The sequence below is a fragment of the Ammospiza caudacuta genome, chromosome 4, assembly GCF_027887145.1.
Source record: "Ammospiza caudacuta isolate bAmmCau1 chromosome 4, bAmmCau1.pri, whole genome shotgun sequence".
NCBI classification, from domain to species: Eukaryota; Metazoa; Chordata; class Aves; order Passeriformes; family Passerellidae; genus Ammospiza; species Ammospiza caudacuta.
The window spans coordinates 74,387,464-74,964,179 of NC_080596.1; the positions used below are offsets into that span (position 1 = coordinate 74,387,464).

Below are 576,716 nucleotides of genomic sequence, written 5' to 3' on the forward strand. Positions count from 1 at the left end.
CGTACTCACGGCCGGCCCCGGAGCCGGGAAAGCGGCGGGTCCATCCCTCCCTCCCTCGTCGGCAGCGCCCGGCGGCGCAGGCGCGCTGCCGCCTCCTCCCCCCGTGGCTGTGGCGGGGCGGCCGCGGCGGCAGCGCCCGGCTCCGCTCAGAGCCGAGCGAGCGCGGCTCGGGCCGGCGGCGGGAGGAGGGAGCGAGGCGAGCGGGGAGGCGGGGACCGGGCGAGGGAGCCGCGCCGCACACCCGGCCCGTCAGTGACCGGCGCTGCTGGGGAGGAGGAGGAGGTGGCGGAGGAGGAGGCGGCGGCGGCGGCGGCGAGAGATTCTCCCACCCCCACCCACCGAGCTGAGGTGAGGCCAGGGCAAAGCATCCTCCTTTCTTCCCCTCATCCCTTCCTCCCTTTCATCCTTCCTCCCGACCTCCTTCCTTTCATCCTTCTTTCCTTATCCTCCTTCCCCCTTATCTCGCCTTCCCCTCATCATTCCCTGCGCTTCCTGGTCCTCCTTTCCTTTCTTCTCTCCTTAGCCACCTTTCTCTACTCCTCCCCATCCCCCAGGCTCCCTCTTCCCGTGCCCACATTTCGCACCCTCCAGATATAATAATCTTGCCTTCCCCCCCACCCCCCCTCCGGTTTTTCTTTTTTTTTTTTTTTTTTTTTTTTTTTTTTTTTTTTTTTTTTAAATGCAATTTCAATTCTCGCGCAGTGAAAGACCCGGAGAGGGAAAGAGACAGAGTCGGTCACAGAGATAATCCCCCCCTCCTGTAAAGAATAGATTTGAATTAATGGTCATTTTGTGGTGCGTGTGTTATGGGAAGAGAGGGATTATATTTAGGGAAGAAAAGAGAGGGTCAAAGGTGTGTTGTTCCACTTATTCATCTATTTACCCGCCATCACTTCGAGGTGAAACCTGGCTCCGTATTATCTTGTCTCTTTTTTTTTTTTTTGATGGTCATTGTTTGAAATTATTCTCCTTTCTTCAGGCGTTGGAGGCTCCTTCCTCCCTTTTATCCATCGCCCTGCGCGTCCCTGCGCTCTGCGGTCGCCGCTGCTCCGATTGTGTGCGGGGAAGGGTCGCGGGGAGGGGGCTGCGGGCACCTCCTCCATCCCCATCCCCATCTCCATCCCCATCCCTTCCCTCCACGCCTCTCCCTGGCTCTGAGACCTTCCCGAGCCCCCGCTGCACATCCCGAGAGGTGCCAGCTCCCGGCAGAGGATCCGCTCCGCTGGCGAACGGCGAAAGTTTAAAGCGTGGCTTTGTCTTTGCGAGGAGCCCCGGGGATGCTGGCTGAAAAGCGACGGCAGCCCGAGTGTCTCCTTGTGGGGCTCCTTGGGGTGGGAGAAGTTTTTCTCGGCCGTGGTGGCGGTGGTGATGGGGAGTGCCAGGCTTGCCTGGCTGCCGTGCCCATCTGGGAGGTGGCGTTGGGGATGCTCGGCGGGATATCCGAGTGCCAGGGCATTGGGAAAGAAACTTTTATACATATTTACCGCGGGTTTTAGCAGGCACTCCCTTCTCTGGAGGTTGGAGGGGTGAGTGCCGTCCCTGGTGTCTCGCTGGCTGTGTGTGATGCCTGGGTTGTTCTTCTAAGGTTCTTTTTTCTCTGTCACTTGGTGGTTGTGGCTCTCTCCTGTCGAGCGTTGATTTGGTTGCAGGCGGTGCTTTGGACAATTCCAGCCTTTTCAAACTTCTGCTTGCTGAATTTGAAGTTAGTTCATTCTTCACCAGGATAGAAACGTTTCAGCTCCCCTGTTGTTTTAGAAATTGACAGATAGCACAGCAGCTGATGCTACAGCACAACTCTGTGAGCCTGGATATCTAACGTGTGTGTTGTCCATTACCTTGGCATGTATTCCTGAAAAAGGTTGGATTTGTCAAGACTGCTGTGAGTGCTGGTGTGTTTTGGAGTGCCAGGTGGATGAGGAGCATAAACACGGGCAGGCTTAAAGGATGCTGCTGATGTGAACACCAGATTTTCCTGGCTTTGTGGCTATTACAATGCTGCTGGTTTTCCTTTCTTACCTGTGATTGATACAGTGCATTGTATCAGCCTTTTCATACTCCAGGTCAGACGGGATTCTTTCTAGAGCAGGAAAAGTACTGGCATGAAGGGTGAAGTTCTGCACTCAATTGTGTAAATGCTTGTTTACAGAAACACCACCTCAGCTGGGTGCAAGGGAGCTGTAATTCCATTAATAGGCTCTGCTGGTGACAGAAGCCTCAACAGGAAAGCTCCAGTGTCACTCGAGCCCTTACATGGAAATACAACTGTAATTCATGCAGATTTGCTGAGAGCTCTTTTAATATTAATGTTGAGCATGCATGGTACTACTGAAATGCCTTTGAAGCACTGAAAACCAGGAGTATTTGTAGACTGAGGCTTGGAAGCCAAAGGAAGCAATTAGATCTCCTGCTCTGACCCCTGACTGCTGTAGTCAGTTGGATTTCACCCAGTTACTCTTGAATGCAGTAACGTGCATTTGGCTGAAGCATGTTTTCCAGAAAAATTGGAATTTTGATTGGAAGACAGTGAGAGGTAGAGGATCTGCTGTTTATTAAGTTATTTGGCTTCAGCTTCCAGTGACTGGTTAATGATGTGCCTTTCTCCACTGTGCTGAAGAACTCAAAGTATTTTCTTACCATGGAAGTATTTATCTGCTGTAACTCAGTATTCCCTCTCTTTTCTACTTGAAAAACCAAGTGAGCTGAAATTCTTCAAATTTTTCACTGCATGCATTTTCCTCACAACTCAGTTTCTGGGGATTGTTTTTTTTCAAATCCACTTTTTCAGCATTTTTATGAAAACGTGAGCTGGATGCAGCACGCCAGAGCTTTGTCTCAGGAATGTTTTGTGTGTTTAAATATTACCTCTCTGGTGTTACTCTCCTGCCTCTGCATCACATTTACATGTTAAACCTTCATTTGCAGCCCTGCATTTTGATCTCCTTTTCTCTGGGTACTCTCACTGTGGCAAACCCTTTGCAGGATTGTTTCTTTCCACAACGAGTTCATCATTCCTTAGACTGGCATGAGTTTTCCTGATTGCAGCTTTACAACTTTGTATGTGGCTTTTTTAAATAACATTTTGTTTCTAGCATTGATTGATTATACCCAACACTCCTGATGGCTTTTTGGAACTGATTTATCTCGTTTATGTAGCACTCTATCAATTTATACTTGTGCAAATTATGTCATGATTTATGGTGTGGACTTACAAATAATTGAAAAGGTGTTTTGTGGTAGTGGCTCTCCTTTGTGGATCTCCATGATAATCTGAGTTATGTTGTGATGAGTTCTTCTCACAAGCTGCTCTTTTTTCTTTTTGAGGTGTCACTTAACCAGTTCTTCACCAGTTTAATTGGTTCTGTTTGGTTGTCAGGCTCCCACAGAACACTGCACTAATGCCTGAGAAGTTTATACAGGCAGACAGATATTTCTGCCAATTGGAAGTAGCAATCATTTTAGAAAGTCAGCTTTCATTATTTTACTTCCTACTATTTGTTACAGAGTTCTGAGGTATCAGTTGAGCCCCCTATAATTTCTCTTAAATTACTGTTTTATTCAGAACTGCCATTGTTCTAACCTTACTATGGTTACAGCCACAGCATATTTGTAACCTAAATGTTTATTCAGACTGCTGGAATTACCCCAGGATTTTCAAAATTCCTAAAAATGTGTGCTGGAAGGACAGAGAACTCCTTGGACACTTCTGGGAGTGCTTCTCCATGGTGATCTTTGGTCCTGCTGACCAATAATATTTACTGCAGAGTAACGCTGTTTTAACATGGTATTTACACTGAGATGGAAAAAGAATTAATGTTCTCATGAGGTACCAGGGAATCATCAACTTCTTTGCACATGCAGAATTACTTTTTGAGTGCATCTGCCCTTTTGCACTATTGGTGTAGCTCAGAGTCCCTGTTTAGCACCACACCTGTGTGACAGCTGAGATTTCTTTTGTTCCTGCAGTTCCCCTTTGCTTTTTTTTTTTCCTACTGCCAAGAAATGTCTTCATCCTCACCTATTAGTTTTTTACACCTACTCTTTCAAAAAGTATGATTTTTTTCGTCCCTTAACACTTTTCCTCTTGTTACATATGAATTATAACCACAGTATTTATTGAAATCTGTTTTGTGGCCAAATTGTAGTAGTTATGACAATGCCTTGCAGGTATTACATGCTGTCTGAACACACCAGCATGAGATTGTTTTTTTTTTTTTTGCCTTTCTAGAACAACAGAAAGATGTTTTGTTACGTTTTAGGTGAGTGGGCTTTGCTTTTAATACAGTTTATTCTAAGGCTTGGCTAAAGAAAGCTGAACTCTTTATCCACTTGTTCCACAGTTTGTTCACAGGTGTATAAAGCAAAGGAATATTTTGGATTTAGATATAATATCAGATGGCCATGGAAAGATGAAGGGCAGCTATACAGAAATAATAAAAAAAATATCACAGAATGGTTTGGGTTGAAAGAGACCTTAAAGCTCATCCAGTCCAATCCCCTGCCGTGGGCAGGGACCTTCACTATCCCAGCTGCTCCAAGATCCAGTGTCCAGCCTGGCCTTGGACACTTCCAGGGATCCAGGGGCAGCCACATCTTCTCTGTGCCTCACTCACAGGGAAGCAGAAGTAAATAAATAACAAAATATGCAGTTGGAAATGAGAAGGGCAATGTGCAGAAATGAAGAGTAGCAGCACTAACCTGTTAGTCTTTAGAGTGGCATGCTTAGGACATAACTTGATGGGAGGTTTTGTGGCTCAGGTCTGTAGGAATTGCTCCCTTAGAGCTGCTTTAGGTGAGATGCAAGGTGGAGATGTGAAAAAGACCAGAATGGGAAGATGAAAGTTACCAAAAGAAAGTTGTATTTCACAGGAGGGTGAGAGCGACTCCTGACTAAGGTAAACTTGTTGATTTCGTATAAACACTGCATTTGTTACATTTGTTGGGATTGAGTGCTGTGAAAGCATTGCCGGGGCACAGCTTTCCAAGGGAGCAGGGGCAGCTGAGGCTCTCATTCCTCTCTGGAGCTCCAGTACTGATGGGGGAGATCCTCCAGCTGGATCCACAGCACCTGAACCTGGCTGGGAGCGAACTGAGTCCAGCCTGCCCTGAGCAGCGCTAGGAAGGATAAAAGACAGGATTTTTTAAAGACTGTTGTAAAAAGAAAGGTTGAAGTGACAACAAAAAACCAGAAACCAGTTTTTTTTTTATATAAAAAAGTGGTTGGTATTGTAACCACTGGAAGTTCTGTTAAGCGCTGTTAACACCACTCTTAAGTTCTGGTGCCCCCAGTATAAGAAGGACATGGAATTGTTGGAGCAAGCCCAGAGGAGAGCCAAGAAGTTGCTAAGGGGATCAGAGAGCATCTTCCCCATGCAGACAGGCTGGGAAAGCTGGGATTGTTCAGTCTGGAGAGGAGGAGGTTGTGTGGAGACCTCACAGCACCTCCCAGTGTCTGAAGGGGCTGCAGGAAATCCAGAGTGGGATTCTTCATCAGGAACTGCAGTGACGGGATGAGTGATGTGTTCAAACTGAAAGAGGGGAAATTTAGGTTAGAAATACAGAGAAATTCATCCCTGTGAGGATGATGAGGCCCTGGCACAGGGTGCCCAGAGAAGCTGTGGCTGCCCCTGGATCCCTGGAACGGTCCAAGGCCAGGTTGGACAGGGCTTGGAGCCACCTGGGACAGTGGAAGGTGTCCCTGCCCATGGCAGGAGGTGGAACAAAATAGTCTTTAAATAAGTCCCTTCCAACCCAAACCATTCCATGATTCTGTTCTGATTTTAAGTTATTGCATTGCTTCTTACTGTCTTAGAGGGATCCATGGTACATCTAAATATATCCCAGAGTGATAACACTGTTGTATCAAGTCTTTGGTTGGGCAGGCTCAGCACTCTGCAGCTGTAAATGAATTTTGTATCAGGTTTCTGGATAAGAGCTCCACATCTCAGTTTTCCCATGGTTTCCTCAGCATCACACATGGAGTGAGCAGTGATATCTGGTTCCAAGCACTGGTTGGTTACAGAAAGGCTTTCCTGAATGTTTCCAAACACTAAGCATAGGTTCAAGTCATATTTATCCAACAAAAGATCAGCTGCTCTGGGGAAATAAACTGCTGTGACCATCAGTTACCAGTACAGTTGGTTGCAAGGCGGGATTTTTGTCTTCCTTGTGTTTTGAATAATTTTTTGTTTTGGCAATAAACATACAGGTGAATTTTAAAATTGCCAGCAAAAGGAACAATCTTTCCCCTAGCAGGACTCCCCCCACCCCCCTACGCATTTTATTGTTTCAGACGTCTTGTGCTGTCATCAGACAAAGCATTTTGACTTTTTAAGGGGCAAGAGGAAAGCTTTTCTCTAGTTTTTCTTTGGTTGTATGGGCAAAGCACACCTTTCCTTGGAGTACTTCAACTCTGCTGAATCAGCATTTTCTGATAGCCAGGCTTTTTTTTTTTTCTTCTTTTTTTTTTCTCCTTTGGAATATTTTTTGTCTAGCTGTGCTTTTCAGCCACATCAGCCCCTGCATTAGTATTCTGCTACAGAGAACAGTGGAGAGACATTTTCAACGTTGCAGCAGAGACTGCCCAAGTTTTCAGGCTTCTTAAGTAATGAGAATTGCTCAGTTAAGGGAAGCTGAATCCTGTAACATTAAAACCATCTCTCAGGGGTTGCATTTGAGAGGTAAGAAAACCAGTAGATTTTGTAGTTACACAAAAGAATTTCTGTGTTCAGAGTATTTTAAAGATGTTTTTGTAGATACTCCACTCTGCTGTTTTTACTGGTGTTACAGTCATTATTATGTGACATTTCTTTCTCCTGTGGACTTGTCCTTTTCTTTGAAGCTTTGTATTAAAAAAGCAACAAGCATATGTTACAATGTGCTTAATGCAGACAGGAATATTCAAATGGAAGGCAGTTTGAGTGTAAGTGGAACTTAAATTCTGAACACAAAAAGTGGAAGTGGTTTTGGTCAGGGGAGGCTCCCAGTTGCCCAGGTGACTTCTGTAAATGGGGCTTAAGCTTTTAAGTTACTTAAAGCTTCTAAATGGATTATTCACTTTGCCCTTTTCTACAACTAATCAAGCTTAATTTTTAATATGCTGTTATTTACTAACAAAACCCACTCACTCCTGCATATTTCATTTTTGTGGCATTTCTCCATTAAAGCCCATTCAGCACAGCAGGAGCAGCTGAATCTCTCAGTTCTCTCAGTTGTTCTTGTAAGGAAAGCATCAATTGGAAATATTCCTTATGCTTTAAACACAGAAGCTGTGTCCATCCTGTGCAGAGCTGACAAAACCACTTTTATCAGCTCTCTATGTCTTTTCAAGCATCAAAAGAAACTCCAAAAGGCTTTTTCCTAGAGACTGAACTTTTAAGTTAGACTGTGGAGTAAAGCACTTAAAAAATGTTGTAAAATGTTGGTCAGCACTGGTTTTAGTTCTGTTGCAGTGCCATCATGTCAGTGGCAATGGTTGTGTCCTTTCCAGAGGATCCACACAAAGAAAAATGAATAAACTCTTTCAAAAGGAAACATAAGAATTATTTGCAAACAGATAATGTGAGGGACTTGTTCTTATGTAATTAGGTATTTTTTTTCTCCTTTGCTATTTCTAGAAAAACATTTAGTTGTATTTCTTGGGATAGTGAAATTTCTTCTTCAACACTTTTCTGTAACTTTAATTCAGAGGGTTCTGTAATTGAATATTTTAATGTAAATGAATGAACATAAATCAACAGAAAATAGGTGTGATATCCTCTGTCATTAAATACTAACTTTCTTGAATGTTGTTATCAGGCTTCCTTCCAGATATAAAATTACCAGCTGTGATAAGTTACTCGTGGTTAATTCTTCATGATATTTGTGGAGACACTTTGAATATAGAACCCAAATACTATTTTTTCTTCTGCATATCTGTAAAACAATCATACTATGAAAATGGTTATTTTATTTTTACAAGAAGAGAACAAGATTGATTCTAACTTTTTTTTATTGTGACGGAATATTTAAGTAAAATTGTGTCATCTGTGCTTGTTTTGATAGAGAATTTGTCAAAGTGCTTTATAAATTGTTATCCCATGGTTTCAAATGTTGACTGTTCAGATAAGAGACTGTAGAGACTTGTAAGGAAAGGTATAAAATGGATAAGTTCTAAAATATGAAAGGAGAAAAATCCAGGGTAATCAGGAGAATAGTAAAATATAAGGAAAATATATTGTAAAATACAGGAAAGCTGATTACTTTAATTCTTGCAATTAAAATCCACGGGTGACTCTTTAAAATGAAGTTAGAGAATAGCAAAGAAACAACTTCCGTAAAAGTGCCGTTTGTTATCTTTTTTATTTTTCCCCCTTAATGGGGTCAAAGTGAAAGAGATTCACATATTTTTATTGCAGCACATGAACTCCTTCCTAATTCTTGTGCAGATAGTCTTCAGTGCGTACTATAATCAAGTCAGAAATGCAAATTCAGAGTTACAGCTGCTTAGTCTAATTTTAAACGTCTCTATTATCTCCGTCATCTCCATTCCCAGGGCTTGGATGCTCCCAGAAATACTTCTAAGAACAAGAAATCCTCAGGAAGGCTGTGAGTGGAGGAGGACGAGGTGGAGCAGGGGGAGAGTCAGGATGAAAATGCTCTGACAAATGTCCTGCTCAGCAGGAGCGCTGCTGGGAGGCTGCAGGGTCTGCTGAGCTCTTCCTTGCCTTGCATGGGTGGCCCATGCTGCCCCTAAAATCTAAGCTGAATTTTATTCCGTGTGTTTTGGACTCTTGGCCTCGCTAAAGTGTTGTTTCTGGGTCACATCTGATACCCAGCAAGAACAGGAAGGTGAAGAAAAGGAAAGAGGAGAGCTGTTTTTTCTGTCCTGTGATTTAATTTTCCTCGCGTGGCTCAGGGAGAATTCTGTGTGTGGCTGAGGCAGCAAACTGAATCCCTCCATGCTCTCACACACTTTTGCATCCTTGAACAAAGTTGTTGTTTTTTTTTTTTTTATTTCACACTCAAATTCCAATCCTTGCATTCAGGCCTGAGCCCAGGGGATGCAGGTGAGACTGGAGGAAGTGCTCAGGTGCTAAAGAGCAGTGGGGACACAAATCCTGGGCAGGATTGTCTTCTACTGATGCAGGGTTTGGATGTAGACCAGCATCAAATCTTACACACATTTTATCATTCTCTGTATGTTTTCCTTACCTTCTGAATAATCTAAGTGCATTTCCAAAGTATTTTCTGCAAGTACTTTTTGGTTTGCTTTGTTCTAATTCTGTGCTTACTACCGATTTTGTTTACAAATTCAGCCCAAGAACTAGAGAATGTCTATGTTCAGATATTCACTTTCACTTGGCTGGGTAAGAAACAACGTTTCATTATTGTTTTAAATTATATTTAATATATTTGATAATAATTTCCTTAATGTGATCAGTGAAACTGTCACCTTGCTGCTTGTGGAGTCTTCTTGGAGCACCAGCCAAAGGTATTGAATGGTCCCAGGTGATCTCAAACGCTGCAGCACAGCCTAATTTACATGACAGAGTAGTATGGAAGCATACATTTTGTGCAAACATAGCCAAAAAGCCTTCAGAATTAATGTCTTGAAGAAGTTGAGAAAGCTGAGTGACTGTAGTAGCCATGGTAACTTTTTTTCCCTTTTGCTTTTAAGTAGAAACCTCAGTGATTACAAGACTCTGTGTGAGCCTTAAGCTGGGGATCTGCTCAGCAAGCTACAAATGTGGTGGCAGCAAAAGAAAAATCCCAGCTAGCTGGACAGATTGAACACAGGGAGAGCAGTGTGGATTGGAGGCAAAAATAGTAGGCTTGCAAACACAATTAGGTTGAGAGCTCTAATTGTGGCAGAGATGCTTTTTTGGAGGCTCCACACTCCGTGCTCTCCTTTTTTGCTGCTAGTTTTAGAACTGTTTTGGCTTGACATGTGCTGAAGCTGCACATCCCCTTTAGCTCAGATGCTGCCAGACACTGACTTTGGACTGACAGATCCTTGCAAACTTGGTTGCATCCTAAGGGTGGAGTCAGCTTAACTTTATTTTAATTTTTTTTATTGCTTTTGGGTTCACAAGAGTGATGCTGAGATGCACTGACAACATGAGTGTGTTCAGGTCTCTTGTCAGCTTAATGAGTTTATTTTTGCTGGGTGGTTGACAGTCAGCCAAAAGAAACAAAAAATTACTTAGCCCAAGAACAGCTTCTTGGCTGGTTTTTCATAAAAAGATCAGTCAGGAGGAAGAGGAAACACTAGAGATGGGTATTTTTAATATCCATAGTTTTCCATCATGGTGTAAAAATTTTGCTCTTTATTTTGCTCTCTCTGAACCATAAACACATTAAAGGTGGGGTGAGAGTCTGTTCTGTTGCCACAATCTCCAGAAAAAAAGTTTTGTGCCACCCTTGGGGTGCTGCAGGATTTGTGATGTCTAAAGCTTTTCCTGGTTAACCCTTGGCAGATAATCCACAGTAATTAAATATTTCTTGCACCAGAGTGAGATGGGCTGTGGAATGATGAGGACATGGGTGGATGAAGGAAATCAGTGTTTGATTACACAAAAGGAACCTTTAAGGAAGGACTGAAAACCACATTGCCCAGAGAAATGCCATAGGAAGTGTATCAAGGCCAAATCTTGGATGTGTGGACACATTGGGGAATGATATCCAGCTCAGGATATTCTGTGATTCTATAAAATAAGACACTGGAGTTGAAACACTTCAGGTGTGCTTGAAATTACTGCTGAGAATTGCACAGACTGATTGTGCCTCCAAAATTTTTGAGTGGCTTTCTACACTCTCCCCTTGGCTGGGCTGGTTTGGATGTTTCTCTTTCATTGCTGTTTTTCGTTAATAACTTGGTTTTCATTGGGGTGAAAGCAAGATCATGTAAATGAGGAAAGAATTTTGAAATCACTCTTTAAAGAAACGTGGTTTTAATAATTTCCACCTTGATTTAATTGGAAATTGGAATGGAAGTGCTGCAATGCTCAGGTATGGGAAATACAGCAAAGCACAGCTGCTGTGGGACAGGTACAGCACAGCAGCACTTTAACAGCTTCAGGTACTTAGAGGTCCTTTTATTAAGAGGAAAATAAATAAATACAAAAAAAGAAAGTCCTGTGTCTGAGCAGGTAAAACTCCTTTATGTATTAAAATAAAACTAAAGCACCCATGTTGAATTTAAACTCTGGTCTTCACTTAATCCTCTTTTTGCAGTAAATTCAGTACCTTGAATCTGAAATCCATTTCTCCAATTTCAAGAAATGTGCAAAACATGAGGAACACTTAACAAGGACTGAGTAGAAAGATTTATTTTACCAGGAGCCTCTTCCAGTGTTGCAGATGTTTTCTGGCTGTCTTGTTTAAGGGACTACTTCGGGTATTCAGATTAGGCAAGATTAAATCCTTCATCCTCTGAAATTAATTACAGAATTTTCATCAGTGTTGCAAAGCTCTTACCCAACATTTCTGGAGCTGGTGCTGCCTTTGGCTGGGGATTGTTTCTGTGTGTTTTAAGTGGAGCTGGAGCCAGTTCTGTGTGCTGTTACAGTGATGCATAAATTGCTTCTATCTCTGGAAAACTCAAATGTTTTTCTGTGTTACCTTGTAGAGCAGTCATGAGCACTGATTGTGTCTGTTACATGCTTTAGAAAGCAAATGATTTATGTGAGCAGGAGGTTTTTTTTCTATTTTAACAATAAAAAACATTAGCAATAAGTGTCTGGTACATCAGCTCTTCTTTGCATCTGATTTCTGAGCTGCTGCAAATACACAATACATACTGCTCTACCTTTCATTTTAATGAGTTATTTTTTGTGTTGTTGTTGAATCCAAAGCCTGCTTTTCCTCTGAAGTAAGAAGCTTCTGTTGTCATGTTGGGCCAGTAGTAGAAAACATTACAGGTGGATTTAATTCCCTAAATATGACAGAGAGACCTGGCAGTGCTCAGCTTTGCTCTTCGCTTAGGGCATGGGGCTCCTGCAGCTCTGATTCTGTTCAACATTCTGGGTTATAACTCAGTGCCAGAAATAATCCCAGCCTTACCAAAGCACTGAGTTACTTGATAAATTTCACTGCATTTCTCCCCAGAGGTGCTGATGTGGGTGGAAAGATGCCCTGGGAGGAACCACAACTCAGGGTCAGTCTTTAGTGGGGCAGGGTACATGAAATAACGGGGAAATTTCATGAGAGAACCAGCATTTTGCCAAAGTGAAAACAGAATTTAAAATTTATTAAATTCTGGGTATTACAGACATGTGTATCTTATGTTCTGTGTGATTAATCTGAATTAACTCTCGGCATGTTTCTAAACACAGAGTTCTGTGGAAAACATCACAAGGAGATGCAAGATCTGTCAAGGGCATGATCACAGTCAGCATGTTAGAAAGGTTTCATTATTTGTTTCTCCAAGGAAATTTTGGTGTCGGGGAGAAACTGTTGTGTTTTCATTTTTGGATCCCACTAAATAAAACAGATGGATTTGGTGGAGATGTGTAATCACTTGGATTTCTTCTGTCCCAGCAGTGATACCATACCACCCCTGACAGTCCTTGCACATGTTTAATCACCATTAAAGAAGGTATTGGGTTTTTAATCTTATTTATCAAGGTCCTCGCATGAAAATGCAAAGCAAAAACTCACTTTTACTGAAAGGTGTCCCTGCCCATGGCAGGAGGTCTGGAACTAAATGATCTTTAAAGGCTCCTTCCAACCCCAACCACTGTGTGATCCTATTATTTTATTATTTTAGGAAATATTTTATGAAACATTTTAAGAAATGATTTTATTATTTTAAAGAAATAATTTTGTTGAGAGTCATTCCTTAACTTCAGACCAAAAAAGTAGATGTTTATATATTTCTAAATAATGGAGAGAAAATTATGTGCCAGTAATATTTTTAAAGCTAAAACCATTTGAATGGGTTAAAATTGAGTTCTGCACAATATTGTGAAAAAGCTAAAAAATATGAAATGCTGTTTTTTATTATGATAAATTATTGTGCTTCGGTGATTCCCAGATATCTTATGTGTCAAAGTAATGAGCACTTCCCATGCTGAATTAGTTTTTGCTAAGTTAGGTTCTTAAGCCAGAGGAAAAAAATAATTTTTAAGAGCTGCATTTCTGTGAAGGTTGTTACAAAATGTGAACCGCTGTAGTGAGGCCTCAGTAAAATGCAATCTGTTATTCCTTGTGTTTTATTTCAAGCCAGCGGAATGTTGGGAGATGCTTTTATGCTCCACTGTGGCTCAGAGTTGCTGTGGTCCAATGTTTTCTGTCCTGGTGCTATTTTTGTTGCTGCTGTTTGTGTTGAAGGCTTGTGATTTCATTAACAGTTATTTTAGAACCTGAACAACCTGACAGAGGGCTAAATAGAGCATAATTCTGTTTCCCATGTAGATAAGCTCAGCAACACACGAATAAAAATCAGGTTGGCCTCTCCTCCACGCTTCACAAGTCTCCCGTGTGGCTTTGGGGGCCTTTGGGAAATGGGCCATGTTATCTTTAATTTTTTAAATAATTAGCATTGCTTTAATCCAAAGTGTATTTCTGGATGAATTTGCAAATAATAAAAGACGTGGTTGTTAAGATTCTTTTATTCCTGGCTGTTTTTTTCTGTGTTTCTGGTATGGGGGAGTGGGATGGGTAGCCATGCATTGAATGAAGGAGTTAAACAATTTTCCCAGACTTTGAACCCATTTAAGGTTGTGATAACCCTTGAAATAACCCCAAACTTGTGTCTTCCACGTTAACTGCACCTGTAAAGTCATCCTGAGGGAGTCCTTGTCACTCAGGGTGTCACAGCACAGGCTGGTGGCTGTCCTCAGAATGAAATGACTTTGATTAAATTACACAGCCCCTCCTGATCCTTGATTTTCTGGCCCTAAGGATGGTGTGGTGACCTTTGGCTGACACTACACAGAATGGGGGCTTTGTGGATGAATTTGAGATCTGCCCCTGAAGTGCCAACCAGAGGTGCTTGTACTACACAAGTTCTGCACAAGTTCTACCAGTGTGGTATTTGCTGGGTCCCCTGATGAAGGAGGAATTGATGAATCTGACTCCATGTTCTTAGAAGGCTCATTTATTATCATATATTATATTATATTATATTATATTATATTATATTATATTATATTATATTATATTATATTATATTATATTATATTATATTATATTATATTATATTATACTATATTTTATTATACTATATTATACTATATTATATTATACTATATTATGCTATACTAAAACTATACTAAACAATACAGAGAGGATACAGACAGAAGGTTACAAAGAATGATAATGAAAACTCATGACCCTTGCCAGAGTCCTGACACAGCTGGCTGTGATTGGTCATTAAGTAAAAATAAAAACAATTCACACGAAACCAATGAAATGCGCACCTGTTGGATAAAACAATCTCCAACCACATTCCAAAGCAGCAAAACAGGAGAGAAAAATGAGATAATTCTTGTTTTCATTCTTCTCTGAGGCTTATCAGCTTCCCAGGAGAAAAATCCTGGGCAAAGAGGATTTTTCAGAAAATATAATGATGACACTACCAACTTTGTTTTTTGAGGTTATCTCTGTGACATTTGTCCTTTCTCCACATTAGGTTCCATGTTTTGATATTTGTATTCATTTCATGTGATTTGCTCAATATAAGAAAACAAGCCTGTGCTACGTTTGTTTTTAAGTGAAGAGAAAAAAAATGCCTTTCTCTGGGATGGTGACAATGAGCTGTTTATTACCACAAGCTGTGCATTTTATTTTCTTTTACTTAGAAAGCAGTGATTTGTCTGAATTTTTGGAGTGGTTTTTAAGTGAATAATGATATAAGAGCCTTCTTACTTGAGGCTTCTTATAAATGTAGTTATTTATATGAGGAAAAATTGTTCAAGCGTGGATTATTTATGTGGAGGAGAAAACTGGCTCTGGATTGATATAATTTTTCTTTCCCATCTGCTCTGAAGGGAATTTGTTTTCTCTGTGAGCAATGAGTGCTTGCTTGCAACTTTGTTTTAGATACTTAGGAACTCCTTTTAGTACCTCCCTTAATGAAGTGATCCAATTCCAGCCTCACCTTTTGTTCTTCAAGGCAAACTTTGTTCTCCCGTGGCTTCAAAGAGGTGTTGTGGCCTTTCCCCTTTCATTTTTAGCAGACCTGGTGTCATCAGGTGGTTAAAAAGTAGAACCAATTTTTTTTTCTTCCTTTGGCCTGGTGATATTTTCATGTTTTTTCCTTATTTTTTTTTTTCTAACAGCAACTAAGAAGATTAATTGCACTTTGCCCCCACCCCCTTTTGATCTCACTTTTGGTGCCAGTCCCATCCTAAGATGCTCCAGTCCATGTCTGGAGCCTGGGCTCAGCCTCCTGAGGGAACTCTGATGTCAATTTGCCCACCAGATTGTTTCCAAATGGGTAATTCTGTCACTGGGAGTGTGCAGTTGTTGGTTAAAAGAGCATCCAAGCAGCCTTCCTAAAGCATTGTTAATTATTGACAGTGAAGAGAGACGTGGAGGGGTTTATATCAATAAAATCTCTCCTACCTACACCCAAGAATGACCTAATTTATTTCTTTTTTTTTTAGGTACACCAGCAGGATTTGTCTGTAAACAGTTTCTAAGCAACAGCTCCCTGTCCTCTAGAAAGAATGTCACATTTTATCCCTGACTCCCGGGTTTTGCAGCCCTTCTGCCCAAATCTACCCTGGTTTTAGGGGGAGCTTGGAGGAGCCTCTTCTGCAAGGATGATTCTCCTCTTTTGTAGTACCAGCACCCACCCAGGGCTCGCTGAGGTGCTGGAAATTAAATCACTGTCTCCCTTCGTGCTGCTTTGCCAACAGCTTTGCTGTCACAGGCCAGCACTGTGAATTATTTCTGTGCAGCTTCATAAACATTCTGTAATGATCAAAGAGCCCGTATTTCTACTTCCATTTAAATCCAGGAGGTGACAAACCAGAAACACCTCGGTAATTTTTTTTTTTTCCTTTAAATGATTACATGGTTTGAGCTGGTTTTAAGGGAAAAAAGTGAGTTTTCCCCACAGCACAACAGTTCTCTATTTTCACCAAGACTTGTGTGGCATCTGTCTCAGACTGGGGGAAATTCAGAGGTAAAGAAAAAGAGCCCTTTGTCGTCAGTTTTTGATTAACCCTGTCCGTGGAAGTAAATGTTTAGTTTGTTGAAGATCTGGGAGGAAGAAGAGTCACAACCTCATCAGTTAGCAGAGGATGGTGGGACCTACAGAATTATTTTGTTCATTTTACTTGGTTATTTTTAATTTGCTCTGTTTTCTTGCTACTGTTGCACAGTATTTCAGTTTGAAAAATTGTCTTGCTGCTTTTATTAACAGAGGAGGCCTGTGGATGTTGGAACAGTTTGGATTTGAGTAATGGCTATGATTGATAATATAGACCTGTAGCCTATGGCCTGATTTAAAGGAATTGTAGAGTTTATTTCTTCTCTAGATGAGGTAAAATGATAGGTCTTGTGTTTGAGAAAAACAGAGCTCTCTGTATGTTTCCTCTGCTATTGTGAGGAGCTGTCTAGTTTCTTACAACTCTCTTTGATTTCAAATCAAACAAAGGAAATAGAGATATCTGCCATGCACAGAATGGGGAGTGGAGAAAAGCAGTGGAAGCACTTTTCTGCCTTGCATTGAGAAATAAAAATGAGTAGAAGGAATTCTGTGAGAGAGGTTAGGTGTTATGATGTGCAAGTGGAAAGCACAGCAAGAAAAGAAGTTGAAAATACCTGTCTGTTTAAAACTTACCATCAAAGTCAAAAAATCTGGGGTTAGAAGATTGATGAAACATGAGCTTTTGAAGAACTTTTTTATGAAAAGGGCAATAAAACTAAGATTTGTGATGTTCTTACTCTTTAGGGGCTGCTAGGGTGGCTTCCTGTCAAATACCATACAAACAGGCTGATGAAAGAGTGAGAGTAAATTCTGGTTTTTACTGTTTTCAGCGTTCTCGCCTTCTCCATTACGTTTTGACCAAGAGTAGTGTATCATCATAAAATTCAGACTGAAAGTGAGCTTTTGGGGCTTTGTGCCTTTCTGCTCATTTCTTAGGTAAAGAAATGGTAATCTCAGGCAATCCCTACCAATATTTGGCTGATAATTCCCTCCAGCTTTGGGCCAAATTTACCTGATTATTTGTCTTCCATGTAGAATAGTTCCCCATTATTATCATTAGTTCTCTGTTATTTCATTATTTCTGTCTTATTATGCATAAATAATGGATAAATCTCACTGAAAGAATGTCTCTGTTACTTAAATATTCTGCTGTATACTAAATATTCTTTTCTGTACAAGGCAGATTCTTGCACCTTTGCAAACTCTAGGTTTATAGAAAAACCTCCCTTTTCATAAGCAAACCATTGCAGCTTTGTGTCCTGCATATATTAACAAAATGTTTGAAGATTGAAGGGAGTGAACATGCAGTGAGTCATCTTGTGTGGAGAATAAAACCTGATAGATTTGTGAATGAAATCCAGCTTTGGGAAGTGGAGCATGTAGTTTATTATTGCTGCTTTTTGGGCTTGTTTGGGTTTTTTTTTGAGTTTATTTTTGCTTTTAACGGATGTGTGAGGAAGGTTTTAATTAAAGTTGGGAAGTGCTGTCTTATACATTTGTAAATCAGCAAATACTGGGATGAATTGAATTAAATGTGGGTGGGAATATCTGTCTGAGATGTTTTGAAAAATTTTTGGGAGTGCCTCCTTTGGCTCTGTTTCAGGAGCTTTGATTCCTAAACCTAAACACAAACACGTGGATGCCTAAAAAGTTTGAAAGTGAACTGAAAACTGAAAGTTTGATGAAGTTCCTTGGCTTTTATGTGTTAGAGCAAGTGTAGGATTTTAGCAGAATTGTGGGTTAGTCTGATGACATCTCTGGAATGCCAAACTCTGCCCCGTGTTGTACAAAGATTTCTCCAACTCAGAAAATACTAAACATGCTGATCACAGGGGAAGTGAATAATGAAATCTGTCCTTCTTTCTGTGGTGGTGGTTGGATACCAGAGGATGTGTGTGGTGTGATGGATCCCTGGATATTCCATCCAGCTCCAAGAACCAGCTGCTCATGGACTCCCTGAGTCTCAGGGCTGCAACTGGACCAGAGTTTTTAATTAAGGACAGAAATGTTATTGTTTCATGGATTCCCTCCTTCATGTTCCCTTCACTTCTGAAACATCCTGCTGCAATTGTTTCCACCGATCTGAGGGGACAAATGTTGCCTGTTGGGTGGTTTGGAATCTGATGGGTGAAGAATTTGAGGTGCATTTGAGTTCTTGTGCCATAGGAGATGTTGTGAGCTCTGTGCCATCTGTCTTCACACAGAATCATGGAATGGTTTGGGTTGGAAGGGACCTTAAAATCACCCAGTCCCACCCCCTGCCGTGGGCAGGGACACCTTCCACTGTCCCAGGTTGTTCCAAACCTTTCTCCAAGGTTCTCTCATCCCAGGGATGTGAATGTCCAAGGCCAGGTTTGATGAGAGAAACTTGGAGGTAATCATATTTCTTCTCTGGGATTTATTTGGAAATTGAATAATCAAGTGTGTTTAGGGTCTCTTCATATGGAAAGCATTCCTGACGTGGAGACTCTACAGATCCATCTTCTGGTTCTGCCAGACCTTTGTGGAGGTGCAGGGACATGAGGCATTAAGAATGTAGATGTATAATAGATAGTGACATACCAGTATTTTGCATTTTTTTCCTGAACAAAGCTGTGCAGAGCTTTACTTTTTCGGAGGGCTCTGGGATCAGTTGCTATCTTCAAGCCAACCATTTAACATGTAAGGTAGAATTACTTTTCCCCATGTTATTCCCATGTTGTTCTTCATTTTATGTGCTGGTGAAAAATGCATTTTCATTACCCATTTTTGCCCCTGGTCACTGAGCTTGATAATATCAGCAATCTGACCAGGGAGATTTATGATGGAGTGTTCTGCTTTATTTATTTATTTCTATTAATCATTAGAAATGATTTACTTTTCTCTTTCACTTCACTCTTGGCCTCCTTTTCTTTTCCTAGAGTGGTGGCAGGAATTCCTTCTGGGGGCTGGTGATAGAGGGAAGTTATAGAGGGGAGATGTGAGGTTGTGCTTTACTTTCCAGAAAGCTCAGAATCCAGTTAGATAAAGGAGTTAATTTAACAGGCAGTATAATTATACTGCATGGACTGAAGTTCTGCAACGAAGTAGGAAAAGCTCAGAGAGGATGAGGCAGAATTTGTCTGAAGACAACTTCACTGAAGTGTAGTCAGGGATCACAGGAGAGGAAAAACTTGGTTCTGAACGAGTTTGGGACTAAAACTGATACTGTGGAAAACATCTGAAACAGTGATCACAGAAATTTGGGTTCAAAGCCTTGTAGGAGGTGGGGGGAAAAAGGCAAATTCACTATGGTAGTGTTTAATCTCCAAAGAGAACTACACATGCAGGGAGATATGATTAAAAGGCAATTAAAAAGAGCACTTTGGGATTTTGTTCTTGAGAAACTTCACAGTCATAGAATCATTTAGGTTGGAAGAGACCTGGGAAATCATAGAGCCCAACCATTTCAAGGAAGTAAGGAAAATAAATAATGCTCATTAAAATAGAAAATGAGGGAAAGGCAATGAGGACTCAGGACAGCAGCAAAAGCTGCTTTTAGATAAGACAAGTTTTTAAAAAAAGTATCATAATGTGCAAGTATTCAAAGCCCAGAACGTTACATGGGAGGCCAAAAATATTTCTGCAGAAACGTTCAAGATGTGAAAAGCAATTATGAATCTTTTTCAAGTGCTTTGGAAGCAAGAAGTGTTGCAGAGAGTTGGCAGCCAGTAGCAAAAGGAGGTAGGAAAGGTAAAATGCAAAGAGGTTGAGGCCCAGAAGGAAAAACAGGGAGAGTCTGAGCATCCTTGTTCTCAGGGAAGCTTCCAGAAAAGATGGCTGAGACTGAAATGTTGGTTAAAGGTGTTTTACAGGAAACAGATACAATGAGAGATAACATGTCACTAAAATTGAATTATTTTCTAGCTCACCATGCATTGTTGCCCTGCCTCAGGGGTCAGGTTTCATAGCACAGAGAGCATTGATGAGATCCTGCATTGACATTGCCACTGCCTGCCTTTTGCCAATTTGTAGCACTACTTAATATATTACTTCCTTTGAGAAGGTGCCAGTTTCTTTTGTTTTTTTTTTTTCCTTTTTTTCCCTTTTTCCCCTTTTTTTCCCCCTTTTCTCCCCTTTTTTTCCCTTTTTTCTTTTTTCCCTTTTCCCCTTTTATCCTCTTAAATTCCTTTTTCCTTTTTTCTTTTTTCTTCTTTCCTTTTTTCCCTTTTTTTCATTTTTTCCCCTTTTTTCCCCCTTTTTCCCATTTTTCCCTTTTTATCCTTTTAAATTCCTTTTTCCCTTTTTTCTTTTTTCATTTTTTTCCTTTTCTTCCCTTTTTTCTTTTTTCCTTTTTCCCTTTTTTTCTCCTTTTTTCCTCTTTTCCCCCCCTTTTTTCCCTTTTTTCCATTTTTTCCTTTTTTTCTTTATTCCCTTTTTCCCCTTTTTATCCTCTTAAATTCCTTTTCCCCTTTTTCTTTTTTCTTTTTTCTTTTTTCCTTTTTTTCCCTTTTTTTCCTTTTTCCCCTTTTTCCCTTTTTTCCCCTTTTTTCCCTTTTTTCCCGTTTTTCCCTTTTTATCCTTTTAAATTCCTTTTCCCCTTTTTTCTTTTTTCCTTTTTTTCCCTTTTTTCCTTTTCTTCCCTTTTTTCCTTTTTTTCCTTTTCCCCCTTTTTTCTCCTTTTTTTCCCCTTTTTCCCCCTTTTTTTCCCCTTTTTTCCATTTTTTCCTTTTTTTCTTTTTTCCCTTTTTCCCCTTTTTATCTTCTTAAATTCCTTTTTTCTTTTTTCTTTTTTCCTTTTTTCCCTTTTTTCCTTTTTTCCTTTTTTTCCCTTTTTCCCTTTTTTCCCTGTTTTTCCCTTTTTATCCTTTTAAATTCCTTTTCCCCTTTTTTCTTTTTTCTTTTTTCCTTTTTTTCCCTTTTTTTTCCTTTTCTTCCCTTTTTTCCTTTTTTTCCTTTTTTCCCTTTTTCCCCTTTTTTCCCTTTTTTGCTCTGTTTTCCCTTTTGTCCCCTTTTTTTTCCTTTTTCCCCTTTTTTTCCTTTTTTCCCCCATTTTTCCCTTTTTCCTCCTTTTTCCCCCCCTTTTTTCCCCTTCTTTTCCCCTTTCTTTTCCTTTCTTTTCCTTTTTTTTCCTTTTTTTGTTTTGTTTTGTTTTGTTTTTAAACCCTATCATTTTCCATCCTAATCCGATATGAAAACTCTTTGTGTTCCACCAAGGCGCCTGTAATAATTTATTTACCTGATAGCCTTAAAGTTTCATTGCCTCTTTCGAGTTTATCTGGATTCCTTTGTTTTTCTTAATCTTCACAGAGATTATTTTTATTTCAGAGACACTGATCAAAGATTCACTATCAAGATGAAAACTGTATATGAAAAGTTCCCCTGTGGAAAAATTAATCTGATGTTAGGAAAATTGCTTTTTTTGAAGGACTGGCATTTCATTGTCACCTATTTACTTCTCATATTTCCTTTAGCCTGCAAATACTAATCACTTGTTAATTAATCCCATCAGAATGCAGCTTTTTATGTATTTATGCAAGAAGTTACTGCTAGTTTTAATGTTGGTAAAGAAGAAAATGCATTTTCTGTCTTTCTCCTTGACTTGGGGGATTTTCAGTTCCAGTAAGAGTCAGAGTGGAGAGGTTTTGTGAAGACTGAAAACCAGATTAGATGTGTTGGTTTCCTCTGTGGTCAGAGCACAGAGTGATGGTAATTGCTTGGACAGGTTGCAAACAATTCAAAATACAACTCTGCAGTTACTGTACCATTTTGTCTTGGATTTTCTGTTAAATATCTCTCTCTCTATGTTTTTTTCTCTGTGTTGGTACTATTCCCTTCTGTATTGCTTCTTCAGATTCTTCTCAGATCCATTAGTGGTGAAATCAGTTTCCTTCTAAGAATAACACCATAGCACCAGTGAAAAAAAATACTTTAAAAGCTTTAAAATGCCCTGCACTGAACCTCATGCAATAAGTTAGAATTTTTTTTTTTTTTTGTGTTTAAAATTTCAGTTATTTTTAGAACAGGTAATCTTTAAAATTTCCATATTAATTTTAAAAAGGGCCACTTAGAGGATGTGGCAGTGCAGAACCAGAGGAATCTCAGATTTATGTCATCTCACCATATGGGTCGGGCTGCTGCTTTTCCAGATGAGTGAATTTTGAGGATTCCCAGTGAAATTCCTGACACAGGCTCTCTCTCACTGGATCTGGATAGCCTGTAAATGTGTGGTTATAGGTGAAAAAGTACAGTTCTAGAATGATGGATATTTAAAGGATCAAACACTGTTCTTCAGACCTCATTATTTAAGAGATATAGAAAAATTCCACATTTAAATGCTATTTTTTTTTCCTGGTGTAGGGATTGTTCTAAGTTTTAGAGGTCAGCCAGGTTTCTTTCCTCTGTGGAGTTAGGACTAAACCAAGTAAGCTGAGTAACTTCTGTGTATTTGTCTCACACCCCGCTGCTCTCTCCTTCCCAAGAGCAGAGATTTGTATCTTGAAATCCAAATATTTTCCCTCTGCCATTTCCTAGAGTGCTTTCCCAAGACAACTGCTGGCCTGCTTTGGGTACAAATGGATGGGGTCAGGGCAGTTTCTAATCCATGACAGCTCCAGGTTTCTTTGAAGTCCATGGGTGTCCTGAGCATCCTCTTCCAGGCTCAGCAGAGGGGATGTTTGAACAGCTTTTTCAGCGTAGCAGACTTCCCACCAACTCCACAAAGCCTCTCAGCTGTTTAAAATTCATGTGCTCCCAGCTTATTAAGGCTGTTTTTCCTCTCTTTTCTCTGCGTTTGTGATTCTTTCACCTTCAGTATGTCATAGGAAATCCTGTGCAGATTGAAAAGGCTGCAGAACCCAGCTGTCAGTCATAATGCCTCAGTCTTCCTTCAAATCAGTTGTTTTCAAAGGACAAGAAAATTGTTCATTATACATATATTTAATGAAATCACACTGCTCATTGAGTTTATGCAGGTTTGCCTGGGGGTGGGAATAAAACCATGATCATTTTAAACATAGCATCAGTTCCTGTTCAGCCTTACTGTAAAAAGGATAATAAGGTTTTCATTACAGTCTTTGCTTTTCCAGAGGTTTATATCACCTACTCATTTACTCATTATAAGAACATTACATGGAAGGTTCGTGTACTAATCAAATCCCATTTGCAGAAAAATGCTCTCCAAACAGCATTTCCACCTGCTCCAGAACACAGGTGGTTTGTAAAAATTGCACTGAAACTTCCAGACACTTTCAGAGAGGAGGAAATGTCACATCAGTGTTCTCTGTGTCATGGTGCAGGAGCTCCCTGGTTTTTATTCCTCTGTTTCATCTCATCCCAGGAGTTTTGCCATGTGAGAAAACGCTCTGAGGCTGGAGCCCTTCTGCTCTGGAGCCAGGCTGGGAGAGCTGGGGGAGCTCAGCTGGAGAAGAGAAGGCTCCAAGGAAAACTCACAGCTCCCTTCCAGTGCCTGAAGGGGCTCCAGGAGAGCTGGAGAGGGACTGGGGACAAGGGATGGAGGGACAGGACCCAGGGAATGGCTCCCACTGCCATAGGGCAGGGATGGATGGGATTTTGGGCTGGAATTCTTCCCTGTGAGGGTGGGGAGGCCGTGGAACAGGTTTGTCCGAGAATCTGTGGAAGTGTCCAAGGCCAGGTTGGACGGGGCTTGGAGCACCCTGGGACAGTGGAAGATGTCCCTGCCCATGGTGGGGGGGGAGCTGGATGATCTTTAGGGTTCTTTCCAACCCAAACCAGCCTGGGATTTGATGAACATTATATCAGCACTTCCAGACTGATTTTCTGTTTCAAGAAAAGAGGGAGATGGAAAACAAGAGAACTTCACCTTGCTGTTGTCATGTGGGTAGTGATGGTTTCTGTAATGGTGTTTATGACTCTTGGAGAGAGAAGGGGAGGCTGGGGTGTCACTTACTGCAGTACCTTTGGGTCGGAGTCTTTGATTCTGAGCATTCCCATTCTGTTTGTGCCAGGTGCAGTGCAAACACCTGGCAAAACCAGACTCAGCCCTTCTGTTCCAGGTGAAAGCTGGATTTTTGCAGATGGAGTGCAAACACAGAGTTAGAATTGGTCACCAAGGCAAAGCTTTGTGATACCAACCCATCCCAATCCCAGCCACTGCTGGGTTTCCTTTCATGGTGCAGCCAAGCCAAGCCCTGGGAGGAGGCTGAGAGGAAGCAATAAGGGAAGGGATTTTTGGAAGAGTTTCCTTGAAGGTGTCTGTGCCATTCACATTCTCTGAAAAAATCCCTTCACCCAGGATTCTTCTCCTGGGAAGCTGAGAAGCCTCAGAGAAAAGGAGAACAATTCTTATCTCATTTGCTTCTCCTGTGTTGTGCTCATGTGGAATGTGTTTGGAGATTGTTCACCCACAGGTGATTGTTCCATTGCATTCTGCTGGGAGTTGTTTTCACTCTTTGGCCAATCAGGGCCAAGCTGTGTCAGGACTATGGAGAGAGTCAGGAGTTTTCATTATTATCTTTTTAGCCTTCTGTAAGTTTCCTTTCTGTATTCTTTAGTATAGTTTAGTATAGTATTCTTTAATATAATATAGTATAATAAAGTAATAAATTAGCCTTCAGAGAACATGGAGTCAGATTTATTCCTGCCTTTGTCAGGCCATCCCTGTGAATACAATGGGTGTCAAGCCCAGCCCTTGAGAGAGTGCAGTGTTACCTGTTTAACAGTTTGGTCAGCTGATTTTTGGGATGTTTGGAGCTGAACTCAATGTCCTGTTGCAGAAAGCTTATTTTGAGTAATTCCTTAGCTCCAGGGCTAAGTCAAGCAGCTCCTGTTGATGATTCTCATCTTGTTCCAGCTCCTGAGCTGTGCTCTGTCATATGTGCACAGCTGATGTGCCCTAAATTAACTTTCATTTTAGAAATACTTACTCCAAACCTGGATATTTTTTTTTTTCTTTGTTTCACTCAGTTTGTTCTGCACCTGAACAAGTCCTTGTGTGAGCAGAACTGGGAGCAGAGCATGTGGATGGGAAGAGGTGGTGAGGAGCAGGTGGATGCTGCTGAAACCATCAGTGCTGCAGCAGGGAAGGCTCATTAAACTGCAGCCCAGTGGGTGTCTGAGTGAAGTTTTGAAAAGCTTTAAAAGTGAAGGTGAGCAGAGTGATGCAGAGAGGTGATTTACTTCTTGGGAGAAGTTTGAGAAAGCACTGACTTTACAAAAAGCTGAAGTGCCTTTGTAGTAGTTTTCTGAGTGCATGTGCTGGAAGAAGATTGCTGTTAGCAGAGTGCAGACAGGGAGGTGCAGGGTGATAACATCAAGAAGAGGAGGGGGAAGCATTGCTCCAGGTATAGGATGAGTCACAATGTCACAAGAGCAGTATCTTGGAAGATTTAAGTGTAGGTTGGATTGAAGAACATAAGAGGAAATCCAAAAATAATACCTGTGTAACGGGACAGAGATAATAATTTCATTTTTGACTGGGAGTGTGATTCTCTAGATAGAAAGTTTAGAGGCCACATGGCTTCCTTCTGTACCTCTTGTTTCTTGGTAGCTGCTCTAAAAGCTGAGTATCCAAACTGAATGCACCACGGCAGTTCCGTTGCTTTCCATATGACCTTTAAAACCTTTTTTCTCTCCTTTCCACACTATTCCCACTCCCTTCAGAAGGAGTTAGTTTTGTTCTTTCTGTTTTGTTTTACTTCAGGTTTTTTTTTATATTGCGTTGGTTTTCATGAATAATCTCAATTTACCAAATAATCAGATTTTGTGGCTGAACTATTTTTGTGCTCCCTTTATCCTTGTGGTAACTGCAATTTCCATCACGTTACCTCTTTTTTTCCTTCTTTGTTTTTTAATTCTTTCTTCTGTAGGAAACAGAAATGCTTGGGGAAAATATTTTATTTCAAGTAATGGACTGCCAGCTTGAACAGTATGAAAATCTTTCTTCTGAGAAGTCTTAGGAACATTTAAGCTGATTTTCTGCAGGCAGGTGGATAATGGATTGTATCAGGGAGATTTTTGTGCTCGTAGCAGGCAGTTAAAGCATTGGATTTGCTCAGTGCTTGTTAGTATTGGTGAAAGAAAGGTAAAGCAATTAAACATTATTTGGAGTGGTTATTTTGGTCACCTGAATGTTGATGTAAGTCTTGGGCAGTTGTTCCACATTTGATTTAGGGGTGCAGATACTCTTATATCTCACTTCTGTTTTTTTTTTGTAGCAGTGAACATAGTTCTGTTGATTTTGGGAGGCAAATATTGGCTGAATAAGCTCTGTATTGATACTTTGGAACCAGTGAAAATTTACTGAAGAGTTTTCTACAAGTTACCTGCAAGGCTAAACAGTCTTTCTGTGTGGATTAAGGCTGACGTCACAATAAAATCACAGTTTGAATGGAGATGTATTCAAACAGTATTTGATAATTTCAGTATTTTACTTCAGTTTTTTATTGCTGCATTCATTGTTAATCAAAAGCTGGACAAAAATATCAATCATCATTAAATCTATTAATTTCTGCCCTCATGCATGCTTTTGAAGAAACTCTAAATTATACATGGAAATTGGCACAGAAAATCATGAGGTGGAACATATTACATTAACATTTGATATTAAACCCTCCCCTCCCTTAGGCTGGGATGCCCTCGGTATAATTTCAGGAAAGATTTCAAGTAGAACATTTTTGTATGATGGAATTTAGACTCATTGCAGGGATTAAACAAAGGTAGAAGAATTCAAATGTTAAGCAGGACTGAAAATGCCTCTGTAGGCATTTTCTGTGTTTCTTAAAACAAAAAAATTTTGTGTTTTAAGAAATTATCATATTTTAGAATAATGATATGAATTAGCGAATTTAAAAGAGTTAGTTTTCCATTTATAGGGCAATAAAAGTATAGTCAAGCTCTTCCATGGTGCAGTTGTGCTATTAAAAACTTTTCTCAAACACTTTAAAAGTCAACAGTTTGCTCATGATTTACAAAAAAAAATAAGCAAATGACCAAAAAACTAGAGAGACAATTTGCATAATATAGTTGTGAACTTCTCTGTTTATAAAAGAAATAATTACTGGGTTGAAAAGAACTGCTGATTTGCCTAAATGCTGAATTTCCTGTTTGTACAGCAAACTTTATGTGGCATGAAATCTTAAATGATTGAGAAATCTCAGCTGGGACCTGCAAATGCAAAGCTGGAATAAAAAGACCATTCTAGAGAAAGTGATTTCTTGATTTCCTGTGTGGAATTATTGAACTGCTGAGGTTGGTCAAGACCTCTGAGATCACTGAGCCCAACCATGGATTTAATGGCAAATTTGTGGTGAATTTGAACTGTGGGATTGACAGAGGAAAAGCCTGGGCCTGTTATTCCATACAAGAAATAATTGCATCAGATGTATTAAATTTTTTAAATTTGGAATTTAAAAAAAGGCTGTTTTTTTTCCCCACCCCTTAATTGTTATTATAGATCCCTCTAAGCCTTTAGAGTAATAGCACTTCATGTAGCCAGGAATTCAAACCAGCAAGTTCATTAGATAAGTTCCAGTTCAGTGGCACCTGAAATTTCCTCCCAGCTCTTCCTCCTCCAGTTCAGTTCTGACTGAGGCTAATAACAGTTTGTTAATTTGTTCACACCAGAATAAAATAAGAAACCAGAGGCTGGAGTTTGCAGTTAACCTGTTTGGTGCCTGTGTTTCATTGCCACAGCTCAGGCACCGTTTGTGGTTCACGTGCTGCTGTCCTTGAGGTGAGCAATGGGAGCAGCTCAGGACATGCAGCTTTTGGGGTACCTCTAGGGTGAAGGGGTGTTCAGGGAAGTGGGGCAGGAGCAGAAGGCCTCCCACATCTACAGAACAGCAAAGCACTGTTTTTTGGAGCATTTCTTAGATGCAGGAAACGGAGATGTTGGAGTAGCACAGCACTGCAGTGAAGGAAGAAATGTTGATGGGTCATGGAATCATGGAATGGTTTGGGTTGGAATGGACATGGAATCATGGAATGGTTTGGGTTGGAGAGGACATGGAATCATGGAATGGTTTGGGTTGGAGAGGACCTTGCAGAACATCCAGTTCCACCTCCTGCCATGGACAGGGACACTTCCCACCAGCCCAGGTTGCTCCAAGCCCCATCCAGCCTGGCCTTGGACACTTCCAGGGATCCAGGGGCAGCCACAGCTTCTCTGGGCTCTCTGGTCTAATGCCTCATGACCCATTTAGAAATTTGTTCCTAAAATAAAATCTAAACCTTCCCTCTTCCAGTTTGAAGCCATTCCCTGTGTCCTGTCCCTCCATCCCTTGTCCCCAGTCCCTCTCCAGCTCTTCTGGAGCCCCTTTAGGCTCTGGAAGGAGCTCCCTGGAGCCTTTTCTTCTCCAGGTGAGCACCCCCAGCTCTCCCAGCCTGGCTCCACCAGCCCTGGAGCATCTTCTCATATGGCAAAAGTCCTGGGAATGGAGGAAATGGGGGACAAGATGAGCAGACAGGTTTTCACCATGATGTTACTGCTCATCATGGGATGCCAGTGTGTAGTAAACTTGGACTATCAACTAGAATAAAAGAAAATAATTTCAGTTGCAACTCTAATTAGATTTCTGAGCAACACATCCAACTGGGTCTGCTCTAAGAAAAAGAAATGGCTTTCAATGTGTTTTTTGGTTTTATTTCTTTGGATTAAGTTTTGGGCTATAGCCAAAATTGGTTGTGTTAAATTTTGTTATTTGACTGGATATGAAGGTGATGCTCTTGGAGAGTGTAGATCAGAAATCTGGATGTCAGAAATTCTGTTCTCTAAGAGAAATGGATGATAATCACGTGATCTTTATAAAGCTATATCACCATTTCCTGTCTAAAAAATATACAAATTTAAAGTATGTATTTTCATGAGACAGCTTTTCTAAATAAATTGCCTAATCTGCTCCTTTTTTTCTGTGTGTATAATTATCATCATACCATTGCCAGCATTATTTAATTTCTGTAATTATCAGTATTAAAATGAAAAGCCTTGGTTTTTTGTCAGGCACTTTAAGTGATTTATCCTCTGACAGATCTCTCTTTCCTCCGTTGGTCTGTTTATTGAAAAGATTGGCAGTTCTATAGAATATAAAGTTTTTAGATGCACATTGGCTTTCATGTATTAAGGATAAAAATAATTATCACTCTTTTAGTGCTGATTATTCCAGATTTTCAGAAATGGGATATTGGGCATGTGGTTTATGTTACTGTGGCAACATAATGGTTAACAACCCATGCTTGATGGCTGCTGGGTTCAGACGCTCTGGAGTGCAACCTGCTCCAGAAATCCATGCTCTTTTCCAGCACATATTTGGAAAATACAGGGCATTTGTCATTTCTACAACACAGAAATGTAGCTTTGAGATGTTTTATTAAATTAGGAGATAAGGAAAATGGAGGTTTTGAGAAATCATATGTTTGTTTAATAAGAAGTGCTGAGTTGACAATCTCTGTCCCAGGAAGTGAAGGTGCTTAGGCTGAAAGTTGGTTGGAGAATTTTTCCATGAGGCAGAAATTACATTTCCAACCACATTTGTGTGGCAGCAGCTCTCTGCCCACAGAGAGAAACAGACAACTTTCCCAGCCATCATTCTGGGAAAGGATGGGAGAAGATCAGAGAAAAGGATGAGAAACAATTCTTGCCTTAACTTGCACCTGGTATTGTGAACATGTAGAATGTGTTATGGAGATTTGTTTACCAAACAAATGATAAAACAAACAAGTAGTTTCTTAATTAGCCAATGGTGATGGTGTTTGATTGGAGGACCAATAAGGTCAAGCTGTATTGCAACTCTCTGTTAAAGTATGGGTTTCTTTATAAGAAAATCTTACACATGGAGTCTATGTCAATTATTACCCAGTGGGACCTGCCTGTGCTGACACATTTGTCCCTCAAGGCCAGCTCAGTTTTCAGATCCCAAAAAATGACTTCCCCCCTATCTGAATCTACTGACAAAGCTGCCTGAAGGACATCATCCCCACCCCCACCATTTTAGGCCAGAGGGGTTTTTCTGCTTCAGCCCTGGAGTTGTTGAATCTCTTACTGTTGGGAGTTGGATTGATCAGTCCTTTTCTCCTTCCCCCACATTCTGCTTTAGGAATTCACTGAATTATTCCTGTTAAAATCTGTCCCCTCCTTGCTCTGAAACATCAGTGACCAGGGCAGGGATTGTCCCCCTGTGCTGGGCATTGGTGAGGCCATACCTTGAGTGCTGTGTCCAGTTCTGGTCCCTCATGGAAGGAGAGACCTGGAGGGGCTGGAGCTGTCCAGGGAAGGGAATGGACATGGGGAAAGGGTCTGGAGCCCCAGGAGAGGCTGAGGGAGCTGGGAAGGGGCTCAGCCTGGAGCAAAGGGGGATCAGGGGGGCCCTTGTGGCTCTGAGGGGACAGCCGGGGGGTCGGGCTCTGCTCCCAGGAACAGGGACAGGAGGAGAGGGAACGGCCTCAGGCTGGGCCCGGGGAGGGGCAGGTTGGACATCAGGAATAATTCCCTCATGGAAAAGTTGTTAAGCATTGGAAAGGACTTCCCAGAGAAGTGCTGACATCCCCATCCGTGGAGGTTTGCAAGGAAGGCCTGGATGTGGCACTCAGGGCTTTGCTGGGGACTGGTCACAGGTTGGACTCCATGATCGTGGAAGTCTTTCCAACCTAAATAATTCTGTGATTTTTGTGATTCCCGTGCAGAGCAACCACAATCCACGGGAGGCAAAGCACAAATGTCACCCCAAGGAGCTAAACTCAAATTTCCAAGGACTGAAAGGCCAGCAGGGAGATAATTTATCCCACCTTTCCTCTGGAGGCATTGTACATGACAAAGATGCTGAACTGCCCAGTTGGAATATTTTGTTCATCTTTGTCTCAGCTCCCTCTTCCAAGAAATTCTGTTCCATTTAAGCTTGTTTAAATCCAGAATGGCTTCAAGTTACTGCTTTACAGCTACATTTTAGTGTTGTAAAGTTGTTTTTTTTTTTTGAAAGAAAAATAAAGTTTGAAAATAGCTATAGACACTAGACTGCTGAATAATTTTTGGACAGAACAGAAATAAATTGTAAACATAATTCTTTTCCTTGAAAATCTCAAAGCTGCATTTAATAGAGATACTCTTAGGTAGTTAAAGAATAATAAAGAAGCCTTGCCCTGTCACTGAGTGGTTATAGAGTCATTATTATTTCACTGTATCTTTCTTTCTCACCCTGTATTTCCAGATAACACACAGTGGATAAAACTTTTTAATTTCACTTTGTTTAGATTAGTAATATTCTTCCAAACACAGACTATTTGTTCTGTATTTGATAAGGAACATGATAACGCATTTGTATGGAAAGGGAAGTAACTGATACCTCTGTGCTTTTATTTTTGATTATTAGGTAGTGTAGAAGGGCACAGGCAAATCTGTGTAACATAAACACACACTGCTTGCAGCCACAGCCTAAATTTGAAAGGCCATCAGCATTTCTCTGGGGTTTTTTTGCTGATGTTTTAGGCAGTGGAGCTGTGTCTTAAACACTCCTTGCTCTGCTTTGCTGTGGGGCAATGTGTGATTCACAAGGCCCAAAATTGAAGGAATTAGAGGGGGAAAAGACCCATCAGGTTTTATGGCTTATTTTTTTGACAATGCAGGATTCTTACCCCTTAAACAATGTTTTTAAATGTGTGTCTGTTGTAATCACAAATGATCTTTCCAAGAGTTTTTTTCCACAGTTTCTAAATGCAGATCACCATAGGAAAGGCATCCTGTATCTCAGTTTTTGTGGTTTCCTTGTTGCATTTCTCATTCATATTAAAGAACTGTGATTAGAAAAAAAAATAAATTGAAGTTTGTTCCATTTTTTCCTCATCAGTTACTTTTCTAAAGGCAAATCATTCCTCTTGATCAGTGACCTCTAAAACTAGTTGATTTACATTTAAATACAATCTGTCATTTACATTCCTAATAAAAGGGGAATAAAAGGGCCACAATATTCAGGTTGAAACATTACTTTTCATCTATCACTGTAAAAACAATTTATTGTAAGCATCATATCTGTGGAAAATACTAACATTAAAATTAAAATTAGAAGTCAATACTTGACAGATTGACATAACATTATAGTCTACATTTCCTTTGTCTTCCCCTTTGTCTGCCTGCTTATGAGCTGTTTAAATCCCTTTCCTTAATTTTTAAATTTTTAGAATAATTTGCATTTAAAGAGTCCTGGATAATATTATTTGATAGACTTGATTTTTTTTTATGTTTAACTTTTGGATGGAAAATTTAATTACCGTAGAGAAAATTGACATTTAAATAGTTATTATTTTAAGACCATATATATGCAGGGTGGATGCATTCTTTTTCTTACTGTTTAAATCTGTGTAACAAATGTTATCTGTAGCTGTAAATGATTTTATTTATTTTTTGGGTATGAATGTATATTATCATATCCATTCAATTTTAGAAATGGGAGATTTCTGGTTATTATGCTGATTTTTTTTTTCTTTAAATGCTCAAATGAATAAAAGAAACAGAACTTTCCAGGATTTTCAAATATCATTTAGAGCCTGAACCTTGAATGAAGGTGTTGAATTAGACATGGCATAGATGTGATATAAATTCTAAAACTGGAACATAAATCCAACTGTGATTTAGAGTATATGCATAGCACTAAAAAATGCAGATGGAGTTCTGACCTCGAGAGCTCCTGCGGAGAATAAAGGACATTTTTACCCTGCCTCTCTCTGTAATAAATAAACTGAGAATTGGCTTAAAATTTCATCTATTACTTATTAAAAAACCAACCAAACAATAAAACATGATTTTGAAAAGTGTTGCTCCATAAGATTTCCAAAAGCTTGCAAAAAGGAAATCATAAAGAGGTTTTCTCTTCAGCTTCATTATGAATTGATGAGCCTTGCAATTTAAATCATTTTTGCTCATTAATTTTCATGTTGGTGAGCTGAAGTTCATTGTATTGATCAGAAGTTCTAAACCTGATGAGATTAAAACCCATAAGTGCTATAAGAGAACAAACACTGCTGTTGATCTCTGATGTGATTTTTTCTTCAAATTAACAGGATCTGGTTAATTTGCCGCAGTGGAACAGATCTGGGCAGGTTTAATAATTCATTTTATAGAACAGGTGTCAAGGACACTGAGTGACACATCCTGTCTCACTGATTCTGATTTTTGAGGCTCAATTTGAGATCATATTAGTAACTTACTAACAGAAATAAATTACCAAGATGATCTCAAATATTATATTATTTTATATTATTTTGAAATAGTGTCTGAGGAACGTGAAGCCAGGTTTCACTCCAGAGCTGTGTTGTGCAAAAATGAGGAAGGTGGAGCAAATGCTCTTGCAGCTGCCACTTGCCCATGGGCAGATTTTTGGTTTTTTTGTGTGTAGATGTCTGAGTGAAAATGACAGAACCAGCCATATTTCAGTTACCCCTGGAGAAGTTTTGGAAGCTGGAGAAAAGCCCATTTTTAGGCAGATTTTTCTTTGGTCCTGCCTTTCCTCCCCACTCCTTTCAGGAGTCAATGTTCATTCCTGTTTTGTGTTATTTTTCAGTGACCTCTCTCCCTAGAGTAATCAACTGACTGCTTGATTAAAATTGGATGTTTTGCATAATTAAATGAGCTTTTTGGCCTTTCCTGCTTTGAGGTTTGGTTTTAGTGGAGACCTCAGTGGTGCTGCTGCTGCTCCAGGTATTGGGAGGATTTGGAAGTTCTAGTGAGTAGAATTTTGTTCAGTTTTGATGGGTATTAACACCTTCCTGTAATTGATAATTTTTGAGAGGTTATATGATTAAAAAGAACCTGAGTTGTGTTTTCTCTACTTAGGCTTTTCACATTCTGATGTTCCTTTTTTTTCTTGATGTCACCATTATTTATAGACCTTTCAGTGTGAATAATTTACAGGTAAAGGCCTTTTGACTTCAATAAATTGGGATATATTTGGTTTTCCTGCTTCTGTGATATTTAATTCTTTAGTCAGGGGTTGAAGAAGCAGAGGGACACCTTGGAGAATCCTCTTCTCAATGCCCTGATTTTCTCTCTGCTTTTTCTAAAGCTTCTGTACTCCCTTCAGTCAGTAATTTTGATTTTTCAATGACTTTGTGATCCATCTTAGATGAACATATTGCACCCTCCTTTTCCCCTTTCCACCACACCTTTTCTCTTGAAGCTTACAATGAATTTTCTGTTGTTTTTAACACATCCCCTTTAAATGTGTGTGAGCTTTCATAAGGATGAGCTGACCTAAATCAAAGGTTGAGCTCTTTGTCACCTGTCTGTCCTACCCAGTACCTGTGAGGATTATTTCTGTACCAGTAAACAGACTTTTCCGTGTGCTTTTAATCACTTAACAGATTCTGTGGCCATTCAGTTATACAAACACTCTTTGTCTTGCTTTTGATTGAAGATTTTCCTTTTGCCATTAACTGTTTCTCAGATGTTGCTGAAACATTGGCTGCTTTGAAGTCTCTGCATTTGAGTGCCATTATCTATTAATGAATTTAATAAAAAAACCTCATCCATCAATAACCTTTAGTGCCTTAAACCCAAGAATTTCTTAGTCTGGCTGTTATGGAATTGGAGGTAGCTTCAGTCACATTGTTTACATATCCTTAATTATTATTTTTTCAGATCTATCATCTGAAATCTTACAGAATAATGAGAAAATGGGCTTAAGATAGTGTCTGTTCTGTTTCCAGCCACTATTTCATGCGGCATTCTGCTCTGAGTGGGGCTAATTTGGAGCTCTATTGGTAACAGATAAAAACACTGATAAATACAGGATAAATACTGATAAATACTTTACTGTGGGCTGCTTCAGCAAAGTTCAGTATTGCAGCAAAGAATGAATTTACCCAGGAATAATTAAGTTTTTGACACGATTCTGTTGGCTTCAACAGGAGGACAAGTAGGTTGTGTAAAAACAGGCAAACAAAAAATTGCTTGTGAAGTGTCTGCATTCTTCTGGTTCTCATCTCCACCCTGGGTTACCAATTTAGCCTGAATTTTCTTGTGTAAGGAAAATTATTCTGGGAATGAGCCTTTGTTTCTATATGGGGGAGTTCCCTGGTAGGAAGAGGCAATGAGATTTTGCACTGTTGGATAGGAATTTTCTCTTGAGAAGAGAGAAAATTTTCCCTTTTTCCTGTCAAGAAAAGCAATACCAATATATTTTGTAATAAGCAGGAATATAGCCAGGTGTATCTTAAGTAAATAATCTCACTTAAATGGGTTTATTCTGGAATATCATGCATCTTGTCATCTCTGATGTTACAAGATTAAATATTCCATATTTTGAGACTAAGATTATAGTAAAGATTTGCACAATAGAATCAAAATCTCTTCTGAAATGTTTGGAGCTGATAGTTTGTACTTGTTCATCCAAAAGAGTGATTATACCCTACACAGTGCACTCATAGTAATATCTTGTCATGAGAGAGCAAAATGTGCAAATCCCCAAAGATTTTATAAAATTAATCTACCCCGAACCTTAAAAAAAATCTAAATGGAAAAAGAAATTAAAAAACCCCATTGCACTCAACTATTCTTTGCTTCTGCATCTTTTTGCTCTGGAAAATAATTTTTTGATTTAAAAATCTATGTAAATTCTATTTTTATGTGATCTCGCTGTAGATGTTTCAAATATTAAAACAAATTCTTGCTTGTAATGTCTTTAGAATACAGTTCCTCTAGGGATCATTCATCTGGTGAAGTTTAGTTTTTAATAATAAGTTCCTATGAAATTCTTCCTGCCTGATATTAATATTTCCATTTGAACATAGATTAAGCCAGTTTTCTAAAAAAAATAGATAAAGAAAAGCCTTGGTCAAAGTCCATAAAATTTTATGGTACAAATGACTGAATTGTGTTCCTAGGAATAGTTGCTATGGAAATTCCTTTTTTCTTTTCCCTCTGGGTTTTTGTTGTGTATGCAATGAGGCATTTAAATAACAGAAGAGATTACAGAGAAAAGTCTGAAAAATAGGAGTCAAATTTTTTTTAGTGCAAATACTTGGAATAATCATCCCATCCTGGGTCACTTAGCACTGTCCCATCCCTTTTGGCTTTAGGGATTCTGCTCACGAATTGTCTCTGTGCTTCAGAGTTTGTGGTATAATAGAAAAATAGGAAAATAGGAAAATTTGGCTGAAGAGAATAAGCAGGCCAGGTCGGATGTTGGCTTTATGGCCAGTGGTTTTATTTCTGACTGAGGATAAAGTTCAGTTCTGCTAAGTCTGTCACACTTCATTGGCTTGATATTATAAAGGGAACCAAAAGGAATCCAAATTCGCCTTCCCATTTTTTTTTTATCATTAATTTTATTTCCAAACATTTAAATGCACCGGGCCTCACTGTATGTTTGACCAGCAAAAATGCAATTATGATCGTCAGAAAGTGTCAAGAGAAAGCAAAATGTCTTTGAAATGCTGTGTTGATGGGAAAAGGTAGTTGTAGAAAAGTTTGTGAAAACTACTTAGAGAAGAAAGAATTGGGACAAGTTATCTGCTGCACCAAATTGAGAAGTATTCTCCAGAGGTTGTTAATAAAGCAATAATGTGTGCCTATAATAAAAAGGAAATGGGAAACTGGAAAAAAATAGCTGCCTTTCAAAAAGACTGGGGGCTAAATCACATTTGAGAATTTTTGGTGCTTTTAAGCACCACGAAGTCATCATCAATCTCATATAATAGGAAGTCAAATCTTTTAGCAATTGAAGGCAATAGAGAAAATTACAGCTGCTCTCAATAAAGCAGGTTTGGAGCCTGTATCATGGTCTGTAAGGGCAGACAGAAATCTCTGCTCTTGTGAGATCCTCTCGTGTCTGACACTCCTGAATTGCCAAGCTCCTTGTGAATCCTATCTCAATCTGCAGCACTCAGGGTCATAATTGTAACTTAAATGTGCTGGATTGACTGCAGTACCAGTAAGTATAGCCTAAAAAGAAAACTAAAGTTATTTCAAGTAATCTGAAGAATGAGAATGTATGAACCTCGAGTATCAGGTATTTCATAGGTTCATGATAAAAAGTCTGAAAAAAATCCAATTAGAATCTAGTTTGGCTTTGAAATTCATATAATGTTCAAGTAGTTTTTGAAATTTATTTTGGCAAGGTTTTTAATGAATCTGCTGAGATTGCACGACTCAAACAAATAATAAATTGTGTGAATTGTTTCAGTTACTGCAAATAACTTGGGCATTGAGAAACTCATGAATTCAGCAATGCCAAATGTAGGGTGCTGCACCTGGGTCAGAGGCACAGCCTCCACTTTTTCTGTGGAATAGTGCTGGTTCTTTAAAAAATCTGATGTATAATGAAAAGCAATGATAATAGAGTTCTCCTTTATTTTTTTAATTAATGAGCTGCCAGTCACTTCAGCAACCAAGTCCTCTTTGAGTACACCAAATTTTTATTCTAAATAAAAATTTATGCTCTCCTTTCTTGCATAACACAGTACCTGTATAGCTGAAATCATAGCATCTAATGTCTCACGAACCAAATTTATTTATTCTGCCCTTTGACAAGCTGGAAATGCTGTTTGTCTGTTGCAAAGAAAGAGGATGGCACAGATGAGGTGGCATCTTGAAATTATTATTAAAAATTAAGGCTGAGGAGAGGATTTGAAAGAAAATTCAGTGTCTTCTACTCCAGTGTAACACACCCCAGAAAGAAGATTATCTGTGGTAGGGCTGGCTCTTAAAAGGTTCCTGAGGAGAAGAGAAGGTGAGTGTGGGCTGTAGGGGTTGTTCTGATATGAACAGCTCCCTGCTGTCAAAGACATCTTTTCATTAAAAATTCTTCTTTAGGAATTTTTCTCCTGAGAAGCTGAGAGGCCTCAGAAACAAAATGTAAACATTGATTATCTGCTGCTGTGGGATGCAACAGGTGCATCTGTGATTGGGCTCATGTGGATATTTGGAATTAATGGCCAGTCATGGCAGAGCTGGCTCTCTCTCTCTGTCCGAGCCACAGACCTTTGTTGATTCATTCTTTTCTATTCTTAGCCAGCCTTCTGATGAGAATTTTTTCTTCTATTCTCTTAGTGTAGTTTTAATGTAATATATATATATCATAAAATAATAAATCTAGCCTTCTGTAACATGGAGTCAACATCCTTGTCTCTTCCCTCATCTGAAAACCGCTGTGAACACCGTCACACCCTGCAAGCTTCTGGCCTTGGCTAGGATGAGGAATCCTGGGCTGCATCTTTTCACGTGGGCACTGCAGAGTTGTAAACTCTGCAATCACCACAATTTATTTAATTTCTGGCTGCCATGACTTCCATCCACGAGTAGGTTGGAGCCACCTTGTATTAGCAGGCTAAGCTAATGTTCTTTTGGCTGAGAAATTTGGGCACCTTTGAGCTGAAGAGTCATCAAAAAGTGGAGCTGCTTCCTTGGAGCAGTCACCACCATGATTGCAAGATTTCCTGTTAATCAACACAATTTAGTGAATTGCATCACTGGCATCCAGAACTGTCACTTCCTGCAGACAGCCAGGCTCGCTGGTGTGATCTGTGGGATAGATAATTTATGGGATTTATGATCCCTGAAGGATTTTATAAATAACTCCAGCTTCACTGGGAGGTGCTATCTGTGACTGGCATTAGTGGTGGAATTAAAAGCTGTGTATTGGTGTGGAGGTTCTGCACTGAAATAAATGTTCCTGAAAGGTCAAATGGAATGTATGCAGTCAGGTCTGGCCCTGTTCCCAGATTTTATGAATGAAAACATAATATTGGGCTTGTAAAATCATATTCTTTCTCTTTTAGTGGAAAGTAGTCCTTTTAGCATACTTCCTTTACAATTTGTAGCTGCTTGTGTGATGTGGTGTGAAAAATGAGGCGCTTTGCTGTTCTGTTTCCTTGGGTACAAGGTTGATTTCTGTGTGGTCCCTTCTTCAGATGATTGCTCCTTTTGTGTTACAGAGGGAATGCCATTCTCACATTTTGGCATGAGTAAACATCTGTGTATTCATGGCAGATACCGAAACTCTTTCTGTCCAAAACCTTGTTCAGATGTGTCCTTAATACCCAAGTGTTAGGTTTCCATACATGGTAAAGGAAAACAACAGGAGCAAAAACAAAAACCAAACCAAAAAACCCAACAACTTGGAAAATAAACCAAAAAACCCAAACCAAAATTAACCCCCCAAAACCCCCAGACCAACAAGAAAAACAATAAAACCCAATAACACCCCCTGCAAAAACCCCCAAACCAAACAAAAGCAACCTCAGAAAAAAAAATAAAAAGGGACAAATTAATGCATTTTTCTGCAGTACAAGAAAATGACTTGGAAGTTTCTGTGGGAGTTACACAGCATGAAGCAAAGCTGAAGTGCTTAATAATACCAGAGTCCTAAATGAAGTATATATATTTTACCTTGATTTGTTCTGCTTATTATTTTGTGAAATTTAGCTTTTCTTTTTTTTTCTCCCTCAACATCTTTCATGAAAAATCTTGATCATAATGTGGCTGTCAATGGGAACTTTGCTTTTTTAGTTTTTTGAGAATTGCTGGTGTATTTTAACTTTTCCCTTCCCATTTTACCTTCCAAAGTAAATATTCATTTGAGAACCTGGCTCTGTATTTTGCTTATAATCTAGTTGAGTATTTTATCGTGTACCAACTGCCTTAATTACCTGTGGAGTTTCTACCTAGGTTACAGGAAAAATTGCTTCTTTAAAAATCAAAGTGTGGCACTGGTAGGAAAAATAAATGTGTATTCTGTGCCCAGATAATTTCACTGTGAATGGTGGTGGAGTCATTAATCAAATATATTTCCTTATTTTCCTGATAAAGGAGGAAAGAATGGGAGTTCAGTAAATGGAGATTTCAGTGATTTGAGTGGGAGAAAGCTCTGCCTTTTTTTCTTTTTTTTTTGTTTTAATGAAATTGAAAATGTCATTCAGCCTTATCTGGAAGTTCCATCCAGCACTCTCTCAGGTTCATGAGTTTTAGTGGTGCACTGAGCAGGAGTAATGTTACATTTGAAACAGAATTATTGAGCCCTTCAGTTACTGTGTGTGAGCCTGGCTCACACTGGGAAGTGTTTCAGCTGAAGGAGACCTTGGTGACGCAAATGACAATTTAAATACTCGGTTAAATATCAGGAAACACAGATCTCTTCAAAGAACTAATAAAACCTTCCACAACATAAATGCTGTTTTCTGGAGGAGGCTGTGCAGACCAGAAGATATGCAAATATTGGATTTAAAGGTAATTTGTGTAAGCTAACACTGCTAATAATTGGAGTTTACGTATGTGCTGGCATATGGGAAAAACTAATTAACCACTCATGCCTAATGTTGCATAATAGGAAATGGTAACTTGCAGGCAAATAAATGCATGAAAAACTCATCAGGTTCTTGTAAGCAGGAGCCATGATTCAGATTTTGGGATTCAGGCTGGATGCTGCAGCCTGCTGTGGGATCAGCAGCGTGCAGTGCTGGGCTGCCTCTGAGCTACATTAAAAAACAGCCCTGGGACAAATCCCATTTCAGCCCTGGACTGTGGGAGGGGAAAACTCTGAGGGATCCTTGAGGTGAGGTTGGACATGGGCTGGGCACTCTCAGTCCTGGCTGGGAATCCTGTGGGGCTGGAATGTTGGGAGTGGGCACTGGGAAAGGCAGGTAATGCCTGGAACGTCCCAAACTATGGATTGAAATAGACTTTGGAACAGAACTGAAATGGCTTTGGAATTTCCTCATCCAGCAGTCGTAGGGAGTTTCTGATTTTGCATGCAAAATGCAGGATTATGCATGAATATGTATATATTCATATAATATATATATTATTTCAAACCAGTTATGTGCAATTCTTTATTTAAACACTTCAGCAATTATCACTTGAGAGAAGGAGGTAGAAGGTGTATAAATGCTGATATACAAGTTAGGCTTTATTCCTGTTTAACCGTGAAAGTTGAATTGTCTCCTATGTTAGAAAACTGGCTTCTACACTTTGGTGTTCCTAATAATATTTATCCATATATTACGTTCTTTTGTGATGGATATGGGAATTTAGAGTAACTTGCCAAATGGTTCTTTTTAATTTCACGAAGAACTATAAATGCTTTTCTGTTCCTTTTAAGTAGAAGGAATAACTCTAATTTCCTACTTCACTTAAAAGTACCTGTACTTCTTTATATGTTTATTTTGCATTTGGGGATAGTAAGAATAAAGAAAAAAATTCAAAATTCCTAAATCAACAACAATTTTTCAGCCATATAAATATATTTAAATTATCTTCCAAGAAGGCAAATTAAATATTTAGTATATAAGTGTGGATTTCCATACGTTTTCAGCTGTAATTTGAAGCTGCAGTTTACAACAACAGTACAAAATTATACCGTTGAGACAGTGTAATTTATTAGATGTGTTTGTAGTTTTGCAGCTGATAAGGACAGGATATGAAAAGGAAAAATCACAGCCACAGTGCAGCAAAGTGACAAAGGAGACAATATCTGTGATTCAGACAGGACAGTGCAGAAGATTGTTTCAGGGAGCAAGGTCAACTGTGTACAAAGCTGCTCCTGAAAATGTTACATTTAAATTAATTAAGTTTATTTTAATGGAACTCAGAGCGGCTGGGTCCACACCGGGTCTGGCTTCTATCTGCCCAGGATAACTGAGCTACTTTGCATTCCTCTGGCTGGTAAAATGAAATATTATCTTGAGGCATTCTGAGAGAATGGAACAGTGGATGATGGATGGATAACTCTGAATAAGAGTAAGGAACAGCAGTGGTGATTAGAACACTGATTGTATCAAGAACATTTAAGAAATCATCATTTTTCCCCTCCTCTTATCCACTTGTCTCACTGATGGCAGGACCAAAATTAATTCCACAAAATAATCTCTTCTGATTTCATGCTTTCTTCTCGTGAATACCATGTTTTGAGAGGGAGTGCAGAGCATCAAAAATATTAATGGGGAGAGACAAGTTTGTGGGTCCCCATCTGAAGAGAGTTGTGTAGGAGGTGCAGATGTGAGTGAAGATGAATGCTGAAGATCTGCTCCCTTTGGGTTATCCCATCCTCAGAGTGCTGCCTTTGTCTTGAGATGGTTCCAAACAAAAGGCCCAGGACGTGGCATAAATGATGCCAAATAAGTGCTGCCAATGTGTCTGATAACCAGAAATATTTACAATAATGGCATTATTTGGTCTACTTGAATGTAGGCTTTGAGCGTGATAGCTCAGTGGCAATCGAAATAAAAAATTCAGCCCTTTATAAATTTTAATTTTCATTGTGATTTTTGTAAGGAAAATAATAAGCTGTGTTGTCTTAGTTAAAAATAATGCACACACATATTGCTGTGATATTCCTGGCAAAAGCCTCTGACCCATAAATCTGATTTCCAGGATTGCAATTTTTAGCAAACATTACCTTAATTTAAATGACCCCATTTAGTTGTAGTCTTCAAACCTGTGTTTGTGCAAACAAATTTTGCCACAAGAAGTAGGCAAGATAACAGTGAAATTCTGGGATTAGCATTTTGTGTAATTCAGTTATGGACTGTATGACATGGCTTGGATTTGGCATATATTAATAGGTGAGATTAATTTATGGATTTGATTAAATGTGCTCATTGTTGTGAAACATTTTGTTGCAAGATTACCTCAGGTATTATTTTAATTAACTTTGCTTACTTGCAATAGACTGGTGGAATTGTGTAGAACTAGATTTTTCTTCCAAAATTTTGTCATTTATTACCAATCCTTGCTCAAAAGTTTCCTCATGAGGCCAGGCCTGTGGTGATGGTCCCAAATTTCTATCTAACAAGGAAAATCAAAGTAATGGAAGTTCAGTACCTGGGGTTTCATACTATGACCTCCTACATAATTAATTTTTTACCCACTGTGAGAGTTTAGGGATGGGTTTTTGTGATGGTAGAAATAGAATAGTTATATTTTATTGATATATTTTTGATTATAGTGTATTTTATATGTTTGGAATTAAAGTTTCAGAAGGCAAGTATTTTCTTATTGATATCTGGTTTCAGTTGAGTTTGCTCTGATTATACTAAAAAAAATAATTGCTGGTAGGAATGTTTGATTTCCTTTCTGTGATCTGAGGAAGTAATTAAGTGCTGTTAAATGGAATTCTATTTCTTGAAATGAGTTCACTTTCCTTTGAATTTCCTCATTAGCTTCTATCTTACAATTAAGTAATTGTGCAAGATCATCATTGATTAAAAGTAGTGTAGGGGATTTAAATGTGTATTTCTGCTTTTGGGAATGTGGGAACTGTTGAGGGGCTGGGGAAGTGAAAAGGTGCAGAAAAAAATTGGGAATGCTTGATTTAATGTGATTTTTTATTTTCCTGTGAAATTAAAATGACAGTAAGGAGCTGATCAAACTGAAAGGGACTTAAAGGTGGTTTTTATAAGGGCAGAGAAGGGGACAGTGGGAAACAGCCTCAAGTTACACCAGGGGAGGTTCAGGTTGGATAGCAGGAGAAAATCCTTCACTGAAAGAGTGGCCAAGCATTGGAGGGGCTGCCCAGGGTGGTGGTGGGGTCACCATCCCTGGAAGTGTTCAAAAAAATGAATATATGTGGTGCTTAACGTGGTTTAGTGGGTGTGGGAAATGGAAAGATAGAAACTTCCACAGGCACAGGAGGGTTTGATCTGCAGCCTTGGGAGAAGCTTTGATTGATGTAAAAATAAAAGACACAGACATTAAGTAGAAAAATTATAAACTTATGTTTCTATAGTTGTAAGTAAGAATATGCCTTAAATAAGTGAGAAACTGTATTGATAAGATAGAGAAGGGTTTATAATGTAGGGGTGTGGTTGTATAGAGTAAGCTGAGATCTTAGAAGTTACAATATATATAACATATATTTCATCTGTGCATGTGAGATAGCAGCTCATTGGATAAAATATCCACAGTGCATTAGGAGTGAGTAAAAGTGATAGATCAGAAAAGCAAAATAAACCCTGTAGCTGCTGTCCATTGGGTTAGAAAGTTCTATATTGCCTTGTAATGAAGAACTTGTGGCTACTTTGAGCTGTGGCAAACTGTTTGCTCCTCTAAAATCTCACAGCCTCTGGGGCTGATGTGTATCTGAGCAATAAATCATTCTTAGCCCAGTGGTGGTCCCATCCCTTCATTAATAGTGGAGATAAAAATAAGTGGGAATGGTGATACTCAGAGGTTGGACTTGCTGATCTTGGGGGTCTTCTCCAGCCTTATTGATTCTGTGTTAGAAGACAAAAAAGGCTTCTCTTTCTGCCTGATAAATAGATCATATATAGTGTTTAGAATCTGGTTTTTTGCTGTGTTTTCTATCCCTTTTGGCACCAGCAGCCCATGGAGAGCGGTCTGAGCCTCCCTCTTGTCAGGATGTGAGAACACTGACAGCAGAACCACTGTGCCACTGCCGTGTAGATAGTGAAGGAAATGTCACCACCAGTTCAACCCTTGAGTTTTTTTCCATGCCTGCCCTTCTCAGTGGTGATTCCTCACTTCCAGGAACATCGTGGGTCTGTGATAAAAAGTAATTTTCATGAGTGCCTCTATGTGAAGCTGAATGGTTCCTCCGTGTGCCTCTTTTAGTAAATGAAGCTGCTGATACTCGAAAGGCAAACTGGAGCTGTCATCTCTGTGTTTCCCCTCAGATCCACCGAATTCCTTGGTTCCTGATCCTCCCTGTCAGGGCAAAGCCATTCCTGCTCTTAGAGCCTGGCACCACGTGCCCTGCTTGCTTTATCACAGGGGAAGTGGAAAACGAGTAGATTTCTCTCACTCCTAAGAGCTGGCCCAATCCTTTGTACCCTGGAGGTTTCCTTATCTGCTGGAGATTGTCTCCAAGTGATTTGTCTTGCTCTCCATCCCAGAGCAGGCAGCAGGCTGGGGTGACAACAGCTTTACACTCTGTTTAATGAGGGGATGAAGTGGTTGATGCCTCTGAGTAAAAGTGTAGGAAAGCACTCCCTGATTGGTGTCCTGGCCCTCTCTCAAGCCTCAGGCAGCCTGCAGCTCAGCACCTTCAGGGCGGTCTGTTAGGGGTTTTTGTTCTGTCGGTTTTTCCCCTTTCTCTTCCTTTTCATGAATGAATTAAAGCATTTTATGAGCTGATGTGTAAATTTCTCACATCTGTAGTGCACTATGACAGGGAGTTCCCAAACCTTTCTGGATAACGCCAAAAGGGTTTTATTATTTTTCTTCCCATTGGGAAAGACTAAAGCAAAACATTGCATAATTTTATCCATTACACAAAAGAAGAAGATTATTATTATTATTATTATTATTGTTATTGTTTAGGAAAAGGTTCTTCCCCCAGAGGGTGCTGGGCACTGCCCAGGCTCCCCAGGGAATGGGCACAGCCCCAAGGCTGCCAAAGCTCCAGGAGAGTTTGGACGACACTCCAGGGATGCCCAGGGTGGGATTGTTGGGATTGACCTGTGCTACACCAGCATTTGGACTTTGATGATCCTTGTGTGTCCCTCCCAGCTCAGGATATTTAATGTTTCTATGATTTTAGGTATTCTTTTGTTCTGCACTGTGAAGACTTTTTTAATCTCTGTAGTTTTTCCTTGAAGTCCTTGAGTGCCCTTGTTGCCACTGTATTCCTCTGTTCTGCAATATTCTTTGCAGGAAAGTGATGGCTAAATTATATTAATGATGTGGATTTATATTGGCATAATGGTGTTTTCTGGTTTGTTCTTGTTCCCTTTTAGAATAATTCCTCACCTTATTTTTGTTGCTGCTCAGTGTTAAGCTGGCATTTACAGAAAGCTATTATAATTCACAGATTGCATTCCTGGGTTTAATAACCAATTCAGAGTCCATCTTTATGTATGCAGGCAGGATCCTGGTCCTTCCTGGTTTTTATCACTTTGCATCTATCAAACTTAAATTTAATCTGTCTTTTTTCACTGCCATTGTAAGAACTTCAAAGCAATCCTGCTGCATGGTTCTTGTTTGTTTGGAAGGAAAGAAGGGAGGAACAGGTAAATGATCAAATTGTGAGGGCTGGCATTTTGCATTTCAGTAATGTGCTCAGTCCTGAGATCAGTTAATTTATTGTTAGTAACTAGGTTTCCTGGAAACCTAAGAGGAGAGGGAAATGACATCAAAGTAAAGGAAAATAATAAATGTTGGGCTATCTGTAGTTTGAGTTCTTTCTGTATAGTTTGAATTCTTTTTGTGTTTCTTTTTCTGTATTGAGATACAGAAGTGAGAATGGAACCTGTAGCATTCCCATAACCTGATGCCTTCTGAAGAGCCATGAATAGGTACCCAAACAGGTGCCCTGCCAATGTTATAACAGGGTGGAAATGGAATTTCTGAGGCTGCCAAAGACATGGCAAAATGTGATGCTACCCAGCAAACCTCCCCAAAGTGCTGGAGCTGAGAGCAAAGCCAAAGGAAGAGCTCAACCCTGAAAGGAAATTACATTTGTTCATAAATCCCTTTCATTGTGATTCTCTCTTCCTAAATTTTCTTTATTGTAATGGCCAAGCTGTGTTCTAATAAATTCTGGTTTTACTAATTCAAAGCTCTTGTAGTGTTTTTGGTTCACCTAGGTGAAAGAAAAGCTGTGAGTAGATGTGGCTCAAATTAGGGGTTGACACAGGGCCCAATTAAAGTCTCAGTGATCAATCTGAGAAATTCTTTCAGGTACCAGTTGCAGATGTAGTCCAGGCTGACACTCATTTATTGAACTGTCTTGTCTTCACTTGTGGTCACACCAGAAGCATCAGCAGCTAAATTAAAAAAAGAAAATTCCCAAAATTTCTAGAACAGTGACCATAGAAGTTCTAGCTGGTAGAATTAACACATCTTTGTGTATGACAGTTGACTGATAAACACTAAAAAAATCCAAATTTGGTTTGTCAGTAAGTTTTTTTCCTTGGGATTTGTGTTTTGGGTTGTAGGGGTTTTTTTTGTTTTGGTTTGGTTTGGTTTTTTGTTTTTCTGGTTGGTTCTTTGGTTTGGTATTTTTTTTTTTTTTTTTTTTTTTTTTTACCCTCTCCCTATTTCAGATGTTGATTAACACAAATCTGAGGCATCTAAACATATCTTTTATAAGATACAATGCTGGGCCTTTGTAAAGCACAACATTATTGAAAAGTTATTTATGTTCTGAAGGTGTTGCAAGTCATGGTGGCTTGGACAGCAAATTAAAGCTAAGAGGACAACACAATTATATCTGGGATAAAAAAACCTCTCCCATGTCCTTGGGATGATGGATTTCTTTATGGAATAGGTGGGGAAAAAACATGTTTAGTTCTAAGTACTACACAGAAATCAAAAAATACAGGCTGATGTTGATAAATTAGATTTTCGGTTGCAAAGTGGAGCATTAATGGAATAGAGTGGATGAGAAACAGCCCTGTCAGTCTGCTCTCAGACAGCAGAAAGCTGGAGCCACAGTGATAAGAATTATTTTTGAAGAAATAGGATGGCACAGAGGAATTAGCGAGGACAAATGGGGAATTTAAGGAGTGGGATGTAAACATGTGGTTAAAACCAAGTGAACAACAACAAAACAGCCACGAGGGATAAGCTTAGAGTGCTTTGTACGTGGCAGCAGAGGGAGTGATAGGATGCCATGGATTAGTGAGGGCAGCAGAATCACCTATTGACTGCCTGGTGGGATGCAGGGGACAAAACCAAAAAGAACTCAGGCTTAAAGGCTGAACATCCCTTGATCAGGGACAAATGGTGATTTTGGATACTTTCCATGCCTGTGCAATGAAGAGAAACTGTGATGACACTTGTCACTATTGAATTATCTGCTTGGTTTTCTTTCATTCTGCTGCAAATACCCCACTAAAGCCCAGGAACATTCATGCGTCGTTGTGGTGGCTGGCAGCATGCTCTGGAGTTATTAAAGACAGGGATGTGAGCCAAATCAAAGAAACTTACTGCCTTGAAAACTGGGTTTGTTCATAGGAAAACGTAAAAGAGGAAACTTTAAAATATTGGTGGTTAGGAAATTAACGACCGTGATGGGGAGTTTTTATTCTACTGCTGTGTATGTGTAATGGAAATACCAGCTGCCACTAGATTGGGATTTTTCTGTCTGGAAAGGTGTTCAAGGCCAGGTTGGAGGGGATTTTGAGCAACCTGGGCTAGTGGGAATGTCCCTGCCCATGGCAGAGGGTGGAAATGAACTTTAAGGACCCTTCCAACCCAAACCATTTTGTGATTCTGTGATTATATCATCTCTAGCTCTGAAAGTAATCCCTTTATTTGGAGAAATATTGCTTAAAATTCTATCACCATTCTATGACCAAACATTTCTTTGTGTTTTATGGGTAGTTTTAAAAAAATAGTGGATTGTACCAGGCAGTTCCAGTGCCTTTCCTGCTCCATGAATTGTGTTGCCATGGAGCATAAATCTCCCCATGTCACTGGCCTGTCTGACCCATTCCAGCACATTTATAATTAGTGGGAGCTCTTAAATCTATATGCTCCTTATCTTAATGGAAGGTAGTGCTGTAGATTGTGGGGTGTTCACTGCTGGAGTTCAAGGGGTCTGGAATTCAGCTGGATAAAAGCAGTTTAGTTCCTGCTTGGAGTGTGTGAATTGACTTTTCTGGAAACCTGGTTCTTTTTTGGGACTGCAAAATGACCTTCAGGGTGTTTGTGTGGCTGTACAGGACTTTTTGAAATGAAGCCAGATCCCATCCTTTGCCTTTTTTTTTTTTTTGTTTTTTGTTGACAGTGTCCTGCAGGAAGGAAGAGATGTGATTAGTGTAATCACCTCCATATCATGCACTGTATCTTCTAATGAAGTCAGTTCTGCTTGAAGTATTCCTTATCTTGGAGACAGTAAAGTCCTGAATTTAAAATGAGCAGGGATGAAAAATCCATCTCAGGTCCCTGTTCCTCATACATATTTTTTCCCTATTTAAAAATATTTTAAAAGCTGATTATTTCTACGAAAAACCAGTGAAATTTCAGCTTTCATTCACTTTTCTTTTACTGGGGAATCTGTTACAATAATTGGTTATATTTTGTTTTTATGGTATTTAAAATTCTCATAAATACAAATCTGTAAGTCTGTGATACCAAGTTTAATATTGTTACCCCCCATGTAATACTTTGTTACATGTTCAAGTGTTTTGTAAGAGTTTAATGTTGAATTATCAGCCTTGCTCTCACATAATTCTCCTTCTTTTCTGGATTGTCTTCAGTACTCTGCACACTCAGGAAAAATAAGAGAGAGGTCAGGTGTTAGAAGCCTTATCTCTCTCTTTCCATGACATTTTTCCAAAGTTGTGCATAAGTTTTGGGAAAAACTTTATTTTATTTTTTTTCTCCTTTGGAAGTTACATTCTTTAAAGATGGCATCTTTTACATTAGAAATTGTGCATGTCCCCTGATTGTCTGCATACCTTCCTTTTGAATAAAGGACTTTTCTGAATAGGAAACATTTATTATTTTTAATTCAATGAATTCAGTTGAGAATATAATGTGATGCAGTTCTTATACCACATTGTATTTCAGGTTTTCCCAACTAACAGAACTACAGCAAATCCTGTGAATGCACAACTGGGGAAGATAAAACTTTTTGGATATTATCATGCATTGTGCCTTATTTAAAACATCCATCAGCATGAAAATAACATCAGGAAAGTTTTCAATAACAAGTGACCAAGCAGAATTAAGCAGTTTCAGTTCTTATTCTTGACATTTAGTTCTATTGATGCAGATTTTTACTTTGTCCTTATTTTGGATTGGTGATAATTATGGAGTGGTACCTGTGCCTTGTCTCAGAATGAGGCCTATTCTGAACAGATTTTTCTAAGGTTAGAGCAACTTTCTGTAAAATGTTTTAAGGAAGAGCAGATTTAATGAACACAGGGTTAGATGATAAATTTCTCTGAGAATTTTAGGAGTTTCTCAGAGGCAGTTGATGAGCAGCTGGACGGATCAGATACAGGATGATGTGACAGCTGGAAGTTGGTGGGAATGTTCAGAGAGGTGGTTAATGACCCCAGATATTAATTGCTGAGGAAAATGTCAGCTGTGCCTCCAGTGGGCCTTGTTTGAAGCCAGTCCTGTTTAATGTGTTAATGATGGAGTTGGAAAATGGCACAGCTCCTTCTCCATAGTGTGGAGGCTTGTGGACTTTCCAAGGGCAAGGGGAGACTGCTCTCATCCAGTGAAATTGTGCAATCTTTGGGCTGGTTATGTCTGTAGTTCACATAAGCAAAGATTCTGCTCAGTGCAGGAAAACAGTGTTGCACTTGTAGGAACAACAGAAGAAAAAAACCCCTTAATTAAAATGATGAATAATTGGATAATTTAAAACTTAATGAAAGGGAAATGTGTGTAGAGATGCTGCTACGGCCTTGCCATTCTAGCGAAACCAGCAGGGAAACAGCCTCCTGAAAAAGCCAAGCACACTAAAAAAAGCTGAAACCCCCCTGAAGCTTTGACTCTCCATAGGAAAATCTGTCAGTTGTTTCATTTGGAGGCTGCAGTGGTTGATCTGCCTGGAATAAAGAATTCTCTCTCAGAGAAGTGAAGAGCAGCTGCAGGGTAATACTGAGGTAAGGTTAATTGTAGTTTCCAAGGATGAGGAATTGTAAATAGGATTCTTTTGGTGAAAGGATGACCCCTACATGCAGGAACAGAAGCTTGCAAAGTCATGGTTAGGATTAAGTTCAAGAACTCTTTTTGAAGCACTGTTGGAACTTGAGAGGCTAATTCTATTGTTGTAAGGGGAGCAAATATGTTAATTTAAACCAAAGATTCTCAGTACTTCTCTGCCTTTGTAAAATGTGAGCGGGTGTTACCAATGCCAAGTTCATACAATGAAGAAAAGTAGGGAGTGAAATAGAAGAAGTGAAGAAATGTTTGTTTGGATTTTTTTTCCTGCAAGGTAATGTTACCTTAAGTGAAAGCAGAAAAAAAGTTTCCAAACTTACAGTTTGATTACTAAAAAGGAAGGTAATTTCTCTAAATTTAGCATATCTACAGTAATTTATGTGTCTTTTACAGATATTACTTTGCTGTATGTAGAAATTTGCATCATTTGGGGGGAAATGTGATGGATAGAGAGGAGAGTGCAGGATCTGCACCGAGGACCTGATTTAAAATGATTTGGTTTTCCTGGGCTTGCAGCATGACCTGACATGAACCGGCCTCTCAGCAGCACTGAGCTCAGGGGCTTTGATCACGTCCAGAGCTGTGAGAGAACTTTTATTAGGAGGTGTTGAGGAGCTGTGTGAATACAGAGCGATCTGGGGGAAAATCTGTGGTTGTACAGAACAGACAGGACAGCCTTTTGCTGGTGCCTGGCTGCCTTGTGGTACAGATTCCTTAAAATCTTCTATTTCACTGAGCTTTTAGGGAAACTCCCCTACTTTGACTGTAAAAGTTGCTCAGTGGAAAAAAACCATGCTTGTATAAATAATGCAAGATGAATTATTTGAATATAGGAATTTTATGTATGGCTGTTCGAAGCAGATTTCAAGCACTTTGATTGCTTACTCTTATTGGAGTAAATTACTTTTCACGTGGTTCTACTTGGAATATTTATTAAAGCAAAGAAATGCCAACAATCCTATTTTTCATCCTTCCTAGGAATAGCACTCCCTAAATCACCAGGCTTCTCATGGAGAACCAACCATTAGAAATTTAGGTGTTTTAAGGATTTGATATTGGATATAACATCCCCCTGGAGTGAAGATCTTCTAAATAATAAACTTCACCTGAGTGCTGAATGATGGGAGAACCCAAATAGACACTCAGACTCAGCTGTAGGTGTGTGAGCCCTTAAAGTAGAATTGTTTTCCTAGGACAAAGAGTAGATAAAAGCTGTTTGGACACTGCATGCAGTTAAGGTTTGCACAGAATTTTGAGGTCCATTCTCACTTTCTGGTCAAAGCAGAGGCAGCAGAGGGTCAGGCAGGTGGGTGGGGATAGGACACATTTGTTACTCCAACTCTTACACTGATGTTTGCACCTTCCCTGGGAGATTTTCAGGACCTCTTTGATTTCTCAATGCCTCACACCTGATGCAGGTCTGTTGTCTCCAAGACTGAGTTGGTTAATGTGACTGAAAAATGTCAATCCCTCCATCATTGCCTTTTTTAGCTTTTTTAGCCAGTTCTTGTGTTGGGGCTCTGCATTGTCTCTGTCCCACTGGCTCTGTTACTACAGTAATCCTCCCCTTGAAAAGTGTAGGGGGATAGAACATAAGTAAATAAAGGTAGTGTAGAAAGTAATCTTAACCCTAAAGAGTTGCAGCTGAGCCAATTATTAAGGATTAGGAGCAGGTCTGATGTTAACAGGCCACAGCTGTAACCAGTAAGAAGAGTCTTATAAAAGAGTGGATTTGTTGGTTGAGAGGATCTGGAGTCAGTTGGCTGCTGTGAGGACAAGGGAGAGTCAATGCCTGGAGGAAATGCCTACAAGAAACATCAAGGGGGTACAAAACTCCAGCAATGTGAAACCCTTGCAATGTAATGACAATGGAACTCTTGCAGTGTAATGGCCACAAATGGTGACCCCGATGTGACTGGGGTAAAGGACTCAAATACTAAACTGTATGACCCTGTGGATTTGGGGAAGCAGGACTTGAATACTAAAATATTGGTAAAATATATCAATTGTAGGTATTAATGTTTTCTAACTATGAGTATAAAAGATCTTGAAGATAAGTACTTTGTAAACTGAGGAAGCTGCAAAACTGAGCTAGCATTTAGAAATATATATACATGTACTATAATATGTTGTCTGAACATCTGTATAACTATTAGTTCTGAATGAAATATATGCAAGTGTCACAATGTTAATTTATTTGAACATGTCCTTCTAGAAATGCTGCAATTCTGTAATTAAAAGGAAAAGTGAGAATTGTAGGGGGCTAGAACATAAGTAAATAAAGGTAGTGTAGAATGTAATCTTACCCCATTAAGGAGTTGCAGCTGAGCCAATTATTAAGGATCAGGAGCAGGCCTGATGTTAACAGGCCACACCTGTAGCCAATCAGAAGAGTGTTATAAAAGAGTGGATTGGTTGGCTGAGGGGAACTGGAGTCAGTGGCTGCTGTGAGGACAAGGGAGAGTCAGTGCCTGGAGAAGCTGCCTACAAGAAACATCAAGGAGGTACAAAACTCCAGCAATATGGAACCCTTACAATGTAATGACAATAGAACTTTTGCTCTATAATAACAGCAGGTAAAGCCCTTTTCCCTCCTTCCTTGGTGGTTTATTGCTTAGAAATCTGAGTTTGCATCATGGGCTGCTTCCATTTAAGAATGTGGTGTTGTTGAGGCCAAAGCAGAATCTCGCCCTGCTGTGGAGGGTTAGCAGAAGGGGAGAGGGTTGTGAATCCAAAGGGAAGCTGAGAGCTCAGAAAAGCTCCAATTAAAAAAATTCTGTATGATTAGGCTTGAGAGTGGGGCCTAAAGGTTTAGTTTGGCTTGTTTCTTCCCCACCTAAGTTGTGAAAGAAGAGAGGAGTCACATTCTTTAAAAAAAATAAATGAGTATGTGAAGAAGTTGTTGTTCAAGTGTGGAGACAGACACTCCTTATACTCCTCCAAACCATCCTGCTCTGTTTATTAGTTTTTTCCTTTCTCCACTTATTTAAGCAAGGTGATGGGAAGTTCCCACTTGAGCTCTGATTGTTTCAGCCAGATCTGCTGGAGGCTGTGCTGGGCTGTCATTGACTAATGATAAGACCTTTTTATCTGCTGAAAGGCATGTTCTCCATTCCCTTTCCCACTGCACTTTTACTCCTCGTAGTAAGTCTGTCCTCTTAGCATTTCTGCTTTATTTCCTTTCCCTGTAATTGTTATGTGCTGCTGCTTTTTGTCCTTCTGTCTCTATTTGTATTCTTGTCTGAATGGAGGCAGAGAATGAGCAAATGGATTGGGAATTGTGCTGGAAACCAGGCTCCCTTGAGGATCAGAGCTCTTGCAGCTTCACTTTCTGCTGCTCAGGTCAGAGCAGAGGTGCAGCTGCATTGCTCAGCACTGCAGATAAATGTCAGGGAACAGGATCTTGGCTATGGATATATAGGTTTATGTATATAAATATATCAGTGCAGCTCTCTGCCAGCCAGGTCAGCCAGGGCTGGGCTCTCCAGGGCTGTGTGTGTTTGTAGGATTTCTGATTTCTGAGCTGGTTTGTCCTGTGCTCCTGCCTGCCCTGTGCCTGAGCTAATCCAGAGCCAGCTCGTGCATCTCTAAACGCTGTTATTCTCTGTAGGCAGACTCAAGGGTATAACCATTCATGTGTTTAGATTTCCACCTCCCAGTGAAGCAAATGTCTGTGAAATCAGTCAGTTGGTTTTTTTTTTTTTTTTTCCTCTCTGTCTGTCTCAAGGGCTTGTGTATCCTGCTGGAAGGAATTCCATATTCCTGGCAGAAGTCTGTCTCTGTGCAGAGAGGTGTTTGTTTTGACGTGGTTCTCAATCTTCAGATGAGAACCAAGGAAGTGCAGGCTGTGTTTTTAACTCATCTTAAACCAGTTTGTGTCTGGAGAGGCTGCCCTGCCCTCCACCTGTGCTGCTCTTCTCAGGGCTTTGGTTGTTCCCTGTGCTGCTGTGAGCATGGCAGGGTGAATTACTGTCCAGGCAGGTTCTGCTCCTGGTGGAATTCACCAAGGGAGGAGGTTGGAAACCTGCAGGAGGAGCTGAGCTGGGGGATCAGACGGGTTTAAAGCATTTGTGGAATTGCCCCATTGATCTGGACATGGGGAGTGGTGACTGATGGAGAATCAGATGTAATGCAGATTTTCTTCACTCCTCCATGTAAATGCCTTAAGCATTAGGTATTAAATATTGAGTATTATTATTGAGTAAAAAATTAGTCTTTTAACTTTACTATTTGGACAGATTATTACTATTTTGCTAAATTATTTCTATTTAGCCTTTTGACTCCTCTCACCTTACTGCTTCTCAACCTTGCTGGACATCTTTCTTCCACTAATAAATATAATTTTTTGCCTTGCAGTAGCAAGTAGTGTGTTGGAAGTACAGACTTGATCTGCCAGCATTGCCAATTTACTCCTGCCAGCTGATTAATCCTACAGCTTTGCTATGAGTCAGGTGGAAGGGGTTTTTACTTTATTCTGGATGAAATGTTTACCATCTGTCTTTCGTGTCTGCATTGCAGATGTGAGCTGGACTAACAGCTGGAGGTCTGCTCAAGACTGGCAATGTTTATATTTCTAAAAAAATTATCACTTTGCTTCAGCAAACGTTGCTTTTGCCGATGTAGATTTTAAATATTTTTACTCTTAAGTTGGAGCTGCAGTCACTCGTGAGCAGCTTTGACCCTCAGAAATCTCTGTGTGAGTCACAGGGAGAGTGGCTCTGTTGTGGAGGAAAACCAGGGAGTTGTAGAGTGACAGACAAACAATTCCACATGCTGAACATTTTGCGTTCGTAGGATGTTCCAAAAAGTAAAATTATGCTGTGTGAAGAGGCTGGTGGCAAGGGTGGTGTGGGGTTACAATTCTGGGGACTGGTATATAATGGAGAATTCTGCTGCTGGGTCTTGTATTTGCGGGGTTCCCAGATAAGGGCAGGAATGGTGAATCTGACTGTGTGTTCTTAGAAGGGTAATTTATTATTTTATGATACTATGTTACATAAAAGAATGCTATACTAAACTACACTAAAGAATACAGAAAGGATACTTACAGAAGGCTAAAAAGATAATAATGAAAACTCGTGACTCCTTCCAGAGTCCTGACACAGCTTGGCCCTGATTGGTCATTAAATCAAAACAATTCACATGAAACCAATGAAAGTCAGCTGTGGGTAAACAATCTCCAAACACATTCCACATGTGAGCACAACACAGGAGAAGCAAATGAGATAAGAACTGTTTTCATTTTTTCTCTGAGGCTTCCCAGCTTCCCAGGAGAAAAATCCTGGGCAAAGGGATTTTTCCAGAAAATGTGACGGTGACAGATGTGGATTTTGGCTCCGCTTGTTCCACTTGTCCAAGTAAATACTTGTTAGTATTTGCTAAAGTAAATACTGATTTTCTTTACAGATAGGCTTTGGAGACAGACTGGCTAAACAAATGCTCACACTGAACATTACTGAGCTGGATAGCAACATTTCTGTGCTGCTGTATTTAGGAAAAGCTAAAAGCTTAGAACAAGAGAGACATTTTGGCATATGCTCAAGGAAGAAGAAACACAGGCAAAAGAATTCCGAAAATATATTCTTGAAGGAAGTCTGGAGCTAGTTTCAGGATTAAGACTGCAATGTCTGTATACTTCTATGGCAGTAGTATTACAGCACTATTAAATTATATTTCCTTTCAGTGGAGTACTTAAAGCTACTTCTGGGGAATATTTGGTCAAATAGTCATAAAATACTCTGAGCATCCTGTCCTTTATCCAACTGAGCAGTCCCTGTTTGCCTGTTTGTTGTAGGAAGTTCAGTGCAGAAATTGCAAGGAAGAAACACTCCATCTATTCTTACATAAACACTTGGGCAGGTAACTTCTCTTTAGTCTTGTCATTTAAAATTGCTGTTGTGACAGCAACTGAAGGATTGTTGAGAAAAATACATTAATTTTACTTTTTTCTTATTTGCTGTTGTGGTGTAGATTTGACTGCAAATGAAAAACTGCCGCAAGTTTTTAATAAGATTTTTTCTTGCGTGTTCCCTTTTTATATTTGAAAGCTGCTGTGGTGGATTTAGTGTTCGCTAATTGTTAGTCTATCTATTTTTTGTTGAGAGGCAGGATTAGGAAAAATAAAGTAGGTTTAACATTTTAAAAGGGTATAAAGAAAAATTTATTAATAATAAGTAAAAGAAAAAGTAATAAAAATTAGAATAGGATCACCCTTTGAGTTCTGAGGGATATTTGTTTTATTTTTTAGTAAAGGTTATATTCTGGCTGTAACAAGTGATCACCCAGGTTATTTTTAGTATCACCTGCATGACTACCATCCACTGAAGTGAATTTGCTTTTGTAGGCTCTGGACTATGGCACAGCTTTGAATTTGTTTTTGAATTATGACAAGTTTGAGTACTCCTGTTAATAGTTAGTGAGGAGAAGTGTGCTTAGTGAAAAGACTGTGACACATTTGAAAATATCCTAACTTGTAATTAATCAATTAGAGTAATTGTCTACTTCAAGTTTATTTTTTTAATTCCAGGGACCAACTGAAGTGGCAACCAACTTTATATAAAAAAGGAACAGGATCTGAAAGATAATTGAATATTATCTGTTGGAAAAACAATAGCTCCCCCATCACCCATGTTTACAGCAACTAGAAACTGTCTCACAATTTGCTTTAATCACGCCTGGGTGTTTTCAGCACTGTAAAACATGAAACCTAATGGGTTTCTGTGGAAGACTGGAAACTGAATAATAGTGATTTTAGCACTCACTAGATATTATCTGATAATTCTGTTACCAAATGTTTGCAAGTGAGAGGAGGCTAATGATGGTTTTATATGTGATTTATAAATATATTGATCAGGGAGTTCAGATATGCCTCTCTTTTTGAGCAAGTATTTAAACCCAGTGAGAATCTTCTGCAGAGACTCACCAGCCTGTTTATATTGATTGATAGTGATTCCTCCAGACACTCTCCTGAGTAGAGCAGTAAAATTTATTTTGTATGTACTGGATAATGCTGCTAAATCCTGAGTAAGTGCTTTGCTGAATTCATGAAGTGGATTGTGATTCAAGGAGCAATAGATGAGTTTCTTTTGATTTTGTTCCCTTTATTATGGTGGTGATTAATTCATTTATTTATTTGTAAGTTTTAGTACTGAAATTAGCTTATTGATTAAAAATGCTAAGATAAAATGCCAAAGTTGCCAAGTTAAAAGTACTAAAATTGCTTTCTGAAGAAAACAATTTAAGACTTTTGGGATATTGTATGCAGAGGAGCCTGACTTGAATCTCACATGATATCCAGTATGATATTACTGGTTTGTCTTTACCTGTTAAGAGTTCTCATGGTTTACAGGATTTCTAATTTTTCATTTTAATTTTGAAATAAATATTTAAATCGGAATTATTTGAAGTGAACATTTTTTTTCATTTGATTTTTCTGTCTTCTTGGGTTTGGTGGACAGGTTAATTTACATGTGGCTTTGCTTGTCACCAAATACTTAAATCCCTTTGCAGCTCAGTGAGGTGCACTGGATGTCTCTTACAGCCTGACAGCTGGACTTCTCTGTGTCTGGAATTTCTAAAATGAATTCAACTGTTAAGAAAATTACACGAAAACCTGAAATGGTGAATAAAATGACAGCAATTTGCTGTTGTCTTCATTTTGGGCTTTGTTTAAGCTTTTAAGCCTAAGGTGGTCTGGAGAATCTGTTTTGTCTTTAAATGAGTACTCCTCTTCTTGATGAAGAATTAAGAAATGCTGAATACGGGGGGGAAGTTTGATTCAAAAATCTGAACAGAGTTGTTGAATTTGTTTTATTCCACTTCTGACTCTTCCAGTTCCTTGCCTCTCATGCTGGGGTGGTGCAGGGGAATATGGGGGTTGTAGTAAGTTCATAAAACTTCCTCACTCTTTTCCCCTGCTCCATTTTGGGGTCTCTTTGTGGGATAAAGTCCTTCAGGATAAACCTGCTCCTGCTTGTGCCCTCCATGGGATGTGGTCCCTTCAGGACATACCCATCTGCTGTGGTTCTGGAGATACAGGAATAATTTGGAATATAAACCTCTAATAACACCCATAGGATATGGCAGTGATGCTCCTGGGAGTTCTTGGGAGCACAGGAACACCAGCAATACTATGGAGAAGTATTTAATATGTGGCTATATATATTTATTCTTTAAATAAATGCTCTGCAGTGTGTGGATATTGAAGTAATAATTCTCATGCTGTGTGATTTTATCTGTTCCAGGGAGTATGACTTCTGCAACATCACCTATCATTCTGAAATGGGACCCCAAAAGTTTGGAAATCAGGACTCTCACAGTAGAGAGGCTATTGGAGCCACTTGTTACCCAGGCAAGTGTCTTTGGTTTGTTTTGTTTCTTCCTTCAGCCTGATGCTGTATTTACTCTCTTTACATAATTATCTTAATAGTATTTGATAATAAAAACATGAGTGGTTTTTGTTCGTGATCTCTGTTGGAAAGCTTTGCTCAAACATGTTTAGAGGCTCTTGTTCTAAATAATTTATAGTCTCAAAATGTGAGCAGGAATACAGTAGCAACAGCTATTTGCTTATGTCTGTCTTATAAAGCAATTTAGAAATTTCACAAACAGTCAGTCTGAGATAGGGGTCTGACTGAGACATGCTTCTGGCTTGTTATTTCACCATGAAAGACAGCCTCAAAATGAAAACAAACCAAAACCAACCATCCAAATTACAGAAACTATTAAAACTGGTTTTTATGGAGTGTTTGTAGAGGCCTGGTGCCTTTTTGTTTCTGAGTTGCTGTTAATAAGGGAAAGCTGCTTCTTTAATTCCCCCCAAATGATGTCTCTCTATGGTTTCTCTGCTCTTTCAGTGAGTCATTTTCCACTTTCCAAAGCTGGTTGTTTTTCTTTGTTTTTGAAAAAAAATTGTTACTTCTCTACAAATTATTCTGGACATGAAAGTTTCTAACTCTAATGACTTTACAGATTCATGGCAGAGAGTTTGTTCTTTCGTTCCACATGGTGATAACATGGTATTTAACTTCCATTATAAACCCTGATAATTTTGTTCTTGGTATGAAAGACAGACTAAAATTCTGAATTCACTGTGAAACCATGTGAAAATGAGGCAGCCAGTTCTTTGTTATTCTGCTACTGATCAGCATCAGCAACCAAACCCTGTTGTGAAACCCAAGTTGTTGTGTCCTCTGTGAGGAATTTCCTGTTCTCCTTTTGCTTTATTTTCCCCTGCTTTACCCAGAGAAGAGAAAACATCAGCCCGGGAGTTCCATTGTAGATTCACATTTTCACCAGGGGCTGGGTTAACTTTGGGCTCAGCTACACCTCTGTTTCATAGCACACTTGAGCAAATGCAAATCAAGAAATTACAAGCTGAGCTCCAGGACTTGGATTTCTTCAATGATAAAAACTCATGTTCCCAAGATTGTATTTTGATGAGCAACTATGTGTTTCTATTTTAGCAGTGTGTCAAGGAGACTAGGGAAAATAAAATGCTGTCAAGAGAGGGTAGACAAATGTTAGGCTATTGTTTTATTCAACTTATATGAATATTTCCATTCTGATTTCTTGTTTTCATAGGCTTCTAGATAAAATGAATAAATAAAATAAAAACCTCCTTTTTGAACATGTGATTTGATTTTTTGTATTAGGGAAATAAGTAGATTTGCTTTTTTTCCCTCTACATTGATTCCAGTGGAGTATGTTTGGCTAAAACCTGTTTTATATGAGCCACACAAATGTAATCACGAAAGCTCCAAGTGATGAAAAATGTGTTACCTTCAGATTGCCTTTATCTGTTGCATTTCTAGCTGAGGCTTGTTCAGCTGCTCTTTCTGTTTTTTCTCAGATAAGTTAAGGATCATCCCAGTTTTGAAGGTGCTTTTTTTTTTTTCTTTTTTTTTCCTTTGCCTGAAATAGCATTTGCAGTCTGCTCAGGTCATGAATAATCTCTGGTTTGCCTGTGCCGTGGCAGCCTCCACAAGATGGCACGTGCAAATAGATTGGGATCTCCTTAAAAAGTTTCAAAGCAATTTCCTTCCTGAGAGAGAGAGAGAACATCTAATTTGAAACTTTATCTTGGCAAATAAATAAATAGATAAATGTATAGGTATTTAATCTCATTCAGTTTGAGCTCTGAAGAGCACTTGTGGATTCAAATGAGCTGCTTAACAAGGAGGTCTTGGAGGTGGGAAGTTCTTCCATAAGTCATTGGAACATGTTACTGGATAGAAGAGAGAGGTTTGATGGCCACAAAATGTAGCAGAACTTTCACAGAAGTTCCTGGGCAGCCTTTGGAGGCAGTCCTACTTCCATGGAATAATTCAGCTTGGAAAAGCCCTCCAAGATCATGGAGTCCAACCTGTGCCCTGTCCCCACCTTGTCCCCAGCCCAGAGCACTGAGTGCCACGTCCAGCCATTCCTTGGACACCTCCAGGGATGGGGACTCCAGACCTCCCTGGGCAGTTCCAATGCCTGACCACCCTTTCAGTGAGGAAACTCCTCCTGATTTCCCACCTGGCCAGAACTCCAGGCCATGTCCTCTCATTCTTTTGCTGCTTGTCTGGAGGAAGAGGCCAATCCCCACCTTGGCACAACCTCCTTTCAGGGAGGTGTAGAGGAATTTTGAACAGCAGTTTGGAGCAGAATAAATCTTGACCCCCCTACAGCCAAAATTTTTCTGATCCTGTGATTTCCAGCACCAGCAGGACAAATTCATGTTTCATTTTGGCATTTGCATTTGAATAATCAGAGTACCTTCTTGTTCTCTGTGCTGTGTATGATTTTGGACAATGCTAGAAAAACTGGAAATTGTTGTACACAAGTTTTAGGGCTCCAAAAGTGCTAATTTAGTCCTTTGTATCTGTGAACTTAGACCCTGAACTCAGTGTATGTGTAGGCACATGACTGACAGATTTGCAGATCATGCACATCCACTGGTCTCTGTCAACGTTATATTTTCTGAAAAATCCTCTTTGCCCAGGATTTTCTCCTGGGAAGCTGAGAGGAATGAAAACAATAATTATTTGATTGCTGCTCCGTGTTTGCTGCTTTGGAATGTGGCTTGGACATTGCTCACCAATGGGTGAATGTTTGGTTCCATGTGAATTGTTTTTTCTTAATGGCCAATCAGAGCCAGCTGTGTCAGACTCTGAGTCAGTCATGGGTTTTTATTCTTCATTCTTGTGAAGCCTTCTGATGTCTCCTTTCTCTTCCTTTTAGTATAGTTTAGTATAGCATTCTTTGATATGATATTGATATAATATTGATATAATAGTATAATAAATCAGCCTTCTGAGAATATGGAGTCAGATTCTCATCTCTCCCCTCATCCTGGGGACCCTCACAAACACCACAGGTCTCTCCTGATAGTTTGGAGAGTAATGCAGGAATGTGATTTGTGGGTTTGACAAAGAACACCTCAGTGAGTCAGGGTAGGAGAATGGTGCATTAAAAGTGAATTTTAGACAAGCTCATTAGTGTTCCAGATGAGAAAATATGGATAACCTAGGAACTGATTTAGAAGAAATTAGAAGACAAGAAGGTTGTCTGAGCTGCAGGCAAAAAAAAAAAAAAAAAAAAAAAAGAAATTAAAAAATCCATTAACTGATCATGAGAATGCATTAGAAATGACAGAACTGCATTTATTCTAGGAAGACCTGAACTAGCAAACTAATTAAAAGTTTGTGTGGCTGTCAGAGATGTGAGAGGATTGGAACTGGCTGGGGTACCCCGTTCCCAGTGCTTGTTGTCATGGTGGAAGAGGAGCAGGCAGGGCCTGTCATGTCATTTATTAACTTGCCATTACTGAGTTTTTCTAAGAAATATGTGCTGGAAAGAAATCATTAGAATTTCTATTCTCCTCTGGGTTGAAATTACTAATTGAAATGTGTTTATTTCCTTTGGCTTTAGTGTCACAATTAGCTAAAAGCATAAGGTAATTGTCTTTATAGCTAGCTTTTTTTTCTGACCTTTTGTTTTACTATGAATCTAATAATTTTTAATTCCATTACATGTTTATACAGAAATATACAACTAAAATGTATTCTAAAGGGTTGCTGCCTATTACTCTCACCTTCCTGCAGAGTTACCAAGTGGGTTGCAATTTTATTTGTTAGATTGTGGGTGGTTTTCCTAAGAGAAAAGAATTACATTTTTAAGAAGGTTTTAACTGCAGTTATGTGATATTTTATGTATAGCTGAAAAATAAGATTTTTGGAGGTTATCCATAAGGAGTCAGGGGATTTTTTTTTGTTGCTGTTGGTTTTGAGTGGTATTTAAATATGAATATGAATGCAATATATATATGTTAAGAAGAGAAAAGAAATAATTGCCAACTGTAAACCACCAACATCCATGCAATTGTTTGTTGAAAAATACCAAAAAATAATCATGTATGTACAAGCAGATGAAAAGATGAAGGAGCTGTGTCATGTTTTTAAAGATGAGAAGATGAGATTTTCTCTGTTGCTAAGATTTAAATTTTCTAATGTCAATCTGTGGTTCTTTTCATTAGTTTTGCCTAGGAATTTTGAATATTCAGCCTATGTGGCTGTTTACAACTGTGCCTTTATTACCAGAACCATGCAGCAGTTGTGCCTTTTAGGATCTTTACATTTTTGGGCTGTTAGTTATTATTTCAGAGTTTTAACAACAGCACAAATAATGGTGAGTGTTCCTGTTGCAGATTGTTTGTGACTGATTCTGTTTTCCTTCAGTGTGACACACTTTGGTCCTTCTAGATTTGCTGGAGAGAGACAGTTCTGATTGCAGTGCATGTTTTGTGGGTTTTTCCCAGTAAATTTAAATGCCAGTTACAGCATCTTAAAGGAAGCAACAGTCTGTCATAAAACAGACTAAAATAAGTGATTAATGATTTTCCATTTTTAAAAACAATAGTATCACTCAGTAACATTAATTGCCTATACCTATGAAATAAGTAAGTCATTGGATTAAACCACAACTAGTTTCATTTTGTGTTGTTTATGTAGGAGATCAAAATAATAATGGCTGATGTTATTATTCATGAACTTAGGACTAATCCAATCTCTTGTACTCTATGTTTGGGAAATAGGTAAATTTCTATATTGCCTAAATATATAAACATAACTCTATTCCCAACAATTCCAATTAATTGGATATTACTTACATTTGGTGAACCTTGGTTTTATTGTATTTGAACCCTAAATCTGGTGTGCTTTTTTCCATGAGAAAGACGTTATTTATTAATCTTGTCAGCTGCATTTGAACAACAGCTTTACTTTTGTAGGGTGAATGTCTTTGCATATTTCAAACAAGTTGGGGAGAAGGTGGGTCATGGAACACTTCATGCCTGATACCTGTTGCACTTGTTTCAGTAATTGCACTGAGTTCTCCAGCCATTTATTTGATAGCTGGATTCAGCTGAAGTTGCCTTCAAGACAGACCTAAGGAAAAGTGAATTATAAAGGGTTATTTTTTCATTATTCATGCTCAATTCAGTTGTATAATAAGGTTAATATTAGGTCAGTATTCTTTTTTTTTTTTTTTTACCTGAACTTGACTGTTCTCCCAGTAGTAGAAATTAATTCTTGTTTAGGCTCTTTCTGTCAGATCAGTCCCAAATCCGTGGTGTTTCAGGAGGTGTGGGAGATTGGACTGTGCATGGATTGGCTGATGGCTGATCCGTGTTGTGGAGACAAAGTCAAATCATACCACAAGACGAATATGGAACGTCTTTCTCTCTGAAGCTGAATTTCAAACATTTTTATGAAGTTATTATCTTGACTAGGAAGAGAATCCTCCTTTCTTTCTCCAGCATTATAGAAGCATACGATTGTTTAAGTGGAAAAAACCCTCTAAGATAATTGAGTCCAACTGTTCCCCAGCACTGCCAAGGCCACCACTGACCCTGTCCCCAAGTGCCACATCCACACAATTTTTAAATCATGCCAGGGATGGAGACTCCATCACTGCCCTGGGCAGCCTGTTCTTGTGCTTGACCAACCTTCCAGTGAAGAAAATTTCCTTGATATCCAATCTAAACCTTCCAGGGCACAACTTGTGCCGTTTGCTCTTGTCCTGAGTCTCTACTATGTATTGCTTGAAATAATTCCTGAGCTGAGAACTGCCAGCTGCCTTTTTACTTCAGGATGTTTTTTTAACCATTAGAGAGGCATCTACTGCACTCTTCACATGCCTGTTTCTTGTTTGCCATTGTTTCAGTAACATTCGTGCCAGCTCTAGTTGGGATCCTCTCAGCGTGGAGTCTTTTTGTGCTGTCTAGGAGAACCTTTAGCTAAATTTTGTCATTTCTATTTTTACTCTCCCGTGCTTGAAAGCTGCAGGCTATTTTTGGTCTGCAGTGTCCTGTAAGATCTGGACCTTGTCAGTCTGTGCCTCTCATTTTACTCGCTGTTCAGAGGTGTTTGTGTTTGTACTTTGGATTTTGTGCATCTTGGCATTTGCAAGGGGGAGAATGAGGACTCAGAGGGATTTAGGTCTCATCCATCACTCCCATGCTCTGCTTTATGGAATGATGGTTCTTAACTCAGAGCAAGGCAATATGATGGCTGCTTTTTCTCTTCTCCTGCTGCACAAGCCAGCGTGGAAAGATGGTGAGAAAATTTGTCACTGGTGTGTCGTAGCTGGAAATGCAGATTGTGCTGGGAGCATCTTGGGTGTGCAATTAGCTGTGACTGAAAAAGCTCATGGCAAGAATGAACCTGCTCTAATTTGTAATTCTTTGTGTGAAATGCTGGATTCTCCATGCATTTGATAACTCCTCAATTTTCTTCATCATTAGGCAATTATTAGCAGCTCGGGGTTATCGGAAAGTGTTTTTGTCTTTATTGTGATACAGACAAAATAATTTTATTTGCAGAATGGTTTGGTTGGAAGGGACATGAAAGATCATCTTGTTCCAACCCCCTGCCATGGGCAGGGACACCTTCCCCTGTCCCAGGTTGCTCTGAGCCCTGTCCAGCCTGGCTGACTCTTCCCTGTAGTTGTAGGGAATAATTAGTGTGAGCAGCTTCATTGCTGGAGCCCAGGGAGGTCCCTGATCCTGTCTCCATCCTCTATCCTGAAATAGCATCTTTGGAACTTGTCTAGACAGCTCTCTAACCCAGTTCTATTCCTGCAGATGGTTTTCTGGCAGCTTTCATGGGAGGCTTTTCAGAAAATGTTCTTGCCTGGGATTTCCAAACTCTAATCAAGAGGATCAATCTAATTATTGAAGTGTTCTTCTTCTGCTTGTGTCCTTGAAGATGCGTAGAGAGGTCTAGTGAAACAGGGCTGAGTCTTTTTCATGTCCCCAAATCCACAACTCAGCAGGTTCTTAACAATCCTGTTGATTTAATTTGTGTCATCCCTGCAGAAGGGGAGCATCTAAAGGTTTTGAGGGAAAATTGGCTTTGGTTGCATTTCTAGATGATTTTTCCCAGTTTGCTTGAAAAGCAGTTCTATGTTTGGGGTTTTTTTTCAAAACATCTTGTGAACTGCCTGCCACTTCCAAAATTTCTCAGGGTTAACAAATATATTAGCAAATTATATTAGTTTTCTTTTATGTTGAAAAAGCTGATTAAAGCAGGACAGGTGTATCACCTTATGTTTTAAAAGTTGGTTGCATAACTGAAAGGCAGTGGCATTGATACAAAATCAGAAATGGATTTTCATTTTGGCTGATAAAGAAATCCTTGTTGATAACATAAAATTTACTCAAAGTCTTTGACACATTTTTTTTTCCCTGTGGTTAAATTAAAGACTTCAGAGTTACTCCAGCAGATACAAGTGCTAATATAATAATTTATATAACTGGAATGGTTCTAAGTCAAGGATATTTTTGTCATACCAATGTAGTGGGGGAACTTTAAAAACATGTTTTTATTATTACTAAATGGGAATTAAATGTATTTAAAGAAAAAACTTTAGTCACGTACTGGATGAGCAGGGTCTTGGTATGGTTTGTTAAGCAGCAACTTCAAAATGGATTTTCAAATATCCAGCTGAATGTGAGCTCATCATAACATGATAAAATGATCCTCAAGTGCATCAGTGCTGGGTATGAAGTAAATTTTATTTAAGCATTTTTATTGTTGTAACATAGTATTTGTTAATGAGATTATTATTGGAAGGATTTCCCCTTCTCAAAAAAGCTATTGACAAATTGGAATGAGATCAGAGAAGAATTATGTGAATTATTTTGGTTTTGTCTTTTAATGGAAGCCTAAAGACTTTGGATGCATTTCATCTATGCAAAAGCTTATCAATTAAAAAGAAATTGTCTTAAATTTGCTGCCAGTATAGATTTTGAGACTATTTCTGGTACCACTTACTGTGCAAATAACATTTTATGATTCTGATCTAAACTAAACTAGAATATGGGATTCACACCCTGAAAATAGAACATCCAAACACGAAACAGCCTCATCAGGGATTTTGGAGTAGGATTTGCAGGACTAGTAGTAACTTAGTAAGTTAAGGGGTATTATGGCTTTACCAGTGTATATTTGTGTATCAGCAAGATGTTGTCTTGCAGTGAAGGTTTTTTATTAATCCTACAAAATCCTCTCCCTTGAGAACAAAATGATTAGTGAATATAAAATGTAAACAAAGGGTAAATTACATACAAGCCGGAAAGATGGGAAAACACAGAATCACAGAAACACAGAAGTTCAAGACTGGAAGAGACCTATAAGATCATCAAATCCAACCCATGTTCTAACTGTTCAACTAGATCATGGCAGCAAGGGCCACATCCAGTCTTTTTTTGAATTCTTCAAGGGATGATGACTCCACCACCTCACTGGGTAAATGATTCCAGTATCTGACCACTCTTACTGTGAAATATTTCCTTCTTAATTCTAACTTGCATCTCCCTTGACGCAGCTTGAGACTGTGTCCTCTTGTTCTGTCTGTTGTCGCCCGGAGAAAGAGGCCGACCCCCAGCTCACCACAGGCACCCTTCAGGAAGTTGTAGAGAGCGATGAGGTCGCCCCTAAGTCTCCTTTTCTCCAGGCTGAACAACCCCAGCTCCCTCAGTCGCTCTTCGTATGGCTTGTGCTCCAAGCCCCTTATTAGTCTCGTTGTCCTCCTCTGGACACACTCAAGTAACTCGATGTCCCAGCGCTACCTGAATCTTTGGTGGAGAATTGGATGGATTTTTGAAGTGTGGCACTCATGAGGCATTTTAGATCCTGGGGTCAGTTTGGGCCCCTCATGGCAAGAGAGACTTGGAGGGTCTGGAGAGAGTCCAGGGAAGGGAACAGAGCTGGGGAAGGGTCTGGAGCACCAGGAAGGGCTGAGGGAGCTGGGAAGGGGCTCAGCCTGGAGCAAAGGGGGATCAGGGGGGGGACCTTGTGGCTCTGCACCTCTCCATGACAGGAGGGGACAGCCAGGGAACGGAGACAGGAGGAGAGGGAATGGCCAATCTAAACCGGGGGGGGGTTTAGAATGAATATTTGGGAAAATCTCTGCATGGAAAGAGTTGTGAAGGGAATGGAGTCGCCATCTCTGGAAGTGGTCAAAAAATGTGGGTGTGGCACTTGAGGCTGTGGTTTAGCTGCCCTCAGTTAATGGCTGGGCTTGTTGATCTTAAAGGTCTTTTCCAACCTTAATAACTCTGTGAGGTGCTTTAGGTCCACCAGGAGTCATAAAACTGGGAAAATAATTACTGGAAGAACAAAACCCTGCAGTAATGGGTCTTCTCTCTTTCTGAATCACGGAGGGAGCGATCCCTCCCTCCCTTAGTTTCTGTCATCGATCAGATTTGCTAGGGAAAAGAGAAACTAGAGCAGCACCTCTGTGATTAAATATGTATATTTCTAATGACTTGGGGAGCAATTTGGATATTGAAGTTTGCAATCCATCTTAGCTTCATTCTTCAGAGTGATCTGAAAACCTTACTCACTTTCTTCTTTTTCATTAACTTCATTAGCTGCGTGTGTCATCAGTCTGCAAAAGTTAGAACAGCTAGAAAATAATCCTAATTACAAAAATAATACCCTAATTACAAGATTTTGCTTTGAGGTGTTAATTAACCTAATTCTAATGATCCATGTTCTGAGAAGCAGTGGCAGTTTCTGTTCCATTGCCCTTCAATGTGTATTTCTGAACACTGAGTGATTTATTTGCAGTTCAAAAGACTCAGGCCATGGGTACATGGATATTTTGGATTTGATTTCTGTTTGTTTCCTTTGTTAATTTCTTTGGAATATTGATTCCATTGAATGTGCAATCTTTATTGGATCCAAGTAGACTTTCTGATAATTTTGACTGTTTTATGAAAAATTTTTTTTTTTTGGTAACTAGAGAGATCTGAGCTTTTGATGTATTTTAAAGATGACCTTGATTTTCAACCAAAGAAATTTAGATGAAGTTTTGCCTTAAAATGGTGTAACTGTGCCTTAAGCACATGGTGTAAATTACCATATTTATTTTCCTCTTTGGTAAATTAATTTTCAGGATCTTTTATCATAAACTTATCAGAGGCTGGTGTTCTTGAATATTATGTGTATGAGCAGCAAATACTCAGATTGAGAAGAAATATCCTCTTCTACTTGTCTCTTTCAGTGGGATGATTAATATTTTCCCCTTTATATATTGGAGTTTCTCTCTTATTTAGTCTATTTCTCTGTACTCCTGTAGTGCTTTGGTCCTCATTGATGAAACTTCAAATCTTGTACTAATTTATTATGAGGGTATTAAGGATATATAACTCTTGCTTAGCTTATCCAACACAGATTAATTCAATAATGTGCAGATGACCTTTGATGAATACACAAGGAATATTTCTCTGCTGAGTAGAAATTTTCCTTTTTGTAGATATCTGTTTTTTAAAATAAGTCTCTTTAATATCCTAAATGAAGTCAGAGCTAGAATTTCAATTCTCATTCTGTTTCTTGGGTCAGTGTGGAACAAAGCACAAATTTCCTCTCTTCCTTCATGACTAAAATGAAGATGGAAGCCAAAAAAAAATGCATAATCATCACAAAGTAACCTTGACATTTAATTTGTGTGTTGTTCTTTATAAACCTGTTTTCAGGATGAAAATAGACAAAATTGAGTATACATAACATTTTAAACTTATTAATTTTCGCTTAAGAATTTTTACTTCAGCTTAATTTTCACTTAAGAAACTGGTGGTGTAGAAAAGGATAAACCAAAATATTGGGTTTTCATGCCAGGTTTTGGTAGGGAGGGTGCTACAGAATGTATGAGCCTAAATGAGGGGTGCAGGACTCCAGGGGCTCTCCAAAATGCAGTTTATTGTATCCAAGGTGTCACAGCAGTCCAGGGTCGTGGGTGACAGAGCTGTGCCCACAGCTGTCAGCTCCAGCTGCAGGCAGGCCTGGAGACCCTGAGTTTAGGTTACAATGCATTATATACTTTTCTTTGCTGAGCATCTTCATACAGTAGAACCAATCTAGACCTTAACTTTTATCTCTAGCCTATCATAACTACTGTAATTACCATATTCATGTCACTGTTCTCCAATCACTAAAAGTCAGTGCATTACAGTTTAAGCTAGAAGTTGTTTTCAGTTTTCTTGCAGTGGAAAATTCTGAGACCTTTTTTCTACTTGCAGCATTTGCTGACTTGTTTGCCTGTGCTCTCTTTCTGCTTGGCAAAAACATCTTCTTGTTTGGGGTGGGTTTATCCTTTGCTCTAAGCCATAAAACCCCTTCTAACTAACACAGCCTTTGCCTCCTTGGTTATCCAGTGAGACTGGCTCAGCAATTCTTTTCTTCTGTATCAAAACTTGGTTCCATCTCTATTCCTCCATCAGACTCTACATTCAAAAATCTTCCTGCCAAGCACACATATCTGTGACACTTTCTTGTCAAACTTTCATCCTTCCCAACAGTGGGTTCAGTGAGAAGCTGCTGGAAGCTTTCCCATGCCCATTTAGCCAATTCCATCCAGCTCCAGGCTGGACTCACCACTGGACAAAGCTGACACCTCTGCACTTTCTTCCTCTAAATCCTTATCTCCTTGTACCAACAATTAATCTGTAAATTTTCAGAGAAGGGTTTTGGAGAAAGGAGATTTGCAACAGGAATTAATTTTTCTGATTCATTTCATCTTGCTCCCTGGTAATGAAAATGTATTGTATCTGCTTATGCTAATAATAAATACTTCCTTTGGAAGGTGTTCATGTAAAAACATAATGAACCCAGTGTGCTGAATGGCTTCTGGATGTGGAGTTGTTTCCAGGGAAGATGTATTAAAGTATTCAGCTTTTTCCCAGGGAATTACACACATCTACACCCTTAGTGTGGAGTGATTGAGCTTTTACTACTCTGCTTGAAATACTTTAATTGGCAGGCACATTTATACTTTCCTGGCAAGGATGGAAAAATGTGAGGGAAATGCATGCATATAAGGCGTAAGAAAGAGAAGATAGATATCTATCTATATCTACTATAATATCTGTATCTATAGATATTAAAATAGATATAGACAGATATCTATCTACTTTTTCTTCCTTTTCTGTCTTTTTGTTATATATTGTTTAAATCTGCTTCATTCCCATGTTCCACCTCGTAAGACCTTTATGAATGCTTCCATAGCCTGTAATATTTATATTTTTTGTTTCTTTTTAGGCTGAGTGACTCAGTGTTTTCATGTATGTGCAGTGTGATGTTGTTGACTGTTGGAATGTGGTGGATGAACATTTTGTGGCAGTGGTTTTACCCTTCTTGGAAAAGTAAATGGTTTTTATTTGAGTAGTTCCTGTCTGACACAACTGAAATTCTGGTTAGAGTAGCTGGAAACAGGCAGGTGTATCCTTGGTGTTGTGCTCACTGTGATCAGTGAGTTGATTTTGTAATGGTCCGTGCCCTGTTAAAATGAGCATTTCTTTTTGAGCCACTGATATGAGGATGAAATCCACTGGCAAAGAGTTATATTCATTTTGGAGTTTCTGAATTCACATGAACCCAGCTCATATGTTCAGGATGTATCAGGGTCACATCATTTATTTCCAGCCAGGAATCACTGCCATGACTTTACACATGACCCTTCTCATCCAAAGAATATTTTTTAATGCTGTTACTGCAACTCTCAAGAGCTCCTGAAAGTCAATTTAATTTTGTGTTGGAATCCAAAATGAAGAGAACTCTCAGAACTTTGGGCCTGCAAGCCAAAGCTTAGAATTAAACTCAAGATTTGATCTGAGACCTTGCAAAAGTCTGCCAAACTTAGGTGCTAGAAGCAAGAATGTAGGTTTGTAGTTCAAAGCAGAGACAAGTTTAGCTAATTAAAAGAAAGTTTAGAGTTTAAGATATTAAAAAAATTAGTAAAATAGGTACAAAAGAGATTAGAATGCAGTACTGTAAGTTTGTGTGCCACAACACGATTAACTAAAAAAGCTGACACTGTACCATAAGTCCATAAGACAAAGTATTTAAAGATTAAGTCAAAAACATAAATATCCTTGTTAGCAGTGTTTTATTAGTCAGTAAATCCTTAAAAATCATGTAACTAAAAGTCTTGTAACCTTCCAAAGTATACTATAACAATTTGAGCCAAACTCATCCTTCCTACTTGTGTAAAAATTAAGAAAATGAACTCAATTATCAAAAACAACTCAAAAGTCCTATCTCAAATTCCTTCCAAAATTCCCCACAAGTGAATTATCACAATTGTGCTTGTGTTTGAGTAGAGAAGAAGAAAATCCAGGCTGTGAGCTGCATCTGTCCCCATCCCTGAGTGGCAGACAGCTCTGGAGACAGAAATTTGTATTTCCTTGCTGGTTTGCTTGGCCAACAAGAAGGAAGTACGAACATTATTTTCTATTTTCATATTCTAGAGATTTCAGTGTCTTTGTAAGGGGCTTTCCTGTGTTTCCACCTTGGTTGTCTGTCAGGTTTTGTTTTACCCTCTCTAAGGGCATTCTGTGAGTCCATCTCTCTCTTTACATTTTAGTTGTTTTGAATATTGGGTAGAAAGTAGCATTAGGTTTTCATTAAAAAAAAAGGTGGGGAGGATGGTTTTTGACACTGGTGAAAATTTCAGCAGTTGTACTGGACTTTAGGGGATTTGGTCTCTTAAAAAATTAATTTTCTTCTAGCAGTAGACAAGCTGCAAGAGTGGAAATGATCATTGTGATCATCATCCTAGAGCTTTTTCAGGTGTTTAAATTTTACTGAACCGAAGTTACTAAGCACTTTAAAACTGAAGTCTGAAATTTTGAGCTCAGTGTAGCAGATCACTGCATAATATTTTCTACATCTTTAATGAGAGGTTAGTAATGCATTTGTTCTGCACATTTCTCAGCCTTTTTTATTGAACTTAAAGTGTCCAAGAGTAAAATTGATACAATCAAGTTACAAAATTGTGTTCTTTTTTCAAGTGATTGGCCCTGCAGTTTTTGCAGTTTTCTCAGAAGACTTTACAGTCTGTGAGGGATGCTGGCTGTGGGCATTTTGTGGTTTTTGTGGGTTTTTTTTTTTTTTTTTTTGGTCTTTGGTTGTTTGATTTCAGCACTTTTTGTTTATTTTCTTTCTTTTGTGACTGTTTAGGTTTTACAACCCAGCACCAGCCCTGGATGAGCCAGCAAAGACATTAAACATCCATAGATCTTTTATTTTCCATCTCTCATGGAAATGAGATGGAAAGCCTGGAATATCAGTTTGTACTGATCTGTGGGAGTTTTGTGTATAATCAAATAATGGCTTTATACATATTTTTGTCAGCAGAGAAATTAGAAACCAATTTTGTCAAAAACTAGGAATAAATGAAGACGTTTATGAGCATTCCTTTTCATTAACAGTAATTTTGCTAAAGGTGATTTGCCTGAAGTGAGATAAATCCTTCCAAAATCTTGTGCAACCTTTGCTACAAAACTACTGGGACAGGGAACCCAAAGGATCTTTAAGTTCCATCTTTAAGTTTACTTCTTTAAGTAACATCCTCATCCTCCTGAGCTCCCTCCAGCCCTTTGCTCTCAACAATCACTTGGGTTTGTCCCCAGGCCCCATCCTGTTCCAAAATACCTATAAAACTTAGGAATTTTCAAGAAAGTGCAATTAAATATTTTTGATCTGGAAAGAAAACGACAGAAAATATTAAAGGTCTCATTCTTTATGGAATGGAATTTTGTGAAGGAAAGCAGTTTTGGAACACTGGAGCTGAGGGTGTGAGAAGTTCAAATTCAGATTTTAGCTTCCTGTAGTGACTTTATGAAAGATTGTCTTACTGCTGCCATTTGACCATTTTTGTCTATTCTTTCAAATACCTCCCTTGGTCCCCCCCAAAAAATTAAATAATTCTAGTTATTAGATCATCAGTCTAAGACCTGTGATAATTTCTTCTCTTTTTTTTTTTTTTTCTTCCTCCTTATTTTTCCTGGATATAAGACTTGGGTATTCTTAAATTATTCTCAGAATCTTTGCTTTAAAAAAGAAATTTAAAAAATCACTGCCTTTTTAACGCAGAGGTTGTTGTGCCTTTCTTGAGGCCATGCTCTGTGGTGGTCCTGGATTTTCTCTGCCAAGCTCCTTAAGCAGGTCCTTGCATTCACAGTTCTTGTGTCAGTGCTCCTTAAGGCTCCTATGATAACATCTGCTTCCAGGTTTTTCCTTACCCTTGACTCCGACACAGCTTTTGAATTTGTGTGTTTTTCTTGCAGGAAAGGGCAGAAATCAGCAGGGTTGCATTTATGAGTTTGGAATTACCTGTTTTAGGGAAAATCGTTTCGGGTTAACAGCCTGTTGGGCCTGCACTCGTTGGACGCTTGCATATTGAGTTTCATGAGGCCTGTTTAAAGAAGTCTTCCTTGGAAAATCAGTCATGTTACAATTGTTCTGGGGAGCTGGCAGTCTGGGCTGCAGGTTTGGTTGCAGATTTCACACTGAAGTGCTGGCAGATACAAAGGTAAAGCACACTGGGGATGAGTCAACTCGGCTGCTGTGAGTCAGGAGCTCTTCTAATGCGTCTGTTACTGATGTGGCCGTCAGAATGCTGAGCCGTCAAAGGAAGGTGTAAAATTGAATGTAATAAATCATTTTTATATCCCTTTTCTCCATCTCACTGCCCAGAGCTGTACAGAACGTTTTCCTATTGATTTCCCCGTTGGTGGCTGCTCTAAACTTGCAGGAGGCTGTGCTGGGGTGGGGCTGTCACCGTGCACTCTGTGGGGTGATGGATTTGTCACCACAGCTCCTGAGCACTCTGCAAGGAGCTTAGTGAGCCAGAAAATGAGGGTGTGCAATCAGCATCTCATTTCACTGAAGTCCAGCAGGGAAGCCTGTGCTGGGTTTCCAGAATTTCCATTTCTGTAGGGTGGAACTATCAAAAACTTAATTGTGGCATCAAAATGTGCATTTTGCTGGAGTCATTAAGTCCCACTTTTGTCCACTGAGAATATGTGGGGAATTTGATATTCATAAAGCCGTTATTAAAATTTGTAATTTCATTTTATACTCCTGCACAACTCATTTTTACTTTTCATGAGATTTTTATGATGTTGCTTATCCTTGTGGATGTATTTATTGCAGTCTTACTTTAGTAAATCTCATAGAGGTTACTGAAGAACTTTACATAAAAAACATGATCTGAGGCATTTTTATTGTGTTTTATTCTGGTTTGACACATTTTCTTTTGAAGTAACTAAATATCTGTATTTCAGTTGTTTCTGAGACTTATCCCAGATTTAGGTTTAATAGATTTTGGATTTGGTTGAGATTCTGTCTCAATACAAGGTGCATATATATATATATATATATAATTAGCATTTTGCATTACATTCTCCATATTGATCAGGTCAACACATTCTGTTGACCATATTGATCAAGTCTGATTAACCACCTTAGACCTGAATGCTCAATTATTTTCTGGCAACATTCACACATTACTCAAATATTTTTCCTTGTACAGGAGGTGTTTCAGAGGAGGGTGATCCATCCACACACACACCAAAAAAAAGATGGGGAAGGACGAAGGGAAAACAAATTTTACTGAATCAGATTCTTTGATGCTGCTTCTAAATAAGTTTGGAAAATATGTTTTGAATATTTTTCCCCCATGTAAGACTTTTGATTTTATTGTATCCCCCAGCACAGTTAATATTGTAAAATTGCTTCTGCTTGGAGATGCAAATGATGGTTCAGTGTTGATTTCTGTTTGCTATTTATTTATTTAGAACACACTTTTATTTTTTATATGTAAGTTATTCCACAGAGGAAAGCAGAAGGCAGCTATTCCCATGGATAGGGAGGACAGGGAGCCCTTCTGCAGCTGGAGAGATGGGAACTGGGTGTACTGGGGAGAAAATGATGGAAATCTGGGAAATCACAACCTTCAGGGGCTGAAATGCTCATGGAATGAGTGCTCACAGAACAGCCTTGTCTGACTTAGTGTGAGCATTTCATCCAAAACAAAGAAACTGCTTGCAGACTTCTCCTCCCAAGGTAAATTTTTATGACAACAACTCTGTCCCTGAGTCTCTTACCAGATGTGTGTAAAAGATCAGCAAAATGTGCTCATGATGAGAACCTGACCTGCCTTTGCCTTGCTTCTCAAGCAGCTGATTGGAATAAAACATTGCTGGATGAGACAGCTGAGCAGCCGTCTGACTTGATGAAAGAGGGAAAATAACAAAAACCTCAAGTATTTGGAGAGCGCCGCAGGCAATTGGAAAGTTTTGGAGCTCAGAAGAGAGATTGCTGTTTTGTGACACTTGTTTGAGGTGCTGTGGTACTGCAGGGATGATGCACCAGGATGCTTTGAAAGAAAATGTCTGTAAAACATTTTTGTTTGCTCCATAGGTTTTTTGCTTGTGTTTGTTTTTTTTCCTGGCATGGTTGCCCTGCAGTGGGAAATGATAAAAATACATTCTTTTTACCCAACTTTACTTTTACTTTATCAGCTCATTTTTTTACCCAACTTTTACTTTATCAACTCATCCAAAATAGGAATATTTGTAAACAGAACTAACATTGGAAGGTTTGCAGGCATTGTGTTGTTATTTTTAGTGAGGCCCTGGCACAGGGTGCCCAGAGCAGCTGTGGCTGCCCCTGGATCCCTGGAATGCCCAAGGCTGGGCTGGACTCGGGGCACCCTGGGCTGATGGAAGGTGTCCCTGCCATGGAATGGGGTTGGAATTGGATGCCCTGCAAGGTCCTGTCCAACTCAAACCATTCTGTGGTTCTCTGATTCTTTAGTTGTACAAACACCGCTGATTTAAAATCTGCATTACTCAAAGCAATGGGGTTTTTTTATAGTCAGGCATAGGAGAGTGAAATTATGATTTTTTAAAAAAATATGGGGGGAAAACTGAGATGTTGAGGAAAGATCCTGTGAGCTTTTGACTTGTTCCTTTTGAGCTTTCTGAAGGAGCGAGGTGTGGAAATCACCTGGCCGTGTTTTGCAAAGGTTCACGGAGGAATGAGAAGCCAAAGCAGCCGATGCCACCTTGGGCAGCCTCTTCTCCCTCTGGTGCCTTCCTGGGCTGCAGCTCTGCCATGCAGGACATGGGGACACTGGGTCTGCTCAGCAAACAGCCTGCAGAATGCTGGCAAAAAAAACATTTTTCCATGACCCTGGCCCAGAAATGGTAAAACCACTGTTAATGAGCCTCTTCACAAAAATGTGGTGTGATATCAACAGCCAGAGTGTGAAACTGGAGCAAGAGGGGAGATCTAATTTCATGCAAATCCATAAATACTTGAAAGCAGAGTATTAACAGCAGATTGTCTCAAGTCTAATATTCTCTACTTATTTGTTTATGAGCTGAGAGGAATTAATTTTTTTACTTTCTCATCCTTACAAGTTTGTGCTGTGAGAAACACTGTGGCATTTATAGCGTGGTATCTTCTAATTCTGCTGCATGACTCTGGAATTTACTGGTGCATTTTTATTCACTTGATTTATGAAAACAATTCAAACTCCTGCTAATTTTACTGCAAGTACTTGTTTAGTGCTAAGGATATATTTAAATGCTGTGCTGGGTTTTCCTTGAAATTCCTCCTTGGTAAGAACTGGAACTTTCAGTCCTCTGTTTCTTTTTACCTGGTGCTTGTTATGAACAAGTAGCAGTTAAAAGAGAAATAAATAAAAAAGAAAAAAGAAAAACAAAACAAACCCCAAAACAAAGAAAAACAAAAACCCAGAAAAAAATAGAAAAAAAAATAGGATCTTTTTTTTTTTTTTTTAACCTGTGCAATCAATGGAACTGTCATGGACTGATTTTTGTAGCTCTACTAAAGAGACATTTTTTCTTAAGTGATGCAATCTTAATTCTTTTTATAGTTGAGTAAAAATATTTTAAACATTTATGTTAACTTTGCTGTTAATGTGTGACAGGAAATTGCCTGTAAAATACATTTTTAAAAGGCATTAGGGCTGATAAAAGTTTTACATTGTAGATTCCACAAGTATCCCTAGATTTATTTTAAATCACGTATGCTTTTAGATACAGATTCCTGCACATAAATGTAAAATCAAATTGTTCAAAGATTGAATAAACAGAAGTGCTTTTCTTTGTGAAGGAGCATTATAGATAAAACCTTTAAAAAAAATCTGTATTTTTGCTAAAGGAGATACTCAACATCTAAAATTCTGGTGCTTTTTTAGATGTTAGAATAAAAATTACACATCATGGCCTTAACTATGAAGAAGCTGCAAAAAGAAAATTAAAATGATTTGTGCCATACCCTGGCAGCGCACATGAGGAATGTTTTCTGTCACTCACTCAGCTGCCCTAACACATCTCTGCTTTCAGCATGGGGAGATCTGGGCAGATTTTGGGCCATATCCATGGACTTGAACAACCCAGTTTCTAGGCAATTCTTACACAGATGTTTTCAGGTGGGACTGAATATGTTTTTTAGTACTTGGTTAGCCAAGAAATAATCTTTGCATGGCTTAAATGGAAATTTTAAAATTTTGAAATTTCTGTTGAAATTTTCTTCCAGCCTTCCAAGAGGAATTATTATTCCCATTAGGAATAATTATTCCCATTAGGAATTATCAGCTGCTGCATCCAGGCAGCAGAGGCAAAAGTCCTGTTAATTCCTTTGCTTTTCAGAGGCAGAGTGTGACCGTGTTCACAGGGGTCTCAGGTTGAGGGAAGAGATGGAGATCTGACTGTATATTTCAGAAGGCTTGATTTATTATTTTATGATATATATTACATTAAAAATATACTAAAAAAATAGAAGAAAGGATTTCATCAGAAGGCCGGCTAAGAATAGAATAGAAAAGAATGAGAACAAAGGCTTGTGTCTTGGACGCTCTGTCCAAGCTGGCTGGGCTGTGCTTGGCCATTAATTACAAACATCCAACATGAGACCAATCACAGATGCACCTGTTGCATTCCACAGCAGCAGATAATCAATGTTTACATTTTGTTCTTGAGGCCTTTCAGCTTCTCAGGAAGAAAAAATCCTAAGGAAAGGATTTTTTTAATAGAAGTTGTCTGCCACAGCAGAGTCCTGTTAAAAAGCAGCAAAACCCCTGAAGGATGGGTGCTTTGCTGGGATCTGATGCTGGGAAGGGCTGCCTGGCTGAGCTGGGCCTTGCTCTGTTGGCTGTCTTTAGCAGTGTCCAGCAGCAGCAGGTGGCTGTTGGGATCTCTGGCTGCTCAGAGTGACCCCAAGAAAAGTTGGGAAGTCTCTTTTCCCAGCCCGGCACTTGAAGAAAGAGTCAGGGCTCTTCATTTCTTGGTCTCAAGGTTGTTCATTGTTTCTTATCTATCAAATTCTTTCTCCTGCCCTGCCCTGCCAAGGTCCATTCAGCAGGTCAGACAGAGGCACTCTGCCTGCCCCGGGGTGGTGTTATGTCTTTATACTAAAAACTAAATGTACAATATTTACAATGACTTCCCAGTACCTATCACCTGTGTTAGACCATGAGCTGCTACTCTAAACCAATCCAAAATTGCCACCATCACAGCAGAAGATGGAGGCCAAGAAGAAGAAGGAGAGAGGCTGGACATGCCCAGATCCCTCCATCTTAACCCCTGAACCCCATTCTAAAAACCCCAAAATCTACTTTTTCACCTTGTGATAAATTCACTATCATTCTACTTAATTTGTCATGGCTTGCAGATCTTCGTCTAAGGTTGGTAACTTGCTCCATGGGTCATAATCAAACCCACAGGGGCATTTTTGGGCTCTGTGCCAGGGTCTCTGAGCCCCCTGGCAGGGTCTTGGCTGCTCAGGACAGACAGAGGGATGTCCTGGGTCCTGACAGGTGGCTGTGGGAGATGGCTTGGCTTGGTAAATTTTCAGAGATCACTCTCCTTGAATCACTGATTGGCAAGAGCCAAGACTTCCTCAGGCTCAGATTTGGGCAAAAAAGGAGGTAGAACACAAAATTGGTGAATATTTCACAAAGGGGGTGTGCAGGGAGGGAGGTTTGCTCTCTCCAGTCACTCCTCTCTCAGTTTTTTGTTTCAGTTCCACTGCCTGTTTTTGAGGCAGTGATTTAATTCTCAGCTAATTCTCATCAGCACTTTCTGTGGTGTTTGTACAGGTTGTAAGAAATGTGGATTTTTGCAGTCACCTCCTGTATCAGGGATGAAACTTGACTAAATAAGGAGAGCCTGGTGTTGTGTGCCTTGACTTGTTTAAAACTTTTAATACTGCCTGAAGTGACATAGTCAGGGGGAAGCCATGGTTTAGGTGCAGCTGCTATGGACTGAGATTTACTGGTTTCACTGTCAATAAAAGTGTTTCAGCTCAATGGAATTCTGATTTTTTTCAGTGTTTTATCCAAAGGTCCAGATGATGGAAAGGAGAAATGCCTTCAACACCAAGCTTGAGCTGGGGCTGGAAGCCTGCTGGGAGACAGAATGAGGAGTCAACATAACCTTGGCAAAGTGCAAGTGATAATCTGAAAATATAGAATCTAATTTAGTGCAGACAATTAGAAAGCCCTGCCTTTGGCCAAGTGTAATTAACTGCATAAATACACATCAGTGACCTGCCATCACAGAGGGGACAAGGAATTGTAGAATGCCTCATGGATGAGCATGGCAAGAGTGTTGTGATTTACTGAACAAGTTGCACGAAATCAGCTGTGCATCAGAGCTAATCCATCCTGAAGAATATTCCTGCCATGCTTTTCAGCCCTGGTGGGGCTGTGCTGGTCAAGTAAGGGGAAAGATTCAGGGAATATCCTGAGCATGAAGGGACACACAAGGATCATCCAGTCCAGCTCCTGGCCCTGCACAGACACCCCAGCAATCCCACCCTATCCCTGGGAATGTTGTCCAGACTCTCCTGGAGCTCTGGCAGCCTCAGGGCTGTGCCCATTCCCTGGGGAAGAACCTTCCCTGATATCCCACAGAAATCCCCCTGACCCAGCTCCAGCCCTTCCCTGCGTCCTGTCCCTGTCACAGAGAGCAGAGCTCAGTGTCTGTCCCTCCAGGATTTGGTACAATGCCCAGTTTAAACCCTGCATTGAGCAAAGATTTGAGTTACAGGGTGTCTAGAAAAGAGTGATAACTAAGATTAGAAACCTTGAAAACATGACTTTCTGTGAAAGATGGGACAGAATGGAGCAGTTATTCTAAGGAAAGGTGAGTGAAGTGGAAAGTAGCAGTTCTCAAATACACAAGGAGGCACTGGGACAATTTGTTCTCTGGGGCAGGAGTGGGTAGGAAGAGAAATAATGGAGTTAATTTCCAACTCAGAAGATTGCAAATTGATATTGGGAGAAGCTCTCTTGCAGCAAGACTGGGGAGGGATTGAAATAGATTTCCCAAGGAGGTCGTGCAGTGGATGGTGTTCACAGAATCACAGAACCATTAAAGCTGGGAAAGACCTCTGAGACAATCAAGCCCAACCATCAGCACAGCACCACCAGGTTCCCCACTAAGCTGTGTCCCCAAGTGCCACATCCACAGGTTTTCTGAGCACTCCCCGGCATGACAACTCCATCCCTGCCCTGCACAGTGTGTTGCAATGCTGGACAGCCCTTTCTGTGAGAGACATTTTCCTGATCCCTGACCTAAACCTGCCCTGGTGCAGCTTGGGGTCATTTCAAGGTCTGAAAAACCAGAGTTCTGCTGTGCCAGGAGGGACAGGGAGGTGCAGCTGGTTCTGTTTTGGTGTGAGATAGATCAAATATTTTTACACCCTTTCCGTGTATATGGTGCCAGAATGATTTGGGTTTGTTTTTTTTTTTTTTTTTTTTTGCCAGAATGTTTTGTCTTTTTGTTTTGCTAAATTTCATTCTTTGCCTTTCTGAACAGTGGCAATCACATCGCAGCATCCCTTTGGAATAACAATATCTTTATGTATATCCTTGTTTTTTCCTCTCTGTGCTAACTTTAAATTTTAGCACTGAAGTTTGTCTCCCATTTTATCCCTAAGAGCAGCAAGTGTCCTCCGTGCTGCTTTGTGGTCAGCTTTAGTTTGATTAATTTCATTAGCATAATAGTGGATTTTATGCATACTGTGCCATCTGTTTCCTTTCCACTTTATTCATATATCAAATGCCAGAACTGTTCTTGAGGTCTTGGGTCTCTTTCCTCTGTCCTTTTATTCCTATGTCCTTTTATTTATTATCCTTCAGCTGAATTTGAAGGCTGAAGTGTTTCACTTCCAAGATCTCTATCACAGGCTCAAGAGAAAGTAAAGAAACTGATGGAGACCTTTGATGGGCAGAGGTACCCTATGTGAGATCTTGAGTCCAGGGATCTTAGCTGTTACATTTTAATTACATTTATTATTGAGTTATATTATTCTGGGCTTTGGGAAAGGTTATGATTACAGTCTGAGCAATTTCCTGAAAAAAAAAAAAAAAAAAGTGAACAAACACAAGGCATAATATTAAGATTTTTTTTCATAGAGCAAGCAGGAAAGGTTATGATGCTTTTTTTTGACCTTTCTCTCATTTCAGTTCTCAAGACATTTTTTGTTAATAAGAAGATTGTCAGATTGTGCTAGTCTAAAAAAGCTGTAAGATTTTTATTAAGTTGTGGGATTGAGATCAAGGCCTGGGTCAAGAGTAAACAACCACACTGTTTTCACACACAGACTGATAATCAGAAACAATGAGAAATGCAACTTTAAATAAGTATTGGGGGAGTCTTTGTGGTGTTTTGGATTTTTCTGGGAGTTTTTTCTGCTATCTCTGAAAGGATGATTTTTTCCTGTGTGTTAAACAGAATGAGGGAATGTGCTCCTCTGGAGTGTGTGTATGTGTAGGTTTTCCTTTTTATTATTTTTAGAGACTGCATAGTTTCAGGTCAGCACTCAGACTTCTTATTCTCCTAACAAATCATTCCTTTCCACTTAGCCTAAATATTCTTGGTGAGGAAGTTCTGGCTTCCCCCTGAGCTGGCTGCTCAACTTTTGAGACTAATAAGCAGCCTAACACCTTCTTAAAAATCAGGGGACTGATCAGCTGGAGAGAAATCAGCTGCTTTTTTTGTGGCAGCAGGGTTTTCCATGGGGACTTTATCTGTGAGTGCAAGCTGTGCCCCAGGTCAGAGCAGGGCAGAGCTGGGATTCATTCCTCAGGCAGGAGCATCATGAGCTTAATGAATAATGGATTCGTTATTGATGGATTCAAGCCCCTCTTGGTGCTTCGGTCCCTTCCCAGCCTCTGCTGGGGCTGAAAGTTTATCAGGGATGTTGGACCAGCAGGGGAACCACGGCCTTCAGAGCCTCTGTGGCTAAGCAGGAAATATTTGGGGCTTTCGGGAAGTAACAGGTGTGAGAACCTTTGCTTGGGCATAAAATGAAATCATTTTCCCATTTCTAACAGATTGTATTTAAGAGAGCATAAATACTTAATGACTTGAATTCATCTGCTGGCCAAAAATATTTAACAGATGTGAGTGGGTTTCTGTGGTAATTGTCTGAGGTTGTCTCACTTAATGTCCCTTCTGTGACTCCTGTTTCATTTCTGGATAAAAGGGAATATTGAGGCCTCATGAACATATTACATCCACCTGCACTTGCCTGTGTGGGAAAACATCAGGTTATTTAGATCTCAAGTTTGCTTGGTGGTGACACATATGGGGAATATTGAAGGTGTTCTGTGTGTGAATTGTGTTTGTAAAACAACATCTGTCACTTAAAGGCAGATCCTGCCTCATTTAGAGACAAGGTTTGTTGTTTGCCCCTTGTTTTCATGCTGTATTATGATTTATTACCATTTAATTTAGTTTTGTCTCACCTACTCAATAGTCAGCATTATTTAAAAAAAAAAAATCTAGAACATTTTCTATGAAATCTGAATTCCCAAGAAAGCCTTTGGGGGAGAATAAACATATCAATGGTAATTCCAGTACTGACCAGCTCCTAATTCTTCTGGAAATCTGAATATATTAATTGAAGCAATTTCTGCTTGTCTAATTCTGCATTAAATCATTTGGTGCTGACCTGGGTTAATTTAGTTGCTTAGGAATGGAAGCTTTCCTCCTGATTTTATTTTAATTAATTTGTATTCACAGTCATAGGTACAAATGTTTGAAATTATTAAAATAAACAATAACAACAATACATAGAGGAAGATTAGAAAAGAGAAAATGAAATCTAAGAAATGTAAATATTTCTAATTATTCTTGTGTGGCACAGTGATCTGTTTGTGTTCCTGAAAACAAACATTTCCTGCTATTCAATATGTGCAATCCTATCCTTAATTTCATATAACTACATCCAAAAAAGTCACTTGTTCTTTTTAGACTCATCCTTCTTAATTGCTGATATTTTCAAGATGTTTGTTAAGATAGTTTTTTAAGCTTTAGAGAGTTTCTTGTCAGGTAAAAGCAATTCCTTCACAAATTAATAATTTTGTAATTCTGTGGATGTGGTTTTGGGCACTGCCCCTCTGTTGCAGACCTGTGTGACTGCTGGGATGAGTGCAGGGATTGTTCATCCAAGTTTCTCTTGAAGTTGTGGATTAACATTGAACAATTCAGCATAAATCAATGTATTTTTTTTCTGGAGATGGTGTTTTCCTGTTTCAGAAACAATCTGACTAACCAAATTTAATAAAAATTTATTTAGCAGTTTATAGCAAAAATGCAGATTCTTGGTTTCCACAGATTTGAGGAATCTCAAAATTAAATTTCAGAGTGCTGATGATTTTATTTATCCGAAATGTGTGCACTGAGCAGTCTCTTCTCTTCCTTGTATCATGTAAAACTGATGAAACTTTTAAAAAGGGTTTTCCACAGGATGTATTTCTTATTTTTTCCTTCCAGTGCAATATTAAAAGCAATCCAAAAAAACCTCAAACACCCCAACAACCTTTGTCAGGCATGTGCTGTTCTATATCCCACTCCCACACCTTCCTCTAAAGCCTCTTCTCACTTTTCCAAGTTTGTCAGCACAACAAATCACATTTATTTGGCCTAAGATTTATTGCAAAACCAGTTTACTTAACAAAGGCCTTCAAAACTTAAAAATAGGCATTTGAAATACTTACTTGTTTACTTAATAAATAGTAACAAAAAAGTGTAATTTGTAAGAGTGACATTTATTTTTCAGTTCGTAGGAAACTCCTTTTAGTTAGCACTCTGTCATCAAAACTTGTGTCTATAGGAAAGGTTTGGCTGTTTATTTTTTAATGAGAATTAAAACATTTAGTTTTTAATGAGAATTAGAACTTGATGCAAAAAGTATTAGGAGAAAGTAAATAACTGGAACAAGAGAGCAAAACCAGCTTGCAGTACAATCCTGATGGAATTTTTAAATAGAGTGTTTCAATAAATAGAAATAGAGTCTGAATGTGCTGTCCTGCATTAATTAAGAAAGTTCATTTGCTCCTTCTGCCATTGTTTTGTTTTAAATGTCAGGAGTCCCAAAGAGAATTGCCTTGAGGGAGTCCAATATTTACATATTGAGTGGAAAAAGTGCAAGATCATAATTTTGATAGCTAAATCCTAAACAGCATCTAAACACTGAGGTGATGCAAACAACCTTCGCATAATGGCTCTTAGTTTTCTGCTAGCACTGTATTATCATGTGTATGAAATCATTTGAGCAGCTTGGTCTTGGTTTTAAATTCACAGTTATTGGCCATGGTGGGCTGTGCACAAGTTTGACTCCATCAGTTGGGTGAATGAGACAATTTATTTGAGCCAAGTGGAAATCTGGTGTGGCTGTGGCTGCAGGTGGAGCAGAACCAGCAGCTGCAAATCATCGACTGCTGTTCATGATGGGCCAGTGCTGCTGCCTAAAAAAGATCCTTGTTGTGGCTGCAGATCAGAAAAAACCCTGTTCTTGTGGGAGAGGAGATGCAGGGAATCTTTCCAGTACAGTTTTGTAATAATCAAATAAATAACTTTATTTTGTATCTCTCTTATCCTGGTGGCGCCTCCAAAACTTCGTACGTTTGCATTAAAGAAAGTATTGGTTTCAATTACTCATCATTCTGTCATCCTGGTGGATAATCCCCATAAATAACAAATTATAGAATTTGATATATAAATCTTAGTGAAGGTTTTGTTCAGTGATGTAGAATTATCTTCTAAAGTGATTTAACAGCAAACTGCCTTCTTTTAACTCACTCCAAAACATACCTAGCTTAATCTTTTACTCTATAGAAATATAATTCCCTTTAAAATTACAATGGAATGTTTTCTCTAAGGACTCAGAATTGTATTCTTTATAATAAAACAAAAACAAAACAAAATAATAACACCAAAAAAAAAAAAAAACCCCAAAAAACCCAAAAAGAAAAAAGAAAGGATGAAAGAAAATCAGGTATTTTCTTCCTTCCTTGATAATTATATTCATATAATTTACAGCTAATAGCCAAAAAGAGAATTTATCTAGAAACAGTGCAGGAGATGCATTCGTATTTAAATGAAACTTTAATCAATTGGCACGGTTAATAAAAAGAGGTTCATTATATCTAAGATGAAAGAACACAAACAATACCCAACCCAAGTATAAACACACTCCTTGAAGCAGCAGTAGGAGCAGTTCTTAGCCTAATGTGCAAGCTTTCAAGTGGCAGACTGGAAGAATTTTTATGTTTAGTTTGACTAAATGCTTGTTCTTTTAATCCTTTTTTTCCTGTTTTTACTGTGATACATAACAAACCACTCGTAGATACTAATCTTAATTTTCCTATTCCCAGTCTCTGGAGTCTCCTAGGTTATAGTATGGATGATATTTTTACCAGCTGTTACATTCCCTGAGGTAACTCCCTAAAACTTCTCATACTGTACATTCAGCTGGATTTCTTTGCAAATTTTTGGACTTTTTGTGAGTTAATCCTTGCAGGTTTTTTTTTTTTTTTTTTTGCTACTTAAGAGATGTACAGATTTCTACTGATTTTATGCATTGCTCTAAAGGCAAAAAAATTAAACTGCATCCCCAAAGACTTAATGTTGGGTGGTTTTCAACATTTCTAAGTAGAATTTGTGAAGAACAACCATTCTTTGCCTGAGCAGTATTTTGTGGGAAAGGAAATTTGTGTTACAGGGCTTTGTGTACTCTTAACAGTTGTGTGGGAGAATTTTGGCATTTTTTAAAGACTTTCCTTTTAATAATTAAAGAAAACAGTTTAGATGTGCTTGTTAAGAAGCTGACTGAAAAGATCTGTTCTTTTCCTTTTTAATTTTTAGCAGTAATAGCCTACTGAGATAATTGTTTTTAAAATGTAATATGGAATTATATGCTGTTAAGGATGACATCTCTGTTAAATAGCTTATTCTTGTAAATACAGCCTGAAGTCCATATATTTAGTGTTAATTAATGCGTTTGGGTTTTAGTAAAAAGCTTATTTTGTGTCTCTTTGCTTTAGTCAGAATGAGCTGAAAACCAATTTAATGTCACTTTGTGTTTCAGACACACCAACTTCTCCTTGGCATCTGCTGTTCTGTTCTGCCAATTGCCACTTAGTGCTGGGAATATATATCAGATTCTTTTCTTTTACATTTCTAAGACTTTTCCTGGCTGTCACTGCCAGTTGAGGTTATAGCCCTTCAAATTTTGTGATTTTGTTGTTTCCCTCCCCGCAGGGTTAAGTTTAATCCAGAGTTTCTGGGATTGTGCTGCTGTTCAGAAAATCAGTGCTGATGGTGGCAATGGCAAGGGACAGTGGGTTAGAAGGAGTATTTAATTTGCAGCAGGAGGGGAAAAACAACCTGAACTTTGCCATGGAGGAGAAAACCACAATCCCAAATCCAGGGATCAGGTAGGCATCCAAATGCCTGGTGCTGGGGTGATCAGGAAGGTTTAGGTGCCATATGCAGTGGCATAATTTCGTGTATTGCTCATGGCTCTGTTGAAACAAACAAAGGGGGAAAAAAAGGAAAGTTGATGTCTCCTCAACCAGATCTGTCTGTGGAGTGTGTGGGACAGAAGTGGCTGTTAGTTCTGCGTGGGATGATGTTGCTGCTCTCTGTTCTTCTGACAAAATATCTAGAACAGCAGGAGGAGGACAGAGATGGATCAGTTCCTGGGGAAGCCTGGGAGAGAGCCAGTGCTTACTTCAAGTTTGACCAAAGGAGGTTTCTGGAAATGTTCTCTTTTGCCATGTCTGGAATTCTGTCTCTGAACAACAGGCTGTTTGAATTAGCATCTGTTCTGCCTTGGCAGGTCGCCAGTGATGAAATTCCAAAATAAATGTGCATCCAAAGGATTGTGGCCAGCAGGTCGAGGGAGGTGATTGTCCCCCTTTGCTCTGCTCTTGTGAGACCCCACTGGCTGTGCTGGGTACATTTTGGGTGCCCTCAGTATGGGAAGGGCATGGAACTGTTGGAACAAGTCCAGAGCAGGCCACCAAGTTGAGAAGAGGACAAGAGGACCTCCTCTGTGAGGACAGGGTGAGAGAATTGGGGCTGGAGAGGAGAAGATGGTGTGGAGACCTCACAGTACCTTCCAGTATCCAAGGGACTACAGGGAAGCCAGAGTGGGATTCTTCATCAGGAACTGCAGTGCTAGGACAAGAAGTAATGGGTTGGGCTGAAAAAGGTGAAATTTAGGTTAGATATTGGGAAGACATTATTTCCTGTGAGATCCTGGCACAGATTTCCCAGAGAAGCCCCTGGATCCGTGGAAGTGTCCCAGGCCAGGCTGGACAGGGCTTGGAGCAAACTGGGATAGTGGGAGGTGTTCCCTGCCCATGACAGGGGACTTGGAACCAGATGGTCTTTAAAGTGCCTTCCATCCCAAACCATTCCATGATTCTGTGACTCTGTGTTTGTGTGCCAGCTTAGCACCATACCCTTGGAATTCATGAACTATGCCGTACTGGAAAGTGATGTAAAACCCCCCCAGCCTAAGTGGATGAGGTGGTTGATCTCCAATGGCAGATACACCCTGTGGTTGATCTCCAATGGCAGATACATCCTGTGCATGACCATCAAAAGACAGCTTGGAGTCTCATTTTAGCTGTATAGTAATGACTTGAAAGCTCAGTCTGTTGTTATTAAGGAAAAAAGAAAAACAAACAAAAAAGATCCTAAGGAGCCTTTCCACAGACTCCATCAAATCTCTCAAACAAGTTGTTTGTAACAACAAAATTCTGTTCTTTTTCTGGTGGTTTTTTTTAGGATAGCTTTTTTTTTTTCCTGTATTGCTGTGAAAAGGTACACAATAGAGAGAAACATAGATGAAATATAGGCTTTGCTTTCTGACTGTAGATGAAATACAGGCTCTGTCTTCTCAGTCTCTCTACAATGTTCAGGGGATATGGGGATTACAGAGGAGGTCAAAAATTGGCTGGATTTCTGGACTTCAATGATAGGGGTAGGAAATTGATGGCCACCAATTGCAAGGGAATTCTGCAGGGCTTGGGGTCAAGCTGACCTTGTTTGATGTCTTGTCATTGGACTGGGCACTGGGGTGAAATACACTCTCAATAAATTTCCAGACAACACCAGTTTGGGAGGAAGGTTGATACACTCAAGAAGTAGGGCTGGTATGAGGAGTATCTCAGCTTGCAGAACCAAGGGCAGCTCAGCAAAAGCCAGTGCAGAGTCCTGCAGGGGATGGAGGCGCCTGGTGCTGTGGTGTGGGCTGGGTGGAGGGTGACTGAGCACTGCCCTGCAGGGAGAATGGCAGAGTCTGGGGAAAATTCAGAACGTGGGACTGGAGAGCCACATCAACATGGACCTGTTCTGGTGGGTTTAACATAGAAATAATAGAGAGTGAAGGGATGCAAGAATTCCCCTCTCAGCAATTGTTCTAAGACCACATCAGCAGTGCTGAGTCCTTCTTGGGGCTCATGTCTTGTATTCACAGGGTTCCCAGATGAAGGAATTGTGAATCTGACTCCATGTTCTCAGAAGGCTAATTTATTACTTTATGATAATATATTAAAGAATACTGTACTATACTATACAATACAGAAAGGATACTTACAGAAAGCTACAAAGATATTAAAGAAAAACTTGTGACTCTTTCCGGAGTCCCAGCACAGCTTGGCCCTGATTGGCCAATAAGCCAAAACAATCCACATGAAACCAATGAAACAATCACCTGTTGGATGAACAATCTCCAGACACATTCCAAAGCAGCAAAACACAGGAGAAGCAAATGAGATAAGAATTGTTTTCCTTTTCCTCTGAGGCTTCTCAGCTTCCCAGGAGAAGAGTCCTGGGCAAGAGGATTTTTCAGAAAATATGGCAGTGACACTTGTGAATAAACCAGACTTTGCGGTACTGGAACAAATCCTTATCCTACTTTGAATGTGGCCCTGCTTAGTGGAGGAGCTGGGCTTGGTATCCAGAGTCCCTTCCAGCCTAAATGGAGTTCTGATGATGAGTGTAACAGCTGTGAAGATGTTGAAGGCTCTAGGGGGGCCATATGAGGAGTGACTGAGGTCACTGGGCTTGTTATGCTGGAGAAGAGTCAGGGTCTGCAGCTCCGATCTCTGCTCCCTGTGACAGTGACACAGCCCGAGGGAGTGGCTGGAGCTGCCCCAGGGAGGGTTTAGGGTGGGTTTCAGGGCAAGGTTCTTCCCCCAGAGGGTGCTGGCACTGCCCAGGCTCCCCAGGGAATGGGCACAGCCCCAAATCTGCCAGAGCTCCACGAGAGTTTGGACACCACTCCCAAGGATGCCCAGGGTGGGATTGTTGGGGTGGCTGTGCAGAGCCAGGAGCTGGCCTGGATGATCCTTGTGGGTCCCTTCCAGCTGAGGATATTCTGTGATTCTGTGCTAATTTGAGAATTTTACGTTGGCGATGGAGATTTTATACAGTGTGTGAAATGTGCAAAATAAACAACCTAAATAAAGCACCCTTCAGGGAATACTCTCTTCTGCTTTCCTGTGTGGGAATTCTTAGGTGCTCTGGATTTGCAGTCTCACCAGGACACTCTGTGCTGTTCATAACATAAGCCTGAGTGCAATGGAATGGCATGAAGAAGAAGTTAATTTCATTATTATTCTTAATATTCAGAATAGACCCCCTAGAAAATTAAGTAGTATCAGTTCTGGGGGAGTTTTGATTTAATCTATGTATATATAGAGTGGAAGTTTGCTTGCTTCTGTTTTCTGCTGTTCTTTATGGGCAAGGTTTTCATTAAAAAAAAGATATATTAGTTGTTACAGAGAAACCAGAGCACTAACTCACCACATATGTCTGAAATACTTTACTTCCCTCACTTACAGTGCTTTACATGAACTGAAACAGAAACTCCTGGGAATCGTTTGCCTTTGGTATTTAGTGATGTATGAGATTGTTTTCAGTGCTGTTTAGGGCAGTTCACAAGCAATAACATTGCCCTGAGGACGCAACTCCTGGTGGAGCAACTCCTCTCTCCAGCCTGGGGAGATCAGCTGCCTGTGAGAAGCTTCAATATTGTTCTACCTGCTTTTATAGTTACCTGCTATCTTATTTTGGTATCCAGTCCAGGATTTTTTAAATCCTTTTGTGTTATTTCTCCTCGTACAATGTCTGAGTCATTGGAGAAAAAACCTAAAGAAAGATAATATTGAAGTTTCTATTCCAGATGTGGTATCTAGGAAGGTAGGAAATAAAACTTTGCAGGTGTTTTAGTCCCTCAGTGTAATTCTAGAATGGTTTGAGTTGGAAGGAATAGTGAAATAATCCCGTTCCACCCCTGCCAGGGGCAGGGACACCTTCCACTATCCCAGGTTGCTCCAAGCTCCCTCCAGCCTGGCCCTGGACACTTGAAGGGATGGAGAGTCCACAACCCCAGAATTAGTTATGAAAAGCTGTAGAACCTCGCTAAAGCAATTGCTATCTCACTTTTTCCTTTTCCTTCACTTTTTCCCCTAGCAGTACAACTTGCTGCCTGCTCTGTGGTTGAGTTCCTTTGATAACTACATCTTAAAATACTGCTGCTTTTAACATTGCTAGCAGATTTTTAAACCAACAAGAAGTGGCAAGAAAATAGTGCATTAAATACCAGCTAAGAATTTCCCTTTGTCAGGCGTGTGCTATTTACAGTGCCAAGGCTCGTGCTCTCCTGAAGATCCAATAAAACAACACAAGTACAATGAACCCCGGGATTTCACAGGAGTTTTTCTGTTACTCTAGTGTGGTGTGCCCTCATGTGGTTAAATGCAATATCTTCCTCAGATCAGTCTGAGACCCTTTGGATTTATTCTCTGTTCTGCTAAAGAACCAGGAGAAATAAGTGCTGCTGGTGGAATGGGAGGCAGTGTGATGCCACGTTGGATTTTGGCTTTTTTTTTTATTTACAGCTCTTAAGTGATTTGGTACTTTGAGATGAGTGTAAATACACTTGCATTTGGTTCTAATTTTCTAATTCAACTATAGATGTATGAGTTTTCCTTGTCTTGGTGGTTTTTTCTTTTTTTTTTTTTTTTTTTTTTGAGATTTTGAAGATCCACTTAATAATATTTAGGCCAAGTTAGCTTTGTTTCTGATTGATAATGGTGATAACTGAGTATGGAAATGAAAACTTGCTTGTTGATTTTCTCCCACAATAATACATAATACAAATAATTTTGTCCCACATAATACAGGTTTTTTTTTTTTATTTTTGATACCCTTTGAGACTTAATTTTGTGATATTAATGCATAGGTATTGCCTACATATCTCACATATTCCATGTGATGTGTTTGTAAGCTTGACTACCAGTGCTGTATTCAGTTTTGGAAGGAATTGGAGTTATTAGAGTTATGGGGTGTTGCTTTATACTTTGATTTGTACTTTTTATTTATCATTGACATAGATTGTGGGCAGGTTTTTTGGGGGGCTTCCTATCCTGACAGCAAACTGGAGATGATGATGGCTTTCCTTCTACATGCAAAAGTAGTGCAACAAAGTTTTTCCCAAAATTAAAAGTTGGTAAAACTGGAGAAAAACACGCACTTATGGATGGCATCAGTGACATTTACTGTTTTAATTAACAAGGAAAATAACAGATGTCAGCAGGGGCTTGCAGTAGTAATAACTTATTAACTATGAGAAATTAACTAAAGTTACTGAATGCAAAAAATTACTTCATCCTCAATTACTGCTCCGTGGTTGCCAAGATCATTTAACACAGCTCTGGAAGTTGACATTCCTGGCTGCTTTGAGGTCACTCTATTTAATGTGTATTTACTGATTATCAGGTAGATTCCAGTTTTCTGGTTTAGCTGGGGTAGGATAAACTTCATGTTTTACTGTTTCAGGGAATGTTTTGTGCATTGTGGTCTGTTAAACCCCTGCTGAGTCGCACAGAGATGATCATTTGGAGCCACAGAACTTTGCCTTTGGTGGTTTCAGCATTTTAAGTTCCCACGTGGATACGTGATGTTGTCTCGCTTAAACAATGAGAAACAGAAGGAAGATAGTGACAGGATCACAAGCAGGAAGGATTTGCCAAATGTTGCTCCAATTAAAATTCATTCTCTGCTATATAAAACCCAGAAGGATCCTTGATTTAGAGCTTTGGAAGACTGGAAGGTTTGGAGGTGCCAAGTCCGTTTAGGCACCCAGCTCTGGGAGTGATATCCATAAACAGAAGTTGCATGATCAGTTCTCCTTTTCAACACATGGAGAAGAGAAGAGAGAAGCTGAGGAGTGAGATTTGGAGGATGTTGTGGGAGAGATGTGAAAGGGAGCTTTCTGAAATCCCATCCCTTTCCAGAGTTTACGTGCTGGACTCTGAGCAGAGGGGAGTTTCCATCAAATGATGATTAATAGAGCACAAGTTTGCTTGGACTTAGCTTGAAATCTTCCTTCAGGGTTAAGAAATGGCTCATTCTTCTTCATTCCTCAATCCCAAGCATGCTGGTGTTGCAGCCAGCCTCCTTATAAACTATCCCAGGTGTAAATGTGCTCACCCCTGAAGGAAGAAGACCTGGTTCACTTCTCTCTGAGCCTGAGGAACTTCAAACCCACATTTCTTACCCCCAGGACAATGCTGTGCCCCCCAGTTCATGGCCCCCCAGGTGGTCACCTGCCACAACTAGGCCATTTTAAGGGGAGGAATTATTGTTCCTCTTTTCATCTTAGTGGGATCATGAAATGCTCTTATGCATAATGAAGAAAGAGAAGAGAGAAAATTCATGTTTAACACAAGGCACAGATATGAATTTTTGAAATGGTACAGCCTGATGTGCTTTGGCGTAACATAAAAAATGAAATTATGGGAATCTGTGGATTCTGTGCTGTCTTTGGCTGTTGGACTTGCCTGGGACCAAGCCCTTTTGTGCAGGTAGAAAACCCACAGTGAATTACACATCGAGAGGAGCATCTTAAAATTTGACTTTCATCATTTTCTTGCATTTGAAAGCATTGAACAAATTTTTTAGGAGTCAAATTAAGCCAATGGTTTTGCCAGGGAATGTGCAGTTGCTCCAATTAAACACCCGCTTCAGCTTTTCTCTCGTGGCAAAAGCTGGAATTGCCCAAATCCTAACAAGATACTGGAAACATGTGCTCCGGAATGGGGTTATTTAGTTCTTAAAAGTGAGGTTCTGCAATCCTGCCAGCACAGAGAGGGGACAGTAATGGATGTTGCTGCTTGTGCTGCCAGTTCCAAGAGATGGTGAACTCCTGGAATTACCAGTTGACAGTGGGATGGTGTGAGGAACCTCAAGGTAATGTAAGGAGCAAGTGAATCCTTGGGAAACCTGAGGAATAGAAATCTTCTGTCCTTCATGACTGGAATATTAGCATAATCTCATTTTCCTGTCTAGCAGGTAATTCCTGGAATTCATATTTGTCTTCTAAATAGCATCACAGTCCTTTAGTGCCAATTAACAGGAGAAATTTGTCACAAAAGGAGAATTTAATAACCTTTGCATCTAATTTATTACAAATTAGAGACAAATTGTATTATGGGAGACATTTTATTAGCTTAATTTAAATTGATTCTTGTTTCAGTTATGGGAGAGTCAGTGAAAACATGCTGCAGGTTTTGGTGCCTTCATTTTTCATCAAGATTTGTAGGAGGAACATAACTATGATTCTTCATTGAATTGTGTTTTTGTAGTCTTCTTTTTCTTAACAATATGTTTTGTGAAAACATATTTCAGGCTTGTGTGTCTGTTGTAGACATTTTTGATGGTTTTTCGTGAAGATTTGTAGGAGGAAAGTAAGTGTGAGGTGGTTTATTTATGTTTTATTCTTTTTGATAGCATAACAAGTAGTCAGAAATTCCACTGAGAATTAATACTTGCTGAAGAACTTTCAAAGTGCCTTATATAATATTCAATCACATTGGCCAGGATGTAAACCTCTTCCCTTGGTGGGAGCACTGATAAGAAAAATAAAAATTAGCAGCAATGGTGTTGCTATCTCCAAATTACATCCTAAAGGTGCATCACGTGGGCAGAATATAAATATGCAGATTTGTTCAGGAATCAGTGTTTGGCAGCAGAAATGTGGATCAGGGCTGCTCGCTGCCCTCAAGCTACACTGAGGATTAAAATATAAAAAATCCTGGCTGTAACCAGTGTTGCCTCAGTTATCTGGGTGCTTCCCAGCCAAAAGGGAGGTGTGGCACTGGCATTTTGTAGCACCCCAGCCAATAATTTCTGCATTAGGGAGAGAAGCCTGCTGACTCCTGAATGCCTCTCACCCCCAGGTGTTTGCAAACACTGAGGGGAGCTGGAAGGAGTGCAAAAAGCTGGGTTAAACCCCTGGAATTCAGCGTGGATGGGCAAAGTTCTGCTCATCAATGAGAATCCAAGTACCCACATAGAAGAGAAAGAGAATTTGAGTTCTATGAATTAGGTAGACAGCTGGTGCTAATCGTGCGGAGATAATTACAAGAGTTAATTATGTAAGCTGTAATGATTTATGGGGTAAGGACAGTGGCAAATTACTCAAGTTGATAGGGAAAATTGAAGAACAGTTATTATCAAAAAATGGAGTTATGTTACAGACTGAATTGTGCTCAGCAGAACATCTGTGTTCACACATATTGGTGTAATAGGGAAAAAATACCCTTCTTTTTATGTGGCACTAGAAAATAAGCACAAATATGGGAAAAAACCCCAGCAAGTTATCTTCTTCTCTGCAGAAATATGGAAAAAATCCAATTTAGCTGTTTTCTGTTTTGTATGTGAATGAAAAGTAGTTGTTGAAAGCATTTTCTCCTGTACTTTGCTCAATAACACCTTGCAGTTGGAGTGGGATCAGCTAATGAGCTGCTGCAGAGAGCCACACCATAACTTCAGTCTTTGGTGTGCAGAGCCAGGAATTTGTGTGGCAAAATCCCATCCCTGTTTGCTGTGCTGCTGGATGGTCCAAGGGAAGGTCACAAACACAGTGCTCAGGTCTGTTCTCCACCTCGTTTGGAGCAGGGAATCAAATTAGATCTTCCCATGTAACCCCCAACACAATCTGCTTCTCTCTCCAGGTGTTCTGAAAGGTCTTTTCTGCCAAAGACAACAAACAACAGCAACAAAAAAAGCAAACACAACCATGAGACGGTTTGGAAAAAGAGGTTTTGTGTTTTCAGACAGTTGTAATGATTTTTTTTTTTCCCTTGATGCAACAAACCTCTTTTGGAAGCAGCAGGATTTTGAGTGCTCAGGGGGTGACTTGTACAGCCAGTGAGGCAGTGAGAGGGTGCCGTGGAGTGGAAGGGCAGCTGATACCCAGAAAAGAAAAAGGCATTCCACTGAAATGTCAGGGCTGTCTTTGCTCAGGTCATTGAGTGTTTCCAGCACCTTGGTGACCTATGAGTGCATGAGAGGAGAGAAGTAACTCGTAGCTGTTCACATCCAAAAAATGCCACTAGGAAGATCAAATAATACTTACTTGAAAAAAGGGGCATAGGGGGGAAATAGTGAGTTTTAATTTTTTTTTTGTAAATAATTAGTCATCCTTCATAGAAACTCTTTTACATTGACTGCAACTGCCACAAGCAGAGCCAAGTATTTGCCTGAATTGCTTTCATGTTTGCAGAGCTGTATTTGATTTGCCTGCTTTGCTTTATTAAAAAACAAGGAAATGTATAAATGCTGTCCACTCTCAGAAAAAACTCCCAACAACCTCTGTCATTGATATTTAAATGTGTAGAATCACAGAATCATCAAATTATTTGTGCTGGAAGACACCTTTAAAGTTCACCTGGTCCAGTCCCTGTGCCATATGCCACCAGTGTCCTCGAGCCTTTCTCCAAAGGGCTGCTCTCAATCCTTTCATCACCCAATCTGTGCTGAAAACACAACACCAAGGCATCTGTCCTGTGGGATGGGACCAGAGAGAAACCATAAGGATTAGCAAGATAATTAAAAATTAAAAAAAAGGGGAAAAAAAAGGTCTATAATATTTGCCTCAAGAGTTGTCAATATGTGCCTGTCTTTAACGTGGTTATGGAAAGTTTTGGGTAACTAATGAAATTCGAGCAGATACTGAGCAAAGAGAAGGCAAAGGGGCAGAATTACAACTCTGAAACTCGTGGCCCACCCCTTTCAGAAATCTGTAGGGAAGACAGTTGAATTCAGAGAGCCGGGAATGTCCTGGTGTGAGCTGGAGCTGCTGACAGGGGATTGTTTGATGAGTGTGTGACCCAGCTCTGTCCCCTCTCACTTCTGCCATCCCCTGCCCACACCTGACCTCTGCCATGGGGAAATCCATGCTAATAGAATTTTCTGCTTTTAGCAAAGACATCCTCACCTTCCTTTTGTGCTGCTGGGGCTGGGTAAGGAGGCCTTAATTCAGGATGGGGCTGAACTATTAATTAGTGAAGTTCTGTTAATTCCAGCAGAGATCTGTGCTAGGACTGTGTGAAGCTTCTTTAATAAAATAAGAGAGCAAGGTTCCCCAGTGTGATCACAAAGCCAGGATCATTACAAGGCTGCCAAATGAGCTTATGGTAATTATCAAGTGATATATTTGATAATTGTACAGAATTTTGCGTGACTTCTGCATTAATTAGTAACAGAAGCTGATACAGACATTCTTTCCTTTGTACCACTTTAGGTGGGGCAAGATATTTAAAATAAACAAGTTAGCTTGAAAGCCCTGCTGAAAAACCAAACTATTTTAATAAGATAAAAGGTTATTATTATTTTTGCTTCATTTTTTTTCATGCAATTTATATAAATTCATAGGTTATTGGATTTTTAAAAATAGGAAGGAGGCTTGGATGCCATGGATTTTTCTGTCACTGGTATCAGAAGCCTTCCTTCCCCTTTGCTCTGTCCCAGTACAGCTGACTTTGTGAAACAGGAATTCTAATTTTGGAAGAGATTGCTTTTTTAGCCTGTTAACTTGTAATTTAATGTAATTTAAAGAAGCTGACACAAGGTGGGTAAAATGGCAATATTCCAGTTTTTATGAGTTGCTTTCTTCCTATGAGATCTCTGTATTACCCAGAACCCAACCTGTTGGTGCAGGGACTGGAATCCAGAAATTAATTTTCCAGGGGAACATCCTAGCCCCACATGGAGATTTCTCTCCTTGTTTCATCTGGATGCTGTTGATCAGAGGGTAGTAAGATGTTGCTTCTTTTTTTTTTTTTTTTTTATATTTCATGACAGTAGATTTTGTTTAAAATTTTAAAGCCTTTGCTTCAAGTTTACAAATCACAGAGCCAAACAAAGTCTCTAGCACTGTTTATGATCTTGTGTTCTCTAGCTAGCACTCTTCTGTGATTATATTTGAGTCTCACCTTTTGACATGATGGAAATTTATTTTTTAATGGTAGAAACAAAATAAATAAGAAAAAAAAAAGGGCAGCAAAACATTTATGAAGTGGGCTCAAACAGAATGCACCAGTATTTCTTTTTGACAAAGAGGATTGACTTTGGGGGTGCTGTATTCTAAATGTGGGTTATGAGAAGTGGTAGAAGAAATCTCCATCTTCTGTGGTAATTTGGATTTTCCTGTGGACTGTGTTAGTTGTGGGCTCAGCAGGTGAGAGCATTAGCAAAAGTTCCAGTGCTGGATCCTCTTCATCCCTAGGACCTGCACATGTTCATCTGCTCTACACAGAAATTATAAACTGAGAAGATTTTGAGCACTTACACACAATTTAAGTGATTTTTATCTATTTCTGCATATTAAGCAGCATAACAAAAAACAGTTATTTTATTTCAAAAAGGCCCTAAGGAAAATATTACTAAATATTTTGTCTCAATTTATAATTATTTCCACATTGGGAAGTTCTGATAAACTTTTCTTATGGTTTGGTGGCGAGTTAGAATTACTGTAGGTGTCCCGAGCTAGATGCCAATGACAATGATCAGCTATGAAAGGATCTTCAGGAAATTTCATGAGGAATATTTGTAAGGGAAAGCTAATAAAGAAAATATTATTTGTAGATATAAACAGTGGGAAAAAACCCCAAACCATATGATGGATGAATGTTGCATTCCAGTCGCCAAGCAGACTCCTTCCTGAAAGAAGACCCTGGATTACTTTTTTTTTTTCTCCCAATACATCCATGTATATGGTATTTTCAAGCCCTGATTATATATAGAGATGTAGGTACACATATTTATTCTTTCACAGTCTGTAGTTTTAGGATGTGATTTGGAAAAAAAAAAAAAAAAAACTGGCTGAAAGAAAATAAAGTAACGCAAAGAGCACGGTAAAAGGCTTTTTAGTCAAAACTGTACCACAGACCTTGTCACTCTTCTGGTAACAGGGATGAGAGGATAGTGAATTTTCATACTTGTTTTAGAATCTTTTGATTTTTAGTGAAATGTCTTTACTATTTACAAAGGCATTTATTTTCCTACAGCGAATTTGTGGCTTAGAACACTGGTACAACACTACAGGTGCCCTGGTTTGTATCCTGGTTAGGGAGAACTGCATCCCTGCTCATTTTTTTTGTGCATTTAACACCTGATGATACCAAATTCAATATTCCAGTTTTACACTGCAGCAGCCTGGTACTGCTGGAGTGATGCAGGATTCCCTCTTTGCCCAGCACTCAGCTGTGGGATGTACACACTGGGCTGTGATTTTAAGCTTTCTAATCAGTTTATTGACAGCCCAATAAAGAATTCCTTCAGGAGATTCTGCAAACATGGAAGCAGTTTCCCTCTGTTTAAATACTGGTAGGATCATTTCGCTGCCTGCTGTGGTTTTATAACAAAATATTGGGAATACAGTGAAACAGCACTAAGGCAAAGAGTTTTAACCTGTATAATCTTTGCAGGGGGAGCTCTTTGTACCTTTCATGTCTGGAAAATGGCCACAATGTTTTTGTCACCACTTGCATGTCACCGCCAGTACATTATCTCAAGGGACAATTGCTTTTTGAGTGGTTTCTGACCCTTGTGTGTTCAGATTCCATTTTATCAGTGTCTTCGTTTTTAAAAAATGAAAACAAGTAACAAAAACGATGCTTTGGCAGCACAGCCCTGCCATGCCCGGTTCTTATCTTTTTCTTTTTGCTGCTTGGCTTTGATTTGCTTAGCCCAGACTGAGGAGCGGTTAAAAGGAACACCCTCTTTTGGGGGACGTGCCGCTGGATTTTATACTTCCAATTTTATCTATTCAAAACATGTGGCCACTACATCCCTGCCAGGGCACAGAAAATAGTGTGAAGATTGAATTAGGTGTTCCTATAAATAGAGAATTGTTCAAACTGACAAAAGCTTGTTTTTCCTGCCCAAAGGTAACGACGCTGGTGAACACGAGCAATAAAGGACCGTCTGGCAAGAAGAAAGGGCGCTCGAAGAAAGCTCATGTTCTGGCTGCCTCAGTGGAGCAGGCCACTCAGAACTTCTTGGAAAAAGGAGACCAAATTGCTAAAGAGAGCCAGGATCTCAAGGAGGAGTTGGTTGCTGCTGTAGATGATGTTCGAAAACAAGGTATGTGGGAAAATGTGGATTTTTTTCTTCTTTTCTGCCAGGGTTGGGATTAAATGTGTGAGATGGTGTTTCTTGTTGGGACTCAGATCTTTATTAGTTCTTATCTATGTCACAGTCTCACAGAGTGTGAGTTCCACAGCACTTCATTAACAAGGTAAAAATGGAGCCCCATCTCTCTCTCTCTACAAGGTCTTTCAAGGATAAACTGTCCAATTAAGAAATGACACCTAAATTATTTTTACTTTTTTCCCAATAACCAACCACCCATGCCTGCAGTGTGGACTGTTTTATCCAATTTCACAAAACCACCTAAACCCATGGAGAAGAAGGTGAAGAAGAAGGTGAAGAAGTACCTAAAGAAGAAGGACCAGCCTCTGCCCTACAACCTCCATCTTGCTTTATATATATTGCTATATTCTAAAATCTTAAACTCTAAGTTTTCCACCATGTGATATCACACACTTCTATTCAAGCTCCACAATCCCAGTTCCATCATTCCATTTTGGAAGCTTCTCCACAGCCTCAGGTCAATGCAGTGTTCTCCTGGGGGTCAGTGCCTGTCACCACAGAAAGTCTGAAATTCTCAGCAACCAGGGTTCCAACAGGAAAAAATGCTTGGTGGGAGTAGATCTTTGCCCAGTGCCAAAGCTTACTGTTCCATTTTCAGCCTGGTTTTTATTCTGCTGTGTGATTGATGAAAATGATGTGATTTTTTTCACTTGGCTGAATCTGAGCAGTGGTTTAAAGCCTGTGGGTGCAAATGGAGCACTAGGATTATGGTACGTATATTTCTGAACAATCTAACAATTATCAACCAGATAAAAGAGCAGTATAGAAGTACTTGTGATTTCAAATATATAAAAAAATAGTATCAAAGCCTAAAAATACAAGTATAATAACAATATTAAGACAATTATTTTCTGGGTGTTGGTGATAAATGGATACTCACAAGGTCTGACAATTTTTTTTCGAAAGATAAAATGGGTATGAGGTGCTTCCAAATTTACCTGTATGGTAGGGGAAAAATATGTTTTCAATATATGCCTATATATAGGCATATAACAAAATGTTTCAGTTTTATTGACTTTGTAATTATTTTTATTGCAGCAGAATTAAGTACCTTTCAGGTTTATTCCGTTCTAACTCCTACATCTAAAGACACCATCTGCCAGTATCATCAGCATTGGGTTTTAGAACAAGACTGAGAGATCTTCAACTGAGATTTTAAAATGAGTCTAAAGGATTTGGGTGTAAAATACTGATATTCAGTGAGTTACTACCCCAGAACTCATACTATGGTTTTTTTTTTTTATCTTGCAAAAATTGGACTGAAGTGATCATAAGAGAATGCAGGGTTAAATTTTGTGTATATAAGCACTGATTAGTGAATATTCCAGTCTGTTCTCTCCTGAGGGTATTTTTTCCTCCTCTCCACTCTGTTTTCATGTTCTGTGTGGTTTGGGTTTTCTTAAACATTCAATTGTCAGTACATCAGAATAAGTTAAGTATTTGCTGTATGCTCTATGTACAATGATATTCCAGTATTCTAGTGGGGTTTTATTGGTTATTTTTTCTGCTGGGTGTTTGTTGTTGTGATGGTTTTGGTTCGGTGGGGTTTTTTTAGATTTTTAATGCTGATGCTGACTGTTCTGGCATTAATTTTCATTTGTCAACTACTTTAGTTTCTGTTGCTTACATGACTTATTTTGTGTCATGTCAAGTTGTAGTTCAGCATCTTCAGTGGTGATATGAGTGCCCATGTGCTCTCTGAATTTATTAACATTTTCCTTTTGGTTTTTGATGCTGACTCAGCTTCTCCTCAGGAGCCTTCTCCTGAGTTAGAGACATCAAGCTAAACTTGCACACTCTTTATCTAGACTGAATTTCTGTCTTTTTACATGACAAAAAGACTTTTACTTCTCTTAACTTATATTTAGAAAAAACCAACCCAAACAACAATGAAGAAGCAGAGAGGAGGAAAAAGATCTTAAACAGAATTACACAGAATGACACACACATTCATCTCTTGTCAACACTCCAGGCTGGGAAAAAAGCCTGTCAGAAAAGTGGAGCAGCTTTTTTTGGGGCCTGTTCAACACGATCCCATAATGAGGAGAGCAGGAGACACCACACACCATTATTAGCACCCACAAGCCGTGTAAATGAGAGCAGCCCTGGTGTGATGTGAAATGATATGTTTAGCTGGGTGGCATAAAGAGCTGGATTAATGAACTGAGGCTGTGTTTTCCTGGCTGATTTCCTGGCAGGGTTCCAGCTGGGATAATTACATCGTCAACCTAAAAATGTCTGCGGCACTTACAGCTGGCTCTTGGTGTTCTCCTCATTTCCTGCCCTGCCTTGCTGGGTAGTGTTGTGTCCTACTGAAGGCAGCAATTCACTCCAGGGACGCCTGCTTTGCATTGATAGGTGTGGAAAAAATGCTCTGTATCAGTGCAAAATGCTTTGCAATGAATGAGAATGTCCATGGTGTTAAGATTCTCGTTCCTTCTGTAGTGTGGAAGGATAATTTCTTTTGGCTGTAGAAAACTTTGGTGATAAACTGGTTTGATTCATGAAACCTGTTCTAAAAACTCAAAGAGCAAAAACCAAAATGTAAGAACCTAAATGAGGGATGTGGGACTCCAGGGGCTCTCAAAAATGCAGTTTATTGTATCCAAGGTGTCACAGCAGTCCTGTGGGTGACAGAGCTGTGCCCACAGCTGTCAGCTCCAGCTGCAGGCAGGCCTGGAGACCCTGAGTTTAGGTTACAATGCATTACAGACTTTTCTTTTGGTTACATTGCATTATAGACTTTTCTTTTGGTTACAGTGCATTATATACTTTTCTTTTGGTTACAATGCATTATATACTTTTCTTTTGGTTACAATGCATTATAGACTTTTCTCTGCTGAGCATCTTCATACAGTAGAACCAATCTATACCTTAACTTTTATCTCTAGCCTATCATAACTACTGTAATTACCATATTCATGTCACTGTTCTCCAATCACTAAAAGTCAGCGCATTACAGTTTAAGCTAGAAGTTGTTTTTCAGTTTTCTTGCAGTGGAAAATTCTGAGACCTTTTTTCTACTTGCAACATTTGCTGCCTTGTTTCCTGTGCTCTCTTTCTGCTTGGCAAAAACATCTTCTTGTTTGGGGTGGGTTTATCCTTTGCTCTAAGCCATAAAAACCCCTTCTAACTAACACAGCCTTTGCCTCCTTGGTTATCCAGTGAGACTGGCTCAGCAATTCTTTTCTTCTGTATCAAAACTTGCTTCCATCTCTATTCCTTCATCAGACTCTACATTCAAAAATCTTTCTGCCAAGCACACATATCTGTGAGACTTTCTTGTCAAACTTTCATCCTTCCCAACACAAAAGAAATGATGCCTAAAGTTCATCCCTGTGTATCTCTGTATCCCATAATGATTCCATAATAGGAACACTTACACTTCAAAACTACCTAAGTGAGATGATCCAGTTGCTGGGCCATTAAATTCTTTGCTGTATGGGTGTTTATTCTGATACTGTCAGAGTTGTGTAAAAGATCTCCTGGATGAGGGACAAAGATAACCTGGGAAATGTGGAAGTTTATCATTCATGCCTTTTTATATTAAGGAATATAAATCAAGGAAAAGCAGACAGGTGTTGGAACCCGATGATCTGTAAGGTCCCTTCCAACCCAAACCATTCCATGATTCCATGACCATAAAGAGTGGAGCTACAAACCCTTGGAAGTGCAAAGAAGTGAAGATGAACTCACAGGAATTAAAATACAGCATATGTTGTAATTACATATGCATAGGTGTCTAAATGCAACTGGTCTTTTATTGGTCAGTAGTGAACAAGGAAATTCCCTGTGGAGGAGAAATTCAGGCCATGATTGACACAAAAATCTTTCACAAACTGCAGTTCCACTGGGCTCTGGTTTGATTTAATGTGTTAGGACACAGCCTGGGATGCTGCAGAAGCAACACAAGGAAATGGGCTGTACTCATGTAAATTTATTCTATCTGGTAAATGGCTTTGGCAATGTCTGTCTGTGGGTATGTGCTGGTGACTGCCTGATTTAATGTAATTTTCCTGGAAGTTTTCTGGCATGTAGCTGAAACTTGCATTAGAAACATGATTCAGTCCAGCTGCTGGTTGTTGTGTTTTAAATGTTTTTGCTTTTCAAGCATGGTAGATAAAATTTCACGCCATAATATGAAATTCATCAAGGGACAGAAAATACCTATTGATGTTTTTTGTGTTTGAAGACAGGGTAAAGTTGAGGTAGACTTAATTTTTTGTTCATGCAGATTTATGGACATTGTGAAAAAGAATGTGATCTGTGTACTCAGTGACTATCTTGGCATTATGGATGAACATCTCTGAGACATGAAAGTGACTTTAACTTTCTTGGCTTTTTTTTTTCTCTCTGACAGAACACACTAAAAGTCATACTTTTAGTGCTTTAATGCCTTTAACCATCTGGTTTTGAAATTTTTCTGAATGAAATTTTAAAACTAGAACGAAATTCAATGAAGGATGGTTTCTAGAGAAATCTAGATAATCTAGAATCTAGATAACCTGGTTTTTTAGACCAAAAACCCCCCCATATCTTTTAATTTAAACATATGCTCTCCCTATTCTTATTTATAACCTTTTCACTGAAGTATATGAGAACTTCTTTTTGCTTACAGCAGTTAGCATGTACTAGTTCTTGATACAGGAAAAAGTATCTGTGGAAAGAAATTACTGAAAACCAGGTTTTTTTAGACAAACTTGAATTCTTCTATTCATCCTGAAAGGTCAAGTGGGGAATGTGGGCAGTCCTGCTTGATGGGAGAATGAATCTTGTCTGCACTTCTGAAAGAACCTGTGTGTACAATAAACATATTCTCTTTTTTCCAATAATACCTGTCATGAGGTGCCCTGCAAGTTGCTTTTTGTCTGGCTGGTGGCTCATGCCTGGGCTGAAAGCTTTTAGCACAAAGATTTGAAGTTTTCTATTCAGCAAATCCCTGGAGCTGTGGCCTGAAAACTCTTACCTTGTTAATAAAAATTTTTTCTTTTCTATTTTGAATTGCTTGTTATGTAGGGAAGTGACTTCAATTGTTATTCATGTTTGCAATGTTCCTCTTGAGATATCTGGGCCCCTAAGTACCATTCCATGCTAATGCTGGCTCTTTCAGACTCTTTTCCATCCATTAATTATCTTTCAGCTCTCTGAGAATTGAGCTGCAGAAAGACATCAAAATTCCTACTCTGAAATGATTTAAAACACTTATGAGGAAAAAGCAGATGTTGTAGAGCATCTCCAAGAGTTGCTATGCAGGAAAGTAGGGTCAGGGGTTCCCAAAACCAGGAGTGAGGCTGCTGCAGCTCTGTGACCCCAACTTGAAGCAGGAACGAGACTGATGCTGTATTTCCAGTACATGCACACAAGCATGTCGCCACATTTCTCTTCACAGAGGAAATCAAGGCACAATTCTTCCCAAGAATATTTTTGGGTTTCCCATTCTCTGAACCTCAGAGAAAGAAAAAACAATTCTTATCTCATTTACTGCTTCTGTGTTTGTTCATAAGTGGAATGCATTGTGGAAGATTGTTCACCTGAAGGGAATTGATGATTGGATTCTGGTGTGAGTGTTTTGATTCACTGACCAATGGAATCCAGGTGTGTGTTGGGACTGTGGGCTGACAGTCACGAGATGTTGTGCAGTGGAATGCTTGGCAGATTCAGTTTAGATGTAATGTAGTGTAATGTAATATGGAATAATTTAGATGTAATGTAGTATAGAATAATATAGTATAATAAAGTAATTAATTACCCTTCTGATAAGATGGAGTCCTCCTCATCATTCCTTTCCTTTGTCGGGGGCAAAAATATCCACTATACAAGCACACACACACAGCTGATGTATATAATACATATATAATATACATGTATATACTTTATATTTATGGCTGACCACACGTCAGCCTCTCAACACTCACTGTTCTATGATTCTGTGAGACACTGGAACTGTCTGCCCAAAGAGGTCGTGCTTTGTAGGGGGATTGAACATGAGTAAATAAAGGTAGTAGAGAAAGTAATCTTACCCCCTAAAGAGTTGCAGCTGAGCCAATTATTAAGGATCAGGAGCAGGCATGATTTTAACAAGCCACAGCTGTAGCCAATCATAAAAGTGTTATAAAAGAGTGGGTTGGTTGGTTGAGGGGATCTGGAGTCAGTTGGCTGCTGTGAGGACAAGGGAGAGTCAGTGCCTGGAGGAGCTGCCTACAAGAAACATCAAGGGGGTACAAAACTCCAGCAATATGGAACCCTTGTAATGTAATAACAATGGAACTCTTGTGTTATATATGATAACAGTGCTCACTGCATCACTGGAAATATTCAAGGTCAGGTTGGATGGGGCTGTGAACAACCTTGTGTAGTTAAGATGACCTTGCTCATTGCAAGGGGTGGACTAGGTAACCTTCAAAATCCCTTCTAACTCAAACTATTTTATATTTCTGTGAAACAAACCCAACAGCACTAATGTCTTGTCCTCCTCCATTCTGTTCGTGATCAGGATTGATCTTTAAGAAGAAAACTAAAAGCGAAGAAAAAATGAAACACATACAGGGCATGGCAGGGGGGTTGGAACTAGACAGTCTTTTAAGGTCCCTTCCAACCCAAACCATTCCATCATTTTATGACTTTCTGTACACATTGGATTTAAGCTTTTGGGGAGAACTGCTGATGATACTAGTTCTTGGTAAAGCCAGCTGGCTGTCCAAGGATCTTCACTTCTTCTGTGTTCTCTGCACTATTTCCAAAAGATTTATTTCTGTTTAGTCTTGGCTGGAGTTCTTCTGATATTCATTTCACTTTTCAGTGTTTTGTTTAAGCTCATGCTAGTTTAAATTTATTAAAGTGACTTTCATCTCTTGGGTATGTTTGTTATAAAGGGTAGTTGGTTTTGATATATTGCCTGAACATGCCAGTTTGTGACAGATTTTGCAAAAGCAGTGATATAAGTTTGAAAAGTAATATAAATTAATGCATTTGGCAATTTTCTTATACTATATTTATTTACATTGTCTTTCTAGAAGATTTTATACTATTGTGGCTTTATATCAGGATGAAATCAGAATAAAATTTCTTTAACATGCCAACTTCTGACAGTTGTCAAAAATAAAATTATGCTCAGAAACTAAAAGATAGGGAAGTAGTGTTTCCTCCAGAAATATTTCATTTGAGTATTAAAATCAAATCCTAAAATTACTGCTTGTTCTTTTAGAATAAATATTTCTGTTAGTAAAGGTTTTATTTGAGAAAGTATTACAGAAATTCAGCACAGTTAAAAGAAAAAAAAATCACTATCAAGGGACTGTAACTAGGCCATGTTTTGCAGTAAATATTTAACTCCACCACCCATCAGTATGCATGAAATTTCAGGATTCAGGTCAAATTTGGAGAATAGCTTCACTAGGATTTAAATTAAGAAAATTATTACAAGAAAAAAGATCTTACAAACTGGGATGGGTACCATGGGCTGTTATCTTGCCTTGTTCTGTCTTCCAGCAGTAATTCCCAAACTGGATAGGCTTAATCCACACTGAGTAATCCTCAGCAGCATTTAATGTACAGCCTTTTCAATTAAGTTTTGAGATAACCATGAGCAACGTTCTGCAAGGAGATTTCCTCCATGCATGAAATTTGTATTTGTGTCCCCTCTGTAATTCAATGTGGAGATTGGAGCTGAAGTCCCTGACCCCTCAGAATGGTTCTGTGAAGCTGCAAAGCACCACAGGGTAAGCATCTCGACCTCTCTCTTTGAAGCTGTTCTGATCTATGTGTTACTGAAACTTCCTCTGAGTCCCAGCTGAGTGCTGGAAATGAAATCACTGTTGATTCATTAGGCAGAAATTCTGAGCTGGAATTTTTTTTTCTTCAGCATAAAAAAAAAGAAAAAAAAAGGAGGAAATAAAAAAGGAGGAAATAAAAAAGGAAAGGTTTGAGTCATCTTTGAATGGGAAAATCAGTTATTTTAGTCTGTCAGATCAAAAGTATTTGGAAGGAAATTCCTTTTTGCCTGGCACAGGTGTGATCTCAGATGACTGTGTAGGCCAGTGATGGAAGTTTTGAGCTGGGCAAAGGAACTGAGAGTTTCACCAGCTGTCTGATGAAGGATAGGGAAACTGGTGGGAGATCAGGATGGTATAGAGGCTTTGTCTGGGATGTTTAAATTGGGAAGTGGCATACTGAAGGGAGAACGAGTCTAGGAGATGAGCTTAAGATTTGGTCATTGCTTTATGCTTCTGTCACTGAACAGCGAATTTTCAGTCTTTCAAAAACTAGCTGGAAAATTGCAAGAACAGCTTTGTGGTGATTACACATGCACATACAAAATAAAGAATTGCTAACAAACTTTTACAATAAAATTTCATTCTGTGGAGTAAATTGTGCAATGGAATTCAGTTTTTAAAAGTGATGTTTTCTGTGTTTAGAATGTAACTGTAAATACTGCTGTAATTCATCTAACGTGGGAGGAGGATCTTGAGTTTGGATCCATGCTACCCGGATTATTTCTGCTCAGTTAAAAGGGGGAATGAAATTAAACTGAACGAGGACATGTTTAGATTAGAAATGAGGAGAAAATCCTCCCTGTGAGGGTGGTGAGGCCCTGGCACAGGTTGCCTAGAGAAGCTGTGGGAGCAGAAGTCCTTCCTTTCATGGCAGCTTTTGTGAAGGCAGAAGCTTCTCTTTAGAGGTTCTTGTTTATGGTTTGCGACTGCAGCCACTGGTGAAGATGTATTTCACAATTAGAAACTGTTTAGAGGTGAATTTTACAAACTCTTGGGGCAGCAAGACAAGCCAGCAAGGTCCTGTGTGGGACCTCTGGACCTGAAAGAAGCAGAGAACAGAATGATCAAAACGATTCTTATCTCATTTGGTGTGCCTGTGTTGTGCCAAAATAGAATGCAATATGGAGATTGTTTACCCAGAGTGATGGTGTTTTGTTTCCTTGGCCTATGAGGGTCAAGTGTGTGTGTGTCAGGACTGTCGACTGATAGTCAGGAGATTCTGTCCACTGGAGTGCAGTTAAGTGCTTAGCAGATTCAGTTTAGATTTAATGTAATATAGTGTAATATAATATAGAAAAATATAGTATAATGAAGTAATTAATTAGCCTTTTGATAAGATGGAGTCCTCCTCATAATTTCTCTCCCCCTTGCTGGGGTTGCACTGTATTTACTGTAGTCCTGAGGGGAGGCTGCCATGTGCCTGTACAGACAGAGAGCTCCTCTCATCCCCTCACGCCACAGCGGCCATGGCAGAGCCGGTAAAAATGGCGGGAACCAGCAGCGAGAGAAAAACAGACCCCCCGTGAGCTGGAAAATTTTTATCTGCCTCTAAAATTACTCTTGGGCTCCTGCCTTTTTGGTATAGGTTGCTGCCATCTTGTCTCTTTGTTCCTGGGGCCCGCAGTCACCCTTTTGGAAGGGACGGGTGTGGCGCCATCTTCCCTTTGTCCCTCAGGCACACGGCCGCCTCAGGCAGGCGCCGTTTTGGGAAGGCCCATTCCAACATTTTGGGTCTCTCTTTGTGTCTCTGAGGTTTGTGAGATTGGGTAGTTTTGTATCTAGCAGTTATTTACTAGTTATTTACAGTTGTTTTTTGTCTGTTGCTGCTCCATTTGTCAGTACACAGTTATTTTTTCACTTATATTTACTCATAATCTTTCCTTACTGGTGGCAAGGGATTAGTTGGAATTAAGCGGAGGTGGCTTCTTTTGGAGCGTCCAACTTTATAAATGGTCTTAAACCAAGACACTGCCCTATCTCTGGAAGCGTTCAAGGCCAAGCTGGATGGAGCTTGGAGCAACCTGGTCTAGTGGAAGGTGCCCCTGTCCATGGCAGGGGATGGAAAGATGAGCTGTAAGGTCTCTTCCAACCCAAATTATTCCATGATTCTGTGTTTACCCAGTGGCATTTAATGAGAAAGATACGAGCAGTCCTTGGGGCACTAAGGGTCTTCCTTTCCCCCCTGCTCAATCCTCCTATTTGCCTACAGTACATTTTGTTCTGTGTTCTTTATTTTTTGACTGCATTTTCCATGGCAGTCATCCAACTTCAAAAGTTGTATAAAAGCTTCTTTCTCCCATACAGATTAGGCTTTAATTTTGGATATGGTTTCAGAAAGCGGTATTCAATAAGAGAAGTATTAAAAATGACAGCTTGAAAATTTGAAATATACTTTCTAATATCTGAGTCCTAAAAGATGCTTAGTCAGTATATAAAAGGCTTTAATTTATTGCCTTTCCATTTACGATTTTGAACACGTCTTTTTCTGAAGTACATTTTTAACGTACTACAAAGGCCAGTAATACTTTACAGAGTGAGGGAATATAAAATGTTATAATCAAATAACAGGCTCTGATTTCCTCTGAGAAGTGTCAAATTATAGCATTCTGATCTCCAGCTATCTTGTTCTTTCTGTTTTAATCCCTTTATCAGAGACAAATTCTCTTTAGATCTTTGAGATATTTCAGCTGCTGTTTATGTATGAACATGGGAAAAGGAGCCTGTTCTGTATAGCTGATGGAATTTAGAATTATTTTCATATCTACTAAAAATAAAATTGTAGGCTCTCCACTGATTTTGATTTTGGATGTTTGCAAATTTCATTCAGCTATAATTGTTTCAATTTACTTTGAGATCTGTGCTCTTTTTTTTGGTGTTTTAGTTGTAGATAAGTCACTTGTTAAGCTCTGTTCATACTATGTGATTTCTACAGTATGTGATGAAATATGTTTTTTCTTCAGAAAATGTCACCTCTATTTCCTTTCACCTGTTTGTGGTGGACTTTATGGTTTTAAATCTCTCCTTATTTTATTTATTCAACACTTACCTGTCTGAACAGAGAATTTGGGTGGGACTTGGGCAAAAAAGGAGTGTCAGTGACTTTTGTGAAAAGGGACAAGGGATGGGCAGCTCAGGAAAGCTACAGGGACATTTGGAGGTCATTCAGGGAGAATATGGCAATGACCAAAGCCCAGCTAGAACTGAAACCTGGCTGCTGCCATTGAAAACCAATAAAGAAGGATTCTACAAACTCATTAACAACAGGGGTAGAACCACTTTTGGAGGCTTCATTCTTTCATTCTGTTCCCATCTCTGCCCTTCAGCTCAGAGTGCTGGGTACCTGAAGGACAGCTCCTCTTACTGTGGGAGACTGAGGCAAAGAAGGAATTCAGTACCTCAGCATTTTCCTCATCCTTTGTGACTGAGTTTTGCTCTGCATCCAGTAATGGATGGACATCATGGAATCATGGAATGGTTTGGGATGAAAGGGACCTTAAAGCTCATTTAGTTCCAACTCTCTGCCGTGGCAGGGACACTGTCCACTAGCCCAGATTGCTCAGAGCCCTCTCCAGCCTTGAATCCCCTCAGCCTCCCTTCTGCCATGCCCAGGTATTTATAAAGGACAGTCCTAACACTCAACCATCTTTTTTTTTTCTATTACCTATACAGGCTCAGGCTGGTGATCCTTTCTTTCTGTTCTCATTACAAACCTAATGATAATCATGTCTTGTTTATGTGCATTTTCCTGTGCACAACAGCAATCTGCCTTTCTGGGTGTTGATGGAGGGCTAAAGATTAGTTTTGTGTTTTGATCTCTGCCCTGGAATGTAAATTCACACCATGAGGCTCAGTTATCTCATTATCTCTGCACAGAAGCTCTTGCAGTTTTTAAACATTCAGGCAATGAGTATAGTTATATAAAGGAGCTCTTGTATTAACACATAGGTGTCACTGCATGTATGTGAATTCCCATTGAACTGGCAGTAAATTCTTAGGTTACTAAAATGTTGCCAAGTCAAAATTGGTTTTTTTAGTCATCAAAAATTAATTTTTAAACATAGTTCTCAATTTTGGAAAGTAATCTTTATGTAAGCTGAGGCTTTGAGCATGATTTTAGAATCTTTGGTTTTATGGCAAGAAAAATAACTGCATCAAATCTCAAATATAGGTTATTATAAACAGTGTGTGCAGATTATGTGAACTAATAGAAGAACTGAAATAATTTTTTAAAATGTTTTTGTACTTTCAGTCTGTTTCTCTGTGTAAACCTGCAGATGCTCTCTGTATTTTATGTTGTCTTTTTTTATCATCTTTTTCTTACTGTAAGTCTATACTGTAGATTTTCCCTGTGCTGATGACTCTCCCATGTCTGCTTTTCTCATTTCTCATCCTCTCTCCTACAGGAGTATCTTTCTAAATTTTTGTATTTAAATTTTTCCTGTTATTTTTCTTTCTTGGCTGCAAACCCCTCAGCTGTCCAGCATTAACATGCCTGTCCTCCTAATTCCAGCTGGGGTTGTGGGAAGGTTTTTTTACTTTTAGCCATGTTTGTTCCCTAGATTAAGCACTGTTCCCTCTTTCTCTTACTGCTTCAAGACATTCAGGTGGGATCTAGTGTAAGGAAAAGCATGAATTAGCAGAAACACAAAAATGACCATCAAAGCTAACAGGGAGCTGATAATCCACCAGACTGATCAGTGTCATCATCACTCCTTCCCCCTCCTCACGGTGCTTCCCATGTGCTGACATTATCAACTTGCTGCTCCCTCTTTTTCGCAGATCACTGGGATTTTTTGATAAATTTTGGTATGAAAACACATCTTGCTGGAAAATATCAACCCTTTGAACTGAAGCTTATCTCAAAAAATATCAATTTCAAATAAACTCTTTATTGGGTATTTTCTTTTCATGTGATGATAGAGAGTGATGGAACTGATTCTAATTATGATTTTGAACTTGGTTCACGGTGCCTTGGGCACAGATAGAATTTGCCCTTGAACTTGCTTTCCTCTACAGTATTTGTGAGCCTCTTCAGGGCCCAGAATGAAAATAATATCCAGAATGGTTGAATCTGTGTGCCTAATGCTGAATGTTGTTTTCTTGATGTGCCTCCTTTTCCATGAATTTTGAGTGCTTTTCAAGTGTTGTTCTCTTCTATACCTGATATGTTAAATTTATTAATGACAATTCTATTTAAATTAATACATTGTTTTGCAGAAACCCATTAAATTATTAAACTCAAGATGTTAATCACTAGGACTTAAAGATTTTTCTTTGTCAGTTCCATTCATTTTAGTCCTTTTTTACAATAATGATTTTAATAAATGTACCATGCACAGTTCACCAGAAAGACAGCAACTTTTCCTAACATTTTCCACTGCAGTTTCTTGTTTAGGTGATGAACTATTCTCCTTATTTTGAATGTGCTTCTTGATGCAACCTTGCAGCATTTGGATAAAGAAGAAGATACTTATTTTAAATTAGAGATTTCAAATTTTTAGTATGAACATAGAAGTTGTGGGAAAATTGGTAGCTGAACTACTTGCTGATAGGACAAGGGAGAAGATATTTCAACTTAAGAGTTGAAATATGGGATATTGGGAGAAATTGTTCTCTCTCATGGTGAGGAGGCCCTGCACAGGGTGCCCAGAGAAGCTGTGGCTGCCCCTGGATCCCTGGCAGTGCCCAAGGAGAAGTTAAGATGGGGCCTGGAGCACCCTGGGATAGGGGAAGGTGTCCCTGCCCATGGCAGGGGATGGAACAGGATGGGCTTTATGGTCCCTTCCATCCCAAACCTCTCTGTGATTCCATGTTTTGTCAAACATTGTAGTTCAGCAGTGTAATTTTTACCAGGGTACAAATAAAACAACATTTTAATTCAGTTGAGCTTGAGTTTTGAAATTTGCCTCTGTATTTATTGATATCTCAAGAGGTCCAATGTGCTTTTGTGTTCCCAGACACAGTGCTGAGCATCTCAAATGTTCATGTTGATGTTCCCTGAGCTCTTCAGTTCAGTGAAGGCAGATCAGTTTTGTGTGTCCCTGAAGGATGTTAATCCTTGGAGTAACTGAGTTGCAGACAAAGAGGGATTAGAGATGCTAATGTATCCTCACATCCCAAATAATTTAGTTTTGAATTGAAATTTAATTGGGTTTTTATTGTACTTAAGTGTATCAGTGATGCTCCAAATGCACTATTAATCTGACTATTAATTAGAAAAGTTCTTTCTAAAACATAACATTAATGGATAAATTGTCTTGCATTGTCATAGATATTGGCTAAATACCTCAAAGTTCTGTATTCTTGCTATTTTCAGTCCCTCAGGAAAGATGTAGTTGGGTTAATTAAAATTACATATCTTAATGGTCCATGAAGTGAATGATGTGGTGTGTTCTTGGATCTAAGAGAGAACATTGAATCTAAAATACCTACTAGATTTAAGGATATCCATCCATTGTGCTTTAAAATTCAGAGTGATTCATCTTCCATCGCTCTGTCTAAATATCAAATGTAGAGCGAGTCAAATGCAAGTGAACTGGATTGTCTGTACAATCAGTTCCAGAGGGAGACAGCTCCAGGAGCTGAAATGTGACAGGAAAAGTTTGGGCTTGATCAGACATTGCCTGTTCTGGCCTTGAAATCCGTTAAAACGATGAGAACAGTGGTCATCCTCTCACAGATGGAGAACAAAGTCCCAGCTGCAAGTGGAAGAGGACATGAGTTTAGGGGACACAGTTGTAAAGATTTAGGAAAAAGGTTTTAAGGAAAAGGAAGACTAAACAGCCATTTGTGTAAGGCTTTTAGAATTCTGAATAGACTTTTTAATGCATGTTTGTATTTAATAAGTATGCAGGATTACTGTGGTCTCCAAAACATTTCCCACCCACATTCTGATAATATCGAAGGTTATCAGAGGTTAATACTGAAATTAACATATTCGATTATGGAGAATGGTTTTTAAAATACTGTAAACAAAATACCATGTTTTAAGAGATGTGGTAAATAATAAATGTGATTAATAAGGTAGGAGGAATATAGACAGTGAGTAACCCACCATCCAGGACCAGGTTAAGGTCATCATTCCTAAAATTTGACTGTTCATCTATATACTAGCATGGAAAGTGAGTGATCCTACTCTATTTGGTGAATTTCTAGACACATCCAAGGGGGATAAAATTGCAGATCTTTGCATCCTGAAGGGTTTGCTTTTGTTTCTTAAGACAACATCCATTTTGAAAGGATTAAAACCTGCTTACATGATTTAAATACACCTTATTAACAATAATAGGTTGTTCAAATTTATCATATTATCATTTAGTATAATTCTCACTCTTGTGTGGAATCTGCTACTCAGTTTCAATCTATATATTATTATAATTTATAATAGCTTCATAACAATGCATTTGCTCTAATTACAAGGAGAGCACTCTAAAATACTTCCGTTATGTCATGGATCAGTTGTTCTGTCTTTTGAATCATGGACATGTAGAACAAAAGGAGAAATCTGAAAGAAATGGATTAATTAGGCTGTAGCTTTATTAACTTCTTCCATTTGGGAACTGCTCAGGAGTGGTGCATCCAATCAATTTGTCATTGTTCTGGTAATTATTTCCAGGTGTTTGGTGTATTGTCAGCATCCCCTACTGATCACAGCTATTCTCTGCATTGCTACTCAGTGCCCATCTTCTGTCTCTTAATACACTTCAAGGCTTTGCAAAAAAATATCTCCTCTGTCTATTAACCATTGAAATCCTTGTTTAATGCTTTTCTCTCAGGTAGATGTTTTGCCTTAAGTCTGCTCATGAAATTCCAGTAGCTTTTTTTGGTGGCCTTTGCAATCATCTGTTGATAGATGTTTGCAGTTGTTAAGCTCTGGGGACATGGTGGGATTGTTGGGGTGTCCTGTGTAGGGCCAGGAGCTGCACTCAGTGATCCCTATAATTCCATCCCAGGATATTCTGGGATTCCATGAGTATTTCTCATAGCTGCAAGAGGTCCTAAAAATCTGCAATTCTTATCATCTGTACTCCAAAAGCAGAATTGTTTCATGGGGCTACTGTAATGATGATAGAAATGATACTGTGTGCAATTAGACGGAACTGAAGTACTGCCTTTAGTCTGTCAGGACTCCTCACAAAAATGACAAAGCCAAAAAGGGACAGTAGGGACAAGAGTGGAAGAAGAACACAGTGAAACTGAAGGACACATGGGTCATGAGAAGAAATGGATTTACATTATCTACAAATACAGGCAGTGTGGCATTAAAGTGTCTCTAATGAAAGGAACCTGTCAGATCCTGGAGTTCATTTTGGAGTGAGTTTCTTCATATGGGATTAATTGGGGTTGAGTGTCTGAGCTGTTTCTAAGATGGAAGCTTGATAAATTTATGAGTGTAGCTATTATCATATTAAGATTATTATTAATTATATTATCACTTGACTGACTGCAGTGGCAAGGAAGCAGACCTGATGGCTTCAGATGTCTGTGTTTCTTGTGTCGACCCAATTTTCACTAAAAGTAATTTAATATAGATTACAGAACAACTTGAAATGCATTTGGAAAGAAATGGATAACTAAATGGAGGGTTGACTTTTTCCAGATAAAAATGTTTCTCTAAAGAATAATTGGCCTAGCTGAAGCTCCACTGATACCTTTAGCCTAAGAGTAGTTTGATACCAGTGCTGTAAAAGGATTAAAATATGTTAATTGGCACTGAGAGAGATGAGCCTTCCTCCCCATAACTGCTAGTTTCTTTGGTTATTAGTTTCTAAATTATGAACTATGAGATTTTGTTAAGTTTTAAACAACCTGCTGTGAACTTTTGTACTTTTTTGGTTTGCTTATTTGATTATGTCTATTTAACAATTTTTACTTCATTATTTTGGAGTTTTATTTCACCTAATGTGAGCTAAGACTAACCATCTAATCCATGTTCTTCTAAGGTTTTTTGGTTTTGTTTGTTTCTATTTCCATTTGACCTTCTGTGCATTTTCCCTCTGCCATTGAGTGTTGATTTTTAAATCTTTTTGCAAGGGATATCTCCTTAGATATTCAAATCTAAGAAGAAAAATTTTCTTCTTGCTTTCCTGGTGCCACTGGCCAATTATCAAATATTACTTCTTTCTGTCATAGTCCAATATAAATATTTATCGGAAGCTGCACACTTCTAATTTGGCAGAAAACGATAAAATCTCTTCAGTACCAAAATGGAAGTTAAACAATTTTCAGGCTTCTGATTCAAAAATCAAAAGCTTGCTTTGGCTGCCACTTCAGCTTGGATTTCTCTAAAATTTCACTTAGAGGGGTTTTGTTGCTGGATGCTTGGAATCACTTCCATCTCATCTGAATCCTACTTAGAACTTAAATAAGGGAAAAACCTTGCTGGGATTTCCTGTGGTTGTGTCCCCTTGGGTTCAATCAGCTCAGTATGCTCCAAGAGTGCATTTTGGAGCAAACTCTTGATTTACTCTGGGATTGTTGGTTTCCCTCCATAAATAATTGGAGAGAAGATGATGCCTTACAATGTTACTTGGGTTAGATGAAGCCAGTCCTGCACTGGGATCAAATTCCCAGTTAGGAAATTCACATCCAAGCCTTGCTCACATTCTGGGCTCTCAACTGTTCTGTGGTCACTCTCAATATCTCTTCTTATATGAAATATTTGAGTCACTCACTCATAATAATAACAATAACAGTGAAGTTTTATTCCCAATTTTTAGCACACTCTCAGCCAAAAGTTGTGAATAAATTTTCAAACAACTGTTTGAATTAAAGTATGTGTTAGAAAAAAATCTTTGTGGCATCAGAGTTCCTTGCTCCTAGTTTCAGTGATTTTTGGCACACAGGAAAAATGCATGGGAAGGTAGGAACAGCAAACTGTGGTCCTCCTTCGGATACTTTTTCTTTTTTACCTTGAATTTCAGCTCTGTGATGCTGAGCAATATAGCATTTAAGTATGTTTAGAAATTTAGTTTGTTCTCCTTTTATCTAGCAATGATTATTTGTTAATTGACTCTTAAGAAGTTTGTAGAGAGTTTTGCCAACCCTATGGAAAGCTAAGAGGAATATATAGCTTTAGAAATAAACTACTTGAATTGTATTTTAAAATTTTATATTATCAGCTTATCATCCAAGATACTCTGCTTGAAAATTATAATTTGAAAACACAGTCCTAGTGGTAAATATAATAAGGAAAATTGTGCTGATGGGAATTAATCACTGTGGCTGTCTCAAATCTCTCCCCCACTATTTGCATTGTCTTATGGGAAGTTTTGCCTTATGGGATTTTTTTTAATTTTGTTGTAATAGTCTTAAAAGCAATGTAAATATGCTTTGATTTCACATTAGGACATTAGGAGTACTTTCTTTTTGAGATTCTGCACTGGAGACGAACTGGATTTTTTTTTTAACTACAGCAAATATTGGGTTAATATAAAATCTGTGAATCATAGCCAGGCTGGGAGAGGTGGGGAAAAGAGTCTGGAAAAGAGGAGGCTTGAGAGAGACCTTCCAGTGCCTAAAGGGACTCCAGGAGATCTGGAGAGGGACTTGAGACACAGCATGGAGTGGAATGGCTTCAACTACCAGGTGCAGGGTTAGATGGGATATTGAGAAGGAATTCTTGCCTGTGAGGGTGGGGAGGTGTAGGGGGATACAATATAAGAAATCAAAGGTAGTATAGAAAGTAATCTTACCCTATTAAGGAGTTGCAGCTGAGTCAATTGTTAGAGACTGGGAACAGGCCTGATTTGAACAGGCCACAGCTGTAGCCAATCAGAAGAGTGGATTGGCTATAATAGGGTGCATTGGGTGGCTGAGGGGAACTGGAGTCAGTGGCTGCTGTGAGGATGAGGAGGAGTCAGTGCCTGGAGGAGCTGACTGCAAGAAACATCAAGGAGGTGCAATATGGAACCCTTGCAATGTCATGACAATAGAACTCTTGCACTATAATGGCAACAGGGAGGCCCTGGAAAGGTTGCTCAGGGAAGCTGTGGCTGCCCCTGGATTCTTGGAAAAGTCCAAGGATAAGTTAGAGGGGCTTGGATTGCCCTGGGACAGCGGAAGGTCTCCCTGGAGTGGATCTGAATGGGCTTTAAGTCCCCTTCCAATCCAACGGTTTTGTGGTTCTCTGATTTTTTTTTTCCCAGCAGCACTTAGTTTATCTACTTTGTAGAAAAATAAAACCCACGAGGCTGAACACTAACCCGGGCGCTGTCTGCGTTCCTCTCCCAGGAGAGACGATGCGCATCGCCTCGTCGGAGTTCGCGGACGACCCCTGCTCCTCGGTGAAGAGGGGCACCATGGTGCGCGCTGCCCGCGCCCTGCTCTCGGCCGTCACCCGCCTGCTCATCCTGGCTGACATGGCCGATGTCATGAGGCTCCTCTCGCACCTCAAAATCGTAGGTGTTTTTCACCTTCTCTCTTGGGTTTGTGTGCTTTGGGCATGGAAAAACGGGATAAATCACTTAGGAAGGTGATTGTCCATATTCCTTACTCTCTGCTTGGTTCTCTTGAAGTGCTGATCAGAGGTAGGAGTTAACACATTTCTGCATTAGTCTCATTCATTAATATTTGAACACTTAAAGCAAAATTTGTGAGCTGTTTTCAGTGACTGGACTTATTCTGCTGTTAAACAGCTCTCTGACCTGTACTGAAGCATTTGCTCCTCTCACATCTTTTCCCACATACTTTCCCACTATTTTGACTTTCTGGCACAGTTTGGGTACTATAGTTATCTACTCTTCTTTTTTTCTCTTTGTAACTTCTGAATATATCTACAGATCGAATGTTTAATTTGGAGAGAGACAATAGTACAACTGTGTAATTAAGGATTAAAGAGGAATTAATGATTACCAGATTTATATTCTCTTTTGGCTGCTACCATTCACATTTTTATACAGGAGTATTAAAAACGTTTTCAGTTGAAAGTAGGAAATGCATTTTTCCACCGTCCCTAGCTGTTGCACTGTTACATTTTTATTGCAGAAACAAATCATCAAAAACCTCTGAAACAAAATAAAATTGTTCAGAAAATCATATACAGAATATTTAAAGCCTGCAGAGTCCATGTGTGAGTTTAACAGAGGAGATGGAGGGTTGCTTCTTTTTAGCAATTGTTCAAAAAGTTGTTTTTTTCCTTTTTTTTTTTAATTTGTCTTTTTGACAGTTTAACTGTTCAACAATCTCATGTTCTGGAAAAACAGAACCCTTCAACTTGCAAAGTGTGCAGATAACCTGAATAGCTGGAAAACAGTTTTCATAAGGAAAGAGGCCGATTTTTCAGCACAAGTTCTAGTGAGCTCTGCTTTAGTGGATAAAATGCTGCTCTCAGAATTGTGAGCACATGGCTCTGCTTATGTGCAATGTAAGCAGTGTCTCTCTCCAGTATGCTTTAAATTTTTCCTCTCTATACTGCTCCATGTAACTGTAATTCAAATTGTCCTTTCCTAGCAAGACCAACACTTGAATATCATAAACAACAGGTTTTTTCTGAACATTATGATGAAAATTTGTATTCAAGCTCTTTCATGGGCAATTAGAAATTCTGTTCTCCCATCTGAGATTTCTTTTGCAGCAGAGTACTCTGTTGTGTAAAATACAAATGCCCAGTGCTGGTTTGTAAGTGGCTGTATTTACTTGCACAGTTTGCACCCCAGATTTACAAGGCCTTTTTCTGTCAGTGTGATTTGTAATCTCTGCATTTATCTAATAGTATTACAAATTCAGTTTTTGTAGAATCATCTCTGGTTCTTTTCACAAAATTCAACATTCAACCTTAATTGTCACTTTTATTTTCATGTTAAAAAGGATAATTTATTTCTGAGGATTGAACATGTAAATATCCCTATTTTACCACTTTAAAGTGCTAACTGCTTTTAGACAAATGAATTACTAGAGGAAAAAATGGTTATCCTATACAAAATTGATGGAGAAAAGCTATTCTATTGACTCAGAGGTAACCTTCAAAGACTTGTGTAAGTTACCCATAAAATTAATGAACTAAAATAATTCTGCATGTCAGAGTAATGAAGCCTGATTTATGCTGAATTGTGCTGTAATCAGTTTTTTCTGAAAGCATGTCAAAGGCTTCCCAGGAAAGGTGCATTTTAATTAGTTTTTTAGAGGGAATATATGCAGGTGCTTTCTGGAAGGACTCTTGGCCATTGCATATCTTTTATACTGCTAAAATTAGAAATAGTGGTTATTGCAGAAGCTTTTGTAACACATTAAAAAACCATGTACCATTATAGTATGTGGTCATGCACACAGAGGATTATAGATCTATTGTAATTAACTCCAGGCTAGTTAATCAGAGGAACAGATCAGTTGAAGTTGAGTGTTGTCTCAAGGATGGAGAATTTGCTCCAGTATGAATTTGTAAAAAAGAAATTGAAATAATAAAAATATCATTAAAAGGATCTTGTGCTCCTGTCCTTTCTAGTATTTCTCATAACTGATTTTTTCATTTTGGAATCTGTGGTCTGACTGATATGATGGAGTACAATCAGCATCCTTTGAGATCTGATTATCAGAGTAGAATCTCAGACAAAATGTTCAGGATTTCTATTTAATATGGATCAGGACTTAGAAAAATGTATTTCACTTTGTCATGCCTGTGCTTGGCATTACAAACATAATAAAGATGAAACTTTCAGGTATTTTAATGTAAATGTTTCCTGATAAAAATGGAAAATGGGTATATTTTGCAAGAAGTTCTGCAAGAGCAAGTTATTTAATACATTGATGCTTTTGCAATTTGTGTTAATGGTAAGGCAGTCAGCTCATTTTTTTAAAACTGTTCTCCTTACGAGTAAAAGAAGAGAGAACTTGGATTCCAAATAAGATTGTAGCTTGTAAATTGGCAGAACTTGGTTTATAATTTCCAGCATAATAGCTATGAATTTATGTTCCTGAATGATGCATTTTCCAATAGAAATGTATGAGTTTGCTACTCTGCTGCCCTGTAACTTGTAAATCTGCAGTAAGTAGATAAAAGCTCAAAATGAAAATATACTCTCTCAGTGGTAGGAAAACACAGAGCAACTCAAGCAATAAAAAGACAGGTTCTGCACATAATTGTGTCTTTCTAAGCTGTTAGACACCAGCTACTGCTGAATTTATCAATTCCCAGCAGTGTCTGGAGGGCTTCAAACCCCTCTATTTCCCCATGCCAATAAGCCCTTGCCTTTTGAGGGGAAAACTTGTTATGCATGGTCTTATGAACTGCAGCTTTTAGCTGAACAAAAGCTTTTAGCAAAAAGCATCAGTAACATCTTTTCAGTTCTCAATGTTTTTGCTTGGAATTGCATTTTTATCTTGCAAGGAAGAGAAGTACAACTTTGAATTTCCATCTAGTCACATTAATGCTTCCTTTACTTATTGCATGAAAAGAGCATTTTATCCCTTCAGATATTTTTCTTGCTTTGCATAAGATAAAGGTTCACAATACATTTGGTGGATCAACTTGTTGGTGTAACTAGGGTTTTATAATTTTGCCTGTTAGCTACAGCATGACTGCATGAGTGCAGGTGTGGGTTTTTGGGTAGATTCTTTTCTCAGTGTTAAATAACTAAAGAAAGCAAGCTCACAGCTGAGGAAAAAAGAAATAATGCAAATATTCTGGGTTGAAGCTATCATTTGATTCACAAAGATAGTGTTTTGGATTTATCAGGGTAAATTCAAACCTTAATGGTATGTTTGAATTTCCGTTTTAAATATTTCTTGTCCAGAAGTGATAACTTTCTTTGTTTTCCCACAATGCACATTAAGAACATACTCATGTATTTGTTTTGAACCCCACAGATATTAAATATTTGATCAGATAAGTGTGGGTGGGGAAATCAAACAGTGATATCTTTGGCATTATCTTTACATGATCCCAAAGCACAGTAAATGGACAGTAATGCAGAGTGACAGCTGCTCTATTAAAAACCTAATTAAAGTTCATGGGACTCTCATAAAGCTTCTGTACAGTGATGGATGTGAAACCTAAATTGGTGCATGTAAGACAGAGTATTGGGTGGAACAGTCACAGACTTTGTCAAAGAGTGGATTCAAATGCTGACAGAGCTGATTTATTGTGTTGTAGGTAGAGGAGGCACTAGAAGCTGTGAAAAATGCAACCAATGAGCAAGATTTAGCAAATCGCTTTAAGGAATTTGGGAAGGAAATGGTTAAACTGAACTATGTCGCTGCAAGGCGACAACAGGTGAGTACAGGAGTGGCTGGAAAAGTCCATCTTCGCTCTGAAGTTCTCCTGGTTTATGTCCAAGTCTGGTTTAAAATGTACAGTGAACCACTAATTGCTATGTCATGGCCTATAATTTAATTACACTGATTAGTTTTGAATGTGATGATGTTTTTTAGAAGTGCCATTTCTTTAAAAGTACCTTCCAAGAGGCCTCAATTAATAACAGATTGAAGGGTGAAAAGGGAAGTGATTCAGGAGGTTTAGGATAGTTTTAATTTGATGATTATTCCCATTTAATTCTAACCTATGCAGATTTCAGGTCACTCTTACAGCTGGTAAAGCACAAGCTCTTTGCTAGTTCAGTATAATTCAAGTTCAGGAGGAACAGAAATCTACTTTGTGCTTAAAACCATTATTAATAATTTCCAGATTTTTTAAAAAATTATTCATTTATCCATTTATTCATTGCTAAGGCAGCTGAAAAAGAGACCAGAAAGTCATGATAACATTTATTCAAGGCTGGTTATTGTACAACTTTGCAATAAAGATAGCTTTCCCCTGAACCCTGCTCTTTTCAAGACTCTGTAGAGTTGTATAAGGTCTTTCCAACTTCAATTATATTTGAATACCACCAGTAATTCAAGAATGTGCCATCTTTGTACTGCATTGAACGCTGGATTTGGAAAGCTGGCTTTCCATATTCATCCACCTATTTACCTTATTTTCTGAATTGCAGTAATGACAATTTTCTTCTGAATCATGATTGTGGGGCTTTTTTATGAAAAATAGTCTTTTTAGAGTTATACTGAAATTGAATCATTGAATATCTCAAGTTAGCAGAGACCTGTAAGGATCATCAAGCTCATCTCCCTGCTCCTTGCAGAACTGCAGAAAGCAAACCATCTGACTAAGGCAAATAAATGAAAATGTGGAGAATGCTCTTCAGTACATTCAGACACTTCCCCTGTGGAAATAGAGCTGCAAATATGGGAAAAAGAGGAAAATGTGAAAGTTAATGGATGTCTGTGTCACTTAAGTTCTCATTGAAGACCCAAGAATATGCCAACAATTCTCTCTGAAGAATGTTACCTGTCAGCTGCATGTGGTTGAAATTAATCAGTGGGTAGAACCTTTAAATCCAGAATATCTGGGTCCTTTTTCAGTGTTGGCAATGGATTCCATGTGTGGAGATAAATAAACTATTCAGCTCTCCAGACTGGTTTGTTCATAGTTTTAAAGTAGAAGTAATAATATTTTTTTTGTTTCTAATGAATTATGAGGACTGTCTTAATGTTTGTGAGGCTTTCAAGAACAACATGATATACACTATAACTGAAAAAAATCAGGGAATAATAATAATGATAACATATTGTGCGGTATCTGATTCTTGTTGTCAGAGGCAACAAAAGAAAGTATCTGTCATATTCTAAATAAAAAAAAAATTCTAAATTTTATGAGCAATAGAGCAAAATATGAAGGGAACCAAAATAGAAATATTGAGAGGCATATTTAGTAGGTTTTTAAGAAATAAAACCATATGGTATTAGGTCATAGGTGAGACTGGATGATCTCGAAGCTCTTTTCCATTTCTTGCGATTTACCTGTTAATTCCTATGATTCTGTGGTGTTCATTTATGTAATACTTCTAATTTGATTTTTTTTAAAGATCTACCTTATGATAATTTTATAAAGGACATGGGTGTAGTAATTAGAAAAACAAGGCACTTGCTGCAACAGGAGTGCTGCCATTATGGAATCAGCAGAAAGAATCCAGTTTGGGAAGAGTAATTTTGAATGTTTTATGTATATTTCTAATGGGTTTTTGCAAAAGAGAAGTGACTCTTAGGTAAGATATTGAGAGCAGAATGTAACAGCTGTAGTGACACAGGAGGACTTCCTTGGGCAGGAGGAGAATTCTTTCAGTGATTTATGCTCAGTTCTGCCATGGATTCCATCTCTGCCAAACCGCTGCAAGGTGTCCATGTCCGGATGCTCAAGGCAATGCATTCTAACACAATTCCAACCTTTAATTTCCAACTCTAAAAGCTGTGTGCTCTCATGCAGGAGCTGAAGGATCCTCACTGCAGGGACGAGATGGCCGCGGCGCGCGGGGCTCTGAAGAAGAACGCCACCATGTTGTACACGGCCTCGCAGGCCTTCCTGCGCCACCCCGACGTGGCGGCCACGAGGGCCAACAGGGACTACGTCTTCAAGCAGGTGCAGGAGGCCATTGCTGGCATCTCCAACGCTGCCCAGGCCACCTCACCCACTGATGAGAACAAGGGCCACACTGGCATAGGAGAGCTTGCTGCTGCTTTGAATGAGTTTGATGTGAGTATCAGCTGGGTGTTATTGGAATAATTACCAAGATAGCTGGGTGGGACGTGCCTGAGCTTGTCTGGCCCTTGGTGCTGAGCCAAAAAGTGACAGATCTGGTGTTTTACCCCAGAGACACTTTTGGCTGGCTGGGTGTTACAGCTGAGCACTTGGAGGCAAGTACAGGCATGCAGGAGATCAGGTTTCCCTCTGTTGGAGAAGCTTTAAGGCGATGGTGAAGGAAAGGAGTTGGTTCTGCTGGACGGTTTCGATCCAGAGCTTTATTCTGGCCCACAGGCCTCTGAATCTAGCAGCAGCTTCAACAGAACTTTCTGAACCACATGATTTGCTTGCCCTTTTACCCAGGGAAGAGGGGGAGGGAAAAATTATGGGGATCACCCACAAGGTACAGAATGGGAGGTCTCAGAGGACAAAGGACACCTGGATGGCCCAACGTCCCCCAAGGGTGGAGGCATCTTTTGAATTCTGCCAATCACTCAATGCCCTTCTGGAATGCCAGGATTGACAGACAGTGCTGGGCAGGGGTCAGGATGTGGACAGGAGAGTGATTGACATGCCTGGGGAAGGAATCTTCAGGGAGAAACCCGGGGTATGAGGCAAACCATGACATCTCACTGTGACATCACATTGCAACAGGGTGTGGAGAATGAGGTGTTTCTCCACACAATCTATAGAACTTTTAACTAAGTTGTTCTTACACAGGACTCAAATTCCCCTTTTCGTTCACATCCATTTCCTCAGACTGCAGAGGCAGAGTAAAATCACGCCACGGATGCAGGGAGGAATGGCACATCTGACTTTATGGATATAAGAAGGCTAATTATACTTTATTATACTTATTACTATATTATTTTATACTATATTACACTACATTTAAACTGAATCTGCACAAGCACTTAACTGCCCAGAATCTTTGACTGTCTGCTGAATGACAGTTTGGACACGTGCTTGGCCCTGATATGCCAAGGAAACAAAACACCATTTCTTTGGGTAAACAGTCTCCATATTGCATTCCACTTTGGTACAACACAGGAGCAGTGAATTAGACAAGAATTGTTTTGATAGTTCTTTCCTCTGCTTCTCTCAGGTTCAGAGAATGTGAATCCCACACAGAGGCAAAAGGCAGACATTGATTTGTGTTGGTTTTGGTCAGGAATAATTGTTTGCTGCTAATGAACTGGAATTACAAGGGGTTATTCATGCTCATATGCAGTGGTTGGGATAGTGAGAAAAATAACTTCTTGAAATCCTTAGGATCCTTGACAAATCTCACTACATGGCTACAGAAAATGCAAAGTCTGATTAATCTGGCGGTTCAGTTATGTGACCAAGATCTGAGGTTGCTTGAGTGGTAAAATCATGTTTGCCTAGCAAGTCAGGAAGACAAGACAAAAAAATGAAAATGGTGATGGAGCTCAGTGTCCTGGAAACATTAACATTCAACTTGAATCTTGAATTATGTTGGTCAAAGGCATGGAAAAAGCATCTTTCAAACAGAGTTGATAGCAGTCAGTTCAGCTGTGGGCAAAGTCCTGCAGCCTCCAGCAGTAGATACAGTTTCACTTAAGCAACTTTCCTGTCAGCTAATTGTTTAGCTGTTAATTTCATTAGCAGTCCTGTCTGATGCTTTCTCCCTATCTCACATGTGAGAATTGTACTTCAGGCAGTGAACAAAAAGGTTATTGCAGACAGTCTCTGACAATAATTTCATCTTTCATTTTGACTTAAGGCAAAGACTTGTTGAAGTTATTACTGGGGAATGGTGTCCTTTTCACTTTGATTAAGACACAAGGTTGCAATCCCAGCATCTGTCACATCAGGAGCTGCTCAGTCCTGCTGCATTTAGGGCTGGAAGTGGAGGTGCAGTGCAGGTGGTTCATCTCACAGCATGTTGCACTGGGCTTGTCTCCTCCATCTATTCTTACATCTGTGACTTTTCCTGCACAGTTACTGTGCATTAAGATTTAAGGAATTCCTCAGGGTTTTCAGGTCCCTGGTTGGTAAGATCCTGGCAATAATATCCTGTGTGGTCTGACTGTGCTCCAGGTTTTGTGTGGGACTTTGCACGTTATGGACAGCAAAGGTTTGACAAACAGGGACAGAAAACATGTGACTTCTCAGTCCCAAACTGATGATGCTGCTGCTGCCTTCTGGAAAAAAGGCTGTTGTTCAATGCAAAGAGAGTTGTTGTGCTTAGTGAAAATAAATGTAGTGAAGACTGTGCAAGACATCAGATATTGTCCCCTGCCTGTATAAGAATATTCATCCTTTTTCTCCTCAGGTAAAGTCTTTTCCACTTTCAGTGATGGTGCAGGAGCCGTGCATGTGTGTGGGAGATGTGTAGCCATAGTAGCGTGTTCTGTTCGTAATTATGTGTGGAAAAACAGCCTTTTTGGGGAATTCTCTCTTTCTTATTTTAGGAAACTAAATGAAAACTTTGACTTATGAGGACACAGAGCCTGAAACAATTGTATTACTCATTTTCTAAGTCACTGCTTAGCTGTTGAAGGAGATTTATTCACACCTAATGGTGCATTAAAGATGATATTCCCTAGCCTTCAGGGAAAAAGATGATATTCCCTAACCTCTAGAGAAAGTCAAAGTTTATAGCTGGTGATGGTGGGATGATTGTGAATTTACCTTTATGTTTTACAAGCAATATTAGCAGACTAGTGAAACCATGTCATGAGTTAAAAGGTGGTGGAGAAAAAAAACATTGCTTTTTATGGTGGCACTGTATTACTTCTGCAAGGGAAAGGAACTTTGTATATTCTAATGAAAATAATTTTACAGAATATTTATTTTACAGTCTTAGTCATAATAATAATTTTGTATTTGGTGGGAAGTGCTTACTAAACCATGCATTATCTGCCAAGATGATGACTCTGTATTAAAAAAAAGTTTACATTTTTTTCCATTATTTTAACACTTCTCAGCCCTCATTATTTCAGATTTTGGAATCAGTGTTCTTAGAGCTTAGAGCTTCAAATAACTGCAGTGTGAATAATTTGAACATTTTCTCAGTCAAAATATCATCACATGGAATAGAAATAATTATTCTACCTATTTGAAGCACAGCCATTGTGTTTAACTAGGTCTTTTTGATAATTGTATGCCTCTATTCACTGGGGGGTTGTGTAGAGTCACCTGTGAGTTACTAGCAGCAAAGTTTTGAAGATAGTTGTCATTTATTGCTTCCCAGAGATAATTTATGTAGAAATAAGGAGAGCTCACAAATCTGTTCCTTAGTAGATTTTTCCTTTAAAGTCCTATTTGAAGTTGATTGATGACAAAAGAATGTGTTTAATGCCTTGTTGCTTTGTCCTTTCACTTCCATGTTTCTGCTTTACTCTTAGATAATTTAAAAATAGGTGTTCCTGGTCTTACTAGTAATTTATTATTAAAATTTGTCATATATTTTATGCTCATGAAGTATCTCTGAGTCCTTAATGAAAATGGGGGTGCACAGTTTATTTCCCCCTCATGATATTTAGCCAAATTTATGCAAATCGCATAGATAAATATTTGAAGAACTTACTTTGAACTCTGAAAAGGCTCTGTTTTCACTCAAGAAATGGCAGTTTTGATCTGGTAAGCTCTCATCTCCTCTGGTTATGGAGGGAGTGCTTTGCTGGCACGTGTTAAACTGTGGGATGGATTTATCTGGTGTCCTCCCCACAGCCCTCATGGTGTGCAGCAGAGACAGGACCTCCACATCAAACTGGAGTGTGGTGGGGAGGTAGATAAAAAGAGAATGAAACTATTGAGTGAGAAGAAATGCAATGAGAAAGACCAGGAAACTGTGCTGGAATAAAACTGAGATGAAGATAGATGACATCGATACTGGTGTGTGTTTGGTAACTGCAAAGGGGTAAAAATATTTGTAGATGTAAAAATATATATTTATATCTAGAAATAAAGAAAGGAATAATTTTGTTCAGGGAAGGGACTGAAGTTGGGGAAGGGTCTGGAGCACCAGGAGAGGCTGAGGGAGCTGGGAAGGGGCTCAGCCTGGAGCAAAGGAGGCTTGGGGGGACCTTGTGGCTCTGCACAGCTCCTGACAGGAGGGGACAGCCGGGGGGGTCGGGCTCTGCTCCAGGGAACAGGGGAAACAGCCTCAGCTGTGCCAGGGAAGTTTAGATTGGATATCAGAGATGTTTCCTTCACCCAGAGGCTTGTCCAGCCCTGGCACAGCTGCCCAGGGCAGTGTTGGATTCCCCAAGCCTGGGGGAATTTAAAAGCCGTGGGGATGTGGCACTTGGGGACAGGGGTTGTTGGTGGCCTTGGCAGGGCTGGAGTTGGACTGGATGACCCAAGAGAGCTTTTCCAATCCAAACAATTCTGCCATTCCATGATAGTCTGTAGCACAGCAGGGGCTGCACACAGGTTGTTGGGGAATGTGTTCTCCATCATGGAATAGAGAGGGGGCAGTGACAGGCAAAAATAGGATTTACTGGGCACTTGGGATCTCTGGTGAGTAGGAGGGTGCCTGCTCTCAGAATATGGACTGGAATTACAATTCCTGAGGAGTGGAGCTGTGTCAGTGGGATGTGCTGACAACACCTCGGAAGTGCTAATCACAGTGGAAATTCAGATTCTAGGGGGTTCAGACCTACAGTGGTTTACATTTTAAGCAATTCTAAATAATTTCCTTTAGATTTGGATATGAAAAATGAGGGCAATCATTCTTGTACAGTGCTGGGAGGGTGGGTGTAATGGTGTTGTAAATATAAAGCTGTTTACTATGCATGCACCATAACTCCATAAAAGGATTATTCCTGTGTTTGAAGCAGGGCTTGAATTATTTGCAATAAAATTAAATAGAATTTATAAATCCTCTGATTTGGAGAGGGGAGGAGAAGATATCTAAAGGAAAAAAGGACCAAAACCCCTTTCCTCCACTGACGCCGAAAGCAGATATCTGTTGTTTTCTGTATTGCTCCAGAAAGAACTGATGAGATGGCTTAGCTGACTTTTCTCTGTCTTTTGTGTTTGTGTGTGCAAGTTCTGCCTCTAGCAATGGAATAAAATGATATTTTGTTTGTTAAAAGAAATATACAGTGCTTAGTTTTCATATATGTTAATCCAAACAGGCAAGCCCTGTGCTGATGTTGTTTTATCTGATGTTTTACAATTTTTTATCTTTTTTAATGTTGGATTTATTGTTTCTCTAAATTTTGTCTTTAAAGTTGCAGTGTTGGTCCTTGTTACATCTTCAGCTGCTGAGCCTGTGTGTCACTCCTTTACTCTCTGACTTCTGAGTATGAAAATAATTTGGTTTATAAAGGAATTTAAAGGAAAAGGAAGGGAAGTGGTCACAGAGTTCAGGTAGCATTTGGACAATGCTCTCAGGCACAGGGTGAGACTCCTGGTGTTGTCCTGGGAAGGGCCTGGACTTGGACTGGTTGATCCATGTGGGTCCCTTCCAACTCAGGCATGGTTCTATGATTTAATATGATTCAGAATTAAAAGAGGTGGTTAAAATGATTTTTAGTACTTGAGGTACTTATGTATTTGGGATAGGTCCCAGGGTACTGAAATAGTACTTTTTTTTTGTCATGAGCAGCATTTGAACTGAGAAATTACAGGCAGAGTAACTCAATCTTTAATGAATTGTTGAACAGAGCAAGTCAACTATCTTGGAGATGACTACATGAGATGAGAAAGTCTCTGGTGACACTGGTCACTGTCCTCCAGGCTGTTAAATGCAGCTCATAATTAATAAATGGGCTATCATATTTTGTGAATACATTAATGCTCCTTAAGGAATATTTTGCATGGCTAGAGAATGCAGTGCACCTTAAATGGAGTGAAAGATCTAATAAGTGTGTAATGAGGGGAAAACATTACAGAGAGACTGAAAAGACAAAGTATCTGGGTATAGCAATGGCAAAGACTGCTTTTTTTTTTGGTAATAAAATCAGGAGCTGTCAAAATGTGGCAGGAATGTAGCAGACAGAAAAAATGCTGTGTCATTAAGTGACTACCTTTAAAATGTTCCTTTTTGGACAAATAACTGCTAGATGATCTGAGAATGGATTTTTGCAGAACATTTATGGAATTGCAATTTGTTTGTAAATGTGTTCTTCAGAGAAGTGATTTGTGATGCTGCAGAGAAAAGGACAAAATGTCAGCTTCGAAAGGAGAATTGAAATGTGTTTGTTTTGCCACTCAAATTCATAAGAAACAATTGCAAAAATATTCCTGCACATATGACAGCAATTTGAAACCAGACTTGTTGAGCTTGAGTAGCTCTTGCCCAGGCAAATGTCAATTTCTGTATAATAGCAGCTCTGTATTGAATTTAACTAGGAATACACTGGGGAAAGTGTGCTGCAAATTCAGATAAACTCAGGTATGGATTTGGATGAAATATGGAAGAATCTCAGAATGGTTTGGGTAGGAATGGACATTAAAGATAAACCCCCTGCCATGAGCAGGAACACTTTCCACTGTCACAGGTTTCTCCAAGCCCTGTCCAACCTGACATTCTCCCTTGTCCCATCCCTCCATCACCCTTTCTATATTGGGAAGGAACAATTCCTTCCCAATATCCCATCCATCCCTGCCCTGTGGCAGTGGGAGCCATTCCCTGTGTCCTGTCCCTCCATCCCTTGTCCCCAGTCCCTCTCCAGCTCTCCTGGAGCCCCTTTAGGCCCTGCAAGGGCTCTGAGCTCTCCCTGGAGCCTTCTCCAGGTGAGCACCCCCAGCTCTCCCAGCCTGGCTCCAGAACAGAGGGGCTCCAGCCCTCTCATCAACTTTGTGGGTCTCATCTAGACTCACTCTCCCAAATCCACAAATTTCTTGTGTCAGGAGCCCCAAAATACCATTGGATTTTTTTTTTTTTTTTTTTTTTTTTTGTCCCTAGTGCAGCTGAAGTGGCTTTTACACTGCAAAAGTCTCAAGCCAACCATTTCCTGTGTGAAGGCAGCCAGGCTGTACCTCAATGTTTCTAAAACTTCTACGCAATTGTGAGATACTTTGGCACTTTCTGCACTCCTCAGGTCTCCTCTGAGTGGGGAAACATCACACTGGCCATGCTTTGGATATTAAGAAAACAATAACCAACAGCAAAATGTTGCATTTACACTAAATCCAAAAGCTTCACCTGTTTGCAGAGCTGTGTCTGAGGACGCTGAACTGATGTCTCAAATGAGGAACAATCAGAGTAAATTTTGGGGTCCTGATGATGCTGAGGGGCCAAACAAACTTTTCCTTTCAGTTATTGCTGCATGTTCCATTACAAGCCCTTCTGTGTATGTATGGGCTTGTTTATATATTACTGAAGAAAGGGTCAGCTCCAGAATACAAAGGATGGCACTGGAAATGTCAGGATTTTGGAAGCAAAAGCATGGCAAAAATGTGATCTCTGTGAAGGGAAGCACCCTGGGTAACTGGATTAGGATCTCATTGCTCTCATTCCCCTTTAGCAGTAGGAATGGTGCTGCTGAGCACTATTTGCTGTATAGGAGCACCATCTAGTGGGTTTATGGTTTATCTTTTCCATGTCTATAATTTTTTTTCCCTCTGAAATGCTCTTGGATAGTAAATAGTATTGTGGAAAGATTTAGCAATCAAACAGTCAAACCTACCTGTTTGGAGTTTATAACAGAATTTTGCTACCACTTTTGGTGGTCGAAAGAGCCTTTTGCCAACACACCAACTGCTGCCTGTGCTTCCCTATCAAAATACATGTAACCTGTTTGCAGCAGGCCACTTTATTTGCAAAGGAATTTTTGTAATCAACCCTCAAGCACAAATTTGTTAGACATACTAAAAACACAGAAAAGAAACACACTTTAAACACCTAATTGTCATTTCTTTAAGGAAATGTGTTTTTGTAGCAGTACAGTTTGTAGCCATGATATTTCCTGAAAAATCCTTTTCTTTAGGATTTTTGCTCCTGAGAAGCTGAGAGGCCTCAGGAAAAAAATGTAAACACTGGTTATCTTCTGCTGTGGAATGCAACAGGTGCATCTGTGATTGGTCTCATGTGGTTGTTTCTAATTAATGGCCAATCACAGTCAGCTGGCTCCAACTCTCTGTCAGAGAACAAGCTTTTGTTATCATTCCTTCTTTTTCTATTCTTAGCCAGCCTTCTGATGAAATCCTTTCTTCTATTCTTTTAGTAGAGTTTTATTATAATATATATAATAAAATAATAAATCAAGCCTTCTGAAACATGGAGTCAGGTCCTTGTCTCTTCCCTCATCCTGAGATCCCTGTGAACACGGTCACAACAGTTATTGCATTATTATTCAAATTTTTGCATGTTTCTTAATTTCTTGTTAATGTAAGTATGAATATCTGAAGTGCTAAATCAAAAACATAATAAAGTTTCTTTCAGGTTACTTATAATAGCTCAAAAAGAGCACTTAGTGAAATGTTCTAATTAGACTGCACTTGCTACTATTTTGCCTGTGTTTATTTAGCACCTCTGAGATGCTTCTGTAGCTGAGGTATGTGAGAAGTGAACACCTGCACTATTTCAGAGAAGCAGCATCTCCAGTTACATTTGGAGAGCAGTCAGGAGAGGGGGCTGGGAAGGTGGGGCTGCTGCTTCTGCTGGTGCTTGTGCCCTCCTGCCTGAGGGGTGCTCGTGAAGCTGCTGCGGGTGCATCCAGCCTGGTGTGCCAGAGGGGAAGGTCAGAGAATCACAGCTGGTTTGGCTTGGAAAGGAACTGAAAGACCATCTTGTTCCACCCTCTGCCATGGCAGGGACACCTTTCAGTATCCCAGGTTACTCCAAGCCCTGTCCAACCTGGCCTTAGACACTTCCAGGGATAGGGAAGCCACCAACACCCTCACAGTAAAGAATTTCTTCCCAATACCCCATCTAACCCAGCCATTCCCCCGTCCTGTAACTCCATGCCCTTGTCCAAATCCCTCTCCAGCTCTCCTGGAGCCCCTGTGAATTATTTCTGTGTTGTTTCATCACTCCAGAGCAGCTCATTGAAAGCTGCAGTTTAGCATTGCATTGTCACACTCTTCCAGCTGTATGGTGTGTCTGTGTAACACAGCATTGTGGCAGGTAGGAACATTTGATTTATTGCTAAAAAGGAGATCAGCAGCCTTATTAGCATTGCAGGAGACTGGACAAAAGTGCAGAAATCCAACCTGTGAGCACACAGCATTTATTTTTGCAGTAGCGCTGGTGCTTCTGACAAAGAAATTCATCAAACACTCTTATTTATATGGTCTTGTCTCCAAGTTACTCAGAAAAACTAGGTTCCTCAGTATATCATATGCTTCCTTCTACTCAAAGGCAGTTTTTCCTGCTGCCTTGTCGTTGTGGCATTGTTTATCTAAAACATCTATCACATTTTGCAGTGGAATTTTCCTTGAAAGTTGCATTTTCCTTGTGCTAAGGGCAGTTGTGTATTCACTGTCTCAGGAAGCAATAAAAACCCTGTGGATGTACATCCTGGGGTGACTTTATGATACTTGTATGTGGCCAGCAGGAGCAGGGAGGTCATTTTTCCCCTGTACTTGGCATTGGTGAGGTCACACCCTGAGTGCTGTGCCCAGTTCTGGCCCCTCAGTTTGGGGAGGACTTTGAGATGTTTGAGCCCATCCAGAGGAGGCAGCGAGGCTGGGGAGGGGCTGGGAACACAAACCCTGTGAGGAACAATGGGGGAGCTGGGGGTGCTCAGCCTGGAGAAAAGGAGGCTCAGGGCTGCCCCCATCACTCTGCACAGCTGCTGAAAGGTGCCTGTGCTCAGCTGGGGCTGGGCTCTGTCTGCAGCAGCACTGACACACCCAGAGCACACAGCCTCGAGCTGTGTCAAAGGAAATACAGGTTGGATAGCAGGGAAAAGTTTTTTACATAAGGAGTGGTGAAGTTCTGGAATGGCTGCCCAGGGAGGTGGTGCAGTCCCCATCCCTGGGTGTGTTTAACAAAGCCTGGATGTGGCACTGGGTGCCAGGGTTTAGTTGAGGTGCTGGGGCTGGGTTGGACTCGATGATCTTGAAGGTCTCTTCCAACCTGGTCATTCTGTGAATACTGTGAATTTTGTGTATCCCCCATTGTTCCGTTTATGCTGGCTATTAAGTTCTGCACCTTGAAGTGTGCAGTTTGTTTGCAGAAACTGCACCAGGTTCCCCTGCATTCCTTCTCATGAGCTCCATTGTCTGCAGCACAGACAGCAGGACATAGCTTTCCTTTGCTTTTAGTTAGTTTTTTTTAACTAGATGAAGCAAAAAAGTTCCCCAGACTGTAGCTTTTCTTTTTCTTGAAACTGGTCAGCCTTGTCCTGAACTGAAAACCCAAAAAACCACCAAAAGTTCAAAGCTGTGGCCCACTGAGGCCCAGGGCATGACATTTTCCAGCACAGGAGGAAATAATAAGAGACTGAATGAGGCGAGCTACACCCCACAACAAGGACTCTCTCTGAATTTGCCACCTCTTCAGAACAATGAGAGATTCCATTGTTTAATGCTGTTCATTTTTCCATGTTTGTGGACACTTTGCTTGTTAAATAAACAGTTTTTTCCACTTTTCTTAAAGCAGATTTATGTCCTTGAACCCATGAGGAGAGAAGCTGCTTGAATTTGCTTTCTAGAGGGTCCCCTTTGGAGGCTTCCTCCCAAATTTGCCCTAAACCAGGACAATGTAGCTCTTGGTGAACATGGTGGTGGTGGCTTTATGGTTGATGGTCTTAGAGGTCATTCCCAACCTTGACCATTCTGTGATTCTGTGATTCTAAATCTTCAAGAACCATGTTAGCAAATGGTCTCTGCCCTGAAGGTTTCACATTCCAAGCAGATGAATTAATGTGTTTAACGAATAAATGAGGCAGAGGTTGCTGAAATTTCCTGAAGACTTTCTATGCGCAGAAACCAGAGGATGAGCAGATTTTTCATGAGCAATAAGGCAATTTCACATAATAATGAAGTCATTTAATTGGAAAATGCAGGCAATGATACAGTAATTCTAGGGTTTTGGGAGTTGTAAAATTGTTTTAAATTATTAATGTAACATTTTGCTTTTGCTTTCCATTATATTTCTAATAAAGACTGTGAGAGGTTTTTTGGCATGGTTGAAAATGAGATTCTAATGCAGATTGATGTCACAAAGTTTCAATAATGATGTGCTCTCTGATTATACAATACATTTATGGAGGGTATATGGCTATTTTCAATTTTTTTAGTTGAAGTATGAAAAATTTTTCCATTATTTTACATTTCTGAAGTGGTGTCCTCTAGTTTATTAGTGTATGAGATAGTTTATTGCCTTCTGAACAAGAGAAAGTTGGTTTAGAGCAGTACTTAGTATGAAGAGGTTTATTTTCAAAAGTCTCTAATATTTATTACAACATGGCAACTTCTCTGTAAACACACCTTGGTATAATTTAAGGAAAAAAGAAGAGTTGAAGAGAAAATAGTTAACTATATTTAAAGAAGATTATATCACAAGTTCTGCCAGTTTTCAAACAAATCTTCAATCATGTTAAAATTAATTTTCTTGGATTTTGTTTCAGCAACTGCAGCCAAAAATGATGTATGTTTACAATCATCTGAACATTTATAAAGAGGTTTGAAACACTTAATTATAAGGAGTGAATTATGGTATCAGTCCTTGATTTATGGCTCTAATCTTAGTTAACTAATTAGAAATGTAAAGTGTTCCAGTTCATTTACATTATCTTTCATTAAGTGGCTTTTAAGAAGTGATGGGAAATTGCAACTTTTAAAGAAATCTATTTAGCCTGCCAACTATTTTTTCTGCTTTTCCAAAGTACATTATTTCCTTGTTAATATATGTGTAATAGTTTTATAGGTGTCAATACCATAGTCTGTAGTTGAATTTTGGCACCAGGTTCTCTTTGAAGAAGAATAATAGCTTTTGTAAGCAAAAAATTGCATTTCTTTGGTTACTGAAGATCAGGAGCTGTCATGGAGCTGGTTCTCATCCTGTCTTCTTTTTCCCAAAATTCCAAAACCTGTTTTCCTTGTGACATATTTGAGAAAGAGTTTAAAATAAACATCTAGACCGTCTTTTATTTATAACCACCCATCAGAAAGTAACTACATCATTATTTTTTATATTTTAAGCAAAACTGAGGTTCATAGTGTTGGGATGAGGTGCAACTGGCACAAGGTGATTCTGAGAAAATTCTGGATATTGGGAAGGATAAAAGTCACCCATGGGTGATCACCCTTGAAGTTGATCAGGCATTCAAACAGTAGACAGAGAGGTTTGGAAAATCTCCAAAATGGAATTCTGATCTTGACTGGATGAACCTTTGAGCAACCTGACTTGATGTTAAAGTTGTCTGTGTTTTAAAGAAATGTTTGAAGTATAACTTCCAGGAGTTCATTCCAACCTAAATTACTCTGTAATTCTGAATTGTCATGAAGGAAAATATCCCAAACAAATATTTAATAATATTTAAGCCTAAAAATGAATTATAAATAAAAAGTTTTATGGGATATGGATAAAAAAATATTGAGTACAACTGAGTGACTTTTATTTTTAATGAGCCAAATTTTGATCATCATAAATATTTATCCTTATTTACAAATACCACAGAAGTATATTCCTGTTTTACAGTTCAAAGTGAGGAAAGCTGGCTCGAGTTAATTATGCATCCTCTGTGCTGCACAATTTATTATTTAAAATCTAAATACTATTTGTATGTAGTCTGTAAAGAAATTCTTGAATTTATTAATGGAGTACAACATATCTGCTTGTGAAAATGTTGAGTTGGGTTTCAGGATTTAGACATACTGGAGATATTTGATCTGTAGGTTGTTCATCTTCAAGGCTCGAAAAGTATGGAAGAATGCACAGAGTCCCAGATGGGTCAGGCTGGAAGGGACCACAGAGGTCACCTGGTCCCAGCTCCCTGCTCAGGCAGGGCCATCCACAGCACAGGGCACAGGGTTGTGTTCAGATATCTCTGGAATATCCCCAGTGAGGAGACTCCACAGTCTCTCTGGACAATCTGTTCGGTGCTCTCAGTAAAGTTCTTCCTCAGGTTCAGGTGGAACTCCCCGGGCTCAGTCCCTGCCCGTTCCTCTGGTGCCATTGCTGGGCCCTGGAACAGAGCCTGGGCCCTTTCCTGCCCTTCCCTGCACCCAGGGACAGCCAGGGACACTCAGGAACACCCAGGGACAGCCAGGGACACCCAGGGACACCCAGGGACAGCCAGGGCTTAGTGCCCCTCTCAGCTGGGGCTCCTTTCCAGGCTGAACAGCCCCAGCTCCCTCAGCCTTCTCTGGGCCAGGAGATGCTTCAGTCCCTTCATCACCTTTGCAGATTCCACTTACTCTGCTTCAGGAGCTCCAGGTCTTTCCTGTTCTAAGGAGCCCAGAACTGGACAGGGTTCTCCAAATGTGACCTCACAAGGTTGAGCAGAGGGGCAGGATCCCCTCCCTGCACTGCTGGAAATGCTCTACCTAAAGCACCTCAGGATGCCATTGGTGTTCTTGGCTACCAGGATGCACTGCTGGCTCAGGGACAGCTTGTTGTCCATGGAGGCATCCAGGTCCTTCTCCCAGAGCTGCTCCATCAGGCCACCCCCAGGTCCCCCATGCCTGTGCAGGTCCATGGCATTTGCATATGCAAATAGATCTGCCCATGCATGTTTCCATGCCAGGTTGGTTTTGGATCTCACAGAAGAACTTGAGTGCAGGGTCTTCAAATATAAGGAGCTAAATGTGATTCATGACTTGCTGAGAGGTGTAAGATCTGTCTGAAAGTTTCTGTGTAGGTAGAGAACCTTACACCTATGGCTGTGAGGAAGAGGAGGGAAAGGGAGGCATTTCTGGGAGGACTGGTTAGGGATCTGAAACAAGCAGCTATTCTTTTCAATAGTTTTTTCTTGCTAATTCATAAGTGGCTTATATAGTTCATTTGGTGCAGTCATAGTCCTGCTACTGCCACGTGAAATATGAGGTTGTGAAAATGAATTTATACAGCTGATTTCTTAAATCCCAAGCATTACCCTTTGGCTCAAAAGCTCCATTACATAAATATGCACAGGCCTAACTCTTGGAGAAGTCATTTCTAATTTAGGTGCTTGTAAAACTGCTCTGCTTACTGCTGTGAAACACAGACCCCAGAAGATACATGTGAGACATTATTTCACATTCTGGCTAATGTAGCATTTTTTCTGCCAAGTCAGCAGTTTCTGGAGCTGGAACAATATGTTATCTGGTTAAAATTCTTCTATTTTTCCTTTTATTAAATAGTGGATTTTCATAAATTCCTTGTGTTTATTACTATTTAACTGCTGAGGATTCAGTGAAGTTAGAGATTTCTCAGAGGTTCCTTTCTCGGTATAATAGTGAGAGTTATGGGGTCTGTGTGTGAACTAGAAGTGCTATTGAGAAATAAGATCTTTTCTAAGAGCCTTGTCCTGCTAAAATTAAGAAAGTATTCAAGTGGAGTTTGTCTTTAGGTTTGAATAAATCCATTTGAGCATTTTCTGATTAATAATAAACAGAAACAATTTTCAGTGCTAAAGGCACATGCTGATCATGTGTTCACGTTCCTAAATTTTAATGTACATTTTTGATACACTGTGCTGGTTTTGTTAGTTTTTTTTTTATTATTTTTCAAATTACTTGCATTGTTTGGCTTGCACTTGCTGATTGCTCTTGGATATTAAAGAAATAGACTAATCATAAAGTTATCAGAACATTGTGAAAATTAAAATGGCTCATTAACAAATCATATGTGCTTTAAAATAGGTGTGATTATTAGAAATCAGAATGCTTTTACATTTTTCATTCCTATTTCATGATTATTTTCTTTTTTAAAGCTCAAATAACAAGTGCACAGCTTAAAGGGCATTTTTAGTCCATATGCAATTAGGAGACTTCTTTGCATGATTCCAACAAAAGGTTCCTGAATTACACGGTGTTGTAAATGTGCCTGAGAGCAAGAGCAGGTGATTATTGCTTTTGTATTTCTTACCTTGAACTGCAAAAAGAGAAAAGCAGGTCAAAATATAATCCAGAAGTGACTCAAAACTCATAACTTCACATGAAGTTTTACTGTGAGAAGAGTAGAATCAATGTGGTTTAAACCTATTTGATATTTAGTAATAAGTTTGATTGATACAGTACACAAGTATTTAGTAGTGATTGTAATTTGGAATTAACCTTTCTTTATTAGAAAAGAGTCTTTGAAAATCAGTTCTTTTTCTAGTAGAATAATGATATTTTGCTAACCGGATGACTATTTGACAAACTGAAGGTGTTTCCAGACTGTCTTCATATAGTGCTCCCTTTTTAGTTAACTAATCCAGCACTTTTTTCCTGGTGAAAAACCAAAAAAACCTGTTAAAAGATGCTCTACAGAATGGAAATCAGAGATTTAGTAGTTTTGTGTGTCGTTGTCTAGTAATGATTTCCTTACAGTTGTAACTTCCTCAATTTTTTAAATTCGTGTTATATTGAGGGAATATAGTAACATTTCAGCAGTGTAGGCTGCTTATTAAAATAATCAAAATGAAATTATTTACAGAGAACATCCCACTCTATCTTCAGGAATAAAAAAAATTATACCTTGCATATAAATGTCCTGAAGAGCCAAGAAACATTCAGAATATTTGTGGAGAAATAATAACTGCTTTAGCATGGAATGGTTTGGGTTGGAAGGGACCTTAAAGATCATCTTGTTCCAAGACTCTGAAATGGCCAGGGACACCTTCCACTATCTCAGGTTGCTCCAAGCCCTGTCCAGCCTGTCTTTGGAGACTTCCAGGGATCCAGGGGCAGCCACAGCTTCTCTGGGGACAATGGTTATGAATTTTTATATAAATATATGTAAATATATATTTATATACATGCATACATACATATATATATATTAAAATAAAACATACTGATTTATTTTATTTTACTTTTTTTAATGTGTATGTATATTTCTCTAATATTTACTTTTTCAGGAATTTGGTAAATAATTGCTCCAAGAAAGTTTTGATAATCCTTGCGATCCCTTCCAACCTGGGATTCTGTGATAAATTATTTATAGGAAAGACTAAAAACTCTTCCACTATCGCAGGTTGCTTCAAACCCTGTCCAGCCTGGCCTTGGACTCTTCCAGGGATCCAGGGGCAGTCACAGCTTCTCTGGGTACCAGGGTTGTGAATATATATACACACACACACATATTTCTCTAATATTAGCTTTTTCAGGAATGTGGTAGGTAATTGCTCCAAGAAAGTTTTCATAATCCTTGTGACCTCGTCCAACCTGGTATTCTATGATAAATTTTTCTAGAAAAGACTAGAAAAACCTCTCCAAAGGCACTGAAAATGCCAAAAACACGTGACCGCTCACCATTTTCCCATTTTCCCATTTTCCTTTTTCCTTCCAGAACAAGATCATCCTGGACCCGATGACGTTCAGCGAGGCGCGGTTCCGGCCGTCGCTGGAGGAGCGGCTGGAGAGCATCATCAGCGGGGCGGCGCTCATGGCCGACTCCTCGTGCACGCGCGACGACCGCCGCGAGCGCATCGTGGCCGAGTGCAACGCCGTGCGCCAGGCCCTGCAGGACCTGCTCTCCGAGTACATGAACAACGTAAGTGACAAAGGGCACCTCAGCCCCCCTGAGGCTGCAGCTGCTTTAATGTATCTCACATGCTGTAAGGTGCCTTTGTGCCGAGCTGGTTGAGTTGTTGAAGTTTTGAATGCGTTGCCAACGTTTGACAAGAGTTGGGTATGATCAGAAGCTCATGGGAGGTGGTGTTGTACCTGCCAAGGAACTCAGTGCTCCCCATGAATTTGGCATTAAAGTTTCTTCTCATGTGATAACTAGCCTTTGGAAGTAGAATACTTTTTAAAATGAAAACAATAGTGAGTAATCTAAATGTGATCTCGGTGCTCCCCACGAATTTGGCATTAAAGCTTCTTCTTATGTGATAACTAGCAGTTCTTTTGGAAGTAGAATACTTTTTAAAACAAAAACAATGCTGAGTAATATAAATGTGAAATGGCCCAAGAATGATTTTCTTATTGAACAGGAATATGGGTAATTTTCAGCATGCTTGCCCCTTTGGGATGGTCATTGTGTTTGATTTTTAGGATGTTACCCATAGATATTTACAAGAGATTGAGTTTTTGGTGTGTGGATTAAACCACTGGAGGTTTCACTTTCTGGTGGAGCAATGAAATACTCAGTTGCCATGAGTTCAGCACTAGTGCTGTTCACACAATCTTAAAATCAACTCTCTGGGTAGGGTTTCCAGAGGTGTTGGATTGTTCAACATGATGTGAACTGGCAGTGCATAACCTTTGTTCTGCACAAACAGAACTTGTCCCAGGAAATGCTCTCCACCTAGTGTTAAATCTCAGATGTTCTATTGCCATGTCCTTTTGAGGATGTGGGAAAAAGACCAAAGCAACATCAAAAACCTGTTTTAAAATTACAGTATTTGCCAAGATGTGTCAAACTGAGCATCCTCTACTTTGCTGTTTCTTTGGTTGCTCTCAGAGTATCAGATGACACATTTTGATCCCATTTTGCTGGAATCATCATCAAAGTAATCCTGAAGAGGGTGTTCAAGGATAGACCTTTAACGTTGTTATTTTCATTGGTTCTGTAACAGTTGTGAGAGTGATGGAATTCTGTATCAGTAGTGCAAACTTCAGACCTTTATTCACTTCATTTTACAGTTCAGGCTTAAATGTTGCTTTTCAAAGATACTGTTCCATGTAATGGAGTCGCCTCAAGGAATAGCTGTTTGATTGAATTGAAAAGCATTATTTGCCTCTTAGATTTTTGAAATGATGGTTGACAGGTTCTTGTGAAAGCATGAATGAATGTGAAGTTTTGCTGCTGTGTTAGGGGTTAGAAGTTATAAAAGAGAACATTAAATATCAGATGTTGAGGCTGTGGTGGAAAAGAACTTGCTGAGTTTCTTCCTAGAAAATCTTGCTTTGTAGAAGCAATACTGGTCTAATCCTTAAAGGTCTTCTGAAAAAACTTTAAGAATTGATGAGTGGTGGCTTCTCATTTTATTGTGGTGCCTCTTTTTCAGTACACAGAGTTTTGGTAATGATGCAATTTGCCCTTGGACCAGATACATTCTTACTTTATTTCTGACTGCCTTTACAGAGGGAGGAAACCTTTAAATTCCTGCAGGCATTTATGACCACTCTGAAGGTTGCTAATATAATTTCATCATTTTTACTTAAACACATAATGGTGTGAGCAGCTGTTTTTATGGTTTCCACAGTATGGTTTTTATTTAGTTTTTTTCCCCCTTTTTGTGTCCTTCTTAGTCTGAGTTGCACAACCCCTGTAATTTATTTATTTTTCCACCTTATACTGAATGTAGTCAATGTATACTGAAATGTAGTCAACTTAAGTAAGATTTTTTTTATATCTATTGAGTAAACATTATAAAAACTGAATATATACTTAATTTATATAAAATGCAGAACTTCTGATTTAACTAGATCTGATGTGGTAGAATTTTACAATGATAACTTTCAAACTGATGTTAGCAGTTATAAGGGATGGGATTAAGATTAGATATTGCTATGCCTAAATTTAATTTTTTTGTACATAGGGACAGGTAAAGTAGGGGGTGTCAATTCAGTTCTTTAAGGGTGGATGCCATTTTAAGATACCAGGTTAAAAAATTCCAATGCTTCTTTGAGCATTGACTCCTCAATCTGCCCCTCCAAGGAATTTGAATCCTCCATGGGTCAGTTTGTAGCTGCCAGCCAACTTCCCTGCCATGTATGCTCTAGGAATGGACAGATTGCCAGAGTCCTTCCTTCATTGAATCATTTGAGCCTCTGTTGCTTAAGCTCCAGTTATAATTGTCAGAGACCAGATCAATACTGGAAATGAGATCAATAGAGCCAACAGAGCCTGAAGAGCCACTGAGATGACAACTGTTATAATCTAATATGGGCAGGGGTAAATTAAATATCTCTAGACTTCTGTGATAAATTAATTAAATCCCATAGCCAGGACAGAAAGTCAGATCCTGAGCTTGTAGGCAGCTCCTGTTTTCTAAGGGTTGAATTTCATCCATTCTGCCATGGCAGAATTTGCTTTGGTACAAAACTTATTTCCTGGAAACCTGTGGATTGTTTTTCTTGGGTTCTCAAAAGTATGTTCAGTATAACAAGAGATCTCACTTGGAAAGGGTTTTAAAGCTTTCATGAGTTTCAAAAGGGTAAAAGTGAATGGGACACAGCAAACATGGCACAGTCCTAAGTCAGATCAAGGTTGATTTTGCAGAGATGCACATATTTAACATCTTCTGCCTGTGTGGATTTAAACTACTGCAATCCTGCTCTTGCTTTAGAGATTGTGAAATTAATCAGTCATTCATGTTCTGGGGTTTCTTCTGTTAGATGATAGCTGAAAAATGATGACTTTTTTTGGGATGAGTGTTGATCAAATGAGCATACAGCAAAGTAAATACTTTGGTGATATTTAAAGGATGCAGATGAAGGGCAGGGTGTTGGAAATGTGCTGTTCAATCAATGTTAGTTCAGTCCTTCTCCAGCTTAAAATAGTTCCTTTTCATTCATCTACTTCTATGATTTGGGTTCAGAGGAATGCTTCCTACAAACCTTCAAGAGCTCTTTCTATGAGTTGAAGAAAAAGTAGATGCTTTCAAAACTTTGGCATCCAAAGAAATATCTGAAATTAAAAGGTTGGTAGAAGGAAGGAGAGGGGATAATTTTACTTAGGTAAGGGAAAATGGTGCTGCTTCTGCAGCTGTATTATTTAGTGTTATAAAAGATGTGTTATGGTTTCTGCTTCCTTCTTCTCAGATAAATGTTGATTTGCTCCATTTCCTACCTGTCAATTAATGGTTTTAATTAGTCCCTAGGCTCTTTATGAGTTCTATGAATAATTATATATTTGTATAGCTACTGCATTGACCAGAGCCTCACAGTACCTAAACCCTGTGGAAGGGAGATCCCTGGGAGTTCTCTGCAAGAATTGCTGTGGAGATGAGCTATAAACTGCTTCATTATTCTTTGTATATCCAGAAATATGCATATTCTTCATTTGCCTTATCTGTAACTTTGACAAAATCTTTTCCCAGCTTGATATCTATTATTTCTCTCATGAACTCAACTGAACTTTAGAATCTGTTACTTTTGGGAAGCAAAGACAAGAGATTTCTCAGTTTGCTGTGTCATATGACTTTTTTTTGCCAGTATCTCAGAGAAAATTGATAGAGTATTTTTCAGCTTCTTATGTATGTGTGATAAATCCCATAATTTATTTCAAAATAAAATTACATTTCCAGACTTGTGTCCTACAGAGAAGACCTAAATGCAGCTCCGCAGAAGCTCTTAATGCAATTGTTTTCCATTTGCCTAAATGAAAGCCTTATTTAACGGATGGTTAGCTCTGATTGGGGTCTAGTTTCCTGCTGCTTTTCTCTCCTGGATCCTTCATGATTTATATTGCAGGCTGTCAGGGAGCAAAAATACCAGGAACCTGGGAGTCCCAGCTCTTAAACTCCTGGCTCAGAAATGCACTGCCAAACTCAACCCAGTGCTGGGCACCCTTTCCAGCAACACTCTGGGTGCTGCTGGGTTGATGTCTGATTAACATAAGAAAGGGAGGAAATTATATCTTTAGAAAAATATGCTTAAAAAAGAATGCTTTGAATTCCCTCTGACATCATGAGAACCAGTGCCAGAGACAGACTGAATGTTGCTGGGGTGTATCAATGATAAATTTGGGGTGTATCAATGATAAATTTGGAAAGCAGTTGACAAGTGAGTAAGCCATGAGTGTTAAAGACCTCTGTAATCACTCCAGTACTGGCTTGGCATTAATTCAAATCTGCATTTGAAAAGGCATTTCCCAGCTGGTTCAAATATGATTTTCTCCTCTAAAGCCTTTGGGCTCTTTATTAAGCCAACTTGCATTCTCCTACCTTGCTTTGCCTCTTATCCAGTGTTCCTGCTCCCAGTCCTTGCTGACATTCCAGAGGAGCTTTTCTTTTTTTTATTATAATTGTTTTTTTGGGACAGATATTTCTGTGTCTGAGTGGTATGATCAATTCTTAATGGAGTCTTGTATTACTACTGATGAGTTAATGTTTAGATGTGAAGATCACATGTGAGAACTAGATTTCCCAGAGAGGCTGTGGAATGTCCCTCACTGGAAATATTCCAGAATAATCTGGACGCAATCCTATGTAATGTGCTCTAGGAAAACCCTACTTTACCATGGGGGTAATGTTTGCTCTTTGAAATCTTACTCTCTAAAGTTACTACCTGTCCTTGATACCTGCTTACTCCTAAGTTGCTATAGGTTCTAATTCGTGTTTCTTATAAAGAAGAAAATGTTATTTCTTCAAAAGAGGAAATAGCAGAAAAACAAATGAGAAAGCACAAAGCTGCTGGCAGCTTCTCTTCACAAATATACCAGTAAAAAATTGGAATGGCTCAAAGGAAAAACAGAGTGCTGCAGTACATGGAGATGAAATGTCCTTAGCAGACAGCTGGTTATTGTGCTTGATTGGAGAATGAAAAACATGATAGCAACTGAAAAATCTATAAACTCTCAAGATACTGCCAGCTGTCACATTTAACAGCTTCATCTCAATTCATATTTAAGATCAGAAATAATTGGTGTGTACATTTCAGCTCTGGAGGTTAATCTGGGTGACAGTGAGCAGTAAATTACAGTTACGAGACAGAGGAATGTCCACAGCTGTCCTGAGATGAGGAATCAGGGATGAGTGACAAGAGATTGACTGCTGGAGCAGCAGCATCGACTGATTCAGCCGTGACTGGCACAGCAGGGCACTTTTTCCATCCATACCATTCTCAAATTCATGGCTGGCCAAATAATTTTTAGAGGACAGCAGCTTGTTTGGAGCTTTCCCCTGTATTTCAAGGTGGAGATGAGCTATTTTACTGTTCACTTGGCTCTTTTAGAGCAGTTTTGTGTTTGTGTACTTGAAAGAAAAAGCAGAAACACAGTAGTTGCTATTGGAGGAACAGGATAGGTTCCCAAATGTTCTCTGCATTGCTTCTTGGTCAGTTTAAGATTTTTGCACTTATGGATCCCTCCTGAGTGCCTTGACTGCTCACAATTGTGCATAAATCACTGTCTAAGTATGCAACCTGCAGTGTGACTTGAGACACCTTTCCAGGAACCTTCTGTCTCTTCTATTTTGATGATGTCAGGCCCTCATCATAAGGCATGTCCATTATTTTTCAGTAGATTTATAGAAATGCTGCATTATTTACAATTCCACAAGCTAGTTTTGATTTATTTATTCATTCCTGAATTTCCTGGTTTTGTAATTCCATATTCAGAGTTTGTTGTGTTTTTCTTATCAGATTCAGAGAACCACATTGGTGTTTACAATCAGAAATAAATAAAAAAGCTCTGAGAAAATGAAACTTCATTGCTTGGAAATGACAAATTTCCTTAAAAATTGTCATGAATTCAGGTTCTGCTGATTGCGGATTTACATATCCCTGTTGGGATGAGTAGATTTTTAGATTTATTGAAGTAATATGCTCTTTACAACTACCGGTTACAATCTAGTCTAAAAGGGGAAAGTAGCTCAGGTTCTTGTTAATAAATCTTTTGGGGTGGATTAGAGTGAAATGACCCTGAATGAGTGCTTTTTGTAAATATACACATGTAGGGTTCATTGTAGAATAATTTGCTTGCAAAGGAAAACAGATATGCAGGCATTTTGGCTGTTAGCTTTAGTAATATAAGAGCACAAATACCACCTAAGAACATGCACGAGAAAGAAAGGACAAGAATAAAACTATCTCATCACCCAAAGGCTTCACAACGAGACTTGTTCAGTGCAATTTTGACGGTAGTTGGTCAAAACAGACCCATCAAATGATGGAAGAAACCTCCAAACCACCACATTTATTTGGTTTCTATTCACACAGATTCAGGTAGGAACACCCAGGTACCCAGGTGAAGTTCCCCTGGGGTGGGGAACTTGAGCTGGGTGATGTTGTGTTGTGGATCAGGGACACCTGGAGGATGGAATGGTTTGAATCAGGGACACCTGGAGGATGGAATGGTTTGAATAAGGGGACACCTGGAGGATGGAATGGTTTGAATAAGGGGACACCTTGGTGATGGAATGTTGTGGATCAGGGACACCTGGAGGATGGAATGGTTTGAATCAGGGGACACCTTGGTGATGGAATGCTGTGGATCAGGGACACCTGGATGATTGAATGCTGTGGATCAGGGGACAGTTCAGGAGTCTTTGATGCCTTCTAATTCCATACAGCTGCCCATCATGGCCCATCATGGCCCCTCAGCAGAGTGAACACTATATGTGAATGTCCACAGTTAAGTTCTCAGATAAGGACAAGGAGACAGTTCCAGCCTCACAGGGCTCCCCTCTTTCCTTATCTCATCCATCACCAGCTGTCTCACTGCTTCTCTGACTCTGTGATTCTTATATTTGTGGGAGGAAATTGTGGTTTTAGACCACAGTGCTGGATGCTCCTTGGTGCTATCAACCAGAGAATGTTTTGCCTCCTTTTTGCTCCTTGTGTTTAAAGGCAGGCCATGATATGTCATTATACAAGTGTTGTATGTCATGTTAAAATGTAAATAAAGCAGAGGAGGTTTATGGAGTGTAAGGCTGAATTGCTGTATTAGGTTGAGTGATGTTTCTAACAAGATACTTCCCTCCAAATTAGCATGGAATTTTTCTAGACTGACAGTAAAATCAAACCTGATTTTCTCAGTTCCTGTAGGGCTTAGTCTGCCTGGGCCTCTCCTACTCAACATTCAAATTGAGGTCATATCAGTCTCAATTCATTAAAGTTTGAGTGCCTTGCCATTTCCACATTAAAATTCTGCATTAATTGTATAATTGTAGTGTTTGCCTGTTTAACTGGAAGCTGGGAGAAAACACATGGCAGAATGAATGGCACAAAAGTCAAAATGGTGTGGGATATAATTTTGATGATTTTTCATTTTTTTTGACCAACAACCCAAACTGCCTTCCTATAAAATATTGTATTAATTTCTGATGTGCTATGGTTGCTATAGGGCAACTATGCTATAGTGCTATAGGGAATAAATTCTTCAGTAAGTGGACACAAATTTTATCAATAGTCAGGGAACTTGCTTTTCTTGAGAATTTTTTTTGTGTTTCCTCATTGTTTTATCTCATATATGTATGTATGCATACAGAAGGTCTGACTGTACTGTTGGTACCTTTTGAGAGTATTTGATAATTTTAAACTTAGTGTATTCAGAGAAGATGAAAATGTTTCTTAAAAAAAAAAACAAAAAACCCAATCAAAGTCAAAGCACACCAATGCTCCAAAATTGTATTTTCATGTTCAACTAATTTAATGTTGCATTATTTAGTTGGTTGTTTTGTTTTTTCTAAAGTGTGTTCTTACAGAAGTGATGACTTCTGCACCAGTGCTTTTGATAAGCTGGAAAGCATTGCCTCAATTTCAGATGCAGTCTTTCTGAAAATGATCTTGTTAAAGCTGTTTGTCCCCCTGAAAAAAGTCCTCTATCAATCTTGTCTATATAGTGTGATTCATAACCTCTCTAATTTTATTTCTTCTGAAGTTAGCATTTATGGGCTATTAATTTGTTGTTTTTCCATGTCTGCAAGTCAATATAAATATGGGAGAAGTTTATAATGCATTTTATACTATACCTGTAATATGATTATTAGCTCTGTGTATCTGGTTTTTGGTATCCAAATCTTACTTTCAGTATTTACACAATCCAGATTAACATTGTTGGGTGTTATATTCTTTTGGATGCAAAAAAAATATTCCCAATGCATTTATGGAGCTACTGGGAATGAATCAAAATAAAAGAAGCATGGGCCTACTGCAATTAGTGAGCTTTCAGAAAAACACATCAAAAATCTGTGTTTCCTTGGAGGCTACAAAACATCTTCTGTTGCACATTAAAAATCCTTCAGTGATTGTATAAATTAAGTGTTTGGCTGTTGAAAGGGGTGCAAAATGTATTTTCAAAGACATGGGATTTCTCTCTTTTTGATTTATTTTCTTTAAAAACTACCTTAATCTTCTCAGCAGTTGGACTGAATTTTTACTATAACTGGGCAAATTCTGAATGGCTTTGGTTTGTCTGTTGCACTGAAAACTCAGATAAAAATGACACATGATTAGATCAGCATTTTGATAGGATTCACTTCACCTCAGGAAAGGTCAAAGCTCTTCTCCTATCAGAAATGTCACTGCAGTATTTACAGTGCCATTAGCAATCCAAAGTACAGAAAATATGTCAGTTCTGTGTAAACCTGCAGTTTATCCTGCCCTTGTTGGGATTATTTTTATTTGTTTATACCAGAAATGCTTTTACAAATGCGAGGAACGCTCTGCAAGGCAGTGTTGGAGGAATTTGCTGTAATTTAGGGAATTTTCAGCTGGAATGATGGCGCTGGATATCCAGAAGAGGGCATGCTTGCACGTCAGAAATGTTTTGTGCATCACTAAAGATCTGCATGCTGATGTGGTACAGCTGTAATCCAAGAAAATGTAACAGTACACAAAGAAAAGATGTTTCCTTTCAAGTAGCTATGGGCTCTTCAGAAACAAATAGATTCAACAGGTTGTTTGGAGAAAAAAAAGTATTTTAATAGAATGAGTATTAAGTGGATGAGCTGTCAGATAGAAATCAGGTGTTAAGAAATGAGGTTCTACTTGCATTCTTTGGTAAATTATTTCAGCTATGGGTACATGAACACCATGAACACTTGAGAACATGTGGATTCTTATACAGAATCATTTCCAAGTTCTACAGCAATGAAATTCATGATAATATGAAACCACATATATCAGTGTTTGGTGGGGTCTGATATTTGATCTGGGAAATGATTTTACACTTCCAAAGTGCATAAGAAATGCAAGGGCATCGTGTTTTGTGACACAGTAACTTGTTGCTTTTTCCAGAGTTGTGTATTAGCCAGATGTTGGGAGCACATGAAGTTGGTTTTTATATTTTCACTTGAGGAATGAAAGACAAAAAAGGTCTCTGCAGTAATCAGTTCCCTGAAAACTTGCTTAGTAAGAGTAGGTGGATTGATGCTTTTTTTTTTTTTTTTTTTAAGATGACTGAGCTGAAGGAATAAGCAATTTTCTTTTTGGATTGGATTATTTTTTGAATTTGAAGTATTGATTCAATCTTCATAGTATTTGGAAACTTTTTCAGAACTTTTTCTTTTAACAGGTACTGCAGCTGTTTACAATATTTTGGGTAAAACAGAATGAAAAGAAACATTTTATGAAACTAATTTGTCTATAATTTGTCAATTAATTTGTCTCCCTGTCCACATGAAGGAGTTGAAACTCTATGATCATTATTAATCCATCCAGCCCAAACTATTCTGTGGTTCTGTACCAAAGCTTTAAGCTTATCTGCTTTAGAAAGTAAATAGTGTTTAAGTTTTGGGTAACATACTGACCTCATATTTTCATGATACCTATATTTTATATATATATATATATATATATACACACCCTTATATTTTATATATTTGTTAGATCTTTGCTGCCTTGTCCAATTCTAGCATCTATTTAAAAAGAACAACCCAAAGAGAATGACACCACAGACAGATGCAACATGACTGTAATTATACATTAAAATTGCAATGAAATTTTTATATTTCTGTTTACTGAGATCCCTAAGATGCAGTTGTGTGGCTGTAAGTGGCCCGTGGCTGAGCTCTTTGGGATGTGCTCTGAAGTACGTGGTGTGGAATTGTTGCCCGATTGATAAATGACACAAAACTCGGATAAGTTTTGTGGGTGCTTTATTAAGGGCCCGGGGAACTGGGGGACTCACGTCCCAAAGTCCGAGCCCCCAAATTCACGTATGGGTGCTGTGGGATCTCAGCACCTCAGGATGGAGGTGCAGAGAGGCCGAGACCACCCTTGGGGGGCTCGGGAGTCCTGGAATGTTGCCAGAAGTGTCTGGTGGCTGCACTTTGATCCGACACAGGAGACGACGCCTGTGTGAGGACTGGGAAGGTTTCACTGGGTGAATGGTGAAGGGATAAGTTAGTTAGAGTGTAAAACACAGGGTTTAGGATTTTGGTACAGGGGGGTCTAAAGAAGTAAGATGGAGGAATTGGGGCGTGTCCTGTCCTTCTTCTTCTTCTTGGCCTCCATCTTCTGTGGTGATGGTGGCACTTTGGGATTGGTTATTACTAGAAGTGCACCGGTTAATAAGGGTAGAAGGTATTGGGGAAAAATGATAAATATTGTACACGTAACTTCAAGTATAAAGATAAGTGACCGCCCAGGGGCTTGCAGAGTGTGCCCATGGCTGACTTGCTGTGCAGACCTCTGTCGGGCCGAAAGAAAATTTTTTAGATAAACAATTAATAAACACCAAGACCGAGACAAGATCAGAAGTCTCTCCTCGTCCTTTGAAGCGCCGGCTCTTCAAGGCCATCCCTGGGCCTTTCCAGGCCACCTAAAACAGCAGCAGAAAACCTTACAAGCCTAAACAGCCGAGAAACCGAGCAAGTGGCATCCCTGAGCTATCGCCGGCCGAACATAAATCAGCAAAGAAAGAGAAACATTGAAAGTCTACAGGTGCTTCACTCTTATACATGCAATTCACAACAAAGTCTCTAAGAAACAGTTCCCCGTTCCCCTTGCCTGGTCACAGACCCCTTGTGATACATTCCTTCGTTCACAAACAGATCATTAATCCTCTGCTTATCTTATTCTAAGAGCATTGTATGCTGCCTCTAGACAGGTTAGCATTCTTACTTTCCTGCACTAGTTTAATTATTTATTAAATCCCTAAGACTACCTGCTAGGTTACACACACAAAACTCAACACACTTTTCAATGGCTACAAAACTACTTCTTAACAAACCAGTTCACACACAACTCACTATAATTAAATATTTTGCTAAATTTCATTTCTTTTCCAACAGAATGATGTGGCTGCTGTGAGGCATTGCCAGGGATGCCCTCAATCCTGGGATCAGATGAATTACACTTTAATTGGGTTTTAAGGCTAAGCTGAGCAAGTAGATAAGGTAGAATTACCCAGAGACTGGTAATGCCATGAAACCTTTGGTGCTCTTGAGCTGTTGCACCAAGCCCTGGCTGAGCTCTCGCTGGGAAGAGACAGAATGGGGCATCATCACACCATGGCAGAACCCCACACCTGGAGCCCCTTGCACCCAGGATGCTGCAGAAAATCACATGGCTTGGGTTTTATTATGGCATTTAGGAGGGAAAGGAGACAAAATGCCCAAAGCTGAGTTCTCCCAAGCTGTGAGACCATTCACCCAGGGAATTTCCTAAGATTGTTGAGTTCTGGGTGGTTTGTTTCTGACAGAGCAGAACAGAAGCTGCTGTGATGTCAAATGGCCAAAGCATTTGCTTGTGTATTTCTTTTCTCTGTGAAATACCTTATAATGATTTTGCTGTGGAATTTTTATTTTTATTGGATGAATGACATTTTTTTTCTTGTAACTTCTTTTTGTCCTCCACAGGGATGCAATCAGATTATTAGAATTCTTTAACAGTTATAAAATTCAAGCACTTGAACTCATTTGTTATTCCATTATATTATTTTTAACACATTTTTCTTTGATGCTTGAAGCTGAGCAATAGTCTAATGACTAAAGGCCTTGCAAGGCAAACTTTATTGTGAATAATTTGTTATCTAAGATGGAACACAGGTCAGTGTCATGGCTAGCACACCATATTAGTCCATAAGAGTAAACACCAACCTTTACTTTTTAAAAAAATTCCTATATAAATTAAAAAAAAAAAGGAAAATAGGAAAAAATAAAGAAAGGAAGTGAGAGGAGGAATTTTTTGTTGTTGATGTCTGTCATAGATGCACTCATTCAGTAGAAAATTATGTCTTATTCTTCTGACTGGGTAGGTGAGCATGAAATCTTGTGCTTCATGCAGTATTTTTGATTTCTGCTTATAGGATGAGCCAAATCCCATGGATGTCAGGGACTGTTGTTCATTCTTTCATGTATTTGTAAGGGATTCACTTGGGAATGTAGGGTGCCTGATTTCAGTACCTCAATACCCCCAGGAAAGGCAGTAAGGTTAACTCACAAGACTTAAAACTTCAATGTATTTGTTGTGAGAGTCAGGTCCTGGATTTTATGGGCTCTGATCCCTCCTGGTGTGTTCTGCCTGGGGAGTTGTCACTCTCCATCATCCTTCCAAATGCTCAATTTTTAATTATTCCAAATGTTCAATTATTTTGTCAGGGTGAATTCTTATTGAAATTATGAAATCCGATTTAAAAAGGAAACAACAACAACAAAAAAATCTCAACTATTTTAATATCAGGATTTAACTACTAACATACATGTTGGATCAGAAACACAAAGGCTTAAAAAAAAAATTTCTTTCTATTTTCTTTCCTGTCCTTTCACTGTAACTAAATAAAGAAGTGAGAGAATCAATTAAAGGTGTGCCTGATGTGTAAGGCCAGACTTCCCAAGCAGATTTACATCCACTTGTGTGTACAAAACAATAAAACTTGAAGGCTCATTAGCTTGGAATGACCCAGCTGTGTTTTATGTGAAGGGGTCATTTCTTTACTAATGAGCCTCTAAGCCAGATGGCCAAGCCCACAGTAGTCTAACTGCATTAGGGTGATTTAGACTTTTAGGTAAATAGCTTTACTTTTCTGGGCTTTTACTTTGTGTCTTACAGACAGGAGCTAGAGGGACAGTTTCTTAGAGTTTCATATCAATTTCTAATGTTTTTCCTATTTTGTAGTGTATCTGTTGGATTTCATCCTCCCTAGAAACTCTTGCGGGTAGAAAGTTATTGTGACAGTCTTTGCCTATTATTTGATTTTATTTCAGTAGATAATTAAACTCATTCTTATTGCCTCATCTCTGAGCATGTATAAAAATACACAGGAAGTGCAAAACTACAATGATTTTGCACAGGTGATAGTACAGGAATGATTTATCCCATTTCTGGAAGTGTCCAAGGCCAGACTGGACAGGGCTTGGAGCAACCTGGGCTAGTGCAAGGTGTCCCTGCCCATGGCAGGGGGTGGAATTGGATGGGCTTTAAGGTCTTCTCCAACCCAAAAGACTTTGTGATTCTATTATTTTCTTTCTAATATAATTTTTCTATCAACTTTTTGCTTGTGTTTATGAATTTAGGATGCTTCATGTGCTTAGGGTGAGATGTGGTTGCTCATTTGAGACTGGATTCATATCACTCAGGCATGTAAGTGAGGAACCAGGTCCTTGTGGATACCTCCAAGATTGCTACCCTCAAAATTGCTACCCTTGAATTTTAAGTGCCCTGGATTATTTTCTTGGAATGCTTTTCTCTTACCATGACTAGATCATACTCAAAAGAAGCTTGGAAATGACATAAAAACCTATGCAGACAACAACCCAAAAGAGAACAGAATTTTAAAGGAGGGCAGCTTGTGAAGGGCAATATCATCAAGATGGTTTTGAAAGTGTTTCAAGCACATTGTGCCAATGAACGGCCACGGTCCTTTCAGCAGTACCACATTTCAGAGGTGTGGATGTAGCAGATTGTCTGTTACTGTGAATTAAACAACTTCACATGGTGATTTGCTCATATCTTCTGGGAGTTTGTCTCAGTGGTATTAGATAATTGTGTATAGGTTCTTAGCACTGAGAATTGGTCTTATCTTCAAAGAAGGCGGTTATATTTGGGGGAATAAGCACATAAAAGGGCTCAGAATAAAGCTTTATCTGGCCTAGTATCTTATCTCTGGTTATAGTCACGGGGGATGACTCAAGAAGAATATAAGAACCTGGCAAACATGCTGTGATTGTGATTCCTCTTTGCAAAATTTATTATCTTAGCCTCCAGCAATTTATGGTTCAGGGAGTTCCTGAACCAAAGGTGATATTTACTGTTTAAAAGTGAATAATCCAGATCCTTACTTAAACAGCCTGTAGAGCATTAAGATTTTAAGAGATTTACACAAGCCTCTGGAATAGCTATTTTTGCATCATTTTGACCCAGTCGTCCTTTTATTTTTAACTCTTGCTTTCCTCTCCTGAGTTTGGCAAGATGCTTAGTCCAGGAGGAGTTGGGAAGGGGAGAAATGGAGTCGGTTATTAAAGGAGAGTTGTGAAAACTTCTGTACTTTGGTAAAACCTTTTTGAACCAAATTTTGTAGACATGATGCACTTTAACCTGCATTTACTTCTCAAATACTGAACCAAAAGAGAATGTGCTGCATCATTTTTAAATGTATCAAGCCTAATACATTGAGATATGATCACTTTATTTTCCACCTGCTACAATTTTCCTGCCATATTTGCCTCTCATTAGCACCAGTAGCTTCCAAAGCTGAGGGAATTCCTACTGGGGAAAATCTGCCTCAAATTAGCTGTGAAGATCTGGAGCAGGGATGGTCTGGAATCCTGTACTCTCCCTGTGTGCTTTTTAAACAAACCTGATAACAAAAGCCCCACACCTTGTGCAGCACCTTCAGGGTGGCTGCGCTGTGTGGTAGAAATGAAGATGCTGCCAATGCACTTTTCTTTCTCACAAAATATTATAAAATGTGCAGTAAAGCTTTACTTCAGTGAAAGAGTTCATCTCTAAGACAGGTCAGAATGAGTGCTAAAATACACTCCCTCCAGAGAGGAGGAATAAAAACAGTGTCAGATCATGAGCAGAGTAAATGAATTTTGGACGTGAAAGTGCACAGAAATGTTAACACTGTTGTGATTTGCCCATGCTCATAAATCTCCTGCCTGGAGAATTAGGACATGGGTGATATTCTGGTGGATACACTAATAATGGGGAAAAAGAAGTTTTTTCTCTTTTATCCTGTTTCTGTGCGTTCCCATTTAGCAATGTGTTGGCTAGAGGGTGTGCATGTCACATTTTCAGCTTCTGTCTCTATTAACCAAAGGCAAATGAGGTCTCTCCCTGAGTATTAGGTGGCAGGAAGAAAGTTATTCAAGTCCATCATTGCTTTTAAAATTTATTTGTGACGATGAAACTTCTGATTTATAATTGAGAATGGGAATCTGGTCTCCAAATCGCACCTTAATCTGCAGTCTGGGAAATGTAAGTGGTATTTTATCTCTTTGCTTAGTGTTGCCAGACTAACAGAATGACAATAATATAACTGGGTTTTGTCAAAGCATATAATTAAATGGCTATGAAAACTAAAGAGCATTCCATTCACTGAAGAGTGGTTACACTTGTACTGCCATGTAAGCAAAGTGGAAATAACAAAACGAGAGAGCATCGCACGCTGTGTACATTTGGATTTGTTAGTAACAAATTTAAAATGATGAATTCTTCTCCTACAGTAAAATTCTTACCGAATCCCTTGAGAATTCCACGGCGTCGTAAATGTAATTTGCAGTTCTTTACAATTATGGTTTAAATAGACCAAGTCTAAAGGGAGTCTGCCTATTTGATTTCCAAATTTGCATCACTTAAAATCCAATCAGACCAACTGTTCGGATTTTTATTAGATATGAAATACACGAATGGGTTCAAGGCCATGCTATGTTTAGCAAACACATACCTTGTGCAGCATGGGTTATCTAACTCATTCCTTAGCATGTGGTTCGACCTTCAGCCCACCCAGACTGCTCAGTGACTCCTTGAATTGTTACTATAATAAACCCTTCGATTTTCAGTAACTGGTGTTTTACAGCCCAGCAGATTGCATTTGATTTTGTGGATTCGCTGTAACATATTGAGTTGCACGGATTTATGTAGGAATGTAAAACAAAAATAATACAGCAGGAGCTCTGAGTTTCTGAACACAAGGCATTAGGATTGCAGATGGCCGAGTCGGATAATGACATTGAATAATTTAGTGGGGAAGGTAATCTGGTTTTGACAGAATACATTAACATTTAGCTGATAGTACAGGTGTCTGGGTACTGAGATGCTTGCCCAGAGCTGAGGCACAGCAGAGTGATGCTGTGAGGTGCAGCTTTACAGCCTGACTGTGCTTAAAAAATAAGTATCTTTTCAAAACATCCTAAAATAGATTTAGAAGACCCTCGGCATTCCAGTCATTGCAATAACTTCTCACTGCCTGGTGTAATTTTTTTATTTTGTTGATGAAAGAAAAGGAGCAATACTTCTTTAATGGGCTTTGATTATAATTGTATGTTCGTCACAGGGTGGATCTTAGAAAACAAGGAGGAAGAAAGCACAGCAATTAAGAGGTTTCTCTGCTGTTCATGTCTTTTATGTCAAAACATGGCCTCTGCCTTTTCTCCCAAATTGACAGTGAGGCACACCAATCTTTTTTTCTATGACATTATTAAAATGTAGCAGACATGATATTAATATTGATAGGGAGAAACAAGGAGAGTAATAAGCTGGGACTGGTTGAGCTCTGCTGGCAGGAGCTCTTCGGCTTGGATTTGTCTGTGTGTGCATTCCAGTAATGCCTGGTGCCATGTCCCTGCAGTTCCCTCTCCCTGGCAGCAGCACAGAGTCAGACTCACATTCAATCCAAATGGTTTGGGATGGAAGGACCTTAAATGCCATCTCATTCCTCCCCCTGCCATGGGCAGGGACACCTTCCACTGTCCCAGGTTGCTCCAAGCCCCCTCCAACCTGGCCTTGGACATTCCAGGGATCCGGGGGCAGCCACAGCTTCTCTGGGCACCCTGTGCCAGGGCCTCACCGTGCTTGCAGGCAAGAATTTCTTCCTAAAATCTAAACTTGCACTCTTTCATTTTAAAGCCATTTCCTCTTGTCCTGTCCTTCCAGGTCCATGTCCCAAGTTCCTCTCCAGCTCTCTTGGAGCCCCTTTAGGCACTGGAAGGTGCTGGATGGTTCTCCCTGGAGCCTTCTCTTCTCCAGGCTGTACAACCATGTTAGTTTGCTTCCTTCCAGCCTGAGGTCCGTTCACCATGGCTGTTTTCTTTGTTAACTTATAGTTCTGGAAGAGAAGAAGCAGTTCTGGTTCAGTGAAATACATTGCTCTAACATCTGCATTAATAGAGGTAGCAAGTACATGTACTTCAAGCAGTATTCTTGAGCTCATTGGATAATGAGTATGTGACTTCAATTATGCATATCATAGTTACTAATAATAGTTACTGACCTAAGGCTGTTATTTTTTCAGGCATATCTTGAATAATTTTTGCCTTGGCAGGGAAGAACCTGCCAGTTTACACATCTTGGAGCTTAAGAAGCAAAACATTTCCACTGTCTGTGTGTAAATGGGAACATTTTTGCTGCCCAGCTGCAATGCTTGAGCTGGGCATCCTCTCTTCCAAGCTTTGACTGTGTCCCTGACTGTACTGCTTGATCATCAGCAGAACTCAACTATTCCAGATTTCCAGCTTTGAGCATGGGGAGCTTGCTGAAGGAGACATTATGGCTTGGTTTCAGATGGAGCCTTGTGCAGGCTGGACCATTTTCAGGACCATTCAAGCACTGCTTGAGTCCCTGTTTGACTGGAAATATTGAACCCAAAGAAGAACCTAATGAAAGGAAGGGAGGGAGCTTTCAGCAATACAGAGCAGAGGGCTTAAATCAAGTTAAACTTGCTGTTTTCTGCATCTTTGGTCTTGCCTATTATAAAAGGCAGTAGCTGTAAAACTTTCTGTAAGGAGCTAGCGCTGGATAGAGCCAAATGTGGAGAATTTGTGTTGAGCGCTTGACGATTTTCAATATCATAGAAAATTGAAAACTAGAGGATGTAAGGAAAGAGACCTTAACACAGTTAGCACACGAGTTGTATAAAGTAACCCATAAGTCTTATGAATACCAAAATAGCCTGACCATGGTATTGATTTTATAATGTTGTTCCTGACTCTCGCCTTGCAGAGCAGTGACATTTCATTACACCCATTGGAGCCATAATAACTGAAGTGCAACACCAGCTGATGGAAATGAAATTAAATCTATCTTCAGTAATAAAGCAGTGATGTCCACCAAGAATAGAATACAAACCTGTTTTCTAGTTTTCTAATGTTCTATTACAAGGAGCTATAAATAAAAAGTAGGTATTTGTTGTGGCAATGCTTCTTGTATATCGGCTAACAACCAGATAACCAGATCTCTCCTGGATTCACAACAAGATGTTCTCTAAATAAGTACATCTCCATTGTGAAATTTGTATTCTGCAAAATACTTAACGAAGTTTATGAAATAGCTTCACATTTGTGGTGAAAGACATCAAAAGAGAGTCCCCAAAACACAAAACAACCCTTTGTTTGGAAAATATAAATCTGGACACAGACACAGTTTACCTGGATTTTTCAAGACTTGGAAATTTTTCACATTTTAGAATTACATTGGATAGGAAATTAATTCTGTTAATTTCAATCACTAAAACATCAACAATCTGAGAGCTGGAGAAATTTCTTTTCTTGTTTAATTGTTTTTTTAAATAATAATGGCTGTCTTTCCTCAGGTTCCTCATTGCTTTTCTTTGAAAAAGTATTTACCCTTGACCAAAAGCCATCTCTTTTGTGGTCAACGTGGGGAGGAGAGACCCTTGGCTTCCTTACTGACCTTTTTTCTGAATACCAGGTGAAAGTAGTTCATTATTTAAATCTGGACATCCAAATCCTCACTTGAGTTGCAAATTTTGCTTTCATCATTTTGCTGATACCAAAGGCTTTTGCAAAGGTATTAATTATGGCTCATTGGATTCATGGCATTTTGCTAAGGATTGTTATAACTGGCTGTTGTGAATCCAAAGGGGAAAAGTTCTATCATAGCCTAATGCAGAAGGAATACTTATTTACTCTGGGTTTACTAAAAGATTGGACTATCACACCAGATATATGAGTGGTTATGTGCTCAGTTCTTTGCTTCAGGTTCTCAGCATTTTTTTTCAGCTTTCTGGGAGCTGCAAACCTTTATCAAAAGAGAGGCAAGACAGGATATTTCTCATGATATTTTGATTATGTTTTGGGAAAGTAAAGTACTAAAATTTACCCATTTTACTTCATTCATTTCTTCTTTGTGGAAGAAGGACTTAAAGCCAGAGCTGCTAAATAACCTTTTCAAAGAAGTTTTTAAGAATTCAGAACAATTCTTACCATTTTCATTTCGATCTTGATGTCTGTATTACCCTTACTGGAGTAATTTTCATTTCCCTGTCTCCTTTCCAAATTTCCTGACACATAACTGTCAAGATTTACCTGGAACATAATGCCTGAGGACCTCAGCTGGAAGGGAGCAGAAGGATCCTGACACTGGGATATGAAATGCAACCTTCACCTGTCACTTTATGATATTAAAGTGTGTCTGGCACCTGTGATCCCATTTCTCTGAGAAGGATGGTAAAAAACATTGTTGAAAAAAGTTATAAACCTGATCTGGTTTTGCTGTATGATGGTCTCAATTTTTGTTATTTTCCTTGTATCCTAATTATTTTGGGTTTTGAGGACTTCTAAATATTTTCAGTTCTCTTTAGCTTCTAGAACTAGTATTTCTTCCTATCATGGTATATTTATTTTGTTAAATAAATAAAGGTGCAGAAGTGGGTCATGCCTATTGGGAAAACATGGGTTCTTCCTGTCCTTTTTTAAACTTAAAAGAAATTCCAGTACCTAGAGGGGGCGTACAGGAAGGCTGGAGAGAGGAGAAATTATTTCCTGTGACAGTGGTGAGGCCCTGGCAGAGACAGAAGCTGTGGCTGCCCCTGGATCCCTGGAAGTGTCCAAGACCAGGTTGGACAGGGCTTGGAGCACCCTGGCTGGTGGAAGGTGTCCCTGCCCATGGCAGGGGTGGGACTGGGTCATCCTTAAGGTTCCTTCAAACCCAAATTCTGGAATTCTGTGATTTTCAGTGAGTTCTTTTAAAATGCTTTACTGTGGAGGGAGAGAGAGTGGAACTCAGGATCTGATTTTCCTTGTTATTTTTGTTGTCTGAAGGACAGCTGTGAGTTTATTTGCCCGTAAACATTGTTTGCTTTGCTGTCCTGACAAAAGGGGCTGTTGTAGCTAAAGTGGCTTTGATTTCACTCATGAAATGGAGGAGGAGGATTCAGGACAGCCCCCAAGGAAATCTTTACATCTGTGGGAAGGGTCCATCTTCAGTTGGTGGTTTCCTTCCTGAGCTCCGAACTTACACTTGTAACTTCCAGGGAACTCCTAGCAGGGAAGTCTAAGGAAATATTGGAAACTTTGCTGCAGTGAAGGGATTGAGCGTTCAGCAAGGTTTTCAGTTCTCCTCCAAGAGCAGAGTCAGGCATTGGAACAGGTTCAGTCTCCATCTGGGGAGTTTTCAAGACCTTCCTGGATAAAGCTTTGAGCTCTGTTTTGGCCTCCCAGCTTGGAGCAGGTGCTTTGGCTTGGTGACCTCTGAAGTCCCTTCCACACTGAGTTATTTTATGATTCTATGATTTTTAAGAGAGTTTGGGCACAGTGACAGCCTGTCGGACATCCTGAGCAACTGTCCATTTCCAGCTGACAGAAGTTTGTATTCCTGGCATTTTGCAGAGTGGGATGGAACTGATACTCCTGCCAGGTAGTGGAGAAGCAGAAAACCAGAATATTAGTTAAAAATAGATAATGATTTCTTGTAGAAGGATAGGGTGAAGGGATGCATAACTCCCAATCAACCCCCATATGCCTGTGGAAATTTTTAAGCTAAAAGTTTGAAATTTTTAGCTGCTTAATATAATGGAGAAGTGGCACAGTGTCAGTATCTTGGTTTTTTTCTGGAATTAGGAAGATTTAAAATGGTCTTTACTACACTGGCTGTTAACTCTGTTCTAGAACTTTTTGAAGTAAATTCAGTAAAGAAACGTGCATTGGTTCTTTGGGAGAGCCCTAAATTTTGCAAGTAAAGTGTATATCAGGATAATATGCATAAGATTAATAAAAAAATCAATAAAATATCCTCTTTCTGTGGTTTTCACTTGAAAATCATGTTTTTCTTCACCAAATTAAATTACTCTCTCTTTTTCCATATTATGACTGTATGTGTTTTATCAGAGAGATTTCAATTGCTGAAGCCAACCAGGAATTTCCAGGCAGAACTAGATGTGGTAGCTTGTCATTGTATTCTGTGCTCCTCAAAAATTTATTTGAATCTTTCTGTAGCATACCAATAATTAAAATGTAGCGTTAAAAATTGGTAATTAATATTTATAATATGTTAACTCAAAGATAGCATGACTAGAACTTATGTATTGGAGCTTAATGGTCTTACATTCACCTCCACTTGTATTCATCACCTACCTGGGAATTTATTTTTCTATTTTAAATAATTTACAAAGGAAAAGAACAAAAATGGTCAAAATATGCAATAATAAATAATTTTTAATGTGCTTATTAGGCTTTTAAAGATTTTTTTATTAGATTTTATTTTTTAGATTTTTGGAGCTTTTTCAACCTAAGTTACATTTCTTCTGTAACTTCTTTTAAAAAAAAAATTGGGTTTGCATGTTAAGAAATAAAATATGTGTAAATTAATCTCAAGCACACTTCACTATGTCAATTTGTAATTACTTCTAAGTTATCAATAGATCTGTGTTCCTGCCCAAACACAGGATTGCAGTTTGCAAATAAATTAGCTAAAATTGAAGCTTGATGGCTCAAAGCCAAGAAAGTAGCATGTTATTAACTTCTGTTGCCTGTGTCATTATAACTTCAGGATGCTCGCCTTTATATAAATCCTTTGCCACTTCTCATTTCCAATAGTGAGGTTGATTTATGCATATTCTGCCTGAAATGATGTTCTGCAAATCTTTCATGAAGTAAAAGACTAATGAGGGGCCTCTGGTTTAGAGAATAAATGGAGACTCCCAGTGAATGCTGCAGATTTCTCAGTGCTGGTATTTGTTGAGCAAATATGTAAAACAGTGATTTGAATTTGTGGTTGTGCTGATTTATGAGTCAAGGACTCACCTTCAGGTTTCTGTTGCTTGTTTTTCTTGAATGTTCTTGGAATTCTGGCACAGCATCAGCACTTGTGAGCTGTATTTTCAGTTAATCAAATTAAAACACATTTTGTGTCACATAAACTGTGTACAAACCATGAAAATATGATTTACAAGGCTTTTCTTTACCTATTCATTTTTGTGATATAAGCCTTTAAAAAAAAAATGTTTTTTAATAGGATTCCAGTTTAAAATTAGTGGCTTTTAAAGAGCCTCATCTAGTCTGGGTATCTGGCTGTGATACTTAGGTGGCATTGGCAAGAGTGTCATTTTGGTGAAGAAACCAATTCACATTTGAGTATTTAAAATATTTTGCTGAAGCTAATTTCATGATACTTTACTATTCAGTCATGCATGTCATTAGACTGTCACCATTTTTATTTTCATAGAGAAAACCACAGTAATATAACTTTGTATTGTGGTGTTAGCATTTATAGACTTCTTTATTAATAGTGTGCATTTAATTAATAAAGGAAACACTCTTAGTAGTTAATAATTTAAATATTAGTATTGTGAAGTTTCATTTAGGAACAAAAAAAATCTTGAAACCTTCTTTAGCAGTTGATCCTCTGTTGAAGATTCTGAGATGTCTCTTGTTCCATGCAAGGGTAAGAAGAATTTTGAATTTTAAACATTTTAAAATACGTGCAGAGATGTATAATGGAAATAATGCAGTTATGTGCTTTTGTCCTGTGTGACAAGCCACTCTGATAACATTCAACTGGAACCATGTTTGTAGAACATTTGCTTTTCAAATAATGCTTAGGAGTAAGAATTTTCTGTGTTCATAAAGTCTGTTTTCATTCCCAAAATAATTTTTTTGCCCCTCCAGGCCTTAAGCAGAGGCTCCTATGCTTCACTGTTCCACTCACTTTTCTTTTTTAAGAGGGTGAGGGTGTGGCTGATCAGAAGAATTGGGATTTCATTCCCCTCTGCCTCTCACCCCTGAAATGTGTGGTCAGGAGGGGGAAAAGTCAGAGAGGATTTGAATCCCACCCTCCCTGTGTGCAGTCCATCTGCTAACCAGGAACCCAGCTGTTTTAGGGGGTTTGAAAGTACCTTTCACTGGTGTGTTGAGACCAATTTAATCCAGTAAAATTTGTGTGTGTGTTTGGGGGTAGTTTCCAGTTCAATCTGCTTATTTGTTAAAATATTTTAGTCTTCTATTTTTTCTCTATGTGTTGAGTTCTTAATTGTTATTAAAAAAAATGAGTGTTCCACAGAGTTTTAAATACTCATAGAGATAAAATGAATATTATGCTCTAGATTCTGGGAGAACATTTTAAATCCATATTCAGTGAGATAAGAGAAATCTCCAAATCTCTGTTTGCTTCTTTTTTTCCTTGGGATTTGTGGAAAACCAAGTTTTCTTGCGTGGATCTCAGTGTCTCATGCTTCTCACTCTGTGTTAAGACACTAATTGTTATCCAGTCTTGTGAGCACTTCAGGTGAGTGTTGAAGCCATAATGATGCTGTTATTCAATAGATAAATTGAAATGATGGGAAGTCAGGGGAATTGTTCCTTTGTTCCCTGCCTTCACCGAGGGGAAGACTCAGAGGGTGACATTCAGGACATGACTGATCTCTTGCTCACAGTCTTGTCTTTATGCCACACAAATTTGGAAATATCTGCCTGCCCATTATAAATTTAGTGGGACATTTAGATTCTGCCTGTCTTTAAGGAGCCACTAACTCAATTTTTTTAATGGGTAACTAATTTCTTCTTTAAAAATTAGAGATGAGTGCAGAGATTAAAATAAATACAAGCACTGAGGATTTTTTTTTCCTTCAGGGCTCTAGCATGGAAATGTAATCACCCGGGAAGAGATCTGGGCTCTCAGAAATGAGGTCACCTTGGCAACAAAATCTTCTGGTATTGTCTGAAAGTAGCTAATCAGTGATTTGGCAGAGCAAGAGAATGATAAAAGGGATCTCTGAGCCATTTTCTGTCTTTCTGGTCCTCTTCTGCTGTACAAGGTGATGGTGAGGTGTTTGTACCACAAGCTACAGGAGCCTCCTGCCTTTCTTCTGTTCTCCAAAGGGAATTACAGAACCCAGGAGGGACAGGATGTTGTTGTGGTTTATAACATCCCAAAGTTTATAACACCCCACTTCTCTCTAGTAGGATGAGGGACAGAATGGGAAAAAAAAGAAAAATTATGAGTTAAGATAAAGTTAGTTTAACAGGACAGAAATGGAAGGGATAATAATAGTGATAATAATGATAATGATGATAAAGAATTTACAAAAGCAGTGATGCTCAGTGGGGTGTTTCACCAGCACTGATCAATGCCCAGCCAGTCCCTGAGCAGCAGTCACAGTGCCCTGGTTGACTTCCCCTGGTTTTCCTGCTCAGTGATGCCCTGGGGTCTGGAATTTCCCTTTGGATGCTTGGGGTCAGCCTGTCCTGCCTGGGTCCCCTCTTGTCCCCTTGTGCCCCCAGCCAGCTCTGGCAGGGCAGTGTGAGGAGCTGGAACATCCATCACTCAGTGCAAAAACTAAAACATCAGTTTGTTTCCAACATCATTCTCATCCCAATATCTTTGACCACTTTACCTGACCAGTCAAGCAGCAATGCTTAAAGTCTCTTCTATTTAAAGCATTTTTATTTTTTTTTTTTCATTTTTGCGTTTTTGCCTTTCTTCTATCAATTTAATTATGATTTTAAGGTGTCTAGAGCACGAGTCTGATAAGGAGCAGCTGAGGGGCTCAGCCTGGAGAAAAAGAGACTCGGGGGGACCTTGGTGCTCTCTGCAACTCACTGACAGGAGGGTGGATAGATTTATGTGGAATTTATTTATTTTTTTCATGTACCTATGAAAAATGACCTGTGTTGCTGACCATCTTAGCCTGCAGTTCTTTATTACAGTTGAGCTTGCAGATGAAATCTTGGCCTTCTGCAGTCATTAATGGGAAGATCTGGAGTTCACTGCCATAGAATGGAACTGTGGAAAAGGCAAACACATGCTGTAATTTGGGTGCTGTTCTCTACTGATAAGGATTTCCCACTGCTAGGCAAAGATAAAAGAAATGAATAATCAAACATTTGCATGTTTGTGTGAAAAACAAATTAAATAGAAGTCCTGTTTCTTCACACTTCTTTTTTATGTCAGTGTAATCAGCAGCACTTACTGAAAAATTAGGCTGATATTAGAGATGGAAAGAGCAACTCTTAAGCATAAAGTGGGCAGGGGATTCAGTGCTTATTTTCCTTGTTTTTCCCAGCTCCTCACTGCCTTAATCTTTTTCTGTCTTCAAAACATTGTATAGACATTTTTGGGCTATTTTCTGAACTTTTTAGATTCCTTAAGTTTAGCTTGTCAGTAGATGCTGCAGCTGATATGTCTTGTTTAGGAGACAACAACAGAAAGATTCTGAGGGGGAGTGGCTTGTCATTTACTAGTATGGAAAATTATTTATTTTATTTTATGCTGATTTGCATGTATTTTTCAGGGAGAACACTTTACAAATAACATCATAAACCCAAGTAAACATGTAAACAGCACATTTTGGAAAACAAGATAGAAAATATTAGTTTCACTGTATTTATTTTTAAAAGTATGATGGGCCATGTAGATTGTTTGTACTTAGTGACAGAATCCACTGAATGCTGCAAATCAATAAACAGCAGCATCATGACTTTAAATGCCAATATTCAGACAGGCAGAGATCAATGGTATTAAGATAGACACAAGTTAATGCTTCCATAGTTATTAAATAACAAAATAAAAATCCGTGTGTGGAAAAGCACTGCTTAAACAGCAAAGGAGTGGAGATTAAAGAGGATTTGGGGAAGAAAAAAAAAAGAGAGTGTGTCAGGTGAAAAGGCGAATTCAAAGCTTTGTGTTGCATTGGAGAAAGAAGAAAACCATTGCTCCACATCACAACAATAATTCAGCACTTACTTTAAAGTCTTATTTTTATTTTATTAGGAGACACAAACTGCCATATTTTAACGAAGAACACCTGTGGTTTAATTTTAAAGCTTTAATTAAAAATGCTTGTTGTGTTTATCTTTGAAATGTATGAAAAGTTGGACAGAATGGCTTCTTTTTCAATCTTAAACTATTGAATTCAAGAACAAGGGAAAGTTGTTCTTATCAATTTCAGCAGAAAAATTGACCTGGACACTAAACTTCTAAATCTCCAAAATTGGTAACCAGGAAGGTTAGGTCTAATTTTCAAATGCTGGGGGATTTATATTTGAGAAACTTTGTTTTCTTGTCCTATAAAAATTTGATTTTTTTGTTCAGAGAGATTTTTGAATTCAGCTTGACTGTCCCAAAAATTGTTTTGTATTTTCTTGTGTTTTAACTCCTGCTGCATTCTGAAAAAAACAAGTGACTTTTTGAATATTAATAAAAAAGCTGGGCTGTGGCTCTGCTGCAGCAGGGATCCTGCACAAGGGGGGAGTTTTCCTCTGCAGCTCCAGGGCTGCTGCAGATGGGCCTGGGCTCCCTCTGGCCATGCAGGGCAGCACAAAGCTGCTCCTCTGGCAATGCAGGGGGCAAAGGCTGCTGGGGTGTCCCAAAGCTCAGATTGGATCCAGGTAGGAATGCTTGGCTCCTCCCCTGGGCGGAGCATCTCCCCATGGGATGCTGGGATTGGATCAGCCCTGCAGGGACACTCACTGGCCATGGACAGAAGATAATTAATAATTAATGGCCCATGAACAGCAGAGATCTCCTGGAGGGAGGATTGGCTGTGGAAGAGATAAAGAAAGCTGCCCAATGAACAGAAGATAACTGCCCCACCTCTAACAGATGATAACAAAACACACAAACCTACCCACATCTTACATTTCCAGCCCAAGACACATCATTAGGTGCCTCCCATCCCAAACCAGTCTGGGATTCCCTGATTCCCAGTACACACAACCCTGTTATCCTGGTGGATTTTCAGCCCATTGCACCCTCCAGAGCAGCAGCGCTCACGTTGCACTGACAATGTGCGTTTCTTGCAGGCACTCCAATAAATGCTCCTGTGATCCCCAGTGACAGACCTTTGACATTCTGTATTACTGCTGGATATTTTCTTAAATTTCACATTCGCTGCGGGCTGTCTTGTTTCTTTTGTCTTACAAATAACTTGAGTTCCATCTTTTTGACAGTGAGTACATGAGCATAAACTGGAAACTAAAGATTGTTTTTGCAAGGAAATCTAAAATTTCTGCATTTTTAGCAGAATTTCTTAAAAATACAAAGTAGTTTTCCTTCACATTGGGATGATTGTCTCTTGGAGGTGGAAGGAAAACAAGCCTGTCTCTATTTTATTGTCTAAAAAGAAAATACTTAAAATCATTTCTTTTAAATATGAACTACTCCCTTTTTCAAAATGGCAATAATGTATCAAATTGCTCATTGCAGAGTGTTAGAAAAAGCTGAAATAATATTTTATTGCACTTGTATTTCTGACCTATTCTCCAGTGAAAAATCAGTTTGTCTCTGAAAAAAAGACCTATTTTTAAAGTATTGTTATTCAGACAAAATCGCTTTTATAGAAGACATTCCTTCAGCTTGATTTTTTTGTTCCCACAGCATTATCTTGCACAATTTATTTATTGAAAATTCTCCTGAAAGCAGTATGAGATTGCTTTACATCTCTTGTTCTGTCCTGCCAAGCTGTAGGACCTAAGAAATTTCTGTACATAAAGATGGAAACTCTGACTCACTGAATCTCCAAGTCAAAATCGATTGAAGGATTGAGTGCAGGTAGCTGGATTTTTTCCTGCTGATATTCAGATTAATATGATGAAAACAAAGGAAAATCTTCTGAATGTCTTACATTGCTTGTTAATATTAATTAGGCAGCATTTTTTCTTCTAGGCATGAAAGAATGAACATTTTAGGGACCCTCTGCTAAACAAACAGACTAACAGACATGATTCCCAACAGATCTCCCGAATCCATGGTAATCCTATGCTGATCTATGAAGTTATGGAAGGAATATTCATGAAATGAAGGGAACAAAGCAAGGGGATCCAGAATGTGCATTGATTTCTTGCAAAATTAAAGAAAAAAAAAAGCTGCCCAGGAAAAAATGCGAAGCAAACACAGAATTAGTGGTTATTACATTTATTTTATTCAAAAGTGTAATGCCTAGAAAATAAAGGAATGCTGTCAGCTTAGATATATAGGATCAAAATGAAATACTGTAGGAATTCTGTAGGAATAGAAAACAAAATTAGTAGGTGCTGGACATTATCCTTCCATCCCTGAGCTGTTTCAATAGCTGTCTGCAAGGGAAGTGTGCAATTCACTAAGGAAAATGGATCCACATTGAGACTTCTATCCAGGCTTCACTCCTTGCAATGTAATTCCACTCACTCTTTCCAGGTAGTCATTAAAGGGTATTTACACCTGCTCCTTTGTGAGGGGATGCTGGATGGAGCCTCCAAGAATTTATTATGGTTTTTTAAAAATCCTTTCCAGTGGTATCAAAGCAATAATTTTGTTCTGTGAGGCCCTGTTAATGAGGCACTAATGCACCAAGCTGATTAAAGAGGCAACAATTAGATCCAAGCACTTGTTTGTTAATGAGGAAGCTGCTTCTCTGAGCTAGACAATATAGTGGGCCTGTAACAGTTAACTAATACCTTCAGCTAATGATAAATTCTTAATTAAATATGATTGTGCCTATAGTGGCAGAAAGAGCTCTTACATGCTTTGGTCTGATTACATCACTTGCTACATTAGGTTCATTAGAAACATGAAGCAGCGAATAAAGGCCAAGGGAGATGAATAAATTTTAATGAATGTTGAGTTTTACTGAAACCACTCACTAAGGAGGAATAGTACTTACAAATAATGTTGTTCTTCCTCTGTGAACTACTAAAATATAGACATTCCTGCGGTTTTGTTTAGGTGGCTTTGCATTGATTGACTAAACTTACCAAAATAGATAACCACAGCTTAAACTCATCTAACATTTTTTTAAATTTCCTTCAGGATTTTGTCAGTGCAAGGATAAACACTGATGTGAGCATTTCTGTGACAGTCATGTCATGAGAGAACAAAAGATTGCTTCTAAATCTATTGTTCTACTCTGAATTGTGTCTCTAGGCAAACCTGAGAGCAGAGGGAGAACACAGGGCTGTGAAACCAGGTGAGATCCTGGCTTTGCAAACCAAGAACTCCAGAAAATCCAGTGCTGGTGGTTCCTTTTAATGCATTGGAAAGGAGTCTACCATGAATGCTTAAGTGGATCTCAACAGCATAAAAATGAAGGATATCTCCTGAAACCCAGTTTTCAACAATTTTGGATTCTGGATGTGATTGTCAGTGTTCTCATTTCCAAAGAGCTCAATTTGGACCTCAGTGTTTCTCACATCAACTCAGGAAAAATATCTCCAAAACATCAAAGCTGCCTTTCTAGCATGAGTTGGATTAATTCTTCATTCTTCACTGCTGTCACAGAATTGTTGGGATTGGAAGGGCCCTTGGACATCCTGTAGTTCAAGCCCTCTGCTCAGAGCAGGACCGACAACTCCAGGTTTTCCTGGTCTATGTATGATAAATTTGGGATTTCTCCAGTATCTCTCCAAATGTTTCTTTCTAAATGCGTTTCTCTGTGAACTTTCTACTGCAAGCTAGGTAGAAATTGTTATTTCTTTGTGACACTGGGTTAACCCTGGTGTGTTATATGTGGTCTTTTACTGCCATTCTGCTTGACTCAGTCTTTTATAGGATTGTCCGTTGCCGTTTTTGTTTAGATAATAATTTATTAGTAATTTCCTCAATTCTCAGTAACATAGCCATGCCTACATCTGAGAGAGGGGACTGTGTTTTTAAAAATATAAGATTAACTATTTAATAATCCTTAAATATTTATTTCACAGTGATTAATAGTTCTTGAAATTGTTTCTCTTACCTCACATTATGCTTTGACTGTTGTTTCTAACTAATTTTATGCATTTAAGATTCCTAAGATTGATTATCTGGTTTTGCAGTATTAATCCTGATGAATAGCCCCAGAAGTAGCAGAGTTCTATGAGCAGGTTTAAAGAAGCCTGTGACTTTCTATGGGAGACTTTTCAAGACAGGGACTTGGGCTTTTGTATAAAAACATTTACCTTGTGCATCTTGGATACTGTCAAAAGTTAAATCAACACTACTTATAGTTGAAAACCATCAGCATTAGAATTATTTTATTTTTTTCCCCAGATTATTATGCTTTTATCCCAGGTATATGAAGATGCTACTAAAATTCTAGCATTGTTAAAAGCCATTTAAATGAAATAAATGACCTTCCCTTAAATATATAGAAACCTTTCTAGTTAAGCAGCTGCCACATTGATCAAAGTTTATATTCGTAAGAATACCTAATGTTTCCTCTGCTAACTCAGGAATTTCTCCCCAGCATTAACATCAGTTTTCAGCCAAGCTTATATATAGAATTTTAAGTCTCAATAGATGGAAAATAGTTGAGAACATGTAACTGATAAATTTTCATTTCTATAGTGCATTGAGGAAAAGCTTGCTGTTTAACAAGTTGGAGTTTATTGTTTATGTACAGCTTGTGTGACTCAATATTGGGAAATGCCAGAAGATATATTTGCATATTTAAGGAGGAAGATTTTCAGTGACTTGATAAGTACATTTTCATTTGAAATTAATCGAGTGGAAAATGTGTAAATATATTGCATTCAGAAATATTCAGATTTTTGTAATGGCTGTATTGGTTTGTGTTGCTCACTTTTCTTTATATACCTCACTGCTTAATTAGTTTTCCCAATTGTTCCCGGACAAAATACTTTAGTGTTAGACAGTGGGATTTGTGGAGTTTTAGAGAGATTTCTGCATTTCTGCACTGGCATCTTCAGTGTTTGCACAATGGGAAGGCTGAGGCCTTTCTGAGATGACTTCTAAGGGCAAAAAAGTGAAATTACTTGAGATGACCAAGCCAAGAATCTCAAAGAAGCTGTAAGACTCATGACTTAAATTAAGGATAAAAAGAAAAAAAAAGAAATAGATTTGAAAGTTTTCATGGTGGAGTGGCATTTGCAGGATAAAACAAATCAAAGACTCTTTCTGCAAAGACTGCAAAGTCTTAGTTCTCTAAGACTCTTTCTCCAATTTTATGTGATTTTGAAGTCAAACCACTTCCAATAGATAAATAATATTGATTTGTGCATCAGATACTCCAATTATCTTCATGTGCAGGACTTTTAACTACTTTATGCTCAAACTATTACAAGTTTTTATATTGATCACTAGGTATATCTCACAATCAGAAGTTCTGTTTTCCAGATGAGAAAGGTTTAAAAAAAGCTTAGAAATGTGTATATTTTTCCCCTCATAAAAATCCTTGGTGCCTTTTATTAAAAACTGCCTTGCAGTGACAGAACTCTGTTCTTTGTGTCCTTTCTCTGGCTGTCAGCTTTCCGTCCCCCTGAAGGTTGCAAAGCCAGAGTTATTACAGGCAAATACATCAAATGGCTTGTCAAATCATGCTGATTCCCTTTCTAATCTCAGAGTGAGCTTTCACCTCTTCAGAGGTCCAGGAAGGTTGTGAAATTAAATTCAGTAGTTAAAGGAAAATTCCTGCAAATGCAGAAAAGAGTCTGTGCTCCGCAGCCCGTTTGTGCTGCAGGATTTACCATTATCCCAAGGGAATGGAGTGGAATTATGGAATCACAGACTGGTTTGGGTTGGAAGGGATCTTAAAGACCATCACATTCCTTCCCCTTATAGTTGGAAACCATCAGCATTGCAATTGTTGTATTTTTTATTGTAATTCTTTTTTTTTTTTTAATTGTAATTATTTTATTTTATACCTTTCACTGTCCTAGGTGGCTCCAACCCGGCCTTGGACACTTCCAGGGATCCAGGGGCAGCCCCAGCTGCTCTGGGCACCCTGTGCCAGGGCCTGCCCACCCTCACAGGGAACAATTCCTTCCCAATATCCCACCCATCCCTGCCCTCTGGCAGTGGGAGCCATTCCCTGTGTCCTGTCCCTCCATCCCTTGTAAATCGTCTCTCTCCTTCCTTGCTTGCTCCCCTCAGGTACTGGGAGGCACCAATTGAGTCACCCCAAAGCCTTCTCTTCTCCAAATACTAAGTGGTACCAAATAAGATGATGTACATTTTTATACTTTCATTTTAATACAATTACTTCCTAAGAGTAGAATATAAAAGCTCTATTAAAAATTCGCAAATCACATTCATTTCTTTCTTTTGTATTTTTGATGTTTTGAAGGAAAAATAAAATCTAAAAGGATGTAAATCTCAGGCATTCACTAAATCATTTTCTTTTCTGAATAAATTCAGGCTAGGGAAGGTACTGACCTACTAATTATAAAATCTGATGCTTCCTTCATTTATCTGATCCTTTACGTTTCTTCTTTTTCTTGCATTCAATTTAAATGAGTCTTGCCATCTAATTACATGTAAAAGGATTTGACTTTAATTACTTTCCACTGTAGGTGTGAAAATAAGCAAGCAGTTACCAGAGCCATTACACCAAATGGTGCAACATTAAATTTCTGACCCTACAACAACCAGACAGAGCTGTTCAATTTCAACAACATCTTAGTGTAGTTGAGTCTAATTATTGCCTTCTGTGAATGCTGTCTTTTGAACTTTGTGCCCTGGAATTGTCTTGTTCACAACTAAAAAATAACAAGTGCCTTCATCAAAGTGCAGTGAATTCTCTGGCATTTTAAAATAACTGCCAGAACCAGCTGGGGAATAGAAAATAATTGCCATTTAAATATACATTTTTTTGGGTTTTCCTTGTCTTCTGTGCAGCCATGTTCTTAAACCATAAGTAGTGAGAAACATTTGGGAGGAAATCAATTCAGTTTAATTAGTCCTTGTTGCAGGTAATGTCTCCCTGAAGTTTTCTTACCTGGAGAACTTTTTTAAAACAGCAGCTGTGGCTCCTTTATTAGAGAAAGGTGAGTTAAATCAGAGCAGACTGGATCTGTTATAGCCCCATTTTCCACGGGGCATGGGGGGAAATCTGGGCTCTCACCTGCTTTGGGAAGCGTCAGCCACAGCTCTTCCAAGGACATTTGTGGGTTGCAACCACAGGGACAAGATAACTGAAAATAAGTTGTGTTTTTCCATTTTCTGCAGGACAGGATTGGACAAAAAATATTCATTTCTTTAGATACATTTGTTGGTTGTTTCTGAAGTAAATTTGTCTGAATAATGCGTAAATAAGTAGAAACAAACATACACATAAATATTTGTCTCTTAATTTCCTGTATGAGAGATTATAATCTTTGTTCAAAACACAGAGTGGAATTTCATGCCTATTTTTTTAGGCTTGAACATCACAAAATGTGATCTAAATGCACATTCTGCTGTTGACATCTTTAAAGCTGTGAATAATTTCTAATGTGTACACCTGCTTTTCACTTAATTGTTCTTAATGAATTATAAAAGATTTTTCCCTGTTCAGTGGGAAATGGTAATTTTTGTCTTTATCTGTTTGTTGTAAGAATAGTGTATTTTCTCTTTAATCTTCATTACACCTCCTCTGCTTTAATGTAGGCTTCACCTATATTTCAATATAATTGCAGATTTGTTTAGTGCTCCTATACATAACTATGGTAGCAATCTCCAGTGATTCAGAAAATTCATGCTCAATTCCCCATACCTGTTATTTTGATTTAATCTCACTGATATTTATTAATATGAACACATTCTCAAAAGGAAACACAGACATACCAGCAGCTTTGTTCTGTAACCTGTCTCTGAGTTATTCTTTGTAATAGTTGGAAAGTTTTATGCACAGCATAAAAATTTGGAAAGACAGTAAATATTATCATTATTCTGCAAATGCTTTCACCACACTGGCTTCCAGGCTTGCCTCCTGCATTAATTTTTTAGTGCATGTAGCCTGTCTTCTTTTTTAAGAGACAAAGATTGTCTTTTCTTGATGAAATTCTTCCCAAAAAGAGCATTTTCCCAACCTTTAAGCTCAGCATGTACAAAAGGCAAATGATTGTGCCTGTGTTTGATAGTCAGGAGTACATAGTTTAATTGCATTAATTTTTAATATTATTATTCCACTCTTTACAGTTGGAGTGCTTCTAATTTTCTGTGTTTGCCATATAGTCAGTGAGAGACCCTGTAGCTAATGCAATTGTTCAGCTTTGGCAAAGTCAAGGGAGGAAATGGCAACTTTCACAAAATATTTCTTTTTGTCTTTGCCAGAGATTGCGTTGCATCCTTGTTTTGGTGTGCCATGGAAATGACCCATTCCACAATGCAATCTGTGCTTCACTGCTGAGGGACACAGCCTCTCTCTCTGCTCTGTTTTTTTCTCTGTTTTAATATTTATGTTACAATGTGGCATTCACATTCTCTGAACAGGATTTCTTCACCCAGGGAAAGCTGAAAGGCAGCAAGAGAGGCCTCAGAGAAAAGGAAAACAATCTTTATCTCATTTGCTTCCCCTGTGTTGTGCTCATGTGGAATGTGTTTGGAGATTGTTCACCCACAGGTGATTGTTCCATTGCATTCTGCTGGGAGTTGTTTTCACTCTTTGGCCAATCAGGGCCAAGCTGTGTTGGGACTCTGGAAAGAGTCAGGAGTTTTCATTATTATCTTTTTAGCCTTCTGTAAGTATCCTTTCTGTATTCTTTAGTATAGTATAGTATTCTTTAATATAATAGAGTATTATAAAGTAATAAATTAGCCTTCTGAGAATGTGGAGACAGATGCATCGTTCTTCCCTGCCAAGGGGCTTGCTGTGCATTTCCAATATTAAAGCTGGACATGGTGGTGGGAGAGGCAGTAAAGGGGGATGGGAATGGGAGCCTCAACCATTGGTGCAGGAGGGGTAAGGAAGAGACTGACTTCAGCAGCCTGCAGAAACAGAGCTGAAAAATAACATAGATCTTAAAATATAGAACAGCAAAAAGTGGCGCAAGATACCTACATATTTCTTGTTCTTTCAGCTGTCTAGAAATTAAAATACAGTGTGCGTCTTTAATTTGATCCAGTCTTTGCTTAGTTATTCCACACTGGCTGTAGAGGTTGTAGAATCTAAAGGAACTTCTGGACTAGATGATCTTATAGGTCTCTTCCAGTCTTGAAAATTCTGTGATTCACCATGGAAAGGGCTCTTATGTGTAGATGTGGCACATGGGGACATGGCTCAGGGGTGGCCTTGGCTGTGCTGGGTTAACTCCATGATCCTGAAGGGTTTTTCCACCTAAATGATTTTATGATTCTATTTAAATCCTCTTTTTGTGGGTAGCAAGGGCAAGCAAGACGCAGGCCAGAATGTGAACCTCACTTTTACTGCCCCTGCATGGCCCCAAGAAATCTGGCTGTAGGTCATTGCTGGGAGTTTGGGGTTTCTTTTAGATTTTTTTCACCCATGTAAACATTCTTCTCCTGGAAACACACAGAAAGATGGTCACAAAGTTCCTCTGAGGTTTTGTGCCATCACTGATTCCTCTTGCCAAAGGGAAAACTTTGAAGAGAATTTGTGCTGGACATGGCTAAAGCAATAGTCCAGCTCACCTTTATTTTTATTAAAACTAGTAAAAAACATATGGCATTCTGTGATACACTGATATCTTGTTAATATTGAATAACAAAATCAGGATCTGATGATCCTTTTCAGTTTGATGAAAAAGCAAAACAATTAAACTTTATTGTCCTAGTTTTATACAAATAAATGATGAGATTGATGGCGAAATGAGAGGAGAATATAATGTAAAGAATCTCAGTAATAGTTTTGATCCTCTATGTGTTCTCCAAGCCATCAATTATGGGTAGAATATTTCTGACAAAGAAAGCAGGGATTTTTCTAGTGTGTGAAAAAGATACACGAGGAGCTGATAGTTCAAATTCGGATAAGGAAAAAACCAACAGTTTAATTTTAGTAGATATAAATATACTTTAAAATTGTTCATTTTCATTTACCCTTGACCCTGTTAGGTTTCAAGCTACTCTTAGGTAAAAATAGAGTTTGAGCTTAGTGTTCAACAGGGTACTGTTCTGGAAAAATCAAATTGTTTTACAGACCATATTGGTATATTAATACAATGATTTATTTTTTACCCAATATGGCCATTCCATCTCTATTGTCTAAGATTGATTCCACATTAATGTTTTATCTATTTGACTTTTACAGAGAATTAACAAGGAAATCTATATTTAAGATTTTAGAATCTCTGTACATTTTAATAAGGCTTAAATATAACATTCTGCTAAACACTGTGGAGAAAAGGCCAACTGAAATCACTAATTGCCAGCCACTTTTTATAGAATAGCAGAATTATTTTTTCTTCACAATAATCCTCTGCAGTTTGGAACATGTTTGACTACCAGTTGTTAAATGAGCTTGTATCATTTAAGAGTAGGAGAAGAACATTTGAGAAAGTAATTGGAGTATATTTATTTTAAATAGGCAGATCAAGCTGTTACAAATATAATCAAGACTGATTTCTAATTGAAAACCTTCACATGGTTTTCAAAAATAGCTGTTTAAACCTGTGTGTAGTTTTGCATTATCAGTTTCTTTCTGAATTATATGGGCTTCTCTAAATCTTTTCTTTTATTTAGTTTATTGATATATTTTCCCACCTGGTCTTTAGCTTGTTTTTTTTTTTTGTTGTTGCTTTTGTTTTATTTTTACTTTTAAACCTTGGTTAAATGTGAGACTATGAGAGTTTACAGTTATGGACAATATATTTGCAAGTGTCTTTACATTAGCCACATTTTATTGCACATTTTTTTCCCTATTTGGAAAATTCTGTGGGAAATCAGAATCATTGAGGTTGAAAAATACCAATCAATACCATCAAACCCGCCGTGGTTCAGGTCTTACAATAACCTAAGAAGGACCAAATGGATACTTTTCACTGCCAGTTTCCTCTCAGCATTTTGCTGACCTTTCTGGGTGAAGTGATCCATCATGATTATCTTCCCATCCTCCCCATCACTGCTGCCACCCCGATGGCATTAGGTGGGAATTGCAGCCCTTAGAGCTTCCTGGCCTGAGCGCTGCTCTGGCTCTTCATGAGTATTTTCCCTTTTCTCCCGCCCAGCTGTTACTCCTTTTCTCAGGAAAATGGATTTCTGTGCCCTGCAGCTTTTTTGGGGAGTGGTCCCAGCAGCTGCAGCAGCCCTAAAAGATCTCTGTGCTGTTTGTCTCTTTGGAATTTGGTACAATGATGTGTTGGCAGGTGAGGAACAAAGTCACATTGTGGTGGAAAATAGGGTCTTAAAATTAACCTTTATATAAAAGAGAAGGGATGGACTTGGGTAAGTGAAAGACTGAGCAGCAAGGAAATGGAGAGAAATGAGTATCACAAACCTCTGAGTAACCAGATGGGTGAGGGATCTGTGTTGCAGGGGCTCTTGGGTGAAAAAAAGGAGATTTTGGGGACTAAACAGTCTTAGAGAAGTTAAGTTAATAAACAATACAGGAAAGGAAAGGAAAGGAAAGGAAAGGAAAGGAAAGGAAAGGAAAGGAAAGGAAAGGAAAGGAAAGGAAAGGAAAGGAAAGGAAAGGAAAGGAAAGGAAAGGAAAGGAAAGGAAAGGAAAGGAAAGGAAAGGAAAGGAAAGGAAAGGAAAGGAAAGGAAAGGAAAGGAAAGGAAAGGAAAGGAAAATTTCTTCTTATTCTGAAGAAATACATCTTCTGAAGGGATGTGCTTTGTTTTGGGAATAAACAGCTTCTGGAGAAAACAGTTTTGTTTAGTGAACATTTATTCTGTCATATGTTTCTAGAGGAAAAAGGCTCCATCCAAACTCCTTATTGTATTTTGTAACAGTGAAGATTTCCAAATAGTGAGAGAAGGGTGTGGTTCCTTCTGCAGAAAGCTCACATAGAAGACCCAGGAGGCCTGAAAGCTTTCAAAATTAAGCTATCTGACTCTGTAAATTGCAATAACCTTCACAGACAATTAAAGTGAAGAAAAACCCCTCCAAATGTGAGAAGAAAGGATGATGTACTTTAGTGATGAAGAACAATACATGAAATCATGTATTACCTGCTGAAATAGAACTCACTATATCCTTAGATCATTTTTATCCCATATAAAAGTATGTATTGTCCCTTGGCTGATGATTTAATGGGAGAAAACATGAATTAATCACAAAATATTCTATCAAGATGGATTACTCAAATTATAGGAACTCTGTTTTGAACACAAAATAGGTGATTAGATAGGCAATAACAGGCCAGTGTGCTTATTTTTCTGGACACAAGTCAAGTAATACATCATATTAACTTCCAAACTCCTTGGCACACACATTCCAGATTTCTTATTAATAAGAGATCTTCATGTCAAAAGGTTAATTGTGTAAGCACTTGCAGACAGGGAATGGAAATCAGTTATAAGTAATGTCCACTTTTCCATCATTTGTTGCTTTCTTATAAAGAGCTGCTTTAAACATCTCATCTGAACTTCAGGACAGGAAAACTTTTCATTTTGGTCGTCATTTTTATAAACTCCCTGAGGTTCTAAGTGTAATTTAAGGGTTAATCATTGTCTGTAGAGACCCAAATATCTGAAAAAATGATGGTAAATTTGTGAGAATCTTGAAATTTCAAACACATCACACATGAAGCTGTTGATCAATCTGATTTCAGAGTAAAGCTTTGGAGCATTTCACATTGCCTAAGGTGGTGATGGATCCTTTATGGACTGGAGGTAAAGAGGAAAAAATATCCCCAAAGATATTTGAACATTTTGAGTTAAGATCTATATTCTGAAAACAAATGAAAAAGCCAATTTTTGATACAATTTCCAACCCATCTGAATTTTTGAAGGATGGTTTAGATTCTTTTTGCGTGCAATATCTACATGACTAAGTTATCAGTGCTTCAGGGAATTATTTCATCTGACTCATGGAACTGGAATTTCTGGGGTTCACATCCTTGTAGATACTGCAGAGCCTTGTCATATATTCAGTACTTGAACTCCCTGGGAAATATAAATATCTCTTTCCTCTGAAAATAGAGCAGATCTCTAAATATCAGTAAACCAGCATTTAGCAGACTTTGAATACGAAAGCAAGAAATGAAAAGTCCTGCAGCAATTTCAGCTGTCTATAAAAGAGACCAAAGGATTTTAAAATGGATATCTAGAAGAAAAGCCTGAGGCAGAGTTCAATCAGCTTTGGTCTAAACCATTTTAAAATAAAATTAAAAAGGAACCACTGTAGTGATTTGGATGTTTGTGTTTATTGTAAGACTAAAAGCTGGATTGTGTTTAGAAGTTAAGTAATATCATATAAATTCCTAAAATTTTTTGGATAATCCAGTTAACCTTTCTTCGTTAAACATAACCTTGACACAACCATTTTAGAGTCAGCGTCCTAGTTTAGGAAATTGTTTTCTCACAAAAAAAAAGTTGGAAAAAAACATCAGAACAATTTATTCACTTTTACCTAATTGACAAATACTTTGGATGTCTCCCAGCCTCCATTTTCAGAGGAAATACATTGACCAAAATGGAAGGGATGTGGGGCAGAAGGAGAGAAAAGCTCAGATTTCCTGAATCCCACAGCTGCAAGTACCAAAACATTGTATTTTGAGTTCCCCTAGTGGGGCATTCTCTCTTTAAACGACATTGGCACAGGCACCTCTGAGTATTTTTAAGGGTTGTACTGAACATCTGCAGGGTGTTTTGTTACCATGAAAGAGGTGGAAATGTCTGTTATTGATCCATGGGTGCTTCAGGAGAGTGCTTTAAAAATAGAATGAATTCTTCCTTGTTACATTTTAAAGTATTTCTACAAGAAATTGTCTCAGTTATGTTTTTAGTGTATCTGGCAGGTTTTTGAGATGTGAGGATTGCAGCTGAATTGCAGAATTCTTCCTCCAACAAGTGAACTGTTAAAGGAGAGCCCTCTGCTTTGAGTAGGGTTAAAAAATGCAGCTGTTGCATAGGCTCCCCTACTTAACTTTAATTCCAGATGCAAAGATCCATTTATTCTGAACTGTAGATCTGCAACTTTTTGCCTTAGTATAAAGACTGCAAAATAGAAATGCAGAATAACTTTGGATGTTATGTGGAAAGTATCCAATAACCCTTAGCAGTTCTATTTAAAAACTTTAACTTTCATTCTCTATTGGATTATACTTTCTTACTTTCACTCCCTTTGTTTTTTAACAGATTGTCTTTAGAGCTGTTCTCAGTTTAAATGTATATGAAGATGAGCATACAAATAGCTGCTAATTGGTAAATCCTCGTGATTGCATAATGAGTTATTGGCCTGACTCTTCACTCTCTGAGGGATATGTGGTATTTCTTTCCCTTTGCCATCTTCCAAAATTTTGTGTAAAAAAAGAAAGAAATACACAAAGCATATTTAATCTTTTCTTTTGCTGTCATTGCCATGGAAACATTAAAAGTAATAGGAATTGTAGGAAGATATAAAGGTAGAGATAAGGAAGGAGATAGAGAGCAGTAAAGAAAAAAGGCAAGTGGCAGTGATTTACTTATGAGGCAATATTCATATATCAATTTATTCAGAAATTGTGTCTTCTTGGAAATGCTCTACTTTTTAGGCCTGAAATGCAGGTTAGTCTGTTCAATTTGTGTAAAAATAAGAATATTCTTTCCATTCAGTAGAAATACTGAAAAAACTCACTTCAGTTAATGTCTTTTCTGATGATTTCATGGTATTATAACTCTGGTAATGGTGGATATTTACAGCATTACAGTAGGTTCAATGTTTCTGGGCTAGCATGTGTTCTATTTGCTCTTATATCTTTTTTTGTGTGTCTTGGACTACTGCCCAAACCCTTTGGAAAATAAAAGAGTCCTTCCTGACAAGTGCAGAGAAGTCGCTGAAGTCGGGATCCTTAAATGTGATTTGGTCTGAAGGACTCTGAGAGTGCATTGATGCTCTTTTCTCGGGTGCGTGAATCTAATCCAGTTTTATCTGCATGCTCCCGCTATAAATACCACAATTTCCCCTGTTGTTTTTCTCCATCCAGCATCGCTAATTTTTTCTGGCTGTGCGCGGCCCGGTTCCAGCAGGTGGCAGCGCTGCCGCGCGGTTTGGGGCTCGGAGGGTGCCTAAACCCCGCACCGCAAATGGCTTCTTCTGCAAAACTCATCCTACCGTGCCTGTGATTTACCTCTTGGACAGAATAATGCCCCCAAATCTCCGCTCTACGCCCGACTTATCCCATTGTGATGTCTGCTATCATATTCCACAGTAAAATACGTGGGTCGTTTTTGTCGTTGTTGCTGCGCTCCTCAATCCCATGGTGTGGTTTAACTCTAGCTGCAATTCCACTGCATTAAGCTGATAAAGGCAATACTTCGTACAAAATCCTGTTCCCTGTTGTGTTTTTAATAAATAGATCTTACATGACTCGCTGCCACTATTTTATTTTGAGAAACTGGTACCTTGTTTGCATGGTCCAGTGCTGTGTGGGAATGAAGTAGGATGTTGAGAGGATTAGGATGGAGTGAACATCTCTGTGTCACCTCTCCAGTCCCCTCTTCATTATCTGATACAGCAACAGAACTCCCACTGCATCTATTTTTTCCTATTTATTTTGTCTGTTAAACAAACCTTCAATTTATCCATTTTAAAAGATATTCTGGTGTTTCATAAGCACAGGGCAGAACTTGGTAGTGTAGGAATTTCTTCTGCCAAAGAATAAAAAATAAGTTTAATGATAATTTATTTGTTAGGACTGTGGCTTTAAGCGTTTAGAAGCCAAAAGTGTGTGCTCTGTGTGACATTCTCTAAGTCTTCTACTTGCTTTGATCCTTTAAGTCATGTTTGGGCTCTGGAATGAGAACCTGCTCCTTGAGAGAGCAAGGACATAAAGCAGAAGAATGCAGCTTTTTGGATAAAGCACTGCTATGGATGTCTTGAAGCTGCTATTTTCTGGACCTACTCATACATATGTTATTGTCACAGCCCTTTAAATAGAGTCGGTGTTGCTAAGCAATATTCAAATCATGTAAAGTTCTTCTGAAAGCAGTGAATACCTGTTAACATTCCTTTGGGCTATACTCCCTGATTTACTACTAGTAAATCATGAGTACTGAGCCGAGTTCGTGCATTTTAACCTGTTTTCCTTTTCTTTGTTGTTTTGTTTTTACTCCAAGAGTTTAAATGCACTGCTGCAGAAATCGAACGCAGTGATTTAGAGTAGGGAGCCAGTGGGGGGAATAGGGGAGCAAGGTACCCAAGTGGGAACGCTGGGCTCATTAATGCACGTTTTCTGCCGTTCTGCTCCTTGAATTTCAGAAATTTAGGAAGTGGAGATAAGAATTGCCAGACAGTGTTGTTGCCTGGCAGCCTGCAGAAACCATGGGATGCTACGTGAGGCTGCCTGACCCAAGTGAAACAGATATTTTAGCCCCTTTCTTCTTCCTGCTAATTCTTGAAAGAGCTGTTGGGATACTGCCTGGTTATAGTGCTAAAAATTCCTCCAGTGAAGGGACACATATAGATACCAGTATATTTTTAGAAGTGATGCAATTCATATTTTAGGTAGGGTAGTATATTTTTACATTCTTAGTTGGAGATGAAAGGAGATGTTCTCATGAAGAAAAGCTTTATTGCAATTTATGATGGGAGTGTAGGCTGCTACTAAGTTGTGAATAATATAAGTAACCTATGGATATTGAGCTGTGTGTTGCATAAATTCTATTTCTCTGTAGAACTGAGATTTGGTGTTAGTATTCTTGCTTTTATTTCAAAAGGCATTGTAGCCTTTTCCTTTCAATGAATTAAATCTTTGTGGTGAATCATCCTCTTTAAAGCTTAAGGAGGGTTTTTTTCCCTTAATTTTTATATCAAACACACACACACAAAGAGCAAAACGGAGGAATTCTTATTTTGATATGCTGCATATGAATCTCCTGTGTGTCAATGCAGCTTGTTAAAACAAGATTTAAAGAGATACCTTACTGGGTAAATATGAGTTTCTCTTTATATGAGCTAGTCCTACTGAGCAGAGAAAAACAACAGTTTTGAATTTGAGAAACTCATTTATTAACTTACTGAATTTCTTCTATCTTTTCTTTTTTCTTTTAATTGGATCTTGAAGAAATAATTTCCTAAAAAGATGGCAGTTTTAAAGGCTGGTGTTTTACCAGTGTGTTGTAAAACATCGGCAGTGGGTCGATGTTAGGAGTAATGATGATGACAGCAGTTTATTACAGAGGGAGGTGACAGCACCACAGTTCAGAGCTCCCTTCTGGTGGGTGCCTCACATTCTGATTGGCTCAGTGCTTTGAGCAGGTGATTAATGAGGTTTCTGACACACACTGCAAATATTGCAGTGCTTTAGCAAATAGCAAGTTAACAAACACTAGAGGAAATAGCTAGTGAGGAAAATATTCGAAAGCCTAAAATATGTATTAAGTATACAATTTCTCAACATTTGGATTGTTCCTTGGTGCATTTCGATGCAGTTTGTGTCCTGCTTTCTTCTACCAAAGAGAAATAGGCACAGGGTGCCCAGAGCAGCTGTGGCTGCCCCTGGATCCCTGGCAGTGCCCAAGGCCAGGCTGGACAGGGCTTGGAGCCACCTGGGACAGTGGAAAATGTCCCTGCCCATGGCAGGGGGTGGAACTGGATGAGCTTTGATTGTCCCTTCCCATCCAAACCATTCTGTCATTCTGTGAGATGCCGAGTGATCAGCTCTTGTGTTCTTCATGAATACTCTGATATTATCTGATTTCCTCTTCTGTGTTTTGAAGTCAACGATGCTTTATAGCCAAAACAGCTCCACCTGAGAAATCTGAAAGGAATTTCTCTCTACTGCTGATCTCTGGTTCACTCTCCCTTCTCAGGGTGATTTTTTTCTAAAATTGGAAGCTTGTACTGCTCCTGCTTGGTTGCTGGTAGTCCTGTGGTTGCAGAGGCTTTATTTATGTGACCCTTTATTTAACTTCATTTCCTATTTCATTTGTCTTGTGGTATTTATAAAAAAAATTGTGACACTTCTGTTTCTTTCTTTTCCAAGTACATGTTTAGATGTCCTGGTCCTAGGCTTCTCATTTCACATATTTCAGCTGACAGCATTCTGAGATACAGTGTGTCACCTGGGAATTAAGAAATGCCAAATGATAGCTTGGAAATGCCAAGTTTTTATGTTGATAGACTTTGCCTTTTAGCACAAAAATCCTGCCTTGAGGTGTAGTGCTCATTCTTTCATAAGCCATTGAATTCACAAAATTATATTTTTGGCTACTATCTTTCATCATTGCTTTTGTAATTTTCTATCAAGTACACATTAGGTAACATCTTCAGCACTGTCCCTTCTTGGATGTGAGAAAAGAAGCCCAGAATCAATATCTAATTTTTCCCAGCATACAAATCCAAATCCAGCTTTGGAACATGGATCTAAAATAGGATTTTCTGGTTTTTTTCAGGGCTTTGAAGGACTAGTTTGCCTTTTTAAGGACAGTTCTAAGCAATTTTTAGTAAGGTCTATAGATGTCCAACTCATAAGTAATAAGGTGCTGATAGTTCTTCTGATAATATTAATTATGAGCTTGCTGCTATATTTACTTTTATTTGGACAAATTTTAACTGCTCAAAAAAAAGTAGTTAGTATTTCGAATACCCTGTTTTATAATTCTTCTGACTCAGACCTAGACAAATCTTGTTTACTCGATTCAGGATTTCACAAGCCTTGTAAAATCTTACTTTTGTCTCAGTTTCTCCTGGTGCTCTGCTACTTTGCTGCTTACTAATGTTCATACAGCCAGCAGTGGGCAAAAACCACTGGAAAACCATCCCAAGAAAAACATGAATCTAATGCCTGATGGACAAACTCATTCTGTACCTGGAAGAGGTACTTTGTGTTCAGATGCAACATTTACATACCCATTATCACACTTAAAAGGTAATTGCAAAAATCAGTAGTCAATTGAGGTCAATTCACATCCTTAATCAGGGTCATTACAGGGAAATACAGCTGCCTCTCTGTAATTAGGCAACTACTTTAATAACAAACAAGATAATCTCTAAAGAGAAGGGTTTGGCTATGCTGGGAAGTAAATGCTGCTCCTGCAGTGACCTTGCTGCTTTTAGATTCAGGTGCTGCTATCCCAAGATTTGTCCCAAGCTGTTTAAATTCCGGCCTTTTCCTGACCTGTGATCTCCCAAACTGTGCAGCCTCAGAGCTTAGTGCAGCAGGGGAAAGTATTTAAAGCTCCTTGGCAGTGAGTGAGTCCCCTCAGTGACTCAGCCTTTGATGTCAGTATTGTCAATGAATCCCTTCCTGGCTTTGAAGTGCAAAAAGTGCCCAGCACTGGGTGCTGATCTTATCCTGAGAATATTCCAGTGCTTATGTCACCCTACATTCGGAGTTTTCCTGCCAGGCCTGGCTGTTATTCCCTGCTGGCTGAGAGAGCAGTTACCTTCCCAATGCTTCAGGTTTTCTGAGAGCAGCACAGAAAACCTGAAGTATTTTAGTATTTCCTTTTATAACCTTACACCAACAAAAGAATCCTGACTCCTCACACTATTTTGGGATAAAAGAAGAGGATGTTGTCTTCTCCTTCCACAGAACTCCTATGTGTTTAAGTCAAGGAAAACACATATTGCAGTGTTTGTGATTCTCGGTGACAGAAACTTTCTGTAGTGTGTGTGTCTCTGTATCATGGATAGTAATGAGCCATGTAAACCCCACATTTGTTACTAACTTCACAGTGATTGATCATTTGCATCATGTGTGGATAATTACTTCCCCAAATAGAATGCCTAATATCATGACAACTCTCAGGGCCCCCTCAAACTGATTCACTTGTGTAACTGTGGCAACTTCTTGTTGTATTGTGCTGCAAAGATTGTCTGATTAGTAAGAAATTGTAATTTATTTGGATAGTGAAACTCAATGTATGTAACAAGGAAACTTAATGACCTCTTAGTAGTTCTCACTGTGAATTTTATTCTCAATGGCATCGTAGCATTTGAGTTTTTTTCCCAACATAAGCGCACAGAACTGAAGTTTAAGACTGCCATTACTGTGCTAATGCAGAATCAGAGAATATCTTTTGATGGAAGGAACCTGGGGATGGCATCTGATCAAGTCTGCTCGAAGCAAAACTGCCTTCAGGGTATGATGGGGTTGCTCAAGGCCTTGTCCTCTCACTCTGTCACAAGGCGAACTCCAGGGTCTCTTTGGGCAACTTTAGTCCTCTCCAGGAGTGCTTCCCCCTGTCCATAATGGGAATCTGCAATAAATAAATCACTTTCTTTTGTGAATTTTCCATAAAACAACCCATCTCTTTTTTTTTTTGGATGAAATGTATATAAAGCATACATTTCTATTAAAGCAATTTTTATTCTAAGTTATTCAGTAGAGAGATACTGCAGGGGTGGAATCCACGTGCCTAGAAGAGGTGAGAGGAGTTTTTTGGCACTGGGCTGACTGGATCAGTGAGGTGGACTTGACACTGTGGAAGAGGGTCCAAAGTGCTGGTGAAAAAGATGAGGGGTAGTGGATACATGTCACTGATTGGGGAGGTTCCAGCTAGACACAAGGGGAGAATTTTTTCCCATCAGGAACAGTCAGCCATTGGAATAATCTCCTCAGAGTGAGAAATGGTACTCACTCACAAAAAAATTAAAAGGTTTATTAAAACCTTATCAATAAATAGAGAAAATATTATTACAGTGCTGGGAGCAAAGGATTTTTCCCACTATGTGCTCATCCACACAATGGAGGTTTTGGCATCCTGGCCTGCATTAGGAATGGTGTGGCCAGCAGGAGCAGGGAGGTCATTCTTCCCCTGTACTGGTGCTGGTGAGATCACATCTTGAGCACTGTGTCCAGTTCTGGCCCCTCAGTTTAGGAAGGATGTTGTGATGCTTGAGCACGTCCAGAGGAGGCAACGAGGCTGGTGAGGGGCTTGGAAAACAAACCCTATGAAGAAAGTTTGAAGGAGCTGGGGCTGTTTAGTCTGGAAAAGAGGAGGCTCAAAAGTGACCTTATGGCTCTCTACAACTCCCTGAAGGGAGGCTGTAAACATGTGGGGTTGGTCTCTGACAGAACCAGAGGACACAGCCTCAAGCTTTGTCAGGGAAGGTACAGGTTGGATATTAGGAAGAAATTTTTCACCAAAAGAATAATAAAGCACTGGAATGCCCTTCCCAGGGAGGAGGTAGAATCACCATCCCTGGATGTGTTTAAAAAAAGCCTGGCCGTGGCACTTGGTGCTGGTTGAGGTGTGAGGGCATGGGTTGGACTCGATGATCTTAGAGGTCTCTCCCAACCTCATCATTCTGTGATTCTGTTTTGCCTTTCAACCCTTTAGCCCCTCCCAAAGTTTTGTCCGTCAACTCCTTTGCTGTCCAGTGGTGGAGGTCACTTCCTTAAATCTTGGTTGGAGGTCCAGTACTGCTGTAGTAAAAGCTGACCCTCCCAAATGTCCCAAACCCAGGTCACCCCCTGCTAGCAATGCAAGGGAGGCAAAACACAACGATAAGTCTATAAAACTTCTCTAAACATCTATACATAATATTTGCCTTTTAATTGTGAGAGTCAAACGCTGCATTATTCATCTGTCACACCAGTGAAGTGGTAGATTCCCCAGTGCTGGACAAATTGAAGATACAGCTGCAGGTTTCTGGGCCATCTTGTCTAGACTGTGCTTTGGCCAAGAAAGGCGGGACCAGGTGATCCTTGAGGCCCCTTCCAACCTGGCATTCCATGATTCTGTGAAAATATTTGCACCTAGACTGAAGGAGGTATTTTGCCATGAGGTTGAACCAAGCCATGTGTAAATAGCAGACCCTGCTATTCCAGGCTGTTCTGTGTACCCAATATGGGTTAGCAGTAGTAAACTGATAATGTATTTGATTGCCATAATTAAAGGCATTTGATTACATCAGCTTGGAACGTTGTCTATAATAATGATTAAAATGGTGCTGGGGCGCATTCAGCAGTTTTACACTTCGATAATACACAATATGGAATGAAAACCTGGCAGCAGACTGAGGGATTCAATGTTGCATGCAGGAATACAGAGTAAGCACAATTACAGTGTTCAGGAGAAGACAAGTAATGCATTTCAACACATTCTGCTTTTGGCTTTGCTATGTCTTCAAAATGAAGCTTCAGATTTCACAAGAGCAGCTTGTATCTTGTTCAAGGTTTTTTTAATAGGTATTTTTGAAAGTGTTGAAAGAGCAGGATGCACATTCTATTGTTTGTATGTATTTCACATTCAAAATGAAAAGCTTAGCTATGTTCTTTTCTTCACTGAAACAACTTGTTTTGTTTGAGTTCATTCTTTTCTTTCTTGTTTTCAGAACCTGATGTTTATTACTTATGTTGTGCTTTGACTATATTTTTTTTCCCCTTTTGTCTTTTAAATTGCCTGTTCTTCATCTTTTTTCATTCTTTGGTTTTCCCCAGTGTTGTTTTTTCAGCTTTTTTTTCTACTTCTGTTAAGGTCAGGATTGAAGTTCTTGAGATAATATTTCATGTTTAGACTTAGATGTTTATTATTTTCTATCTATAGCACAATCTTGCAAGGTGTGAGTTCTGTAGTGTTTCACTAACGAGGTACAAGATGGTCAACTAATTTTTTCTACAAGGTTTTTTAAAGCTAAACTATTTAATTAAGAAATGACACAAATTATTTTTAACTCAATAACTAAATACTTGTGTCTTGTAATGTAAACTTTCCTGTCTAATTACAAAAATATTACCTTAACTCATAAAGAAGGTGAAGAAGAACAATTAATGGCAGCCTTAAAATCTGTATTTTAGCTTCACATATTACTATATTCTAACACCTTAAACTTTAAGTTTTCTACCATGTGATATTACATACTTCTAATCAAACTACACATCAATAATCACAATTTTATCATTCAAAGCAAACAGCAGAATGGAGCAGAACTTAATAACAATTTTTGTCTCTACTTTCTTAATTCATCACCATTTTAAATATTGTAATATTTTTGAAGCAGTGTGAATGATTTATTGGTACTAATCACCATGCAATTATTTGTTGAGTTGAGCTGGCACTTGGGAAATCTCTTGCTCATATTATTGAGTTTTTGTCAGCTAAATTTTTATATATGGGATAAGAGCTAACTTCCCTCTGTAATTTTTCTAGTATACATCAAACTTACTGAGAGTGTCAAGTCTCAAAGTTGCCAGTCTCAAAATTGACTTGAAAAGTCATATCAATCCTAAAGAATTTCCTTGTGCCTTTGAAGTGATAAAGTCCTGGCACCAAAGAAATGATAGAACAGGCTCAACATTACTGTGGCAAACTGACCACAAAATAAAAGTCATGTTATTCTTGGGTGTAAAACAAGACTCGTGTGTTAGAGCTGAGAAAAAGAAATGGTGGAAAGCTGTGTGAGAGGAGAGGGCCTTGAGGAAAAAGAATGAGAAAGGAGTTCCCAAATTGTTGTTCTATGGAGTTTTACCTGTAAGGAAACACCTGGGAATGCGAATCTCTACCCCATCCCAGTTTTGGAGTCAAGTACCATAACTCTGTTCCTCTTGGTAAACATTTTTCTCTTCTCTGTCATGTTGTGACTGGTAGCTTCCACTTGATGCCTGGGAATCAAATCATTGTTATTTTCAAAAGAATTCACACATAATTTGAATTTCTAAGTGCCAGGTGTTGTTGTTATTATGTTCAAAGAACACAATTGCATTTAAACAAGCTGTCACTACAAAACTAAAATAAAATATGAAAATACTAAATAAAAACCCCCAAAGTCAGTGTTATTGCTTATAATTTGATTTACTGCATTTTATATCCCTTTTCTGGTAGGTGGTAATCTTCTCCAAAATTAAATGAAATACTGTACTTTGTCACAGGAGTATGCATGCAGAAAAAAGCACTTTGCTGGGCTTGATGAGTAATTATTTTGCCATCTTAACCAGGGAATTTAATCACACAGATAGAGTACTGAAATTTTACAATATTAAAAATTTACTTATAGTACATTGCATTTTGATTGTTATTGTCTTTTGGAAAAAAAACCTATTTCGTTCATATAATGGTTCAATTCCTTAAACAAATGTGTTTTTGTGAGAACTTTTACCAGCACCACCTGCAGATATTTTCCTGTCAGTTCCAACATTTAGAAATGTATTTCCATCTCAAATGATCTTGAGGTCTCTTACAATACAGCAGCACATGAGCCCAGAGTGTTCCATAGAGATAAACAAGGCTGTGCTTGAAAATTTTGGGGAAATACTGAAGTTTGTATCTACCTTTCAAGCTAAGCACAAAATACTTGCTTCTCTTCTATCTCCAGAGATAAAAACAGGCCAATTTAACTAGATATAAAATAGATAAAGATAGATATAAAATAGATCTATATTTAAATAGATAAAAAAAGGACAATTTATTTTTAGGCAGATTTATTTTTAAGAGACTAATTCATGCAAGGAATGAGTAAGTCCAGGACACAGCTATCGGAGTGGGTCAGACCAGACCTTCAGCTCCCTGTCCAGTAAGAGTTGTTTAGCAAAGAGTTCCAGGAGCATGGAAAGTGTGGAGTGAGCTTTTCCCTGCTGAACCTTCCAAGCTTCCACAGGCTGTGATTTAAAAACTTCCTGAGTTGAAATTAGCATGTGAATCGCTGCTTTAATAGCCATCTGTGGACCCATAATCCGCTCCTTTTGCTAAAGACTTATTGAACCCACTCAAATGTTTGAGCTTCCCCGCAACAATGAGTTTCTGAATTTAATTAGATACTGTATGAAATAGTAATTATTGTTGTTCATTTTAAATGTCCAACCTGATTATCCTATTTTAGATCCCTTAATTTATTGATTGTTGGCCAAGCTTCCAAATAACCATCTCTTACTGACCATTTTCTTCATTTAGAACCTGAACTGCTGCATCTACTCATCTCTGAAGAGATGCTAAGCCCTCCAATATATATTTAGCTTTGTCATTTTGCTCTTAAAAAGAGAATACTCTGGTCCTACAATGTGTATATGATTATCCTTTTAACCTGTCGTTTTACATACAATGTTTAGAAACTTGGTGCAATTTAATAAGTTGATTAAAAGAATGTGGGGGCAGTGCTCATATTCAGCTGAATAATATATTTGAAGGCAGATGTTGTGATAAGTCATGCAGCACAGTGTGTTAAATTTAGGTGGACAGTTCCAGAACTGCTTTGCATCTTCTCAAAGCTGAAAAGAACAAGATCAGATTCAAATCCCTACAGAGTCCTTAAAGTTGGAAGAGACCTCCATGATCAAGTCCAGCCTTGACCAAATACCACCATGGCCACAAGTCATGTTGTGCAGTTCCAATTCTGCTTTTTTTTTTTCTGAACGCTTCCAGAAATGATGATTCCACCCCTCCCATGGGCAACCTTCCCAGACCTTGTTTACAGCCAAGCATTTTGGTAATTAATTTTCTTTAAATTACCTTAAAATTAGAGAAAATGGTCCTAGACTGGAGTGTTAAGGGGATCTACTTTGTTACTGTTGTTAGTCACAGCCACCAGCAGCAGCACTGAAATACAACAGCAAAGTTTATGCTGATGTCACCCAGTTTGTAATGTTTGAGTGACCTTTGGCTGAGAGTTAGCTCCAGCTGAATAATTGTGACAAATGAGGGTGGGTCGGTTTTATTTGTTTTTAATACAACTTGATAATGACTCTTTAAATTAGATTTTCCAGAGGTTTCGTTGTAATGTTGGAAAAGAATGTCGAGGAAGGAATTGAAAACTTGCAGCGATAAACACAATGTCTTAATTTTAGGCTATTTCTATAAAACATTACTGCCATTTTAACAACAAACAGGGGATCAAAATAAGAAGTGGATGCTTGAGAAAAAAATGAGGAAGAGTAATAAAGTTACAGCCAGCAGTTTAATGGGATATGATGATGGGGAAAATAAGTTTGTGGGTTTGACATGCATTCCCTCAGTTTCTCCTACATTCATTTGCAGTGTAAGGTGAGTTCCTTACATTTCCTTAATCTGTGTGTTCTTTTTTGAGAGGAGGAACCTTTAATGTGAGCAGTCACATGTTGATTTGTTATGTATTAAGGTAATTTGCTTTGGCTGGTGTTACAGAAATAATTATGGGTAGTGTAAAATGAGTTTCTGGTCTTTCCAAATTAATTGAAGAGTAATGAGATTAATCATGAGTAGGAGTGAGTCCAACAGAATTTTAATATGGAGGAGCAAAATGGGATTATGTGGAACAGACTATCTTTTATCCCCCTTTTGTTAAGAATGGAAATATTCTGTCATGGGAGTGGAATTCCCTGGGGTGTTCTGTGGTTGCTAAGCAGATGACATCAAGGGATGAGAGCTGTGCCACTGATTACATGATGTAGTGCCTTGAGTTTCAGGCATGCATGAAGATAAAAACGGAGACAACAAGGGGAAATTGCCTCAGGGTGATCCAGGAGAGGTGCAGGTTGGATTTTAGAAAAATTTCTTTGCTGAAAGGGTGGCTGAGCATTGGAACAGGCTCCCCAGGGAAGTGGCGGAGTCACCATCCCCGCAGTGTTCACCTCTGTGATGTGGAAGTGCAGAGAGCTGAGGGTGGAGGTGATCCTGGCTCCAGCCTGTCCCCAATCCAAATGGGACAGTAATCTCCTTCAACCCCTTTCCATAAACAGGGTCTGCACCACTCTTCACCACTCCTGGTGTTTTAACTTGGGCAAACTGGTGCAGAGCCATGGATTTGTCATTTTGTGCGATGAGAAGTGTTCAGGTGAAGAAGTACTCAGCTTTTCTCCACTTGCAGCAAATCAATGTGATGGAAAAGTACACGGTGATTTAACAATTTTGGAGACTTAATTTTATTTCAAATAATCAAACAAGCTAATTAGATAGCTGGATTTCACAGAAACACTGTCTAATCAAGGGCTTGGGCAACAGGGGATTTGCAGAAATGAGCAGATCTTGTTAAATGTTGTCAAACTATGAGACATCTCACCTTATGGTGTATTAGGGAAGACACTTGTCCAATCACAGACATCATTTTGCCATTTTAAGTAATGCAGATAGAAGTGTTGTAAAAGTGCAGAAATTCATTAGAGAGGCTATAAGTAAAAAGCAAGGAAAGTGGGAAGTTTGACTTTTCAATTAGTTGAACTTTTCCTGTTAATGAGGTAGAGCTAAAATCTGAAGAAAAGCCCTGTCATGGGCTGTTTGTTCTGGAGCAGGGTTTGTGTTAGACATAATTCTAGGCTTTTCCTTACATTCCTTTTTAAAGCATTATAATTTTCTTCTGAGAGCAGCACACAGTACAGGATGAAAATCTGAAGAGTGATCTGATGTTATTTTGTACTTTCAGGCTGTGCTTTGAAAAAGAAAAACAGTTTTGGACTAATGAATCAAGTTATTTTATTATAGTAGGTAAGACACAACATACTTGAATATTTGATTTTAAATCATATTACTTGTTGTGTCTTTAAATGGTTGATCAGCTTGGGTGGTGAGATGTGAAGCAGCTCAAGACATCCCACAATAATCCTGAAGTTCTCTTGTTAAAAAGTAAGTTTCAGAGTACTTCAGCAGCCTCAGAAATGAAACTGGGTAGTTCCTGAATTGTCAAAGGATGTCAGGGCTCTGAAAATATAATTTTTAATACTACTGAAAATATTATTTTTAGTACTACTTTGCTGGCCTGTCTCTTGCTTGAGCTCATTATGGAGCATTCCCAAGGTGGTTTGCATTTCCCAAGAAATGAAGTTGTGCCCTAGACAGCTGCAGCCTCTATCCCCACTTACAATATCACAAGACTTTATTTTTCTTCCACAAATGACTCTTGTTGGAGACATTGGGCACCACTGAACATCCCTTTTTGGGAGACATGTGATCAGCAATCCACTTGTGTGGGTTTGAGTCTCTTCTGCAGGTCCCTTGGCCAATTCCACCTTGGGAAAACTGGGAATTCTTTGTGTGTAGCCCATGAGGTGAGTAAGGAGGCTGAGGAAATGGAGATAAGGAGAGCTCTGACAGGCTCACCCAAATACACTGACTCCAGTGACATCAGAGTTGGGTGTATTTTGAATGATTTGGCTTTTCAGGGGATGCCACAAAAGCATTCTTTAAGTTAGCTCTGTGAGACAAAGTGTGTTGGGATCATGGGAGTATTTTTAGGATGCACAAATGGCTTTTGGTGTGTGTACAGCTTGGTTGCTGCTCTGGATGGAGCTCTTGGAAGCAGAAGAGTTGTCTGAGGTGAGATGAAATTTGAGTCTAACCTGCAAAGTGTAATAAATGACATACTGACTTTTCTTTTTTTTTTTTTTTTTTACATTAGTCTTAAAATTGAGGAGTAAGTTACCTTAAATCACTGGTCATTATTAGATGATGTAGCTAAATAGTCACAGCTAGGAGTTAGGTATTAACTACCAGGCCAGACTGAAAGTGCAGATCAATATGTTCTTCTTCATGCACAAAGTCTATTGACAACAGTGACCACAGGTTCCCTGTGATTCTTTCCCCCTCAGAAACATGTCCTAGAAATAATGGCAAAATCAGTTCTGAAAACACTGAATATTCTAGAACAGGAGGGCTGCGTGTGCTGCCTGGGGTGGTGTTTATTGTCCCACAAACACCATGGTTTGTGCTTTGCTGGAATTCCTTCCTCCTGTCCCTTCTCCTCTGCTACAAACAGCCCATCTGGGAAAGAGAGGGCACGGTGACAATGTTGGAATGTTTGCTGGGGGAAGTATTTTGTGTTTTCTGTAGAAATAGGAGGCTTTGTCAATCTGCAGAGTGCTGGTTCTCTGCAGTGAAGGGCGTGGCTTCTTCCCTGCCTGGGAGAGTTGAGAAAGCATCCATCAATATAAATAATGATGAGGAGAATGAACAGTAGCTATTGGCTTATTTCTGATTTTTCTTTTTTTTTTTTTTTTTTGAAATATACTGCAAAACCCATGTTAGGAACGATCATAAAGCATCAGCTCTTACCCAGGGGATGTTGATCTTTTTCACTTTGATTTTTTTTGTTGTGTGGGAGACAAATTAGATTTTTCTTGCTGTCTCAGTTGGCATTTTGGTCTCAGCCTAGACTGCAGATACCTACAGAGTGACTATTAGGTGTTAGGATGAAAACATCTCATTACTCTTCATAAAGGATGGTACTTGTTGCACAATTGTACTGTAAATTTGACCATAATAATTTAAAATTATTGTAACACGAGTAACTATTATTTATGGTTTTCAAGGTTTAGGTTTTTTTCTGCTTAACCACTGGGCTGCTGATTCACTAAAGTGGAATAAGGTAGATTTAGATTAGATATAAGGAAGAAATTATGGCCTGTGAGGTTGGTAAGGCCCTGGCACAGAGTGTCCAGAGGTGCTGTGGCTGCCCCTGGATCCCTGGCAGTGCCCCAGGCCAGGCTGGACAGGGCTTGGAGCACCCTGGGCTGGTGGAAGGTGTCCCTGCCCATGGCAGGGGTTACTGGATGTTCTTTGAGGGCCTTTCCAACCCAAACCATCCCACGGCTCCTTGCAGTGGGGTGATCCCACACTGGCTGGTCCCACTGAGGATTTTGGTTCCTGAGGCTGCTGTGAGAGCAGCTCCATGACAGCCCTAAGGGTGGCTGTGGGACACATTTGTGGGTTTGAAACCACTTCTCACCCACAATCCCTTCTCTGATATTGCTGGATTGAGGTAAAGCCTAATGGAACTAGGAATTTAAAATATTTGTGTTTCTTCTGATTCTTTCCAAATCTCTTTTATTTTTCCATCACTTACCAAATTTTCCCTCGAACAATTTGCTGTAGGTGCCTGGTCATGGTCAGTTTGACATCTGCCAGATGATGAATTAGGAGCAGGATGAATAGTTTTATCATGTTTTGATGATTGTTCTTTTTCTCCTTTCCCTTGTCATTGCACACTGATTCAGAACATCAGTGTTATAAAATAAGCAACATTATAAACTACCTGCAGTGGTCACCAAAGGATAATCTCACTGTTAAGGCATTTTTTGTATTCTTTAATTACCAAAGAGAATTTAAATTATGAAAGGGCAAGAAAATGCACAGTGAAAATCTGATTTTATATTTTGAATTTAATCAGGACAATTCGGTGCTGACCTTCAATGGCTCTCCTTAATATCCTGGATGAGTTCTATGACTGTGAGACTGCCAAGTCTTTTATGAAGGTCACAGCCATGAAGTTACCGAGGGACTAAAACCCACAGCAGTATTTAATATTTTAAAGATGGTTTTCTTTCCAATGTGAGTAAAAGACTGAACTGACAAGCTTCCTAGCACGGTGACTTTTCTTTGGCAGCTCTACATGATGCCATTTTGTAAAGCAAATTGAATGTCAAAGTGTGTGATAGATTAACAAAATATTTTAAAATTAATTCCTCCTCTAATAAGAATTTAAATATTTTGCATGGTCTTCTTTTTTATCTTTTTTTTTTTTTTTTTTTTTTTTTTAGTAGAAATTTCTCCCTTTACTTTTAGTTATGTATTGACAGTTCTCTGGAAGATCATGCAGATTTGCAGTCCAGTTATAATTATGGTAGGAAATTAAACCTCTAGATACAACAGTGCTGACTTAGAATCTGCAAAATATTGCAGGAAGCCTTGTAATTAATAAGGAATTGTGGAAATATTCAGATCAGAATAATTTAGAAAATTTTGAGTATGTAAGAGCAATATTATTATTATTGTTATTATTATTGCTATTAGTAGTAGTAGTAGTATTTGCTGATAATATTATAGGAAAAACTATATATACATATATATATATATATATATATATAATCTATATATCTATATATATATCTTTAAAAGTGTCATGGGTTATGGGTTTTGGGGCTCTTCTTGTATTTTTTCCATGCATTGATATGTATACATTGAAAATTACCCCAGCTATTAAAGCATTTATTGTGTTGTTTATAAATTGTCATTTATTTGGCCGTAGATTACAACCCAAAGGGAGTTCTGCTTCCTGCTGTTCCCTTCCTCTTTGTCTCTGGAATTATTTTGGACCCTGCTAGTGCATTGTCACTGAGTTTACACATTTGCATAATTACAGCTCTGTCTGCAATTTTTTGTTAGCTCGTGCAGAAGTGTTTCAATGACAGCATCACAAGCTCTAAGAGTGCAAGACTCCTGTAACTCTGTCCAGAAAGTTTGTCCTGTTGCCCTGCACAGTAATCCAAGGGAAACAAAGCAAAATGAAGAGAAAATATTTAATAAAAATGTTCAGGTATAACCATAAATTTCCTAAATTCTGTTTTGTGTTCAATCTGACTGTGATTTAGAAATACACAATCACTGCATTTAGCTATCGAAAGCTGGTCCATTTAAGGAGCTGACATTGTAAAATGTAAAAAAGATGTAGCTAACTGAAAAAGAAACCAGAAACCCATATAATGCAAATCTGTGTAGTGTGGCATATTTTACATCAATACTGCTGGTCTAAAAGCTGAGCATGGATAAATAAAAGCCATCAATAAAAAACATGTGTTGCTGGTTTAGAAGTTACAAGTATCAAAGGCTTAAGAATTACAATTTTATTAAAATAAAATTCCTAATTATGAGGCCCACAACAAACAGACTTCAAATTGCTTTTTGCTTAGCAATTAGGTTTTGATATTTGCAGCAGAGATATTCCTATTTGCCACAGAAACTCAGTACAAAATCTTCTCCAGTTTCAGGCTGCTTGAATATTAGGAAGTCTTTCAGTTTGCTTAGAAATGATCCAATAGTTCAGTTACACAATGGAAATTTATTTATTTGTTGATTGGGAAGCTTGGAGTGGTTTATCAACATCCTGTGGAAAACAGATTGAGCCATGATTCCAGATCCTGGTGATCTGGATGTTCAAAGATGAGCTGAGTGTGATGTTAACAGGGACAGCCAGGGTGAGCAGAGATGTGGGATGTTCTAAAGAAAATTCCCTGCTTAAAATGTAGATTTGACCAATGCTTGAAATTAATGAATGTCACCAAGTGAGTGAGTGATACCTAATAACATTTAATGGATCTTTGTCTGTTGAGACAAGCAGGGAAAATATTTTGGGATTTTGGTTTTCCCCCAACTCTCGATAGGCTTTGTGCACTGAACCCTGAGCTTGAGGCAAAATAGAATGAGGTGCCTCAGAATATTTACAGTTCCTGTGATGTGCTTTTTCTGTGATAGTTCTGAGCAGCATGACTAGGAAAGCCTTGTAAATTTATAAATATCAAACTTAAGGATTAGAAGTGCTCACTTTGATAGAGTTGTGTTTCAATCACTGTCCCTGCTGCTTTGAAGTTTAGGGTAGACGATAACAAAAGAGATTTTTTTTTTCTCCTCTAATCACTGTTTCTGACAAATTCAGAACTGATGGAATAGGTCATTGAGACAGAAAGTAAAAAGAACAAGCAGAACCACTGCTTTGTGCCATTAAGATGTTGTTTTGTTTTCCTTTTACTTGGGTGACATTTTGGGGATAGGCTGTAATTATTTGTTGAATATTATGCTTTGGAGTTGAAGAAGAAAGAGATGTTCACTCATTCTTTTGTTCTCCAGTGTTGATGATAATATTCAGTACGTGTTCCTTTATTTCCCTTTGATATCTCATTATTTCTATACTGCTACATCTCTATTTGATCAGCTGAAGTATTGCTGCTTATTTTACCTCCTTAACCTACTTTTTCTCTAGAAATTTCTAATTGCCCTCACAAGCTCCTGACTCCAGGCCACTCTTTGCCTTTTCCCACTTCTTTCCTCTTGGTTTTAGTTCTGGTGATCCACATAAACAGCTTTGGTAATATTTTCTATTACAAAGCTAAGACAAATTAGCCCACTGAGATCTACTTTTGTTTCTCTGTTTCTGTGGGACTTTTTTGGCTATTTAAGGTTGTAACACTTCTCTGCAGAGTTACAAAATAAATCTTACCCAGTTACCCTTCCCAACCCTTCAGCCAAAGGAATGAAGAGTCCATGCTGTAGAAATGGAAATGCAAAAAACAAAAGCAAAACATTATGCTATCAAATATATTAATTTCTGCCATAAGGTAATTTACTATTTATTATTACAAGCTGGGCAGCCAGTTAATAATCCTAACAAAGAATAGAAGTAAAAGTGCTTTGCTCTCCTTTAGTGTGTTGGTTATTTGTGAGAGAACATGAAAGGACCTTAAATATCATTGACTTCCACCCCCTCTGGGCAGGGACACTTCCAGCATCCCAGGTTGCTCCGACCCCATCCAGCCTGGCCTGGAACACTTCCAGGGGTGGGACTTAAAGTAATGCACAGTCCTACATTAATGTATTGGTGCTTTACACTCAAAAGAAAATAGAAAAAATACTCAGAAGAGCATTAAAACATTCTTTCTTTTCACTCAGAGCTTTACAGAGGAATTGAAATCCAGTGAAACCACGGAATTACAAGATGCACATTTGAGAATAGAGGAGGTGCCTGGGGATCACTGAGATCTTGAGCTGTGTTTGTGATTTAGAATTAAATCACAGCTCTTTCATTGGACTGATCCCATTTCCAGTTGCTCCTGTCCAAGTCAGGAATAGGGATGAGATTCATGGCGCTTTGCCTTGCTTAAATCACTGAACCAAAGTTTTCTTTCAAGCAGGAGGCAGGCTTGAACCAAAATTGCTCCTTTCAGCCATCATTTATCACGATAAAGAGAAATATCACATAACAGAGAGCTTGAATTACCAGTACTGTACATACAAAGAAGCAAGGTGAGAGACAGAGTCTATTGAACTCCTTTAATCTCTGCTCAAAAAAAAAAAAAAAATCTATGCACCTTGCAAGTGCATTTTAGTTCATCTTTCTGCTCTCTGCTGTCCTGCTTCTCTGCTTGGAATTAATTGTACCATATATAATGACATAATTGTTTAATTTTGTGATAATTTTTATGCATTCAAAATTGTATTCAAGTTTCTGCAGGAACTGGTACTCTTGTAGCAATAGGAGGTTGTGGAAATATTTCAGAAAAAAAACCAGCAAAATTATTTTTGTTTTTATTGATGACTTTTGAAAGGTTTGGGTTTTTTGTTTTTTTTTTTTTTTTCTTCTGCCCTTGAACTGGGTACTTTTGGTGGAATGGCAGAAAGATATAATTTAATCAAAAGGAACATGCTATGTTGAAAGTAACTTCAAAGCTGTGATTAAATGTACTTAAAATAATTGGTTTCAAACCATTCTAATTCCTAGCAGTGTTTGAAGAATTCAGCATCTAATGAAGTAAAATAAATTACACACCACTTTGTTCATTGAATAACCAGTTTTCTTCTCCTAACCACCATTTATCAACAGAGTCTTTCACCAGAAAACTTCTCAGCCTTCCTTTCAATAAAGGCAGCCCCAAGCACACTCCTTGTGCCCCCTCCCACACACCCACACACAAAAGGGGCTTGATTAGAACACCCTGGCTGGATCAGAATGTACAAACCCCAATGGTTACCTTTGGATTAGGAGTTGAATCAATAGAAAGGAAATGTTCTGTAATGCTTTGCTTTAAAGAACTCCTGATAATATCAATGGGAGAAGATAAATCACATTTCCCAAATTCTCTTTTCTGATATTCTCATGTAATTCTAAATTGAGATGTTCCCTGTGTTACATAATTTGAACTGTAATTTTTTGAGAAGGGAACAGGAAATGTGGTATTTGTCATTGTTGGTTCATACCAGATCAATAGGTCAGTGAGGCAAAAAATACAGTATTCATATATCCTCAAGTGATCTTCCTGGCAGTGAAAATAATCTTACTTTTTGACCAAAAATGTGAACTGTCATATGATTCCCCCCACCAGAAACACATTTCAGCAGCAACAAGAAACTATAGGGGAGAAATTGAGAAAAATGGAGATGTGTTCATGTTTGTGCAGCAGGAAAAGGGATTAGTTGGTGATCTCATAGCCTGGCTTGCTTGTATTTTATATATTTCAAGTATAATGAGAAAGTTAAATTAGCTTGAAATGGTTATGGAGTAGAGATGATTTTCAGTCCAAGTGGTGCAGCAGCTGTTCTGCCTCTTGTCCCTTGGAAATGCAAAAGACTGAGCTGGAACTGGACTTTTTGTAGAACTGGGAGAATTCAGCACATAGGAAATCCCTGATGCCAGTGGCACCTCAAAAACAGAATAAAAAAAGGAAAGATGCTTGGTTGTTCCCAGTGAGTCTGAAGTTAGTCATGTCCTTCATTTGGATTTAATTTCTTACTGTCTTTGGAGATCATGCTGGATTCCCAAAGTAGGAATATTGTACAATTAGAGTTATTAACTGCCCAGTAATTTAACAAGAAACCATTGTGCCCATTAGTCTTCCTGTTTTAGAATATAAAATCATTTATTAAGTTTATTCTACTGCAATTTGTAACATTTCTTAAAGATCTGTACAACTTGAAGACCTAGGATCAAAAAATGAAAATCCCACTTTCTTCTTTCCCTAGTTTGATATTTTTTTCTTTCTTGGAGGATTTGACCCAGCATTTACTCTTCCATTTAGTTAGTTATTTAGTTATATTATCATTTGTCTAGGTGTATTTGTGTCACAGTTCCTACAGGTGTTGTCTAAATGTGGAGTTTTCATATTCTCTGTGCACACACTTGTGAGCAATATTTGTAACAATTTCTGCCCTGTTAACTTGAATAGCAGAATTTTATCAGTGATATAGTTGAAGTATTTACTGTATTAGGCAGATGCTGTAGCAAAATTCAGAATACACCAGCAGTTTAATTTGTTAGCAATTTTGAGAAACAGTATGACTTATTTATTGCTAAAGACCATAAGATACCAAAATTAATTTGCATTCACTTTCAAAATGTTAATTTCCAGTCTCTGGGAAATAGGAGGGAATATTTAAGCAACTTTCCTTGTTAATTTTACATTTATAGTGAGTATAAATGTATAATGAGTATTATTCAGGGACATTTTAAACCCCCTGGGAATATTTTGTTACAGATTAATCTGTGACACAAGAGTTCAGTTAGGTCAAGTAATGAATAAGTAGTGTGTGTGTATATATATAGATATATCTATCTCTCTCTCTATATATATATAATTGTGTGTGTGTTTGTATGTTATATATAATAATCTAAATAAACACATTGTAGTAATTGTTTTATTGCCAAATGTAGGCAGAAAAGTTAAATGGAGGTAACAGAGAAATAATGGCCCAAATGAGTGAAATTTTGGAAATTAAAAATTGGAAGAAAAGGCTCTGTCAGTCATCTGGATTGCTGTCTATCATTTTGTGTTGATAATTCAGTGTGGATTAAATACTGAAGAAATCCCAGCAATAGAGTTTACCTGCTCTTTACTGAGGACATGAAGCACTAGAGTTTTATTTTTTTTTCTTATAAAATTGTAATGAATGGTCTTAGCAAAGCTCATTATTGTTGTGGTAATTGTTACTGTAACTCTGGACAAAGCATTGAATGCATGAGAAGAAAAATGCATAAGAAGAAAAAATGTAAAAGTTGTTCTTATTTGACTTTGAAAGCTTTGGTTCCTCTGTTGCTGTGCAGAAATTTTAGGACTATTCTTGGCTATTCCATACTTTTGTTTTGATTTTTTTTTACTTCCTATATAGAAAATACATTCTGTTCTGCTCATACTGAATTATCAATCCTAAAAATATATATATACATACATATATATATATATATGTACACCCATGGAAGCTGCTGCTTCTGTATTCCCAGCTCTGGAGCAAACCTGGTGAACTAGACTTTCTTTTATCCTACAATTCAATCTGCCCAGTGAATTGCACAGATTCCTTGGAAAACAGTTTCTAATAAGATTCCCACGACTTTCTGAAAACATAGAACAGCCCAGGCAACAGGAGGTGTCTAGGAGGAAAATTTATCCATGGCACAAGTGTGAAGTGATTTTTGCCTAGAATGCTTCCCCAGCCTGAGCTAAATCACGGCTTGTAAAGGAAGAGGAGACTGAAAATGCAAATGCATTTGTTAAAAGTCAGGGGACAAGTTTTATTTCCATATTTTTGTGCAGGTATGAAAAAGGCACATGATGGGCAGGGTTCTGCACTCTTGGGGATAACTGGGTACTGCTACTCTCTGTTAAGTTTTTGCTAACTAAATCCAAATTTTTTTCAGGATACATTAAAAATGCTTTCATTACTTAAGTTCCATATATGTGTTGTTAAAAACAGAGACATTTATGCTTCCTTAATATCATAATTGAAGCAAATTCAGTTTGTTGTTCCTGAAATTTTAACTTTACTGTTAAATCAACTTTTTTCCTGTAGAAAACACACCTTTATTGAAAGACATAAAAGTACAGGGATGTGCAATGAAAAATGTTTGCAGATGTATTTACTCCTTTGTTTCTTTTTTAATATGATTTTTTTCTCTAGTGAGTCAATGGGTTCCTTTCTTTGGGTTATTCCTTTCTTTGGGTTATTAAGCAGCATCACAAACAAATTATAAAGAGCTTAAAAAGTTCAAAGGAGATTTTTCAGTGTGTTTGAGCCCCCTTTATGTCCAGAAATGGTGTCCAAGGCTATGAGGAGTTTACAACACTGAACCTCTGGTTTTATATTGTGTTTGTGCTTCTTGGCATTAAAGCTGAGTTGTGCCATTTAATGCTCTCCTGGAAAGTACTAAATTGATATTTTGTGGTGATTAGGATTGGTCTTGACCATGGCCAGGAAAGGGAAGAACACATTCTTAGGTACCAGGAGCTCTGGGCTCCATGACCTCCTGTCAGATAATTTTCCACAAAGATTGGGAAAGAAATTGGTGAGATGAGACTCAGTCAATGTATCTTTGATCTGAACACAGGCCGTGTAAATCTGTATAAATCAGCACTCACAGAAAACCCAAGTCTTAGAGAAATAATGTTATTTTCTTGTTAGTCTTCACAAATGTAATAAACCCTTGTGTTTTTCTACTGAGCATATATAATATATATCTTAAGATAAATGATTTTGTGTCATAGGAATACAGAATTTTGGGCTCCTAGCTGTTCCCTTCCCTTCCCTTCCCTTCCCTTCCCTTCCCTTCCCTTCCCTTCCCTTCCCTTCCCTTCCCTTCCCTTCCCTTCCCTTCCCTTCCCTTCCCTTCCCTTCCCTTCCCTTCCCTTCCCTTCCCTTCCCTTCCCTTCCCTTCCCTTCCCTTCCCTTCCCTTCCCTTCCCTTCCCTTCCCTTCCCTTCCCTTCCCTTCCCTTCCCTTCCCTTCCCTTCCCTTCCCTTCCCTTCCCTTCCCTTCCCTTCCCTTCCCTTCCCCCAAAATAATCTTTTGGGGTTTGGTTTGCTGTGTTTTATTTTTTCCAAAAGTATTTTCTTCTGTACTGATTTATGTAGCACTGACTTAAGCTTTATAAAATTACGGGCACCTCTGCAGTAGCCCTTTAACCTGAAATTTCCTGGCTCTCAGTCACCTTGAGAACTCCAATATTTTCAATTTTGCTGTTCCTTCAATTCTTACAGCTGTTTCCCTATCCCCAGATCCACTTCCATGCTCCAGCTGTTCCCTTTGGAAATTGGAGGTGATGGTGGTGAGGCTCAGCCCTGTTCTTGGGGCTGCTTTTATTGGGGATTGGGATAAATTACTCCAAGATGCGAAAAAATAATTTAATTTTTGGTGTACAGCTGGGAAATTAGAACCGGAGGGAAGAGGTTTGTCCCATTTTATTTACAAAACAGTAAAAATCATAGGTAATGATTGAAAGGAATAGCTAATAGGTAATGAGTCCAAGAAAGATAAATAAATAACTCTTTGTTTAGTGGTTTTTCTTCTTACAACTCTATTTCTGTACAGAAAAAAGCAGATTGTCCTTGACTACTTCAGCAATGTTACAAAAGAAGTGAGTGTTTTAACATACATAAAAACAAATACAGAAATAAAGACAAGCTAGATGAATGAGGGTAGTTTTATGGGATAATTTTTCCTTTTTTATGTCAAAGGCAAGCCCTGCCTGTCACTCTGATGTTGGATTTTACAGAAAGGAGATCACCGTTTCCAGATGACAGATTTAAAGCTTAACAACACTGGAGTTGTTCAAGGAAAACTTAGGAAAATTAATAGTCTGTGAAGGTTACAGGCCCTCTTGTTACTGAAAATCAGTGAGCTAACCTGTATTCCTCAAGTTATACTGTAGACCAAAGAAACAAAAATACAATTATTTCCAGAAGTCATCCTAAATTAGAAACAAATAAAAAAAAATAATGCATATATATATATATATATGCATGATAAATATTCTCATTGGTGTATGAGCCTATCTCCAGATTGTCTTGTGTAAATGACAGTGCTGCCCTCAGTTTGTTATTGAGCCTAACCTTGGATATTTGGATATAATCACCAAAACTCATTGTGCAGACACTCAGGACTATTGCAAGGTCTGGTGATAACTCTGAATGTCTTTGTATCTGGAATTCTTTGTTCTGGCTTCTGTAACTCCTTGAACAGGTAAGGTGAAAGATGTGGAAAATCTGAAAAACAATGGGGCATAAATGATAGAAGGACATTAATAATTAAATGCATTGCAAGTTTAAAAAAAAAAATCTGCTACAGCAATTCTTAATGACATCTTCCATGGACCATTTAAGTCGATGAATTTCAAGTGCAACCATTTGTGCCAAACAAGGTTAAAATGGCTAAAAGAGTGACTATATTTTAATGTGCTATAAAGGAATTAAAAGCAACCAGCAGTCCATAAAAATATCATCCTTCAGCTCAGAATGCTCTGGTCATTTCCAGGGAAAGGTTTAGTCAATCCCAGGGCAAAAACTTAACTCTGCAGCTGCAGTAAAGGTTGATGTAATTGTAGAACTGAGGCTTTCTCAGTTCAAATTCCAGTGCTGCCAATTCCTTTAGTCAGAAATGAAGTTTCTTCACTCTTTAAAGATGGATTGTATTTTAAACTTTAATATTTAATTTATTCACTTAATGTATAAATAATTTGTCTAATTCCTATATTTAGTTTATCGAAAGGGATATGTCACATCCATTTACTTTGTTTATCTACACATTTGCAAACAATTGACAATAAATGGTGATTAGTGTTATATTTTTCATTTTAGCATTGCAATTAACCCCTTGAATGGCAGGATTTTGGTGATGCACAGTATTTTTGTGTATTGCACTGCTTCAGTGCTCTGAGCTCACCAATACCTTTGTCCTCCCAGTAGTAATTGAATCAAATAAAACCCATTAAATTCAGCCCAGATATTTGATTACCTCTATGTTGAAAGAGAATGTGGCTTTTTTTTTTTTTTTTTAATAAATGGTTTTAGAATTTGATTTAAGTTTCAGATGAGCTACTGCTCTTGGAATGGGGCAGATTGTGTTATCACAGAGAAATTTACCCTTTGGTGTGCCAGCCATGGCATCCCTCACGGGCAGAGGGATTGCAGTGCCCTGTGTAGAGTTGGCACAAATGTGGTCCCATCCTTCAGGTTGGGGCCCTGCTAGGTCCTTGCAGCTGAAAAATCATGGATGGGGAAATGGGCTTCTCATGATTGGAGTCCCGAAAGGGAAAAAATAACTTTGCCAGAGAACAGTGAACATAGAGTGAAGCTGGGTGATCTGTCCTCCTTCACCTTCCCCCCTCTGATCCCATCTTTAGCTCTCCTCTCCTTTGTGCAGGACCCTGTACTTGTGTTTGGAGGAATATTTTTCAATTACAGTTCTTCCTAATTGTCTCTTTTTATCATCAAATCCTGCCAAATTTGACAAGCAGGGAGGACAGGAGTTTTCACACAAGTTTCTTTGGTGCAACACAAAGTGGAGGGGAGTCATTCTCAGAAAGTGAGAAAAGTTGCTTATGTGGCTTTTTTAAAAATCAATTTTAGGTTTTTGGTGTTTTTTGGTTTTTTGGTTTTTTTTTGTTTTGTTTTGTTTTGTTTTAATTTCATCATGGCTGCTCAGTGTCTCGTTCTGAGCAGCAGAAGAGGCACTGCATCTGTCAGGCTTAGGAGGCAGCTACACCAATGATAATCTTCCTTTCATGTTTCAGCAGTTATCTTTGCAACTAGAAATGACAGAAGCTCTTTTAAATACCATTTAAAATAAAATCTACAATTCTGTAGACATTGATGACAGTCCTGTGGGAAGTATTGCTACTTACTGTGAAAATATGGCTTTGTTAAACTTCAGATAAGAAATGAATGAGATTATTAAAGACAAAAAAATGGGTTTATTCCTTTTTTTGTTATTAATGAGTGTGATTTGATAAATACATGGTAAGTTTGGGAATGACAGATCTGCTCCTGACACAGCAGGCTTTATACAAAATGAAGATTAACATCAAAAGTAAAAGAGAGAATCACAGAACCATGGAATAGTTTGGTCTTGTAAAGGAAAGGAAAGGACTTGTAAAGATCACCCAGTTCCAACCCCTGGGCACCTTCCACTAAACCAAGCTGCTCCAAGCCCTGTGGACTTGAACATTTCTAGGGAAAAAAGAAAAAAATATCATTTCTTGGTATCAGGAGGATTGGGTGATGGGTGAGGTGTGCAGCACATGCGTTTTCTTAGTGTGGTGATGGTGGGAGCTGGGCCTTGGAACAGTTGGGAGAGGGCAAGTAGCAGTGATCCCTGTGCCAAAAACAGAGTTAGAGTTTTTCCAAGTGATGCTAAATTGAGAGGTAATGACCATAAGGATGTTTCAAAGGTGGGAAGCACAAAGAGAAACAGTCAAACTACACATTTTAGAATCATGGATAAGCAGAGGGACTTTTTGAGTGTACTCACCATTTATTAGTGCAAAAGGAATGAATGAAATGTGTGTTTATTACATGCATTACTTACATTACTATTGAGTAAGTAATGTGGAAGAATAAATTACAAATGCATGGAATCTAAACCAAATTTTTTCATAATGTGAAAATAAAACTACAGCTGAGTGCATCCTCCTGAATCTAAGAGCAGAAGGAGAGTGGGAACAGAAGAACATGATTAATCTTTAACAGTAAAGTTTTTTCTTGTCACTCTGAATCAAAGGCAACCATGCATCAGATGTTGAGTTTGAACTAAATAAATGATAAAAATGCATGATTTGATAGAGTCAGTGAAAATTACACCAAAAGCCTCTATTCAGTTTCTTTAACACTGGCTGGCTAATCCCTCCCTGATTCTCCTAGCTAAATTTTGAAAATTAGTAAAGAAAAAAATAAAAACCACTTGAATTAAAACAGTAGAGAAAGGAAGGGGGTATTTTGGAATGACCTGTAAAGAGTAGGGTAAACCCCACGAAGGAGGATTCTGCATTGCTCTAATTGGATTTAGGGTTTTGCCTTTGAGGAACTGACTTGGAGCAGCCCTCACTTTGTTCCTACCTGGATGCTGTAACCTCACTGTGCACTCACCTGTTAGCACAGATTGAAATCTTATTGCCATCAGAAAATGGAGCACAGCAAAAGCCACTGAAGGGATGAGAATCCATCCAGGCAGTGTCAAACAAATGTTGGGGCTTTGCTCCTGTATTGCAGTGATTTAGGAGGTGATTCTGTGATTCTATGAATGCCACCAGAAGTTAAAGAAGTTAAAGCTGAGACAAAAATTTGTGTTTCTAAAATAGTACCTGAAACCTGAAGATTTTAGATCCTTCTATCCACTCAACAAAAGCTGTGCTGTATTTTTATGCTGTATTTTTATGCTGTATTTTTATGTTATAAAGGTTTGTTTGGGGGAAAAAAAACCTTGTAACTGTCTCCCATAATACTTCTGTTTTCCTGTGAGCCAAGACAAATGAGAAAAGGACAAAAGCACCCACAAACAAAACCCATTCTTCAGTGTCTGTTTAACAAAAAGTGGAATGTAATTATATGTGTGGATTGAAAGCAACAGAACTTCATATCCCATCTATAGAGCTGGAGCCCATCTCTGGTGGTAGAGTAAATTAATTCCAGCATTCTCTCAATCTTTCCTTCCTGAATTGCTGAGCACTTCAGAGAGTTAGTGCTGTGAGCTATGTTGGCCCAGTAAAATATTTTTGTGCCAACACTAAATTATACTGCCTGTTTGTTGTCTACAAATTCATGGAGTTATACTTAGAAATACAGTTTTACCCAAGAGGTTAACTGAATTCTGTGAGAATCTATATTCTTCCTGAAATTGCTAGAGATTTGTTTGTAAGAAGATAATGTGCTGCAGCACATGCTCTGGTTTTTCTGACTTCTTAATCTGGAGATAGAGAGTGAAATCAGGATAAATCCTCTAGCTTGCTTATAAAGTTCCTTGTGGAGGAAAGACATAAAATTGTGGATACCCTATGGAGTAGAAAACAAGTTTAATGTACTACAGTAAAGGCCCTGACTGTGGTGTGTATTTCTTCTATTTTCTTCAATTGCTATTATAGGATATTCATTGTGACCTTAATAGCTTATTAAGCGAGAAAATTGGCTTAATGAATAACTGGTAGGGATCTGCCCTGGCTTTCTGGTGCAGCCTGAAGCCCAAGTCAAAGCCTTGTTTGTCACAAGACAAGCAGCATTAAAAAAACCTCTCCATTCAGGATCATTTATTCACATTCTGCCTCTCAGTAGTAGAGTTGTAACAGTCTTCTCTGCTTTTGTGATAGATGCCATCATTTCACTCAACAACAGCAGGAATGGGGTAAAAAAAATACTGAAGTGTCTGCACATATGTATCATGTGTCATCTGAATGTTTCATGCAAATTTCTTAACTAAATAAAACCACAACAAGCAATGTGAGAATGAGCTGGAGCTACAGCACTTATGCACTGGAGTGCACTTGTTTCTTTCTAGTTTTGAGATAACAGATAAATGATAGCATGGAGTCGCTGAATGCTTTGGGTTGGGAGGGACCTCAGAGATCATCTCCTTGCAGCCCCTCTGCCATGGGCAGGGGCACCTCCCACTGGAGCAGGCTGCTCAATAATATCTGCATTTTAAAAATGAATTGGGGAAGCCACCAGATCCTTGTGAGATAGGTAAATCTCTTATCTCAAAATCTGGAATTTGAAAGTGTTTCTCTGAATTCTGTGTCATGTGAAGGGGAAAGGGAGCATTGTGGATGGAGTTGGAATGTGTGTGCCAAGGCAGGGTCGTGTCCTGTAGCCACTAATTGCAATGAATAATTATGTAACCATTAACTGTGATTTTATGTTGGTAGCAGCTTTTAATTTGCTGTCAGCACCTCCCTCCTGGCAGCAGAGACTGTGCCTGATTGTGAGATAACAGATAAATGATATCATGGAGTTGCTAAATGCTTTGGGTTGGAAGGGACCTCAGAGATCATCTCCTTGCAGCCCCTCTGCCATGGGCAGGGACATTTTCCACTGGAGCAGGCTGCTCAATAATATCTGCATTTTAAAAATGAATTGGGGAAGCCACCAGATCCTTGTGAGATAGGTAAATCTCTTATCTCAAAATCTGGAATTGGAAGGTGTTCCTCCTGAATTCTGTGTCATGTGAAGGGGAAAGGGAGCATTGTGGATGGAGTTGGAATGTGTGTGCCAAGGCAGGGTCGTTTCCTGTAATCATTATTGTAATGAATAATTATGTGATCATTAATTGTGATTTCATGTTGGTAGCAGCTTTTAATTTGCTGTCAGCACCTCCCTCCTGGCAGCAGAGACTGTGCCTGGCCCACCAGGTGTGGAATCTCCTGGAATGTCAGGAATGGGATGGGTTAACACATCCAACATGTCCTAATGTCTTCTTACAGGTGGTTTGCTCCCACTTCCCTATGGATGAGCAGCATCAACACCTGATGATGGTTGTGACTGTTGGGTTTGAACCTCACTGCTTTCCCTGTGTTCTGATCCCTCATGACATTGCTCAAGTTCTGTCTGATCCTCAGTTTCCTAATGTGAAAGTAAATAACAATATTTTTCTTATTAGCTGGCAGGTTCTTTTCCTTGCATACAAGAAGCTGTTGCTTTCTCCAGACTATGGAAATTTTTCCCTGTTCCTTTCAAAGCTGTGAGAATGTTGTCACACATGGTGGCTTCAGTCACAGCTGACTGAAGACACTTAGCATCTCTCTGGGAGATGATGGGGAGAAATGAGGCATTTTCTCCATCATATGTTAGAAAAAACCCATTAATGTCAAAAAGTGAAGCTGTGGTATTTGTGTGGTGTCTGCAGAGTGAGGGCTCTGCCATCAGCACTTGGGAAGCTGCCTCTGGGAAAGGGAAATGATGTTCTTTAAGAACAGTCATAGTATAAAAGGATGTGGGTGTGGAACTGGATTCCTTCAGCCCTCAAAACTGTGATATTGTTATTTTAGACAGACGTGTAGGTCACGATTTTGTTGTCCCAAATGTTGTGATGCTTCCTGAATTGTGGAATGATGAAGTGTAACATTCCCGCTCTTTAGCACACAGGGAAAAAAATTCGTGTTTGTTAGGATGGGAGTTAGAATTGTGAAATATAAACTCCTCCAAAGAAAAAAATATATATGTATATAAGATATGTGAATGGGAAAGTAAAAGCAGGATGATAAATAACTCTACTTTTATCATTTAATTTTGTATCCACACTTAGCACACTTATTCTGATAACTATTAAAGTTTCCATATATTTATCGGTGAATGACGGTTGTTTTTTTTTTAATGTGACTTTTAATTAGAGGTTGGGGGGGAAATTGAAAAAAAAAATCACACCTAAATTTCCCAAGTGTGGAATTATTTGGAAATAAAAAAGGCAAAGTCAGCCATTGTTAACTTTGTGATTCACATGTATATTTTCTCTTCATAAGCAAAATAATTTTAGTATTCTCTTGATTATCTTAACTTTTTTCTCCCCACAAGACAGAAAAAAAAAACAAACTGTTGAGTTGTTTTTTTTTTTTTTTTGGGGTATTTATCTGTTTTTAATATCTCTCAGCCAGCCTTTTTAAATCTCCAGGTATATTTATTTCTTGTAATTTGATCTCTTATAAAGTGAGGTGGTTGTTGGTGATGCCTGGGTGATGAAAACAGCTGTGCCCTGCAGATGAGCTGATGGTTGTTGCTGCAGTCAGGTGGAGCTGGGAAACTGAGGCAAAGTTTCAAATTTCATATGAATTTTTTCAAGTAACTCCTAATACAGGAATTGGGACGAATATCTCCAAAGTTGCTTAAAAACTCAAGCGTGGAGAACTGGGAAAATAAATAAGAATTAGAAATGCTGAAATCACCTGGTAGATTCCCTCAGTGTTTTGGCAGAATTATGGATTCACTGAGAGACAATTCTGTGATTTTCAGGAGATAGGAATTCTCCATCCCAGATTTTCATCCTCTGTGTTTGAGTTGCTTATTCCTAAAATATTTATTGCTAGGTAGGCACTGCTGGCCACCAAGGTATAAATGCATTGTGATCCCATAATAAATAGTTTTATCTGAGAGATCCCTGTGTCCCATTTGCAATCAGCAGGAGCAAGCCCTGCCATGTGTTTCGTGCACAGTGGCAGGGATGTCAGATTGTGAACAGCAGCTTGCACCCAGGAGCAGCAGAACAGGTGATTCATGGCTAAACTGAACTGCAGAGGAAGAAGAAAATGTCAGTATAAGTTGAATTTTCAGACAGGGAGTGTCAAAGCTCTAGATCATGGAGTGAAGGGTTGTTTTGAAAAGCTGACATCACTTAAATCATCTCCCCTGTTGTATTTTCCTACATCCTTTTGGTCCACTATGAAAAATGTTGGGACTTGTGTTTGTTAATTAGTTTGGAAAGTTCAAGGATTTAGTTTCCAACATTTATTCTTGCACAGGAGGATCTGCAGTTCTGTGAATCGCTGTGCTTTTGATCTTGGTGAGCATCATTATTCAACCTAAAACCAATGTATTCTACTTTTTGGAAAAGTGTGGTTATTTTTTCTGTCACTTAATTTTTTTTTTCTCTTAATGTTCTTGATAAAATTGACCAAGAGGTTTGGTCCCTATATCTGCAGAATCCAAGCACCCACCTGCTGGGTGAGAGGAGAAAGCTGATGGAGAATGTCAAAGCAGTTTGCTAGAGGAAAAAGGGAGAAATAAAGGGGGGTAGATATATATAAGAAATATAGATGGTGCAATTAAACAAAGGTAGAAAAAGAGAAATGATGCAGGAGACTGAAAGGAGGAGGTGAGATGTAGGTGAGAAGAATGTCACACATTGTTTGTAAATCTTCAGCTCTGGCAGCTTTTTGTTTCAAGTATGGGGGGTAAAAATTAAATACATGGGATATTGCTCAGAACTGGGTTTATTATCAGGCAGAGAAGAAAGATAGTTCTTGGCCCTCCTTGTCCATAAGAGACTGTAAAAATCTGTGAAAAATATTTTGGGGGCTTAGTGTAAAATGATCTCTTTATGAACCAGAAATCAGCACTGAGAGCTGCACAGATGGAAACAGCTTTAAAACCAGTATTGCCCCAGCCAGGAAATTTTTGTATTTTATATGTCACATAACAGTGTTTGTTAATATTCCCTTGGCTATCACACTAAGTTCACTCTGCCCTTCATGATTTCAGCAGTTAAGGATTTCTAGTTTGTTAATTCTCATTTTTTGTTTGCCACTCATGGCTTTTTTGCCCAGAAGTGGAGCAGGAGGGGAGCAGGGGGCTGGAGTGGTTGATAATTCCTGATGTCTGCAGATGCTTGTGGAGCCTTTCCCAGGGTCTGTATAGATCAGGAGAGAGAGCAGAGCACTTCCAGGCATTCCTTTGCAATGCAAGGCTGGAGAGATGAGTAAATACAATTCTGCTTTGTGGATATTTCCTTTTATCTGTCATTTTTAGGAGTGGGAAAAGGCATCACCTATCCAGAGATTCCTGTGTGATTGATATTTTCAATTCTTTCTAATGACAGTGTTTGACCAGCTTTCATCTTTTTTTGGTTCAGGTATCTTGAAGGCTGATTCCCTTCTCAGCTCATCTTCTGCTGTGTTTGACAAGCTGTACTTGTGTACTTGTGTTTGTTGCTGTACTTGGAACATGTCTAAATGATTCTGGTTCTTGGTACTGCTGGTGGAGGTTGTTCTGGAGTTTCTCTGTGTTTGTATCTCCAGCCAGGCTGGTTTGAGAGCAGTTCCAGCAGAGCAGAAAATTACAACCAAATAAAAATGGGCAAGAAGAAAGGAGCAAGGTGGTTGTGGAGTGCCAACTTCTACTCCTTTAGTGGCAGGGAAAAAACAGGCCAGTTACACCAAAAAAAAAACCACAAAAAAACCCAAAAAAACACCCCCAAAAAAAACCAAAACCAAAAACCCAAAACATGAGTTTGCTGGTATCACTGCTTATTGTATAAATTCAATTTTTTTTTTTCTGGAATGATTGCTACAGGCACTTATTGTGTATTTTATCATGTTGGGTTTTGCTGCAGGAAGTACTGATAGAGACCAAGGAGACACTGAGCCATGACCTGCCTGCCACAAGGGGCAGGACAGGTTTCTGCCCGGGGAAAATTTGAGATATAAGTGACAGAGAATGACAAGACCTCAGTCAAATTGCAATTTTAGGATTCCCAGGTTCCCAGGACTGGGAGTTAAGGCAAATGATGTGTGGAGATTTTGGAGAATCATTTATTTTGGCTTTTCCAAAGTGGGTTTGGGCAGCCTTGACCTACCTGCGCACTGAGGATTGTCCCACTTTGCTGTGTTTTGTTTTTTCTTTAAAAGTGGCACTTGAACACAATCTAGTTACTATTTTTAGGGAACAAACAAGCCATGAAACGTGTTAATGTTCTGTGGATCAATAATGAGGGATTTCAAGCCTAAAAAGATGTGTCTGCTTCTCTTTCAAGTTGGAATGGCGTGCAAAGGTGAGGTGACATTTCCTTTGCCACTCTGTGTCACAAGGGCTCCTTAAAGCTCACTCATAATGAAGTTTTATAAGGGACTGCATGCAGATGATCTTAAATTGCAATTATTCAGTTATTTTATAATTAAACAGAGAGTAAAAAATGTGATTTGAGTTCAGTAGGTCATTAGCTTTGCTAATGGATTTGACTGTAGGTTGTTATATGGCTTCTCTACATTAGGAATATAGGAGCTGCCACTTTGCATTAAACTAATGGTCTTACAGGTCCTCTCTACTCCTGCAACTTTCATTAATGATAACATTTTTTAAAGCATTTTTTCCCATACTTTATTCTGTAGTTGTTAGAAATGGCCTTTGAAAATGAAGGCCACTTCAAGGTTGTGTTTCAGAACTTTTATTAGTGTTTATTTGTGATCCAGAAGGGGAAGCATTCCCTAAAATTTCATTGCTTTTTACAAAGTCCTGTATAGCTGAAGGTTAAAAAATAACCAGATGATGCCTCAATACTTGTATGTGCTCCTCTCTTAATTGATCAGACAGCCTGATGATAGAAAATATGATTTATCTAATGTATTTCTCAATCTGCAAAAACATTTCAATAATTAGAGCAGTGGCGTGGTAAAGGCTCTGTTCCTGCATCTCACAGAGATGAACATAAATGGACAATGTGTTGCTGAAAGTCATCTGAAAGTAAACACTCACAATTAAAAGTTCAGACAGGTGTTGGATTGATTTAATTTTTTAAGGTAAAGATTCACAACTTGGCTAATATCTAGTTGCAGAAATATTTTTTCATCCAGAAAAGGATACACTGGCAACTAAACTCAGACAAGTTGTTTAATTCCCATGCACAAAGCCTTCAGTGCTTAAGTAGTCAATTTGTTTGGAATCAAGGCCCCTGGACTGTGTTCCCACTGTAATTTAGAGATTCATTTACTTAGATAAGGCACTTAATCTCCTTGGGTCTCTTTCCCAATAATAAAAGAGAAATAATAAACCTCAGAAGTCTTAATTATGGGTGTCTTGTTAGGTCTAATTAATTTGTAAGGGATGTTAATGTCACCATATGAAAACTGGCGTGTGGGTGAAGAGTGTGTGTGTATAATTACATTTAACTCACACACACACATTGTTATCAGAGCTCTGTGAGGGCTGCAGGGCCAAGCAGGCAGGAGCAAATACGAGTTTTGCTTATGGACACTCCCTTGTTACCCCTCATTAAGGTAAATATTTAATTACACCATCCTCTGCCATCATCCCAGCAGAAAGCCTGTGTCAGTAACTTCTCATCAGCTGCAGATTTTCACCTCCTTTAGCCAGGTCCATTCCCCTTCCCCATCTCCAAATGCCTTTGGGAAGCTCCTGAAGGAATAGCCATGCCCAGGTATTTTTTCTCATTTCAAGAACAGTTCCTTGGCCTTCAGCAGATGGATGTGTGTGTGAAAACAGTGGCCTTGTCTTCCCAATTGCAAATCCATTTCAGGAACCAGTTTCCAGCTTGCTGGCAGGAATCCAGCACGAGGTTGGCAGAAAGTTTTGCCCAGCTGGGTGTGAGTGGGGCTCTGCAGCTCCAGGTGCCTGCAGGTGAATGTTTAGCAGCAGCTACTGAACAGATGCACCTTGGCTTTGGAAAACATCATCAACTGACCCATTTTGTGTGGGTCAAAGAACAGTAAGGCTCCCATCTGTTACAACAATTCCTGTTAAATTTCAGGTCTGTGAACCAGGAATTTTGTGCCAATGATCATTTCTTTCTTATGGTTACTCGTTACTCTTAAGAGAGAATAAAGGACTCTGTCTGTACTTGAGGGGGGGACATCCATATTTCATGTTCCTAGGAATGACTCTTTTATATTCAAAAAAACTGATGAGTGAGACAATTGTTTTCTAAAATTAGAGGATAGGAGATCCATGGAAAAATCACCGAAGACAATAAAATGCAGTTACAGGATTTATTATTGCAGACTTTGTGTTGTATTTCCCCAAGCTCTCGGGGTTCACTGATTGTTTTGAAATACTCTTTCTAAAGGCTAATTTTGTTTTAAAGAGTATTTGTTACTGAGGACTGCTAGTACAGCTAATCTATTGTCCAGCACTAAGCTAAAATCCAGTATTTGCAGTGTTAGGCTGTGCTGTACAGTGCTGAGCACCTTGTGGTGTTCAAATGTTTGATTTCAGTGAGGCTCACTGAATAAACCCTGCTTCATTCAGCTGGGAAGATGGGTTATGAAATTAGGAGAAGTGCCACCATTAATACCTATTATTCTTGTGCTTCAATGGAAGATAATCATGCTCATTGCTTTTCCAAAAATAGAGGTGTTTTTCCAGGACACAAATTGCAACTTTTTTCCCCCTTTTGTTTAAAACTGTTCATTATTATGTAAATAGCAAGGAAAATACATTAGGACAAAATTGGTATTTCTGTTCCATAGATTGAACTTCTTCAAGAGGCAGAATTTTTAGAGAGGAAGAGAGCTGTTATATTAAATTAAAATATTGCTCATTTTACCTCGTGACTGGGACAACTCCCATAGGCTTTTTTTTAGCATTATTTAATTTCTAATTTAAATAGTAGCTTGTTCATAAGACACAGGCTGCATTTTAACTCCCCATCCAAGACACACTTTTTACTCTGGTGAAGCAAAAATAAATTATGGCAAAGACAGAAGAATTAAAAGAATATCTAAACAGAGGAGTCAGGATTGTTTTCATCCCTCAGATCCACATGCATGGAATGAATTTGGTCCCATGTAAAACCCTTTTCCCAATCCAAGGCATCTGGGCTGTGGAGCATGCCATGAACTCCCAGGATGAGCTGCTGCTGTCACACTCAGTTACAGTGGCTCTGTGCTGGTCATCTGAATTTATGTCACTCCCCTGGTTTGGAGCAGTGTCACCATCATTTCTGTCCTCCTCAGCTGAATTGCACATGTTCAGTAGAACTCAAACATGCCCTGATTTGGTAACCCCAGGTCTCTGTTTCCTGAATTGCTCCATACCAAAGCAGCTCCATATCTGCACTGTCATAGATCACATGGAGGTGATGCTGGCCTGCATCCTTCAGGCTTTAATTCTCCCCTAAAAGAGGATGTTAGGGTCTCTTCCTTAGAAAAATAACTTAAAAACCTCCAAAACAACAAATTAGGCAGCAGGATTTAATGCAGTTAACAGCTGATATGTCAGCTTAATGTTTGACTTTTCAGCCAGAGATTGCAGTGACTTCAAAGGCCTTGTAGCCAAGAATGGAGCTGTAAACTCTGCAATGTTGATGAAAGCTGTGGAAGTGTCTTTGAATGATGTGAAAGGTGAATTATACAGCACACATTGGCTAAAGTATTTAGAGTTGTCCCAATGCATTGTTTGTTTTTCTGCTCAAATAGCTCCAGGACTAAGATTTTGAATGATTACCAAAAAAAAAAAAAAAAAAAAAAAAAAAATCTGAAATGCCAAAACCATAATGAGTGTTTTAGAACTGACCTTTAGAAGGTACTTTGTACACAGATTGTTTTGACCAATCAGACTCTGATTCTAAATTCTCAAACCAGTGTAATTAGGCATGCCCTGTGTTAATAAGGTGATAAACAGACAATAACCATAGGTACTCATTTTCAAAATCCCTGAAAACCTGCAGCATCTATGTGCTAACAGTCTATGAGTAATTTAAAAGTATAATCCTCCCAGGTGCTGAATAATTGCCAAGTAATAGGAATGTATTTCTGTGGCTCCAGGGAGCCTCTCTGTGATGCTGTGAGGTAATTGTGGGTGCACAGGATGTGGTTTGAGTGATGAGAGAAATTTGTCTGAGCCACTGAGCTGGATGCTCGCACGCAGCAAGGTCCACGAGGGATCATGTCTAATCTTGAATGTGCAGATGGTGAGGATTAGGTGTGAAAGGATGTAAAACCCAGCAGCAGCTGGGGACAATGAAGTTCACTATAAATCTATTGAATATTTTGAATTGCTAGGTGAGAGCTGAGTAAAAAATGCAGCCAGAGGTGGCATTTTATTGATTCAGTGGATGTATTATTTAAATAAATCTTACTTAAAAACAAACAACTCTTTAATGAGCATCTGTGGCATCATAAAGCTGGAATATATTTATTAAACTGATTGGATTCACCATGTAACCACTCCTTGAGTTTCCTGGTTCTTAGAATTGAATATACACCTTAAAGGTTCAGTACTGGGACTCAGCATGCTGCCAAACCTTTTTACTTCCTCCTCTTCTACCAACAGGCTTGGAATGAAGAATGGACCCAAAATAAATTAAAACATCTGAGGGGTCAGTAATGAAAAGTAAACATAAAAAACAAAACAACCCAAAATCAAGAAACCCAACCCCCCAAAAAAAACAAACCAAACCAAAACAAAAAAAAACCCCACCCACATAAAAAACCCACCAAAAAAAACCCCAAAAAACAAAACCCCACAAAAATAAAAAACACAAAATTGGGTGCCTGTGCCTGGAGTTGCATTCTGTGGATTGAGGAAAGAGAATCCAGGGTTTCCATGCAGGTGAGTTACCTGGAGCTGAGAGACAATGCAGCAACAGTTCCCTTGCTAAACTGGCTTTTCTCCAGAAGAATAAAAACATTTAAAATTCATTGCTCCAAGACTTTGGAAAAGTAAAAGAAACCAAGGGGGGCAGCATGGCCAGAGGGATATTCCTTATCACAGAACATCATCCCAGTTTATAAACTGGGGGAGTGTGCTGGGAGGGACTGGGCAGTGAGTGCGGAGCCACTGCATTGTGCATCGCTTGTGTTTCTGGGGGTTTGTGCCTCTCTCTGTTCATCACATCTTCACCATCAATTATTATTAGTAGGATCAATAATAACAACAATATTTTTATTTTATTTCAATTCTTCATCTGCTCCCGTCCCAAGCCTTGGGTTTTCCATTTTTGGGCTCCTCCTCCCCATCCCTGTGGGGCAGGGCACTCCCATGGTACTTTTTGCAGGCTGAGGTTAAACCACAAAATTTCCATAAAACCTCTCTTTAAAATAAAACTTCTTACAAAAGAAGTTTTCTTGACAAAAGAAACCTCTTTTTCCCCCCCCTCCTTTCAGCTAAATTGAGTTGATTCAGGGATGGAAATCAAAGATGCTTACAGCTTGTTAAATTTTGAAAAAAATACAACATTTTAAAGCTTTTGAAAATAATGCAAATACTTTGGCTAATGAGACTTACTGTTTAAAGCAATGCTTTGGTCACAGGAGATGCCGAATTGATGGTCGTGCTAAATAACAAGCTCCAACCACAGATGAAAGCAGTAGAAGCCATGGATTGTGATGCTAATTTCCATACTTTGAGTTTTAAAATTGTTTAGGACTTTCTGTTTAAGCACAAAAGAGTTCTTCAGACAGTTCTGCTGCTCTGAAAATTTTTATTCTTTCTCCCTTCAGCTTGAAATAGCAAGTTAAAAATCAGTTCTCCTGACTAACTTCTCTTTGTAGATGAATCTCTGCTGAGGGTTCATACTGTGATTCTCATACATTATCTAAAGACATTTGTTCTTCTTCTTTCCTCGTTTTATGTATTTTTATGTATAACTATTGACTTTAATGGAACTGCTCCCAGTCTTCCCTGCATGTCTGGCATTTATTTTATTTTTGCTTTTGCTTAGGCTGTGTTGTGAAATGAGAATAAAGCCACCAGTTTGTTCTTTGAAAATATCCAGTATTATTGCTATTTATTAGAGCCATTATGAAAACTATGGGCTAAATGGAGAGGATGTGAGGAGAATTCTAATTTTAGTGACACATAGAATAGAAGCATTTGGGAAATGGTGGCTCTCACCCTGGGGATCAGTTTGATTGTTCCTACAGATATGTATGCAAGCTGATTCAATTATTCTCATTTTAGTATGTTGATAAATATATTGTTTGTGGGTAAAACTGATTTTCTTCCTTCTTTCAAGAACGCCAGGATAAATTATGAACTTTGTATGTCTTCTTTATTAATATAAGAAAGAAGTGAGTTCTATTCCAGATCTTTCCTTTTTAGAGCAGAGTGGTTTTATCCATAGAAATCCTATGCTTTAGGAATTGTATGAAACCTCAGACTGTACATAAATCAGGAATAAAACCAGGAAAAAAGTTTGACTTGTTTCTTACATACAGGCACTGCACATCCTCTGTATCAAAGGTGAAGAGAGGCAATTTTTATTTTGGGAGTTGATCTGTGTTGCAAACCATGAGACCTTGGCTGTCCCAGAGCTTGTTCTCTATGAGGCCAACAGAGAGACCCCACAAATGAACTTGTTGGCAGCACCAAAGTGTGGCAGCACTCAGACAGAGCCCAGCTGCTGTTTTAATTGGCTGAGAGCTTTAATGAGCAAAGTGAGGTTAATGTAGAGCCCAGCTTTGCAGCCCATGAGATTGACAGCGTTTCATTTTACTGTCAGTTATCCAAACGTGGTTTTTCTTCCCCGTGATCCTCTCTCATTACAAGTTTTGCAGTAGTAGGGGGATGCAATTGATAAGCAGTCAAATCATTCCTGACAGAGAGATGTTAAAAGCTTTTGGATTGGATGTAAAGAAGAAAACCTTGTCTTTGCAGAGTCTGCTCAGCCCATCCATCTGCATTAAGCGCCGTAGAGTTGCGCTGAGCAGAACTGACACCTTAAAGAAGACTAAGTGCTGCTTAACTTTTTAGTGTCATCTTGGGAGGTCTGAAGTTGAGTATTTTTCTTTTCCTGGTTGTGGTATTACTCCATCATTTTATGAAAAATAAAACAGAACTTGTGTTTTTAATAGTGGACTTTTCTGTTGTTCCTTGTGCACCACAGAGAGGAGAGTTTGTGCCTCAGCTTAGGGAGTGAAAGCCCCACACTGGGAATCAATTCATCTGTCCTTAAATATAAATTTATGAGAGAAGAAATAAAGCCAAAAAGAAGTCTCTGACATTTCTCACCACCAGACCCTCAATACTGCAGCCTTGTCTTTTAATCCTGCTGGCAAATCCATGAAGATCGTCACTAAAATTAAAGGTTATTTTTGTCCTGACGCTTAATGATGGGCTGTTTCAGAACCCCAGTCTTGTTACTGTCAGAAATTTTATATTTTTGAGATTGCATTTATTCCTTGTCAATTCACACAGGAATAATTTTCTGCCAACCAGGTTTTTCATATTAAATCTTAGTCTGCACCATTCCATTCTGTATCTTTCATCAGAGCAGTTTTACAATGGCCCCTCCCAGCCTTCCTTTTGCTACAACTGCACAATCCCAGCTGGTTTAGCTTTTTTTTTGAAGCCCTCCTAACTCCTATTTTTTTCCTGCTTTGCTCATTCAGACTCCTCTTTTTGGAACATAAATGACAAGAAGTGTTCCAGATGAAAACTCTCTGCCTTACTCAATCCCATAAATTATTTCCATTCTGTGCTTGCCCAACACTCCTGGTATTGCACTTTGCCTTATTCACAGGTAGTTTAAACTTGTTTAGAGTAATAGATCTTCCCTCCAGTACCATTTGCACCTGATGATTGCCTGACTTAAAACAAATTCTTACCAGTGGTCCCTAGATTAAACAGCTGAGCTTCACACTCCTCATTTCTAACCTGTGTCTTGCATTTAAACCTCGTGGTTATCCAGTGGTAGTGAGAGACATTCAGATTTGTGCTTTAGATTCTGTCCAATTTTTTCTACGCAATCAAATTTCCTGACTGCCAGCATGGATGTGTGATTGTACTATCTTCTTAGTCTTGTCTGATTTTTCAGTTTCTCCCTTGCCCAAGCTCTGCCCTGCCATTTCTTCCTTGGACATTCTGCAGCATTCTGCAGACTGGAGCCAACAGTCTCCTTTTTCCTAACCCTGACATTACTATTTTGTGCTCAGAATTCCCATTTTTGCCTCATTCCTGACCCTGTTGCTTGCCTTTTTTTTTTTTTGCCTTTTTTCTTTTTTTAATATTCAATTTCAAAAACCATTTTAAACCACAGTCCAACTTGGACTCGGGATATAAGAACATGGGTATAACCTTCCTGTACACTCATCTTTAATGAAACATCTGCAAAATGGAACATAACTTAAAGTCTTTATTTGTATTTAACATTAGCTTCAAAAGTCTCATCTAATTTGACATTTCTGCCGCTGAGTTATACTTAAAAGAAGTACAGAAAAGGTCTATGATCACTTAATGTGCAGTGGAAATTACAGCTAAGAATAGTGCAACCAAGTTTTGCTTTGGAGAAAGATTTATTTGAGGGGGAGAGTACTTAGCTATTCACAAGTAGCTAGGTCATGCAAGTATTAAAGTTATTTTCAACACTGTATCAAATTCAAGGTTAAAAGCTCATTCAAGTCTTTTATATTAAAGGTAATATTTATAATATTGGTTACATTGGATTGTGCTGCTCAAGACATTTTAATATTAATAATGTAAATGCTACAACAGTGGTACCTCTGAGAAATATGTAATATATGTCTGTGCTGCTAATACAATTCTTACTGCCATTATCTACTTTATCTCATTTCCATTAAAGTGATGGATATTAAGCAATATGAAATAGAAATGGCCATTTTCTCTATTTTCTGCTTTTCTAGCTGGCAGTAGGTAACTGATGAAAATCTCATTTTATCAAGCACATTTTAGATTTCACAACTGAACTGTAATGGGTGAATAGCAGGAATAACACTGACAATGACTTTGGTCATTAGTACATAGAGATATTCAAGGGATTTTCTAAGGGTGTTCAGTAATTTGCTTGAGAAACATGGCAATTCTTGTAGCCTTGCATAATTTAAATACTTTGCTGTTTGTAGTCATGTAGCAAATAGATAGGAATCTTTGTTTTATGTAACCTGGAAATGAAAGCTGATTTGCTGTCATAGAACTTAAAAATCCAGATGAAATGGTTTAAGGCTTCCTTCAGTTCAGATTTACCCTTTCATCATCTTTTTAAAGAACCACAGAATTACCTACAGGACACCTAAAAATGACCTTATTCTTTATACTCATTTAATTGCAGTATTTCTTCCCCAAAAGTTGCTCTGCCTGCCTGCCAAGGTCCTCTCCAAACTGACATAACTCATGCTGTGCTTAATGCGTAATTACCCATCTTTTTCTCTAAATTATTTTGAAGAATAAACAAAGAATCTTCTCTCACAGGATGTTCCCCATATCACCAATGTGGTTGCAGTTCCCCTTTGTCCTTTCTCCAAGAAGTTTTCAGATATCCTGAAGAGACTCAATGCTTTATCTGAGGATCCCTTCCCCATCTCCTGTCACTTTGCCCCTAGTTTGTCTCTACTGTTGACTCTCCTAATTCTGCAAAATATTGGAATTGACTCCTCCAGTAATGGAAAACAGCAGATAATTCCCAAAAGTGTTTCCTCTGAAGGTGTGATGCAGGGGTGTACAGATGTGAGATTCTCCTAAAAGCAAGAAAACAATGATTCTTTTAAAAATTCATGTGTACTTTTGTCCAATAGCCACTAAAAAAAAAAAAAAAAAAAAAAAAAAAAAAAGCTGCAATTTATATAATTACCACATTGCAGAGGAAACTTCTAGGGGGAAAAGTGCAATGATTATGATCCATTAGTATGCAAAGCTGTAACTCAATACAGTAAAAAGAATTCATGGGCTTGTGATTGCCTTCGGTGCAGTTAATTGACTCTCACTTCTTTATTACTTATAAACTGTGAATAAGATTTGACAAAGGCTCATACAAACTCACACATATCGGTTTTATTAATCAGTAACTTTATTTTGTATTGCAATTAAGCCCTAAAACAACCCATCTGTGTCCTCATCTCTCTGTTGTTATCACCAGCATAACAAAAGCTTTGTGGGGTCAGGAGTCCTAAAACCACCCCAAATACTTTGTGAAGCTGAGACACAACTCTGTTCACTTCTGCTTACCTCCAAAATATTTACAACCCTTTTATTCTGAGTCATTTGGCTGCGGTGTTTCTTTGTTTGTAGATGATAAACAGGACTGAGAGGAGCTACAAGCCCAGAATGTCCAACATTGCTGAGCATAAAGCCTTAGGAAATAAGTAATTGAAAATTGTAATTGACTTCACATAATTATATCCTTAATTTTCAGAACATTTGTATGTTAATCCCCAGGCAAAAATTGAAATACACTCTTCTGGGTTGTTTGTTTGTTGCGAAGGCAGAATATTAAAAAAACTTTTGTGTTATTCCCTTGCCTGGCTGTGTTCTACAGGGTTGAAGTTGTACAAATATAATGTGCTGGGACAAATCAACACTGAGCGCAGCAGCCTTCCTGCTATTGAAATGCTGGAGAGCTGCCAAACAAACAAAAATAAATCATTCCATATGACATTATTTTGACTACTTTGACAAAAGGGAAAAGCAACAAGACATTAATTACAGGGCTCTGCCAAACTCTGCCACTGTTAGCAAAGTGCTCTAACTTCCTTTGCAAGAATTTGATATTGAAATGGTGCCAAAATCCATATGTACCTTTTGGGTGCAGGTCAGTGCCATCAATCTGGAAACTGCTTCAGGATCAGTAGTGACATACACAAAAAAAATCAAAATATTTTTCTTAGTTATGAATCCCACTGTGTTATAGTTCCACCACTTCCCAAGATTTGGGAAAGACTATGTGGGCAAATTCCCTGAAGGCTAAATTGAGGGATAAGGACAGAAAAGAATTTGCCTGGGTGAATTCTTCATCCTCAGCTTTTCCATCTCCTCTGTCCCCATTCAGCTGTCCTGGAAATGGATTTTAAACAGAAACCTTTTCAGGCTTTGCTTAATGTCTCCTTTGGGTTTTGTCTTGAATGCTTGGAATTGAAAGCTGCTTTTTGTTTATTTGTTAGTCTGGGGATTTGTATGTTTTTCCTTTTTTTTTCCTCTCTTCTTTCTACCTTAGCCTTTTCTGAAATTCAAGATTTAGTTGTTGGTCAAATGTGAACTCTTTCTTAACACTGTGTTTTAGCAAAATCTGGGCTAAAATTGGGACAGTTCAGTTCTTAAAAAAACTAATTCTGTCTCTCCCAGTTAGTGAAGAGGTTATTCTGGGAAAGCTGTCACAATTCCATGAAGTGCTTCAAACACTCCTTCACTCCGTCGGCTTTTGGCCAAGTTGTGCTCAGGAGTTCCGATGCTGAGGTGGGAGATAGGGTGTGCTTCTAAATCCAGACTCTAATTGAGGAAAAGGAGAGCTCTTCACCTGAGAAATACTCCCCGGCAAGGCTCTGAAAAGGATGTTAGGAACTCTTAAATGGTTTTTAACAACGAATTCCCAGGAGAACAGATCTCAGAGCACATTTATCCATTTCCTTTTCCTCTTGCTCGAGTGCCCTCCTGTGCCAGGGAGACAAAAGCCAGGCCAGGTTGTGTGGTGAGATTCAGACAGTGAAAGCATTTTGTCTGATTTTGTGCTTGTTGTCCTTTCTGCTTGGCTACTTCAGGCTGGTGGGGCTTGAGGCAAACAAGGATGGGAAGGATGTGTCACTCAGCTGTCCCAAAATCTTCTTTCAGTGACACCATTGCAATCACTGGGTCCAACCTTCCCAGCACCAACTGGCTTCAGGATGTCCAGGAATTTGGGTTGTGGTCTCCTTTGGGGCCATGGCAGGGTCTGAGGGAGGGGGAGCCCTTCCTCCAGCCCAGCTTGGTGTCCCTTCAGCTCTTGAACACAGATTGAGAACAGGCTGTTCAGTGGGTTTAGAGGAAACCTCTGCAGGTGGGTATAACCGCGCCTGAGTGGGCGCGGCTGGTGAGAGAGAGATGGTGAATCTTGTTTCTTGATTCAGAAGGCTTGATTTATTAAGATATTATATATAATACATTATTACTATACTAAAAAGAATATAGAGAGAGGTTTTTGCAGAGCAGCTAGGCTAGCTAGGAAGAGATAGAAAAGAATCCACAACAAAGCTGTGGCCAAGGACTCAGTCCCCTGGCTTGCACTGGTGATTGGCCCTTAATTATAAACATAAAACATGAACCAATCACCAATCAAAATAGGTGCCCCTGTTGCATTCCCCAGCAGCTGATAATAATTGTTTACCTTGTCTTCAGAGGCCTCTGGCCTCCCAAAGACACAGAAATCCGAAAGAAAGGATTTCTGTGGAGAAATGTCTGCGACAGGTGGGCATGGGAAATGTTTGAGCTCAGCAATCTCTGTGCACACTGAGCCAGAGAGGCTGCAGTTTCTAGCAGGACCAGCATCGACCTATGGGATGAAACCTCTTCTTTCACTTTTTTTTTTTTTTTTTTTGCCATTGGTGTGGAGGGGTTTAAACAGAGAGGAGTGAAAAGAGCCTTGCACTTGGGAGAGCCTCCCAAGCTTGAAAATATCTTGCTCAAGGACTGGAGTGGTCTGTGAGCAAATGTGAATGTTAAAGGAGCATCAGCTGAAAAAAATCTGGTGCATTTGAGCTGATTTTTTATTTCTTCTTGTAAGTTTTTAAGCTAGAGAGCTCCTGCAACTCCTCCTTCCTAGGCGGGCTCTATATTCAAAATAGGCATTCTGAACAAGCACTGAGGGACTCTGAAATCCAAACCCCTTTTTTTTTTTTTTTTAACCAGAAAAGAGGAAGGGACAAACCCCATTCAAATGTCAAGGAAAGAAAAAATTTTAGAGAAAATGAGTGGAATAAAATCCACAGGTGTGTTAGAAACTGCAAAATAACATGACACCCTCCTCAGGTGAAGCACAGGGAAATCTCTGCTGCTGATTTCTGCAGGTTAGACACACTGTGAAATGGAGAACTATGCAAAGAGTTATGCCATTGCCAAATAATTATGGAAGGGTATCTAACACCCTGAAAATTATGGTAGGACTCAGGTAATTTGGATCAAAATATGTAAGAAAATTCAACAAACAGTAGAAAAAAGGTTGTAGGATGAGCAAAGAATTGTGAAAAGTGATTAAGATGGCAGAAATACACCATGCTTTTAAGTGAGAATGAAGAGATGAGTAGAATGAAAGGAATTTGTTAAATATATTTGAATTATATAGATTGAAGCACAATAATTGATTTTTTTCTTGTAGTCTTGCATTGTGGAACAAAAGCAGAGACAAAGCACTTGAGCTTTGTGTAAAGACTTCATGATTTTTTTTCATATGTAAGACTTCAATCTCTTCTGTTCAAAGATCCTGATATTTACTTACAATCAAGACCCAAATTAAATCTGCAGAGAAAGTTCTGCTTTTCCATAATGGCAGATTAATTACATGATACATCTTAAGACTGACTGTAGTACCAAATCTTTATCTTAATTTTTTTTATATGTAAGGTAGAGAAAGAAGGCAATCCAGACTCAATTAATTCTGTTTAGATTTCCAAAGGAAAGGTAAACAGCAGTGTTGAGTTTAATTGGCAGTAGTGAAGTTGTCTATGTCAGTACATCCTGCTGTCCAGAAACTAAGAGCTGAACGACTCTCATAATCTTTCAGACTGTGAAAGTATCTTGATGGTAATAAATTGGCCACTCATCTTTTAATTAAGAAAAGGGGCATTAAAAAAAACCAAAAACCAAAAACAACAGGTATTCCTGTAGTGTCTCAGTGTGGGAGTCTTTGAGACTGGCATGTCTCTGCCTGCTCTCTCTGCCAGAGATCTGCAGAACCTTCTCCAGAGTCAGCTCCCTGCAGGGCCCCCTGGCAGCTCTGAACCTTCCAGCTCCTGTCCATCATGGAAAAGAATCCTTAAAAACGGAGGGAATCCCATTCAAAATGCTGAGTAAATGCTGTCCTGTTGTTTATTCACATTGGCAGAAAGTGTCACTCTGCAGTTCCATAATGGCTGAGGAGAACAGATCCCATGGTTGGGTCACCAAAAAGGGAGAAAGAGGGAAAAAAAAATCTTATAAAAGTAATTGCAACCACCTTAAACCTAAAGAGGGGAGTATAAGCCTAAAGAGGGGAGTATTTTCTTCCTTCCTGTTGGATAACCGGGGCCAAACTGTAAGAAATTCACCCAAACAAGGTATGAACTTGTGGCGTTCACATTCTCTGAACAGAGAGACATAATTCTCTCTCAGGATTTTTTCCTGAGAAGTACAGAGAGAAGAAGAGGAAAAACAATTCTTATCTCTACTTGCTGCGCCTGTTGTTTTGCACATGTGGAATGTGTTAGGAAAATTTTTTACCTGAAGTGATTTGTCAATTGGATTCTGCTGAGGGTTGTTTTGTTTCTTGGCCAGTTGGAAAAAGCTGTGTCCTGACTGTTGGGGACATCATGAGTTTTCTTTAGTATGTATCTTTATACAGTATAGTATTCTTTGTAGTATAGCTATAGTAGAGTATAACGCAATATAATATAGTTTAATAAAGCAATTTTTCATTTTTCATTAATTCTGAATTAATGGAGTCAGATGCTAATAATTTCTCTTCTTTGGGGATGCCCTATTTTACTGGATGAACTAAACATTTTCTGTGTGCATAGAAACTCATCCATGTAAATACCTGAGATCCACCTGGCTGCCCCACTGTGCCATACAGGGATTCTGATAAATCATGGGCAAATATGTGGAGATCCCAATGATTTAACCTTAAACTCTTCTCATCCAGATGTGATAGGCTTGCTTTTTCATTTCCCTTCAATTACAGTCCTGCCCCAGGGCCTGCTTATTAATGAGAGAAGGGGATTCTGACTGATCTCATTCTGGGAATGTATTTCCTAGGTTTTAGACATTTTGTCTCACTGAGGATGGGAAAGGAGAAAGAGATCCAGAGAAAACAGATTTGGGAACCTGCTAAGGACACTGCCTTATCACCCAGGGTTCTGTTGTTATCAGAGAAACAGGACAGTGCCTCTGAGTTTCCTACCTGGGTGTGCAGAGCATTTACTGAAAGCCTTCTGTGTTGTTAAGGCATAACTTGAAACAGGAAACAAAATCTGACATCTAAGAGGAAGAAAACTTTGACATAGTTTAATAGAAATGATTAGAATTGTAATCTCCCTGAGACATGTTAATTAAAATAACACAACAAATGGTGCCTCAGTGCAATTTGACATCCAGTGTGGCTTTAAGTTGTTTTTAATAAACATAGTAGACAGTAATATCAATTTAGGAAAAAAGATAAGCAGGAATAAAATTCAAATTTAAATGCAAAGGTTAGAGTAGAACAGATGACTCATGCTTTATCTGTATTGAAGTAATTATACAGTGAGAATTCAGAACAGTGGCTTTGGACTTATAAAGAGCAAATCACCATAGTGAGATTTATCTTCTAGCTAATTTTATAGGCAATACAAAAGTTTCTAAAACCTGCTGCTTGAAGGATTGGTACAAAAGGTCATTGCTTCTTGATTTCTACCTGTTTTTTCCACTGAAGAACTTATCAATCATTCATGTTTACCAAATCATTTTACTTTTTCCCTGAGATTTCTTATTGAAGCTGTTGATTGCTTTTTCTGTGCATCTTTAAACTTTTCAAATGATATTCATGTCTACTGGAAATGGTTGCCAGCACATTTGCAGTGTGAGTCTGCAGGCACGGTGATAAACAAACGTGTTCTCCGGGGAGATTTGGGAGATTACTGAGTTTTTCATTGTGCCTTAACTCACCTCTGAGCATCCGGAGTGCTTGCCGGGACTGGTGGCTCTGTTTTCAGAAATGTTTGATCATAAAACAGAACAAAGACGTTTTAGTTATGAGGATTATAGAGATCTTGATTGAAGCATTTTTAAAGTTTGACGTCAATAGATGTCAACCTGCAGCAAGGTAGAAAGTCAGATTAAAGTGAGGCTATGAGGTGGTTTGCAGATGGCTGAAATGCTGCACCAAAACATAAAAACACATGATTTGTAATGTTTATTTTCCTTTCAATCAGAATTTATCATTTTGAATGCGTTTATATTTTTCCCTTAATAATCAAGGTTAAAAAATTTATTGATGTCTAATCTGTTCTCTCTCTGTGTTCAGGAAAAGCAGATTATTACATGCTATAATTAAGTGCTTTGCAGATCAGATTCTGCCTCCTTGGACAAAAGGAAGAAAAGATTCCTTAACTCTGTGGAATGCAATAAGTTCTCAGTTTCAGGGAAAAATTCAGGGATGTTGGTGGGAAGATGACTTGTGGACAGATGCTAAAGAGCCCATCCTCCTTCCTTGTGGTTTCTTTCCCCCTCTCCTCTACATCCACTTGAAGTGGGAAGAAACTCAGTAATGGCAGATCAGGACATAAAGGGAACTGGGATGAGGTTTGGGCTTCAATATCTGAATACCTTGGTGCTGCAGAAAAAGTTTTTATGAAATCACTCAAAGTAGTTATGAGGCAAATAAAGTCTCTAACCTAATACCTGATTGTCGTATTTACTGGTTTGGAAATAACCGACTCCTTGGAACAGCACTCAGCATTTATCTGCTGCTGTCCATCTTCAGATTCCTCAGGAATATTTGTCAGTCTTTTAATCCACTAAACAGACTATTTACTCCCTCCAGCCACTCATGGAATTGTTTCAGCTTTCTTGGGAAATCGCCTTTCATGTTAAATTTTCAATTCACTCCTCTGGTTTATATAAAGCTTTACAGAACTTGCTTTCCTCTGTGGTGTTGTTCATAAACAGTTTCCATTTTCCTTCTACCTGAAACCCCATTTATGCTGTCATGGTAGGAAGGTGTGGGGAGATCCCTCCCTCTGTGGGGTTGCTGGTGATCCATGCACAGCTCTTTTCCTGCAGGGGGAAAAACACCAGGGAAAAGGAAGGTGGAATAAAGTTCTGCAGACGTGGATGTGCCAAAGAAATGGGATTATTTCTTCACCTTTTTGTGATATTACACTCAAATTATTCCTGACATTTCTCTCAGAGGCTGGTTTATATTTTTTTTGGCTTTACAAGAGGAATGTATGGTGAGACATTGTTTGAAAACGTGAGTTTTCAGCATGATTTCACATTCTTTTACATATCTATATATAGCTGTAGTTTATATATCCATATATATGTATATATATATGCATATATATAGAGATATATACAGACATAGATATATTTAGATATATACATACATATATAGATACGTACAGATATATATAGATAGATAAAATATAGATATATATATACATATATGTATAGATGTATATATATATATATATATATATAAATAGAGAATAGAGAATAAAGATATATTCAGACATAATATCCTACATAATAACTACATATATCCTTAGCATTTTAGCATTTTTACTGGATTATTAAATACTTCACCCATCATAATCAGAGTGTTGTTTTGATTTAATGAAAGAGTAACATTGGTTCCAATTACATTATAAAAAGGTTTTTTTTGCTTTTTCTCCCCCAGGTACCTGTCTGTGTAACTTGGGATTATGCAGATGGACCTTACCAAAGGGTTCTTTTTTGGGTGTGAGTCAGGCAGGTAAAAAACAGGATTTATGCACCCAGGCAAAAGATCTGCGCCTTTGTGTCCCTGTGTATTTCACAAAGATGCTCCAGCTTTCTTCCAGCCCAGATGTTGGGCTGGGATTTTATTCAGTGCAGAAACACAGAATGTGATATTTTACCTTATGCTGAGGTGCCACAGCTAAGCAAGTGAAGAGCTTTCCATTAGATATTTTGGCTACTGCCAGAAGTCTTTCTTGTCTGGAAGGTGGATAAAAGCAAGAAAAGAGTCTCTCATGACTTTTAGTCTAATGTCAGCAGGAAAGAAGTGATGAATTTTATGTCAGGTAATAAACCTTGCAATGAGAGAAAGGCCAGATAAAAGTCCTTTGAATACACTGTTTATTCCTGAAGTGAGAAGATATAAGCTCAACATTTCTTCCTCTTAGTATCACAAAGTGCTGCTGTTTTAAAGATCTTTCTAAAAATAAAAATTAATTTATTTAGCTAAAAAAACCCCAAAACCTCCTGCTATTAATATAAACAAAGCTGCAGTGCCAGAATATAAAACATTAGAGATGTTGAGATTCTTCTGAAGAATTTCTGGTTTAGCTTTTGGACTTTTAAGAGTAGAATTGTAGTAATAAACACCTTTATTAAAGTTCAAGGTGTTTTATTTTAGAAACAAATAGGTGAAAACGGAAGTGATTTTTTTTTCTTTCTGTACAATATAGTTTTGTCAGCTAATCAGTTAAGAAAAACTCCAGGCAATAAATAATTTTGCAAAACCTGAAGAATAATAGTCCTCAGAGAGCAAATGTTTTCAAGAATCCAGTGTGAAGGGATGCCAGGGCCCCAGTGCAGTCAGATGGCTGTAATTACTTGGTGCTTTGTAGTGTATGAAATAACCTTTGAGATCTAAGGGAGAAAGATAAAGACAAAAATAGAAATAGAATCAAATCAAGCCTGAATTGTGCTGTAGTATCAGGAGATTTTGGAAAGGAGTGGTTAACAGCATGTTAAACCACAATGATTGGGTGCATTTAAAAGGATTTACCTGTGAGAACCAGGATGAAAATATTTAGGCAGCTTGGAAGTTCTGTTCCACTTTCCTCATGACTTTGCCCAAACTGTTGCCATATCTATTAAAAAATGAGATTGTTAAATGGTACAACCTCTCACATTCAGTGTTGTTTTCTCTCAAGAGCCACTCAAACAATTTTAGATGGAGCTGTGGCAGATGGGCTCCCAGGCAGAAGTTTCGGTAGTTCCTGTGACATCACGAGCCCTGAAATGGTGGGAGGATGGTTTTGGAGAACATACTTGGCATGCATGAGCTATCACCTGTACTATGCCATGAACCGTCTTTTGGGAGATCTGACGGCAAAGTGGCAACTTGGGAAAGATACACATTCATTTTCTAAAAATACTCCTCATACCTGAACATTTGTGAAGGGCAGGCAGAGTAGTCTAAAACTTTTCCCTCTGTTGGTGTGTTCTGGGTTTCTATCTTGAGCAAGGAAGGACACAGAAATAAAAACTAGTCCTGGACTTGACCTGTGATGGAGGTAGAAGCCCTCTGGCTTTGCTCTGTTTTAAAGATTAGTTCTGAAAAGCAGCTGCTCAGGGATGGAAGAGCTCCATTACCCTGCTCTCCCTTCCCAGGAGAGCTCAAACAAAGACAAATCCTCTTTGGAAACCTGAAAGGGAACTCATTTAATGGTTCCGTGTTAAGTGTTTAACTGCTGGATCTTGGAAAAGATCCCCTCTGCCCCTTCAGGTGAGACCCCACCTGCAGGAGCCGCCCCAGCCCTGAGGCCAACAGCAGGAGGAGCTGGAGCTGCTGCAGAGAGCCCAGAGGAGGCCAAGGAGCTGCTCCAAGGGCTGGAGCCAGGCTGGGAGAGCTGGGGGTGCTCACCTGGAGAGGAGAAGGATCCTGGGAGAGCTCAGAGCCCCTTGCAGGGCCTAAAGGGGCTCCAGGAGAGCTGGAGAGGGACTGGGGACAAGGGATGGAGGGACAGGACACAGGGAATGGCTCGCACTGTCAGAGGGCAGGGATGGATGGGATATTGGGCAGGAATTCTTCCCTGTGAAGGTGGGCAGGCCCTGGCACAGGGTGCCCAGAGCAGCTGCGGCTGCCCCTGGATCCCTGGAAGTGTCCAAGGCCAGGTTGAATATTGGAACTCAGCACATCCCTTTGGATGTGCAGAGCTGCTGAAGACCCTGCCAGAGGGCTCAGAGACCCTGGCACACAGCCCAAAACACCTGGGGGTTTAATTTTGACCCCTAGAGCAAGTTGACAGCTTTGTATTAAGACCTGAAAGTCACGGAGGTTTAAATGGTATAATAATAAAATTATCACAGAGCGAAAATGTAGATTTTAACATTTTTGGTATAGGAATTATGGGGACAAGATGGAAGATCTTGAGTGTGTCTAGCCTTTGTTCTTCTTCTTCTTCTTCTTCTTCTTCTCCATTTTCTGCAGTGATGGTGGCACTTTGGGATTGGTTTAGAGTAGAAGTGCACTGTCTAACATAGGTGATGGGTATTGGGAATTAAGTGTAAATATGTTATACGTAGTTTGTAGTCAACACTGCCCCGGGGGCAGTCAGAGTGCCTGTGGCTGCCCTGCTGAGCAGATCTTGGCTGGGCAGAAAAAAAATTTTATAGATAAGAAATAATAAACAACATGAAGACTGAAAACTGAAAAGTCCAGACTCATTCTTCAGCCACATGGGCTGAAACAGAGACATCCTACACATCTTGGAGCAGCAATTAACAGCCAGCTACCCGAGAGTTGGAGGGGGCTTGAAGCACCCTGGGACAGTGGAAGGTGTCCCTGCCCATGGCAGGATGATTTTTTAGATCCCTTCCACCCCAAACTGTGCTGTAATTCTGTGAAACAAACCTGGCAGGTCACAGAATATCCTGAGTTGGAAGGGACCTACAAGATGCTTCAAAATTCATGAAATTTCCATGACATAAAGGAATTGAAGTGGACTGGAAAAATCTATTAGTTATGCAAAATACTTGAAAACCTTTGGGATATCACAGTGCAGGGTATTTTTCTTGTGTCAGTGAAAGGACAGTTTTGGTAAGGTGCCCTCCATGTGACCCAGTGCTGTTCAGCAGGAGATGAGCAAAGTCACCTTCAAATGTGACACTGTCCGTGCTCTGTTGTGCCCCTTCTCTGAAGGTTGTTGCATCTTTAGTAGATTTGAGAGGGAAAAGATGTGAAAATTCCTTTGCACCAGGACAAATGTCAGCAGCAGTGCTTGAGGCTACAGGACAGACCCACTTCTGCCAAATTTCAGGGACAGTAAGGTCTGGCAGAGGGACAGAATGAGCAGCTGGAGAGCAGGAGCATCTTAAATCTCTACAGCTGCTTGCTTCTGTGCAGCTGAGCCAGAACTTCAGTCAATTCCCCATTAGCTGGAACTGTAACAAGATAAATGGAAATAAAGCAAGGTTGCATTCAACTAAATCAAATTGTGAATGGTTAAATTGAAACAGTGTTCTCATATAGATGAATCCTATGGTGCATTAGAAAAATAATTTAAAATAGAGTTAACTGCAGGAGGACTTCATTTAGGAGTCCAGATTAAGAAAAACAAGAATAATCTCTTTTTGAATGAGTTTGTATTATGCTGTATAAGACACACAGGAAAGTGTCTGGGTAGAAAAAAACAGCTTCATCCTAATTTAAACAACTTCAGGGGAAAACTGAGCCAGGAGGTTCGTCCTTTTCCCCCCACTCACCAGTGTCTGAACTGCCAACAGAATGTAAACTCTTGATACCAAGGTAGAATAAGGTTTTTATTTCAGTAAAGTCAGCCTGGAGTCTGGCTTTGGGCTTGGCATGAAGGGTTTGTGTGCCAAAGGGAAGGGCAGCAGTTCTGCCTGATGCACAGCAATGCCATGGAAATCCTGGATGCAGGAGAAAGGTCAGAACAGAAAAGCAGCCCAGGGGACAGGGACAAATTCAGCTCCAGCAGATTCACAGCCTGGCTCCCACCTCAGATCAGCTGCAATCATCTCCTGGTTTCTTTTCTTCCAGTAAGGCATTAAAAAAAAAAAAAATAAAAGTAAAAAGGAATGAAAAAATGAAAGTGATGGTGGGTTAGGTGAAGGAGCTGCTGGGAGATGTCAGGGCCTCATTCCAATAGCTGTGATTTGCTCCATCCAGATCCAGATTCAGATTCTTTTTTTCTCAAATTTGTAAACTGAAATTACTGTCTACTGCATGGCATAAGCATATATATTTTTTTCCAACCAGTTTCTTTTACTTTTGGCAGTTGTGGCTCCTTGTTGAAAATCAGGTGGGCTAGTTGACTTTGCTTTTTTAAAATTTATTTTCAAATTATAATTCTTTATGGATCTGTTATATTTGAGAATTTTGAAACCAACGCCCTCATGGATAACTATTTTTAATGTAAATTATACTCATAAAATCAAATTTGAAATATCATTTTTTTAAAAGGTCCAGCTGTTGAAATTCCTACATTTTCTTGCCCTCATCACCTTCTTCTTCCATTTCACTGCCACTGTAGTGAAGTATCTTCCAGTAATGCATATTTAGTGATACATCAAACAGCTGCTATGAACTATTTATCCTTCCTCTAATCTTTTTTCAGAGTAAAAATACCTTTGTCTGCAAGACGGGCATTACATTATTAATGTTTCATTTCCTTGACACTCATCTCTGGATCTGCTTCCTCATCTTCCTGTATCTATAGCTTTATTCTGTTTGTGTTTATCTATATCTTTATATATTCTTTAGTCATCTTTTTAATTGAACATAGGCATTTGTGTTATTTTCTGTGCTTGGTTCTTTCCTCTGGAGTTTGAAGCTGAGCAATAAAACCTCATTTATTTCCTGTAGTGAGGAGTTTTACCTCTGTCCCAGGGGTGGTGCTGTCCCTGCAGGTTCAGGCTGGGAAATCAATGCTGAGCTTCCAGGAAGGTGATGGTTTCCTGCCCAGCAGGATGGCACAAACTCACAGGTTTAGACAGAAAAAAATCACAGAAAAAAATCCAAGCTCCTCAGCTAAAATCTACCCATGAGTTTTAGGCTGTATAACTCACTGGAAAATTAATTCTGTTAAAGTTTACCCGCATAGATTTTTTGTTGTTGCTTTAAGATTTTTGTCTGGATCCAGTTACAGTGGTAGGCAATAATTGAAAGTCAGCCCTTGCTGGCTGCTGGGGAGGAGCTGGGAACAGTTTGAGGTGCTTCACTTGGTTAGCTCAGGCCTGAATCACACACTACTTTGTTTTATTTTGACCTAGAAAAGTGTCATTGTGGTAAAGGATCATTGCTTGCACCTGGAGCAGGACCAGCCCACGGGCACTGGGGGCTGTTTGCTGCTCTCAGATGAGCCTCAGAGGGAAGTTGTAAACATTATTAATCCTAAAGTAAAGCAGCTGTGGTAAGGATCATAATCAGGTGATTGAAATGAGCCCAGGGAGATGATTTGTTAGACCAGATGTAGGTTCCAGTACAGAATATTGTATTATTGCTGACTTTCACTGCTACACAGATATTTATTTACAGGCATGAACGTATGACATTTTATTGGGTAAGAGATTTCTCTTGTGGAGCAGGAACAACTTCAAAGGTAAAGTTATTATGCTTTACATTCTGGAGGAATGGTGGTTTTTTTTTTATTTTTCTTTTTTTCTTATCTGGTTATAGAATATCTGGTTCGCATTTGGGCAGATTTGAGACAGTTAATTATTAGTGAATTATTATTAAAACTTCAAAACAATCTCTACAGTCATGGATGAGGTCAATTCTTTACCCACTTTGAATGGAGAGTAGATGAGGGAAAAGAGAGATTAATTAAAGTGAAGTCTCCAGGTTCTATCACCTCTCTGTGGCAGACAGCTGCAGAACTTGAAAAATGACTTTGGGCTGCTTGGCCAAATTCTGGTTATTTGCTTGGCTGCGTGATAAAACCATCCACAACCTTCATCACTGGAGAAGACTACAAATTTTTTGTGGTGGAGAAAAACCCCAAAGCAATAGGAGATCACTACAATTTCTGAAGTGGAAAGTTTCAAATCTTCTTTTATACCTATGGGCAAGAATTGTGAAAATTTATTCTGTAGGGAGAACAAAAAAGCTATGGAAATTTCTATGGCCGTTGATGTATGAAGCATAGTTTTAAATTGTTTTATCATAATAATGTAACATTTGTGGTTATTAGTATTTTGATTTAGGCAGATAAATATATTTTTTACCTGTTGAAAAATATCCAGCAGTATATCACAAATATGAAAATAGGCAGTGGTGCAATCTATTACAGATAATTGGTCAAAGGCAGATAATAGGGACTGCAAAGCAACTAAAATTCATGAAAAAGCTGTGGAAGCTCAAAGCTGTGACTCCTCAGTAGCAAGGACTGGGTTTGATAGTTCTGTGATTCAGCTTTTCTGTTCCCATCTAATGGACAGATAATGGTTGCCAGGGCAAGTGATGTCAAAACCTCCTTGTGACTTGAAAATGAGATTGTGCCAATTACTGAGTGCTGTGTAAGCCCACAGAAAGATCCCAGTGTGGGCATCATTTTCCCTTGGCAATTGTCACTATTGTGTGTTTTCGGTAAAATTAATAAACACAGTGAGTAGTGCAGCTACATCTGTCCTTCCTTGTGAAAATAAACCTTCCAGTCTCTAACAAATGTGAATCTCTACAGATCACCTTTCTGATGGTGTTGGTGATGGAGATGAAGAACAAGGGCTCATAAATTTCCTTTATTTGGGTATTGCTGGCAGCAGCATTTGCCTATAGATTAAGTGCTGCTGGGCCCAAGGAAGGCTGGAAAATCAATGCTGCACTTGCAGCCAGAAATCTGTAGCTTGTCCTGGGCTGTGTGCATGGGGGAGCTGCCAGGGGGCTGAGGGGTGGGTATTGCACTGAACTCAGCCCTGAAATAGCAGAGAAACATTATTTCTGCTTCTGGAGAGAACCAGAGTGGTTTGGGTTGTAAGCTTAAAGCTCATTTTGTTCCACACCTGCCATGGGAAGGGACAACTTCCACTATCCTAAGTTGCTCCAAGCCCCATCCAGCCTGGCCTTGGACACTTCCAGGGATCCAGGGGCAGCCACAGCTGCTCTGGGCACCCTGTACCAGAGCCTCAGCACCTTGACAGGGAAGAATTCCTTCTCAATATCTCATCTAATTCTGCCCTCTGGCAGTGGGAGCCATTCCCTGTGTCCTGTCCCTCCATCCCTTGTCCCCAGTCCCTCTCCAGCTCTCCTGGAGCTCCCCTTAGGGCCTGGAAGGAGCTCTGAGCTCTCCCTGGAGCCTCCTCCAGGTGAACATTCCCAGCTCTCCCAGCCTGGCTCCAGCCCTGCAGCATCTCCACGGCCTCCTCTGGGCTCTCTGCAGCAGCTCCAGCTCCTCCTGCTGTTGGCCCCAGGGCTGGAGCAGCTCTGCAGGTGGGGTAGAGTGGCAGAATCCCCCTCCCATGGTGCCCACACTGGGGGATCAGCCTGGGGCGCGTTGAGGCTTTCTGGGCTCCAAGCTCACATTGCAAATTAATTCATGTTGTACATCATTCTTTACTTGCACATAAAGAGATACCTGCAGTGCTGCTATGTGCCATTTATTACATTTCCTGTGTGATTTCAGCATCATTTCCTGTGTGATTTTAGCATTTAGGTCTGCTGTGTCTCGTTGTGTCCCCTTACAATTTATTGATTGTACATGACACTGAGTTACCCCACAGCTCTGAGATGGGATTGTTCCTGTTACTCTTTTGGGATTGGTATAATTAAAAAAATAGCAGGAAGAAGCCAGAGCTTTTCCAGATGCTCTTCTAGGCAAAGGAATGGATGAGGAAGTCAGGACCATCACCAAACGCCCAATCCTGCTACACTTAACCTTGACTTGTCACCTCCTTGGTCCTTGTGTCGATGACTTGGCTGCACCTGGCAAATTAAGGCATTGATAGGCTCCTTCCAGCATCAAATAGCTTCAGCTTGGCCATTTTAATTCCAAATAATCAGTATTGTTTCCTGTAGCCTGTTATTATCAGCTGAATGCATCCTTTCAGATATAAGATAGAAAATATGATCAGAATATAAATGCTGAATTAATTTGAAATCCATTATGTTTAATATAGCAATGCCTCTATAACAGCTCCAAATATTGTGGAGAAGAAAACAACACAAGCTCTTGCTACAGAACAAATATTGGCTTTAGCTACTTTGGCAATATTAAAATGTCTTTCTTATTTTGAGTAGCTGAAGTGTATGGAGAAAACTATTTATATCAGCTTTTCAGCTCCAAAGGGGAGATATCTAAGCTTGGGCAATTATGTATTTTTGTAACTGAGGGGAACAGTATGGTTTATTTATAAAGGAGCCTATATGCACGTATTAGTGTGTAGGTTTTACATGCAGATAATTCTCTTGAACACTTTATTTTGTTTTTCTGAAGTGAGTTGGGGCTAAATAGTGAGGAAATTGCTATGAGTACTGGCTTATATGCAGCTGGATTAATTCAGATTTTAAAGTTTTAAAGAGAAGTCACAGAATCAGAATGGTTTGGGTTGGGAGAGACCTTGAAAACCATTCAGCTTCACCCCCTGCCATGGGCAGGGACACCTTCCACCATCCCAGGTTGCTCAGAACTTTATCCAGCCTGGTCTTGGACACTTCCAGGAATCCAGGGGCAGCCACAGCTTCTCTGAGCACCTTCTGTTCATCCCTCCCTACCCTCGCAGGGAATAATTCCTTCCAATATCCCATCCATCCCTGCCCCCTCCATTCCTTGTCCCCAGTCCCTCTCCAGCTCCCCTGGAGCCCCTTTAGGCACTGGAACGTGCTGGATAGAAGTCCTAATGGTATAAATCAAAAAAGTGTGCTTTTGTTGAAGTTTTGTAAACTTAATTAAAAACATGAAGCAATGGGAATTTTTTAGTCAGTGTAAACTGAACTCATACATAATTACATCAATCTGACTTCTCATCCCTGATAATAAGGTGGTTGTCACATTGATTCCACAGAAATCCCTTGAGCAGTGGCTCAGTGATCACTAAATCCACCAGACAACTGGATGGAGGAATAACCCATAGCTAAGAGGAATAACCCATAGCTAAAGTAAAATTTTGGCAATAAATTCTTCAAATACACAGAGACTCTACCTTGTAACCTCCAGTGTGCTTTTTATACCCCTTCAGTTAAAAATATTATTTTTATATTTTGGTAAAAACAAAAAAATATGATTTTGTAGCACCAAATTTCACCTGTCTCTGTCATCACATTAATAGTTGTGCTCGTGTAGATAAGATGAATTCATCTGGGTTCTGATGTGTTCAGCTTCCAGCTTGCATACAAACACTACAGTTCCATAATTCACAACTCCAAAATTCAGTTTACATCCCAAATCCTGTTTTACTGTGTTTATAGGGTTCTTGCAGCTGTGGAAAAGTTTTGCACATAATGTAAGATAATCATCCTTCTTTAGTCAGTCAATGGAGAGACACACAGAGGAAAAAAAAGTCAGAAATTACTTAAGACACCTATTTGTGATGGGTTAAATTATCCTTTGGATCTGTCAAGTATAATGATCTATGCTTTCTTTTTCTAAAATAATATCACTTGGCATAATATAAAGTTGGATTTTGAAACTCCATGTAACTACTCAATTTTTTAAAAAGGCCATAAAAAGTATATGGATGAAGATAATTGCATTCATCACAAATAAAGAATTTAATATTACTTATCTGTCTTTGCCTTTTATCTAGAGATGTCAAAATACATGACAAAGGATAAAAAAGTATCACTTTTGAATTTTGCAGATAGGGAAAATAAGTACTGTCTGTTATTTTCCTCAAAGTCACAGAAGTCTATAGCAAGGTATCCCAAGTTATTTCACCATGTCTAATTCCTTGTCCATTAAAAGCTGCTGCTTCCAATAACTTCTCAACCCAAATGGGATTTCCATTGCACTCACAACTTGATTTTGAAAAAGATATAAAATCTGTAGCACTATTTAAGATAAAAACCCAATTCGGAACAACTTTCTCATTCACAGGGTCACATTCAGACTGATGCTTTGCAGAATAACCATTTTGTGGTTTTTTGGGGGGGGGAAAGAAAGAAGAAATCAGCTTTTAGCTCCTCCTCTTCTTGCCAAGAATACTTTATCTTTTCTTTAAGCAAACACCTCTTGTGCTAAATTCCTGCACTTAACTTGACACTCTGCAGCTGAAGGGTGGCTACTGCAATGAGCAGTATTTTACAAAGGCACTTTGGCATTAAAAATGAGAAGGTGTTTTTAAAACAGAAAGAAAACAAAAGATGAATTTGTAGTTGTCTTAATGGCTGCCATTTGTTGTGGTCATCAAAACATTTATTAATAGTTTTATACTTGCCTTAGAAGCACAGAATCATGGTTGGAAAAGGTCTTTGAGATCATTGAGCCTGATTGGTGCCAAGGCCACCATTGACCACGTCCCCAAGTGCCACATCCACATGGTTTTTAAATTCCCCAGGGATGGGGACTCCAACACTGCTCTGGGCAGCTGTGCCAGTGCCTGACCATCCTGTGGGTGGAGAAATTTCCCCAAATATCCAATCTAAGCCTCCCCTGGCCCAGCCTGAGGCCGTTCCCTCTCCTCCTGTCCCTGTTCCCTGGGAGCAGAGCCCGACCCCCCGGCTGTCCCCTCAGAGCCACAAGGTCCCCCTGACCCCCCTTTGCTCCAGGCTGAGCCCCTTCCCAGCTCCCTCAGCCTCTCCTGGGGCTCCAGACCCTTCTGGAAACACAGATATCATAGACGTTGTCATGCTTTCCCCCCATTTATTCCTTTTTACCTCCAAGAATCTTCCAGGTTTTACTGCATCACCCTCTTCACTATAATCACTAGGAACTCTTGACCATTCTTCCAAAATGTATTGCTAAATATTCTCACAACAGCCCTGTGTTTTCATGTTTCACCTAACCCAGCTTTATTATGAAGGTTTATTGTTCCGTATCTTTAGGGAAAGTCCTTTGCCATAAGATTCTTCAGTATTCCTGAGTCACAGCAGCTGTTCAGCACTTTGTGAATTGTTAGGAATTGTAATCTATCCATGGAGTCCAAACCCTTCAAGCATTTCAGAGTTTTAAAAGTTCACTAGCATTTGTTTAGAGGGGAAAAAGAAAAGGTTTTCCAAATGCTAGGGAAAAATAACAGATTTTACAGGCTAATGGGGCTCAAGGATTTCACAACTGACCTGTCTTAGTTTTGGTGAGAACTCACTCAAAACTGCATCTAAAAAGCATCATTTGAAATGTGTAATTTTGTTTCATTTTGCATAATCAACTGCAGTGAGGGGTGACAGTCCCTGAAAATTCACAGCCAAGATCAAACTGAGTGACTGTATAAAAACTTTTCCCATCCTTAGGATTTACACAGGGGATGATATGCCAAAACTTAAGATTCTTTAATATCTTAACAAAATAGTATTTTCCCAAGTGTCTGTATTTTATAAGATAAATATTTCAAAGTTGGGTTGTTATCTTTCAACAGATATTTAAACATAGATGGATATAAATATCACTGTATGTGTGTGAGGAAATCGATAGTTTCTTTAAAAATATATATAATAAGGTACAGAAATGTATATTAAAAAATAGGGAAATTAGCAGAAAATAGGAAGATTTAGCAGAAAAGCTGTATATTTACTGCTTAAGTTACCTTTCAGCATTATTAAAAAGCAGTGTAAATATTATATCTGTTGTCCTTGGAAAATACCGGAAAATATTCCTGATTTATTATGTGGGAGGAAGGACATGAAAAAAAAGATGTGGTGCTGAAAAATTGTACCTTGCAGGAGAAAGAATTGACTAACCAAGAGTTTGTAAAGCTTAACTTGCTCTGTGCAAACACTGATTCTGGTTTCTGGTGTATAGATCATCCATCTCTTCTCCATGTATATGCTGAGCAGAATTTGGCTTTTTTTTGGGAAGGTTTTGTTGTATTTTGAATTCTTTTCCCAACAGAAAAGATGCACCTATGAAGCTGGTATTGCCTCCCCCTTAGATAAATGAATGTAAATCTAAAATTTGCTATTTTCACTTTAAATGCTGTATTTTATACATCCAGTCTTTGCCTTTGACCTAAAATAATATTTTTTTCTATTTTATTTTTTAGGTGAGTTTAGTAGTTTAATAGCAGTTTTCTCAGTTCTCCATAGTGTCTGATTTTCATTTGTTTCTTTTTTTTTTTTTTTGAAAGTTGCCTACTTAAGCTGAAAATACATACTGAACAGGATAAACCAAAAATCTTTAGTTTCTAATCAAATAGTTCTGCTTTTATGAATTTGAAGCAGTGCCATAATTCTTAGCATGATCATGTTAAATGATATTAATTAATTCAATAATTAAAAATATAAGCTAGGAAGATCTCAGGATTTTTTTAGTTCACTCCTCTGTAAGACTAAAGTTTTTGCTTGTGAAAAATGGGTGTGATGAAGGATGAAATGGAGGGAGGGGAACAGGGAGGACCCCAAAATTCAGACCTAGAAAACTCTGAAGTGAATGGCTGAAGATAAAGGATGCCTCAGCATAACTTGTCTTTTAATTAAAATTATTTCAGCCTTTGATTATAAGCACTGATCAGTGACTTATGTTCCAAGATAAATCCCTGTTATATAATGAGTGATTCTCCTTCTTTAGGCTCCTTATTTCATTAATTGCACGAGTTGAAAGCTATAGTTGGAAACAGGAATAGGCAGCAGGAAAGGAAAAATACAAGAACTCTTCTGGGTGAGCTTCAGGGTCCTTTCTTCAGTTTTGATGCTAAATAATTTGCCTAAATTTTCTTTATGTGCCATTGTCAAGGTGTGCAGCCTTTTCTTGGTGTTCAGACTGATCTGAGCCCTGAGAATGCTCTGAGAATTTCCAGGTGTGTGCTGTGAGTTAGATCTGACGCTGGAGGAAACTCCATTTCTGGATGTCTCCTCTTTGCTCTGCAGTGTGGGCAGGCTCTCTGACAACAGGACAGCCCAAGCTGATTGGAATTTTCCTTTTATAACCTTTCCCATGGGCAGCGTTGGTATCCAAAATTTTGGCTAAATTTGGGTTATATCAGCCATCAAAGATCCCTGCTCACTTTTCTAGTGTTTGCTCATCATGAGAGTACCTCATGGACACTGAAAGTATTTGATAATTCAGTTGTAGCTTGATTTTCCTAAAAAAATGACATTTCTAAATGTCTACATGATGGCCAATGTGATATTTGTTCAGGATTGTTCTCTCCATATCCAGATTTCTTTATTATTTATTTATTTATTCAATTTTCTGAAGTGGGATTCCAGTTCCATACAATCCTTAGAGCATCCCTGGCTTCTAAGACGCTGCTTGTGTCTTAAAAATATATTTCTGCTTCCAGTTTGTTTAGTTTTGGGCCACCAGTAAGTATTTTGAAAAGCAAAGTCTAATCAAATCAAGTCAGTAGAAAATTACAGTCCTTGTGATAAATCTGAAAGGTTTTAGCAGCATGCTTCTGGCAAGCTCCTGCAGCAAAGGACTCAAATAATGATTTTCTGAAGCTCATCGTTTGGCCAAGTAAAACAGGTTAGCTTGAGGACATCTTGATGGCTGCTAATTCTTGGATAAATTTCAGAGTACCAGTGGATATTATAAAAGTGTTAGGGTTATTAAGAAAACAGTTGGCAAAATGAATATCAGGAGGGTGGGTAAATGACCTTAATAAAGGGATTGATACTGTTTCCTCATATCTTCTGACAAGTCTCAAGAGGACCTGGGGGAAAAATTAAAGTCAACATCATGCAAAACCGAGGTGGGGATATTAAGTTGTGAGGACATACTTTCCAAAACAAGAAAAGCTTGAGGTTTTTTCCACGGAAAAGGTAAAAAGAAACTGAGCAAGGGTAGTCTAGCAAAAAGTGAGTGAAGGTTATATTTCTTTTCCAAGTGATACTTGGAGATTCACATGTTTTCCTTCCACTTTCAGTCATCTCTTTGGTATTTATTTCATTTAACTTTCTCTTTGTTATTTTCTTTTTTTCCTTCCCCCTGTTTTTGTGCCTTTCCCTTTCTCTTTTCTTCTTCTTAGGTGTAAAACAGCAGCAGAAGAATATCTACATGTGCCTCCTAAGATACACTTTCTTTTTAAATAATGATGAGCTTATCCATCCCTTTTCTCTTCAAAGCAAACAAAATATTTCACCAGCACTGTTTTTTGGTTATTGCCACAGTGCAACCATCCTTTAAAAGGCTGTAGCAATTTCAAAAAGATACAACAACGTTTGGAAAATGTACAAGAACTGAAGAATATGAATTACATTAGGGCAAAAGTGTGGATTAAAAAATAATTAAGCAAATTAGAATGTGGTGAAAATAGGGATGTTAGCTGGAATTCTCAGAAATGCTTTGGAGGCGCATTGCAGTAGATATCACAAGATCCTAAAGGATGAATTCTGCTCTAAAGAACCCATGCTCTGAGCAACCCCTGAGTCAAGGGGGTTTATCAGTCTAATTAAGAAGAGCTGGGCTGCAGTAAAGAAGACTTTTTGCTGATGTCCCATTTAATAACTTTTTTGCTACTCAAGTAGCCCCATCAGATAGACAAGCAGTTTAATTGAGCAGCACTATCTTTGTTCCACAAGTCTGGTGCCATTTCCCAAGTCCAGCAAGTCGTCTGTTCATCAGCGGAGTGTCTTAATTACAACAGCACAACTTTGTCTTTTTCAATTTTTATTTTTTAAATTGCCAACTACATTGACCTCAAGCTGCTCAGATCTTGTCTTGTGCCATTTTAAGTCCTGCATTTTCAACTCTGCTCTTTTATTGTTTATTATTATTGCTGTTTACTCATTGCCAAGGAAGTCGGGGTGCTTCTTCTTCCTCACTAAGTATAGTTTGCTAAAATAAATTGTAGCATGTAAATTCTCTTTAAAAAGAGATTTCAGCCATTCCTAAGATGGTTGCTGTATTCAGCAAGTGCTGATGGACCATTTCACTCACAGGGAAGTGAAGTGAGGGATGAAATGGTGTGAAATGAGAGGAGATGTGGTAGAGGAACATTTGCTCCATCTCATGTTCAGCAGGATTGGCTGACTCAGGAAAACACCAGTAGTAGCTGGGTTTGTGAAGTCACAGAAGGAGATGAGAAAATAAAATATAAAGGAAATGCTGTTACATCAGTCAGCAGGAGGCTGAGCTTGTAAAAATCTTTTAGGCAAAAAAAAAAAAAAAAAAAAAGGCAGACTAAAGCTGGAAAATTGAAGTAAAAGGGGAGGTAAAGCAGCTCTTGCCTTCTGTAGCCCCCGGGCAGAGTGTGTTTGTACAGATGCTGGGAAGGCTCTGTTTGATGGGGGCTTTTTCCTCCAGCAATGCAGAAAACAAAGTCATGTAATGTTATTTTTGATGTTCTTTCTTCAGGCCTGCCTTTACTCTCCAGAAAGGGTCTCTTAATTTGTCAGGATCAGAATATATGTGTCAGATAATTTCAAGTGTCCAAGAGCATATTGCAGAAGTGCAAGAACTGATGGAATCCTTTTATTTTTCTCTTGAGCCAAGCCTACCTCTGCTTCACTTCAGCAAATCACCCACTTGAACATTGTTTTTCTTTGTGTTTTTTTTTAAATAACCTGTCTGACTTTATGGTTGCATCTAAAGGGATGGAATTCTTTGAGTTATTATAATCAAAATCAACAGTTTTTGAACATTTTCTTCTGCAACTTGAAAGACTCAGCTGTAATTCCTACTATGCATCTGCTAAGTCATGGTGCTTTTTTTATTACTTACCATGAGAATGCTGTTTCGCTCCTCAAATGGAATAATGGACTTAAACAAGGAACACTTTTTTTCTTTTAAAAGTTACTTTTTAAAGTACCATAACATACTTTTTTATATATAAAAAGTAGTGCTGTAAAAACCAATTTGGGAACACTTTAGTCTGTGGACAGGGAAGACTTCTACCATATTTAGAAAGATTTGGGGTAAAGACAGGACGGAGTTTTTCAAACCAGAATTTTATAGCAGGCATAGATAGGGTCAGGGAAGAAGGAACAGGAGTGGGAGGGATTCTATGAGCAAGGAAAGGATACAAAATTCCATTTTTCTACAGTTCTTGATGAGGGATATGTAGGCATAGTCTTAACATTGAAAAAAAAACAAAAACCCTCGTATATATTTTCCATTAAAGTTCCAATTTTTTCCAAACTTTTCTAATCTTTCTAGTTATTGGTTATCTTTTAGGGAACTGGAACTTTTTTTTTTACATTTTCTGCTCAGTCTCCACAAATTCCAGAATGTGGGGTGCTACCAGCTCCAGACAATTTAAATACTCAATACCCCATGGCCTGTGAGTGGATGACTCTGGGAATTTCATTTCTCTGGGCAGATGTTCTGTGAAATACCCATGTGGATCAATTGTGGTGCCCATAAAATGGCATTTTTTGGTAACTGAATTGAGTTTCTCCTGTGATGGATCCATCATCTGAAAATGAAAACTTTTGAGTCAACCAGGGAATGTTCCTGTGGTGAAGGGACTCATGAGACCAATCTCTGAGGATTCTGCCTTTGCCATGTCATAAATCTTAGGAAAACCATGGGGAACAGAATCTGACTCTGAACTCAAATTGTCTCAAATGCAAGGGTCACCTCTGGTCTTGTGTTCAGCAGAACTATTTCCAAATCTAGGATATTTGCCTGGGGCTGTATCCTCTAAGGAAGCTGCCTTCCCTCCCATGTAAAGACAGCCTGGATAAATGCTTGGGCTGGATGTCTCATTTCTACATGGTTATATTTAAATGAAATTAAACCAACCCTTAATCTATCTGCATATATTTCATATGCAAATGAACATGTTAATGCTTCATTTTCCTCTTTTTTCCCATCAAAGCAATCATTAGGTATGACCCAGAGCTGATTGTGCTTGACCATACAAGCACATGGTACTTTGGGAATCGCAAAGAGGAGAAACAGGATAGGTATCTAGCACTGAAGGCAAAAGTGGATATGTGTAATCACATTTCATGTCACTCCTTCAAGGCTGTAAGGACCAAAACTACTCAGCAGAGCATCCATAACTTCCTAAAAGAAATGAATACAAGACTATCTGGTATTAATTTTTTTTTTTTTTTTTAAAGGGAAGATTTCTAGATTTGTGTTTGTGGTTTACAGTTCCTCCTCCACCCTTCCCTTTGTCAGTCTTCTTTCTAGAAACCCTCAGCTGCCTCTTGTTAACATTGCTGGTACAGGAGGTCAGGCTGAAAATCTGGGGCTTGAATTAAGTTCTTTTTTATAAGACACTTGATGCTTATTAATTGGATGAGTCATAGACTTGATTCACCACAGAGTTTATATTTACAAATAGTCATGAAGGAATTACTCGAAGAGCACGAGCTAAATCTTTAAATGGAAGTTGTCTTCTAAACACATAATGCTAAAATTCCAGGAATTTTTGAAAAGGAATTATTAAAAACAGGAACAACAGCAACAAGAACCTGAAATGAATAAACCATGGAAAAATTCCATCACAATTAAGAGCAAGAAAGAACATGCCTCAGAAGTGTATAATAGCAATGGAAACATAAGGAAAATAAAAACATGAGTGCATGCAAGCTTTCCTATATAAAATTCCATAGATGCTGAGATTAATCATCAGTTACTTGATAGATGTAAACAGATAATATCAGTTTTATGTCAGCAATACACAGAATTCTTAATATGTCTGAGAGTTCCTTTCAAACAATTATGTTTTTAAAATTATTAGAACAGCTGTAATGGGAACATTATAAAAATTGGAGGACTTTAAAGTCACCAGCATTAATAATTCATAGGATATTGTGCAGTTCTGCTGAATTAAGAGATTGTTTACATTTACTTAGAAAATATCATTGGATATCATATATCCAGAGAGTTAAAAAATAAGGATTATGTTTAACAAATATATTTTCTAGTAGAAAAAAAAGAAGCAAAAAGTGCTAATAACTGAATATTATACTGGAAAAATATGAGTTCCTTTTGCTTTTACCAACATGCATCTTCCCAGAGGAAAGGTAATTTTAAAATGGTATGTCTAGACCATAAATTGAGTGATCCTTGCGGATAGAAGCTGGGTCCTTCTAGAAGGAGTGACATAAATGGATTTATTATTACTTTGTAAGGCAGGGTGGGCTCTGTCTGAGGGAGGGCTCAGCCTGCCTCAGTGCTTGTGTACCTTTGAAAAACAGGAGGAGTTCTCATTGATTAATCCTCCAACCATTTTCACCATCAAGGTTGGGAATGGAGCAGAATCCTTTTTCTGCAGACCTTGATTTATCCATCTTGGGACATTTATCACAATACCGTTGGCATTTGCTTTTTGCAGCTTGACAGGACTGAGCTTTTCAGAGCTGCTGGGAGGTGGCAAAGCCAAGGCCAGCACGGGGGATGGCCACAACAGGAGCCAGGTGGAACAAAATGTTTCATTTCACGTAACTCAGACACAAACCAGATCCTTTTTTGTTCTTTTACATCTGCTCAGCATCAACAGAATTTGTTAATTCAAAAAGCACCTTGGGAAGGAGCATGGGGGGAGAGCTGCAATTCACAAAAGCTCCTTCTTGTCCTTGACCTTTCCATTCCAGCACTTGCACAGGCTGCTGGGCTTCGTTGGTAAATGCCAGCCTGGAGGTAGGAAGGGATGAAAAATTATCAATTATAAAAGGAATTGCCTTTTAAATGAAGATCAATACAAATCCTCCTGTTGAGGCAAGCAGGGCTGCATGCAGAAGCATTCAAATGTGGGAGCAGGAGGAGGGATTTGTATTCTGAGACCTTGTTAGACATAGCTACAGGCACCTTACACATCTATCAGAGGACATATCTCTATTGCAAATGTATTTCTATGCTCAGATCAAAATGTTGGGGGGTTTTGTTAAGAATTGCTACATTCCTCCTTTATTTGCTCACTCCTGGTTTCTGCTCTTCAAGCTGATGTTTACTGTGAGCAAAAAAAACCCAGTTGCATTAACAGACATAAAATTCAGGTGTAAATTTACTTGGGGGAGAAGAGAACTCGAGTGATGGTAACCTTAACACTCCTTAAAATTTCTAATGCACTGCCTGAGCCCCAGGTCCTGGGATGTACAGAGCCTTTGCAGTTGGAAATTGTATTTCCTGCTCCAAATGGAAATACAATAAATCCTGATCCACTTTGCTATGGGAAGCTGCTTGAAGAATTCTGGGGTGTAGAAAATACTCCCTAAACTCTCTGAATTATCATAACTAGTAAGAAATATTACTTAAGGGTAATAAAGAGTTAGGAGATTTAGAAGAGGAAGGCATGAGATATTTTCACCAAGATGCTGATCTCATATCTGGTGAAAATCTTCATTTTAAAATTATATGAATCCAGTCCAAGTAATAATCTCAAATGTCTTTGCGGTTAGCTTGAAATTTGTTTTGTTTTGTTTTGTTTTTTTACTTTTGAGACTTTGCATTGTGCCAGTCAGGATCCTCCCCCTTTCCCGAGATTCTGCAATCAGTCTTGGATTGCAAATATCAGGCAAGGTGTAGGAGCCCCTACTAACTGCATGTATTCCACATATTTTCTGAATTTAAGAAAAAGAAAAATGTTTCCAGAGAAATCTCATTTATTCTGGGGACAGACACGTGCAAATACACTGAAAAAATAAATTCTGTTTGTGATTCTTCTAATTAAGCTTGTCAGCATAATCCCTTAATTGAAAAAAACCTGGCGCGTTAGTTTCTTTTTAGAATTGGTAAAATAATTAATATTCTAAAATAATTTTCTGAAGGTTTTCTATTGTTTTACAATGCTTACAAGAAAATTACATGACTCAGGATGGACTATCCATAAGTCATGAGTCTGAAACTTCATCTGTTTTAACTCTTTGATTCTCTATTCATCAAAGACATTCCATGCTGGAAAACAAAAATTAGAAGACAGTATCAAAGGCAGAAAAAGTTGCAACAATTGAAGAAATTCCCTCATTTTTTCTCTTCTGATCTGCAAATTACTGCTTGTTATAAAATATGGCCAAAGAACAAAACACATGAGGACACTTAATTATCTTGAAAACCTTCAGAAATAAAGGTTCCTCTTCGATTCCTGCCTGGTATTATTTTTTTTAAGCACTTTGGAAAATTGTATCTGAGATGAGATAAATGCAGCAGCATATTTAAATTAAGATTATCTTTAGGCTAGTAATCTCATTTACTGCTCAGCAATTTGAATTCAAGTCAAGACAGTGCAATTAGTGTCATCATCCTGCTGGGACTTCTCATTGCTTTATGGTTGTATTTACTGTTAGGACCAGACAAGTCATATCAAGAATAAGTCAAGATAATACATTATTAGAGGCAGAATATGTCAGTAAATTTTGCTGCTGCAGCTTGATGAGCTGGACTTCCCTTCAGACATCGATTCTGTGTGAGCTCTAACAAGAAGGTCTCATTAAAACACTTGACAAACTTAATAAATTTCCATTTCAGCACAGAGATTAATTTATTTCAAATGACATTCTGGAAAGTGTTTGGGGTTTCTTTTCTTTTCTTTTTTTTTTTTTTCCCCCACTTCTTTTAATTGCTGGCTTAAAATGATGGGTGCTTTGAATATTTATATTACTGGTATTAAAATTTTAATGTGAATCGTAGCAGCCTAATTTAATTTTTTAAAATGAAAATGTTGTTTTTATGTGTGATTCTGTGTGTGATCTGTGTTAGTTTTAGTGTCAATGCAGTTCCTGAGCCCCTGTAGTGGTGTTCCCTTTGCAAAGGACTGTGAGTAGCCCATTCCAGGGAGGGTTGTGTTTTTTTTCCTGGGGTTTCTTTCCTGAATATGCTGCTGATAAATTCAATAATTCCATGGCAGTAAAGAGAAGATCTCCCCCCTGTCCAATCTATTAAATCAGAAAGAGTGCAGGCATGGGGGATGTTTTGACAAGGAAAATTTGTGAAGGAATGAATCAAAAGCAGAGGGAGGACACTTCAAACAAAGCAGGCAAGTTTAGGTTAGGTTTGAATTGCATGGTTAATGAATAGTTTAGTGTCAAACTTAGAGAATTGTTTAAAAATAAATATGTGTAGAGCTGGAGGGGCATGGCTGTGTATCATTAGTGAGCAATGTAGACTGTGCAAAAATCGGTAGTGCCAGGAGCATTTCCAGTTTCCTGCCATAGGGATGTTAAATGTGTACCTGGTTTTAAACTTTTAAACTGAGTAATGGGATTTATTTGAGAGGACTGTTCATATCTACCAACTGCCTTAATGTTTCATCTGGCAAAGCAGCTGGTGCTAGCACAACCTCCGAGTGGTTGTGTGTGATACCCTCACACCTCTCTCTCTGTCTTTATTTCTCTGTGTTTTCATAATTAAGGAAATATTTAGAAAAAACTGCCCTGCTTGTCTGTAAATCCTCCTCTTTGTGTATTTGTGAATCAGCCCTGCATAAGGTGATTTTTGCCCTGGTTAATAAATGTGCTTCTCAAAAGATGATCCTTTTCTTATTTGCTGTTTCTTCGACATGGAATGTGCAGTAATTAATTGAGGGTGTCTGGGTATAAGCAGGGAATGATGAAGAGAAAATTCCATGGAGCCTCAAGGAGAATTCCACCATAGCAGAGTTGCTCAGGTCTCTTCTCTGTAGTTTTGAGTGTGTTATGCACCATTCATAAGATTTGTTATCTCAAATGGAATCATCCAGTTCTGAAGTAGCAGATAAATCATTGGGAAATGTCAGGATTTAGCAGATTGAGTAGAAAATCAAAGATAACACAGTTTCAAATTGCTTAGTTGGTGAGGTTCTAGCAAAACTGAGGTTCACCTGCCACTTGTTTTATTGTAATAACACTTGTTGGTTTAATTCTTGATACCCTGGCTGTCCATCAGATTGTCCACCAAGTTCTGGGTTTTTCTTTATATAACTGAATGGGCTGAGCAACAACCCTTCAACGGGGAAAAACACCAGCAGAAATTAAGGTTGTTTGAGACTGATTCAAGATGTGCTCAATGAGCTTGGCACCAGCTGGAATTATCCAAGAAAAATTTTTAAAAAGTGATGAATTAATTTAAGAGCATCTTTTTGCTATAAAAATAAAATCATCAGGTAACAGCAGCGCTTGCCAGAGCCATTCAGAGTTATGAGCAAGGCCATGTTCTCACTGTGCTGCAAAACTGGAAAGAGGCAAGGGAAAAAACACTGAAGATACCTTAGTAGTATATTTTAAAAAAATCTTCCAGTATTATTTTTTTATCTAACCATTTTATTTAATGTCTCCAGTGAGAAACTGTAAGAGAAAAATAAAATTGCTGAAAAATACAGTGATTGCTGTAGAGCCAGCGAGGTGAGATTTGATCCTCATAAAGAAACCTAAATCGCGACATTTCAGTTGATATTGGCATCTTGGGCAGACAAGATTCCATCCCCAAATGGAACAATATTTGCTAAATTGAATTTAGAAGATTTTTGCCATCTCAGCTTTTATAAACTCCAGTTGTTCATGGGTTTATCTGCTCTTAAGCCTGGCCTAGACTTAAGGGAGCAGAAGCTTCCAGCAGAACTACGGCAGTTGTCTCTTAGGGGTGTGGGAGTTGTGGTTGGGCTCCCCAGGGCATGGTGGAGGTTGGGTTGACATTGCAGACTTTTTGTGACAATTAGGATGTGTCCCCTGCACCTTCCTGAATGTGAATTTTCAGAATTATGTATTTTCAGAGCTGCTATCACCCTTCTATGAAGTGATTTAGCTCAGAGGGGTTTTTGTGGTCTGTTTTGAGTAGGATCACGTTCAAGCTCACATAGGTATGGAAAAGTGTGGAGAATGGTTCCCAGCCAGAAGCCTCAGGCTGCAAACAGCACAGGACTCAGATTCAACAAATACAAACCTTCTGGCTTGATTCCCTTAATCTTAAAAGCCCTGTGTTTTAGATTTTAATTAGTAAATAAATATTTAGTTGTGATAAGCACGTTGATTAAAAGTGCTCAGATTTATTGGAAAAGACTTTTATTTGGCTAGACATGTTTATCAGCTAGATTTGAATCCTGTGATGCTAAATGCTCTATACTGAAAGAAAATTAGATTTCCTGCCCTAAGGCAAAACCTTCATTTATGTGCTTTCCTAAACAGAATATTGGATGCAGTTTGCTGCCGCTGCATTTTTTTTTGACTTCTTAATCAAATGTTATTTATTTCACAGACATTTCTGCATTGAGATTATTTGCATTATAAAATGGCCAAGGCTGTGACTTTAGGCTTTGTGCATCTTGGAAGGGGTTGCTTGTGTAGGCACTGGGAAATTCTTTATTAGAACCTCCCTTGCAAAGCTGTGACAAGCACAGAGCATATGGAAATACCTGAATCACATTTCCAGGGAGTCTCTGCTCTTCTCAGAACGTGCTCTGGTTCATAAAACTGGCAGATATTTCTGGGAAAAAATGAATTAATACTACAGAAAAATCAGTTTGTACATTATGTATTATATTTTATATTTAATGTATGTATAGAGGATTTGCAGGGGGAAGTGATTCAACTGACTGTGTCATCTCCAAGGTTTGGGAACAGACATGTGAGCACCTGTTAATGCTGGAGCCACCAGTACAGAAGTCTCTTCTTGATATTTTATTAGTTTTTCATGAGAAATATACTCTATATTTAGGGAGAGCTAAGCTATGCTGGTTTGCAGATAGTCCATTATGCACAATTTTGCATATGTAATACAATATTTTTTTCCTGCTTATAATTAAGAAAATAAAAGTTATTAAATCACAGGAAAATATTAGGTTACATGTGATACCAGTGCCCCATAATCATCTAGAAAAATTCTCTGTGTATTCTTAGATTATGAAAATTAATACAATTTATTCACTTATGCATTTATATCTTGACTACCAGAATGTGTTTCACCCAGACTTTGTCTCCAGGTGCAGTTCAAAAGTATCACAGAATCCCAGAATGGTTTGGGTTGGAAGGGACCTTAAAGACCTTCTGGTCCCACCCCTGCCATGGGCAGGGACACCTCCCACTGTTGTCACCATGATATTTTCTGAAAAATACTTTTGCCAGGATTTCTTCTCCTGGGAAGATGAGAAGCTTCTCCGTGTTTTGCTGCTCTGGAATGTGGCCTGGAGATTGTTTATCCAAATGTGTGAATTGTTTTTACTTAAGAGCCAATCATGGGCAGCTGTGTCAGGACTCTGGAAGGAGTCAGGGGTTTTTATTACTCATTCTTGTTAAGCCTTCTGATGCATCCTTTCTCTTTCTTTAGTATAGCTTAGTATAGCATTCTTTTAATATAAAATAATATAATAATAAATCAGCCTTCTGAGACACGAAGTCAGATTCACCTCTTCCCTTGTCCTGGGGACCCTCACAAACACCACACACTATCCCAGGTTCCTCAGAGCCCCATCCAACCTGGCCTTTACAACTCCCAGGAATGGGGACATCCATGTTGGATTAAGCTCTTTTCTCACCCATAGATGGGGAAACTGAGAGGTGTTTTAAAAACTTTTATTCTCTTTTCAGTCTCATGTGAAGGGTGAGACAATGCAGATGGGCAGCAAATCAATTCCAAGGGATCACCTCATATATTTTTCATAATTCATTTACCACAATTCTCAACTTTCAGAGCAGGACATCCCCAAAAAAAGAGCATTTTCTGTGTTACTTCAGGAGCAAGGTAGGGATTAAATTTATCTATGTTAGTCTATATATGCATGAAGAAAAGTCATGGAAATCTCTATGGAGCCCATTTTTCTTCATTTACCCCCCAGTGCTGATTCAGCCATGCTGAGCCCCTGCAGGTACAAAGTCAAGGCCTGCCCTTCCTGCACTTCACCCACTCTTTAGACAATTAAAATTAAGCATTTCTTTTCAATGTTCTCCATGTTGCCAGCAAAAGGAGGCAAGAGGATAATTTCATAGACTGTCCTAGGTGCTGTGTTAGCTTGGGAGGAATCTGAACATGCATTTCTCTCTGTCTGATGTAGTTTACAGGCACAACTTTGGGGTGGCTGAGATTGGGTAAAATCAATTTTGTGCTCCTTCAGGTCATAATTGGATTCTCTTTTTTTTGTGAATTTTCACCCCAAATTTACTTGACAACTTCATTTTCATTCACCCTTACTTGCTTCAGTGGAGCATTGCCAGTTTGGGCCATATAACCACAGACTGGTTTGGGGTGGAAAGGACCTTAAAGACCATCCAGTTCCAACCCCCTGCTCCACCTCTTGACAATGTTTTGCAAGATGAATAAAAATCCATTTCAGATCATTTATTCAGTTTTCCTAGAAAATCAGGATTTTTCTCCTGTGATCTTTTAAAATCTGCCAACTAAAGACGATCTGCCTTTTATCCTGGGAGCATATTCCACCTTCAAATAGGCATCACTTGGCACAGCTTGGAAGGTTTCAGGGTTTTTTTTGAATGGTTTTCAACCAGTAGCATGATTATAGTAATAACTTGTGTTAGAGTATTATAGTTATCTCCAGAGCATTCTTAATTGTATATGTGGAAAGCAGTATAATATTGCTCATTGAAATTTACGTTTTACTGTTATCTTTAATATGGTCACAATTCTTCCTGCAAAGTGTAAGTACACCTGGGATGATGATTCTCATCTTCCATGCTGTGCACACAGAGCCATAATTTTATTTTGTTAATTATATAATTTAGTTACATAAAATGTGCCCAGAAATCTTGTTTTACAAGTAATAAAATTAAAAATAGTAAACTGTTTTATTTACATCGTGAATATGCAAGTTCTATTAATGTAGCTGTATGAAATAGCTTTAGTTAATATTTATGCATTAATATTTATAGATAAATGACATTTGCAATGGAAATTTGCTTGCAGATTCTCCATTATGATATAAAACTGACTTCTGTGGCATATTTAATCAGCCTCACATATTGGCTTCTGACCTTTTCATTCCTACAATTTATGTTGTCTTCCTCATAAACCAAGTTCTTTATTCGGGTTTGGGTTAAGTGAATTCTCACTCTGTTACATTTTCCAGAAATCAGTGTGCCAAGTATTACCAATGTTAGAAGTGGGAAGAGCCTTTTATTGCAAGTTATCTTCCTTCAAACTTCTGTAGAACTTTATGTCCAATATGTACAAGGCAAAAATGCTAGAATAATTTTAGGGTTTATAGATTTATAAATCTAGCAGTCACCCCTTTTTTCTGCCCATAAATGAATAAATAAATAAATAAATTAAATTAAATCAGCTGTAGATTTCCTTGATAATTTGCAACCGTGTATTTTAAGAGAGGATTAAATTTTGCATAACTCACATCATAATTCTGTCACTATGTTAACCCTATATTTTTATGCCTGCCTCCTAAGAAATAATTAAAGCATCATGTCAAGCTCGCTGATGGAAAAACAAGATGGGTTTGGCATCTGAAGCAGGCACAAGAGTCTGAAAAACCTGGTAAACCTCCATGAGGGTGGAGAAGCACTGGTGCTGCTTTTAAAACTCTTTTTGGTGCTCACCTTGACACAGCTTGGGACAAATGCCCATCTTCAGAAAAGTTTTAACCCCACCACAAACCCACTCTGTTTAAAAGCTTGAAGCTGCAGTAGGTGTTCTTTCGTTTTGATTTGTTTTGTTCTGTTTTGTTTTAGTTTTGCGCTACAGAACCTGTAGGCTCTGCCAAAACCTGTGAGGTTTGGGTTTCTCTCTCGCTTGATTTGACAGGAGATTTATTAGTTTACATTGCTGCTGCACTCTCAGAGAGCTCTGATCGAGACTTCTCTTTGGGAGTGGGTGTCCTTTGGCCACTGGGACAATGTGAACAGTCTCCAAGAGATATCACAGTCCCAGACTGCTCCAAATAATTTCAAGGGAGATGTTTGATATGCAATCACAGAACCACAGAGTGGTTTGGGGTGGAAGGGACATTTAAAGCTCATTTAGTCCAACCCCTGCCATGGGCACAGACACCTTTCACTAGGCCAGGCTGCTCAGAGCTCCTTCCAGCCTGGCCTTGGACACTTCCAGGGATGGACCATCTGAAATATGCACATCATCACAAACAATACCCACTTTTTTCTTCTGTTCATGCTCCTCGAAGTTTGGGTAAAATGTGATAAAGCACAAAATTCTGCACCTACCTGAAATGCATAGATGGGCTTAGCCCAAGTGCCCAATAAAGTGTGTTATTAGAACTGGGCCTAAACTGCAAGCCTTGATAGGAACCTGATTGCTTCTGCTTTCTCTGGAGATTTACAGCATTCCTTATTTGTGCTGTGCCTTGTTTTCCGTGAATTATAATAGCAGAGAGCTAATCAAAAACTGCAATAAATACTGATATCACTGACATTGGATCAGCAAGGGGCATTAATACTGGTTGCAAAAAAAAAAAAACCAAACCCCTGGAAGATAAATTACTGGAGGAAGGGTAGGCATTTCAGCTGATTTTATTGTGACACCAGAAATTAAAATCTAGTGCAATATTGACATTAAAGTATGTTTCCCTTTTTTTTTTTTTTTTTTTTCTCAGTAACTTTTCAGTGCATTTATCATACTTAGCATGTAATAGCTTTGGCCAAGTTAGAAACCAAAATAATAGTCCCCCTCCAAACCCAACCCAATTCTAATGCTTAAATCCTTATTTACAAATCCTATTCCACTGAAATATTTCTCCTTCTGTGTCTAGCAATTAAGCAGAGCATGATTTGGCATGCTGACGTTACTGATCAAGCTTTGAGTTGCTCTCAGGGTGCTGATACCCACTGAGTCTTTGCACAGGGCTCAGTTTGCTGCATTTACCAGCCAGGACACAGATCCTGCTGGGATCTGCATTAACTCAGCAGCTGAAAAATGTTTAACCTACATCTGAACAAACTTAATTTTTAGCCCAGAAGGAATTAGCAGACCTAGAGTACGGTGAAAAAAAAGATTCTGTTTAAATTTGGGGGAAGGGAAAGAAGAAATGTTTGAGGACAGATATGGGCCTTGAGTTTCCTTCAGGTTGCTATCTGGAGCCTCCCAACATTTCTCTGTCCATGAGCCAAAATCTGGAGGGGATCTGTGGTCAAGGGAATTCCCTTGGGCTGTTATAATTTTTGGTGTATTTTATTCTGGAAGGAAGGAGCATTCTGTCTAGGAGACAGGGAAATGAAGCAAATCTCATTTAGAAAAGTTGTGCCAGTGCCTAATTTCTGTATTGTTAAAGCACAAAATTAAATTCTTGGTAGCTCTGCAGTTTTATGTAATTGCCACCATTTTTCACCGAGCAAGGAAAAAAAATAAACAATGCTGCTTACATTAAGGACCAGACAGTGATGCTGCAGGACCTTGTGGCCAATGCTTGGGTCCTCCAGAAGTACAAATATCGATGAGTTCACCCCCTCTTGCCCTTAATCTTTTATTCCTGCAGTCCTTCATCACCCTGACAACATTCCACTCTAAAATTCATGGTGTACAGCACCAAAAACATTCCAAGCCAACAACAGCACCTCAATTCTAACAGTTTTCAGAAAAAAAAACCCAAAACAAACAACAATTTTCACATTCAAGATTCATGATCCTGGCTGACTCAACTTTTGTGAGGAAATGAGATTTTACTGCTTTTTCTTCTCTGATTAAAACCCCCTCATGTTCTCAACCATAATATCTTGATAACTTTCTTGAAATGTGCTTACCACTTCTTCCCTGTGGCATTCACATTATCTGGAAAAATCCCTTTGCCCAGGGTTTTTCTCCTGGGAAGCTGAAAGCCTCAGAGAAAAAGGAAAACAATTCTTATCTCATTTGCTTCTCCTGTGTTGTGCTCATGTGGAATGTGTTTGGAGATTGTTCACCCACAGGTGATTGTTCCATTGCATTCTGCTGGGAGTTGTTTTCACTCTTTGGCCAATCAGGGCCAAGCTGTGTCGGGACTATGGAGAGAGTCAGGAGTTTTCATTATTATCTTTTTTAGCATTCTGTCTGTATCTTTTCTGTATTCTTTAGTATGATGTAGTTTAGTATTCTTTAATATAATATAGTATCATAAAATAATAAATTAGCCTTCTGAGAACATGGAGTCAGGTTCATCATTCCTTCCTTCATCTGGGCACCCCACAAATACAGTATTTTCCTGGCAAGTTTTGAAAGTGCAAAATACAAAGTCGCCAAAAATTACTTAACAGACATAATTTTGGATTAGGTTTTTTTTTTGATCTGGTGATAGTTTATGTTTGTAGGTAAAGGTTTCCACCTTAAACCAAAACCATCAAAACATTTTTCTTTACCTACTCTAAGAAAATGCCTGAAGGAATAACAGTCCTGGTGATTTGGATACCTCTGGGTCTGGCTTCAGTAATGGGAGATAAAAATCAGATTTTTCCCTAAAAGAGAAGTGTGAGCTCCACTGATAGATTATTTTTCAAATTATTGCATGGAATAAACAGATTCACTTTAATTAAAGTGTTATAAAGCTCTTTAAATGTTCAGAGCTGGAGAAAGGAGATGCAGGAGTTAAACAAGGAGCAGAAGAGGAGATGAAATTGTTACTTAAATACCAGTTTGTGAAGGGAAATATGTTTAGGGAGTGCATTTTGTCTTGTATGCATTGAAAAGGAGACAGCATCAGGAGGAGATTTTTATACCTAGTAGGACTTTTCTGTTGTTGTAGACAGGAATAGAAGAGCAGGATTGATGCTCTGAGTGTAGGAAGCACTTCCATTTCAAATTTTCCTTAGATTTAGCAGTGTAACCTGTTCTTCCCCCTTTAACATTTTAGAGCTTTATTTTTGTTGGAATTCATTACAGTGCCAGTATAAAAATACATTAAGCTATAATACAAACCTTGGGCTTGATCCAGGTATGATGAATTCAGTAGGATGCCTTTGGATGAGATCTCTGGTTGTTCTCCCAGCAATTATTTGTGCCTTCTGGAGAAGAAGCATTTTTAACACAAAACCCTAACCCATTGATAGGCTCGTGGTGGAGTTCTCAAGGGTTTTATTTAAGCCACTCTGAGATAAGATATGAGAGTACAGAAACCATTGAGTCTCACTTTGAATCTCAGTGTATTTTTTTTTTTTTACTTTTAAAACTGACACAAAGGAAATAATTTTCTATTATATCCATTTTTAGACATTTGAATAAATTGCTTGATTGTTAAAGATAATAAGCATTCACACTCCAGAAGAGCACTTTGTGCTGGTAAATGATGCAGGATGCTTCCCCCCTCAAAAAAAAAAAAAAAAAAAAAAAAAAGAAAAAAGAGAATTGAGAAGAGAAGCAAATATTCTGAAAATCATTGACTGTGACCCATTCTGCCTGGAAACAAGAGATTCCTGGTGCTCTCCTTCATGCCCTCCTTTATGGCCTCTAGAATCATGTCAGTTTGTGAGAACAGCTTTGTGTCTGAGGGGTTTTGCTGGGTTTGATCCTTGTGAAGCAGCTGCAAGGGCTCTGCTTCTCCAGGGATAGTGAAACTTGTAGGAGAACTCAGCATCAGAGAGGAGCCAGCACTGGTAGCTGTCAGTGCACAGTCTGGAGCCTCATCAAACAGAACAGAAGGAGCTGTGACAGCCAAAAAGGTCTCTCTAGGTTAAGGGATGTGAGGAAGGAGTGTGGGAAGAGCTCAGGGTTGTGTTGTGAGGGTCCTCAGGACGAGGTGAGAGATGAGAATTTGACTCCATGTTCTCAGAAGGCTGAATTATTATTCTATTCTATTCTATTCTATTCTATTCTATTCTATTCTATTCTATTCTATTCTATTCTATTCTATTCTATTCTATTCTATTCTATTTATACAAAAGAAAGAGAAAAGATACATCAGAAGGCTAAACAAGAGTGATAATGAAAGCTTGTGACTGACTCCTCAGAGTGTGACACAGTTGATGGTGATTAGTCATTAATTAAAAACAATTAACATGGAACCAATCAAACATTCACCTGTTGGTAAATGATCTCCAGACCACATTCCAAAGCAATCAGATGATTATTGTTTTGATTCTTTCCTGAGGCCTTTCAGGTTCCCAGGAGGAGAAATCCTGGTGAAGGGATTTTCAGAAAATATTATGGTGACACTCAGGGTTGTGTGAAAAGGTTTGGATGGATGGACCCCATCACAGAGTAAGAGAGTTGGATGGGAAGAGGTTTTATGGATGGCACAGAACAACCTGGATTAGTGGAAGTGTCCCTGCCCAGGACAGGGGCTGGAATTAGATGTTCTCCAAGGTGCCTTCCAACCCACACCATTCTGTGAGTCCAGGATTCTGTGCTTTGGAGTGATGGGTGCATTGTGGAGAGCAGCTGGAGATGTTGGGAAATGTGAGAGTGACGTGAGGATGTTCACCACAAACTAAGGATGGAGTTGTACCTGCAGAGGTAGAGAGATCAAAGATCTCTAAGCTGCTTTTGAGAGTAGCTGGTAACAGCTCCTGAAGTCATCAATAAGTTCTGAGATATCCTTCTCTTATACATTCAAGGTATTCTGAGATAAAAGTTGCGCCTTTGACATTCTCGGGTAATAATTCTTGAATTTGTTAAACTGCTTTTGGAGTTCTTTAATATATGGCTCCAAGATATCTATGACAAATATTTGTGCGTTACAAAGTATTTATTTTCCTCTGTCTAATCACTCAATGCAGTTCTCCCCAAGGTCTTGTATAATGAGAGCAATGAATAATTACCTTCTAGTCACCTTTTCCATTAAGTTTATAAATGTATGGGTCTGCCTTTTATTTTTTTTCTTCTTCTTTCTCCACATAGCTCATTTTGAATGGAAGAATTTTCCTACCTTTATTACTTTTGTCTGTATTTTCTGTTCTTTGGCTCAGCTCTGGCACTGCAGGCACAGGTGCCCCCCACACCTTAATGGGTCATGGTCTCTGTGTTGTTCTCTAAGCCTTTCAAAAGAATTCCTTCTGTTCATTTATAAATGTGCTTTTACAGAACAACTCAAACTAACACAAGATTTCCTGCCCGAGTGAATTGCTAAAATAGGAAATATTGTTGTAAATCTACTGTTAGGGTGATGCAACCCTTTAATACCTATCTAGTTTTAACTGTGCTGAATATTTTGGTATATAAGCAGATTTCACTCCTGCACCAGTTCTAGATCAATTAGAGACATAAAGATGAGCAAAGAACCAAAGCAGATCCCTGTGGGATTCTGCTCATAACTTCCCCTCATTGGCAAAATTGACTGTCTTTGCTCTTTTAACAGGATACAGATCTATGAGGGCTTTTTTCCTTGTTGCCAGATAGTTTCTTGAAGAGCTTCTGTTAATGAATCAATCACAAAATTTTACTGATGTGGTGGTAATGTTCAAGTCTTAAAAAGCTTAATTATATCTTGCTCATCTACCCTTGCCTGGTGATGTGTCTGGGTGCAGTAGGTGAATCTTAAAATTCCACATAGGGCAATTGTGGAGAGAAAAACAGGCAAAAAATCTTGTACAATTGATTAAGAAAATTTTGATAGGAAATGGAAGAGAAACAGAACCTAAATCTGAATAAATTTGATCAAAATTTCAAGAAAACTATAGTTATTTATTTACACATTTTCCTAGCAGTGGTTATGATGAAAAAGTAAGAAGACTTTTTATTTCCAGAAAACATTTATCTTGAAACTACAACCTTTGGCTATAACTAAGATTTGGAGTGTATTTGTACAATATTCATCTCATAATCCAGGGCTTTTCATGATCATTAAGACTTTATTCCTCTTCCTGCTTTGGTTTCATTATTTCTCTGACTCTTTTTTCCTTGCTATGAATTATTGAGGAATCTCACCTAGAGATGTGTCATAGACAGGATGCTCCTTCTGAGATTAAGTTCACCTGCTTAAGGATGTTCAAGTCAGCAGATTTGGGGTGCAGTAAGAATTTTTTTCCTTGTCAGAAAGATTAACAAGGATTTTTGTCTGTTAAACATTTTGGAACTGCCTCATTCTCTATAACCCATTTGGTTAGGAGGAGTCAGCACAATATGGATGGTTGGAAGATGTTGTGTTCTCTTCCTGCTGTGGGTTTTACTTGTAACTTTTGCCCTAAGAATTTAGGCAATAACTTAATTGTAGGGTGGGTTTCTTTAAAGAAAGAACTTCTGTAACTTCTGCACTAAGAATTTAGGCCATAACTTAATTATAGGGTGGGTTTCTTTGAAATGTTCCATAATCCCTGAGCAAACTACTGCAGGCTGATGACTGGTCCAGTTTAATTTTAAGTTTAGAAATTCTTCTGAGAGTCCAAGTTGTTTTTAAAGTAAATTCTTGCTAGTCCTCAGGTAAGCAAATTACAGAGAAATGAAATTATATTAATGATACTTCAGATGAAGTTTTAGCTGTAACATCTGGCTTCTTTTACCCACTGTGCAATACTACCCATCTCAGCCATGCTAAATAATAATTTATCTGTTGCATTATTATTTTGTTTCTTTGTGTCAGTATATTAATAAAAATGTCAGTATATGATTAAAGTACATAATTCTATTCTTTCAGTGGGAAACTGCCATTAAAAAATCAAATAATAAGGACAGAGGAGCTGTTTTATTGTTAGGAACGGGGAGAACAATCACAGAATCATAGAATTGTTTGGGCTGGAAGGGGCTTTAAAGACCAACCAGTTCTACCCCTGCCACTTTTCACTGTCCCAGGTTGCTCCAAGCCCTGCCCAGCCTGGCCTTGGACACTTCCAGGGATGTGGCAGCCACAGCAAGGCCATATTGAAATGAGAACCCTGAAGATGCCAAAATATGAAGGGTGTATAGTACACATTTTAGGAAAATATGTTCTTTGGTTCTATTGTGATAGATCTCTTTTGCCATTAAATTCTGGTCCTGTTCACAGTTATACCCCATTTTGCATATTTAGCTGCATACATCTGGCAAATCCCAGTGAAAACGTTGAAACTGAACAGGGTAGAAATTAAACCATGGTCAGACAATCTTTATTTAAAATTGTGTAAATCTGATGTTATTCACCTTTTGCCTATCACGCTCTTCTGAAGTTATTACATTTTATTAAAGTGCATTTTTTCCAGACAGAACTCAAACCACAATCTTCTATGCAGATAAAAAATACTGGTTTGTTGGGAAGTGGAAGAATTTCATATCTCTTGAGACAGTAGTAATATTTATTATGTAAAAAAGCCATTTTGTCTTAAAGATTCCAGCAAGCATAGGATAGCTTAGGGAAAATTCCTCTGTTGCAAGGTACAGCCCATGTTCTCAGCTTTATGTACCTGATAAATGTTGTTCAGGTTTTGTCAATGTCACAGGAGCCATTAGCAGATCGCTTCAAAAGTTCAGTCATTTAAAAATGAACTGAGCTTTCTTTATTGACATCCATTATTAAAAAGAAATATAACCAAGTTGTCATGAATGACTTTCATTTCACATCAGTTTCCCATCCATGTAACTGTGCTGCCTTCAAGGGACCTGCTCCTAATCTGTAACCATTATGGATTTTAAAGTCAAAAGGGCCATTCTGATTATGTGTAATCTGACCTTTGGCATAACATATGACATAAATTTCCACTTGCATTATGTCTGGTGATAAAGTCAGTGCTACTTTGAAAGGTGATGAATAATGTATCTCACCCAACTTCATCTCCCCCCCAAAAAAAAACCCCTGTCATAGCCTCAGCTCTCTTAAGTAAGTGGAAAAGAGACAAGAACCTTTCAAGTCATCCCATGTGTTCAGTGACTTAAAGTGTGACAAATTGAGCTGCAGCTGAGGGTCTTGTCTGTTCCCCTTGCCTTTGTTCTGGTTTACACTGGCTTTGTGTGTTAACCAGCTCAGACCAGTTAATGTAGAATCTTGGAATCACAGAATGGTTTGGGTTGAAAAAGATCTTAAAGAACATTTTCTTCCACCCCACTGCCATGGACAGGGACATCTTCCACTCTCTTAGATTGCTCCAAGCCCCATCCAGCCTGGCCTTGGACACTTCCAGAGATCCAGGGGCAGCCACAGCTGCTCTGGGCGCCTGTGCCAGGGCTCAGCACAGGGAACAATTCCTTCCCATCTCTCCCTGCTCTCTAGCAGTGGGAAGATATTCCCCCTTGTCCTGTCCCTCCATCCCTTGTGCCTCTCCAGCTCTCCTGGGGCCCTTTTAGGCTCTGCAAGGGGCTCTGAGCTCTCCCTGGAGCCCTCTCTTTTCCAGGTGAGCACCCCCAGCTCTCCCAGTTTGGCTCCAGCCCTTGCAGCGTCTCTGTGGCCTTCTCTGGACTCTCTGCAGGTCCTTCTAATGTTGTCCCCAAGGCTGGAGGCAGCTCTGCACGTTGGGTCTTACCTGAGTGAGGCAGAGGGGCAGAATCCCCCCTTCCCTGCTGCCCACGCTGGGGGATCAGCCCATGCTGAGGCTGGATTTTGGGGCTGCCCAAATCCAGTACCTCCAGCACATCTGTGCCTTTCCCCTGCAGCTCTGATGAGAACATTTCACTGAGCCTTGATCGGTTTTCCTCCGGGTTTATTATTCTCACTTAGGAGTTTATTGGTGTTCGGAATTTTTTCAGCTTCAATGCCCAAGTATTGAATCATGGAAATAAATCTCCATCCACCATCACAGGGAGAGTCAGAGTCTTTTCTTGCTGTAGAGAAGGGTAAAGCTTCAGATGAAAGTGGGTCAGAAGGACACACTATTTGCAGTTCATCTGAAGTCTGCAAGACATATGGGATGAGTCTATCCATATGCAGGCTTTTGCTTTTGAGTCAATTCATCAAAATAAGCATCCAGAATGTTCCAACTGAACATATAAAATGACTCAGGGAATGCACTTGGGTTATCAGTGCCTCAAATCTGCTTAGAGCTATTCAGTAGGGCCCTTTTGGTTTTCTCCTGTACGTAGATGTATGCTGATGTGTGTTTGTCAATGCTAACCTGCCTCCCCCCAGAGCTAATTTACCAGGAGTCATTCAAATAAATGAATTTTATTCAAGGAATTTGTTGCAGAGTTACTGTTTTCAATATCCTTGGGTGTTATCTTTTTGGTGTCAAATTGTGGTGGATTTTCTAAGTTGTGTTGATGTTAACAGGAGCAGGATGAAACTTTGGGAGTCAAGGAGTCCTTAGGTGCAGTTGTGCTACATAAGAGTCAGGCTGAAAACATGTTCAGAGCAGCTGTGATAACTGACAAGACCAGTAAATTGTTCTTAGTTATTGATTTCTGCTGGAGTAACAATGGATTCTTCTGTGTCACTGCATTTTAAGCCAATTAATTTAAATCAGTATTTAATTAATTTTTTTTGTTGTTTGTTTTTTTTCCCTCCCATTGAATATTGATGTGAAATTTTCTGCCCTTCATGACAGGAGCAAGGGGAATGGGCTCAAGCTGTAGCAGGGAAAGTTTAGATTAGAAATTAGGAAAAATGTATTCATGGAAAGGGTGGTCAGGCATTGGAGCAGGCTGCCCAGGATAGGGGTGGAATTGCCATCCCTGGAAGTGTTCAAAAGGTGGAGGTGGGAAGTTGTTTTAGGGGTGAACACGGTGGTGATGGGTTAATGGCTGGACTCAGTGATCTTATTTTCTGACCTCAATGATTTATGATTTCACACCTGCTGGCCCCAACCAGATAAATTTAGACAACTTGCTATGAGAATGGCTTAATCCCAGCCTGGTCACAGGAAAGGACATTCACATTTGGGATGGTTCTTTTTGTTATTACTTTTAATTGCTCTGCTAAGAGATAATGAATGCAACTGAACGTGCTTATTAGGAAAACAAGGTGTAAACCACATAAACCTGGTATTTTTGAGATCTTCCCTATTTCTGCTCTTCCTGCAGAAGCAAGCCCTGGGAAAGCTGACCCCTCACATTCCTTTATTCTCTGATATTCCAGGGTGTAGTTTCTGGATGCTGAAAGGAGGTAGCTGACCTGCTGACCCAGCTACCCATTAATTCTTGGGAAGTTTGCAGGGCAGGGAAGGTGTAAGAAAGTTGAGAAGATAGACAAAACAGAAATATCCTTGATATACAGAATTTAACTGTGTCCATAATCCATCATATGCTTATTGAAGCAAAAAAAAAAAAAAAAAAAGAAAAAGACCTTAACACAGAAGAGTCTGGCAGACTTACTTGGAAAGCTGTTAAAACAGAGCCGTGGATGAAGAGAGATACAGAAGTGCTGCAACTTGTTTGTTTCATTGATTATATCATACAGAGGCTTTTATTTATTAACTGGGAGTAAATTCTGTTGTCAGCTGAGTCAATACAATTTCTGTGCAAGAGTTCTGTGTGGAGGGTAAATTAGATCCAAGATTGTTTTTATCATTTGCATCATTAGCAGTCAAGAAAAAAGTCTGCTTTTCCAAATGTTGCCAAAAATTATCTTGTTGCTTGTTTTAAATTAGAAAAATTAGTAACATAGTCAGGAAGGAGGTTCTTGACATGCTTCTGAAAGGCTTTTGAGACACATCCCATCACCTGTGGAATCAGAATTTGTGAATAGTTGCTGAGGTATGATTTGTTTCTGTGAAAGAGCTCCATGAACTGCCTGGTTGACAGATACCAGCCCTGCTGGGTCCAACAGAATAGTCACACGGTGTCATTTAATCAGGTTCTTGAATACATTTCAAGATTTTCCAGTTGCTGTGTGGTTCCCCTGCACAAAAGTCTAAGCCAGAACATTTAAAAGTGTGCCTGGCAGTCGGCAATTCATCTTACAGGAGGCATTTCAGGCTCCCACAGATACCTCAGAGTTGTTGTGTGCTCCCGTGTCCCCTCTGATAGCACAGCTCGAGATGGCTTTGCAGCCATCGGGCTCCATCACCTCCCAGCCCTCCTGCACATCCCTGCTGCACCCTTTGAACCACCTCCATTCAGCCAGCAGCAGATTATGGTATTAATAATGCCAGGCAAGTAGAATGACCTTATTACTGGATATCCAGGCTGTACAATTCCTTGTTAAATGCACAGACAGCGACGGATCGCTAAAGGACCAGATCCCATTGTTAACGTCCTCCTGTGTTCTGCAATCAGAGCCTTTCCCTAAGAACCATTTGTGTCCTGCAGGACTGGTGAAGGGACAATCTCCTTTGTGAAGGCAGAAAGAGAACAAAGTGTCTTCAGGTGCTCGGTGCCCTGCGAAGCTGTTTAATGTAGCAGTGGTTTTAATGTGCTGCTTTATGTGTGCTCACGGCCAGCAGCCAGGCAATGCTGCCTACAGGTCACCTGTTAATTGAAGTTTCACAGCCTTCAGCTGATGAATGTTTTCTGGCAGCAGTTATATTGGAAATAAGATTTTTTTATTTGGGAGATGTAGGTGAAATTTAAAGAGTCACATGGATATAATTGTGCTGTTCTTCACAGTGAGCCAGAAGCCTGCTCTGTGAGGGGAATAATGGAGGATAAAGAAAACCACAAAGGAAACTTTGTTTATTCGTTTGGACCTTAATAGGAAATGTCTGTATACTCAAAAAAGCCAAGCCCAGCCGCTTGGTATCTTTTAATGAGGAATTATATTTAATCAGCATTGCCTCAGAGTGGCTGCTCATGAGACTTTCAGTTCTTCTCTAGGAGGTATTAGTCCTTAACAATAAATGAGAAAGGACTCCTAATGACATCAGTTAATAGATGTGAGGGCCTTGTGCCGCTGTTTATGGTCTGATGGGTCAGTTAAAATGAGACAACAAAACATTCAAGTGCAGACGGGAACAATTTGGGCTCTTTGTGGAAAGATGAATGCCCGTGGCTTAACTAGCAGGAGGAAGGATGAGCTTGCACAGCCCGCCCAATTACAGTTCCTTTCTCCCAAGAAAATGAAGTAATTTGGAGACTTTGCAAAGGTTGCTGTGTATTTATGTACAAAGATAAAAGGGATATTTTCATGTGAGCAGGCACGCAGGGCTGTGATCCCTTTGTGCAACTCTGAGCATTTCCTGGACCAAATGTCCATTATCTCCTTATCATTACACAGACAAAAACCCTGAAGTAATGACTGTTTGAACTATTTATGCAACTGAAGCTGCCAGGTCTTTGAGGCCAGTAGTTACAATGCTGACACAGTGGTCTCTTCAGGGCAAGGCAGAAATTCTGCATTTACATCCCTGGCATTGGATATGGAAAATATTTATAAGAAAGCATAGAAGTGTAGAACCACAAAATGGTTTGTGTTGGGGTTTTTGTCATTTTTTTAACCTGTTCCTCAGGTATGGTCCAGTCTCAGCATTATCCATGAAGGATTTGGGTTCAAAAAGGAAGAAGGGAGTGCAAATAATTCTTGCACCTTGATCATTACCCTGGTAGACACTGTACAAAGTGTCTGAAAATTCACCCATGAGCAGGTCTTGGCCATGCAAGATCAATGTCTCATGTTGATCTGAAATCCTCCCTTCTGGTAAAGCTCCATCCTTTCTGCTCCACGTTAGAAAAGCACATTTGTGAACCCTTTGTGTGCCTGGTGATGCTTGTTAAAATACCATAAAACCTGGCTGACATGGAGTCGTAGAACATCCTGAGTTAGAAAGGACTCAAAAAGGATCATCCTGATGTAAGAGTTTGTGGAAACATTTCTTTATTAAAACCAGCTTTCAAGTCACACTTTCTCTCCCATTTCACAACCAATGTGTAGCATTTAGTGCTAGATATGCTTTTCTGGATTTTGCAAAAATACACAGTCTCAATTTTTGATATGATGTGAATTCTGCACTTAAAGGGCAGGGCATGGAAAACCAACCTGCCAAGAGTAAATCTTTGTTTGTATCTGGGAGCATTAGATTTATCTCATAATTTGAATTTTCAGCAGTTTGCTTGAGTTGGTTACAGATCTCTGTGTGCTCCTGCAGTCTCTTGGGAGACTGGGCTCTTCTCACATCCATTTTCCAAATGCCTCTTGAAGAGGGAGGAACTTGTGTTTTAGGGGTTTGACTGGGAAATAGCAAGGTATTTAGTAAGTTGGGAAATTTCTGTTAATGCAAACAGTGAATTAACTGAGTGAAAAAAGGCAGGATGAGAAAAGATCAGCTGATAATTACAGGGGGGTTCCCTATCCTGAGGGGTTTGTGCAGAGATATTGTGGGAAAAAATGTGTTTTTTAGGACTGACTTGACTGCTCCTGCTGAAATCACAGGTGACAGTGTTATTGTTCAGAGCCTAACTACTGCATCTTTTATAAATCACTGCTTAGAAGGAAATATTGTAAATAAATGTACATGGGAGGTGAGGGAGGAAAAGTTTCCCAAACCAGTGGGAATTTAGGCTGCTTCAGGTGCTCAGGGATCTGTGGGCTGGGTAAAGCTTTCCACTCAGTGCCTGTTGAGAGAAGCCAATTGCAAAGTCACCACATGGAACTGGAAATGATGTGACACTGCATTATTTGTCCAATACAACAACATTTTATGGTCATTGATATAAAGATTGGAATGAAGGAAGTCGTTAGGAAAGGTAAAGAGAAACTGTAGGATCAGAGATACAGTAGAGACTCACATGGGGGAAGTGACCCAGGCTGCACCATCTTTGTTAATAATAAAGGAAACATTTTCTGTGGAGTTAAACATTGATTACATGGATGAAGTTACAAAAAACTACAAAATCTCTACAGAGAGAGCTTTCCTCTTTCATTTTTTTGTCAGATTTTTTGGGTTTTTTTTACCAGTTAACTCAGGTTAGTTTGCTAAATATGGTTCCCAAAAGTCACCTTGAAGTCAGAAATTCTGGGAAATTTTCCAGTCTAGCTCTTTTATGAACCCCCACAGAAAAAATGTAGAACCATAGAATCACAGAATGGCTTGGGCTGGAAGGACTTGAAAGCTCAACTCATTCCAACCCCTGCCACCCATGTCCAATGTGTAGCATGAACTCTGTGCAAAATAAAATAACTAATAATTCTGCAGTATTTTAAACCAGCATTTTAAAATTTCTAGCTATGGGCCTGAGCTTGGAAACATTTTAAGTGATGAGGTAAGAAGGAATGAAAGTTAGCACTTGGCCAGTGCTATCTGGTTCCTTATCAGAGATAAATATTTATTACATTATGATATGTTGTTTCTTTGAGGTAGAGAATAGTCTTGAGAGAGTAAAATGTTGAAGCATAATAAACTAAAATGTAAAATCAAATTTAATTTGTGATACATGTTCATTTTCAGGGTTACATTACAAAGTTAATTAAAAAGTAATATTATCTCAGTTGCTTCGGAAAGCCTTTTTTTTTTTATTTTATAACCTCTTCCAACAGGAATTGTATGATGTACGTTTGATAAGCAGAGAAGTGTCCACCTTAAAAACAGTTGTTCATACTCCCAACTGAGAAGTCATTTCATCAACCTTAGCCTTTTTAATGGTTATTTATCTTTTCTGCATTAACTGAAATTAATTGATTGTCACATCTAATTGCTCTTGGGCAGAATTGCTCTCTAACTCAGGTCAGTTTTTGCTGCTCTTTTCTTCTAGAGGTATTGGCTGTTGAAAATACTCCATCCTTCTGGTTTTATTTACTCTTGTAAACACAGCAAGTCTCTCTGGGTCCCATTCCTTGCACAGACAGCCCTGTACTGCTGAATGCACTGGCAGCAATTTTCTCTCAGTCCTTTTATTTGGGGTTTATCAGCCTTGAAAAGGAATGATAGGAATTTTTTGTTTTTTTACATTTCAGTATCAGTGTCTCAGACAGCAACCACGATACCTTTTTATACTGATGTTACATGAACTCCACTGTGCATTTGAAAACAGCATTTGTCTTGTTATTTTCTGGTTTGGAATCTCAGATGAATGTTTGATTTGCATTTATAATGATCAGAGTGTGAGAAATAGCTACTCACTTTTCATAGTTAAGGAAGGTGTATTAAACCTTATCAAAAATACAACAGAAGACTGAATAAAGAAAAAAGGTTACTGGGCTGGGAGCAAAAAATTTTCCCCACCATGTGCTCAGCCCCGTCACAATGGAGGTTTTCCCTTTTTTAACCCTTTAACTCCTCAGAAAGTTCTGTCCATCAGCCCCTTCTTTGCTGTCCAGTGGTGGAGATCTCTTCCTCAAATCCTGACTGAGGTCAGATGTTTCATAGTGACAAGCCAGCCCTCCCAGATGTCCCAACCCAGCTGTCCCTTGATGTGTCAGTGTTCAAAGGGGTTCTTGGATGAGGGAAGAGATGAGGATCTGACTCCATGTTTCAGAAGGCTGATTTATTATTTTATTATATATATTACATTAAAACTATACTAAAAGAATAGAAGAAAGGATTTCATCAGAAGGCTGGCTAAGAATATAATAGAAAAGAATGATAACAAAGGTTTGTGGCTCGGCTCTGTGTCCAAGCCAGCTGACGGTGATTGGCCATTAATTAGAAACAACCACATGAGACCAATCCCAGATGCACCTGTTGCATTCCACAGCAGCAGATAATCAATGTTTGCATTTTGTTCCTGAGGCCTCCCAGCTTCTCAGGAGAAAAATCCTAAGGAAAGGATTTTCCATAAAAGATGTCTCTGACACCTTGGGCGTACAACATAACTATAAATCTATAAGCTTTTCTTAACCTATATACATGATATTTGTCCATTAATTGTGTCAATCATTGCATTGCTCATTTATCACAAGAGGTAGATTTAAGTTGTACAGGATGGGTTGCAAAGAATGTCTTAAGAGAGTCAGATCTCTGGAATAGTTTGGGACAATTGTGGGTTTGGTACCACCCAACTTCTCCAGCTCTTCCCAAGGAATGCCAGCCTCTCAGCAATACAGGTTTGATGGTGCTCTGGGTATGTCCAGGATATTCATTGAGCTCTCAGAACCACTGGAGGTTTTTTATGACAGAATCATGGAATATCCTGAGCTGGAAGGGACCCACAAGGACTGTCCAGCTCCTGGCCCTGCACAGACACCCCAAAAACCCCACCCTGTCCCTGGGCGTGCTGTCCAAACTCTCCTGGAGCTCTGGCAGCCTCAGGGCTGTGCCCATTCCCTGGGGAGCTGGGCAGTGCCAGCACCCTCTGGGGGAAGAACCCCAACCCTCCCTGACACAACCTCATCTGGGTTCCTTGACTGATTGTTTCTGGCTTTATCTCAGAAATTGTGTGTTCATCCAAAAACAGCAGCATTCAGGCATAAGGGATGTCATGTAAAACAGGTTTTGTTTTCCTTTGGAATTAGTTTGATGATTTTTATTTCATTTTTCCTGAGGACATGGCAGCTTTCCATGCCTGCCAGGAAGTATATTTTCTTAGAAAAGAAGCTTAATTAAGAGTAGTGACTGTGGCTGTAATAATAGGATACGTGCATAAGTAATATATAGAATAGAAATTTATAGATTCATCCAGGGAGCTGAACAGAAGGAAGGACTAATATATAGAAATATTAATGTGAGGTGTCTTCAGTGCCAGCGTTTTCATATTCCCAGTAGAAATACAGTGGTAGACGACACCTAGTGGAGTTTGGCACCAACTACTGCAGGAATGGACCTGAGCCTAAAAAACTGGTCATCCTTCGAGTTAAATAAAAAAAAAAATAATTCCTGGAGCTGTTGCATCTCACTGTTCCTCTTGTTGTATTTACAGATAGGAGAATTTTGTACCATTGCTGAATTATTCATCCTGTTAAAAAAGAATTAGTCACAATGGGAGAGTAAGAAGAGGAAGCAAAAGCCTTTTTTAGCCTTTAATTAATTATTTGCAAATATTTATTTTATGCTTTCTGAGGTTTTAGGATTTAGAACTATAAGTACATTATTATTGGTTATTAAAAATGTAGGTTTGTCTTTGCATGGCACATGGTGGGATTCTTGGGGTTTCCTGGGTAGGACCAGGAGTTGTGCTTGATGATTCTGAGGGGTCCCTTACAACTCAGCATGTTCTATCATTCTACATGAGAATTACTGAACCAACCTCTACTATGGAAAAAGAAAAGCAATTTTTCCTGAAAAAAAAAAAAAGAATATGTGTGGGGTTTTGTTGTTGTATTTAAAAAGAAAAAACAACCAGCACACTTTGTTAGGGTTTCTTTTGAGTCATGCATTTAATGAGAACCCAAAGCATTGATTTATTGGTGCATCAAAACACCTGGAAAGAAAAATATGAAAAATGTTTTTCTCCTTTCTGTAGGTAGCTCAGGGGTAATGAAAAAGATGTTTTACAAACAAACTTGACTTCCTAGTAAAAATACAGTTCAGTACCTAATCTTATTGAATAAAATTAACATAATAAATCACTAAACCACCATTTTCAGCATCAGATTCTCACCAGCACAACGTGCTTAGCTTTGTGGACAATGCTGGTTTGTGTTTACAAGGTGATTTGGGTTCATATTGGAAATTAAACTCTCTGGGTTTGTTATTAATTTTTTTTTTAAGTACAGGTAGAAGTCAGCTCTCTGGTACTCACCTGTTCATGAGCCACATTGAAGAAATTGTCAGAAATTTATAATTTGGGTGTTAGTGCCAGGTGAGCAGGGATGAGCCAGGAAGTTCTGTTTTTCTTTAGTTATGTCTCCATTTGAGGACATGAGAGCCATGGGAGCCCTGTCACCTCAGAGAGCTGTGACACATCCAAGGCTGTTCCTGAGGATGGGATCAGGTGGGTTTGTCCCAGCAAGAGGCAGCTGCAGCTCTGCTGTGCCTTTCACACCTTCTCTGTCTCTGGAGAAACTCCATTTAATAACCCATCTCCCCTGAAAGCTCCAGTGGTTGATGTTGCTCCATGGCAGATGTGCTGAATTGGCCAGAATCCATTTTAATTTCTCATTTACTCGTTCTGATAATGAAGCCTTGACCTCCCAGCAGATGGGACTTGCAGAGCAGTTCTGCTCACTGCTGACAGGGATCTGTGCCCGGGCTTGAGGCTTTTCTGTCCAGTGGAGTGGCATTTATGGTCAGGGATTCAGGGTGATGGAGTCGCAGTGACTTGGAATTATTAGATAAACACATACACATGCACCAGAGCAAAGTGAGTGCTGCAGTGGTCTCTGCTTTGTGGTGGTCTCACCTCCTAAATACTGTGTTCAGTACAAACATGAGCTTCCAAAGCTGCTTAAAGCCATTCAGATCAGCAAGCAGTGCAAAAGAGCAGTTCAAGTTGCCATTTTCTCCATCCCTGGAAATGTTCCAGGCCAGGTTGGACGGCGCTTGAAGCAGCCTGGGATAGTGCAAGGTGTCCCTGCCCATGGCAGGGGATGGAAACTGGATGGGCTTTAATGTCCTTTCCAGCCCAAAGTGTTCTGGTTTGCATTCAGAGTCAGAGAAGTTGTGTTACACAAACCTTCATGGACAGAACTGAGGTGTTACAGATAAGAAAGGCTTTATAAAAGAGAGGCCTTGTGAAACCATGGCTCAGGCCTGACTTTGGCTAAGTAGAACAGGACTGTCAGAAAGAGACTCAGCTGAAGTAGGGATAGAAAAACAAATTATATAAGCATTGTGTGTTAACATCACATCATGGTGTGTGGTGGTTGGTTGAATTATGTTTGTTGTGATTTAAAAACATGAGAATGGGCTAACTGCTTAAAAAGGCCTGGTTTTTACAGTAGAGCAGCTCTCTTTTGCACCTGCCTGGGAACTCTGTCACTACAGACCCTCACCAAGGGACACTGATAGCAAGTTCAGTTCCTAACTTGGGAACACTCAGAGCACCTGTGGCAGCCAATAATTCCATCTCTGCCCTGAACGGCCTTGTTCATTAACTGCATGAGGGCCCAAACTACCTGATGGACTCTACTACATCAATTTGGAAATACCCATTTATATATTCCAGGTGAGGATTTGGTGTTCCAACCCTGTGTAATTAGCAATGATAGAATATGATAGCCTTTTTGAAGTCCTGCTGGGACCCCAGGGATAATTTCTGGAACTGTTCAGTTATCCCATCTCTCCCGAAGAAGAGGCAGCCATAAATATTTTCTTCATTAAAACGTGTCTGATTTTGAAGTTGCCATATACTTAAAGCAGCTGTGATGTGCGGAGTTCTGTGGACTGGCACAGAAAAGTCTGCATTTCTGTGTCCTTTGAGTGGGTGTATGTGAGTGTGCCATGCACCAGCTGCAGCAGGAGTGAGTTTGGTGTTTGACATCCAACAGAGAGAGCAATCTCCTTGTCCCACAAGCTGCCAAAATCTAAAACTAGGGGTTTGCATTCAGTCCTCTCAAGTCTTCCCAACTTCACTGACATTAGCATCATATTCCTGAGGGGTTTATGCAGCCTGGATGTCACATTGCTTGGTGGGAGACACATTTGCTGACCCTCCCCTGGCTGGGCTCAGGTGAGCTCATTTGCTGGCCCTGAATCCCAGCCAAGGTAAATTCCAAATTCCTGGGACATGCTAACTCAGCTGTCACCCCTGCAAATAAATCTGAGCCCAGTGGTGAGATCCAAGTTTATTCAGTGTGTGCTGAGGACAGACCTTCCTCGAGTCAGTGCTTCAGGGCCCCTTGTGCAGTGAATAAGCAAAATCAAGAGATGGAAATACCACAAAAACGTTGATATTAAAAGAACAACCAGAGAACCAGCTTCCTGTGCTGATGCTGACCATGATTCCTAGAGTGAAAATAAATTAAAGACCTTTTTTGCACTGCCAAAGACTTTCAAATATTAATCTTACAGCAGCCCACATAGCACTGAGGGCTTAAATACTTTATTTACCAAATTGGCACTCAGAGTCTTCTGCAAAAGCTTGGAAGGACTTGAATCAATTTATCTTTACTTTCAGCTGTGCATCTTTAGGCAGGGCTGGCTCTTTGGGTGTTAATACCAAGCTGGTGGTGTGCACTTACTTTTGTTTGATACAGGCAAGATAAAAACCCTGTTGTGATGTTCTGTAAAACCCACAGGTGTTGAGAACTCTTGGTACAGTGGTCAGGAAATACCAGCAGCAATTTTGGATTGTGCTCCACTATTATAAATGCAGGCAAACCCAAAGAGGGGAGAGGATGGTGAGGAGGACTCCATCTTATCAGAAGGCTAATTTATTACTTTATGATACTATATTATATTAAAGAGTGCTATACTATACTATACTAAAGATTACAGAAGGGATACAGATAGAAGGCTAAAAAGATAATAATGAAAACTCCTGACTCTCTCCAGAGTCCCAACACAGCTTGGCCCTGATTGGGCAAAGAGTGAAAACAACTCACAGCAGAATGCAATGGAACAATCACCTGTGGGTGAACAATCTCCAAACACATCCCACATGAGCACAACACAGGAGAAGCACATGAGATAAGAATTGTTTTCCTTTTATTTGAGGTCTCTCTTGCTGCCTTTCAGCTTCCATGGAGAAAAACCCTGGGTGATGGAATCCTGTGAATGCCACACTCAACATTTTGTAAACTAAACTGGATTTCAGAATTGGATGTAAGTGGGAAATGAGCCCCAGTCTGGAGCTGTATCTGAGGCCAGGGCTCTCTGTGCTCCCATCCCTTTCCAGCAGCAGTGATCCCATTAGATGGAGCAGGGGACCAGCCCTGCTGTAGAGGTTGGGGCTCAAGGGCAAAACCACTCAAATGTCTGTCAGGAAAAGGAAAAGAGAGGGGAGAGAATGGGATGAGAGGCTGAAGAGTGAAAAGTGGAATATGTGAGGAAGCAAGGAACACACTTCAGGAGGACAGTTTTAAAAAAACAAAGCAGAGGGAACCTGTGGAATCACTTATCCTCTGAACAGAGAGAGACATGGTTCTCCCAGGAAAATCTTGGGAAGTTGAGTAGAAGCTGTGGGAAACTTAGAGAAAAGGATTCAAACAATCATTATCTCTCTTTCTGTAACCATTGTTTGTAGATATGGTTCTCCAGAGTGTGCTGTTCATAGTTTACCAAAAGTGTGAGAAAAGATTCCTAAAGGCCCATCAGGTCTTAGGTCCACCATTGTTTCTATAAGAACTGTAGATTTCTAATAATAAAGTGTCTTTTCATGCCTTCTGATGATGGAGTCTCTGTGTCACCTTTGGCTGCCCCTGATACCCCTTTGGTGATAGGAACCTACATTTTGTAGTAATACCTATGTAGGAAAACAATGTGAAAACAGCTATTGAGTCTTATTTTTAAACCCTCAGTGTATTTACTCTTTCTTTAATCCATATTTCCTTGCATTTCTGTTTTCTCTATCTTTTCACCATAACTGAAAAAAAAATTTAGATTTCTTTTAATTGGTAAATTTTTATTTTTATGTTGAAAGTATTACTTAGAGATGAAATACCCTCAGGAATGCCCTCAATTCAGGGATATTTTAAAATCATCACTTTGATTGTGATTGTTTAATTTCAGTAGAGAAGATTTAACTTCACTTGACTATTCCAGAAATATTCTTAAACTAACTCATCAGGTTACTGAACTCTGCATTTATTACTCTGATTCTGTGCCATATGTTCTTGTTGATGCAAGGAAAAAGATGATGTTCACTGGTGATTTTTCCACTGTTGCTGTTAAATATTTTTGAAAAGAAATATTTTATTTATGACTTGTAACATGAACCCTACCTGTTAAAATATTTCTCAACAGTCAGGTACTGAAAGTAGCCAACTCTGTTACAGAGTTTGCATCCTTGATCATTTTTGGGTATTAGGAAGATGTTTGGAGAAAAAAGATCTGATGCAGTAAGTTGGGTTTATTTCTGAATGATCTCTATGAAATTAAAGTGGAATAAATCAGCAGAAAGTTGTAACTGAAGGTTTGGGGTTTTATTAATGGAAATTACCAAGATATGCTTTGAACTTATAAATGCAGAATAATGGAGAATATCTTCCAGCAACAAAGGAAGTTCTATTACAGTAAGAAATCATTCAAATCCTATAAAAATCAGTAAGACTCTTCTCAGACATAGGGAGGGTTTTGATCAGACCATCTGGTTCTGAGGTTGCGTCCTTTATAGCATCATACATCCTCCATACGTCCCTTTCAGCATCGTGACATCAATTTCAGCAGAGTTCTGGGTGATTCTAATTTCTGCAACTGCAGATCCATATTTTAATCCAAGAGCAGCTGGGGCCATGCTGGTAATCCACTCTGGTTTACATAAAATTTTCCTTTAGGGGAGAGCTTCACATTTCTCTTTCTATGGTAAAGAAAAGTGATTCAAGACTTTCAGTTAATCCTCATTTTCTCTGTGGTGCTGTGGGAAAGCTGCATTCCAGCTGTGCTTCTCAGTGGAATTATTTATAGGACTTCATTAAAAACTCTATTAATGAAGACCAATAAATTAAAAAAAAAAAAAAAAACAAAAACGAAAAAACAGCCAAACAAACAAAAAAAAAAAGAGGGGTCTTATCAGAGAATTCCAGAATAGTTTGTATTGAAATGGAACTTTAAGACCAACCATTTCCAACCTCCTGACGTGGGCAAGGACACCTTCCACTAGACCAGGTTGCTCCAAACCCTGTCCAACCTCACCTTGAACACCTTCAGGGATGGGGCAACCACAGCCTCCCTGGACAGAACATCTCTGGTTTTCCCTAAAGACCAGACTTTTCCTTAATTCAAATACTCTGAAGTAAATATATTTGGGAATCTTGGCTCTCCAACATTCCTTGTACAATCTTTTTACATCTGTAAATTTCTGCATTTACACTGGTGTCTCTTAAAGCTGGAGACATGGTCAGGTGTAGGAAATGAATGTTTGGAGGAGATAAGGGGAGGTCAGTCTTGAAGACAGCCTGCAGTTGCAGAATCTCTGCCAGTGCCCCAGCACGAAGCAAGAGTTTTTCTGTACCGGTACAGAGTCTCCTAAATGCTGTTACCTAAAACCAGCACTTCTCAGTGATCACTGCCTAGTGAATCCAAAATTTGGAATAAATTTCCATAGATGCTGCAGCCAAAGTCACCATCCCACCTGTAGGGGGATAGATATAAGTAAATAAAGGTAGTGTAGAAAGTAATCTTACCCCCTAAAGAGTTGCAGCTGGGTTAATTACTAAGGATTGGGAACAGGTCTGATGTTAACAAGCCACAGCTGTAGCCAATCAGAAGAGTGTTATAAAAGAGTGGGTTGGTTGGCTGAGGGGATCTGGAGTCAGTTGGCTGCTGTGAGGACAAGGGAGAGTCAGTGCCTGGAGGAGCTGCCTACAAGAAACATCAAGGAGGTACAAAACTCCAGCAATATGGAACCCTTGCAATGTAATGACAATGGAACTCCTGCTATATAATGATAACACCACCAGCATAAAAAAGCTGGGTTTATAGTGATAACAGAAATTGCAAGTTAGGAATTAAGAATTTCTAACCTTATTTTGAGGAGGAAATAGCTCAAGAAGTTATACAGGCACTAAGGTAAGGAGTTATGTGTGTTTTGATGATTCATGCCCTCAATGGATTGTGATCATTGTTCAAGAGCTCTCTACGTTTTCTCTTGTATGGAATAAAAAATTGAAAGAGAAGACGCTGCAGTGTTAGAGCTGTGGTATTTGGGAGTAGCCTTGAAAAAGTTAATGAATCTGTAATTAGTAGCAGGAGTAGTTCATGGGAATTGTGAATCGTTTGCTGAGAAAAGCAGATCTGAGCAAATGAAATAGTTCCAAATAGCAATGACAGAGGGCTGTTCATGGAATCTGGGTACAGGATTACTTCATCTCAGTACACATGAAGTAACAAAGGGTGTTGGTGGCAAAGGGGAGAAAAAAGTAAGAGTTCCATACAAAAGAAGGGAAGTCAAGAAAATACAGAGCAAAGTTTGGTAGATTTGATGGTGCTGTAAAGATTTCATGGGTAATACCCAGCATCAAGACAGAATGAACAATTCAGATCCTCCTTCCCATTTAGTTGTGAGACAAGCACAGAAAAGTTAGAGTGGAAAGGACCTGTGAAAGTCTCTGTTCCAAGCCTGTGGTCATCTTAGACCAGATTGCTCCCAGGTTTTAACTCGGGAAACTTGAATATCATCAAGGATGGGTATTCCAGAACAACAGAGAAACAGCAATATGAGAGTAACAGAAATGCAGAAAAGAGAAGCAATAAAAAGGAGACAGAACCTACTAAGAGCCTGTGAGGTTGTTTTGGCAGCCCAATACAGCAGAGGAGGCAAGAGATGGACAGTGGGTTGATGCTTCAGCCCTCAGAATGTTCTGGGCATTGGGAAAGAAGGAGGCTGAGGCTGTGATGGGTCAGACACCAAGTGCAGCAGCTCCAGGCCTCCAGCAGCAGGGCAGGTGTTAGTTGGAGTGGAGAACCAAGAAAGTAGAGCAGGATGGTGGTAAAAGGGGCCAATGTTAGAGCCAGGCAGGTGTGATAAAAGTTAGTGCAAGGAAAACAAGGGGTAGGCAATTCCAAGATGATCTAGGCTGCTTCTGGTGGAGAGAAGTCGTCAATGGGAAGTCAAGTCTCATCCAACCATGAAAAAAATAAACCAGAATTAACTCTATTTGAGAACCACTCCACTGCTCTTGAAAGCAAATAAATTCAAATGTGATGGAAGCCAGCACCACATCTTTGTGCTGAACTCTGTGCTGATACCTCTGCCCCCACAGGTCAGGAAATGCAGGTGTGGGAGGAATATTAACAGTGCAAGTGGATAAACCAGGGTGCAGTGAGATACATAGAGCTGAGGGAAAGGAACATGAGTTGCAAGTGACTGCAATGTGAAAAAGAGGCAAGAAAAAGTTCTAATTGTATATATATGAATATATATATTATTTTTGTATTTTTTATTATTTTTATTCATAGATATGTTATATATTATTTTAGTTATTATTTTATTTATCCTTTTTATTATTTTAATATTATATATTGATATATTAATTTTTAATTTTATTTATATATATATACACATATGCACACTGGGATACATATAATTGAAATTTAGAGTAGATACATCATCTCAGCATACACTGCATTGTATCCCAGCACTCTCTGTGCCAATATTTATGTCAGTAATGAACCAGTCTAGGTGTACAATCGAGAAGATACCCAGTGCAAGATGTATAGTGCTTAAATTATCAATAATACATATTTTAGAGTAAAGCTGGAAAGCAGGAATTTGCAGTTTATTGCTGTGAAATGTACATTTTGTGTCTGTCAAGGTGAAGGTGGTAAAGGCTTGATGTGAAATGACAAAAATGCCTATAGTATATTGAAGCACTCTATGGTTCATGGCCAGATACTTCCACTATCCATGGAAGTAAATAATTTCTCTTTATTTTTCCTTTTGTTTGTCCTTCTTTTTTTCCCCCTCTCTTTTCTCTTTTTTGACTTTCCAGTTTGAGACACCTTGTCACTTGGGAGCACTGAGGTGCTCTGCATTTTTAGAAATCCAAGGGACCTTACCTTAAGCTTTGCAGTGAGGATTTGAAGCTTTTTGGTATTTGTGAACTCCTTTGGCTGGTGTGAGCTTGGACAAAGGCACAGGGGAATCAGCAGTGGGATGTGGAGCTTCAGCATCTCATTTTGCTTCTCTGTGACTTTACCAAAAGGGGAATTATATCAGTGCCAGGAATCTGGCTGTTTTCTACAATTCAGATACCTGGAAATGCAAGCCCACTCCAGCTCCTGGGAAAATACATGAGAAACACAGAGCAAGAAAGAAAACAGGTTACTATCACCAGTAATCTAGTCTGTTTTCTTTTTGACATGTATTTGGGTATATTGCAAGCTTTTTCTCTTCCCATCTGAACAAAAGATATTCCACACCCCTTTAAAATGTTTTCTTTTTGAATTTATATTGTGAATTCGTTATCTGAGGAGATTTTTAGGTTTCAAAAACTGTCACATTCAATGCAAAGAACAGCTGACACCTCCTCCTTCCCTTAACTCAGTGTGGATGTTGTGCACAAGATAGCTGACACAGAGTTGTGATATGATCAGCATCATTTCACTTCTTGCACTTAATTTACCTCATTACCATTTTTATTACTTTTTGTTACTATTTCATATTGAGAAAACAGAATTGTGAAGTCGCCCAGCTCAGGCTGAGCACCAGCACAAGGCTCAGGGGTGCCAATGTGCCTTAAACTGGATTAAAAGTGAAACTTCCCAGCTTGCCCAGACTGCTAGCAGTGGTGTGGGATAATTTATGGTTCAGGGTTTCCCAGGTCACATTCCTGCAGTCTGATCAAATGATAAGCTGGAAAGAAAAATGGTGCGTGGACCATGGGACCAGTGTTTGATTTCAAGCCTTGATGCACCAATAGCTCAGTGGGATGGGAGTTTGCAATCTGCTCTCAGCCACCATCAAGGCTGTAAATTCCCACACCTGTGCTCACCTTTCTTACTGATAATAGGTGGGAAATGTTTATTTCTGATATTTTAGTGGTTGAGTTACTGAAGGTCACAGATGTGTGAAAAAATGGGATGATTTTCTGCAGTGGTGTTTCAGATTTTAAAGAGCTTTGTAAAAGAATGTTGGTATTACACACAAGATTCTCATAAGGATGCTATATTATCATCCAAACTTTTAGATATCCAAGAATTTAGGGGATCAAATTCTTCTGGAATTCTTGTAAATGCTTTCAGTATTTTTTTTTCTTTTTTTGGTGAAATGTAAATGCAATCTGGAGCAGGTAATTTCACCTTAATTTCTGTTCAGTGGTAAAGAACTGAAGGTCATGTCATTTATTTCAAAATCTCTTTTCCTTTTAATTTTCAGAATGCTCTTTGTAGCTTAAGGACTGAATGTCATGACATTTTAATGATGATAGAAATTATATAGGCTGTTTTTTTTTTTTTTTCCTCAGAGTTTATACCAGTCTGTAACCACAATAGAAAACTCAATTTAACCTTTAAAACTCAGTTCATTTGACATAGGTGGTCAAAGCAGTTTCTTAGATTGGTGATGTCTGATGATTTATTATAGAAATAATTTCCTCTAAGACATAATCACATTCACTTTGGAAATATAAAAAAAAGTAAAAAGGCACTGTAGAATATCACTTTCTTAAGAGGCTTCTGAAGTGAAAAGGGTCTGAAGCTTTTATAAACCCTGAGCCTTTGCAGAAATTTTGCTAATGAATTTTCCTCCCAATTCTTCTGATTTGGAGGGGTTAATTTATTTTTTAATTCCTTCCCCATTCAGTCAATGCTAATAGGTTAATTTGTTTTCAGCTGTTGTTTTTACTTGTTTGGCAATGAAACAAAGCTTGTACATCTGGTGATCTTCACCAGCCCCTCCAGTGATGGTTTCTGTGGTGGCACCAGGAAGCTCCTGGGAGTGGGGCTTCATATTGAATTTTGCTTCATATTGAATTTTCTGTTCCAATTGCTTTTGCTGCTGCGTAGCCTAAAAATAGCTGCTGGTGTCTGCTTGATCAGGGCTCAGGTAAACAATTTGGGTAGCCTGAGGATGGAGAGAAGACTTCCCTCTACAATCCTCAGGTTTTCACAATTCTTTTGAGAATGGCATTGATATCACTGATGCTTCACTGTCATGGCTGAGCATCTTTCTCAGCAGCCTTCAGAGTGAAAATCCCGCGTTTAATTTTCCCTAGATCATTGTTTATTCACACAGAGGGCTTGGATTTCTTTGAGGAATGCATCCCCATCTGGTTATCACTTCTGTGCTTAGAATTAGACTTCTCTCATCCTAAATCAATTACTTCTAGCAGGTGCAAAGCCATAATCCCTTTGGTAGCTGGCAGCAGGCAGAGTTAAATGGATCGGGTGGGGAGTTTGAAAGGCTGTTAAGGGTCTTAAAAATCAATTGAGTCAGATTCTGGTTGGGTTACACATAATCTCAGCTCAGGTATATCATGTGAAGGCTTTAATATTTATGTCTAATGTCAAAATGTCTAGACTTCAAAATGTATATAACTTACTAAAAAAAAAAGGGAAAAGGAAGTTTTTTGTTCATAACTGCATACAATTGTACAATTTTATGGCCTGGTTTGCTCAGAATTTCTTCTCCCCCTCTTCTCAAAATGTGTATTGTCAGCCTTGAGGAGAAAAACCCATGTCTCTGCATGATTTGCTGTCCCAGCTTCTCAGCCACAGGAGACCTCAGCCTCAATGGTCTGTGAGAGTTTATTGAGAGGATCCAAGAAGAGCCTGCTGCCTGATTAATCAAATAATTAAGCATTGCAGTTATTTAGCCTTAAATTAATATTAATAGAGTGCTGTCTCCAATAATGGAAATAATCTGTTTCAATCAAGTCATAATTCCACACGTTGCTCTGTGGCTTTCAGTTATGCCTTTTATTTCCCTGTTGCCCTTGTAGGCAAATTTGTGTTTATTTACACATGTGTGTGCTTTTGTGTTTATATACGAGAAAATTACTGAAAATGAGGGTTACAAAAGCAATTTCTTTTGCTATGAAGGTTTTTTGTGGAATGCAGAAGGTATTTGAAACACAGACCCACACCAGCCTTTTACCACACAATAGCAGGAGAAAAGGAATTGATGCAGGAATTTGAACCTGGCAATCAAAACAATAAAAGTGTGGAATTAGTGTCTCCCACTGCAACTTTCACTTTGCATACACAGTTAGACATTCACTGGTTTGTAACAAGGGAAATAATTTATTCTGCCTTTTGTCTGTTGGAATTATTTTTTGTCTGTCTTCCTCATTTCAGAAAGTGAGCTCAGGAAAGGGAAGTAAAATCTTGACAAAATTGCCCGATACTGATGAATCAGGATTTTCTTATTTCAAAAGAAAAAAAGCCCAAATATTGACTTTCTCTGGGGTATTTTATTTTCTGTTTGCTATTTATCTGCAGAGACAAAGAGCTTCCTTTTTCTGTTCTAGAGAATCACAGCACCTTTTAGGACAGGATTAGAAAAATATGCAGGTGGAAAAGTTATTGAGTTGTGTGATTTATGTAGGAGTTCCCGGTGCTGTTGTTTATGTGCTCTTTGAAGGAGAAGATTAGTGTGGAAAAAATGTGTGTCTGTGGATCAGTTTATCTTCCTGGAGGAGCTCTGTTGTCACCTGTGAGTTTGAGACACAGAGCAGCATGAACAGGTCTGGAAAAATTATGTAAGCAGCAGTGAGTAATGGGTTTATGGCAGAACTATTTCTCCCTTTTAATGAATGAATTCAAGTAATTCATTTATTCACGTTTCTGAAAGGTGTTTGCTTTGTGGCACTAACTGTGAAATTAGCTCAGGAGCAGTTTGGAACTACAGAATATTCCATAGCACTGCAAAAAGGGTGAAGGAGGCACCTCTTTTTCCTGCCAGGTATGATTTCAGTTTATTTCCAAAGCTGTGGTTGGTACATTCAGGGGACTTTGGTGCTGTGTCCCTGCTGTGTTCACGCCAGGCTGATTTCAGCCATAAATGCAGATCTGTGTTACACTCATTTTCCAGCTTTGTTCTCATTTTATTTTGTAATTATTTCCCCCGCTCGTATTGGAGCTCTTTCTTCCATCCAAAGAAGTGGAAATATCTTTTTGACAGAAACAAACCTGAGGAGTGTGAAGGTTTGCAGGAGCTATGAGCACAGGGCAGCAGGAATGCAGACTGTTCTGCAGTCTCACAGAAAAATTTTGCAGTATTGGTAAGGATATTATTATTAGCTTGTATAAAATATTCTCCTTTAAACCACCATCAGACCCCAGGATCAGAAAGCAGGAGCTGGAAAGGGATCCTTGATTTAGAGAAACCCATCTCAATCTAACATCAGCTACCAGCTCACACAGACCCTTTCCTGAATTCTTATCCTGAACATCATCTATTCCAATCCCTCAGCAAAGATATTTCTTTTTTCCTTTGATATATCCACTTGTTGATGCATGCTGAAATATTCTGATATGTATATATGGAAAATCTATCCTTAGGAGAAAGAACTTGCTTTTATTGTGGAACAAAAGACAAAGAAAAATCTTTTTGAAAGAGCTGGGTGACTTCATAACTCAAGTTATGAGATGAATTTATACAAAGCTGATGCATGTGTAAATTTGGCACTTGTTAATAGGTAATATTCCTGATTAACACTCTCTCCATATTGTTAGAGATTATCTGGATAAATTACCTCAGAAATTCTTTGATTCTATGAAATTCCATGCCGTTCCTTTTGCACTGATTTTTTGGTAGGCATTTTGAAGTCAAAGACCCAGAGACACAGAAAACTTTAGGCTTTTGATTATCAACAAGGGCTTTTTGATCTTAGAGTGACCCTCAGAACTGAAAACAAAAGTTTCTTTGCAAAATGTGAACAGAGACATCAAAGGTCTCTGAAATGCAGAGATAATAAGGTCCAATATGTAGAAATCCCACATTCAGCCAAAGGGAAGATGTGAGAAGAGTTACCTGGATGTGATTGTACAGAAATGCTTCATGTCCGCTGTGTTTTCTGTCAGGTTTAAATGGCTTTTGCCACTTTGATAAGCTTTTCCAATGGGAAAAAGTGGATTCTATGAATAAATAGCATTAGACCATGGCCATCAGGCTATGGCAGGGCATTTAGCAAGTGAGGGGTTCCTTTTTTACTTTTTCCACTGTTCATGTTTTGTCCTGAATTTAATCTATCCTCAGAGGAAGAACAACCCACAACCAAAACCGCTTTTTCTTGGCTGACTTCAAAACTATCCACAGGAGGAGAATTCATAGGCCACCTACTCAAAGATGTGTTTTTGAGCACCTTCTAAGAAATTTCATCTCCTTAGGAAAATACCAAACGCTCCAAGTGAAAAACAGACTATTAAAAATTGCTCCTGAATCCTGGCAATAACAGAGCGTTAGTTGAAAATTTCTCCAAACAAAAAGCAGGGAAAGGAACCAGGTGATCCATCTCCTAAAGTGGAGGGTTGTAAAACAGCCTGGCAGGATGGATTTTTTTGGGGTAGTGGCCAACTATTTGTGCCATGCTGTTTCCATTTGAATGAAAAATCAGCCACCTCACAGACTCTGATTGTCCTCCACGTTCAGTGCTGTGGCTGAAGCAGAAATGCTTCTCTCTTGAAGGTTCCAGCACAAAATGGAAGATAAAGCAGCATTCATAACATAAAATTGAATTGTTAGCCTGCATAAATACTTAGGAAGCTGCTGCAATATGCTGACAATGGCTGTGATTTTTCTTTGGAATGGTGAGATTTTGGCTGGGATTGGGTTGTTCTTGCAGTGATGTAAGATCAGGGGTCACCAGCTCTATCACTGGTAAAATCAGGAAAATTTAGCCCCGTGCATCCCCTTTTTTGGGCACCTTTTGCTGAGTACAGGGAGTCTTTGCAAGTCCTATACCCACAGTGTAAGAGCACAGATCAAATATTTATTGGCTGCTACACACAGCAGATTTCTAAGCTAAATATTACTCAGCCAAGCATTAATAGAGCCTGCCCTGTGCTGCCTTGGAGGTTTTCAGCCAGGTGGGGAAAGGCTCTCCTTCATTGCTCCTTGGAACAGGCTTCCAGCTCCTTGGTGTGATTTTTCTTTTCCTTGAGCTTTTTAGCAAGCTTTTCACAGAAATATTTGTCAATGCTCAAATCTTTGAGCTGGATCTTGGACTCCAGGGGAGGAGATGAAATCCTGCAAGAGTGCTGGGAAGAGGAGCAGGTAGGGAGGTTGAAGGGCAGAGCTGGTGGTGGAGATTTCAGTGGGGGAGAGAAGGGATGTGGGCTTGATAGCAGCAGGAATGGAAGCAGGAAGACAAAAATAGTCAATACAGAGCCAGATACTTGGTGGCTAGATGAAACCTCGTGAAACAGGGAAAAAATTCAAGGCTTCTTCAAGCAATTCCTTTTTTCCCCCAGCAAACTGGAGAGTGAGCCCAATGATCAATGGTTTCCCATGCCATCAGGATGCAAATCAAACAAAAACAAGATCAACCCCCCTGCAACATTGTTTAAATTAAATTTTATCTTTTGGAAGCTTTGACCATTGTAAATTTTCAGTTAAAAGTTTCATTAAATGTGAATTTGGTTCTGTTACATGTCACAATATTCTTCTGTGGACTTCACCTCAGGCTTGTGAGGACTTCTCTGCTTATTTCTGAGCACAGCAACTCAGCTTGCAGCTCTGGACACTCACTCACTGTCCTAATTTTAATAATTGCTTTAATTGCATCCTAAAATTGTCCAATTTTAAAATTCTGATGACTTTTTGCAAAAGCTGTATGTACACTTCACTTCCCTGCAGTATCAGTGGATCAGGGAGATGGGGCTTGGATAATTTTTGGTTCTTTAGTATTTTTAAACTGCTGGTTCATCCCCTACAGCCGCCTTGCATTTTATAGGTGCACTAAATTTGTAGACCGTGAAGGGTTGTTAAACAATAGACTGTGATAAAAATAGTTCCCTTTGCTGACATTCTCTGTTTTTTCTAAACTAGCTCCGTAAATTACATCAACAAAACTACTTGCACTGATTTATTTTTTTTTCTAGCATTTGAGACAGGTAAACTGAATTCTCTCTGTATGACCAAGAGCAAAAAGAAGCACATACAAGTGATGGACTTGGTAGTTATTCAAATTAAATACCCTTTTTCTTGCAAATGGGGTTGTTTGAAGTCGTTGAATTTCCCACACCACTGTTTCTGGAGCATGTACCCAAGAAACTCTTACACAATATCCTTCCTACAAGGTTTCTGTAGAGCTTGACCCCTGAATGCAATTAATAAATTCCTGTATGAATTTCAGGCTGAATGAATTAATGTGATGTTTGATGAGTGAACTGGAAACATGAACTGACCCTTGTGTTTCTGTAGAAATTTCCTTCCCTGGCAGGGTTACAGAAACTTGTGTGTATCATATGTGGCATGAAATATTCTTGAAATGAAACATTAAATGGTATCATTTAAAAACAAGCGGTAAGCATTCAATTACCTTGATCCAAGAGGTCAAAGAGGAAGCACAGTGAGAGATGTTGACAATTTCAGTGGAAGAAAAGGAAAGGAGAAAATGTATTCTCCTGAGTCACGGAAGAGATTACAATAGAGAGAGGAGTATTTAGAGAGCAGGCAGTGTAAGGAAGCTGATAATAATAAACTGTATCATAACAGGCAAGGTCATTTGGAGAAACAACTGCCTGATTATTCAGCTAATCAGGAGAATCAGCCAGGCTCTCCTACCTGCCTGTTCTGCAGCTCCATGCAAGGACAGACTTCCTGATAATAAAAGTGCCATAATTGCATGGCTACACTCTTGTCTTCCAAGCCTTATCCTTGGAATTGGAGGGGTGAGGGCAAAAAGATGATTGCAGTTGTAAAAGGGGAAGGACAGACAAGAAAAACTGGGTGATAAGTTTTATTTTGAGAAGTTTAAATGCTGGATTTTTTGAAATGTTTATATACTCAGTGAGGTTGTAAAAATTCCAGCCTCAAAATAACTATATATCTCCTTTTCTCCTTTTGTTTGAATTCTGAAATGCATTTTTATGGCCGTTTTTCTTTCTGTACTTTTTCCCCTTCCAGCCCAGAGCACTGACCATCTAGATCTGTTAATATTCTCTAACACAAACCAATTAAACATTCTGATTCAAATCTCCAGCTTCTTTTGGAGTTACTCTTTAATATCTTCTTAACTCTGGAAAGGGAAATATTCCATTATCAGCTAATCTTTTATAGACACCTAAATAGATACTCATTGGGCATTTCTCCTCTTTGGATGATATCAATGTTAGATGAATTATTGCTCATCTTATTAATCATATTCTTAGCAGCAGTGTGTTAATTAATGATCCAACAACTCACTTCTCAAGAAAGTCCTTCTATTAAAGTAGAATATGAGCAAATTATCAGGTTCCATCTAATAGAAAACCAACAACCAATAAATTAAATACATTTTTAAAAAGCTAAAAACCAAACTAAAATCCAAAACCCTGGGAAAAAAAGAGAAGCTGTTTGAGACATTCAGACTCTGATCATCTGCTGTTCTTCTAGCTTTGATTTCTGTTTATGTCCTTTCCTCAGAGTACTTGAGCTGTGGCATGCAGACAAAATCTGCTTAATTTCAAAAGGCAGTTATGGATATGCACAATTTAATAGTTTTTTCTTGAAATGCTGTCCTTTGTTCTGAGGATTAAAAACTGCCTCAGCTTGTGTACATAGTGTGGGAAGGGGGGAAAAGTTGACGAGAAGAGCTCATAAATCAGTGATGATGTGGAGAAATCTGTCATCAGCTCAGCTGAATTACAAACTGAAACCAGGAATTTCACAGTTGTCAAAAAGAATATTAATTATGCCAGATTTCCACTTCTGTGGCCTGGCTTGAATTTCTGTCATTATTTTCTTAAGATGTGTGTATATAAAGATGGTTTAGCAATATATTACAGTAATTAAAAAAAAAATTCAATTTTTTTTGCCATTTTGTTTCCCTGCTAGTGTAATACCATCTCTTTATGAGTCACCCACCTTAACAGTGGTTGTTGAAGTATGTTTGATTCAAAATTTAAAGACAGTTTTGTATTTATTTTTTCAAGAGCCCATGAGAATTTCCTTTGAGCCGCACCATTGTCTCATTCCCATTACATTGTGAAAGAAAGGAGAGCAGACCACATATTATTTGTCAAGAGTGTCTTTGCTGTGCCTTGGCTTCACAGCTTTTTCTGCTCCAGTGATGAAAATTGAACTTAATTCTCATATGAGCCCTCAGAGCAATGAACTGTTTCACCCTTCAGAGCAAAGAAACAGAAAGCAATGTTACAGAAAAAAGAGGTTAAAAAGCTGTTTTTGGAAAAGTAGGTAAGTGCAGCTGAATCAGCCCCTCCCTTCAATCAGCTCTCAACAGTTTGCTTGGGAAGATGCTGGAATATTTCATTTGGCAATCACTGCCTCTGTTTAAGGCTCAATAATGCTCGACATTGACATCTTGTCATGAAGAATTAGTTCAGACATTGGAGTTGGAGCAACTCAGGAGGATGTGATATGTATGTAGGTGTTTGAAAAGCATGGATATGGGGAAAAAAGAGAAATTGTTGAAGCTGATTATGTAACTCTTAGTTCCAGTGGTTTGTGAGAGATTGAAATGAGTACAAGGAGGATTAAAGCTGAAAATCCACAATGTCTTGACCAAGAGGGTCAAGACAAACGTGGACTTTCTCCAGCTCAGTGAGCATAGCCAACAAAACTCCCTTGACCAGTTTGCTTTTAGATAAAAATAATGTCCTTGTACTGGAAGAAGTATATCTGATGTTTAAATCAGTGAGATATTGTTGCCTTCTCTGAGAGCTGTACAAGTACAAAATGACTTTGCAGATTTGGTTTGATATTTTATGCATCTGTGAACATTAACTGCTTTAGTCAAGACTTCCTCACAGGAGGGCATCTCTTACCAAATTAAACTTCACCATTTTTTTGAGATAAACTTAGCAATAGAACAAAACTCACTTTGTTGAAAAGTCTGATATTGGAAAAAAAAAGGTCATTCAGATGACACAGGGTCATGACACAATGACACAGAGAAAGTGAAATATTAAATAGTCTCCAAAAGTCCCAGCTACACCTGTTCTCTCTGACTCTGTCATTGCATCAACTCATTAATGACACTTAAAATCTGAGGCATGTGTGGTGTTTCCAGACTCCACCTCTGAAAGGTAAAAACACACATAATTAGTTTGTTCTGCTTAATTAGGGAAATAGCCTCTCAGGAATTTAAGGCAATCTTGCTGTAGATCAGATTTTTATTGTATTCTGTATATAACTTCTTTTTTCCCAAAAGTCATCAAACAAAAAGACAAAAACACTGTGATGAAATGATATTTTTGAGATGCTTCTCCAAACTTTGAGATTGCCTTCACTTTCGTTGAAAGGTGATGTGTCTTTGTCCGGTCGTTCAGACATAAAAATGGAAACGCTCCTAAAAACCAAGCTGGGATTCCTTTCTGGAGGGTTAAACAGATCATTTGCCACTGAAGTCTTGTTAGTTTGGCTGCTGGCAAGTCAGAAAGAGAAATGTTTTAGCAGAGCCATGTAAAGATCCCGATGAAGGGGCTTTCAGCAGCAGCATTATTATCTGATAGGGCTGAAATCTCTTTGGGATCTTTGCCACTGCTGACTGGGGATCACTGCTGGGCCTCCACCAAGGCTCTGTGTCTGCTAAAGGCAAAACAACAGCACAGTTACATTGAAATAGATAACTAATGAGGGACTAAAGGAAATGTTTTGTCTCTGTCCTTATAATAGAAATTTATTTTCTACTGAAGGCTCTCTCTTTTTACTGCATCTGTATTTTTAGTAGGGTGGGCACACTCTCTGCTCTTAAAATTAGTTCTAAGGGCTCCAGAAGATGCTGATAAGTATTAACTACTTGATGATATTAGATTATTGTAGATGTAATACAAGCAATTCAAGAAATTCTTAGGATTAGTCTTATCTCACTCATAGTGATAGCATGGCTGGAACAGAAATATAAGTCAGCATGAATATACATATCCATCTATTTATATAGTATTTATATTCTTATATATACACTTAAATATGGAGGGGGAGAGAGAGGTGCCAGGGGGAGATTATATATGGGACTTCCCCTGCCTGCGCTAAATCAAACACTAAAGATTCAAGGCCAGGCAGTGAATTCATTAATTCAGCTGGGGATTGCATTGGAATGAAGAGATGAACTGCTGCTTTTAACAGCGCTGGAGTGTCCATGTGAAATACAAGAATGGTTTATCCAAGTTACTCATGTAGACTCACAAAGAAATTGATTGCATTCAAACTCTTGGCAGTCCTCGCTCTGGAGTCTGAAAATGAGACAGTTGAGAAAGAATTTCATAAAAAAAGATATATTTAATCCTGAATGTACCAAATAAAGTTGCTAATGTGTTCTAATCAACATTTCTGTCTGCTTCCACATGAGAATAATTTTTGGGAATAAGTGCAATGCCAAAGTAGTAAAGTTCAGGACATATCAGGCTGTGGTTGCTCACACACATGTACAAAAAAAGTATCTCCAATCAGATAATCTTTAGCAATAAATCATATACATATATATATAAAAATGTTCTTGTTAATAATATGTCTCTAGATTATTTCTCTGGATCCATTTACGTCATGGAAAAGTTCCAGTGTTCACAGATCGAAGTATTACGTCAGTCTGGGTTTAGTCAGAGATTTCATTCAGTCCAGGCAATTTTTCCCTGATTTAGGACTGAACAGAAACCTCCTAAAGATTTTTCCAAATGCTAACTGTGATACAGCTTTAATGCTAAAGTCACAAGTGACAACAACAACAACAAAATTCACATTTTAAAAAAATAATTTATAAAATGTTGCATTCAGAATGCAAATGAAGACACAAAGCATGTCCCAGAGAGATTACAGCCCAAGCAGAAACTGGAGCAAATGTCTGAAAACCTGATATTACAGCTAAACTTAGAAATTCAGTATATTTGGAAGGGATTCTAGCTTAATACGTGCTTTGAGTAAAAGTGAGCCTTGAGGATGCAGTGCACTTGCAGGAAATGTGTGCATGAAATTAGCAGGAAGAGAAGAAAAAAAACTTGTAATAAATAATTAAAAAAAAAAAAGGATGTGGCTAGATATGGAGAAATTAATAATAAATTCAGGTCTGTAGCCACGGGCCATAGATATTGGGAGGCCCTTTGTGGACTGGTGCCATGAAGATGTTTTTTATTTGTGATAATGTGGAAGGGGATAAAGCTGGAGCTGAGAGAGAGAGAGAAGGAAGAGAAGCTGGTGCCAGGGCTGCAAACAGATAGGATGGAACAAAACAATTCAGGCAAGAAAGGTGTGGAGGAAGAAGCTGTTTGCATGGGAAGGTGCATAAGAAAGAACAGCCCAAAGCTGTGAGCCTTGGAGACAAGGAAAGGGAGATTGGTGTGCACGCAGCTGTTTAATGCAGAGGGCAAGGAAAACCACAGGGAGTTTGTGATAAAAATCAGAAATTTGTGTGAGAAACCTTTGTGTGCATTGACAATTAGGGGCTGATCCTTGGCTGGTGAATATCAGGTGTACAGCAAATCTTCTCTGGAGCCAGGCTGGGGGTGCTCACCTGGAGAAGGCTCCAGAAAGAGCTCAGAGCCCTTTCCAGAGCCTGAAGGGGCTCCAGGAGAGCTGGAGAGGGACTGGGGACAAGGGATGGAGGGACAGGACCCAGGGAATGGCTCCCACTGCCACAGGGCAGGGATGGATGGGATATTGACAAGAAATTCTTCCCTGTGAGAGTGGTGAGGTCCTGTATTACCGCGCCTGAGTGGGCGCAGCTGGTGAGAGAGAGACGGTGAATCTTGTTTCTTGAATCAGAAGGCTGAATTTATTAATATATGATATAATACATTATAGTTATACTAGAAAGAATAAGGAGAGAGGTTTTTCAGAGCAGCTAGGCTAGCTAGGAAGAGATAGAAAAGAATCCACAACAAAGCTGTGGCCAAGGACTCAGTCCCCTGGCTTGCACTGGTGATTGGCCCTTAATTATAAACATAAAACATGAACCAATCACCAATCAAAATAGGTGCCCCTGTTGCATTCCCCAGCAGCTGATAATAATTGTTTACCTTGTCTTCTGAAGCCTCTGGCCTCCCGAAGACACAGAAATCCGAAAGAAAGGATTTCTGTGGAGAAATGTCTGCGACAGTCCTGGCCCAGGGTGCCCAGAGCAGCTGTGGCTGCCCCTGGATCCCTGGAATGCGCAAGGCCAGGCTGGGCAGGGCTTGGAGCCACCTGGGATGGTGGAAGATGTCCCTGCCCATGGCAGGGGTTGGGATGAGATGGGCTTGGTGGTCCCTTCCAGCCCAAACCGTTCTGTGATCTTGTGATATGTAAAGTCTCTTTGTTTGCTTCATTGACCTTTGAATCAGGTCATTACAGAGCTTTAACTTTCACATCTCCCATCTGAATATTCATATTCTCATTAAAGCATTCTTCCTGATATGTTCTTTGTTGTATTTTTTTTTTTTACTAAAAATGTTTAATGAAAACCTACAAGAACGATCAGAGCTTAAAATAATATTTGGGATGTAATTTAACCCTGTTTTACACAAAACGGAATGATTGATTTTGTTTGAGGTATTCTGAAGTCAGCTTTGGCTTTTCATAAAAGTTAATATAGTTCCTGTCACCTCTGTGATGTCTCTCAAATGTCAGCTTACTTGGGCCTCATCCAGAGGAAGCACTGCCAGGAGAGCTGCCATTCCCTGGGAGGGAGCAGAAAATGAAACCACTTCAAATGACAAAAAGACTCCCTCAAAATACTCATAAAATAGAATTGCTTAGTAGTGTCTTGCCCAATATGTAATTGTTCTGATGAGTAATTTATTTTTTGAAACAAAATTTCTTTCAAATAATTCCTAAAAGTGTTTTCCAATATGGTGCATTTCCAGACTGCAGGTTGTGAGAAGAAGGACTTATTATGTTATATTTAATGGCTTATTCCCAGTTTAGGTCACTTTAAAAACCTGGATTTCTGGATAAGGATATTTCTGGTTAAATGTCAGGCTGAAATAGGCATATAAATGAACAGCTCTGCTAGTGCAAAATGTATTTATGTGTGATCAACTTAGATGAATGAGCTGCTTCACCCAAAGATAAGTGGTGCCTTAAAAGAATGTGGTTTCATGTATACACAGTATTGCCAGAACTGAATTGTATGAATGCAACTGAGATATTAAACAAAACACAGATTACAGTGAGAAATTTTTTTTAATTACTGGTAAGTGTGGATATGCAGACCTTCAATATTTACTCATAAGAAAGCAAAATCATAAATCACAGAATTATTTGGTTTGAGTTGGAAAGACCACAAAGCTCAAATCATTCCAACCCCTGCCATGGCAGGGACACCTTCCTCTATCCCAGGTGCTCCAAGCCCCGTCCAACCTGGCCTTGGGCACTTCCAGGGATCCAGGGGCAGCCACAGCTTCTCTGGGAAAACTGGAAAACTGTGCCAGGGCTCCTCACCCTCACAGGGAAGAATTTCTCCCCAGTGTACCAAATAAACCACCCTGTGGCAGTGGGAGCCATTCCCTGTGTCCTGTCCCTCCATCCCTTGGCCCCAGTCCCTCTCAGCTCTCCTGGAGCCCCTCCAGGCCCTGCAAGGGCTCTGAGCTCTCCTTGGAATATTCTCTTCACCAGGTGAGCACCCCCATCCTCATAGCAGAGCTGCTCATATCATCCTCTTATCATCCTTAAACATCTTACCTTGATCTTCTTCCCTCATTTTTTACCTACCAAAATAAGCATTTTATAAAAAGGGATGACAAATCCAGTGTGTAGGGATTCTTTGGGAATCAGTGAATTACAGTGCACCATAACCTGTTCCTGGGCCAGCCAGTTTTTCTAAGGTTTTCTAAGATATTCTGAGCAGGAGACATCACCCCAGCACACTGGGAAGAGCACTGCTGAATGCTGTGTCAATCTGGGGTACAGACTTCAAGAAAGATAAAGTCTGATTGAAAAGGAACATAAAAATAATGATCAAAGACCTTGAAAAAAAAATCAGATCTATGAGAGGAGATTGAGTGAACTGGTGTTTTGTCTGGAGAAGTGAAAATTGCACCCATTTTTCCTCCAGGTCCTGGATGACAAAAAATGCTGCTGCAAAGTGGAATAGAATAAACAGGTTTCATTTTGCTGCTGGATGGGAAAAACAGTTGTGGAATTACATTGCAGCAGGAAAGGTTTAGATTAGAATTAAGGACAGTGTAATAGGAGTAATGAGAGTAAAGCACAGAAGGATTTTGCCTGAGGATGCTGCAAAATCCTTATCAGTGGCGGGTGTTGATAATAGCCACATTTGTCAAGAATGATACAATTGATTTTGACTTTTTGCAGGCAAGTAAGCTAAAGAGATTCTTAAAATGCTTTCCATTATTCTATTCTGTCATTTTAGCTTCTGAATAACAATGTTTAATAGACTTGTATGCAATATTTTAGAAATGAAATTATAAAGACATTGCTGAATTAAGCTGTTCCTTATCCCTGCTGTCAAACCCATTTGGAATTGTTCAAATTTTAGTCCTGCTCTGAATATGAACAATCTGAGTTAGTGATGCCCATTCTTGCTTCTGGCAATCTTCTTTCTTTAAACTGGAATAACAAAAAATCTTGGAATGAAAGCAACTGAAAAAAAGCGGGGATCAAAAATAGTACAATTTATAAACTAGGAGCTTAATAAAATAAACTCAGGGATTTACAGCTCTGCCCTACTCTACCTTTATGTTACATATAAAACAAGGAAATAGAATAAAGCTGACAGCATGTCCTTGTTTCAGTCTCCAATTACACTTTATTTTCAAAATCACTAAGCAATGGTCTGTCTGTGCTGTCAATCAACAGGAATTTCCATTACCTTGAAGAGCAGCAGTGTTCAGTCTATCCAAAGTGAATTAGTGACAATATATGGATGCACTTCCAAGGAAAAAATGTGAGTTTGTGCCCCTCTGAGTGACACCAACTCTTCCATCAAACCTTGCAGTGAGCATCTCCCTACAGCTGCCCACAGACCTGCAGGAATTTCACCCCTCAGAATCCCAGCACAGGGATTTCTACACACCAGCTTTATTGCCAAGGTTAGGTGTTCCCTGAAAATTCCCTTAATTCAATTTAATGATTTAATTATGTGGCAGTTTGTGTGCTGTCAGAAACTTGTGAATACACATGCATGCACATCTATATTTCACTCAAATATTTGTGTGTGCAGGTTTCTTTATATTAAGAAAATATTATGAGATTACATAAGAAGGTCTTAATTTTTCATAGCAGAATGCAAAATATTCCAAAAAGTTCCTAAAAAGCAAGATAATATTGACAGTTATTTGGAAGAGTCTTAATTCAGTTCAGTTGCAATAAAGGATTAAAATGCTGAAATTCTGGGCACAAACAGAACTTTCTCCATCTTCTGTGCTGAACTATATCTACAGTTAGCAAATGCTTTCTAATATGGAATACAAATCTCTTTTATTCCAAATTGAGCTGATTGCTTCTTATCTTACTCCACGTAGAAGATAAGATGATTGAACAGTTTCCCTTAAGAAAGACTTGAAAATCTTGTATTGTTTTTCAGAGCCACTCTTGCCTGGAATAGAGTTTCTTATCCTATGAATATCATCTGATGCAGTTCTAGGGGCTGGTGACACCAGCCTAGATTGAAAGTATTAAATTAGCTCTAATTCAGCCATTTGATATGCTGGTGGCAGTGCCTTATTACAAGGAGTTCTTTTTTTCTGACATCAGGCAAATCTCTATTTTCAAAAGGACATTACTTACCTACTTTAGGAAATTTCTCTGAAGTGGGGTGTGAATTTGGAGTGCAACAGTTGGTGAGCCTTGCTGGGGAAACTTGTATTGCACAATCAGAGCTAAAGGACCTTGCTGGAGGTGATTTCAGTTGTTTTAGTGGAATTCACTGCTGAAATTGTGGCTGCTTCTGGAGGTAGCTGCTCAAAGTCATAATCAGCAGGATGCTCCCTTTACTGGGTGTGTCCTCGTGTGGCTAAAGACTGTCGCAGACATCTTTTATGAAAAATCCTTTTCTTTAGGATTTTTCCTCCTGAGAAACTGAGAGGCCTCAGGAACAAAATGTAAGCAATGGTTATCTGCTGCTGTGGAATGCAACAGGTGCATCTGGGATTGGTCTCATGGGGTTGTTTCTAATTAATGGCCAATCACAGTCAGCTGGCTTGGACAGAGAGCTGAGCCTCAAACCTTTATCATTCCTTCTTTTTCTATTTTTAGCCAGCCTTCTGATGAAATCCTTTCTTCTATTCTTTTAGTATAGTTTTGATGTAATATATATCATAATAAATCAAGCCCACTAAAACACGGAGTCAGATCCTCGTCTCTTCCCTCATCCAAGAACCCCTGTGAACACGGTCACAAAAGACTCAGAAATGTGGGACCTCTCATTTTCTATCCATGCAAGGAAATGTGTCCAGAGCTCTGGCTTCACACTCCCAGGAATCCTCCAGATATCTGGGGGGAGCTGACACTCCCTTGCCAGCATAATTCTGGAGAATCTTCACTTATCTTTGAAAAATCTGAAGTCAGCCAGTTGAATACACAAATTTAGCAGAAACTTCCAGAAAAATGAAGGCTGTAACATCACTAGAGGAGTAGAAACCTTCTGGATGAACCAGACTGTGATCTGAGAATCACGTCTCTTAGTTACCATGGCAGAAGTAAAACAATTTTTTTTTTCCTTCTCTGATAGCATTGATATGTTTCAAATCTCTAACCTTTTTCACAGAGTTCTAAGGAAATGGTCTGATCACCAGTGTTTGTGTTTTATTAGCTGTCTAATAATCAAAGGTGGCCCTTGAGAGTGAAAGAAGACAACAAGGTTATTCAGGAGCACTGCATTGATAGCTGGGAATTAGAGATTGGTGTGAGATCTAGCCAAGCCTTTGATGGAGTGATGTGTCTGAGGAAAAAACCCAAAAATCTGTCTCCAGATCTCTCCAGACGTGCTCCAGTTTAATCAGCATCAGCCATGCTGAGCTCCCATCTGTGGAATTAGGCAAAGGAAAAGCTCCATAACCAAAGAGGTTCTGGTTCCTCTGTGATCCTGGTGTCCTTGTCAGTCTTTTAGATTCCTGTGGTAAACTCAGACTTGGAAATTAACTGAGCTGAGCTACCAACTTCTAGACCTAGGAGAGGTCTAGAAATAATTTTTTGGCTGTGAAAGCCTACATGGAATGGGAAGATTGCAGTTTATGCTCAATTAGCTTGGCTTCCTCCAGGGCTTCTGTGGTGAGGGGTGAAATCAACTCACCTACAGATTTTGTGGGTTTAGACTTTATTGCCACAGCAGTTCTAGGCCAACCTCCATTCTATGGGAAAAACTTGATCCATGTTTGGATTGGGAGACATGCCACTGTTCACCTCGATGGGAACAGCAATGCCAGTGGCACCTTCTCCTCAGTGACCCTGGGTTTGTGCTCTGCCAAAAAGTGTCACATCTGAAAGAGCAGTGACAGAATCAGCCCAGCACTGTGAGCCACCAGTTTGTGAAAATCCATGCAAGCTTTGACACTAAGCACTGAATTCAGGTGTGGAGAGTTGGTGCTTTATTACCCACCTCTACTGTATTTAAAACTCTGGTGTCTAAAACTGGGATCCTTGCCTGTGGATCCTCCTACTCCTTGGCAAAGCTACAGAGTCAAGACTGTGCATCTTGATATAGGTTTGTGGCAAATGCCAAATGTGTTCCTGCCTGATTTTGTCATGTCAGCTGCCATTCTGCCTGAAGAACTGTTGAGGAAATGAGGCAGATTTTGACTGTAAAATGCTGAAGTATTAATTCAGTTATCATGCCAGCATAGGTATCCTTGTAAGATAAGATTAACATAATTAAGAGATTACTACTAATTAAGATAATTAAGATTATTAGAGATGTAACGACATTAAGAGACTGGTATTTATTTCAAAGGAGGCATGTGCTTGATGATACATTTATGTTTGTTCACTTACATTAGGATGGATTCAGTAACAGGCTGAGTTTGTACATAAACCTGCTTTACACAGCACAGGATCTTCCCATTACCCTTCCCTTGCTTCTTAAATCAGTCCTGTAGTGATAAACTGAGTGATAAAAGCTGAAAATATGATCAGCTTTTTGCTGTCTCAAACACTCTGAAAGTTTTTTTGTAAAAATTGTTCATCTATTTTGCTACTGGCATTTTCTACCAGCTTTCCAGTGACCTTTCTGGCTTCTGCTGGCCCCGCTCAGAAAGTGCATGCATACATGATGATCTTCAAAGGTCTTTCCAGGGATGACAGACTTGTCTGTGACACGTTTTCCTGTCCCAGATTTCCTAGGAGGCATCATTTAATTGTTAGCCATCTTATTATGTCTCCGAGTACACAGCTGTCAGTATCTCTTTTCAATGGGAATTAAATATTTTAGGTCTTGCAATGTGAAGTTTCCTTAATTTTGTGAATGTCACAGCACTCTGGTGTGAGCTAAGAAACTTTGTTTGTTTTCTGGTAGGCACAGGAAGAACACAAAAGTGATTTAGGTAAAATCCTATTGCTCTGATCAATGGGCAACTTCTGAAGCTGAACATGGACTTTACCATTTCAGTTCATCTGAGCAAGTCTCCAATCCTGTGCTATAAATAGATGAGCAGATATTGCTTTAAAAAATATAGACTTACTAAAAAAATTAAAATGTTTCTTATGAAGAAAATCAGGGAAAAAGGAAGGATTTGAGGCAGGAATGCTGTTCTCTAAGAGGCTTAAAACCCTCTACATTATTCCTCATTGTCCTCCTTGCTAATGTCACTATGAAGAGAGTTTTCCTCAGTATCTTTGCTTCTGGTTGCTTCAGTGCTCTCTTTTTGCTGTGTAGGCTGTTCCTTTGTTGGCTCCCCAGGTTGTCCATATTTGAAATCACAAGCAGACCAATAGGCCAGGCTGAGAACTGCTGCTTCATATGTTTGGTGTCACAGCTATTTAGACACTTGCAATTTCTTTCAATTACCCAGTTTTATTGGAATCTGTTACTGTGGTCTGCTAGCCAAAACAAGGACTTCACTAAAAAAATAATAAATTGCTGGCTAATATTATTTGCATGGTAATTGCTTTGCAGTGCCTATTAAATCAATGTTTCTGGCACAGCTCTGTGATAGCAGTAGTACAGATATTAATATACTATGAGAAAAAGTGAGAAAAAGCTTTTCTCTCTCTCTCTTTTTTTTTTTTTTTTTTTTAATTAATTGCTATTTTCCCATGGGAGGGTTGGGTGGGAGATGGATCTGGTTTTGCCCTCAGTTTGGTGGGATTATGATGAGAATCACAACACAGGCTGGGAAATCAGTGATGTTTGCAGATGTTCAGGGAAATGTTTAATGGGACAGGGTCAGCTCTGTCACAGAGTTCTTGTACCTTTATGGCCCGGCTGATGGGCACAGGAGGAGACAATCCAGGCTTGAAAATACCTGCTGATATGTGCTGTTCATCAAATCCTGCTGTGCCTCCTCAGCACAGCTGATCTGCACGTGTGCTCCAAGCCAGGCTGGATTTACTCTGGATTTACAGCAGGCTGTGCCTTCTCTGTGTGTTCAGCACATTCCCAGTCATTGTGTCACCTCCTGATGAAATGGACTCCTGGCCATTCCATGCATGACAAAGGTTTCTGAATTTCCTTCTGGGATGCGCAGGCAAGAGATGAATGAGCCCCAGATAACTGCCAATGGAGTTAATGGATATCAAACCTCATGGTTTGATTTCAGTTTAATTTCTCCCTCCAGAGTGGGGTTATATTTAGCATGTGTTGTCTGGGATAGTCTTGAGAACCTGACTGCTCAGAAGCAGTTAGATCTGCTCACAAGCTCTGGTTGGTTAAGTAAGCCTTTGGAACAACTTTCAATCTTACCATGAAATCACAGAATGGTTTGGGCAGGAGGGGACCTTAAAGCCCATCTCGTTCCAGCCCTGTCTGTGGGCAGAGACACCTTCCACCATCCCAGGGTGCTCCAAGCCCCATCCAGCCTGGCCTTGGGCACTGCCAAGGATCCAGGGGCAGCCACAGGTGCCAGGGCCTCACCGGCTTCACAGGGAACAATTCCTTCCCAATATCCCATCCATCCCTGTCACCTGGCAGTGGGAGCCATTCCCTGTGTCCTGTCCCTCCATCCCTTGTCTCCAGTCCTCCTCCAGCTCTCCTGGAGCCCCTTCAGGCCCTGCAAGGGGCTCTGAGCTCTCCCTGGAGCCTTTTCTTCTCCAGGTGAGCACCCCCAGCTCTCCCAGCCTGGCTCCAGCCCTGGAGCATCTCTGTGGCCTCCTCTGGACTGGCTCCACCAGCTCCAGCTCCTTCTCCTGTTCGACCCCAGGGCTGGGGTGGTTCTGCAGGTGGGGTCTCACCTGAGCAGGGATGGGGCAGAATCCCCTTCCTCTGCTGCCCACAGGGGGTTCTGGGCTGGGGCACGTGCAGCTCTCATCCCCCAGCATGTCCTTCATGCTCTCATCCATTCTGCACCCGGCCTGGTGTTTGTGCCTGGGGTTGGCTCCTTCTGGGCCAGAACCCTGCACTTGGCCTCGCTGAACCTCCTGAGGTTCTCCCAGGTCCCTCTCTCAGCCCATGGATCTCTGTTATGCAAACTGTCCTCCTTTAGACATTTCTGAGGTGCTTCCTACCAAAGCTCCTTTGTCTGTAGTGCATCATTTCACACCAGTATTTTTATCTGCCACGATTTAAAAATGCTACTGGAAATCACATCTTTTCAATATGATTTTTTTTTTAAATGCTCACAGGAGTCACTGTAATTTGTAGCTAGTTTAATTACTTATTAGGCATATATAACTGCCAATCAATAATTTAGATACTTTTGGCTCACAAGCTTTTGAAAGGAGCTTGGTTTACGAAGAGTGAACAAATATACCATTCCATCTGTTAGCCAAACCACCTGGCACAAAATCATTTGAGGCATAATTATGTAGTTGGCAAGAATTAAAAAAAAAAAAGTGATTTCTAGAGTTTTCATCCCAATTGATGCTTTACTTCGTAGTGATGGAAACCTGACTAATGCAGCAAGGACCAGTTCTTTTTTTTTTTTTTTTTAATTTTTTCACACCTCTGAATAAAATAACTTGTGTTCACCTTGCAAAAAAATGCCTAAGATGACAAATACAGGAACCAAGAGACAGGCATGGAATAATCCTGAGCCCAGTCAGGGGAAGGGAATGGGAGCTGGCCTGTACCTGCAAGCAGTTGAAAGGAGTCACGTAGGAGGTGCATCATTGTCCTTTTAATCTCTGTAGGAAGAGACTTGGGACAATTTGGGAAATGATTTTTCCTTCTTGGTGCCATTGGAAATGTTTTTCTGAGCTCAGGGTTTTATAAGATTGCTACATCGGCAAATCTGTTTTCCTATTCTTTCAGTGACAAAATTCCTTCTTTAATCCTCTGGAAGCACAGAGTACACACAGAAGAGACTTAGCAAATAATATCTGCCATGTACAGAAATTTGAATTAATTTGGTAATGGAAGAGCAAATTGCTTGCATCATTATATACAAATCTTTGGAATAATCTGTTGTCTGGCTATTTTTAACAAGCTCACATTATCAAGACTTGGGTTTGCTCTTCAGATTTAACATGTGAGAAGTCAAAATGTGCCTTGTTTGTGATTTTTATTCTTCAGTTTCAGTTAAACAAATTAATTATTCAAATTAAATTAAGGATGCTCTGAACTCCATCTGAGCCATAATAGGACACAAAAAGGCACCATCTCAGATAGTCAACAGGTAATTTCAGAATAATTTATAGAAGGGCAGCAGCCCTGCTTTAATTATTAAAATGCATACAAGAGTGTCTTACATGCCTTAATTAAAAATACATTCTTAGGCAATTTCTTAGCAAATCACCTTAGAAAGGGTTAATATTTCTCCCTATCAAATACATAAATTTACCTGCTGCATCCTTAAAATCACTGCTGAAGGTGGCATTTGAAGCAGGAATTGAGAAAATTTAAGTGATGGAAAGATTTTTACAAGAGGCAAATACAACTCCTTGTGACTTCTCATCTGCCCTACAAGCCCAGCCTGGCACACTGGAATCAATTAGCTTGAGGGTGCAGTAGATGCAACTGAAGGATGTTCAGTTCTGCTCCGGGTTTCTTCTGTTTTCTTCTTCTTTTTTTGGGGTAGAATGTGCAATTTTAACAAAACACCCAGTTCTGACAAAGTGTTTGGTGTTACCTCAGCCAGAGACAGGGCTGAGCTCCTGCTCAGTGCTCCCAGCCCCTCTCTGCATCCAGCTCAGCATCTCCTCTCCTCTGTCCACAAAGTGTTCCAGGGTAGATGGTTACAGAACAGCAGCAGAAAATGGTCTGGTGTTGTAAATGCAGAGCCAGAGACAGGGGAAAGAATCCATCTGACTCCATCTTATCTGAAGGCTGATTTATTGCTGTCTTACACTATATGATATTAAAGAATGCTATGCTAAACTATACTAAAGAATGCAGAAAGGACACGTACAGAAGGCTAAAAAGATAATAATGAAAACTCCTGACTCTCTCCAGAGTCCTGACACAGCTTGGCCCTGATTGGCCAAAGAGTGAAAACAACTCCCAGCAGAATGCAATGGAACAATCACCTGTGGGTAAACAATCTCCAAACACATTCCACATGAGCAGAACACAGGAGAAGCAAATGAGATAAGAATTGCTTTCCTTTTCTTTGAGGCTTTTCAGCTTCCCAGGAGAGAGATCCTGGGTGAAGGAATCGTGTTCACGGAATGTGAATGCCACAGTCTGTTATATTGAATTATTCTGAAAAAAATGTAAAAATGGTGATTCTTCCAGTTTTTTGCATGTCCTACATAAGACAGAGGTGGGAGTAAGTGACCAGGGCTAAGCTGTGTGTGTTCAGGATGTGGGGATGTGAAGGATTCACCCAGCCTCAGTTTCCCCAGGTGTGCAGGTTGGTTGAAAACACTGAAATTCAGTGACTGGTCCATGAGTAAGAAATTTAAAGAAAACCATTTCCACTGCATGATGTTCCCTGTCCCAGATGCTGTTCCTAAAATTGTATCTTTTTTAATCTATGAAGTTTAGGGATGTATGTACCAAATTAGTTCCATGTTCCCATTTCTGTACAACTGTTCCTTGTTTTTAATGCCTTTTTTTTTTTTTTTTTGCATCAGTGATGTCGTGTACAGTGACTTCCAAATGTTATTTTTTAAATTTTATGATTGCTCCTGATGCCAGCGTGTGCGCGGCCCCTGTCACACTCTGCATCCTCTTCTTGCAAGCAGGCAGCAAAAAATAAAAAACCCATCTGCACAACAGCTTGTGCACTGAGTAACGACAAGAAACAACACAGGAGTGCAGCAGGCACTTTAATGAGGAGTAGAAAATAATAATATGCGGTGAAGTGACATCAGACGGAAGGGGGAAGAGAAAGGACGGGTGTGTTGCGGTTCCCCGGCCGCTGGTTCGCAGCGCTCGGCAGCAGCCGCTGGCAGCGGCCGCTAGGGGGCGGTGCATCCACGTTTTGCTCTCGTGCCGCTCTGGCAGGTCCGGTTTGTTCACCTGGCAAACTTACCCAAACCATCCATCCTCTCTCCTGGCAGGGATTTATCCTTATCCAGAGCCTTTCCTAGCTTAGCGTTAACAGAATTTTCTGAGTGTTTTATAATCACACTATTTAATTTCTTGAGAGCTGTTCCATTAGAGATGTTATTCCACTTTCCTTTTTTTCCTCTTTTTTCCCCCCTCTCTGCACACTGGGCAGAGATTTTAATGCAATCCCCTGGAAGACAGTTGTCCAATTGTTGCCTCTAACTTACATCAGCGAGGCACAGATGAACAGTTCCCCTTATGTCTTGTCTTTTGCTTTGTATTTGACAATTCAGAATGTCATCCATCAAAGCTTATATAAGCTTCAGCCATTCACCCTTTGCACATCCACACCATTTCCATTCTTTTTCACAACATAAATAATCTGTCATTTGAAAAATGCCATCTATTTCCTGATCATAGCTGAGATGATTCAGCAGCCTCGACCCTGGGACCACACTGTGCTCCATTTTTTCCCTGTATGAATAAAAAGCCACTGTATTTTTGAGATCCTACCTAGTTTTCTATGACAATGGAGCTTGTCTTATTTATGGGAAACTGAATATCTTGTCAAAAGCTCTTCAAAAGTCCAAATATGATTTGTTGTTTTAAATTCCCTAGCGCTTTATACAGGCCTTCATTTCCCAATTTCTAGCATAGAAAAAATAGATCTGACACAGATTTTAGCTTGTTTGTTTCAAGTTTGATTTTCCAGGACTTGTTCATCAAATCCTCATTAAGAGTTTTCATTAATAGCCATAGCTTGACTCCTGTGCTAATGAAAAATGACAGATTGGGGCTGGAGCATCCTACATGGTGGGAAAAGAGAACCAGGGGGAAAAAAAGAGTTTTCAACTCTTATTAGGAAAGATACTCAGTGTAACTTCATAAAACTACTCAGGGAACTTTTTGGGAAGTTCTTCATTCTGCCAGCTAGGGAATTACCTAATGTAATTCCCAACAGTTGCTAGAATCAGAGAAATAGACACACAAAGCAATATGGGAAGATTTGCTTCAGTCTAGAAGTGCCACCCATTTAGAAAACAACTTTTGGCTGGGCATATTCCCCATGAGGCCAAAGCACAATCTCCATGGGGCATGACAGCAATAAAAAAAGCAAAAGTTTTAAAATCATTGATCAAAAAGCCGATCATGACAAAGCAAAGATGGACAGAGGAATAAGCCCTGGTTTCAGCTCCCTAGGACTTTGTGGATTTCTGTTTCCCACTGCAGATGTAGGTTTATATAGGTGTGGTTTTTTATCAGAAATCACCACAGAGCTTTGTCATCACCTGGTGAGGATCATCTGTGTTGGTTACCACCTAAATCTCTTTATGGTTCATCTCACAGGGGCACTGTCCCCTTTACAGGTTTCCCCGCTATTTTTTAGAGTGATTTCCTCTATCCCATGTAATCCCCCTTTTTTTCAGCTGGTGCTCTGTGCCCTCCACCTTCCCCAAGCCCTGTCCCACACAGGGATTTTGTTTTGTGGGTTTTCCCCAGAGAGAGAACGTCAGCTGCATTCCTCCTGCTTGTTTGCTCTCTCCAGGATTTCTTCACCTCCCAGGCCATAGGATGCACATCCCATTTATTAGACTGCAGCAATTACATAAGAAATTCATGGCATCCAGTTGTTGTTTGGGCATTTGATCTGACAGGAGCAGAGGGTTCTGGGCTGTTTGGAAAGGGAGTTTTGGTGCAGGGGGAAGGTTTGTGAAGGTGGAGGCAGCTGAATTTGCTGGTAAAGAAACACAAAATGCCCAATATGGAGTGACATTTACATGGAATTAAGGTAAACATTTGACATCCAGCAGCCTCTTTAGCATGAGGACAGCAAACCTTGGAGCAGCAGCCACAAATTTGTTTGCTGTGGAAAAAAAAAGAATTGCATTGGGAAGTAATGTGGATCAGATAAGTAAATTTTCTGTCATGATAAGCTTTAATATGGAGCCAAGTTTAAAAAAAAAGAAAAAAGAAGAGTGGGTAAAAAATCCCTAGATGGTTTATCTCATTATTATTAACATTCTTTAATATTTACCAGGCTCTCTAAGCAAGCCAGGCTGTCAGAGAGGCACTGGACCACAAAGACAGATCCAGGTTTACCCTTAGGAGCTCGCTTTACCTCTCATCCTGCAAAGAGGGTTGATAGCAGACATGTTTCAAAGGGCTGACAGTTGTGAAAAGGCTCAAAACCTCAGGAATTCAAAAGCTGTGGACTGTTCTGGCAGCTTAGTTTGGGATTTTCAGAGCTCTCCTCTTCCTCCTCCCCCTCGTGTTTTTTGGTTCACCCTGCCTGTGAGGCTCTGGGAATGAAAAATGTGAGAAGGGGTAACAAAGGTTAAAAATTAGAGGAAAATATATATATTTTGGAAGGTATTCAGAAATCTGTTTTCAGGTTGCATCCCCCAGCTCTCAGAGGATGTTTGCTCATACCTGACAGTAACCACTAGGGTACAGAGGTGTGCTACTGCAGGAAGATCTGCTGTACATAAGCTGCATTTTTTTTTTTCATTGAATCAGCCCTTAAATCAGTTTGATGTGTCCATGCATATTTTTATAAATCTTAGATTTTACCAAAAACATTTTCAGCCCTCTCTCCAGTGCTGTGCTCTGTTTTGCTCTCAGGAGAAAGGCACATCAGCAAAAAGGGCAAATTAAAGTTGGTAATAAATGAATAACTGGGCTTAGTGTCTAATCACATCAGTCAGAGAAATCTGCTGTGCTAAAAGTGATAATTCAGCAATGAAGTAGATTTTTCTACTTACCTATTGCCTTTGAAATCTTGGATTTAGTCTTTGTTAGCTCAGAAATGGAAGGGAATTGGTCATGTTCCCATAGCACCCATGCTGAAAGACATTTTCTGGCAGAAGTGACTGTGTATGGTGAGGATGTGCAGAACATGAGAGCAGGGAAATCATTTAAAATAAAAGTGCCTTAGCAGAATAGTTGGTGTTGTTTGCCAAGCTCAGATGTGCACAGTATTAATGTATTAATCCTTTAGCACTGCCACCGATCCCTGATTTTTATCATATTTACATATTTGGGTTTTTAGGAAAGGGAGAGATGGAGAGAAAGGTGAAAAGCTGGTGTTTATTTTCAACTGAATTTCTTCTCTTGTGATGCAAATCTGGAACTTGGAGCTCAAACTCCTTTCAGTGCAGCCTCTTCCCTTTGACTGTCCCCCCCAGCTATCACCCAGCAAAGGGAATAAGAACAGTAATTGCTTTAAAGCCTCAAGAATTGTGCCTGAATGCCAACAAGTGACGTGATCTTAATTAAAAAAAAAAAAAAAAAACAAAAACAAAAACCAGAAAAAACCCAACAAGACAAATCTAAAAACCCCCAAAAATCCAATTGCCCTGTTCTCACAGAAATACAGATTTCATTGCAAGTGTGTTCACTTTAGAGCAGACAGGGTGCAATAAAATTACAGTGCTCTGCAGCATTCATCTCAGCTCTTCACAGCCACCCACCCACCCAATTACAAGCTGTGTCTTGCCAGCAGAAGACTGTTGCTTGGTTTCTGTATTATTTTTATAGCTTTGCTTTCCTCCCCATAACTTTAAAGGTAGGCTGTGCTTACTCCTTTCCTTTCACCAGGTTTTTCTTCTGCTGTTAAAAAAAAAAAAAAAAATTAAAAAAAATTGGCTGGTATGGAAAGTCTTTCGCATGGCTCTAAATGTGATTTGGTTTTTAATGTAGAATATGCTCTGAATAGTTGTTTCTAATACCTTAATAGCTCTGGTTTATGTCAGTAATTATATGAAAGGTTAATCTTTAAATCACCAGCATTTCCTAACTTCCTAATCAACTTCATGCTTGGAAAGAAACTGGCATAAATGCTCAATTTGTTAATATTAGCCTGGGTTGGGCAGGTCAAGGAAAAGCATAACCTTGGTGCATAATGGTAAATTGAACACAGCAAAAATATCTCGGATCTGTTTGTCATTAGAGCTGTGAGTGTGAAAGCTGGTTCTGAGCGTGGATATAATTAGCAGGAGAATCCGCAGTAGCTCAAGATCACCCCATCCCTCTGGGTGAGGGCTTCTTAACAAAAAAAAAAAAAAAAAAAAAAAAAAAAAAAAAAAAAAAAAAAAAAAAAAAGGTATTTTGGGTAGAAATGTCTGCTTTTGTAGTGGTGAACTGTGATTAGGATAGCTAAGAAATGCAGCTGGCGGCAGTGCGGGAGCGGGGCGGGCAGCGGTGGGTGGGTGAGGTGGGTGAGGGCACACGGCGCTCCCCGGGGACCGGAGGTGGCGCAGGAAGTGACGGCGCTGCGGGCCCGCGTGAGGGGCAGCGAGTGCGACCGCGCTCCCTCCTGCTCCGCTGGGAACGGCCAAGGGACGCGGACAGAGATGCTGGGCACCTTCCTGACATCAAACCCCTGCTGCTGTCCTTGCCACAGCCCCAACGTGGCAGGGCAAGGCACGGAAAAATCTCATTTCCCGTGCGTGCACAGTGCCCCCCTTGCCTTCTCACCGGCTCTCCCCTTTCATGCTGTCCCTTCACCCCTTCCTTTGCTCTCTCCTGCTGAATGGAGCTATTTAGTGGTGTACCCTCCTTTGCAGAAGCTGTTTCATCCCTGCTTGCACAGTTTTTTAAAACTGCTTTCTCCACCCACCCTCAGTCTTGGTTTTTCATCTGTGCTGCTTCTTTAGGTTAACCATCTTTACAAAAGGAAAAGGCAGAGGAATCCAGAAACACCCTGAGTTTGGTTGCCATTACTCCAGTCTTTCCTCTTATCTTTTGTCTCCTCTTAATTTCATTATTATCACTGCTATTATTATTATAATAGCACTAGAAATGAGCTTCCACATTAAACACTCCCTTTTTGCCATTCTGAATACCACTGTAGAAGCTGGAGGGGGGAGGAAGGGGGACTCAGAGAGTCCTTTTGCTGTTAATGCAGAATGAGACTCACACAAGGAACAAATGCAGTCCATCTCAAAAGCTAATGAGAGTTGTTTGGGGTTTTCTATCAGCACTGAACAAAATTATCGAATAGACTCGTTTCAACTACCCCTCAATGCCTTAGCCATGAAAACATACAGAATATATTAAAGCATACAAAAATACCCTTAGGGATGGTTCATGGACTTTCTGTGGCACAGGTAGGCAGGGAGCTGGATCAGCCTGTCCAGAGCATCCTTGCTGTGACCACAAGGAATGGCTCATCCCTTGGGCTCACCCCCTGCAGCACCCAGACATGGCAAAGGAGGGAATTGGCACCTTGAACAGAATTTCTTTGTATTTTATATTTTCAGCCCAGAAACAGAATGTGGTACATTAGCATCGATTCTGTGGTTTCATACCATTTTTTTTTAAAGTAATACAGAAAGGCAGGGAAAAAAGGCAGAAAGGAAAATAAATCATCCCTTATATACATTCAAAGCATACACAGCAACAGTTCCTTCAGCACTGGGTGCACTGTGAGTGGGTATTGATGTTAGCAGCAAGAAAATGCATATTAGAGATCTGTAACACTGGTACTGCTAACCAGCTCAGGAAAGGTAGTGCTTCTGCTTGCCTTTCACTCTGTTTTATGTGCAAAAAGACAGTTAAATATAAAAAAATAATGTTAATTACTTAATTATAAAAGGGAGATTAGTCCTATTAAGTGGAACATCAAAAAGGGAATGTTTAAAATATTTCCTTTCCTTTGATATTCCCCAAGCAGTTCATTGACAAAACACTCTTCACAACTCACCCCAAAAGCATCCTTTTTTTCTTTTTTTTTTTTTTGTCCTTTTGATTTTGGAGCCATTTAATAGGCCAGAATAAGGGCATCAAAGAGAGGGAATAACTTATCTCTGGGCAGTTGTTGAACATGAAATTCGGAAAAAAAGAATTGGGGAAAATCTGTCCCTGCAGTTGCTCTAAATGCAGTACAAATATAATAACTCTCATATACACCAAAGCAAGTAGCCTGGAGCAGGATGAATAACTGGATTTGCAATAGCTGGATTGAAATGACATACAGGCTCTTTTATTTCTTTATTACCCACACATATTGTGTGTAAATTTTCAGCCTGGATGTGGGCACCCTGTGGAGTGTCTTCATGCCTCGTAACAGCAGTGACACCCTCTTTTCTCCAGTAAATATTCAGAGGGTGTCAAGATCTCCAGAAATCCTCTGGGGATCACCAGGAGCTTGTCTCTGGAAGGGATTACCCTTCTAGAGGAGATTTCTGCAGGAGGATTTTGAAATACATCCTTTAATAAGTGCTGTGCTCTCCATGGAGGGATCCATCCATCATCCTGCTCAGGGTGCCAAGCCTTTGGTGGCCATCACCTCTCTCCAGGAGAAGTGGCAACAGGCAAAGCCCAAATCTGCTCTCACTCAAGAAACCACTGCACCTTCAAAGGAAAATTCTCTGTTCCATTTACTTGGGCTGTCAGTGCCAGATGCATGGAGCACAGAGGTGAATAAATTCCAAAGGCTGAATTGCTCAAATCTTTGCAAACGTAGCTGGAGGTTGCTAACACCAATAAACAGCAGGGATGACTCCAGAGGGGTGCAGTCACTCGTGTGTTTCAAATACAACCCACAAAAATGCTAAAAATACACAGAAATACAACCACGGGATGATTGATTGTTGGTACCAGGCTTGTCTGAGGTTCACAGGGGCCAAACCATGACTGCACCAACACATTTCCTAATACCAACAAGGGGTCATTATCAAAATAAAGCCAGTTCATGTTTTGTTTTACCATATGCAGACAGTATTTTAACAACCTTGGTTGATTTTGGAAGCTTCCTGGCAAGTGGCTGTACCCAAGTGCTGCCTGGGGGCTTGGGGAACACACGGCCCAGTCCAAAGTTAGAGAGCCAATTTTTCACACTTAAATTCCCTATTGATTTCAGAGAAAGGTTTAATGGGGGAAATAAATATAGCTGGGCCCACAGTTAGCATGGCATAAAGTTCTTTTGCTTCAAGCATGGTCAGGAACCCAAAGAGAGGAGGGGTTCTGTACCTTCCCTCTGCCCCTCCTGTTGGGTTTGTACATGCACACTCAACCCCTCAGGTCACTTGGGAGTTTCAGGATAGATCAGGCCCTTGTGGGCTTGAGGCACAGAGAGAGAAATGTGCATTTGTTTAAAGAGAGAAAAGCCTGGGTTTAACAGTGCTTGCTTGTTTGAAAGCTGGGGGTGAATTTGCAGTGGCTTTAGGAAAAAAATAAGCAGTTGATTTTCATTAAATTTTCTGTGACACTGTCCTCTCCCAGTACATAGTCTCATTGCTTTCACAGATGATATTATAGTCTCATTGAGGAAAAATTTTGATTAATAGGTTATTTTCATGTTTTATAATACATGCTATGAAATGTACCAAATAGAGGAAAATAAGTTCTGACTCCTTAAAAATAGTTTCAGTCAGAAAAGAAACACAAAATTCACTCTTTACATTTTAAATTAATGGCTAAAACCTGCTGTGCAAGAAAACAAATTATTTCTTCTGTGCCTGTTTTTCTGCTTTATAAGCCTGCTGTACCCTTGTAAGATAGCACTTAATTGCAATGAAAAAGGAAAAAAAAAACAAAACAAACTGTGTTACATTAAAAGACATGTAAAATTTTGGAATTGCTCCTCTCTTGGTGGTAACCTGAGGATAGAGAAACATGTACAAAGCATAGAAATGTCACCCAGTTCATTATCCATCACATTTTATTCACATGTAATGCTGTAGGAAGAAAATTTCAAGATGCTCTGCCTGATGTTATAAAACTCCCTCATCGTCAATTAGTGCGAGAGGAGCTGCTGAAAAGATCAATCGTTTGCTTGTTCACATTCTGGAATGCAAAATCCAAAATACAAGGAAAGGAAGCCTTTATTTAAGGGCAGTCAGATAAAACAGCTGTGGGATTCTACATCATGAAATCACTGCTTAAATCCATCAATGCCATTTTTCAGTGCTTGGTGAGGAGGGTGCATCTGCCTCCAGCCTCTGCAGAGGTTTTGGGGTTGTTTTGTTAGGGGAAGGGAGGGACACGAGCTGGGCTTTGCCAGCACTTCACTACAGGACCCAGAGGGGTGCTCTGAAAACTCCCTGTCTTACCCTGACAGTGGTTTTGCTCTTGAGTTTCACCACTGAGACCCAAATAATTGCTTTTGCTCTTCACCATGGCACCACAGAGCACAATATGAGGGGGTATTTGCTCTTGGCATAGCTCAAAACAAGCATAGAAGTGGCAAATGCAAGTGAAAACCTTTAAATTTAGCTTTTTTTTTTGGTTGGTTTTTAATATTAAAGAAAATTTGGATGAGCACATTTTGGCAGTGTTTCACTTGTTGGGGTTTTGTTGGTTGTTTTTTGTTAGAGAGTCCTCACAATATCATCTGTTTTGATACAAAATACTTTTAGGGGTTATAATGCAGTTTTTATGGACCTTACAGCAACTAACAAGAGAGCTGTACTTAAAAATCCTCAGAAATCCTGTCCTAGTGACACAGTCAAAACTTCAGCCTTTCTGAGGTGCTCTGGCTCCTTGTTGTACTGACATCCAGTTACAGGTAGCACATTAACAAAAATAGAATTCCAGTGTCATGCTTCATATCTTCAGCAACATGATGTACGTGAATGTGTGCTAATTACAATGGGAAGCCACCTGGGTCATTTTAAGCTTTCTATTTTACGTGGCTTCTTTGCTCCTCTACTTTTCATTTCAACACTCAGCATGAAGAGAGAGGTTAAACTGTTGCATTTTGTATACAGGGAACCATTCATGTAATATACACCAGTCTGTAAAAACTGTAAATGCTATTTTTTTTTATTTTAAACAGTTTTCTTAGTTTACAAAAGATCAATAATTGGTACCTTTTTTTTACACTCTCAGATATTCCTGAATATTGACAGATCTTCAAAGGGAGTATTAGCATATGAAACCTTAAGATTGGCTGTCCTGAAGGTTTTTAAGACACGATAAAGCTAAAATATCAAGTCTTTTGGACAGCCCCTCTTAAACAATTTGGGCAGGGGTGCACGTCAGAAATCACCAGCACAGCCCAGCACCCCCCCTCCCACCCCGTGCCACTGTCTGCCTGCACGCTGTTATTTGGTTGCACACTGTTTAAATCCCAAAGGAAAATCACACCTCGCATTCCCTCGCTGGCTGCTGGTGACAGGAGCAAGATCCGTACTCATTAATGATCACCAGGGCTCCCTCAATGTGGTTGGGTTTGTAATCAACATAATACTCCTGGGCTGACATGGCAGCCATTTGGTGCATGGTCTGTTTCTGCTTCTGCTTCCTGCGCTGTGTGACAAAGCACTGTCTTAGTTGCCTTAAGCCGGCCGGGAAGCACTTCCAGGAGACGTACAACACCAAAACCACGATGAGGAAGGAAAAAATCAGTGCCATGGTGCCCGTCACCACCTTGTGAATCTGCACGGCGTTCTCGGAGTTCTCGCCGGGCATGGTGATGGTGACGGCGTACGTGGTCCGGTCCTCGTCGCCGTCGGGCGCGTCGTAGGTGGCGGTGGCCGAGCCATAGCCCAGCGTCTGCTCGCTGTTGTTGGTCACCGGGGAGAAGGTGTTGACGCTCGTGGGGTCGGCGTCCTCGCACAAGTGGAAGGCGTACACGGCATCCAAAACATCCTCTCCCTGGGCGTACTCGGGGGTGGCACAGAGCAGGTTGCTGTCGTAGCGACCCTGGAAGTTGCTGAGCCAGGAGGCCAGGGCGCAGACGTTCCGGCTGCAGTCCCAGGCGTTGGCGGAGAGGCTGATGCTCGTGAGGGACTTCCAGGAGTCGAGGACTCGGGAGTCGATGTAGGTCAGCCGGTTGGAGTCCAGCTGCAGGGATTTGAGATGAGGTACACTTTCGAAAACGTGAGGTTCGATGTATTCGATTTCGTTGCCGGAGAGATCCATCTTTTCGAGTTGCCATATCCAGTCCAAAGTGTTTACTACGATGGTAACTTTATTCCTTCGCAAGCAGAGGGAGTGCAGGGAGATGAGCCTGGGAAAATGGGCTAAATTCACTTTCACCAAGTCATTGTGCTCGAGGTGCAGCTCAGTGAGTTTGAACAAGCCAGCAAAAGAGTTTCGAGCCAGGCTCTTTAACTGATTGTATCCTATGTCTAGAAACTTCAGGCTGCGACAGTCCTGAAAAATTCTCACCGGCACGAACTTGATGGCGTTCGACCGCATGTGCAAAGTTGTCAGTTTTCTCAGCCCGTGGAACAGGTCAGGCTCCAAAGACTGCAGGTTGTTGTATGATAAATCCACACTGCGCAAGTTTGGCATGGGGCGGAAAGTGGTGTTGGGCAGTTGGGTTATTTTGTTGGAACTCAGGGTGAGCTCTTTAACTCGCCGCAATTTTTGAAAGGCATTCCCCTCCACTGAGCAAATGTGATTGTGATCCAGATAGAGCCACGTGAGCTGCATTAACCCTGTGAACTGTCCATCATGCAGCTCTGAAAGGCTGTTGTACCGCAGAGACAAGCCCATCATGCCCGACAGGTTGCGAGGCATCTCTGTGAGATTCAGTGATTCACAGTACAAAAGCCTGCCCTCACACCGACAGAGCTGTGGACACCCACTATTCACAGCTGGAAGCATTTTAGAAAAGATACCCAGCGTACACAATATCAACCCCGGGGGCTTCCTCAGCAGCCAGTTTAAACAGAGACCAATAAGAAGGAAATCCATTAGCAAGAATATTTCCAAATAGGCTTGAGAATGTCCATTGAGTCTTTTCAAATTCTACATCATATTTTATTTAAGGGAGAGAGAAAAAAAAAAAAGGCAAACCAACGAAACAAAGCCCGAAAACCAAAGCAAAACAGCAAACAGAACAAACACAGAGGCAAATATTTCACTTTATAGCATGCAGGAGCTGTGCAGCATTAAAGTTCACAGACATTCAAAGGTAAAATGATAGTGATTTTGTTCATTTTAAATGCTGCAGCAAAGGAAAAAAAAAAAATCTTTCTTCATGAAAGAATTTAATTAAAAAGTGTCTTACCCACCCTTTTCCAGAGAGTGACAACCTCCATTCAGTTGCTTCCTTTGTGTTTGGACTAATTATATGCAGAGCTAAAAAAGACCCCTCTGTGCTACAAATTCAGTCCCTTTCAATGTTGTGCAAGGCTGGCAAGCTCACAATGTCTCACTTCGCTTCTGCTCAACGAGCGAAAGGCTTGTCCAGCTAGCTTTTGAGCTGCCTCCTAGGACCTGCAAGTTTCAGAACTATGTACATGAGCTTGATCTTCTCCTTCTCCCTCTGTCCTTTCCACTGCAGTTAACACTGTGGCGTGAAAAAAACTCCAAACTCTTTACTAACGACTCCACAGGATTTGTCAATCTGTTTAATGTCCATCATTTGCAACGACCATGGACCGGCACAACCTTTACTCCAGAGAGAGGTTACCATTCATTCACAGACCGGCTAAGGGTCGCTTTATTTCCCATTCTTTGTTCGCTTTGCTTGTTAGGTGATGCTTAGAGCAGAGAGAGACAGCAAGAATCCCTTCCCTTCAGCTGAGCAGTATGTTGCTAGAGCATGCAGAGGCACCCAGTGTTCACTGAGTGTCGTAAGCTGCTCATGATTGTACGCCTGCACTGTGCATCTCAGACATGGGCAGATTGAAAAGGGGTGGGCATAAAACCAACATCGGAGCGAACCAGGAAAGTAATATATGCTCTTTGATGAAATGGAAAATACTTTAAGCCTATCTCGCCATTTCTCAAACAGGCACGCACACACAGCCGCACAAATCATCAAAAGCGAGGCAGTGCTAAGTAGGAAGCTTGAGAATTAGGATTCTTTCTTCTTGTTTTTTTTCCTCGGATGCTTTTGTTTAAAGTCTGAATTTATAAGCTATTAGCCGGGAGAGAGAGAGAGACTCGATTACTTGGTTTGGGAAGGAATATGTAAACCAGTCTTTTTGGATTGCTTTTTCTCTCTAATTCCGATGATGAGATTTGCCTTTTGGTCTTTGGGTGGGGGATTGAGGGGTGTGTGGGGGGGAAATGTGTGTTTTTTTTCTTCTGACATTGTCTAAATAGAGCATGATTTGAAATTCTGTGCATTCTTTCTCATAGAAATGCAGCCAGAGCTCTGCAAATAGGAATGTCTCATTTCATATAAGCTTTAATTACATTTGGTCTCTTTCCATCCTGCATATTTTGTGTGTTCAGCACATGCCTTTCCTAAAGGCTTTTTTTTTTTTTTTTCCTTTTTCTTTGCGGTGTATGCTACGGCACACAGAACTCAAATTCTAGCAGCATAAAGATTACTGTGCTTTTTGAATAGGATCAATGCATAGGTTGCTGTGAGTGTGTCAGCAGCATGCAAAGAGGGGGTTTCAAACCCCATTAGTTAATAAGTTTAGCAGATCGTGCTGATTTTTGTTCCATGTTCCAAGAAACAAAAAATCTTTGCTGGGTAATTTTCAGTCCTCGTTCTCTATGGGAAAGGCATCATCAATGAGCTCTGTAATTTTTACTGACTGAAAAATGCATGGTATTTCTGTCAGGAAAACGCTGGCCATCTTTTCCTATTATGAAATAGAATCTCAAGCCCCTGTGCTGGTGAGAGCAATCGGAGCTGACAGCTCCCAATTCTGCATCAATACCCAATGAAGAAGTTCCACACGGATTTCAGGATGCAAGGATTGCAGAGGATCGTGCTGATTTTAAGTGGACATCGGATGCAAAATGCTGGAGGGACAGGGCAAAACCACTGTGTTTGCTTTCTTTTTTCACAGCTGTGTTAATTTAAAAGCAATTCCTTGTTTTGGTGGTGTCTGTTGCAGAGCTAAACATTGTGTTTGAGTGTGGCTGCTGTGAGTGTGTGCTGGGAGAGATCAAGGAATGCAGTAATTTGATGCAGTAAAAGTTGCTTTGCAGAAGTCCTGGCAAACTTAAAGCTCTTATGCATAAAAATAAAAATGTGTGAAGGAGATTGATTACTAATGGATTTGCCAGAAACAGTCTTAAATAAATTACAAATATAAACCATTTAAATTGTGGTATCAGAACCTGGGGATCAATGGATCAATGTGCTTTTATGCTCCCTGTTCGGTTTATTTACATTTTTCTGCTCTTCACAACATTTCAAAGTGGTCTCAAAGCAAAAATGTGGTGCTTTAATAGTAAATGAACCTCATCTATGTTTTAGCATTTGGGCAGGAGAGCTGAAGGTGGTTTTCCTCTCCCCAGATCATGCAGTTTTATTCAAAGCAGGCTGTTTATGCAAGTGTCCACTGGTCGCAGTACACCTTAATTCTGTTTCTCGGTACACAAAAGCAGGAGGGAAAGCAGTGACAGAACTGACAGAAAAAGCATTGGAGCAGGAGAGACTAAAAAAACCCACCCAAGAATATATTCCAGATTGCCTTGATGAATATTTTGGTGCAATTAGCAATGGAAAAAAAAATTAAAGGATGGCTTAAACTTAACAGATACTGAAAAAAGCTTCAAAGCAATGAGGTTGTGTCCCTTAAAAATCTGCAACCCTACAAGTCTTTTTTTGGGTGAAACCTTAATGCCTTCTCCCATGTAAAAATTTAGAGAGAGGTCTGCAACAGCAGCCCTGAAAATTTCAATTATATCTTCAAGGAAGGCTACCATTTTCTGCAAATCAGATGATGATAAGGATCACTTAGTTACCATTTAAATGCTATGTATAAAGACTTCTTCTAGTAGAGATGAAGCTCCCTGATACATCACTGAAGAGCTGAATATTTTTTATTTTTTTTTTTCACTGCTCCTCCTTGTTATCACCTGGGATACAGCTTGGATCCCAACCAATGTGCCTGTTCCCACTCTGGCATATAATCCATTATCATTTGGTTTTCAAAGGCAGGAATTGGAGCAGACAGTAGCAAACCTGTATGGCAGCAGCTGGAAGACTGACAACCAGAATTAGGGACCCAGAATTAATGGCCCTAAGTGCACTCTCTCAGAGCTCTAACGAAGGGCTGTTGAAGAAGAAACTCTGCTCTTATCCAAAATTTGGTTGTAAAAAAGAATCCAGGTAGTCTTAAGATGAGAGATCTCACAGTGTATGTTTGAGGCTCTGATGCTGAGGCACAGTAGTGACCAAATTCAAGAACTGGGGCATCTGAAATATCTTTTGTAAATTGGTGTCCTACTGTATTTTTGCAATGTACCCTTTTTGCAATCAAACCAGGAATTCACTTTGAAGATGATTGTAATGCAAAGGGCTTAATTTCCACTGTCTGAGCTGTTATCACAGCCAAACTGTTAAGTTTACACATTTTCTGAAGTTTCAAAGCCTCTGGCAAGTCTCTATAAATTAGCAGATTTAAATTAGCTTTATTAAATGTGCTATTATAAAACATTTTAAGAATGGCAACACTGTATGTGTTTAAAGGAGCTTGATTAAATCAATGTGAAGTAGGTTACAGAAGAACAACATGAATAAAGTTTTAGAAAGTTTAGGTGGGAAGCCTCTTCATGTAGTCATGACAAGGATAATTCAGTGGCAGCAATGGTCAGAACTGTTCAATCTGGAAAGGAAAAACAATGTATTTCATTTTATTTCAATGTAGTTCAATGTATTTGCTCTACACATTTTTAATACTGTGTTCAGATTAATCATAGAATCATCAAGATTGGAAAAGACCTTTAAGATGATCCAGTCCAACCATTAAATGTCCCATATAATTTAACTCACCCCAGAATCATTTAATTTTTGCTAATTCCTTGGATATTCCTTTACTGTTTCTGCCTGGATATTTACCTTACTTTAATTTGCAATCCAGGACAGATGGGGTTGGGACAGAGTGCCTGAGATCAGAATGTGGCTGCTGATATCCAACTCTTCATACACACATCTTTTCATAAATTCTCCACCAAAATATGAAAAGGCAAAACAACCTATTAAATACTGAGTGTACTTCTTCCTTTTGGCATTTTCTGAGTGGTTTATATCAGAATAATAAAAAGTGATGCTCTTAGTGATGATTTTAATTTCCTTTCATGAATGGAAGGACTCAAACCTTGATCTTTGGTAGTCTTTCTTTAATTTTCAAGTGTGCTGAACCATGACATTTTGCATAAAAGAAACATTTAAAAGCAGAAAAGGGGGAAAAAGATAAGACCTAAGGTAAAGCAAACTACATCTGTTATTTCTCTTGAATTTCTGTCTTGGTCATCCTGAACATTTATTGGCTGCCCATTCTGTATAAAATTTCAGATTTCATCTGATAAGAAGTCCAATTCTATAACATGTCTGTTTTAGTAGATATAAAAATGAGTAACATTATACAAGATTTTGACCCAAATAATCCTGCTGGCTCCAGATGTCATTAAATTCTTACCGTACCTGACAGGCACATTGGATTTGTGGCTCCCTTTAAATCATAGACATTCTTATGTAAATGACCTTCTTGTTTTTGACAAGGTGATAAACATTTCTCTGTCTCATTGCAGTTATTCCATCCTCATCAACCACACTCACTTGCAGGTGGTCATGCATAGCTCTAGAAGGTCCATGACAGAAGAGACCCATTGAATTGTCAGAGCAGGGCAGAAATGTCAGGTTTTAGGACAACATATCCAGAGTATGAAAAAGTAACTCTGTTTTCCATCCATGACTGATAGACTACTTGAATAAGCTAAAAAAGGATTGACTTTCTTAAGTGTTTGTGAAAATAGCTTTGATGTCTGGTCGTGATGGCAAAACTCTTGACAGAGTGACTGGTTCCAGGGGTAATGGGAAAAAGACAAGAAGTAAAATGATCCTTTTATGATTAATCAACACATGAAGATCATGCAACATCCTGGCTAGGCAAAGGCTGCTGTGCTACTGTCACGTTACCAGGCTGGTGGAACTCCTGGTTTGCAGGAAAAGTGAAAATTTAAACCTTCGGTTTTGATTAACCCTTGCTAATTTATATCTCTAAAAATGTCTTAGGAAATAATGGAGGAAGCAGGTGTGGAGTGCAATGATTAGCAAGCACGGAGGTTTTAGTTGGTCCTATTTGTTTGGAAATCAATTAATTCCACCTTCAGAAGTGCTAAGTGAGACACCACAAAGGTTGATCTCAAGACCTTCCCATCATTTCTGGAGGTACCAGCAAATGAACTGTAATTAATTTCCAATTCTCTTAGAAGCAGAGAGGGCCACAGCTTATCCACATCGTGAGTACATCTACTGTCTCCTCTGATACTGTTGATAGTTCATCTGTGAGGGTTATTTTTGATTAACTCTGGTGCTAAACAGTAATTTATTTGTGCTTTGAGACTCGTATTGACTGAAGGGTTCTGTTCTTCCATGCATGTCGCTGCTTCTCCCAGCTGTTTCACCTGGGGCTGGTCAATTGGCTGGTTGGTTGGTTGGTTGGTTGGTTGGTTGGCTGGTTGGTTGGTTGGTTGGTTGGTTGGTTGGTTGGCTGGTTGGTTGGTTGGTTGGTTGGTTGGCTGGTTGGTTGGTTGGTTGGTTGGCTGGTTGGTTGGTTGGTTGGTTGGTTGGTGGTGTATTTACTCACACTTACCAAGAGGTTGGATGAAGTGACACAGTAGAGGATTATTTAGGGCTGTGAAAAATCCTCCCTGTAGCCAAACTGGTTATGGTCCTAAACCCATCATGTTTTACCAATATTTTTTGTCCTTTTCCAGAATAACTTGTGTTGTTTGGGAAATTGTGAGGTCTCACCTGGGGATGCAGGTAGCACCATGCTGTAGAGAAGCCATTGGTCATACATTGGGATAACCTTCCTGATGCAAAATCCTTCCTTCTTTTCACCAATGGCAACACCTTGAGGGGCAGTGAACACTTTTTAGATTTCCAAAGTGCAGGACATGTGGAGAATAGAGAGGAATTTATGAAATCAGTTATTAAAAGCAAGGATGAACAAGTTAAAAGCTGTTTCTGGCAGTCTTCTGGAAAGTCTTTTTACAAGTGGATGAACTGCTCTTGGAAATTTTTCCTAGAACAGAAAATCTGTTCTCAGCATTAGACAACCAGTTGTTCTTAATCCATTTCTTGTACTCATTTCCAAATGTATTCTAAAGCAACATCAGAAAAGACAAAAGAACTTCATGCTGGCCTTTGTGGATACATTATTTCTAGAAACACAGGTTAGTTATGAAATTGCTGCTGGTATTTTGAAATTGAATAAGACTTGTTTTGAGTCCTCTCCCATTCCATAGAGCACCATTTGAACTGACTCCATAGAAAAATAGAATCATAAAATTGGAGAATAGCTTGGGCTGGAAAGGACCTCAAAGACCATCTCCTTCCATTCCCTGCTGTGGGCAGGGACACCTTCCACTATTCCACATCGCCCCAAGCCCTGTCCAATCAATGATTTCCATATTCTGAAGGGAAAACTCAGAACAAAATGCATTGAAATCCTGCATGTGTATTGCATCTTACAGGGAGATTAGAGGGCCTCTGGATCATTAGCTCATAGACAGAATTAATAATGCAGAAACCAGGTTGAAGACTCATATTTCAGAGAAAAGTCATTGTGATTTTTGCAAGGCTAAAGACGATGGTTTGTTGACTACCTGCAATATTTATGGTTTCATTACGTTTTATTTGCAACTGATGTAATGTCTAAGAGAAATAGTCATGGGTCAGGAGTCTCAGAAGGACATATTTAAAGGCATAACAAAAGATAGTCATGCCTTCTTAAAAAAGAGAGAATAACCTGACCTTCTTTTTTTAAACCAACTTAAAAATACTCAAGGCATTACTGAAGAGTTTATGTGGTGGAGGAGGTTTGTGTGTGGTGTATGTGTAATCTTAGAAACTCAGCTTTGCTCAACAGCTAATTTAATTGTGTGAGTTCCAACGGCAATCTTTGAAATATGCATTTCTGACTCTTGTTTGGTTTTGTTTCAATGTATTTTGAAGACTTTTCGTGTCTTAGAATGAAGAAACATACAAAGTAATCAAAAGTCTGTGTTACTTCATTGCTTTAAATAAATATATAGAGGCATACCAAATTCTAGTAACAAATCCAAAGATCCTGAATTTTCCAAGGTTTTAAAAAGAATATGCTAAATACATTATCAAAATCTGCTTAGTAGCATGAATGTAAGTTACCCTGCCATGTTTTTAATGGTGAAACAGCAGATTTGGAGGGCAAACATTAACAAAGCTTTAGGGTTCACTTCAGCTGCGTTTCATAATCACATTCCCTCTCCTACTGCTGTACTTTTGAATCTTTAATATTCCTGTAAAACGAAGAGCTTGTTGTTTCCTAAAACTCAATTTATATTTTAAATGAGTGGAAAGATGCGTAATCAACTTGAAAAGGCAGGAAAATATCGCCCTGTTTTTCAAGATATAGGACATTTTATGGAGTGTTTTGAATTCTAGAGACCAGTTTTAAAGAATGCTTGGCTTAGTTCTGCTCTTTTTTTTTGTAGTGCAAATTAATTATGATTTGACAAGAGTGTACTTGATTTTCTTCTTCAGATTTGGTGCAAAGCCAAGCTTTATTAGTTAGAGCCTCTAAATCAAAACCAAAGGTCAGTATCTGTAAAATGCTTATGGTTGAAGATATATTGTAATTTTTTCCCCATTATTCAGGTGTTTTTGTCCATGAAAAGGTGTTTGTGTTTAAGTGGATGCTGTGTGATGCACACATGGCTGTGGACAAATACCCACTTTTCATGATTGTATCAGTAATATTCCTTGCAGCAATCCTAAAAGTTTGGGAAACTTTTGGTGTGAAACTCCTGACGGATTCCCCTTCATGCTTGGTGTGGTCTGTGAACGCTGGCTGGGGATGTTCTGTACCCATGGCAGGCAGGGGACAAAAGGTGATTCAGCAATGCACAATAGTGAGTGCCAGACCTGCTAAAAATCCATCCTGGAAGCAGGTCCAGACCCACACTTTGCTTCTTTTAATTTTACCTCACTTGTTTTACTTGTTTTGTGCCCTGTTTCTTCTTACCTCTGCAGTTGTTGTTGATTTTGTTGGGTGTTACTGTTTCCAGTTCTTAATTTCAGGGTTTGTCTCTTCCTATGTCCCTGCAGAATGCCCAGCATGGACTGTCCTTTGCTGTGTCAGAGAATCACAGGCATTTTGGGTTGAAAAGGACCTTAAAGAGCTCATCTCATTCCAACTTCCTGCCATGGGCAGGGACATCTTCCAGCATCCCAGGTTGCTCCCAGCCCTGTCCAACCTGGCCTTGGACACTTCCAGGGATGGAGCAGCCACAGCTTCCCTGGACAGCCTGTCCCTCATAGTCAAGGATTCATTCCCAATATCCCATCTAACCCTGCCCTCTGGCAGTGGGAAGCCACATCCCTTGGCCTGGCACTCCACACCTTGTCCCCAGTCCCTCTCCAGCTCTCCTGGAGCCCCTTTAGGTGAAGGAGCTCTGAGGTCAGCCTGGAGCCTTCTCTGCTCCAGGTGAACACCCCCAGCTCTCCCAGCCTGGCTCCACACCATGATGAATATCATAATGACACAGTTCTGGTGTTCAGGGCAACTGTTGGACAAGAATTCAGTGCATTGCTGCTCCCAGGTATGGGATTTGTACAATGAGGTTTCTGCAGCCCATAGTGCAGCTGAGCTTGGCCCATGCATTGACATCAGGTCAGCAGAGTTCACCTGAAGCTGTTCTCATGAGGATTGTGAGAGCAATGAGCAGCAGAACACATTGAAAACTTAGTGGGAAGAAGCTTCCCTAGTGCCGGTGGGATGAAGTTGGGTGGTATTGGCTTCTTTACCTTCAGCCCAAAGAAAATCCCTTTATCCTTTGGTCTGTGCTGCTTTTCCTTGGTCCTCACCCTGCAGGAGCGTGGAGCCTGTTGGAAGCACCTGCAGCACTGCAAAGTAGTGCTGACCTTGGGATGCTTCCCTGAAACACGTTCAGAAGCTTCTGAGCTGTGTTCTCTGTCTGTCTGGATTTTCTGGCACCGTTGTATCCATTAAATACTGATTAGATTTAAGAAATCCAAGAGACCAAATAATGCTATCATCTCTTCCCTATTTATCTTAATAATATTGCCAGTAATATTCCTATATATCAATTCTAGCATATTCTATACCTAGTCTGGTGCAGGGAAACAGGGACAATGTGCTTTTTGTTTCAAAGGCAGAAGAAAGCCATTTTATTTATCGATTTGATTTTTCTATATTGCCTAAAGATGAGGGTAAAAAGTGAAAGCTGCTTTCAAGACTGTTAGAGAAATACATCATTTTTCATAATGTTTAATGAATTGCTTACAGTACTTGTTTTACTTAAATCTGCAATTAAAGATCACCCTCTAGTCAAAAGAAAACTGTGATAAGAACGTGACTTGAAACTGGGCAGAACATTTTCTAAAGCCCTTTGGGAGTAATTCCAGTAATTATTCAATCTGACGTTTTCCAGAGAAATAACCCTTTCTGTGTGAACTCCATTAATCATAATAACACAGTTCACATGTCAGATACTTCTCTGCAGTCACTTCATACTCTCCATTTATTAAGAGACTAATAAACATCCTCACTAAACATGAGAAAATATTAAACTGCTTGCAGAAAATCCTGGTGTATAGGTTTGGTGCTGTGAGGTGGGACGTGATCTGGTGATGTCTGCAAATACCTTGAATTTCTGGGCTGCAGCTGCTGTCAGCATCAAGTCTCCTCCTCTTTTGGTGTCATTTCAGTCATAGCACTTTCAGAACATTTCTGTTTTCTTTTCTCCTCTGAACTGCCCTGGAGAGGTCTGGTTTGTCTGTCTGTCCAGCTGTAAAGACTTCCTGTATATACTTTCCTAGCTAAATAATCGCTCTTTTGCAAGATCTAGATGTAGGAAACAAAAATTCTGCTTTAGATCACCTACAAGCACAAGAGTGAATACTTGAATACTTCTTTTTTTTTTTTTTTTTTCTGATATGAACTTTCTACACTTTATTGGAACAGCAAAATTAATATGGACTGACTGTATGATGATAAGCAGCTCTAAGAAGATTTGTGTTATGTTTTTCTGTGTTTCATCAGCTGAAGACATTCCTAAATATTATCTTGCATTAAAAAGTGGTGGTTGAAAAATGCAGTGGTGATTAGATGCCCATACTTGAAGAATTTATAATTCTCTCCTTTTCAGATTCTGACATTCTTTTGTGCTTTTGAAGCTGGCAAGTGCAATTATCAGTGTTCTGATGAGGAGTGATAAATATAATTTATTGCTGAATGTGGATAAAGACACAGGCAAATAAAATTAGTCTGACACAGCCTCCTTGTGCATCTTCTGACTTCTCAAAAGCTGAGTGGAGAATAATTCTTTGTCTTTGGAGATTTACTTTATAATATTTGATCGGGGTTTTTTTGTGTGTATTTTTTTTTTTGTCCTGGAGCCTTGCAGTACCTGGACTGTTCCTGTGACTAATGCTTGAAATTCAGGATTTTTGCATGGCAGTTGTCATTCGTTGCACATTCCAGTAGATGGCAACTCCAGTCTTCCTGACATTTCATCTCCATTCAAACCAGGAATATTTGCTGTGCCCCCACCCCTGCGTCTCGTTCCTATAAATAGCTGTGAGTTTCACAGAAACGTGAGGCAATATTACTTTTATTGAAATTACCACACAGTATCTGATTTCAACTCAAACAGTACCTAAAGGATGATTAAAAAAAAAACCTGTAAGTGCCAATTCTCCCGGATCATAAAGCAGGAGGATTGTGTTACACACTGATTCCCCTGTAACTTTAGAAAATATTTTAGGAATTTTCATAAAGAGGATTAGTACGCGGGACTTGTTTTTGTGTGAAATAAAGGAAGGGGTTGGCTGCAAGTACAGCACACTGGCTTTAGGTTTGACAGTCTGGCTGGGAATTGTATCTCCCCCTGATTAATGCCAAATTATTTATTTTTGCTGCTCATAGCAAAGCTTGATCAGACCTGTAAAACTTCGTAAATTTGTGAATTTCATAATGAAATACCTGGATACAGCTTGTTTTGGGTGAGGGCAGGAGCTGGCCCAGGGGTTCTCTGCATGGTTTATTCATGGGAATATTCTCCAGTTTCCCTCCTGCCCGAAGCACTGCCACACTCAGCCTCTCTTCGTTGTGCTCCTATTCCCTCCCATCAATTGTACCACCAAAGCACCAGGGCAGAGGAGCCTATTTCTGGTTTTTCCTCTGCTGACTTTCATAACTTCAATACTTGATTGTAAAATTTGAAGCCAAAAAACAAAGCATCTCTCTGTGAGTGAATGCCAGACATCAAGCACAGGCACAAAAGATTGTGCTTGCTGTGCCTGGGATGGAGGCTGAGGATCATAACAGTCACACAAAGGGTCCTTTCTCTATCTCTCTCTAGCAAGACTGTAGTTTAATTTTCAAATCACTTCCACTGTGTCTAGCAAGGTTTTATTTTGAGGTTGATGGTTAGAAAGGGACAGAGTGAAGGACAGTTTTTAAAAAAAAACCCCTACAAATCTAACTTAAAACTAATGCAGGCTACTTATCAAGGATTTTTTACCTACTTCATGCATAGAGAACTTTCAGTAATCCCATAAGAAACTCTCAATCTGCCAGAGTCTGTAGGAAAATTTGCTATTTTATATTAAGTCCTGCGGTCATAAATGCAAACATTTCTTGTTTAAAATAAACTGAAGAAAAGTTCTAAAGTAGAGCAATATTTAAGGCCAGATTTATATGTTCACACTTTTATTGGTTTAGTAAAAACCTTGATTTTCAACCCAGACTTGATTAGTCTATGGATATTTTTACTTCACAGAAACAGTATTAAAATAAATTACACTCATATAGGACAAGCAGAATATCGGTCCATTTAAGCCTGACTGATTTTTATGTAACAAATTAGTGTGCAAGGTAATTAGATCTCTTTTGGATGCCTGTTTCATCGCTGGAAGGAATCCCAAGAACCTCAGCAAACTGACTTTCAGGTTATATACAGGTCCTGGCTCTATTGGAGCTAAGTGGCTTGTTTCTCATTATCGCATTTAGTGCTGCAGAAACGACTCCACCAGTCTTTATTAAAACTTGCTTAAGGCCAGCATTTTCCCTTGGGTCAATAATGACTTTAGAGGAATGGATGTGGAAGCTGGATTTGTTCTGGAAGGAATTATGTCTCATCAGGGCCCCCAGGCTAGTATTTCAAATTCGCCACCAGGCATTTGATCAAAAATTCTGTTCCAGGATTGGGAAGACCTTGTTGCTCCTATTAGGGAGTGCAGAGCATACATCTGTGCATCTTTCCCTGCACCTGAACTGTATGATTCTGTTTTCTTCACTGCTAAAGCCCCTTTGAATGCCACCTGCATCAGTGAGGGTGGGATTTAGGAACATGTCCTGAAGATCTCGTGCACTGGGGAAGGTCATTACCAGTTATTTCTGATTAAAATACAGAGCACAGCAGAATTAAGTACGGGTAAAAGCCATTCAAATCCTACAGCTCCTGGTGTGAGCACAGTGTTTATGAGAGGGGTAGTAAATACCATTGCTTCCTGCGAGTCTTGCTCATGAACCATCCAGATATTGCACATCATGGAATCACAGAGTGGTTTGAGTTGGAAGGGACCTTAAAATGCATCTCATTCCAACCCCTGCCATGGGCAGGGACACCTTCCACCAGCCCAGGTTGCTCCAAGTCCCATCCAGTCTATCCTTGAACATTTCCAGGGATCCAGGGGCAGCCACAGCTTCTCTGGGCACCCTGTGCCAGGGCCTGCCCACCCCATCCTGCTCTCAATTTACTCCCCACCTGTATCTCAGCTGTTGGGAGTAAAAATCTCTTTACTCAGGAGAGAGGAGAAATGTTCACAACATTCACAGGCTGCCCCACATGACCAAGGAGAGGACATGAGGATGTGGAATGGAAAATCAACCTCGACCTGCAAAGGAAAAACAGTCCCCAAAGAGCTGTTGGGGTTTAACCCCAGCCAGAAACTGAGCACCACAAGCCACTCGCTGTCACCTTCCCCACTCCTGCTGGCTGGAATGGGAAAGAGAATTGGAGAAAAATATTAAACTTTGGGGGTTGAGGTAAAGACAGTTTATTAAGACAGTTAGGGTAGAAATAATAATAATACTAATACTAATACTAATACTAATAATAATAATAATAATAGTAATAATAATAATAATAATAGTAGTAGTAGTAATGGACAAAACAATTTATGCACATTGCAATTGCTTGTCACCCACTGACCATCCCCAAGCAGTGATTGGCCCCTCCAGCCACCTCTCCCCAGTTTATTCCCTGGGATGGGAAATCCCATGGATGGGAAATCCCTTTGGCCACCTCAGGTCAGCTCTCCTGGCCCCGCTCAGTCCCAGGTTTTTATGTGTTTGCTCTCTGGCAGAGCATGGGACACTGGAAAGGTCTTGATTTAGAATAAACACTGCTGAGCAATAACTAAAACATAAGTGTATTATCAACACTATTCTCATCCTAAAACTCTAGAAACTCCAGAACTCTAGATCCAAATCCAAAACTCTGGAAAATTAGCTCTCTCCCAGCCAAAACCACCACACACCTTTGCAAAAAATTCCTTCCTTAAAATTTCTCTCTTACTCATATGGGCAAGTATTTCTGAAGTCAGTGACTCAATAAATTAAAAAAAAAAGGTGGTTTTTTTTGTTGTTTTTTTTTGATTTTTTTTTTTTTTGTTTGTTTGTAAAATCTTCTCATGTTGATGAGCAGATATAATAAAATTTTGACTTAGACTAAGATCTTTAATTTATGAGCTCAAACCAAAATTGCATGTTTTCCCTTTGCTGGTCTGGTTTTAAAACATGATCATGTGGCATTTACAAATGCAGTAGTTTGGGAGTGTTTGTTCTCTTTCAGTGCTGTACAGACTGAGGTGTCCATTGAAATGCAAAGATGTTTGATATTAAAAGAGATTGCTAGTGGATAATAGGCAGACAGGTGTTTGGCTTTCCTTTGTGCTTGTCAAGGACAGTTCCTTGGATGGCTCACAAGCACATTCTCATCCTCATTGTTTCCTGCTGACTGGATTTTCCCTGAGTGCTGCGCTCAGAGATTGCAAATGTGACATTACCTAAGAGGGCCCATCATAATCTGGAGCAGTGGTGGGTGTTACAATGGATATTGCACTCTAACTGCTGTGTCTGTAGCACAATATTAAATATAAATAATTACTTTTATATATACAGGGAAATTTTCCCCATAGCCATTTCCATGGTTCATTTCTAGCCTAACAACTGCAGGAATTGAAAAAAAAAAATCTTCTTTTCTGTACGTACATCACACTCCTTAGTTTTCATTCTGAAGTCAGTTTTCCAGATGTTTCTCTACAAAAAAGAATAGAGTAGTTTAGCAGCTACAGGAGACTGTAAAAATGTATTTACTTTCTTGCAATTTTCTTTTGCAAGATTTTCTATTGGAATTTTAGAGAATGCCAGTTTAGATAACATCAAGTCAAGGCTAACAGAGTAAAATCTGTGTGTAGTTAAGTTTTGCTTGACAGTTTATAAAGCTGAAACACTTCACAGAGTGGGAATTAAAAAACACCCTCATATGAAATGTGTAATCCACTCAGCTTAGTCAAAATATCAAGAAACAGAAAAATATTGATATGTGCACTAAGTGTAGGACCACAGAATCATTTAGGTTGGAAAAGCCCTTTAAGATGATGCACCAAGGCCACTACTAAACCAAATCCACAAGATTCATTTGTCCAATGTTGCACTTAATTCCTAAGGAAAAAAATAGAGTCTTAGTCAATATGTAGGACATCATCTTTTGCAGAAACTTCCAACATTTACCTTCCACTTTAACCAGAAGAGATAGAATACAACAGTGGAGCTATTCTAGGGGCTTATTTTATTTTAATTTTTAAAATATTTTACTTGAAATCTAAAGTTTGACTTCAGTGCTGAGTGGTTTTAGAATATGGAGAATAGACAGAGTTTAAGAATGTGTTCTGATCTGTGGATCCTCTGGAGCTGAGGTGGATTCTCACCAAAATGGTGGGATGGGGACTTCTGCATTGCCTTTAAAGCTTTGAGTCTCAGCCCTGACCCTATTTTGGAGCCTCCTTATAAAGAATGCTTTACTTGGAGGTTCCCATTTAACTCAGTCCCCCTAAAGAAATATAAACACCTCTGAATAAGAGTTAAAAGTTTTTCAGCTCCATTTTACTTGATTCTTTCTATCAGTTATAGCTGGGCAAGCTATATCCTTGCTTTATTGCTAGACTTCTTCGTCCATGGAAGTGCAATGGATTTAAAAAATCAGCTGGTCCATGTCTTTGCTCTAAGGGAATATTCATTTTGTCATCCCTGACACATCAGCTCCTCCTGAAGGCTCTGAAGACTTCTCAAAGAAAAGGTTCCTCCCCCAGAGGGTGCTGGCACTGCCCAGGCTCCCCAGGGAATGGGCACAGCCAGAGCTCCAGGAGGGTTTGGACGCCCCTTGGACATCCCTGCTCTCAGGGTGGGATTATTGGGGTGTCTGTGCAGGGCCAGGAGCTGGATTCAGCCATCCTTGTGGGTCCCTCCCTACTCAGGATAGCCTGTAATCTGTAATTCTGTGATTCGCTTCTCACATTCCAGGAGTTTACCCAGCCCATGCACCCAGGCTTCTCCTCTTGGTGCAGTCCTGTGCTGATCTTTGGTGCTGCTTTTGGATCCCTCCAAGACTTTCCACATTTTCTGAGTACACAGCACCAAAACAAAGGTATTGAAGCTGAGACCTTGCTGACAGGGGGGACAGGCTCTCCTGGCTGCTGCTGGCTTTTCCACAAAGGGCACCTGCCTTTGTGGCAGCTGGGTGACACTGGTGGCTCGTGATCCTCCCGTGGTGTGCAAGAGCCCGTGGAGCCTCTTCTGCAGATTTCCTATAGAGCTGCTCTGGTTTTTATAGCTGTTATTCCTGACTGTGTGAACATCTTGCACATGACCCTGTTGGAATTGCATCTCTTTTTTTTTTTTTCCCCCCTTTTTGAGAACATAAGTGCAATTTGTCAGAATCACTTTGGAGGTTTTTTTCCTGCTCTCCTGAGCACTTTCAGTGCTTCTCAGCTCGGTGTCACCTCCAAATTTAATAAGCATATTCCATGTGCTATCACCCAGGTCATTAATGATGATATGAAACATAGACGGACCCAGGAAAAAACCTTTCTGTGTCATTTCCAAGTGAATTTCTGTAGGTTAAAAGCTCATTATATAGCATGGATAATTATATTATGTTAATGAAACTGTGTAAAGAAGGAAGTATCTGCCTCAAACAGTGGTGATGGAAGAACTTGCCTACTAAGATTTCCTTTTCTCCTCTCAATTTTTGCCTGAGTTGAAGTTACCTGACTGTGCCTTGGTGCCATCTGAGGCTCATGAGCAGGACACAGGAAGAACAAAATAAATTTTCTCAAAGAACAAAATAAATTTTCTCCTCCCCTAGAGCTGAGCTGAGTCCTGTAATGAGAAGGAAAGAGTGTTTAGGTAACATGCATAAGCAGTGCAATGCATATTTCATTCCTCTGCCTGCCCAGAAAGTCTGCAGAGTATGAATAAACTCTGTAATTTAAATAAGGAAATTTGCAAGAACTCACAATAAAAGGGATTTTCTTCATCTTTGATCTGATCCCACAGGTGCCCACACAACTGCAGCTCCCATCTCCACCATTTCATTGTGTAACAGCCTTTCCCACAGAGCTTGGGAATTGTAAGCATTCACTTAAATGCACCAATCACTTTGTGCTGAATTATGGATTTTCCTAAATTTTATTTTAATATGAAATAAGATTCTGCTATTTTAAATAAATACACCTTCTCATGTCTGGCTGTAGAGCTTCTGTGAGACTTTCTACATGAATCTACATTAATCTATTCTGTCTCTATGAGCTCAGTGTAACATTTGAATTACTGATTACCTGCATTATGTGTCAAAATTGATGGAGCTGGACAGCTGTGCCCCTGAGGACTCTCAAAGGCATTAACTATTGCAGTGAAGGCCTGGAATATATTATGTGCATTAAGTTGGGTGTATTGCCTGCCTTTTTCATCCCTGTTAGTGGCCATTTCACATGCAGAATATATTCAATGAAGTGACCCTTTTGCACCTTCGGTTTTCTGAGCTGAAGTAAGACTCCTGTTATTTTTTTTCCATAGTGTTATTCTCCTGGAAATATACCCAAAGAGGTTTGCTTTGGTTTGGTTTGCTAGAATGGTTATTTACAAGCCCATACACACACAATAAATGGCAAACTGATAGGATTTTTTTTTATTATTATCTAAACTGCATTTCCATGAAACTTTGGCTTATCTGGAATGATCTATTAAAATATTTCTTACAATTTATTTGACACCTGTCCAATACTCTAGGCACTTCCAGCTATATAAAGTATATCTGCAGATTCCAGGGCAATAGTATTTTTGCAATTCCAGTATTTTTCTTTGTGTCATTTATCTTCAAAACACCTGCATGAAATATTCCTGCTTATAAATAGACAAGGTAAACAGAGGCTAAAGAGAACAAACACCACACAGGGTTCCTGTGCTGAAGCAGAGATTTTTTGCTTCAGAAATCATAAACTGACACCATGGGCATCCAACCCTTTTCTTCTGTCTCTTGTTGCACAAAAAATCCTGCTCAGCTCAGCCCCACACAGAAATTTGGTTTTCATGCCCACCAGATTGTAATACCTTAGTGAGGCATGGAAAGAAAAATGAGCGAGTTTATCCAGAGCTGGCTTATTCTTTTCTATTTCTCATTCCTTGATCTGTATCTCAGGATTTGTTTTGTGTAACCTGCCCCTCTGAAGGGGTCACGGTCACACATGGGCTGGTGACACCCAGGCTCTCGGGTGCCTCCTGTCCCCAGCTCGTGGTGACCCAGATCAGTTGTGCTGTTTTCCAGGCAGATATTCCCTCTGTGGGCTCTGGAAAGGGCTGGCAGCAGGTGGATTCAGAGCTATTCTACTCCATCCTTTTGATGCCTTGAAATCTCTGTGGAAGCATTCTGCTGAATCATGTTACAGTGTCTAAATGTTCTTTATAATATGAAATTTCCCTCAGTGCAGCTTCAAATCTCACGTTCCTTATTAAATGCTGTGGGGATTTTTTTTCCCCAAGGTGGTAAAATCTATTCTCTCTGTTACTAATTATGATCTTCTCGTTTAATCTGGCTGCTACCCCTTCCTGCAGGACATGAGCCCTGCTTTGGTTTGGGGGTTGCAGCAGGACATGGCCACACAAGCTGATGTTGGTTTTTATCTGCACCTGAGCATCAGCTGTGCAGAAGCATTTGCAGAAAAATCCCAAAGGCAGATCCCAGTCCTAGTGCCTTTGGGATCTGTGTATCCCTTGAAACACTTAATGCAGAGCATTTCTCTTTTTGTCTCATGAATTAAAGGAGTGAACATTTTTAATATAACCTTTAGAAATATTTTGTTTGTCTGGACCCACCTGTGTCACAGACATGGGGAAAGCTTGGCTGGGACGAGGTTTTGGCACCATCACCCCCAAAGAGCCATTTTACCCTGTGGGTTAATATGGTTTTAGGACATGAGCTTCTTTCCTTATGAGTTCCCTCCTCAATATTTTCTCCCTATGATCTCTGTTCCTTGTCCCATATTTTGGTTCCCAAATCAGGCCAGATCATTTTGCCAGAATGGGATCTCAGAGCTGGCACTGGACAAGATTTTACTTGAAATTTGGACTTGCAATTTGAACTTGCAATTTTAAGGCAGGAACCTCTGACAGCTTTTGCAACCCTTTCTCCTCTCGTGTGAATCTCAGATATTTGTGTGGCCAGAAAAGCTGAGCTGGTCAAGGCTCTTTGTGAGGGGATGGGTTAAAGGATGGATTATAAATGGAAAGCTAAGAATTATATCTGGATTTGAAAGGCAGGGAAGTACTGGCTGGGAATTTATGAGGTTGAAATGGTGAGTAGAGAGAGAGGAGAGAAAATAGAGGCAGAACTGATTCAGAAGTAGTCAGTTAAAGCAGATATGGAAAAATACAATATTGGAAAAAAGCAGGGGAAAACCCCATAAATTTACATGTATTGATATTGTGAGGAAGTTTCAAGTATTTGATGGAACAGGTGGGAATGTTAGTTTTGAGACAGAAGTTATACAAATATATATGTCCAGTGATTTAATATTTAGAAAAATGTGCCCAGTACAAGTGGTGCTGGTTCCTCAAGGTCTGCTGAAGCTGTCAGCAGATCTGAACAGTTCTGCAGTCTGTTACAGGCATACAAAGAGCATATTCATTGGTTTTACTCACAGCAGAGAGGAATTTACCATATGGGTGATACAGTTTAACCTGCTTAGCATATGGAGAAAACACCATAATGCAAATTTGCCACTACCTTGGTACATTGCCTAATAATTTAGGGTAGTTGAGTGTGCAATTAAAATTAAAATCTGTGAACATAAAGATGCTCAGTAGCCCTGGAGTAAGGAAAAAAAATGAGGGTAGTAACAGTGACAAAGTTTAATAGTTGGAATTTAAAATTACATTTAAATTGAGTTCTTGCCTGTGTTTGTGAGTGTGGCAGTGGTTAATGGGGTTTTGATCAGTGCAATATCAGCACTGACAGGAAATTTGTTGACAGAGCATCAGCAAAAGATTCCTGTGGGTGTTGGGGGTGTCCCTTCATCACCAGCACTGAATTTAAATGGGGTGGATGTGTTAAAGATGGGTCTGTAGACACAGAAAGCCAAAAGTCCATTCTGTTCCTCATGAGAAGCTTCCCAGAGCTGATTGAGGGAGCACCCCAGAGCACTGGAGAGGCTCAGACAAGCGGAAAAGGTCACAAAATGCCCCAAAGAAATTGCTCTGCATCGTGTGATCTATAGGGGAAATCAGGAAGATTTCAGCTTTTTTTGTTGTTGTTCTTTTCTTCCCTCTCCAGAAATTTACCCTACATTTCTGCTTTGAACAGATGTCTTCAGAAAGTGTGTGGGAAATTTCCAGGAAAATCTCATGCACTTGAATTTTATTATGTTTTTCAAGTACGATAATGATTTCAGAGATGACTGATGCTATTATTTCATTTAGTTTGCAACGTTTTGTGTTTCAATTCCTTTTATTGAGTTTGCACAAATACAATTAGCTGTTGTACTTATCACTGTGCTAAGTCACTGGTAAAAAAAGAGAATATACAGAATTTCAATTTTTTATATTTTCCTAGGCTTGTGAAATATTCCCTTTTGTTGTTTCTTTTTTATTTTTTTTTTATCTTTTCCAGATTTGATATTCATGTGTCTCTGTGAGGGCACAACACTCCATCCCACTGTTCAAAATAAGTCTGTGTGTTGATCTTGTATGGCAGAAGAGAGTGAAGGCTGAAAAGTCAATTAGTACAAAAATTTGGGGCAGCATTGAAGTAGAGAAATGGAAGCAAAGGAGAAATGGAACGAGGCAGAGGAGAGAATTTAAGTGGGATATTTTGAGGGGCTGCACTTCCAGCTTAACAAACCAGGAGGTGTCTCCACGGGAGCCTCACGGGCTCTTCAGGTGTCTCAAATCCAGAAATTATTTCATGGGCGAATGAGGATGACTTGGATGAAGCAGCAGGCAAAGAAAATGTATTGAGCCGTGGGTACACCTCAGCCCAGGGAACAAAAGCACAGTTCTGGAAGCAGAGCAGATTCCCGAGCACACACAGGGGTTCTGCAGAGCACTGACAGCCTGTCAGAGGAAAGCCAGGTTGTTTAGTGGGTGTACGGAAAGAGGCAAAAGAAAGGAACGCAAAAAGAATTGTGATTCTGTTGTGAGAAAACAACATGAGCCCAGGCAGTCCATTTGAGATTGTTTAAATGGACAGAAATTCAGCAATAAACATCAGAACTGCCACTTAGAGGAGAAAACCTTGAACCTGTGGTCAAGGGAAAAATTAGAAAATATTTCTAAAACTGGAGATACAAAGGACTGAACCCTACAGGCTGAAAGGATCCTCTGTGACCATATTATTCCAAATCTTCAGTGCCCATTCCAATCAGACTCCTTGGCTTGGGAGCAGCCAGTTTGAGGATGCTGACCTTGATGGAGGGAGCTGGGATTCATTCTGGAGGCATGTCTCTGTGCTCATACATATGCACAAGCATTTGCATGTGTTTGTGGAACATAAAAGAAATGTTGGGTGGTGTTTGCAGCCTTGCTCAAGTGATACAGAGGGAGTAGGTGGCAGCTGCCCCAGAACGGGGAAGGGCTTTGATGGTGAAGTAGGAGGATGGTAAATATTATTTATGTTTTGGGGTTGCTGTAGCTGTAGCTCTTCTGTTTCCACATCACCAAACATTTCAGTTTTAAGTTCTCATATGTTCGTTTCACACAAAGTGTTCCTGATTTTGTTTGAATAAAGGAAATTTCTAATGGAGATATTTGAAGCACAGTAGCTTAATACACAAAAACCCCATAAAAATGCCTTAAAAATGTTTTATTTTAAAGCAGCATTCTTTTGGGTTTATGTGTCTATTTGAAACTCTTGATATTGCCATTATTGCATCTCTGGATTTTATCTTTATTAAGTTCAGTGCAGTGGGTTAATGCCACCTGAAAGGGATGTAAAGAGGGGAATCAGCCCACAAGGGCTCTCAAACAGGAATTTTGAAAATATAGTAAATATAAAAATTTGTTAAAATTGCTGTACTATATTTATAACGTGCATTCTAGGAATCACTAGAGGGTTTATTCCCCTTCCACTGGTTTGCTAGTTCAATGCAAGTCCTGCAAATGGATGGAATAAAAAGTATTTTATAGATAGTCTGTAGTGGTCATAGAACATTTATCAATGCAAGCTGGTTGAAGCATCATTTAGCTGTAGGAATGCTCTCTGGTGCTATAGTAATTGACATTTAAATAAAGACTTGGGCAGAAGAATGTTTAGGTTATTGGCTTTTGAAAATAAATATTTGCAGATCTTATTTACAAAACAGAGGATTTCACCCTCTGTAAGGAGATCTGTTCATTTTCCATGCATTCTTTTAAAAGGATTGTTGTATTTAAATGTTGGTTTTACAATGCTCAATTCAATACAAGGCATTAATGTAAAAAGTAATAGTTTTTACAGTGTGTATCAGTGCAGGAAATCACAAAGTACAGGTTTTATTTACAATTCAGGTGGAATCTGAACACAAAGGTGTTTGGAGGTGAGGGATCAGATCTGAGCCCAAATTCTCATTCCAATTCCCGGAACTCCCCAGCTGATCCAGCCACTTGTGCATCTTCTCCCAGCAGAGCTCAACCAGGATCTCAAATCCACTCCACAGAGTGGGAGAATGCAGAGAGAAAATCTGGGACATTTTCAGAAATCTAAATTTTGTTTCTTAGACTGGTGAATTAATTCTCATCCTGGTAATACCCAGGGCAGGTTTTGAGTAGCTTCAATTACTCTGCTTAGGAAAAAAAAAAAATCCCAAACTGAATCAAAAATACACTTCAGAATCCAAATGAATCATAAGAATGGACCTTTAAAGATCATCTGTTCCCATCCCTCTGCTGTGAGTCAGGAAATCTTTCACTACATCAAACCTCTGTCCAACCTTGAATGGGGCCTGCCCAGAGATGAGGCATCCAACCTCAAAATGTGACCTTTGAAATTCCCAAAATACTTGAGAAAAGAAAAAAAAAATCTCTGAGTTTATGTATTTATTTCAGAATAACATTTGTGGAATAAAAAGGCCCAAAAATTCCATGTAGTGTAGAGCAACACAAAAAGCAATAGGAGAATTTGTTTTATATTCCTTCTACAAGGTGTTTTTTTGTTTGGTTGGGGTTTTTGGGATTTTCTTGGTGTTTTGTCGTTGTTTCATTTTGGTTTTGTTTTTTTTTTTCTAAAAACTGTGCTGTGTAAAATAGTTTGTGCTCTTTTCCAGTGACCTCCGAAGTCAGTGAGCTTTTCCACTAAACATCATAAACTTACTGTCAGGCACAGGAGATTAGACATGATCATGATTTCTAGTCCAGGAAACTGAAAATTGCTCTATATTCATGAATGTGCTGTATAACAGGCTGTTATAAATCCAGTTGTGTTATTAGGATTTATTACAGAAGGGAAGAATCATGGGCACATTTAACTCACTGGGTTCAAGGTTTACAGAAATAACCAATTCTAATAATGCTTGTCTTATAATAAAAAAAATATCAGCAGCCATACCAAAACTAGTTAAGTCAATATAATTCAAAAGTCAATTTAAGGCAGAAGTCATGAGGATACGAAGCCAAAAGTTTTTGTAAAATTCTGTATTCAGAAGAAAATACTTTTCCACATCAGTTTTTACTGCTCTGAATAATTTCTGTGGGTGCAGGGAGGGTGTTTTGAGATTTGATTTTATTTCTGATTGTCCTACTCTGATTTGCTTGGTAATAAATTAAACTAGTTCCTCCCAGTTGAGTCTCTTTTGCCCATGACAATAACTGGTGAGGGATGTCTCCCTGAATTTATCTTGACCTTATCCTGCCCAGCTGAGGAGGGCAGTGACATTAAATGAAAAATGGCAGTTGAATTAAGATATTTAACACAGTCCATAATATTGGGCCCTGTCTTTCTTAGCATTGAAAATATTAATGATACCAGTCAAGAAAAAATGATCATTTTGATTTATTTTAATGGTTTGATGGTAAAACATGGTGTATTGGAATTACAAAAGCATTACATACACACAAATGAATAAATATGTGTCACCCAGCTTTCTTTTTGTCTTGATAAAATTTGAAGTTATGTGGTATTTTGGAAATAGCTTTCAGAGGCAACAACTCATTCTTCTGCACGTTGTTGCAATTTGTTTCTGATGTCAAAACCACGTTTTTGTAGAGCAGAATGATATTAGAAGGAGAGAATTTTACTAGGAGATGCTATTTGTTGTAATAAAGGTCTCTTCCAACCTAGAAAATTCTGTAATAAAGTGCTCTGAAGTTCATCAGTCAAAGTGAATGCTGGCATAGGCAGTCGTTCTCCAGCCTCATTTTGTTTTTTAAAAAAGCACTCTTTACCAGAATTTAGCTATATTAAATGATTGATGGGCACTCTTCTGTTGATTTAGCAGTCTAAGAAAAGAAATCTCATTTTTGAGTTTAAAAATATCTGCAAATGTGTACACACAGTTGTGCACTTAAGGCAATTATTTTTTTAAAGACAGATCTCTGTGTAAAGAGAAGCTGATGAAATATTAACTTTGTAAACAAAACAAACTCATTCCTTTTGTTTTGCATGAGCATGTGAGATTAAATTTATGTCTGATTCAATTAAAATTAAATTTATCAGTCTGATGTGGCCATGGATTTGAGGATTTGGGGTTGTCCACTCCCTGTCCATGCCCAGCAGGAGTGCAGCCATCAGGGAATGTGGCAAAGTGGCCTTTCCTGATGACTTTGTGTCATTTTCCTGCATCACAGGGAAGCATCCAAAATGACTCGGCATTTTGCCTCTAAATGCAGGCTAACCCCACCGAACAATTGCTGTATTTGGAAGTATGCACATTTATAAAAATATTTAAAACATTAAATCATCGAATTATAAAATTTATTCTTGAACAAATTTAATAAAAATTATTAAAAATCAAAATTAATAACATATAATTCCCAAACTCTCTTAATACTCAAGTGTTTTGTCCATCCCCTCCTGATGCCAGAGAACAAGCCATGAACACACAGATATCTCAGCAGAGCCCACTTGCTCTGTTTGGAGTCCTGTTCTGCACCATTTGAACTGACTTGTTAAACACTTTGCTGTGGCCAGCCCCAGCCAAGCCATCTGTGTTCTGTGGAGTTCTGCTGAAGGTCACACCTCAAAGACAGTTCCAGGACTGATGCCAGAATGAGTTTTCACTCCGTGGATGCACTTTTGCTCTTTGTCTTGGGCAGTCACTGAATGGCTCTGAGTGTTCAGAAGTCATAGCCCTGCAAAGAAAAATTTGGATATCCATGTGATATTTAATTTCAGGAAATAACCCTTTCTGATCTTTTTGCAATGAATCTTTTATGTGTATGAACAAAAGAAAGTAAAAGATTATAATGGATGTTGCTAAAACAGATGATTAAGGAAAAATATTAAGGACAAATAATCCTGCTTCTCAGCTATTAAGTCTGAGCTAGGATTCTCTTATTTAATTTCTGCTATCTCTTGATTTTGATCTGGGACTGAATTTCACATGAATGCTGCATAAATATTTTAATGTCTGTGTAATTATTCTTTAAATAGACAGCAATATTTAGCCAGGTCATTACAACCAATTTGTGTCACCTTTTGTCTTGGGGAAAGCTCCTCTTTGATTTTTACATGTTTTCCCCCTTTCTTTTCCTCAATCCTTGGAACTTTTAATACTAGTTGTTAAAAAAACTTAAAAACAATAAAAACCCCAGCCTTTTCTTCTTGCAGCCTGTTGTTATGCATCTAGGTGTTAATTAATGGCAAGAATTCCCTCTGTTGTCTCAGAAGCAAGAAGGGTATTTTCCTACCCATATGCTGTGAGGTAAATTTTCAATTAAAATTACCTTCTTTACCACTGGTTTCAGGACTGAGGGACAAAATGAGTGTGTGGCACAACAGGATTGAAAGACAAACAATGCAAGCAGTGTCCTGCACTGTTCCAAAATCAAATCTTCCCTGAGGTGCATTTCTCAACACTCACAGAAGTGCTGGTCTTTGACACAGATCACACTATCCTGAATTCCTTAAATGAGGAATACCACCCAAATATATTCATAATTTACTGAGTTTGTAGTGGTGAGCATGGCAGTGAACTGTTGGACTCGATTTTAGAGGTCTTTTCCAACCTTAACCATTCTATGATTTCCTGACAGCTCATCAACCTCTAAAAATTCTCCTTCAAACTCTAGCACAATACAAATAGTGGAGCACAGCAGTTTCACAAGTTGAGTCTTTACACTTCTCTCCCACATACAAAATCATTAGAAAAGTAAAGTTTTCATTCCTGTGATTGCTCCTGCGAGATAAAGAAAAAAGGAGGAAAAAAAAAGACTGTTCACTTTATACTGGAGGTAATATGCATCATGGCACTACTTTGAGATACTTCCTACCCGTTTCACACTTTAGAAATAATTACTTAACACAGTGCAGCCCATTTTATTCACAGTAACTTTTTCTCAGTAATTTATTTGGTAGTTTTGAAGTGAAAAGCATCATGTGGTGTGGAAAGCCACAGAGCTTCTCCTGCTGAGCTTTAGTTTGTTTTTTTTTTAAATTTCTTGTGGTGTTTGATCATCATGGAATTGACTCACCCTTAACACTAATTGCCATAGTGAGGAAAACTTCACTAAAATGTGGTCTGTTCGATACCAGGAGTGGGAATTAGAAGTAAAGTTCCCATAGACTGTGGATTCAGTTGTTCTCCTCTTGGTGCACATCACCAAGTGGAATATGCAGAAGTTCCTCAGTTTTTCTTGTTTGAGTGAAATAACTCATCAACTCATCTTTATAGTAGTCATTTACTCAATTATGATATCAAAGATAATGCCAGTGGGATTACAGGTTGTGGCATATAAGAATAGAGCAATAAACTGGGAGTGTGGAATCCTGCATTGTATTAATACAGAGATTGATATTGAAATCACAGAAGATTGAATTAAAAGCTGAATTAAGCTGAATTATTGGAATAACCCTAATTAAAATGCTTGATATCCTTATATATTAAAAATAAGTTTGGTTTGTTGTAACGGTGTTCACAGGGGTTTTGGATGAGGGAAGAGACGAGGATCTGACTCCATGTTTCAGAAGGCTTGATTTATTATTTTATCATATATATTACATCAAAACTATACTAAAAGAATAGAAGAAAAGATTTCATCAGAAGGCTGGCTAAGAATAGAATAGAATGGAATAATAACAGAGGTTTGTGGCTTGGGCTCTCTGTCTGAACCAGCTGACTGTGATTGGCCATTAATTACAAACATCCAACATGGGCCAATCCCAGATGCACCTGTTGCATTCCACAGCAGCAGATAACCATTGTTGACATTTTGTTCCTGAGGCCTCTCAGCTTCTCAGGAGGAAAAATCCTAAGGAAAGGATTTTCCATAAAAGATGTCTGTGACAATTTGTAACTTCAGGTTTTTTGGGAGGAAAAGGATCAAAACAGATGTAGTGGTCAGTCAGCACTTTTACCACGTGCAATTAGTTTTGCAAGCATTTGTCATTAAAAGGGGTTCCAAACAGCTGCAGATGGCTGTGGCAGTGCATGATTTGCACTGAGACTTGCAAACAACCCTGTTTGTCTTGATACAAACCATTACCCAATCCTCAGGGGAAAATCTCCTGCAGAGAACAGCTCAGTACAGCCCCACATCTGGAGTTCACCTCCACAGCCAATCTGATTGCTAATGGAAGGCACATCCAGCGTAATTTAGGAATTTCAATTCCACAGCCTTTCATTCCTTTTAAAAATGTACACATGTGTCTCATTGGATGAATTTTCAGAAGGATCTAGATGACTTGGAAGGATATAAATAACTTTGGAGCTGACAAACCAAATGCAAGCCTGTTTTAATGTTCTTTGGATGGCTGGTCTTCCTCTGGCACCTCTGAAGCCTCGTTCATTTCATTTATGAGCATCAGAGTGAAGGTGGTGCCAATTAGCATCTGTTTCACATTTATTTCAGGTCTTGCACTGGAACCACAGGTTTCAGTCTGCTGTGATTTCATTTAACATTCCTTAACATTTTTTCCACTTCATTTCTTACAAGATGCCTTTGTGGCAATCTACCAAAAGAGCTAAATTCCTTTTGACCCCTTCTGAGGTATTTTCAGGGTTTTAGTAGTGCCAGAAGATGAAGGTGTGGCACGGAAACTTGGAAAAATAGGATAACATTTTAATTGTCACTATTTTAAAGGGCAGAGTATCAACTGTGCGGTGGTTTTGCATGTTGAATATTCACTTTCTTCCTTTCCCATTAGCTGTGAGATGGGCTCCAGTGGCACTTTCCTTGGGAATTTCAATGCCATCATTACCAAGGGGGCAGAGTTAACTTGTCACACTGCACTTGTGTTAACTTGTGTTAACTTGTCATAGTAATAACTCTTTTTGAAGGCATTTATGTGCTGTGCAGAGCTATTCATTCAATTACCCTGTGGACCAGGCAGGGATGGTCAAATTAATTACTATCTCATGAATATAGAAGATAAAGGGCCAAATCCAATTAAAGACCTCAGAGTCTCTGAGCTCAGAATTACAAGATGATCATTTTAAGTGATTTTACCATAGGGGCACCTAGACCTGGGCTATGCATTGTGGCTCTTGAAAAAAGTGAAGTCACTTTATTCCAGGAGACTCACTGTGCTGAGTAAAGTCTGGGCCCCATCTCTTTTGGATCTTAAAAATCCAACTAGGTCTGGAAGGAGAAGGCTTTTTCCAGCTCTTTTTAATTCTGTCCTGAAGGCATGCAGTGATAGGGGTTTTAAAATTAGAAAAAAAAAAGGGGGGGGGGTGGAAACCTAACACACATAGAGGTTATTCTACCTCCTATATTTTAATTTTAATGGTTGAGGATCATGTAGGGCTTCAGTCTACTTTCCTATCATGGGGATTCACAAATCCTTATTTTCTTTACACCTCTGAACTGAGCACCTTTTTACCTATTCTGGGGAAGCTGAGCTGTGGTGCAGATTGGGGTGAAAGAGTCAGAGGGACTCCAGGGACAGTGCCCAGCCCAGCATATCCCACCCGGGGACTCCAGGCAGGGATTTCAGGGCAGGTTTGCATTTCTTTGTCCTTTGGAATCCACCAAATTTGCAGCCCTGCCTTCAGCAGGAGAAGGAGTCATGCCTACCCTTCCCTGCTCCCATTTCACCCACTTAATCCAAGTCATCTGCTTGAGGATTCCAAAAAAAATCTTTTATTCAATGGAAATTTGAAGTGTCCATGACAAATGAATGCTCCAGTCGTTCAGTGGAAATAATGGCAAAGCTCCTGCTGGCTTGGGAGAGAGCACAGAGAGGCTTTGTAAATGCACCAGTTATCACTTCAGTAAAGGTCTTTATGTATTAAATTTTATTCTAATAACAAAACAAAAGCCAAAAATATTTCTGATATCTACAAGAGGAAATAAGGCCTCTAATCAGTCTGTAGAAGTAAAGCATTATTTTATGCCTAATTAGTTTGTAATAGCATTTCCAAAAGGTTTCTTTTTCTGTAAAAAAGACTGTTGATGAAAATGTCACAGAGTTATTTTCAACAGGCTTTTGCTGCAGATATCCCACATGGACATTCTGTTATTTTGTGCTGGCTTTTCCACTAATGCCCTGTAATTGTGTTTCACTTCCTCTGATTAAACTGACAAGTAATTTGAATGGTATCACTTAACACATTGATCTGAGGCAGTGGCAGGAATAGACCACGGATTTGCTCTGCGAAAACAGAGCTGATCTTTGCTCTTGAACTCTTTTCGAAGTTGGGTTGGAGTTTAAAAAGTCTTTTTTTTCCCCCTAGTTTTATTTTCTTTTATTTCATCCCTGTTGCTTCACAGTTGTGATGTCCTACAAAGGAGCACGTGGACACAAAGAAGCCTGCACTCAAAGTGAAAGCTTAATTACCATAATGAGGATTGAGCTCCTTTCTTTGCTCTGTCTCCATTCATTCCAAACAGGAGCTGAAGTTAGGTACATTTGCAATTAAAACCCACACTCATTGTTTGCTTGAAGGTGAGGTTTTCGCAGGAGGGTGTCAGAGAGGAAAAACCCTTCTTGCCAAGCACACATCACTGACCTCAGAAAGTCTGAGACATCCCCAGGTAACTGTGGAGGTGCCAAGTGGGGTCCAGCACTGGAAAGCAGCAGTGGTTTCACTGGATCCAAGAAACATCACCCAAAATTATGCCAAATTTTGTCTCACTGTGTACTGTGATAAAGTGTTCAGAGGAAGTTGGATTATTAAAGAGAATGCACAGAGAAAAAATCCTCCCTGGGTGGTCTGGAGGAAACTGGCAAGATAAGGGGAAACCAAAAAAATAATTCATTGGATGATACATTCAGTCCTTTGTTATAAGCAGAAATATTGAGTTGACATTGACTTTCAGCTGCCTGCCTTGATGATCACATTTTTGATTGGACATAAACAACACTTGTTTCCTCATGGATCACCCAAGGAATATAAGCACAATGCAATTAAAAGGAAAGAAATGCAGATGTAATAGTCAATACACATCTCATCCAGAGGTCTGTTGCATAGTGACAGATGCAGCCAACCGGTTGAAATCCTATTTTTCAGTGATATTTGTTAATCAAAGCACTGGAAGTGCAGCCAAAAGAGTTCTGTGTTTCCAGGGCACAGACAGGAGACATTTGGGGGGGTTGAATTCTGTGTAAAACTTGTCTTTGTGCCCTGAACAGTAATTCTGCGCCTAAATAGAAAAGCAGAGTTGGAGCTTTAATATTTTCATGAGAAAAATTCATTTTATACCTGTAAATGTGAACGCTTTGATGAACCTCCAGTGGTCACTTCATTTGTCAGAGGTGCTGATTTGGTTAAAAAGCTTCTTTGCTAAAAAATAATGCATAAAGGTCCATGCTATGGAAGCCAAGATTGCAGACAATGTTGTTACCAAATGGAGCCTTTTTCTTAAATACCTAAACAAACAAAAAATCCTTTGTTTTTAATCAAACTGTGTTATGTGAGTCTACTGTTCCTCCAAGAGAGAGCTGGAAAATACTGAAAGGATGATTTCAAGGAATGCTGAGGCATCTCAGGAAATTCTGCATTTAATTCCTGTGACTCCTAATGCACCCTTTAGTGTAAAACCAGCCAGGGAGAGAAGAGCTACAGGTGCTGTTTAAAAGAGAATAAAACATAAAACTGACAGAAATACCAGACATGGAGATCACTTCCTCTAAGAGCTCTGACAAGTATTTCCACTAATCTGTGACATACCAAAGATTTAGTCAATATATTTCAGAGTTTAGATGCATGAATTATTGTTCATCACATGTTGTAAGACGTTCTCTACTTCTCTACCCCTCCTCTTTTTTAGTTGCCTGTATTGCATCAACTTCTTCACTGACAGAATTTTAACAAAATGCATGACACAAGGTTTTGTTAATAACTGTATATGACTCAGGAACATTATTATGCTTAAAATAATAGAACAGACTTTTCTCAAAAGCCTGTGTTTAAGTAGGTAAATTTTGACATTTTTTATTTGCATAGTCTTTCACTAAGGGCTTTGATATCTGAATGGAAAGAAAAAATTGTGTACTATCTCCTTTTTCTCATTATTTTAGATTAAGAGGAGGCATCCAGGAGCAATTTAAAAGCAGATTGCAATTTACAGCTGCAAAGCAGTTGGTGGTTAAATGAGGAGTTTGTAGTGGACCCTTTGCAAGTAGAAGTCTGTGAAGAAATTAGAATAATTTTGAATTCTAGAGTAAACATTTCTGACCTTCTAAATGGAAACATCTGCAAGATTTTGCTTAAATGATGAGTGGGGAGATTCTCAGCTGGTGTAAATTAGTGTGGCTTCAGTGAGGCTGATGTTTTTATAACAGTTTACATCATTCACATTTCTTTCTTCAAAAATTCTATTTTTTGTAAGCATTTAAGCGTAACAGCATCAATTTTCTGTACCAGCATCTTCTGAATAGAAATGTGCAGTTTCTTCTATGAAAACCCTGATGTTTTCCTCTTTGAGTAGGCATTGCAAAGGAAAAGATGTTCTTTAAGTGCAAGAAATATTCTGCCCTAATAAAATTCTAGCACATATTGCTATAAAATCACCCCTGAAATGGGAAAGAGTGAGGGGAAGCTTCACAGACATCAGCTCCCAAGGACAGAGGGACAGAAAGGAGGATGAGAAGCTGACTTGCATGCCAACACTCCTGCATTCATTCCCAGGGACAGAAATCCCATTACACACACACTGCCAGAGGTTTTTCCAGGACTGTGGTGTTGTGAGGGTACCCAGGATGAGGTGAGAGATGAGAATCTGACTCCATGTTCTCAGAAGGCTGATTTATTATTCTATTCTATTCTATTCTATTCTATTCTATTCTATTCTATTCTATTCTATTCTATTCTATTCTATTCCATTCCATTCCATTCCATTCCATTCCATTCCATTCCTGCTATACTGAAACTATACTAAAGAAAGTGAAAGGATACATCAGAAGGCTGGGCAAGAATAAATAATAAAAACTCGTGACTGACCACTCAGAGTCTGACACAGCTGATGGTGATTGGTCATTAATTAAAAACAATTCACATGTTTGGATAGACAATCTCCAGGCCACATTCCAGAGCAGCAAAACATGGAGAAGCTGAGGCTTCTCATCTTCTCAGGAGAAGAAATCCTGGCAAAGGGGTTTCTCAGAAAATATGGCAGTGACAGGACGTATCAGAAATCCGCTCTCAGGGCATCAGTCTTGGCTCCTGCAGCTGCATTCCCTTGTTCCCCCCTTATCAGCAAACCTCAGCTCCAAATTAGGGTGATGTCACCATCTGTCTGTTACCTGATGAGAGAAATACAGATATAACTGGAGGGGTTTTTTGGTTTTCTTCATTAAGTTGAGATGTTTCTGTGACCCACTTCCCTCAGCCTTTCCTCTCATGGCATTCCCAGATCATCCTGGGCCCTTTCTGGACCTTTTCATCCCACCCACTTCTCTTTGGCCTATTTGAAAATATTAAACACTATTGAGCCCAGTATTGATCCCTGAGGATCAGTATTGTCTCACTTGGGACAGGCTGCCAGCTTGGAAAGGACCTGAAAGTGTTAAGATTCAATGTTGAAACTAAATTATGAAATTATTTTCTTTCACACAGTGGCAAAAGGGTGATTTTTATTTAAATATCGCATCCTTGGAGGACAAGAATGTATTGTGCAGAATTTTTAAAAACACACCTTTATAATGCTATATTTTTTTAATTCTCTGGAAGAAAATCATGCAAGTCACACGTTTATCCAAGATAAAATCTCCAGCCTGATCTTTAGGAGGGCTGGACACTCATTGCAGCTATAAAACAGCAGTTTATCTCATGTAACTCAGTATTCTTCTAAGAATTAATCATCAAGTGCTTCAAGCTCCCCTCCACTGTCAATGGAGAGATGCAATCCCCTGTGATGATAAGTACTCTGTATTAAAATAAATATGCAAGACAGATGGGTGCTCTAAAATTGCCTCTCACTATATCTTGAACGTAGAAGGAGCTAAAATAACTGGATTTGATTCAGTATTTCAGAATGGTAAAATTAAATGGGATGGTCCTACCCTGAGCACTATCACTGCTTTCTGGAATGACAGAGTGCTACATTATAATCTGAATTTAATTAAATGGCACACCTCTTAATGATGGCAGGATATTCTTGCCAGGGGGAAGAATTTCTTATTGCTGCATGGCTTTCACCCCCTGTCAAAAAACCCTCCAAACAATGCATGTATTTTATGAGATAAAAATCAATGAGATTTGGAAGTTACACAAGGTTTGTCACTTAGGAAGGTCTCACCAGATGCCTTTTCTGAATTTTCAGTGCCTCAGAATATTATAAAATCCAGTATTGGCTAGAAAGAAGGAATAGAATGAATTCCAGCTAGAAAAGCAGGAATATGTCCTCACCACAGTGATGTTGGAAACCCTTGTTCAAAAATGCACAGAAATACAAAACTATTCAGTGTATCCTCTACAGCTGAAAAAAAAAAATCACCAAACCAAAAATGTTGCTGCCTTCATTCTCAAGAGTGAAAAAGTTCTCTTTTTTGTTTTATGCAGCCTCTAATAATTTTAAATGTAAATTCTTCAGCCAGTTGTTTTTTTTTTTTTTTTTTTTTTTTTTTAAGTTTAGATGGCAGTACATGATTATGAGTAAATATCAGTCAATAGTAGCAGCTGCCACCTGGGAACCAGGATGATCAAGCCCTAATCCTAACTGGAATTTCAAATCCAACTACTGCCATTGATGATGTTTTTGGAAATCTTTGGTTATTGCCAAAAGACAAGGAGTAGCTACAGAAGTGAATCATGCAAAACAAGATAAATAATGACACAGACCAAAGTAAAATACTCCCCTACACACAAGTTTTCCCACTTTGGGGAGGTTAAAAGAATAAACTGCACATGGCTGGTATTAAACCATAGTTCACTAATTCACCACTTGAAGGCATTCAGATATTGTGGTGATGTGGCCTGCATAAAAAAACATACATAAAATATAACAAGAGAATCTTCTTCAACCATTAATGGGTACAGTTTTTATTATTTCTTTATTTTATTACATACTTAGTTTTAATTATGAACAGACCTAGATAAAACTTGCTTGGATGCAGGCCAAGGATAAGATTTGCACACCTCAGGCACTGATACTGTGTCCAGCCCATGGTTCATTTTATTTTTATTGACTTTATTTACTATCTGAGATTGCAAGGATGTGGCTTCCCCAGCTTTCTGCATAGCTGTAATTATTCACACTCCCCTGGAACCAGATAAATTCACTGGTCACAAGGTAATTAAACACTGCTGAGAGCAATTGTTTTATTTAAAGAGAACTTATAGTCTGTATCATACATTTATGAGCAGCTTATTTAGTGAGTGGCATTTTAGAACTGAGCATTTCTGTGCAAGGAAGGGGCTGTAATTCAGTGGCCATGATGGGATTTCTCTGCATCCACAGCAGGGTGGGCAGCAGGAAAGGGGGGATTCTGTGAGACCCCACCTGCAGAGCTGCCCCAGCGCCGGAGGGAGATGCTGGAGCAAGGCCAGAGGAGGCACCAGGGTGATCAGAGGGAGGGAAAGGCCAAGAGATTTGGGATTGTTCGCCCTGGAGAAGAGAAAGGTTTGGGGTGACCTCACTGTGGCCTTCCAGTGCCTGGAGGGATCCTGCTGGCAACAGGGAGAGAGAATATTTACAAGTAGTGGAGAGATAGGACAAGGGAAAATGGCCTCACACTGATAGAGAGGAGGTTTAGATCAGGTATTGGGATGAAATTGTTCAGAAGCTGTGGCTGCCCCTGGATCCCTGGAGGTGCCCAAGGCCAGGCTGGATGGTGTAGAGGGATAGAATATAAGAAAATAAAGATAGTGCAGAAAGTATCTCACCCTTAAGGAGTTGCAGCTGGGCCAATTATCAAAGATTAGGAATGGGCCTGACTTTAACAGGCCACAGCTGTAACCAGTGAGACAAAGATGCTATGAAAGAGTGAGGTGGCTGGGTGAGAGGGAATGTGGAGTCTGTTGGCTGCTTTGTGCAGGAGAATGAGTCAGTGCTGTGAGGAGATGTCCATGAGAAAACACCAAGAAGGTATGGAACTTTTGTGATAGGAGACAACAGCATGGAACCCCTGCAATGAGATGACAACAGGATGGGGCCTGGAACAACCTCGGCTAGTTGAGGGTGCCCCTGCCCGTGGCAGGGGGTGGAACTGGATCAGTTTTAATGTTCCTTCCCACCCAAACCATACTGTGATTCCATGATTTCTGTATTTTCCTTTCTCTATGGTAACTCAGCCTTTCTCCTTTGCTACCACCTAAACAAAGTTCTAAAGACATTACTATGCAGCCTTTTCTGTACAAAATTACCTTTCTTTCTCTTACTCCTGATGAGATAAATGAATTATTAAGAGGACATGGGAATGCACAACTTTCAGTTCCACAGGAGGGGTTTCCATAGCAAAATTGAAGCTGGAAAATGGGTGACTGCAGAACCCCCAATGCACTTCCTTAGAAGAAATTCTAAAACCAAAATAATTTATACAAATAAAAATATAAAATCACTGAACTGAGTACAACAGTAAGTAATTCATGTTCATACCACATTCCCAAGAGACTTCTTAACACTCAATCTTTCCTTAAACTTACTATTTTAAGAAGTCTTCTTCAGCTCATCTCTAGAGGAACCACACAGATTTTGTAAACTTGTTTTCCTGACCCATCTCCTTAGAAAGTTTCTAGAATTTTTAACTTACAGTGAAATTTAGTCTCTACTACTCCTGGAATATATTGTTTAGCCTTTTCCTGACCCAAAATAAATTGTCTTTTATCAGAAGAGGACTATGTATTGGTATGTTTAAACCTAGATTTCTGCTTAAAAGCGCTGATGCAGCAGCCTGTTGTTCAAAATATTTTTCCTTTTGGTACTAAGCTTCTCTTCATCACTTTTAAAAGGGCTGCTGAACATTGGCATAGTTTTAAAGGAGTGATGTTCAACATTTAAAATAAAATATTAGGACAGATATCTTTTTGAGCAGCAATTTACACCTTAATAAAACATTGTGATATTGAAGTTCTGAATAACCTGTAAATAATGGAGCCCTCTACCTAGGGGATGATGAAAATATAAAAATAGATCAGTGTTTGGTAGCTTTTGGATCAATAGATAATCTTTCCAGCTGTCTCCTGGAGGCCAAATTACTTGAAACAATAGGTTGGACATGCAACACTCTTGATGTTTGAGGAGATTGACTCTCCCAGATATTTTGGCTTACATCTGAAGCAGCAGAGAAAAAAGAGGAATGTCTGAAAATGGTGGTTCCAAAACATCTTACATAGATGTATTGCTGTTAATATTGTTGCTGTTTAATTGAAACCCTGAGCTTCTAAATTGCAAACTTTAAAGGAAAATAATGTTCTCTAGCAATCACTCCTTTAGTTGTGATACACTTTGGAGTTTTGTCTGTGATATTTTTTTGTAGCCTGCAGTTGCTCCACTTTTTGTGTATTTCTTGGCATTGCATTCCCTTCTTTTATAGTTTACCATTGTCAGCCTTGTTCACCTGGGATTTTTTTGCAAATAACATGCTCAAAGGATTGGCTTTGCTTCTCCAACGTCTCTAGGTGATCCTAACTTTTCAATGCAAAGATATTCATTACAATAACATCTGTCCTTATCATAGTAATTTTGGTAGTAGGAATTTCACCTATTTCATCCACTGAAATTTGAGCTCTGTGATTTCCTCATTAGTGGTATATCTGGAATTATGAAAAACCAACAACACAGTTCCAGTCTGGAGGACCTTCTTCCAAGGCTGAGCATATCTCATCTAAAATGCACTGAGGAGTCCCTGGGCTGATTGGCCTGACTGTCCTTGTCTTGGTTCTGTGAATTCTCTAGGGTTAGAAAAATGTCCTGTTAAGTACCTCATGCTGATAAAAAGAGTTCTGTAATGAGAAAATTGTGGGATGTAAATGTCCTTAATAGTTGTGATACGTATTTTGGGAGTTTAATACTTTATTCTAACAGGTTAAAGTGTAAAAAGGAAAAATGGAAGGAGAGGGAAAGGTCTTTGTAAAAAGGAAAACCAGTGCTGTACCTTAGCAGGGATTTTTCTAGCATTCAGTAGATACCGAAATTTCTCACTGTCCTTAAGTGCATTTTGCTCTTGTTTGATATAAATTTCTGTGTTCTTTCTTTGTTGTTCAGGTAATACTGTTGGCACTGGTTGAGACTATAGGCATTTTCTGGAGTAGCAGAACAGTCAGTACCTTAAATTCTTCCACTACCAGACATGTTTGTGTTGAGAAACTACACAACTTCTCATGCCAGGTGGCAAATCAGGCTTAAAAACTCTTGAATATTATATTCAGGGAGCTGGATCTGACATTGAGGGGCCTGCAGCCTCGGGGTAGAAATGCAGTGGAAGATCCTCTCCTCATCTGGGGCAATCTACAGCCAGCACAGCCCCTGGTCAGAGCCTGTGGGAATTGGCTCATCCTGAACTGAAAATAAATCAGATGGGCAGGGAAAAGCTCTAAGGAAATTGGAATGGAAGCAACTCAGACTGAGAAAATTGTTTGAAAATATCTCGAGTATGTAAATGCTGTTCATGGTCACAAGAAATCAAGGACTTGATTAATACATTCTCCTGTTGCAAAGTTCTCCTCATTACACCATGCATAGATGTAATTCTGTCCATAGGAACTTGAATACAGATATTTTGGCATTCAAGTAATTCTGTGTATTTCTCCTCCTTCTCCTTTTAACCCAATGCCAGCAGCAATTTTTACTTCCTTTTCATCCCAAAGTATCTTTCTTCTCTTTGCAGAGAAAGATTAACAGAGAAATGGCAAATGGCTCAATATCAAGCTTTTTCATTTTTTCAGGAAACCAATAAATTCCTTTCTATCCCTTCTAGGAATGAAGGCCAAAAATTTATCACAGAGCAACAATAAAATAAGAGTATTTAAGGACTTAAATAAATAAACTTTAATAAATTTATATTTTCAGCACAGAGCAGATGGTGTTTGACAGACCTGCCTGAAGCTATGTAGCATCACATGCCATGCTAGTTATTTTTCAGTAATGTGATTTACTAAACAAATTTCTTTGAAATCATATGCTGAAGAAGGGAGTTTGTATACAGACTAAAAGGCCATTTTATAAGTAACAGGTGAAGGTCAGTTAAAATCCCTGCATAAGTAAAAATGGTACAGAATGGGAGATTTCAGCCATATTTGTGTGAGTTTATAAAATACTGCCGTTGAGAGAGCTCAGCTGGATCTCTTGTTTTGGTTTAGTTTTCCAGCACATCCCATTTAGCATCTCAGGCAGCATTGAGGCACAATTTGGGCATTTGCACACAGAAATGTGGAACAAGCTTTGCTCTGCTTTGCAGGGACAAGGGACTGGCCAGATGGATGTGGACAGTTTGTGTTGTGTGGCCTAAGGGTCACAGAAGGGTTCCCAGTTGTTTTGTGTTTCACAATAGGATGGACCTTAAGGGCCACTGTTTATATAAACACTCTTTATTTAAAACTGGAGATGAAAAGTTATCAGATAAATTTGAAGGGAGCTTTAGGAGGGGTGCTGGATTTAGGCTGCCATGGGCTTGCTCTCATTCCCACCTATGAGACATACAAAACACCCAGATTAGGAATGAAATTACCAGCTTTGAGGTCCATCTCAAAATTTCTCCTTTTTTTTTCCAATACCCAGGAGTCTTTTCCTCTAAATGGTGCAGTTTATCAAACGCTTAATTTATTTAGTGTCGCTGTATCCCATAGCTGACTACCCTGGAAGGATTCCCAAGTTCCTGCTCAAGGACAACTTTCTGACCCCCTAAGTGGGTGCCAAGCATTAATTCCTTGACCTCACCATGTTGGTGGTGAATACAAAATATATGTGCCCTGCATGAGGTCAGTGAAGGGGAATTGTGAACCACTTGTTTTAAAATACCATCCCTGTGTAGACTTAAGTGTCTTGGTGTTAGTTCTTATTGGGCTAATCTACAGGAATTTTGGCCTGTTTACCAAATTATTCCCTGATTTTATTTAAAATAAGGTAAGAAAAAGTGCCAAACACAGGCACATCTTTGCCCTAAAAAAAAAAAAATAAACAAATCTTAACACGTCTTCTGTGGTTATGGATCTTTCTAAGCCGGTCCATTAAAGCTTAAACAATGAGAAGGAAGAGAATAATTTAACGAATATTGGATAAATTGAATTATTTGACTGGGAAAATAGAGCATCCCAGAACATGAATGTCACCAAGGAAACTTGGTTCAGCACTGCACAGCACACAGCTGGAGTAATTTTCTTTTTTTTCTAAGTTTTCTTAGACTGTAACTCTGTAGTCTCACAAACCAGACCCTGGCTGAGGCTGGCTCATCTGGCAGTCCCTGCTGGCCCATTCCAGCATCAGGAGAGGCTTCCTGAACCAAACTTTTCTGCCTCAGCTTTATTGTGAAACTTCAGCTTGAAAAACAGGCTCAATTGTGTGCACATATGACACCTGCTGTCTTGAACAAAATACCAGGGACTGAGTTTGGGACATCTAAAGCCAAAAGCCTGTGCTGGCATTGCTCAGGCTAAAGAGATGAGGTTCTTCAGCTGGGGACCAGAAGAACTCAGTCAAAGGATGAACACAAGAAAAGTGAGATAAAAATATCAGTGGGTGACACAGATGTGATAGCAAATGCTTTCTCTCCCTGTTTTCTGGTGTCAATTTGTGTGATTAATTCCAGAGTTTGTAATGGATCCTTTTTAGAAAGCTAAGAGGTAAATTTATGTTTTGTATTAAATTCTGGTGGCACTTGATATTGTTATGTTTGAATTTCTAAATAAAAGGAAGGGGATGGTTTTTACAGATTTTTAAATGATCATAAAAGCTTTGGCCTCGTGTCATAATTAGAATTACAGGCAGTAACAGAAAGCAGGCGTTCCCTGGATTGAATGCCTAAAGCAAAGACTGGAACAGAGGCCCCTTGCCAATGTAGGGCTGATAACTGTGCTGTACATGTGAGAGGGTATCATTGAAAGGTTGTCTTTAATCCCCATCCCACCCCAAAAGTGACTTCTCAATAGCTCCCAGAAACGTGTGCTATTAGGCTCAGCTGGAGGGAGAAAATCGCCCTTAATCATATGCAAGGAACAATTCTAAATAGAAGCATTTGAAAACAGCCTCGGGAAGGAAAAGAGTAGTGCCAGAAAGAATGGAAGATCATTTTGATTCTTGATGAAAAGCTTTCAAATTGAGTTCAATGTGCAAAAGATGTGACAAATCTTTAGAGAAGTAGTTTTCTCTTAAGAGAAAGGTAATACAGCTAACAAAGTCACTTAATGCTTTTTGTGCCATTGAACCTGCAAGCCATATTTTTCCCCCATTGCTTATGAGACACAAAAGGCTTTTTTCCCCCTTTTTAATCTTGGTGAGGAGTTTTGCTTTGAGAGTTCCTGCAGGAAAGTGTTTTAAGTGGAATTCTTCTTTATACTGAACCTAATGTCTGCCAATATGATTCCTGTTACAGGCGTAGGGACCATTTTCCTTCTGTCCTCAAGCTGTGTTGCTGCTTATTATCATGTTTAACATTCCCAGTGCTTGGCAGGATGGAGATTAGCAACTCTTAATATTCATTTTATAGTGAAAGGTCTTGCCAGATTTTTTTGAGTATTAGCTATAATATATGCACATAATTTATTGGTGGAAAAGTTCTGAACTCTCTGGTGAGTCACCTTAATCTTTGTTCTTATCACTTTAGGATTGTTCTAAAATAATCATCTGTGCCTCCTGCACATAAACGTGTTAAAAACATTTCTTTGGAAATAACAACTTGATGGTAGCAAACAAAACAGCTGCAATAATTTCCTTTGATGAATCCTTATCATTTTTTTTTAAGTTTATATTGCCTGGGGGATTTTTCTCTAACTCTAAAATTTTGTGTTTTTAACAGACTGGAAGGAAGGAGAAGGGAGACCCTCTCAACATTGCCATTGACAAGATGACCAAGAAAACACGAGACCTTCGGAGACAGGTGAGCCCTGCTTTTGATAATATTTCCTGATTTTTCCAAGGAAATCATTGCTTTCCAACTTCAGAGTGGTTTCGCCACATGAGGAGGTGTAAAGAATTGGTGTCCTCATTTAAATATGGCCCTACATTGCACATGACTTGAAGGAAAGTAGCAACATTTCCCATGACAAAAAAAAAGGGAGAAGGAAATGCATTCCAAGTGCCACCCCCAATGGTCTTTCCATGTGGGAGGGGAGGCAGATTGTCCAGACCTTCCCTGCCTTGGCAGCTCAAAACCCCAGTCATAAAAACACTGGCATATGTGCTTTTTTGTGTTTTATTTGAATACTCTCACTAGAGTAACAGGAAAGATGAGCAGAATATGAAAAATTGTAAGAGTAAAATATATTCAAAGAGAACTTCCAAGGTTCTGTATTAAATAAAGATCCTGTGAATATACAGAAAGTCATAATAAATAACAATTTTGCCAGAGAGGTGATGTCCCATCCCTGTAAACACTCAAGGCCAGATTGGATGGGTCTGAGCAGCCTGGTCTCATTGAGGATGGCCCTGCCCCTGGCACAGGGAAATAACCCAGGTGACCTTTAAATGCCCCGTCTAGCCCAAACCATCCAATGATTTTATGAATAACTGCAAAACCTAGTTTAAACCATACATTTTGGCTTTCTTCTCTTACATTTATCATTGTGTTTTGTGATAAGAAAGAAAGGTTAATTCAAAGAGCTTGAGATGGAAAAGAAGTGAAAGGAGATTGGCAACCAAAAGGGAGAGGTTTCTCTTTACACCTTCAAGTTGAGCCAGGACAGATTGCCTCTTCTTAGGTCTTTTTTCTCCTTTTGAGATGATGCCAGTTCTGCTTTTTTTTTGTAAAAATTTAATAATAATAATGATGATGATGAAAATTCTACCTGGCCTCTGTGAAAATAATCCCAAATCCAGAAAACTGCCAAACCAAGTGAAGATTTAAATGTATCTTCAGGTACCTATTTGCAGCATGATAATTTTGGAGAGAGTGGCCCCTGTAGGAATTTTGAAATCAGTGCTCTGCACTGCTGAAACTCAGCTCATTTCAGCTCTTCCTTCCTAACCTTTAGCAGACGTGTTTGAAGATCATCTTGTCAGAGCTTATTTTCCCAAATAAACCCATTGCAGTGGACCCGGAGACAATATGAATCACCGAGTCTCCTATATAGAGCCTGGCATCACATCTGCTGCTCAGCTAATGACAGAAGAGAGATCTCTGCTGTTCTGACCTCCAAATTTGTGGGATCCTCAGCTCTGCAGTGGAGCTGGGACCATGTGTTGCCTCCCACCTCTGTTCTCACTGCTTCAAGGAAGTAGCAGACTAACACATGAGTGAGTTCTGTGCGAGGCTCTCAGCAGTTGCCTGAATTACTCATCCCTAAAGCCAAATTTACTCTGAAACGTGATATAAAAATGGCACCTGTCTTAATAAGCTGTGTGCTTCTCATGTGTATTCACCCTCATGGAATGTTCAGCCTCAGAGAGGTTGGAATTCTGGATGTGGGTAAAGTGAAGCACAGATATTGTATTTTCCTGCTTGGAGATGAAGCTTTTAGTGCAGTTTCTGATATTTATGGAAGTTAATCACGTAGGTATAATGTTTATTAAATTGTGGCAGTTGCTAGTAAACTAATCAAGATTAAATCATAATTGTGCTGGCTTTTGCACAAACATAGAGGAAGATAGAGCCTGCTTTCAACAATGTGCATCCTGACTGTGAATCATGATCAATGCTCTGCTTCATCACATGAATATAATAACCAGAGTACCTGAGTGTGGCTGCCCAGACCTGCCTGTGCACTCCCTGCTAAATTCCAGGATGTGAGGGTGTCACTGAGGGCTTGGTTTGATGGCTGAGGAGAGAGGCCTGAAGATTGAGAAGACATGAGCTGCAGTGGAGATTACAGTGTCCCACTGTTTCAGTCTTTCTATTCTGGGCAAAATCATTGCAGAGACAACCAACTTTGAATATCATCGTGCCTTTTGTCTTAATTAATCCCTTTTAAACCTTGCTTTTCAGACTTTGGATGTTTAAAGTTAACCCATAAAACTAGATAACATGTGACCATGTTCACAGGGTTAGGATGAGGGAAGAGACGAGGATCTGACTCCATGTTTCAGAAGGCTTGATTTATTTTTTTATGAGATATATTAAAACTGTACTAAAAGAATAGAACAAAAGATTTCATCACAAGGCTGGCTAAGAATAGAAAAAGAAGGAATGATAACACAGGCTTGTGTCTTGCACAGAGAGTCCGAGCCAGCTGACTGTGATTGGCCATTAATTGGAAACAACCACATGAGACCAATCACAGATCTATCTGTTGCATTCCACAGCAGCAGATAACCATTGTTTACATTTTGTTCCTGAGGCCTCTCAGCTTCTCACGAGAAAAAATCCTAAGGAAAGGATTTTTCAGAAAATATCATGGCTACAATAACCTACAAGAGGTGTTTTGATGATGAAAAATACAAATATAGATAAATAGTTTTTTGGTTTTTTTTTCCAATTCGTAGTCAGGCTCCCTTGCACATCTTCAGTATTCACCCATCTAAGACTGATTTTTCATTTTCTCCCCAGGTCACTTAGGTCTTTATCTGGGAGATTTGATTTCATTATCTGCATAACATGCAGACATGGGTAATGATTGTGGATGGAACACACAGTGCTAAAATTCCTCCTCACAATTCACAGTCACTTCAATATTTCTTTTTCTGATGGAATTACATCTTTTAAACTTATCATTTAAACTCTCCTGGGAATTGGGAAACTATTATAGAGATTTAATTATATGTCTTACTATAAACTGCCAGTAAGAACATCAAGCTGAGTCAGACTGAGCGGGTTCTTGGAAGCAGATACACCTCACCAGCCCATGGCTGCGCGAACGCGTATGCGGCTCAAAGTCCGGCTAGCTAGAGGGGAAACGGCCGACGCCTCCGCTGCATCTGAGATCAGCCCCCCTTGGCGTCGTGGCCTCGGGCTGGGCCGAATCGCGGACTGGATTATACGCGCTGGACGAGACGAGGAAAGGGAGTGACCACTTGCTGGGGGTTAACGTTGGTTTATTGAAGGATGGCAGCTACCAACGGAGGGAGGGCACCGACCAGCAAAATGACCTCGGGCAAGGGGAGAGGCGAGGTTTTAAAGGCAAGGGGCGGAGAAAGGAGGGAAACCCCGCTAGCAAATAGGAAAACATATAGGGAGATGCGCAACATAACTGACATGCAAACATATCCAATAAACACAAGGTTAGAGAGGAGCCCCAGGACCACAGCCAATTACATCCCCCAAAGAGAAGAAGGTTCTCAAAAGCTGGGAGGAATGGGGGGTGATTGACTGAGCCCAGGGAGGAGGAAAAGCTTACTTATATGGTAAAATAAGGGAGGGGAAGTTACATAACTTGAGCGACTGACAACTGAAGGGGGCAGGGGTAACCATAGTAACATAAGTGTCAGGAGAGCTGTGGCGGGAAAACTGGGGAGGGCAGAACCATTTTACACAAAATGGGGGGAGCAGAGACATAAAATGGGGGAGGAATTAAATGAACTTAACGAACACACTACAGCACATGGCTTCCTGCTGCCATTCCTTACTGGATGTTCATGAAATCACAGCCTGGTTTGGTTGGAAGGGACCCTAAAACCCATCCCTATCCAGCAGGGACGCCTCCCACTGTCCCAGGTTGTTCCAAGCCCATCCAGCCTGGCCTTGGACACTTCCAGGGATCCAGGGCAGCCGCAGCTGCTCTGGGCACCCTGGGCCAGGGCCTGCCCACCCTCTCAGGATAGAATTTCTTCCTAAAATCTAACCCAGGCTCTTCAGTGCAATTTAAACAAGGAGCTACTGGAGAAGGTCCAGCAGAGGCCACAAAGATGATGAAGGGTCTGGAGCATCCCCCTTATGAGGAGATACCCTAGAAGTTGAACTTGTTTAGTCTGGAAAAGAGAATTAGAAGGATCTCATCAATCCATATAAATATTTCTGAGGCAGGTATCACAGGATGGTGCCAGACTTGTTTTAGTAGTGCCCAATGACAGAACAAGGATTAAAGGCCATAAACTAAAACACGAGAAGCTTCACCTCAACGTGAGGAAGAATTTCTTTATGCTGAGGGTGGCAGAGCACTGGAACAGCTGCCCAGGGAGGCCCTGGAGTCTCCCTCTCTGGACACATTCCAAACCCACCTGGACACATTCCTGTGTCACCTGCTCCAGGTGACACTGCCTTGATAGGGGGTTGGACTGGATCATCTCCAGAGGACCCTTCCAACCCTGAAATTTCTGTGATTCTGTAACAGTGCCCTCTGGGAGTGTAAAGCCATTTACAAATGTCAAAGTCCTGTCACTCCATGCCCTTTCCACAAGTCCAGCTCTCTTGTAGCACCTTTAGGCAATGGAAGGTGCTAGAAGATCTGAAGCCTTCTCTTCTTCAGGCTGAATCAGCCTTTCATTTGAACAAGCTGAAGAAAGAACTGGATCTGATAAAAAGTTGTGCCTGTTGGCAAGATTAGGGATCTCTTTTTCCCACTGGTATGCAAGCCTGTAGTTAAAAAAATGAGACAAAACCCAAAAGGTAACAAAGGCAGGTGGTACAGCAAACCAGGCCAGCAGCAGGTGCTGGTTGATTCCAGTTCTTTTGGAATCCTTTTGCAATTCCACTTCTTTTTCCAATCCTTTTGTTAGTTTTTCCTGCATAGGAGGAAAGAGAAACACCAACCCAAGAGTTCAAATGCCACAGGTAACCCCAAAGCAGCAGGCACACCTGAAATTCAAACCTTGCAGCTCTGGGGTGACACTGAGAGAGGCAGGAAGGACACACCAGAGGGTTTGGTGACAGCCCTGGGAGCACAGCTCAGAACTCATGGTGGAAGAACCAAAATAATTTGTTTTGCCTTAAATACCACCCATCTGTGCTGCCATTACAGCCTGGATTATTCCATTTTTGCCCATTCAAGGTTTCCTGTGCCTCCAAGTGGAAGGAATTGGACAGAAATAAGATTTCTTTTTCACCACCACTGGAAATTATACTCTCATACAGCTGTTAAGGAGGATTCATCCAACTCTGACAGACTGAGGTTTATGTTATTACTAAAGCTGCTTAGAAATACTGCATGAAAAAAATTCTACGCAGAAAATTATCATTTTCTTAAAAACTGGAAAATGTCCAGAAATTATCCAGAAATTTATTTTTTAAATTTTTTTTTTAAAGAAGCCTGAGAGCTTTGAAAAGCCTAGTGTGGATTTTTTCCAGTAGCTTCCCATTTTAATTTTGAAAATTATTAATTTATTTTTAGCCTAGCATTGCAAATACAAATATTTACCTTTAAATAAATATTAAAAATTAAACCCTCATTTTTACAGTGGCCAAGGAGATTTTCCTTTGTTTCAAAGAATTTTGCTAAGTTTTAAATTTTCATATTTCATCTGAAAGTAGAAAAACTTAAAAAACAAAAAGTAATGTATTTTTTTAATGTTGGATTTCTGCTTCTCCTTGCAATTTTAGGCAACAAAACTTCATTTAAACATATATATTAATAGGAACTGTGCAGTAGAAAGTTCTGAAATATCTGCATTACCAGTTGCATTTTGATAAATACTTTTGAACATTTAGACTGACATCCTGAGCTTTCACTTTAATGGAATGGATGCCTAATAGAAATTAATCTTATTTTTAGATATCTAAGCTTCTGTGTGCAGTATCAAAAATGCAGGTTTTTTTGCCACCTGATTATAGTTTTGTGGCCTTTGTGTGTTGTTGGGTAAAATGCAGTTTAAGGTTTTGGACAGGGGCACAAAAAGCAGAGAAATACCAACATTCTTTTAGTAGCTACATACTGGTAATAGCTAAGGTGGTGATTTTGAATATGGAAAAAAGAATTCTTCACACCACTGTCTGAGGCAAAATGTTCCACTTTAGCACTTCTTTTTATCAAAATGTACTCTTCTCAGATTGTCTCTTTCCAGACAGCATCCTACAAACCTCTGAGGAATCCATGCTGTGTAGACATAGGACTGAAAACCAAAATAGTGAACACCTGAATTAATGAAATTCTGCTTTCTCTAGCATTGTACTGTCTCTGTTTAGGGCTTTCTACAGCAATAATCTCAGGTCCTCGATTCTCATGTTTCATTTTCTCACCCCCATCATTCTCCCTGCTCATCATTCCTCCTCATCTGAGGCTGATTTGTGACTCCAGGTGAAATGCAGAGAGTGATGGGCTGCCTGTGGCTCCTGCCCAGCTGGTGCCTGTGTGGGCACTCTGGCCAGCTCTGGGGGTCCCAGGTGTTGGTTTCTCTGCATGTGGATTGAAGGCACTTGAGACTGTAATTCATGTTGGGACTCAGGTGTTTATTATCTCTGATCAGTAAAACAGTCTCACTGCTGTGAGTTCTGCAGCTTTTCATCAGAAGGCACAAAATGGCCAACAGTCTCTTGGTACAAGGGCTTTTAAGACTAAACTATCCAATTAAGAACTGACACCTGGATTATTTTCCCTTTTAACCCAATAACTGATCCCGCAGAGCCCACAGTGCAGACTTTTCTGCCCAATTACAAAATGCCACCCAAACCCATGGAGAAGGAGGAAGAAGAATCATGGAGAAGAAACCCAGGATGACACCCTGTGCCCTCCATCCTGCTGCCATCCACAGCACACTAAAAATCCCAAAACCTCGATTTCTCACCAAGTGACACACCTGCACGGCTCTCTATAACCTATTTCACACTTTTGTGGATTCCAGTCTAGCTTGAGGTCTGGGAAACTTTCTCCATGGATGAGGGTCAGAGTCAGTGCTGCCCTGGGGGTCAGGGCACCCCAGAGCAGACACAGAAATATTCCCTGTGTGCCCTGGGTTTGCACAGCCAGCCAGCTTCTGACTTCACAAAACAAATTTACTCCCCAGTACACTGATTTGGATCACTCTTCTCCTACCCAGAAAATTTTCCATCAAACTCCAGCTATTCACCATCTTAAAGAGATTTTCTCTCTGTCAGATGGTTTTAAAATTGGCCAACTGATTAATATGTGTTTGAAAAAAAAAAAGGGCAGATTTTCTGTGATGAGCATCATTCCATCAGAACACCAGTCCAGAATGTAAAGCCCAGAGTATGGTTCTGCTCTCCTGTGCTATCTGGTACTGCACTAACATTGGTGTTGTATAACCATGGCAGGTTGCTATTCATAAATAAACCCTTGGTGTGATTTCCACAGTGTCACAGAGCTTGTTTTTCTATATGATTTCCCACAAAGATTTTGGGTGAATCTGGGGTTTGTCCTTGTTACTGCTGATTTAATGAGAGCTCCTTGGTAGGCTGATAGCTTTAAGAGAGGTTTTTCCAAGATTTCTGATTTGGTTGAGATGAGTTTTCCCTCTTTTTGATGGGTTAGGATTTTGATTGCTTCTTTTCAGTCTTTGCTTTTCCCAACAGCCACTATCAGTGTCCTAGCAATGGGGACACACTTTGAGGTACTCAGGATCAGGTTTGGCCATTTAAGCATGAATTAATATTAATAGTGACCATGCTGTGCTGTCTTTCTACCAGGCACACACTCTGCAGAAGCCAAAATGAAAAAAAAAAAAAATCCAGGTCATATTTGCCCTTTTTACACCTCTAATGAATTCTTTATGTATAATGCAGTAAGTACATTCCTTCACATGACCCTTATCTATATTTGATCAGTCATTTACATTCCCCTGTGCTAAGATGGGCTCTTGCAAATTCCTTTGTAAGACACTTGGTGGACTCTGGGCATGATTTTCATCAGCCTGTTATCAGCCATATTCTCTAACATTCCTCCCTTCAATCTGCAATTATTATATTACCTTTTAGTCCCAGAATATCCTGAGTTTGAAGGCACCCACAGCGATCACTAAATCCTTGATAAACTGTTTCAGTAGCTGCATTAGGCTGCAAGTCAAGCTTGAAAAAGCCTAAAGTTTGATGAGACAAATACCTCCTGTAATTTATTTGTGCAAATTTGGTAAAACAAAGACCTTGGGGACAACCATACTTGACCATACTCAGCTTTTATCAATTTCATAGGTCTCTGAAAGGACTTGCAGTTTTCTGTCCTTTATTTAATATGGGTTACAAGTCTCCGAAAGGACTTGCAATTTTCTGTCCTTTATTTAATATGGGTTACTTCAGTTTGAACTAGATCCCAGGCTTCAGCATGTTCTTGGACTTATTTATCATCTCTCTCTGTTCCTTGAGCAGCAGTGTCTGAGTTTGCTCTTTCTGTTACTCACTTCCACGTAGATTAACTTGTATCACTGTTTATGAATGCTATTTAGGGTAAAAAAAAAAGTTTAGCACGTTGAAGCCTGCCAAAAATTGGTGTAGACTCTAGGAGGACTCTCAGAATAAAAAGCATGAATATTAACTCATGGAATTAGACTGATGGGACACCTAAAACTGAAAGAATGTGTTCTGTTGGAACAGATTTTATCACAGCTAACCCATACAATGTCAATTATATTATAGATAGACACTTATATAAGTTTTCAGTCTGTGGATTAAATCTCTCTACTCAAAGATATACATAGGTTGCCTCTTTACAGAATATAAATGCTTTGAGGAAAACACAGAAGAGAAGAAATCTTATCATCCTGTTATTGCAGCAAAGCTGTCTCACACCCAGACCAGATGACTTTAAATACTGTAGGAAGGGCCAGCAGCACCTAGAAATTAAATCTTGGTGCTCTAAATCATGATTAACTGACTGTGAGGATAGCAATCCTGTGAGGATAAGCAAGACATGCTGTCCTGTTTTAGAAGAATGATCTGAAGCTCAGAAAATAAAGTTTCTTCTGAAGGTGAAGGTGTCTCACTTGAGGTATTCTGTGTTGTGCCAGCATTAGGAGGTGCACAGTATCTGAATATTAAGATACAAGCCCAAGGGAAGCATAATGGCTCAAAAAGAAAAAAAAAAACCAAACTTTAGTGGAAAATGGGAACCCAATTCTAATCAAACTTAAAATACATTAAGTTTAAAACTTACATACACAAAAACAACAATTTGTTACAAATACAACAAACTTCCTTCAGCTTCCCAAAGACAATGAAGAGCACACCCAAAGAAATAAAACACTTGTACTTGAGGGGCCAGGGGGAAGAGGAAAGAGAGAACCCTGAACATTCTGACCAGCTGATGTCAGTTATAGAAATCAGCTGGAGATATAAAGAAGTGGTTTTCCTTCAGCCTCCCTGACAGTCACAGGAGATTTCATCTCTGGAGGGTGATTTGGGGATTCCAGGACGTGTCTTGTAAAAGCTCTTTAATGCATAGGGAGCCATGAACAATGTGATTTCATACTGAGAACCCTAAAGGGGGGTTTGTGTGAGGAGTGCTTTGGCTTTCCAGCTGTCCATAGAGCCCATGGTGCAGCAATCAGTGCATTTCTGGGGGGCTGGGGAACTGTGTTCTCCTTCTCTGATGTGCCCTTTGTTGCAAACAAAAGGACATTGGGTAAAGTTATAAATCCTGAAGGGGGCTTTTTTAAAAAAATTCAATATCTGTATAATTTAAATAAGGCAAGAAAACGGAGAATTAAATAGTCACAGACCTTCCCTAGCTCACATAACACTGAGAGTTTGTAAGAGTTGCTGCAGTGTTCTGAAAATGCAGAATTTCATGCAAGTGTGAAGTAGCAGCAGAATATCCAAGGAGGCTGTAACTTCAGAATTTAGTCTGGCAGGAATGTTTATTAAGATTTCTTTTGCAAAGGCAGGGTTGAAGCAAGGTCACACTTAACCAGATGATCCACAGGAGTCTGTGCTGTATTACCAAGGGGGAGTTTCTGGCTGTTCCCAAGGGGAAGTGCAGTGTTAATGCTGAGATTGCCCCATTCTGTTGCATGAAAATGCATCTTGACAAAATGCTGGCATTTTTTAAAGGGAGTCAGCCACAAATTAATCTAAACCTCTTTGAACCTAAGGCCACCTGTGGCATCAGCTCTTGCTTGTGAGAAACTCAGCACCTTTCCCTTGTTGCTCAATAGGTTTGATTTTCACCTGCAGTGACTCCAGTGCTCTTGAATATGAAAATGTGGAAGCTGGCTTCCCAAATCTGTATTAAATGCTAATACAGATTTATTTCTGTGCCAGGGCTACATGTTTATGCCTTGTATTCATTTAATAGCGGTGCACTGCACTGTTTGTAGTACTTTTCTAGATTTGTAGTTGTTTTCTAGGCACAAAGGTGTTAGGCTGGACTCTGGGGTGATGCTGGCTTAGAAGGCAGAGGTAGCAATGCCCCAAGTCCTCTGCTCCTACAGCTTCCAGTGAATTTATGGCCCCAGGATTAGGGACACTCTGAATGTCACCAACATGGTCTGAAAGAGCTGGGAGCCCCTGGCATGCTGATCAATACTTCCACTTTTTGTCTGCTCCCATTTGGTAGAATAACTGGTGTACTTACTTCGGGAAAGGACTTTTAGTAAAATTTTCCAAAATCTGATCTAAAGAATTAAGGAAAATGCCCTGTTATTTGAATTACAATTAATAAGGATTTTGGTGTCTTTGTCTCCCTCAAAATGCACTTCTAGGTGTTTATCACTGTGACATTGAGGTTTTTATGGTGCTCTGAAGTGCTCCAGAGGAAATGGAGAGTGCTTTAATACTGCTGATTTACTCTTTCAGGTCTGCAGTAATTTCCTTACTGCCTAATTGTAAGGCTTGGTTTAATTTACTCTACACATAATGTTTACTGATGCACATATGGTGCCATATTTCAGGAAACCATGCCCATATCAGGCAGTTTTGGGTAAGGCTGCAGTGTGTAACAGTTTCATCAAACAAAGGAAATTTTGAGCTGCAACATAATATTCATGATGGATTATTTTTTTCATGCAAAAGCTTCAATGTAGTAACCATGGGTGCTGTTGCTTTTTGAAATAGGGACCTGATTTTATTATTTTATTTTATTTTTTTAACTGAAGTCACCTTAAGTGAGCAGAGGGTTGGCCTTTCAAAGTGCCTTGAGAAGAATTAGGAGGCAGAACTCAGTGACAGCTCTATTGCATTGGAAGAGATTACTGGACATAATTTGTGTATTATTCCTCAAATACTGAGCCCTCATAAAACCTCAGATATTCCATCTTTGTGTTTAGAAGATGCCTGCCTCTGTAATCACTGCAGAGGAATGAGTGTGGAGTTTTTAAAATACTATTTCATTAAAAACCACTGTAAATGTTGGAGAAGCTCAATGGAAGTGTGTAATGTTGCTACATTATAAATAAAAATATCCACGAGCTAGACCAAAAAAAAAGAAAAAAACCCACCAGAAATGTATTTCAAGAGACTTCTGTAGATAATAGTTTTGCATAAAGAAGCTTTCACTGTTCTGTAGTATCATCTCAAGAATGACCTGTAGTCACATCTGCTAAAGGCACTTACAGAAGTTTGGGTTCATAAAAATAGCTGCAAATGTTGGTGCAGTAGCATGAGGTAGGGAGCACTGTAAACATGGAGGAAAACATAATTCTTTTCCAAAGACTTCTCAAATTCCATCTTCCTAATGGCTTATGAGCAGTGGCAAAGTACATGGAGTTTAATTGCCAAGTGGGATTTCAATATTGCATTTGTTTCTTAATTGACATTAATTTTGTTCACTAACTCTGTTTCTAAGTGTTATGAAATATCTTTACTGTTATGTTCTACTTGTAATTAAGCAACCAGATACAAAAGGTTTGTTTGCAGTTCTTACTGTGTAAAAATTACTGCAAAGGAGAACAAAACAAAGGATAAGTGAAATGAGAAAAAAGACAAAAAAACCCAACCAAGAACAAACCCCAGACTGATCTCACTGCTGGAAGGGCTTTTTGAAAGGCATGGGTGATAATTGATAGTATCAGATATCAATCATCTCTGTCCATGGGGCAGGATCCACTGGTGATTTTGAGTGACTCTTGGACAGGATGATGAGAAATCCATTTTTGCAGCACACAATCAATTTTTAATCTTGTTTCAGCCATTGTCTGGCACTTGCACAGACAGGTCTACCCAAGAGCTGTCACCAGCTTCCACTGGGCTCAGTCTCCAGGTCTTGGAGGCGCTGAAGGCAATATTTACTATGCCAGCTGGGCTAGGTGCGACTGCAAGTGTGACATGTGTGACATTTCTCGTATTAAACCCGTAAGGCTTCCTGGATCTGACTGCTCACAGTGTGGATAACTTCATTAAGAGTATTTGTAGAAAATTTCCTTCCCATCTTGACCAAATAGCTGTTTAATCTCCCCAAACCAGCTTTTCCGACATTTTATTTACTTATATAATGTATTTGATTAAAAAAACCATAAAGCTCCAAAGCTCTACTTCATTTAAGTATCATTTCAACAGGGCCTGAGATTTGTAAATGAAACTACACAATAGATTGTGGTTTTTACTTTAATCTTTGCATTTTTAATCCATTATCTCTATTCTTCCTCATTGCCCTCTTCTTTGTCCCACCTCTTTTACATCAGACCCTTTAGATTTGCAGTTTTGGTGATGTTTTCGATACTTTTCAGTCCTCTTCAGTTTTCACAAGGTTATTTTTTAAAGTCTTATCCCTTTTTTCTCTTCTGGCATAACCTATAGGGGTTTTTTCCCCTTTCTTTGTTCCTACATGCAATTTCCTGTTCTGCAATTTCATCCTCCCACATTCACTTTATCACAATTCTCCCCTCTCAGATCATAGAGAATGCAAAAGTTAATCACTGTCTTTTCACTTCTGGGTTATTTTGACTTCCCTAATGCTTTTCACTGTCTGCTCAGTTCCTACCTGTATCTCTGATTTTCCCACATTTTTGATGGGAATCTCTGTCCTGTCCTCTACCTGTTAATCCACTGTATAATTCTTTATTTTTAGAAATAATAAATATTTAATAGAATCCCAGCACTGCCATCAGAGTTGGGTCTTTGTTGTTCTATCCAGACATGAAAGAGTTCATACCCTGATAATCCTCACATGTTTGGGGGGTATGTGGTTATCATTCCCCCAAGCATATTTTTTTTTCCTCTACTTTTATATAACTGCACTAATATTGCTAGCAAGCCTGAGGCTTGCCCTTGCTGAAAAATATTTTTTTGAAAAGGCACTATAAAATTTTTCTGTCATGAAAATTGATAAACCACCCACCTTAGGCCCTCAAAAAAACCCCAGCAAAGAAACAAATTTAAATAAATGGGGATGAAGTACCTCAGCACTTGGTAACTGGGTCCTTCCATGCTTTGGGCCATGAACCATTTTGAGGAATCCTTCGTAGTGGCCCATGACTAGGAGGAATGTTCGTTGTGTGTGCTTTTTATACTCTTCCAAATTTTTGGTCAAAAAATTGTCACTTCAACTTGCTTTCTGTTAGAAAATTCACCCCAAATCTTTTCCTTATTATGGCAGCTTCTCTATGGAGAAAGGAAAGCACACACATGGAAAATATATTAAAAAGTTGAAACGAAAAGAGAGCAGGATAAGATTAGATTAGATTAGATTAGATTAAATTTTAGGAAGAAATTGTTTCCTGTGAGGGTGGGCAGGCCCTGGCTCAGGGTGCCCAGAGAAGCTGTGGCTGCCCCTGGATCCCTGGAATGTCCAAGGCCAGGCTGGGCAGGGCTGGGAGCAGCCTGGGACAGTGGAAGGTGTCCCTGCCCATGGCAGAGAGGTTGGAACTGGGTGGTCTTTAAGATCCAGGCCATTTCATGATGCTAGTAAGAATTACCTGTCTTTATAACAGTGTTTCTTCCTGATTTATCTTTGTCTCAAATCTTACTTTTTTAATCTATTCCACAGATCTGTGATTTGAGTATCCAAGTGTGATACATATTCTAAATATCAGTCTTTTTGCTGTTTAATCTGCCAAGACAGAGCTGGTGGTGTTGCTGTCCCCATGCCCCAAGTTACCATTCTTTGGTCACATCCTTTGTGACACGCTCTGCAGAATTGACTGAGACTTTTCTCTTTAGCACCAAACTGCAGCAGCCTCTAATGGTCACTGCCATATTCTCCAGAACTCAATTTCACAGCATATTGGAGGTGACACACCTTAGCTGCAGTGGAGAAGGCTTTATTTTCATCCCTTTCAACTGAATTAATGCCTGTTCGGGAGCTCTCTGCAGGTGCAAACTGGAGCTGGGTTGCAACACCCATTAAACGGAAAATGGTGAATAAGGTGCTCCTTGGTAAACTTTTGTTACAGGCAGCTCTGCACTGCCAGGCTTTATAAAGTTTAACAATCTGTTGGAGTCATTAATCTCCTGCTGTGGCTTTACCTTCCAGTGGCAGGATTAGACATTTAATTCTCTACTAGACTGTAAGTAGCACTGAGACATTTTGGTTCTAAAATTGTTATATAGCCATGGTAAACATCGTTTTGGTGGGCATTTAACCTCTTTGAGCTCGATTATGGCTGTGAAGTGACAATGATAAAAGTGCCCTAAACAGTGCTTAGAACAGTAGAGCATGATGCTATCAAAAGCAGCAACTTTACTGTGCACCATAAACTGATGGAATTGACTGAACTGGAAAGGCATAAAATCTGCCTGTGCACCATTCATGCTTTCAGAAATATTTCCAGGTCTTGATGTTTTCCTTCTATATTTTTTGTTGGTGTGGCAAATTTATTTATCTGTTAGCTTTATGTACATCAATAAAGTTTTCTCTCTGACAAAATGAATTAAGCAAGACCTTAATTTAACATGCTTCCTCCTCTAATAAATGAAGTTTCACGTGGTGGAATCTGTGCTTTGAATTAATCTCTAAATTAAAAATCCTGTGGGGGGAAAGAACCTAAAGCGTTGTCTTACAAGTAATAGTGTGTGTCTTAATATTTACATCAGAACTCAGCATAAATTAAGGCATTGCAGAGGCATTTGTTAATACAGGTGCATGAGCAAAGCCCTGGTGCTGGTTTTGGAATAAAACATGACAGGCTTTTGCTGCTTTCAGATTCAAGTCACAGCTTCTCCCTTTCCCTTCTGAGCTGGCATTGCCTGGGTGAAGCTGAAATCTCTGGGTGCACAGGGCATCACTTGGGCTGCACTTTGTTGCAGTATGCACAGGAACACACAGGATTGCTTTCCCAGCAGCTATTTGCCTTGATGAATAGCCCTAATTGGATCAAATAGACTGGCAATGGTGAGCCAGTACTTTTAAATGTCGGGTCTTGTGCCATTAATATTACCTTGTCATGTATCCATTTGAGCTCTAGGATGAATGTCTTGCCTTCATACTGCTGTCACATTTAACAAATGATTTTGTCAAGTCCTTCTTTACAGCTTGTGGTGAAGGATGGCAAAATTTGTGGTCTCCTACGTACAGAAAACCTGTTAACTCTACCTTTCAACTTCAATGCAAGGACGTCCTAAAACTCAGATAACAAATTCCTGAAGAAATTATAGTGCCTGGTTACAAGAGGGGCCAGAAATATTCTTCTGACATCTATGATTAACACAGCACAAGAAAAATAGAATGTATTAATTTTGTATTTATTAAACCTGTGACAGGCAGAATTCAGTTTCTTTTTTTTTCAGCTGCTGCAGTTATGAACCTCAGAGTACAGCACACAGTTACCATTAGAAACCAGATATCCATTTTATTCATTCCTTTTGATTCAGAAAGAGCTCTACTGTATATTTACTATGGTAAACCCCAAATTGCTGGTTAGCTGATGCTCTTGCTGTCCTTTTTATTGATTTCTGGTATGTGGTTGTAAGCTGAAGATATTTGACACTGATGAAAATAAGCTGCTTACTTGAACATCCTGAGACTGCTGTTACAATTCCATGGGGCATATTGTTATAACCTGATCCATAACAGCACATTACCTTGGATTAAAAATTGAATTCTTGTTCACTGAATAAATACAAGCCTTTGGAACAGATCCCTCATTATGGCAGGACACAAACAGGAAAGGTTTGGTGTTCATTTAGCATTTAAAGTAAAGGTTTTTTAGTGCAGTGGACATTAGTTTTCACTGGCACATCCTGAACTTGAGCAAGTGGAAATTTTTAGGGATCTTTCACTGAGAATGAGCTGGAAGCCACCTTGGATTTTTAAAAGTTTGGTGTGTTTCTTTGGAAGTGCTACCATTTGGCCTTTTTTGATACAATGGGCATCAAAGTCTAACTGTGGGTACACAAATCAGGCATCTGATCTGGAGTTTGCCAGCAAGCCCTGGGAAATGGATGTCTGCAGAGGAGAATTATGCAAATTTATGATGCACCTTTTCTGGCAATATTTCTCCCTTAATGCTGGCTGTAGGTGAAACTACTGAATTAATAGGGAATCGCAGAATATCCTGAGTTGGAAGGGACCCACAAGGATTACAGAATCCAACTTCTGGTTGTCCTTCACACAGCAACCCCAAAAATCCCACCATGTCTCTGAATTCTTAAGTTAAAAAATTTTTATAAATACTGACTGGAAATCTATCAACCATAGCATGCAGGGTGCTGTGCTCCTGCACTATTCTCTGACATTCAGCATCTCAGAACACATTTTCTTCTTTTTTCTTGCAATGTTTTGATGTATTTGGAACAATATTGTTATTTATATTGAGATGGTACCTCTGAAAACTCTTCATGGATTGGGGTCCCATTGTGTGAGATGCTGTGCAAATAGACCCAAAGCATGGTCTGAAAGAGCTTTTAATGTAAGAATAAAATAAGAGTCAGCAAGTGGAGAGCAGCAGATTGATGGGAGAAAAAATAAAGAGTACAAGATGGAAATGTAATAGGTGGTAGCAAACACACACCAGCTTCCAAACTGTTGGCAGGTCTCTGATAGATGATTCTTTTCTTCTTTTTGTCTTCTTTCCTCCCCCTGTTTGTATGTGTTACTGAGTTTGCTATTCTGAGTGCCTTTAATCATTTTGAAAGTGAAAAAAAAATTTCCAGGTTGAATCTGAGTAGAATTAATTTTTAAGGAGAATTGAGAACTGCTTAATACGTTGACTGCTTCAGTTGTGATGGAAATAAAATGAATACCTCCTACAAGCACATATATGCTATTTTGCTTTGCTTGTTTTTACTGCGCCACTCAGGGAATGAAAGAAAAATATTCAAAGTTAGCTTTCTCCTTATTCAAATAGAGCTGAGAATTGCTGTCATCAAACAGCAAATGCATCTTGGATTGTGTATTTGCAGTGTCTGACAATAGGCCAGTTTTCAGTGTGATTGGGTGTTTTGATGGCACCTTGTCTAGCTAAGGCTTTCTTGTCTGGGCTCAGAATAGAGAAAATTACCTCTCTGGGTGCTTCATCCAACTAAAAATGCATGATTTAAGGAGACTAATGGGTACCCAAGGCTCCAGGCTGAATAGCTCCCAGCTTCTGTTGGAGTCCACAGTTTTTCATTCTTAACAACCCAAAAGCTGCAGAAAACATAATCAAGATGTTTCTGATCCACAATCCCGCGGAGCAATTAAGCTTCCAGGAAGAATTATTTAAGATTTCAGTCATTTTTCTGGCTGTCTTTCAAATTTTGGAGAAGTTTGACATTAATTAGTGGTCATTAGCAAGGTGGAAAAGAAGTTAGTGACATCATTCTTACAGTAATATTGCTTCAAATAAATGTTTATATGGACTAACAGGTGTTAAATCTTCAGTAACTTGTAAAGTGTTTCTTTCTTCCTTTAGAATAAATTGGAATATGTTTTCTAATCTGCCTGGAAAATGCTAAAAAGGTTTTCTGTTTATACTTTGGAGCTATTCAAATGGGAATACAAAGCACAAGGCATCTGCTACACAAAATATTAATTATTGCACGGAATACTATTCACTGGAGGAATTAGAGAAGGCTTAGAAATATTCAGGCTAATATTTTTTAATGGTTGCTTGGAGTTAAGCTCCTTAATCCATATTTGCCTTTTTAGTGAGCTGAACTGTTTTTTCAAGTAGTGTGGAGCTTTCAATTCTCATCAGTTTGCTGTGTCTTACATGAGTTATCACCATCATTCTGTACAGATCCATTCAGGCCAGTAGGATTAGGTGTATGTCAGCACAAATCCCAGGAGGGCTTTGCAGAGCCTGGGCCCTCAAGTTTTTAATTTTGCTTGCTGCAAATATTGAAGAAAAGGAAGCAAAAAAATCCAAATTCGCACATAACACCGCGAGACGAAGCACATCAGTGCTTCAACACGAAAAGTAGGAGGGTGTGCTGATAAATGTCATTTATTTACTGCTGTGCTGTCCTTTGTCCCAGCTCCGGAAGGCAGTGATGGATCACATCTCAGACTCATTCCTGGAGACCAACGTCCCTCTGCTGGTTCTCATCGAGGCCGCCAAAAGCGGCAACGAGAAGGAAGTGAAGGAATACGCTCAGGTCTTCCGTGAGCACGCCAACAAGCTGGTGGAGGTGAGTGCTTGGTGTCCTTGTGGTTTTGGCTGACCTTGAGATGTGCCAGAGAGTTTTTTTTCCCCAGCCTGGTAACTGAAGAAGGAGTTGGGATTATTTTTGTTTTGGTTTTCAAGTGTGGTGGTGTTCACTTCCCTCTTCCCCCAGAGTGAGGGAAGAGACGAGAATCTTGATTCCATGTTTCAGAAGGCTGGTTTATTATTTTATGATATGTGTACATAATATTAAAACTATACTAAAAGAATAGAAGAAAAGATTTCATCAGAAGGCCTGAAAGGAATAGAAAAGAATGATAACAAAAGTTTGTGATTCTCAGAGTGACTGTGATCGGCCATTAATTAGAAACAACCAACATGGACCAATCAAAGATGCACCTGTTGCATTCCGCAGCTGATCATTATTGTTTTTCTTTGCCTCTGAGGCTTCTCAGAAGAAAAAAATCCTAGCAAAGGGATTTTTCAGAAAACATCATAGCTACATTCAATGTTCTTTATTTTTCTGTTATCTAGAATATTTTTTTCTCTGACCTGCCAAGGTTTGTCTGGCAGGTTGGATTGAGATACTCTGCCTTCAGAGGCAGTGTTATTTTTTATACTAAGAACTACATGTATATAATTTACAATAATCTCTCAATACCTATCACTTATGTTAGACAGTGGATTCCTACTTTAAACTAATCCAAAAGTGCCATCATCACTTAGAAGATGGAGGCTAGGAAGGAGGGAGAAGGACAAAACACACCCAAATTTGTTTATCTTGGGACTTCGAGCCCCTATTCTAAAAACTCCAAAATTCTACTTTTCACCTTGTGACAAACTAACCATCATTCTGTTTAAACTTTTGTGCCTTGCAATTCTTCGTATAAGGTTGGTAATTTTTTCTATGCATCAAAATCAAAGGCACCGGGGTGTTGGACTCTGTGCCAGGGTCTCTGAGCCCCCTGGCAGGGGCTCGAGGCATCCAGGACAGCCAGAGGGATGTCCTGGGTTCCAACAGTAAGTGACCTTATTGACACAGCCAGGTTTCCTTCTGGCACCCCCAGGAGAGGCAGGAAAAGTTACAGACTGGGAGAAATGTTAGAGGTCTTATTTCAGGAGTTTTGGTCAACTTTACACCGGTGATGGCCCCAGAAATGTTTGGATGACGGGCAGAGGAATGGGCTGTTTTATAGTGGTTCATTAAGGCAATTGAGCATGTTAGAAATGGTGTTTGCAGCACTTTGTCAAAAGGCATGAGCAGCAAGAATTAAATTTCAGTTCAGCTTCACTAACAGTACAATTGAGCTGAATGTCCATTAAGTAAAAAGCCAAATCAGTGCTTCACAATCTGGTCCTGGCCCAGGACTGCTCTAGACCTAATTGTCAGTCTGAACTGAAATTGGGAAAAGGACCTACAGAGAAGGCACAGCCTTAAGAACATATATGGTCTTGAAAAATCTGTAGTTCATATATAAATATATATATATATATATATATATTTATAGTACCTTCTCTTTCTGAAGAGACACACTGTAAAGTCAACCAGTGATAATTACAAGTCTTCAGGGATGATATTGAAATAGCTTTATTCTACCACGAAGAGTATAAAGTATAATGATTGAAACCTTGAATACTCATGGAATGGACATTTAATAAAATTATTATAATGTTCATTTTGGCTTGCCCTCTGAGAATATGAAAAGTGCTTGTGTTTTTAAAGAAAAATATAACTCAGTGATTTGCTCCATAACATTGTGTGGCATTTTTCTGCACTAGCAATGTTTTGAAGGCTTTGTAGCCCCTTTGCAACATATTTTCTTGTCACAAAATCTGCTGTTTAACAAAGGGAAATGCAATTAGGGAACTACTGATCTGACAGGTACTGAGCTACATCTGAATGACTTCTGTTAAATCAGGACTCATCCTAATCTGTAGAGCCTGAGCTAAGGCAATGAATAAGGGTTCCTTGGTTAATGTTGACTAAATCTGGATAGTTCCCTGATAAAATAAGTGTCTGGATGTTTTTTTTTTTTACAGTGGATGTGTGTTTTTGTGTTTTCACATGTTCTAGAGCATCTCATTCTTGCCACGTACCAAACAGGGAGTCAAGGTACCTCATTCTGCCCTGGAAATCAGGTGTTTCCTATAGTACTTAACTTGTAGGTGCCTAAAGGGAGGTCTTGGGGGTCTAAAATCTCTGTACAGTGCTTAATCCAGTAATTTTTATTGCTGTTGTCTGCAAGAGGATCACAGGGCTGTCAGCAACCTTCCCTCCCAGCCCCTGTGTAGATGCAAAGATTTATTGCTGCCTCCTTGTGACTGGAGCTGTGGCAATGAAAAAAAAGAAATAGCTGGTAGGTGTATAAAGAGAGGGAAAATAAACCCCAAACAAATGGAAAACCCCTCCACAATGTTTGTTCATCGTTATATTATAGTGGCAGTGGAGTTGTAGGCTTATGTGCAGTGAACATATGTGGGGTTAGTGTTATAGCACTCACATCCTCCACAGATTTGCAGAAAAGTGCTGCAATGACAGGTTTAATAGCATTATTAAAAAAGTTAAAAATAACTAAGTGGATATTTTAAAAATATTATAAGAGGTAATGGCATAAAAGGAGGAAGAATACCTTTTAGGGGTGTAGTTAAAAAAAAAAAGAGCCAAAAACTCCCTGCCAGAAAAACCCACAACTTTAATGGGAAGAAGAAAGAACTGTAATGCTGTTAAACTGTCAGAGGGAGAATTTAGGTTTATTCTTAGGAGGAAATTCTTTACTGTGAGCATGGTGAGACCCTGCTGCCCCCATAAAAGCTGCCCCATCCCTGGAAATGTCAGTTTGGACATGGTTTGGAGCAACCTGGGCTAGTGGAAGGTGTCCCAGCCCATGGCAGGGGTGGAACTGGATGGAATTTAAAGTCCCTTTCAGCCCAGGGCATTCTGTGAATCTATGAAACAAAAAATGTTTCAATTATATTGGTTTTACAAGCCTAACATTACATTAGATTTGTATTTTAGACCAAACTGGAGGCTGGTTAATGATTTTTGGCATGTAGTTAGCTTGTACCCCACCAAAAAGGAACAATTTTGGTATCAATAGATGTCTCAGGGCTAACACCTAATATTTTTATTCCATTATGGCTGTTTCAGACTATTAAAAGCAGATTCTTAATTGAATTCTGTATATCTGTGACAGCTGGTACTGGCTTGTGGGTGCATTCTTACTTTTTTCCAAGGATGGGTTCTTTTAGGTGGATCTTGCCCTTTTAATAGTAAGAACTATTTCTGCTTCAGGTAAAAAGCATCTTGAAAAACAAATTTCTAGTGCAAGTGAAATTTTTAACCCCAAATTTCAAGTTCATCAGTCTGCAGAAGCAAATATGTATTTGGAATATATTTATGTCCCTTTTATACTAGATTTTTGCACTTCAAATAGTTTCATCATTTTTACTTACTGATGCACAATGGAACCTTAGCAGATGGACTTCTCTGGTTTTGTGGGTCAAGTATCTTGCAAATAGTAAAGTGTGGTTTAAAGATGAGCCATAATCAAGTGACTGTGAAATGTAAGATGCTTTCCCAGGCACGGGGCCAGCATTGCTTGCTAAGATATGCAAACACAGCTCTGCTGAAACGCGTGGAGTTGCACTCGCTCACGGTAGAGGAATTTGGCACTGCCACTTCAATGCTGTGAAAATTCTGTAGTATTAATTATTAATTTTGAAATCTGAATCTGAATTTTTTGGATGTCCTACCAAGCTCAATAGACAGCCTGTCAAAAGGTCAGGAAAAAATAATACGTGTTTTAATGTTTCTTTACGTGAAACCTGCATTTTTCCATCCTGAGGGGAAAAAAATTGCACTTCTTGATATTTGTTGAATACAAATGGCAGAATTTTCTCTGCATAGCCAATACATTTTTAAAAATGTATTTTGTCAGCTTGAGCCTTAAGGAGGTTAAGTTTCTTTTATAGTCCATATTGCAGAATATTTAAATCTTCTCTCAAAAGCCATTTTCATTATATGATATTTTCCCTTCCCTACCTCTTACCATAACATTAATATCAACAAAGATGGATTGTCATTTTTTGAGACATTCACTGACAACTAGATTTGTCTATGGGTTTTGTTGGAAACACAGAGTGAGGTGTCACTTAACTACAATGTAAATCATACAAATAAATCAAATTGTCAGACAGATTCTAGGGGTAAATCATAATAATATAATAAAACAGAATTTAGATGGTACCAGTTCAGGCTTGGATGGGTAACTCTTTTCCTTGCAATGTTTTTTCACAGCCATTTCTCAATTTTTTTTCTGCCTTCTGAAACTGAGGTTAGAGAAATGATGGTGCCTTTCCCGGTCATGATCTTTACCTCATGAATTCCTTTATGTTTTTTAAGAAATTGTTTCCAATGACTGAAAGTAAATTCCTGAGTTGTAATGCCAACTTCAGATGTGACCTTAGGAAGTCATTTTACTTTTCTACCCAAGCACCTTCATTAGTAGCATAAGGTTAATGACAGATAATTCTAATATCTACCACACAAAGGCACCTGACTGATAAATCAGCTCAGATTTATTCAATGCATCTATTAAAGCACTATATGGAGGCTAATAATTAATTTTCGTTGTTCTGTTTACTAGAGGTTCTATGGTTTAACTGTTGGTCCCCTGGACTATTTCTAGAAAAATTAAATTATTAAATCTAACAGGTTTTCCTGGTTGATGAAATTCAGCATCCAGTAAATTCTTAAGAGCCATGGTAGCAGTCTGTTCAGCTGGAATTCAAATTATAGTGGATTTGATCAGACTTTCCATTCTCAAAAAAAGGATGGGTATAAAAAGATATTTCTACTAGTTGTTTCACTTTGAGGAGTTTTAATGCTTTGATGGAAATACTTCAGCTTTTTGGTGGTCAGTGAACATCTACAAGAGTTAAACTCAGTTGCTTTATTCTTATTTCCAACAAAATCTGAATGAAGAGGTGTTTTCTTCTTCAGTATGAACTGATGAAGCACCATATTTAAAGCACTTAAAGATCACCTTTTCAAAAGTCCCTTATTACTTTTGCATTAATTGATTTTTTTTATGAAGAATTTTGTGGAGCCCACATGGATCTGTCTGTTTCACCTCATACAAAATTAAAAGATTTCTGGAGACAAAACAAATAATCAAAGTTGCCTTTTAAGAACACCTGGCCAGTGGAAGAACTGAGTTAGGCAATGGTTTATGGTGATTTAAAGGGGATGTAATGAGAGAACATAAATAATATCATAAGGTTGGGTGGTAATTTGTAGCAGATGAAATCTAACAGCTCCATTCTGGTTTTGGTTTATAGTCTCTCTATCCATTAATTTTTCAGGACCCTTTAATAATTTCCCCCATGTAATCGCCACTTTGAAGAGGGTAATGGGGTTGCTTTGGGGCAGTTAGGGGCTTGGGGTTTTTAATTTTACAAAAAAAAAAAAAAAAAAAAAAAAAGCAGAAAATAGTTTGAACTTCTTTATGAGACACAATTCAGGCAACCTTTCATTTTCTAAGAATTGAATTATTTGGAGCTCCCTAATTCAGACTGATTGAAATCTTTCCCATCATAAATGTGAGAACAGGTTTATATGCTGAAGACAGGAGAGGAGAAAAATCCATTGTAAGTGTCAGCAATGCACACAAAATAAGCAGCTGGGCCTGCTTAGTGACCCCTTCTTAGCTCAATTGGTAATGAGAGAAAAGGAGCAAAATTGTGAAAGGTTTTACTCTGGTGATCGACAATGGCTTTAATCTCAATTTACATCAGCATTAACAGAACTAATATCCAAACAGTGTTTTTTCTTTCCAGAAATAACTTTCAGAAAACCAAAAAGAACTCTCAGAAAACCAAAAAGTCTTAATTTTGCATTTCTTATTTGCTTGATAAGAAATGCAAAACTAGACCTTCTCCTAGGGAGTGGGGATCTCTGTGTAACTCTGCAATGTACCTGAGGTCAGTGCAGTGCTGGGAGTTCCCCTTCCAGGTGGTGGCCTTCACAAGGAATGCTGACAGTGTTTTCTTTGTGCTTCTGTAAATATTGTATAAATCCATGTACTGACAGATTTTAATTTAAGACAGAACCCAGAGGAAGAGGCCTAAACAAAAAAATTGGCTCATTTATTTCTGCAACTTCAGTTCAAGGAACAAAGACTGTTCCTGCTGGTATTTTCACACATACTTGACATGTTCTATTCTTTGTTTAAGTGCACACTGCTGCTTCATCAGAGTACACACCTAGCTGTTGGCTTCTGATGATGGAGAAAAAGTGTCAATATTCTGACATAGCTTCTGCATCCAGCTTGCATCCTGAAAAATGTGCACATCCCTGGCTTTACTCTTACAGACAGATCAGTTTTTACTCTGCTTTTTTCTTTTAGCTGACATTTAAGCTAGATAAGAAGTACAATTTAGGAAGTGGTAATCCTTGCTTCTAATCAAGGAGTGTTAAGAAGGTCATAGATTAGTTTAATTCAAGCTCTTCATTCAAGTTGAGAGATTATATTTGAAATCACAAAGCTGTGAGCTACCTTTGTGTCCTAGTGTTTCATCTGCTCAGTTTTAATTTCCATCCCAGACCTTTCTTCCCTGTGTGTGCAGCAGATGTTCCTAATTCCTGGTAAACACCAGGAGTGCACTGACATAGCTAAAGCCACAATCCACTTATTTGCAGTGAGACAATGAGAAGTTTGGACTCTGAGAGTGAAGTTCCTGAGTCCTTCCTGCAGCCGGATCTCATGTCTGTTTGTCCTCCTTTGAGGCAAAATGAGCTCCAGTTCTTTCAGGATAAAACTTTCTGGTAATGGGTGAACTCTTTATCCTGCTTTTTTTACTGACTTTAACCACTGGATATTGGTATTCCACTGGGATCCATGCCAGCTTCATCTTCTGGTGTCTCAATTAATGCTGAAGTCGCTCTCTACAACTTCCTGAGGGGTGGCTGTGCTGAGCTGGGGGTCGGCCTCTTTCTCCGGGCGACAACAGATAGAACAAGAGGACACAGTCTCAAGCTGCGTCAAGCAAGATGCAAGTTAGAATTAAGAAGGAAATATTTCACAGAAGGAGTGGTCAGATACTGGAATCATCTACCCAGTGAGGTGGTGGAGTCATCATCCCTTGAAGAATTCAAAAAAAGACTGGATGTGGCACTTGCTGCCATGATCTAGTTGAACAGTTAGAACATCGACTGGACTGGATGATCTTATAGGTCTCTTCCAGTCTTGAACTTCTGTGATTCTGTGATTCTGTGAAATGGAATCAAAGCCCCTTAGACAAGGTGAGACACAGAAACAGGTGCTGCTTTGTGGCTTTTAGAGCCTCTGCTGTTCCTGTCTCTGAAGAAGAGAGGTTATTAAAGGAGGTAGATACTCAGTGAGTATCGAAGGAGGTGAATACTCATGGTCAACACTGGTTTTGTGCAAAAGCCAGCAGTGCCTTCAGGATGTGAGGCTCCATCCCCAAGGCTTGGTGAGGGAGCAGTGGCAGAGCCTGTGATCTCTAAACTGCACTGCTCACACAGAAATAGGGGGAAATGAAACGACTGGACATGGAGAACTTGGCTACAGATGCTGATCCCTCCACATCTGCCCTTGGCAGATTTCCAGTGAAACCAAGGAACCAGGATGGCTGAAAGGGGCAGGAGCTTCCTTATCTCATGGCTACTTTGGCAATATAACTGTCCCCAAAATTTCTTCCTATCAACGCCTGAGTAAGCAATCAATCACACCAGAGGCAGTGAGACTATTGCCATTGCCTTGAATAATCATTTTCTATTCATTTGTCCCTTTTTTCTTAGACTGCTGCACTCTTACATTTCACAGCAACACCAAAAGGGTTGAAGGATAATTTTATTTGTTCACACATATTTCTGTAATGTAAATAAGAATCAAATGCTACATGAAGTTAAGAACTTGTGGGAAATGGTGATGGTTTTCTTCCTTCCCAGGAGAGTACAAGATTAAAAATTAAATTTGAAAAAATACTAACTGGGAAATTGCTGCAGAATCCCCCATGCCAACTTGAAAGCATTTTTAGCTTTGGGACTGTAAACATAAAGCCAGTGCTGGGCTGGTTCTGTTATCTGATTTCCTAGAGGTCATTATTTGTTAACAAATGACTTATCATGTGGTTTTATTCATTGGAAAAAATGCTGGAGGATTTCCTATCAACAAAAACGTGATGCAGCCACTTCTTCATATTTTTTTTGTAATCCTCTTACATTTCTATCTGTTCTGTATTACTTATTTTCATGAGAAATACTTGGTTATCTCCTTGCAGCAAAATTTATTGGTAATAAGTTCCCAATATTTTCCAGTTAACTGATTTTTTTTTTATAATTAACTTTTAACTGTGCTTATTTTATGCCTCTTTAAAATAGATAAAATCAAATTACTCAATTTTTCATCACTAATATTTTAAAAATATTCTTGTAGTGAATAACACCCTCTGAGCAGGGGACTCACTTCAGTCTGATCGTGCTCTGTGCTGTGTGATTCATATTTTCCCAAAATAACAGGACTCCTACAAGCTCCAGTATCCATTTATGCCTACAATCCCGTACAATCTGATCACACCCCAGTCTCTGTGATTTATAACTTGTTAATAATACAATCAAGAGCACTTGGTACTTTTGTTAATGAACTGATTATAAATAAGGATTTAGCATAAATTAGGGATTTAGCTCCTCCAAACCAGTTGTTTGAATTTGTAACCTTAGTTTACCATGGTGCAGTGCAACATCTGGCATGTTGGATGTTCTGAAAGGATTTTTTTCTATACAGCCCCACCTAACTGACCTCATTCTTTATTTTTTATTCTCATATCCTGTTTGGTACAGTGTTTTATTTGTGCCCTAACCAGAACTGATGTTTTTCTCTTGTGCTTCTTTAAATGGGTACCTCAATGTGTCTCCTCAAACCTGTGTGTTGGATAAATTTTTGCTACTGAAAACAGGTTAACATTTTATTACTCTATAAAAAGTTTAGCATCTTGGCCTTTGTTCTGTGATGTATTAGCAGGGTTATATTTCAATCATTAAATATTAGCCCTGTGCTTTTACATGAGCATCTTACAGTGCAAGAGCTTAATTAAATAGCCTGTCCTAGAGCACAAAGTGTAAGGGAAATAATGGGAATGGTGGGGAATGAAAGGATGACATACAGGAATCTAATCTGTTTTTCCAAAATCACAACAAAATAAGAAAATTAAAGAAATAGCTCTGATTACTGTAGAGCAAGGGAATTTGTCATTAACAATTGAGCCATTTCAGGGCAGAAATTGACGGGGAGAACTACATAAAAAGTCAGAAAGTTTAGTAAAAGCTGTAAATACTTCTGAGGAAACTGAAAAAAAATATTACAAGGAAATAGTGAGTCAGAAATATTGGAGAGCATTCAGACCTGCTCAAAAATTAGTAGATATCCAGAGAAAATGCATGTCAAAGATTTGAGCACAGAACAGCATGTTAAATGATGGAGTTTTGAACTGATGCAGAAGAAGAAATTGTAATCCTTTATCTAGAAATGTCATGATCTTGAACAAAAGTCGCAGCAGTTTTTATGTAGAAAGATTTTGCAAGCAAAATACACATGTCAAATATTCAAATACAGCCCACCGAGTAATAAAACTGATTTGTTAATTTATTAATCCAGAACAAAATATGCATCTAAATCCCAGTATCAAGGGACACTGGAATTGCACTGGAGTGTCTCTGTTGCTTCGGCTGATGCAATGTGTGGGTCACAGTGGATTTTACCCTGGTTTTTCCCCTCTGTCCCATTAGGTGGGTGCTAACAAGCAATGTGGTTATGGTAAACCAGTCCTAGGCATTTCCCACATTGCTTCTTTTGTGTGCTTTCCTAGAATTCCAGGTGTTTCCAGGAATAAAAAGCACCTTTTGCCATTTTGGATTGGTTCAGTAACTGATGTTGTTGTGTTTCGACACCAATATTCTCAGCCTGGAGAGGCCTGGGCAGCTTTAAACTCTTTTTCTGTCAAAGCAGATCCTGAAAATAAGAAGTGGAGTCAGATAAACCATGTCTTTGTTTCCCCCAGGACAATTGTTATTTGGACAAAATATTCATCTCTTGCTGGAAGCTTTTGCTACAGAATTGCATGAGGGAAATTTTAGGAGAAATCAGGATGATGATATGGATGGACACAGATCAGGCTGTGAGAAATAGTGATCTGGGAGAGCTCCTGGGGCAAGAACAGGTTTGAGGGTGAATTTTCAGTGAATTTATTCATACCTGCTTGCAATGCTGCTGCTGGATGTCAAGCACATATGGGGCTAGATATTTTTTTCTCATATTTTTTGTTTTAACTTATTGACAACCCATGGATTCAAGAAGAAAATTCATCATGTCATGTAGATATGGATCCAGAAAGAAAGCATTCTTAGTCAGAATTATCCTAGGTGAAAAGTTGAGCTCGGTTATGAAGGAGAAGACATGTTGGAAAGCCTCATGAAATAAAAGAGCAGCAAGCTCATTTAGAAAATACCTAGATATTACTGAGTAAAATGCCATAAACCTAATAACAAATCTCCCTATTGCTTAAAAATTATTTTTTACAATAATTAAATTTTCAAAGATAAAACAAACCACCTCACTATTCTTCTAGAATAACATTTGAACAAGTGTGTGGATCAGACTTCACTAGAAAATATTTTATGAAATATTGATGGTAATAAAGGAGGACTGACTCCATCACTTAGCCTGAAAAAAATCATTGCTTTCATTGGTTGCTTTATTTCCAGGCTTGGCCTTCTGAAAATCAAATAAAACAATTAAGTGGATTTTCTTCAAAGTCCCAGAAAGTTTTTCTTATGGCCTCAGAGCAGGCAGCAGCAACTTCAGCCTGAGGACAACTTCTTAAGGAACTTTTAAGTAGCTTTAGAAAGGATTTTAGCATGAAAGCATAATCTCAACAGTAAGTTTAGTTTCCCAGTACACAGGTTATAAAACTCCTGTTTTCATAATCCTGAAGTGCTCCCAAGACTTCAAAAGTTGAGGAGAAGTGGTTCTGTAAGCCTTAATCTCCTTACAATATGTTATGCTTGAAAAAGCACGAGATAGAGAAGGGAGGGCAAGTCCAGATTTTATCAAGAGCTGCACTTGCTGCAGCCCAAAGGTTTGGAGGCTTCAGGTCTTGCTTGTGAAGGATGAGTGACTGAATCACCCTAATCTGGGGTCATTGTATCTGGGTGACAGTCACTGCTTTGCAGTGAGAACCTCTTATCACAGAGCCAGACATGGAGGTGCTGCTGTCTCCTCCTACTCTGTAATTTCATATTCCTGCCCTTTGGGGCACCAATCAATGGGCTCCAGGTTTTCTTTTAGTTGTAATGAAATAAGGACAGTTTTTGATTGTGTCTATGCAGAGCGTGCAGCACATGAGCTGTTGCCTTCCCAAAACGCAATTTGTACTGTTCAGATCTTCAGGGCATTTGGAAATATCAAGATTTGGATTTATCATGGCCAAGGAAACAGCTAAGAGCAGCCATGAGGTCTGAAACCACATTTGTGACATGACTGAAAGTGCCATGGGTACTTTATTGTTACAGGAATTGTTCCTGCTGCAGTGTCAGAAGGAGCATGGAGGCATTCAGCATTGTGTATTAACAATGAAACAAAGATTTTTAAATAGGAAAAGGGGAAATGAAAAAGAAGCAATAATGATATTTTATTTGACTCAGTCCTCACTGGGATTATTATTCTTATTGGGATCCTAATATAGTTGTGGAGTTTATTCAGGAGAGGAAAATCACTGAGGCTTTGTGGGACCCCTCTCAGGTAACAAAAGTGTCAAAGGACATCCCTTTGAACAAAAGTGTTTGTTGATTTTGTTGGTTTATATTCTAAAAATTGAAGTGTAGATAGGAATAGCTGCTACTGACCACAGTTCTTACAATATTGTATTATATTAATTATAATACAGTATTATATATATTATACATACATACATATTTTATATACAATATTATATATTGTAATACAATCACTATTAATATTAAACCTCTAATCATGCATGGTATTCCAGCTAATCACTGAATTATCATAACACCCACTGGTTTAAAGAAAGTAAAACACTTAAATAACACAAACAGGAAGCTGCAACGCTTCACATTCCCAGTCTATGCAAGAGCAGATGAATTTTTGTACCTTGGCTTGCACAAAAATACCTCAGTATTTCTGTAGTCTCTGCCCATTTCAGTGGATCCTGGTAAATAAATAAATAGGAGGAACAGATCACTGGCAGCATTATACAGAAGGTTCTACATCAATGTAGGTATTAATTACACTCATTTCTGACAGATGATTTTCAAAAGCCTAACAGATAAAAGCATTAAGACCATAAATCATTAATTTAATCTGATTATTTCCAGCCAGTCCTTTATTTACTGTCTGCTCAATTAAAAATTGAGGTTAATGAATCTTTCAAATGTACTATAATATTCTAGTATTCATTATGTCCCCTTCCACCCCAGGTAAAAATCTGTCTTTTTTTTCCCCTTTTCCATCCCTTTTTTCATTGGAGAGGCAGTCCTGAGTCACACCATATATTTTCATTTCTGAAAGTCGTTGATAGCAGTTTTCCCATCTGAAATGTGCACAGAGAATGAGATGGCAAAAAGCCAGGCAGCAGCAGGAGCTCTGGAGAGCAAATGTGCAAGAGCAGTTTTACCTTGGTCTTACCTTACAGCTTTCTGTCTTTGCCTTTTGCTGCAGAAGTTACCTTCCTTCTCATCCCTATCATGGCCATAAACCATCTTTTTTTTGAGTTTTATTTCTAATAAAACTCAGAATTCTGCTGAGAAACTTGCATTTCTGTCCCCATTTTTGAAATTTCCTGATTTGCAAAGGAATGAGGTGTTACCCAAACATACCCAAAATTGGTAGCAATCATCAGAATGATTCATCATTTTTATGCATCACAGTTAGAAACACAAAAAAAATCCTTCCCCAGTGGTTTTGCTGAGTCCAATCCCATTCTTTGTTGTTACCTGCTTTCATAAAGTCTTTTCTCTTGTAGAGGAGAATTCTTTCCAACAGCTTCAAAGCAGAATAGCAATTTTTATTCTTTCCTTTTTTTTAATATTTGACACAAATAACTTTGGCATTTTGCATGCTGTAGGTGAACATGTAAAACAAAATGTTTAGTTGGGATAAAATGATAAATCTTCATCCATCTTCACAGACACAATGTCACTGTTCATCAACCAGGACTAAATCCAGGCCTTGACTGAAGTTAGAACAACAACAGCTCAGGTTCTCTTTGGGTGATGCTTCTTGTCTAAAACACTTTTTAGTGCTCAAGAGCACCAAATGTCTGTCTTGAATCAGTTTTGGGGGTTTGGAGTGTTTTCTTCTGGGTTTTTTGGGTTTTTTTTTTTTTTTTTTTTGGTTTTTTCGTTGGGCTTTTTTGTTTGGTTAATTGTTTGGGGTTTTGTTTGGTTGGTTTGGTTTGTTTTTTGGGTTTTGTTTTTGTTTTGTTGGTCTGTTGTTTTTGTTGTTGGTTTTTTTTTAAACTCAGAATGCTTTTTTAATTTAATCATTAATATGATCTCCACTTTGTAAGCAATATCCTATTAGTGAACCTGTGGCAGATAGGTAAAAAGGATCTGATATTGTGATTTCTATCAGTGAGATTTTCAGACTCCTTGTTCCAATTTCTGCATTTTATCCATAATATCTTTTGACTTTTGGTTGACTTGTTATTTGCATGTCACTTAAAATAGTAGTCTAGATACAAGTGAGCACAAAACTTTAAGCATTTAGAAACCATTAGATGCAGCCTACTCTTTACTATATTTAAGCCAGTAAAAGTAAACATAGTAGACTTCCAGGATTAATTTTAAATAGCTAACACACAAGACAAAGTTAATTTTGCCCAAATTTTGCCTGTAACCTTTTAGATGGCTATTGTCTGTACCCTCTGGGACAGCACAGTGAGGAGATGGAATTTTAGAAGGTGTTTATCGTCATCCCAAAGTAGAGGAATCAGGCAAAGTACATGGGATGCATTGACTGAAGATCCCCTTCTCCCTTGGGCATCTTTGTAGGGATCTGCCCTCTTTGCAGCTCTCCCTTGGATGCTTTCTGTTATTTAAGGTAGAAAGCTGTTAGAAATCATCCAGGGGAAGAGCTGTGGAGGTGGAGAAGGCTCTGGAAGAGAAGCTGGATGAGGAACAGTTGCTATCACCTGGTCTGTTGTGTCTGGAGGAGATGGGTCAGACCCCATGAGGGTCTGCAGCTCCAATCTCTGCTCTCTGTGACAGGGACAGGACCCAGGGAAGGGCTGGAGCATCAGGGGGATTTATGTGGGATATCAGGAAAGGTTCTTCCCCCAGAGGGTGCTGGCACTGCCCAGGCTCCCCAGGGAATGGGCACAGCCCCAAATCTGCCAGAGCTCCAGGAGGGTTTGGACACCACTCCCAAGGATGCCCAGGCTGGGATTGTTGGGGTGGCTGTGCAGAGCCAGGGGTTGGGTTTGATGATCCTTGTGGGTCCCTTCCAACTCTGGATGTGTGGGTCCTAGACAATTATGGGCAAAAAAATGTCTTTCAGACAGCTCATGATGTGTTGCATATGGTGAAACCTCTGGAATAACGAAATTCATGTCTGTGGCAAAAGCTTTTCCCACAGAGGATGCTGCTCTTTCCTGTGGTGTTCTTTGAAATCTGCCTTCAGTTTCTTGCAGAGGGGATGTTGTGTGCATGTAATTGCCTTCTGGTGAGAGCTTGAAATGCTTCATTTACATCAAATCCTTCCCTTGTAATAACACCAACATATCAAGTCTCTTTGCAAGTGAGTCAACCAGTGGCTCGTGTGCCTTAGGGGAGCATCAGCATTTCCCACCTCATGCAGGCTGAAGTTTTTTTATCTGATATTTTCTTTAAAGCTGCAGCAAAAGAATAACATCCTGGAGCCACTGCCCGTGGTCAGCTGGATCTTCACCTGCTTGAGCTCCCCAAGCTTATTTTAGTTTGCAGTGTCTGTCAGAGATGCTCCTGTTTCCATCTTGTCTGCGTGGAAAGCTCTGTTGGCATGGAGCTGTAACACAACAGATGGGACATGCTGCATCTTGGCTGACCTCTACTTGCAGCATTTAAATAGCTAAACTGGTTTTATTACCATAAAATAAACTTCCAAGAACTTCTTATGCTCTAGACCAAGCTAACAAGTGCCAGCTGCAATTGGAATAGCTGAGGAGGGAAGTTTTTATAGAGGTTTTGTGGGATTGGAAGAGATTTCCATTGATTTTAGTGAGAACCAGAGGGATGAAATGCTTGGAAAACTTAGATTTTCTTCCAACCCAGAGGAGGAAGTGAAAACAACATTGTTAGGAGTGCACGTGGATTTTATTATTAAGAGATTCTAAAGTTGTGTTTTCACTGTCATTGGAAAGAGACTGGGGACAACCAGGGCTTGGAACATTGGCACCTGAAAATTGTTGCTGCCATTTCAAGCAGGTTTTCTCTTTGGTCTCACTGTTCTGTTGTTTTCAGTTCCTGATGCCCCCAATTTCTTTGGGATTTACCCTCCTTTTTTAGGCTGATTGTAAGACCAATAGCTACCAGCTCTAAATCTTTATTTTCTAACAGAGAATTCCAGGAGGAACTCGGATACTCCACTGCAAAACTGAGGGATGCAATCCCCTCCAGAAAAATAAACACTAGAAGTGTATATATCTAGTAAAATGTAAAAGGCAGGAGTTACTAAAAGCAGTTAAAAAGTACCCTTGGCTTCTGAGGGAGGGACAAAGGTCTCATTAACATTTTCTTACCCTTTTTCAACACTTCTTTGTCTTTAGAGATGATTATTAGTACACCTTTCCACGTCCTAGATTCATTTTTCATACATGAATTTAGGCTCCATCCTTTTGGCTCCTGTCCCATTTGTTGGGTGGGAGTGTGAATGCACTCAGCTAACACTGATTGGGAGCTTGAATATTAAATATAGATATATAGAGATATAGATATATATATAATCACTGAATCATATTTTTAAAAATGTTTGACACATTCTTTAAAGTTGAGCAAAATCTGTTGTATTTTAAATGCTTGTATTTTAAAATACTTTTATTTAAAAAAAACAAACTGAGGTAACACAGCAACATTTTTGAATGCTTGCTTCCTTTGGGCTGCTAGGAAATTATCATGTGCTTTGTACAAGGGCTTTTATTCTAATTTCTTCAATTATACCAACTACAAATGTTACACACACAGTTACAGATACAAGCAAATAGCATGATCTGATTACAAAGACCTTGGAAAACTGATTTTCCTTTGTCAGATGTAAGCACACTATTAAGTCTAGTTTAGATGGCATCTTTGCTTTTCAGTCTTCAAAAGAAGGACAAAAACAACTTTATGCAACTAAATAATACAGATGCTTTCAATTGAAGTTATTAGAGTAGGGAGGCAGAAATCTATTTTTTTTACTCACTGATCCTTTTCACTACAGCTTTTTCTGCACTGGTTTTTATACTTGTTTTCATTCTTCCTGTGTGAATTTTTCTTCAGTAATATAAGAAATAAAACCAAGCTCTTGTGTGTTATTCTCCATGTCTTGTCTAAGCGTGACATTTTTTGTTGTAATACAGATTTGAAAATAAAAAAAAGCCCAGCTATATTTGTGTGCATAAAGAAATGGAAATCTGAATCTTACAAGACTTATTTAGTCTTTATTGAGATGATTCATAGAAGGCGTGGAGGAGAGAGAAATAAAGGAACTGTTCTGTGACTTGAAACTCCACTTTTATTTCATAAGCAACTTTATTACAAAGTGAAGAATACATCTTTGTTATATAAATAATCATCTTCAAGAAGTTCTTCTGGTTAAATTAAATTTCATGTTTGTGCCTCATTCTGGAACTCTGTCATGCTTATGATAGTTATCATTATTATTTTTTCATCTTGATGTCTAAGAGAGCCTTGTGGTAGAAGACAGGGCAGAATTAAAATTTGAAATAATTAAATTTTTCTCATAGGATATATGAGATGCTGCACTTAGCAGCAGAGCAGAATCCTTGCTAGGAGGGTGGAGGAGGCTGCCTGTAGAGACAAACAAGACTGAGACAGCTAACAAACAAACAAAAATCCTAAACAGGAGGCAATTAAAACCCTGATTATAATAGGCTGAATGTCAGGCAAACGAAGTGTGACAAAGTAAATAATCATTCAAATTCTCTAAATATTCAATAATCTAATTTCTAATTCCATGCCAGTTTCTAATCTGTGAAATCCAGAAAATTTCAAGCTCGACATCAAAGAGCAATGTGAAAGCCATTCCAGAATTTTATTCCCAAAATGACCATGAATCTTTTAAATTTTGTTTTGAAAATGCTACCAGAATGTGAGGTTCTTTTTTCCTCCCAAGCACTTACCTTGGATGCATTTATAAAACATTTATAATGTTCTATTTCCTCAAACTTCCTGGGAACTCTTTGTGCCTCTCAGTTTCTGCTCCTCTTTTTACACATACTGAAGTTTTTCAATGGTTTGCATTAACAATTCATTATATCTTCTTAAATTATCACTATTTCTTCAACATCTTTATCTACTCCTGTCTTGATGCTTTAGTTCTGATCTGGTTTATTTAGGTTTTAAAGCTGCTCCCACAAATATGAGTTCTACAATAGATTATTATCTGTGCTTGTAACCTGTCAGGATTGTTATAATTCCTTCTGATTGATCAGGCAATAGAATTTCTATTTCTGCTTAATCTTTTCCCTGCTCTGCAGTCACTTGATCTGATGGGCATCGAGGAAATCCAGGTTTCTTTGGAAGTTCCTCAGTGAATTAAGTCCAAGCCTTTTGGCCTTGCAGATATATCTGTAATTCTGAATAAAGGAGGATCAGAGAGCTCATGCAAGAGCTGAGATAATTCAATGGAATTCTCTTATTTAACAATGCAGGTATAGGATAATATCTCTTTCTAAAGCAGTTTTTTACATCCCTTGTTACAGGAGTGAGTTACACTTTAAGGGAAGATCTACTGGGAGCCCATGGATAATCTGAAGGGATAGTGTTTAATCATTTGTGGAAATCACTTTGTGCCTGGAGACTCTTGTGATTCTGCCCTTGAAAAGAAAAGTTCCTTCCCAGAAAACTGTTTGTTGAAATGTGCACAGGCAGAATGATCATGATAAGGGCACTAGCAGGTGGTATTTAATCTGATTTTTTTCCCCCCCCACCTCATTTTTTGGTTATGCTGTTTTAACCATTTTACAACATACTGCCATGTATTTTGTCATGTCAGTGAAAACTTCAGGAATTCATAAAATATCTCAGAAGCTGGAGCTCTCAGGTAATTGATGATAATGGTTTGATAAATATACCTGCATTTACAGCATGAGATTATATGGGGCTGAAAACTGGCAGGATGGTGCACCAGAATGTCAGTTCCATGAAAATTTTCAATGAAATTAGCACTGAAAAATAAGACAGCTCATTAAATGTTTTGGTTGATGTTAGATGCTAACCTAAACACTAAGAAAAGAGCCTTGATAATAAAGGGTAAAGCTGGCAGGTAAAAGCAGTGGGTTTATGGAAAAATAACAGAGGGAGCAACTCAGAAGCTGCTGAATGAATCCATAAAACTGCACAAAAAAATCTCCTGACACCTCTAAACAAATCTACATTGGGAATGTTAAATACAGAAATGCATATTGTATAAATATAGATTTGAATTATTCTGGAACCTGGGACTTGAGAGAAGCTGTGTGAAATATCTCCTATGAATGTTTTCCTGGTAAGAAATACACTTTTATGTCAATATATTTGTAACATATTGGATTTGGCCAATAGGAATTTACTTGATATCAACCTGACACAATTTTTTGGTGATTATTTTTCTTTGCAACCACCAGACAGAAAACAAAAATTATTTAAATAGCTATATTTTTGGCACATATTTCATATACAGATCATATGTCTGGCACAATTTCTTTGTTTTTATTCTCTTGTCATGAAAAAATTTTCCTGAATTTGTCATATATGTTTATAATCAATTGCAACCCTCAGCCATATATATTTTCTACCTCAATTACAATAATGATCTGGAGGAAAAACACAGGATAAATTACTGTATTAGTAACATCTTTTGAAATTGTGTGGGAATTCTTGCATATTTTAGAAACTTGGTCGTGTTTCCTGCAGTAGTGTGTAATATCAAACATAATGCCCTGACTAATTGCTGTTGGAACTGTTTTACTCATCCCCCTCAGTTTTGTTTAGCTGATATATTCTTCACTTCCTTCCCTAAGCTGAAATGTGGAAATGTCAGGGTTCTTCTGTAAACAGCTCATAAACTCTGGTATAAAAACCACCAGACTGTTCTGGGTAAAAAAAAAAATTAATTAATTGAGAGTTTGATAAAAAAAAAGCCTATGAATAATAGAGAAAATAAAGTTGATCCTGATAAGTATTTAATGCATGCATTAGGGGGAAAATGCAATAGCAGGTTGACATTATGATCTTGGTTATTTCTTTATGTAATTTTATTTTTTTTTTTTGTGTGTGTGTGTGTGTGTGCTTAGAGAGCCACATTTGCCCAGGAGTGAAGGAAAAAAATTTTCATTTTTAGTTTTCTGTGCTTATCTTCCCTGTGAGGGTGTTGATGCCCTGGCACAGGTGCCCAGAGCAGCTGTGGCTGCCCCTGGATCCCTGGCAGTGCCCATGGCCAGGCTGGGCAGGGCTTGGGAGAGTGGAAATTGTCCCTGCCCATGGCAGGGGATGATCTTTAAGGTCCCTTCCAACCCAAACAATTCTGTCATTCTTTCCACCTGGAAGTCAACAGACTGAGACATGTGATCTATGATTTCAGATAGAAAGGAAATCCTGTGTTTTATGTAGGTTGAAGAAACATAGAGTTACTTTATTTTTTACAAAAATAAGCTAATGCTATTAGAAAAAGTAGATATGGTAGAATTTCTGAACTCTATAGCAGTTTAAAGCAGGATCATATACTATCAGCATAAAGGATTGTGTGTAATTACTCTCTTTAAATAAATTTTGCTCACTGTTGAAGAAATACACCATTTAGCAAATGCTGACACATTCTCCTTTTTAAGACATAAATGGTTAGATAGGATTGCTTTGATTTTCAGGAACTAGAATTCCCTTGCTTTAGCACTTTTATCTGCTTTAGCCTGAGTTTTGCCAAAGGAATGACTGTTTTATTTCAAACACGCTTTGAAGGAGGTTCAGAATTATGTGCAATTGATTGTGTTTGGATTTGGAACAAAACCTTTGCTGATTTTCATTAAATTTCAAAGGTTTTTCTGCATAGTGTTTAAACTTTGCTACAAAAGGCAGTGGGGAGAATTGAAAAGTGCTCTGGAGCCTGTCTGCAGAGGTTAAAGCTGTTTGTGCAGGCAAAGCATGGGAATAGTTCAAGATGTTTAAAAATTAGGTTGTACAAGGATGGATAAATACTAACTCTTCTTCCCACCAAATTCCAAAATCAATGAGACACCACTGCTATTGGGGAGGTGGAATGGGAGAGAACAAAGACTTTTACCTGCTGGAAAATGTCACCAGCTGAGACCCTTTGGTACAGAGGTTTTTCCCTTGGCTCTCTCGTTTGTGCTGTGAGAGAAAACCAGATTGAGACTCTGTGAATTTGGTTTCCTACAAATTGCTCTGATCTGCTGGAGCCAGATTTTACTGCTAAGGCAGAGTGAAAAACCCAAGTGTTCCTTTGGCTGCAGAAAGCATTAGTAACCCGAGAGCCTGAGTAAAAATAATTGTAGGGGTTTTGTTGACTGGATGAAGTTGCAGAAAAATGAATGCATTTTGGGCACACAATTTTTTAATCACTTAGAGGAACTGAGTTTCAAATTTATAGTATTACAGACAGAAGATGAGCCTCTCTTTTGGAATTACATTGCCCTTCATTACCTCCTGTAATGTGGAATTAGCTTGGAAAAAATTGTGCAGCAGCAGGAAAAATATTCCAATTCTTATTGTCTCTGGTTCATCGTAGTGAGATTTTTTTTTGTTTGTTTTATTTTGTTAACAGACTAATGCAGATAGAGACATCACTGCCAAGTTAAAATGCTCTCCCAGTTCAGACAGGCAGATTATTATCTACCTTTTTACAGGGGACATGAGGTTTTAACTTGTTAAAAGCAGAAAACTGCTTGATAGCAGCAGCTGGGCTATCAGTAAATATTAAGGAGGATTATTCTCCTAGTTTGAAAACAGCCTGCAGTCCAGAAAAGAAACTTCAACTCCAAAATCCTCATGAATTGGATAGGATACTTCTTACTGGGCTTGGGTGGGAATTCTTTTCTAATTGGCTTATCCAGTGTATAAAGGAAAGTTTTTCCCTCAGAGCAAACAAAATGAGAGAGTTTATTTAGCTGTTTAATAAATGTTTAGTTATTTAATTTAATAAATTTACTTCCTGTTCTGCAAGTAAGGATTAGACAGCTTATAAAAAACTCTCAGGGAGCTGCTTGAAGCTCGTGGTGTTGGCATTTGTTCTGTTTTCACCCTTATTTAGGGAGTTTTATGGAAATCTGTGGTATCATATACAGACTTTGGTCAGCAAAGCAATATCATCACTATGAGTGCAGGAAAGAGCACAAGATTGTCACATTTTGCCCTTACACACTCACCTTGCATATTCTGATGTGAACATATAGAGAACTGGGCAGTAGAGGCTACAATGCCTCGAGGAAAAGAGCCATTTATTGAAGGAAAAATGGAATTTTGGTTAATACACGAGTGCACTTCTAACATGAGGAACAGCTCGCTAAAGCCAATGAGTGATTCTGGAAATGGATAAAAATGCTTCAAAATACCTGAGAAGCTTTCACCAGCATATTTGGGCATCTAAATTCCAATTTGAACAGCATTTCTTAGGAGAAAGAGCTTCCACTTGAGCCCTCTCAGCAGCATATTTGGCATTTGACTGAGGACTGAGGATGGGCTTCAATTGCAGTGTGTAAATCCAGGGTAAGAGCATGAGTTCAGTCCTGTATGTCTAATTATATATATATATTATTCATCTGTATGGAGATGAATGCAGTACCTGCCCTATTTCATATTTAGGATTTCACAAAGGCAGATTTATTCCTGGCTGGAATGTTTGTTTGAATGCCAGTGTCGAATCTCAGCTGGAGTGTTAAATGTAACTTTGAGTGTCAAATGTTACTTTGAGTGTCTGCAGTTTGAATTTGGGTTCCTCTAGCCCGTGTAGATGAAACCAGCATTTCTCAGGCTGTTGAAACACTGCAGGGTTTTTATTTTCCCCTGCCATAAATCATGTGAATTCAAGTAGAACATTAAGACTTTCAACTTGACCGTGTTTGCGTTTAAGCCTTTCTCTTGAAATGAGATCGAGATATTAAATTTAAATCACCTCTGTGCTCCCTTCTCAAATTGAATGCTTGTCTAAACTGGGAATAACAGAATGTGAAAATCAGCTGTTCCTCTGTGAACTTCTGAAATGAGTAATGCTGATCTTAAATACACCAGTGTTTTCTCAGCATCAGATTTCAAATGTTCAAATATCCTCAGCACAAGCCCATTTGCCTTTATTTATACTGGGTTTTGACAGCTAGGAAACAAAAATTGAGGAATTTTTGACCTCAATTGATAAACTGGAAAATATTTTGTGTTTTTAAGTTTTAATATTTAAATACTCGTGAATGGCTGCATAACTATTGGTATATGTGTTAGGATATTTTTCGGATATCACTTTTGTGTCACCACTCAGTTCTGGTGATTTTACCTCATTTCTTGATGAGCTTCTTAAGACTGCAGTGTAATGTTGGTGTTAATATCCTGCAGACAATTTGTCTGTCAATCCCTCAGAAAAGGTGGTTTCTCAGGTGGGACTTGCCTAGGGTAAGTTCTATTTCCATTGCCTCAGAAATGGAATTGATTTCCTTGAGCTTCCACAAATAAACATTTTCCACAGCTGTTACCCCAAAACCACTGAGCTCATTTCTCCTGTCACTCACACCAGCATAAATCAGGATTCATTCTCTTGTGGCAGGTGATCCTGTAATACAAAACACACAGAAAGAATCAATAATTTGATATATCAGAAACATATTTTTGGAGAAAGACAGAGGAAAAAGTTAGGATTAAAGCTTTTAGCAGTGAGAGGTTGGAGCACCTGCTGCCTTTTGGGACCTGTAGTTACTGGGAGGAACCCCTGAGGCACAGCAGCTGTCAAGGGCTTTAAAGAGCTAAACAAAATATAATGGCAAGAAAGTAAAGAATTTATATACACACACTCATATATATATATGAGTGTGTGTATATAAATATATATATATATGTATATAAATATATATATATATAAAAATATATTATATATATATATATATATAATTAGCTTCCTGACAGTAAGGAAAAAAAGTGTATTTAAGAGCTGAAGCAAAAAATACTCACCTGACTCTTTGGCTGATTGTTATTCTGACTTCATTCTAATGCAGTTCCTCCTGTTCAATATCAGTTTATAAAGCTGTGTTCACTGACCCCCAATAACTAACAAATCCCTCTATGCTGCTAGATGAATAAATTCCAGTTTGTGGTAGTGCAAATGTGTGCTGATGGCTGTTCAGTGAATACATGGCACATTAACCATTAAAAGAGTTGAGGTTTAGAAGAATAAAAGGACGTAGGATTGATGCATTTCTGTAATACATTACCCATTATTTATGGTGGCAAGGGTATATACATTTTTATACAGACTATGACATACTCTTTGGCCAGCAAATCATACCCTGTTCATGCCAGTGAAAGAAAAGCTTTGGTGATCAATTGTCACATTTAGAAAATATTATTTTACTATTCGTTTCAATACATGGAGTGGCACTACAGAGACACTTGTACATAGAGTGTCTTGAACATTCTGGAATGCCATTGTGCAGATGGAGAAGTGAAAGCACAGAAACCATTTGTGTTGTTGGTGGATTGATTGTGGAATTCATTTCATTCAAAGCTGCAATTCACAGACCAGAGTGTGTTCTAGGAGCCAGGGCTGAGGTAAATCACTGCAGTTTTTCTGTTCCACCTGAGCTGAGGATCTCCAGCTTTGTCCCAGGGGATGGATTGAGTGAAGAGGCTCCATCGTTTTGTGTGAGGCTGGATGGGGTTTGTGTCTGGATTGAGAATTATTGAGTGAGACAATGAATAGAACCTTTACTGTGGAAGTGCTGAATTGTTTATTTCTAGTTGCATTTGACCTCCCTTTATCTCTTGCTCCCACACATGTAACCTATAAATTCATATTTAAAATTTGCTAACTCTTTTAATGTGTTCAGGGCTTCTATTGCTGTTCCTCACTCTAAGAACAGAGATTGGTTTTCAGAATTGAATTGACTGCAATCCACTTTAGATAACATGAGTAGAGATCAAACTTTCATCATTATTTTTGCATTGTCTGGGGAGTCTGAGCTATTACAGGCATCTGAGTGGAGACAGCAATAACACATCAAACACACCAGAGCATGTCACCTGTTCTGATGATACAAAGATGTTCTCTGAGAGAAAGAAAAATCCTTCAAAGATATGTTTTATTTTTTCTTTGATCTTCCAAGTGCATAAAGATACTGTAAGAACCTGGGTAACGTAGCAATTTAATTTAAAAGATTAATTTTTAGACTCAACCAATAATCCTTTGGGTCATGTTCCAAGCACAGAAATGCGCATGCAAAAAAGAAAGTATGAAGAGGTTTCAAAACTTTTTTTAGCTTAAAATGTGATCTCCACTGGTGGTATCTTCTTGGTATATTCCATTTTAAGGGTTTTTTGGATTTTTGGGGTTTTTTTAAGGTCCTAAAGTTGCGTGAATTTACTATAAGCAAAAATAGTCCTAATAGATACAAATATACTGTACAGTAGGTAAATGGGATTTTTCCTTGTTCTCTTCACTCACAAATTTGAACAGACCAGATTTAGTTTAGCTCACAGAGAGTCTGCAAAGGAGAAATGTGCAGAGATGTTTATTGAGCTGAGTTTTTTTTATTTTCCTGTCGCTGTCATTACTGAATCTCTTCATACCCATTTGAATGGGCCCTGAGCACAGAGTGGAGCACACTCCTTGCAGTTGGTGCAGTAAATCTGACCTCATCACACACTGCTGCTGTTTGTTTTCCCTAGTTAAATGTTCCATGTACAGAAATCCCTACAACTGCTATCAGTGCAGGCTGTAAGTGAGGCAAACACCTGCCAGCAGTGGTTCAGGCACTGCTGATGCTGCTCTCAGACAGGAGCATCATCTGCCAGCTTTCCTTTCAGCTCCAATTTCCATAACTTGTGGTAGGATTATATTAATGTCAGTGCAGAGACGTGGATGTTCTGTGGTTTCCGTAAAAACTGATCAGACTTAGCCACAGTGTTCCCAACATTGAAATAAATTGATTTGCCTGCTCCAAAAGAAGGACAGAGGGTTTTTCCTCACTTGCTTCACAGATGGGCAACCTGTGGGTTAAAAAAAAATTAATACAGGTAGCATCCATCACCTAACCTGGACATATTATTGAGTGAAATTATCAATTATCAAAGCAGAACGGGAGAAGATTTAATAATGCTCCATTTTATTGTATATGTCCTTGCATTTTCTTTTTTTTTCCCCTTCATTTTTTTTTCCTCTTCCAGGTTGACATCTTAGAAATCATTTAATCTAAAAACTGTTCCTGGAAAACTGAATAATGACCTGTAATGTGATGAAAGATAACTTCCCTATAACACAGGGGGGAAATGTACTCTCATCATTCCTTCACCTGGGACTAATTTTAGAGGTGATTTACTAAAAGGTTCTTGCAGAAACCTGAAACCAAAGTGCTGGAGCTACTCCTTGGCCCAGTGAAGGGTTCCAGATATCCAGGCTCATGTTAAAAATATAAATTTCAGATCATCCCAATGGTCAGGAGGCCCTGTGGAAGCAAACTGGAAAATCTTCCAGCTCCGAGTCTGTCCTCATGTTCCCAAACTCTCCTTTGGTTTCCCAGCCAGAGGTTCTTCAGGTGTGCGGTTCTTGCTGTGGGTTTTTGGAAAAAGGATTTTCTTCTCTCAGAGAGGCAGCTCGGTAAACACCAGTCGGGATGAATCATGGTTTCTCAGAGATTTGTAGTTTGTGGTCAAGTGTCACATCCAAGTGAAGCTTTTCCCACAGATTTTAAGAAATTTCTCAGCTCCTCAGATTCCCCAGTGTGGGCCATGAGTTAAAAACTCTGTCCTCATTGAGGCAGCATGAGGATAATAAGGTTTGTATCCTCAAAACAGTTGCCTGTTCTCAATGAAATTTAATTTTGTTAAATTTTAATTTTTCTTTGAATTTAATTTTCACTGAGGCTTCTCTGTTCCTTTGAATTAAATTATTCAAAACCTTAAAAAAATTACTAAGGAGGACTGTTGTAGAAACTCTCTGTAACTTCATCATGGACCTGCTGGCCCTTGAATTTCAAATGGCAATTGCCAAAAGTCCCAAATTCACAGTGCTATTGCCTTTAAAACTACCAGCAGAGACAATTGACTTATTATTGTCATCTCTGCATGCCAGGAGAATATTAATCAAAGCGCAGTGAATTAAAGGTGTCTGCAGTTCTGGTTAGAATTTTGATATCAGTATTGATTTCTTAAATATATGTTTGTTTCCATTCTTTGTTTAGTGCTGAAAGTCACATGAGGAGCTCTTGATATAAAATCCCATTATTAAAAACTAGTTGTTTGTTAGCTGCATTCACATGACTTTTTTTTTTTTTTTTTTGAGGAGCCACAAAAAAAGTAAAAAACCATCCCTGTAATACACAATAAATAATCTGGGTTTTTTTGAAATGGATTTGGATGTTTTTCAGCTAATGATGATCTTTTGCAAAGGTAATCAGCTTTCATACACATAACTGCAAACATGTGACAACTGGGACAAAAATGTAAGACTGGCTCAGACAGGTTTTAGTCAAATAAACATGATTGAATTCACAAGTAAGATGAAAATTTCCATGTTTACTATACAAAACCAAAATTCTATGCAAAACTCCTTAAGAATACATTCTTAAATTAGGAGAAATTATAATTTGAGGATATGTATCCCAGTACATTGAATAATTATTACTGTGGGGATTTTTTTATGTATTCCCCATTTCAGATGAAGAGAGAGACCTTAATACAAAAGCAGTTTTTCTCAGCCCATTGTCATATCTTTAAGAACACATCAAGGTTTCTCAGTGCCATCTTTTTGACCAAAATCTTTTTAATAGATATGAGAGAGACCATGTGTGATATAGAAGAGGTAATTTAGGGTAAAACTCTGCCTAAGATTATATTTTTAGTTGAAAAAAGAGGGATGAGTGTGTGCAGGTTCTCAGGTCTGTGCTTACCTTACTGGTATAAATGCTGCTGCTGGTAAATAACTATATTTAAGAAATCTGTTTTTCTGGTTATACCAAAAGGATGGACATGACATGACAAAAAGTCAGGAATAATGGATTGATGAATTTTTTATAGTACAAAACTTGGAAAATAGCTCATATCAACATACAGCTTTTCTGCAAAGTATCCTGGGTGTTTGTTTTTTGGTGTCAGACATTCTTATTGTAAGGATTATTAGCATAAATATCACTTTTCCAAAAGAAAAAGCAATTTATTAGCAGAAAAAAGGGCTGCTAAGCAGGCAAGTAAACTAACTGATGCTTTGAGCCAATATGAGCTCTCTCCATGCCAGGGTTAAAGCTGACAGGAGGAATGGGAAAGGGAACATCCAGTTCTGTTGCCTTGTCTACACATTTTGGCTCTGGGCAGATGACTTAGGTTTGCATTCCTGTTGAGCCATTACTAAATGATCGTAAAAACATTTCGCAAATTATTCATGGACAAAAATTGGATTAATATAAAATCATTCTTTCTCTGAATGGGATTTTGTGAGCCTTTAAAATACCACTTTTTAAAGATGGGAGTAGTGTTTCCCTTTTTCCTGGGCAACAACCTGGGACTTGCCCTGACTGCCATGAACTCGTTGAATATGATGGGAAGTGCCTTGGGAACTGCATCAGCCAATTCCCTCAGCACTCCGGGGTGTTGTGGTGTTGTGAGGGTGCCCAGGATGAGGTGAGAGATGAAAATTTGACTCCAAATTCTCAAAAAGCTGATATTATTATATTATATTACATTACATTACATTATATTATATTATATTATATTATATTATATTACATCATATCATATCATATCATATCATATCATATCATATCATATCATATCATGGAAGTTATTCACTAAAACTACACTAAAGAAAAAGATGCATCAGAAGGTTAGACAGGAATGAATAATAAAACCTCATGACTGACCAGAGAGTCCAATGCAGGTGGACAGGGATTGGTCATTAATAAAAAACAATTCACAATGAACCAATCAAAGATTCACCTGTTGGTGAGCAGCCTCCAGACCACATTCCAAGCAATCAGATAATTGTTGTTTACGTTTTCTGAGGTTTCTCAGCCTCTCAGGAGAACAATCCTGGTGAAGGGATTTTTCCTAAAATATCATGGTGACACTGGGCTGCATCTCCTTGGATCCCGTGGACTTGTGCTCATTTGGGTTCCTCAGCTGGTCTCCAGCCTCATTTCTCTGTCAGCAGGAGGGACTTTGCTCCCCCAGTCCCTCCTCTGGGAAGAGAGGTTGCTATTGAACATCGAGGCAAAAAAGTTGTTGAGTACCTCAATTTCTTCTGTTCAACCTGTTGCCAGTCCTGCTTCTCAGGGGGGATGCACTTTCTGTGACCTTCCTTTTCTGGCTGATGCACCTCTACAAGCCCTTCTTGTTCTTTGCATCCCCTGCCAAGTTCAGCTCCATCCGCACTGGTCAGCTCAATAAAGTTGGTTCTATCCAACCTGCAAGTTATGTTTCTGTAGGGATCAGTGATTATAATTTGTGCTTTGTTTATACCCTGGGGTATCTGATATCACACTGTTAATGCCTTCAGATCTTCTGTTAATGTCTTGAACTTTTCTGAGTTCCAACACAGTCCCCTCTTTGTCTTCAGCAGCTGTCAAAATACAGCTCCCTGATAATATAACTAACATTTAATTATCACAGCCTAGTCAGGCATGCGTCCATGTCCCAGGGTCACTGAGCACTTTGCCAAAATAGTGGACTGTTATTAGACAGATGGATTGCTTTGGTAACTGCTTGCTATTAATATCTATTAATTACAGCACTGCCAGGGGTATGTTGTCAAAATTGCTTTATGGGATCGACTCACACACATTGCAGAGTTGTAAATCTTCTTTCCGTAGGACACCGGCTGCCCTCTTGCTCCTTGGATATTTCAGGATCCATTGCTCATAATTCATGATGAGTTTTAGTAGCAGAGGCCTTGGCTGCAAATTGACCAGAAAGGATTAATACACAAAACTTCCTGAGTTTTGTTGATGTACCAGACTAAGAAATTGTTTTGGCCATTTTTTGCACTTTGGAACTTAACACTTACTGTTGCAGAAAGGTTCTGTTGTGTGTGACAATGTGTCCCTGACATTTCAGAGCCAGTGCTGTCATTTTTGTTGTGTTCCTCTGCATTCTTTATTCACTGGTGTTTCACTGTGAATAGACCAGTAATGGTGGAATAGTGTCTGAAATCCTTTACCTGTTATCAAATTAAATAGAAAAGGAACCCAGTCCTGCTAACAGAGGTGAAAAAGCACTGAGATGGGTCTCTGGTCTCTGACCTCTGCAGAAGGAATTGTTGTAGTTGGGCATTTTACCTTTGCTTTCGTTGAAAGGAAACAAAGGAGTACCAATGTGATGTAAAATGCAGTTTTACCTGTAACTCACAAAGTCAGTATGTGAAATTAATCACTTTTAGCTAGACTATCTAGACTCAGCAGTCATGTGACTGACACAGTTTAGAGCAGGTTATCTACTCCATGATCCACCTGGATAGATGAACAGCAGCGAGCAGATCCCCTGCATCTTTACAAGCTGCTTTCTTGCAGGAGAAAGACTCGCTGCATTCTATCAATCTGCAATGCTACACTGCTCAAGGCCAGTTAAAATTAAAATACAAATCTGGTCTTAACTAAGTCCTGCTCTTCTTCTTGGCTTACTCCAGCTGTTTGCTGTTTATCTCTTCAGCAGTGGGCGCACATGAATAGTGAGAAAATTCAGAAATTATGTCAAGGCAGTGAGCAAATCATTGAAGGGAGGATGCTGAGTGTCCTGCTGCCTTCCCAGCTCCTGGGGGAGTGAACCTCAGGAGGGAACCCCTTTCCTGCTGCCCTCATCTCTGGGCTCCCCACTGCTTCTATCATTTAGTTCTATTCCAGCTGAATGGCTCACAAACACACCCTTAAGCAAACAAGGGAGGATCATCCATAATTCCTGAGGGAGTTTTCAGTCAGAGCACTGTGGTATTTTCTGAGACCCCCATCGAAGGGAGGAAATGATGAATCTGACTCCATGTTCTTAGAAGGCTAATTTATTATTTTATGCTACTATATTACATGAAAGAATGCTACACTAAAGCAATACTAAAGAATACAGAAAGGATGCAGACAGAAGGCTAAAAGATACTACTCAAAAATTTGTGACTCTCTCTTCAGAGTCCAACACAACTTGAACCCTGATTGGCCAATAAGCAAAAACAATTCACATGTTGGATAAACAATCTCCAACCACATTCCAAAGCAGCAAAACACAAGAGAGGCAAATGAGATAATATTGTTTTCCTTTTTCTCTGAGGCTTCCCAGCTTCCCAGGAGAGAAATCCTGGGAAAGGAGATTTTTCAGAAAATATGACAGTGACATAGCACAAAGAATTTCCACTGGTTTCAGCTCTGGGGATTAACACCCACACCCACTTCTTTAAAGTCCCTGAATTTCAAGCTATTTGGAGATTCAGTGGGACAGAGAATTCCTGACAGATGTGGGCCTGGATTTTTAATTGTGAGAGTGGATCTTCAGGTAGGAGCAGGGGCAGTTGCTGTCAGGGCCATTGGTTCCAGCTGAGGATGCAGCTGATAGTTCTGGGCAGTGTCCGCTGCAAGTGTCCAACAGCATTGCTTGAATAATTTTGCAAATTAAAATAAAGTGAAACTGAAACCCTGAATGAAATGGAAAAAGAAATTAACCACAAACAAAACGTGAAACTGAAACTGAAGTAACTTCCAGAATGATTTTCCTCAGGTTTAAATTGGAGAAATGCCCTGAGAAAATCACCTGATTATTTTCTTTAATCAATTTGCTTTCTCCTGTTTTCCATAGAGAATTTACAATGAGAAATCACAATGACCTGGAAAGATTGTTTAAAATCAGAGATTGTCCCATCTTCTTCTATAAGGTCTTTAGACACAGTAAGGAGTTTGCAATCAGGCACATTTATCACACTTGAGGCTCACCAATATGGTGTAAAAACTTGCCCTGTTTCAAGAAGACAGAGTTTTGTACTCAAATTCCATATATTGAAGAAAAAAGAAAGAAAATAAGAGATGGTATTTACTTCTATGATTTTTTTTTTTATATCTGAAATCATTATTATTGTCTGATATGAAAAATAAAAGATCAAACATAATATGATACCTTTTTCTTCTGTTCTTCACTGGCAGCTCTATAATTGAACATGAGCCAATGTTGGTTTCTTTTCAGTTATGAAAATAGTTAAGTGGAAGGACTTTTCAAGGTACTTGATTTTAGATCTCCCTTTTATTCCATCCTATGGGTCATAACTGTGGCATGCACAAGAAAGGTCCTGGAAAATGAAGGAAATTCAGAATGATTTAACAGCACTTCATTGAAATAGTCTAAAATTAGGAACTTTTCATTTAGAGTTGAGTTTTCTGTACACATGAGGCTTCCAACCCTCTTAGGTTTCCTTCAGAAATCTCAGACGAAGACCTGCTGAATTCATTGAAGTCTGAGGTACTTGGATTATTTCCAAAAGCAGAAACCTTTTAAAGCTCTTCCAACTAAATCTGATACAGAGCAAGTCTGAAAGGAGTTGGAGTGTGTGGAAAAGCCTCATTCCTGTAGTAAGTACAGAGAGAAAATGCTGTTGACCTTTTGAGAGTGAAAAGAGGTTTTCATAGGTTCAGTGGGCAGCACATAAGACATGAAATAAATTCAGCTGTTGTGCTTGACGTGCTCTGTAGCTTTCTAACACCCTGCTGGTGCCAATCTCCTTAGATACACATTGTAAATGGCTGAGCAGTTCATGGTAAATATGTTCAGGGTTTGGTGCTAGAAATTTTCAAAGCAAACATCAAACTTGTTAAATCCGGTCATTATTAATTTATAAAGGAAATGCCTTTTTTTACTGCTTTGCATGCAGTTAGATTATTTAACAGATGTGGAATATATGTACAGCTGAACTTAAAAATCCATCTCTTATTTAGAGAAGTGACTGGTTGATATAAAAGAGGGGAAATTGGCCATATTATCCAGTATGATTTCCCCCATGCCATATGGAATAGGCTGGGAGGGAGAAGCCACAGTCTAATATTTCCATGGCAGTACAAGCTGGCACTGCAGAGCATGGTGAGGAACAGGAATCTGCTGCAATGTGTACTGTCAGTGGCATTTTGATTTTTTTGGCACTCGCTTGTGTATGGGCAAAAACATCCTGTCCAGTGGTAAATAGAGTTTTGCTCATCATAGAATGCTTGAGTGAGTGCAGCGAGGATAAATAAGGTGAAGATCTTGGGTAACTTGGCTTCAACTCTGCTCTCCTTTAGAAAAAAAAATCTCTTATTTGTGGCTCCATGAATATCACTGGGCTGCCTACAGCAGTACCACCATTAATATATGTCAGAATTTTTAAGGATTCAGAGATTGAAGCAATATCTGGATAAATTACTAAGTGAATGGATAAATAATTACAAATAGTTGAGATACCACAGCTCAGCAAATTACGTCTCATCAGCTGAACATGGTAATTGATTATTTGCTTGGCTTTAGTCCCCTGTGAGTGCTGCAGAAGTCTCTGCCTTAAACCACCTTCAACTCAAGCTGAATCACTCAAAAAGTTTCAGCTTCTCAAATGTGGGGTAGGCATATCAGTTTAGCAGTGGCTTGGGTTTGTGGAAATTACTCTGCATTTTCCTAAATAAAGAATAATTTCTTGCATTTTTTTTTGTCATATTACATCCACTAGTTAATTATAGTGAAAACATAAATTACATAAATATAAAAATGTGAATAAAACTATTTAACAAGAAATCTTAAATGTTTACAAAAATATGGAAAACGAAGAAACTGAGATAGAAATAGATTCCATTTTCTACCTTTGAATGGTTAAATGGTTGGGGAAGTTGAACAGAGCCTTTTCCGTATTATTTCCTCGAAGCAATTTATGGTGAGAAAAAAAGAATAAAAGGAAAATGCTAAGAAATAGGATATTTGGCAGCTTTTGTGTTGCTTTTGCTCTTTTGCTGTAGCTTATACTGCTCCCTTTTTTATATTTTTGCTCAAAGCTATAGATTTTTCTTTTGGACCTTTTCACTTAGGCTAAATTCCAAATGGCCATGTTAAATCTTTGAATTTAATTTTGAAACAGAAGACAATGGGTTTTGGTAGTCAGAAGAGCACAATATATCTTGATAGTCATGGTTACTTTTAATAATACAAAGTCAAGACTTGACTACTCAAGTCAAAAATGGAAATAGTCTCATTTAAAGCCACAATAAAAGGTAGCTACACCTGTTTTTATTCAGTGTAAAAATGAAGTAAATTGATATGAAAGATCCTTGATTGCTTTTGTAGTTTGAAGTGCAATTTTGTGGCAGAAATTAAATTTTCCTGTCCTGAGATCATCACAAAGAGTAATAAAAATTTTCATTAGAAACAAAATCATTCCCCACCCTAATCTGTTATCCAGCAGGAAACTGAGGCTGAAATACAAAAATAATACAAACAGATAAATTTTATAGGAACTGGTCCTGTGTGTATTTTAAATAACTGAAACTAATGGAACTCCTTGCATGATTTAAGACAGATAATGGCACAGTGCAGAAATGCATCTTGAGCTGTCAGTGGCACTGACAGAAATTCATATGGAGGAGTTGGTTCCTGCTTTTTCACATCCCCAGTTTGAGGAGTGGTTCAGTGGATTTGGTGATTTCATAAAAATACAGCATCACTGGAGCTGGCTGCTTATCTTCTTGCTCATTACCTCTCTGTGCTCTTGCAGGGCAGGTTTAAGGTGTTCAGCAATTGTTTTTGTGGTAAAAGAGCAGCTTAGCAGACCTGAAATTCTGGACAATAATGTTCATCTACACAGCAGTTTCACTGTTATTAAGTTCTCCATGTGTTTTTGAGAATGATTCACAGTTCATTGATTTTGGTGTTTAAAATGTGTTCCTTGATATAAATACTCTTCAGCCAGTTCACACTGATCTCAATACAATCCTAAATTCTGTTTAGGCACTCACTGAGTTCTCAAGGAACTTAGTAAACAGTAAAAGAAAAGAAAAATAAATTAACTACCTGGTTGCTTCCATAGCCTCTCAGGAAACTTCCCCTTCAATGCTTTGGGTGGAGTCAGAGCATTTGAGGTGCAAAGGTAAAGGCTTCAAATCAAAGTTCTGCTAAATTGGCAGCTGCACTAATACACAGCTTTTTTATTTTCCTTTCCCAGCTCTCTGCTCCATCCAGCCCAGGAGTGCCACATTAATAAAATTCCCGTGCTCAAAAGTGTCTCTGTTCTTCACAAAACCTGTTCTATTAAATACACCCATGCCAATCAAGTTATAATTCACCAGTAGAACACCTTTTATTTCGCTAATACCTTTTTCAACAACCACCAGGGGCAGCTGTAACAAACCAGACACGTCCAGAGGATGAGCCAAGCAGGCACCTGGAACAGCCCCTGGAAGGGTTTTCCCTTTTTTTATCCATTGTCCAAAGGGATCAGTTTGGGAATTAATCCAGATATCTCAGCTAAGTGGGGTGCAATTGTATATTAATTTTTTTATTCATAGTTTTAGGTAGGAAAAATATCTGAAGTTGCTGAATTTATAATCAGCTTAAGCAAAGGGAATTACCTTGTAGTTTCTGTCATGTAAGAGCATGCATGTGGACCTTGCTGTGGCAAGAATAATAATTGATGGTGACTGTTTATTTGATAACAAAGTCAATCAAAGTAATTAAAAAGTGAGGTGTCTGGTGATTGAGTACCTAAAGCTTGTGTTATTTCACAGATCCATGCTTATGCAGTGAAACTCAGGCTGGAGCAAGTAAAGGCTATTTCTTGCCATCTTTTAAAAATTAAGTTTTAGGTAAAGTCATAGGTTTGTAGTGCTGAATTCAATTTTATCCAGATTGCATCTGCCATTGTGGAAATTGCTTATCTCTGTGTTTATTTGACATAATCAGATCTTGCTGTGGTGCAGGCTGGCACACTCCCTGCTGGATTGTGCAATAGAATTGCTGCCTGACTGCTGATGATGCAGGGCTGGGTTTATGCAAGGCTTGAAAAATACCACAGAAACTATCAAACTTAGGATTGTACATGATGTGTAGCATTATTTATTTTAAACAGATAACTGTAATGCTCTTTGATATATATTTAGTGGAGCAATAATTACATTTGTACTCTTGTGTTGATAGTAACACCAAAAACAATGTACTGAAGTCTATTTTACAAAAAAGGGAAAAATATATCTCTGATTGTGTCTGTATCTTTCTTGGAAAAACAGAGCACTTTGCAAGATCCAAATATTGTCTATCAGATTCTATTTAAAGAGCAATTAACAGACACAGAGAAGACATAAGTTTTATTTTTGCTGATTATATCTGCATTGCTCCCTTCCAGAGGAACTCAAAACCTGCTTTATAGTTTGATGGCCATTTCATGACACCCAGGAACCTTCATCACATATTTCAATCTGCAAAAATGTAAATGTTACATCTGAAGCCTTGGGACAAATTCTCATTGTGTTAATCACAAAATGTGAGGGCAGTCTGAAAAGCCACTTAGATCTAATACAGGAAGGTGGCTCTTGCTAAACTTAATATCATTTACTAGTTTTTAAAGTCTGTAATTTCCACTCATGTTAATGAATTCTAAATATTATCCTGCTTAGTTCTTGTTTCTGGTGAAGATGAAAGGGTTTTGTTTGATGTGTGCAAAGAAGTGACTACAGAAAATGGTAAATTAATTGGAAGATGTCATCTCAGGAGAAGGTTTTTGACAGGAGGGCTGTAAGGCTGTTAACAAACAGACCAACTCATTTGTCTCATCATGAAATGAAAATAAAAATCACAACATTATGATAAAATCTTGACTAGGAAATGCCTGCAAGACTCTTTGAAGCCTTGGGTTCTTTCCTTGCCTGGGCTTTGGCACTCTGATTTATGCAAACCACGGAAGTGAAATGGGATCTGTGCAGAACAGATGGATCAGGGCTAAGGCAGGGTGTGCACTGCAGATGAGAACAGATTAATACCACAAGGGGAGACTGGAGGAAAATTGGGAAGATGGGGGCATTTGAACTAATTCATTAATCATTTCCAACTGATAGCTATGCCTTCAGGCACAGTGAATAATATCAAGGAAGCATATTTAAAATTTTATAGGTTTGTTTTAATGCAGATTAGAATAAAGAGCTATAATTTTGGATGATTAAAAAATATCCTGTGTTCCCCCATCCCAAAATGTACCTTGGTGATTTAAATATCACAGTGTGCACTGGGACATGAACTTCTGTTTGGAAAATCCAGGGCACATTCACGGAGTTGGCACAAAGATTTGGGAATGGATTTTTTGGAAAATCTGGGGGAACATGCCCCTCCACTTGAATCCAAGCCATAGAGATGCAGCTCTGCTGTGTCTGGAGACGTGGTCTGATTTCTAGGTCTCATTCAGATGTCTCTCCAAGTCTTTATCTTATCCAAATAGCCTTCAGTCTTACAGCTTCACAGATCCCATTTCACTTCCCAAAGCTGTGCCAGGGCAAGTAAATATGGATTTAAAGATCTTTGAATGAGATCTTCAGATGTATATTACAGAACAAGGTTTCAACAGAGTTATTTCACATCTCTAAGTTACTTTACTGTTACTAATGGATATTCTACTGCAGGGCAGAAAAACACATAGAAATAAAGAAGTCCACATGAAAATTAAAATTATTTTAATATGCATAGAAACAATGAAGATATTTGAGAGATATGTAACTTTCCACTCTCAGTGAAGGTATAAGTTTTGATTATGGGTTGAAAAGTATGATTCTATGTGTTAGGACATCAAAACCCCCTCCTTTTGCCAAGCTCAGAGTGTATGGATGAGCCTGATTGCCTATATTAATAATGAATATAGTTCATAAGAGGAAAAAGAAATTGAGAAGAGAAAATTTACAGATAAATATCTGGATATTCTGTATTCCTATATAACTTCTCAGCAAATAATTTTTGAGCTATAGAGGAGGATTTGAAACACTTGACAGTGAAGGAAGATTCTGAGAACAATCTAAAGAAGATGGGTAGTTCAGTTTGCTAGTAAGGAAATAATCTACAAGGGTTTCTGTTCACCAGCACAGAAGATGTATTATTCCTCTTGTAGAAAACCCTTTCATTTCAGGCAAAGCTTAATAAGAACAGAGAAAGGTATAAAATGGCTCACTTGCCTAAAACTTGGTTCTCATCCTGATGGTTTCGTGATTTCATTGCAGGTTGCAAATCTGGCCTGTTCAATCTCCAATAATGAGGAAGGAGTGAAGTTAGTCCGTATGGCAGCCACACAGATTGATAGTCTGTGCCCACAGGTGAGTGAAGATTCCTGCTAAAACCTACTTGAGGAGTCCTTTAGGACTTAAAAGTATTAGAAGAGCATAGCCTTGTCTTTGTCATGAGATTGTTGCCTGATTTCCATGAACTGTGAATAACACACCCATATCTTGAGACCCTTCATACCAAATGGGTGGCATGCTGTATTTTTAACACAGCCCATAATCTATTTGCTCTTTCCTGTGGAAAAAAAAGATAAAAATTACCACTCCTCCTCTAACAAATGGCTTTGATTAACAGGTAATTAATGCTGCACTGACATTGGCTGCCAGACCCCAGAGCAAAGTAGCCCAGGACAACATGGACGTGTTCAAGGACCAGTGGGAGAAACAGGTGCGAGTTCTCACTGAGGCCGTCGACGACATCACTTCAGTGGATGATTTCCTCTCTGTTTCAGGTACTTTTCCAAAAATATACTGCTAAATGAAAGCATTGGGTCAGAGCAGATAAAAGCTATAATTACTAAAGCATCATTAGTCCATTACTCTGTGTGTATTGGAATGCTGAACCTCTGTACTTGGTAGGACCAACCACGCCGTGTTAATTAATCCCTGGTAGCAATCCTTCTTCACCTCCCAGAAACTTGCACCTATTTGTGTTTCTATTCCTAGAGAATATTTGTTCCAAATCAGGCACAAGGTAGGGTTTTGCCCACCTTCTAAAAATGTGTTCCAGACCTGTTACAGGCTGAGAGTATTTGTAGAAATCATTGGAATCCTTGTGGAGTTGTGTGAAAGGTGAACTTTCCAGAATCACAGGATGGTCTGGGTGGGGAGGGTAAAGAAGGGATGGAGAAGAGAAGGATACTGACCCTGGGCCACAGTCTTTCCTCCATCCTCCTGGTAAAGTGCTCCAGCTTGTGGCAGAGTGGGTTGTTATAGTGTGATCATACCCAGTGAATGCTGTAGTGGCAAAGTGGTGCATGGTTTGGGTTAATTTCTGCTGCAAAAAATTCATTTTCCTATTTTGCTTAGAAGTGTGAATTTCAGTGTTGTGAGTAAGGACGTAGAGTGTGCCAAGAGGGCTTTGCTTACTCAAATGTCTCAGAAGAGCCAAACTTCATGAGACAGTCTGGCCAAAATGTTATTTTCCTTGGTATTTCTTAAATTTTCTAAAAGGCGTTTATGAGGAAAAAATATTGAAAGAAAAACAATATTTATAATTTAAAATAATCCTTTCTTTTCTTGCCCTCTTTATCTTGTTTGGTTGTATCCTGTTACCCTTATTAACAGAGAAATTATTTGGTTTAGTTAATTACACTCCTCTGTTCAACAGCCCTGCAAGTGTTTCCTGCAAGCCATTGCAAGAAAATGAAAATGAGCTCTCTGAACAGTAGGGCACTTCAGAATATGGGAGCACATTGATTTTTTTTTGAGATTTAAAGCTGACAAACTCTGTCTGGCAGAACTAGTTCTGAGAGAAAGGGATGACCAGGCTGTAAACTGCAGATCCAGCCCATGTGCCAGAGTTGGAAATTTGACTCAAATGTCCATGTTCTTCTTTGTTTGTGGACTTTGCTTATTCCAAGTGCTTGTATCCATAAACTAGAAGTAATTTGGATGGATGATGGGGTTTTTCTCTTCTTTTTCTCAAATCTTAATTCCTTCAAACAGAGTTTTGCCTTAGATCCAAACTTTCCAAGGCAGCTGAGAATTATTATTTCTGTAAAGTTCAGATTCCTTTTTCCTAAATCTCTGCACAGACATCTCTGTTAAACATGAGGAAGTAGAAATCCTGTTGCTCTTGCTGTAAAGCTTGGAAGCCTCAGCTTACACAGAGTATTTTTTATTTCTGGATGTTAAACCAGTGAGGCATTCAAAATGCCACTATCTGGTTAAATGTACCTCCTAAAATGGCACCTCTTCCTCTTCATATTGACTGTCACATTTGATGGTATATTTTAATAATCTGGAGGCTTCCTGAAGAAAGCTGACCATAATTTCAAGAAGTTATTTCATATTCCAAATGCACTGTACTAATTCATGTATTGCTTCTTGTTGGGCAAAATTTGTTTGTGCCATGGTAAGAGCAAATTGGTGATGGTGAAATGGAAACAGCAAAGAAAAATTTTAACAAGGCACTGCTTCTTTATTCTGAGTAGGGAATGTTTTAAACAAAGAATTTTGCCTTGCAAGTTATTCAAATTCACAGCTCAGGGGACTTTCAGTTTCCATCCAAAGTTGTTGCAGTGTAAAATGCGACATCATGTAAAACACTTCTGAAACCCTCAAATGATCCAACCTCAGAATTTATAACTGTGAAGATTAGTGAGTCATTCTTTCTAGTGGCAAAGGATAATTAACAAAAAACAGTTGGTGAACTGATTAATCCTGTTTTACTACTACTACAAAGAACAGCATTTCCTTTTTGTGTCAGATGTGTCTCTAGCAGAAAATCAAGTTGCTGTTTAGAGTCACTGAGTTTCTCAGATTGGGTTTGGTCAAATATGAAATTCAGTCATTGTCTTAGTAAAATTATTTTTGACTCTACTGACTGCAGAGAATAATATCTGACCTAGTCAGAGTCTTCTTTGTGCTTTCATATAATTTGTATGTGAGAAAACTACATAAATTCTGATGCTGTTGCACATGAGAGGAGATGGCCTGATCTAGAGCCAGAAAAATAACAATGCATCTCCCAAGAATCCAATTAAGGTGCTTGGTATCACCTCCTCTGAGCAGAGTCACTGTTGTCATCTCTTGCTTCAGATTATGCAAAGTCACACATAAGTACAAGGGTGTGTTTTTAGAAATTCCCAGTTTATTCTCTGGCATAGATGGAGTGAGGGAGGTGAACTGCTCATGCCCAGGTTTTGTGCTATCTACAAAGGATATTTTCTGTTGTCTTTTCAATGTGATTTTTTTTTCCTGACTTACTTAGGCAAAAATGAGCCAAATGTAATAAACATTTATGAGAGAGTGTAAATTCACCTTCAGAAAATTGCCCAAGTGCTTATTAGAGAATCTACAGAAGATTTGACTGCTTTCCCTTTTGCATTCATTTTAATCACAATTTCATTATGATAACATTCAGTGTGATGTTTGAAATTAATGTGAGTGGTTTTTAAGGAATTACAGGTTGGGACACACAGCCCAGTCCCTACTAAAGATAAATATCACGTAGATTTTTACTGTTATGTGACAATATCACAGAAGAGCTTTTGTTTTACAGCCCGGATAAAGGTAGATACCCATTTTTTAATATACTGACATTTGCCCAAATGAGTAAGCTTTGCCGTGAGGAAGAGTGCAATTGAACCAGGCGTATTTTTAACCTGAATTGCAGAGAACCACATCCTGGAGGATGTGAACAAGTGTGTGATTGCCCTGCAAGAGGGGGACGTGGACACGCTGGACAGGACCGCGGGCGCCATCCGGGGCCGCGCAGCCAGAGTCATCCACATCATCAACGCTGAGATGGAGAACTACGAGACCGGGGTGTACACTGAGAAGGTGCTGGAAGCTACCAAACTGCTCTCTGAAACTGGTGAGTGTGTGTAAGAGCTGAAATGAGGGATAGGGGACTCCAGGCAGCTCTCCAAAATGTAGTTCATTACATTTTAGATGTTACAGCAGTCCAGGATCATGGGTGACAGAGCTGTGCCCACAGCTGTCAGCTCCAGCTGCAGGCAGCCCTGCAGAGCCTGAGTTTAGGTTACAGTGCATTATATACTTTTATTTTGGTTACAATGCATTATAGACTTTTATTTTGGTTACAATGCATTATAGACTTTTCTTTTGGTCACAATGCATTATAGACTTTTCTTTGGTGAGAATCTTCATACAGTAGAACCAATCTATGCCTTAACTTTTATCTCTAGCCTATCATAACTACTGTCATTACCATATTCATGTTACTGCTCTCCAATCACTAAAAGTCAGTGCATTACAGTTTAAGCTAGAAGTTGTTTTCAGTTTTCTTGCAGTGGAAAATTCTGAGACCTTTTTTCTGCTTGCAGCATTTGCTGACTTGTTTGCCTGTGCTTTCTTTCTGCTTGGTAAAAACATCTTCTTGTTTGGGGTGGGTTTATCCTTTGCTCTAAGCCATAAAACCCCTTCTAACTAACACAGCCTTTGCCTTCTTGGTTATCCAGTGAGACTGGCTCAGCGATTCTTTTCTTCTGTATCAAAACTTGCTTCCATCTCTATTCCTTCATCAGACTCTACATTTAAAAATCTTTCTGCTAAGCACACATATCTGTGACACTTTTTTGTGAAACTTTCATCCTTCTCAACAAGTGTCACCCTATTTTTTTACATTTTTCTAAGCTTTCTAATGTTTACATTCTTGTAACAAACTTTCTCACACACTTTAAGTAAATAACTTATTGTTTTACATTCTTTTAAGGAAGAAGAGAAATTTAATAGACTGTTAGTTTTTCCAGTGTCATTGGAGAGGTGGCACTTTCACCCTCCAATCCACTGTCACTTTTAAAAATCTATAAATGTTGGAGTCAAAAATTAAAAACTCTTTTTTTTACCTTGAGAAAGCTGCATGTTGATATTGTTTTATTTTGTGTCCTATAGTGACAGGGGAGTTTGGTGCAATGCCGAAAGAATTATTGAAATACTCTTATTTAGTCATTTAAAACTTTCAGGTGGTTCTTTGAGATCTGTTCTTGAAAAGAAGATACAAACAGATAAATTCATGGCTGGGAGTGTGTTTTTTATTCTCCACTCAGTGCTGTTGCAGAAGTCACACTGACAGGAGCCATATAAGAGAAGAAATTCAGTAACACATCAAGACTAGGCCACTACATCAAAGTTTCTATGATTTGAATAAATAATACTCAGCCTTTTCTTCTGAGCTGATTGATTATGCATTATACATCTGCAGAAAATCACTGCAAGCATTACTCTTTCGTCTGTGCAGGTGAATGTACTTGCTGATGACTGGAGTGTTGCTAAACAAAACAACTTTTCATTGAAAAATACATATAAGCAACTGAAAATGCACCACCTGATTGAAAAAATATAAAATTCTGCTAGATTCTATAAAAATACATAGATTATATAAAAGTAGAAAAGTCTAAAAGATTGATAGAGCAAGAAGAAATATTCTTTTTTCTTTTTTTCAATCTGTTTTTGCCTTGCCAGAGCAGGGATTGGATTCATCTGAGAGTGGGTGATTAGGTCTGTGCTGGTCATTTTAAAGCCCTTCATATCAGTGCTGTCAGTAATTCAGTGCAGGCAGGGCTGTTCTCATCTGAAGCAGCAGGTTTGGCTGGGTTGGGGTGAATCACGCTCCAGATTTCATTGACTTCACAGACTGGGTCTCCTCACGCTGATCGGGTGCCCTGGTGGGATAAAGGGGCACAAATTGTGGCTGTCTGGAGGTGTCTGAGCTGATCCTCCCCTGCCTCTTTGCACTTGTTCATCTGAGGTTGATTTTTTTAGATTATTTTAGAAGGAACAAATGAAAATTACACCAGTTCAGGACTCTTCAAATGTGACTTTTGAACCAAAAGCCCAAGAATTGCCCTCTGAGATGGAAAAGCAAAACTGTTCTAGCTCTGCAGTCTCTGTGTTCACTTTGAGAACAGGAATCAACAAAATAAGCTAAAAACTGATTTGGGGATGATTAAATATTACTCGTGGTATTGTAGCCCCCAGCTTAATGTCAGCCTATTTTTACTACCCAACAAGAGATCAGTGGAATAAGTACTGTAAATTTAGCTCCTTTTTAAAAGTTTATGAGCTGGTTTTATGAATTCACAGAAGGAAAATAATCTTGCCAGTTTGACATGGTAAAATATTTTGTTGCACTCTTCTGTTAAAGCTATTTTTTGGTTGAAGAGGAGCTATGAAGAATTCTTCCTACCATTAAGATTTCTATATTAAACAAAACAAAATGTATGTCTGAGCTTTATATTTAGCTAAAATTTGTGACCAAACATTCTATAAATTTTATTATTAATTGTTTTTCACAGACAGGTATAAAGTGCCATTATATAGATCAGTAATATGCACAGAAAATACTTATGTTCCATATTTAATTCACTTTTTGATATAATTTGAATTATAACTAAGTGCTATAAACTCTGGACTGAGTGCATCTTGACAACATCAATGTGTTAATGTTGGTCTTCAATAATTATTAACAAGTCCCTCTTCCTCCAAGTCAAAGTTTTTACTTATTTTTTATTTTATAAAGTGTAAGTAAACTTGTGAGTATTAAAAAAAATTAAAATATTATGTTTACAATATTAAGAGCTTTGCATCATGAACAAATTGTGTAGCAGTAGTTCAGGGGACATAATGGGCCCAAATTCAATGAAGCTGATGAAGCTTAAACAATTTCTGCCAGTTGTGAATGTGGATCATTAATATTAGAGCACAGTTTCTATCTGCAGCTTTTCAGGCCATTTACAAAGGCATTGATTATGATTTCTGTATGATTAAAAGTAGAATTAACTGACTCATTTCATTGCCTTAGAATAAAGTGGTTAAAATTGAATTTAGTCCCCCTGTGCCATTCTGGAATCCCCATCCTTGGAAGTGTTCAGAACCCCATGGCTGTGGCACTTGGGGACAGGAACAGGGAGCACAGTGGTGCTGGCTTGGACTCCGTGGTCTGAGAGGTGTTTTCCAATCTCAGTGATTCCCTGATCTGGGTATTTATGGATCCATGCATTTATTTCAATATTCTTTCAGTTCCTCACCTCGAGTTCCTGCCCAGATTTTATCGAACGCTCAGGAATGATGGCAGGGATTTATCAGATTTACCAGGATCCCTCAAGGCAGGGAAGAATGATGCACAAAACTCCATCATATCAGAAGGCTAATTAATTACTTTATTATACAAAATTATGATATACTACAAATAATGCTAAAAGAAAACTCGTGACTGTCTCCCAACAGGACACAGCTTGGACTTGATTGGCTAATTAACATAAACAATTCCACCAGAATCCAATCAAGCAACCCTTGGGTAAACAATCTCCAGAACACATTCCACATGAGCACAAGCACAGGAGCAGCAAATGAGATAAGAATTGTTTGGATCATTCTTTTCTCTGCTTCTCTCACAGCTTCTCTCTGTTCAGAGGGCATGTGAATACCACAGTGATTGATTTGGATTGGTTTGGATTCAGGTTCCACCCACACATGTGCACATCAAAATCTTTATGAGAAGCACAATCATGGACATCTCACTGTTTTCATCTTTATTCCTTCTTTCTTTTTGTTTGTTTGGTTTTTCTTTTTTTAGCTGACCTTAATTTAATTTTAATTTAAGTGCCTTTGGAAGCTGGGAAAAATTTAGTTAAATGATGATGGAAAAGAAATAAGAAGATTACCTTTTTCTAAAAATTATTATTTGCTTTTAATTGTCCACTCAGAAAAGGAAAACCTCTGTTAAACCTGTTCTTCCACAGATTTCTGTGAGTATTGGGTTGGATCCACAGTGGAGAAATATGGATGCAGTGTTTTGGAAAGACAAGCACATTGCTAATGGTTTAGTTTGGTTTGGTTTTATTTAGAGGGGAGAAAATTAATCTCTCATGAAAATGATGTTGATAGTTTATGAGAAATGGAAACTGCAAACATTGCTTCAAAGCCAGTCTCACCTCCAAGGTTTATTAGTTTGTTGTTTTAATTTACAGCCATTGGAATATATAGGGTGGAGTTTTTAGTGTTTCAGTGCTTTGCTGCCTGTGCCTCTCTAAAAAAATGCCTTTAAAGCCAAGTACTTGATAGAGACTGTATTCTTTTCTCTGGCAGCAGTTTTAGGCAGTGACAGACTGGTTAAAGTCCTTTTAAAATAGAGGTCTTTTATTTTCCTTTAAAAACCATAACAAAAACTTAGGTTTTGCTTGCTGATTTTCTTACAAATCCACGATGAAACCTATAAAACCACAGAGCTGATGGGGCTTGCTGGGAACAAACACCAAAGTCATAGATTTTAGTTGATGTTACTCATGGTGTAAACCAGAACTTCAAGGTTGACTTTGTTTTCGTTGATTGGTTGGCTTTGCAATGGTTTTTAGTTGTTTCTTTGTGGGTTTTTGGTTTGTTGGTTTTTGTTTTTTTTTTTTTTTTGTTTGGTTGAGTTATTTTAGGGTGCCTCTGTTAAGTGTTATATTCCTATTCAGATTTGTGGAAAGCTGTGAAATCATCCTGTTACAAGTTGTCCATGGAGGGGAAAAAGGAGAGAAGGGTGGAAGGGAAAAGAGAAGAAAGAAAAAGTTAAATACAAGGATAAAGGCAAAAAGAAAGGGAAGGAAGTAAGAGGAAACAGAGCATAATTACAATTATGTAATTCTGCTCAGAATTAGTTTGAATAGTGAGGTTCCTCATCCTGCTCAGTACCCAAAGTGACCAAGGCCAGCTGAGACTTTCCCATTGCCTTCAGCAAGGAGGAGACTGAAGTGTACTCAGAAGTTACTTCAAAATCTGTAAAAACTGAAGGCAAGAAGCCTGTGCTTCTACACAAATAAAATTAATTGTCTCAAGAAAGAAATCAAGGAACAGGCAATGAGGCCAGATCCTATTCTCCAAGATTTTTCAGGGTCAGGAAGGAGAAAAAGCCGTGACATTATTTAAAGGCCAAGAGCTGGATTTAAGCTGGGAAAACTGGAGAAGAAATTGCAGGGTTGTGATGAAAGTAAGTGAACGGGAAATGAAAGGGATAAGAGCAGAACAAGTAAGACCAGAATTGCCTGGGAAAGGCAGTGAAAACTTCCCAACAAATTTTTTTGTTGTTGTTTTGCTCCAGTTTGCACTGGGCTGTCTGGAAACCATCCTGGAACAGCAAGTACCATACTACTTGGGTTACTCCTGTGAAGGACACTGGAAATTTCAAATCTTCTGATTCACACCAGAAATTGTAGTTTCAGCTATTTAGCATGTTTTAAAAATATCCCAGTAACTTTGTAACTCACTGGTTTGAAGTAGGTCACTCCGACTTCTGTTTTGACACAATTTTGTTTTATTTTGTCTTTATCAGAATGGGCTGAAGTTGAAAATCAGCACTACTGGCAATTCAGCAATAAGCCTTGTGAGAGTTTTATCAGTGTGAGTAGGGCAAACTTCAAAGATATTTATCACTAGCAAAAGGCAGCTCAGTGATGTTATCAAACCTAATACTAAAATGTGGAAAAGATGGATTTTTCAGCAGTGATATGAAGGGAAACAAAATGTAGGAGCAAGAAGATGAATTTAAGCATAGCTGTAATCAAAAAAAAATCCCATATTGAATCTGAGGGAGAGCTAAAAGATGTGAAATGGAGCCTATTTAAAAAATAAATGATGCTAAATTCATGTTTTATGGGAGTTCAGGTAGTTATAGTAAAACTTATGGGTACCATCATCCTGAGTACATGAAATCATTTATCCAGGAGTTCTGATCAAATTATGACTTTTATTCTGCAAAGTACTGTAGCATTTTCTTTAAAGTTTTGCTAAACTGAAATGCAAAGGTCAAGGTGCCACCAACAAAAGAAAAATATAATGCATTATTAAAGAAAAGATATTTTACAAAAGGACCAGAGAACATCCAAGATTGTTGGTTTGATCCAAAGAATTTCTAACTAGAGAAACTCTGATCAATATACAGAGGCATGCACTAAGAAATCATATAAAATGCATTATAAAGCAATTAAATGAGACATTAGAGATGAATAAATCACCATGTAGCTCAAAGCTGAAATGCTAGTTCTTTTTCTCTCCACTTTTAAAAATGGAATAGAGTGCTAAAGGAGAATATAACATAATTGATGTAGATTTTCAAAGGCTTTCCCTAACATGCTGCACCCACAGGTGTTTGGCAACCAGGTAACCGTGGGGTGAGTGTTAAAGCCTTTGATGGATTAAGAGCTGGTGACAGGGCAGAGCACAAGTGATCATTTCTCAGCAAGCAGAAAGGGAAATCTTGTGTCACTTCAGGGCCAGCAACGTGGTTGGTGTACATTCATTACCAGGGGAATAGGCAGCAGCAAAATTTTCCAAAAGGAAAATGCTGGTTGGGATGGTTGGGAGAAAAAGACAAGACTAAAATATATTTTTATTTAATTTCTCTGGGTAAATGGAACACTTACATCTATATTATCTGCATGGACAGAAAGGTTCTGAGCAAATTCATTGTCTCAGAAAAACAGTGGCATTGTAATGGGCAGCTGAGAAATTATATTTCTTTCCATGCTCAACAGCCTCACATCAGTGCTAGAGATGTTGGGCTGTGCTTACAGGAGGATATTCAATGAAAACCCCAAGGAGATATTTCCACTTTGTTCTCCACAACCTAAAGATCTTCCAGAAATGGAAGAAAGTCAAGATAAGGATTACATAATCAAAGAAAATTCAAGATTTAGCTGTGAATCAACTCAATGAGAGCTTAAAAAACACAGGGTTATCTATTTTGGATGTGCCAGACACCTTCTGTGATGACCAGTGGGTTAATATAATAGAAATGCCCATTTTCATAAACCAGTATTATTTAGTCACTCTTCAAATCTGTTCTCAAAAACATTTCGTGCTCTTAAAAGCCATTTTTTAAAATAAGGAGGGTGGTGGTAGAAGTAGGAAGAAATTTACCAGGTCTACAAAATATAGGCAGAGAAATGGAGTCAATATCATTCCACCAACCCCAACAGAATGTTTTGTGAATACAAGTGTGAACTGTACAATAATGTTTTAAAATAAAAGCACTGGTATTCCTTGCATCCCCTTGCCTACACACACCTACATATTGATACACAAACTTCTAGCTGAGCCAGGAAGGGTGGTTTGCTTTTTACATCATCTAATTGGTGTCCAACAGCATGAAACTGCTTTCTTGAGGGAATTTTCTGAAGAGCTTGCTTTCATTTGAAATATTACCTTGAAGGGTTCTGTTTGGCAGGAATAATATTTTGGAGATGGTCACTGTGTGTAGTCTCGCACAGGGAGAGGGGAGAGTGAGACTGAAACTGGTGAGACACAAATGACATTTGTTACCCTCCTTTGTCCACTCTGGGATGGATCTGTCCTTAATTAGTGGTGGCCAGGATGAAACAGCACCTACCTGCCCCTGCCCTGACATTTATCTTTCTGTCAATGCAGTTCAGTCAGAACAAAGTTTGAAGATGAGTTTTCCCCTTTAGTTTGTGTCCCCCTGTCTCCCAACACATGGTGCCATAGCTCCAGACGTGCCATTGATTTCTGTAGTGTCCATCTCACCTGGGCTGCACATGGGAAAATCCATTTCTTCCATTCCCACATGAATCTGCTGGGTTGCATAAACTCACAGATGAAGTTGGAGCTTTCTGGGAAGTGCCAGAAGACTTAGGTGGGCCAGAGGGTCAGGACTTGGCTATAAATTCAAGGAAGCCTGAGAATTTTGTTTTTATTGGCCATGGCTAGATCATTGTTTGGCAGTGAAGGCTGATTCTTCCTGAAACTCTTGTGTTCACTGCAAACTGCTATAGATGTGGATATTCATTATTCATTATTTTACAGCTGGCTTTTAACCATTTCACCAAAGTGAGACACAGGGTTTGTTACCCAAAACAGAGCTGGGGAAGGGTCTGGAGCCCCAGGAGAGGCTGAGGGAGCTGGGCAGGGGCTCAGCCTGGAGCAAAGGGGGATCAGGGGGGCCCTTGTGGCTCTGGGGGCACAGCCGGGGGGTCGGGCTCTGCTCCCAGGGAACAGGGACAGGAGGAGAGGGAACGGCCTCAGGCTGGGCCAGGGGAGGGTTAGATTGGATATTGGGAAAATTCCATCATGGAAAGGGTTATCAAACCCTGGCACAGCTGCCCAGGGCAGTGTTGGAGTCCCCATCCCTGGAGGGATTTAGAAGCCATGTGGCTGTGGCACTTGGGGACATGGGCAGTGGTGGCCTTGGCAGGGCTGGGTTAAGGGTTGGACTCCATGAGCTGAGGGATCTTTTCCAACCCAAACGTTTCTGATGATGATATGTTATGTAATGTTTCAGTAGACTTTTATAAAGCTTTTTCTTTTCAAGTAGCAATATAACAGTCATGACTGAAATGTGAGTTATATGAGATCAGGACTTAAAAACATTCTGTGAAGTATTTGGAATCTTCTGATAAGGAATGTGCAGTTCTTTTAGAAACAGACTTTGACAAACACTTTGAGCTAAATAAGGTATCATATTTCATTCCTTATTCATCTGTCAAATGGAACAGAGAAACTGTGCTGTCTTTGACGGAGGATGTCAGATATCCCTTAGGAGTGATCTTTAAAATACCTAGTTTAAATACTTGAAGTTCCCAGTAGACTGCATTCTTTCTTCAGTTAAGTAAATTAAAAAATTAAAACAAAACAAAAAGAAAACAAGAAACAAGCCACACAAACACAAAAACTAACAGAAGAAATTTCATCCAGTGGCCTGAAATGTTTAAGCTGTAACTTTGTGAATGTTTAATACTAAAACCTCTTAAATCTGGATAATGGCTGAGCTTTTTTTCTCAGAGCATTTTTTTTTTTAGTATAATGGATCATTCTTAGTTTTTCTTTCTTTTTAGTCTCCCCTGATAATTTTAAGTTTAAAATCCTGCCTGTCATTCCAGATAATTTTCTTGATTTATGTGACACAAACAACTATGATGTTTAGGAGAAGCACAGACATTTTCAGGGATCCTGAAACTTTTAGCAAACCTTTAGACTGCCATGTCATTCTTGAATAATCTTACCCACAACTGACCAGATTTTTAAAGCCATTTAAGGGCTACATAGATAAGGTGATTTGCACCTTAAATGATGTATCTCTATCAACATGGCATAGGGAAAATCAGTTTTCTTAAGGATGGATAGAAATGCCTAAGCAAATAGAAAGGTTTGAGGGCACAGTTGGTGCAGTGGGTACAGGAGAGCAGTCACTTCTCTGCTGCTCAAATATCTGATTTGTCTGAGGACAGTCTGGCTCTGAGGAGCAACCCCTGGACTTTGAGAAGGGCTCTTCCCTTGGATCCAAATCCTTGGATTCTAAAAAGACTCAAGTAGGTGTTTGTCTTTTCAAAATGAAGCTCTAAGAAATAGCTCTGCTGGTGCTTTTCAAAAATTGTCTTCTGGCCAAAAATTGAGGTGATATTGCAGGGAACCCTTCAGTTCCAGTGAGATTGGGATGGAAAGGAGCCACGTTGTGCTCAGCCTGATTCAGAGCCAAAAGTGTGCCAGGATTTGGTGCAAATGGGGTTGGTTTGTGCCTAAACTTGGTTGTCTAAAGCAGAAATCTGGTCTAAGCCAAATGTTGCTATAGGACACAAAAGAACACAAGCTCACATCGCTGTTCTTAAGGTGAAGAAAAAAAGGGAAGTTTATTTTCTGACTCCAACATTTATAGTTTTCCAAAAGTGACAGTGGATTGGAGGGAGACAGTGCCACCTCTCCAATGACACTGGACAAGCCAACAGTCCATCAACTCTCTCCTCCTCCATAAAGGAGTGCAAAACAATGAGTTATTTACAGAAAGTCTGTGAGAAAGTTCGCTACAAGGATGTCAACATCAGAAGGCTTAGAAAATCTTAAAAAATCAGGGCGACAGCCAAACACCTCCCTCTCTGTTCAATGACAGAGGAAAATCAGAATTTTATCCTGCTGAACCTGAGTCTTTAAGGAAGGATTGGTGTGATTAATTTTCTCATGGAAGCATCTACTATTCTCTGTCTGGTATAAGGAAAGATTTAAAACTTTGAGTTGTGTGATGTGAGACAAAACCAGACAAATTTCCTCACTCCCATTGATGCTACTAAGAATTAGAAACTGTGCACCTGAAGGGTCCTTGACCTTTATTGCTTTTTTTGCATCTTAATTATCCCTTTCCACATTTCTGAACATTCACATCTACTTAAGATTCTGAGGAATTCAAGTTCCTAAATAATAAGGCCATAAAAGTACAATAAATCAGCAAGGCATTCATTTAATCTTGCATATTAATGAAACTTTTTGTTCTAATGCTATGAACAAGAACGCCCAAACATTTTTTTAATTTCTATCTCAATAATTTTATTATGTAACCTAGTATTTCTCTGTCTATCAGGGATCTTATTGTTCCCATATCACTAAACAAACCTTGCAGTGATGTTTCTAAGTACAAAAATCACAGTACAAACTGATTGCCGTAGGAGAAAAAGTCAGCAGGAAATATATTTTTAGGAAACAGGTAATTACTTGATAACTTTAATATGTAGGAGATATGTGTGGGTGGGAGAAAAACAAGAGCTTTAGAGAAAATATTTTCTTTGTGGGACAGAGGGGTTCACAAAAAAAAAAAAATACAAGTTTGATCGAGGCATGAATTCACACATGGTGATATGTTGGGTTTCTATTAAACATCAGCCAAAAGAAAAAAAAAAGTATAGTTCAAAAGAATTGATCACTTGATAAAATGGAAATAATTTCAACTTTTCTGATTCCAAATTTTTCTCCAGCAGCCTTTCAACCTAGATTTTGTTGGCATTGGTCTTGCTTTCAGTGCCATTGGAAACTCATCTACAGAAAGGCTTTCAAATCTTTATTTTGTTGGAATGACAAAGTCAGTGAATTAGAAGTATTGTTATTAACTTGGGACCTGATTGTGTCAACATTTATGCAGGTGCCTAATTAATTCATGTAGTTAGGCTGAGAGATTTTAATGGACCACATTTTTCAATCTGAGCATATGTGTGGCTGTTTTCAAGGCCACAGCTCAAACTAAGAAACCAGTGTTTAATTTTGCCCCAGAAGTATTGATTTGCTTCTGAATCTAAAATTTATAGCCAATTTCTCTGTGCATAATAAATGAATCGTTCTCTGTCTGATACATTTGCAAGTTTTAACTCCAGATTCTAATGAACGCGTTTGCCTGAATTTTACTTGTGATTCTTTCACCTTTGACACAGGAATATCTTTCTTTGTGTGGTAGATAATAAAGAAGAAAGACTGGAGTTTTTTGGTTTTTTTTTTTTCATGGAGCTCAATAAGCTTAACTGGAGAATAGTAAATTTCTCAATTTTCGAAAACTTCCTGCATTGAATGGTAACATATGCCTAAAGAAGCAATAAGTAATAGCCCCCTGTTAAAGGTGGTTTTTCCTTGCTTGCCCAATCAAAAGTGAGCACTGATGTAATAATATCATTGGCAAGCAAGCAGTCATAAAGTATTTTAATATCTATTCACATTTTGAAACAGCAGATAATGTTTACATGTCATATTTTAAATTAGGGGCTAAATTATAGCCAGGTTGGCAAAATCAGAACAGATCAGAGAAGCTTCCACAGCCAGTGGAGGTAATAAATGTGGTCAGGCATTAATACCTCGTGTTCAGGAATATGAATAAAGTGTAACTTTCCACCTTACAACCATTTTAATTTAAATTTCCCTTGTCACATGTGGCCATGACAAACCCAGCTGTGTTGTACCTGCTCCCCCATCTCTGCCCTGTCAAGGGAAATATTCTAAACGCTTGGTGCAGCTTATTGCCACAAATCTGTTGCCTGTCCAGCATCTGCTGATTATTTACAGATAATTAAACATTAATTGCTCCATGTCAAGTTTGATTTTATTTCTGGGTACTAAAACTATGTTGAATATAGTATAAATCTTCCTTCTTCTCTTCTCTACCTTTACAGGAACGTTTATATTAAGATTATATACCTGCATCTAAAATAGACATGCTTCTTTTTTATTTTTTTTCCCAAATTCCTGGAATTTCCACCACTAATGTTTTTCCTGAGGTCACTGAAAAAGGTTCAGAAATTGCTTTCATTTTTTTCTTAAAAACTATAGGGTAAATTTTACTATACTCTGATAACTTGAACACAGAGGTAAAAGATAAATTTCCTTATGCTTATGTAGATGTTCTTCAAACTGCCCATTCCTAATTCAGGCCTGTTGCACCTACTATCAGTTATATCAAATACCTGACCACCCCTGCTAGTTAAGAAATTATAATCTGAAATTTAAGGTTAAATTTAATTTAACCCTAAATATTCGGGTTGTTTACCTCCTTTTTTAAAATTGTTTTCATTATTGCATCTCTAGTGTTACTTGTTTTATCGCAACAACTCTGAATAAATTCTCTTTTATTCTTTAGGTTTACTTGTTTAGATTGTATTTTTAATGATTGCTTTTTGATATTCAGGATTGAGACTTCCTTATGCAATCATATTAGTCTCCTACTACACTTTCAAGTGTTCTATTAATTAAGGTAATTTGATATATGCATTTATTAAATACGCTTTCCAAAACTTTCATCTCTCTTAAACTCCTTTCTAATTAAAATGTTTCCCCTCTGCCTGGCAATGTTTTGTTAATGTTTACTTTTTTAAAGTCTTTTGTTGCTCTCAGTTTTTCCTGTTTCTCCAGTGTATCCCAGGAACTTACTGAACATTATCTGCATGGAAAACACAAATCTGTTCTTTCATCTGTCTGTATGAACAGATATATATACACACATATATTTAGTGATGTATAAACTATATTTGAATCCCTGTATCCCTTCAAAGGTTTCCTCATTTGCATCCAATGCGTAATATTAAAATGCCAGAAACAGAAAGTTTGAGCTCATGGTTGCTGCCACTTCTTCAGAATGTAAACTGTTCTTAACTCATGTGTTTTTGTGGTTTTACTTTAAGTCAGATTCTGTAAGATAAATTTAAGAACATTTAGTTAAGAAGAAAATATCGTTTCCTATCACAGTAGAAGTTCCTGGGAAAGAATGTCCCTGCTCTTGATGAAAAAACCACTGAAAATTCCCCTTTGTATTCATCAGCTGGGTTCAGGTTACCAATAAGTGTACTAAAAATAGGGTTTAGGGAAAAGATGGGCAAAAAAGGTAATATTTTAACAAACAAAAAGGGCAATAACTGTTGTGGGAATCATAATTTCCTGTTCTTCTAATTATATTGCCAAAATAATAAAGTCAGTCATACATGATCTGGATACCTAAATGCTAGAATAAAAGTAATATGAATATGTTGAAAAGATGGTTCTCTATAAATCCTAAACTTGACCCTAGTTCCCTAAATTCTTAAGAATTAATTCAACTGCATCTTTTTATCTAGGTTTCTAATGAAACATTGATTATGTTTGTCCTCTATGAGCATAGTCCTTCAATATTATTGTTAAATTTTTAAGATGAGTAAACAAGTCCAGGAATGCAGTATAATCAGTGGGACCTGATGTTCAGGTTTGTAGGATCTGGATTTGAGTTATTGGAGGACTGATTTAGGGAAGAATTATTTTCCTGCAAACACAAGGTGCAGAAAGTGATTATGCCTTCAAAGGAATCTTCTATGAAATTTGAAGAAAAGTCTCTTGCTACTTCCAGCAATGCTCTGAAACCATTTACCAAAGTAAATAATAGCTTTTGATTGTATACTAAATAAGTTCATACCACAGTTTATAATATTTTAGTCAATATCTATGGTTTTGTCTTGTGTTATAAACATGGTGATAGTGAAGAAACAGAAGGTTCATTTAGGTGTCTTCACAAAAGTATATCCTTGATTTTCCATTTCATCTCTTATAAAATTATTATTAGTATGAGCTAGAGTGTAAATTATGTAAATTAGCAGGCATAATGGCTACAGTTTGTTTTGATCACTTGATACAAATATTTGCTGTGCTCTTTACAGGTTGTAAAGCTATTAAATGAACTTTACTGCCTGCTCAGGTATCTTGCAGCCTTTTAAAAGTTAGTAAATCACAGGTTTGGAAGGGAGTTTTCTAATTTTTGTTGCACAGTTGGAGGAGAGAATATAGGGATGGATACAGGGATGGTTATTTCCATGCTGTCAGATAAAATGCCAGAGCTGCCCACGTGCAGGGTGGGTACAAACCCATCCATGAACTCCCTGTGGAATTTCCAGCACAGCGTGTGCCGTGCCTCCTGGAAACTATCCATGCCCCAGAGCAAATTGTTCATGAGAGAACACAAATCTGACCCTGCTGCCTCTCCTTGTGTCCAACCCAGTGATGCCACGCTTTGCTGAGCAAGTGGAGGTGGCCATCGAAGCCCTGAGTGCCAACGTGCCCCAGCCCTTCGAGGAGAACGAGTTCATCGACGCCTCCCGCCTGGTCTACGACGGCGTCCGGGACATCAGGAAAGCTGTCCTCATGATCAGGGTATGCCTAACACCTGGGGACTGAAAAGTTTCGGGGTTTACAGGGAGGGCTCCTGCATAACAGGAATGCAGAAGCTCCTTGGAATCAGCCTCGTGTTGTAGTAAGGCAGAAAAGATTGACATTGAAACATGCACCAGGTTGGCATTGAAAAGCTTGACATTGAAACATCCATGAAACAGAAGTATATATCCAACAACAAAAGAATTAGTAAATAAAGAGGCTATTCGGTGGATGAATCACAATTAGTATGTTAATCAGCTGGAAGATTTGATCACAACTGCCAATAGATGCAAACTCCATTACTGTTTCCATAGTAATAGGATTAATTTGCCAAGCTCTTCGAAGTTTGTGGGGATGTTTTGTTTATTTGGGTTTTTTTTCCCAGTGTATGTGTGCTGCCTGGGATGTGAGGTAGGTCTGGTTAAAATCTAAATGAATAAATTATGTTGCTGCTGCAGGGATGGTTTTGAATGTTTACCAAGGTAAAAAACATGTCATTTCAGTGTTGACTAACCAGTTGATTCAATTTTTTTAGACATCTTTTAATAAAATAAATAAACAAATAAAAAACACCACATAACAACATCATTATTGTGATAGTAGGTGTGTGTTACTTTTCACTTTAGTCAGCAGACAAAGATTTAAAAAAGAAAAACAGCCAACCAAACCTGGTTTGGACATCTCTTCAGCAACTGAAACTGTTATTTGAAACCCAAATTGCCTTGAATCTGCGCTAATAAAAGCCATGTACATGTAAAGCTGTGGAGAAAATCACAGAGGAATCTGTTGAGGCAAATAACAGGGCTGAAATGTCAACTGATCCCTTTGAGCAAACAGGTAGTGTGCACTTGTGCTTGTGAGTGTATTATGGCCCTGATGTAAGACTTCAGGCAGTTGGAGCACTCCAAAATAGCTCCATTTTAGTCATCTGCCACTATGTATTAACATTTACAGAAAAAGCTTTTGACAGGCTTAATTTTATAACTGCCAAACATAAATTCCATTCTCATACCCAGTGCTTATCCCAGGTGGTGTGAAATATTGTCCTGGCTTGTGGTGGGGGCAAAGCCATCCTGTTCTCTGGGTGTGCAGTGTCAGAGGATTGGCAGGCAAGGGAAAGGGAAGGGGAGGGAAATCTTTACTTGAATTACTTCCCTGTGAGGGTGCTGAGCCCTGGCACAGGGTGCCCAGAACAAGTGTGGCTGCCCCTGGGTCCCTGGCAGTGCCCAAGGCCAGGCTGGACAGGGCTTGGAGCAGCCTGGGATGGTGGAAGGTGTCCCTGAACAGGGCAGGGGGTGGCACTGGATGAACTTTAAGGTCCCTTACAACCCAAACCATTCCAGCATTCTACAGTTCTGGGAAATGAAAGATCTGCATCTGTTTTCCCTTTGATTTTCGAGTTCCTTAGTAACAACAATTTCCAAATTTTCTTAGGACAAGAACAACTGCCTAGCACACTTTAATCTTTTCTAGTCATTTCAAACTGTGATTGTGGCACAGACTCAGTCATCAGGTGGGATCTCCTACAAACCCAGGATTTTCCGTCCTCTACAGAGCTCCATCTTCCAGCAGCTCTCTACACATCAAAGTTATCCCCAAGAGTTTGCCATGAGATGTCCATCCTGGTGAGAGGTTTTTAAGATTAAATTTTGAATTTTGAAGGTCTGATCACTTCCTTTGTCACTGCCTGACAGTTCTCTGTACCTGGAGAGCTGATCAGCATTCAGGCTTCTCAGTCTCCTTAGGAAAATCCCAAGTTACTTTTGCCATTATATCACTATGACTTTCCACCTGTTGTATGATCTGAGTTAATGAATTCTGTTTGCCCAGATTAGGAAGATTTATTTTTGCCTTCAGACAATTAACTTATTTATGGAGCTCAGTGTAATACTCCTTACCCAGGCAGAGAACTAAAGCACATAAATGGACTCATTATCCATGTGAGTTAACTGGAAAAATCCACATATATAAGCTTACACAGACCAGAGTTTGCTGAATCAGAACCTTATTTGCTGTAGAAAACAAAATTAGTTTCACTTTGAGATACTCTTTAACGTTTCCATGTGAACATCTCACACTGAAATGGGATGTATAATTAAAGGGTGAGGCTATAAAAGCCTTTAGAATATTTTCATCTAATAATCTGTCAAATATTATGCACCCTTTAATTCAGGTGATAAAACTTTTTCAGAATTGCAAAAAAAGGAAAAAAATCCAATCTTGCAAACTTTTTAGAGCATCTGACACAATTATTTTCAGGCAGTGATTGATTGAGTGCAAGTTGTGAAAGATTGAATTTATCTGAGTCCCCTCATTCCAGAGAGTAAATAAAACCACTTTTGAAATTAATTTTCGTTAGTGTTATTACTTTTAGTAAGCTGAAAGAAAGGGTGGATAGTCTCTGTTCTTCTCTTTTTCCCTCAAAAGGGGAGAATTTATTGTCCCTCTGGAGGAGAAAGAGGACTCAGTTTTTCATTGAAGATAATTATTATTATCTATACAGAAGAAAAAGATCTCTTTCACAAGTTAAGAAGTAGTAAAATGAATTTAAGAGTATAATTATAGAACCTAGAAATAAAGTAGAAAATAATAACTTCATTCCAACACCTTCCCTATTACTGTGTAGGGATGAAATTGCACTTTGTGTTTTCAAAGCTGCCTATGAAATTCCCTCAGTTATTGGCCAGAAACACTCTCTACAGTCAGAAGGACTCACAATGGCAACTTTTCTCATTCTTATCAATCACCAAGGCCAATTTACTCTTATTTACTGGTATTAAACATGGCCTTTGCCATTAGAAACCTCTTATTTAGAGGCATCTACATCAACTGAGCATTACATTTGTTTGGATCAGGAGTGCACTGTTGGAGCCAACGTCCAGGTGTTCCCTCTTGCCGTGTTTAGTTCATGTTACAGAGTAGACTTTAAACATCTGTGAACTTGATTCTCTGGGGGGATGCCTGGAGATGCCCTCTGGGAGCATCTTAGGAATGAGGGAATGGCTGGAGCTCTGTCAGGAGAGGTTTAGGTTGGATATCAGGGAAAGGTTCCTCACCCAGAGGGTGGTTGGACACTGGATTAGGGTCCCCAGGGAAGTGGTCACCGCACCAGGTGTTGAGTTCTGGTTATTAAAATTGTTAGAGAGATGCCTCTGCCTGTGTTAAGGTGCAAACAAGACCATATGCTGAAGCTGGATTTTATTTAACAGTAGTGTGAGGTAGAGAGAGAGAGGAAGAAAAAGAAGGGCAGGGTGGGAGAGAAAAAGAGTGACAGACAGATTAAGTTGGCTTAACTCACAGCCCAGTTCCCCTCAGGAGGCACATTTGAACAGGGCTTTGGTGCTCACAGCTTCTTTATATAATTTTGCCATAATGGCCAAGTCCTTTTTTAACAGTGTTTAAGCCATTAACCATTTCAGTCTCTCACACCAAGCCTGACAGAATTCAGGATAATTCAGAATTCAGCATTTGGATAATGCTTTCAGGAAGAAGTTGTGACTCTTGGGGATGTCCTGTGCAGGACCAGGAGCTGGTCTTTGATGGTCCTTGTGAGCTCCTTCCAATTCAGGATATTTCATTCTATTATTACCTCCATTTCTACTCTACTATGTCATTAAGGGATTTTCAGTCTTTTGGAGAAAACGTCAGCAAAAATGACTGTGGAGTGTATTAATGCTCAGCTGTTGGGTGTATTAATGCTCTTCTCCTCTACCAGACTCGTCAGGTTTAGCCACCATCACCTCTGGGGCAGCCATTGGTGTAAAATCCAAATTGCTGCAGCATTTTGTGTCCTCTGTAAAACCAGATTTGGTGCAGAATCCCATCATCTTTTGAAACATCCCATCTCCAAAGGGTGTTGTGAGGTCTAGTGTTTCCACTGAGTGCCTGCTGCTCCTCAGATTGGATTTGAAGTGTTAGATTTTACTGTAAATCACCAAACAACTGAAGACCTGCAGTGAGAGAGGGTCTCTGATTGAGGCACTCAGGTGCTGCTTGCAGTGGTACAAAAAAAATGTACAGAATAGTGTGGAGTTGGATTTAAAAGCACCTTGTAAAGTCTGGGGTTTTTTTTCTCCTTGTCTTTTAGAATTAGAAGGAATTTTCATTGTAAAAAATAGAGGAGTATCTTTTCATCTCTCCAGTGTTTGCTCTCATTACAAGGTTAGCTTGACTTGGTGTTCACAGTGCTGAAGTTCTTGTAATTGCATCTTACAATTTTTAAGTGCATAGCAAAGTGGGGTTTCTATCTTCATCAAGTACATTTGAGTTGGTGAAATATGAAACAAATAGCATTTATAAATCTGCATATATATGCCATTTTATTCCTTATACTTGTATAATTCACATATTCATACTGCAGTCACAAAAGATTTAAAAAATTACATAGATGGAAGATATTTTGTTCACAGCAAGCTCTTCAATCAAACAGCCAGAGAGATATTAAATGTATATATATATATATATATATATATATATATATATATATATATATATATATATTCCAATGTTCCAATGCCTGGAAGTTGAAAGTCACCACATTCATATTAGAAATAAAACATGCATCTCAAAAGAGGAAAGCACATATTTATTGTGTGATTTTTCTGGGATTGTGAAAGATTCTTCTTCACTGGAAAACTTCCTCTGAGTTAGATGAATGTTGTGTGTAGTAGAGATACTGTATTTGAAAAAAATCCTGGGAACTCTTATGGCTTGTGCTACAAAACAGATTAAAAATGATGAAAATGGTCCATTTTCCTGCTGAAATCAATCAGTGCATAAAATCCATTAGTTTTGAATATTACTTGAGCTTCCTCTGCCACTGGTGGCTGTCAGCTCTGTTTGGAAGCTGTCTCCAACCTCAGATCTGTGATTGCTATGTTTGTGTGACCATAAATCCAGGTGTCTGCAAGACAGAATCCGTCTTTCTGTCTTCCAGCTCAGAGAAATGGAATCTCAGACTCTGTTGTCTTGGAAACAAGGTTTTATATATCAAGGTCCTGTTAGTTGTGCACAAAAATTAGAGTCATTCTGGTGTATTAGAAGGCCTTGCTAAGAGTTGTCCTTTAAGTCAAATTCAATATAATTTTTTTTTTGGTACCTTTGTGTCTAAACAAAAGGGAGACTTTATTTTATACGGGCTGCATCTCCAGGGGATCAGCTGAGACAAAGCAAAGGTGCAGTGGTGAAAAGCATGAAAATGCTCAAAATGGCAGAAAACAGATAAAAGGTAACCCCACTTCTTCACCCTAATGCAAAATGCAGCTGTTTTGGGGAAGAAAATGAGAGTTTAAAATTCACCACACTTGAAAACATGAAAAGAGTGAATCTGAAAGATCACTTTGAATTAGATCTCACTTGTACAGAGGGGAATAGGAAGATGTCTTATGCTTGTAGTATATTGCTAACAGTTGCATTACTTGCCCTTTTGGTTTGCACTACATTTTCTCCAAGCTCAACATTTATACCCATTAAATTTCAGTGTTTTAAAGGCCACAGATTTCAAGATCATGAATGTCAGTAAAAGCAATACATTTTTTTCTGGCTATTTCTTCAAGAATAAGTCCTTGCATCGAATTTTCAGAATATTTTTTTCTTTTTAAGAGGCAGCCTCATGTCCTTACTGGTTACCATGTTGAGATGTAATATTTTGAATATTACATCTTTACTTCAAGTTTGACTATGAAAGGACTTGGAAAGGACTGCACATTATGTTTTATAATCTTATTTATAAAAGTGGAGACAGAAGAAACTAAGAGGAGTATATTTGGGGTGTGAAAGGCTACTGGCTTTGCAATGACCAGTGAAACTCGTTGAGTGGACTTGGAGGATGGGGAAGAGCCAGCTGGTTTATTGAAGCTCTGCACCCTGTTCTTGTTCTGAACAGCAAAGCCTAGGCAGATGAAAAGCTGAGCCTTGTGGTAGAGAGCACTCTTTGCTCAGGAGTTGTAGGATTCTCTTTGTACCTTGCCTGTTTATGACAGATTTGAAGGTCTCATCCTGCCCTCGGGCAGCTGAGCAGAGAAAACAAAGAGATTAAAGGTGACTGGAAAACAAGACCATTGGATGGGTACCAATCCTTCTATTTTACCTGTTTCAGTAGAGAGAAGGTAAATTCATTTTTCATCTGAACTTCTCCTGCCTGTCTGTAGAAAGCGAAGGGAGACGACCCATCCTCTGATCAGCATCCAACTCCGATTTATTCATCCATCATGGACATTTTATAACAGTGTTAATTAAGCTCATACATATTGCAAAACCCGAGCTCATCATAGGTTACAGATTACACATTAATCCCTCCTTTTGTTTTCAATACCTGTGGTTTGTTATTGAAACCAAGATTTGTTTTCTCACCCTGATATGAATGGTTCTCAAGGCCTCCATGTTTGTCACTTTTGCTTTCCCATAACTTATCCAAGGACAAGATATTTACTTGTTATTAAAAAACAGCCTGAGAACTTCTGCTGTTTACATAAACGTGCCTGAGAATTTTGTTGTTTACAGGAACAGGCTTTGAGAATTTGCTCCTCACAGCTGCCTTTTACTTTTCCATCAGCTGTATATGATTATGGCATGTCTGAACAAAACTCTATAAACCATTTCTGAGCAAAATTCTCCAACACCTGTCCTGTTAGACACTCTCTCTGTGCACGCCTCTCTTCAGAGGTGCAAGTTCATTACCACACTGTCACACCTGGTTATTTCTTCCTCCAGCTCAGCACCAAAGCCCATATTTAATTCATGCTCTCACAGTCCCACCAAGATGTCTGTGTTTTACCCTCCCCATCCTGTGCACTTCACTGTGCAGCTACAAACAGGGATGTGCACTTGGTGTTTGGAGCCAGGCTGGAACAGAAATACCACCAGAAGATTCCTCTGGGTTCTGTTAGGGGGTTTGGAGCCGTTCCTGGTGAGTGAGCAGCCCCAGACAGAGCTGCAATGACAACTGGCAGTGATTAGCACCTCTGCTGGGAAACTTGACATTGCCTCCAAGCACCAAATGCCAGCCTGGATGATTTCTTCTGTCGTGCCTTGGCCTTCCAGGCTCTCACTGGGGGTGAAGGGTGTCCAGGAAAGTGAGGATTTCTCCACATTACTGTGGTTTTCTTTTTCTTTTTTTTTTTCTTCATACCTTCGTCATGACTGGTACCCACAGAACTTAGGCTATTTTACCAGATGCTATTCAACCATAAAATGGAATATAATCTTCTTTCTAAAGATTCCACTTTTTTGCACCCTCTATATTAAATATCATACTAATACTGATTTTAAGGAGACTGTCTCTCTGAATATAAATAAGGACTTTTTTTCTCAAAACTTTTTGCTAGATGGTGAAAAACCCCAAATGAACAGATCCAACAATTATTTTTTTCTCCGTTCTTCCAACATTTTAAACAATCTGAAGCCTGAAAATACGTAACTTGATTTAGTAAATCTTCCAAGAAACTTTCTCTTCATCTGTAGCATCAGCATTGAAGACATCAGTGTCTCAGCAGGAGTATGAGTCAAATTCCAAAGCTCTGTATATGAAAAGGACCATGTGAACCAACATTACACAGATTATAAATTTCATGTTTGTTTCAAAACCACTTGACATAATTTACAATTTCTTTCAATGGGAAATCTTTTATTTGCTTTGATAAATTTTTCTTCTACGATGTTAGTTGCTTTTTCCCAGGTATTTACTTTCTCTTTTGAAGATTACATGTAGTTTCCAGTAATATAATAGTGTTAGCGACCATTTATATATGAAATATATACTGCATTCCAGTTGTTAGTGTTTCCAAAGGATATTTGTTCCTGGAACTGCATTCATCATGTTAACAGAGTTAAGAGATATTGCAGCAAGAAAAGTTGTGGCAGGGTAATGACAAATGCCATTTGTAAAGAAAACTAGGGTTGAAACAATTTAATTTTTAAGACAATTCAGTTTCACTCCCTGACTGCCGGGGCAGACAAATTCATTTCCGAGGAGAACAGAACAGCATTTCCTGGGCTGGTAGTCAATGAAATAAGAGCTCACTGTGCAGGGGACTTGCTCTGCGTCCTTTTTCAGCTGGTCATCTCCTCTCTGTGGCCTTTGTGTGTCCCTGCAGACCCCTGAGGAGCTGGAGGACGACTCAGACTTCGAGCAGGAGGATTACGACGTGCGCAGCCGGACGAGCGTCCAGACTGAGGATGACCAGCTCATTGCCGGCCAGAGCGCGAGGGTGAGTACAAACCCCGCCTGTGTGACCAATAAAACCTCTGCCTCAGAAAGTGATTCACAGCCCTCAGGGTTGTTTAAGAAAGGATGGGACCAAGCTGACAGAGCTGTTGAAGGTTTTTCTCATGTCAAACCTGTCCGAGTAGCATTTATTGAATGGTCGTGAGGCTTTTGTGCTGCCTACTATCAGCTGCTTGCTCCAGCTAGTGCTGTAAGAGGAGCTTTTGCAGGTTTGGAATGTGATGAAAATGTGGGAGTAGTCAGCAAATTAAAAAAAAAAATTTAAAAAATCCCATCAGTGCACCATGTGCTGTATCCAGAGAAATCTTACATTAGTCATGTTTCCCAGTGTGCAAACCTGTCAAGAAGATCTGTTTAAGCTACTGAGTAGTCCCTGTAATTTAATTGTAATTGAAGACATTTGCTACTGAGTCAATGTAATTTTACCAGGGTAATTACATCATGATAAACTCCAGTCACTGTGATTTGCGACCTCAGCCTGTGCATGGGGATTGCAAATTAAGCTGATGAGTGCTTCAGGGGTCACAGGTGCTGGGGAAGTGCAGTCTGTTAACACTCAGGAATATTCCTGTTAACACTCAGGATTATGCCACCCTCTGATGAATGTTTGCTTTTTACTGAATAGTCTTCTCAGCTCAGATTATTAAAAAAAAAAAAAATCAGACTATAATTTTATGCGTCATGACAATATATTTGATTTGAAAAAAGAGCTTTTTTAAAGAAAAGCATTTTAACATTTTCCAGGAGAGAACCAGCAGCAAACTGGGAATAATCTGAATGATTTTCATTGGTGTTTCCCACAAGTCTGATTTGTTCTGTTGTGCTAGAAGTGAAGCTATGGACTAAATAAGAAGCATCCTCCCCACACACTCAAACACCAGCAAAAGTTGATAACTGGAATGGGGATTTCTTACCTTGGAGTCTGGAAGAGGATTTGTAGGGCTGAGAACCTAAAGAGCAGCAGGCAAAGATGCTGTGAAAGCTCAGAGGACCAGGACAGAATTTTCAGCTGCTGTGGGTTGGGGCTTGACACATGGGTTTTACACTCTGAAAAGAGACAGTGGAGTAACAAAAATCTGAAAGGAGCTTACTCAGAGGTGTGGGAGAAATGCAAGGCATGGATCCAGTAAAATGGGCAGAGATTTCTTTTTGTCTTAAAATTATTTCCCTGAATATTGAATATAGATGGTAAATTAACCACACCATTAGAAAAACGGGAGTTTTATCATGACATCCCTAAGGCAAAAGATACCTGAATTCCTTACTGTGAGACTGGTGGCAGAACTGTTCTGGATGTAGTTGAGTATCTTTTGTGATTTTGATATTTTAAAGGACATAAACTCCTTTTGAGATATTCAAAGTATTGACTATTAAAGCAAATCTCAGGTATAACAGAAATGAGATACAGTACAGAAATTTGGTCAGATTTCACAGCCTTTCTCATCTTTTTGGTTACATTTAGGACTGGGTAGCATGTCATCCTTTCTTGATCTAAAACCCAAGTAAAGACTGCAGTAATTTTTCTTACTAAGAATCGAGTTCACCTGGGGATTTAGGATTCTTAAATTCTACTGCATTTATTGTGGTTATTATTACTGCTGTGCTTAAATCCTTCTGCTTTGATCAGCTACACGCTGTATAAATATAATATATCATAAAGACAGATCCTGAATAACACAGATTGCAATATGGCACAGGAAACAACAAATCATAAAAACCTAAAAGGGAAACAATGCTAAGCAGAAGCTGCCCAGTCCCCAGTCTGGAGTTCTGAGCAGAATAGAATTTTGTCTGAACCTTTCCTGTGGAAAAGATGCAAAATACTTTTGTTCATGCCATGTAATGGATTTGTTTAATATGCTTACTCCATAAGGCTGGTAGTGTTTTAGCAGAAATTCTTGCGTTGGTCTTCAGTAGAAATAAAAGTGGAATTTACAGGCTGCATTTGCTGTAGGATATGGCTGCTTTGAAAGCACATCAGCAGCTGGAACAGAATTATTAAAGCACTGTTTACCAGTTTAAAGAGTGTGCAGGTGAAGCAGCCACTTGAAGAACCCACAGGCAAGTCAGATAAACTTCCCAAATTTCACTACTCCTGTCATATTCTCCTAATTTCAATTAATTCCTCAGTTCTGTTGTTTTATGTGCATTTTATATATTTATTTATTAGCTTGACTTACACTGCATTTTTTTGTAAAAAGACTATTATGCTCACATTTGAAACTGCTGAGTTACATTGATAAGACCTAATTAAAACTCATCTTGAATTTTAATTTGATTAACTGCAAATTTCTCATTTTCTGATCTACTGTTTATAACCCTTTTTAATTTCAGTTTGGGAAAAGGTCAATTACGAATTTTTAAAAGCCAAGAGCATTTTAAGAATATGTAGAAAAAGACTTCAGCTGATTGAAAGTGACATAAACAAGAAAAAAATGTAATGAAACTTAAATATGTGTCACACCCCATTAAATGCATAATGTGGTCTTCAGATCCCCTAGAGCCAAATAAAAGCTTAACTTGGAAATCATTATTCAAAGTGTCCATTTGATCCTCAGAAGTAATTATTGTAATTTTTAGGGTGTTTTTGGAGGGGAGCAGGAACTTTGTGCTTTGTTCATGCTGAGGCAGATCAGTACCAACCTGTCCAGTGCCTTTTTGCATTTCTTCCAAGAGAAAATTGGAACACTAAATATCTTTAAAGATACACTTCTTACAATTCACTTCAAATGTATTGTCTTGTGTGTCATAGCTCATTTTAGTGTTGTGTAAATCTGAAATCCTCTGTTTCTGACAGAGGATGAGACTAGGGGTGACACAGCAATTCAGTCTGCCTTTTCCCATAAATGTCACTTGTTTTATTCTTCCCCAAAATTGGGATTTAGTTCTCCTTTGTCAACTGGTGAATAATCACGACATCATAAATAGAAATTTTATCATCTTGAAAGTGCAAGAAGAGGCATAAACGTGCTGTGAATGTGCTTTTACATGTCCTGACAGAAATCAAATGCCTACAGGATTTTACTTGGTATCTTCAGCTCCCATAAAAAGTAACTCAAGCTGTTGGGTGGGACCGCTGGAAAGATCCATTTTGTACCTTCCTTCTTTTCATGCCCAACTCCTGTATTTTCTCCAGGCTATCATGGCCCAGCTGCCCCAGGAGGAGAAGGCAAAGATTGCTGAGCAGGTGGAGATATTCCACCAAGAGAAGAGCAAGCTGGATGCAGAGGTGGCCAAGTGGGACGACAGTGGCAATGACATCATTGTGCTGGCCAAGCAGATGTGCATGATCATGATGGAAATGACAGACTTCACCCGGTAAGGACAAAACAGCCCCAGCTGAGCAGCTCACATGGGCCACGTCTTCCATTTTCTGCTTTGCTTTGTACCCTTTTGAGATGATTTGCTGTGGTTTTGGGGGTGGAGCACCAAGGAATGCTCATCATACACACTGCCCTGGGTGTTTGTCCAAGTGGGATTAATGACATGAAGATTTTGTGCTATTTGCAAGTCTCTTTTATTTGCAGATCATTTTGTAAAGTTAGTCTGTGACCTTACAGACGCTCCAGTGACATTTCCTTTAGTACCCATCTAAGTGCATGTGCCTCTCTGAACTTTCAACATTTCAGCACAATTTGTGTCAATCAAAAATAATGGCAAAACTATTTATATCATTTAAACATTGAGCTTCCTTAAAAAAAAAAATCCCAAATGAAATGAAACTGGTTTGATCTAATGCTTTGTGGGAGTCTGTCAGTAATGATTTCTTTTTTTTGCTTTCATTTCTTTTCTCTATTGATGCCTTATTCTTCTCTAATTGCAGAGGCCATTCATTAACAATACAATATAAACAGAATTATTGTCCTTTATTATGGTCATGTTATTAATCACATCAGGGAGACAGGTTTACAAGATTCTTTGAATTCCAGATCACTGTAGTAAATTAAATTTTGTTCAGTGTTTATTTTTTGAGTGGGTTCAAAAGTTTAAATGGTATTTATCAAAATGTGATTGCACAAAACAGGATGAAAATCTTCCTGTTTTGTTTTTTTTTTTCAGGATTAAAATCAAACATTCATTTATTCATCTCTTTGTGTTGCCCCATCCCTGGAAGTGCTCAAGCTCAGTTGGTTGGGGCTTGCAGCAACCTGGGGTAGTGGCAAGAGGTGGAAATGGATGCAGAGGATATTTTACAGAATTCTGTGTTACTTTTCTGTTTGTATTGTCTTGTGTCTCTGATCCTTCTGTCAACAAAACACAGGGTGAAAACTGCCCAAACATTGTCATTGTATCATGGAAGGAAGAAATTATGTTTTGAAGCAACAGCCCAGAATGTGCACAATTTCTGCAACCTCCTGGACAACCTTTGATACATTGAGCATGAAATTGGCAGTTTGATAATGGTATTTTCTAGCATCAAAAGAACAAAACTAATTTGAGACTGAGATAAAGATTACTGACACATTTGAAGTAAATAAAAAAAAATCAAAGTGCCTCTCTCTCTGCATCAGATTCAACAACAAGTTGTTTAATATATTCCATTAAAACAGAAACAAGCCTTTCACACCTTTTTAGTTGGCTGTAACCTCAGCAGTGTTAGAACAAAATAATTTTTCAAATGCATGGAGTTTGTGACAGTCAGAGCTGCTCATGTAATTAATGTAGAAGCACATGAGGTCACCAAGAAGTACTTTTGCTGCAGTTTAAGTTCATCAGAAGTGGGATACTTGTATTTCATCTGTTTAAAGTGGTAATGAAAGTCTGAAAATAAGATTAAAATGGAAATATGTTTCAGCATGTAATTCTTGCCATTATAGATTTTTTAAAAATTCCAAAAATAATGCAGTGTTGTGCTTAGAAAAAATGCTTTCTCTTCAATAAAAAAAAAGTTTGACCATATTGTCATTTTCCACATTAAAAAAATGGAAAATGAACTCACTTCCTGAGAAAGTTGAGACTTTCTCAGGAGCAGCAGCAATTTTACTGGTACAACCAGGTTTAAAGTTTTGAGTCTGATGAAAACTCACAGAAGTCTGTAAAGACCTTCTGTCTTAATACATTTTGGTAGCTTTAATGACTAAAACCAGAATTTTGTACATCATCTTAAAAATATGGTGAAAGATCAGGCCTAAAGCTAATTATACATGTTTTAAGTATAACATTCAATGTAACACAATGATTACGCTTCACCTCTCTTTATTTTCCAACAAAAAATCTTCTAAAAAGAAGTTTTCTAAAATGTGACATTCTTGCCTTAGACATGATGGGCTGAACATTTAGCACTGGCTTGGGAATCACATCATTTTGAAATAGTTTTGTATTCCAGGATCAACATCGGCTTAATGAGTCCTTAAAAATGCATATACTATTAAGTACAGCTCATGTGCTTGAAGGCACCATCAGACTAAATTGCCAGTGAGGCATTTTGTAAGGGAGAGGAAATACAGCAGAAAGATTTCTTAATCAAGCTGTACTATAAAGTACTTAAAAGGCAAATTTGTAATAAATTAAGAAGACGTTTGTGTTACTATTTTAAAAATGAGCAGTAAACAGGGTCACTAAAAGTGTTGCTTTTCATGATTTGTTGAGATTGTGGGTAATTGTCTTGTGTTCCACAGAGGGAAAGGCCCCCTGAAGAACACATCTGATGTCATTAATGCAGCCAAGAAGATTGCAGAGGCAGGATCCAGGATGGACAAACTGGCACGGGCAGTAGCTGATCAGGTACCCCAGAACGAGCTGGAACACGATGGAACCTCTATGGATGAGTTGCCTTTTGCAGGAAAAGTCTGTTTTACCAGAAAATTACCCATTGAGAGTCTTGGATCCTGCTCTTCCCATTGGTTCTTCTAGACCCATCAGCATTTTGCAGAGCAGGAAATTCATAAATGAATTTCTCCAAATTTCAGAAATGGCCTCAACTCTGGGCCTGATAGAATTAGATAGAGACTCCTTCAGGCTGGAAAAGACCTGTGAGATCATCACCTCCACAATGGCTTTGCTGTTCAAAAAGCAGTAAGGATTTGGATGCTCCGTTTCCCTTGCTAAGTGTTTAGGAATGTTTGGATTCTTTTCAGCTCATTCTTCCAGCAATTTTCCCTTGATTTGGCTCTTTACTCCTCCAAGGTTCTCTGACTCCCAATTTTCTGGCTTGCCTCAGTGTGTTGTGCATGTTGTGGGGTCTGTGTCCTCACTCCTTTACCAAATTCATGTCACAGCTGGACAGAGGACCTTGCTGTATATATATTTTCAGATTTATCTATTCATCTGGAGGGCAAGAGGAAGCAATGTATTAAAAGCCAAGAGCCAAGTTTAAATCCAGGCCTTACAAAGCTAGCTTTAGATTTAGACAAATTAAACTTCACTGTTTTCTCCCTTTAAACATTACCTATACTTTGTTTCATTTCACTGTCATCAAGAGAAAATTTGCTGGAAGTAAGAACAGGTAACTTCCTTGCCTCTAGTATTTCTCTTCAAAATAAGAATGTCATTTTCTTCTTCAAGTAAGAATCTTTGGATTCTTTTCAGCTCATTCTTCCAGCGATTTTCCCTTGATCTGGCTCTTTACTCCTCCAAGATTCTCTGACTCCATGTTTTCTGGTTTGCCTCAGTGTGTTGTGCATGTTGTGGGGTCTGTGTCCTCAGTTCTTTTTCCAAATTCATGTCACAGCTGGACAGAGGACCTTGCTGTATGTATATTTTCAGATTTATTTATTTATTCATCTGGAAAGCAAGAGGGAGCAATGTATTAAAAGTAAAGAGCTGAATTCAAATCCAGGTCATACATAGCTAATTTAGGATTCAGACAAATTAAACTTCAATGTTTTTCCCTTTGTAACTTTCCTATCGTTTCTTTCATTTCATTGTCATCAAGAGAAAATTTGCTGGAAGTGGGAACTGATAACTTCCTTGCCTCTAATCTTTCTCTTCAAAATAAGAATGTCATTTTCTTCTTCAAGTGAGAGTGTGACAGTGTGAAACACCTTGCCATGGAATATGGGCCAGAGTGGCAAAAAACCCCCAAAGCTTCCATTTTTCTGTAGCCTCAGAAATGTTGGGTTTAGGTCTTCTTCAGCAGCAGCAAGCATTTTTCCTGTAGTTAACCCATTCCAGTCCTTCAAATGTAGCATCTGTTCATTTTAACACCAGGAAGAAGAAATCCATCTGTCAGCTGATGAAATTCCTGGTCTGCAGTGTTTGCAGAGGTGGAATATTTTAAAGAAAGAAACAGAAGGAGACTTGTTATGCTAAGAGTGCCTTGACTTGAGTCATATTTTAAATTTCAGAGGACTGTAACCCTAATAATAACCAGTTAAATTATTTTGAGAATGAAGTATTTTTTTTAATGCTTGCACTTTAATGATATTTCACAGAACTCTGGGGACCCTTGAGCAATATAAACTTTTTGTGGACAGCTGCATTTTTAATTATTGTTCCAATGAAAGAGCCCTTAGATTTTTTTCCAAGGTATTTATATTTAAAGCCTTGACTACTCTTTAGAAGTATTGCTTTAAATTCACTCCTTTCAGTTCAGAGACTTCAAGAACTGAGTAAATATTTTTATATTCAATTGGCATCGTAGGGAGAAGAGTTCTTTTAGGGATTAATGCCTGAAAGGTGTGGCAACTGTCTGAGGAGGAGAGACTCTATAGTGAAGCTCCAGCTTTGTTTATTATTAGTTTTAAAGGGCAAGAAAAAAGCCAAGTGACTCCATTTGAGGTTATAGACAACAATATTTCCAACATCTTCACCATGAGCACATTCCCTGCCAGCTGCTGGGGCCAGAGCAGTGATCTCAAGGTTGGAGCTGTGATGTTGTTGACTCATGTGCATTTAATTCTATCAGTTTTTCTTGGAATGCTCTGATAATATTTATTTTTTTAATTGAGCATAAAACTCTGTAAGGTGATAAAAAGGCATACTTGGAATCTTTGTCCCCAAGCTATGCAGGAGGATTGTCAGTCAGACTTTGCTGGGTAGCCCCAAAGAGTGTTTATTGGAGACATGCTGCTAGCAGTGGGCCCTTTTAGCTCTGTTTCATCAGAGTGGATTACTGAGGTCTGCTCTCCTGAGGCAAGACTTGGAATATTAACTACAAGGCTGTTGCTTGTTATGCTGTTGATATTGTGAGGGACGATGCAGTTTCTATTAAGAGTCCCAGAGACTATGAATAAATTGTACTGGGGCCCTTTCTAGTTCTATTGATTGTGAAACCCTCACAGCATCCAGCACACCTGATCTAATCCTCTGGATGTCTGCACAAATGCCAGGGGAGCTGCCAGGCACACAGGAGTTGGCACTGGGGGTAACCACTCAGAACTGGGGTTATTTGGACATTAACTGGTCCATACTGGATGTTAACTTGGATATCCAACAGGCAACCTGGAGTTTCAAGTTAAATCTGACCTTTTGGGTGTTCAGTACAATTCCATAAATAATTGCAGAGCATAATTTAAAATTATTATTTTCATAATGCTGATAAAGAGGTTTCTCATTTTTCAGAAAGGTAGAGTGCATCTTTAGGTTACAATTCATAAATCTTGAGTTAAATGAAAGGTAGAATTTGAGTTTTCACATTTTATCTAGTACCTCATGTAAAGGCAAAGTGGAATAGGTCCGCCTAATGCACACACACTGCCACTGTCTGATTACCTGTCTCTAATCTCATGAACCCAGCTCCATCTGATCAGTATTTGTGTTGTCTGCAGTGCCCAGACTCAGCCTGCAAGCAGGATCTGCTGGCCTACCTGCAGCGCATTGCCCTGTACTGCCACCAGCTCAATATCTGCAGCAAAGTGAAGGCAGAAGTTCAGAACCTGGGAGGAGAGCTCATTGTGTCAGGGGTAAGCTGGGATTTGTGTTTAGCCACTTGTTTCCCATGTAGTACTTGAAAGGGAGAAGTTTTGATTGCAATAATGTACAAAACAAAAATCCACTGAATCATAAACAAGTTTTGGTTTTTTGGGTTTTTTTTGTTTTGTTTTTTTTTTTTTTTTTTTTTTTTTAATTCTATCACCATTATTCCAGGCCTTACAATAACTTGTGTAGAGCAATTTGATTTTCCAATTACCCTTTGTTTATACTAACCTTGTAGAATCTTCATTCCTCCAAAAGAAAAGTAATTTCATAGCCTAGAAAGTCATTGCCAAGCTGTGAATATTAGAATTATTTGGAGCTTTTGTATATTTGCTCGTTATAAATCTTCTTTCCTTTGTTCATACTGGTAATTTCCTTCCTCTGTGCAGAAGCCAACTCTCTATGATGTGCATATTGTTAAGATGGTGATGACTAATGGGATTCATTCACTCAGGTTCCAATGCACACTAGGTTTAGCAAACAACTCTGGAAGGCCAGCAAAATACTTTAAATTTTGATATATATGCTGTTTTCAAGTCCTATTGGAAGCACAGTGATTATATACTCTAATACCACCCAGTTATGAACACTTTAACCTTCTTACATACAACCTTTTGCAGAAATAAAGACAGGCAGCAGTAATATGGTAAGCAGTGAGTTTTTTACATTTTTAAAATATGTTTTTCCTCCTCCTGTGTTGGCCTTTGAGCCTCTGGGAGTATGCTAGAACCACAAAGAAGCAATGACTGCTCTTTGTGATTTTTTATTTTTTCTTTGACACTAGTTTAGCCCCATGACACTTTTGTTATCCTCTAACTCAAGTACAGATCATATGAATGTAAATTTGTAACATATTCCACTCTCCTGAGTGGTTTCAAAACAATAGTGATTTGTGAGACCCAAGATGCTCAAAACAAATTGTTTCCAAACATGGTTTTGAAAAAGCACCCTTTCATTGTTTAAGCCCAATCAAGTACGAAGATTATTAGAACAAACTTGTGCCCTTCATTCCATCCATGAGATTCCCCAGTGGCATCACTGGCCTTCCTCAAACATATCAGAAGTCACAGAAAGTGTTCTCAGTCACATAACTTTATTTTTTTTTTCTTTGCAAAGCACAATAGAAGGTCTTAAAAAATTGCCAGGCTTTCTTGGATCAGACATTCTGAAGTCATATACACAATCCTAAAAGGAGCTGCTTAAAGGTTCCTGTATCTGTCCTGCAATTGGTCTTCACTTCTTGACGTATGTACGTATGTAATTTTAATGCCTTGATCTTCCCACAGCAATGAAAAATCCTCTTCCATTTTCCTGACAGCAGAGGCGTGATCTGTCCTTGTATCACTGACAGCTATGCTGCACCATAATTGCCATGATCTTTTCTTACCTCCGTCCATCTGGGTCCAGCCTTTCATTCCCATTGAGTTGTCATATTCATCTCTCTAAAACAACCCCCCGAATCAGTGCTTCTCCTGGCTTGGCTTTTGTGGTTGTGTGTGTTTCTTTTTTGGAGTCTCTTTATTCAGTGTTTGTGGATGCTGAATAAGCCATTGTGAGCCTTGCGCATCTCCTCGTTCCTGGAACATCCCCATCCGTTGTGGAATTATCAGTGGCCAAACTGCTTGAGTTCATCATTCCAGTCTGGCATTGTTGGCTGCTTCCCAGGCTCCATCACCATTGTGTTTCTGTTTGGTGGGGTTTTCACAGTCAGTCTCAAAGGCAAAATGAGCTTCAACCACGGAAATTATTTGGGTCTGTTCCAAAGACTCGGTAAAACTGAAAATGTGAAGATTGCCCAGCTTGCTTCTTCTGCTGGTGCTCTGAGCAGGAGGAGGTGTAGTGAGCTGAACTCCTGTGCATCCCTTTGTGAGAGCATTATCTTGTGATCTGACGTGCCCCAGTCAGTGCAGAGCTTTCCTGGCAGTGTTTTCTGAGCTGTTGGTCCTCAGGGTGCTGGGTACTGTATGCTCCTTTGCTATCCAGAGGTCTGGTATCCAAGTGCACATCCACATCTGCTTGTCTACTTGCTGCTTCTGCTTCCATCTTCTTCTTCATTCTCTCTTGGATAGCCAATTACAAATAAGCAGTATTTTATTTGTACTAAAATGAAATACCATTATTTGGCAACTTGCATACAGTACAATGTTAGAAGTACTAGAGAATCCAGAACTCAAGCTTCCCAACCTATGAGTGCAGAAGTAAATTTCTGTGATTGTGCTATATTGAAGTGTTTTGATGTAAATATCAAGCACCATGACAATTATTTCAATATTGTAACTTACTACAGTGTTTACAAAGACAATTCAGAGCAATCCAAAAGATGACTTGCAATTCAGAACTATTATGGGGAGTAGGATCTCTGCTTGATTTTTTTCATTATTAAGAATATTAATCAATATTTATAAATGGAATGAATGTATGCATATGTACGTTTGAATCTTTGTGTGGGTGTATGCATAGTTATGTATAAAGGAAAGAGACATAAAACCAATTAAAAGCTAAAAGACAGATGAAAGCCACCCCACAGTTCTTACAGTTTTGTTAGAGAAAAATATGTTGCAACAACTTCAAAAATACTGTGTACATAACATTTAATGTGCCGTATGTCTTTTGATGAAACTTCTATTTCCTTTTTTCCCCCCCAAGATTCAGTAGTTCAGTATGGTTTACCTCTGAAAATAAGCATAAAGCTGATCTTGTTTGCTTTTTTCCTCTATAGATTGGTATGATTCTAGCATAGCATATGAAGGGTCCTTTTTGGCATCAGTGACTTTGCTGCAAATAGGAAAACAGATCAAAAAGTAAGAAAATGTCACAGTCCTGAATTGTGAATTATTTCAGTAAAGAACCCACTGTTGTTTTCCCTTTTCTTCCTCCCATTCCTTTTCTCCTCTGCTTTTTTCTCCTTTGATCTTTCCCATCAGACTCCCTCCATGCAGATAGCAGAGTTATTTTTACCAGTTAAATAAGACCTGGCAATAGGGAGTTAGCACACATCAGTTAATCCCACATTAATATTTAGAGTACAAGGACAATTTAGACCTTCTGTTGACTTGGCCTTTTATGTTCCAAAATGAGACTCTTAATTCCTGATTCCAATGGAGTTTTGAAAAGTAAAATAAGGAAAAACCTTGATATGAGTTCTTAGGTGAGGAGTCCTGGAAACCCAAAAAAATATTGCAGGGGAGAAAATAAGCAAAAGTGGTGAGGAGGATGTTAGATAAAAGCAAAAAGAAATTAATACCAAAAATTAAAAAATATTTTAAAATATTTATAACTGTGTAGATGATAGCCTTGTTCATAATAGAACTCTCTTTGACCTTGGTCCATAAACAGATTTACATTTCTGTAATTTTAGATTTCAATACTCAATTTCTAGCTCCCCTCTGAGAATGAACAACCTCCTTTAATGAAGTTACAGAGTAAAAGCACTTCAAAATAATTTGCTTTGTCTCTTGCTTTGGTTTATTTAAGGTAATGCATATTTGCTTCATAATCACTTGCAGTATTGTATTGGAATGATTCCTCTGAGGTGCTGAGAGTACACTGCTCTCAGTGAAGTAAATCCCATTTACATATACTTAACTCTTGCTGATGGCCTTGCCTTTTTGTGGGAGCTACTTTTGCTCAGTTGCTTTTAATGATGTTTCTTATTTAGATAAAAAAATTAGACTTCTAACTCTAGGGCTGCTTTATTTTTCTAGCATTTCTGTCTGTCTCTTGTTAGCAAGAGAATGACAATAAAACAACTCTATGTATTCATTTCCTGTCCTAGAGTAAATATCCACTTGTTCTCTTTACTGTCGCTCAGAAGCTGATCAGCTCATTTACCAACTATCCATTTAGGCTGTGAGCTTGCATTTTTTAAAGTTCTTGTTTATGTTAGTAGATTTGCCACAGTTTTTCCTGTAGGATTAAATTGAGCAGAATTTAAGAAAATCCCTTATCCAAGGCAGCTCCTTATCATGTTCAGGTTTGATTTAGAGCCCTACAGATAAAATCAGCTGTATTATCAGAAAATTTGCCAGAGTCTTAAACTTCTGAACCAGACAGATGTGCAGCGTCATCCAGAGTAGCAGCCACGTGCCTTTGAACACTGTCCAAAAGTGTGGAATCAACAGCTAAAGCACACCCCAAACATACACTTCAGCTGGATCCAGTTCCCACTTATTTTCCAAGTCCTGTTTATCTTAATAGGCTCAACTGTGATACCCAGAGAAGGATTCCTATATTCTGCTGAAGATACAAGACAGTGTAGGTGAGATTGTGAGTTTATCAAGGAGTTCTTGCTTGGTGAATTGAAATGAGGAATTGAAAGGAGGAATTTAGCAGGAACAGGAAGGGGAAGGGGCTGGAGCCATCCCATTAGTTTTGAGTGGGACATGATGAAAACTGACAAAACACCTGCACTGGGAGGGCGGATACATAAAAGGATGAACAAATACTGCATATACTGCAAAATAATTACATGTTCATTTGTGATCAGTGATAAGAGTAAGATAACCAGAAAGAGTCAGTCCTCATCAGATATGAATGAGCCTCATTATTTATAAGAGAATAACAGTGAGCATCCAGCAGTTCAGATGAGCTCACCAGCAGTTTTCGTATCAATTCTTACATCCAATAAAAATGGCTTAAATATCCTACTTTTAATTAAGGCTGAATCACTTTAAACTACCTCATACTGTAAAAGCAAGTTGGTATCATGCGGGCAGTAAAATATCAAGTTACTCCATATTAATTCTATAGACTCAAAGAAAAATCAGGTCGTTTGAAGTTCACCTGTTATTAAAAGTGAGCAAGGCCATCTCTCATTGAATTTGGATTAAGAGCACTTATTTAAGAGCCACTGATGGGGTGTTTCAATTCCCTGAAACAGAAAGCTATTCTGGGGTGTTTTCCTTTGTTTTAAAGTTGGCAATCAGAGACAACCTTTGCATTTAAAATGCTTAAGAGAATAGGAAAAGTGTTGATTAGGAGTTTGGTAAGCAGACCAATTTAATACTCCTGAACCAGGCAAGAATTGAAGATTATATGAAAGGAAGGTTCCTGAAGGGAGAGTTGGTAAATTGACAAAACTCTTGGGTTCCTTCTCGTCAAGATTATCAGGAGTGCAGAAAGGTTACTCAGCTAGTGACAAAATGAGATTTGCTATCAAATTATCATAGAAATGGAACAGCTGGCTCACATATCCTTGTCTCTAAACTGTAGAGAAGTGGATAAGGAGCTGGATGATTGGTCACACTCCAAGAGTTGTAGTGAAGGGCTCGCTGTCCAAGTGGACACCAGGATGAGTGTGTTCCTCAGGGCTGGTGGTGGGACTGGTCCTGTTTAACATCTTTGTCACTGACATCGACTCTGGGATCAGGGGCACCCTCAGCACTTGTTTTGTGACAACACTGAGCTGTGTGGTGCCACTGGCACGCTGGAGGGAGGGATGGCATCAGAGGGGCCTGGACAGGCTGGAGAGGGGGGTCTGCAAGGAGCTCATGATGTTCAGCAAGGCCAGGTGAAGGGTCCTGCAGCTGGGTCAGGGCAATCCCTGACATAAACACAGGCTGGGAGGAGAATGGGCTGAGAGCAGACCTGAGAAGAGCTTGGAGGTGTTGGTTGATGAAAAGCTCCACATGACCCAGCAATGTGCACTGGCAGCCCAGAAACCACACATTCCACGAGCTGCATCCAGAGCACCATGGGCAGCAGGGGAGGGAGGGGATTGTCTTCACCTCCCAGGCAACCAGCCACAGTATGAGGACAAAGCCTTAAACTGTGCCAGAGGAGGTTTAGGTTGGACATTAAGAAAATGTGATTAGACACTGGAATGGGCTGCTCAGGGAGGTGGTGGAGTCACAGTCCCTGGAGGTGTTCAAGGAAAGACTGGACAAGGCACTCAGTGCCATGGTGGTACTGGGCCATGGGATGGACTCAATGAGCTCAGAGGTCTTTTCCAACCTAGTTGATCCTGTGATTCTGTGGGAGCAGAGGGTAAAGAACAGCACTTAGGAAATAATAAGGAAGTAAGCCAAAGAAATAGGAGATATGAAACATTCAGGGGAAGAAAGCCAACCCAAAAGTAAGATAAGAGTATGAAATCAAAGAATTGCAGTGTTGGGAAAGGACTGAGATAAAGTCAGGACCATAGAGTGTGTTAATTCCACAATAATTTCTACTTCCCTAATAGAAGAAGCAAGTAGAGGAAATAAAAAACTCAGGGTCTTTATTTTGGCATTATGAAAAGACAGCTTCCAGGACAGGAAGGCTGGGGCTGGCTTGTGAACGTGCGACCTTGATCTATAGGGTATATTCAAGTAGCTCATGTCATCTGGTTTAGGAGATATAACAAACATGAAAAATACAGAAATATGTTTTAGCTGGACAGTTTGGGTTGGGGACATATTTAAGTAACCTCTGCATAAGTGTTTGAATGTATGCAGACAGACTGATGTGTGTGAGGGTGAAATGCAGCCATAGGAAGTGCATTCAGTTCCAAAATATATGGCTATGTGAAGCATATATACTTATACAGCTTTGGATAAACCTTTATCTGGAACAAATTTGTTTGAGCTGACTAATTTAGGAGTCTACAACTCCTGCTGGCACAGAATGTCCCTCAGTACACTGTCCATGAAGGGACTACCTGATGATGTGGTAACATAAAAAATTTATCATCCTGACACTGAATCTATTTACTACTCCTAAAGGACAAAGGCACCAGTGAGTTATGCAGGTTAATCAAAATGAGTGCTGATAAAATCCCTCATGGTCATCTATTCATTACATATGATGTATTTTACAGAAGCTCGTCTTAGGGCTTTCTCAAAGTTAAAACAGTGAAGAATTCCTAATTATCCTATGAAACATCTTAAAGATGAATAAAAAAAAATAAAAGAGACAAATAGATGTACCTGTAGTGACTTTAAAGCTGTGTGCAATGCCTCTCCCAAATATTTGACAATAATAGGAATTTAGTTCATTATATGTAGCTTACCTGTTGCATCCCAGTAAAGGGAACATGGACCAGGAGCTCAGAGGGTTTATGCTTGGATTCCTTGGAGGGATCCAAGCCTGGAGCAGACAGTGTAGCAGCTGATAAGATCTAATGTTGATAATCAGCTCATTTCAAGTTAAAAGTTATACAAGAGTCCTCCAGAGTTCTCTTTTAAGTGACAATTTTACTGAGTTTTGATTCAGCCATGTGAAAGATCCTGCAGGATCTTGCTCCTGAGTCGGGGAGTTCACAGGGTTTGCCTTTGCCAAAGGTGCTGGATTGGATGATAGTGCACACCCTGAGCTTTGGGCATCAGGGGGATCATAACTGTGATCCACAGGAAAAGCTGTGCAGAAGCCTCTGGAAAGGTTAATCTGTTTTTCTTAGTGTATGGCTGTTCCTTCAAAGAAGGTGGATGGTGGCAGACAGAGTTTATGTCAGGAAAAGCAGGTGAACAAAGCTCAAGACACAACTGAAAAATCCAACAAGAAAATATTTGTTGTGCAATAATCCCACTTCTTTTGAAGCTCCAATTTTTATATTTAGGGCTATGTTTAGGGCTATGAAAATACCTCCGTTTGTATGAATGCATGTGTAAACACACATAAATATGGAATGATATATCCTGCATAAATGGAAAGATGTTATCTAGAATTTAATTTGCAAAGCAAAATTACACTGCACTTGTCTTCATTATAATATATTCATGGAGACAAGAAGCACACACACCATCTATATGTCTGCATTCAGTATGTTTAAATTTAGACAGGTCAGACTTTTATCCTTGTTGAGAAGCATTTTGGCTCTGGGGAACATGCTCTTGTGCTTTATCAAGTGACTAATAGTCATGCTTTTGTGTAGATTAAATTTACTGAAATTTCTTATTAGAAAAATTTTCTGCAAAGAAAAGCATTTCTCACCCCAAACAATATGAAGCCATTTAATTCCTTGAAAACAATGTCAAATGTTACAGAGTCAAGACTGAGACTTGAACCAAATATGACCATTGAAAAAGGTTAGAGAATTGAAGGAAATACTATTGTGTGTGCTTCATTACATACAGCATTTGCTTTAAAAGTAGTAGCCACTTAAAAATTCAAGGCTCACCTGCTACAGTGGTTACAGCTTCACTTCAGCCTGTTTTCCTATTCCAGGCCATGCTGAATGTGCTGGGAAGAAAATGGGAATTTAATGGCTTTGTGATACACAAATTACAGCAGCCCTACAGTAATTAGCAGGGCTCAAAGACCATTCTAACACACCCTAAGATATGGTCCCAAAGGACTATTCCTGTAAGAATTACTATAAAGAAAGAGAGGGCTTTGGTGCTATTTTATGTTCTCTTGTTTTCCCATCTTATTGCCTTTACAGAGATGGTTTGGGACCAAGCATCACCATTTTGTATTAAATAAGAATTCCTTTCCCCTGGGGCATTCTCAGTTCTAATGCACAGCATAGATTTGCTAATAGGTTCATCACAAAGCCATAAATGAAAATGAGGTTTGTTTCTTGCACATGGAATTACAGGGGACTGAATTTCCATAATGACAGATTTAACTCAAAATAGGAGATTTTGTGTTGTGTTTCTTATACAGAAGTACATTTTGTAGCTCTTGCAATTATTTAACTCCTTGAGTTGGAAAGTGGTGACACTAAATCCCACTTAAAAAAGTGCTATCAGATGGTGCTTTTGCAGATATTAAAAAAATAACAGCTAAAGTTCAGACTCATCACTGACTTTGACTGTAATTGTGTTTCTTGACAACCAGAGTTGCAGACAAGTAACACATACAAAGAACTATTCACCGACAAGAAGATGTGCACTCAAGGGAAAACATCAGCAGGTTTTTCCAACCTGAGCAAAATCAACTGCAAATACGGAACAGAACAGCTTACAACAAAGTTTTTCATAAAATCCACAAAAGAGATGTGTTTCCATTAAATGAGGGAGGTCATAATGGCCTTTAGGAAGAGAGTTAACTGAGTGAGGGGGGTTAAAAGTAGCCCCCTGTCTTTAACCTCTGAAATATTTTCTTCCACACTTGGGTGATATTATTATTACATTTATTATTTATGTACCTCATAGAAGCACAGGAAGAATAGTTCTGTTATCACATCTAATCTTACATGGCTGATAAGCAGCTGCTTCAACAAAAAGGGTTTGTTTTTTATAATGTAATTAAGACATTGATATGAAATCAAAGTATAAGAAACTATCCAGTACCAGAAAAATCAATCCTAACCTCTTACTGTTAGATATTCCCAAAAAGCTTTCCTTTAACATCAGTTCTTTCTGATTCTGACTAATACCTCATCAAAACCTTGTGAACTGGGTTCCCAGGTAGGTGATAGTGTGTCTGGAAACTGAGATGAAATATACAAGTAATGTGTGCTAAATCTCATCAAAGACCAAATTAGAATTCTGTAAAACAGGATTAGAGCATCAATATCTGAACCAAAAGACTGCAGAAACGTTTTCATCCCCTTTTTATACCTGCAACTGGATTCAACATTTCCGTTGTCAAAAAGTTAGAGAAGTTACAGCTTTACTCAGTGTCAGGTGGGATGTTCCATATTTCATCATTCCTTTACTCTGACAGATAATGTACAAAAAGGATTTTCCCCCTTATCCATCATGCTGATGCCCCAGAGCAGCTGGCCCTCTTTGGGTCAGAGGTGTGTCTGTGTAAAGCTCTCAGACTTTTATGATATGTGTCACTTTGGCATTTTTACATGGCCTTTTCCAGCTTTGTTTTCAATTCCTTACAATCCATCCTTTTTTACCTTCTGTGTCTGTGCCAGTCTGGGTGATGCTTCTGCAGGGTTGATTTTCTCAAACTCCCCAGACAGCACCCAGAGGTACTTTTGTGGTGCCTGCCTTTCCCACCACGTGTTCATCCTTTTGAGCAAGAAAGAAAGAACATTGGGATTTTTTCCATCAGTCTTTGACGTCAGGCTAAACATGGACCCCTACTTTAAGCTGATTTCTGGTGCTGGGTGCAAGTGATTAAATCAATTACTTGACCAGCATTTATATATTTTTCTTATGTTGCTAGGCTTAACTTACATCCCTTAAGAAAATATTTGATATTAAAATTTTCATTTACTGTCTCTTTGCATTTCCATGCATTCATTTAATAATCTTGTGTTCCTTGAAACATTTGGAAGATATATGCACTTTCTTGAATGTATATACTTTTTAAAATAATTTCATGAGGTGTATTCTTTCTCTGCTTTTATTCAGTAATGTGTTTAGGTCTATGTGCACAGCTCTTAACTTTGTTCTTCACTTTATATTCTCTTTATCAGCCACAGATATCTCACTAAGTAGGTCAAAACAAGATTTCAGATTTAAGTAGTATTAGCCCCCAAATACCATCTGGGGTATAATCTGCCACCCAATCTATTGAACTGTTCATATCACATTATTGGAATTTTCCATATTTCTCCATATTTCTTCTCTTTTTACTGGAGAATGTCCTTTGCCATACTCAGTCTTCCAGGATTTAATTCTGCTTTTTCCATATGTTTCATCCCAATAAAAGACAATTTACATCTCTATCTCTCTAAAAACTCTCTTTTTACAAGATCTTAGAACTGCTGTTACATGTGTAATTTTTCTGATATTTAAGGTTATATCCTCTAAACCTCCTTCTCTTTATCAGATGGAGCAACCTCACATAGACTCCATCAGGACTGGTGGCCATAGGAGTTTGAAATATGTTCCTACTTTATTTGGCAAAAACAACTGTGGTGCAGTAGTCAAGCCGTAGGTTACCTAAGTTATGAATTCACTGAATACTACTTGGTACTTTTTACCATAAAAGCCTTTAAAAATTGGATTTTTCTTTTCTCTTTATCAGGCCATTAAACATAAATATTAATAAGGAGTCAATGCAATACAGGGGACCAGAGGAGGTTTTCCTCCTGTCTTCAAAACATGCAAATAGTTTGTAATCAAAAGATGATGTACAGAGAAAACAGTTAAATTATGAACAGCACTGTCACATTTAGCATTCCTCAGCTGCAGCCTAGTTTTGCATTGTGTTCCTGCAGTTACATCTCATCTCTAACAGCCACAATAACTCTTCATTTCGCCCACTGGGCACCCATTTTTGTTGAGTTTTTAATCCCACAAACGCACTGCTTTAAAGCAACATGTGCAGATACTGCAGGATAACCACGATGATAAAATTTTGAAGGTTAAGAAGGAAAATGCTTGACTCTGTTGTCAGGTGGAGTGACTGGTACTAGACATGAGTCACACACTTCCTTTTTTCAGTGAAGGAAAGGAGGGAAAAACAAAGAACACACTGACAGAGCAGAGAATGCACATTAATCATTATTAAGACAGAAATACTAATCATTATTAGATTATAATTCACATGAACCTTGTAGCACCAAAAAGCCTGAGGGAAAGCATCAATATTAACTCTATGTGCTTATAATACATACCCTCAAAAGACATTTAGGGAGTATTTATTTTTCCTCTTCCAAAAGGCAGGCTCTTACACTAGCAGTCTTTACTGGCACTGAATAAGTCCCCCATTCTCTAACCAGTTTTATTTAATGGAGTTAGGTGTAGCAGCAGTAAAAAAATACACTATTTTTCAATTTTAGTCTACAGCTAAGTTATTAAGAAAATCCCAGTGGATAATATAAGCAATTATATTTACTCCCAAATCTGCTTTTCAAGAATTTGGATGATAAAAATATCATTTACAATAAAGTAGACTGAATATCCCATTTTAAGTCCTCCAGTATCAGTCCTTGGGATGTTGTTTGAAAAAAAAAAAAAAAGTGTGTCTCAGCCTGTACGGCTGTCATTGTCTAAAAATGTGTATTTTTAAAAACATCACCTCTTTGCAATTTTATTGCTATTTTCTGGAACTTGAAAGTGTGCTCCGTAAATAAATATATGCCCAGAATTTTTATACTTCCCTCACTTGTTCTTTCAGCACAGTTTGTCAGTTCTCATTTTCAGTGCAAGAAAACCATACTTCTGTTCCTGCCCTCCCTCATGCATTGGTGTAGGAGGCCCAACCTCTGGATTACTCTACTCGAGGGTCAGTCCACAGGTGTGAATTGGATGTTTATCCCACATGGGGCAACACAAGTATAATTCCTGTTGCAATCACTGAAATTTTAGCTGCTTGCACTGGTGTGGATGTTTTTGTGCAGTTTGGCTGTACAAAACCACACATGAAATAAGGAATCTATCGACCAAATTCATGCCCGATCTGATGTCAGCCAGCATTTAATTGGGATAGAGCTTTCTGTCCTCACTGGTTGTCATCAAAAGGTGCCAAAAAAGTCCCCCTTTTGAATGAGCAAGGCCTGTGCTGTGGGAAGGAGTGAGAGGAACCCCAGCCAGTGGGGTTGCTCATCGTGGAGGAGGCCCTGTGTCCTTGGCCAAGCATAGCTCCTTCAGCACACGTTCCCTCTCTCCTCGCTCTACGCTACGGCACAATATTTCTCTTGCTCTCTCTCTCACTATCTCTTTTCTGTATCTCTCGGAAATCAGACTGGAGTTCAGAGCACTTTCACTACCTTTTATGAGGTAGAGTGTGATGTCATAGATGGGGGCAGGGCTAGTCAACTTTCCACCCACCCACCCACCTGTGCTGAGGGAGCTACGCTTGAGACTGGAAGCGGTGACTCCTCAACGGTGAGTAACCTCCTGTCTCATCTTTGTCTTTGCAGCTCTGGGGGTGGAGGGAAGACACATGAGAATGGGGGATTTGTTTGATAGTTTCTCTTTTTTTAATTTTAATTAACCACAGGACTCACAGAGTTAATTGCATGTGTTGTCTCAGCCACCTGTGGAGAAGCGTTTCCTCCCTGTCCAGAAGTCCCAGAGTTAAATTCACCTGCAAAGCAATTTCCCTGCACAGGTTGTCCATTGGCTGATGGTTAAACTGATCCTTCAATGTTTTTCTTGCCCTGTGCAAAGGCAGCCTCTGGTCCCCTTGAACTCAGTTGCTGAACTTCCATTAATTTCATTACAGTATTTAATTATGGTGCTGGGCCATAATTTTCCTGAAGTTCTTTATGATTAAAGATAGATGGTGTTATTTATATATTTATCATTATTAACTGTGGATAATGGCTGTTTATATGGGACAGGATTTCTTTTTTTTTTTTAATATTCTCTATTACTGTTTTTATTCACTTTATCTGGAATATATATGAAGCTGTGTATTGACAATAAGCCAATTATAAAACTTTTTTCATAGATGAAATAAAATTCAAAGGTAAATTGTGGAAGACATAACATTAAGCAGAAAACCCAGAAGAGATGTAACTCAGGCTTAGCCTTTGAAATTATAAATCAAAGCATTTGATTTTTTTTTTCTTTGATAAGAACTTGAGATGGGCAGGGATGCTGCTGACTGAATTTCTTGGTGTGTTTCTTGTCTCACTACCTAAATGTTACAATTTTACTTTAAAGCATTGTCTTGTTACCCATTTCCCTCAGCCCCAAGTATTACTGCTTCACTGTTTTAATATCCCTCAGCATATTAAAAAAGACAAGATGGACTACGAAAATCTTCCTTTCTTGTTCTGCCTCCTGGGTTTCTATTAAAGCTGTCAAGATGTCAGAGCTCTCATACTAAAGGGCAGAAGAAGGATCATATGAAGATTCTGGGCCCTAGGGACACTGCAGATCTTGCTGTTCTTGTTCATTTAAAGCTCTTTACCAGCTTTGTGTGGGGTCTGGTCATACCCCAGTGAGAGGCACTAAAAGGCAGCACCATGTCCTGGATAAATCACAGGAGGAGAGTGCAGCCCCAGCATTTTCAGCAGAGGGGGTTCATAGGCTGATTGGTGAAATACTTTTATTTTCAGGTGACTGGGTGGCTGTGAGCCATTGGGTGGGGGTGCAGACCATTTCATCTTCTGGTCAGTGGCATTGCTGGGAATTGGTCCATAGTGATGCACAGATATTCCTCCCTGATGACTCAGGGGTGCTCTTTGTATCCAAGGACAGGACGGCTAAATGGAGTTCAGGGAGGGTAAGAGTCTTGTTTATAAAGCTACCTACCAAAACTTTCACAAATGGTTGTTTCCCTCCCTGTCAAAGAGAAAAAATAATGACAAGGAATATAAAAATGTCTCCCTGACAGGCTTTTCTAGCTTTGAATAATGTGCACAAGGTGTTTTATTACTACTGCTTATTCCTTTAGCAAACCAGACACTGAAATCTTCAAATCTTCCTTTGCAAAGCCATGAACTTGCCTGGCAAATTTAGCTTCCCCAGCAAACTTTAATCTTTTCAGGAAAGTAAAAGGAAAGAACAGGTTGGTCAATCTCTAATGTTTCACTGGGAAAACTTCATGGGAATTGCTGCTCTTAAAGATGATTTGAAGTTTGTTCTTTTCAGAGGCAAATGCTTGGAGGTAAAATTTAATTTAGATCCTAAGCACATCCTTTGCTGATGAGTTAATCAAATTGCCTTCTCACATAATTATTCTTGCATAATGCAGGAGGCTTCAGTTTTTGCACAGAATTGATAAAACACAAAGAGCAGCTGTACAGTGCCCTAATCTCACTTGAATGATACAAAAGCATTTTGGTGGCATGGAGAAGCTCTTTTTAAGACCGGTGTAATTATTGGGAAAAGAGAGTCAGAATTGGTGTCATTCAGTAAGGGTGGTGAATTAGAGACAGTGATCAGCTCTGAGGGGATATCAGTGGAATAGAGATGTCACTGGATTACTTTGAATCCAGAGAAATTTGCATTCTAAAGTTGTCTTGTAAGATGAGCAAATTAGCAGTTGGCTGACTTCTGTATAGTGGGGAGTTTGTAGAGGGGAAGATATTCCAAATTACATGAACTGTTGCAATAATTAACCTGAAATCTGTCTGTGCCAATTCTAGTAACAAATTTTGGTCCAGGTAACCCCAGGCTGTGAGTTTGGCTGAATAGCTTAACTTTGGGAGAATAAATAATAAACTCATGTTACATTTACTGAGCTAATTCCCCTGTTAAATTATTTTACCGGCAGCTATGATTTAAAAAAAAAAAAATTAAAATGTCCAAAGTGCACAGATTCCTACATTTACAGCCTTGGCTTAAATGTGTGCTCACTAAATTATGAAGTTTGTTTAATATTATTTGCATGTACATTACATTAAATTAAAATGTTATAAGGCCTAGATTTCAGCTGATTTTATTTAGTGTTTAATATGAAAACTTTTAAATCAAATATCTGAGAAATTTCTTCCAATTCATGCTAATTCGAGTGAGTTCAATCTTCATAAATTATTAGCAAACTGAAAGTTAATTTTTGATGCATCATTCTTAAAAAATTTATACTTGCAAGCACGTTGTGTAAAATCATCTCAAAACAAACCCAATATAATAACTAGGCTATTTACACCTATATATTTAAGGAGATCAGCATTTAGATGAAAGATATATTCCTCAGTCAGAATGGCAAAAGGTGAGCAATAGTTTAATGATGTGAGATCATCTACAGGGGTCAAGCATTTTTTTCAGTATGATTAAAGCAGCTATTTGAAATTCCCAATTTTTCTCTGTTTGCCAGGCTTGGTTTATCTTACAAGCTGAATTAAAACTTTGTGGGTCGGTTCTTACCTTCTTTTTCTCTGTGAGAAGTGAGGGAGAGCTGTGAAATGCTCCATCTGTTCCCAAACCCTGTCAGCTGGCACAGAGATGCTGCTCCCCCTGCCCTCTCTTCCTGCAGCTTTGGGCTGGTTTAGCACCATTGCCTCAACACAAATTGTGTGGATTTAATCTTGTTTCAGCAGAAGTCACAATGACAGCGCGCAGCATTCTGGAGGACTCTTCGTGTTGAGTCCTTTTAAACCTCAACCTCATCTGGTTTGAATTTACAACACAAATTTACACACATTTACACTTGAATTGGGTGTGGTGATGGAGGAAACCAGGACTGCCTCAACACCCTGGAATAATTGCACTCAAAGACAATAAATAATGATTCTCTTTAATCAATAATCCCTTGGATTTTTATCAGTCCCATCTAAATGTCTCAAAGCAAACACATTGTGTACCCTGGTAAAACCAAAACCAGAAATTCTACAAATAATGCTGAGCCACGCTCAAGGCAGAAAGGATCTATAGAATCATGATAGGTTTCAAACAATACATACTCCTTCATGATGTAATGGTTTTGGTTTGTTAATTTAAGGTTTTTTGAATTTGGAGATCTCTTAATTAATGTCTTGATGAGTGTGGTGGGCTTTAGTGTTGGTTAATTACTTATGTACTTATTTCTATTTGAGAGATAGCTAAAGTAGGTTTAAAATTTTAAAATCATATAAAGAAAATTTTATTAAGAGCAAATAAAAGAAAAAAAGTAGTGAGAATTAAAATATTTTTTAGAATACTTCTTCTTTCTTTATAACTTTTTTTCTATTTAAAATGTAAAAAAAACCAAAACTTAAAACTTTTAGTTAGTTTACTATTTTTAAAATAGTATACTACTAAAATACTTAGTTAACGTTCAAGACCAGTGTTTCTCTGCCTTGCATTTGATATTCCAATTTCCACTTTGGATGGCCAAATTAAAATAACACCAAAACCAACAAAACAACCCCCAAAAAACAAGTGAACCACAAATACTGCCATCCTCCCCCAAGAAAACAACAGGAGAAAGACTTCACCCAAGTTAAGTATGTTTTGAAAAAGATGGAATTAGAAAGAAATTCTGCAGTGACAGTGGGAGGCTGCCCCACTCAAGCTGTGCATAAAGATGAGAGGAGGTCTCTGGTGTAATGGAAACTGATTATTTTATTATTCAGAAAGATTTTAATTGAATTATGAAGAGGTTTTTGCTCTCATCTCTATTGCTGTGTGGATAGTGACTCATCTAGCCAAGTGTAAACATCTGCATCTGAGATTTTCTCTCCAGCCTTCCTTAGTGTGGAACTCAAGAGCCATTTCCAGAGGGCAGAGATTCTTATTCCACGTAGACACTGACAACTGCCTGGATTGGTAATACCTTAAAAAATAAGCAGGTGAATAAACTGTGTGTACAGAGTAAGAAAGTTTAGCCTTGGGCTTCTTTTGAGGGTTTATATTGATATGGAAGTAAATTCAACTTTCTGTGAACTGAGCTGATGCCTAATTTTTTCCTGAACAGAAATGTTCAAATTACTTATTAAGGAGCATTTTTCTATGTAAATTTTCTGTCTTGGTCCCCTGATCTCTTTGAGTTCTGGATGTTGGAAATATTTGTATGTCTTGCAGTTTGTGGTTTTTGCCCATTTGACACTTTTGGGGACCAAAAGAGAATTAAGAAAAACAGTCACAAAAACATTCATTAAATTGTTTGAATTCCTGGACCACTAGGCCAAATCAAAGGACAGCTATTTTTTCTTTGCAGATGTTGAGCACCTGCCTAGATTCACTGTATTATTTTTAGGATTCTAATGCAATTTAAGTTCTCTAAACTGAGTTTTAAAGGCGAGGTGCTCTGGCCCATCTCTGTAAAGAAAGAACCCATGAAAGATCTCGAGTGTTCCATGGTCTTCTTCACCAAAGGAATCTGAAACCTTTTGGTCCAGAACCTGGAATTAGGTAGATTAGGTGCAAGACTCAATTTGTGGAAATGAGAACTCTGAACACTTTGTCACCAAACACACCAAATCAATGGATTTTAGGAACAGCCCTGTTTTTCCTGCTTTCTTTCCAAGGGAAATTGCTCAGTGAGAGGCATCTGAAAAAATTCTGGGGCTTCAAGTGACACCAGCCATTACTAATATTTAAAGACACTCAGTTTGAATTTTTCTAATGCCAACTAAGTGCATCAGTCAAGTGTGTGGCTAATCATGATTAATGTACACTGTTTAAATAAGAAATTTATATGAAAAAAGCCTCTGCAAATGCCTTTTCATTTCACCATACTTCTGAAGTCTATACCTTCATCTCCTTTACGTAAATTCTGGATTATCTGGAGATGTGGTTGAATTAATTTGTTTTGTGGAGGGATGGTTGTCCTGAGGTGCAAAGCACAGGAATCATTTGGATTATTTGAGCCATTGAGGATATCAGTACCTCTGCATTTGTTACTCAGGGAAAATGCTGCCTGAAATACAGAACTGCAAAGGAAAAGAAACTCCAGGAAAATTTGTAATCCCTAACACAAGTATTTTCTGAAGAGAGTCATACTGGACTTCAGCAATTTCAGTGAGCTATTAAAAATTTGTCAAAAAAAGATTTTTTCTCTCCTTTTCTACAATTACTCTTTTTTCCCCCCATTTGGATAGGACACCTGCTCTTTTAGCAGTGAAAATGAGATTGCCAACATCATCTGCACAGATCATAGATACATTTGTATGTGTACAAAGAAGGCTCAGAGGAAATATTGCTGCCTGCCATTGCCTCTGAGGAGGGTTTGGAAGAACCAGATCCAGACCTGGCAGAGTTGCATGGACATCGGGACAGGAAAAACAGTAAAAAAAAGTTTTCACATGGGAAATACTAATTAGAGATAAGGTAAAAATGTTTTAACCGGAGGTTAGTGAAATTCAAGTGCAGGGTGGAGTTCTGTAGCCCAGAGATGTGAAATTATCCATCCTTGGACATACCTGAATTTCAGCAAAGTCCAGAACAACCTCATGTAATTCAAATTTTCAACAGGACATTGCACTAGATGACCTCAAAAGGTTCTTTTCATCCTTAAAGTACATTTGCATAATGAAACATGAGTAATAAAAATGAGCTCTTAGAATTCAGAGCAAGATTTTATTCATTCCAATTTATTCTCAATTTGCTGTCATCTTTACTTGTTCTTTCCCTGTGAATTGCAATGGCCTTTACAAATGTTTTTGTTCTGTTCTGGTTTCATTTGCTTGCACTAAGAACAGGTAATTACTACCTGTTTTAATGGTTTTTAATGACATTTAGTGTTAGCTAAAGTTAAAAATGTAATGAACAGATTCATTTACAAATTGTTTGTTCAGTAATTGACCAGGGGAAAAAAATCCTTCTAGTGGGGAACTCACATTACTTACTGAATGTTGTTTAACCATTGATTGACTTGGCCAAATAAATAGAACAATTAACAATAATTTATTTGGTATAAAATTGTAGAATTTCCATTTAAATGTTTTGTTATATATGATTAAGCCATCTCTGTCTGACTGAAATAGAGATTCCCCTTGAAGACTTTGGTGGAGCTTTGATTTTTTTTTCTTTTATTTTTTTAAATTTCTTTGCACACTGTTGTAAAGTCCTAGAGAGTGCCCAGGGAACCAAAGAGAGAAAGGAATGTTTTCACTGATTGAGTTGATCAACACTGGAAGGACCTTCAGCTCCAAGGGAGTAAAATCCTTTTAGCACCTCAAAAATGGTCAATATCTTGAATGGCTGAAACCTTTGTCTGCTTCTACAAGACGTAAAATACAAATGAAAAACAACAGGCAAACTTTAGTAAGGAAGCAGTAGTTGTCCTGGTATCATCTTCCATTCTACAACTAGATTTTATTTTATTTTATTTATTCTGATGTCTTTGATGCATTGCTTCCAAGCTTTTTCCTGAGAAAAAACAGCTGTGCACTTATCTTCAAAGTGTCCCTGTGCTGACCTGGCAATCATGATTTTAGAGATAGAAAAGGAGCTGGAGGAGCAGATTTGCCTCAAAAACTGGCAGATCCTCACAGCTGAAGATGTGGAGATAAATCACACACAGATATCAGTCTGACACTGGTACAAATTAAAAAAGAATTTGGGGAAATGGCACATTTCTCAGCATTGTAGTCTTAAGTCCTGCTTTGTGCTGCGTTTCATTTTGTTTTCTTTGAGACAGAATCAGGAGGAATAGCAGGAGATAACACATTTACTCATGTAAAGCATAGAGTGTTTCTGTGCTTTATTGATTTCTTTTGTATCCAAAGTCTCCTGCATTTTATCACTGAGTACAATTTCCAGGCAACCAGACTTGATTTGGACTCATTTCAGGTAAGAGTGTTAGAAAGAAAGGGTTTTTTTCTTTTTATTGTACCTGTTCTGTAGATAAAGAACAAAAAGATTTGCTCCTTAAACTCAGATTGAAAGAGCATTAGATTATTTTGGGCTTTTAAAATATATTTCTATCTTCAAATTACAAGTCAGACCTCCAGTTGGGAGCAGGGAGATCTAGCACAGATTAGTCAGAGATCATTTATTTCCTCTTTTTGTTCAGATTTAGCTGCAATTGGATATGTAATGGAAATGTGTACTGATGTTTTTGACAGAGACCTGCCCTTGCTTTTCTGTGACCTCAGGTTCACACCATGTTGTGTCTTGGGTAGACTTCAAGCATGAGAATCCCTGTGTAAATTGGTGTAAATTGCTTTGTTATTGGGCTTGATACTGAGTTTTAACAGACTTCCTACTCTTAATTTTCTTCAGGAATCCTCAAGGCAATATAAAAAATTCAGTTATAGCTGGAGTTTGCCTCTCCCATCAGATAGAGTTTGGACTTCATCTTGGTGCAGACTTTTTATCTTGTTGAACATTAGGTTTAAATCAGTCATACAAAATTCTATTTCCTGTTAATCATCCAAAGACTCAGAGAAAATTCCATGGGGCAGAATTTTGAGGTTGTAAATGTGGTTGTGCCAAGTTTGCTTCGGGGAGCATTGGAATTGTGATGGTCATTGGACACTCCTGCTCTTTGTCCAGGACATTCCACCCTTGCCATCTTCCTCCAGACATTCCTTCTCTGCAGAATGAGGAAGATTTGGAAGAAAAATGTTATAAATCATCCTGGCAGGAGACTCATTCCCTTGTTTCTCAGTTGTGAGTTGATGTAGAAAGTGTTTCATCCTCCACATTCATCCTTAGCAAAGAGAACGTGTGGTATAAACAACCAAATTTTCTGTCCCCATCTACAAAACTCCTTTAGCTTTATTCACTGAGGATTTCTTCCTTGTCCTCTAGAGTTTTTCCAGATATTTTGGCACGCAGATTGCTGTGAAATACTTTAATTCAGTAGCAGACTCTGAAAGCTCTGAGACAGTGCTGTAGCAGGAAAAAGACTGCTAAAGCAATTGAATTTTAAAAATTCAATGCTGTATAGGATTGCTTGTCCTTACAGAGGTTCTGGTGAGTGGTAAGAATTGTGGTACTGGTTTGGCAGCTTTTTTCTCCTGTGAAATGGTAAATAATGAGTAGAAAAAGAAAATTAAATGTTTCTGAGAGATTTTGTTATGGGTCAAAATAATTTTCCCCATTAAATTCTGAAATGAATGCAGTAAGATATTAATTAAATGTTAAATGCTGAGGAAATAACCTATGTTATATTTGGTAACTAGATGAATTATTGTAATTTCTTTTTCATAACAATAGTATTGGAGAAATAATTTGTTCACTGTAAATGCATTTGTTAAAAAAAAATAGTGTCTATCAAAATTTCAATAATGTGTTTTCCACGTTTGGGACCTGCAGGCTAGAGAGACACTAGCAATAATTATTTTCCAGAAAAATAATTAGCTAATTAGATAATTAGTTAACTTTCAGGTGTTTCCTATTGTCTTTTTGTCATTTCACCATTTCAGTTGTTAAAATATGAGCTTTCCCATTAAGTGTTCTTCTCAAAGCAAGTGAATTAGGATATCATTTTGCCATTTATCCTTTTGCTTCTGAAATACTAAAATATTTACTTGGAATAAGTAAAACAAATGTAGAAATGCATTTCTATTATGGCTGTTTACCTTTTACTGGGAATGCCAGTTCTGGAAGTATTTTTATTTGCTTTTGCTTTTGCAAATTAGCGTACAGCAGTTGATAATGTGTTTTAAAGTGAGTATAGTCCATAGAAGACAGAAGATATCCACAGTTATTGCTGTATTTTTGTGCTTTCTGCTGTCCTTGGATGTGGCAGCCTTTGTTTAATACAACCAAATGGGCTTGGGAATCCCCTGGGTTTTTTACCTGTAATTGAAAAAATGCAGATGAGGGTGGTTATTCAGTGGATTGGGCACCTATAAAACACAACTATCCCCAGAATTAATTAAATATTCATCATGTATAAAGGAGTAAGTTAATTGCAGTCAAATGTGAAAACAAATAGCTAGGAAAGGACAAGTACAATACAATTTTCTCTGTGTGGCTACAGATCCATTTTTAACATTATTAAGAGCACATTGCTTTCCAGACAAAGACTTCTTTTGAGAGAGAGGGAGATTTTCAAGTATTTAGGATAGTTTTCTCCAAATGGACTGCAGCTAGCAAGAGCCCTGTGAGACTGAAGCGCCCGACTGAAACAGCCCCTCATGGTGCTGATGAAGAGCAGATGTCTCCTTCCAAAGGGAAGGGAGCATCTCAACAGCAAACAGGCCATTCTTGCATTGGCTCTCTCTAACAGGTCGTGTTTTATGCATGAAATGTGCCACAGAAATGTAAGATGTAATTTTATAAATAAGATCTTTTTCTGGCATACCTCTCGCAGGTATGGATTTGCTGTTAAGCGCAGCCGAGAGGAAAATGTTCTGTTGCACAAGAATGCAAGCTGAGAAATCCATACTCCTGATTTACCATCCAGGTTCATAATTGCATAATTGTAGCCTTATTTTCTCTGAAGACTGTTGGTTGACCTTTGGGGTGGGATAAGAGCAACTGTACCTTGTCCAGAAAAGTGTGAATTTCATTTGGAAAGAAGAAAGAAGGAATTCGCCCAGAATTCACAGAATCCTTAAGGGCTTGGCAGTGCATCAGTCACTTGCTAAAGGTGTACAAATCAAGTCTTATCCAAGAGTATTTGAGGAGCTACAGGTTTTATTTCAATGAGTAAAATAAATTATATTTTCTCCTCCCAATCTGTACGAAGTGAATCAGACAAACTTTATTTATCAGCAGCTCCTCATGCTAATTTTTTATTTTCCTACCTTTCAAGGTCAGTAGGGGCTGTTATCAGCCTTCCTGCATAACTGATGCCCAGGCTCCCTGAATTGATGTGCACTAAAAATGTCCACTAGTTAATACATATTAAGCAAAACCATCCAATATTGATTTCACAATTTCAAGAAATAGAATCATTCTTTCATGAGTTCTTTTGATTAATTAATATAACTGCTAAATAAATAATTTCAGGTAATTAATAACTAAAATGACCTGCTTCGCTTCTCAGCCTTTAAGTTTTGTTTTATTTTTGTCTCACTTTTGGAACTTGAGATATAATCAGCTTTGTTACCATGTACTTGCTGATTTCAGTCAGTGAAAACTCATTTTTTTAGTCATTCACTTGAAAGTGGGAAAAAACAGAGCTGGCTGAGTCTTTCCCATTAAAGATGTTTTTTGTTGCTGAGTTTTTTCAAGTTTTTACCCAGTTCCTCAGTATTACTCTTGCATTGAGAAGAGGACTCAGTATCCCAGGACTGTGGACAGACAATAAACTGAATGTGATAATTGAACCTATTTAATCATTCTCCTCCTTTTTGTGTACTCAAGGAGTGATTGCCTGGGATCCTGCAGAGAATAAAGTCCTTTATTGTGTAATTAGGTATCATCTGCTGTAGATCTGGCCAGAATTAAATCTACATTTGTGGCTTTTAGCAGCTAATTAGATATCAATCTAATGACTTGACACTTTCCCAGTTGTTATCTGCAAATTTCATCAAATGATTGACTTCCTTTCCAAGATTTTAGTAGTAATATTAATATTGTGAAGCATCCAAATGGTTTCTCCAAGACCCCACTGTGAAATTCACTGCTGATCACTGATATTTTAATTTTTGTGTGTGTATGTGTGAATATCTACTTCTGGAAACAGCTGCTGGAGAATCTGGAATCCTTCTGTGTACGTGTCTTGTTAGTTTTGTGTCAACTGAGTTTTTAATCAAACTGTCATGTATTACTAAGCAAAAGACCTTTCAAAGATCCAATTATACCCACAGCACTATTTTAAGCAACTCAAAGTTTAATCATACCAAAATATGATGTAGGTCACTTTGAAAATATTTTAGCCCACACAACCTTTTGTTTACCACTAACTGCATTTCTTTCCTCTGTTTTTGGAGTCTGCCACAGACATTGCATCGTTTCATTTGGGAGTGCTGTCAGCTGAGCTGGCCTGTAATTTCACAGGTCATTTTATTTTCCTTGCTCAAATTTTTGGAGACTGGAAACTATCTACAATTCTTTTGATGTCTTCACCCTCTTTTCAAGGTTTATTAAAGTCAGCAGTAATAACATAAAATATTCTTAAACAACCAGCACTTACCCATTCTGTAGTTTTAAAGACTTACTCTTTGGAGTAAGTCTTACTTACTTATTGGAAGTACAGATTCCAATAAGTAATCTGTACTTACTCATTGGAAATACAGATTGGTTTGGGGTTTTTTCTCAATTTCCCTTAATTTTTATGGATATTTATTATTATAAGTATGAAGACATCTCTGGAAGTTAGATTTTCTCCTTTCTAAAACATAAATTATAATTCTTCCCCATTACAAGAGTGTAACAATGCAGGGAGAACATCTCTTTTCATTGCTTTACAGTTAAGGACAAAAATTTCCAGCTTTATTCCCTCCAATTTCTTCAGCTATTTTGTTAGTGCAATTGCTGGTTATTTTACTTAGATTATGCGTAAAAGAAGTGAGAAATCTTGATTATCTCAAGATTCTGGAAAATTCTTCAAATAGCACAGGAAAATTGCAGAACAGCTGATAAGCAGCTCAAAAACTCCTCAAAACCTGAAGGATCTTTTCTAGGGGGAAGAAAACCCTGGAATTATATTCTTGGCAGATCTTTTCCAACCTTAATAATTCTAAGTTACCAGGTGCAGTGCAGTTATTCTTACGTTCTTTATGAAATTTGAATTTTCCTCAGCATTTACTGAGTTTTGTGGGACAGTCACCTAAGTTTATCATTTATGGTAGAGAGAATTTTTTTTCCTAAAATCAGGCAAACATATTTTTAAAGAGGTCTAAGTAGCAGAACACCATTACTTCTTGCAGCAAGTCAAAGACTCTGTTGGCTGTTAGGGCCAAAATCCATCATTATATCTATAATTCTTTGGGTATTGCAGGGAGTAAAGGTTGCCTTCTGTACTGTGAAGTAATTTTCCTAGTGGTGCTTTTATTTGAGATGGTAATTTTCCTTCTTGTGATTTTTTTTTTAAATTAACATAACATTTGGAAAAGTGCACAGGTTTCTGTGCCCAGATTTTGTAAGGAATTAACTGAGGCCTTGATTCACTGCTGCCTCATTCCAGCTTTGTGTGGCAAAGCACAGCTTCAAGCTGGAGCAGCACAGCGGTGTGGGAAGATCTAAATGTTAATTGGGATGATGCTCATTCAGTTTAATTCTTCTTTGCTGAGCCATAACACAAGCAAGGAGCTGGAGGCTGTAAGAAAATCATGGGAAGTGCTTAGGTGGCCAAATTGGATGCATGGAATGACCACCAGCAGATTTTGGAGAACACTCACAGCCTCTGGTGGGGTTTTATGTCTCTTTTCTGGCTCCAGGATTTGGAAGTGTTTTGCAGGATAAGTGGATGTTAGGATTAAAGACTGAGTATCTGCATCTTAAAATGTGATTATTAATGGTGAAAACAGGGAATTTTTATCTACTCTAACAGCATATTGAAACTGAAGAGAGTTAAAATGGCATCAAAATACAAAACCTGGTTTCCAAAAAGGTGTCATTGCAGCCTGCATCTGATTGTGAAGAATGGAAGATTCTGCATGCCCTCATGACTACAGTCCATAAAATTGCTGATTGCTGTGTTCAAAGGTGTAGCTTGAACTGTGTATGGGTTTAAACATCTAATTTTGGTGCCCCCTCATTTTAAAATGCTTTCTTTAATTATTCTGTTTCTTAATATATGTAAAAAAGCTACTTGTAGTGTAAAATGTGAAGCTGTTGGAAACCTTCAGCAACCAGAATTCATTCAGGACTGTGCAATAGAGGCTCAATCCAGTCCGTTTATCCACACTGATTATGAAGTAAACACTATTGCATGGTATCACTTTATATTCAATATCAATCCACCAGTGTTTCAAAAAGAATCATTTAACAATGAATAATGCTTGATTGTAGATCTCTGTAGTAAATTAGAATATCCTAATTTAATAGAGTGTGATCTGGTATTTGCCAACAAACATTCAGATTGCCTTATAAATCATGCAGCAGTGTGGTTATAGAATAACACTAGACTGGATTATATTTCATTACTCCCTATTGAACAGTCATGTTTCTGCCATGTAATGTAATTTTCCATCTTTTAACTTCGTTTCTTTTACTAACAGAAATACAAATTAGTCCCAGGGAAAAATATTTACTTGGGGCAGGCAATTAACTGTGCATTTCAGGGAATGGCACCACGTGCGTGAATGTCATAAAAATGCTTTTTCTTTGTTTTCACCTCACTGTATGTAGCTGTTTATGTGTTTGATGAACTATAATGAGTTTAAGGCCAGAGCAGAGGAAATAAAACACCCCAGGTAAGTATAGATTAATGTGGTTTCAAGTACAGGATTTTTGTAATGTCTATTTTTGTTCACATCAGTCACTGACCCTTCAGAAGGAGATTTCTCCTGAACTCTTCTGTTAATGATGCAAAATGCTTGAGGTGAAGTATGGTGTGGCTTTTGTTATTGCCCTGTGACTGTCCTGCTTACCTTGCTTAGCATTTATATTACACAGCCATGTGCTCCCAAAATAGGGAGCAGGAAAGGTTTGGAGTGACACAGGCCATTTGTACTAATTAAAAATAGCTAAAAATTTACTGAACATGTGGGGTGGAATCAAAGAGGTAAATAAAGGTAATACTATATCCCATATCATTCCTACAGTCTGGGAAAGGCTTGAGTAAGCTTCCATGGTATATCTTTATCACAAAAAATATGTATTCCACTCTTGAGTATTTTAGGAAAGGGATAATTTAACATCATAAGTAGTAACCTGGCTTGCTACAGTCCTTAGGAGCATATTTTTAGGATTTATTACTTTCAGAATATCCACTTGGATCTGGCAAGTACCTGATTCACGTTGTGGATCATTGAGGCATTGCCTTGGAAGTCCCCATTATATGTTGAAATCCTTTTGAACATTTTGGCCAGGGGTGTGTGCTTCACTTCAGTGTGTGATGGAAGCTTGCTGGCTGGAAGTGCCAGTGTTTTGAAGCTCAGCAAGTCCTTGAGGGCCCTTACATCCCGAGGACACCCAGGAACCTCAGGCACGTTCGTGCATGGGAGGAGCACAAAGGCACAAAAAGCCTGGTAACCACAAAGTAACGTTCCTTGAGACCAGGAGTAACTCACACATTGCAGGAGCTGCCAAAACCTGCAGCTAACTGTCTCATCTTTTCATTTCTGTAGGGGTTTCAGAAGCTCCTTTCATCTTTTCAGATGGGATTCTTTAACAAGCTCAGTGCTGGCCTCACACTGTTGCTGTAGACATCACTGGGGTTGTTATCCTGGGCTAACAGGAATAATTAGAACAAACTGGAACACTTGGGAAAAATCCCCGTTGACCTGTTTTGCAGCTGACGTGTAACAGTAAATTTTTAAAGGTTTAAGTAAGAAGTAAAGGGGGGTTTGTGAGAAAACAGAAAACTTCTTAAACTGTAGAAAAAGAATCAACAACCAAAAAACTCACAAACAGACAAAAAAAGAAAACCCAGACAAGACAAGGTTTTCCTTTAGCTTATTAAAATTTTAATGTGAGGTACCACAGTCTTACCTTTACTGTTCAGTGCATGATGTTGCCAGTGCTGGATACTCCCGGGTACCCTGAGGAAGTGGATTTGTTCCATCTTTAATGAGATCTGGGAGGATCCAGGCTCCAGTGAGGAAATGCCCCAGTGATCCAGCCGTGGAATGACCTTGCTGTATTTTGTTTTGGAGTAACCTTGCTATATTTCATTTTGTTTTCTGTTTTTGCAGCTGGACAGTGCCACTTCTCTCATCCAGGCAGCTAAAAACCTGATGAACGCTGTGGTCCTTACAGTGAAAGCATCATATGTGGCTTCTACTAAATACCAGAAGGTCTATGGCACTGCTGCAGTGAACTCTCCAGTTGTATCTTGGAAGATGAAGGCCCCCGAGAAGAAACCTCTAGTAAAGAGAGAAAAACCAGAAGAATATCAGACAAGAGTGAGGAGAGGGTCCCAGAAGAAACATATTTCCCCTGTACAGGCCTTAAGTGAATTTAAAGCTATGGATTCATTCTAAACCACTGAGCTTTACCAGGAGGGTTTTATATTCTTTTTTGTATGCGTACCTGCCGACTTGTGTGCGTCTGGCATGGGGTGGGGGGGACAAAGTGACAATTTGCATGCGACCTGAGACTCTATTCCAGTAAATAACTCTCTGCAGTGCCCAAAATTCAGGGCATTGCCTTCTGATGTTAAGTGGACTTAACTCCAAGCTTCCTTTTTAAACTAAATTATAGCATTAAATTGGCCAAAGAATTTGCGTCACGGGGGTATACGTGTGGAATAAATGATAAATTCAAGTCTAAACCCTGAAATTTTTATGCATGCAAGAAACATTAGGTTGGCAGGTATATTAAGTGAAAAATAAAAAAAAAAAAAAAGGAATTGTAATGGTAGACCATAAAGCTTGTATTGCTTCTGTTGCAGTGCAAAAATGTACTAGCCAATATGCTTCAATGTGTGGCCCAATAATTAAATGATATAACTTTTAAGTCATCTTCATTATAGTATGTGAATTTTTAAAACAGATTCAAACTAATTCATCTTAAAAATGCTTCTTTTGAACCAGATTTTGTTCTTTATATTCTAGTAGTGTTATGACTGCTCACATTTCAATTAATCCCATTAATATGACCAGAGGTTTACTTTTGCCAATTGAATTCCTTATGGTGGAGTATGAAGCACAATATGGTGATTGACATTGCCTTTTATATTATGATTATTATTCTGATGATTATTATTATTATTATTATATTAGTAATAGAAGACCTGGTGGTGGAATGTTTAGAGACACGGAAACTGACAGTGTGAGAATTTAGAGGCAAATATGTAGGTGTAGCTTGGATTACAGGTATCTGACATACCATTGTAACCACTAACTCAATAAACTCATTTAGCCTTGGAATCCTCAATCTGGCTCGTCTCCTTTAATGCACAGGAATGATGGTGGTCACAGGGGTCTTAGGATGAGGGGAGAAATGAGGATCTGACTCCATGTTTCAGAAGGCTTGATTTATTATTTTATGATATGTATTACATTAAAACTACACTAAAAGAATAGAAGAAAGGATTTCATCAGAAGTCTGGCTTAGAATAAGCAAGAATGATAAGAAAGGTTTGTGTCTTGGACTCTCTGTCCGAGCCAGCTGACTGTGATTGGCCATTAATTAGAAACAACCACATGAGACCAATCCCAGATGCACCTGTTGCATTCCACAGCAGCAGATAACCATTGGTTACATTTTGTTCCTGAGGCCTCTCAGCTTCTCAGGAGAAAAAATCCTAAGGAAAGGATTTTTCTTAAAAGATGTCTGTGACTCACAGGTATCTCCTGAATCATAGTTGATGTATAGAGTTACTAATTCTGCTTTGTGCTTCATTTCTATTCTTAATTTTTGTGAATTTTCTCATTTTTTAATAACCAGAATAAGCCAAACATGGTCAGTGAGACAAAACCAGAGTTTAAATCTGAGACAGATTTAACCCTCAATACATATGAGACATATGTGTCATGTGCCATGAAATTATTTTTTTAAATGCAACACCACAGAACAATCATAAAGAGAATTCAATTTATTCACCTGTAAGTTTGGCACTTCACAACCTTGGAATCACCTATTTTGCCATGCTTTACAGACCTGTACAAAGTCCACTGCACAAATATCTACTTTTATTCCCTTTTGACACCAACAGTTACTTAATTACAGAGCCTGTTATTATCATTATCAAAAAGTCTGGGTGTATATATCAAAGAAAACAATGAGCATCTATTAATTTTCCTTGTAATTAGATAATCAAGTTAAGGGAACATTTGTGGATTTGAAACACTGTGATAAACACTGAGCTCCAGCAACAGTGACAAGTGTAGCCCTTGCAGAGTTTTTGAGAGATGTTTGGATGTTGTCTCAGATACGCTGATTATTCCTCAGAATAGCAAAGCACCAAATTTTGTTCTATTGCCCTCCTACACAGTCTATGTAAAGAAATGTACTCTCAGAGGTCTTTTAGGAAATTACTATTTTTGCTTTCTTTAGTTGTGCTGTGTAATAAAAGCAGCTCCCCAATCAGAGCTGGAGAGTGTAGGCATGACCAAAATATTTGAGATGTGGGGAAGTCCTTGCAGAGCTTTCCCTACAAAGCCCTGGAGTCTGACATAGGCTGACATTGCTTGTGGTAACAATTAACCCTCTAAAAGTAATTGGGATCTTTACAAATGAGGCTACAGAGACAAAAGGCAGATACAGAGTCTAAAGACAAAAATAGCAAATAACAGACAAGTAAAAATGTCCTGGCAGGCTGTATGAAAAAGGAAAATAGGCAATGTACCATGAAGGAAAGTAATAGCTCTTCTTCAGAAGTGTTTCCTCTGAAATTCTGATGGATTAACTCAATGGTTGCTTTAAAATGGTGCTGTTGCTCTAAAAGGCATCTCAAATTTGGAAAAGTTTAGAGGAAAGCACGGAGTCTAATGGAACCTGTGAACAGGTGGACTCTGCAGTTCTGGGGGCTCCATGGATAAGGAAAAGAGTGAAAGGAGTCTGGGACCAGCCACTCACTCAGAAAAGCCACTGTGTCTGTGAAATGCTCCAGGAAAATCAGTCAGTGAAGGAAAAATCCAGAGTGATTTTGGGCAAATTAGTCCATGGCCATTAGAGTCCTACTTTGGGATGGATTGTTTGCCTTTTGTCCATTTATTCTCTAAATACCTTCATGGTCACACAATAATAGTGTTGATAAATGATAAAGTAATGCACATGAAAAAATGGGCCAGGACCCAGCCAGGATGTGCCAGTTCAGTGCCCAGCTCTTGCAGTAAAGTCAACAGGATGGGGACAGGTTTGACAGAGGAAAATATTGGATGCCTGTGCTTGAATTTTTCATGCAATTTTTATCCACTCATCTGAAACAAGGGGTGGAAAAGTACATGGAAACATGAGAATCATGACAAAATCTGGAATTGCTGTCATGCAGGGAGAGACTAAATCAGGTAAGGCACCAACAGTTTTGAACTATATGTTCTTTAAGGTGCCTTCCAACCCAAACCATTCCATGATTCTATGAACCTAAATAAGCAAAAATAAGCACTAAATCTAAATAAATAAGCAAAAAGTAATCACTGGCCCTTAGAACTCGAAAATCCAGTGTTACAAAGTGAACTGTCAAACATCAAGTTCAATATTTAAAAAAAAATCTTAAAAAAAATAAATTGTGAAATTCTTTTTAACAATGTCATAATTGCCACAATGATAATTCCATTAACTGCACCAATCAAGAATTCATCCCACAGACTTTCCATCTTGAAATCTTGCAAATCTTACAGATCTATAAGAATTTTGAGTGTAGTATAAAGGGTAGGCGTAAAAAAATAATGTGGATTTTGGAGATGTTCTCTAGAGACATTCCTCCATTGAAAAAAGGGAACTCCACACCTTTGCTCAGAAATCTGCAGCCCTTTCTCATGACTCTCACCTTGGTTCTCAACCAAAATGTGTGGGTGTCACACATCTTCCTGTGTACCGACAACCTAGAAAATATTCAAGTTGTACCTGAAATGCAAGAGAAGTGAATATATTTATATATTTCTTAATGACAGAACTTAGTTATTTTTAAATAATTTGCTTCCAGCTGATAAATATACAGCAAATGTCTTATTTTGAAGACAAACATGAAGGTCAGAGAGGCCTCCCTGAGCTGGGGACAGTTTCTGGTGTGGTTTTAAATTCTGTGGTCACTCTTCCTGTTATTCATATGCCAGGCATTGTATTTTCTCTGTGAGAATTGGACACCCAAGGTACCAAAGTCAGTCAGAAATGTCTGTAGCTTTTCACCTGTGGCCATAAGAAGGCTAGAGAAAATTTTTGGCTTTCCATTTTGATAAACTTCCCATTTGATAAACTTCCCATTTTTATAAACCATGAGAAAATTACCATGAAGGTATTTCAATTTATATTGCACATCTTCAGCAAGGAGACAGTTCCTGAATTAAAAAGTCAGAGAACACAGAAAGCCTGTAGATCACTTTCAAAATAATTTTACTAAGTTTTTTTTCCCCTTACTTGTTTATTTATTAAAATGAGAATCTGAAAGTGAAGAGTTATCATAGCTAAATCTGTATTTTAGGTCAAGGAGCTACTGAGCAGGTCGTTAATACAAAGGAATAAAGGTTTGAGGTGTAGCAAAATAACTTAGTCCATTATTCAGATATTGCACTTTTTAATCCTTCATTCCCACTGATCTCAATCTCATTATTGAACTCACTTAAATAAACTCAGTTAAATAAATTTAAGTGCCTGGCTCCATAGGAAGGATAGTTTTCATATGTTTAAATCTGCACAAATGAAATGCTTAGACAATAAGGGAGTGGGGAATAAAGCATCTGCAGAGATTCACTTTGATCCAGTAATTTCCTGCTACACTGCCCTCAGAGTCCGAAATGCTGATCTATAGTTCGGTTCTTTTACACCTTAGAAAGAGGTGGACCAAGGTGTGGAAACCCAGAAGGAAACAGTCCCATGAAAACAAAAATACAATGTGGATATTTTTATATCTGGTGCTTTGTTCTGTATCTCAAAGACAGCTGGCCAAAGCAAGGTTCCTGTGTCTGTCTCAATTTTAATACAGAGGATGGATATTTATAGACCTAAAATGACATTTCTCTATATAAAAATGCAGATTTCAGTCAGATTTTCAAGCAAAAATTTAGTAGGTTTGGGGTTTTTTTTTTAAATGAACCCCCTGGTATGAATCTGAATTAAAGGCTTGTGATGGAAATAAGTCAATGTAACTCCTTTCACTCATTTTATAAATACACTCAGTTGTTTTTATAAACAACTCCTCAGACAACACTGGGCTGTTCATTTAATTTTTCAGATGATGAATTATGTGTGTGGAGAAGGAAGGAAGCTGGAAGAGACACAAAGGATAAATTTTTTGGTTGAAACTTCGTCAGGAGCTTGCCCAGAAGGGAAAGGTCAGGTCTGAAGCTGTGTCCAAGGGCAGGAGCATTATCCCACATCATCCTGGCAGGAATTCAGGCACCTCTTTGGAAGCTGAGCACACCCTGATTTGCTGCTGAGCTGCACCTGCAGAAATCAGGAATAACCAAGATTTTATTTCTGTTTCTCACTGAATGACCAAGTGCATCCTCAAGCAAGGGTTCACACATTTCTCCTGCTTTAGATATTTTTCCCTTTATGACTCAGTTAACACCAAGTTATGGAGAACTTGACAGCTTGATAAAAGCTGTGGGAGGTAGAAATGTATTTTCGTGCTCTAGTTATACCTTTAAATGAATAAATATTTAATTACTTGAGGAATGTTTCCTCCTTTTGATAATGTTAGGTGAGGTGTCATAGGTGAGTAGCTGGTACCTAATCTTACCTTCCCCCTTTGGGCAAAATTTGAAAGTTCCAGTGTTGTTTGGTAAGTCCTGAATAATAATGGGCTTGAAAAGAGTGGAATCACTGCAGAATGTGAAATGTTTATACTTACCTGTTTCATCCCTGCTCACTAAAAATTAAACACAAGGAAGAGAGATAAAGTAGGGTTTCCAAAGCCTCCTAGAATATTCAGAGGTAATGACTCTGCTTGGGGGATGTGTTTGATCTATTATTTTTTTTTCCTGAAATATTTCATGCAGAAATTATTTAAAAAAAAGGTTCTTTGGCCTGCATTTTGAGGAGTTCATATTAAATTATCTTTATGGTTCCATTTCCTCAGTGAACCATAGAATTGGATGCTTAGCAGGAGGATAAATGAAAACAAAAATCCACTTTTAAATCTTAATCTCTCATAACCTGTTTGACTATTTTTTTTATAACTGTGACTGTTTTTAATTATGTGTACCCTAGGTGTGCCTGCACAAAAAATTTCCAGGATACAGAGAAATGACCAAAAATCTGACAAGCAGAAATCTACACCCCAGGAAGAAACTGTTGCATTTATTTAGCTGGAATGTTGCATGAATGTCACACAAGACCTTTGGATGGGATGGGATGAGTTTTTTGAGATCTCTGCAGATCCCAATGCCTTGATTTATATATATATATATATATATATATGTCTGTGTATGTGCATTTATGTATAAATACATAAAATTGGTTCCTTCGTTCCAAGGCAGAGACTGAGGAGCTGGAGCGTGTGCAGACAAGGGAGTGTGTGGGATCTCAGCACCTCAGGATGGAGGTGCAGAGTGGCCGAGACCACCCTTGGGGGGCTCGGGAGTCCTGGAATGTTGCCAGAAGTGTCTGGTGGCTGGGCTTTGATCCGACACAGGAGACAACACCTGTATGAGGACTGGGAAGGTTTCACTGGGTGAATGGTGAAGGGATAAGTTAATTAGAGTGTAAAACACAGGGTTTAGGATTTTGGTACAGGGGGGTCTAAAGAAGTAAGATGGAGGAATTGGGGCATGTCCTGTCCTTCTTCTTCTTCTTCTTGGTCTCCATCTTCTGTGGTGATGGTGGCACTTTGGGATTGGTTATTACTAGAAGTGCACCGGTTAATAAGGGTAGAAGGTATTGGGGAAAAATTATAAATATTGTACACGTAACTTCGAGTATAAAGATAAGTGACCGCCCCGGGGGCTCGCAGTGTGCCCATGGCTGACTTGCTGTGCAGACCTCTGTCGGGCTGAAAGAAAATCTTTTAGATAAACAATTAATAAACACCGAGACCGAGACAAGATCAGAAGTCTCTCCTCGTCCTTTGAAGCGTCGGCTCTTCAAGGCCATCCCTGGGCCTTTCCAGGCCACCTAGACAGCACAGAAAACGTACAAGTGGCGTCCCTGAGCTATCTCCGGTCATAAATCAGCAAAGAGAAACCTGAAAGTTACAGGAGTGGAGTTGGGAAGGGTGTGGAGGAGCTGAGGGAGCTGGGCAGGGGCTCAGCCTGGAGCAAAGGGGGATCAGGGGGCCCTTGTGGCTCTGCACAGCTCCTGCCAGGAGGGCACAGCCGGGGGGATTTGGGATCTTATCCCAGGGACAGGGACAGGAGCAGAGGGAACGGCCTCAGGCTGGGCCAGGGGAGGGTCAGGTTTGATATTGGGGAAAAAATATTCATTGAAAGAGTTGTCAGGAATTAGAAGGGGCTGCTCAGGGAAGTGGTGGGCTCACCATGCTTGGAAAAGTTCAAAAACTGTGGGCATGTTGGCATCTGGGGATGTGGGTTAGTGGTGGCCTTGGCTGTGCTGGGGGAATGGTTGGACTCGATGATCTTTGCCAACCTAAATAAATCTATTATTTTACCTATATATAAATATATATATATATATGAACCCAGACACAGTTTTTAGTGGGTTAATATTTGGTTTTGGTTGGGTTTTGGCTGTGTGGAAGCCCAGTCTGGCTCTGTTGAACACTAGGCCCTGGTTTCCTCAGCTTGCACTGAGCTTTACTCAGCCTGGAACCTGCAGGATCTCCCAGGCCCCCTCTGCTGCTTGTCATACACAAATTCCATCATTAGTTAGGCCCTGGAAGATCCATTATTTGTTCCGTAATTGTGGAATAAATTCGGGTCACTGGATTTTGTCACAGAGTTAGGTGAAGCCCACGTGCATCTGAGGTTCATCTGTTCCTTCAGATAAAGCTGTGGGTCTGCACAGGGCACAGCTGGGGGCTCAAACACCTCTGGGGTTTTTACTGAGTCATTTATTTATCCTGGGAAGAAAAGCTACTCCAGCTTTCCCCAGTGCCCTCATCTAACCTGGCTTGGCTGCTCACACAATTTTCTGTATTTGAGGAGCAAAGGGCAAAGATTTATGATCTCCCTTTGCTGGAAGTGATGCCTCAAAAATCCCCCACACACTGTGGAGCTGCCTGTCACTGGGAGCAGTTTAAAGCACAGGTTTGTGTTTGTGTGGATCAGTGGGAAAATTCCCTGCTTGAGGGCACAGGGTGAGCTGCAGGTATCTCACACATCAGCTTTATTGTGCACTGAACGTGAGCCACAGTCCACGGGAAGAGATTTTAGCTTTTCTCAGGGTGTGCATCTTCAAGAGCTTCTGCTGCTCCTAGAAATAATCTTTCTTTTTCCTTTTACCTACAACAGTGACTTTGTAAAGTGATTGTGGGGAAAAACCAGTTTATATCTGAGCTCCTGTTTTGCATGGACACATGAAAGACTTGTCTGTGGGAAGGAGTGATAGAAGTTCATAAATCACAGCTATTTCCTGGAGTCACAAAAACTGCATTGGATAAGCCCTTCCAGATTGCCTTTTCTTTTTCTTTACTTCTTTATATCCTATTTTCTGTTTTGAATTATCCACTTCTACCTTTTCTTTCTCTTTTTGGAGTAAACTTCCATCACCTCAGCCTGGAGGAAGAATCTCTCCTGATTGAAGGGGACTTGCATTGCTATTTCACTAAAATTCTAGGGCTGGGGGTTGATTTTTTTGCACAAATCAATCCTTTAAAAAACTTTTTGCTTTTAAAAAAATCATGAAAATGTGTTATAGTCTATATCTCTGTGACAGAATTTGTGTGAAAGCAATTACACTTTGTACCTTGAAAATTTTCAAATTAGGATCTTTGGGAGGAGGAGGAGGAGAAAAAGACTTTTGCACTGGAAAACATTCTGGAAAGGAGTTTCAAAAAACAAATCCTGAAATAAAACAAGGCATGGTCAGGTATTGTCATCTTGAAGTTCTATGACTAATTCCTTGGAAATATATGAAGAAATAGGTTAAAATAACTTTGATATGTATTTATTTCAACAAAAATTATTTGATGTTAAATTTTAGAGAGATGTAAAAGTGTATGGAGATTTTATAATTTAAATTTTAATAGATTTTATGGAAGAATGGAGGAAACATGGGGGTTTGATATTCAATGTCTCTCTTCAACCCTTTTTATCATCCTAAGGACTTTTCATGGTGAAATTGCAGTCAGATGAGCATATTGTGCTTATCCAGCACAAGGATGAAGGGTTGCCCATCCCAGTTTGTGTTAATATATGCTGTAAATAAAAGAAGAAAATAATTTTTAAAAAAAATTTACATGTCTGTAAAAGTTTTATATAAATTTTCAGACTTAAAGAGACCTAAACCACTGTGGCCACTGTGTCCCCTGAATAAAACACAAATATTGGAGACTCTCACTGAACCTCCTCAAGCAGGCTGATGGTTAGAAAAATAAAACTGAATTAGTCTAAGTCTACATCCACACAGATACTCACATGTAAACTAATAATCTCTGTTACTTTTCTAGAGATATTTCATCAGGAAAAGTATTGTTTGAACTGTTCTGGATTACATTTTGAGACATATCTTGTTACTGCATCCTCCTTAACACCATCAATTTCCTCAGTTAATTTTTATTGTGTGATTCCTAAGATTTGATTTGATTTGATTTTAATTTTATGAAAAAAATGAATGATCTGTAGTGTTTGTGGTTTTGATTTTTTTTTTTTCCAGTAAAGCAGAAGTCAATAGAAACCACTCAGAAAGATTAAAAAAAGAAAAAAAAGAAAAAAAAAAGAGCACCCTGATATATATTTAGTTGTCACTTGATATTTCCAGATATCAAATCTACAAATATTGTACCAAAATACCTGCAACTCCCCTCCTGAAAGGGCTGGACTCTGTGGTCACCATTCTTCACAGAGAAACTGTTACATCTTTCAGATTTTGGGAAATTTTCAAGTCTCAGTCTGAAATTAAACAGTATATGTATCCTGATTGAAATGCTATATGATTTCATGGATAAAGGTTTTCACACTGGGATTGTATTGGCCAGACCGAATCTGGGAGGATTTATAAATTAGTTTGACTCCTGTCCCGAGTCATTTAATTGTGCACAGCCAGGCACAAGGATCTTTTAGTCCCTTCCCTCACTGTGGAAAGACGGAGCACAAATCTGCTTTCAGACTCAAATATAACTGTAAAAGGTTGGTGTTTGTTTCCATTTCAGAAACTACTGCCGTGTTTTTATAAAAATGTGAAGAAAAACTCCTTAAATTACCTTTTTTCCCCCTAGTCTCCTTCTCAAATGCCTTCCAAACTTGGTGGGGGGGGGCAGAGAAAGAGACAGAAAATTACCAGGGCAGCTCTAAAACCTGTAATTTATAATTTATCCTGGTTTTACTCCCAAAAACCTCTGCCTGAGAATATGGTTTGTTCATTGACCTGTAGAGCATCATGTGTTGGGCGTTCTAACTTGTGTCCTGGCAATGCCCTCCCCATCACGGCTCATTGCTCTGGTGCAGCTGATTATAAAAGAGGGAATCAATGAAACGTCAAAGGAGCCACGGCAAGGCTGCAGCTGATGCGGGAATGTCCCAGTGCAGAGGGCACGCTGGCCTTGGCTGCCCTGGGCCTCGGCTCAGAAAATACAGAGATTTATGGCGAGCTGAGCCTCCCATTCAGTTTAATTGTTCCCCTGGGGCTTCCGCACGTGAGAGGAGGGAGGTTCCTGGCTGTGAGGATGTGGGCAAGGTAAGGGTCTTTCCGAGGGAGGGATTCACATTCATCTGTTTTATTTCATTTTATTTTATTTTATTTTATTTCATTTTATTTTATTTTATTTTTTATTTTTTTTTATTTTTTATTTTTTCTATTTTTGAATTTTTAAAAGTTTTTACTTATTTTATTTTTTTTTTACTTTTTATTTTTTCTATTTTTGAATTTTTAAAAGTTTTTACTATTTTATTTTATTTTATTTTATTTTATTTTAATTTTTTTAAATTTAATTTTATTTAATTTTATTCTTTTATTTTTTTATTTTACTTTGGTTTTTTAATTTTATTTTATTATTTTATTTTTATTTTATTTTTTATTTTATGCTTTATTTATTTTATTTTTTATTTTATTTATTTATTTTATTATTTATTTATTTATTTTAAATTTTTTTAATGGTTTGTATTTTTTATTTTATTTTTCTAAAATTTACTTTATTTGATATTTTTTATTTTATTAGTTTCTTTTTCTACAATTTTTTATTTTTAGTTTTTTAATTTTTAAATTGCTTTATTTTATATTAATTTTTATTTTATTTGTTTTATTTATTTTTTATATTTTTACATTTTCTTTTTTTAATTTATTTTATTTTATTATTTTTTATTATTATATTTTATTTTTCATTTTATATTTTTATTTTTAGTTTAATTTTTTTATATTTTATATTATTTTTTGATATTTTTTGTGATTTTTAATTTAATTTTATTTTATTTTATTCTATTTTATTTTATTCTATTTTATTTTATTTTACTTTGGGGCTCAGGGGTGATGGCAGGAGCTGCAGAGGCCCCTCAGATTGTTGGAGCTGAGCAGCAGAATCTCTCTCTAGTGTGTGACAAGGGCAGCTTGCAGGAGGTAACCTGCATTTACAGCACTTCTACAGCAAAAAAAAACGAGCCAACAGACCTCATTCAGAGTCAATTGCATCTATTATTGATGAAGTATTTTAGATTGCAGTGACATTTTATTTTTCCTTTCAGGATTGGCGTTTCTTACTTGGGAGGTTTTCTACATTATTAATTCAATCCTACAGAGCACCTCGCTCTTTTATTTTCTGCTTTCACTGTCTTCTTATTCCTTCCAAAGCTGTGGGATTTTAGATTTGCAGCCAAGATATTGAAAGCTCTGTTCTTGCTTAAAGAAATAATTCAGTACTGATTACTTTATGATTTTTTTTTCTTACACCTCCTCAGCATTTTGTGTTCAGGAGGAAGCATCATTATTTATATTAACCTCATTGGGCGGGCATCTTATAATTCCCCACTGTGATGGCATCAGGAATGTTTTTAGTGTCCTGGAAGAGAGGAAATGTTGTCAAACAGCTTTATCCTTTATCACACATTTCTGCCAGAGAAAGTTTGGGCTGAGTGCATCCATCTCACAAAGCTTTTGATGGTTTCAGAGTTCTCATTGATCCTCACCTCAGACTGTTCAGATGGGTCCAGGCCACTGCATTGCCTGTGTTGGTTTTTGAGATGTTATCTGTCCTGTGCCACAGAACATGACTGGGAGATGACCAAACTGGCGGTGCCTGAGCTGCAGCTGAAACCAGGAGCTGTAAAATGGCCCCACAGAATTTTTCTGAGCAGGTAAATCCCTGATAAGCAGCATTTTACAATGGCTGGAAAAGTTATCCGGGGTTTCAACACACAAAACACATTACTTTTCTCTACTGTAATCTTTTATAAGGAGATTAAAAGAACTGTAAAAGTCAAGATTCATTATGTCATAATATTTCTGAACTAAAATGCACAAATGTCGTGAGAAAACAGGATTGTGACAGTGGTCACAAGGGTCTTTGGATGAGGGAAGAGACGAGGATTTGACTCCATATTTCAGAAGGCTGATTTATTATTTATGATATATATTACATTAAAACTATACTAAAAGAATAGAAGAAAAGATTCTCAGAAGGCTGGCTAAGCTAAGAATAGAAAGGAATGAATAACAAAGGTTTGTGTCTTGGACAGAGAGCCGAGCTAGCAGGGCTGTGATTGGCCATTAATTACAAACATCTAAGATGGGCTAATCAAAAATCCACCTGTTGCATTACACAGCAGCAGATAATCAATGTTTACATTTTGTCCCTGAGGCCTCTCAGCTTCTCAGGAGGAAAAAATCCTAAAGAAAGGATTTTCATAAAAAGATATCTGCGACACAGGATAGTCATAAAAACCCCAGTAAGTGCAGTGGACAAAGGTAGCTGTTCAATCACAGCTGGTTCCTTGAACCCAGGCTTGTTTTCCATCCATCACTGATGGCTTTCTGACTGCAAACTCTCCTCAGAGAAGCTCCCTTCCCATTTGCTTCACTGCCTGCACCTCTCAGATTCCCTTCCCTGCACTCTGTGCTCCCTCCCTTGTGTTTCCCCATCATGGCTCTGTTCTGGAGCCCAATTTCCCTTTCCCCAGGGATCATCTCCTTTTCCACCACTTTTCCCAGGCAATTCCAAGCTGGCTGGGGAGCCTCTGCCCCAGGTGCTGTAGGGTGGGGCTGTGCAGCTCTCTCTATGTCTCAGCTGGGTGGATTAGGACTGTCCAAAAGCAGGGCCATCCCAGACCATCTCCAAGGCATTATTTGTCAGAAGCAAAATGTTCCTTCTGGATGACCCACTCTGTGGGGATTTTCCTTTGAGGGGAATGGCAAATTTGGCTTTACAAACAAGCTGTGGGTCTGCTGGTAGATAAAACCTGCACTGGGAGATAAAAGGAACAATGGGAAGGATTCCACTGATTGATGAATGGAAGAAGATATTTGCTTTTGCAAATAAACTTTAGGTTTGCTGATAAATGAAATTAGACATTGAGAGATGAAAGAAACAATGGGGGAAGAAAAACCCTTAAATTCTATAAGAATTAAAAATTAAAAGGGAGAGTTATACATTAGAGGAAAATCTTCAGTATCAGGTGTTCTGATCAGTCTGTACCTCTCTAGGACCTCAGCTAATGGGGAAAGAGAGAAGGGAAATGCAGATGGGATATTGGGATAAAAAGGAGGCTGTGTCCTCCAAAAATTGGAGAGATCCCAGAGCAATGCCCCACGGCCTCTCCTTTATTCAAATAAAGCCGCAAAGGACTCCTCTCTGTCTTTTTTGGACATAAACCTCTGGTGTTTGTGGATTTTCTTAACACCTGAGAGAAGGGCTGACAGCTGTCTCTGCTTTATCCTGTCAGGCTGCACCCAGCAGTGACCTGAGACCTTTGTTAAACCCCTGAGCTCAGTTTGCTGCCTGGCTGCAGGGAGAAATTGGGCTGGGAGAGCCCAGGAAAACACCTCAGGGGCTCCATACTGTGGGCCAGCAATGGACAGTAGGAGGAAATAAAATTCCATACACTTTGGGGACACTTTTCCCAGCTGCTTCAAGTTTGAAACAGGACTGTTGCCCTCCCTCACTTTGGCTCTGTTGGGCTTGGGGGCAGGGGGAAAATTTAGATTTATTTACTTCTGTCAAAGTGTGATTTCTCAGAGTAGGCTTTGATGAGAGAGATTAATTTCCATGTTTTATGTTATGGGGACTTGTGTGTTGTCTGAACTGAAATTGTGCCATGCGTGGCACGAGTGTTACTGTGGGAACCGAGCACTCAGCATTGCCCTCTTAACAACAGCTTCCTTTGCCTGGAAATCCTTTTTTTCCCTGGGCTTTCAATTCTCATAGACAGACCCTGAAGTGCTGGTGTGTTCGTTACAGGCACTTGAATTTCTCCACTTACAGATTTGTGCCTTTGTGAGACTCCCAAAACTTGCTTGCAGACCACAGTGCAAAGTGTGTGTGCTGTGTAGGATAAAACTGGATTGTTTTATGGGTTGTTTGATTGGGTTGTTTCCTGCAACTAGCGCATAAAAGGGAATATTTGGGAATTTAGCATAATTCCATGGGTCAGGTTGCATTTGGAGGTACAAGTAATCTTTTCCCAAAATGCTTAAAAAATAAACAGAAGTGTGGCAGATGTGGAGAAGGAAACTAGACCATGGCTGCAAAGGAAATGAGGGAGTTGAGTTTATCTGACCTCTTCAAAACACCCAGAACTTCTCCACTGAATGGGGGAGTTTTGGGGTGGTATTTTGCGATCAAGTAGGGGGATGAGTTTATTTTGTAAGAATATCATGCATTTAGTGAATACAACATGTCTGACCTCTACAAAATACTCAGAAATGCTCCACTGACTGGTTTACTCAGGAATTTTGTACAAAATACTCAGGAATTCTACAAAATACTCAAGACCTCTACAAAATACTCAGGAATTCTGCACTGAGTTTTGGGGTTGATTTTTGGGATCAAGTGGGGGGGGATGAGTTTATCTTGTACGAATATCATGCATTTGCTGCAATACAACATATCTGACGTCTACGAATTACCCAGAAATTCTGCACTCAATGGGGGAATTTTGGGATTGATTTTTGGGATCAAGTAATGGAGCTGAGTTTACCTGATCTCTTCCAAAAACAGAAATTCTCCACTGAATGGAGGTGTTTGGGGGCTGATTTTTGGGATCAAGTGGGGAAGATGAGTTTACCTGACCTCTCGGATAAACACAGAGAAATTACTCAGATTCTCAGAAATTCTGCACTGAATGGGGGAGTTTTTTTGGGATCAAGTGGAGGAGATGAGTTTGTCTTGTAAGAATATCATGCATTTAGTGCAATGCAACATATCTGACCTCTACAAAATACCCAGACATTCTCCACTGAATGGAGATGTTTGGGGGTTGATTTTTGGGATCAGGTGGGGGAGCTGAGTTTATCTGACCTCTTCAAAATTCTCAGAAATTCTCTACTGAATGGTTTACTCAGCAATTCTCTACAAAATACTCAAGACCTCTACAAAATACTCAGGAATTCTACACTGGGTTTTGGTGTTGATTTTTGGGATCAAGTGGAGGAGATGAGTTTATCTTGTAAGAATATAATGCATTTGCTGCAATACAACATATCTGACCTCTACAAAATACCCAGAAATTCTGCACTCAATGGGGGAGTTTTGGGATTGACTTTTGGGATCAAGTGGGGGAGATGAGTTTACCTGATCTCTCAGATACACTGAGAGAAATTACTCAGATACTCAGAAATTCTGCACTGAATGAGGGATTTTTGGGGTTGATTTCCACGATCAGATGTAGAAGTTTTCCTGCTGCCTGATTGAGATGAAATCTCTGCCTGCAGAGCCCCGAGGGCTGGGGCTGGGGAGGGCCCAGGAGCAGCACAGGGCTCAGTGAGGGTTTGTTAACCTGTTTGCTCTGCCTTTATTCTCTTTATTCTCACTGCTGGCTGCCTGTCTCATTAACCTGCCTGATCTGGCACCGTGTCTGTAGGAGGCCACTTGAGCACAGAAGCTCTCTCCCCATGGAAGCTTCAGAAACCAATTTAACTCGACAATAAGTGGTGCAGGAATTGCAGGAGTTTCACTCCTGAGGTCATAAATGTATATCAATGAATAGGAACTTCATAAGTATGCTATGCAAAATCTTCTATCTGCAGTTAATTCTATATTAAAATCCATATATTGGCAGATTAGACACCAGTAAAATATGGATAATACTGAAGCAGTGAGTCATATCACCAGTGGTAAGGCCCCTTGTGAAGAATTTTATCAGGAGTTTAAATTAATTTTTTTTTTTAAATTGTCCCAAATATGTTTTATTGTAATTATCTTTGTCTGAGGTTCTGGTAAGAAAACATGTATCATTTTGTAATACCAATGCCTCATAACTGTGGATTCTTGCCCTGTGCAGTAATATTAAAGTGACTTTATATTCCTGAAGTGCAGAAATGAAACAGGAGACAATTCAGAATATCCTCTCTTATAATTGATTATAATTATTTTGCCAAAACAACCCTTCAGTCATAAGTTAGCTTAGCTTACAATGCACTGGTATTGAATAAATATTTTGTTCTTGCACATCTCTTTTCTGCAGCAGTAGTGATTTGATCCCAGTTGAAATTTGTACTAGTAAGAACATGCTTTCCACAGGGTCTTTTTGTTTTGCTTTGTTTAAAAGAAGGGAAGGAAAATCTTTCTTTACCTCAACCAATCTAAAAATGAATTAGTGCCAGATGATTACCTCTTTGGAATGCTGTTGTTGTTGGTTTTGGGGTTGGTTTTGGGGTGGTTTTTAAATTTGTTGTTGTTTTTGGTTTTGGGGGTTTTTTTTGTTTCTTTTTGGTTTTTTGTTTTGTTTTGTTGTTGTTTTTGTTTTTGTTTTGTTTTTTTGTTGTTGTTGTTTTTTTTTGGGGGGGGGGGTTGGGTTTTTTGTTTTTTTATCTTTTTGGTGTAAAATTGAAAATGCCAGCCCAGATTTTCTTCAGCACCATGGACAGGGGCCCCTGGGGATGCCCGGCCCCTGGAATGGCTGGCTGCCGAAGGAGCTGCGGCGCCCTGGTGACTCACAGAGATGATGCCAAGGGAGCCCTGCAGTGAGGGGGTGGGAGCTGTTGGGTGGGAGAAGCTGAAGGACTCCGTGGCAGAGATCCCTGGCGTGCAGAGCAGGTTCCAAGTGCTTGCTCTGCCTTTTTCACTGGCAGTGAGTGTTCAATGAGTGCCTTTAAAGCATCGCCGGCTCCGTGAGCCTGCTGCCTTTTGGGTTCTTCAAATGTGGAACTGCTTGAGAAGTGACTCAGGCCCGTTGTTGTGCTCCTTTTCAGAGGAAAGGGGAAATCACTGGAATTTAACTGGAGTAATGCAGAATCTGGGCCAGATTAATCCATAATTTTGTCAGTGTGTGTATATATATTTACATATTTATTAATTTTTTTACAATTTTTAGGCTTGTACATGCCAATTTGTGAGATTATCTTTTGAAGCAAAGAAGAAGGGGAAGAGAAGGTTCTGGGAAGAGCTTCCAGCAGCTTCCAGTGCCCAAAGGGGCTCTGAGAGAGCTGGAGAGGGACTTTGGGCAAGGGCATGGAGTGACAGGGAAAGAGGGAATGGCTTTGGCTGAAACAGGGTGTATTTAGATTGGATATTCTGTGGAAACTCTTGACTGGGAGTGTGGTGAGACAGAGATTGCCCAGAGGAGCTGTGGCTGCCCCTGGATCCCTGGAAGTGCCCAAGGCCAGGCTGGACAGGGCTTGGAGCAGCCTGGGATGGTGGAAAATGTCCCTGCCCATGGCAGGGGTAAAACAAAGTGATCTTTAAGGTCCCTTCCAACCCAAACCATTCCATGATTTGTTGGTTCTGTGAATATGGTCCTGTATTCACAGCTTAGGCTGTGATTATTTGAGTCAGTGAGTTTGGATAAGCTAAAAAAATACCCAAACATTAAACAAGCTAAAGCTTCTGAAGCACACAGACTGCAGGAAGGTGGATTTATTTGACAAAGCCTTACTAAGATCCTAAAAGGCATTCTCATGCAGGCACAAGGAGCAGATTTCATCAATAATGGATGGCTGAGTGTTTAATATTGGCTACAACTGTTCTGGTGTGTATCTTTTTATTATTTCACTGTGGCTCCACCAAGACTCCTGATTCCACTCTGAGGCCTTGCTGCAGGCATTTAAACTTTCTCAAGCATGCCACAAGTACAAGGCACAGGGCTGATGGCTCTGAGCATAAAAATAAGAAGGAAATCAGAGATCTGTGTTACCAATGAGCTCCTGTCTGTGCTCAAGTTGGAACATTTAAGAATAACTCCTGAAACACAGAGCACCTTGACATCAACACTGTTAAATGTCAAACAGGGGGGAAATGCAGACAGGTGGAGAAAATGAAGCCTGGCAACCATCAGGTTTCTGTGTTTTAAAACACTTCAGAGCAAATTGAGGAGGCTCCAGTGTTCCCAGCACAGTTAGAGATGACTTGTGATGCTCCATGCCCAAAACAGCCCCTGGCAGCTCTGGCCTCTGTCTGACAAGCTCTGGCCCTGCTGGACAGAGCCTGGATGATAATTTTTCTGAAGAAGGACAAGATATTATTCAAATGATGCGCCATGTGAACACCTCTGTCATAGAAATGAAGAATAAATTCGCCATAATATTTTAAGGGCTAGAGGTGAAGGGTTCAGTTTATAGAATATATCCAAGGCTGGAAATATTTCTGTGCTCCACATTTTTCTATTATATCTCTCTATACCTGACAGCAAAATTCTTTATTTTGATGCTGTGTCCTTAAATAAAATCCTCCCTCTCTCCTGTCAGTTACACCTTAAATAAATACAAGACAAATGTTTTTAAAACAGTACCTGCTTTGAATTAGAACATTTTCAAGCAGACTTGGCTAGGAAATTGTCAGTATTTACTTTGAGAGGAAAAGTATTTGTTACAATATTTCATAAATATTTTCTTAGCAAATAATTTAGGGAGGAAAGTCCAATAACTAGAGTTTCCCAAAATGTTATATTTATATCCACTCACAATAAGAAAAATATATACTGAGGCTTTCATGGGTTACACTGAGTAACTGATCTTCCTGTTGTCAAACTTTAAATCAAACAAATCTTTCTTTGGAAAACAAACAAACATTTTTTCTGTGAGGAAAAAAAATTAACAAAATATCGTTCCAGCCAGGTGTGTTTTGAAGAGAATCAGAGACTTCTCCACAAAGGACATCATCATCTGATTTAAGCCAGAATAGCTACACTGTCATCAGTAGTCAATCTTTTTAAGGTCTTTTAAGTTATTGCCTGGTAGGATTTTTAAAACAGGATGGTTTCTGCATTCTTCACTCAGTATTTTAGGCAGGACTCACCAGGTTTTGAATACTAGAACACCTTGTAATGTATTTTCTGGGACCCCTGTGGCAGGGAGGAATGATGAATCTGACTCCATGTTCTCAGAAGGCTAATTTTATTATTTTATGATAATATATTATATTAAAGAATACTATAGTAAACTATACTGAAGAATGCAGCAAGGATACGTACAGAAGGCTAAAAAGACAATAATGAAAACTCCTGACTCACTCCAGAGTCCCAACACAGCTTGGCCCTGATTGGCCAAAGAGTGAAAACAACTCCCAGCAGAATGCAATGGAACAATCACCTGTGGGTGAACAATCTCCAAACACATTCCACATGAGCACAACACAGGAGAAGCAAATGAGATAAGAATTGTTTTCCTTTTCTCTGAGGCTCCTCAGCTCCCAGGAGCGACACCCTGAGCAAAGGGATTTTTCCAGAGAACGTGAATGCGACACACCTGCCCAAGGTACCGGTTTAAAAAGGCCTCTTTTTTGGACGCTGGCCTTTCTGCCAAAGTACATCCTTTCAAGAATAACATTTTCTATGCTGTGTGTTTCTGAACCAGCTGAGAAAAAAAAGTCTGAACTAATTCTGTCCCATTTGAACCACAAAGTGATAGAATTCTTGAGGTTGGAAAAGCTCTGTGAGATCATCAACTCCAACCATTCCCCAGCACTGCCAAGGCCACCACTGACCCCTGTCCCCAAGTGCCACATCCCCACATCCACACAACTTTAAATCCCTCCAGGGATGGGGACTCCAGCACTGCCCTGGGCAGCTGTGCCAATGCCAACCCTTTTTGTGAAGGATTTTTCCCAAATATCCAACATAAACCTATTTTTTCCCAAATATCCAACCTCTGGCAGAAGCTGATGCTGTTTCCCCTTGTTCTATTTCTTGTTATGTATTCTTACTGTGAGTTAGAGATTATTCTGATTTTATTTTTTTTTTGTTTTAGCCCAAATGGTGTGTGATGGCACGAAAAATGCCTTGTAGCAATCTCAGTTTGCAAAAGTGACACCATACACTTTAATAATGTGCAATTTCCTGAAAGGAGGCAGTAAATTAGCTTGATAGGATCACTTTCAAAAGAAAATGTGATTTATAGCATCTTGTTTTAGGTCTTTATCTGCTATATCTTGTGTCAACCATTATTTTCCTCATAACCACTGTCAGGCTGATGTGCCTGTAGTTACTTGGTTTATCTAAATATTGGTTTATCTAAATACCACCACTCTCTCCATTTGAAGGATGCGGATGCAGGGACACAGGGGATTGCTGTGTTTTCAGATTTTTTTTTCCCAGGATTGCAAATCACCCACATTCATCTGGGCTAATGGGGACACGTAAATCTTGCAGTCAAAGATGACACTGCTGGGTGCAGCTGAGCTCCAGTTCATTACATCCTCACACATAATCATGAAATATGTGAGATTAACTGAGCCCAGGGAAATGCCTCTTTCTCACTGGTGGTGATGAAGGCAGTTTAGGATGATTTGCTCATAGGTGCCCACACTCTGCCAACTCCTCAAATTAAATATTGTTCAAAGAAAAGTAAATAGGACAATGGAAGGATGGCAGAGCCTGTCAGCTGAGCAATATTTCTGGGGGAAATGGAGTGTGATGAGTGACTGCCAAGGAGGAAATCACAGGGCAGACAGAGCATTACTGACAGCCCATCTTTACCATGGCAAAATCAGGCAAAACGTGTAGTTAAAATATCTGACTCTCTGCTACCTGCACAGCCAAATTTCTGTTATCATGTTAGTCTAAACTATGGGACAATTTTTAATTATTTAAGGACATAATTTTTTTTCCAGCAATATTCTGTTTTAATCCACAAGTATGATGGAATTCTGGGAATACCCCATGGCTGTGTTCAGACGAGATTGCCTTCAGACTTTATCCTCTCTTTCTGTCAGCAGCTGGGCTGAGCGAGCCCATGGACAGCAGGAAGGGGGCACATCCTCATGGTGAGGCAGGGAATAAATGAGATTTCTTTCTCTGCCTTCAATTAGGTGATGCCCAGCAAGTTCATTTAAACCAAACTTCGCACAGATGTTCATCAATTGAGCATCCCTCACCTCCAGGTCTCTCACCTTCACATCCCACGTGGCGACTGGCAGGAGTCTGAGCTCCTGTAGTAGCAGCCAAAGCCACTGAGTCTGTGCTTGCAAAAAAAAACTATCCAAGATATAGGGATAAATACCCTAAAAAAATATTCTAGGTGTTTCAGGTCGGATAATCCTTATTATATGTATTTACTCAATTTTAATCTCTTTGTGTTTCAGCTCCCCCTTGGTAGAACGGATACCTGTTGCCTCCCAGAAAAGCTAATTTAATTAATATTTAAGAAGTAGTTGGTTTTTGAAGTGATGAGCACACTAGAAGGTTCAGGAAGAAATTAATAGTTTGTTTTTGAAGCTGGAGTTGGCTAGGGCAGAGTAAATACAGGACAGGCCACTAAACTGAAAGATGAGTGTTAAATGGCAGCTGATTAAGTGAGCACTGTCCTTCCTGCTCTGTGGATGAGGTGTGAAACACAAGCAATTATCTTTCTGTTTGTCCTGAACCCCAAGAAATCAGATAACTGTGAAATTGGACCACCTTTTCCACGAAATGTTATGGTGAAAGCTTGCTCTAGAGAATTGTGTTACCTTGGGAAAAGAAATTACTTTCTCTTACTAAAATGGTTTGAACGTTATTCAGAATTTCTTCTTTCAACTGGAAAGAAATAGGAAAAAAAATTGAACAAAGCATTTTACTCAAGAAAACACAATTTCCAACATTTTGAACCCTGGAAGGAGACACTGACCGAACTCCAAGTCTTTGTCTGTTTTAGTGTGCAGGTTTCCATGAAATCCCAGGGCAAAACATCAATGCAGACACAAAGTTTATGTATTAACAACTTCTGTGTAAAGCTGAGCCCCTGGCTTTGTGTCCCTAAGAAATGCAAGTTTCTGTCTCAGGTCATTCTTCACAGAACCATGGAATGGGTTGGGTTGGAAGGGACCTTAAAGATCGTCCAGTTCCCACCCCTTGCCATGAGCAGGGACAGCTTCCACATTCTTGTGGTGTGAAAAGGAACAAATCTGAGTGTGGTAGTGATGGAGGCAGAAACTTTATCCTGTGATCAACTACTGGAACTTATGTTGAGGTGTTTTTGTGAAGGAAGGTGTACTTCACATCACTGCTATTTTGTGTATCCAACATGATTGTGAAAATAATCCTGTCCTGGAATAATTGCAAACAATCATGGTGATATTTTCATAATTAAAATGCAAATGTACAGAAAATTCTCTAACAGTGATTCCTATATAACACTCTCATCAGTGTTATATATCACTCTATTACTTTTTAGAAAAAGGAAAAAAGAAGCAGAACCATTCTTTTTGTTTTACAGATAAATAAATTGAGGTCAGATACATTACAAACAATACAGATGGCAGAAATTGAAATACCATAAAATGCCATTTCTACAGTATCATGCATCATAAAAGTAGAATAAAGAAATTAATGTTCACTGCTCAATTTAATAAACTAGGAATTATTAAAACTTAGAATAGATTAGACATTCTCTTTATGCCAATTAAGTCATCATTCTTGTGTGCAATGTCTACCTGCTAAAAAAGATTGAATTGCATGTTACTATCAGACTTCATAGTGCTGTTTTAAAATGTTCTATTGAACAGTTCATTTAAAAAAAAATATTTTGCTTTCAAGAATCTGACAAAAAGAGGGTTTGGGGATGGGGATTTTGGCACTTAGAATTAGCAAGGGATTTTTTTCAGCATTCAGAAGAAATGCAGCATATTGGTAACAGCTTCATCTAAATTAGTTAAAGTAGAAAAGTACTAATTTCTTATTTCCCTTTCCCTGAAAATATATTATTTCTCTAAGTGTTATAAACAAAGATGTTTGTTTCATCTGTCAAAAATTAGATTGGTGGATAATTTGCCCATTTTCTCTGACGAGTATCACCTACAGGACCAATCTTTTTTGAAATTGACCCCAACACTAAGCAAATTGCTTGTGCATGGTGAAATGTCGAAGGCAGATCCAAGCAGCTTTACCCTGGGAAGCACCAGGCCTTGTTTTAGGAGGTCAAAGCTTTGCTGAGGATGAGCAAAGGCTGAAGGCTCTGCTCACTAGCAGAGATACCCGTGAAGTGTCGTGACTAATTGGACAAGCGGCTCTGAAATTCGCATTTGCTGAATGGTTTAATAGTAATCAGCGTGGAACCAAAAAAAAAAATAAAAATAACAGCAATTACTGAGTTGCATAACTCTCAGGAAACATCTATCAGACATCACAGACTGGCTGAAGATGGATAATTTAGCATTCCCCTTCCTCAGAACTGCCTGTTCTTGCTCAAGATGGTCTCTCTCCACCATATCCCCCATCTGCTCCACCCCTGCTTCCTATCCTGTCTCGTTGCTTGTACACTTTTTTTTTTATATTTTATTTTTTTATTGCTGGTATTCATTTTAAGGAATCAATATCAGTCCTCCAGTTCAATCTTCAGGCTGCTGAGGGCCTCTGCCAGTTAAGCAGTGACTCCAAGTCCCATTAGCTTCAAGCCACTGGTTTCCATTTAATGTCAGTTTATCTAGCCAGGCCATGGCACTGCTGCCTACCAGTGCTATCAGTGTTTGGGTTGCAGTTGTGAGTTGGCAGAGAAATTTCACAGAGGAATCTCTTCTCAGCAGAGCTGCTTTTAACATCCTGTGCACGGTGCTGATTCTTAATTTATTTGTGAATGAGGGAGTAAAATGTCACAGTCCAGAGATGCTGAAGGAGGGTGGCTGGGAGACATCAGCGTGTCCTCAGGTGAAATACACCCTGTGTAACAGCAATAATATTATTGCTGTTATTGTTGTTTTTTTCTGTTATTTTTATATTTCTTGGGCTGTGATAGTTTAAACTGGGGATGTTTATCACCAGGATCTTGAGGACAATTTATGGAGACCTGGCCAAGGCTTTGGGTTATAACTCACCAGTGGTGTCAGGGGGTCTGGAGGAGCTCCCTGAGGTGCAGTTCATACAGGTGGAGTTTTCGAGAGGATGAGCAGTGTAAAATTCCTGATTGAACACTGCTGCAGGGACATGTGGGCAGGTGGTGTGAAAAGCAGGATGCAGTGGTCAAATCTCCCCCTCCCAGCAATGTTTCCCTTCTCTCCAACAGCCCCAGAGACTCTTGATACCCCTCAGCCTTTCACACTCTTCCAAAAGATCTTCTACACCTCACAGCTCCTGTCTCTGAATTGTGCAAATCACTTGACCATGCAAACTATTTGATATTTAATTTCTAGGAATTGTGCCTATAAAGATGTTTAAATCACCTAAGATAGGGCTTCAGTTTGGGTTGAAAAATCTAATAATACCTTTGCTGGCTCAAAGATTAGAATGGGTCTTTTAGATGAGATCCCGAAGGGATTATCCGCTGAATTTAGATACTTTTAGATATAACAAAATCTTTTTGTAATGGAAGCTGACATTCTATGGGCACATAAACTCCTGCATGTCTTCAGAGGTCTCAGTTACCAACATTTCCAATTTGGAAGCACATACCTCCCAGACAACACAAGCTCCTCTTTAAATGTCATCAGCTTCCCAGTTTTCAGCCCTCACAGGGAAAAACACCTTTTGCAGTGTGGATACAGCATGTGATAAATTAGACAGAAGCTTGTAGCTACCTGTTTGTGTTTTATTGGCATTTCTGACATGTGTAAAATTACTGTAATATAAAGAGGGTTAACCACAGTGTTTAGCTGAGAGACTGCTCAAACAGTGACTGGAAACAAGTGCTTCTCTAATAATCACAGGCAACTCAAAGAAAAAAAAGTTAAGGGAGAGGAATCTTGTTTATCTAATAAATAGGTCACTAGAGAGAAGCTGATAAGTGGGGAAGAAAAATAATCAATGACTGACATGAGTGGAAAAGCAAAAACCACTAAATTTTCTGTCCTGCTCCGACCACACCACTTGTCCTGACAGTGTCATAATTGTTTAGGCAATTTTGTGTGACAACAAAATTCTAGTTATGCTGGAAGAAGTTTTGTGACCTGCTATTACAGCTTCAAGTCTCCATTGAACAGTCACTCTTTGCATTCCCCTGCAATTTGTGGCTCCAACTTTTGACCACAGAAAGAACTCCTATGTTTGCTTTGTGTTCTGCATAATAAGGAAAATCCTACCCTTGTGCTGCAGCAATGGAACAGGACTAAGCCTTGAGGACAGCAGACTGTTCTGCTCAGCTTTTTGTTGCATACAAGGAGTACACAGGGAGGAAAAAAATTGAAATAAACTCCCAAATTCTTACAGCCAGGCTTTTAAACATGAGACACATCCAATCATAGATTCATTTAGGCTGGAAAAGTCCTCTAAAGGAATTAAATCCAACCATTAACCTGAGTCCTCCACAAACCCATGTCTCCAAGTGCCACCTGAGGGTTTGTTTTGGTGGAAAGAAGTGGAGATAGGAGGAAATAAATTAAATGTCTGTGTAAAACAAATTGAGGGAGCTACATCCTCCAAGTGAGCTGCTGTAAAATGAGGAGTAATAAATAACACTGGGGAAAAGAGGAGGCTCTGAAGAGAATTCCCTCCCTGTGCTGTGCTGGGGGCTGGTTTGTTGGTTTGTCCTCTGGTGGAAGGTTCTGGATATTCCTGTGCACTGTGGGCAGGTGGGGGCTGCTGTTGTCTCGTGTTCCTGGGGGAGGTGAACAATTGCTGGCGTCACTGGGGTCGGTTCTGCAGGGATTTGGTCCTCCTCAAAAATAAACCTAGGGTATTTTGGGAAAAGGAAGCTATTGATATAATCAGATATTCCCCAATTTTTTGTTGAATGACCTGAGCATTGTCCAAGCCTGATGTCAGGGATGAGGTTGCCTGACCAAACTCTACAGTGCAGATATTTAAATTATCACAGTGAGTCACTGAAGGCTCCTCTTTTAGTACAAGGAAAGAAGCAAGTGACTGTAGGGTGCTGCTGGTTGCATCTTAAATCAGAAAACTACCTTTGGGCAAGAAGATCAAACTCTAAAATAGTTATTTTTGCCTTTGGCAGAAAAAATAAAAAGGCCCCTGAGGTGTCTTGCTCAGGGTGTGAAGGTTTACAGAGTTAGGAGATGTGAGTTCTAATCTGCATGCATTAGGACAGAGAATATTAGGGAATGCAAAAGCAAGCGAGGAACTAACATTTAAATAAAATAAGGAGTTAAAGTATGATGACAAAATCATCAAAATGTTTTATCTTAGATGAGAAGCAGGAAAATTAAAAAAAAAAATTGTTATTTTTCCTGCCTGTCAAGATTGTTTTGAGATGAAAGTGAACTTTGCATCAACTCTTCCACTGAAGGATAAATTAAGCTTGATGAGCAAATAGATGAGTAAAGCATGTTCCATCTTGTGAGAAGAGTTTTGCTTTTTCCAGCCTTTCTGCAGCTAAGGAGGCCAGGATTAGCACTACTGCAATGTTTTTTTAAGTAAGTCCAGCATTTCCTAGTGCAATATTTTCTAAAAGATGAGAGGAGTGTGAAAATTAAAAAGAAGAGAGCTTTGTGCCAGCATTTTAAGAGCTGCTTACTTTCCCCTTTGGAAACAACGTTTGGCTCCCTGTGTGTTTTCTGCTGTTTTTTATAGGACAAATATCTCCCAGTCTGCAGCCTGAGTTGATGCATCTCCTTCCTGATTTCATCTATTTTTCATTAATCTTTAAAGGATAAAAATGTCAATATTTGATGTTATATGTAACAAATACATATTAAAATATATTCCTGTTCACCTCATTATTAAGTACCACAACAGTCTCTCAATAGGAAATCAGATAATGCTGAGGTGCTTTTTGAAAATTGGTTGCTGGTTAAGGATATTGTTGCTGGAAAATTATTCTGGTAATATGAAGGAGAAGAAGAGCACATATCTAAAAACATGTAACAGAATATTTGTAGACAGATATTCTAAATTAGGGATATCAGGAAGGATAAGATTTGGCTTTATAGTGTGGTTGGGGCTGAATTTAGCCATATTTCATAAAAAAATACAGTAGACGTGTGAGAAAAAGTCTGAGGATTTAAATTAGAATAAATTTTTCTTATTCTCTTTATATTTATCTCTATGCTGTATAAAATACAGTAACATTCCTTGGAGCAGAAAACACAAATCAGAATTTTCCCAGATGAAGTCATGAACCACCTAGGCTAGAGATTTAAACTCACCCTCACTCTCTTCCCCCCTCTCCCTCCAGTCTAATCTTTAATTGCATTATATGAAATGAAACAAACCCAAAAGGAAGAGGTCAGGGATATCCTTTGCACATTTTACCCTGGCAAATTCATAATATGTTGCAGTGCATTCTCCTGGAGAAAGAGAAGGTTTTGAATCCTCTCAAGGAAAACCAGGCATTTATTCTGCGTCCTGGCAGTGTGCATTAAGTTCTAAGCTAGAAAAAAAAATTGGAGAGAATTTTATTTTCTGAGTAAGAGCAGGAGCAGAAGAATAAATTCAGCATCCAAGAGTCCAAGTCACTCAGGCTGGGAGAGACCACTGGAGGTCACCAAGATTTGCCTTCTGCCATGGACAGGCCACGGAAGTTACACCTAACTTATAAGCTAGACCTATAAGTCTATTCAGAAGAGAAATTAACATTCATGCATGATATCCAGGGTCCTCCTTTTTTTCTAAGAAATAGCATCATTAAGATTGCTTAAAAAATTTCATCCTTCTGGTGACAGAATCTTTTTCAGATCGTTCATTACCACAGTATGCAACATGTGTCTTTTTGAACACATATCCAAAGAGTTTTAGGCTAACCAAAAGTACTTCTGAAAAATCTGAAGAAACATTTAATTTATGTACATAACACCTAAAACATTTAATATTCTTCCATGATGAAGAAAATCTGTGAAGAATGACTTCACAATCATGTATTTAATTAGCTTGGCAGAGTTTTACAGAGTAGTTGAAAGGAGTAAATATTTTCTTATCACAAAATTTAGTTATTTTTTCTATGTATAACTAATGTTTTTTATTCCTACAATGGCTCCAAATATGCAAAGAACCAGGTTTCATCTCTGCCAGTGATCTCACAATCTGCAGAAGACATTTTCAAATCGGTGTATGGACAATAATACAGTAAAAAAAAAACACGAACAGAGCATGACCAGAAAATTCAGAAGAGCTGAGACACATTCACAGATTTCCAGAAATGCCTTTTTGTCTTTCTGCTGCATTTTCTGTGCCTTTGTTTTTGAATTGGAGAGCTGTGGGGATGTTTCACAACCTGTGCTCTGCCTGTCATCACCACTCCCATGGTCTTGATTGAGGACTCCAGGTGCACCTGCAAGAGAATTAATAACAGAAAAACAACATCAGGAAAGGGCAAAAGAAGCAGAGAGAAGGTGGGACAAAACCAGGAACTGATTTTATACTGTTCAAAGTACAAGCAAAGAGAGGAAAAAAAATAAAAATGGAAAAAAGGAAAAAAAAAAGTTACTTGGAAGGAAATGCAATAATCTTGTTTAATCCTGAATCGTTGTTGCAATCAATCCAATTTCGTAGGTAAGCTCCCATGACACATCTATTCCAAGAACTAACAAGAGACAGAGCTGAAATCTCAACAACCCCAACAGGAGCCCAAATTTTCTGTTATGATGAAAATCTCTGCTTGGAGAGGCTTCAGATCTGTGTGATCAGTGTGAAATTGAAATTACTCCAGGTGATTTTCATGAGCCACTGTCTTTGCAGACAAACTGTTTGATGTTAATTCAAGACAAGAAACAGAGTCATGAGACCAAATTAAAGCTTTGGGCAGAGGGAGTAAGATTATTTTTTTAATACTCACTATAAATACATGTGATAGAATTAAAAAAAAAACAAAACCAAACAAACATAAAACCCAAATAAACAAAAAATCCTCCAAAAAAAAAAAAAAAGCCAAAAACCCCCTAAAACAAAAAAAAAAAAAACCCAAAACCAGAACAAACAAACGAAAAGAAAGCAACAAAAATTCAAACAAAAAAAAGAAGACTATAAAGATGAGCAGGGTTGAGCAGATATACAGGATTTATTCTTTCCACAACAAAAGAAGAAATGAGCAACAGCAGAAGATAATGTTCAACAGCACATCAAAAGCTGAACTGTGTGTGTATCAACCAAATCCTTCATTTTGAATTAACAGAGTATTATATTAAAATGAAAGGGATCTCATGTGCTTTCTGTAACTCATAATAACAAAGTTCCTGCCTTTAGTGGGGATGAGATCTTTTAATCTTACGAGGCATTCATGCTGACAAACAAGCCAGCCCTTTAACAGCAGCCAACTCATTCATCTCCTTATTAATTTGCGTCACCAGCAGCTCTGACTGAAATTGAGCCATTCTGGGATCAGGAGCTGCTGTTGGGCAAGGTGATGCTTGGTCCTACTTTCCTCCTGCTGGGGATACTGATATTTATTGAGCTGCACTTAACTCTTCCTTCTCTGCCTTGATTTTAACGGAGTTTCTCAACATTTCAGTGCAAAACTCGAAGTGTTTGGTGTCGACATCTCGACATTTGGGGAATGTCTCACCCTCTGAATGTAGATTCAAGTGTATGTGAGGGTTTCCTTTTTTAAGATCAGACTTGAGCTTTCCTAAGATTGATTTTTCAGTTTTCAGAGTTATTATTTACCAGCTAGCACAGAGAGCTGTCTGTATTCTTCACAGTGCAATGTCACAGAGTGTTGGGAATGTGCAATAAAACCAGTGGGTTTGTATGAATTTCATCTCAATTTGACAAGAAGATATATATTTTTTAAGTTTGTAAAAGACCTTTAAATAGCACTAATCTTTACAAAAGACCCTTTAAATACCACTAATCAAACCATGGGGACAGTTGATGGAAGTGGTTTTAAATATTTTTGAGGGGCCAAGCAAAGTTTTTCTGCCCAGCAAGCAGAGTTGCAGCACAACTGGAAACTTGAGGAGTTCAAAAACTTGTTTAATTCCTGCTCTGGAGGGTAGAAAACTGTGCCAGCTACTACTTGGCATGGCTTAGCTCTTACATGCTTACTCAGGTTGGAAGAGCTCTACCAGCTGATATATTGGAAAGATGGAATCAACACTTTGTAGTTTGCCCTTTTAAGGGATTTTCATATGGTCCAGCATCTGTAAAAGAAAATACAAAAGTGACTTTTTACTGTTAATATAGATCCAACAGTATCTGAAGTCACGGAAATAGGAATTTCACAGCTATTTGTTTTGGAAAAGGATGGCCAGGAAAATCTGAAATTGTTCTTGCCTGCAAGAAGAGCCCTGGCTCTGGTTCGTAAGGCTGTGGCTCTTTAATGACTCGTGCCAAAGCAGTTTTTCTTCAGCATTATTTGCATTTTGCACGACATATTATAAAATTGCAAATTGGCAATGTTTTTATCTACTTTTAAGATACTTTTGAAGCTTCGTTTGCTTTGCTTTGGGGTTTTTTGCTGTGGTTTTTTTTATCATGATAATATTTTTTATCTTTTTTTGTCTTCTTCTTTGGGCCAGAAACTGTATTTCTGCTTCGCAGATAAACAGCCCAGCAGGGTTTGTGCCATGCAATTTATGTTATGGTTGGTCTGGGTGACCTAAACTTGAGGATTAATGGAATTTAGGTCTGTGCCTGTGTCTTTGTAGTTACAGCACACAGAGATATTCTCAATTATTGTTGTTTTCTATTTGCAATTGCAAATGACCTGAAATATCAACAGTTTTGGGTGCCTGGAGATAGAAATAGGGATCTAGAAAGATGTAAAAAAGCAGGGAGATATCCATGTTTGTCAGGTATTTTAATGTTACTCCTTCTGTCATACAGCAAGATGCAGATACTCCTGACAAATCTCTTCAGCTGTGCCCCACTGGACAGATACCCACAAAGATCTAGTCAGAATTCCTGTGATTCAATAAAGAATCCCAGGAGCCTGAAGGTACCATGCAATGGGAAGTATGATTTGATAGAGAGCTCTGCGAAGCTGGATATGGCAGGATTGATTTTCACATGTCCTCAGCACACTCAGCTCTCCTCCTCTTGGAAGAAGCCATGGTTGCTCTTTGATTTGGATTCCCCTTTTCAACTTGTTGAAGGAATTAATGTCATTACTTACTAATATTTGATATATTACACTTTCCCACCAAGAACATTGCCAAGTGTTCTCTAGGGCCAGGGTCTCTTCCAAGGTAGATTTCAGTTATGAAGCAAATGCAGAAAGTGAACCCAAGGGAAATGTGTGCCATTCAAAGGACTGAACATCTATAATCTAGATCAACTAATCCTGTGGCTGAATAATCTAATATAGTTCTCACTGGTTTTAATTTTTTTGTTAAGAAATAAGCAGAATTAATTTGAAAGAAAAATAATTTCTTCTTTAAAAATAAGTTATGTTTATGTGGTTCCTTTTATTCTAATGGGTATCATAATCTTTAATAAATTGACTGAGTACAGAAGTCATTGATTCAAAGAATTCACAGAATGACCAGGCTGGAAGAGACCTTCAAGATCATCGAGTCCAACCCAGCCCCAACAGCTCAACTCAACCCTGGCACCCAGTGCCACATCCAGGCTTTGTTAAACACACCCAGGGATGGGGACTGCACCACCTCCCTGGGCAGCCATTCCAGAACTTTATCACCTTTCTGTGAAAAACTTTTCCCTGATACCCACCCTGTATTTGCCTTGGTGCAGCTCGAGGCTGTGTGCTCTGGGTGTGTCAGTGCTGCTGCAGACAGAGCCCAGCCCCAGCTGAGCACAGGCACCTTCCAGGAGCTGTGCAGAGTGATGGGGGCAGCCCTGAGCCTCCTTTTCTCCAGGCTGAGCACCCCCAGCTCCCTCAGGGCTTCCTATATAAGGTTTCAGCTTAAAATGAAAGAAGGTAGATTGGGAAGAAATCTTTACTGTCAGGTTGCTCAGCCCTGGCACAGGGTGCCCAGAGCAGCTGTGGCTGCCCCTGGATCCCTGGCAGTGCCCAAGGCCAGGTTGGACAGGGCTTGGAGCAACCTGGGATGGTGGAAGGTGTCCCTGCCATGGCAGGGGTGGAACTGGGTGAGCTTTAAGGACTCTTCCAACCCAAACCATTCTGTGATTATTCCATGATGCAGAGCTGTGGGCTGCAGCATCCAAATGTTAAGACTGGAAGCCATCCTGTGCATGAATAGAAAGTTTAATGTGCTTTTCTCTCTTTGGCTTCATGTGCCAAGCAAACCAGCAGCCAACTGATCTTCCTGAAGTATTTTGGTGTAAAGAAAAGTGTATGAATGCGTAAGCTCTCTTTAGAAAGTGTCTTTGAATCAAGGCTTACCTGTTTATCATGCAGTAACTTTCAGAGACTCTTTATCTCCAGGACAATACTCATAAATACTGATGGATTTTACAATAAGGCTGAATGGCATGAGCTGAATAAATCCTTGGTTTCTACTTAGGGATTCCTGCAGACTAGTGGAATCAAGAGGTTACTGAAAGAAATTACTGGGTCAGAACACACCAAATCAGAACACACCAAATCAGAACACACAATCAGTGACTGGGTTTTTTCACCTGGGGTGAATCAAATAACCCTTCTGTAGGCTGCAGTATCACAGCACTTGCAAGAAATGATGCATCACACTTGTCATTCTCTTAGATGTACTCACAGGGCCACCTAGCTTTACTTGTGAGTGGCAGGGACAGCCTGTGAGGATTTGGCTGTGTGCACCTTCTCAGCCTCTGTGGGACAATTATGTTCATCAGAAGAGAATCCTGTTGCTAAAAGCCCAATCCAAATCACTTTGAGAAAACTGGAAAAGCTGCCATAGGTTTTTGGATCAAACCCCCTAGTACAAGCTGGATGTAAGAAAAGCTGCTAAATTCAGATGGAATTCTTTTCATCCAGATGAAAGATAAGCTCTTAGTCAAACTGTGAACCCCCAAGGGGAGGAAAATGAATAGAAACGTTGTTCAGACACGAGGGGCTCAGTTGTGCCCGACCCTCTGTGGGTGCTGGGGGTTGGGAGACGAGGATTTCCAAGCCAACAGGATTTCCAAGCTCCCCAGGGGAACCAGCTCCAGGCCAGACACATTTGTGGTCCCTGAGATGAGGGAGCCCAAGAACTGGCACAGAAGAAAAGCCTGGAAGAGGGAAGGGATGTCAGGATGCAGAGTGGTTTACCCCCACTGGCAGATCCTGAATCCTTTAAAGCAGGGCAGCTGCTGTCACACACACTGGGCAGGATGCTGGCATCAATAAATCAGCTCAATTTAGCACATGCTTAGAGTTGCACATAAACTGATTTGCCTAAGAAGATTGGTTTCTGTGCTCCCAGGAAGCCTGGCTGGGATGGAACAGGGCTTTCTGCACTGGACTAGCACTGGAGAGAGACCAAAAAGCTGGATGTGAAAGGAAACTACCGATAAAAGCTCTACAACATATATTTAAAAATATACAGTCTTAGATGGGCTACCAGCATGTGTGTGCTGCTGCTCTGTGAGATGGGCTGCCTGCTTCAGTGGGGAGCAGAGAAGCCCAATTAATTTATCTCAGTGTACCAGAAGGACAATGAACAGTTCATAGTTGTGTGAGAGGACAAGGGGCAAGGGCTTTAAGAAGAGGAGGGTAGATTTAGATTGGATGTAAGGAAGGAATTGTTCCCTGTGAGGGTAGGGAGGCCCAGAGAAGCTGTGGCTGCCCCTGGATCCCTGGAAGTGCCCAAGGCCAGGATGGACAGGGCTTGGAAGAACCTGGGATAGTGGAAGGAGTACCTGCCATGGCAGGGTGTGGGAATGAGATGAGATGAGATTTAGGGTCCCTTCCAACCCAAACCATTCTGTGACTCTACGTACCCTCCACAGCAGTTAATCCCAGCTTGTCAGACTGGGAAATGCCTCCTGCCCCTGCACCTCTGCCCTGGTGTATGGAAATGAGCTGTGGGTGTTTTATTGATCCAAAGGATCAGAATGAGGCTCTCAAGAATTGTATTTGTAGCCAGAGTGAGCTCCATTGTTACATTTTTATGGGTATGGGGTGAATAAGGCTGGAGGGGTGGTCAGTGAATCTCACTGAGGGTGTCAATGCAAATGAAACAAAACATTTGGTGCCACTGGCAGTTCATGGGCTCTTCAGCCAAGATAGTTTTTCTCTGTCCAGTTGCTGTATTTTTCCTTCAGCCTTTTGACCTTCATAATCAACAAGAAAAGGCCATCAATTCTGCCTTTTACTGAAAGAACATTTCCCTTTGTCACTGAGAGGGAGAAGTCAATGGGCCATTTTTTCCTGAGCTGGCACAGCTCCACTAACCAATATTTTTTTCAGTGAATTCAGGATCTGTGATGATTGAGTTACCCCTTTAATGACAAAGGACAAAGCAGGCAAGTACTGTATAGACAATGGCACTGAAAGCTTCAGTGTATTTAGGAATGATCTGGAAGGAACTTGATCAGAAAGTCATTTCCTTCCTTCCTTCCTTCCTTCCTTCCTTCCTTCCTTCCTTCCTTCCTGAAATTCCTGAAATTCCTGAAATTCCTGAAATTCCTTCCTGAAATTACTGAAATTCCTTCCTGAAATTCCTTCCTTCCTGAAATTCCTTTCCTTCCTTTCCTTCCTTTCCTTCCTTTCCTTCCTTTCCTTCCTTTCCTTCCTCTCCTTCCTTTCTTCTCCATTTTTAACTTCTTTCTCCTGCTGAACGTGCTGCTCAGTGTCAGCTGAATGAGCAGCCCATGCATGGAGATGTGCAAAAAACCCAAACTGTTCCTCTTTCAGTTGACCCCTCCAAAAATCTGGTTGTGTGTATAGCCTCTTTTAAACTGATTCATGCTGATTGTGGGTGTAGTGGAAAGGGATATCATCTCACCATGCAAAAGTGAGGAAGTTTGCTCTGAGTATGTCAAAGAAAAATGTTTTGGCCTTTCTGATGTGCACAGTTTTTTCCTTAGTGAAATTATTTGAGAAATGTGATGTATCTTTTCATGCCTCTGGGGTCAAACATAGTCAGGAATTTTTTAAGATCATACCATTGAACCCAAAACTTATATAAGAGAAATCATTTTAAGCCATTTAAACAATTTTAAACCATTAAAATAAATCAATAGAAAAATTCCAGTGTGCTTCAATGAGCTTAAACCTGTTTCCTAAAATGAATCTTTTTACCAATGGACCCACTCCTTTCTCTGCCTAAGGTATAATGTTCTGAAGGATTTGCAAATTCTATCAGTGTTTCTTTCTCTTTTCCCTCGAGCCAGGGCTAAGTCAGAAGCCTCAGCCATTTGTCTTCAGCCCTAACTTGAAAATGCAAGGAATAAAACTTAAATACTGCAAAATTCGTTCTGACTCCACCACAGCCACATTTTCTCTCTGAGATGTTGGATCTTTACGCAAGCAGAAGAAGCAGTGACATTTTGCTGTGTCACTAAATCCATGCAAGCAGAAGTAGCTTTTGCCAAAGTGAAGAATATGAAGTTGTTACACACAGTTAAGCTTTAAGGGTTATGCCAGAACAATTCTTTGAGTCTTTCTAAATCCAGCTTAAGATGGCATCGAATTTATCTTCCTAGGCCTTATGCAGGAGGATAAGACTAAAATATCAAATCTGTCTCTGAACTAAATCTCTATTTAGCAACCAGTATTCTATCTATATGATATGTTTTATATGCATATTTACATGTATATCTACATATTTTCATTCAAGTTGGAATTTGGTGATTTATTCAACCATGTTTAGATGGATTATATATCACAGGCTATTGAACAGAAGAGTCAGCATACATCTGTAATTTCCTACAAAATATTTAATAGCTATACACACAGATTAGATGTTTTAAAACAAAGCATTGTAGTTCAGCAGTCACATCTCTGGGAAGAATTTAGGCTACAGTAACATAATTTGGTAACAGGAAGATTGTATTTTCTGCTACTTATTATAAGTTGTCCCAGATAAATACTATTTTAAAGGTGGTTTATTTGTCACTCCCCCTTTAGAATATTCTGTCAGAAAAGCAGAAGTTATTTGAGGAACTCTCTTTATGTGCTGTACGCCCAATATTTTTGCAAAAAATAGCAACATTTGGATTAGCTGTATTTTAGAATTTCCTCTTATAGCTCTTGCTTTCCCAGTTATTGCACTGTTTGTGTGATTTTTGCTGTATCTTTAGGAAAAAAACCCCAAACCCTTCCTATGTTTACTTATACTTAGCTCTCAACATGCATTCATTATGTTCACAGTGAATATCATTTTTCTGTGTGGGAATGGCACAAAGTAGAAGTAGAACAAGTGAAGTGAAGTCTTGGAAGATGAACACAACCCACTGGGTGTTTCTCTCGTGACACCGGTGGGTTCTCCCTCCCCTTCCTGCCCCCTCTCTCACCTTCCCCTCCTCTCTGTCCCTTTGATGCCTTAAGGGGCTGGAACAGAGGGAGTTAAGAGGAATAAAGTGGATATTTATTGATATTTATTGATATTTATTGATATTTATTGATATTTATTGATATTTATTGATATTTATTGATATTTATTGATATTTACTGATATTTATTGAAGGGCCTTCAAAGGCCACACCTCAGCAGTACCAGAGCCACAATTGTGGCTCTGCCAGGATGGCTCCAATATGAAAACACTAGAGGGTTTAGTCACGAGATCTCACATTTTTATAGGTTTTAGTCCATTTGCATAGGGCTAGAGGGAGTTCAGAGGAATAAAGTGGATATTTATTGATATTTATTGATATTTGTTGCTGGGCCTTCAAAGGCCACACCCCAGCAGTACCAGAGCCACAGTCATGGCTCTGCCCGGATGGCTCCAAAATGGAAGCAAAAGGGGTTTAGTCATGAGTCCCTGGATCACATTTTTATAGGTTTTAGTACAATTGCATAGGGCTAGAGAGATTTAAGAGGAATAAAGTGGATATTTATTGATATTTATTGAAATGCTTTCAAAGGCCTCACCCTGGCAGTACCAGAGCCACAGTCATGGCTCTGCCTGGATGGCTCCAAAATGGAAGCAAAGGAGTGCTTGGTCATGAGATCTCACATTTTTAAAGGTTTTAGTCCATTTGCATAGGGCTAGAGGGAGTTCAGAGGAATAAAGTGGATATTTATTGATATTTATTGAAATGCTTTCAAAGGCTATACCCTGGCCGTACAAGAGCCACAGCTGTGGCTCTGCCCAGATGGCTCCCATGTGGAAGCAAAAGGGGTTTAGTCATGAGCCCCTGGATCACATTTTTATGGGTTTTAGTCCACTTGCACAGGGCTAGAGGGAGTTAAGAGCAATAAAGTGGATATTTATAGATATTTATTGATATTTATTGCTGGGCCTTCAAAGGCCACACCCCAGCAGAACCAGAGCCACAGTTGTGGCTCTGCCCAGATGGCTGCAAGATGGAAGTAAAGGAGAGCTTGGTCACAATTTCTCACATTTTTAAAGGCTTTAGTCCATTTGCATAGGGCTAGAGGGAGTTCAGAGGAATAAAGTGGGTATTTATTGATATTTATTGAAGTGCCTTCAAAGGCCCCACCCCAGCACTACAGCCACAGTCATTGCTCTGCCTCAATGGCTCCAAGATGGAAACAAAAGAGAACTTGGTGACAAGCTCTCACATTCGTATAAGTTTTAGTCCATTTGCATATAGGAGTTAACTGCTCAATTAATAGCTTCAAATTATGAAGTTTCATCATCCTTGCTTGCTTGCCCACCCTCCTCTTTTCATGTTGTTTGTGCTTTGGGCCTGAAGTTTGAAGAGCTGTCCTTGAGTGTCCAGCTGGAACAGGATTGTTTTGTCTTCACCCCCGCTTTGAAAAGATCCCAGTGACACTTAATATAAAAAAAAGCAGAACAGAGAAATTTAAAACTCAAGGTATCACCTTTGAGCCCAGCCCTGTGGACAGTTCCCTGCACTCAGGGTCCTGTGGGGGCAGGATTGCAGATGGACATTCCTCACCTGCAAACCCTCAGGGAATCCTGGCTCTTATGGGTGGTGCAAGAGGCACAGCTGCTCCTTGGCTCTCACTTGGGGCCATGAGTGGTGTCAGGTTCTGAAATGATCCAGCAGCCCGGCTGCTGAGGGGTAGAATTAAAATTTAAAATTAAAATTTAAAATTCTCAGCATCCAGGGTTCCAGCATGTACAGAGAGATGTTATTTAAACCCTGAAAAACAGAGAGATGTCATTTAAACCCTGAAAAACAATTGCCTGAGTCTGTCTTCTTAGATCAGTACAGAGAGAATTTTGAAATGCAGCATGTGAGAGAGATTCCTCCTTCTGCTGTCCCTGTTCCATGGAGTAAGAGCATCCCCTCAAGCTGCTCTCACCCATGTAGAAGGTCTGGACTCCCCGTGTCAGCTGCAATTTGTCATTTGGAGGTCCCTGCCTTTCCCACTGCCTGCATGGCACCAAATTTACCCCATCTCTGGAAATGCCAGCTGGGTATGGAAGATCAGCAGCTTGGTCCAGTGGGTGCCATCCCTGCCCATGGCAGGGGGATGGAACCAGATGATCCTTAAGGCCCCTTCCAACCCCAAAGCATTTTATGGTTCTGCTATATTGCTTTGGAAAAACCCACAAGAATTTATTAGGAATATGATTAGGTGGGGTTTTTTTGACTTCATTTGTTTTGCCTTAATGAATATTACAGATAGGCTAAAACTGAAGTCATTTTGAGTCCAGATCGAAAAGTACTTGAAACCAAGTACTTTTAAATAAGTTTATAAAAGTCTGTAAAAAATACCTAATTGGCATAAAAATCAAAACAAATTTATATTAATAATTAACAGTTAATTTTAAGAGAATGTTTAACATATGGAAAGTGGTAAAAAAAAATTAATTTTAGTTACGTGGCCACAAAATAAATCAATCCTTTTCAGTTCCCAAGTGGTTTAGTCACACCACTGGAAAACAGTTTGTTTACCTAGTCTAGATTTTGTGTCTTTATTTGTGGAGTTTCCTTCTAATTTATAACGGATTGCTGCCATTCTCAGAACTCCAATTTCACTCCATCTCTACACAAAAATAACTTCTAATGTCATATAATTATTTCTGGAATAGATAACTTTGATTTAGCAAGTGTGTTTGTGTATCTTACAATCATGGAATTTGGTAAAATGTATTAGGTTTGCATGTGAGACTTGAAAACTTTTGCTCTGTTCAGATAGTCAAGGATTCTGACTGAGGTGGCAAAAATGCCAGGTTTTGACCAATTTGCAGTGAAGAATTCAGGAGTTTTCCAAGTGGTTCTCTATGGTACAAAAACTCACTGGCAAGGTCTGCAAGTGTGCAGACAATGGCAGTAAAAACTTCAGGAATGATCTGAAAGGACCATGATGAGAAAGCCAATATTTAGTTCTCCATTTTAATTTCTTTCCCCTGCTGAAACAACCCCTTGTTATTTCTTACTTGGGGTGGCAATCTCCCTTATTAGCTGGTTTCAGATGGAATTTGGTGTTCCCCACCCAGGAGAGGAGGTTACACCTGGTGGTGCCTCCAGGTCTCTCTGTTTCCTGTGGTTCAGCTGGAATGCAAACCCTAATTTGAGTGGCAGAGGTTATGTGTGAGTGGTGCCCATGCCCAAGTCACTCAGAAGTGTCACATTCACTCCGTGGTTTGAAACAGACATTTTCATAAAAATCACCCTTGGGATTGTTTTGTTGGGTTTGAACTCATCAGCTCCCAGTGCAGACTTTCAAATAAATAAAACATAGCCTGGTATCACTTAATATCATTTCATACAATTGGTGAAAACTAATTTGATGAGCTTGTAGAGGGATTTGTTATTTCCCAAAAGAGCCAACAGATGACATCTATCTAATTTGCCAGTTAAAATTTGTACGTGCAGGTTCTGTGAGAAAGTTGATTGGAACTCACTTGACTATGGAATGAGATACACATCAGAAATATACTGACTGCATTAGTATTGCCTAAACTTTCAAACCACAAAATACATTTTGCCTCATTTTATTTGTAGAAGAATGGCACAATAATTTTGTGAATAAGCAACTCTTCAATTTTGCTGCATTTACATCCTCTTATAATAATTAAAATTGTACCCTTCTATTCAGATTACTTGAATGGAATAATAATTTCTCAGCTCAAGATATAAGTAGATCTTTCTTCTTTAATCCCAAACTTCAGAAAATAGGATTATTTTATAACCCTATGTGGGTTCTATACTTCTCTTCAGTCTTCACCTGGTTGAGACCACAATGTTAAAATATGGGTACTTGAATACCTGTGACTAAAATTCAAGGACTGTATTATTTAAATTGCTCTTTATGGAACACACCTTTCCATCAGACTATTCATTGAAAAGCAGGAATTCTCATCAGTCTGCAACTGAAGTTTCATTTCCTTCAGCATCTTGTGCTTGTTGGTGGCTGGCAGATAATGCAGAATATTGTACAGTAGGCAGTTATTTTATGCATGGCATCAAGGAAAGCTCCTTAGGAAATGTGGAGGATTTATATATATATTCCCTAATACTTATCTATTTACTATTTAAAGCTCTTAAGTCTAAAGACTTAAATATTTCCTTTTCCTTCCTGAGTGCACTTTGATCTGCTTATGGCTCTTGATACCAAATTGCTGTGCTGGTCCTACACCCAATATTCCAGCAGCAAGAGGGGTCTCTGGAATTTCTGCTCAGCTGCAGACTCCAGGAGAGACACTGCCCTGTGTCCCCAGCCTGAAGGAGAAGCTTTTCTTGGTAATCCTTTTCCTCCATCCATTTTCTGTGCAGCAACTAAGCAGGGCAAAACACAGAAATGACACACATATATCTTGTCTCCTCCACTTTGGGAAATTTCCTTCCTTTTTTCTCTGCCCATGAGTGCTCCTGTTCTCTGCCAAGCAGCAGAGCTGATACTTCACCTCTCCAAGTGCAAACCAAGAGGAGGATCTCTGCCAAGCCCAATCCATTACAAAACTTCAGCAGATCTGACACATATGGGTTGATGAATCTTCTGATGTCTCCTACTCTCACTTCTCACAACAGCAACAGGAGGAGATGATTGTCTCAACCTCCCCAGTTTCAGCTCACACAGCTATGAGCCTGCTCTAAAATACTGTGGTGGTTAAACTGATATTATACTGAGATTTATTTGGGAATTTTCAGTACACGAAGTTGTCGCAGACATCTTTTCATTAAAAATCTTTCCTTAGGATTTTTCCTCCTGACAAGCTGAGAGGCCTCAGAAACAAAATGTAAACATTGATTATCTGCTGCTGTGGAATGCAACAGGTGCATCTGGGATTGGTCTTGTGTGGATATTTGGAATTAATGGCCAATCACAGCAGAGCTGGCTCTCTCTCTGTCCAAGCCACAAGCCTTTGTTGATTCATTCTTTTCTATTCTTAGCTGGCCTTCTGATGAGAACTTTTTCTTCTATTCTTTTAGTGTAGTTTTAATGCAATATATATCATAAAGTAATAAATCAAGCCTTCTGAAACATGGAGTCAAATCTACTTCCCTCATCCTCAGATCCCTGTGAACACGGTCACATGAAGTAGCTAAAAGGAGACCTGGAAGATCTCAGCAGTGCAAATAACCTGAATAAACTCCTATCCTGCGCTTTGGACTCAGCTGTGGCCACCACACAAAACCCTAAATGGGAGTAGTAGTTTGTTATTTGTACCAGAGCTGTGAACAGATTTTATATAAGGACAAAACACTGTTGCAGATGGCAGGAATGCCCTGCACCTGGTGACATGCTGCTGGACCATAAAACAATAGATCTACCTTGAGAAAATGCTGCTTTCTGCATCAGTAATCTCAGTGCCTCTCCAGGTACAATTCAGAGCTAAGTAATAAAAAAGCTGCAGGGTACATTAATATTCTATGATGCCACAGAGTTCTTTTTCACAGTCATATATATTCTATTTCTGCATATATGTTTGCACAATTAAATAAATTATAATGGCACATTAGAGGAGAAAGAAAATTAAATCTCTTTTTATCCTTAGCTTCGCTATATGAAAAACTGCACAAAAACTTTCATAATAGGTAAGATATTAAATATTCTTATGAAGTTCTCCACACCTGGTCATCTGTTTTATGAAAGATATGAAACCTGGTGTATCCAAGCATCTGTAGCACATTAAAAGCAACATCCACAGTAGTTTATAATCAATTAATATTTTATAAAAAAGGTTCATGTCTAGCAATTTGTACTGGAAGCACAATTTTGTGTTTGGAACAGTAGGAATGTGTCAATTTTTGACCTTACTGCAGATTTTTAAAATTATGTCAGACCCTTCTTTCTGTATCTTAATCCTCCTTATAAAATGGGAATAATAAAGTTAGCCTGTCTCCAAAGGGTTTTCTAGAATGTAATCATAGAACACATACATGACATCAAGATGGTACAAACACATTATCTTGATTCACTTGATTAATTTCAATTTTTAATCTGTGGAAGCTACACTCACTTTCTTTGCAATTTCTGAAAATTTTTGCCTTTTTAAAGTTTTGAGCCTCAAGCCTTTGCAGTGTCCCATATTTCTATGAGATTTCAAGAAAGTAAACAGGCTTAGCCTGGGTTTAACTCTAATTTGGCACAGAAAAAGAAAAAAGATTTTTTATCATCATGGCTAATGTGAAAAAAAAGAAAAACAAAAGGGGAATCCTACTTCAAATATTTATTTCTGTCCTAATTAATGTATAAAATTCCATGCTGAATTTCTTTTCAAGATTGGAAAAGCCTGAAGACTTTTCTTTTAGGACTGTTCTTACTTTCAAACCTGACATACACACCCCTTTTATGGCTTGTGTATTTGTTGTAATTGCCACTAAATGCATGGTAACTGGAGCTGAATATTGGGCAAACCCAGAGACACCCACAAAACTTGCACTGAGGAATTTTCACCTAAATAGGAATAATGAGCAGGGTGTGAGTAGAGAAGGGCTGGTTATGGTTAAGAGCAAAGGCTAAAGGTGCAAAAATGACATTTTTGGCAGAGGAATAACTTCAAGGAAAATGAATTAACATGAACTGAGCAGCATTCCCTGAGGAGTGTGAGACAGACACGGGGCGGCCTCAATGAAAAAGGAATGAGAACATGGGAGAAAGAAAAGCCAGCCAACAGTGCATGCTCCACTCTGCAAAGGAATCAGATATTTACCTCCTTTAATGCTGATTTTTGCTGCACCCCTTTTCATGTTTTTGTTCACCTGTGACAATGCAGGAAGAAAAGGTGCCAGAGGGACTCTCCTGCACATGTTCCACACAGTTTGAGCTAAAACAACCCAAAGATAGAATTTTACTCTGTATTTCTCTCCTCCTACTGCAACCACATCTACTCCACTTGGTCCTGCTTCTGAGATTCCCCTCAAATTTAACTAATCTGCTGGCACTATTACTAAAAATTGCGTTTTGAGACAGTATTGAGGATCTTCTCAGCTGTGTCTGCTACAGCTGCTGAATTCTACCAGGTTGTTTGCACAGACATTGCCTGCCTGCCTCAGCTGAGAGCAGCACCTGAAGAGAAGTGTTCAAGTAGCTGAAATTGCCCTTCAGCTCCCAGTGAAGTTGGCAAACCTGCTGGAAGCTGACATTGGTTGTAACCAAGGAATAGTGTTGGATAATCACCAGGAAGTTTATGGAAAGTTCAAGAAATAAAAATAAATCTTTAAGCAGGAGAAAATTCAACTTTTGCTCTCTGTTACTTTTGTATTTTCAGTCTGGCACCAGCATAATTTTTGAAAAACCCACTAGTGTGCCTGCTAGGCTCCCAAGTACATGATTATTTGGCTATTGTTGTTGATATAAATAACAAAATTAGAAGTTTGTGATAGCTGGTCTCTGATATTTCTGAGGGTTTGTTTTATGATTTGCACTCAGTGGGGCTGATTTGCTGTGTTTGCTGCCTGCCAAAAGACTGCAGTTGAATGGCACTGAGACCCAGCTACCTGCAAAGCTCTTCCTAGCTGGAAAAAGCCAGCCCAGCACTGCAACTTGCTTTGCACAGGGTTTGCTGCTGGATTTGTGGCTCCCACCCTTGGCTGGAGGCTTTTTGCAGGCAGAATCTACTGAAATCCCTGAATTTCTTGGTGTAATACCAGCTGGGTTTATTTCAGCTGGATGTCAGGCGTTGCCTCCCCGTTCTTCTAAGTTCCTCTAAGTTCTTCTAAGTCCTTCTAGCCTTCTGATTTTTGCGTTCTTGTAATGAAGTTTCTCACGCACTTTTATGTAAATAATTATTGGTTTACATTCTTCTCTGGAGGAGAAGAAATTTGATGGATTGTTGGTTTGTCCAGTGTCATTGGAGAGGTGGCACTTTCATCCTCCAATCCACTGCCACTTTTGAATATCTAAAAATGTTGGAGTCAGAAAATAAACTTCCCTTCTTTTTTACCTTGCAGGTTCCAGTGTGTGTGTGTCATTTTATTTCATGTCCTATTGTGACAGTCAGGCAAGAAAAAGTTCCTAAAGCCCCTAAAATTCCAGGTAGAGAATCCAAGCTCTAGGCAAAACCTCAAAACCCCAAAGCCTCTCTTTACCTTCAAAGCTCAGCTGGTACAAAATCTCCTCCTAATTTAGAGTCAGCTAAACCTAAATGTGGAAAAGACTGCTCTGAGGCTGCGGAGTTAAATGCCTGGTGAATTAAACTTCTTATGTCTGCATGAGACTCAATCATTTCCTGACTGTCCTTGTTGTAAATCTCTCTGTTCAGGTTTTTGTAAATTTACAAGATTCAGTCTGGTTTTGAGCTGGTTTATATTCTTGTTGAATTCTCTGAGCCAAATATTTTGGGGCAGGTTTTGGAGAAGGAAGGACAGCCACAGAAGAGTCTGTCTCCCCTCCCTACACTAAATACAAATGTAGGCATGCTAATTTAGGGAAAACTATCTTGTGAAAGCAGCTTGATAGGTTCATAGCTTGAGGTTTGGAGATCAACAAATAAAGATGATCCTGATCATGAGAAAGCAGGAGAGAAAAATAAAAGATCTGGGACTGATTGATCCTGAAGTGCTGGTTCAGTACTGGGCTGTCAGTTCTTTGATATTCAAGGAAAACTCTGTATCTCATCTGCAAAAACACTAAACTAAAGATGGGAAGAGCTTTTCTTTGAAGAGACAAATGCGAATATGCCTAAAATATTATACAAATGTGTTTTGAAAGGGAGATGCAGAAAAAAGCAATCTTAATAGCCCTCTACCTCTTCTCCCTTTCAATAAAATGAGGACAATGTTATTTTTCACAAAATCTCAGCATGGCTGAGGTTGGAAGAGACCTCTGGAGATTGTCTGGTCCAACCACCTGCTCAACAAAGGCCCCCTTAAAACATTTGTCCAGGACCATGTCCAGTTGGATTTCATTTTCCACAGAGATATTTTGAAAATTAATTAATGTTTTTGAAGCATTTGGTTACTATAGTAATAAGCACTGAAGGATTCAGAAGGAGATTGAGAATTCTCCTCTCTTTGGAAAGAAACAGAAGAGAATTAACATAAACTTCTATAATTAGAAAATATAGTGTACACTGGAGCCCATTGTCTGATTGTTGTGACCTTGGTAATTCTTTCAATTTATATGGTTTTTGTTTTATAAATGGTCTAGTGTCAAACTGGCTATCCAAACAATAAAATATTTTCTTTATTATTTTTGTGCTTAAGTTACATTAAGGCTTTGTGAGAACTCTTGCACTGCTTATGCATGACTAGCAGGAAATAATGTGCTGCTTTCCCTGATATCTTATTTGTTTTGAGTGTAACATAATTCTTGGTCAAGTGAATCAATAAACACTGAATTCCTTTGCTGTTGTATGAAGAACATGAATCTCACAATCACTCCTGCTGTATTAGCTGAGATTTCAGCCATTTAGGTTCCTTCCTTTTCTCTTTTGTCTGGCAGTATTTCTGTCAAACCAGATGAACTTTGCCCTCAGTGTGAGATTGGAAAGTGTTTAATTAGGACCAAAAATGAATGCTGTACCCTACTTCTTCTCAGTTTCCATAGCTTCTGTTCATTCAGTGCTAAAAAATAATCCTCTCTTCTATTTTAGCTGTGTTCTGTGCCTGAACAGAAGGGAAGGAATAACACTTCCTAATCCCTCTTCATGTTAAAATGGGGAGTATAAAACCTGGACTTCTAGCACCTTGCCCTCTCTGATTTGTTCTTGTTTGCTGCTTCTTGCCATATTTATTGATTTCCAAGTACAGATTTTTGCATCCCTGCCCTCCACTTGATCTGTTTAGGAAACACTGATCTGGATTCTGCTTTCTGAATCCTTTCTCAGCCACAATAGCTCTCTAATTCTAAAGAGATTTTTTTGTTGTTGTTGATTTTATCTTGCATCAGACATGTTTTGAATTTGGTAGGTTGTATTGCTAGACTTGCTTTCACATTTTGAAATGCAGTGAAAAGGCTAAACCAAGGAGGACCATATCCATCTCCATTTTGTCACAAGTTTATTCCATTTGTCTGCATTTGCAGTGGTCTTTGCTGCAATGTCTTGATGCATCAGGTGGATGGGATGGAAGAAAAGAGAGAATTTCTCTTGAAATGTGTTTTTTGTATCTCTTAAGGAACTGAGAGGCAAAGGCATGAGACTGTCACTGACATATGAAGAGTGACACTTTAATGTGTAAGTGACACAGCTCTCTCCTGGGTGGGATTGTCAGTCTTTTATAGACCTGGAATGTCACCAAATTGCACTTGGGGTTCTGGTCTCAGCCATCACATCAGGGCAAGGTACATGACTCTGTTAAGAGGATGACACTTCTTTCCTTTTAACCAATATTGCAAGAGGGCATTGGCCAGTGCAGGAGTCTGGTCACTTATTGGGACCCCAAAATGAGGCAGGAAATTGAGCAGGTTTGGGTCAATCCATAGGGTTTTTTACTGAGCACTGAGGCAATCAAAACAGGAGACACAGAATCTCAAGGTCACATTTTCTTTATGCAGCTCTCCCCTGTGTGAGGACCAGAATAATAAATCTCTCTGAGATTCTGGAAACTGAGGGTTTGGCTTCCACTCAGCAGCCATCCATCTCAGGGCTGTACAGTTCCCATCACCTCCATATCTGAATGTCTTGCATCCTTAATGTATTGATCCTCCCAGAAATCCTGGGAAGCAGAAAAATACCCCATTTCCCCTATTTTAGAAACTGGGAATTAAGAGACAGAGGGCATAAGGCCTGAAAGTCATAGATCAAAACCTGTTGAGGTGCACAGAACCTAACCTGACCTCAAAGTTTCAAGCCTAAGCCCAACCCATCCTCCACTTATCCTAAAAGAAATTAAAACCTCTGCTATGTTAAAGACTCAGTTGTGCTTTTAAACACTCGCTATTAAAAAAAACCCAAAAAACATTGATTTTTAACTTGTAAACCATCACACCTTTTTGCTTTTCTATCAGCTGTATAAATATATTCTTGTTTTTTCTCTGCTTCAAAAACAGACCTGAAAAATCTTTCATCTTCTTTGAAGGCTTTTGGGGTTTTTTTGTGCATATTATTTCAGAGCTCCTTCACAAATTATCTTTTCAGTGATATAGTTTAACTGCTTGCCATTTCCAAAGCAGACAAAATCTTGATCACATAGAATGCAATCAAAATATTTTTCTCTTAATTTGGTAATCTGTCTTGAGACTGTATTCAGTCAAAATAAGATGTAACAGTTTTTACATCGTTCTAATCTCTTCATTACACCCCATTATTTGGACACCCATGTAAATTACTATCAATTTATTACAGTCTTAGTAGTTATAGAGATAAGCCAGTCAGCTGTGTTTAGCTGAGAAGGTTTAAAATTAAGTTCTTCATGTGAGTTGAAGACTTTATGGAATTACCATGAGTCTTTTTGTTCAAGACAGACCAACCAGCCTGGGGGTGGAAGCTCCTGTCCATGGGGGTCTTAGTAACAATAATTATCGTCCCTTAATTTTTGCATAAAGTTAGAGGAATTTAAAACTGATCAGGAATAACTGATGAAGACTGAGATTTTCTTCAGACTTCTGCTTTTGCTCAGATTCTGGAGAGACCAGGGCATGTGCAGGTTGACAACTGATCAGAAAGATCAAAGCCAAATGCAGGAGTTGCTGTGGGGTCTGGGAGTCGAGTGAGATCGTTTGCAGATGAGAGAAGGGAGAGGGGGGATCAAGGGGCAGCTGCTGAATAAACCATTTAAATCCTGCTGCAGGGGAGACCTGTGTGTGTGTACGACCAGCAGTCCAAATGCAGTGTGAATATCTACAAATTTTACATGATGCTCTTAACTTGGAATCTGCTTTTTCATTGCTCCCCCTTTGACAGTGCCTGGGAATTTGGCCATTTTATATGATTCTCAGTTTTTAAGCCCTCTATAACAGGTTTATCAGTGAAGTTATTCATGCCAAGTGTTTCTCTCTCTGTCCTATATCACAGGCTCCTAAATTATGAACATATGCTTCTGTATTAGATTAGAGAGGAAATATTCAGGCTGAACACCTTTATATTCCAATCCTCACTCAAAAAAGCATTGCTATTCTGGAATATACTCAAGGCTGGCTAACTTCAGTGGGACTGCCAGATTAAAAGTAAACAAATAATGTTCTTTATTGAGTTAGGACCATTATCTAGTTTGCCACTAATGCAATTCCAGCAAATTAAACTCATTTCTGACAATTGAAGGGAGAGAAGGATCAGTGTCAAGGTCCCACGTTGTTCTCCAAAGCCAGCAATTTACAGGGGAGTGGGAATACTGACAACAAATCTCCCAATGCTGATAAATCCTTTTAAGATCATGGTCTGAAAGTGAGATGGGAGCTTCCATGGATGAGAAATGTGTAGGGCTTATGGAATTAAACCTGGTGATGGTGACAAAGGATTTTTTATGAGCAGATTTTCATTGTTTGGGCAACCCTGACCTGCAGTGGGCTGCCCTGAGAAAGATAGAGTAAGGCTGTGTGATTTTCCTGTTATGTTTTCAAAATTACTTGTGATTAGGGGTAAATGCAGGGAGTTTTGCTTGTTTGGTTTCGTTTTGTTTTTGTTTTGCTTTTGTTTTGTTTTGTTTTGTTTGTTTGTTTGTTTGTTTGTTTGTTTTTAATGGAAAGAAACTGAAGCTGAGTTCTCCTCATCTTACGAATTTCCAGACAAGGTCTTTAAAGGACTTCCAGGAGGCAAGAATGTAACCCCAAAACAGAAGAATAAGCCACTTGCATCTACAGAAAGGAGAGTTGGAAGAGATAGGGAGCATTTCTGAAGGAAATTTACACTGATAGAAGGGAAAATTTGAAAGGCAATGAACTTTGTAGGAAAGTTCAGTTACAGAAACAAAGATAGGCGGATACCCTGTAGATAAGAACAAGGTGTCATAAAAGAAATTCACTAGTGATGAAACACTTCCCTCAATATAAAAAATAACAAAATATTTAATTGATTTTAACTGTTTAGAGAGGGTTTTGCTAAGAAAAGGACTGGCTACAGCCCAATAATTTCTACTGACTATTTGGTGTCAGTATTTACCCAAATATTTCTCCAAGAGGTTGATTTTCTCTGCCTCTTCCTTAATTAGGTTGAGGAGGCTAAAATTTTCCTGCAATTGGATGAGTTTTGTCCTGGTTTTGCTGGAAAGTTCAGCTAAATTTGGTTGAGATCAAAGCAATGTGTGCAGCATGACTGGTAAAACAGGAGTTGAGATCTGAAGATGCCATTCCTTACATTCCCTGAGTTCAAAGATGGCACAAGTCAAGACACTGATTGTGACGTGAATTACTTTAAAAGAACTTTAAAAAAAAATCCTCTTCCACAGCTATACAAACCTAAAAACAAATCTGCAAATTTAGATTTTATCATTTCACAAATGCTATAAAATTCTTTTTTATGTTCTTGCTCTGCTGGGTGTTTTCAAACCCCTCTAAGTTTGGTATATTTCAGCAGAATTTATAAGATAATTTTTTCCCTTTTTTTCTTTCAAGATTATGTAGTGAATATATTTAACAAAGCTGACTAAAGAGAAAAGGAAAAAAAAATCACACCTAGTTTAAAAATATTTGTTTACCCTCCACCTTCTTTCTGAAATTTGAAAGCCATGTGAAAGATCTAAAAGTAGCTGTAAACAACACAAGGAAGAAACTTTTATGAAAATTTCCCTGGTCCCTGCCAGTTGAAAAGAATGAATTCTAGCAGGGAAATTTCATTAGCACTTGAAAACCTTGAGTAGTTCTAAGATCCAGTGTGACCCAGGTTCTCAGAGCTATTAGAGGCCTCACTGCTCCTCCTGCTGCACTCCTGTTTAATAATTTTTTTTCTATTTTCCCTCTTTTCTCAGATTACATGGCATAGATATACCTGCTGGTGTGTAAATACAATTTCATGAGGTATTACATCGAATGTTTGGCAGATTCCAGTGGAGCTGTGAGATACAAAACAGAAAGATCTGAATCTCTCTCTCATCATTAGCAGAACTTAATTTGTCTATGATTTTTTTATGAGTTCAATAATATTTCACTAATGATCATGTGGAAAAATATAAATAAATTACTTCTAGAGAGGAGAGGCTGTAATCAACATTTGTTGTACAGAAGGACATCAATTCCAGACTTCACTGGGTTAATTCCTGTGCAAATCCAAAGCAAAAAAAGATGTTCCTTTTGCTTAATTTGATTATTAATTAAAGGAATATATAAAAATAAAACCAATGTTACCAAATGTTTGAATCTCAGAGGACAAGGTAGTTTTTCACTATTTCAGCCGAGAAGACTCCATTTATTCTTGGTTTATTTATGTCCTTCCTATAAACCCCAAGGAACTGTTGGTGTGGATTTGTCCTCTGCCCTGGTCACTTTTGCACTCTTTATTACAGTGGCCACAAAGTGTCACAGTGAAGGGAGGGATTGATGGAGACATAATAATTTTTTAGAGAACTGTCATAGAGGTTAGCAAGAGAGAGGCTCAAGACAGATGAGATGAGGGCAAAAAGTCACCAAAGAAACTTCATAGAAAAGGAAAAAGAATTCTGAAGTGTTAAGGTTTGATTTGCTCTAGAAATGGAGGAAAGTGGGGCATGGATCATGGAATCATGGAATGGCCTGGGTTGGAAGGGAGCTTTAGGATCATCCACCCATACCATGGGCAGGGACACCTTCCACTATCCCAGGGTGCTCCAAGCCCTGTCCAATCTGGCCTTGGGCACTTCCAAGGATCCAGGAACAGCCACAGCTTCTCTGGGCAACCTCTGCCAGGCCTCCCCACCCTCACAGGGAACAGTTTTTTTCCTAACATCCAATCTAACTCCATTCCCTTTCAGTCTGAATCCATTCCCTCTTGTTCTGTCACTCCAGGCCCTTGTAAGGCCTCTCCCCATTTTCCTGTGGGTTCCCTTCAGGCCTCACTGAAGGCCACAGTGAGGTCACCCCAAAGCTTTCTCTCCTCCAGGGTGAACAATCCCAATTCTCCCAGCCTTTCCTCCCAACAGAGCTGCTCCATCCCCCTGGTGCCCTTGGTGGGTTCCTCTGGACTCACTCCAGGGAGGGGGGAGAACTTGTGGGGACTGAGACATCAACAAATCAAACCCCAACCATGAGGAGGAGGCTGGGGATGAAGGTGCCCACAACACAGGGAGCCAGGAGGAGACTCCTCTGCTACAACTGCAGCACAGCTCTATGTGAAACACATCCTCACATCCCTGAGTAAAATCTCTAAATGCTTAATTAAGGCACTAATTTAAGGATTATTGCCAGCAGGAAAAGCTTTCTGCCCTTTCCACAACCACTGGAGAATTTCTGTCTCGGTTGCTCCTGAGGACCTGACGTCCTTCAGTGCTTTGATTTTTATTTTCTGATGTGAACCTGTGACGGTGTTCACAGGGGTCTGAGGATGAGGGAAGAGACGAGGATCTGACTCCATGTTTCAGAAGGATTGATTTATTATTTTATGATATATATTATATTAAAAATATACTAAAAGAATAGAAGAAAGGATTTTATCAGAAGACTAGGTAAGAATAGAAAAAGAAGGAATGATAACAAAAGCTTGTGGCTCAGACAGAGACACAGCTGACTGTGATTGGCCATTAATTAGAAACAACCACATGAGACCAATCACAGATGCACCTGTTGCATTCCCCAGCAGCAGATAATCATTGTTTACATTTTGTTTCTGAGGCCTCTCAGCTTCTCAGGAGGAAAAATCCTAAGGAAAGGATTTTTCATAAAAGATGTCTGTGACATGAACCTATCACCCTATGGGGAGAAGGCAGAAGAGGTTGTGCAAATTTGCCCAAAGGATGGAAAGTTGGTTTGTTTATTGCAACAGGTTTAATTTATTGCACATAACTGCAGTATGTAACAACCATGTTACAGCCAGGGCAAAATAAACACAGGGCAAAATAAACATGGACAGGCCTGTAAAATAAAAATAAATTAAAAATTGCCCATTCTATTCCCTGGTTAAAGGAAGGGGAAGAGAAGATTGGATGGTGGGTGTTGTGCTGGCAAAGGTCTATACAAGGAAAAACAGGAAAGAGGAAGGTTTTGTTATCCAGCTATTAAATCAAATATATATAATTAAACTTTCATATTTTTTTAACTTGAACTTGTTGAAATGAATTTTGATGTTTGCAGTTAAGCTGTAAATTGTTTTGCCTATAATTAAGACTATAGATGAGAGGTTGGACCTCGTAACTTTCAGAAAATGCATTCATGTCAGGGATAAAAATATGTGCAGTGAGGGGAAGGTCTAATTGCAGAGAAGTTTGAGTTCCTCCTTCCCTCAGATGTCCTTGCACGTGCTCCAGTTACTTTTAACTTGCTGTGTGCTCTTCCCCGAGGTTCACTCTCTGTGCAGGTGTTTCTGTGAAGACAGTAAATATAACATCAGCTTTCTTTTTAAATGCTTTGTGTGGGACCATGACTTGAAGTAGGGAATATGCTTTTTCAGGCGATGATTATTAGAGTGTTGTGGGTTTTGGGGTTTTTTTGTTTGTTTGTTTGTTTGTCTTTTGGTTTTGTTTTTTTTTTTTTTTTTTTTTTTTTTTTTTTTTTTTTTGTGGTGCTTCCCACTTTGATTGCCCACACTGTCATTGCCAGGGTTCCTTAATTCCCTGTAATCAGCCTTTGGAAAACACACAGGATGTGCGCTTATATGCTGATGGTGCTCCCCTAAGCTTTGTTGCCCTTGTACATGTGGAAAATTGTTATTTGGACCCCTCCTCTGAGGGCAACAGCTTAAAAGGTTTTGAAAGTGTGGTTCCCACCAAGGAACCATTTATGTTTCATTTTTGTGAAATGAAATTCCAGATTTTTTCTCAAATGCCCCCATGACTGCTTGGCCCTAAAATCCAGGGAGGGCAATTACCTGAATTTCTGAGCTTGAACTCTCAGAAGGGACATCCCAGTGACCAGGATCAGTTTAGGAGAAATTGTATTTTGTACCTAGAGTCGTGTCAGATGTGAAGAGGGAGTTGGAGGGGTGGGTGGGGAAGCTGCAGCACCAATATATCACTGTAATATCACTGTAGTGCTGGTGACAGAGCCCCATTCTGAAGGCACTGAGGAAAGCAATACATCATGAGGCGACTCCTGAATTTTCTCTGTGTCTCTTGTGTTATATTGCCTGACCCTCAGCACTGCTGATGCATGCTCTCCTGAGGTGCTGCTTTCATCCCCACTTGACCTCTTTTCATCTCAGTACATTTGGTGTAGTCACTCCATTTAGAAGTTGGTTTTTTTTATTGCATTTGATTTTATCCTATATCCTTTCCAGAGTGTTTTCCCACTTTGTTCTCTGATTTCAAATTCTTCCTTTCAGGAAAGGAAATAAAATTTTGTGATTTCAATGAAGATTAATTGGGTGAAGTTTTGTCCATTTCTGTGCATTTCATGTCATCCCATTCACTTTTCTTTTTTGACTTTGTTCCAAAATTTTCTCTCTTTCTTTTGTTGCATTTAATTCCTCCAATTTCTCCTCCTGTCTCTTTATTTATCTTTCTTTTCTGATTTTGGGATTTCATGTGAATAATTTTGACAAGTTGCTGTCCTTTTCACTGCACTTCATTTCATCTCAGTTAATTTAGTTGTAGTCACTTCATTTGCAAATTATATTAATTTTTTTTCAATTTTGATTAATTTGATCATATCTTCTTTCCTGAGTCTTTGTTACACATATTCCACCAGTATTTTTGAAACTGGGGAGTTTTTCAGATTTAATCAGATCTTGAAATTCAAGCAGAATTATCTAGAAATGTGTGTTATCACTACTACAATCTATTCCCTCTAAGCTTTAGTCTGAAGGTTGATGGAGTAACAGCATAGGTGACAAAGAAAAATATTATATAAAGCTCATTCAAATAGACTTAAATTTCAGTATCAAAAATAATTCTACATGTTACAGTACGATCTAGCTCAAATGGTAATGCTAAAAACTAAATATAAAAAAAAATTGAAGATCATTTGATACATTTTGAAATAATTTGATTATCAGGAAAAAAGTAGGATATATATTTCCAGGAGGCTTTTAAAAGAAAAATAATTCCTGTTGTGAGATAAAAAAAAGGAGGGATATAAATATTAAGGAGAAAAACAATGCCAGAAATTGTCAGGGGTTCAAAAAAAGCTTTGAACTCAAGGAAGGTGGGAATGTCTGCAACACTGAGATTTACGAAGCCACAAATATCAGCACTGCAAAATCAGTCCAGAGGCAGAATCTCACTCTCTTAAATCTGTCACCTATTCCTGTCATTAGTAGCAGGACTGGAAATGTTAATGGACATGCCCTGATAGAGCAGCCCTGGGAATTGCTGCCATGACTGAATTAAAGGTGTAGAACAGGAGGCAGAGAGCCCTGTGTCCTGTGGCTTTGTGCAGCCACTCCAACCCTGTCATCCAGCTGGCACCCAGGGCTCTGGTGACACAGCAGCCCCGGCACAGGGCAATTCAATTTTCCTCTCCTGCCTTCCCAGAGCCATTGGGAAGCTCCACTATCAGCTCGTTTTCAATGAATCCCCACTTTAAGTGATGCTTTCAAGGACGTGTCAACCTTTGATGGCTCTTTGGGGGATTGAATGCAAATTTGTTCCTTATGCAACTCAGGCGAGCGCATCATTTTTCATGATAGTGCCATAGATATCAGGAAATTCCTGCACCAACCTGAGAAAGCCACTGAGGGTTTCGATGGAAATGAGGTGGGACGATGCAAAGCATCTGACTCTGTTTACACAGGCTCTCAAGACCTTGTAATTCACATGGTGAATGAATTTTGCAATCTTTTTTATAAATTAAGCTTTTTTTTAGTTCAATTTGGGAAAAAAAAATTCCATCTCTACAATAAATACATTTTCTGATTTGCTTTCAAAACCCTCTCAAACTGTTATTTTTCTCTTTCATTTGGTTCCACCAATTCAAATAAATAAAGAAATTGCTAGTCTTCTGCAATCATAAATCTCTTTGAACAATATAAATATTTCTTAACATATACAATCCTGCTAGTGACAACTTTGTGTCCAGTTTATTATGGGACATAAAATGCTTCAAACACTGACCTGGTCTGGTCAGCATCAGGAGCTGTTTTCTGATACAGTCCTCTCTCTGCTGGGAACCTTTGCTCTCTGTCATAATTAATCAAAGCTTTTAAAAGTCAATGTAATTAAGATCAAGGCACTTCTAATGGACCCACTGAAAGCTGTCTGCACTACATCTAAATAAAGCCACCAGTCAGTGTAATCATTTCCTTGGCACAAAGGAAGTTGTCTGACCCTTTTCTTGTCTCTCATCTCCCAAAATTTCTGTGTTCCTGTGTTCCTGCTATGCTAGGCGTTGTTTGCCCCATTTCAGAGAGAAAATGAGATGCCAAAGTGCTGATTCACTAGGGAAAATGACCTTGCTGGAAAGATGAAATCTAAAAACTAACCACCCTGCCACCAGTGAGTGTCAAGAATAAAACCTGCTATTTGTGAACCTCTCAGGATGAGATGTACTTCAGCAGGAATGGATTTCTGCAGTGCTCCTTTCGGAGAGAGGAAAAATCATTGTTCTGTTGTGATCATTTGTTTGTCTACTGCAGTAATGCATTCAACAGCCAGTCTTACATCCATAAACTCAGTGCAAGTGAAATTTGCTCTTGAAGTGTTTCTGGGGTGAGCTGGTAGGTGGATCTGTATGAGGATCCATGACACATATTTGACATCGTGTCCTCCACCTGGTAGCAAGTCAACTATTAACCACATGATGGTTTCTGCAGGATCTGGGGACTCAAGTGGGGCAAAATGACACATGAAGGGAAAAGCTAATTGATTGAAAGCTAGTAATGAAACTTCATTGAATTTGGCAGGAAATATTTGATAATATGAATGATTCAAGATGCTTTTAGATGATAATATCCTAGAGTCATAGGATGGCTGAGCTTGGGAGGGATCTTGAAGACCATCTTCTCTATGGGCAGGCACACCTTCCACTAGCCCAGGTGGTTTCAGGCCCCATCCAACCTGGCCTTGGACACTTCCAGAGGTGGGGCAGCCACAGCCTCTCTGGGCAACCTCTGCCAGGGCCTCACTACCTTCAAAACAAATAATTTATTTCCAATATCGAATCTAAATCCTTCCTCTTTGACTTTAAAGCCAATCCCCCTAGTCCTACCTTATTTTTTTGTTCTTTAAAATTGGTTTGACTTGTTTATCTCCCCTTCTTGAGCTTACTTTAGGTGATTGGCTGTATCTTTGATCCAAATCACCTCCTGGAAGTGTCCACATCCTACTCTAGCCAGCACAGCATCTTGTGACATTCACATTCTCTGAAAAAATCCCTTTGCCCAGGGTTTTTCTCCTGAGAAGCTGAGAAGCCTCAAAGAAAAGGAAAACAATTCTTATCTCATTTGCTTCTCCTGTGCTGTGCTCATGTGGAATGTGTTTGGAGATTGTTTACCCACAGGTGATTGTTCCATTGCATTCTGCTGTGAGTTGTTTTCACTCTTTGGCCAATCAGGGCTAAGCTGTGTTGGGACTCTGGAAAGAGTCAGGAGTTTTCATTATTATCTTTTTAGCCTTCTGCAAGTATCCTTTCTGTATTCTTTAGTATAGTTTAGTACCGTATTCTTTATTATAATAGAGTATAATAAAGTAATAAATCAGCCTTCTGAGAACACGGAGTCAGATTCATTATTCCTGCCTTGTCAGGGCATCCCTGCAAACACAATAACATCTCATGCCAGACAATGTGCTCTGTGTCTGATGGAATGGCCGTGCTCCAAAGCTTCCATCAGGATCTGCTGTGCTGCAGGGCTGTGGTTCATGGCAGCCAGGCATGACAGGAACTCGCTGGAGGATCCTGCACAATTTCCATCCCCTGTTCTCCCTGTTTTCCCTGAGGTGGTTCTAACCAAACCTGAGTTAGGTAGAGCTGATTCAGCCCAGGGAAATAACAGGGCACTCTTAGGAATTTTATGCTTCTCAGAATCCCTGTTATTTACAATATGTGTTTATATACGGGCTCTCAATAAAATTGACAAAAACAGATCATTCCAAACTATTCTAAAGCCTGAATAGATTTGGAATATGTTTAAGATCTGTATCTCCTCTGCACTGGAGGTAATGCAATAATCTTCCTAAGCCTTCCTAAACTTTGATTTTTGGCTACTTTATTCCTCCTGCTGATAGTGCTTTTTGCAACTGGCATAGCTGCACACAGGAAAACTGTTTAGTAATATCTTATTTCTATTTTTCATTATCTTATCAATGCACTCATACACAGACAGGAACAAAAATATTTGAAATACAAAGTTACATTCTATGCTACAAAGTGATCACAGAGCCATTTTTTTGAAGAACAGCAAGAACTTATATTTTTAATGCCTTTGGCATTTATTTCCCTTACGCTGTGTGGCACAAGTCTGATAAAACTTCATGGGATGCACTACAGCTTAAAGATATTGCTGTGGGATGTTAGGCTCACTCAGAAACCCAAACAAATCCTCACACTTGGTTTATTTGCTCTGTATTGGCAACAATAATTAGCAGTAAATATTAATGTGAATGCAGAGGTGTGTGAATCCATTAGACACAGCACCAGTGAAGCCTTTGTGCTGCCTGAAGCTCCAGAATGTGACAATTGTCACCTACAGACAGAGCCACAGGAAGGACACTCGTGGTATGGATGCAGCTTGGATGGTTTCTGACAGATGAAGATAAATTGCTGATGATTATGTACCAGTTTTCACAGAAATCCCCTCAGGAGCACATGACCAGGCTGAAGCAGGAATAGGATACCTTAAATCACAGAATGGGTCAATATTTAAGTTGGAGTAACTACCTTTTTTTTTTTCTTCTTTTTTTAATCTCTGCCCCATTTTTTATTTCCTCCTTTTAAAATAAACCCAGAGATTACCTCTTCATTTAAAATTGAATGTCTTGGATGCAGAATTTGTTGCCTGGGAGTTTCTGACTGAGAGCTTGAGGGTGTAGTCTCAGTTATACAATTCTTTCTCAAATGCTGTCTCTTCTCCCTCTTCACACCCTCCACCCCTCCAAAAGAAACAAAACCACCACAGATGAAAAAACAACACGTGATAGCCTCAATATAGACATTGTATGATCTGAAAGATATTATGGGAAATTGCTGCTTCTTTACTGATTAAAGTAAAAATGTTTTAAGCTCCTGGGAAATAAATAAGCAATGAATGTGGAAGCGCACCAACAATATGATATTATAGACTGTGTTCTCTTTCTAGCTCACCAATGAGAATAAAATTCTGATTATAGCTATGAATTCCATTTTCTTAGTACAAAGGGTCTGTTTTAATACCATTGCTGTTATAAAAAAAAAATAATTAAAAACTTAAATTTAACAGACCACAGCACAGCCCAGTTCTTTTGTTCATTAGCACAAGTTCATTAGATGGAGCTCAGATTACTCTGCTTGCCTTCCCAGAGCATCAGCAGTGACACACAGGTTTAAAAAAGAGAAAATACCCAACAGATAAATAACAATGCAATGCAGATTTTCCCACCCAAACCAGTAATTGTTCCTGATGTCACCAAAGTGCTCCTGCCTTGCACCATTGGCCATTGGCAGCTGGGGCAGTGTGAGGTCAGGAGAGCTGTGCCAGCAGCTGCTGGGGCTGCTCTGCTCTCCTCATGGCATTGAAGGTGCCTGTTGATATCAGAGGGCTCAGAATTTATTTCCTGAGCATTGCCATCTTCACTGTCAGCTGTAAAACATGGCACTTTTACAGTCCAGAGCTGCAGGGTTGGGCAGGAGGGCACAGCATGGAATAACAGGGAGTTGTACAAGAGGTGTGGAGGTGATGCCAGGAGAAAGCCAGGGACTCAGGCTGTGGCAGGACAGCAGCTGCCTTTCCAAGGAAAATGGCATTTAAATATGTTGAAGATTGCAATGCAAGATGTTTTCCATTGCCATCTGTATGGCAGATTACCTTTGTCAAGTGGGCAGTTTGCCTTATCTCTCTCTTTGAGTGATCACAATCACTCCTCCCTTGGGAGGGGACATCTGCTGATAACAGCTATTGAATGTCACTGCATGGCTGATAAGAACTACAGCATCCCATTGGGAGATGTGAGCCCAGGGGGAGGAGCCAAGCATTCCTACCCAGATATAATCCAGAGGTTTTGAGACACCAGTGCGGCTTCTCCACGGGATTCCCCACAGGAAAAGCAGCTGCCTCTTCTTCCACTGGATCTTCAGAGGAAGAATACATCCTTCTCTACAGGATCCCTGCTCCAGCAGAACCACCCCTGACACTGCAGGAGGGCTGCAGCCACAATTCCAATGTCACTGCCACCAACACCCTGACCCACAGGGTGTCAGATTGGGCTCTGACTCTGTTCTAGTGTACTGCATTGTTTATTTTATCCTTTTATTTTTTTTCCTTTCCCTATTAAAGAACTGTTATTTCCTGCTCCCATATTTTTGCCTGAGAACTCCTTAATTTAAAATTTATAGCAATTCAGAGGGGTGGGGAGGGTTTACATTCTCCATTTCAGGGGAGGCTCCTGCCTTCCTTGGCAGACTCCTGTCTTTCCAAACCAAGACAAAATAGTAAGCAATAATTATTGCGAGTCCTCTTCCCTAGCAGACCCCACCTCTTTTCCTGCTTTTTCCAGGTGAGTTGGACTGGATGGTTTTTAACGCCTCTTCCATCCCAAACTATTCTGTGATTCTCCATAAAAAATGCATAATCTGCAAGCACAAAGTGTTTGATCTCCTCAGAAAGTGCAGGCAAGATATTATTGCCATATAATTTGTGTTCTTAAGCTGGCAGAGTACTACTTCCAACAGTCTTGGAAGAATATAAGGACAATCTTTATTCCACACTAATGAAAGCTCTTTGTTGGTGCCTTTCCAGATTATTGTTTTTTCTTAACAGCAAAGGAAAATTTGCCTGGGGAGATAAGAATCAGTTAAGTGAGTACTTGGCTTCCAAAGTCAAAGAATATCTTAATCTCTTGGAGCACTTGATAGAAGCAGATCACTTGCACATCCTTTGTAGGGGGAGAAAGAGAAGTTTAGGCAAGTGGAAAATAATTGCCCAAGGCCACCCTGCAAAGCAAAAAGTAAAACCTGAGGCATTTGGGGGCTGACTAACCAGCCATGTCACTGGCAAAGCAGCTGTTTTGTGAGGAGAGAATATTATCTGCACAGGGTGGGATTCTGGGAGTGACCCTGTGCAGGGCCAGGAGCTGGACTTTGATGATCCTTGATGGTTCTTTACAACTCAGAATTTTCTGTAATTCCATCTCCAGCAGCCTCATCCAATTGGCTTTGGTACAATACAGTTAATATTGGTGCTGTGATATGTCTGAACCCTTATTTGACCACAGGAACAGAATGAATGTGCAGGGATGGGGTAGAATTCAGTTTTCCTTGGTTTAGCCAGGAAAAGGACAGGAGAAAGTATTGCATCATGAGCACAACAACATTATGTGTGTGAAAGAAGGCTGCACATTGCTCACTTTCCATCCTCACCCCGCCATTCCATGGAACTTTGACACAAGGGATCTGCAGCTACCCAGGAAATTGCTACTCCCAGCATGGGCAGAGCAGGCAGCTTCTAGCAATTATTAATTGTGTTAATGATGCCAAGGGGCGAGCTGGAAAAGGCATTTTCTAAATGAAAGTGGGCAAAGTTACACATCCATTTAATAGCTGTGGTGGCTGAGCACTTCTGTCACCATTGTATTTTCTGAAAAATCCCTTTGCCAGGATTTCTTCTCCTGGGAAGATGACAAGCCTCAGAGAAAGGAAAAAAGAATATTATTTCATTTGCTTCTCCTTGTTTTGCTGCTTGGGAATGTGGTTGGAGATTGTTTATCCAACATGTGAATTGTTTTTACTTAATGACCAATCACAGCCAGCTGTGTTGGGACTCTGGACAGTCACAAGTTCTTCATTAGTATCTTGTTAAACCTTCTGTAAGTATCCATTCTCTATTCTTTAGTATAGTTTAGTATAGTATTCTTTAATATAATATCATATCATAAAATAATAAATTAGCCTTCTAAGGACATGGAGTCAGATTCATCAATTCCTCCTGGGAACCCAGCAAACACCACACGCCTCCCCAGCAGCATCCAGTCCCTTGCAGCTCTCCTGAGTGCCTTCCCTCTCCCCAGACTGAAATAGAAAACTCAAATTTATATTAATGTCACCTGTTCATCACTGCTGCAATGATTTTCAGGATTCTTTCACAAGCCAAATCTCTTGTGGGGACTGTGAGACTTTGTGTTCTCCATTCCTCTCTCTCTGTCTGTGTGTTTGGGGTGGGGAATTTGGTCCTCACTCATGAATGCCCAGGGCAGCCTCTCAGAAGCAGCAGAGCATCAAGATCTACTTGGACAATCTGAGACCAACTGACCCTGGATTTGAGACCAACTCTTCCCATATCTCATTTTAAGAAGTATTTTGAAAGTTTCTGATTCTTCCCTCCTCTATATTGGGATTATATTATGGGTTTTAAAATAAACCTTGGTAGCAAAATATTTACAAATAATTCTTAGAACATCTGTAAGTATAAAATATATCTTTGGCTGTGTGTCATACAGGCTTATTGATTAAGAGTGTGTTCTCTTGAATCACCAAGGTCTGTGTGAAAATTGGCTGCTTTAGAATTGCCCTGCCTGGTAATTTTGATGTCCAACTTGCAATTTATTTCCTGTGTCCCGGTCCATTTTTTTTCAATTTCATTTTCCAATATTGTTTCTTCAAACAAGCATTAGACATAACACAACAGAAAAGATTAATACTGAACAACTGCAGTAATCTGGAATATGACCAGAGCCCCTGAAATTTGCTCCAGGCTGAATTTTGAAGATTTTTGCCTCTGTTCAGATCTCTTACCATCACCAGTCCCTTTTCTTAGAGGATCCTTTGGATTATTTAGCATCATTTGAATAAAACTTGCAAAACTTTACTTTCAGGATTCTTCCAATTCTTTAGCATCATTTGAACAAATCTTCCCTTTACTTCCAGGAAACACAGATCATTGGGATTCAATGCAGGCAGTAATTTAGATTTTGGTAAGGGTTAGTGGTGTATTTTCTAAAGATTTTGAACATAGCAGCTACCGCTAAAATCACCTGTTTCCATACAGTAGAACCTTAATTATTATTTTTACCTTTTATTTGAGAAAATGTGTGAGGTAATCAGTATTGAAATACTTTGAAATTTTAAAAAAAGTATCCAAGGACTTGGGTGTGTTTGTGTGGGATTTCATACACAAACATACATCCTATTGAAGGATTTTAGGATTGTTTTAATCTCTTGCAGTAATAAAGTAACTGCATTTTGTTTTCCCTCTCTTTGAAACTCATCCTTTCTCACTGCCACACACTTTATGGCTTGCACACAAATTGTGTTACCTTCTCTTCCCTTTTATATTTTTTTCTCCTTGTTCCAAAGTGTAAATTCTTTCATGCCACTCTACAGGGTTTTTCTCCCTTAATGATATGGAGGGAGATAACTCCTGGAGCTGACAGGGGTAAGAGTAGCAGGATAAGTAATACCTCAGCTGCAGAATGATATACTGCTAGTGGGAGTAAACTCCAGATTCATATCCCAAAACACTAGTTAGTCTATCAGCACTTCTGCCATTATCTCCTCAGCCACAAATCCAAAGTTTCAAGGTCAGCTGTAACTATATTGAAAATCTGGAGCTCTAAGAAAAGCCCAGTGAATTAACAGCCTTTTTCTGCCTGGATTTTGTTTCTGATCTGAGGCCACTCAGACGCCTCCATTTGGCTGGATCAGTGCAATAGGATAAGGGTAAATATAAAGCCTACAAAGATAATATCACATTTTTGGAGGGGAGAAGTAATTTTTGAAAAAAAAATCAGGTATTTTAGACCAAAGTGCAAGGTCAGAAAGCATTTTGTGTTGAGGCTTCAGTAATTACCCAGGTAAATAAACATATACCATTAATATTGGCACCATGATAACTGGTTCAGAACAAAGACTGATTGAATCAATTCATTTAAACCTGGATTTGATTGTTCCAAAGTCTTAAGAAAAAAGGATTAAGGGGAAAAAAAGGACATACTTAGGTTCAAAATTCTATGTTTAGGTATAAATAATCAACTTCAATATGAAAGTTGGAGATGATTATTTATACCTAAACCTAGAAGGAAACAGGAAGTGTGATGAGAGATCAAGAAATGTTGGCTCTGAAGAAAACTGGAGAGATCTCTTTGTAAAAAACTGGGTTATCTCTTGTAGAAAATAGGAGACATTATATGTAATGTAAGAGCTACTGCAGAAGGGGAAGAATAGGAAAATGGACGGGAGGCTGGTGACAAACTCAAGGTTACAACTGATTTGTTGGCCAAACTTTCCTAGTGAGCTAGCATCCACACAATCTTGCAAACTCAGTGCTTTATTTACTGCATGGTGTAAACTTGTCTGAAGTAAATTTCCCACTGGTATCAAACTCTGAGTCTCTCAGCAACACAGATCATCTTTTGCTTTGTTCTTGTTTCCCAGCAATCTATTAGCATGAGGTTGGCACTAATGCCTTTCCCTACACATGAGATCAGGGTCTGTAAAACCATTGTATGAGTAAACTGTTCTTCCATTCACATCCATCAATAAATTTGGAGCTGAAGTGTACATGCTCAAAGCAGGCTTTAACCTTCATCTTAACTTTTTGAGTAGCTTTTTACATTAACATGCTATGGCTGTCTCATAGCCTCACATCACTATCTGAATTTAAGACTGAAAGTACATCCAGCTTCAGCAATTGCTTGTCACTCACCTGTTGAAATCTGCATTTATATTGCTAATTAATCTGAGTGATTTCTCTTTCCTAACACTGTGCCCACTACTGTACTGCCCTTACCTGAACTGGCAGAAACCACTTTCCATAACAGGTCAAGAGAACTCCTTTAAAAATCCTTTCAGCTAATGCAAGAAAGGTTTGTGGTTTTTTTCTTCTTTAATATTGCAACGCTTTCAACACTTTCTCCTTTTTGTGTTTGCTCAACCTGGAACTTGGTTTTAGATGAAATGGAAGCATGCTGGATGGATGCCTTTTTCCTTATGACCTGAAATTGGCTTTAAGCAGCCATTTAGGAGCATTTCTGATGAAACTTTAAAGACTGTGTGTGATTCTGTGCTCATGTCACTTCTCAGACCAGTTATTTGTACCAGGGTAGGGCATCAGCAGCCCTGGGAGGTGCTGATGGGTGAGAGCTGGACATGACCCATCTCTGAAATCCTTCATGTCCTGGGCTGGTCCCCCAGCAGGAACGGGGGGATTCTGCCCCTCTGCTCAGGTGAGACCCCACCTGCAGGGCTGCTCCAGCCCTGGCACCCAGCACAGGAGGGACCTGGAGCTGCTGGAGCAAGTCCAAAGGTGTAGGGGTATAGAATATAAGAGAATACAAGAAAATAAAGATAGTGTAGAAAGTAATCTTACCCCTAAGGAGCTGCAGCTGGGCCAATTATCAAAGATTAGGAGCAGGCCTGACTTTAACAGGCCACAGCTGTAAGCAATGAGACGAAGATGTTATAAAAAAGTGGGGTGGGTGGGTGAGAAGGAAGAGAGTCAGTGCTGTGAGGAGATGCCCATGAGAAACACCAAGAAGGTATGGAGCTCTTTGTGATAAGGAGACAACAGTATGGAACCCCTGCAATAAGATGACAATGCAAAGGAGGCATCAGGGTGGTCAGAGGGATGGAGCAGCTCTGCTGGTGAGAAAGGCTGGGAGAGCTGGGATTGCTCAGCCTGGAGAAGAAAAGGCTCTGGGCTGGCCTCACTGCAGCTAGAGAGATAATCCTATCCCTAAAGAGCTCAATAAAAACAGAGAGAGACACAAGGCATCTAGAGATTGGACAAGGGGAATGGATTCAAACTGAGAGGGGGTTTAGACTGGATATTAGGAAAAAATTTTTCCCTGTGAGGATGCTGAGGCCCTGGCACAGGGTGCCCAGAGCAGCTGTGGCTGCCCCTGGATCCCTGCAAGTGCCCAAAGCCAGGTTGGATGGGGCTTGGAGCACCCTGGGACAGTGGAAGGTGTCCCTGCCCATGGCAGGGAGTTGAACTGGAGGGACTTAAAGGTCCCTTCCACCTAAACCATTCTGTGGTTGTACCTTCTGAACTTAATTAGAGCCTCAATAGTCACCCAGAATCTTTTCTGACAGATTTTCCCACAGTGCCACTTTGTGTAAGAGTCTGTATTGTTCCTTCTCATTTCTTATTTTTAGCTTTTTAGCACCGCATATTGACACTATGGAACAGCTTGGTACCCCTCCAAAGAGACAGTCATATTTAGCATTTATTTGAAATGGGAGAATCTTTATCCCAGTCTTGAGCTCTCTATTTTAGATGAGCTTTGAGTGACTGAAACAATGCCGGGGAAAGGTGCAGGTTTGCTATTTGCTACAAGGCTGAGGCTGGAATCCTCCTGTGCTTAGACAATCTTTGCAGGCAGTAGAGTGGTCTTAAAGTTATGGATCAAGCTGGACATTTAGCACACATTGCAGTGTCTGGGATTTTCTTTGAGCACTTGAAGATCAGAGACTAGAGAAAATAGTAATTTTAATTTTCTTTCCATTTAATTCTAAATAGTGTATTTTGATAGCAGCTGACATATGGAAAGCTGGGGGATAAAAAGTGCTTTGAAATGTAAGTAATGTTTGTCAGAAATAGAAGGCATGTAATGATATGACAATATCCCAAACAGTTTGTATGGTACCTTAACCATATTATTTGTTTTGATTTGACTGTGATAGGAAACACCCATCCACAGACTCTGCCTGGCTTGTCAGTTATGTAAAATCACAAACCCTAAATCAAAGCCGTCAGCTCCTTTCTTCTGCTAAATATCAGCACAACCAAACAGTACCACCTGCAGACACTGTCCTGTATCTCAGCCCACCTCCCCTGAGGCCAGGGGGCAGGAATGGTCCACAGAGTGAACTACAGGTCTAAATAGGCTGTTGACTATGTTTGTGGATTTAATCTGCACATATTTAATCCCACTTTTGCTTCACAATTTTTTTATAGCCTACGTACTGCAATCATACAAAAATTGGGTTGTGAGGGCATATATAAGGTCTGTAGTGAAGGCTCCTAAAAAAAAGGATTAACCTCAGAGCATATTATTCAGGATTTTGTCAGCTGAACATTGAAACTTTCCAATGATGAAGGTTTAAACCTTTGAACCTCTGTTCTGGCACTTAACCAGTTAGTGGTGGCCTTAGCAGCATTAGGTTAACAGTTGAACTAAATGTTCATAAATGTCTTTTCCAACCTAAATGATCATCTGTTTCTAATACTACCTCCTCAGTTTTATTTTGTCTCGGTGTTTGCTAACACACAATCACTCCCTTCCTGCTCCTCTATTCTGAGGAAAGATAGGAAATTGGAAAAAACCAAATTTCTATACCTGCAATTACAACAAAAGACCCATGTTGGAGTTTTGGGGTCTAAGAAAAAAAATGTTTGTGCTCACACATCCTGTTGGTGTCAGGCTGTTAGTGAATGCCATGCATACCAAGGCAAAGATAGAATTCAAATGACCTGCACAGATAACTGCATGGCTCAAAAGCTGTCTGGAGATGATGCCTGTGGAAAAGATTAGAAAAACACCTATGAAGAAAAAGTAGCAAATTTGGAATAGAATTCCTACTCATAGTCCTCATCTTCTGGTAAATCTGATCATGATTATCCCTGCTTCAGATCCAGGGCTCTACATCTGAGATACAACAGAAGCTGCATTTACTTGGAGAGAGGGAGGTGTATTTTTTTAAAAAAATCAAATGTGTTTTTTATGGGATATATATTTGGAATGAATTTTCTGCAGAAGCTGAGACAGCAGCAGCTTTGCCTGATAGATCCTCCCAAGGGAGCTGTGGCTCAGAGCAGGATCACACTTGTGCTCCTCTCCACAATGGAGCAATCCTGGGAGCAGATAAAGCGCACGGAGTGAACACCTAGAAGAAAGGCTTAAGTTTGCCAGTGATAAAGAGCATTCATCCAAAGCTAGAGAGAGTTGTTTCTGCTTTATTTTGTTAAACTTCATTCTGATCACCACTCGAGCTCAGCAGAGGTTTAAAAGCTCTGAGAGCACAAAACCAGCCATCCCATCATCCAGCTTATGTCAGCTTATTTTGATTCAATAGGGGCAGTGCAGACAGACCTGCTCCTGCTCTAAGCTCTTTGTGGGTTCAGTTTAGTGCTCAGCCCTCCTTTACAATGCCCAGACTTAAGAACTAAAGGGAAGGGAAAAAAAAAAACCTCAAAACCTTTTCGCTTGCTCTGTGAATCCATATGGTTTCTGAGGAAAAAAGATGCAGTGTTCATGATGGTGCATTTGGATTCCTTAAGAAAAGCATCTCCCTCTTGGATTGATCCCATGGTGGAAATAAGGCACTGAACTTATTTTTAGATACAAAGCAAGTGGTTCACAGCCGCCTCATTTAATGAGTTTCTGTGATATACTGCAGCAGGGGCAAAAATCTCAAGTGCAGGGCTGTAAATGAAGTCTCCTGGCTGAGGAAGTAATTCTGTCACTGCAGTGCCCATGTAGGTTAATTCCTAAACCCAAAGCACTGAGGTGTTTTCAGAAGTGGATGTCTGTAGGAGGGCAGGCTTTCAATAGCAACTCATGTACTCAAACCTGTAAGGAACTCCCTGTTCACTTCCCAATTCACTGTAAAAGATTTCCTAATTACTGTTAAACAATTAAACATTACCTGCCCCCTCTTTGCTACCCTCAGGGCCTGGAGAACAGGGGTACATCCACACATCAACCTGAACCTGGGCCCTTAACCTGGTACATAACTTCCTGTGAAACAAATTCTGAGCACAATTTGGGAATTGTGACATTGCTGAGATAATTCCCAGCAGTTTGCAATCAGCTACAGCCACACATCCTTCCCAGAGCCCTTAACTTTTGGGGTTGTAAATGCCAGCTATGATACTGGATTTAGCATGGAACTGTAACCTCAGTCTGTGTGGATGTGTCTGGGGCTCATGAGAGAGGCCTGTAATTATTTGTAGATGTTTTTGGTCCAGGATTCAGACTGTAGCTGCTCTCTGCGCATTTCATCTTGCTGGATGTTTGTTGACTAAGCCTCTTAAAACATTTGAAACATCAGATGGATGGTTGTGAAGTCTAAAATTTATGAATACCTGGTTGTTTGAAGCCACAGAATAATGAACAGAATTCTGAGAGAAGCAGAAGGTCAGAAAATGCTGGTATCTGATGTTTTATACATGCAAAACCATGGGCATAGCAGAATTAATTTCTTTGGGCAGCAAGGCAAGGAACAAAGGAAAGAGCAGCTTAGATGGGAGAAGGATGAACTGTGAAATAAGCAAGCTTAAAAAAATAAAATAAATATTAATGGGAAAGATGTTACTTTTAACATTTTAAAAAAGAAAAAAAAAGATCTAATTTAATATGTTGTAGGGATGACTGTACTACTACAGAACAAAACACCTTTCTGAGGAAAAGGTGACTCTTAAGGTCCAAATCCTCCAAAATAAATAATAATAATAAAAATAGCACATTTAACTTATTTATGCTGCAGAAGCTACATAAATAATGGTCAACAACACACTGCCTGCAGCTGCCTGCAGAATTTTAACTCTGTCCCCCTGCATACACATTAAAATGGAAACTTAACTGGCAATTCCTCTTGAGCCCAGGTTACAGGAGTATTTCTTTCTTATTTCATACAAAAGACGTAAGAGCTTTGTGTTCAGCAGGGAGCAGAGGATTACAGATGCAGCCTGTATAATGCTCTCCTCTATTTTGATCATACCTTAAATTCTGTAGGTGCTAAATGAAGGGATAAAAACAAAGGCTCTGTATGTCCCCAGCTGTTGGAATCCATGATCAATGGGATCTCTCATATCATATTCAGCAGCACAATGTTAATCAAGGTCACTGTCTCTCTCTTTTATTTTTGCAGTGATTAAGGGTCATGTCAGAGAAGACATATTTCTTTGATTGTTTATGTTATTCACATCTGATAGGGCCTAAAATCACTCATTCCCAGCTAGATGTTCCTGCCTGAGGGAGTTTAAATGGATGCTGTGACTTCAGCAATGTTTTTAGTTCAACTTTTGCTGTATGCACACATTGTGTGGGATTTTCTGTGAGGCACACTGGAGTTTTAAGGATTATATGTTGCCAGTGGGCACATTTCCTTGATTTGTGTGTTTTGATCTTCCTTGTCTCCAACAGTCCAAAATCAGTTTGAGGGTGATAAACAGAATTTTCCAGGTGTCCTTTTCTTCACCTGGCCTTAGAGGAAAGTCTCTGCTCCACAGAATTTCTGAGAGGAGGGAAAAATTGTTGTTGTTAGTTGCATAAAAAGTTCATTATTCAAAATTCACAGCTAATTCACAGCAGCACACCAAAGCTAGTTGGCTATTTTAGCTACTGAGGAGGCTATAGAAAATCTTTGGAGTCCTCCAAAAAATGAGAAATCTGTGTGAGTACAACAGAGAGGGCTGGAGGCAGGAGCACAGGAATGAGAGAAGCTGCAAGGGGAATTAGAGCGAGCTTCCTTCCACTGCCTGCGGCGACACGGAGAGAAGACAGAGGAGAGCCTTGGGGTTGCACAAGGAAAGGTCAAGAGGCAAAGGCCACAGGTTCCTGCAGTGGAAATTCACCCTGGAGTTTTGGGAATTCATTTTCCCTTCAGCACAGGAGCAGAGGCTCAGCAGGTAAGGAGCAGAATCACAGAACCTGCAGATTTTTCAGACTTCAGAATTGCCCAAGAAAGAGGCAGGACTAAAGGAAATGGCTTCAGACTGGAAGATAATGGGTTTAAATGAGATATTAGGAAAAAATTCTTCCTAATGAAGGTGATGAGGCCCTGGCACTGGTTGCCCAGAGAAGCTGTGGCTGCCGCATCCCTGGAAATGTTCAAGCCCAAGTTGGTGGGGCTTGGAGCAACCTGGATAGTGGAAGATGTCTGTACCCATGGCAGGGGCTGGAATGAGATGATTTATGAGATCTCTTCCCACCCAAACCGTTCTGTGGTTCTGTGACTCTATGGAATCTGATTTATCTTGGAGGCTGCTCCTGCTTTGAGCAGAAGTTTGCAGAGCAGACCTCCAGAGGTTGCTTCTGGCTCTTGGGTTTCTGTGGTTGAAATATCTCCTGAGGTATCAAAAGTCTTTTTTCCCAGCCCTGTGACAGAAGAAGTCAGGATTCCTCAGCTCTGGTTTTCAAGGTTGTTTATTTTCTCTTATCCATCACATTCTTTCTCTGACCTGCTGAGATCTGTTTGACAGGTTGGTTTGAGGCACTCTGACCATCCTTGGGGTGGTGTTAGTTTTTTATACTAAGAGCCACATGTATTTATTTGCAATAATTTTCCAATACCTATCACCTATTTTAGGCAGCTTGTCTCTACTCTAAACCAATCCAAAAGTGCCACCATCACAGCAGAAGATGGAGAACAAAAAGAAGGACAGGACATGCCCAGATTCCTCCATCTTGCCTCCTGAACCCCTATTCTAAATCCCCAAAATTCTACTTTTTCACCCTGTGACAAATTAACTATCATTCTACTCAAACTCTTGTGGCTTGTAACTCTTCACACAAAGTTGGTGATTGTTTCCATGGGTTAAAATCAAAGGCACAGGTGTTTGTCACTCCATGCCAAGACCTCTGAGCCCCCTGCCAGGGTCTGGAGTCCTCCAGGGCAGCCAGAGGAATGTCCTGGGTTCCAACATCTGCTCACAACTGTTGCCTGATTCTGTGATTCTGTTTGTGTGCAATCTCTCTTAGGGAAATGGAAATCCTGTCTGAAATAAGAGACGTTGGAGAAGCAGCAAATGCAATGGGTTTTAATTAATAGGATGAGATCAAAGGGCTTTCATCAGCTCAGTTCGGAATAGTTACGTATGACACAGTTCAAAAGTCAAGACAACAAAAGTTGCAGGGATCTATAAGCACCTTGGAAATCACCAGGAGCTTTCCAAAGCATATATCTTGTGTTAATAAACTGAGCATTTCTAATTAGTGTAAGTGACCACAAAACCCCAACCAAGGAGCACAAATTAGAGAAAGCACACAGCCTAATTTAATGACTCTGGAAGTTATTACCTGCCTACACGAAGCCTGACATGAGGAGAGTATTGAGTGAATTATGTGGATTGAATGAGAAATGCGGTGGGTTTGTGCCAAGTGGAGGAATCAGAGGGGAGGAGGGGGGAGTAGCTCATTTACCCCAGATCAGAAATCCATATGCTTGTTAACCAGGCACTGGCTACATCCCAACATGAAAAATGAAGTTTACATTGTGTGTGTGAACCAGTAATTTGCATTGATTTGCACATGATTTGTGTCTAATTTGCTAATCGTTAAACTCCATGTGATATGTAAATAGGTAGAAAGTTAAAACCTCGGCTTTAAATTCATTCACTCTGACAATTTAATCTGGTTGGCAGGAGTTGCCTTCCCTCACACAGCCTGGGTACGCTGAAGGTCACACTCCATGAAAGAATTGCAAAAAGGCTTTTCTCCCATTGGTTCCTTCTGTTGTTCCTGTCCAAAGACAGACAAACTTTTCCAGCAGTTATCTATTTTTTAGGATTTTTTGACACGCTTAGATTATTCCACAGCCATTTATGTGACTTGTGGGCCACCTGTGTGTAAGGCTGACCACTACAGCTAATTGTGTCTTTGAGATCCCTGAAATATGAATGGGATGCAGAGCAGAAACTGTAGGAATGACAGAAGTAAAAATAGTAAAAAAGTCCCTGCAAGACTGATGTTAATGTGAGCAGGACAAGGATAAAAATCTAAAACCAGACCTTCTAATATTTCAGAAGAACACAAATTGGTTTATTTAAAATGTGTTTAAATGCAAAAGGACAATCACTGTACAGCACCATTAAACAAAAAAAGGCAGCCATTTGGTAGGGGTTTTTTTCTGATATAGAAATAAGAGGTGACTAAACTGGGATGTTTGATATTATCAGTATCTCAGCTATGTTGGGTGATTTCAGGTTCATGAGAAATGTTGATATCAAAAGTGGAACAAAAAAAGTATGAAAAGGTTTCAAAGATCAAATGGGGTTTGACCTCCAGCTGAAGAAAGGCTTGCCAGCAATGTATGCAGTGTTAATACATTTCGTTGGCTTTAGGAATATATTAAAGTTTCCTGATGTCCTAGGAGACAAAAATGGTAATTAAATGAAGTTGTTTCATGTGTGGGTTATTTGGTATTTTTTCTTTAAAAAAAATAAATTCGATCACAAATATTTTAATAACACAAAAAATCATGAAGTGCAACTCAGTGAATGGAGCCCAGGATTATGAAATAAAATAATAGTTTTATTCACACTTGTTTGTTATGAGTCTATAACTCCTCAAACTGAACAATAGGAGTAATTTTGTATGACAGAGGAGGGAGAAGAGGTTTCAAAGTGGACTCTGCAGAGCTAATGAACACCAGCCAACTGATAATTGATCAATGGACCTAATCCTGCAGCAGTGAAGCCATTGGAAATATTTGTCTTCACTGGGTGCAAAACCAGACCTTTGAGGGTGAGGTCAGCTTGAATTCTGCCAGCAATGCCTTGGCTGTCCTTCCATCCCACTGCCCTGAGCCCTGCAGCCTCTGCATATTGGACTATCCATTGATTTAACACTATTTTGATGGTTTTGCAATGCAAAAGCTGACCTTGATAGGGGAAGGTTTTCACTTTCTGACTTTTTGTGTTGCAGTTGCCAGCATAGCAATTAATGCCTACTTAGTGGAATCCAAAATTAGTCACTCCTGAAAGTAATTATGTGCTAATTATGCAATTATTTTATTTTATATAGGCAGCAAAAGATTTCAAAGTACTTCAATTATAGTTTCTTCAAAAAATCAAGTCAACTACTACTTGACTTAAATAGTAATTTATAAAATAATTTGTCACTTGACATTTTAAGATTTATGAGATTTTACAGCATTTTTATTGTGTCTAACATTTTTATTGTTATCTAACAAAACCACTTTTCTTTATGTGCCTTTTCCCCCCCCTAGTATTAGATATTTGATGTGGCTTCACCTTACCAGTCTGTCTGAAATTAGCAGATTATACGTTTATATAAATTACTTATCAGATTAGTATGTTTGCCTTACTCCTAGCAGTTTTGATGGAGTTAGAAATGAACAAATTTGAAGAAGTGGGGGGCAGAATAATTTTATGTGTAAGTGAGGCTGATCAGACCAAGTGCTTTACGTACCTGATGCCTCATTTCCTCTTTATGCTTTTTGAATCTGCCGACTGTTGTTGCTCCATTTGTCAGAAGTGGCAAATGGAGAGAGACAAAGGTCAACATTTTTTGTGAGAATTCTGAACAGGCAAACAACCCAAACCAGTGCTTCCAACCGAAGCAAACCAAATAAGCTCAACCTGATTTGGTTGGGCAGCCAGTGTTTCCAGCAGCACATCCTGACTGATGTATGGGCAGCCTTAAACCAGGCTCAGCTCCCCAGGGAATGGTCCAGATCCGTGACAAGGGAGCTGCAGCACCACAGTGGCTTTCCCTGTACTGCATATCGCAAGAAGGAAAAGATTTTGGGAACATGATAAGGGAAAGCAGTAGGAGATGTAGCAGTAGGACTCCAATACAGAGGAACACAAGATTTTCTAGTTCAGCTCCTTATGAATGACTTTAATTCTCCTTTAAAAGATGCTTTATCTCCATAAAAATATTGTTCCAGACAGTATCTGCTGTGCTCAGAGGGAAACTCTCATTTGTGTGAAGGAAACAAATAGCATCAATCAAATCACACTTATGACCGTTTCTGCATAATAATATAATAATAGGGGTTGAATTTGGAGTTACTCAGGCTACACTGGTAGAGTTCAAGTGAATTTCAGTCTTATTATTGTAAACAATATGGAAAGACATTCACAGAAAAATTACAAAATAATGTTGTGCTGTTTGATAGCTGGGAATTTAAGGGCAGAGAGGGGTGAATTATAAACCCAGATTTTAAGTGCTTGTTGACTCTAGCACTGAGTGAGTCATTGTTGATATTAAATGAATTTTTATCAGTATCAAAAATCAAGCAATATTAAGTTGTTCATGTTTACTAAAAAGGATTTTGCTGTAGATCCTGTACAGAAAAGCCCATCTTTACAAGAAAGATGCCCTCTCTCTCCCCAAAGTAAGATTTTTGATCACCCTCTTGAAATATTGCCAATTGCTTGCATCTATTTGCTCTGGATACGGTCACTTTTTGAAAATTTTATGCCATTCTTGTCAGTAAAAGTACAGCTGGGGAGAAGAGTGAGATGTTCTGGAGTCCTTGATGCCGCCCAGCAGCTGTCAGTGCAGACAGTGCTCCCTGAGGGGCTGTCCCCTGTGACCCTGCACTGCTTCTTGCTCTCCCCTGAAGGAGGTTGTGGTGGGGCAGTGGGGATGTCTGTGTGTGTCTCATCCGAGCTTTAAATTGAAGCAGGCTGTAGGGATTGAATCTTTATCAGCTGCTGCAGGAAGTTGTAGGGAGCCTGCTGATACTGAAATATGAAGATATTTAGAATTTATGTCCTCCTTCAATGCCTTCTGTGATCAGCTCCCTCATTCTGTTTTTGCCTCTCTGACTCGTGCTGCTGTCATTGACTGGCGGGCAGAGACCACAGCATTGCCAATTTACATTTGCAATCAATAGAGCACTTTGGTTTTCAATTAAGTTATTAACATGCTTTTGATAAACAACAAAGTTAACTTTCAGCTGGCATTTATGGCTATGCACTGAAGCAGAAACACTTAGAATCTGATCACACACAGCTCTTCCTGGATGCATCTGTCGTATACACCTTTCCTTTCCACTCTCCTCCTTGAACACCATTCAGGGCTCCTCCCCTGCTGACAAACTCTAAAATGGTTTGATTTCTGATATCAGTAATAATATGCACACAATTTTAATTTAAAGCTAGTTAGCCAAAAAAGCAAGGAGCTTGGACACACCCAAACAGAAGGATGGGATGCAATTTCCTTAGTGTGTATTGTCTGGAAACTTTGTAATTTTAATGTTTACCTTTCAAAGTCTGTTTTGGTGATTGCCACCCAGATTTGAGCAGCAGGTTAATCAGCCTGTCCTTCAGAAACTACACCATTGTCTTGGTTTGGAAAGACAGGTGTATGCTAAGGAAGGCAGGAGCCTCCCCTGAAATGGAGAATGTAAACCCCATCCCTGTGAATTGCTATAAAATTTAAATTAAGGGGCTCTCAGGCAAAAATATGGGAGCAGGAAATAACAGTTCTTGATTAGGGAAGAAAATAAAGAGATGAAATAAACAATGAAGTAAACTAAAACTAAGACTGACAGAGTCAGAACGCAACCTGACACCCTGTGGGTCAGGGTGTTGGTGGCAGTCTCATTGGAATTGTGTCTGCAGCCCTCCTGCAGTGTCAGGGGTGGGTCTGCTGGAGCAGGGATCCTGGAGAAAGGTGCAGTCTCTTCCTCTGAAGATCCAGGGGCAGAGGCAGCTGCTGTTCCTCTGGGAAATCCAGTGGAGAAGCCGTGCTGGTGTTCCAGAATCTCCAGATTGTATCTGGGTAGGAATGCTTGGCTCCTCCCCCTGGGCTCACATCTCCCAATGGGATGCTGTAGTTCCTATCAGCTATGCAGTGACATTCAATAGCTGTTATCAGCAGATGTTCCCCCCTGGAGGGAGGATTGGCTGTGGAAGAGATGAGGAAAACTGCCCAGTTAATAGAAGACAAGTTCCATACAGATGGCAAACAGAATACAATTTGTTTAGCAATCCAGGACAACCCTGAAGATGATGCACAAGGAACCTGGCCCTCTCTCTGTGCTAAGGCACAATATGGGTGTGGGCCTCTTTCTCCAGTCTGCTGGTCCAAAAGGGAGGGAAGAGCTGCAATCCAAGTTGAACTGAGACAAAACATCTTTTTCTGATGTTTTGGGTTGTGCCAGCCTGAAAAGAGATGGAGCAGGAGACAATGTGCCTGCTCACAAGAGTGCAAGGGAAAAATGGAAGTAAACAACTGTGGAGCTGTCAGTGCAAGGGGATAATTTCCCCTCATTTCAGAGTGGGTAATTCTATGGCTTTGAACTCCAACAAGCTGTCCCAAATTCAAGTCTCCAGCTGAGGAAACTGTGAAAGCACAAATTCAGGCTAAAGGCTGTGCTTGGTCAAGGGAGAGACCAAAAACAAGAAATTAAGCTCTTGCAGTGAAAACAGCTTTACTTTCACAGCAGAGGAACAGAGGGTGGGGGAAAGAGGAAAATAAAAGCCAACAGGTAGAAGATCACAGGATCAGCCCTCCTTTGTCCCAGGCTGCAGAAGTTGTGAGAAATGGGTTGTATTGGGATTGTGTGGCCAGGATTTGGGAGCAGGGGTGATAGAGGCTCTTGGAAACTTCCCCCATTTCCAAAGGGTGAATTCCAGACCCACTGCTGTCCAAGGCTGAGCCCATCAGTGATGGTGGTGGTGCCTCTGGGATAAGAGACTTAAAAAGTGAAAAAAGCCCCAAACCCCAAATCCTCACTTGGAGAGAGGAGTGAGAATAAGAGAAACAAATCTGCAAATACCTGGAGAATAAGAAAAATCTGGTTTTGTATATAATATTTCTTTTGCTGTGGCTTTTTTTTTTTTTCAGATGGAGAAGAAAAATTTCACAGGAAAATTGTTTAAAACTTAGAGGCTTTGTCCAATGGGATGGCACAACTGGGATTCCCTGTGAGGGATATTAGAAGCAAGCTTAGGATGCAATATGCTTATGACCACCTGATCAAGTGTGAGCAAACAAACAATTAGATATTTACATCACTATATTTTGGAAGGTTCAGCATCTATTGTAAACCGTAGAATCCCAGAATTATAGAAATTGAAAGAGGCCAGCAATGGAGACCCTAAAATGTCTCTGGGCAACCTATTTTAGCATTCAATTTTCTCCACAATAAATTTGATTTTTCTCATGTTTAAATGGAATTTCCTGTATTTCCATAAGTACCCATTGCCTCTTGTCCATTCAGTGACCACCACTGCAAACTTAAATATTAGTCCTGGAAAGAAAAAAGTCTGTTTTTGTGGCAGATGGAGGATTTCAAAGTTGTCAGCTTTTGGGATGCTCTTATGTATTTACATATTTAAACTTCTTCTTCTAATGATAAAAGAAATAATAGTGAAGGAGAATGAGAATCCTACCTAAGAATGTGAAACTTTTTTATGAAGCATTGGAATACAACACTAAATCAGGAAAAAAGTAATCCAGAGGACAAGAAAACCAAGCAAATTTGGTGACATATGTTTTAAAACTTTTTACAGCAGCGAAAATATAAAACTAGACTGTTTGAATTCATTTTGAAATTTGGTGTTTTGAGGTTGTGAGATACTCTCTGCTGAATAAGTACTCAAACAATTATGGATGTATGTTGGAAATATTAAACCATTTTCAATACTAAATAGATTTCAATAAAGAACAAAATAGAATATCCATCCTGTTAATTCCTTCTGGTATTATTTTCTCTCTATAATTTTTTTGAGTACTGAGTAGACCAGGATTTGAATTATGTCACAGTGGAAAGAAGTTACTATGCTGTTCACTGAAATAGATTTGTTTAATTTGCTGAGATTTATCATTCAGATGTGAAATCAAACATTCAACCTGCAGTTCTTGTTAAGATATTTGGCTTTTCTCTGCTGTTAAACTTTTGGGTCTTGCATCTTCTTATCATAATAGTAATTAAAAGTTTAAAGAGGTGCATTCCTAGATGCAAATTGGTTCTGTTAACATACAGCAGAGGGGAAAATGGCTTTTGTGATACAGATCATTTTGTATTTGGAAATTATGGGCTGATTTACATAGAAGGAGTTTATGACAGGTCCTAAGCCTTGGCCAGCTGAGTGGGAAGGATGCACACTGTCACTATTGACACTTTGGAGTCAGGGATGGCTTTATGGAGTAATTAAATTGGTCAAAGGTCTCTGAAGATATTGGCAATAACCTCACGTTTGCTGAATGTTCATTTCCCGGCTGCATGATCATCTTTCATCTCAGAAATGAATTGTCTTTTTTTTCATAGAAAAACAAAGACATATTTAAATGTGTTAGTGAAAATAAGCTCCTTTTTGTACAAAACTAGATTTTCTCCCCATGATCAGATGATATCTGAACTTTTTTTTTTTCCCCACTGTATTTTAAATTAAAATATGGAGATTTAAAATTTGTTGTGCTACAGGGGTTGTACCTAAAGTGAAAGAAGAGACAGGGTCTTGTCCTTAGAAATTGTTCTCTCCTCAGAGCTAGAAAGACCCCACGCTTTCCTGATCAATGATAATCTTTAAGATATATATCTGTTCTGCTGAGTAACTTCTGATTTCTTTAGCTTGGTCTCTTAATCTGTTTTTTACTGGATATTGATTTCAGTTCACTTCTTTTCTGGGAGTACTGTACCAAAGATTATCTTTCAATAGACTTCAAGCATGAGTGGCTTAGTAAAAGTCTCTCATCTTATTAGGGGTTTATATTCTTACAGCAAGTTCTGTTTCTCTTGTAACACAGAGGCTGTTACTGCAGACAGAGAAATCTGTAAAGCCTCTCTTAACTCTTTAGGTAACTGCTTGCAATGACATTGAAATCTCCACATTATTTCAATAAGAAATGCAGATATTATTTTCATGCTCATATTTTGCTTCAAATTTTGTATCAAGTTTCATTAAGATGATTTCTTTCAGGAAAAAAAAATATGCAATTCTTGTTTGCAATCTGCTGGGAAAGGCTTGCCTTTTTCACAATAATATGGAGTGGTGGACAGTGGAAAATTAATTAGGAGCATTCAATTATAATCAGGCAGACTGATGTGTGATTAAACAGGTAGTGTCCGGGAAAGCATTCTAATTGCAACATAGGATTTCCTTGATCTGAGGTAAATTAATTAATTTCAGGTGTGTGTTAGGGTGACTGTTTGATGACCAGTGACAGAAAGGGACTCAACATCTCCATCTCAAATGACCAGAGATAACCATTTGCCTTAGGGGTGAGGAGCAAAATTCATGAAAGCACAAATGGGCTTGGTGTGCATTTTGCTGCCCAGTTGTGATCCTCCAAACTCACAACCAGTTTAGAAGGTTTTTCTACGTGGTTCTTGTGGGATTTCCCTTCTGCTCAGGTCAGCTGTGAGATCCTGTCCCTCCAAGCCTGCCAAATCCACAGCTGGAGTGAGCACTGCACACCTGACCCCATTGGAACTTCAGCCACTTCAGCTTAGACTGAACAGGTTAAAAATGCCATGAAATCCAAGCAAAGCTGAGCAGTGTCACTGTGCAAAAGAGATTTTAAGGTTCTTGGGAGGAATCAAGCCATGAGCTTGCAACAGAGGGGGGAAACATGAGTTCATGCTCTCTCTTCTGGGAATGTTTTCTCTGTGTAATAGAAAAAGTCATCACTGGATTTTCTGTGAGGTGTTTTAGTGCAATGATGCCTCTCTCTGGCTCCCAGACAGTCTGGGCAATCCTGCAGCTTGCCTGTACTCACAGGAAGGTTTGGGTCCATGGGGTTTGATATTTCTTGTTTTGAACTCTCAAAACTCCAGGAAGCAGCAGCAGCCCTGGGGTGAGGCTGGGTGTCATTGTGGGGCAGCATTGCCAGAGAACTTCACCTGGATTTTGTGTCTCCAATTTGCCACGTGGGCACCTGAGTCCCAGAGACAGACAAATGATGCCTATCAATTGTCACATCTCTCTGCTAAACCTGGGAGTTATAAAAAAATCACTTTACAATTAGGACATAGTGGGAGTCTGATAAAGGTGTATTAGCCTGAGTGAGCAGTTTTCATGCCTGGATGTGCACTAAGTCTTTACACAACTCTTATTTACATTTAGAAAAAAAAAATAAATAAAGCAAATGTGACGATCTCCTGTCTTGGACTGAAATATTTGGAATTCTGAGAGTCTTAACTGGCAAGGGCCGGAGCTCAACTGTGGGACAATTGTGTATCAAGGATATCAATTGTCATGGTTAGTAAATGTGATAAGGAGGAGAAAAGCCTCTGTGAAGCTGTGAAGAAGGCTGGACATCAAACACATGCTCTGGATGATGTTCTTGGGCAAGTGTTTCTCTTCTAGAAATCCCAGGAGCAGTCTGGGTTCTTTGCTCTGATTTAACAGTTGCATAAGCTGAAAAGATCCCAAATGTCTGTGCTGTGATGTGTCTGCTGAAAGGCCCTGGAGGATGATAAGTTGGATTAAATTGATTTAGTTTTGCCTATAGGTATTTCCTTGGAGTCAGAGACTGAATTCTAGTAACAATAAAAGTGCAGAGAAATAAGCCCCCATTGCAATGCAACCCCCTTGAAATCCTGTTGATAATGGCTTATTAAGAAATAAGAATATGAATTTCTGGAGAAGGAATAAAATACAGTTTACCCACTTGAAAACCCAACTGATTAAAAAAAAAAAAAAAAAAAAAAGAAAAAAAACCCACCCCGAACACCTAGGGGTTTATTCAGAATTCATGCAGAATCCTAAATTGGTTTGATCAAAGAAATAGCAGTTATTCTTCCTTCTCAATTCCTCCTCCCCCATAGAATCAAGACAAACAGTAGATAGGAAAATACTCATCTTTAATTTGAACTTTATAAAGCCCTGACAGATCCATCTGCTTCATTCTTTGTAGGGGAAAAAAACCCCCACATACTAATGATTCTGACTTCATTAATCATTAAAAAACAAATTATCTGAATTCTGCCACATCACAGAATGTAATACACAAAAGATTTTTACATGTGGTGTCTTGCTCATAATTAATACTCCTGTCTTTTGTGGAATTACATCAATCAAGAATATTTCCCTTTGCCAGCTTAGGTCATGTTTCTTTATAATTTTATTTTGTTTATTGGATTTTGGGAGGAATTGGTTTTTGTTTTGTTTTTTTATATTTTTGTGTTTTCAGCAGAAGCTTTAATTGTCTTGTAACACTCAGTTTTTAATGAAACTGCAGCAAAATCAGACAAGTAAGTGATGCCTGATGAAATATTCCTGTTGCATTAAGAACCAACTTTGCTCTTAAACTTATTAACTAAACTGCTAGTTTTTTAGTCAAAATTCTTAAAGATTATTGAACTCTTCCTATGTATAACAAAAAATTCGATGTGGGAGTGTTTGATCTGGGGATTTAGAAAGAGACTAACTGAGATTAAACTGAGATTCTCATTCTGTCTCACTGTGGAAACACCTTGATAAGAAAGAAAACAATGGGTGACACTGTTCTGATTTCAAATTTGCTAATTTCTCATCTTGAGACTTCAGCCATAAAACAGTTGGTTTTGGGTTTGTTTGTAGTTTTCTGGTTGGGGAAGTGAACTCCACAGAAAGGAAAACAAGCACACGACCTCTTATCTCTTACCTGCTAAGTGTATTACAATATATACTAAGGGAAAAATACAGTTATAACACCACAGGGGTGTTAGGGTTCAAAGGGATCTTAAAAACCTTCTGGTTCCAACCTCTCCTGCACTTTTAACTATCCCAAGTTCCTCCAAGCCCCATCCAGCCTGGTCTTGAACATTTCTAGGGATGGGGCAGCCACAAGTCAGCCAAACTTCACTGTGTTTATTTTCCAAACACAGGAGCCCACAAGTCTGCCTTTGTTCTTTTAGGAAGAATAATATTTTTTGAACATGCAGAGGACCAAAGAGCTGTATTTACTGACAAGCTCTTCAAGTTTAGGAAGGATTTGAACTGTGAAAAGTAAACTATCACCACACCTTAGTAGAGGAAAAAGCACCTCATGACATTTGCACTAGAGCTGATTGAAAATTGCAAGTAATATTCACAAGGTTCATGATCTGGAATATTCATTGTCTGGAATATTCACTACCACATCCTCTTCTTCTCATGCCCTGGACAAAATTTGTTTTACTCTACAATTTACATCTGAGGCTCCCAGTAAGAAGGCTTCCTACCTCATTCCTCTGATCCTAATATACATTTTTACCACATGTCTGTGAGCTCTTCTTTTCCACATCAAACCTGATAAAATTTTTTGTTTTTAGGTCCTTTCTGATCTGGCTTCTATTGAGCTTCTTAATTTCTTTAATACAATGCAAAGTAGTAATTCTAGCCTAATTAATTTTCATTTTTTTCTTTTTTAGTTCTCATTCACAGGCAGTTTGCACACAGAAGCCAAATCAGCAGGGAATATGTACTCTGGACTGTGCACTGAACTCTAAATCATTTCCAGACTAATCCACGCAGAGTTCATACCTGTTCATTTTTTTGTCAACTAAGTCTTATTTAGTGAACATAATGTTCTAAAAGTTCAATATTTTAAAGGAGTTCAGGAGTTTTATGGTCTTGATCATGTTCCATATCCTGTGTCCTCTGGATTGCTCATAAATCCGGGCAGTTTGGTTGCCATTTTTGCAGTGTTTCACTCCAGTGAAAGTGCAGCCTTTGAGGGACAGAACTCATCACATTTCCAGTCCATTGGAATGTAACATCTGTCACTGAACATAGGACTGTTTACTGTCCTCAGCTGAATAAGACACTCATAATGGGGGAAAATGAAATATTTTCTTGAAGTTGAAGGAGTTTTCCTCTTTTTTTAATTGGTCGCATTAATCATAGACTCGGTTTTGATTTCCTGATGGGCTGAGCCTGCCTTGGGAGCAGGAGCATCAGCAATTTCCCCCTTACTTCTGGTTTTTGGAGGGAGGAGAAATGAGAGGAGGGGGAAGTACCAGCATTAACTCATGCCTGTCTCTAACAACAGTCTGAGGATGAGAAAACACCAGTGAAGTCTTTTGCTACCCTTGATAAAGAGAGCAGCATTTACTGAAATGCTATTTCAGCTCTTATCCTGCTGCCCAGCAGTACATGGGGATAAAAGTGCTCCATCCAAGAAGATTATTTTGAGCTTGCATTCCTTTTGAGGCTCCAGTTGTGAACATTTTTTTTCCATTTAATACGCTCATGGGTTGTAGGGTAGGTAGGTATTTCCTGGGATGTTGCACTAAGTCCTCTTCTTAAGCAGGCCAACATAAAATTAGCAAACTCCATTTTGAAATTAGTGAAACTCTTTATCCATACCTTGTCAAACTATTCAGATCTTTCTCTCCATGCTCAAATCTATGATCTTGAAGATTTCACTTCAACATAGTTTTTATGCCATTTATTTTGCATGAGGGAATTTTTCTTACACTCCAGTATAGTTATAGAGCCTGCTAGCACAGTTAATAGATAATATAACTTGGTGGTCACAGCTGCTATTTAAACTCTGCTTTAAGTATTTTTATTTCTAAACCAGTTATTTTTAAATGGTATCAAAACTGTGCTTGAAGAAGCCTGAGTTTCAGAGATTTGTATGCCAGGAAAATGGAATTATGGTCTTGGACTGTGATGTTTTTCATCTCAGAAGCTGTGGATCTCCACATGGTAAGAGCTAAACCACATCCATATGAGAGTACCAGGAGGAATTATCATTCTCACTGCCCAGAGTTTGACCTTTCTCCTGGCACAGCTGTCCATTTTGTCTATGATGCATCCAGGCAATCTGATTTCCATATTCAAGAAATAATTCTTTGGGTTCTTTTAATATACTTTTTATCATTGTGCTTTCAGTAGTCAAACTCATGGAGATTTCACAATCACTTTGAAGAATTTAGTTTGCAGACAAATTGCCATTTGATATCGAGTCCAAAATTACCTTCAGTGAATTTCCAGCTGTGGTTTCCTTTTTTTGATTTTTTTTTGTTTTGTTTTATTAATGAAGTCTGTCCCATCTCTGCCACCTTAAAATTAAAGATCCTTTCTTTTCTTAATGCTCAGTTTTCAAATGCAGAGAGATAGTTATCATCTCTGGCCCCACAGCCATCATTCAACCACACTGTACATAATTACTTCTTTTAATCTTTGCTAATAATGCATCATTTCATTAAAAGCCGGCAAGACACTTATTATAAAATGTACTCTCATTCATTTCAGCAGAACTATGTCATGTCCTAGAAAAGCAGATGTCAGAGCAGCCTTAAGTGTTGTCCTTGCCAATTTTAAAGTGGGCAGTAGGTCCTGCAGGTAATGGAAGAGGTTTTGCATGAGGACAGTTCAGCTGGAATCACTGATTAGTTCAGTTAGATTTAGTTCAGTTAGATTTCCTCCCTGCTTGGTCTGTAGCTTGACAAACAATCTGGTCAGAGAGAATGAGAACAAATAAAGTGCTTGTTCTCCTTTCTTTTGGAGAAAGCAAACATATAACACCAGGCTTGGTGGTATTTATGGTATGAACTGTAGCCCTGCCTGAGCTGGTCTTTGCCCTAGTCATTTCCTCGTGCCTCTTGGCAGAAACACTCTCTGTGCCACATTACATCACTTTTCATGGAAATTTAATGTGTAAATGCAAGACTGATGTGCTGTATTTTTCTGCATATACACAGGATGTTCATGTCAGAAAGAAAATAAAATATTCTTATGTTTAGAATCCACTGTGCTTATATGCAAGAGCAAGACTAGGAAGCATCACAGAGACAGATTAACTCTTACTTTTGCAAGTGGGCAAAAAGATAATTCTCCTTAGTCTCAAAATACTTGCCTGCATTCTTAATTCAGGGTTTTTTTTTTCTGTTCAAGATCAGGATAGAAACAACCTCTGGGATTCGGTGAAATCATAAAACAATCCATCAGACAGATTGGAAGGGAGCTTGAAAGATCACCTGGTCCAGCATTTGGAACCTACATGGGATTATTGAGCACCCTGCTCAGTCACCTCTGAGAGGTGCCAGTGATGGGGAGCACTACAACATTCCAGGTGAGGTTGTTCCAGTGTAAAGAATTTCTTTTTTATACCTGGATGAATCCTCTTCTGGCACAACTCATGCCTGTTGTCCCTGGCCTTCTCCAGCTCCCTGAGAGCTTCCACCCTCTTTGTAGTCACCCTATAAGTGCTGGAATTCTGTGGTGAGGGTCCACAGAGCCGCCTTCTCTCCAGGGTGAAAAGACCCAACTTTGTGTTTCTAGCCCTTTGAAAATTTTTGTGCCTTTTTTCAGCTCATCTCCAGCCTGTCCACAACATTCTTGAGTTGTGGGGACCAGAACTGAATGCCATAATCCAGCTGTGGGCAGTCACATTAAAAACCAGTTTGTGTTTCTTTAGGAAAAGAATATACGGGGTGACATTATTGCAGATCTAATAGGATGGATTTGCTCACAAGGCTTTTAAGTTTTAGTGGGTTTTTTAATGCCACATCATTAATCCATAATTTTCTTGACTAGTGTGTTTAGGGATTTTAAAGCTTCTCTCCTGTCTTCCTTAAACTTTTTAGGTCCTCAGGGAACTATTTTGTTTCTGTGTTTTTCTAGCCTGTTGATGAGTGGAATTTAGGACTATAGTGTCTCTGTCGAAATTTTATTCATTATTCATTACCCTTGTCACTATTGATGGTGACAAATGTCATTACTTTAATGGCCATCATTACCCATTGTCATAATTAAGGGAGATCATTTGATGGCACCAAATATAACATTCCTTGATGCATCAAATTAGGAAAAGATGTAATGACTAGGTACACAACTTCACCCATAATTTTTAAAGATGAATTAATAAATTAAACACTTTCTCCTCATTAATATGACAATATCATAATTTTAAAAGTTCACAGGGGCAAAGAGGAAATAGGGTGCCAGATGTTGGTTGTTTCTTATTTCTTTCCAGTTTGGTGATGACATGGGAAGCTGGATGGGGGCTTATCCCCACTTTTGGGGGCCAACCAGAATGTTTCATGATTGCCAGTTATGCCTGGCTTTTTTGTGGCTGCACTTCTCTAAAGAGTCCATTAGTCAAGTCATCTTCACCTCAGTGCAGCTCAATCATTGTTATAGCTGAAAAAAATATCCTTAATTTAAGTGATGAGGATCTGGGTCTCTGCAACAGATGGTTATGAACCATGGGCTACTGTGGATGGTCTGGAAGATATTTCAGAAGACTTAAGTAGTCTCTGGACCACTTGGTGTCAGAAACCATGCTGCGTAAAGTAGCAGTGCTCCACAATAGAAATTGAAATAATCCTGCATAACACAGAAAGCTAATAAAGGTCTGCTCATGGTGTCAAATTCTTCCATTTCAACAGCTGGGGTCCACAACTGAGAAAGGTTCTCTACCTTTGTTGGGCAGGTTTGTGGTGGTGTTCACAGGGATCCCAGAATGAGGGAAGAGGTGAGAATCCTGACTCCCGGTTTCAGAAGGCTGAATTATTATTTTATGATATATATTATATTAAAAGAAAATTATATATTAAAACTACACTAAAGAATAGAAGAAAGGATTTCATCAGAAGGCTAGCAAGGGACAGAAAGGAATGATAATAAAATCTTGTGACTAACCAAAGTCTGAGACAGCTGAACTGTGATTGTCCATTAATTAGAAACAACCACGTGAGACCAATCAAAGATGCACCTGTTGCGTTCCACAGCAGCAGATAATTATTATTTACATTTGGTTTCTGAGGCCTCTAAGCTTCTCAGGAGAAAAATCATGGGAAAAGGATTTTTCAAAAAGTATCATGGCGACACATTTACTGGATGGACAGTTATCTGGGCTGTGAGCTGAGGTCTTGATGTTCTTTGAGATCCTGTAGACCATCAATGATCAGATACAAGAAGGAATTTTTCTACAATGAGGGTGGTAAAATAGGTTGTCTGTGGAGGTGTTAGATGGCCCATCCCTGGAGACATCCAAGGGCAGGTTGGACGGGGCTATGAGCAAATCAATCTAGTTGAGGCTCATGGAATCATGGAATGGTTTGGGTTGGAAGGGACATCAAAGACCTTCTGGTTCCATCCCCTGCCATGTTCAGGGACACCTTCCACTCTACCAGGTTGCTCCAAGCCCCATCCAACCTGGCCTTGGACTCTGCCAGGGATGGGGCAGCCACAGCTTCTCTGGGCAATGTGTGCCAGGGCCTCACCACCCTCACAGGGAAGAATTTTTCCCTAATGTCCAATTTAAACTTATTGTCCTCTAGTTTGAAGGTGTTCCCAAGGTCCCTTGGAGGTGCCCTTGCAGGGTGTTGGAGTTGCTGACAGGTCCCTTCCAACCCAAACCCTCCTGTGGTTCTGTGGGCTGTGCTGACACAGCAAAGAGGATGCTCTGATCATGGGAGTCTGGATTTCTGCTTGATGGCAGGATCAGGAAGAACACACCATATGGTAAGTGGGCACAGAGGAAGAGAAATTCAGAGACAGAACAGGAAACGAAAATAAAAGATTGAAAGATGGGAAATGAGAAGATCCATAGAGCGTGGGTCAGCATGTGAGGAGAAACATTTGGCAGGCGTGTGGAAGGAGGTTTAGCCATGGACTGTGTTGGCTTTGTGACAGATTGAGGACCTCTAGAGTCACTTACACAGTCTACAATTTGTCTAAGCAGTGGAGACCAGGTCAGCTCATCTCTCTGCATAAAGAGAAGACCTTCCTTCTCAAAGGGTGTGAGGTTCCCCTGGCAGTGAGGATGGGACACACAGATCTTGTTATCCCTGACTGAGAAAGAGCAGGAGAATGGATGATAAGCAGCAATTAAGAAGAGGATGTAGCTCAGTACATCTTGAGAGAGGAACCCCTTCCCTCAGAATGAAAATAATTGTTGAAACATTAATGTTGTCTGCAACTCGTGTGGCTGTGTGTGTATTAACAAGATGGAAGATTTCTGTCTTAATATTAACAGTTTGTTTTTTTTTAACTGGGTTTTTTAGCTTGTAAATCCAATGAAATCAGTGCAGTGGCACAGCTGCAAACTAATTTGCTACCTCTTATACTTATTGATACAAGAGCAAAAATGTCTGTAGGTGTGCAGTTCTGATTTAACACTGAGCCTTACTGCAGATAGTATGGACTGCTCTAGATTTTAAAATATTAAAAATCATGCCCTTCAGGACTGAAAAATTCTGAAAAGTTTGGGGCTTTTTTTTTCAGGACATGCGATTTTTAAAATATTTATTATGGCTTGTCAGTAGATCAATGGACAGTTAGACCTGCTGATTTGGATTCATAAACTGTAAAAAGTGTTGCACTTTCTACTGATTTTTTTCTCTTTGAGTAACAGGAAGAACTCTTTGAGAACACTTTCAGCCTCAAGGACAGAATACATAATTGCGTTCATGAGATAAATCTATCACAATAGGGGAAGAATTCCCTTGTAAGTATTAAATGGGAGATATAGAGAAAGAAATTTTTTAAAAAAGGAAAGATTAAAGCACATTCTACCTCTCCATATCACCCTTTAGCTCTCAGCTTTCACCATAACTTAAATCAGAAATGTGCATAGTGGATAATCTGTGCCCAGCAATTTTACACATCTCACTGATTCCCAGTCCATGCTAAGACATGACAAACTGCATTCCTGGTGTCCCATAAAAACAAGAATCTCACATGGAAAAGGAAACGAACAAACAAAAAAAGGCAAATAATCTCACAAAGTATTTCCTTCCCAAAACCCCCTCATTTTCACCCTCTTTGTTTTGGAGCTGAGAACTGGATTAAAGCCCAGCTGTGTACTTTGGAATGAGCCTGAGAGGATGTTGAGTTCTGCACTGTTCACACCTAAAGTAGCACAGGAAGCCAAGAAGCTCTAGATCAAAAACCCCCATTTTTCTTCACTGTCATTCAATTCATGAATATCTAATCTTTGTCAAACTAATTTATCTGCCCAAATAGCAGCTTAAGGAATAGAAAGCCACCAAACCACCAAAAAAAAAAAAAAAAAAACCACAAAAAACAAACAAACAAACAAAAAAAATCCCAGAGTAAATCCAGAGTAAATTTAAAAAGCCAAAAAACAAAACCACCACTGCCAATCATTGAAAGATTCTCTTTGTGGGCTATAGAGAGTGCCTGTTTGAATGCTTTTTTAGCATTTTAACTATAATTGAGGGTGAGATCTGTATTTAATGCTAGAGATTCAGTCAGAGACATGGATATCTGGGCTGTGCACCTGCAGAATGCAGGAAGAGGATGTCCCTCTCCTAAAGAATTAATGTCCATTAAACGAAACAGGGTGATGACAATGAACAAATTAGGTCCAATATTTCTTTATGTTTCCATCAATTTGTAGTCAGCATCCAGAAAGCCAGAATTAACTCATTGTTGCCTGAAGTGTAGCATAATAATAATAATAATAATAATAATAATAATAATAATAATAAATAATAATAATTCCATCTCTCAGTGGAATTCTTCCTTTTTAGGTTTCACTTCTCAGTACCAAGTTAATGCAGGGCTGTCGGCCAAATACCCTGCCACTGCACTGAGACAATTCAAAGGAGCTACATTAGTGGAAATATTTTGCAGTTATCCCAGTTTCATTCCATATCAATAAACTTATTAATTTAATAGATTTTAAGCATTATTTCTGTGAACATCTTTGACAAAATATCACTGTGTGACACTGAAAATTCACTAAACCTAAGGAAATGGTCACACCTTGCACCAGGCAAGGTTTAGATTAGAAATTAGAATTTATTTTTTTTCCACAGGAAGAGTTGTGAAGCTTGGGTACAGACTGACAAGGGCAGCGGTGGTGTCACAATTCCTGGAAGTGTTCAAAAATACCATGTGCAAATGGCACTCAAGGGTGTGGTTTAGTGGGGAACTTGGTGGTGGTGCTGGGTTGAAGGTTGGATCTGATTATCTTACAGATCATCCAAATTTAACAATTCTACGGCATAATGATCATAACCTCTGTACTGAAAAAAAAAAAAAAGAGTGGGAATTGATTAGGTATGGAAGCTCACATTAGTATCTCTTGAGACATAAATATTTCTGGATACTTGTTTTTCAGGAAGATTCTCAGGATTATCCGAATTTACCTTCCCAGCAAACTCTCTGACTGTTTCTGTGAATCTGTATTGAAAAGTCCTGTTTAATACAAAATATTTGGTGAGATGAGTCTCTACCTGCTCAGTTCTGAGAACTGTAACACTTCACCGACTGCTTAGAAGGGATGGCAAGAAAGAAAATCAATTAATGCAAAACATCTATTTTTGCAATTTAATAGAATTTAATATAAATGTGTCTCTCAGAGCTGCCAGGGTGTCTCTGAGTACTTGTTATAGGCAGTTTAAGACATTTTTTTTCAGGACTGAAGGGAAGGTGTTAGATGTGTGAAATTCTTTCCCTAGCTCTGGTGCTGCGCTGAGCTGTTTGTTAATTTCAGTGTATCAGTCTGTAAAGTGGCAAGTCATGATAATTTACTTCTCAGGGGTTCTGCAAGATTTCATAAATATTTTTAAGAGTTTTGAGATGCTTGGATGAAGTGTATGATAAAGTGAAAAATGAAAAGATATACAGAGTTCAGGTGTGCTTGTTTGTTGGTATTGGATGTTGTGACTGCTGTGTTTGGCCTAGGTTGTCCAATGTTCTGCCTGGTTTGTGTGCTGGAACCCACAGAAACTCTGATGCCCACTTCAGTTTAGTGCCCAGTGTCTGTGTGCTTCCCTTTCCTAGATAATGCAGAGTGTGTACAGAAATTGCATTTTCTTCTTCACGAGCAGAATCCTTGTATGACTGAGGACAACAGGGAATGATGGGAACAGCTGGGAATTGAATGCTGGTCATGAGTAAAAGTGCAAAATTTCTGACCTCCTGCATTACAAATAGCCTTGGGAATATTCATGATGTTGTCTTTCAATTCTTTGTACATTAAATGAAAATCAGCTTTATTGAGCGTTTTTGTTTGTGTTGGTTTGTGTTGGTTTGTGGTGTTTTTACATTTAGATGTCCCAGCTTTATATTTTTCCTAAATGATGTTTTCCATGGTGAGGCAGAGGTCCTCTTGTATACTTCAGGATGCTGCCTCAAGATGGAAAAATTATTCTTGTTTTTCCAAGTTCCATCATAAAAATGGAGCAAAAGGAATCTACCTGAGAAGGCAGTGCCAATATTTGTGCCTTGTACCTGCAGACTTGTGGGTATTCTGCCTTGAACATTTTTTTTCCAACCTCTTTTCCCTGCTTGAACAATTTAACTTGATGCCAGCTTTGTAATATAATTCATCTTCTAGCTCCAGATAGATTTATTCTTGAGTGCTCAGAGTGTGATCTTTAAGCACTCTGAATGACAGACCTGAGAAATGCAGTTAGAGTGGTTCTGTCAGTAAAAGTGAAATTGTGAATAATAGGTTGCTCTTGGCACACAAAAGTAAGACCCATGTCCAGTGATATTTGTGTTTGAAGTATTACTGTGAGCTGATGACTGGAATGCTGGTCTGCTCTAGGAGGTGCTTCACATTTGTAACCTAATATTCTCTTTCTAAGGGCTTCATATTTTAAGAGTTTTGAGCTGTATTAAATGAAATATTTTTTGGAGGCTGCCAGCCTTGTTGTGATTCCATCCCTATAAAGTGCTCTGCAACTTCTTTCTCATTTTATGCTGCTGTTTAGTCATTTTTCAGACACTAACACACTGAATATTTTTAAGTTGATGGCCTAATTAGAGCAATTAAGTTTAGCATGGCATAAAGCATCTTAAAAATTGGCTCGACATTGGACCTCAAAGGTAGTTCTAAAAAATTGCTGTATTGCCATATATTGGTGATTGTCTGTTCATTGCAGTCCTCTTGTGGCTAGTTATAAATTTAATTCTACCCATCTATTTTATGATAATTTTGTTTGTTTTGGCGTTTTTTTCCCGGTCGCTGGTGTGGGCTTTGCTTTATTAAACTGTCTTTATCTCAACCCAAGAGTTTTGTAGCTTTTATCTCCTGCTTCTCTCCCCTGTCCCCATAAGACAAAAAATTTAAAGATTAATATTTTAAGATTAGGTCAAAATCATAAATATCCATATAAGCAGTGTTTTATTAGTCAATAACTCATTAAAAAGTCTTGTAACTAAAGCCTTGTGTCCTTCTGAACCATGCTGTAATGATGTGAGCTGAACTCTCGCTTCTGTGAAAATAAGAAAATAAGAAAACCTACCTATGTAGAAAATAAGGAAACCTTCCTACGTAGAAAAAAAGAAAATAAACCACATCATCAAAACCAACTCAGAGCTCCCATCTCTAACTCATTCAAAACTCCTTCAAAATCCCCATTGTGGGGGAATGAGTGAGGGGCTGTGAGGGGCTTGGGGTTAAACCGTGGCAATAATATAACCTGAAATTGCAAATTTTGTAGTGCTCAAATGCAAGTGCAAGTCTGAAGATTTCATGGAGTGCCAGAAATTGCTCAAAATCTTGGAGAGTTTTATAATATCAGTGCAATTAGCTGTATAAGACTTAGATCAAGTGAGAAAATATCTGACACTGGAAGGGTCTTTGAAACAAGAGAAGCATCTTGATATCTTAATACTCAGTAGTAGGAACTGGATAAGTTATGAGAAGGATAACACAGCTTTTGAACAGTCCAAGAAAAAAAACAAATGCTTTCCATTTAGGATCATTGTGAATCAAGAGCATGAGATTTTCTTAAGAGATTTCACCATTCAACTATAAGATATTGAGGCTGATGCTGAATTTGGACAGGCTCTAAGGCCTATACTAATCACTAATTAATAATTCACTGTCTGCTTGGAAGTCCTGCTTAAAAAGAAGACCAAAAAGATTATGCAGTATGTTCATAAACTGAATCAACTTAATTTTTCATAGGGTTATCTCAACATATCTTCTTCGAAGATTACACTCGGATTTGAACCACTTCAAGACTGAAATTGCTACTTCTTTAATTTTAACCAATTTCACTAAGAAACGTTGCCTATTGGAAAGTTTTTGAATTCAGGACAGAAGCTTCCATATTGAGCAATTTCAAAGCAGGTAACAATGATTCTTCAGGGTTTTTATTAAACCCAGCACTAAACTTTAAAATTACAGCGAAGCAGACACAGCACACAAAGTGTTTTTACTGTTCATTAAAAACTTCATAACGTACTGTAGATCTTAGTTTTTGCATATTTTGTAAACGAACCAGTTTCAGGTATGAAGTGCAGCACTTTTGCTTCGGAGTAGCCATCTGCTATGGTGTGGCCATGGGGCCAGTGGCTCATTCTGGGTGGATGAATTTTGGGAGCCCTGGGATTCCTGTGATCTTTCATCTGCACAACATTTCATTCTTTCATGGAACCCTACCAAGTGTCTGGAGCACAGCAGTACTTGGATGCCTGTATTGTTTTCGAAAAGACACTCACACATTTGCAGAACCTTGGGCACATTTTACAATCCTGCTTTCCCTCTGGGTTTGTGGGAGGGCTGAGAAAAATGTTGAAACTATCCCTTTTTCACACAGAATCCCACTCTCCTGTTTCTGCAGAGCAAACCTCTTGCATATGTTTCCTAAATTATTTCCTTCTTCACCCATGATCCACTTTTTAAAAAAACTCTACTTTCCTTTTTACCCTGGTGCTAAATTTCATCCAGGATTCCAACGTTTTAAACTGTGGGACTGATAAATGGAGCTGAACATGGGGGCTAATTCTGATGTCCTAAACTGGTTTTGTGGTCTGTGA

At 39.0% G+C, this 576,716-nt stretch overlaps 2 protein-coding genes across 5 annotated transcripts; one reads left to right on the plus strand and one right to left on the minus strand.

Annotated features, from left to right (window-relative positions):
- Positions 1-314: 314 nt before the first annotated feature.
- Positions 315-483,660, plus strand: CTNNA2 (catenin alpha 2). 4 transcript variants are annotated; one of them, XM_058803073.1, is made up of 18 exons: positions 315-348; positions 58,880-58,986; positions 100,545-100,740; positions 119,814-119,980; positions 123,670-123,789; positions 125,836-126,102; positions 142,439-142,642; positions 363,366-363,446; positions 381,651-381,803; positions 419,426-419,518; positions 419,781-419,937; positions 422,826-423,026; positions 437,433-437,584; positions 445,678-445,791; positions 448,945-449,126; positions 451,427-451,532; positions 454,517-454,651; positions 482,512-483,660. In XM_058803073.1, the coding sequence occupies exons 2-18, from the start codon at positions 58,885-58,887 to the stop codon at positions 482,797-482,799; spliced, it is 2,718 nt and encodes a 905-aa protein (XP_058659056.1). In that variant the 5' UTR covers positions 315-348; positions 58,880-58,884; the 3' UTR covers positions 482,800-483,660. The 4 variants fall into 4 exon arrangements, with proteins under 4 accessions (XP_058659056.1, XP_058659058.1, XP_058659059.1 ...); XM_058803075.1 differs by lacking the exons at positions 381,651-381,803; positions 419,426-419,518; positions 419,781-419,937; ... (5 more) ...; positions 454,517-454,651; positions 482,512-483,660 and adding an exon at positions 364,540-365,054; XM_058803076.1 differs by lacking the exons at positions 381,651-381,803; positions 419,426-419,518; positions 419,781-419,937; ... (5 more) ...; positions 454,517-454,651; positions 482,512-483,660 and adding an exon at positions 364,543-365,054.
- On the minus strand, positions 320,490-322,865 carry LRRTM1 (leucine rich repeat transmembrane neuronal 1). Its single transcript, XM_058803077.1, has one exon. It carries the CDS (start codon positions 322,050-322,052, stop codon positions 320,490-320,492), a length of 1,563 nt encoding a protein of 520 aa, XP_058659060.1. The 5' UTR covers positions 322,053-322,865.
- Positions 483,661-576,716: the final 93,056 nt, after the last annotated feature.

What these genes read in the sequence shown, in the direction of transcription:
- CTNNA2 (XM_058803073.1), top strand. Translation starts at nt 58,885, where the DNA reads ATGACTTCTGCAACATCACCTATCATTCTGAAATGGGACCCCAAAAGT. An exon ending in TGGAGCCACTTGTTACCCAG is followed by an intron (nt 58,987 to 100,544) that starts GCAAGTGTCTTT and finishes TCCTGCCCAAAG; the next exon opens with GTAACGACGCTGGTGAACAC. An exon ending in CACGAGACCTTCGGAGACAG is followed by an intron (nt 363,447 to 381,650) that starts GTGAGCCCTGCT and finishes CCTTTGTCCCAG; the next exon opens with CTCCGGAAGGCAGTGATGGA.
- LRRTM1 (XM_058803077.1), bottom strand. Translation starts at nt 322,052, where the DNA reads ATGGATTTCCTTCTTATTGGTCTCTGTTTAAACTGGCTGCTGAGGAAG.